Source organism: Brugia malayi, assembly GCF_000002995.4.
Source record: "Brugia malayi strain FR3 genome assembly, contig: Bm_v4_Chr4_scaffold_001, whole genome shotgun sequence".
Classification (NCBI taxonomy): domain Eukaryota; kingdom Metazoa; phylum Nematoda; class Chromadorea; order Rhabditida; family Onchocercidae; genus Brugia; species Brugia malayi.
In genome coordinates, this window is record NW_025062478.1 from 754,303 (window position 1) to 1,308,829 (window position 554,527).

At 23.0% G+C, this 554,527-nt stretch overlaps 65 protein-coding genes, 6 non-coding genes and 1 further gene across 78 annotated transcripts in view; 45 read left to right on the top strand and 27 right to left on the bottom strand.

Annotated features, from left to right (window-relative positions):
- The window catches only part of Bm2931 (Uncharacterized protein), a gene marked incomplete at both ends in the record, with an annotated part of 5,357 nt that extends 2,642 nt beyond the window's left edge, over positions 1-2,715 (top strand). The window contains 3 exons of the mRNA XM_043081212.1: positions 151-390; positions 1,897-2,055; positions 2,389-2,715. Coding sequence (XP_042937146.1) covers positions 151-390; positions 1,897-2,055; positions 2,389-2,715 — 726 coding nt within the window. The remainder of the gene's footprint in view (positions 1-150; positions 391-1,896; positions 2,056-2,388) is intronic.
- A 581-nt stretch (positions 2,716-3,296) lies between these two features.
- Bm17708 (Uncharacterized protein) lies at positions 3,297-3,861 on the top strand (the record flags this gene model as incomplete). The annotated part of the gene is made up of 2 exons (XM_043081213.1): positions 3,297-3,418; positions 3,630-3,861. The coding sequence occupies 2 exons, from the start codon at positions 3,297-3,299 to the stop codon at positions 3,859-3,861; spliced, it is 354 nt and encodes a 117-aa protein (XP_042937147.1).
- Positions 3,862-6,178: 2,317 nt separating this feature from the next.
- Positions 6,179-9,529, top strand: Bma-grl-10 (Uncharacterized protein; the record flags this gene model as incomplete). Its single annotated transcript, XM_043081214.1, has 4 exons — positions 6,179-6,181; positions 7,677-7,772; positions 8,937-9,131; positions 9,347-9,529. 4 exons carry the CDS (start codon positions 6,179-6,181, stop codon positions 9,527-9,529), a joined length of 477 nt encoding a protein of 158 aa, XP_042937148.1.
- A 1,193-nt stretch (positions 9,530-10,722) lies between these two features.
- On the bottom strand, positions 10,723-17,085 carry Bm2654 (Nucleolar complex-associated protein; the record flags this gene model as incomplete). Its single annotated transcript, XM_001893275.1, has 17 exons — positions 10,723-10,806; positions 10,982-11,072; positions 11,230-11,324; positions 11,547-11,687; positions 12,169-12,350; positions 12,527-12,674; positions 13,010-13,183; positions 13,476-13,556; positions 13,908-14,003; positions 14,163-14,324; positions 14,486-14,634; positions 14,904-15,028; positions 15,137-15,273; positions 15,598-15,758; positions 15,896-16,030; positions 16,276-16,417; positions 16,918-17,085. The coding sequence occupies 17 exons, from the start codon at positions 17,083-17,085 to the stop codon at positions 10,723-10,725; spliced, it is 2,271 nt and encodes a 756-aa protein (XP_001893310.1).
- A 2,100-nt stretch (positions 17,086-19,185) lies between these two features.
- On the top strand, positions 19,186-23,828 carry Bm10481 (DEAD/DEAH box helicase family protein; the record flags this gene model as incomplete). The annotated part of the gene is made up of 12 exons (XM_001893274.2): positions 19,186-19,341; positions 19,471-19,646; positions 19,912-20,045; positions 20,448-20,581; positions 20,871-20,987; positions 21,140-21,272; positions 21,506-21,639; positions 21,811-21,991; positions 22,244-22,482; positions 22,691-22,842; positions 23,072-23,243; positions 23,739-23,828. The coding sequence occupies 12 exons, from the start codon at positions 19,186-19,188 to the stop codon at positions 23,826-23,828; spliced, it is 1,818 nt and encodes a 605-aa protein (XP_001893309.2).
- Positions 23,829-31,393: 7,565 nt separating this feature from the next.
- On the top strand, positions 31,394-35,284 carry Bm11624 (Uncharacterized protein; the record flags this gene model as incomplete). Its single annotated transcript, XM_043081215.1, has 6 exons — positions 31,394-31,576; positions 32,136-32,323; positions 32,838-32,935; positions 34,086-34,156; positions 34,419-34,577; positions 35,195-35,284. The coding sequence occupies 6 exons, from the start codon at positions 31,394-31,396 to the stop codon at positions 35,282-35,284; spliced, it is 789 nt and encodes a 262-aa protein (XP_042937149.1).
- Positions 35,285-35,409: 125 nt separating this feature from the next.
- Bm10478 (Uncharacterized protein) lies at positions 35,410-46,479 on the top strand (the record flags this gene model as incomplete). 2 transcript variants are annotated; one of them, XM_043081217.1, is made up of 18 exons in its annotated part: positions 35,410-35,526; positions 35,843-35,940; positions 36,463-36,523; positions 36,842-37,085; positions 37,694-37,869; positions 38,136-38,255; positions 38,455-38,568; positions 38,951-39,211; positions 39,513-40,373; positions 42,580-42,792; positions 43,138-43,254; positions 43,558-43,662; positions 43,729-43,857; positions 44,184-44,412; positions 44,950-45,059; positions 45,175-45,293; positions 45,472-45,634; positions 46,351-46,479. In XM_043081217.1, 18 exons carry the CDS (start codon positions 35,410-35,412, stop codon positions 46,477-46,479), a joined length of 3,366 nt encoding a protein of 1,121 aa, XP_042937151.1. The 2 variants fall into 2 exon arrangements, with proteins under 2 accessions (XP_042937151.1, XP_042937150.1); XM_043081216.1 differs by lacking the exon at positions 38,136-38,255.
- Positions 46,480-48,277: 1,798 nt separating this feature from the next.
- On the bottom strand, positions 48,278-55,002 carry Bm12320 (uncharacterized protein; the record flags this gene model as incomplete). Its single annotated transcript, XM_043081218.1, has 10 exons — positions 48,278-48,377; positions 48,531-48,736; positions 51,388-51,538; positions 51,628-51,736; positions 51,928-52,086; positions 52,259-52,340; positions 52,512-52,808; positions 53,148-53,830; positions 54,049-54,378; positions 54,909-55,002. The coding sequence occupies 10 exons, from the start codon at positions 55,000-55,002 to the stop codon at positions 48,278-48,280; spliced, it is 2,211 nt and encodes a 736-aa protein (XP_042937152.1).
- Positions 55,003-65,073: 10,071 nt separating this feature from the next.
- Bma-yars-1 (Uncharacterized protein) lies at positions 65,074-70,019 on the top strand (the record flags this gene model as incomplete). Its single annotated transcript, XM_043081219.1, has 12 exons — positions 65,074-65,173; positions 65,295-65,440; positions 65,617-65,792; positions 65,938-66,022; positions 66,120-66,328; positions 66,533-66,782; positions 67,598-67,795; positions 67,911-68,036; positions 68,373-68,569; positions 68,759-68,945; positions 69,160-69,391; positions 69,796-70,019. 12 exons carry the CDS (start codon positions 65,074-65,076, stop codon positions 70,017-70,019), a joined length of 2,130 nt encoding a protein of 709 aa, XP_042937153.1.
- A 21,652-nt stretch (positions 70,020-91,671) lies between these two features.
- Bm824 (Uncharacterized protein) lies at positions 91,672-91,812 on the bottom strand (the record flags this gene model as incomplete). The annotated part of the gene is made up of 1 exon (XM_043081220.1): positions 91,672-91,812. A coding segment is annotated over one exon (141 nt), but the record flags the coding sequence as incomplete, so codon positions are not given.
- Positions 91,813-98,282: 6,470 nt separating this feature from the next.
- Positions 98,283-98,334, bottom strand: Bm15933. The gene has a single exon (XR_006228039.1). The product of XR_006228039.1 is annotated as a pre-microRNA Bm15933 (primary transcript).
- A 4,060-nt stretch (positions 98,335-102,394) lies between these two features.
- Positions 102,395-108,359, top strand: Bm9755 (Uncharacterized protein; the record flags this gene model as incomplete). Its single annotated transcript, XM_043081221.1, has 7 exons — positions 102,395-102,508; positions 103,592-103,749; positions 106,034-106,231; positions 106,597-106,807; positions 107,013-107,170; positions 107,921-108,043; positions 108,260-108,359. The coding sequence occupies 7 exons, from the start codon at positions 102,395-102,397 to the stop codon at positions 108,357-108,359; spliced, it is 1,062 nt and encodes a 353-aa protein (XP_042937155.1).
- Positions 108,360-114,716: 6,357 nt separating this feature from the next.
- Bm14587 lies at positions 114,717-114,789 on the bottom strand. Its single transcript has one exon. It is a non-coding gene; the product is annotated as a tRNA-Arg (tRNA).
- Positions 114,790-115,316: 527 nt separating this feature from the next.
- On the top strand, positions 115,317-119,520 carry Bm9753 (Uncharacterized protein; the record flags this gene model as incomplete). 2 transcript variants are annotated; one of them, XM_001896451.2, is made up of 12 exons in its annotated part: positions 115,317-115,357; positions 115,734-115,791; positions 115,970-116,096; positions 116,249-116,343; positions 116,502-116,583; positions 116,772-116,861; positions 117,010-117,184; positions 117,260-117,471; positions 117,751-117,825; positions 118,308-118,396; positions 118,654-118,797; positions 119,329-119,520. In XM_001896451.2, the coding sequence occupies 12 exons, from the start codon at positions 115,317-115,319 to the stop codon at positions 119,518-119,520; spliced, it is 1,380 nt and encodes a 459-aa protein (XP_001896486.1). The 2 variants fall into 2 exon arrangements, with proteins under 2 accessions (XP_001896486.1, XP_042937156.1); XM_043081222.1 differs by lacking the exons at positions 115,317-115,357; positions 115,734-115,791; positions 115,970-116,096; ... (4 more) ...; positions 117,260-117,471; positions 117,751-117,825 and having other exon boundaries at positions 118,352-118,396.
- A 4,496-nt stretch (positions 119,521-124,016) lies between these two features.
- Bma-rskd-1 (PX domain containing protein) lies at positions 124,017-125,827 on the bottom strand (the record flags this gene model as incomplete). Its single annotated transcript, XM_001896452.2, has 4 exons — positions 124,017-124,451; positions 124,675-124,839; positions 125,077-125,184; positions 125,669-125,827. 4 exons carry the CDS (start codon positions 125,825-125,827, stop codon positions 124,017-124,019), a joined length of 867 nt encoding a protein of 288 aa, XP_001896487.2.
- A 1,539-nt stretch (positions 125,828-127,366) lies between these two features.
- Bm4943 lies at positions 127,367-130,113 on the bottom strand (the record flags this gene model as incomplete). Of its 2 annotated transcripts, XM_043081223.1 has the most annotated exons (9): positions 127,367-127,475; positions 127,555-127,721; positions 127,858-127,987; positions 128,058-128,236; positions 128,333-128,498; positions 128,763-128,889; positions 129,183-129,384; positions 129,566-129,784; positions 129,982-130,113. In XM_043081223.1, 9 exons carry the CDS (start codon positions 130,111-130,113, stop codon positions 127,367-127,369), a joined length of 1,431 nt encoding a protein of 476 aa, XP_042937157.1. The 2 variants fall into 2 exon arrangements, with proteins under 2 accessions (XP_042937157.1, XP_042937158.1); XM_043081224.1 differs by lacking the exon at positions 129,982-130,113 and having other exon boundaries at positions 129,566-129,757.
- A 3,144-nt stretch (positions 130,114-133,257) lies between these two features.
- Bm9752 (Uncharacterized protein) lies at positions 133,258-135,804 on the top strand (the record flags this gene model as incomplete). Its single annotated transcript, XM_001896454.2, has 5 exons — positions 133,258-133,285; positions 133,459-133,541; positions 133,913-134,054; positions 134,270-135,431; positions 135,768-135,804. 5 exons carry the CDS (start codon positions 133,258-133,260, stop codon positions 135,802-135,804), a joined length of 1,452 nt encoding a protein of 483 aa, XP_001896489.2.
- Positions 135,805-137,145: 1,341 nt separating this feature from the next.
- Positions 137,146-140,480, bottom strand: Bma-grl-14 (Ground-like domain containing protein; the record flags this gene model as incomplete). Its single annotated transcript, XM_001896455.2, has 7 exons — positions 137,146-137,388; positions 138,043-138,147; positions 138,446-138,791; positions 138,986-139,107; positions 139,259-139,324; positions 139,598-139,753; positions 140,175-140,480. 7 exons carry the CDS (start codon positions 140,478-140,480, stop codon positions 137,146-137,148), a joined length of 1,344 nt encoding a protein of 447 aa, XP_001896490.2.
- Positions 140,481-144,282: 3,802 nt separating this feature from the next.
- Bm8054 (Uncharacterized protein) lies at positions 144,283-150,346 on the top strand (the record flags this gene model as incomplete). Its single annotated transcript, XM_043081225.1, has 11 exons — positions 144,283-144,405; positions 144,943-145,039; positions 145,252-145,379; positions 145,635-145,769; positions 146,605-146,796; positions 147,755-147,845; positions 148,115-148,226; positions 148,758-148,813; positions 149,117-149,257; positions 149,960-150,097; positions 150,231-150,346. The coding sequence occupies 11 exons, from the start codon at positions 144,283-144,285 to the stop codon at positions 150,344-150,346; spliced, it is 1,329 nt and encodes a 442-aa protein (XP_042937159.1).
- A 1,897-nt stretch (positions 150,347-152,243) lies between these two features.
- Bm17709 (Uncharacterized protein) lies at positions 152,244-153,921 on the bottom strand (the record flags this gene model as incomplete). The annotated part of the gene is made up of 2 exons (XM_043081226.1): positions 152,244-152,651; positions 153,766-153,921. The coding sequence occupies 2 exons, from the start codon at positions 153,919-153,921 to the stop codon at positions 152,244-152,246; spliced, it is 564 nt and encodes a 187-aa protein (XP_042937160.1).
- A 6,912-nt stretch (positions 153,922-160,833) lies between these two features.
- Bma-egl-9 (uridine phosphorylase family protein) lies at positions 160,834-169,826 on the bottom strand (the record flags this gene model as incomplete). The annotated part of the gene is made up of 13 exons (XM_043081227.1): positions 160,834-160,862; positions 161,321-161,462; positions 161,728-161,911; positions 162,135-162,268; positions 162,419-162,541; positions 163,264-163,395; positions 164,003-164,099; positions 164,221-164,315; positions 164,495-164,578; positions 164,831-164,991; positions 165,484-165,676; positions 168,912-169,011; positions 169,804-169,826. The coding sequence occupies 13 exons, from the start codon at positions 169,824-169,826 to the stop codon at positions 160,834-160,836; spliced, it is 1,497 nt and encodes a 498-aa protein (XP_042937161.1).
- A 6,796-nt stretch (positions 169,827-176,622) lies between these two features.
- Bm9057 (Uncharacterized protein) lies at positions 176,623-191,679 on the bottom strand (the record flags this gene model as incomplete). The annotated part of the gene is made up of 11 exons (XM_043081228.1): positions 176,623-176,690; positions 176,926-177,109; positions 177,788-177,909; positions 178,219-178,355; positions 178,926-179,038; positions 179,413-179,542; positions 179,727-179,809; positions 180,062-180,118; positions 180,359-180,451; positions 181,199-181,278; positions 191,403-191,679. The coding sequence occupies 11 exons, from the start codon at positions 191,677-191,679 to the stop codon at positions 176,623-176,625; spliced, it is 1,344 nt and encodes a 447-aa protein (XP_042937162.1).
- Positions 191,680-202,414: 10,735 nt separating this feature from the next.
- On the bottom strand, positions 202,415-213,002 carry Bm12399 (Uncharacterized protein; the record flags this gene model as incomplete). The annotated part of the gene is made up of 6 exons (XM_043081229.1): positions 202,415-202,541; positions 205,003-205,118; positions 205,420-205,511; positions 206,090-206,221; positions 210,325-210,511; positions 212,862-213,002. The coding sequence occupies 6 exons, from the start codon at positions 213,000-213,002 to the stop codon at positions 202,415-202,417; spliced, it is 795 nt and encodes a 264-aa protein (XP_042937163.1).
- A 10,327-nt stretch (positions 213,003-223,329) lies between these two features.
- On the bottom strand, positions 223,330-223,506 carry Bm14144 (Uncharacterized protein; the record flags this gene model as incomplete). The annotated part of the gene is made up of 1 exon (XM_043081230.1): positions 223,330-223,506. The coding sequence occupies one exon, from the start codon at positions 223,504-223,506 to the stop codon at positions 223,330-223,332; it is 177 nt and encodes a 58-aa protein (XP_042937164.1).
- A 1,656-nt stretch (positions 223,507-225,162) lies between these two features.
- Bm17710 (Uncharacterized protein) lies at positions 225,163-227,107 on the top strand (the record flags this gene model as incomplete). The annotated part of the gene is made up of 2 exons (XM_043081231.1): positions 225,163-225,220; positions 226,182-227,107. The coding sequence occupies 2 exons, from the start codon at positions 225,163-225,165 to the stop codon at positions 227,105-227,107; spliced, it is 984 nt and encodes a 327-aa protein (XP_042937165.1).
- A 5,841-nt stretch (positions 227,108-232,948) lies between these two features.
- Bma-zipt-16.2 (Uncharacterized protein) lies at positions 232,949-237,511 on the top strand (the record flags this gene model as incomplete). Its single annotated transcript, XM_043081232.1, has 9 exons — positions 232,949-233,021; positions 233,495-233,664; positions 233,931-234,053; positions 234,408-234,623; positions 234,987-235,031; positions 235,325-235,408; positions 236,091-236,316; positions 236,889-237,079; positions 237,359-237,511. 9 exons carry the CDS (start codon positions 232,949-232,951, stop codon positions 237,509-237,511), a joined length of 1,281 nt encoding a protein of 426 aa, XP_042937166.1.
- A 952-nt stretch (positions 237,512-238,463) lies between these two features.
- Bm3259 (Glycosyl hydrolase family 47 protein) lies at positions 238,464-244,078 on the top strand (the record flags this gene model as incomplete). Its single annotated transcript, XM_043081233.1, has 16 exons — positions 238,464-238,477; positions 238,981-239,072; positions 239,430-239,548; positions 239,922-240,015; positions 240,122-240,248; positions 240,474-240,508; positions 240,802-240,993; positions 241,206-241,330; positions 241,404-241,514; positions 241,769-241,882; positions 242,225-242,301; positions 242,402-242,532; positions 242,672-242,853; positions 243,216-243,338; positions 243,618-243,792; positions 243,903-244,078. 16 exons carry the CDS (start codon positions 238,464-238,466, stop codon positions 244,076-244,078), a joined length of 1,887 nt encoding a protein of 628 aa, XP_042937167.1.
- An 835-nt stretch (positions 244,079-244,913) lies between these two features.
- On the top strand, positions 244,914-249,341 carry Bma-dars-2 (conserved hypothetical protein,hypothetical protein; the record flags this gene model as incomplete). Its single annotated transcript, XM_043081234.1, has 12 exons — positions 244,914-245,037; positions 245,210-245,436; positions 245,627-245,763; positions 245,859-245,922; positions 246,398-246,556; positions 246,820-246,966; positions 247,094-247,363; positions 247,614-247,712; positions 248,089-248,281; positions 248,472-248,593; positions 248,822-249,024; positions 249,257-249,341. The coding sequence occupies 12 exons, from the start codon at positions 244,914-244,916 to the stop codon at positions 249,339-249,341; spliced, it is 1,830 nt and encodes a 609-aa protein (XP_042937168.1).
- A 2,414-nt stretch (positions 249,342-251,755) lies between these two features.
- On the top strand, positions 251,756-256,005 carry Bm2875 (Uncharacterized protein; the record flags this gene model as incomplete). Of its 2 annotated transcripts, XM_043081235.1 has the most annotated exons (6): positions 251,756-251,850; positions 252,470-252,640; positions 253,613-253,725; positions 254,058-254,232; positions 255,319-255,462; positions 255,828-256,005. In XM_043081235.1, the coding sequence occupies 6 exons, from the start codon at positions 251,756-251,758 to the stop codon at positions 256,003-256,005; spliced, it is 876 nt and encodes a 291-aa protein (XP_042937169.1). The 2 variants fall into 2 exon arrangements, with proteins under 2 accessions (XP_042937169.1, XP_042937170.1); XM_043081236.1 differs by lacking the exon at positions 252,470-252,640.
- A 3,217-nt stretch (positions 256,006-259,222) lies between these two features.
- Positions 259,223-263,811, top strand: Bm2202 (Prion-like-, putative; the record flags this gene model as incomplete). Its single annotated transcript, XM_043081237.1, has 6 exons — positions 259,223-259,294; positions 260,754-260,954; positions 261,260-261,391; positions 261,858-262,007; positions 262,182-263,441; positions 263,590-263,811. The coding sequence occupies 6 exons, from the start codon at positions 259,223-259,225 to the stop codon at positions 263,809-263,811; spliced, it is 2,037 nt and encodes a 678-aa protein (XP_042937171.1).
- Positions 263,812-265,516: 1,705 nt separating this feature from the next.
- Positions 265,517-275,334, bottom strand: Bma-hpo-36 (Uncharacterized protein; the record flags this gene model as incomplete). The annotated part of the gene is made up of 18 exons (XM_043081238.1): positions 265,517-265,693; positions 265,844-265,966; positions 266,834-266,998; positions 267,159-267,311; positions 267,661-267,814; positions 268,281-268,436; positions 268,555-268,689; positions 268,829-268,902; positions 268,985-269,091; positions 269,473-269,607; positions 270,179-270,383; positions 270,909-271,042; positions 271,181-271,364; positions 271,538-271,708; positions 272,062-272,232; positions 272,864-273,015; positions 273,440-273,521; positions 275,218-275,334. 18 exons carry the CDS (start codon positions 275,332-275,334, stop codon positions 265,517-265,519), a joined length of 2,595 nt encoding a protein of 864 aa, XP_042937172.1.
- Positions 275,335-288,216: 12,882 nt separating this feature from the next.
- On the bottom strand, positions 288,217-293,289 carry Bm1113 (Uncharacterized protein; the record flags this gene model as incomplete). Its single annotated transcript, XM_043081239.1, has 9 exons — positions 288,217-288,282; positions 288,713-288,854; positions 289,911-290,056; positions 290,461-290,616; positions 290,802-290,910; positions 291,546-291,700; positions 291,971-292,016; positions 292,479-292,557; positions 293,100-293,289. 9 exons carry the CDS (start codon positions 293,287-293,289, stop codon positions 288,217-288,219), a joined length of 1,089 nt encoding a protein of 362 aa, XP_042937173.1.
- A 1,007-nt stretch (positions 293,290-294,296) lies between these two features.
- On the top strand, positions 294,297-296,009 carry Bm1581 (Uncharacterized protein; the record flags this gene model as incomplete). The annotated part of the gene is made up of 4 exons (XM_043081240.1): positions 294,297-294,447; positions 294,760-294,824; positions 295,277-295,587; positions 295,937-296,009. The coding sequence occupies 4 exons, from the start codon at positions 294,297-294,299 to the stop codon at positions 296,007-296,009; spliced, it is 600 nt and encodes a 199-aa protein (XP_042937174.1).
- Positions 296,010-296,696: 687 nt separating this feature from the next.
- Bm1598 (Uncharacterized protein) lies at positions 296,697-299,513 on the top strand (the record flags this gene model as incomplete). The annotated part of the gene is made up of 5 exons (XM_043081241.1): positions 296,697-296,732; positions 297,273-297,474; positions 297,769-297,879; positions 298,712-298,887; positions 299,442-299,513. 5 exons carry the CDS (start codon positions 296,697-296,699, stop codon positions 299,511-299,513), a joined length of 597 nt encoding a protein of 198 aa, XP_042937175.1.
- Positions 299,514-302,767: 3,254 nt separating this feature from the next.
- Positions 302,768-304,863, bottom strand: Bm1553 (Uncharacterized protein; the record flags this gene model as incomplete). Its single annotated transcript, XM_043081242.1, has 3 exons — positions 302,768-302,866; positions 303,456-303,693; positions 304,781-304,863. The coding sequence occupies 3 exons, from the start codon at positions 304,861-304,863 to the stop codon at positions 302,768-302,770; spliced, it is 420 nt and encodes a 139-aa protein (XP_042937176.1).
- Positions 304,864-309,573: 4,710 nt separating this feature from the next.
- On the bottom strand, positions 309,574-315,058 carry Bm6572 (Uncharacterized protein; the record flags this gene model as incomplete). The annotated part of the gene is made up of 7 exons (XM_043081243.1): positions 309,574-309,768; positions 310,470-310,686; positions 312,118-312,246; positions 312,970-313,069; positions 313,334-313,468; positions 314,379-314,538; positions 314,966-315,058. 7 exons carry the CDS (start codon positions 315,056-315,058, stop codon positions 309,574-309,576), a joined length of 1,029 nt encoding a protein of 342 aa, XP_042937177.1.
- A 15,981-nt stretch (positions 315,059-331,039) lies between these two features.
- Positions 331,040-332,917, bottom strand: Bm17712 (Uncharacterized protein; the record flags this gene model as incomplete). Its single annotated transcript, XM_043081244.1, has 5 exons — positions 331,040-331,174; positions 331,413-331,539; positions 332,434-332,555; positions 332,650-332,762; positions 332,905-332,917. The coding sequence occupies 5 exons, from the start codon at positions 332,915-332,917 to the stop codon at positions 331,040-331,042; spliced, it is 510 nt and encodes a 169-aa protein (XP_042937178.1).
- Positions 332,918-334,955: 2,038 nt separating this feature from the next.
- Positions 334,956-338,678, top strand: Bma-hmgs-1 (Uncharacterized protein; the record flags this gene model as incomplete). The annotated part of the gene is made up of 10 exons (XM_043081245.1): positions 334,956-335,057; positions 335,397-335,525; positions 335,757-335,958; positions 336,050-336,118; positions 336,429-336,656; positions 336,811-336,958; positions 337,234-337,410; positions 337,699-337,805; positions 338,192-338,326; positions 338,554-338,678. The coding sequence occupies 10 exons, from the start codon at positions 334,956-334,958 to the stop codon at positions 338,676-338,678; spliced, it is 1,422 nt and encodes a 473-aa protein (XP_042937179.1).
- A 1,068-nt stretch (positions 338,679-339,746) lies between these two features.
- Positions 339,747-342,852, bottom strand: Bm2371 (Uncharacterized protein; the record flags this gene model as incomplete). The annotated part of the gene is made up of 5 exons (XM_043081246.1): positions 339,747-339,997; positions 340,290-340,434; positions 341,709-341,878; positions 342,304-342,476; positions 342,743-342,852. 5 exons carry the CDS (start codon positions 342,850-342,852, stop codon positions 339,747-339,749), a joined length of 849 nt encoding a protein of 282 aa, XP_042937180.1.
- Positions 342,853-354,362: 11,510 nt separating this feature from the next.
- On the bottom strand, positions 354,363-357,590 carry Bm8751 (Uncharacterized protein; the record flags this gene model as incomplete). The annotated part of the gene is made up of 9 exons (XM_043081247.1): positions 354,363-354,471; positions 354,734-354,840; positions 355,072-355,144; positions 355,243-355,352; positions 355,808-355,927; positions 356,249-356,327; positions 356,674-356,777; positions 357,045-357,137; positions 357,447-357,590. The coding sequence occupies 9 exons, from the start codon at positions 357,588-357,590 to the stop codon at positions 354,363-354,365; spliced, it is 939 nt and encodes a 312-aa protein (XP_042937181.1).
- Positions 357,591-361,039: 3,449 nt separating this feature from the next.
- Positions 361,040-362,192, top strand: Bm1161 (Uncharacterized protein; the record flags this gene model as incomplete). Its single annotated transcript, XM_043081248.1, has 2 exons — positions 361,040-361,080; positions 362,042-362,192. The coding sequence occupies 2 exons, from the start codon at positions 361,040-361,042 to the stop codon at positions 362,190-362,192; spliced, it is 192 nt and encodes a 63-aa protein (XP_042937182.1).
- A 4,256-nt stretch (positions 362,193-366,448) lies between these two features.
- Bm17713 (Uncharacterized protein) lies at positions 366,449-381,993 on the top strand (the record flags this gene model as incomplete). The annotated part of the gene is made up of 14 exons (XM_043081249.1): positions 366,449-366,604; positions 375,317-375,427; positions 375,986-376,086; positions 376,379-376,507; positions 377,141-377,269; positions 377,563-377,689; positions 377,986-378,142; positions 378,565-378,665; positions 378,753-378,848; positions 379,107-379,301; positions 379,774-379,890; positions 380,389-380,566; positions 381,072-381,383; positions 381,785-381,993. The coding sequence occupies 14 exons, from the start codon at positions 366,449-366,451 to the stop codon at positions 381,991-381,993; spliced, it is 2,118 nt and encodes a 705-aa protein (XP_042937183.1).
- Positions 381,994-386,637: 4,644 nt separating this feature from the next.
- Bm8932 (Uncharacterized protein) lies at positions 386,638-388,898 on the top strand (the record flags this gene model as incomplete). The annotated part of the gene is made up of 5 exons (XM_043081250.1): positions 386,638-387,022; positions 387,440-387,517; positions 388,145-388,194; positions 388,317-388,419; positions 388,648-388,898. 5 exons carry the CDS (start codon positions 386,638-386,640, stop codon positions 388,896-388,898), a joined length of 867 nt encoding a protein of 288 aa, XP_042937184.1.
- A 1,367-nt stretch (positions 388,899-390,265) lies between these two features.
- Positions 390,266-391,726, bottom strand: Bm8931 (Glycine-rich cell wall structural protein 1 precursor, putative; the record flags this gene model as incomplete). The annotated part of the gene is made up of 2 exons (XM_001892048.2): positions 390,266-390,465; positions 390,646-391,726. The coding sequence occupies 2 exons, from the start codon at positions 391,724-391,726 to the stop codon at positions 390,266-390,268; spliced, it is 1,281 nt and encodes a 426-aa protein (XP_001892083.2).
- On the top strand, positions 391,536-392,161 carry Bm3878 (Uncharacterized protein; the record flags this gene model as incomplete). The annotated part of the gene is made up of 2 exons (XM_043081251.1): positions 391,536-391,682; positions 392,135-392,161. The coding sequence occupies 2 exons, from the start codon at positions 391,536-391,538 to the stop codon at positions 392,159-392,161; spliced, it is 174 nt and encodes a 57-aa protein (XP_042937185.1).
- Positions 392,162-394,237: 2,076 nt separating this feature from the next.
- Positions 394,238-395,319, top strand: Bm8930 (Glycine-rich cell wall structural protein 1 precursor, putative; the record flags this gene model as incomplete). Its single annotated transcript, XM_001892555.2, has 2 exons — positions 394,238-394,940; positions 395,120-395,319. The coding sequence occupies 2 exons, from the start codon at positions 394,238-394,240 to the stop codon at positions 395,317-395,319; spliced, it is 903 nt and encodes a 300-aa protein (XP_001892590.1).
- A 12,903-nt stretch (positions 395,320-408,222) lies between these two features.
- Bm8929 (Uncharacterized protein) lies at positions 408,223-415,872 on the top strand (the record flags this gene model as incomplete). Its single annotated transcript, XM_043081252.1, has 9 exons — positions 408,223-408,425; positions 409,454-409,544; positions 409,933-410,094; positions 411,295-411,402; positions 412,651-412,770; positions 413,360-413,512; positions 413,796-413,943; positions 414,545-414,698; positions 415,773-415,872. 9 exons carry the CDS (start codon positions 408,223-408,225, stop codon positions 415,870-415,872), a joined length of 1,239 nt encoding a protein of 412 aa, XP_042937186.1.
- A 4,141-nt stretch (positions 415,873-420,013) lies between these two features.
- On the top strand, positions 420,014-425,400 carry Bm6148 (DAK1 domain containing protein; the record flags this gene model as incomplete). The annotated part of the gene is made up of 15 exons (XM_001893278.2): positions 420,014-420,115; positions 420,450-420,555; positions 420,726-420,830; positions 420,973-421,064; positions 421,439-421,549; positions 421,634-421,712; positions 421,953-422,153; positions 422,289-422,378; positions 422,609-422,728; positions 422,910-423,041; positions 423,507-423,641; positions 423,848-423,957; positions 424,258-424,395; positions 424,886-424,963; positions 425,245-425,400. The coding sequence occupies 15 exons, from the start codon at positions 420,014-420,016 to the stop codon at positions 425,398-425,400; spliced, it is 1,755 nt and encodes a 584-aa protein (XP_001893313.1).
- A 3,077-nt stretch (positions 425,401-428,477) lies between these two features.
- On the top strand, positions 428,478-430,828 carry Bma-psf-1 (the record flags this gene model as incomplete). Of its 2 annotated transcripts, XM_001893279.2 has the most annotated exons (6): positions 428,478-428,567; positions 428,878-428,942; positions 429,184-429,370; positions 430,012-430,146; positions 430,394-430,468; positions 430,763-430,828. In XM_001893279.2, 6 exons carry the CDS (start codon positions 428,478-428,480, stop codon positions 430,826-430,828), a joined length of 618 nt encoding a protein of 205 aa, XP_001893314.1. The 2 variants fall into 2 exon arrangements, with proteins under 2 accessions (XP_001893314.1, XP_042937187.1); XM_043081253.1 differs by lacking the exon at positions 428,478-428,567 and having other exon boundaries at positions 428,887-428,942.
- A 4,087-nt stretch (positions 430,829-434,915) lies between these two features.
- Bma-mir-279 lies at positions 434,916-435,006 on the top strand. The gene has a single exon (XR_006228006.1). It is a non-coding gene; the product is annotated as a pre-microRNA Bma-mir-279 (primary transcript).
- Positions 435,007-436,660: 1,654 nt separating this feature from the next.
- Positions 436,661-436,768, top strand: Bma-mir-250. The gene has a single exon (XR_006228007.1). It is a non-coding gene; the product is annotated as a pre-microRNA Bma-mir-250 (primary transcript).
- Positions 436,769-436,920: 152 nt separating this feature from the next.
- Bma-mir-2.3 lies at positions 436,921-437,011 on the top strand. The gene has a single exon (XR_006228199.1). It is a non-coding gene; the product is annotated as a pre-microRNA Bma-mir-2.3 (primary transcript).
- Positions 437,012-437,073: 62 nt separating this feature from the next.
- On the top strand, positions 437,074-437,208 carry Bma-mir-5841. The gene has a single exon (XR_006228198.1). It is a non-coding gene; the product is annotated as a pre-microRNA Bma-mir-5841 (primary transcript).
- A 2,121-nt stretch (positions 437,209-439,329) lies between these two features.
- Positions 439,330-442,243, bottom strand: Bm13596 (Uncharacterized protein; the record flags this gene model as incomplete). Its single annotated transcript, XM_043081254.1, has 3 exons — positions 439,330-439,446; positions 440,983-441,185; positions 442,099-442,243. 3 exons carry the CDS (start codon positions 442,241-442,243, stop codon positions 439,330-439,332), a joined length of 465 nt encoding a protein of 154 aa, XP_042937188.1.
- Positions 442,244-444,657: 2,414 nt separating this feature from the next.
- Bma-daf-31 (N-terminal acetyltransferase complex ARD1 subunit homolog, putative) lies at positions 444,658-447,210 on the top strand (the record flags this gene model as incomplete). The annotated part of the gene is made up of 5 exons (XM_043081255.1): positions 444,658-444,681; positions 445,435-445,508; positions 445,802-445,961; positions 446,501-446,722; positions 447,025-447,210. 5 exons carry the CDS (start codon positions 444,658-444,660, stop codon positions 447,208-447,210), a joined length of 666 nt encoding a protein of 221 aa, XP_042937189.1.
- Positions 447,211-450,423: 3,213 nt separating this feature from the next.
- Positions 450,424-451,924, bottom strand: Bm7861 (Uncharacterized protein; the record flags this gene model as incomplete). The annotated part of the gene is made up of 5 exons (XM_043081256.1): positions 450,424-450,571; positions 450,743-450,864; positions 451,073-451,402; positions 451,592-451,728; positions 451,810-451,924. The coding sequence occupies 5 exons, from the start codon at positions 451,922-451,924 to the stop codon at positions 450,424-450,426; spliced, it is 852 nt and encodes a 283-aa protein (XP_042937190.1).
- A 1,267-nt stretch (positions 451,925-453,191) lies between these two features.
- Bm8874 (Uncharacterized protein) lies at positions 453,192-455,762 on the bottom strand (the record flags this gene model as incomplete). The annotated part of the gene is made up of 6 exons (XM_043081257.1): positions 453,192-453,272; positions 454,138-454,230; positions 454,365-454,481; positions 454,799-454,933; positions 455,460-455,569; positions 455,666-455,762. The coding sequence occupies 6 exons, from the start codon at positions 455,760-455,762 to the stop codon at positions 453,192-453,194; spliced, it is 633 nt and encodes a 210-aa protein (XP_042937191.1).
- A 2,847-nt stretch (positions 455,763-458,609) lies between these two features.
- Bm1835 (Uncharacterized protein) lies at positions 458,610-460,710 on the top strand (the record flags this gene model as incomplete). Its single annotated transcript, XM_043081258.1, has 6 exons — positions 458,610-458,710; positions 458,953-459,168; positions 459,283-459,461; positions 459,614-459,799; positions 460,079-460,300; positions 460,478-460,710. The coding sequence occupies 6 exons, from the start codon at positions 458,610-458,612 to the stop codon at positions 460,708-460,710; spliced, it is 1,137 nt and encodes a 378-aa protein (XP_042937192.1).
- Positions 460,711-476,841: 16,131 nt separating this feature from the next.
- Positions 476,842-480,194, top strand: Bma-glb-25 (Uncharacterized protein; the record flags this gene model as incomplete). The annotated part of the gene is made up of 4 exons (XM_043081259.1): positions 476,842-477,062; positions 479,082-479,205; positions 479,307-479,405; positions 480,033-480,194. 4 exons carry the CDS (start codon positions 476,842-476,844, stop codon positions 480,192-480,194), a joined length of 606 nt encoding a protein of 201 aa, XP_042937193.1.
- Positions 480,195-483,855: 3,661 nt separating this feature from the next.
- Positions 483,856-490,918, top strand: Bma-acs-3 (Uncharacterized protein; the record flags this gene model as incomplete). Its single annotated transcript, XM_043081260.1, has 13 exons — positions 483,856-483,967; positions 485,243-485,382; positions 485,975-486,159; positions 487,009-487,183; positions 487,349-487,457; positions 487,793-487,953; positions 488,218-488,415; positions 488,830-489,014; positions 489,266-489,359; positions 489,500-489,634; positions 489,847-490,002; positions 490,312-490,410; positions 490,631-490,918. The coding sequence occupies 13 exons, from the start codon at positions 483,856-483,858 to the stop codon at positions 490,916-490,918; spliced, it is 2,037 nt and encodes a 678-aa protein (XP_042937194.1).
- Positions 490,919-493,811: 2,893 nt separating this feature from the next.
- On the top strand, positions 493,812-494,591 carry Bm8875 (Uncharacterized protein; the record flags this gene model as incomplete). The annotated part of the gene is made up of 2 exons (XM_043081261.1): positions 493,812-493,830; positions 494,317-494,591. The coding sequence occupies 2 exons, from the start codon at positions 493,812-493,814 to the stop codon at positions 494,589-494,591; spliced, it is 294 nt and encodes a 97-aa protein (XP_042937195.1).
- Positions 494,592-495,510: 919 nt separating this feature from the next.
- Bma-dnj-3 (DnaJ domain containing protein) lies at positions 495,511-496,746 on the top strand (the record flags this gene model as incomplete). The annotated part of the gene is made up of 3 exons (XM_001891945.2): positions 495,511-495,600; positions 496,129-496,308; positions 496,522-496,746. The coding sequence occupies 3 exons, from the start codon at positions 495,511-495,513 to the stop codon at positions 496,744-496,746; spliced, it is 495 nt and encodes a 164-aa protein (XP_001891980.2).
- A 3,329-nt stretch (positions 496,747-500,075) lies between these two features.
- Bma-dnj-4.2 (Uncharacterized protein) lies at positions 500,076-502,650 on the top strand (the record flags this gene model as incomplete). The annotated part of the gene is made up of 5 exons (XM_043081262.1): positions 500,076-500,255; positions 501,044-501,253; positions 501,720-501,814; positions 502,163-502,252; positions 502,500-502,650. 5 exons carry the CDS (start codon positions 500,076-500,078, stop codon positions 502,648-502,650), a joined length of 726 nt encoding a protein of 241 aa, XP_042937196.1.
- Positions 502,651-504,337: 1,687 nt separating this feature from the next.
- Positions 504,338-506,158, top strand: Bma-dnj-4.1 (DnaJ domain containing protein; the record flags this gene model as incomplete). Its single annotated transcript, XM_001902199.1, has 5 exons — positions 504,338-504,505; positions 504,926-505,189; positions 505,490-505,647; positions 505,909-506,016; positions 506,119-506,158. The coding sequence occupies 5 exons, from the start codon at positions 504,338-504,340 to the stop codon at positions 506,156-506,158; spliced, it is 738 nt and encodes a 245-aa protein (XP_001902234.1).
- A 323-nt stretch (positions 506,159-506,481) lies between these two features.
- Bm452 (Uncharacterized protein) lies at positions 506,482-507,170 on the bottom strand (the record flags this gene model as incomplete). The annotated part of the gene is made up of 2 exons (XM_043081263.1): positions 506,482-506,506; positions 507,076-507,170. 2 exons carry the CDS (start codon positions 507,168-507,170, stop codon positions 506,482-506,484), a joined length of 120 nt encoding a protein of 39 aa, XP_042937197.1.
- Positions 507,171-507,741: 571 nt separating this feature from the next.
- Bma-uba-2 (ThiF family protein, putative) lies at positions 507,742-511,739 on the top strand (the record flags this gene model as incomplete). Of its 2 annotated transcripts, none has more annotated exons than XM_043081264.1 (13): positions 507,742-507,867; positions 507,984-508,138; positions 508,261-508,325; positions 508,465-508,547; positions 508,679-508,818; positions 508,999-509,239; positions 509,431-509,530; positions 509,740-509,870; positions 510,040-510,133; positions 510,337-510,419; positions 510,689-510,938; positions 511,266-511,433; positions 511,630-511,739. In XM_043081264.1, the coding sequence occupies 13 exons, from the start codon at positions 507,742-507,744 to the stop codon at positions 511,737-511,739; spliced, it is 1,746 nt and encodes a 581-aa protein (XP_042937198.1). The 2 variants fall into 2 exon arrangements, with proteins under 2 accessions (XP_042937198.1, XP_001902233.2); XM_001902198.2 differs by having other exon boundaries at positions 510,337-510,416.
- Positions 511,740-516,236: 4,497 nt separating this feature from the next.
- Bm8294 (Uncharacterized protein) lies at positions 516,237-520,611 on the top strand (the record flags this gene model as incomplete). The annotated part of the gene is made up of 8 exons (XM_043081265.1): positions 516,237-516,410; positions 516,927-517,116; positions 517,595-517,810; positions 518,393-518,582; positions 519,212-519,365; positions 519,586-519,687; positions 519,953-520,105; positions 520,528-520,611. The coding sequence occupies 8 exons, from the start codon at positions 516,237-516,239 to the stop codon at positions 520,609-520,611; spliced, it is 1,263 nt and encodes a 420-aa protein (XP_042937199.1).
- On the top strand, positions 517,974-518,014 carry Bm16584. The gene has a single exon (XR_006228069.1). It is a non-coding gene; the product is annotated as a small nucleolar RNA Bm16584 (small nucleolar RNA).
- A 459-nt stretch (positions 520,612-521,070) lies between the features above and the next one.
- Positions 521,071-527,276, top strand: Bm14098 (Uncharacterized protein; the record flags this gene model as incomplete). The annotated part of the gene is made up of 11 exons (XM_043081266.1): positions 521,071-521,109; positions 521,921-522,107; positions 522,540-522,607; positions 523,143-523,250; positions 523,474-523,640; positions 523,855-523,964; positions 525,042-525,274; positions 525,816-525,932; positions 526,395-526,526; positions 526,896-526,991; positions 527,187-527,276. The coding sequence occupies 11 exons, from the start codon at positions 521,071-521,073 to the stop codon at positions 527,274-527,276; spliced, it is 1,347 nt and encodes a 448-aa protein (XP_042937200.1).
- Positions 527,277-540,801: 13,525 nt separating this feature from the next.
- On the bottom strand, positions 540,802-541,066 carry Bm17714 (Uncharacterized protein; the record flags this gene model as incomplete). Its single annotated transcript, XM_001894116.2, has 2 exons — positions 540,802-540,896; positions 540,940-541,066. The coding sequence occupies 2 exons, from the start codon at positions 541,064-541,066 to the stop codon at positions 540,802-540,804; spliced, it is 222 nt and encodes a 73-aa protein (XP_001894151.2).
- A 1,426-nt stretch (positions 541,067-542,492) lies between these two features.
- Positions 542,493-543,684, bottom strand: Bm9852 (uncharacterized protein; the record flags this gene model as incomplete). The annotated part of the gene is made up of 5 exons (XM_001895148.2): positions 542,493-542,627; positions 542,815-542,994; positions 543,093-543,173; positions 543,294-543,415; positions 543,528-543,684. The coding sequence occupies 5 exons, from the start codon at positions 543,682-543,684 to the stop codon at positions 542,493-542,495; spliced, it is 675 nt and encodes a 224-aa protein (XP_001895183.2).
- Positions 543,685-548,086: 4,402 nt separating this feature from the next.
- Positions 548,087-549,815, top strand: Bma-aps-2 (clathrin adaptor complex small chain, putative; the record flags this gene model as incomplete). Its single annotated transcript, XM_001895149.2, has 4 exons — positions 548,087-548,239; positions 548,577-548,750; positions 549,193-549,290; positions 549,770-549,815. 4 exons carry the CDS (start codon positions 548,087-548,089, stop codon positions 549,813-549,815), a joined length of 471 nt encoding a protein of 156 aa, XP_001895184.2.
- Positions 549,816-554,527: the final 4,712 nt, after the last annotated feature.

The following is a 554,527-nucleotide window of genomic DNA, read 5'->3' on the forward strand; positions in this document are numbered from 1 at the left end:
TTAATTTAGTTTAAAATTATGAAATAAATGACATTGGTTATTCACAAATTATTAATTGTTAAAAAAAAAAAATTTATTAAAAAAAATGAAATATTTCAATTATTAAATTAAAATTATTTAAATTGTTAATTAATATAGAATTAATTTCAGAATTTATTCATACTGTATCATATTTATATTGTACCAGCATATGTTATCAGTCGAATAACACAATTAGCTATACCATATATGCTAATTTTAACAACATTAGAACGTTTTGTATGGATATCTGGTCAGAAGACAAAAAAATTTTTGAAACGAATGTTTAGCGATCATGGCCATCACATTACAGTCATACTTTTATTACTTTGTTGTACAATTTCACGTCTACCAACAGCATTTGCAATTGTAGTATGTCTTTTTAGTTATTATTTAATTAAACAATTAATCTAATTTAATTATAGGAATTTAAATTTTAAATTATTAATATTATATTCAATCAATTTATTTTATATATATTCTTCAAATTCTTGCATAAATTTATTTAAATTAAACAATTAATCTAATCTGTTAATCAACGTATTCAATGATTTAATTAATTTAATTATAGTAATTAAAATTTTAAATTATTAATATTATATTCAATCAATTTATTTTATATATATTCTTCAAATTCTTGCATAAATTTATTTAAACTAAACAATTAATCTAATCTGTTAATCGACGTATTCAGTGATTTAATTAATTTAATTATAGTAATTAAAATTTAGTCATTAAATTATTAACATTATATTCATTCAATCAATCAATTTATTTTATGTATATATGTAAATTCATGCATTTTTTATTTAAATTAAACAATTAATGTAACCTGTTAGACTGTTAATCAACGTATTCAATGATTTATTTTAATTACAGTAATTAAAATTTAGTCATAAAATTATTTACATTATGTTCAAATAATTTATTATAGATATATGTATATCCATGCATTTTTTGCATAAATTTATTTAAATTAAACAATTAATATAATCAGTCTATTTAAAGATTTAATTAATTTAATTATAATAATTAAAATTTAGTAAATTATAACAATTGAAAATTTAGTTATAAAAATTAGTTTTTTTTTTTTTTGGTTAACTTTAAAATTATTTACATTATACTCAATCAATTTATTTTATGTATATGTATATTTAAATTAAACAATTAATCTAATCTACCCATCAATCAACGTATTCAATAATTTAATTAATTTAATTATAGTAATTAAAATTTAGTTATAAAATTATTTACATTATATTTAATCAATTTATTTTAAAAATATTCGAAAAAGATATATTCTATCATTCTTTTTGCACAAATTTATTTATTTTATTATTGTGAAACAATTTTTTTCATTTTTTTTTTTTTGAAATCTTATCAATTGATATTCAAATATATATTATTTGACAATTTAACATTTATAAAATTATATAAAATTACACTTTATCAAAGCTATTATTTTATCAAATATAAAAAACAAACAAAAAAAAAAAATAATTTATTCTCTATGATTATCAATTAAATTACTATTTAAAAAAATTATCATTCAAAAAAAAAAAAAAAAAAAAAAAAATTGACAATAAAAAAAGTAAAAGTTAGACCACATTTTGTCTTTGTTTTTTTTTTTTTTTCATTTCACTTTTTTTTTTTCTCATTTTTATTGCTATTAAATTTTATTGATAAAGAAGCATACATTTATTTGATAAATAAACTAACAAATAAATGACTTTTTTTTTTTTTTCATTTCATTTTTACAAATTATTTGTAATGTGTTATAAACATTAATTAAATCAAAAAAAAAAAATAGTAAACAAAAAGAAAGTAAACAAAAAAAAAGGAATGAAATTTGCTACTTTTTTTTTTTTTATTTCAAAGGTACATCATTTTCCAAATTGTAACGATTTTTTGCGCACACAAAGCACGGGACCAGCTGATTGGGTACACGATAGTAAAGTTTATTATTTCTTCGATTTTCATCTCTTATCAATTGCTCAAACATTTATTCCATTTATTGTTCTTGTTGTGTTTAATTTTGTAAGTTTATCAAAATTATCAAATTCATTTCTTTTTCATTCTTACTTTGTAAAATTATCAATTATTTAAAAATGTATTATCCAAAAATTATCTAAAAATTAGAAACATTTTCAATATTATGTAAAAATTAGATATTATTAAAAATGTATATTTTCAAAGTTTTTATTATTTAAAAATAAAATTGAAATGGTTTTTTCTTTTGTCTTTCTCAAATTTTGCTATAATTAGTTTTAAATTAAAAAATTTTTTTTTTTTTTTTTTTTTTTTTTTGAAAATTTAACACAAAATATATTTGCAAATTTATTTATTTATTTATTTATTTATTTTTTATAGATTATTATTCGAAAATTACCAAAAGAAAATTTGGATCGAGGAAAGAATCATACGAAAGAAACAGATCAAGAAAATGGACATTTTTTAATTGAGCAAAATTATTCTACCTCAATTCATAATCAACAATTGCAACAGGAACAAGAACAAGAACAATTTTCCATTTCAAATGCATTATTTGAATTTGATGAATCGAATCGAAATACTTCAAAATTTGAGCATAAATCAAAATTATTAAATACCATCTGGAGTTCAAAGTTCAAAAGACGTAATGATTCATTGTTTGAAGCAAAAAATGGAAGTAAGCTAATGATTATTAATGTAAATTAATCTAATCAAATTAAGATTGTAATTTAAATTTATCTTAACAAAAAAAAAAAAATTTGTATAATAATTTATTAAACGTTTATCAAACAAAAAAAAATTTGAAAAATTGAAAGAAAAAAAAAAAAAAAAAAACTGAAACACTTTAGAGATATAAATGTTAAAATTAATTATTTACACTATCGATTATTTATATCTCAGACAGAAAGATATAAAATTAAATTATGTAAATGCTTCCATTAATTTCAAATTTAGATGCAAAATTTAAGGAAAAAAAAAGGGAGTTGGAAAGAACACACACATACTTGAACTTTATATAAATTTAAAAAATATAAAATTAATTTAAATAAGTTAAAATTAAAAAAAAAAAAAAAAAAAAAACGAAAAAGAAAAGAATTTAGTTAGTTTATAAAATATTCAACGAAACATTTTAATTGTATAAAACTAATTTAGTAAAAAATGTTGGTTTGAACAAATAAAAGCTAATTTAAAAAAAAAAAAAAAAAAAAAAACTTTTAAAAAATAATGGAACAAATATTCTTTCTTTCCGTTTTTTTTTTTTTTTTTCCGTTTCAGTATCAATTATAATGACTAAACCGTTACGTAAAATGTCCACTCCGGTTCGTGATGCTGTTTGTACAATGTTTGCTATTGTTACTAGTTATCTAATCAGTAACAGTCTTCATTTGATACTTACAATTTTAGAAAGGTTTTCGTTTTCGTTTTTTTTTTAAAAAACTTTTTTTATAAATTTAAATTAAATAAAAAATAATTTAACAAATATTCTTTTATTATTATTTTTTTGTTTGTTTGTTTGCATTTACATAAAATAAAAAATTTTTTAACAAATTTTTTTTTTTGCTTTTTTTTCTTTGCTTTTTTTTTTTAGTCAAAAAATAAAACTTTACTTTACTTTTTAGATCACAATTCTCAGTACTTCGTGATCCGGATGATCCAATGATGGCAAGTACATTTCATACAGTTTTTTCGGATACAGTCAGTTTTGTTTACATGTTTACAAGTGCTATTCGTATTATTATTTATATGTGTAATCCGGCTGTACGTTTACATCTAAAAGATTTTCTACCATGTTATTATCGATGTAGGAAAAAACATTCATTATCATCAACAACTATTGCTGTTCCGGTTTAATTGCTATTCCGGTTAATTATTTCAAATGTTATTATCTGCAGGAAAATATTTTGTTATTTGTTTGTTTGTATATTTATTTACTTATTTATTTAATTTTTGTTGTCGTATTGATGAAATTTGAAATTATTCATAATTCTATTTATCATCCGGTTTAAAAAATACCAAAGATTTTATACTTATTTTATAGAAAAAATAGAAAAACTTTTTTTTTTTTAAATTCTATTATAAAATTTGAATATAACAAATTTTGTAAATATATCATTGATAATGTTAAAATGATATTGTAAATTATACATATAAAATGCATCAAGTAGAGAAGTACTTCATATTTCGGTTTGCCTTAGTTTTTTCAATAATTTCAATAACGGAGAGAGAGAGGGAGAGAGAGAGAAGCAAAGAAAAAAAACAGGAATGTCACTTATTTATTTCCAATAATAATAAATATGATAATGATAATAATAATAATAATAACAATAATAAATATGGTAATAATAATAATAATAACAATGTTAATGATAATAATAATAAATAATAACAATATAATAAATGAACAATAATAATAATAATGATAGTAGTAATAATAAATATGATAATAATATTAATAATAATAATAAATATGATGATAATAATAAATACGATAGTAATAAATATGATAATAATAATAAAAATTGTATGATAATAATAATATTAATAATAATAGCAAATATAATAATAATAATAATACATATAATCATTATGATAGAATCATATTGCTCATAAACGAAAATGACATTATGTTTTACTATTGAAAAATTACTAATCTATCTTAAATTATTAGAAAAAAAAGTAATAAAAAAAAATTAATATTAATTTTATTTTTCAATGACATAAGTTGTAATTTTTGTATAAAATCAAAAACAGTTCAGTAATTTAAAAGAATAAATTACAAATTTTTAAAATAGTTTTATCAATTTTTTTTTCAACTCTTTAATTGAGTAAAACGAATAATTATCAATAATTCTTCTTATGTTAAAAGGATTAATAAAAAAAAAAGCATAAAATGGTACTCTTGAAATTTTCAAAAATTTTAAAAACTAATGAATTTGATTTTTTAAAAAAAAAGCAAAAATTTATTAGGAAAAGAGAAAAGATATACCAAAAAGAATTCTTATCATAATTTATCATAATAATATCAGTCAATGACTAATGTAAGTGTTAATTAATTATTTAATGAAATAATTTTGACAGGAATACATTGTTGTCAAATTACGAATGATATTATACTTTGATTAATTGAAAAAATTTTTTTTTTGTTTCTTTTAATTTTCCTTTTTTCCGCTTTGTTTTTTTTTTTTTTTTTCTCGCAAATACTGTAAATTAAAATGTAAAATGTAAAATTTTGTTGTACATTATTAATCATTTCAGAATGATATTTTCTTTTTTTTGTTTTTTATTGCTAAAAAAAAAAAAAAATTTTTTTTTTTTTTGCAAATGATAATTTGTTGAATTAAATTTGTCATGCAAATGCTATTCTCATCATATAAATGTGCTCATTTCTTTTTTTTTTTTTCAAATTAAAATTATAACTTATTTTAATTGTATGTATGTATGTAATTAATTAATTAATTAATTAATTAATTAATTAATTAATTAATCATAATAGTTTGTCAAAGTTACAATTATTATTAATTTTATTATTGAATATAATAAATTAACGGAAAATAAATAAAAATTTGTTATGCTATCATACAATTATCAATCAATAAAAATATGCAAAATTTGCATTATCATTTTACTATCACAAAATTTTCGTTTTTTTTCTTTTTCCGTCTTTTATACAATAAAAATATAATTTTTTTGCTTACATATTATTTCTTATTTTTATTTTTTGTATAATTTTAACTTTTTTAATTTTTACAATTTAACTTTTTAATTTTCCATTTTGTTAAATTAATATGTTATATTATATTAGTTTTATAAGAAAAAAGAAAGAATTAAAGATATTTAAAAAGAAAAAAAAAATTTTTTTTTAAAGCAAATATTTTTATAAAATTTATTATGAAACAAAGATGGAGAGAGAGAGGGAAAAGAAAAGCAACAATAAAATTGTGAGAGAGAGAGGGAGAGAGAGAGAGGTAAAAATAATAACAAGATTGTTTGTTTTTTTTTGTTTCTTTTTTTTTTTGGTTTTTTTTTTTTGTTTTTGAAAAAATTTATTTTCATGCAAGGAAGAGGAGGAAGAAGAGGAGATGATGGAGGTGGAGAATTTAATGATTATTGATGGATTGGTTAATTTGTTGAAACTGGTGACATTGTTTGATTCATTGTGTGATATTAAATGGTAACCTCATTTTTGATTCTATTGAAATCAACATTCTTTTAAATTCATATATTCACATCTTTTTTTTTTTTTTTTTTCTAAAATTTCCATATAATATTATCATTAATATATATTTCCCCTCTCTCTCTTTTTTTTTTTTTTTCTTGAGAATGATCTCGAGATTTTCTCGAGAAAGAAATTATTATTTCAATATATTCAAATATTATCATCAAACATTTGTTGTTTTTTTTTTAAATTTTCCCTCTTTCTTCTTTATTTTCTTTAATTTTAACTCTAAAAATAAGACTGTTTTTGAATAATTGGATAAAATATTATATTTATTTACATATATTAGACGAAATTATGTTTTTTTTTTGGAAAAAATTTTAATAACAAAAAATAGAATTTATAATAAAAAATAATCATCCATATGTTTAGCATAAAATAAAAAATAAATACACCATAAAAGATTTGCTTAATCTTTTAAAATCATATAATTTTCTATATTAAAAAAAAAAGCTTAAAACTTTAAATTATTCATTTTAGAATCTTTTCAATCTCAAACTTATATTTTAATTTTCCAATTTGATTTTATTTGATATTTTGAAAGAAATTTGAACAAAAAAAAGAATTTAAACTTTTTTCTCTTTTTAAATTTAAATATTTTATTTCTAAAATTTTTTCTTGAAAAAAGAAATTATTGTTTCAATTATTTACATGCATTAATGCATTCAATTTTTAAGTATTTTTATTAATTATTTTTAAAAAAAAAGAAAAAAAAAATTTTCATAAAAAGATTTTATTTTTTAATTAACCGATATGAATTTATATTTCAAATTTTTAAGGAATTATCATAAAATCTTCAACTTTTTCTTTTTTTTTTTTGAATATATTTAAATAAAATTTACAAAAATGACTATTGCTAATTTTAATTACAGCTATAATTACTTTCTTGTTTAGATTTAAGAAATGTAAATAACTTATATTTTCAACACATATAAACAAATATAATAATTTGAAAAAAAAAAATGATAAAATTTAGATCTTTTCAAAGTGATACAAATTATTTTATTATTACTACTACTACTACTACTAGAATGTTACTTTATTTCTTATTGTTTCTAATACCAATTTCTGCAATTCCATTAAACAATTTCAAATCAAACTGTAGCTGTGAAATATCATCATGTATAAAATCAATATTTTGTTCAAATGGATCAACAATTGATAGTATTAATCAACGGAGCAATAAAAAAATTCAATTTGGCAAATTAAAATTGGTAAAGTTTAAGTTTTATTTTTTAATTAAAATGTTAAATCATATTGTTTTTTTCTTACTTTTTTTTTGCATTATTATGATCAATTTTAAATTTAATACGAAAATCTTTCGTTTTTTTTCTTTTTTTTTTCGTAGTTTTATTTATTTATTTATTCTGTTAGTTTATTGTTTACTTAATTTTTAGCAATATATAAATGCTTTATTTGTTTATTTATTTATTTGTGCTGAAAATTTCAGAAGAAAGGAATTTCAAATGATGAATTACCAATAGCTCGCGTGGAAGGTCATACAAGGTCACGTCTTCTAAAACGTTCTACAACGGAAGGCTCACAGGTATAATTATTATTCAAATAAATAAACTCAGTTTATTAACTAAGAAAATGAATTGATTTTTCAATTTTTTTTTTTTAAATCTTCTTAGGAATTAACTATAATTAATAACTTGAAAATAATTCATTTATTATTTATTTATTATCAAACTGTAAGATAAATTCATTGATATTATTTACTAAATCAGAAACAATTTTGATATTTATCTCAAAACAAAGCGTATCATTTTATCATTTATCATAATAATCAAATAATTGAAATTTTGTTAGGTAAAAGAAATATAACAATTAAATATATATCGCTGATCATTTAACTAATAACTGATAATTTTACTTAATTGTATATCGAAATAAGATTATATTTATCTATGAGTATTGGAATCTTATGTTTAATTTTTGTTATTTTATATATTTCATTTATGTTTTACTTTTAATTTTTGAATTGCTTAATTTTTTAAAGTTGAATTTTTCTTTTTTTCATTTATTTCGGACATTTTTTGATATTCATTTTGTTGAAATAATATTTGAAATATTATTCATTGATATGCTACAAAAAATGCCAATTAGAAAAAGGTATGAAATAGAAAAATGGAAAATGTTTGAAGAAATAAAATTTGATCAGAATGATAAAATATCATTTGTTTGTGACCTATTTAATATAATTTAATTCTATTTGGCATATATTTGTAAAATAATTTAAGGTTACGATCAAATAAATAATTTATGAGTTATTGTAATTTTGTTGACATATTTCTTTTATTTTTAGTTTTTTTAAAAAAAAAAAAAATTGAAATTTGATTAATTCATTTTGGATGCATTAAATAAACTTGTTGTAAACCATTAACAGAATATTAGTTAACTATGAAATTATTTTACATTTAATTACTTTATTCCTCTAAAAAAAGAAAAAAAAATTATTAAGAAATTTGGAATAATATTTTTTCTTTTCATTGTGTAATTAATTATTTTTAAATTCAGCAAAAAAAAAAAGTTTCAATATAATATGTAGAAAAAATTTTTATGTATTAAAATGTAAGTTAACTTCTAATTATATTTAATATTTTAACTTTTTTTTTTTGATCACAAACTTGATCAAAGATTTTTAATCATTCTTTAGCTTATATTTTTATCTGTTTCATTATCATTATCACTCCTTTTTTTTTTTCAGGAAGATGATTCAGATTTGATAAGAGTACCAAAACAAGAAAATACAATTGGTCAACAAACGCGTAATCAAGGAATTTCCGCTAAACATATCATTGATAAGAATCAATCAAAAATATCAAAACTAATGAAAAATCGTTCGGAAACCGGAATGAATACCAAATGTAATAGCAAAGAATTAAAAGAACTTATGCTAAAGGTAAATAAAAAAAATTTTTAATTTTTTTTTTTTCTTTCCCATAAAAGCTAAACAAATTGGAATAAAATGAAATTAAAAAAAAAAAAAAAAACAAAAAACATATAATTTTATTGATTGTTTCAAATAAAATAATATTAATAAAAATTTTTAAATTTAAATATTAAAAATTTCAAAAATTTTAATATTAAATTTTTGGTTTTTTTTTTTTTTTAAAGAGTATTAGTGATAATTCATCAGCATCAAAACGTTCAATTAATGATCGAGCAGAAGAGAAATTTGGTGGTAGTATTGATGTAATTTGTTCAAAGGGTCATTTCTCATATGTGTACAGTTCTAATTTATATTGTGAAGCTATGAAAGGTAATGTAACATGTATTGCATTTCGACAAACACGTTAAAATAATTTTAAATTAAATGATGAAAAAAAAAAAAAAAAAAAGGAATTTTAAATTATTTATTCTTGAATTTTATCAATGAGAAAAGTTAAAAAAAAAAAAAAAAAATTGAATAATTTAAAATAAAATTGCATTTCATTTATTGTTTCTTTTTTCTTAGTACGAAAGAAAAGAAAGAAACTTATTCTAATTTAGATTATTTTCGATCAATTAATTTACAAAATTTCAAATTTATTGTGAAAAAGAAAAAGATCACTCTTTATTATGTATATAATATAATATTTGTATTTTTATTAAGCAGCTACAGATAATAAAATTTCAATTGAATTAAATCTTAAATAGATATAAATCATTGAATAGGATGTTGTTTTAAAGAAGATCCATAATTTCTTTTTTTTTTTTCCTCTTAATCAACATATCTTTAACTTTAATTAAAAACTTGTTTAACAAAAATAAAAAATAAAATAAAAAAAAAAAACAAATTTATGGACAACCAGAATGATTGGCTTTTATTCGACTGTTATTTATTTCTCTCTCTCTCTCTCTCTCTCTCTCTCTCCCTTTCTTATCAGATAATTAACAGCCAAGATCTCCAGCAATCAATCTGTTAGTTCTTCCTTTGAATGTCATACACTGATAAGAATTTTGCTGCAAAAAAAAAAAAAAAATTAACAAAGCAATTACTACAATCATGAAAAAAAAAAAAAAAAAAAAAATGATTTATTTACTTTTTTTATTCCTTGCAATTTTCAAGATCTTTTTTTCAATTTTTAATTTAATATTTTAATGATTGTAAAAATTTATTTGTATTTCTAACATTTGCTATGCTTGTAATGATAAAAGAGATAATGAATGGAAAAAAAAAATAATAAATAAATGAAATTTATTCAAGCAAATGTACAGAAACAGAAAAATGCTTTCTTTTCTTTTTGTTGTTGTAATTATGAAGAATTTGCATTTTTATTTCAGTAAAGTTTGATATCATTTGTTCAAATCATCATAAACTATCCTAAGAAAAATTTGCTTTACTATTTATTTCCAATTAAAATTTTCGATGAAAATACAATTCGACAATTAAACCATCAACACAAAGTGAACAAAAAAGAGAAGAAAAAAAAAAAAACTTTAATTTATCAAACTTAACAAAATGTTACAATTTTAAAATACATTAATAGTAACAAATGCGTTAAGCATTTTTATGACTTCCTTTCCATATTTTCCTCAACCCATCTGCACACCAACGGATGTAACGTTTTTGATGTCAATTGCAATTTCTGCTTCTGAAAAACTATTTTTGTGAATATTATTTACTTTCTTTGAAAAAGATTAGAAAATATAAATGAAAAATAGTAAAATATTCTTTTTTTTTATAATTCGAAATTCGGAAATATCAAAAAACTTCTAACATTTCTTTAATATCAGGAAAATAAAATGAAAGAAAAGAAAAAAAAAAACCTTTGCGTATGCAGTGATAAGTTTGATAAAAAAAGGCTCTTCATCAACTTCTGTTACCTTATTGTTTTCATCATACCATTCGTATGCTTTCCTTAAAATGATGCATAAAAAGTTATTTCGAATATTAATAAAACAGAAGAGATAATAAGCAAATAGTTTCATTTAATCGCTAATATAATAAGAAATAAACAATCATTTAAATCATTAAATATCTAACAATTTTTTGCTTTCTTTAATTTTCAACTAACTTTATTGAATATTCTGGTAACAGACGATTAGGTCCTGTAGATGGTAAGCCAGATTGAAAATATCGTGCTATTACTCTAACTGTTTTGTCAGAATGCTAAAAAAAGGAAAAAAAAATACAATAGTTAGAATCATCTATCATGAATATTAATTTCGTTTTAGATAAGTATTAAAAAAATAAATCTGATTGGCCAAGCATTCATTATTCCAAATAACTATTATATAAAAATTGGTCCATTTCATCACAATTCCTTTTCGATAATTTTTAGCTAAAACTGTTTCAAAAAAAAAAAAAGAAAAGAAAGAAAAAAGAAAATACTTTAGCAAGGGTGTTAATTTCAGCGATTATTGACGAAGAAAGTCCACCACAACAATCCGGATCATCAAGTTCTGGCTTAAACGACTCTATATAAGAGCATCCATCCGTATCTTCTACCATGCAATCAAGTTTTGGATAAGCCTAAATGTTCGATTTAAAAATAATTAAATAATTATTTTTCTTGACGGTCAAATTAATAGTTATTGACTATAATGATCACATTGATATCATTGATTGACTATGTTACTGTAAAACAAAGTTGAATAAAACTGAAACAGTTAAAATATCATGATTTTACTATTACCTTGACTGTATAGTGAGTAATTTAAATTAATCTCGAATAGTTATAATATTCAAAACTGAATTTCTTCCCGGAATATATAAATTAACAAAAACTAATTTAACCAATTCTTTTGCTCATGTCTCGGCTTACAAAAATAACCATAACAATCAATTTTCTCATGCAAATAAATCACTGGAAAACAGTTATATTAATGAGCTTTAAAAATATTAACAAGGGAAGTTCTTTCATTTTTTTGCTATACTTATTGATTTATTTTTGTAAACAAATGTATGAAAAAAAAAAAACTGTTAAAAACATATAAAATCAATAAAAACTTACAATGAAAAAAGATCTAATACATATTAAAATAGATGCTGCGCCAGAAGAAGGCATGAAAAATGCTAATGCTAATAAACGTTTGATGTAAGCGGCTACACGACACGCTGGAACTTGTTTACGACGGCAATTAATCATTAAATCTAACGTACGTAATGTCAGCGATAATGTATTTACAAGTCCATCTGAAAAAAAAAAAAAAAAAGTTCTACTATTGATTCACCAATTCACTAAAATAATTGACATCAATAAAAAGCAAGTTTATTAACGACACAAAACAATTAGTTATCAAAATGGATAATTATTTAGTCACTACTATAATAATTTACTAATACAAATAAAAAAAAAAAAAAAAATAGACCTTGATGCTTTTCGAATGCTATAGAAGGTAATAAACGATACATTGACCAATAAAATCGAGATGGATCAATATTTAATGCAATACCTTCACCGGAAAGCATAACGAATGATGTATATATGCATCGTAATGAATCAACCAATCGAAGATGCTAAAAATAAGTTAATTATTTAATGTTCAATTATCATATGATATAGTCTTTTTTGATTTTACCTACTCACTAAGTAATAGAATTCCTGGAATTCCCTATGAACAAACAATAATTTTCTATCATACATTTATCATATTCCTTTCTAGCATTATAAGAATGATTTTTCAAATGAAAAATTGAATCACTTTATTCAAAAAATAGCTATGAAAAAATGTAACTAATTGTTTAATTAATTAAATTTGTAACTTAAGAATAATTAAAAGTTTATAAAGACATTCATTAATAAACAGTTATGTTTATTAAATTAGAAAAACAAATAAAAGAAAACGGAAAACCTGCTGATTGATAAGTGATGATAGTGCAGCTATCATATCATCAAAGAATTCAATGTTGATTAAATGCGCAAATTTAGCCAAACCTTCCAGTACTGGTTCCAATAACTTTGTGGTCGGTAATCGTTTTATGACACGAAAGTATGTTGCGAATACATGATTCATTGTTTCGGTTGCCTAAATTTTATGTCTAAATTATATTTGCGGCAGTAATTCTGATTTTACAAACTAACTGATACAAATTTACTTCATAAATGATAGCTTACTATACTGATTGTCGCATTTCCTGCTTTATCTACTAAAATGTTCTTCATCTGTCTTTTAAATTCTAAATAAAAAACAACAGAATAGATCATTTCTCATCGAGCGAAAAGAAATAATTCTAGAAGGAAGTATAGGTTCTCAACGATAAATAGATATCCAACAAATATAATAATACTACATAATCATAATAACACAAAAAATTTACAAATGATAATTTTGTTGAAATAGATTCGGCTGCTTCAACTTCTTTCAAATCAGCTTGCAGTTTCTTCAATTGTTTAACGAACTAAACCATTACATTAATTACAAACACAAATGTTCAATTTCATTTTTGAAATCTCCAAAAAATAAAAAAATAAAACTGAAAATATTCACTTCTCTATAATGTAGGAGTGGTTTTCTATTTTCTAAAATGGAAATAAACAAAAGTACTTAATGGCTTAACTAATATAAAAAAAAACAAAACTGACAGGTATTTATCAAATAATCAGGCTAGCCACACTACCGAGAATTTAACTGGAGATAAGTTACCGTAAATGGTAATACTTGTGAACTTTTATTCCCTTTAAAAACAAAAAATGCGATATATACAAATATACAATTTTACTAGAAGGAAACAAGTAGCAAAAAATCATACCCTTTCTTTACTTTTCTTTTTCTTTTCCTTATTCAGAAGTCTTTTCTTATTCAACAGCTTTTCCTTTCCTTGATTTTTTTCACCCTTATTCACTTCCTAAAACAAAAAAAAAAAACCTGAAATTCTCATGAAATTCAGCGACAAATTCCATATTATCTAAATCCATCTTTCAAACCAATTTAAATTCTCAAATACAATAATTTTAAATTATTTTAATTTCAAAGCCTTTCGAAGCAAAAAATTAGAAATAACAACCTTCACTTTCAATTTCAGAAATGTTGCGATTAGTGCTGGTGGTACATTGCCTTTTTTTTGATTAACAATAGATGCAATATATTTTGCTGCAGTGGAAGATATTCGAAAATTTAAATCGTTTTGAAACAAATCGCTCAGTGTAGAACAACACAAATCAATAGCCTATTAATAAATTGAAAAGTAACCTCCATAATTTATATAAATTTAATCACAACAAACAAACTACTCTATTGCAAAATTTAAAAGAGAGAATAGCAAAAAATTACCACCAGATCTTGAAAAATTCAAAACTGAGGAAAATGATGATTTATAAAGATGCTCACATCCTTAGAATTTGAAGTGCATATGCGAACTATAAAGTTGATTATATTTGAAGCGTAATTGAAATGAGGAGCATTTAGGAGAATTCGTGAAAGGCATTTCAAGCAAACAATCGGCAACTGATGGTCACTGTTCGGTTGCTTCAATAACTCTGAAATTTTTCATTTATTTGAAATACTGCAATCAATAATTGAAAGTACTTTTCTGATAATAACATGGTAACAGTCATCAATGTGGATTTCCAATTCATTAAAAGTGCCATACTTCAGTTAATCAGTGATAAAATCAAAGAAAAAAAAGAAAAAAAAAAAAAAAGAATAACATATGCTAAAATACACCAAAGCTCGATAAAGCTTCGAATTCCGATATCTAATTGTAATTTTTCACTCGAATATGAAAACATATCAAAATTTTACTTACTAGCAGCATAGCTTTCCAAATGCTGCAAATATTTCAGGTAGTACCGTAAAAGTGTTTGCTCGAAATCATATAATTTCTTCGTTTCTTTACTAAGTTTTTGAGACATCTCCTCGTCGGTACGGGGCCTGAAATTACCAAAATTAAAGTCTTTTGTCAATTAAAAAAGAACAAAAAAACCTGAAAAAGGTCAAATAAGAAAGGAATGTAAAAAATATAGAGTAAACATTATTAACCTTATAACGTAACCAGGGATTATATCGATAAAAACTTCAGCCAATGAAACAGTTGCAAGTTTTATCACAGTTTCACGAGCCAATGAAAAAATATCTTTCCCTGTGGATAATATATACAACTCCCTCAATTTGTGCACCTAAAAATTTTAAGAAGAATTTTGAAACTTCCAAATGTAGCACATGCTAGAGTGTAATAAATACATATTATGCTTTTCTATTTCTAAAAAAAATGAAGCTTACATGAAAGGAAGCGAAATATTTCCCTGTAAAAGCATAAAATTCTATATTTCTCGATTACAGGAGCTTAAACCAATTATGGTTCAAAAAAGCTTTTCAATCTTAACTTCTAACACTAATGATAAATGTTATATGGTTTTTTGCTAGCAACTGATCGTGAATCTTTCTTCTTCATTTTAGCTCTACAATTCCAGAGAAAATTCAAGAATAAAATAAAATTTTACCTCACTATGAGGATCAGCAATAATCAAGTATGCCAAGTTACTTATACTATTTTTTGCATTCTCCACATGATCGTAGCGTAATTTTAACAACTCTGCTGCACTTAGCTGAGATAAATCTATTTGACTTTCTTCATTTTGTTGTTGTTTTTCTTCTACATCTTCTAAAATGATTGGAAATATGAATTAACTAGATAATGTTTCTTTCGAAAAAATTGAAGAATTTCAACTGATATTAATAATTACGATATGAAAATGATAATTATTATCATTACAGAAACGTGAGGAATTAAAAACGTACCACTGCTTTCAAGCTCATCTTTCTTGCATGTCTGTCTTACTATTTTGGTACCCACTTTGACTGGCAATAGCTCTCGCATATTATCATCCAGTGTTCCAGGAAATCTACGTGGTTCACTTTCGATATCAACTTTAGCTGCAAATGGAAATTTTAATTTTGAATCAAAAAAAAAAAAAGCAATGGAAGATCAAAAATGAATTGTACTGCATTTGATAATTCTGATCTTCTATATTCTGCTTTTTTTAAGTGATACTAATCATTGTGATAAATGACTGAGAATATTTTCATATAATGAGACACATTTTAAGCAAATAACTATTGTAATAGATCGTATTTTGACATTACAAAACTGAATTCTAACAATAATATCAATTTCAAACTCTTTTCAATTCGCCTAATTTTTGAAGCAAATGCGCTATTTTCCCAATCAATATCTGCATCAAGCATATCCAAAGGAAGAATATCATCATCTGCTTCATTTTCAGCTACAATTTGACGATCAGCACACCAGTCATCTTCGATCTAAAATGTAAACCATTTCATACTGAAATTTTTGGCAATGAAATTCATATTCTAATTAGAATTCGTTTTATTATAAAGCACAAACAATACTTTATATGTACCACTATTTCATCAACCTTATGAAAAGTTAATATGCAAATGACTTTTTGTATTCTTTTTGTAGTAAAAAGAAAAATTCTTTAGCTATAAAAAAAGAAACTATAAAATGATTATCTAGAATATGAATTCAATTACCAAAAATTTCAACATTCTAATAATCAATCCTAATTACTTGCAATTCATTCAGTGCTTAGTCGAATTTAATTATAAATGCTCACAAGCTGATAATATAAATATAACATGTAATGATCAATCATTTACTAATTTCGTAAAAAAACTACCTGAAACTATCTGCAAATTATCAAACCTACCTATTTCGAATATATATGTTGAAAGCTCATTTTTTCAAAAATTTATCTTGATTTTAACACTCAAAACATAAATTTGAAATAATAACTTACATCAATAGCTCGTTTCAACGATTTCGCATGCTTCTTACGATTAACATCTCTGATCGCATCAACCATATATCGTTTCAATTTTTTCGCATTTTGCAAACGTCGCAATTTTCTTTTCACTTTACGAATTTGCTTCTTTTGCACAGAATGATTGGTACCATTCGAATTCATCCTGATATTATTCAATATTTCCACAGCACTGCTACCTGACAAAATAAATAATTGCTAATATTACTTATCGAATAAATCATTTCTTACTAAATTATTACTTTAAGCAAAGCAAAGTAAAATTGTTTACTATTTGTCAAACAAATTTTTACTTTAAAAAATATTTTTTCTTTTTTGAAATGAACAAAACAATGTCTTTTTCATTACTATTTCCAATTATTCAACTAATAAATATATCATAATCATTGGAAACAGTAGAAATATGGAGAATATACTATATGCTATTCAATTCGACTGCTACAAATATTTTGAAGTAAATTTTTTGCTTTCTATGCAAAAAAAAAAAGAAAAAATTCAAGATTAAAAATTCAAGTTGGACTTTAGACTAATGATCTAGGAAGTGAAGGCTTTGAGGCTAGGAGTGTAGTTAGAATTCAAGGAATCTAAGTAAATTTTTAAAGAAATCTAGATAAAATTCAAATTTTGGTTAATAGCTAAATAATGATAATTAACCGTTAAATAGTTATTAATCACCAATTATTAATTGAAAATATGAAATATGAAAAATAGAAGATTTAGAGATACGTTCACCTCAAAAATAAATTAAATTCAGATTGTCATAAATTAAAAATGAAATTGTCACCGTGAAATTGTCAGATTCAGTTCGCGAAATGATTGAAATTCAAGTGAGTGTGGTTTTTTGTGAGGGAGAATGGAGGTAAGACGAATGGTCAGTGCCGAAAAGTGAAGAATTCAGATGGAAATTCAAGACTGAAAATTTAAGTTGGACTTTAAACTGGTGATCTAGGAAGTGAAGGCTTTGAGGCTAGGAGTGTAGTTAGGATTCAAGGAATCTAGGTGAATTTATAAGGAAATCTAGGTAAAATTTCAAGGAATCTAGGTAAAAATTGAAGAAATTTAGGTAAAATTCAGGGAGTCTAGGTAAAAATTGAAGAAATTTAGGTAAAATTCAGGGAATTCTAGGTAAAAATTAAAGAAATTTAGGTAAAATTCAAGAAATCTAGGTAAATTTTTAAAGAAATATAGGTAAAATTTCAAGGAATCTAGGTAAAAATTAAAGAAATTTAGGTAAAATTCAGGGAATCTAGGTAAAAATTAAAGAAATTTAGGTAAGATTCAAGGAATCTAGGTAAAAATTAAAGAAATTTAGGTAAAATTCAAGAAATCTAGGTAAATTTTTAAAGAAATATAGGTAAAACTTCAAGAAATCTAGGTGGAATTTAAAAGAATTCAGGTGAAATTCAAAATTAGGTTTTTTAAAGAAACATTGGATAAGTAATTATTAGCTTTAGTTCTCGAATAATTCTAAATGATATTTAGATATATGCTTGAGATGATGAATAATTTAATCATTTTTGCATTTATTTTTTTAACAAATGGAATATTTTATTAATTTATTTATTCAATTATTTAATTAATAAATATAAAAGCATAGCTTATTGATGTGTTATTTCATTTATAGTTGAAAATTCCACTTTAAATGTTTAATTAATTGGTGAGTGATTCATTTAGTTACTTCATTTATCTAAATGTTTAATTTATGCGCAAAGCAATTTTTTTGTTTTGAATAAACAAACCTTTTTTTTTTTTTTTTTTGTCTAAAATCTAAATCTTTTTTAAAAAAAAGGCTTAAATGTTTTTTGATTTGAATTTAAAAATAAAACTGAGATGAATACATTATTGATAGGAAAAAATATTGCTAATATAAGAGGAGAAACATTCTTAAAAAATAAATCCTTAATTAACAAATTCTATTTGGAAGCAGAATTTGCGAGAATATTAGATTAAATTACTTTGTGATATGATCAATTTTAAATAAAAACTATTGTACAAATATTGAGAAAGAACTTAAAAAAGCATTTATTTCAATTTATTTTTTAAAAATAATCCATGTTAAAATTAATAATTGTAAAAAATTAGTATCAAAATTTTACAAACTAACAGTTTATTTAATTGATAAGAAAGTAAATGAATAGATGAATGATATAAATTAGTAAACTAAGAATAATTAAATCTATAAATAAATGAATAATGTTTAGGTAAACAAGAAAAGTAAAAAGAATTGAAAGGATTAAAAGTTAGATGCGGCGGATATTTTCGCAGTTTGCTGCTACTCAAACATTTCGACTTTATTCAAATGCTGCTGGAACGAGTAAGAATTCAACAACGAATAAATCATCTAATAATACCTACATAGCAATTGAACGGAAAAAAGATTGGAAAAAATCAGCTGATAGGGTAAAAAATTTTTTCTTATTTTGTAAATGTTTCATATGTTTTTGGATTAAAATAGATAAAATAGGTAATTTGAATTAAAATTGTTGATTAGTTGTAAAAAAAAATTTTTTAGATGTATTTATTTTACAGTTTGGTACATTGAGTTCATTCGAAAAGAAACTTCTACCACTGAAAATATCTCATGGTCCAAAGCAAACAAATGATACTTTTGAAGAAGTTGGAGGTATATTTGAAGAGGAAGAAACGGAGGAAGATAGCAGCTGGACATCCAGTTTTTTGCGATCAAAATTCAAAGAAAGCAACAAGTAAATGAGTTGTTTATACCTTTTACTAGATTAATTTAATGTCTTTTTTTTTTCTTTCTTTTTTTGTGAAAGTTTAGCAATTCATCATAGTTGGTAGTCTTAAATTCGATTTATATGTATAAGAGAAATGTAATTATAAGAAAAAGAAGTATGGAAGAAATGAGATTTATTGCATACACCATTACATATTGTTGTTTGCTTTGGAAACATATCCAGAATTAGATAAACGATCCAGTAGTACTAGTGAATTCTGAAAATTTTTCAGAGAATTACCTATAATCACGGAACCTGTGGCCTTTGGTCGGAAACAACGAAAAAAGTTGAGGAAAAAGAAAGAAGCTGAAGAAGAGTATGAGAAGTTGTATGGTGTAGATCGAACTACAGCAAAAGTTATCATTGGTTCGTTTTTTTTTTTTTCTTTTTTAATGAAATATAATTAATTAGAAATTACAGTCATCTATTGTTTTAATTTCTCTAAGATGTAATAAAGACGATTTGATAGAATTAAGTCTAAATTTTGCATTCATAAATAAAGCATTTGAAAAAATTGATGTTACTCTTTTAGTATTACCTTCTTCATCTTATATGAAAGGATAACATAATGGTAATACAATAATGGTAGAAGAAAAGTCATCAAAAATGACAGAATTACTGTTAATTTGGTGAAATCCAATTTAGTAGAATCTTAACGAGATCTTATCAGAATTAAATCTAACTGTATCACTATTGACGATATCCTATCTTTTTTCACTCAAAGTTTTTCACTTACAACACAAAGTGCTAAAATGGGTATTTTTTTAGATTGTGCTAGGAAGGAATATAATCATTATGAAGGTATGCGATATCCTCCAGGTGATATACTGTTAGCAAGTACATATTGGCTAAAAAGCAAATATAAAAATGATTGGTTCACTATTTATCCGATCATGAAAAAGGTATATTTATACATGAACAATTCGGTATTGCTCTTTTAATATTAAGTTTTTTGTCAAGATGACAGCCAATACAATTCTTCTTGTTTGTTTTATCTCTTTGAGTATTTCAACTTGTCTTGTGATACCTGTGAAATGAGTTTGTCATGTATGATCCATATAAAAAGTTACCTATATTATATTTTTGAAAAGATGGCATTCAGTGATGGGAACAATCTGCAATTATTGGTGATTATTCTATATTCTGTCTTTCAAATATTTGATCAAAGATCTATAAATTGTTTGGTTTCAGAATCCATCATTTAACCGTGATGAATCATTTTCCTGGGATGAAAATACTAGTCTACTTGATCCATTAATCATTGAAAATGCTCGAAAACTTGGTTTTCGTGTGCCAACAGTCATACAGGTATGTACTCTCATTATCTGAAGTATTCTGGCAGTTCAATTTCAAGTTTTGTTTTTAATTACTTAAAACATTACAGTAAGAGTAGTATGTTGCGTTTGACGTTTTTTCTTTTTCCATTATAATAAGACTATAAATTTCTTACAAATTTACAGCGTCGAGCATTCCGAGCCTTTAAAAGTGATGCACATCTTCTTATAGCTGCTGAAACAAGTTCAGGTAAAACAGCAGCTTATGCTGCACCAATATTGTCTGCTTTATTACGTAATTTGGATCGATGTGCAAAAGGTTTGTCTTTTCTTCTTATTGCTTATTTTAGGAATGATAGAGGTTCAATCTTACCTGAACTTTATTGGCTACAGGTAACTTATGAAAAGGTCAGTAGCCATTGAAATTCGTGTGTGTGTGTTTTTTTTTTGTAAAGAGTATTGCAAAACATTTAGAACATTTGGTGCTATTTAGAACAATTGATGCATTCATAAGGAGAAGTTTTGTTTATTTCTCTAAATAAGTTTTTTTAGCTGTTGTGCTAGTTCCTACACATGCGCTGCGCATGCAAACTTCATTTATGATTAGCAAGCTTGCCGAAGGCACTGATATGAAAATCATTGGAGGTAGTGCGGGATGGCGAGTCGAAAAATTGGCTAACGAAGAGGTATGATTTTGAAGGTTTGCAAATTCCCTCAAAACTGTATATTTAGAAAAAAAAAAAAAAAATGAAAAAATACTGGTAATTTTTTGACCAACTTAAGAAAACATCAAGTCTAATTTTGTTAGTAAAATCTCGAGAATGCGCTTGTACTGCGACTTATTTTTATGATTGTAGGACTGGAATATTCTTGTTAGTACACCTGGTTTTTCTCCGGAATTTTTCGCATCTCTCAATATTGATTATGTTGTTTTGGATGAAGCTGATATGTTGCTCGATGATAGTTTTTTGAATGATATCAGTAGATTACTTGGTCCTCTTAAAATACGACATTCGGTGACTGATAAGAATGCTACAGGTTTGCAGTTATTTTTGAAGCATTTTTCCATATTATTCTGATCGGAACAAACTAAAGAATTTATAGTTTTGGTCTTCGTTGGAACAAAAATTGATTTAGATTAGGTAAAAAGGAAGTCCATAATGTATTGTATCGTAATAATGAAATATTTTAAGTTTTGTTGGAAATATTTAACATTATTCTATGTACTTCTTCAACTTTTTAAATCAGTTATTTTATGAAAAGAAAAATTGTTATTTATTGAATTTTGAGATGGTGTACGTTTGATTTTCTCATCCGCTACATATCCTGATCAGTTACAAAGAATTGCTGAAAGTATAGTGGATAATGATCATTTGTACTGTGTCAAAACTGAGAATTTGCATCGTATTATGCCTCACGTAAAGCAAACTTTCGTCAGAATCAGAGAAATGGATAAATTAGAGAAATTAAAAGAATTACTTCTAAAAGGATTGTCTTTTGCAAGTGGCCAAACTTTAATCTTTTGCAAAGTTAGATTTATAAATCATTTTCATCTATTCTTTTTTTTTTTTTGTGTTTTTTGTTTTAAAATCTTTGCTATCCGAACAACTACTTTGCTTTTTTCTATAGCTGATTTTTAATTTTGCTTTTTTTTTTAATATTCAGCTTACAATTTATATAATAAAATTATACTGTTTGTTGGTTTCTTCCAAAATATTGATGGTTTTCCTATTTCAGGATTTAAAAAATGTAAATTTGATATCAGATTCATTAAAAAAAGTGGGCATCGAGCATACTTCTCTGAGTGGTGGTCGTAGAACAGAACGGCTAATTGATGAGTTACACAATGGTACTCTGCGTGTTATTATAGCAACGGATGTTGCTAGCAGGTATTTCTGAACTTTATATCCTTAAATTTGCATAATATTTAAATAGGTGAAAAATTGAATTGGAAGATGTTATATTTTGAATTTTGCTGATCTATTTAGAAGTTAAAAATGATTTTGAAAATTTATGTATGAAAGAAAATACACAAAATGCAGAGAAAATATTTTGAAACTTTACAAGTTTATTATTTCAAAATTTATTGAGAAATTTTATTCTTTATGAAAATTTCAGAGGTTTAGATTTTCCTCAACTAAGGCATATCATTAATTACGATTTTCCGCGGCAAATATCAGACTACGTCCATCGATGCGGTAGAATTGGTCGTATTGGAAGTTTGCATAAATGTCTAATGACATCATTTGTCCGACGAGCTTGGGAAGTAAAGCATGTGAATTCCATTGAAGTTAGTTTTTTCATATATGGGAAGAAAATTTCTCCTCAAATTTCATCTTTTTTTTCTTCCTATAAAGTTTTCAAATGAGGAGAAATTTTTTATTTTTTCGCTTTAATAATTTAAGTGTTCCTATTGTCGATTAGGAAGGAATTGTTCAGGAATATCATTTTGCACTATCATATTAATTTTCTAGATCTAATGATCTAACATGTTAGCTTTCTAGAACATTTAGTATTTTTTTTTTTTTTTTAAACAACATTCTTACAATCTTTAACCGTCTTTTGCGGATAAAATGCTTATGAAAAAAAAAAGGGCAGTTTTATTTTTTGTATGAAATGAAATTCAGTTTTGTGAAACTTCAATAACAGAAAAAACAAAAGCTCTTCTCTTTTTCTTTTTACAAAATTGTCAATGATTATGGACTGTTTTCATTATGAAATGTATAGATTGTTTCATTTGCTAAAGAATTATCTATTTCGGTTAAAAAAAATTATTAATTTTTAGTTGGCTGCACGACTTGATCGACCACTTGAAGATGTGGAGCTGAATGATCCGGCAAGATTGATGGGTTTGCAGAGGAATTTAATTTCATGATATTTACTGATTTGCTATATTAAATTCATCTTGAATGTTACATTTTTTTTTTTTTTTGTTTTTGATAAATTATTTCCTTTTCTACTCATTCTGCATTCACTTTCAAAAAAATTACAGAAAGAAATTGAAGATTGTAGTGAAAAAATAAGCTTAAAAAGAATGAAACAGTTATAAATAATGCTTTGTAATGTTAATTAAATCTCTCATTGGTTAAATTATTCAATGCATTAGAAGAGAATTCTTGAAAAAAAAAAAATGATCATATCAGTGATTTGAGTAGTTATTTTGCTCATCATCCATATTTTTAGCATCCCAATTTCTTTCCTATTTATTAAAAGCAAATTAAAAAGAAAGAGAGAGGGAGAGGGAGAGAGAGAGAGAGGGAAAAAAAAGAGGAAATTGAAAAAGAAAAAATCACATTTGTGATTAGAATTGATGCAGGAAATTCATATATCTTTTCCAAGTGGAAAATATTTCATCTAACTCTCTCAAATATATATGTAAAAATATTAAAGAAATTCAAAACATATTGCTCTAATTTTTACATATTTCCGTTCAATTATAGAGGAAGAAATTTCAAATTAAAAAATTAAAATCATTTTTCAAATAAGCATTTTTCTTTTTTGAAATATTTTAAAATAAAATTAAACTTTCAAACATTATTACTTCATTAATATCAAATAATATAATTGTAAAATGATATCAATGCAAATGAAATGTTTATCATTTTATCAAGATTCAATATCATTGCCAAATATTTTATTGCTATTTTTATGACTATATGTAATGAAAATTACCTTTTGCCAAATGGAATGTAACTAAAAAGCTGTTTACTTGATGTGTTTAGTGTTTGATGATTGGGAATGGAATGTGAAACAGAGTGGATTGAAACATTTTTGCCTTTCTGTTTCAAGGACACTTATCTATGTGATATTTGATGAGAGTTAGATGTTTAAAAAAAAGAAAAAAAAAAGATTTGAAATGGAAAAAAGAGAAAATTTTGCTTAGTATAATTTTTTTTTTTTTTTTTTTTACTTTTATATTATTATACTAGCTTATATAATTTCTTTTTATTTTTTTATTTGTTAAATTAAAAAAAAAGAAAAAGAATTAAATATATAAAAGAAAAATAAAAATAAAAAAAAGAAGCAACGGAGATTTATCATTTATCAAAATTTTATAATTTTTATCTCTTTTATTTGTTAATTTTTTCAAAAAGCAAAAGAAAAAATCAAATATAAGAAAAATAAAGAAGAAAAAAAAAAGATGTAAAATCATTATTTATTAAAATTTTAAATACAATAATTAATTATCCATTATGTTTTACCTTTTTTTTTTTTCTTTCATATCATATTCAAATCATATTAACTAATAATTGTTATCATTAATGCAATTATGAATAAATACTCAATTATAAATTGATAACAGATTACTAGTATTTAAGTTCTATTTGAAAAATAAAAAATGGTTTGAATGCTTTTAATTTAGATGATTTTAACAAAATGGTTGACATTTTTTATATATCATATGACATATTTTTGTATTATACTAAAGGAATCGATATTGGTACCATTTAGATTATAATGTCATATACAAAATAATATACCTAAATATCACTAATATTTCTTCATTCTATCATTTCTATCAATTTATTACCATTATATCATTGCTATCATTTCTTCAATGTACCATCATTGCTATTCTTTAATTATTGCACCGTTGCTACCATCATTGCACCATTGCTACCATTTTGATCATTGCCATTATGTCACACTAGTGCAATATAATTTTTTTATATTAATATAAAAGCTATGGTGAAAGTGGTGCTACCACGGTATTATACACATTCTTTAATGGTACTTTATTAGTATCATTATTTATTTATTATTATGATTATTGTTATCATGATTATTGGCATTACTATTTGCTGTTGTTATTTATGATTATTATCAATGATTATAATATTAAAGTGTTATAACAAAGATATTCCAGTTATTATATTTATTTGACCATTGTTTTCCTTTCACTAACAAATGACAATTTTGATCATTGCCTCTTCTAATGAAACGATTATATCACTGTTGCATAAAATATCCTTGCTAAGATCATTTTTTGAACATATATTGTTATTCTCCATCATGATTACCATGATAATTACTGCTATCATCGCTATCATTGTTATCACCGTCATTGTTATCATTGCTATAATCATAATCATTATTATTATTGCTTTATCGCCATCATTACCATTATTTATCATTACTTCATCACCGTCATCGTTATCATTATCATCACTGTAAGCATCATCATTATCATAATCATCATTGCTTCATCGCCATCACTATCATTATTGTTATCATTACTTCATCACCGTCATCGTTATCATAATCATTATCATTCATTATTATCATTGTTTCATCACCATAATCGTTATCATCATCATCAGCTGTTTCTGTGATTTTTGTTTCTTGCCACTGCTTCCTTTCCATTTCATTTCATCGTCTTTTAGCAAGAATGTCTTAGGAGACACATACATATGCATACACAGACATGCATACACACACACACACACACACACATACATACACATACATACCACATGCATACATACAAGTTTTGTTTGTAATATCATCAACGATAGCACCGCCAGATTGACTGTCCCCTGTTGTTTCCCTCCGCCAACTATTGATGATGGCGATACGATGTGATTGTCATCGTCGTCATCTTACTTACTTACTTACTTACTTACTTACTTCTCTCTCTACCTACTGTCATCAGTCATTTGCAAATTTTACCATCTTTTACTTTCAACTTATTTTATCCCACATTGCTTTCTATATATTTTCAATGATTTTTACTGATTGCTCTAAAAAAAAAAAAAAAAAAAAAAAAAAAGACTTCCAAATATGCTTAAAATTTTTTTTCTTTCTTTCTTTCTCTCTTTCTCTCTACGTCTTCTTTCTTTCTTACTTTATTTATTTCAAAAAATTTTTGAAAATTTCTTAATTCCTTTGACACAGTGATATACATCTATAATTGTAAATTTGAAAATGAGATAATAACGATTAAATCAATTCTCTTTTTTCCTTTTTTTTTCTTTTTCATTTATCATTAAAATTTGCATTTAATGATAAAATTGTTAACTAAATGATAAATTTTTTTGTTAAATATTAATCAAATTTTTCTTTTTTATCATATAAAAATATATTAATTCAGCATCTTTTCCATTGTTTTGTTGATTAATTCTCATTTGATAAATTATCATTTTTACACTAAATAGCAAATGATGTCAATGTTTCAAAAAAAAAAAAAAAATTATTTTTTTATTATCGAGAAAATTTACAAAAAAAGAAAAAAAAAACAATCCCATATTTTTAACTTTTTTTTTTCTCGACAAAAGGAAAAGAAAAAAATTTCAGTAAATGTAAATTTCAAGTAAAAAAAAAAAAAAAAAAAAAAAAATGAAATGTTTTACATGTAATTTTGTAATTTTTACATGTAATTTTTTAGCATCATTTTTTTTATATTTCTTTCAATTTCGTTTTTTTTTTTTTAAAAAAAAAATGAAAAAATTTTTTGCAAAAAAAAATGTAAGTATTGAAGTATAAACGATGAGCAAAAGGAAAAGAAAATAAAAATAAAAATAAAAAAATAAAAAAACGAAATTAGAATTTTCTTTTGATGTAAATACAATTGTGAATGGATTTTAATAGTAAAAATTTTAAAAACAAAGATTAAAAAAAAAAAAAAATATTTTTATTGCGTATTTACGCATCATTGATATTTTAGGTGGAATTTATTTAGGTCAAAAAAATTTTTTCCTTCTTTCTCATTCAATAAACACTCATCAGAAAAATTTCTTTTTCTTATAATTCATATATTTGCTTGACATTTCATAAATTTAAAAAATTTTTTTTTCCTTTTCTTTCTTTTCTAATTTTTAAATTTTGATCTGTTATTAATTCTTTCTCTCTTTTTTTTTCCCATTTTTTGTTTTGTAAATTAAATTAAATTGTGAAATTATTTATGGTAGTAAAGGAAAAAATTAAAAAAAAAAAAAATATTTTATTTGAAGTAAAGAGTGAAAAATTTAGGATAAATTGAAGTAAGAATTTGAAATCTGAGAGATTATTTTTGCATGATTGTATATGCTTTTGCTGATAATTTATATAGTTAATAAAATTCTTCTAAAAATCAAATTTTTTTAAAAAAAAACTAAGTAATTAACTTACTTTACTTACCTATTGTTTTCTTCTTTACTATTTGCTAAGTGATCTTGTATATTAGAAGCAGTAATTAATTAATTAATTAATTTTTGTTAGTGAAAAGGGTATTAATCCAGGAATGGAATAGATAGATATATTGATAAAATCATACTAAAACAAGTTGAAATTATCAAAGAAAAATTGATTGAAGCAAAAAAAAAAAAAAAAAAAAGAAAAATAAATTTTTATTAATTTTGATATTTCTATTTAAAATCAAAAGGAAAATAAAATCATAAAAAAAAAAAAAAAAAGAATTCCAATATAAAATTGTTTAGTTATTTTTTATTACATGCAAAAAATTTTTGATTATTTTTTATCATTTATTTTTAAATTTTATTTCATAAGAATCATTTTTTTTTTTTTTTTAAAAATTGTTAATGAAAATTTTCTATTCTATTTTTTAAATGAATCATTTTAGTTATTTTGTAATCTAACGTACATATCTAATCTTGATCTTAACCGTATCCTTTATGATAAACGAGAAAAAAAAAATTGAAATGAAATGTATCAATCGTTATTGAACTTTTTTTTCTTCCTATCGAATAAAAAATTTTTTTCATTGCTAATTTACATATCAGATGGTTATCACATCTATCGTTTATTTGATGGATAATAAAAAGAAGAAATGAATGAATGAATGATTGGGAAAGGGAAAGGAAGCATTTCTCAATCAAAATATACTTTTCTTTCTTTCTTTTTAAGCATCATTTTTTTTTTTTTTTTGGATTTAAAAAAATAAAAAAAAAAGATGAAAAGTTGATATATTCTGGATAATCTTCCGAATAATTAAAGAATTAAAATAATATAACTTACTGATAATATGATAATATAACTATTACTGTGTATGTGTATGTATGTATGTATATGTGTATGTATGTATGTGTATGTGTATGTGTATGTATGTATGTGTATGTATGTATGTGTATGTTTATGTATGTATGTGTATGTATGTATGTGTATGTTTATGTATGTATGTGTATATGTATGTATGTGTCTGTGTATGTATGTGTATGTGTGTATGTATGTATGTATGTGTATGTATGTGTATGTATGTATGTATGTATGTGTGTATGTATGTATGTATGTGTATGTATGTGTATGTATGTGTATGTGTGTATGTATGTATGTATGTGTATATGTATGTATGTGTCTGTGTATGTATGTGTATGTGTGTATGTATGTATGTATGTGTATGTATGTATGTGTATGTATGTATGTGTATGTATGTGTATGTGTATGTATGTATGTGTCTGTGTTACGACATATCAAATACAATTGGGACAAAAATTCCATTCCAATTGATCATTTATCACAAGAAAGAGAAGAAATGACGGAATAGAGCAGAAAAAAAAGTTTTATAAGTGAATATGCATTTGATATGTTTGCTAATCGTTTCTTTTTCTTTTTTTTTTTTCTCGTTCCGGTTGAAAGAATGTTATTTTTATCATTAAAATCAACAATAACATTATCATAGTTATCGTCATTATCATTGTCATCAGTATTATCATCATCTTAGATTAATTCATTACATTAATATCACTATTTTTATCATTATTATCATTATTTTTAATTAATTCATGACATTAATATCATTATTGTTATGAATATTATCATCGTCTTAGATTAATTCTTAACATCAATGTCATTATCGTTATCAACATTACCATTATTTTTGATTAATTCATAATAATAACGTCATCTTCATTATCTATCTAAAATATTGTTTATTATTTGAATCATTAATAATACTCCATATTATACCGCATTTTGTTATCACTGCCAATATTTTTCCTTATCATTATTATCCTTATTTTTATCATTATTCATAAATTTTTACTATTTATATCAAACATTAGTATCTTTTTTTCTGTTATTTTCTTCACTATTTATCCTTATATATGTTATCATTTATCACTATGATTTTAAATTTATTTCATCCAAAAAAAAAGAAACGAAAATTTGAATGAATTTAAAAAGTAAAACATTTGTTATTTTTAACTGTAGAATGTTTATATTTATATTTAGTTTTGTTGTAGGATTAATTAAATAACATTTGATGTTGAAAGTGAAATAATTTGTCAAAATAATTAATGATAAAGAGGAAATGCACAAAATGTTACAATGAGACAATGACTGTGTATAGAAATTTGGATGACAGTAAACAATCAATTGGGTGGAGTGAAAATAAATTAAGAAAGTAAACAAACAACTCTGATCCACTTAAGTAATACACCAACCTGAACTAGCACTGTCCTTCATCAATATTTCAGTTTTTCCTTTAAATTAATTAATTAATTGTAATTAATTAGTTATAGCTTTGTTTATTTACGTTTTTTTTTCTTTTTTGTTTAATATTAATTCAACAAAAAAGAAAATTACTACATGTAATATATTATAATGTTAAAAAAAAAATAATAAATAAATAAATTGAGGAATGAAATTAAATTTAACTAAATCGAAATGAAGCTAATAATTAAAATTAATTAGCTTATCCTCTTGTTTAGGCTTAATTTAATTTTTCTTTTTGCTATTATAGTTGAATGTGTTATTCAGTAGCTTACTATCATATAAAATACTATATAATTTGGAATTCAAGTTTTATTTAAAATCGAATAAAATTGAAGTAATTCATAAAGTTACTTAATAAATTGCAATTTTTGTATATCAAAAAAAAAAAAAAAAAGTGGCGGAAAAGAGTGCTAAAATAAAAAAAAAATGCTAATTTTACTTAGCTTAAATAAGACTTAAAATAAAGTTTTATCACTTTTATAGCTAAAAAAAAGTAATTTCCATTCTTTTTACCTTTTGTTTTTTTCAATTACGTTTTTTGAAATTTTCTTGATTTAAATTTCCTAATTAATAAATTCCCAATTAAAAAGAAATAATTTAATTTTAAATGATTCCATTTAAAATTAAATTATTTCACTTCATTATTCAACAATTAGCACAATCGCATTACACATATATCATTATTATTTATTAATTAAGAAATTTAAGACCAATAATATTTCAAAAAATCTAATTAAAAGAAGAAAAAAAAAAGATAGAAATAATGAAAGTTACTAATTTAATTTATTTTTTCTTTTCATTATTTATTTTATGAAATGAATAATAAAATTTAATTTGGAATAATTAAAAATTTCTTTTTTGTAAAAATGATCAATTTTATTTATAGCGAAGTTATTTATTTATTTATTCTTTTTTTGATTATTTATTTGAAATAATTTAAAAATTTATTTTATTTTATTTTTATTTTTTTTGCTTTCAGGCAAGAATAATGCAATGATTATTATTTCAAAAATGTTACATATGCCATTAAAATTAAAATGGGGTAAAAAAAGTGGTCGATATGATCTAAGCCAAGATATTTACGTATTAACTGTTTACCTTGGTGATTATGCAATCCTTCAATGTACACTAACAACCGAAAGTACCGCAAGTCAATGCATGGAATATCTTAGCCAAAAAGTTGATCTTAATCAGGTTAGTATATATGTAAATTTTATTAAAATTTACATATATAAATGGTAAAATAGAAAGCAGTGGTAGTAATAAACAAGAAAGCAAAGCAAACAAATAAATAAATAAACAAACAAAGACAAATAAACAAAAACAAATAAACAAAAAAAGAGAGAGAGAAAAACTATAATTAAATCTAACAAAAAAAAAAAAAAAATTAGTAGTAAGTTGTAAATTTTAATTTTTTTTTTTTTATTTGGTTGGATAGTGTCATATTATAGGATATGGATGAATAGCAAATAAATGAAGTGATTGGATCTATATATGTATATATAAAATTTATAGGTAAGAGATATATGCTCATAAATAGTTTACATAAACAATACAAATCTTTTTTTGTTTTTTTGATTTGTTTATTTGTTTACTTATTTATTTTATTATTTATTTTTTCATATTATAATATGTTTATTTAATTGTTTTATTAGATGCAAGGCTTTTCCTTTTTTTTTTTTTTTTTTTTTGTTACCTATTTTAATTTAAGCTCTTGTTTTTTTTTTTTTTAAATATTTTAAATTTATTACAGGTAGAAATGTTTGGCTTACGATATCAAATGAAAACAAACGATCCAGATAATAGGATGATGCGTTGGGTGGAACTTGATAAGCCATTAAGACGACAATTGGAAAAATGGGCTTGCAAACCGCGACAAGTACAATTAGCTGTCCTCTATCATACACCAAATGCATTTACATTAACTGATCAAATGGCTAGGTGATATCAAATTTTAATAATTTAAAAAAGAAACAAAACAAAAAAAAAGATTAAAAATGATTGATTAAAATTTTTTTGACAAAATAATTTTTGAAAATGCACAAGAAAAAAGATGAAAAATGATAGATTTGTATTCATTCTATGAAATAATAATTTTGTTAATCTCTTCTTTTTTTTTTTTTTTTCATTTTTTTTTCAAATTGTTATATTAAATTTAAAAAAAAATAAATTATAAATAAATGAAATAAATAAATTAATGTTGTTTTTGCTTTTTTTTTTTTGCTTTTATAATGATTTTTTTTTTTATAATTTTTGAAATAAGTAAGCAAAATTAATAAACTAGTATTTTTTTTAAAATTTTTTCTTGTAAAATGAGACAAAAAAAAAAAAAAAAAGACGAGAAGTTTTCAATTTTAAATTAAATTAAAAAGGGTAAGAAAAGGAGAAAGAAAAAATTTTATTTCATTTAAAATAATTGTGATAAAAGAAAAAAATTTTTTTTTTCTTTTTTTAGATCATACTATTTTTTCCTGATGAAATTGGACGTTGTTGAAGGTAAATTAACGGTTGCACTCGAAAAATATATTAATCTTGCAGCTTACAGTCTTCAAGGTAAGACAAAAATTTATATTAATTAAAAATAAGAAAAACTAAAAAAAAAATAAAAACATTTAAATTGATTAAAAGTAAGAAAAATTAAAGAATAAAAACATTTAAATTGATTAAAAGTAAGAAAAATTAAAAATAAAATTTCTATTAAATTTTATTTGAAATTAAATGAGTAATTAAATATTAAAAGTGATGAAATTATTTAAATTGATTTGATGTTTGATCATTGTTCTATTTGTTTATTTTCTCTTTTTTCTTTTTTTTTTTTTTTTTTTTGCTCTATTATGTTTTAGAAAATTTGAAATGAAATCATTTTTGTTTTCTATGCAAAGTAAAATTTTATTTAACAAAAAAAAAAAAAAAAAAAAATGCATTTATTCTCTTTTCCATTTTTTAAAACCTAAAAATAATTTGCATTCTGTAAACAAAATATATTAAATATAAAGTTAGATATAAGTATTGCATTATCAAAATTTAATATTATTTTTATTATTTGAGTATTTTTTTTTACATCTCCAAATTTCGACGCTATTTAAACAGTAAAAAATAAAAAAAAAAATTTTTTTGAAATTTGAAATATATACTTTTGTATTGGTTTATGATAAGTTTATCACTCTATGATAGCTTTATCAGTTCGCTTTCAAGACCGAAACAAACGATTAATTAATTATTTGAAAAATTTTTGCTGGTATTTTATATATTTTTTTTTCTTGCAAAATGGATAATTTTTAAAATTCTAATTTTTTGTTTTATCCATAACTTTTCAATTTTATATTGATTAGTTAAATGGGTAGGAATGTTAATTATAATTTAGTATGGTTATACAATTAATTAATTATAAAAATTTTTTTTTGTCCTTTACTTGAAATTAATCTGATTGAAACGATTATTTTGAAAAATTTTTTAAAACTTTTTCTTTTTTTTAAAAACTTTTTAAAACTGTTTGAAGTTTTTTTGTGAAATGAAGTTATTTATAAGTTATTTATGAAATTTTGTTATTTTTCGATATCTTTTTTTGATTTTCTTAAATAATAATTATTTAATTATTATTTATTTATAATATTTATTGTAAGATTTTTAAATGTTACTTTTATTTCATTGTCTTTTCTTTTTTCTTTTTTCAAAATTAATTCAAAGATTGTTTATTTTCCAGTAGAGTACGGTGATTTTGATCCAACAATACATACAATTGATTTTATGCAAACTGTACCTCTTTTACCAAAGGTAAATAAAATAAAAATTATAAATAAGTGATTTTTTTTTTATTTTTTATTTCAAAGATTTTAAAATTTTAATTTTTATATAATAATAATAACAATTCATATAAAAATTTAATTTAATTTTTGTTCTTTAAAATTTGATTCAAATTTTCATAATTCTAAAATGATAGCCAATAAATAATTTTTTTTTTTTTTTAAAATGAAAATTTCAAATTTTTATTTTATTTAAATTTTTATTTCTTTTTTTTTTTTTTTAATATTTGCAGCATATTTGTCGAAGTGCACAAATTCAGGAAGATTTATTAAAACGAGTATCAGCGGTACATGAACGATTAAAAGGTATGCAACCTAGTTATGCTGCATTATTATATATCGTTGATGCACAACAATGTGAAGGTTATGGCGAAGAATATTTTAATGGAAAGGTAAATTTAAATTTAAATAAATATTTTAATTTTTTTGTTTGTTTTCAATCAATTATAAAAATTGATTAGTTTTTTTGAAAAATTATTTTCAAAAATTTATTAAATATTTAATGTATTTTTTTTTTTTACAAATATATTATAATTAATTTTTTTTTTTTAAAAATTATTTCGAAAATTTATTAAATATTTAATGTGTTTTTTTTTACAAATATATTATAATTAATTCTTTTTTTTTTTGATAATTATTTTCAAAATTTATTAAATATTTAATGTGTTTTTTTTACAAATATATTATAATTAATTCTTTTTTTTTTAAAATTATTTCAAAAATTTATTAAATATTTAATGTGTTTTTTTTTACAAATATATTGTAACTAATTTTTTTTTTTTAAAAATTATTTCAAAAATTTATTGAATATTTTATGTGATTTTTTTAGAAATATATTATAATTAATTCCTTTTTTTTGATAATTATTTCAAAAATTTATTAAGTATTTTATGTGATTTTTTTACAAATAATATTATAATTAATTCTTTTCCTTTCGTTTTTTAAATAATTTATAAATTTTTCAAAAAAAGAAAAGAGAGAGAGAGAGAAAAAATTGATACATTTTTAGGATGAAGATAGTACAGAGGTAAAAATTGGATATTCTCAGGAAGGTATTATTATCAAAGGATCATATGGTGCACCATTAAAACATAAGTAAATTCATAAAAATTATTTTTCAAATTTTTTAATCAAAAAAAAAAAAAAAAAATGAAAAAAAGATTTATTAAAATTTAATATTTTTCGAAAAAACAAAAAAAAGAACGATGAAAATAAAATAATTGAATGTTACAAATTAAATTTGTTGTTGATTTTGGATGGGAACAGATCAAAGATATGCAAGCAATGAAACGACATTTAAATGTTCGACTTCATGATGGAACATTAATTCAATTTACTATGGTAGTTTTTAAATTTAAAAAAATGAATTAGCTAATAATAAAAATTAAACTTGAAATTATGCAATCTTTTTTTTTTTTTTTTTGATTTCAATAAAACAAACAAAAAAAAAAAAAGAAACTAAATTTAATTTTTATTTATTTTTTAAATTATAATTTTATTTGGGAAGATGTAGAAATGGTACATTATGTAGCACAATAGTATTAAAATATTTACTTTAAATTTTGAAAGGAAAAAAAAAATTAAACTTGAAACTGTGCCAACTTTTTTTAATTTCAGTAATCAAAATTAAATTTAAATTTAATTTTAATTTTTATAGGAAGATGTAGAAATGGCACGTTATGTAGCAATGGTAATGATGTGGCAATTTCGTTATGCGACAAATAAAGCAATCATTGAAAAAAATAGTCCAATGAAGTAAAAAAAAAAAAAAAAAAAAAACAAAAAAAAAAAAATTATATAAAATACATAAATATTTTTTTTAATATTTTAATTGTATTTAAAATAAATTTAAATTTAGAAATGAAATAATTAAATTAAAAAAAAAAATTATAGTTTAAACTATTCTTTCTCATTGATCTCCTTTTTTTTATTTTTGTTTTGTATCTACCTATTTATTGTCATTTATTGTTTATTTTTTAATTTGCATCAATTTTTTAGATTTAAAATATTGATTTCAAATTTTTTTCTTTTTTGAAAACTCTAACTAAAGAATATTTATAAAATTTACATTTATATACATTTTTACAAATTCTTTTTTTTTTTAAAAAAAAAAATATATGAATAAATTTTTTATATATAGCCATAAAATTGACTAGAATTTTTACTTATTACTGAATATTTCATTTTAAAAATTTTAATTACTTTTTGATTAGTTGAAAGAAAAAAATAATTATTTGCTGAAAAAATTCAAAAAATAAAAGTTTATAATTTTTGCAGTATCAATAATTTGCAAGGAAGTATTCGAACATTCAATTTAATGAGATCATCAAATGCTGAGGTAATTCATTTAATACTTAATAATTTAAATATAACATTTTTAATTTGTTACATAATTAAGATTTAAATTATTTGTCACATAGTTCAGCTAGTATTCATCTATAATTTTTAACAATTAAACAAATTAATTTAATTAAAATTGGAATTTTTTTTTTTAAATTATTTAATATATCTTTAATTCTGCAAAATTTCTTTTCTTTTTTTCTTTATAAAAAACCAGAAATTATTACTTTCATTATTTTTATGATATAGAAACTATATGATTTGAAAAGTTGAAGTAATTTCAGTTTTTTTTTTTTAAATAAAAAAATTTTTTTAGCTTAATACAACTCGTCTAAATGGACCAGATTATGCATCATTAGTTTATACAATGATGCCTGAACCAACGTATTGCTCCTCTACCCAACGTTTACCGTCAACGAAAAGATCGCAGCGTACGTCACTTTTACAGGCTACGTCAATGTATAATTTATCAACGTATACTGATTCCAATGACACGCAAACGCAACCAGCAAAGCGTTCACCATTAACTTCATTATTACAGTATAATAAAGCAAAAAATGGTATATTATTTTATAAATTTGATATTATCGAAAAATTAATTCAATTCTTAAATTATTAATTATTTAAATTAAATTAATTAACTTAGATTGGATAAATAAAAATATGATATTTTAGTGATTTCATTTGAATTACAAAGAATGTTTAGCTCAAATGTTGATTGTTTAAAAAAAAAAAAATCAGAATTAAAATTTCAAATGTATAAGTGTGCAAAATGTAATTTAGTAATAAAAAATAGGTAAGTAAAAATAAGAATAATTCCCAAATTTGAATATATATATATATATATTAGAAAATAATATTATCAAATAATATTATCATTAATTAGTAAATCAGAAATGCAAATTACTAAAATTATTTCATTACTTTGATAAGATTTTTTGCCATGCATATTTTAATTTTAATGTAACAAAAATTTGTCATAAATTTTGATCAATAAAAAGTTCTCAAACAATCAATAATAATTTAATCAAAAAGAAAAAAAAAACACTGAAATTCAATGCAAAATTCTAGTTGTTCTAAATTAAAATAGCCAAATTTTAAATTAGAAACTGATCAATGTTAATTTTGTTTTGTCAATTTATTTTAATTGATCAAATAATATTAACAGGTATTGCTGATATATTATTATCAAATGATCAAACAAACATTGAAATTGAAAATGTTTCCCGAAATGTACTATCAAAATCAACTGCAGCATTAAATTTTATGAATGATGAAGAATGTACTTCACCATCAGATGTTTTATATTGCTCAACACCCTTTCTGCTACAAAATAATGCAAAGGTTTTTATTGTTTTTTTTTTTTTTTTTGCTTTTGATATTTTTATTTTCAATTTTAAAATTTAATTTCAACTTTTTAAATATTTACGATTTAAAATTGCAGTAAAGCTGTGTTTGAGTATTCAGATTGATATCATCATCTGATCAAATGAAGAAGGATCATGTTTATAGTTTAACTACTAGTAGTAGTATTATTATAATTAATTATTGTAATTAGCTGTACCAAAACCGGTTCAATAGCAGTATTAGTGGAATTAATATTTCTGTAGGATGCTTCATCACCGGAAGATAATCACCGGAATATGATTCCTTCTGTTGCTGAAGATGATGCTCAAAAATTTGAATTTCATAGTTTTGCTGCTTTAGGAAAACGTCATTTAACTGATACGGTAATATTTAAAATTTATGTTATAGTTTTTATCTTACAGCAAGAAATTCATTAACCTAATGCATGCAAAATTTTACATTGAAATAAAAAAATATTAAAAATATTAATTAAAGAAAATGGATTGATAGAATTGAGAGTGTAGTTGAATTTTTGTTAAAAGGAAAAAAAAAAAACCAAGAAGAAGCTTTGTTCATTTTCAGATGACTGGTTCCTCACCGGAAATCCGCATGATTGGCGGCGGAACGCATACATTAGGTCGAAGCGCTGCGGCATTAGTGCATAAGCATTCATTGCTTGCAAATGGATCACAAAAGGTATTTATTAACATTGATACTAAGTAATTTCATTTGTTTGATTGAAGCAACTAACCAACAATCATTACTATAAATAACAAATATATTGCAAAAATAAATTTAACAGTTTAATGATTAAGCGTATCTATCAGAAAATTTCCATCGGATTTATTTCGAAAATTGCATCGGATTTTTTAAAAAATTATTATTTCAACTGCTAATTCCTGATAATTGCTTCTTCTTAACCTTTCTTAGTTTATTTTTTTTAGCGGAAAAAAAAATGGAGCAAATTAGAATTTTAAATGTAATTATTATCCCATTTTTAGATTTCAATTAAACTTTTGTATATTTGTTTTTCTATCTATTTCTTTAACATTCTTATCATTGATAACAAATATTACAGACATCTCCGGCTCATGCACTTAGCAGTCCGGATCTATTGAGTACTTGTCATTCATCACCTGATCTTATCACTTCCGTATTAGACCGATATCGATTAGCTGTAGCTGAAGCAGAATTACGAGCCGCTGCTGTTGTTTCACAAAAGTCATCGAAATTACAACACCTGAATGGTACCATTCAAACTGGCAGACATTGGCAAACAGTAAAAGGTTGTAGAACTTATATATTACCATCATCACAATCAACAATTGTTAAATCACAGGTAATAATAATTCTATTTGGTGACACAATTTTATCAAATTCACTTAATAGATATGAAATTAATTTTTGATGATTTATTAATTTGTACTATTTCTTTAGATTTTATATCATATTTTTTCATTTCTAAATTATCTTATCTCATTTAATTTTAATTATTGTAAGATTTAAAAAAAAAAAAAAAAAAAAAAAAATTTCCAGTCAATTACATTCTGAGAAATCTTTTCTTTTTTTTTTTTGTTTTTGAAAAATTTGAAGTTTTTTTTTTTTTTCTTCAAATATTTTAAATAATTCTATTATTATAGCAGAATATGAATGACGAATCACAAAGAAAGAATGGTGACAATAGTAAGATAGCGACACATACGACAAGATTTATGATGATGGATGGTGGTACTAAGAAAGATTTTAATGAACAGATAACAAAAGATGTTTTGAGGAAAAAATTATGCAAGAAATCATCACCAATGATAACAACAACATCATCATCAACATCATCATCATCACAAGCAACATTTTTTCATCATCATCAACATCAAAATCATCATAATCATCCAACAACATCAAAAATTAAAGGTCAAACTCATCCAATTTCATATTTAGCTCAAGCTGGACACATCTATTATCCACCATCATCATCATTTATGCAAATTCATGACATTTATCGACAGCAAAATGGTAAAACAAATAATTTTGGTAGTCCAAATGAGACAAATTTAGGCGTAACACACGCTAACAATGCTATGAAATTATCACAAGCATTTTTGACGCATCAACGTTACGAGATTATTGAGGAAGATCGAACGCCACAAACATTCGTACGTCGAACTCATGAATTTCGCACACCCATAACTGCTGCTGCTGCTGCTGCTGTTAATGATGATGATGGTACAAAAGCGCTTCCAATTCAAAATGCGCCTCTTATCGTATCATCATCACGAAGTATTTCATCTCCTGATGTTTTCAACAATCGTACCAAAAATTCAATCACCAAACAATTAAGTGCTTCATCGATTGATTCCACACAATCTATTGCTATTCGATCAGTTACTGCATTAGAACATTTCTCGAGCGGAAATGATTCCGAGAATATCTCATCACAAATTATGCCAAATGAATCATCGGAATGTACAGTTTGCGATAAAGCAACAAATATCTGTGAAGCGGTAAATTACTTTTGTTTATTTGTTTGTTTTTTTTCGTCTTTATCAAATTTATTTAATCAAATTTTAAAGTTATTCATTAATTACTATTTATTCTCTGTGCTCAAATGCAAGAATGACACAAATGCGCATTGATGAAAGGAATACACATCAAATTATATTGTTTATTTTTTAATTTAATTTAATTTTAAATTTAATTTTTGTTTGTGTGTTTATTTTTAACTTAATTTAATTTAATTTTAAATTTTTTAATTTAATTAATTTAACTAAGTATTTAATATTTTGAAGTTTATGCGAATTTTTTTTTTGTTTTAAAAAAATTGTATTTGAAATTTTAAGAAAAGATGAATTTTCTTCAAGTTCAGTTCCTCACAATCTGTGACATTTTATTTGCAGCAATGACATCATAAATGATGCATTGAACTAAGAAAGAGTATTCAGAAAAGTTTACGTTTGACAAACAATTTTGTCACATATATTTCAGATAATTTTTTTTGGAATAATTGTCGACTAAATTTTATTTCCATTCTAACAATAATTTCATTTTATTTTCAAATTTAAAAGTTAGAAACTTTTTTTTTTGATTTATTTCAAATTTACAATGAAAAATTTCATAAATTCTTTCCTTCTTTTTTATTTTTTCTGTTAATAAAACGGAAATGAACGACAATTTTAGTGGAATTCATTTAATTCCAAATTTGATTGCAAATTTTTTCCCTTCTGATTGTTAACCTTTCATTGCATTAATTTGAAAAAAACGATTATCGTGTAAACAAAATTTTTATTCGTTAACAAATAATAAAAATGCTTTATCAGGAATTACGTTTCCGGTTTATTTTATCCAAAAAATTTTACACTTACTGCTATGCCCCTCCCAACCGGCAATTTTCACTATTTTTTCTTTTTTTTTCCTTTTTTTTTTCTGAATCAAATTCATTGTTTGTTGTAGGAAAGTTCATGTGATGCAGCTTTTTCCTTTTTTTTTTCTTTTCTCAGTTAATAGAATTGAAATTGATCTGAAATTTAAATTAAAAAAATATTTTTCATTAATCTTTTTTGATAATTCATTTAATTTCTAATTCTCTTAAAAATTTTCCCTTCTTTGTTTCTTTTCTTTTCTTCGTTTAATTTCTCATTGTATTCGATTCGACAAGGATAATTTTCTTTGCATCTTTTTATATTCTTCTTGACAAAATGACGATATTTTCCATATATTTATTTCATTTTCAAATCTCTTCCATTTCTCTTTCTCTCTTCTCTATCATTTCACATCTTTTATTACAATCTATTTACCTGAGAGAATTTCAGGAGGAACATTTCCTCTCTCTCATCTTTTCATTTTCATTGTCTCTTTTCCGTATACAAAGGTATAATTTTTGTAGTAGTATTATTCATTCAACCTTCTAATCATGAAAATTTTGAAAGTAATATCTTATAGTATAAAGGTGAAAAAGAGTGATTGATCAGTTTAAAAGATCAGAATGCTATTTACTAAAGTTTTATTATCTCTAATACTTACTGTGTTACATATTCATTTCAGGGCTTTTAATTATGATCTGAAATCTATCTATTCGATCTTAAATCTCTGAAATTTATCTATTCGATCTTAAATCTTTGAAATTTATCTATTTCAATTATTGCAAAGTTTATACTTTGGCTTTTCATTTGTATTTTTTTTACTTTTTATTACTTTTTTTTTTTTAACTTCTGATAGCCAAAGCATTTCTGAGCAAACATTTCACACATAATTGCAAAAATAACTCATTTATCTTTTAAATAGAAAAAGCGAGATGACAAAATGACTAATGGATATAGCTATGTATTTTTTATGCTAAATGAATAATATAAGAGTTCCAATAGTGTCAAAAAAATAATTAATTTTTTATTTTTAAATCTTTGACTAGTTAATAATTCAAATCTCTGACTAGTTGATAATTTAAATCTTTGATTAGTTAATAATTTAAATCTTTGGTTAATTAATCATTTAAATCTTTGATCAGTTAATAATTTAAATCTTCGATTAGTTAATAATTTAAATCTTTGATTATTTAATAATTTAAATCATTGATTAGTTAATAATTTAAATCATTGATTAGTTAATAATTTAAATCTTTGATTAGTTAAAAACTAATTTATCCCACTAGACATTGATCATTTTTTGAAAATTTTACATGTAATTGACAAGAATAACTTTTTTTTTTTGTTCAAGGATTTTGTTCAAAATGAAGAATTGTTAGCTAATCGTGAAGTTAGCTCGACTGAATCGGTCAGAGAGATGTCACAACGGTTTTCTTCACGACATATAATGGTCAACAGTGCATTGCAACATCGTATTACAAATACTCATGGACATTTTACCAATTTGATTGGTGATCAATTATCAATCAATGATCAATTATCAATCCCAACAAACGACCAAACAGTAAGTTTGTTGAAATTAAAAGCTATTTTAAGAGCTGTAAAATTAGTTTATTCTAAAATTTTATTGAAATTAAAAAATATTTTAAAAATCATAAAGTGTTGTATTCTAAAAGTTTGATCAAACTGGAAATTATTGACAATAACAAATGTTAACGTTAACAATAACTGAGAAAGTAATGATTAGTTTGTTGAAAGTTTTGTTGAAAGCTTTGTGATAAGCATAGATCATATAAGTATTTCACGTAATCTTCACGTATTTCTTCGATAACTTTTTGATTTGATACATGTGATACTTTGAAATAATATGCAAAAGATTTTTATCTTTTTTTTTTTTTTTTTTTTGCAGCTGAAAAGACTTCTAACAAAATTAGCAGCTGATGATGCTTTAGATGAAGAATTCGCAGTGATTCCGAATAAACGTATGTCTGCCGGTGTATCAACAAGTCAAAGACCGGAAAATATGGTATAGTTTCTTGAAATTTATTCATTCACAACGGAAAATGAATGAATGATAATAAATATGATAAGATTGATTTTCTCAATTTCTTGATCCATCTTCAAATATTTTTCTTATCCAAACTTCCAGGGAATTTATTTAGTACCTGATTATTTTACATTTCAATTTGAAAGCTTGATCTTTGTGGGAATTATGATAGAAGGGTAAGTTTATGGATGAAAAAAAAAAGTAGAGATTTTTACTTTCATTTTGTTTTATGTCCGAACTTGGCTAATTTTCAAAAAAGTGTTTTCAAGAAGAAATTTCCAGAAACGGAACCGTACACGATCGATAGTGCCATACGAAGATACACGAATTATGTTACATTCAAAACAATCGAATCCAACAGGCTACATTAATGCCTCAAACATTCAGGTAATTCAGCTTTAGAGAATTTATTAATTCGTAAAAATTTCTTCTCATTAAATTTGCATATTATAGATTCCAATTGGCAATCGAATTTTGAAATATATATTGGCGCAGGCTCCACTTCCGGATACCATTGAAGATTTCTGGCAAATGATTTGGGAATCCGGTTCACAGCTCATTGTCATGCTTTGCAGTGCTCAAGTAAGGAAAAGTTTTCCTATCAAATATTATTAATCTTTGGAATAAGAAATGTAATACCCACTGATCGATAAGTGATAAACGATTAATTACTATGAAATTACTTGTAAAGATTATTGCAGAAAAAAGTTAATTAATATATCAAAGAGAGATTTTGATTAACTTTTTATGAATGGTTTAAAACTTTAAACAAATAAAATTTAAAGAGGTATATATTACATAGAGATTGATATATGTGATATGAAGTAAAATAAGCTTGACAAGCTTGATAAGAAAAAAGATATGAATATTTATTCTATTATTCTTCAATCATAAAAAGATATCTTTAGGATTGTAAAGGTACCACAACACCCATTTATTGGCCAACAAAAGTAATGAGCAAACTAAGATTATCAGATCACTCAGTGACGCTACTTTCGAGTACGTCAAGCAAACATCAGGTGACAATGATGTTTCAATTGAAACAAAATTCGAATGGAGAACGACGAACCATTTATCATCTCAGATTGATGGATTGGGAAAGTGGTGGAATACCACCGAGTGAGGAATCTTTCTTAGGTAGGTTTATTCGCTTGTCCCAGAAGAGTACTGCCCTCTTACATTTTACTCTTCTTTTAAAATTTTGATATTGGTAATGAAACATAGCTAAAACTATCAGATTCCAAACTCCAATCCTTATTATTAGACTTTATTAACTTATTTTTTTGCAATTTTTTTTTTTTTTTTTAAAAAAAGTTATTTCCTTCCTTGTATTTTTCATTCCTGCAATCTTTAATTGTTCATTATTCAGTTTATTTTAAAATCATTCATTCTAAGGTAAACAGGCCAGTGAATAAGTAAAAATTAGTTCAGGCTTGATTTATCAGTTCAAAAATAAACATTTCTTTAGTCAATATTTCAATTAATAGTAGTTTTCCCTAGAAAAATTTCATTCCCTTTCTGCAGTCAATAATAAACCAATTATTTTTTATTTTTTTATAGTTATTATTCGTTTATTTATTTTTTAATTAATTTTTAGTTATCGATTAATTAGTTAGGCAATGCAATAAAAAAAAAGAAACTAAAAAAGTTTTCACTTCTAACTGTATCTTTTAGGATTTATGGATGCTGTCAATAGTGTTCGACGACATTTGGAAAATGAAAAGTTAAAGGAAGTGGATTTTGGAGCAATATCAGGATCTAAAAATAATCGAAACAATTGTCATGTAATTTTTTCTATCAAATTTCTATCAAAATTTTTTCAATCAAATTTGTCATGTAATTTTCTATCAAATATTCGGGTGATAATTGTTTTTTTTCTTTTTAGAATATTTTTTGTAGATAAATTTAACGCATTCAACAAATCGAAATACAACACAATCGACTGATCTCGGTTATTATAACTGGTGTAAAAAAGGATTGCATGTTGTTAATTATGCATTGCATCATTCACCTTCCAGGTAATCCTACTATAATCAAATAATCAAGTAATACTTGTAAAATGACAGAAAAGAAGAAAATTTTAGGTTTAAAGAAAGGAAATTTAAGCATTTACCTGTTGAACATAACTAAAAATGACACAAAGTGGAAAAAGGAATGAAAAAGTTTAAATTTGAATTAAAAGAGATTCAACTGTAGCTATTCGAATGCTCTATCATCGGCATTTTCATCTAGCAGAAGAAATGACGTAATGGTAGATGCAGTTGTACCACCAACCGTAATACATTGCCTGACAGGTGCTCATGAATCTGGTGTTTATTTGCTTGTGGAATTGATGATTCACTGTATTGAGCATAACATGGTATGTTTACTTACAATGACAAACAATATTTAGAAGAGAAATTACTTATTCAAATAGCCATCTAGATTTTGTAAAATAGAATGTTTAGGCATGTTTGTCTCTTAGCAAGGACGATATTTCGAAACTATTACTTTAAGTTTTTAATTTCACATTGAAATAAACACAGCTTCATTCTTTTGATAGTTTTCGGGAATATTGTATTCTCATCCTCTTCCCTACAATGATGGTTCCCAGGAATACGGTACACATATCGTCTTCCCTACGGTAATAGTCCCCTGGAATACTGTTGTTCATCCCCTTCTCTACGATAATAGTTCCCAGGAATACTGTATGTACATCGTCTTCCCTACGACAATAGTTCTCGGGAATACTGTTATTCATCCCTTTCTCTACAATAATAGTTCCTAGGGATACTGTGTGTACATCGTCTTCCCTATCTTTTCCCTACGATAATAGTTCCCGGGAATACTGTTATTCATCCCCTTCTCTACGATAATAGTTCCCAGGAATACTGTATGTACATCGTCTTCCCTACGACAATAGTTCTCGGTAATACTGTTATTCATCCCCTTCTCTACAATAATAGTTCCCAGGGATACTGTATGTACATCGTCTTCCCTATCTTTTGCCTATGATAATAGTCTCCGAGAATACTGTACTTTTATATTTATTAGCATCAAAATCAGTTCAATTTTCTAAAGAATAAATTTGTTCAGTATGTGGATATTAGCAAAACATTGGCATTGTTACGACAGCAGAGAATGTGTCTCGTAAAAAATGTGGAACAATATCGCTTTGTATATTCTGCACTGATCATTTATTTGCAAAAGTCACGGCTCATTTAAAAGAAATGAAAGATTGTGTCGAAAACTTTGTATGATTTAAAGTTTGTATCGAAAGTTTTGTATGATTTAAAGTTTGTACAGATGAATGTACTGTGTAATGGAGTGTCTTTGTTATGAATTTTATTCGCCAACAATTACATTACACAAAGTATTAATCTATCATAATGTACTGTTATTGACAAGTATAGAATGAAGGGAAAACAAACAAATATCAAAAATAAATGAAAATTTTGAATTAAGGAAAAATGAATGAGTAACAATCAAATGATAGCATACTGATACTAAAAAATTAACTCACATAATGAATTTTAATTCTGCCTTATATAGTGGACATTAGCTTACAACAAAGCTCATTATTAGAATGAGTGAAGGAGCTGTCACTGCCAGATTATCTCAATCCTTTATATAGTATGGTAGACGTAGACGTGTACAGTATTACGTTTAAAAAGTTTAAACATTTTTTTAAACGAACTATAGCATTTTAGATAATGAAGAGAAGTTCAGAAAATGAAAGGTAAGTGTTGGCTGAACGATCTCTTATCTAAAACATATGCTTGAAACAGTTTTATATTTATTTGATATTTAAATATGACAGTTAGTTTATGATTTAGTAAGAATTTATTTCAACATATTATAATTTGGTTTTTCCTGCAGATTTCATTATTCCAACATCTATTTAATCTGTAATATATTAAGTATGTAGATGAATGAATATTGTAATTAAACACTTTTTCATGCGATTTTAATTTCGATAGTTCTTTTCAATTATAGATGGAAAAGAACTGTCTATGATAGTTATTTTCGTTAAATATAAAACTAATTTTGGAAAACACTTTGTTTACTCATTGAGTTCACTCTTTATGTGAATGGAAAGGAATCTAAAAATTAAAGTATCTTAGACAGTGGTCACACATTAGGGCAGTCAAATGTCCAACTTTGTCAGTGACACTTTTCCATTTGTTTGTTTGTTTCTATACAATGTTGCATTGCCAATGTTTTGAATGTAAATTTGCTCAATTAAATTTCGCCACATTTAATCCTTTGTTTATTTAATATTCTAAATGACACGGTTAATTGTATATATTCTGTTCACTTTCCCTTTCTTACTTAAACAATACTTTCTTTGTCAATTTAAACGCATTTATTGTTACTGCGCCTTGTAAGAATGAATGGTATTTGAGTCTTAAATTAGAATGGGATCAAAATAAATTAAAAATCAAGAATTTAAAAATTTGCTTAAATTTCATTCTATTCGTTATAGAGAGTACAAAATGTGCACAGATAAATTTTAATTGAAAATTAACTTGTTGAATAGATTGATGATTTGATGAGTTTTTCATTTTACTTTCAGCTAAATTTTGCACATTCAATTCATACTGTCCAGACTTTTCAGAAAAATTATTCCTTCGAAGTATAATACACTCCTGACCATCACTGACCTCTGACCACCACTAACCTCTGATCTTAAGTGAGCCATCTTATGGATGGATGCTTTATTCCTATAATTCTCCTCCAACTCTCTTAATTACACTTTCCTTAGTCTGAAGAGAGGATGGACAAATGCTGTAGGGCGGTAATGACCCGTAGAAGAACTATTTTCAAAAATAGGACAGATGAGCTCAAGCAGTTAGTCTTCCTTATTTCAAATTTTACCTCCGATTCCATAATTAAAAAGGAAGATAAAGAATTAGTGAAATACACAGCGATGCTACCACTACTTATTGAGAATGAGTAATTCAAAAGAAAGAAGCTAAAAGCGAAGGTATGTTTTATTTAAAAATCGACCTTGTATAAACAATCAGACAGAATGGTCACTGCTGTACGACCTTTTTCTGTGGTCAATGTAAAATTCGGCTGATGATGAACGTGCCAAAACGTTCAGGTCATTATTGTCACAACTGCAATATAATGCATATCGATAGCAATGTATAAAAGTGAAATTAACAAAACATTGAAAAATTTTATGAAAACGGAACAAACCAAAAGTGAAAAGTGTAAAGTAAATTATCAAAAATCTAACTTTCTACTATCTCATAGTGAAGGAAACTGACACGGATAATCTCGGATTTATTACAAAATCACGCAACCCATCGATTTGGCGCAAATCATTCTCGACCGCTCTGATATCACCATTAAAAGAATCGTGGAAAATGCAACCATTCTCAGTTTGAGTCCAGTTAATAAAATAGTTCCATTTGGTTGAAATTAATAGTTTAGGTCGTTTCAAATTCAAGTGTCGCAGATTTTCGACATTTAACTTAAAAATCATTTTCAGAATGCTTTTATATCCAAATATTACCAATGTATTTATCAATTGTTTATTAAATCTAAATCTAAACAGCAGATATTATCATGTATTTTTTAAAATTATGATTTTCTTGGAATTATAAAACATCAAAACTGTTTTAACAGCATGTAAGCTGTAAGCAGATAATGTCTAATGAAATATTAAAAAAAAAAAATGTTCTATAAGTTAAAAAAGAAAAAAGAAAAAAAATATATCGTAAGAATAATAAATTTCGATTTTACAAATAATATTGCAATTAATTTCACTATTCAAATAACAAAAAAATTTTTTTAAAAAAATATTAATTATTACTAATTTTCTAAATTTATCGCTTTGTTGGTACTTTTGAAAAAGAAATGTTTGTTTTTTCAAAAATTTTTTTCCCTTATTTATCATTATTGCAAAAGGCAGATTTTAAAGCTAAAATTAAGTTTAAGCCTAAATCTAAACTAAAATTTAAACCTAACTTGAATTGCTATTTGATTGAAGCATCCATCATATATGAACTTCTACTGGTTGATGGACATCATCAGAACAATCATTGATCAATCTTTTATGATCACTTTACGATCAAATGAACAATATTGATAATTTGCATTTGTGATGAAAGATTATTGCAATATCAAGAAAGTTCTTTACTGATTATTCCATATTTGAAAATAAACTTTTATGTTTTGTGGTGTTTTTTCATTTCTTATTTAACATTTTTTTTTTTTGTTCATATGCACAGAAATATTTTACATTTTCTACTTTTTTTTACTGAAAAAAAACTAAGAATTTGTCATTTTATTGACATTTAACGAAATAATCTTTCTTTTTTGAGTTTGTTTAGGTTTTTTTTCATTTTTTTGTTTAAAAAAAAAATTTGATCTTTGTCTTATTTTTTTCCAGGAACCTTTAATTTAATATATTATTATGTTATTAATTATTATTATCATATTACTTATTATTATTCTTACATTATTAATTATAATATTAATTTTTAGAAATTTTTATTTTCATTGAGGAACGACATTATCATATTTGTTAAATTTTAATTGTAATGTGCAAATTTATTGAAAAATTGAATGCTATAATGTTAATTGAAAAGAATCAAATCACAGAATTAGGCTTTCAAAAAAGTTTTTCGAAAATTTCAAATGAGATTGGCTACTAATAGTTTCATAAGTGATTAATTTTATCAAAATGATATAATCACATTAGTGCTTTTATAGCATCCAAATTGTATGTTTTCACAGTTCCACTATGTGACACCCTATGCGACACACTATGTGACACCCTATGCGACACACTATGTGACACGAAATATAAGCTCATTTTGTGAAAAGAGCAAAGAACATATATTTGAAAATTTTAATGAAATGAATCATATTATCCAAATAGTAAATTAGAGATCCATTTAAATTTGCAAATGATAATTAGCATCAAAATATTTCGGAATATATTCGAGAATTTTTCTATACAACAAATTAGATACAAAATTGAATATAAAGTTTAAAAAACATTAGAATGATTGAAGAACTGAAAAGTCATAAAGAGTATAAAGTGGAATATGGAAATTTATTTTCAAAAAAAAAATTATAAAAATTTTATGTTTAATATTTGCTGTTATGTAAGAAAAAAATATATACATTTAAGAAAATTTTTATGTATAAAAGAAGTATTCAAATAAAAAAAAAAGCTATTTACAATGAATTCATTAATTCTGATCAGAGAATAGATGACAAAAGTCAAAAGATAACATAAAATTTAGTTGAAATTTAAATATATTCCAGATATTCTAATAAAAAATACTAAAGGAATGTTTTTTTTTTTTTTTTTAACATTCTTATGCGATTAATTCAATCACTAAAATTTGTCGTTAATTTATTGAAATGTATTTTATTTCAATTGCATTTCAAAATTTGTTTCTGATTTTATTAAAAATTTTATGATAAATATTTTGATGATTTTCCAATTTTCTAACATTCATTCATTTCTAGTTGTAAGAATAAACGAGTTCAGAAATGATTTTCAAGTACTCATCGTCCTTTTTTTTTCGTACATCACATCCGGTTATTGTACATCATATCCGGTTGTTTCACATCGTATCCGGTTTTAGCTATTATTACACGGAAATAGTCGAAATACAGCATACCAATCACCATTGCTAGATATTGGATTAAACAAAGTTGCATAATGCTTAAGCATTAATGTTAGTACTGTCTGAAAGAAAAAGACCCTCATTTTACGGTTTAAATTTAGAAATCAAAAAAAAAAAAAAAAAAAGAAAAAAAATTGGAGTATAAATTTAAAATTGTATAATTATTGATAAATTATATGTTTCTCATTTGAAAATTAATTATCTCATTGAATTTCAAAATTATCGATTAATTAATTGCATTTGTGTTAAATTAGTATGAATTTGGAGGAAATTTTAAAAATGAAAAAATGACATAGAAATTAGTCATTTAATTGAATATTTTATAAATAATTTCTTTCATTTAATCGTTCTTTTTTCATTTTCATTTTTTATTTAAAATGATTAAATTAGTAATTTTGAATACTTTTTTATTTTTATTTTTATAAGACATTTTATGATTTAAATTATGTGAAAAGAATAATAACATAGTTCTTACTACCTGATCATCATCAATTCTTCCAGAATCTAACAATTCCATAAATGATTTTTGATAAAATCGATAGAAACGATTAATGGTATGACTATCACCAGCAATAAAACCACCACTTAATACAACCCAATCAACACGATATAGATCAGTTATTGAATATCTATAAATTTATTTATCAAATAAACTTTAACAGATTCTATCTTTTTATTTTGTTAAGAATTAAAAAAAAAAAAGAGAAAGGAGTCAAACCTGGATACTTTGTCATGTGCTGGTGTCAATTTAATAACTGTCATACGATCACGTTGAAGTTCTGGTCGCCAGTGACAATGACTTGGAATAATTCCTTCTCGTCCATGACCTAAATACTTATAATTTATGCAAATTCTTATAAGTTAAATTATTTAATTTTATATATTACTTATATATATATATATCAATTTACTTATATATATATATTAATTTACTTATATACTTATATGAATTAATTATATATTTATATATATTAATAAATTATTTAAATTAGATGAAAACTAATTGAAATTACTTTACCATATCCGGCATCAATCCAGGCAAACATCCGATCAGAAGCTTGAAATTGAGCATTTTGTGTTGCATTATATAAAAAATACGGCTTTGAATTAACAATTATATTGTAATCAGCGCTATTTGCTTCCGGATGATAACGCATTTTTGGACCAAATTGCCAATCTGAATTTGCACTTTTTTTTCAATTTGAAATAGTTTAAAAAAAAAAAACAAAAAAAAACATAGATATATTATTAATTTCTATACTAATTGCATAACTGTGAAAAAAAAAAACAATTGTTTTTGTAACATTTAAATTTATTAAATTATCAAATTCATTAAAAAGTTTCATTACTTTGTTGTTCTCGTCGAATAATACCTTCCATTTCTTCTCGATACCTATATAACGGGAGATCATTCATAGACATTTCAAATATCTGAAATTTTTTCTGATTAATATTAATTGATAAAAAAAAAAAAAAGATTAATTTTTTTAATTAAATTTTTGACAATTTAGCAAATTCTAACATTGATATTAGTTGAAATGAAATTTATTCCACAAATATTGAGGATAATATCAGACAAAATGAAATAAACAATAATAGCACCTTGGTATTATCAGCATTTCGCATTTGTCGTACAAAATTTGCTCCACTTGCATCAGTGTAAATGATAAGACAATTTCTTAATTTCAATAAATGCTTCAGGTAATTCATGTATTGCTCATAAGTCCTCGTATATCTAGGCCATTTTCCACGACCAATGTCAAATAAGGCTGTGACAATCACTGGTGATTGACGATCATCATGTGTGCACTGATAATGTTGATGATAATGTTGATGATGATGATAATGATGATGATGATGATGGTGATGATGATCATGAGATTGTGATATTGGACTGAACTAGAATTGATATTTTAATTCATATTCGATAACTGGATTATCATCATTATTGGTAGATGAATAATGCAAAAATAAATATTTGTTTAACAAACAAAGTTTATTTGTTTTTTTTTCTCAAAAAATTTGAGTAATTGAAGTAAATTTAAATTGTAAACAAATTTAGCAATTCATTTCTTGTTTTTGATAAGCATAGAAGTAAATTGAAAATGAATTGTTATTTTGGAGGATAAAACATAACTTTTTTAAAAACAGATATAATTTTTAACAAGATATAATTTTTTTTTTTTTTTTTTTTTAAGAAATAAAAGCTAATTTAAAATGAATTGTGAAAAGCCTTACTTGATGGAATGTAATAGTAGTAGTAGTAGCTGTTGTTGTTGTTGTTGTTATTGTTGTAGCAACAGGTGGCCTTAGATACAGAATATCTTCATATTCATAATCATAATCATCATCATCATTCTCATTTTCTTCATTGCTTATCATCCTGTTATCTTCCTGTTGCATTCGTGATAAAGCAATGGTGACATTTACCGTTGAAATTGTCGTTATTCGTAAATGTGCGGTAAATTTTGTCGTTGTCATAGTAATTTTATTACTATCATTTTTCTCTTTGCTTTTAATAAATTGTGAATTAATTTTACTAAAATTTGAGAATTTTCGAATAATTGGTGTTATGGAATTTTTATCAAACAATAATGTTCCATTTGTTGTGTTAGAATTTGAATGTAAATTAGTTTTTGTAGCATTTAATAAATTTGAAAGACTTGCATTTACAGTAAAAAGTTTTGGACGCAAAGAAGTTTTAATATATGCATTAAATTTATATTTCTTATCAGTAGCTGAAGTAATTTTACTTGTAATAGGAATAGAAATAGGAGTAACAGTAAAGGTAGGTAAATTGAAAAAATTTTCATCTGTAAGTGTAGTTTTAGATATATCTGAGAGGATTAGTGGTTTTAAAAATTTCGTAAATACTTCATCGTCTAATTTTATCTGTTCCACTGCTTCTGTTATATCATCATCTGAAGATAATTTCAATAAAATTTCAATAAGAATCAGACAATAACATTAAAAAAAAATTTAACATTACTTAAAAGTTTAACAAAATTTAACATTGTAAATTGACTTTCACTTTTTTTTTTTGGGACAAATTTAAATTTTTTGATAAAATTTCTTAATTTTTTTTTGGCAATTGATAAAAAGTATGTATGAAAAAAAAAAAAAAAGAAAGAAAGAAAACCTTTAATTGATTTTTGTGATTTATCATTATAATATTGTGATATAGCTGAATTTTCATTGATCACATTGAATTGTTGTTCAGCATTATCAGTATTATCAGTGATCTGTTGAATGTCAAATGTATGATCATTGCTTTCTTCTTGATCATACGAATCAATAAAATCAGAAGAAGAATGCATAAGTGAATCAGATCGTTGCACAGATACTCGTTTATAGATATTTGATAAGAAGAAGAACATAAATACAAGAGTGATAGCTACACTGATAATTCCAAAAAGCCATCGTCCAAAATGATTTATTGATTCATCAGGTTGTCGCATATATTTTTCATCTAATAATATATGAAATAAATTTTTAATTCAAATATTTTCTAATATCAATATGAGAAGCATAGAAAAGATAAATATTTAATGCATACAAGAATGGAATATTAATTGATAAGAATGATAAATTAATGATAAGATTAGTGAGAAAGTAAGAGAAAGCAAAAAGCAATGAAATGATGAGCTTAAGTAACGAATTCTTTTAATCATAGCAAACAATGCTCAATTAAAAAGCTATTTAAAAAAGCTTTAAATAAATAAAAAAAAAAAAAGATTATTTTAAAATTGTAATTTATGAATGATTTAGTGAATAAAAATTTATCACTTAAATTTTAAACATGCTTTACACATTTATCATTTAGTTGAATTTATCACTTACAAAAATTAATTTCAATTTTAAAAATTAAATTAACAACAACTCATAATGCAAATAAATTTCTTAAAAAAAAAAAGGAAAAAATTATGGAAATAATTTGAAAATAAGCACAAATAAATGATTATTAGTTAATTAATTTATTACTCATAAAATTTAAATTACCTTTAATTAGTTTATTCTTTGAGAGTAATGATTCCATAGCTTCTGGTATATATGCTTCATCCTTCCATTCATCTTCTAAAGTGCTGTGAACCATTCTGTGATATCAGAAAAGCTTCGCATAGAAATTTATTCAAATTTAATTTAACAATTTCATCAACTTTCTTTCTATTCAATTTTTTCCTTTTTCTGTAAATAATAAAATGCTAATATCTTTTAGAAAACGAACGAAAGAACATATAAGTATTCGTTTTATCACATTTATCAAAAAAAAAAAAGTAAGAAAAATAAAATAAATAAAATAAAAAAAGAAAATTGAAAAAAAAAAAAAAAAAAAAAAAAAACAAAGCAAAAGTTTGATTGAAAATTTGGTGTGAATTTTGCGCGCTATATTTATGTCAAAAAAAGATAATTATGGCATATTGTGAAGCATATGGCGCATATGTCATAAATAAAATATCACACAAACACATTGGTTGATTTCAAGGAGAAAATTTGAATAAATTAGATTAAAATTCGAAGGTTAAAGTTCATTATGGCATATTAATTTAAAGTGTAAGGAATTGAAATGAAAAAAAGAGCAAAAGATATAAGTTTAAAACAATTTGAATTAAATTAAAAATAAATATTAAAGTTAAAAAAAATATTATTGAAATTTTAATTGTAAAAAGTGATTAAAAAATTCAAAATTTAGCAGTGCTTATGATAGAATTTATTATAATTTGCATTTGTTAGCTAAATTTTGCTGTCAAAATTGCAAATGTTAGCTGCAAATGTCAGTTGTGCTAACAATCATCTTCAACAGTTACTCTATGTGAAATAGCCGCCGTGCGCAAAAACGATACATTTTATTTCATTGTTACCTGACATTTCTATAAAAAATTTTTGAATTTTGATTATTTACTAAATTAAATTAGTAATGTATTAATTTTCCTTTTTTGACAAATTTCTTATTTTTAAATATGTGAATAAAATTCAAATACATTGAAATTGATTATTCAATTCTTTATGAGTATAATTTATTTTCAAAATTGATTTTTGCATTATTATGCAAACTTTCAACTTTTTCATATTTTATTTGTCAGTTAAAAAATTTTTCATCAAAATCGCTTAAATTTAAAACATTCTTACGCAGTTGTTCTAAAAAGAAAACTGCATGTCGCATGTCGCATGTCACACGTCGTATGTCACATGTCGCATGTCGCATGTCACATGTCGCATGTCATTTGCGCTTTTCTACAGTGTTTTATATGGCAATTAAAGGAAGCATGTATTAGTATGGTTGAAATGAGATTTTTTTTTTAAATAAGATGAAATATTTCAGTAATAATACAGGCAAATGAATATTTTCGGTTTCACTTTTCGTTATCATTTATCATTGATTGATTAGAGTTTAATGAATTAAGTCTGATAATAAAGAATTATACATTTAATCTTCAATCAATGATTACCTTATAAAGTTATAAGTTATAACTCTATTCCTAAATTTATCTTTCATTCAAGCATAAACGTTTATTAATTAATTAGTGTAGAGGTGACAATGAATTGTCATTTTAATGATAACATTGTTTGAACAATAATAATGAATTAGTGATAAGGAAATAAACAGGTAGTACAGGTAAGTGAAACAAAGAGATAATAATGAAAAATATTATTCTGCTTGAATCAATGATTAAAATGAAAAGTTGTTGAAATAAAATTTGAAATGATCTAATTAACCTGTAAAAGGTAAATTGAAAGAGATCATTAGATAATGAAGCAATAACTGAGATCGTTGATATTTGGTAGCTAACATCTACTAATAGTGAACTTTGACCTTCCAATTTATTTATTCATCCGTCCTTCTCATTCATTTTCTATTGGACTTTATTCCAAATAATCTAATCTTACTAATAATTAACTTTCCTTTTTCCTTTTTTTTTTTTTAATTTCAAAAAAAAAGTGAAGAAAATTAAGAAAGTTTTTAAATATATTGCCATAGTGAAGTGTTAAGTTTTAAATTTTCTAATATATGAAATTTAAATGCCTTTTTTTGAGCATTCATTTTATTAAATTATATACTGAAATTGATTTCAGGAAATCATATACTGAAATTCATTTTATTAAATTATATATTTGATAAAAAAAAAACAGTTAGACTAGTGATCAACGGAGATTAGACTAATGTTTGATTATCACTCAAATTAATTAATATCATTCAAACTTAATAATTTTCTAACTTTAAAAATTCATACTTATTGCATAGTGATTGATTGATTAATTGATTGATTGATTAATTGACTAATTGATTGATTGATTGATTGATTGATCTGTCCTATTTTATAATATGAAAAAAAGAAGCTAATATCATTATTGAAATGCTATTTAGCAACATTTCTATTCATAATTTTTAATCTCAATTCTTTCTGAAATTGCAAAGTTTTTTGGAAAAAAAATAGAAAAAAATGGAACGGAAGAATAATCAGAATTATAAAAAAGATAAATACTGAAATTTATATGATCAGTTTGAGATCGATTATTAAGTTATTAATTAATGATATGATCAATTGGATTATTCATTTATCAATTAATGCTTTAAGAGTAAATATTTCATTGTTTAATTCAAAAAAATAAAAAATAAAAAGTTGTTACAATTTTAGTTTATTCTATTAATAATATCTATGCTTATCATCTATTTTTTAGTTAATTTCAAAAATAATATTAAAAAATCATTTTTTTTTTTAATTAATAATTCAAATAATTTTTTTTTTTATTAATATATTATTTCAATTTAAAATACTTATATTTCATTTAATCTTAAAATAAATTTCAATTAGTGATTGATGTGAAAAATGAATGAAATATATTTAACAAATTTGAAATCAAAAATGATTATTAGATGAATGATTGATTAATTTACTTACCTAAATATAAAAATAATAGGTATCAATATGAGTTCACCAAACATACCAAAGTGTTTTGAGATGTGAGATGAAGCTTAGACTTCAAAATACATCGCTTTTTATTTTTCTTTTTTTTTTCTAAACAATGTTCGAAACAGTTGGTTTAAGAGAAGATCATAGCAAAAGTGATGATAATACTGATAACAAACACTGATTAGATGCTAGCAATACCTGTGCCATTGCTAATTACTAATCTGAATGAAATTAATTTAATTTAGAAACAATCAATAGTTATTGATTAAATCTTTTTATTAATTTAAAATTAAGGAAAAATTAAACTGATAAATTTTCAAATTGTAAAATTTTAATCAAAATTATAACAAAGTTTTAAAAAATTCTATTTTAATCAGTTACTTTATGAAATAATATACTGCAAAAAGTTATGGTTAAAAAATTGAAAGTATTTTTTTGAAGTAAATTTTTATTTAAAATAAAATTATCCATTTATCAAATTTTTTAAGTTTGAACAGGTACTAAAAAAAAAAAAAAATTTGAATTAATTATTGAGGAATAATTTGAGAAAATTATATGCAATTTTTATTGCAATTATAAATTATAGAAATAAGTTTAAAAATCTTTCAAACTTTTTTCTTATTTCAATTAAAACAATTAGAAAAAAAAAATAAAAGACAAACAAATTTTTAAATTATAAATTGTAAATTAAGTAAGAAACAAAAAAGTAAAATTAAAAGGAATGAAAGAGTAGTAACACTGCTACGTACAGTTTTGCATTTCATTTTTGTATGAATCGCAATACACTGCAAAAAACAATGTGCATGCATGCAAGTGCATGCATCTGCGTGAAGATAATCAAAATTGTCGTACTTTTTTGTTTTGTTTTGTTTTGTTTTTCTTCTGTCAATGCAAAAAAGTACTTACAAAATGATTCATACAATTTGTACTTTTTTAATTAATAGTTTAAATTTGTAAATGATTAAATCGAAAAACAGAAAAAAAAAAAAGAAAAAAACAACAAAATTTTAATGATATATATATATGAAAGTAATACTAATATAAATTATATTATATCGACTAGTTTATAATTTCTAATTAATTAGAATTTAATTAATCAAGATTAGAACTAATTAAAAAGATTCTAATTAGAAATTTTTTTTATAAATATTAATTTCACTTATTATTAAAATTAGTTATTAAATTCACTTTTGTAATTATTAATTTCACTTATTATTAAAATTAGCAATAAAAAATATTTTATAGTTATAATGAATAATTAGCATTTGTAATTAGGAAATTAGCTTTTTTCTTTCTTTTTTTTTGCTTTTGATCAATTTTTTTTTTTTTTTTGTTTATTAGAAAATAAAAGTTTTATTTCAAATTTTTTTTTTTTTCACAATGAGATTATGAACTCTCATTTTAGCAACAAATATTAAATTATTTGATAATGTTGAATGAAAAATTTGATAAGCAATGAATTTTCAATTTCACTTTGACAAAATTTGATACGACGATTTGTATTTATTTTAGGTGCAATAAAATGTCAACAAAAATGCTAACAATCTTAGCAAAGTAAACTATGTAAGTAAACAAAAAAAAAATTTGCTAACTGTAAAAATGTAATTTAAAATAAATGTAATCAATTAAAGACAAATAATGATTATCATAGTTCAATTTTTTTTTCTTTTCGCTTAACATATGGATTAGATAAAGTTTAATTTTTAAAATAAATCTAATAAAATACAAAAAAAAAAAAAAAAAGAAGGGAAGGTCTTCTTAAGAATTCAGAATTAATTATATTTGCTGTAAAGTCACACAAAATACAAAAATGAAAATTAAGGATAAAAGCTAAGTTTTTATTGTAGCATATAAAAAAAAAAAAATTCGCAGAACAAAGTTATCATTAATTTCAGTTTTATCAATTATCATTTTATCAGTTTATGAATAATAGATATTATCATACAAGGATTAAAAATGTTTTCATTGTTATAATTATCTTCTTATCAACTACCACCACTAATTACTAATATCTAACTTTGCAAAAAAAAAAAAAAAAATCAGTAAATTCATTTCATTTCAGATCAGATCAGATCAGATCAGATTAGACTAAATCAAATTAAATTAAAATATTAGAATATAAACAAATATGTATTAAATCAATTTCCTGTCACAAATTGTTATTTTCTCATACAGTATTGAGAGGAAATATGGGCAAAATTGATACGATCATCAAATGCCTATCACATTACAAACATTTTAATCATACTTTCTAGGAAAAAGGAAAAAAAAAATAAAAATAAAAAAGAAGAAAGAACGATGATTTTATGTCATTCAAATTTATTTTTTTTTTACCAAAAATTTTGATTGAATTTATTGCTTAAATATTAAATTTTAAATAGAAATGTGCGCAAAATTATTGCTAAATCAATCTAATCTTATTTGATCAAAACTTTTTTTTTATAACTTTTTAAATATAATTGAAAAGCTGTGACATCGTAAGATAGATTGGGATCAAATTGATCAATTCTACATACTAAAGTATAAGTTAAAAAAAGAGAAAAAAAATATTTAAATCAAAAAGCCAGAAATAAAAAAATGAAAAAATTTGAATTTTTTAAGAAGCGCTAAAAAGAGATAATAACATTTCCATTTGATCATAGCATTTGATCCTAAAAATCAATAATTTCTGGAAAATGTTCCCAATTTCATCCTAAAATCGAATGAAATCGATGTGACACTAAAATAGAAATTTGCAAATACTAATTTATTATATACTATAATGGAATTTAATAATTTATTCATATATAAATTGGGGTTGAATTTTACATTATAACGGAACAAAATAGAGGGATTAAAGGAATGAAAGAGGCGGTAATTGTTTAATTTATTTCTTGAATTGGTTGTGACACTGTCACACACCAATTTCACACATTCTAATTTATTTGTGTATGTTTTTTTTTTTATCTATCATTTCATACAGAAATAAATTTTTATCCTTTCAGAAATGAAATTTAATTATAGCAATCATTTTTGAGTGACAGATCAATTCCTTAAGGCATTTTCCGTACTTTCTTCCGGTTAATATTATCAGTATCGTACGTAAATTACAACATCTTTCGATTGTGATATTATACCGGAAAGTAACTTTACGTTAAAAATAATTTCCTTTTCAACTAGGCATTCTATCTCTAATCTTTAAAATAATCAAAATTTGCTTTCTGATCGATGTTTGTTCAAATATAAGAATTGTGATGTCAGTTTATTGATTAATCGAAGCCAAGTTCCAGCAATTGGCGCAGATGACGCAGGCGCAAACGGATAGAAATGAAATATTGAGAATGCTTTTGGTGTACTATCGAAATTTCTATTTATATAAAACCTCAAATACTTGTTGATTTAACTTTTCAAATGCAAATGAGCTAAGGATGACAATTGATTGCGGTCATCTGCGAGTGACCAAATTAGAGACTTCACGAATAGATAATTTCACGGACTGCTAAACATTGTTTGTAATTTGTTCGAAATGATAAAATTGTCTGAAATTCGTGGAATTTAATTTCTCTATTTAAATCTTTCTTAAAGTTTCTTTTTTCTTCGTCGAACTTTAGTTTGCTGTGCAGCAGCAAAAAATCAAAATTTTCAATAATTTTTTTTTCTACCGCAAAGTAATTTACACCTCGCAGTTTTGCAACGTTGAATGAGCTAAAGATCAGTTATCCGAATGAGTTAAAGATCAGTTATCTGATTGAGCTAAAGATCAGTTATCTGAATGAGCTAAAGATCAGTTATCTGATTGAGCTAAAGATCAGTTATCTGAATGAGCTAAAGATCAGTTATCTGAATGAGCTAAAGATCAACAAACCGGATGAGCTAAAGATCAATTATTCATCTTAGCAAAACAGAATGTTCGAGATCTAAAGTGATAGTCGAGAATATCGTTCTCATTATGTAACAATTATAATTTCAAAGTGCTATAATACAAATAAACTGTTTTCCAGTCAAAATCATATCTGGCGGTGCTATTGGACCAAAAATTCCTTTTTGAATTGAAATGTTTAGATTTAAAAAGTTAATTTATGGATGAATCTCTTACAGACTCTATTTGAGGATCATAAAATTTGTCTGTCATAAAAAGAAGCCATAAATTTATTTGTGTTTGGTGTCGGATCATTTCAAGGCGACATCTAATCTCTGAAGTGACAATGCTTTCTGCCAGCATTTATGTGTACCATATTTCAATTCAAATTTGAATTTTTCATATTTCAATTCAAATTTTAATCTTTCATATTTCAATTTAAATTTGAATTTTTCATGTTTCAATTTAAATTTGAATCTTTCTTCAATTCAATTTAATTAGAATTTGCATTTCATTACTTTAATGGTATTTGATATGCCATTAAGTTATGTGAGAAAAGCAAAGGATTGAAGTATGCAATTAATCTTTCTTTTTTTGGCTCCAACGATTGTTTACCGATGGATTACAGACACGGATCAGTGATAATGGCACTCTTTGATGAAAAAAACGGTATAAATTGTTTACCGTAATCAGATTAGCTTTATGCATCATAAAGCGAACGAAGTAAAAATCTCTATTAAATATCGTTAATAGTAATTATTTAATTTTAATTATTTTAGTATAATTTAGTTATTTAATTGAATAAAACAACGATTCGTATATTTTATTTGAGTAGAATTGGGTTATTTTTGTTTAGTAAAATTCAATTTTAACAATCATCAAATGCCTAATATTATTTGACGACAGCAGTAATAAAGTTTGTGACAATGGAAAATCCACGGAAGAAGTGGCTGCGTAGAAAGATTTTACAAGTTTGAAACTTTTAACAGACAACAAATTTTGGTGTTATTTAATAAACATTTTAGTGTGCAAAGAGATCTGATTAAAAAGAAATGTTTTCTCTTTTTGAAGAGAATTAAGAAATGAAAAGATTTTTATTAATATTTGATTTTTCTTTTTTGTTAGCTACAAAAATAAATAAATTGAGAAATTCAACTATTTAATTAGATTAGTGTTTTCTTTTTTTTTTACATTCGATATTATCAAGCATTGAAAAAAAAAAAAAGAAATTACTGGTTTTTGCATTTATTTCGTCACTTACTATTTTCAAGCAAAACTAAGAAAACAACAAATTCAAATTTGCTTGTTGATTGGTTGATTTAAAGTGTTTGAATTTTAACACTTCACATATTTACAAAAGAAGTAAACATTTTTTCTTTTCTTTTCATTTTTTTTTTTTTTTTTTCGATGGCGCAAATTTTTAGCGCTGAATGGCGCAAATGAGTACCAAGTGAAACGTATCGGAAAGGAATGAGAAAAGTAATTATAAAACACATTCGTTTTATTGAATTCATTCAATAAAAAAAAAAAAAAAAAAAATAAGAAAAGAAAATTGAAGTAAAAAAAAAAAGTAACAAAAATTTGATTGAAATTTTGGTGTAAATTTTGTGCACTATTTATATCGAAAAGGTAAATATTGGCATATTTGGATGTTTTGAACTATCACAAATAAAATATTATAGAAATAAATTGAATTGATTTGAAGGAGAAAATTTGAATAAATTAGATTGAAATTAGAAGGTCAAAGTTCATTATGGCATATTAATTTAAAGTGTAAGGAATAGGAAGCAAAAAGGAGCGAAGAATATAAGTTTAAAAAAATTTGAATTAAATTAAAAATAAATATTAAAGTTAAAAAATATGCTTAAAATTTCAGTTGTGAAAAGTGATTAAAAATTCAAAATTTAGCAGTGCTATGATAGAATTTATTATAAATTTTTTTATTATATTATTTTTTTCTTTTATTATATTATATTATTATATTTTATTATATTTTGCATTTGTTAGCTAAATTTTGATGCAATTGCAAATTTCAGTTGTACTAATAACAATAATCTTCGACAATTATTATGTGTGAAATGCCGCCGTGCGCAAAGTGATAGATTTTATTTACTTTCTATTATTATCTGATAATACTACACATAACAAGAAAACTTGAATTTAAAAATATCTGAGAAATTTTTAAAAATTTTTTTTCTGATTTTTTGATATACACTTACTACTAAGTTTAAAAGTATTCACTTATTATATTTATGCAATTGTGGTGAGATTACTTGTTCACTGATAATGCTGATTAGTTTGATAAAGTTAGCATTGTGCAGATTATCACTGATAATACTAATATTGGATAATAATATCAATAAATAAAAGTCACACAACACGAAGAAAGTGAAATATGCATAAAGACAAAGAAGAAATTAATTAATTTAATAAATGCAATAAAGCAAATTTTATTTAAAGAAATTGCATAATTAAAATGAATGTTATTTTAAATAAAATTGATAAAATATATAATTTTATGCATTGCAGATATTATCACTGATAATATTGGAGGAATTGCAGATATTATCACTGATAATATTGGAGGAAAGATGAAAAATGCTTTTTTCAATTAAATAATTATTAATTGTTTTTCAATATTGACACAAGTTAGAGCCATAAATAATTTTTTTTCTTTTATCATTTTTTTAAAATTCAATGTTTTCAAGTTAATTATATAATAGTCATGTTATAAGCATTTTTTTTTCTTTCCTTTTTTGGTGGAAATTTCATAAAATAATATTTAAATAATAAAATCGAAAATTAACAAATTGTTCCATTCAAAAATTTCCTAAAAAAAAGAAAGAAAAAAAAGAAAAGAAAATATTACAACAATAATTAATTGGTTCATTTAGATGTATTATATAAACAAAAGAAAAGAGAAAATATTAATTAATTCAAACTTTCATATTTCTATATTAAATTTAAAAAAAAAAATTCAAAAATATTATAAAAATTTTCAAACAACTATGGAATTATTTCCATTGCTGTATCATTAATCGAATGAAATCCGAATTTTGATTTTAATCCGGAAAAATGAATGAACGGATTTATATGCCTGTTTTAAAGTTTGAAATTTAACAGTTGCACTGTGCAACTATTTTATGGCTGTGTTTTTTTTCAAATTTCAACCAAAGTTTTTTTTTTTTTCGTTGTTGTCGCGGAATTGCGGGTTTTTTCCTGATTCAGGAGATGGTGGTAGCTTGTTTTATTCAAATTCGAGAGCAGAGTTTAATTTATTGTTTGATTATGTAATTTTAAATTTGTTGTTTATGTTTCTTAAGATTTAGGCAAATGTTATTTTTCAATGGATTTACTTGAATTGGAATAAAATATTAGCAGGAATTATTGCTTTTGGTCCAATTTAATTTTCAGCATGATAAACGACAGCAAATCAGATGTAAAAATTAATGCGGATGAATTGTCCGAGAAAGACCTGTATCGACTAAAGCTTATTACGAGGAATTTACAGGCGCGTTACAAATAGAGATTTATTATTTCATGCCTTGAAATGGAAAAGTGATGATCACTTATCTACAAAAGGACAATTCATATGACTTATCCTTATATATTCTACTGATCGTTTATTTTAGGAAGTTTTGGGATTGGAAAAAATTACAAAACAGTTGGCATCGAAAAAAAATATTCATGTATACTGGGGTACAGCGACTACAGGGAAACCGCATGTGGGATATTTTGTACCAATAAGGAAAATTGCTGACTTTTTGACTGCAAATTTGAAGGTTTTTTATAATACTGTTGTTAATTAATTTTAAGGTAGCTTTCTTAGTAATACTTCACAAAATAAGTTTCGATTGTGGAACGAATTTTTAGTGGTTTTAGTTTGTTCAAGTTTTATTGCTATTGTTTTTGCTGGAAATTCTAATTTCGCAGGATAATAGAGTAACTTCGCATCCAGGTGACAATACTATTTGCTGATTTGCATGCATTTTTGGATAACTTAAAAAGCAGTTGGGAGCTTTTGGATAATCGGGTATTATATTATGAAAAAGTAATCAAAGCATTGCTTACTGCATTGCATGTACCACTGGACCAGCTGCATTTTGTTAGAGGGACATCCTACCAGTTGACAAGGTTAATTTTTCATTGAAATGTTTACTGTTTACATAATTCATTGGTTGATTAGTTAATATTGATCAATTTAGCAGGCTTTTTGTTTGGTACTCAACTACGCTCTCATCATTTTTACATGAAATTAGTTAATAATTCATATTTTAAGGGAATATACATCTGATTTACTTCGGTTATGTAATAGTGTAACAAGGAGAGACGCTTTACGTGCTGGCGCTGAAGTGGTGAAGCAAGTAAGATTTCTTTTTCTGAATATATGCTGATTAGGTACTAAAATAAGGTCTTTAAAAGGTTTCAGTAGGTAGTTTAGTAATTCTTCGTTCCTTCTAGGTAGCATCACCCTTATTGAGCGGTTTACTCTATCCATTATTGCAAGCTTTGGATGAGCAGTACTTGAAAGTTGATGGTCAGTTTGGTGGAGTGGACCAAAGAAAAATTTTCATACTGGCTGAGGAACAGCTTCCAAAATTAAAATTAGGTAAAAGGTTTCACCTTATGAATCCTATGGTACCTGGATTGCAGGGATCGAAGATGAGCAGGTAGTTTTTTAAATTTGTCGGTTTGTTTGATTTCCATTCTATTTTTGCCGATCAATTGAATACATTTGAATTAGTTTTGTCAGATGCTACTTAATTTCTTAAGTCTGCGTAGCTTTCTATTGTACGGAAGTTTGTGTTTTCTCTCACTAACATTTATTGGAATTTGCTTTCTATATTTGTTGAAACGTAATAGTTTTAATTTAGTTCGGAAGAAAATTCAAAAATTGATTTGCTGGATAAAGCAGATGTAGTGCGGAGGAAAATCGATAGTGCTGTCTGCAGTCGTGATTCCGATGAAAACGGTATACTAGCATTCTGTGAGCATGTTTTATTTCCAATTATTTCTCCAAAAACAATCAGTTTTGGTGGAAAGGAATATGACAACTATGAGAATTTGCTTGAAGAATATAATGCAGGAGAGATCTCTGAAACTGCTTTGAAAGCGACTGTTAAGGTCTGTACTGTCTCATATTTTACCCTTATATTAAATTTGCATTAAATGGAAAAACAAAAATCTCAATAAAAATTTTCGTTAGTATTTAAATGAGTTTAACTTAATAAGTTTATCTGATTCGTGATTACTGGTATTAGTAAATAATGCGATGAAAAGTTGTAGTCGGTGACAGAAGCTTTGAATTTGCATATTCTAATACGCGTGCTATGTTTTTAAGTAGTAAGCGTGCAAAATATGCGAAATTATTAGGTAGCAAAGGGTTCTATTGGTAGTTCAAGTGAACATACAAAAAGCCTTGATGCTGCAACAATTTGTTGCTAACATTAAATCACGTCTTGAAAGTTTACACGTAAGAAGTCACTTTGTAGTATCACAATTTATTTTCCACCACATTTCTTTTTATGAGATTTCTGATGTTTCGATCGGTTAAATTTTTTCACTAAATTTATTAGTATCATTTTGAAATGTGACACTCATGAGTCTAAGAACTATTGTTATGGCGTAGTGTGAAGCTGTTCTGTTGGCGTGTTGAGGTTTTAAGGTTCATTACCATCGCTATGCATACCTCTAAAACTGATACAGGTATGTATATTCATGTATCAGTTTCGCAGTATGCAAAATAGATATCGAGTATTCTCATTAGATACAACGATAATTCGTTGTATTCTGTAGTATTTGTTCGAACAATTCGGTTATATTTCTTCTACATTGCATTTATAATCCATGTGTTCTTGTTTTTATTTAATTTCCTTACTTTATTTCCTTTTTTTTGATTGATTGATTACTTGGGTCATTTGATCATGCTTGTTTTGTAGGAATTTATTTGTGAGGTACTGGAAGAAGTGCAAAAGAACTGTATGGACGAAGAAATGCTATTATTACTAGAAAAAGGATATTCCACAAACATATTAGATAATAATTTAGCACACTCTTCTAATCCTATCGTCGATGATAGCATCACTCTGAGTGGTGAAGAAGATCAAAGGTTTCGAGAAATTACCTGCGATACTGAGGTATTTGTGTTTTATGAGATTGCATGAATGATTCTTACATAAATGTTATACTTTTAGATAATTGAACCGAAAAACTTCGTACAAATTATTCAACTTTTAATTGTATATCTTGCAGTTAGTCAGTGGTGAAATATGGCTTAAAAGACGAATCAGAGAGAATAGTTTATTACATATTGTTTATACGATAGCACCAAAAGGTCGCTTTCATCTGGGTTTTGTTATTCCACTTTTCAAATTGAAGGTTCTTTTTTTGATTTTCTACTTTTTTTTTAAGTTGTTTATATTTTTTGGGAATCTTCTTTCTTTTTACAAAAAAAAAAATAAGATTGTTGTGGCTCATTTTTCAAAATAATTAGTTTTTCTTAGTTTTTTCTGACTTCTCACCTGCCATTTTTATTGTTTTTGCGGGTATTAGTTTTCTCAAGATTAAAAAATATACGTCATTCATGCAGACAAATGTTATTGGAGTTATTTTACATCTCGATGGAAATTGATTTCCTCTGGCAACTTTTACTACGATCTATTGATCTTACAGGGTATTGTCATTTGACGATATATTTAATACTTTTGTGTTTAGAAACTACAGTTGCTGGGAAATGTTTCTATAACAATAGTTTTGGCTGATATCGATGCTTTTTTGGATAACGAGAAATGCTCTTGGAATATTCGAGACGCACGCTGTGATTATTATAGTATGGTTTTGCAGCAGATTTTTATTCTACTTGACTTAAAAGATATCAAAATTGTTCGAGGATCGAGCTATCAATTGGAACGGTTAGTATTATTTTTCTTAAATCACAACATATTTATGCATGAATTGAATTTTTGCCTCAGATGGGGTAAGAATATTCGGCAAATCCTGATATTGTAGCTTAACTTCAGTTAAAATAAGTTGGATCATTGATATTAATTTATACTTAAATTTGTTAATCAAGTATGAAACAAAATGAAGTTTATATATAGGGAATATACTTTTGAAATGTATCAGATGGCTTCCAAAGTAACACGAGATGAAGCATCCATACTGGAAGGAGTAACATTGGGCTCATTATTATCACCTCTATACTTCACCATTGACCACTATTTTATGAATGTTGATATTGTTATAATGGGCGAAGAAATGCGTCCTTTTTCGGAATTCTCTGAGCAGGTTTTTAATTACTATTTAATTTTCAAATTATGATTGAATTTCTTTTGTTGTTTGATATAGAATGCATTTTTTATTTATTTTCATTTATATGACAATATTTGTAAATATTCTTGATTTCTCATTTTTTAATAGAGTTCTAGAAATTTACTTTTGTCATCACAAGAAGGTTAAATTATTCACAGATTGTACTTCATCGTATCTTCCGGTTTTTTAGATGATGCAACGACGTGGACAACAACCTCGTGCACATTTATTAGTCCCAACCTTGCCATCTATGTCAGGTAGTAAAATGTCTGCATCAAATCCTGAATTTCATCTGGATCCTCTGGATACACCAAAGCAAATCAAGCAGAAGATCGCACGTTCATTTTGTGAACCTGGTAATTTAAAAGGCAATATCGCTTTTGAACTTGCAAAACAGTTTATATTTCCTCATTTTGGATCAAGTGAGTTATCTTAATCATTTTTCATACTTCATTATAAAAATTATTTGGTGCAGTGCAATCTAAGGATTATTTAGTCTTCCGCACGAGATTTCCTTTAATACATGTTAAGTAATAAAATCTGTATGGTATAGCTGTGAACTCTATCATTGATATCCCATAACTGATCTATTTTTATTGCCCTACATAATTGCTGAAAATCAAATTGCTAATTAGTCAAGTATTTCTTTATTATTATTATTTTGCTGTTTGAATGGAAATGTAATGACTCCTTTTTGCTCATTTCCTTTACCTTTAATGTTAAAGGTGATTATATGCATTAACCGTGTACTATTTCTTTGGAGTTGTTTTAGGGATTTTCTGAATTGCTTCGATTTTATAATGAGTAAGTGAATTTTGAATTTTAGAATTGTTAATCGAACGTTCGGAAGAAAACGGTGGAAATATAGAGATTAATGGTTGTGATGAATTGGAAAGAATAATTGTGGATGGAAGTTTACATCCCGCAGATTTAAAAGCAGTAGTTATATCTAAAATCAATCAGTTCTGCGACCCTATTCGAACATGTTTTACAACTAAAACAAAGTTAATATCAACAGCTTTTCCTAGTAAAAAAGGTGGTAAAAAATAATTTAAGCAATAGTGGAATATGGTCTGCTTGTATATGTTGCTATAAATTTTTAAAATATTTGAAGTGACAGCAATCATCTTTTCGTTTTTGTTTTCAATGTTATCCAAAAGGAAGCCATTTAAAATCGTAGTCATGACATGCTAGCAAATTATCTAATTCTTCAGCAAGTTCCGGATACGATTAGGCAGTGATTTCTTTATACTTTCATTACTTCCGTCTTTTTATAATATATTTGACATTATGATTATTACAAACAACAAATTCAGTATTTATGATTATGCTTTATTTATGATTCATTTTCTCTTAATTATTCTATTATGGAACTAAATGCAACTTTCTTTTTTTGAGAAAATAAAATGGAAGGTGAGGCCTTTTTTTTCTTTTTTCTTGGTTGTTATATTTAGAGAAATTAGGGGAATTCTGTGGACCAAATTTATATAACAGATTAAGCAGTAAAACGGTTTGGTGGTAGGGTGAAAATCTAGTGATTTATGTAAGTCTTCCCATCTCTTTTTCTTTTTTTGTAATTTAATAAAAATCAAAAATATTGATGTAAGAATTTATAAATTTGAAATATCACTGTTATTAGAAGAAATGATTTTTTTTAATGCTTTTATATTCATTTTGTCTGCAATATTTTATTCATATAAAGTATATTGTTGAATATTGTTTTTGTTGTCAATTAATAAAAGCTAAGCTTTTGTTTCATTTATAGCCTAAATTGCTTTGGAACATTGTCTTGAAGCATTCTGATCTTAAAATTTATGACAGTCTGAGTGTAAATACAGGTGTTCATCTTATGATTTATGTAAAAATAAAGATTAAAAAAAAAAAAAAGTCAATCATTTCATATCATTTGGTAAATTGTAATAGACGAGAATAGAAGATCAGAGCATGCTATTCTTTATCATTAATTTTCTTTCAAACAATAATTATAACTCTAATATATCAAATATTCAATTAGAATTAATCTATAAGTTTTGTTAAATTTTAAATTGTACCTAAAATAAGTCTAATTGTCTGATTGGAAATTTATTCTTTATGCATTAATATGAAAGTAAACAAAGAAGACAGAAAAATTTTTCTACTAATGGCAATTTTGATTTATAATCTTTAAATCATCATTTGAATATTAAAACGGTAATGATGATAGTATGATGATTGTTGTTGGTAAATACCATTTAAGTGGAATTGCAGGGAACGATTAAAAGATCAGAACGATAATGTGTTTTGTGTTTGTGGACAGTACGAAGAGCTCAAATTCTTAATTATGGACTTTTAGGAGCAATAAGACGGATGATGAAAATGATTAATAACATTTTTGAAAGGTAGTAAATAAAAAAAATGAAATTGATAAATAACATTTTTGAAAGGTAATAAATAAAAAAAAAAAAAAAAAAAGTTACCTAAAAATTAATAATAATAAATTCTTCAAATCAATCTAAATTATACCAATTCATATAGCAATTTAATGACTAAAATTTAATCAAAATTAAATCATTATAATGAATTTTAATGATAATATTAGCTAATAATTACTTACTCTTAAAATTTTATCAAAGTATGAGTCATTTATTTATGAAGTGAAACAGTCAGTCATTTATTTAGCAAAATAATAAATAAAAACTAAAAAAAAAAAGAAAATTTTTTTTTTTCTTTCAATATCATTTTAAGTTGATAAATTTTTTGAAATAGTATTTAAAATTGAATATAATTAAGAATGATTATAAGTGATGACACTGCTGGTATGGTTGATGACAAAGGTCATTTCATTCATTTCATTTTTGCTTTTATTTCTTCCTAACCTTTCTTTCCTTACTTCATTTCAACATTTCGGTTTCTTTTCATTTTTCTTTTTCTTTTATCTTACCGATTCTATTTTATTCCATTTCAAATAGATTCTACACTTCACACTAACACTATTTGTCGTAGGTTTTTTTTTAACCACCTGCAGAGTGATTCATTTGCGGAATTGTTTTGTTAACTAAATGATATGCTAGCAAAATGTACTTCCACTGTTAATTAATTAATGTACCTCATATGGAGTTTTAGCAGGTAAAAATAAGCAAATTCTTTGATCTTTTATTTTCAAATAAAATTCAAATTGTAATCATTAAATGAGTTTAAAATATGTTTGCTCAAATAAAGTGCAAAAAATTTTCTTCCTCAAATTTTTTTTTTTTTGAAGTAAAAAAAAATTAAAAAAAATTCTTCCTAAAAATATACTATGATAAAGACCTAAAAAATATATGAAAAATACACCAACAACAACAACAAAAAAAAAGTAAACCTAAAAAAACCTAAAAAAAAACCTAAAAAAAACCTGAAAAATATTATGTGATAGAGCAAACGAATATTTTTCTCTTTCAATTTCTCTCTCACTTTTAACACTTTTCATATTTATTAATGTTTTATTTATTTATTTAATTATTTTTGTTAAATATTTTAGGCAAAAATTAAAATTGAAATATATCACTAATATTTTATTATTTCCATATAAATTTGTTAAGTTTTTTGATGACTATGAAGTAAACAATTTGAGAGCAATGAAAATAAATTTTTCAAATTTAATAAAAATAACAAAAAAAAAAATTTTTTTTTGCTAAAATTTTTATCTAAAATATTTGAAATATAATAATTATTAATTATTATTATATTTTATACAAATGTAAAATGTCATTAATGGATTGTTTAGAGAATGAATGATTTGATTGTATATTTTCATCAAATTAACTTTTACTTTACTTTTATACTTTACAACAAAAAAAAAAAAAACTTTCATTTTATTTTTCTTTTTGTTATTTTTGTCAAACATAAGTGCTACTTAATAGCATTTATCATATGTAACAATTAATATTATAAAATTGAATTTAAATAAAATGGAAGGAAAAAATTTGCGCAAAATGATTAACTCTATCAGATCAGAAGATTGACTAAAAAATAAATTTAGTTTTTCATTGTTTGATCACATAAATTTTCAAATATTTCATTTGCGCAATTTGATTAAATTTACAAATAATTAATTCTATCAGATTTATGAAAAGTTTTGAAATTATCATTTGTATAAATTTTTCTATCATTAAAATCTTTTAAGAAGAAAAAAAAAAGCTAAATAATGAAATTAAACTTATGCAAAATTAAGGGTAAACCAATTTTAATACTTAAAATGTAGCAAAAGCGCATAATTGTTTGCATAATTATTATTCGTCAAGGAAATTACAAGCAAACAATTATAGCACAATTACAATCACTATGCTTTTGCATTACTGCGCAACAATTAGAGGGATAAAAGGAGAGAGAAGAAGTGGCGGTAATTGTTCAGTTTATTTCTTGAATTGCTTGTGACACTGTCACACACCAATTTCACACATTCTAATTTATTTGTGTATGTTTTTTTTTTATCTATCATTTCATACAGAAATAAATTTTTATCCTTTCAGAAATGAAATTTAATTATAGCAATCATTTTTGAGTGACAGATCAATTCCTTAAGGCATTTTCCGTACTTTCTTCCGGTTAATATTATCAGTATCGTACGTAAATTACAACATCTTTCGATTGTGATATTATACCGGAAAGTAACTTTACGTTAAAAATAATTTCCTTTTCAACTAGGCATTCTATCTCTAATCTTTAAAATAATCAAAATTTGCTTTCTGATCGATGTTTGTTCAAATATAAGAATTGTGATGTCAGTTTATTGATTAATCGAAGCCAAGTTCCAGCAATTGGCGCAGATGACGCAGGCACAAACGGATAGAAATGAAATATTGAAAATGCTTTTGGTGTACTATCGAAATTTCTATTTATATAAAACCTCAAATACTTGTTGATTTAACTTTTCAAATGCAAATGAGCTAAGGATGACAATTGATTGCGGTCATCTGCGAGTGACCAAATTAGAGACTTCACGAATAGCTAATTTCACGGACTGCTAAACATTGTTTGTAATTTGTTCGAAATGATAAAATTGTCTGAAATTCGTGGAATTAATTTCTCTATTTAAATCTTTCTTAAAGTTTCTCTTTTCTTCGTCGAACTTTAGTTTGCTGTGCAGCAGCAAAAAATCAAAATTTTCAATAATTTTTTTTTCTACCGCAAAGTAATTTACACCTCGCAATTTTATAACGTTGAATGAGCTAAAGATCAGTTATTTTATTGACCTAAAGATCAGTTATCCGAATGAGCTAAAGATCAGTTATCCGAATGAGTTAAAGATCAGTTATCTGATTGAGCTAATGGTCAGTTATCTGATTGAGCTAATGATCAGTTATCCGAATGAGCTAAAGATCAGTTATCTGAATGAGCTAATGGTCAGTTATCTGATTGAGCTAATGGTCAGTTATCTGATTGAGCTAATGATCAGTTATCTGATTGAGCTAAAGACCAGTTATCCGAATGAGCTAATGATCAGTTATCCGAATGAGCTAATGATCAGTTATCCGAATGAGCTAATGATCAGTTATCCGAATGAGCTAAAGATCAGTTATCTGATTGAGCTAATGATCAGTTATCTGATTGAGCTAAAGAGCAGTTATCCGAATGAGCTAATGATCAGTTATCCGAATGAGCTAATGATCAGTTATCCGAATGAGCTAATGATCAGTTATCCGAATGAGCTAAAGATCAGTTATCTGAATGAGCTAAAGATCAGTTATCTGAATGAGCTAATGGTCAGTTATCTGATTGAGCTAATGATCAGTTATCCGAATGAGCTAAAGATCAGTTATCTGAATGAGCTAAAGATCAGTTATCCGAATGAGCTAAAGATCAGTTATCTGGTTCAGCTAATGATCAGTTATCCGAATGAGCTAAAGATCAGTTATCCGAATGAGCTAATGATCAGTTATCTGATTGAGCTAATGATCAGTTATCTGAATGAGCTAAAGATCAGTTATCTGGTTCAGCTAATGATCAGTTATTTGATTGAGCTAAAGACCAGTTATCCGAATGAGCTAATGATCAGTTATCTGATTGAGCTAATGATCAGTTATCTGATTGAGCTAAAGACCAGTTATCCGAATGAGCTAATGATCAGTTATCTGATTGAGCTAATGATCAGTTATCTGAATGAGCTAAAGATCAGTTATCTGAATGAGCTAAAGGCCAGTTATCCGAATGAGCTAATGATCAGTTATCTGATTGAGCTAATGATCAGTTATCCGAATGAGCTAATGATCAGTTATCTGATTGAGCTAATGATCAGTTATCTGATTGAGCTAATGATCAGTTATCTGAATGAGCTAATGATCAGTTATCTGAATGAGCTAAAGACCAGTTATCCGAATGAGCTAATGATCAGTTATCTGATTGAGCTAATGATCAGTTATCTGATTGAGCTAAAGACCAGTTATCCGAATGAGCTAATGATCAGTTATCTGATTGAGCTAATGATCAGTTATCTGATTGAGCTAAAGACCAGTTATCCGAATGAGCTAATGATCAGTTATCTGATTGAGCTAATGATCAGTTATCTGAATGAGCTAAAGATCAGTTATCTGATTGAGCTAATGATCAGTTATCTGATTGAGCTAAAGACCAGTTATCCGAATGAGCTAATGATCAGTTATCTGATTGAGCTAATGATCAGTTATCTGAATGAGCTAAAGATCAGTTATCTGAATGAGCTAAAGATCAGTTATCCGAATGAGCTAATGATCAGTTATCTGATTGAGCTAATGATCAGTTATCTGAATGAGCTAAAGATCAGTTATCTGAATGAGCTAAAGATCAGTTATCTGAATGAGCTAATGATCAGTTATCTGATTGAGCTAATGATCAGTTATCCGAATGAGCTAAAGATCAGTTATCTGAATGAGCTAAAGATCAGTTATCCGAATGAGCTAAAGATCAATTATCTCATTTTAGCAAAGCAGAATTTTCGAGATCCAAAGTGATAGTCGAGAATATCGTTCTCATTATGTAACAATTATAATTTCAAAGTGCTATAATACAAATAAACTGTTTTCCTGTCAAAATCATATCTGGCGGTACTATTGGACCAGAAATTCCTTATTGAATTGAAATGTTTAGATTTAAAAAGTTAATTTATGGATGAATCTCTTACAGACTCTATTTGAGGATCATAAAATTTGTCTGTCATAAAAAGAAGCCATAAATTTATTTGTGTTTGGTGTCGGATCATTTCAAGGCGACATCTAATCTCTGAAGTGACAATGCTTTCTGCTAGCATTTATGTGTACCATATTTCGATTCAAATTTGAATTTTTCATATTTCAATTCAAATTTTAATCTTTTATATTTCAATTTAAATTTGAATTTTTCATATTTCAATTTAAATTTGAATCTTTCTTCAATTCAATTTAATTAGAATTTGCATTTCATTACTTTGGTATTTGATATGCCATTAAGTTGTGTGTGAGAAAAGTAAAAGATTGAAGTAAGCGATTAATCTTTTTTTTTTTTGGCTCCAACGATTGTTTACCGATGGATTACAGACACGGATCAGTGATAATGGCACTCTTTGATGAAAAAAACGGTATAAATTGTTTACCGTAATCAGATTAGCTTTATGCATCATAAAGCGAACGAAGTAAAAATCTCTATTAAATATCGTTAATAGTAATTATTTAATTAAATAAAACAACGATCGTAGTAGAATTGGGTTATTTTTGTTTAGTAAAATTCAAATTTTAATAATTATCAAATGACTAATGTAAGCAACCAGAAAAACCATGCAAAAACTACGGTATATTTTAAGAAAAAAACTTCAAAAAATTGAAATTTTTATCGCAGATCAAATTTTTGATCCTTTAGAACTAATAAATTTCTATCAGATATTAATTTAAAAATTTTCATTTTATTATTTTTACTTATATCTTTCATTTATTTCATTTATTTATTTATTCTTTCTTTGTGCCATTAATGGATTTGGACTAAACATTAAATGGATTTATATGCAAATTTGATCCACTGGAATATATGTTAGATTATTTATTCTTTTGTAATCTCCTTTTTTTTTTCTTTTTGTTTTAATTTTCCTTAAGCTATAAATTATAATTAGCCAGGTGTGATATTATCTGAGGTAACATTTAATTATTAGATTTCATATAAAACTTCGGATAATTTGACAAAATCTTAGTATTACTAAAAATGAGGACAATATTTAATGATTTTCTTTTTTCTTTTTTTGTAGATAAGATTAATCTCTTGAAGATTATTCTGAAGTGGAATCCAGTTAAGCTCAAAAATGAAATCTTCGTTTGGTAACGAAACTGTTAGTAATCCGATTAAATATAACGTAACCGGTTTAAGTGATTCGGAAAAATGAATAAGAAAATTTAATAAAATTGCTACCACTTTCTATCATTTATTTGATTTTATTGCTTTAAATAAAATTTTTATTTTCTCAAAACAAAACAAAAAAAAAAAAAAATTATACTATTTTATTGAAGAAAAAAATTTATAAAATTAATACTATTATACTCTAATTATCATTCCAGATTCTATCCTTATCTGATAAAGTGATAATTTAACACATTTACTATTTCTGATTATCACTTTGAGAGTGAGAGTGTTCCTTTTTTGTTTTTTGTTTTTCTATAATTCTAAAAAAAAGTGAATTAAGTTTTCCTATAATCTTGCAAATAGCATTTTTTGCTAAAAAATTTATTTGCAATTTGTCATTGGCTTATTTATAAATTTTATTCAAATTAACAATTTTAATTAAAACACTTTTAATTTTTTTATTTTTTAACAATTTTAAATTGCTGAAACAACTTTAATTTATACTTAATTCATACATGACAATAACTAAACTACTAAAATTATTATAAACAACTAAATTAAAATTGTTTTATTTTCTTCTTCTTCTTTTTTCTTTCTTACTTACTTTTAAATAATTTATTCTTGGATAAATTTTTTGATAAATATTTAAAATGATTGAATTTTTTTCCTCTAATTTCTTCTCAATTTGTTTATTTATCAAATTATCAGAAATAAATAATTTATCCTATTGTTTATTGTAATAATTGTTTATCTTATAAATAATTTAGCTTATTGTTTATTTTTTTTTTCATTCCTAATTATTTCACCTGTTCATTTATTTATCATTTTTAATGTCCACTCTTACAATTATTCATCTAATATATAATTTATTAAAATACTTTTAAAATTAAAAATGCATTCAATAAATTCATTTACCTGTTCGATTTAGGAGTACATCAAAAATTACAACTCTCTGAGTACATCCATCTTCCTATTCATTAGCACTTACCTTTCTTTTAAGTGACCGCTTCACACCTGTTCCAATGAATATTGTCATTGCATAGGTTTTTTTTTTTTTATTACACTCTATGCTTCCTTTACTTTTCTTTCTTTTCTTTTCTTTTTTTTTTATTTTATTATTTTTTCATCAATTCAACAATAAAATATAAATTAATTTAAAAGTTATGCAAAAAAAAAAAATTTTTTTTTGCTATAAAAAGTTTATTTTTTTCATTTTTAATTAAACAAATTTTAATTATTGCATCATTTTTCAATGGTAAAAATATGAATGTTAAAATAATAATAATAGTAATAATACTTATCTTAAAAGTTTTTTTTTCCTTTTTTGTTTTAAATTAAAATATGAATATTATATGATAAATGTAAAATAGATTGTATTATTTAAATTATTGGTTCTAAATTTTATTTTAAAAAATTGTTATTCAATTTTTTTTCCTTCTTTCTTTTCTTTTTTTTGCAACAATTATTTTGAAATTATTGAATTAATTGAAGTATATTATTGAATTTATGCATAGATAGAAAATTATTTTATACTAAGTTTATTAAATTTAAATTGAAAAATTCATTTAGTGAATCAATCATTTGATGTTCTTCCAAATTATATCAATCTTAATGATAAAAATTGATCAATAGATCAAAAAAAAAGAAAATTTCTAATTTTGGTAGCTTTCATTTTATTGTGTAATCATAAAATTTAATTACAGAAAAATAAAAATCTTAAAATTTAATACTTTTAAAATGTCTAAAACAATTAATTCCAAATAATAACTATTACTTTACTTCTTATAAACTTCTACCTATATTACTATTATTTAATCGATTGTTAATGATTATTTTTAAATGTGATTTTGAAAAGTTTTTTTTTTCTTTTTTAAAATTTTAAACAGATGAAAATAGATATTCTCTCTCTCTCTCTCTCTCTCTCGAATTTCTCTTTTAAGCAAACTTTACTGCAAATTATTTCAATGCTATAAAAAATCAAAAAATTAGAAAAGCATTTTTAATAAATTATTGAACTATTAGATTAATAACAAATCAATGAAAAGTGCTTTTGTGCAATTAAATGCGTTCGTGTCGCATTGTTTACTCAAACGATTTGCAAACAATTATAATCCAAAATAAAATATCGCTTTTATCTCAGTTTCAGTTTGCAAAAGCTTAAAAATAAACTTACTAATTGATTATTTTGTTTTTTAAGTAATTTATATACTTCAATTTTGAATTAATTAAAATCACAAATAATTATCGATAATAATTGCTTGGTACAAATTCCTTTTTTTTTTTTTTCATTCCTTTAAAGTTAAAGTAATTTTTAATGTGAGTAATTTTTTAAAAGTTAAAAAAACATTTTTTAGGTTTTAAAAAAAATTTTTTCCATTTTTACACTTTAATCATTTTCATTCATTCTTTCTTTTTTTTTTTCTCAAAATAATGGTAAATCATTTTATACCTTAATATATCATTTGAGGAATTATTTTAATTAACTATGAATTAAATATTATTTTAATTAACTATGAATTAAATATTAGTTTAATTAATTGTGAGTTAAATATTATTTTAATTAACTGCAAATTAAATATTATTTTAATTAACTATGAATTAAATATTAGTTTATTTAACTGTGAGTTAAATTTTATTTTAATTAAATGTAAATTAAATATTAGTATTTTATTAACATTTCGCTTGATGGTTTGAAAACAATAAGATTTGATGCATTTTCTTTTTTTTTTTTTTTTTTTTTGATGTTGGATTGATGACCTTGAAAAGAGACCTTTGAAATGAATGTCACCAGGTATCCATTGAAATAACAAAAAAAAAAAATGAAAAAAAAAATTGAAATAATACAGTCTCAGTTATCAACACTACAAAAAAAAAAGAAAAAGAAAAATCGATTCAATTTGAAATTAAATATTATTATTATTTAAATAATTTTTTATGGTAGTATGAAAAAAGATTTGCAAATATATTGTTGGAAATTTATAAATAATTTATTACGAATATTTAATTATTGAAATTTTTTTCTTTTCTTTTTGCTTAATTTAAAAAAACGATTTAATTCTAGTCATTAACCTAAATTAACTGATCCAATAAATTTCTATTTGACTGTATTACTTGTTAGTTTAAATTTTTACTCAAATTTAGCTTGCATCATCAATTTGAACTATTATAGTAATATAAAATTTATAAATTTATAAATTTGTTCATATTTTAGGTTTAATTGCTTCGTTTTATAAAATTTTAAAAAAAAAAATTAACTATAATTTTTAACAAATAACCTAATTTAATTGTAATATTGTATCTTTTATCATCTTATCAAAGCTAAATTGAGCCTTTCAATATTGTCAAATCTTTAATTTTAATTATTATTTAATTTGAAATGAATTTGAAATAAATTTGAAACAAAAAAAAAAATAATTTCATAAAATAAATCCCTAAATTTTTTTTTATCTTCTAAAATGATACATACTGCATTTACTCATTCAATACAATAATACTTCAAGGACAATAGCTGTATTGATGAATGGCATGCAATGCATGCATGCATGCATGCATGCATACATTGTTTGCAGCTCAATTTGTTCTTACCTTCATTGAACAAATGTTAAAGGAACGCACTTTATTTCCATACCACCTGTCTTCAGCTGTTCCATACGCTATGATAATTCATTTCTCAATTTGACCTTTCACGAAAGTCCATTCATTTCTCAATTTGACCTTTTGTTAATCATACTAAAATACAAATTGGTACTATCTAAAAATGAAATAAATATTGATGATGAACTTTCACCTTTATTTCATTTAATCTCTGTAACAATGAAATTGTTTGTATCTAATATAAGTAAAATTAATTTTCACGTATTATATGCAAATTTACGTATTATACGTGAACTTATTTTAGTCACAAATTTGCATAAAGTTACAAAGTTTTGATTAAAATTATCAAATCAATCAATTTGATTCGTTGTCAATTTTTTTTTTCCTTTTTTGTCAATAAATCATTTTTTTTTTTTTAAAATACATCAATTTATTTGTCATTTCATATTAATTCTTTTCATTTCAATTTTCATATTAATTTTAAATAAATCAATTGAAAAACGATATATCATATCATTTTTGCATGTGATTTGGGTGCTTTGATAAATCGATGCTAAACATTTTGAAATGAAATTATGTCAATTTAGAAATAAAATTTGAATTAAAAAAAAAAGAAAAAAAAAAAAACCAAAATTGAAAGATAGACGAAGTTGCCTTTTGTTTGATAAAATTTTAAATTTAGTTTAAACAAATAAAAATAAAAATGAAATTTAAAATTAATGTTTTAACTGTATGGAAGTAATAAGTAGTACAGTTATATTAAAATATATTATTTTATATTATTCTATCAAATTCTTTTTTTGATTAAAATATATTATTTTATATTATTTTATCAAAAAAATTTTTTTAATTGAAATATATTATTTTATATTATTTTATCAAAAAAATTTTTTAATTGAAATATTTTATTTTATATTATTCTATCGAAAATTTTTTTTTTTTAATTAAAATATATTATTTTATCATATTTTTTTTTTTGTTATTAAAATATATTTTACACCATTCTATCATACTTTTTTTTTTAACGAAGTATTCAATTATAGATATGTGTAAATTCATTTATCACTATCACTCTTATCACTACTCACATTTATTCCTTCATCTATCACTCTTATCACTCCTCTTCCCACCAACTTTTCAATCATCTTTGCTACATGCGGCAAAAAAATTCTACAAAAAGAATTTACAACATTCTTTCCCAAATTCTGAACTTATCATTTTAGTGATTTTGAGTGATTAGCAAGGTCTACAGATTATCACTGACACTTCTTTTTTACACTGATAAAAGATTTAAAGTTGTCAATCGGAAGAATCTGCAAGTGACAATGTTTGATTTTAATATGATTCATTTCAATTTTACACCTTTCATTGTGATTTTTTATTTGTTAACTTTTTGGTTTATTTAAACATTTATTGAGAAAATACGAACACTTAAATTTGTATCGATGAATTAAAATTTAATTTAAAATTTTTATTTGTTCAAAAAATTTCTATAATTTCTTTTCTTTTTTTCTTTCAACTATATATTAAATCATTTCAAATTAAAATCAAAAAAAAAAATTTTTTTAAATAAATAAAATAAAGATTTATATATTCTTATCCATAGATTGCATATATATACATATTTTTTAATGATTATGTGTAATTTTATAATTTAAATTAATATTTTTTTTTTTTGCATGGTTTAAATAATATTACTCCAAAAAATTTAATTTCATTAATGTTAAATTTAAATTTAATTAATCGAATTTCTTTTTTTTTTTGAATAAATTTAATAAATGATAAACTTTTATCAAATTTCAACAAATTTGTAATTTTTTTTTTATTTCATTTTAATCCTTTAATTTAAGATTTATTTTAGTTTAAATCAATTCAGACAAACAAAATAAAAAAGAAAATACAAATTAAAGAAATAAGTATTAAAAAGTTTTTGTTTTTTTTTTTTTTGTTATTTTTATAATTTTTTCTCTCCCACATTTTTAGTGATATTAACTTATTATCAATTGGTGTCATTCACAATTATTTGTCCTTGTAAAATTTTACCATTCATTCATTCATTCATTCTTTTATTTTTTCTTTTTTTCAAATTGTTAGTTTTATTCATTCTCACATATTTTAAATTAATCGTAACAATTTCCAATATTTTTTTCTTTTTTCATTTCATTTTTATTTCTTCTTCCTTTTCAAAAATTTTTCATTAATTCTCACTAATAAATTGAAATTTTTTTTGTCTTTTTCAACTTTTCATATTTTTCAATTTTTGCACTTTTATTAATTTACAATTGGTAAAAATTGAAATAATTTTATGATCATAACAAAGTATGTATGAAATACTTTTACAGTAGTACTTGAATAAAAAATTTAAATTGTAAATTTAAATTTTTAGTCATTCATTGAAATGTAAAAAATATAATCAATTCTAATTTAACCAATTGAAATATTAACAGAATGAATGTTAATTTTAGAAAAAAAAAAAAATTTCTTTTAATTTTGAAATTTTAAAAATAATTGCATTCATTTCAATTCTTCATAACAAATCATTCGACATATTAAAAGTGTAAATCATTGATTACAACTAAAATTTTTTTTTTCCTCTTAATTTAATTTTTCTTTAAATCATTTCATATAAAAAAAAGAAAGTTGAAAAATTAAAACTAATTTTAAAATAAAATAAAAAGCTGAAATTAAAGTATGAAAGAGTGAGAGAATAGCCAAAAGCTTTAATTTGATGTTATTTAAGGATTTTTCACATTCATCAATTCGACCTTCTATCTTTTAACTGATTAGCACTGATTGATGAATCTCATCAATCATTTTTTTTTCCCCAGAAAACCACTTCCTATTTCTTTTTCTCCCTTTCCCTCTCTTTCTCTCTCTCTCTACTTTTGTTAGCCATTGTTCTCTTTGTTTATTTTTTTTTTTTTTGCTTTTTAGCCTAAATATTTGAAATATTTATGATTGTAATTCTGTTAGGACCATCTATTTTATCATTATTTATATTTTATTGAACACTAAATTTTTTTTTTTTTTTTTGTGAAAAAGTAAACAAAAATTAAAAATTAAAAAAACAACAATTTTGCTTCCCTTTTTTTCATCTTTTATTTATTTTTAAATTTATTAGCTATTCAAACAATTAAAATGAATTTTAATTAAAAACATTTTATAATGTTAATAAGTAGCATTTATTGCTAAAAATACATTTAATATTATGCAATCATTAAAAATAATAAATTTTATCTAATTGATTTAAATATAATTAATTAAAAATTTAATTTTAAATTAATTAATTTCTCTTTTTTTTTTGTTGTCTTTTTGTAATATTCATAATTTTATAAATAAATTTTAATGTGCATAACGTTAATAAGATAATATTGTATATATCCGTGATAAGTCGGTCATTTGTTTGTCCACTTCGATGGAATTTCTTCTATTAGTTGCTCTGATCCATATAAGAAATATATATTTTATAGGTTTTCTCTCTCTCTCTCTCTTTCTCTCTCCCTCTCTCTCCCTCTCTCTCTCTCCGTCCCTTTCTCTTGTAAATATATTCATTAATTTCATATCTTTTATGGCTTAATTAACTTTACCAATAATATGTCTCTCTTTAAGATGGTATATTATCATCTAAAATTTATTATACTTTTATTTTTATATTTTCCTCTTTCAATATCTTAATTAAATGATATTTCTACAATAATTTCAATTACTAATATTAATTCTGATATTATTAATTTGAATTACTAATATTAATTCTAATATTATTAATTTAAATTACTAATATTAATTCTAATATTATTAATTTCAATTATTATTGATAAATTATCAATCATTTATTGCATTTTTTTTTTTTTTTTTTGACAACAAAAATATTTCTTTTTTGAATAGAATTCTTCCTATTATTTTTGTTTTTAAATTTTGATTTTTTTTTTCATTGCCTTTAATTCATATCTTTATTTTTAAATTTTAATTTTAAATAGCATTATTTGTTCAATTGTTGTTACATAAAATAATTTTTACGTTTTATTTTGTTTTTTTTTTTTATATTAGCATTTTTTAATTATATTAGTATTTAATATATTTATTAAAAATTTAATTTATTTTATTCTTTCTTCATTAACAATAATAATTAATTAACAACAATGAAATAAGATAAGAATTGAATGAAATTCTTTTCGTTTAAAAAAAAAAGGAAAAAAAAAGATAAAAAGAAAAGATAAAATTTTCTTTCCAAAAAGTTATTTCTTCTTTTCTTCTTCTTCTCCTCCTCCTCCTCCTTCTCTTTCATCTTATTAATTTACTTAACAAATAGTAAATAACATTTGAATTGGAGGTCAATTCTAAAAGGTCAAGCACCCATATCATCCAATTCTTTAGTGTTAGTATCATTTTCTTAAGTGCGCTAAAAAATAAGAGCAAAGTAAGTTATTACTATTTTATTTTACCGCTATCTTCTCAATTAACCACTTCAAAATTATTTCTCTCTTTCTTTCTTTCTTTTCTCCCTCCCTCCCTCTCTCTCTCTCTCTCCCTCTCTCTTTGTTAATAATGAAAAGTATTATCTTTTGTTATACTTTCTTCATAAATCATCAAAATAAGCGATGATCGATGTGTATTTGTCATGTTAATGCATTTCATTTATAAATTATTTATTGTCATATGACTGTATAAGTAATTTAATTGTTAGAGTAAAAAAAAAATAAAAAGTTAAAAAAAAAAGTCTTTTTTATGATATTTTAGTTTAAATTTAAATTTTAGCTATTTATTGCTTAATTTTTTGGTTTAAATTTAAATTTTAGCTAATTATTGCTTAATTTTTTGGTTTAAATTTAAATTTTAGCTAATTATTGCCTAATTTTTTGGTTTAAATTTAAATTTTAGCTAATTATTGCTAATTTTGGTTAAATTAATTTAGATAATCTTAGTTTTTTTTTTTGCTATCATTTGTTGCGTATCAAAAATTTAATATATATTTTTTTAAATGAATTTTTATTTTATTTTAAAAAGAAATCAAAAAAAAAAAAATTGTAATCAAGAAAATTTTGAATTGAAATTTTTTTCTTTTTAAAAATCTTCCATAATCAAAATTAAAAATTGCAATTATTATTTTTTTTTTTTTAAATAAGGAATTTATTTTAAATGTATGTTAGCAGCACACATTGATTATATTCTTTGATCTTTGTTTAACTAAAATTGAAATTAAATTTGAATTTGAAATGGATTATTTCTATTAGTGACAAATTTTAATAATTTTTCAAAAATCTTAAAATTATCTGTTAGCACTAGGTGCTATGCTTTATTATTTTATAAACATTGTGATATTATATCAAATTAAAATTAATAATAGCAATTAGAAAGTATTTTTTTTTTTGAATAGAATAAAATTAAAATTTTCAATTTACTTACAAATAATTTTATTACATATAAAATGTTTATTTTAAATTATTCGAAATTTACTATCATTTAAAATTATTTTTCTTTTCCTTCTTTTTAAGTTTAATTTTTTTTCTTTTTTTGTTCAAAATTTGATTAAAAAAAAAAATTGAAAATTATAAAATGAAATGTTTTTGTTTTTTTCTCAAAAAGTAAACAAACATTCTCAAAAAATCTTCAAATTCATTCATGCTAATACAATGATTTAATATGTAAACAAAAAAAAAAAAAATCTAAGCAAATAGTAAAATTGTTTGTATTATCGATGCTTTCCTCAGTATAAATCATTCCGTTTCATTCGATCAAAATTAAAATTTTTGTCATTCTTGTAAATATAAATATTCATTCCTTTCTTTTTTATCACTAATTTCAAAAATCAGAAATTGTAAATCAAAATTTAAAAAATAAAAAAAAAAAAAAATTATCGAACAAAAAATTCTCTGAGAAGCTTAAAATCAGTATACTGTGATAGATAAATTAATTGATTAGAAATTGTTCATCTAGTTCTTTTTTTTTTTTTTTTTTTTTTTAAATCATAAGACCTTAAACTTAAGTAATTAATTAAGTAATTCAAACCTTAACCTTAAATAATAGTCTTTTTTTTTTTTCATTTTAACCTTAACCTTAAGTAATCGTTTAGATTTTGCATACATACATTTTTTTTTTTATTGATAAGGTTAAGTAACCATTCTTTTTTATTTTAACTTTAACTTCAAATAATTTCTTTATTGGATTAACCTTAACCTTAAGGTAATATATCAAAAAATAGGTAAGTATTTAATAATATACAATTAAAAAAAAAATGAAAAATTATATTTCTAAATTATACTCATTATTACTTATGTATGTTAACTTTTGTTATAACATTAGAGACAATACTGAAATTAGAATGTTTTTAATTTAAATTAAAAAATTTAGGCGAGAATAAAACAGCAAGTGAATTTACATTATTTAGCAACTCTTCATGGATTAATCATGTTAGCAGTTGGATATAGGGGGACAATGGGCTAAGCAGAATGTCAACCCCAAATAATTTATCTTGGCCATTGGCCACTTTGTCACTGACATAAGCCAAAGTCTAGAAGTACTCGAGAATTCAATGCCACCACTGATCGTCGGTCTTATTTCTTTTGCTTCATTGGACACAAATTTCATTTCAAAATTTTTAAGACTATTTTTTTTTTTTTTTCGCTTAATGTCATTGAAAAGTTATAAATATACTATTAGTTTGACAATATATTTTACTTATTAACTTAAGTAATACTTATTAACTTATCTTTAGGCTTTAACTAAATTAATTTTTAATTTATTATTACTACTTTTTTTTTTTTTTTTTTTTTTTATTTTAGGGATTACTATTAAAGCTAATTTATCCCAATTGATAATGTTCAATCAACAATTTGCATGGTGCAAAATCTAGCACTCAAAATTAAATTAAATTAAATTAAATCAAATTGAATTGAATTTCAGATTTTAACTTGTAAAATGAATCAATAAATAATTCATTGCTAACATTGTAAGCAATAGAATAACATAAAGAATAATAATTCGTTGTATAAATTTTTGCATTACTTTTTGTTTTTGTTTTTGTTTTTTTTTTTTTTAATTAGTAAGTAATATTTAATTGATTAGATAAATTAAATGAAAATTTTTTTTTTTGAAATTTTATTCTTTAATTTTTTTCTAAAATATTTCATCTAAAATTTTAATTCATTTTTTTTTTTCATTATTAAAACTTTTAAATATATTGAAAATATTTCATTTAATAAAACAAACAAAAAAAAAAAAAAATTATGTAAATAAAAAAAAAAAAATGACATTTGTATATTATAAAGTTAAACAAGAAATAATATTTATTAAATGTTTACTGTTTGCATAATAAATTATTAAATTAGTTGAAATTTTCTAATTTTTTTACCTGAATAAATATTTTTCAATTTTTTAATATTTTAAATTTTAAACGTATTAATTTAAGAAAATTTTAAATTTTAAACATATTAAATTATTAAATGATTTAAATTTCCTATTTTTTTTTTACCTAAATAAATAAATACTTTTCAATTTTTTAATATTTTAAATTTTAAACGTATTAAATCATTAAATTAGTTGAAATTTTCTTATTTTTTAACCAAAATAAATAAATATTTTGTCAATTTTTTAAAATTTTAAATCTTAAATATATTAAATTATTAAATGGTTTAAATTTTCTAATTTTTTTTTTTTTTTTTTTTTTACCTAAATGATTTGTTCATTTTTTTTTAGCATTTTGAAATTTTAAATTTTTTAACATTTCAATTTCTTAAATTATTTGAAATATTTAAAGAAGCAAATGATAGTTCTGTTTGCTTCTTTTTTAAGCTAATTTAATTAATTGTTTGTAAACAATTTTAACAGTGAGATTTACAAATATTTTGAGAGTATAATATGATAAATTGATAGTAGGATGGAATGTTATCATTAATTGCGGTAAATGAGAATAATAAATTTTACATTCTCATTTCACATCTGCGATCGAACAATTGCTATTACTACTATTTTATATACGAATAGATATTTTACAATGTTCATAACTATTTTCAAATTCTTTTCTTGTTAATTAAATATTCCCATTAATTAATTTCTTTCGATTAATTAATTACAAAAACAATTTTTTAACTCAATTTAAATTTGCAAAAAAAAAAAAAAAATGATAAATAATTTGATTAATTGTACATTGTTATTAAAATACTCTCTTCCTATTAATTAATTTCTAAAATTGCAATTTGTTTTAAATAAATTTAAAACTTTGAAATGATAATAAATAATTTAATCAATTGCATATTGTTATTTAAATACTCTCTTTCTATTGATTAATTTCTAAAATAGTAATTTGTTTTGATTAAATTTGAAACTGTAAAAAATGCTAATTTAATTTAACTAATTTTTAAAATAATAATTTGTTTTAAGTAAATTTAAAACTTTGAAAAGACTATAATTAATTTAATCGATTGTATATTGAAATTAATATGACTAGAAAAGAAAAAAAAATGCTCAAAATACAAAAAAATATTTATTTAATGCATAAAACATAAATAATAATTAAAATACTAATTGCTGATTAATTTAAAATTTTTAATAAATCTTATCTAAAAAAAAGAAAAAAAAAACAGTATTATATTGCTATTTGCAAACTTTTATTAAATTTAATAATTTATCAATTTTTTGACAAATAATTTATCAAAAGTTAGTTTTATAAGTTACTTTATAAGCTAGTAATTAATAAATTAATTACAACAAATTCTGATATTATCACTGTTAACAGTAATCAATGAGAATTATAAAATATTTTCTTCTTTTTTGACAAATAATTTATCAATTTAATAAGTTAATTTTACAAGTTACTTTATAAGTTAGTAAATAATAACTTAATTATAACAAATGCTGGTATTATCACTATTAGTAGTAATCTTAATTATAACAAATGCTGATATTATCACTATTAGTAGTAATTCTGATATTATCACTGTTAACAGTAATCAATGAGAATTATAAAATATTTTTTCCTTTTTTGATAAATAATTTATCAATTTAATAAGTTAATTTTACAAGTTACTTTATAAGTTAGTAAATAATAACTTAATTATAACAAATGCTGGTATTATCACTATTAGTAGTAATCTTAATTATAACAAATGCTGATATTATCACTATTAGTTGTAATTCTGATATTATCACTGTTAACAGTAATCAATGAGAATTATAAAATATTTTCTTCTTCTTCTTCTCTTTTTCACATTGATTATTTCAGCTTCACTGATTTGATCTGTCATTTCTATCAAACATTTGAACTTCACACATTCAAGGTTATACTTAATGTAAAAATTAGGGTATTTCTTGAAATTATAATTATTAGTAATTGTTAACAATGAATCATTGCAATAAAGCATTGAACCGTTGCAAAATTTTTACCTATAATTTTCCATAAGTTAAAAGGAAGTGATGCATAATGGATAAGAATGAATTTATTGATTGCTTTTTGAAATTTATTAAATCAATTATCTATCATTTCTCATATTTACCGAGAATTTATAAATGGAATTCATTTTTATATTCAATTTTGTTATTTCTATTTTAATATAAATTAAAATATTCTATTTCACAGTTTTATTAAAATATTCAATTTTATTATTTCTATTTCATATAAAAAATTTACTCATTGAAAATTTTATTTTGGTACAAGTTTTTTTGGAATGGAAAGATGAAATTATTTCAATTTAAAATATATGCTAAAATATAACACGTTGAGATTTTTTTTTTTTTTTCATTTTTTGTTTTTTAATTTTTAATCTTTTATTAATTTTTAAATTGATCATATTGTATTAAATCTTCTTTTCATGTATTATTTACTTGATTTTTATTAAATATGATTTAAGTTCAATAATTTTATAATTGATAAAAAATAATTTTATAATTATAATTGATATCTTTACAGATAAATTTTAATAAATTTAAAGTAATACTATTTCTTCTACAGCGGCCAAAAGCGCTTCATAAAATAATTCATAACGAACAAAAGCGCCTACTATAATACTTTCTTTGTTATGCATTTTTTTTCAATGCTTATTAATAATAATAAGAAAATAATTTATCTGCTAATTTCTTTTAATTCTATTATATTAATTTATTTATGTTTTTTTTTTTAATTTTAATTTTTGCAATAAATTATTTTCAACTTTAAAATTTTAACTATATTTTTAAAAAAGTTTGCTGTGAAAATATAATGAATTTATTTATTTATTTTTTGTTTTTTTGAAAAAAGTGAAACAAAAATAATGAAAAGTATTTTTTATTCAAAAGGAATCAATTTTTTAAAATTAATTAAAGGTCAAAGAAAAAAGGAAAAAAAAAATGGATGAAAATAATTTTTGAAATAGAAGCAAAATAGATGATAGACTTTAAGAATGTAATAAATTTTATATTAGTAAAGTATGCATTAATTTTATTCCATTCAATTTATCTGTTTGTTTCGGTGAATCAATCATTTAGCTAAGGTAAAAATATTATTTATTTATTTAAGTAGAATAAATATCAAATTGGAATTTAAAATGATGAACGATTAATAATTCTTTTTCTTCAATAATTCTATCAATAAATCAAACATTTTTCAAGTTTGTTAAAATTGAATTTTTATGATAAGCAAATTAAATTTCAATTTGAAATTCAAAAAATAATTCAAAAAAAAATTCAAAAAAAATAATTCAAAAAAAAAAAATTCAAAAAAAATAATTTCAATTTGAAACTCAAAAAATAAAAATAAGTGTAAATAATTTGTAATATTTAACATTGCATAGGACATAATGGTAGGAGTAAAGTAAATAATAAAAAAACCAAAAATGCTAACAACCTTAAAAGCTAATGATAATAATGTTATTTGAGTAAACAAATTCATGACATACACATACACACATACACACACACATACACACATACATACACACATACACACACACACACATACACACATACATACATACACATTCATATGTAATTATGTCACACCTTAATCAATCACACTTTTCAACCAATTACAGTAATTTCGTTTGCATTAAGAAGTAGTTTTAAGCTAGATAGCTCTAAATTAAATAGATACTATCTAAAGCTAGCATATACTTTGATAGTAGTAAGTGCAAGTAAGAGTTAATAAGTAAATATTAGTCTATCATATACTTAGGTATACTTATAACAAATAATACTAATAATCCTTAAATCATTATTGATGGATAATATTGCAAAATAGCAATAAAATTTAAAAAAGAAAAAATTTTTTAGAAAAAAAATATAAATTTATTTTATAATACTTTGCTTATCAATTTACTTTTATTTCTTTTTTTGTCGATTACTTATAATACATGCATAAGTTGACAAAAAATTTTAAATTTAGAAATGATTAAAGACTTAAAAATTGACCAATTTATATTATTGTTGGATATTGTTTACTTTTTATCTTATAGTAAACATTATGCTAATATGAACTAATTTTATAATTTTATTATATTCTCTTTTACTTTATTCATACAAAATAACTTTTTAGCAAAAAATAATTTTCTCATTAACTGTAGCAAAATTTAAATTATCATAGATGGTTACATTTTTTAAGAATAAAGATGGAGAAAAAAAAAAAAAAAAATAGAATGAAAAGTGTTTTCTTTTTTTTTTCTTTTTTTTTGGATGAATTTTTATTGCCTATTTACACCATAACTTTGTTGCTATTGATGAGAATTTTGCGAAGTAATAAGTACCCTACACCTGTTGCGTAGAACAACCACCTGATCGGATTTGTACCTTTCTACTACTTTCGGGGTAACAAATAATTACAGACTTGTTAACGACAAACCATTCATATCTATTCAAATGTTCTCCTTTTTTCTTATTTTTTCCTCTCTCTTTCTCTCTCTCTCTCTCTCTCTCTCTCCCTCTCTTTGTAAAATGATAAATAGATAGATAACATTTGATAATATTATCAAGATTTAGAAGAGTTAAAATTTTTTGCTTGTTAATTGTTTATTAAAATTTTCAAAATATTGTCAAGAAATTTTCCATTCTTTGATAATTTAATTATTTCAAATTTTAAAAAATGTGATTTTTTCTTTTTTCTTTTTTTTTTTTTTTTTTGAATTTTTTTGATAATTTATTAAATTTCAAAAATTATGTCTGAAAATTTTTGATTGCTCTTTTCATTTCTTTCTTCCACTTTTTTTTTTGATATTTAAATGCTAGCAATTATCTTTTGCAGCAATCAAAATTTTTAACTCTATTAAAAGTTAGAATTATCATAAAGGAATTTCTAGCACTTTTAAAAGAGGACAATAAAAGAAAGAAAAGAGAGGGAAAGGATGAGATGGGGCTAATTTATCCTTTAATTATTTTTGACACTATCGTATGATTTACCCTTTCTCTGTTATACCATATGGCATAATTTTATGCATATTACTATTCGCTTCTTAACTATTATTTAGTGTGAAATTTCAGTTGAAAATTGGTTTATGAGAAGGTCAGCAAAGTAAATTACTACTTTTTAGAGTTCGTAAAGAATAATAAAAGATATCATAGTGATAGACCAGTATAATCATTGTATCACAATTTCTTTCAAGATGAATTTCTCAAATGATGAATTTAAATAATTGCATTTTATAAGTTTTTCTTATATAGTTATATTTTACATTAATATGTATTTAATTTTTCTTATCATAGTTATTATTTTGACTTTACTATTACAATTGTTGTTCATATGTTGTTATTATCACAAATATTATTTTCTGTTAATAAAAGATATATCACTTTAATATCATAGTGATAGACCAGTATAATCATTGTATCACAATTTCTTTCAAGATGAATTTCTCAAATGATGAATTTAAATAATTGCATTTTATAAGTTTTTCTTATCATAGTTATTATTTTGACTTTACTATTACAATTGTTGTTCATATGTTGTTATTATCACAAATATTATTTTCTGTTAATAAAAGATATATCACTTTAATATCATAGTGATAGACCAGTATAATCATTGTATCATAATTTCTTTTCAGGCTTCTCAGATGATAATTTTAAATAATTATTATATATGTCAGTTTTAAATTGACTATGATCAAAAGTATTCTCAATTTGATCGTGTTAGAAATATTATTATTTATGTTTATTTATTTATCTTATTGTTAAGAGAGAAATATTTGTTCATTTGTTTCTATCTTTTAAGGTAGGCAATTCATATCTACCATATCTACCATAATCTACCCAAGAAGATATTTGGGGAACTCTGAATTAATAATATATGATGAAAAAAAAAACTCTATTCATAGTCATTATTTAAGTTTAACTTTTGTATTGCTCATTTTATGATTATTCTTATCACTAATGCTGCAGCTATTTGCTACTTTTAATTTTACTAACACAATTGTTGCTTATATCTTATCATTGTTATCATAATTATTATTAATATTTTGTTTATTTATTGTTATGTATAATCATTATCGTCATAACAGTTCATTTTTTTTTTTTTCAGTTTAAAATGTAAATATTTAAAGCGATGAAAGTTTTTCTTTTTTATTTTTTTTTAAAAATTAATCACAATGTTAATTATAATAAAATTATCCTCAATGAGTGCAATTAATGTGAAATGAACTGAAATTAGATTTAAATCAATCAGCAATAGACAAATAAATAAACATCCAATAGCAAATCACTGTATCATATTACCTTCAATCATCCTTTTTCAGTTAATGGATAATACTGAATGTCATCGTATCATTATTACAAAGTAATAAATCTTTCAGTACAAAGTAGAATATAAGATATGTCAGTTTTAAATTGACTATGATCAAAAGTATTCTCAATTTGGTCGAGTTAGAAATATTATTATTTATGTTACAAACATATATCTTATTATTAAGAGAGAAATATTTGTTCATTTATTTCTCTCTTTTAAGATAGGCAATTTATATCTACCATATCTACCATAATCTACCCAAGAAGATATTTGGGTAACTCTGAATTAGTAATATATGATGAGAAAAACTCTATTCATAGTCATTTATTTAACTTCAACTTTAGTATTGCTTATTTTAAGAAATTTTTTTTTTTTTTTTTTTTTGTATTGTTCAGGAAAATTTGTTTGTTTAGTTTATGAATTGAACATAATATACATTTGCAGAAATTATATATTCAAGGAAAAGATAGAAATGAAAATAATTTATTCATGTTAGCATATTTATGAACAGTTATAAGTGACCTTTTAATGAACTATAATTGGTCTTCTTCTGTTTTTATGATAATTAGATGAGTGTCATATTCAGACGGTGTCTCTTTTAATCATTCTCTTCTATCTTTTTTTTTTTTATTGTGAATGTATTATTTTCTTTTTTTTTTTTTTTTCTCGTCAATTTTTTATTTATGGTTCATTGCATTTGATGAGTGCTAATATCAGGAAAGATTATAATCGAACACAATATTATCATGAAATATTATTTTTTTTTTATGCAGCTTATTTGCTTTCCATCATCATATAATCATTCTTTTTTTTTCATAATAAGAAAGAAAATGAATGACATATGACCTTTGAACTGCTAGAAGTAATATTTGATAATCCTTTCTTTCTTTTTTTTTTTTTTGTATTATAACCGGATTAAGATTATTTCTTGTTATTTTGTTTGACAAAAATCTTTTCCATTTATTACCACTTGAAAATTATTAAAATGATATTAGATTATAATTATTATTTTTTTATTATTAAGAGGACTATTTGTCGAGAGAATATAATTCATATTCCTAACATTTGCTGCAATTTTTTTTTTTTTTTGAAAAAACAATAATTTGAAAATGTGTGCATCTTCGATTCTTACTGATTGTTTATGCAAATTTGCTAATTTTCAATATATTTTGCAGTTATTCATTCATATAAATTAGCATTTTTTTTTTTTTTTTTTTTGCTTTATTCCTTGTCTGAATGCTATTTTCAGTTTATTTTTCACAGAATTTCTTTTCATTACCGTAAATTAAACTAAAATTCAATGTATAGTTGTAGTTATCATTGATAATTATTTTAAAGACAGAAAAAAAAAAATTAAATTGGATATAAAATTAGCACAGTTTTGTATTTTAAACTAGTATAATTAAACTAGATTTTATTAAGAATTTAGTTAAATTAGATTTCATTAAGGATTTATTCTGTTTTATAATTCTATTTCGCATTACTTTATTGTATTCAGTTCAATTCCCAATCCTATATTTAAACTAAATTCAATGCTATAGTTTATTTCAAACTATTCAATTAAATTTTTTTTTTTTTTTTTTTAATTTCTGCTCTATTTTAATTTTTATTATAAATTTTTATTATTTTTATTATTTCATCTTCTATTCAATGCATACTTACTGCTTAACTAAAACAGATTATCCTTTTTAAGATTTGACTAATTCCTAATTAATTGCTCACCTGTTCTCCTGGAATTATTCTATCTCTTTCCTATTGTTTGTGTATTTTAGCTGATTTACCTGACGGAGCGCTATTTCACCGCATTCTATGCGCTTAAAGCATCATTTGTGATCGAATTGATTGATTGATTGATTGATATTTGAAGAGAATCCAAGTGTATCATTGTAAATTGATATTCTTATTGTTCAGAATAATAACAATAATAATAATTTATTATTACTTTTACTCTTTTAATAATATTAAATTTCAAAATTGTTTCATTTAATAAATTTTGACAATGGTACTTAAATTTTACTAAATTTATTCATTTATTTGTTTACTCAGTATTTATTATATGATCTAATTTCTCATAGATATAAATTTTCCACGAATATTAGCTTATTTACTATCTTACTAGCTTATTTACACAATTACAGTTATAGTAAAATGACATAGAATTTATTCATCTAAATCAATTATCAATTTTTCTATGATAAATAATCACTTAGTTTATATATCATTTTTAATTATTAAATTGAAATAATTAACAAATCATACTAATTAACCAATAATTACCACTATTATTTACATATTTCATATCATAGTTTACTATTCTTTGAGAATGATAAAGCTTACTTCTCATAAATAATTATTGTTACAATACCAAAATAATTCTTATTCATTCTCGATTTGCTATTTATTATAATATTTTGAAATATCTAACATTTTTGAAGAAACATTTTGAAAAATTAACAATGAAATATATAAATTGATATTTTGTGTGATATATGATAATTTCAATAATGTGATATGATACTTTTTGATTTTCATGACAATTAATAATAGAAAAGATAACAATCTGTGATCTTTTCTAATCACTTAATTAATTTAATATTAAACAAATCACAAATAAACTTTTTGAAAGAAATTCATCAAAATGTTTAAAATGGTTCAAATTTATTTATCATTTATAATTTTCATATAATCAAATTTCAAAATATACCATAAAATTATAAAGTAATTTTGTGTCAAAAATGAGCAAATAAAATTTAACACTGAAATGACATTTATTTTTACAAATAATTATTTTCATACATACTAAAATGTTTAAGTACTAGCAAAAATTTGTTCTAATTTCATTTTTGAATTTTTTTTTTTTTTTTTTTCAAAAAGATTTTAACAAAGAAATGATGACAAATGTTAGCTCCACTATGCTTTCTTCATAAATTCTTCATTAGAAAACGAAAATTTTTTCTTTTGAAAAGCATAGATGACAATAAAGAGCCTAAACTAGGCCAAGATTTATGGCTAATAATTTAACTTGCAATCCTTTTTTTAAACGAATCAAATTCTTTCAGTTTTTCTCTTTTGTTCAAACTTTTTTTTTTTTTTTCTTTTTATTGAATTCACAACCATTATTACTTCAACAACCTTTCAATTAAGATACAATTTTCAAAAAGAAAAAAGAAAAACTCTTGGGAATTGTTAAGAAAGAATTGTGCAAAAAAATATTTTTTGAGTGTTTGAAATTCTAAATAAGTGTAAAATAATTTTTACACACCTTTTTTTCTTTTTTTTTTTTTTATCAATTTTACATCCAAAAAATTTTCAAAAATCCATTTGTGAATGAAAGAAATGACAAAAATCTTAAAAAGATAAAATATTTATAATTTTTAAAATATTGTTAGTTACTTTTTTTTCTCGCATAGTAGCAGTGATTGGAAAAATTTCTTTCAGATTTTTAAATTTTTTGTAATAATTTTTTTTTCCTAATAATTCTATTTTTAATTTTGATAAAATTTATTTAGTAAGATAAATGCTAGCAAACGAATGCTAATGAAATCGAAATTCGTCCATATTTTAAAGAAATTGAACTGAAATGGTACTGAAAGATTTGAAGTACCATTTTTGGACAAAGCACTTCTGCCTAGTCTACTTGAGACACTAGCATGTCACTCGTTGTAATGAGGGAAAGAATAATCTTATGACAGATGTTTAACAAATGAATTAGTGCTCTTGAAAATTGTCTTGATGTGTTTGCTTACATAACCTGAATAACACTTCCGGTTCCGGAAGTGTTATTCAGGTTATGCCTCATCTTGGCATTTTTCTTTTCCGGCCAAATTTTTTTTGTTTTTTTTTTTTTTTTTTTACCTTTATTTTCTCTTATCAAATATTAGCTAAGCTAATAATTTAATTGCGATTATGAGATAATACGATATAATTATTTAAATTTCGCTTTCTTTTTTTTTTTGTGAATTAGAATTTCTTATTTTGAAAATTTTCAATTTATTAAATTTGCTGCTGAATCAGCTGGCTTCAAAAAATTTGAAATATTTTTACCATTTTTTTTCTCTTTCTTTGAATTATTCTATGAAATATTTTGCAAATTACTGATTAGATAGAATGAATTTACAAAAATAGCTATTTATCAAATCAGTATTACCAATTAAGCAGAATTTTATTTTATTAAATTACTTCTGTTTGTAAAAATATTTCATACTTTTTCTCATTTTTCTTACTTACTTTTTCATTCTGATAGCAAAAAAAAAGGAAACGAAATCTTCCATTTAAATTGTTCTAACCAAAAAACAAAATAAAATAAAATGTATTTTTGACGATAAGTATCGATAATCTTTGCATTTATACTTTTACTACTTGATTAAAATACTTATTAAGCATTTTATGACAGATATCGTTTTGATCTTTTTTCTTTTTTTTTCATTCAACAAAAAATTTTTTTAATTTCTTTTTTCTTTGTCTCATTTAATTCATTCATTTTTATCAATTGTCTTTCTAATTTTTAAATTTTTTTCTAAATTTGAATGTAACACAATTTGCGATAAGCAAAAATGAAAGGAAAATTTTGCATTGCTAACAATTGATAAGAACTGATAATAGCTGATTATTTCATGATACTTATCTTCTTAAAAGCTTTAGCATAGATATCATAAATATTTTTAAGTGTTGCACTGATTTAATTATTAAATTATGTAAAATATAAAATTAATAAAAATATGCTAATGTAGCGTCAATTTTAACAAGTTTACTTTAGAAAAGTATTGTAAGTTAGGTAAATTTTTTTATTACAAAAGTATTGATGAGTAAATTAACTAGCAAAAATTTTATCATTTCTTAAAAAATAAAATAAAACAGTTAAAATTGACAAAATTAGTTCTGACAATTGCGCCCAACTTCCGTATCATTTGTCACAATGAAATTTCTTTACCAATTAATTATTTCATTTATTATCACAAAAATTCCTTTTCTACTATTACACAAAAATGATTCGAAATTGTTTGTTCGTTCGTTCTTTTTTATCAATTACCATTTTTAATTGTATAAAGCACAATTTTATAGTTTTCATTCTTTAATTCGTTTATGTTTTTTTTTTTTTTTTTTCAAGACTTTTAAATTTAAAATTTTCAAATTTCAATTATTTGTTTTTTTTTTCTAAGCATATTTAAATTTGATAACTAAAATATATCCATTGAAAGTTTCATATATTAGTGTAAAAGATTATTTCTCAAATAAACTTTAGCAATAAATTCAAATGAAATTTTCTTTTTTTGTAAATTTCAAATTGACGAAGATACTTTTGATATAAATATTTGATAAATCGTGAAGTGATTTTTTTTTTAAGTGTCAAATTTGTTTATTATGCAAAATAAATATATAATTCAAAAATGGTAGGGAAAAAAAAAAAACAAATTTCAAATGATAAATGATTGATGAATTCAGTTGCTAAAAGTTAATTGAATAGTTTACACATTTTGCGCCTTCATTAACGCTGATTTGTTAGAATTCTTATGTAAATCATTAATCCAAATTCAATTACTATGTTAAATTTAAGTAATACAGAATTTTGGAATTATTAACTGCTTAATCTAACATTTCAATAAATCAAATAATATATAACTAATAAGTATAAATAGTTAATTCTATCTTTAATATTATTTTAAATTAGTATAAATCTGAGTTAGTATAATTTTAAAGTTAAATTCTCAAAAATACCAAAAAAAAAAAAATGATTCATCTTCATTTTTATTTTATAATTTATTTTATATCAAATTAATTATTTTATTTTATATCAAATTAATTTTTACAAACTAACTATTGTATCTTAAATTTTTTATTTTATATCAAATTAGTTTTGCAAACTAATTTTTGTATCTTAAAAATTTTCCGTTAAATAATTCTATTCAAATCTAATAATAAATAACAATGTTTTTTTTTTTTTTTAAAAAAAAAAAAAAAAAAAAGAATGCTAAATGATACAAATTGCTAATGCATGCATCTGCATGCATTTAGGTTTGCTTGAAATACCATAAATGATTTATTTAAAAAAAAAAAAAAAGAGAAAAATTCCATTTCAAATTGAATTCCCAAATGATTCACCGGGAAAAATTGATACTCTTTTGCTAGATAGCTCTACATAAATAGTAACTAACGAATAAATTTTTACTCTTTTCATATTTTTCATTTTGATATTTATGCAAAAAAAAAAAAAATAAATAAAATTTTAGTAAGGCTGTTAGCAAATGATAAATTTTATTTATTTTCTGTTAAGCTTAGCAAAACTTAGCAAAGCTTACGTCATTTATGTCATTTGTCAACCCAACATTAATCATTTTAGGATGAGATTACAATTTGTAAATTGAGCAATGCTAATCATTAAGTAATAAAAAAAAAAAAATATTTAAAGTATAAATAAGCTATTATCATATTAATTAAATTTTAAACAAATAAATGTGAATGTTTTGAAATTTTAGCAAATTAGTATAAATATTTAGCTAATGAAGCATTTTGCATATTCTTTCTTTGTTTTTTTTTTTTTTTTAAATAAAAGTTTTTATGCTACTTTTTTTTTTCTCAATTCTTTAGCAATGAAAAGAAAAAAAAACATTTTTTAGTTTTAATTTTGAAATTTTATGAAAAAAAAAATATTTTAGAATGTTAAATTAACAATGTTTCTAAGCTTAAAATTGTTAGCTTAATTTTTTTTTAAATTTGATTTATCTATTAAATCTATTTGGATGAAAGAGAAAAATAAATATAGAAAATGATGATAAGGCTAATCTTTGGAGCAAGCCTAAACATCAAACAAAATTATCACTGATTAAATTACAATCCGATTTTCATTTCTTTCTTCATTTCATTCTCCGTACTTCTCTCTCTCTCTCTCTTTCGTTCCCTTTCCCTCTCTCTCTCTCTCTCTCTCCTTCACCATTTCCGAAATCTTAGCCAAGCCAATTCTGTCTTCACTGAAAACGGTTCATTAGCCCAGTCCTATTAGCTTGGCTGTCCCAATCACAAAATTGTTTAACCCTTGGATCGCTATTAATAATACTTTTTCTCTTCCGTTGAAATTACTCATCGAAATTTGCTTGTCTATTTGTCGCCTATTTTGGCTAACTTTTCACTATTTTAATAAACCAAATTAAACGATTGACAATTTTCTTTTTTTTTTTTTTCACAAAAAAATTTTTTTGTGAAATTAAACTTTTTTTTATTAATTAATGTAAAAGTTAAACAAAAAAAAAAAAAAAAAAGAAAATGTAAAAAAGAAATACTAAAAATGCTAATTGAAATTCGATTAAAGCGCATATTGCTAATAAAAGCTAAGCTAATTTGGTCATCAATTTAGTCGTTTAATTTTTTTTTTTTTTTTAAAAACTAAATTTTAGAAAAAAAATTCTAAATTTCTATAATATAAATTTTATAGTGGTAGAATGTGAATGAAATATTTAATGCGTAATTCTAAATAACATTCTTAAAAAAGTCAAATAATAAAAAAATTTTGAATTGATGAAAATTTTTGTAAAATTTTAGAAGAAATTTGTTTACACTAAATAAATGATATCAAATTTTGAATTAAATCAAAGAAAGAAAATAAATTTGATTTTATTGAATAATTTATTTTTACATTTCCATTTTTTCTTGTTTCTTTATTTTTGGAATAAAATAATTGAATTAACTTTTTTTTTTTAAATTAAAATTATAACAGATTTTTCATATAATTATATTTTTTTTAAATTTATATATTTACTATGCAATTATCGTATATTTGCATTTATCATCTAATTAATTAAATTTTAATTAATTGATAAAGTTATTGCAGCGATAGAGGAATGTTTACTATTATTATTTTGTGATGGAATGTGAATGCATATCACCGCCACCGGAATTTGATATTCCATCACCGCCGGATCCGTCATTGATATGGCATTTGCTTTCTGATGAATTTGTTACTGATGAATTTACACAGGTTTTTTTCAACTTTTTTTTTTTTTTTTTTTAAAACTTATTAAATTACCAAAAAGTTATCAAAGTTTTTTTTTTTTGTTTGTTTGTAAACTATCAAATATCGAACATAAATAATTTGGTATAATGAATTTATTGTTGTTTAAATTAGTAAACATTAAAATTTTTCATTAATAAAATTGTTAAAAATTCATTTTATTATAAGAGTATGAATAATTAAAAATTACATTTGTAATATTTATTATTGAATAATATATAAAGTAAAAAGCATTTCTTTCTTATTCTTTAAATATTTTCAATGTTTTTTTTTTATGATTAATCAAAAAGAAAAAGAAAAAATCTTAGAAATTGTATAAAAAAGAAAAAATGGAATTAGTAGGCTTAGAAAAAATTATTAAAAAAAAAAAAAAGAAATGGGCATATGTTATTTTTAAAAAAAAAAAAAATTGAAGAAAAAAATGATTAGAATTAAATATGTATATGTAAATTAACATCTGCATATTATTATTATTATTTTTTTAAACTAATTTGCTATGTAAAAATATTAGATAATAAAGTTAATGAAAAAAAAAAAGTATTAAATGAAAATTGTTGTATAATAGTTGCAAAATAAATGTTGCATATTGAAAATAATAAATTTAATAAAATAATAAAAAAAAAAAATATAAAAATATTGTAAAAAATTATTTTTTTCGAAATTAGAAATTTGAGTGATAAAAATTTAGTTTTTTTTTTTTAAAAAACTTTTTAAACTATTAAATTTAAATGACAAAAATAGGAAATGAATTAAGTAAAATAATGTGTAAAATGACAAAAAAAAAAACTTAGTTTTTTCTCAAATTTGAAAATTTGAATGACAAGAATTTGATAAATTTTTTTTTTTTTTTAAATTTAGAAATTAAATGATAAAAGTGAAGTAGATTAAATAAAATATTAATAAAAGAAATATAAAAATATAAGAAAAAAAATCTAGTTTTTTTTTTTTTTTTTGAATTTAAACATTTGAATAATAAGAATAAAATGAATTAAATTTAAAATATAACCAAAAGATAAAAAACTAAAAAATTTTTCAATTACTAATTTTTAGATTCAACAATGTGATGCTAATGAAAAAATACAAACACAAAGTGAAGTGTCACTGATATTTTCAAATTTATCAAATTATCTCTTATATGCCTTATTTGCATCCGGTGTGCTAATTTCTGCTGCCTTATTAGTTATTATTATTTGCATTCGAATACGAAGGTTTGATTAAATTTTATCAAATTATTTCAATTTTTTTTTATTATTTGTAAAATTTATTTAAAATTAATTACCAAAAAATTTTTTTTATAAGAATTTTCACCAAAAACAACAAAAAAAAAAGGAAAGAAAAAAAGGACAATTATGAAAAATTATTTAATAATAAATAGTAGAATTGATTAGAGTTAAAAATGTATAAAAATTTACAAAAACAAAAAAAAAAAAAAAAAAAAACAAAAATTTTTTAGACGAATTTATGTAAAAAAAGAAAAAAAGACAATTATGAAAAATTATTTACATAAAAGAATGATTTAACAATAAATATAAAAGTTAATTAAAATTGTGTAAGCAAATAAAAATTATCCATTTCTTATTTTTTAATTCTATTACAAGCATCGTTGATGTGCTATTTTAGCTTTAATTTATCACTTGTCTTAATTTATATTTGCTAATTATCAAATTTTGGCTAATTAATGAGAAGTGATTAGGTAGTCAATTCTTATTACCATCTATTTACCATATCAATAAATCATATTTGCGTGCTTCTGCTATTTTTATTGTTATTGTTTGTTGTTGTTGTTGTTGTTGTTGTTGTTATTTGGGTTTGCCCATATATATTTTACCCGATACTGATCCATATGCTTTCTTGATTTATGGACAATGATGAATGATGTGTATCATCGAGAAGAGAGATGGTTTATTTATCATCATCCAATGTCACCAATTCTCCCAAACTGTAATATAATATAAATATTAGTCACTTATCAGTATAATTTTATCTATCATACATTAATGTTATCACTTATCAAAAAACAAAAAAAAAAAAAAAAAATTAATAAATGATTTAACATTTTGTTTTTTTTTTAAAAAAACAAAAAATTAAAAATATATTGAAGAAGAATTAAAAAAATACAAAATTTTTCAAACAATTTCAACTTTCGTAAAATTTCAAAGAATTTTTTTTTTTTAAAAATGTATTGAAAATGAAGTAATTGCCATTTAAATTATTGAAAAGTAATTGTTACTAAATTTGCCTTTCATAAATATGTAATTATCATTTAAATAATCAATAAATAAGTCAATCTAAAAAGATATTCCAGCCAAAAAATGCAATTGAAAATATGCCAAATGCAGAAAGAAGCGGAAATGTCTGGCATGCATTTTCGCATCTTATTTCATTTTCATTTTTAAAGCACAGTTTTCTTTTTTTTGCTATTCAATTAATTTCGTTGTGACATTACAAATTCATACTAAAATGTTTGAGCAATCAAATTTGCTAACAATTTACATTCAGAAGCATATCGAATTTTTTTCTTTTTTTTTTTTTGGAAATGATTTTATTTTGGTTTGCTTTTAATAAGATGATCTCTGATCTGTGTAGCTCTAATAGCATGACCTTTGATCTGTTTAGCATTAATAAGATGACCTTTGATCTGTGTAACATTACAATAATTAGAATAAAATATATCTGAGCTAATTTATTTTAGCAGTTTTAATATTATTTTTTTGATAGCATTCATCAAAAAAATTTTGTGAAATATTTCACTATTAACCTATTCAATAATTTGATCTATCTTTCCCAATTTTAGATCATTTCCTAATTAATTACTCATTTAGAGGAAACAAATTCAAGTACTCTTTATTAAGTAACTCATATGCATACATTTTATTTTGTAATTAGCTTATTTGAATGAGTTCAAATTGTTGTTATTGAAAAATTCTTGCATGCAACATGCATGTAACATTAAATATTCGTGCTGCATGATGAAAATGCATTTTATTTTGCAATTTATAAAATATTGAAAAAGTAGTTAATTCATAAATTTAAAAATGGTTACTTTTCTCGTTTACCATTAAATTCTATCCTAAAAATGTCGATTTAAATTTAAAACTATGTTTTGTTTAATTTTTATATATTTAAGAAAACAAAATGATAAATCGATTTTTTTTTTCCTTATCAATTCATTTCATTCATTATTTGGAGTAATTTTATTACTTCCTCTTTTAGTTTTGAGAAAAAGATTATTATCAAAAAAAAAAAAAAAAAAAATGAAAAAAAGAATTGAAAAATATTTTAGATCTATTTTTTTCTCGCATCAATAATTAGGTGAATTATAAATTTTCAAAATGGATGAATAAAATAAAATATTGAATTAATAGTTAGTTTATAATGATAATTTTATTAAAAGAAATAATCAAAATTTTAAAGTTTAATTATATTTTTTAATAATTATGAAGAAAACAGCAATTATTTAACTTTCATTTTTCTTTTTTTTTTTTTTTTTAGGTTTAATCGAAATGGACGAGCAAAAATGAAACGAAAAACGGAATTTTCGGCAGATATAATATTGAATAGCAGCGATTGGCCATATACCACAACAATTCATGATAGTAATTCAGTGATAAATGGTGATTTATTATACGGGTCCACTGAGAATAATTTTATGAAGCATAAAGCTATTCGGGTCACTTCAAATTCGCTAAGGTTAACCTTTAAATGATCAATTTTATCAATCGATTGATTAATTTATGAATGTGAAATATTTAAACTTTTATTAATGCATTTCGATTATAATGAGAATAACCTTTTAATGAATATTAGATGTTTAACAGTTTCAATCATTTTGCTTTAACTAAGTGATAATTAAGTTTTTTTTTTTGGTTTAATTTAAATTTGACAAATTTTATCGATTATCATTTTTAATTGAGATTTTTTTTTTTTTCAATCACTCTACCATCAACTAAATGATGATTAAGCTTTTTTTTTTTTTTTTTTTTTTGGTTTAATTTAAATTTGATAAGCTTTATCGATTATTCTTTTTTAATCGAGATTTTTTTTTTCTCTTGTAGGAGTTATCCGTGTCATTTAAATAAATTATCAACAAATTCGATGAGAAATTCATCGCTTCAGTCCGGACCGGTATTCCGGCTTCGTGGATCAACAGACGGTTACAGTACCATTGGAAGATTATATGAAGAAATTCCGGGAAATGAAATTTTCAATTCCGTACATGGTATAAAACATTCGGAAAACTCTCTAGCATATGTATCAAGACGAGAAGTATGAACTTTTGACCTCAATTATATTTGTTTTACAAAAATTTTTTTTCTTTACTTATTTTAAGTAACTTTTTTCTTTACTGTTTTGAATAGTTCGAAAAATCATTTTGAGAAGCAAAAATTTTCTAAATTAAATAAAATTGAAAATTTGGTTTCTTTTTTTTTTTTGAGTTTAATTACGATTTATTTTAATTATCAGTTTTCAGTTACTTAGTGGTTTGACATCAGTGCGAAGGCCACCACCAACATGTCGTCCACCGCCACCACCATCTCAGCATTCTCCGCTTAGTCTAGACTCATCCGGAAATTCAGCGGAAAAGGAACATGAAGAGCATGATGTAATGCCTGTTTCATCTCCGAAACGGTAAAAATTTTTTCATATTTAAATCTTTTTTTTTAAGTATTATGTGACAGTGAAAAAAATTTCGCTTCTTTTTCATTCTTTAATTCATAAAGATACTATAAATTTTTATTATATATATATATTTTTTTTTTCTGAAATATAACGGATTTATTTGTAACTAAATCAAAACTGTTAATTTTATTAGAAGTTATTTTATTTTATTTCTAACAGATTCAAAAAATAAAAATTTTAATTTAAAAGCTAAAGTTGAAATAATTAATATTGAAAAATAGACACAAAAAGAGGTATAATATATCAGTTTATTAAAAAAAAAAAAGTGATGTAACAATGATTTTACGTATAAATTTGAGTGAAAGTGTAAATTATTAATGTATTTTATATTTAATGAAATTTTATTAAATCAAAAATACATCTTATTTATAATTAAAAATGATAAAAAAGTGATTTTTTATAAATTTATAATGCAAAATTTATAATATTTTAATAAATTATTGAAGTACATTAAAATTTAATCGCAGATAAAATTGTTAATTAATTGAATTTATAATGCAAAATTACAAAGTTATATTTATATTATCATATTTATATTATCATATTTTTATTTTTTAAATTGAAAAAACTTTTTCTTTTCTCTTTTTTTTTTTTTTTTTTATTTATTCTTTTGTAGATGTAAAATTATGAAAATATTGTTGAATTTTTTGTACTAACTAATTTAAATTAACTATTACTGATAAGGATGTAAAATTTCAGTTTGACAGATGATGAAAAATCTCGAAATTCGGGTAATTCAGGTGACAATGGACATGAAAGTGGTTATGGTACTGCACCAAGTAGGTCGTGGAATAGTCCGCTGATAATGCATCAGCAAAAACGGTACTAAATTTATTTTAATGAGAAAAATCATTTTTAATTAACTGTTAAATTAATAGAGAAAAAATGTTAAACGAATATAACATTAATCTTTAGATCAAAAATTTCGATAAATTTTCGATGATAATAAATATCAAATTCAATTTCTTATATCTAATTTCATTTTTTTTTTTTTTTTTTTGATGATTAAATTTGCATTTAAATATTGAAATATTTCAGAATGATAATGAAAGAATCAGATGATGCATTTCATCGTCAAACACCGCTAACTATTTATGCTTATCGTAGTAGCAATACTCATCCAATAACTTATGTTTAATTTATTGTTTATACAATTATTTATTATTTGAATTGTATTTTTACATCATTTATTTTTCATTTCAAATTTTACAATTAACTTTGTATCAGTGTAGAATTAATAATGTTAAAGCATTCATTTTCATTATTTTTTTTTTTTTCAAAAATTTCAAAATTTTGATGGAATAAAATTTGACAAATAATAAAAATAAAATTTCTTTTTTTTTTTTGTCCATTTGTTGATAGAATTCAGTGTATGATTTCTTTTTTCTGTAAGTAATAAAACGTTGATGATTTGAAATTCTGTTGAAATATCTATTTTACAAAAAATTTACAGTAATTTTCATCGAGACAATTGTGTCAACCATTCCTGGTGACAGACAATGTTGTCACCGTTGAGAAGCAATGATGTGATAAATTTTCAATCACTCATAATTAACATTACATTAATTTTATAAAGCTATAAATTGTTCAAAATGAAATATAAAGTAATGTTTATTACTTAATGTCACAGCTGCTGTAGTCTATTTAGAATATAAATTAAATTAACTCTTTCAATTTCATTTCGAATATAATCAGAAAAATCATATAGAATTAAAAGTAAAACATTGAAATATTCAAATTTCAAGCAGATATTCAAATATAAAAGTTATAAAAGTAAAACATGAAATCTTGATCTATTAAATAATAATATATCACAATGAGTGACAATTATATGTGACATTTTTCAATCTACTTTTCAATCGCACATTTTAGATTCATCATTGAATCAGTGATAAGAGTGAATGAAATTATCATTAGATGTTGGATTAGAAATGATAAAGATTTTGGATTTTGGGGAAATATTTGAGAGATTTTGGGGGAATATTTGAGAGATTTTGGGGGAATATTTAGGAGATTAAATAATTGAAATAAATGTAAAACATTTTATTTTTCCTTACTGCTTTAAATGAATTCAGTTTTAAATTCAAAAGCATTAGATAAGGAATTATCAATAGAATTATCATGGAAGAACTTGAAATAAAATAGCAATATAAGAAAGTATTAATATATTTAAATTAAAGTTTTTCTTTTTCTGAGCAAACTTGTAATCATTTAAGTGATAATAAATCATTGTAAATCATATTATTATAGTGAATCATTGAAGTGATAATATGTTCAGATCAAAGTTTCCTTTTTGGTCAAATTTTGCGATCATATAAGTGATAATAAATTACTATAATATATATTTTATATTATTTTAGTGAATGATAAATGTTCTAAATTGAATTACAAATGTTTTTCAAATTTTTGAATTTGCAAATTTTAGTGCTTAAATATTAAAGTTAAATGAAGAAAAAAAAAAGAAGAAAAAGCTATTCCTTGCTAATTAATAGAATAATTTATTATTTATTCTTAAGATAGAATTGTTAACATTCATAGGAAATATACTATTATCAAATATTCTAGTCTATAATTGATTAAAATTATCATGCTAATATGCTTGAGATATGATAAGATAAGTATACTCATGTAAAATGTATTAGACTTAAAATTTTTTAAGCAAATTTTTAATTATCATAATTTAAATGATTATATGTACATATATAAATCAATTGATATGATAAATATTGGCATTCATAGAAAATAAAAAATAACAATTGGCTTATCATATGATAAATATGTAAATAATGATAAATCTGACATTCATAGAAATAAATTTAAAAAAAAATATAAATTAGAAAATATCAATTAAAATTATCAATTAGCAAATGTAAAATATCGATTAGAAGTTTGTTGACATTTCTTTGAAAGTTAACTTATAACTCTAAAAATTGTAAAATTAATTAGCACTTCTCATTCTTACGCTTAAAACGTGAAGCGTTTAATTTTTGTAAGCGTATAATTTCAATAAAAATTTATAATATTAATATATCAAGAAAAAATTTTTATTCCTATATGAAATAATTTAATGGAAAAGAAGTTAGCATCTTATTATCATATTTAAAGGAGTCTAAATAAGTTGATAGAAATTTAAATTCTTTCTCTTATAATTTCTTTTTTTTTTTTTGTACTTACGTCGAGAAATTAAGGGAGAGAGAGAGAGAGAGAGAGAGAGAGAGAGGGAGATAAAAAGAAAGAAAAACCATTGAAGTATTTCAATTTTTGCTTTAATTTTTTTTTTTTTCACAATCATATGATTTTCAAATCTATAATTAGTTCCATTAATTGATAAATTGTAAAAAAAAAAAAAAAAAAAAAAAAAAAAAGTTATAAGAAAATTGTTTAGAAAAAAGAAAATTTTTTTGAAAACAAAAATCATTGAAAACATTTAAAATCAATTATTTAAAAATAAAATAAATAATAAATGTTAGTGTCATTTCTGTACAAAATTTCATTCCCTTTTTATCTCTTTTCTCAAATATCCTAAAATCATTCAACAAAATGAATTCATTGATTTATGATGGAAAACGAGCTCTCCTTTCTTATGAAAAAGAAAGAAGAGATGATAAAATTTAGTTCATTTGAACATTTAATATCAAACTTTTGCTACCATTTAATTAATGACTAATTTAGAGAGAGAAACTTAAGAAATTAGATAATCCGATGTTAAAATCTGTCAAAATTAAACATTTGTGGTTGAATAAGGTATTACATATTCATTAATGATAATAATGATGTTGATAATGATAATGATAATGATAAAATATGAACAAGTAGAGAAAGAATCACCCCCCATTTAAATTTCACTACATTTGTCAACAAAATTTTCAAAAGAAGAACTATTGCATCAGCTCTTTTTGATAATTTGATTAAATCGTTATGATAAAAATTTAATTTTTTTTTTTTTCTAACATAATACTAAGGTTTATTTTAATTTAGAACTGAATTAAACAAGTTTAATTAGTAATATTATGTAGTATTATTATATTCATTACTTAACTTTTTTTTTTTTTAATAAAATATTTTTAATTTCATGGATATTTCAAAATTTCACCATTTGCATTTCCCCACAGTATGCAATTTGGATAAAAAAAAAAAAAAAATTAATCTAATAGAAAAATCCAATTAATATTCAATGTGACATTTTCTGTTTTCATAAACAGCGATTTGTCATCAAAAAATTTTGGAACATTGTTTGTTTATTATCGTTATTAGAATCAAACAAAATGTGTAAATACATTATTAGAGAAGGCAATTTATCATTTTGAATTATTTTAAAAATAGCTATCAATTATGAGAAAGAAGTAATTATTTCTAACATGCAAATAAAGAAACATTTTCTTTTCTTTTAAAATTGAAATAAAATATTTTAAAATGAATAAATTTTTTTTTTTAGAAAAATTTTGTTCTCATCTGAAAATGCAGAAAAAACAAAAAGTTACATTTATCATTTATATCAATTTACCAATTTATCAATTTATTGTCAACAAATTATCAATTTATCAATTTATCAGTCACTTATATCAATTTATTGAATTTGCTGCTTGCTTTATTGCTAATTGTTATTTGCATTTATTGGTCAGTTAATTAGTTAGTGGCATATAATGACATAATGTACTATTCGGCATTTCCAGCCAAAAAATTACATTCCTGCAAAATTCATCAAATAATAAAGTGAAAAAAAAAATGATTGGTACCATAAATAACATTGGTACCATGTGAACATTCATATTTAATTTTGCATATTCTTTCTCTCTTTCTCTCTCTCTCTCTCTCTCTCTTCTCTCCAATATTTGCTCCAATGAGATTTTGTTTTAAAAACTGCAAATATATGAGAATTAGATGTCGCATGTCGTAGACAATGTCACGTGATTCCTAAACGATCGAACTAACGTGTCACATCAGCCACTATGCTATCATGTCCTTTTATTTATCTCTAAATCTAAATAACACAGATTTTGTTGCTATATTTAAAACAAACATAGAAAATTGGGATAAATTTAATAAACTATATTTTGAGATAACTACTTAGCACAATTAATTAATTAATTGCTTCCTTCAGTATGTGAAACACAAGTCATCAAAATAGATTCAGTGTTATCAGAAAAGAAAGAGCAGTGATAGATATATTTTATTTTGTTAATTAAATTATCAAATGCTATTGGATTCTCATAAATTACGGGAAGCAGAATCTATTATCATAAAGCCAAGTGAAATCTTGTCAAAAAAAAAAAAAAAAAGAAAAAATTATTTATCGTTTTTATAATAGAAATTAAATTGAATACAAGTAACATACATTCAAAAGTTTTTTTTTCGAAAATGTGAATGAAAAATTTTTACGAATGGTTGTATTACAGTGCACCAACCGTCACCAACAAGATAAACCCTTATGCACTGGCAAGATTGGTAACAAATTATTCAAATACTGATAATAATGAACATGGTGATTTGTAGGTTCAATAGAGACACCGACTGCAAGTAGGAAAAATTGTATCACTGATTCTGCAAGATGAAAAATATATTTGTAATTCAAGGAAGTTTGGTCCTTTACCTTTTATAGTTTGGAGATTCCGAATTTCAGGGTAACTGTTTCCTTCTTCATTTGAAATCCGCAAATCATAAAAGTGGAGAGATATAGCATCTTGTCCAGTTAACTAATCAAGTCCAACTATCCTATAAAGTGGGAAACAATGAGACCCAATTTGAGAAAAGTTTTAAAAGAAGTGAGGATCGAAAGTAACAATAACATTCCCAACAAATTTGTATATCATAATTGTAGTCCGATAAGTAAATCGATCATTTTCAGAAGGGAGAGTCAAGCGAACTGTTTCTAAGGAAATTTTAACTGAACTATGACCTTTCATAATGCAGAACCAGAAAGAAGATTAAAAAGCCATTTCAACAGAGAGATAAAATAAAATGTTATGATTACAGACACACATATTAACTTGGTTTGTAGTACAAAAAATTACAAAATTATTCAAATGAAAGAAAAAAAAAACATTTAAAATTGCTGAAAATCTTTTCTCTATTTTGCAAGACAAACAGTGAGTGAATACACCAAATCCCGAAAAGACCCCTGAAATGAACGAACAATCCGGAAACGAAAGATACCAGTGTGGACTGGTCATTCAAAAAAACCTAAGTATTACAAAGAAGGTGAAAAAGGCAAGTGAATAGAAGAAGAAAAAATACTGAGCTGAAAATTGGCAAATAAAAGATACTTTGCACAAAAAAAAGAAAAAAAAAAAAAAAGCTTAAGAGATGATAACAACGGGCATAAACATTGATCGATTGAGAAATTCCGGGAAAGTATTACTATAACAATGATACTTCTCGCAACACAACCATTAAAATTACGTACGAAAGGAAATACAAGAAAAAAAGTGCAGAAAAGAGGAATTACCATTCAGAGAAATAAAGAAATTGTACAAAGTATAAAAGTGGAAATTTAGGGTTGGCAGCATCGTAAGATGCAGAAGGCAAGAAGATATTTATAACAAGAGAATTAAATAAAGGCATTTCAAGAAATCGATAAGGTATAATCGTACTGTTAGATTTCAAAATGCAACAATAAACACCGACTTAACCTGTCGAAGATGATATTAGTACTCGAATCTGAATTTAATTAATATTAAGCATCTACGTCTGAATTCAAATATATATGTGTTATCAAAATTTCCCCCTCTTCAACATCCAAATTTCATGTATCACTACTTCTGCACTCTTTATACTTTCCTGTTATTCTCTTCTTCCAAAAAAAGAAAAAAAAAAAAAAGGGTAAATACCTCTATTTTACTTTCTACATCTTTTAGAACTATGCAATGCTAATTTTTTAAATTAAAAAATTTTTTCTATCAAACTGCTTTATCTTTTAAAAGTACTTCAATAAATCGATTTCATTATTTTATAATAATAAAGGTAATAATAAATAATAACAAAAGTAATAATAATTTATAATAATAAAAGTAATAATAACATTGAAATAAAAAGTTTTTTTATTCATTTCGAAATTATCCAGCAATTTTTTGTTTTTTTTTTAAATCACTTTGTTCAAATGAAAAAAAAAAAATTTTTGATTTCATTCTTTGATATTCAGAAAAGCAAATTTAAACATGAATTAAACCAATCATTTTATTCCATCTTTTAACATTTTTATGACTAAAATTTTTACTCCATTATTTGTATTAAAATAAAAATCATAAATGAATCGTTAACAACAAGCATTTACTTAATTAAGGATTAATCTTAATTTCAAACTATTTTAGACAATTTAAAATAATAAAATTCGTTTAACTCATAAATTAATCTATCAAATACAGTAGTGCATACACTTTTTTAAAATCTTTTTCATTTCATTTAGCAATTTCTCTCGGTTTATCGAAACAAAAACACTAGTAGTATTCTCCAACAATCCAAATACAAAAGCTCAAAATTCCCACAAAAGATGTGGTAACGACCTCGGCAGGAGTCGAACCTGCAATCTTCGGTTCCGTAGACCGACGCGTTATCCATTGCGCCACGAGGCCCGTGCAAACATTAGTTAAAATATTCCAATTATCTTGAAATATTTGTTGATCTTCGATGATGAGTAATCGATTATTGTCATTGAGATAATCCATTCTTTAGTCGTAAGACGTTGTTGTTGCATAGTGTACTGTTACGTGACGTCAGAGCTGCGTTATTTTGTAGTTCCTGAAATATAGACCAGTTCTAGGTGTATGTGCACTCTATTGAATTGGTAAGTTTCGCGTCCGTTGCGCTTTGTACTTCATCAATTTCTATCCTTTGCAATATTTTATCATGTTTAGTCTTAGACTTGAATAAATTCACCTTTATTTCTAATTAGTATTATATGTTAATTTTGTTAACTTAAATATATTTAATTATAATTGGAAAAAAATTTTTTTTTTTTAAATAAGTAAACAAAACATTATAATTGTTAGAATATATCATATGTTTTTTTTTTTTTTTTCTTTTTTTTTTTTTTTTTTGTATTTGTCCTTATTATGCCCTTGAAATATAATCTTATTTCATATTAATTTAAGGGGTTTTTATGTCCCGTTGTCGACGTACCCATCGCATGGTTATCAAAAAGTAAGTTCATTTTTATTGTTAAAAAGCAGTCCAATTTAATGGTCTAATATCTCTGATATAAGTTATTACTGGCATTATTTAGATCATGAGGCATTTTTATTTCGATGATTAAGTAAATAAAAAGGAATGAATTAATTTTATTACTTGATGAATTTGATTCAGGATTTTACAAGTGGATTGTAATTACATTCTATTAGTTTTTCATTCTAAGTTCTATTTTGTATATATATGCTACGGCATAAAATATGAATTGATAAATAATGGAGCTTTGAGGTTTGTATGTATTTTGATCTAGTAAGTATGCTGCAGTTTATGAAGAAGCAAGCGACAAAGTTCTCCGTGTCTTTAATGGATTTAATGGTTTCGTACATTTTAGAGACGATTTCGATGTTGCGAATAGATCCGGATCAGTAATGAAAGCAGATTCCGATGAAGTAATTTATTTCTTAATCATGGGTTTATTAATACTAAATATAATGGTCACCAATAGTTGTTAAATATTTCTGTCTATCTTTTTTATTTCCGTGATATCGACTTATATGTAGTACGAATTATTCACTTATTTAAATCAATTGTACATGTTTTATGTTATATATGTAAGCTTTGGTTTAGGGATGTTATTCGGGTGAAAATGGTCTAACCAATGGTAATAATGATGCTGATGAAGAAGTATCGAGCTTTTTTGCAAACCAAATTTTAGGCAGTATTTCTAGATTGCTTAGTGCTAATAGTCAAGCAGGTATAGTGCCTCATGTTATATTTGTGGGATTGCGAAATTTTAATTTTTTGAAATGAATAGAAGGTCCATATGCTTCAAATTTAATGAATCATACCAACCTTCACATAATAAATTGTCCTGAGTTATTGTCACTGGACAGTATTGCTGTTTAGATGGGAAACGTGCCGCCTCTACCGCAATCGATAACAGTTCTGAAAGTGATGAAATTCCGAGCGTTTTCGAGAATATATTCCATGAGCATGTTGAGGTTAACCCTTTCATAGTAATTCTATAAGATAAGGCTAAGTGATTCATTGACGATTTATAGAATTTATGAAGTTTTTATGCTAGTGCACATTGCTTTGATTATGAAACAGTTTACAGTTTTTTACATTAAACTAGATTTAATTTAATGCATTAATTTAGAGCCCTTTTAACGAAACAGGAGCAAATGATTTGGATGGACCAAAAGCAAAAAGGGCCCGAGATGATTTGGGTAATGCAAGAGGTATTTTTTAAAAATAATTTTTACGTACTGTTCATCATATTTGTTTTGATATTATTTTTTCTTCTATTTCGTCTTTTTATTATGTTTATTACACTAAATTTTTGATTTGGGACAGCGTCTTGAGACTGTTTAATCAATTAGTTCAAGTAAGATTTATAGGTTTTAGCTTTATCACATATATTCTTCAGAAGACTGGCCGACAAAGGAATCAGGAAGTAGTATGACAATCCCGATGCCGATGTGTATCCGTTTGGTAGAACTGTATAGAAGATGTCGAGGTTGCTTGTTTTATTTTAATTAGTTTTAGCCTTTTTTTTTATTGTCGCATTTATGAGTGATATCACATTTCTTCATTTGAAGTTTAAATATTAAAAATTGAACTAATTGAGAATTTGTATTTCCAAATAATCCATAATAATATTCCAGCATTTCTACGAACATTCAGTCAGAAAAAGGAAGATCGTAAAGCGCGCCATCAAATGTGGGATGCAATTGATGCCCGCCTTTTTGAGGAGTTCGGAATTCATTCTGGCGTGAACAGATTAAAAAAGAAAATACAAAACATACAAGCTGGAGCTCGAGGGAAAATCGAAGCTCTGCGGTGAGCATATTTCATGAAGCAAAATGATAGATGGGAGATATAAAAAATTTGATTTTCATTTCATCAATTTTTCAGACGAGAAACGAGTAATGGTATAGTACCACAAGATACGAATATTAGATTCACGCCAGCGGAAATGGAAATGGTTCGAATGCTCTATCAGAATGGCGATAAAGTTCTAAACACGGTAAATGAAAACAACGAGCCCTTTTATATGCAACTGGAAGCGTTGATGAGACGTGAAAGTAATGAAAAGAAAATCCAGTTACTTGAAAATGGGCAGTTAGGTGGGTCATTTCTTCTTGTTGATATAGCTTGGCACGCACAATAACTATAGTTATTTCCATTTAGATATTCCAAAAGTAGTTGATTTTACCATACAGAGACATAATAATTCAGTTTTTTCTTTTTTTTTTTTTTTCAGCAGTGGCAAATAATCGTTACAGTACGGTGTAGCTTTGGAATACCTGAAAATTTTCCAGTGTTAAGAAAGTCCAGTGAACTGGAAAACTAGTTAAATTTTGTTAAATCTTAGTTTATTTTTCTCTCATGCAATTTATTTTCAGAAAGATCACCATCTTCATCAAATGCAAAACCAGTAATTTACCCACAGATGTTAATTAACCAAGCTGTTCAGAATGGTACGTTTGCTACAAAATTGAATCTGATTTTCCATTTCTGATTTTTGGTCGTTTGCATTAAATTTTACTGGAAAATAAAGGTAGAGGTAGTAGCGATAATATTTGCTGTACAACTAATTTTGCATAATATGTGTGTCTAGAGTATTCAGTGGAGAGTTTTAAGTGCTGACTATCGTTATAAATTATTGATACCACATTTTAACTTTCCAAGTAATTCTAGACTGGATTGCTCATATTGCTTGCAGTGCGTGCACTTCTATAATGAATTTATTTAAAAAGGCAGCACATTTTCCCTATAAACCATCGATTAGTTGTTAGTAACTACAAAATGTAGGTCATTGTCTGGAGGGCTGCACATTCTTGTTAGTGTTCCTTCACACAAATGAATGCAAAGGCAGTGAATGTCGAAGTAAAACTGATTTTGAAGGAAATACGTTAAAAAAATTGGAACATTAGGCATATTGTTAATTTACGGTATTTAGGTAATAAGAAGCATGTATCACAAGTTACGAAAGAGCCGCAGGCAATGTTCAACAGTGTGAGTTGCATAGCAGAACCAAAAAATTCTCCGGTAGGCAATTTTCAAATGTAGATTTTAATTTATTTTTAGCTTACTGTATTTGACTTACCGCATCATTTAGATTAGACTGAGATATAGCTTTGTCTTACTTTGTTTGATGCTGATTTTTATAATTCGCAAATTATTTGTTGAGTTTCTTTATTTGTACGATTTTATAGTTATGAGATGGTTGTAAAAATTTATAGTTATGAGATTTTATAGTTATGAGGTTGTAAAAATTTTTGATCAAATTAAAACATGTCTTTTAGATTGTAAGTTTATTTTCTAAACCATTTGATGTTCTTTCTGCTGCTACACATTTCCCTAAAACGGATACAGTTCCAAGTAGTAATGGAGGACACGAATTAGCGATTATGACTGAATTGATTGCCAGACAAATAAATGTTTTAAAGGTTATCATATTTATTTCTTTTCACTTTTTACACTATATATCTAAGGTTATTTGTATTTATATCGTCTTGAGCACAGTATTTGCTACTGAAAACATGGAGTCGTTTATATCATGCAGCTGGTTTTTACTGAATAATTTATTTATTTGTTTTTTCTCTGATTTCCTTAATCCAAATTTATGGAAATTGCAAAATTTGCTAATTTGTATTCGTTTTATTCATCTTACGAACTATGAGAATAAACATGAAAATTATGGCATTATGACAGGTTTTTGTCTTTTTTCTTGTAAACTTTTGAGTATAGTTTAATTTGAAAGATTATGTTTTATTCGGTTATTGAATTTGTCCAAAAACGAAAAAAAAAATTACAAAGATGAATTTTTTCTAAGGATTTATCTTCGTATTTGTTGCTTAATGCATATGCAAGGCAATGTGTCAAGATAAGGTAAGTTTGTGATAACATTCATTCTTACTCATTATTTAGTAATTGTTATTTTCGACAGTATCTGAAATGCATTTGTTTTCGTATTTCAGCGACAGGAGGAGCTTCAGCGTCGTGCTGAGCTTCTTTTCGAACAGCAATTAGCACGTGAATCGAAAATTGTGGATAGTATTGCATCACTTACTAAAGCTGCGTCTCATCTTGAACAAATTGGAGAATTTCTACTTAATACTTGTCGCTACGGTAATATTAATGGTGACACGTCCAGTCCAAATAACTCATAAACTTTTCATATATTACTGCTCTTTTAAAGTTGGCTATGTTCGTAAGAATTTGAGTCGTTGAGAAATTAGCAGATGTAAGATTTGTTTAATGCAAAATTTTTTTTATGTTTTGGAATTTTTTATTCATTGCTGGCCAGCAGTTTGTGCTTTTTTTTTTTTTTTTTTTTTTTTGTAAATAAGCGTTTTATTTTGAATCTCTCGATTGTAATCTTGATTTTTAACTTTGTTTGTTTGGAAAAAAGTATATATATGTCTTGTAATTATTTGGATTACGAAAGAAACTAATTTTTCAAAATTCCTTAAAATTCGTGCGTGAACGTGCATCGATTTCTCTGTTTATTATCTTCATCTTGGGTCATTTTTTTACACTTTTATGGTTCAGTTATTTCATTCTTGTTAAATACCCCATATCCCTGGAACGTTTTTTCTTACTTGTTGAAATTTTGGAAATTCTTTTTTTTTTAAAAGATTTCGTATTCTACTTTTTTACCTTTTTTCTCAATTCTTTTTCGTCTTATTGTTGTCGTCACTTCAGAAAGCTACTTTGAATGTCACTTATTGGTTTTACAATTATGTTGCTCGATGATGACCCACTTAAATTGGTTGTAATTATTTATATTTCATCCTCAAAGTTTTACTTACTTCTATTCTTCTAAAGATCTAGAGTGCCTTTTGTTCACTTTTTTAATTCTTTCTCAGAAATAATTTTAGCGCCTTCCTTGCCTTTTGTGGTAATTAAAATTCTTTATTTTTTCCTACCTGGCGAAGAAGTTTTAGAAGCTCTAATATTTCTAACTAATTTCCTTGCGTAATGTCATTTGTTAATGGCTTAATTCTTCCTCTTAAAACATGAAACTTCCATTTCAACTTCCATTTCTATTCTTTTCATTTATACTACATTACTACATTCACTTTTTAAACATAGTATAGTCCTAAAAGATGTAGAAAGTAAAATAGAGGTATTTACCCTTTTTTTTTTTTCTTTTTTTGGAAGAAGAGAATAACAGGAAAGTATAAAGAGTGCAGAAGTAGTGATACATGAAATTTGGATGTTGAAGAGGGGGAAATTTTGATAACACATATATATTTGAATTCAGACGTAGATGCTTAATATTAATTAAATTCAGATTCGAGTACTAATATCATCTTCGACAGGTTAAGTCGGTGTTTATTGTTGCATTTTGAAATCTAACAGTACGATTATACCTTATCGATTTCTTGAAATGCCTTTATTTAATTCTCTTGTTATAAATATCTTCTTGCCTTCTGCATCTTACGATGCTGCCAACCCTAAATTTCCACTTTTATACTTTGTACAATTTCTTTATTTCTCTGAATGGTAATTCCTCTTTTCTGCACTTTTTTTCTTGTATTTCCTTTCGTACGTAATTTTAATGGTTGTGTTGCGAGAAGTATCATTGTTATAGTAATACTTTCCCGGAATTTCTCAATCGATCAATGTTTATGCCCGTTGTTATCATCTCTTAAGCTTTTTTTTTTTTTTTCTTTTTTTTGTGCAAAGTATCTTTTATTTGCCAATTTTCAGCTCAGTATTTTTTCTTCTTCTATTCACTTGCCTTTTTCACCTTCTTTGTAATACTTAGGTTTTTTTGAATGACCAGTCCACACTGGTATCTTTCGTTTCCGGATTGTTCGTTCATTTCAGGGGTCTTTTCGGGATTTGGTGTATTCACTCACTGTTTGTCTTGCAAAATAGAGAAAAGATTTTCAGCAATTTTAAATGTTTTTTTTTTCTTTCATTTGAATAATTTTGTAATTTTTTGTACTACAAACCAAGTTAATATGTGTGTCTGTAATCATAACATTTTATTTTATCTCTCTGTTGAAATGGCTTTTTAATCTTCTTTCTGGTTCTGCATTATGAAAGGTCATAGTTCAGTTAAAATTTCCTTAGAAACAGTTCGCTTGACTCTCCCTTCTGAAAATGATCGATTTACTTATCGGACTATAATTATGATATACAAATTTGTGTATTTGTTGGGAATGTTATTGTTACTTTCGATCCTCACTTCTTTTAAAACTTTTCTCAAATTGAGTCTCATTCTTTCCCACTTTATAGGATAGTTGGACTTGATTAGTTAACTGGACAAGATGCTATATCTCTCCACTTTTATGATTTGCGGATTTCAAATGAAGAAGGAAACAGTTACCCTGAAATTCGGAATCTCCAAACTGTAAAAGGTAAAGGACCAAACTTCCTTGAATTACAAATATATTTTTCATCTTGCAGAATCAGTGATACAATTTTTCCTACTTGCAGTCGGTGTCTCTATTGAACCTACAAATCACCATGTTCATTATTATCAGTATTTGAATAATTTGTTACCAATCTTGCCAGTGCATAAGGGTTTATCTTGTTGGTGACGGTTGGTGCACTGTAATACAACCATTCGTAAAAATTTTTCATTCACATTTTCGAAAAAAAAACTTTTGAATGTATGTTACTTGTATTCAATTTAATTTCTATTATAAAAACGATAAATAATTTTTTCTTTTTTTTTTTTTGACAAGATTTCACTTGGCTTTATGATAATAGATTCTGCTTCCCGTAATTTATGAGAATCCAATAGCATTTGATAATTTAATTAACAAAATAAAATATATCTATCACTTCTCTTTCTTTTGTGATAATACTAAATCTATTTTGATGACTTGTGTTTCACATACTGAAGGAAGCAACTAATTAATTAATTAATTAATTGTGCTAAGTAGTTATGTTGCATTTTGTCTCAGTATGAGAAAACAGTTTATCAGAGCCAGTAATAAAGCGTTTTCTCAATTTCCATCCAATAACGTCTCGCTTCTTTACAATCTGCAATTGTAGTGACAGCAAAAGTGAGTTGAGCAAGAGGACCGATGGCATTTTGACATAAGTTAACATTTTTGTTGATCAATATGCTATAAAGATTAACAAATTATGTTAAACTCATCAGGAATTGGTTCCACAAAATACTAGGAAGAGGAAGTGTATGAGAAGTGTTAGCATGCTTGGTATCACTCATTAAATATAGTTAAAAGAAATGGAAAAAGTGTGATTTTTCTTGAAGTGTTTTCACCATTAAAAATTTGAAAGTAGATCACCTAATAGTATCAGTTGGAATTATCTTCAGTTATCCAACAAAAAATTCCTATTAATTAAACATTTTCGATATTTTAAAATGGACTAAAATGAACGTAACGAAACCGGTGTACAATATGACAATTGATAATGTTCAGAACGATTGTAAAAAGCAGTAAGAAACTAAAAATAAAAAAATGAGAAAAAAAAAAAAAAAAAGGTAGAAAACTCTATAATTACTTAGATGTGAAGATATTATGTTAGAAATTCTTTCTGCGTGGGAGATGATGGGAAGTCATTCTGCGTAAGAGATAATATGGAATACAAAGCAACATTTCAATTTTTTGATTAACATTAAATGTTCAAAAAAAAAGAAAGAACTAAATTGCTTATGATTATTGTATATCTGTTTTCTAACACAGGTAATTTATATAGAGTGTCTATAAACATTTAGATGAGGAGAATGAGTTAATAACAGCGTCTCTTATCTACATCACAACAAGTAGCGCTTCAATTTTTTAGTTCACGTCCTGTAGGTTATTCGCCCTAAATGTTCAAAAAAAAAAAAAAACGGTGAAAACAATAAAAATTAAAATGCTTGTAGTTATATGTCTGCTAACACAGATAATTTATGTATGTAGAGTACAAAACTCTACAAATATTTGGATGTTGAGATTAAACAGTGTCTTTTATCTTCCGTACGAGAAGATATAGAATATGACCGGACCGGTGTTTTTAATTGTCACACTTGCTCTAAATTTTTTTTTTTTCAAAAAAAAAAAAAAAACGATAAAAACAAAAACTAAAATGACTGCAGTGATAATAATTTTCTAATACCTAAATTATATAGAGTGCAAAATTCTACAAATATTTAGATGTGAAGATTGAGTTAGCTATATCTCTTATCTACAGAAGAGAGAGATATTAGTCTAACCAGAGCCTTAATTTTATGACTGGCATCACGGCTCTCCACTTGCTCCAACAACCTTATAAGGCAATGAAAAATGAAAAAAAAAAAAAAAGTGAAACAAATTGCTGAAGGTGTTTGTTAATTCCCGAAGACTTATTAGACGGGATATGCGCTTACAATTTCTATAAGAAATTGCGAAAAAAAAAAGTGAAATAAATTGCTGAAGGTGTTTGTTAATTCCCGAAGACTTATTAGACGGGATATGCGCTTACAATTTCTATAAGAAATTGCGAAAAAAAAAAAGTGCAACATAATTGCAAACTAGTTCATTTAAAAAGTTCAACGAAACAAGGAAGTACTTCTTGCTAATTGCCCCTTACAAGTTTGAATACGGATTAATGATGGACGATGTAGTACAGATGTATATATAGATATGTACATTCTACAACTGGATTAAGAATAGTCCTATTGCAGTGGATCATCACTAACTTGAGAAAAGTGTGTAAACTATCGCTGTTGCGACAATGCGACATAGTAATAAGTAGGAAGAACATAAGAAGATTGTGAAGTGGGTGTTTGATTCATCATGCCTGAAGTATTATTACTCCTTGGTAATACCGTTATATTTCTTGTATTATTCATCCCAATATTAAACATGGAATTTTCTCCCATCATCGTTGATGAGAATGGATAATTTTGGAAGTAGAGTTGTGCAGTTGGATCAAAATGAGGTGCATCTTCAGGATGAGGTATTGTTGGTAGTGAATCTTCATGTTCTCGTTCTTGTTCATGTTCGGATATAAAGAACAGTCTAGGATCCTGTGCATTACATTTTGAAACATGAATCATACTAGTTCCAGATGATGTCGCCGTTGAATTGCCATTTGCGTGAGATTTTTGCATAGGATCCAGATCTTTATAGTCCAAAACTTCATGTGCTTTCTGCAAAGTAACATTAAAGAATCCTCCTACCATTCTACCAAAGTGTGATTATAGATGAACTTTAAAAGGAAAAAATGATTATTTCATGTCATTCGTAGTACGCATGTTTCGTAACCACGAGTTTCTATATCATATTTATCTTTTAATCGTCAAAACACTGAAAAGGGAATTTTTGACACAGCAAGTAAATTTCATAAAGAAAAAAAAAATTTCATCAACTAACATCAAAATAATCCTGCAAAGCTTTGCTTTGTCGAAGCACTGGATGATTAAGTATGTAATTCATGAAAGTTGTTATTGATAACGTTCTTTTACCCACAACTTGAGCACTTTGATTTCCAAAAATCACTCCTTCTGCAAACTGTGGGAATGAACCATGTAGATGTAACTGAAAAAGAAAAAAAAAAAAGTTTCCGTAAGATTCGTTCAATTACAGAAAGTGGAATGCATATAAAACACACAAATTTCATTCTATAAGTTGCTGAAAGAAGTCTCAAAAATACATGAAGCTAAATAAAGTACATAGTGCACTGAACAGCTAAAATTAGATGCTCGAAAGAATGGAAAATCAAAAGGTGACTTTAAAAGTTACAGTATTTTACAAGAAAAATTAGGAAGTTCATACCCTTTTGTGTAAGTCACCTAACTGTTCCCAAAGACGTTTCACATCTCTAAAGCGTGTCCACATATCGAAGAATCGAATGTCAGCTGCAACGGAATTGCACGGTATCGCCTGAAAAAAAGCTGATAAGCAAACAAGCAACAATTAAAAAGAAATAATTAAAGAGTAATACCAAAAAACAAAAGATAATATAATATAGTGTCCATTACTTCTTTTGGAAGACACTGTAAATCTATGGTTTCAGAAATGTTAAATCGCAGAGGGAGAGAGAGGGAGAGCAAAAGATAGGCACTGAGACAGTCATTTGTTCACTTGATTCTCTTAATTGATTCCTCTCAATTTTTCTCTCAACAGATTATCTTTAATTTAAAGTATGATTCTTATTCTGGCCCGAAATGCCGACTTTTATTTACTTTTTCCGCTAAATATAACCAATCTCATGCCATTCACTACGATCACCTGTTCGGTTAGTTATATATGTCTCATATCTCATATCCAGTTTATATTGTTGCATTTCGTTTATTTAACATAGCAGCTATCCTGTTCGAACCATTTCCGGTTAAATAAAATTGCAAAAAAAAAAAGAAACACTTACACAAAGTGCCATTTCATATTCGGTATGTGAAGTAAAGAAAGTCGAAACGTTCTTTGTATCAACGATATTTAAATGGACATCCCAATCCTTCGGACTTGCATAAAGGATGCGTCCTAGATCACTGTTACAACAGTTCACATCGCTAAGTAATATTGGCATGATGTCCAACTGTAATCCTCCTAAAAAAAAAGAAAAAAAAAAAAATCATTTTTTTTTTTGAAAAAGTACTGATTCTATTAAATCCTAAAAAGAACTTCACTGATTAAGAATGATGATTACAGAGATTGTCTAAAGCAACTAATACATTTTACCACCAGCCAATGATATGTGTACTCTACATTATTCCTTATTTATAAAATTATACTTCAACAGAAATACATGATGAAAACACTAAAAAAAATTTGCAAACCGACAGTGAATGTTATCCTCAATGAGTACCAAATTGGATACAGTTGGACTGTAATGTAATCTGAAATTAAAGTTAATTCGAGAATGTTATATGCCATGAATTGCAAACAAATATTTTAAAATAAAAGAAATATTTTAAATTAACCCTTTCTAAGGACTGGAAAAGTTCACCATACAACGTCAGAAAACAAGACAACAGTGTACAATTGATGTATATTCATTTTTTTTTTTTTAAATACTGAGAAAAACTATGGAAAAACCACGCCATTATTTTTGGAGCATACAAAGTACAATAAAAGGTAGTTGAAATATAGAAAATTGACAATATATGAAGGGGAAAAAAATGAACACAATGCAAAAAGAGGATTACAGAGGAAAATTGTTAAGATTCTAAATGATAAAATTAATTAGTAAATAGCTTAATGACAATATTTAATTGTCGAAAATTTTAGAACAGAAAACCGGGACGAATAAACCTTTCACAGACAAAAAATGTTTCACAGCATAATAAACAAAAACCCTTTTAAGACTTTCACAGTATAATAAATTTTGAAAAATAATTAACCACACTTGAATAAAACTAGCGGATAAACACAGCAAGAAAAAAAAAAAAAAACTTCATGGCTATCTGACTGCCAGTAATGAAAATAATGCAAATGGTAATTTAAATTGCCAATAATGAATCACACAAGGTAGAAATGGATGAAATATGCACTTAGTATACAATAAGGACTCACAATGCGAAGAGATTTGACAATATTGATAAAAAAAAAGAAAAGAAATCTATAAACACAAGAAAATTACACAAAAATATACGAAAAAACATATGAGGAGAAACCGAAGGCGAATGAAAGTACAAAAATTTACAAACAAGCAAAGTGATGCAAATGACAGTCTAACTGCCAGTAATCTGAAAAAGGTGAATGATGTTTTGAAACTCATTGCAAATACTGTCATAATTTATTTGCAATTTACTGCAAAATAAATATCCTTATTTTTTCATTAATTGCTTCTCCACCAATCATTTCGCCAATTTAATAAGAACACAACTATTTGAAGCAAACAGTTAATCAGTTTCAGCAATAAGCAGAATTAGATTATGATCTTACAACTATTATGCGTCACTTTCTCACAAAGCATCATGCTTGTGTATTAATGCACGACCTTTGTCTTGTTTACTTCGTCACCTGAATCTGTTAGAAAGACATCATCCACCGAAGGGTACTAATTCTAAAACTATAAAATTCTGATGTAATTTCCTAAAAGAAAATTTCACTGATCACTGCTGGTTTATCGATCAATTTCTCCGAAAACAAGGTCCAAAGTACCAATAACCGCTACAACATCCGATAACATTGACAAGTGACATATGTCATCAATTGCAGCAAGATGTGGAAATCTGAAAATGCAAAAAAATATGCTCAATCAAAATTAAACATTGAAATTTGTAAAACTCTTCAATTAAAAAAAAAAAATACCCAGGTGATCGAGCAAAACATCGATAAGGCTTTGATTCACCGTGTGATACCAAATAAACACCAAATTCTCCTTTGGGGGCTTCAACTGGAACATAAGTAGCACCGGGTGGTACCTGATAACCTTCAGTGTAATATTTGAAATGGTGTATCAGCGATTCCATATTTTGCTAAAATATTATATTTAAACTATATAAAGCAAATTTAATCCATATCATTGTATCATTATAGCTTAAATATTTATCACGATGTAATTAGAACGAACTTTATACATTTCAATCATAGCTAGCATGAATTCAATTTTACCTTCATTTCAGCACGTTTAGGAGGAACCACTTTATGATCGTCAACTTTAATTTCACCAGCAGGCATCTTATTCAAACATTCAAAAATAATTCTCACACTTTCCCGCATTTCTTCCATTCTTATTAAATATCTGCAAAGATAACGATAAAAAATATACTATATAATATGATTAAAATTTCAAATATGTTGGACACATTTACCTATCGTAGCAGTCTCCTTTTACACCAATAGGAACGTCGAAATCCACTTGATCATACGCATCATACGGTTGTGCTTTACGTATGTCCCATTTAATACCGGATCCTCGAAGCATAACACCAGAAAAGCCCCAAAGCAAAGCATCCTCAGCTTTAACAAGTCCGATGTCTACAGTTCTTGACTAAATACAACGAAGAAATTACGTCGAATAATCCCAAATCTATAGCATTTTTAAAGTTCAAATGCTGAAAAGAAAAAGAAAAAAAAACAAAAATACCATGAAGATGCGATTGCCTGTTAACAGATCTTCCATCATATCCAGTCTCTGTGGAAACCTTAATGCCCAATCGTATACATCATCCATCCAACCAAGTGGTAAATCCCATGCAACACCTCCTGGACGCACATAATTTGAATGCATTCTAGCACCGCACGCCCGCTCACTTTAAATCAAAAAATTATTATAATGTTATAAATAACAACCAAAAATTCGAAACAAATTGCAAAAAATTAGTACCATCCAGCATTACTGAATCATTACTGAAGCTACTTTTTTGGAATGAGCCAAAGCAATGTTCAGAAAAACAAATTGTACCATAACCTCCTATAATAAAACTTCAATTTTTGCGTTATCTAAAGCCAGGAATCATATATAATATTCAAAGAAAAATAAACAAGATTAGAATTTAATATAATTCATTTCTTACGTAAATTCAAACATCTTTTCACGTTCTTCAAACATCCAAAATAAAGGAGTCATCGCACCGACATCCAAAGCATGTGTTGTCACACCCATCAGATGATTTTGTATACGAGTAAGCTCATTCATCAGAGCTGCAAATATCTAATTATTAATTATTAACATAATTGTTAGTTTATGTCAGCCTATGTCAAAAATTACCAAATAGTCCGATTAACAGAAAATATCTATGGGTGAGAAATTTTTATTTCCTATACACATACAAATCAAGAATTTCAAACAAACCTAATATCTTGAATTGGCAATATCAAGAAAAAAAAATATCTGAGGAATGTGAACAGAATGAGAATGAGCTACATCACAGACTACGATATATTATTCATTAAATTATAATTAAAAAAGAAAATATTCGAAAGGAAAAAGAGACTTCTGATAAATTTAGCTCTTGGCGGAATATCAATTCCTAATAATTTCTCAACAGCAAGTGCAAATGCTGTTTCGTTACACATCATCGATACGTAATCCATGCGATCGAAATATGGCACGGCTTGGGTATAAGTCTTGTATTCGATTAGCTTCTCTGTACCACGGTGCAAAAGACCAATATGTGGAGTCGCCTTCATTACCATCTAGAGACAAAGATATAATTTGTCAAAATTCACTGACTTTTGAATCCCAGCTTAAAAAATAAAAATCCCCTATATTAAGTAAAACGTGGTTATCTGACAGAATTTATGAGTGTTTAGCACAACAGAAATGTATACAAAATTCAGATCCATATTTAAAGTTAAATAAAATTTATAACGATACTTCATTGTCCAACTCGAGTATGAGACGAAGAACACCATGTGCCGCTGGATGCTGCGGTCCAAAATTCAATAAGTAATAATGCAATGGCTTTTCATGCATTTCAGTTAAGTCAGACACAACAGGCTGCCAACTTGATTTCTCAAATACTTGATCAATTCCAACATTTTTTTCATACTCTGTTGGTTTAGGCATCCATACTCGTCCAACAACACTTGCTTTCTGAAAAATACATGCTACAAATGAAGATTTAAGGTGCTAAAACTTATTCGCAATAAGACACATATAAAAGTTTATGTTCCGCCAAGCAAATATAAATTACATCCAAGAAATATTTTTCTTCTAGTCGAATCAGGAAAAAAGTACAGCTTATATATATCTAGTAGCACTCTTTCAAATTTTAATTAAAATAAGATGACCTTGAATTCATGCATAAATTCGGCATCAGGAAACCACAAATTATGCGAACCACGTTTTCCAAATGATAAGGTACTTGGTGCTGATCGAGTTATTTGGGTTAGTAGGAATCTGGCCTGGCCCACTGCACTCATTTTCAGTTCAGCCTCTGTAATTCATTTATATCATTTGATCAATAATTACACTTACATGATTTGATCAATAATTAAGCTAATCTAATATCATACATTTTATCTAATAAGCTTACATATTCGAAATAGTGTAGTCTTATGTACTGCTTCCTCTATAAAATTACGAAAAAAGAAAAGAATCAAAGTATGTAATTAATCAAACTACATATAAATCTTATTTAAGGAATATACTATTATATTTAGTGGACATCTGACTGATAGTCTTCAGTTATTATTATTATTATTATGAATGATAGCCTTCAGTTATTATAAATTGCAACTTCACAAAACAATTAATTAACAACCAAAATTGATGATTGCTATATAATTTTGATTTTGATACGTTTATTGTAAATTTTCATCATTATGAAATACGTGTATGTATATTCAGGGCGCCATTTCCTACATATTAGAATCAGGTTTTCTTTCCGGATAATTTAAATTAGGTTAAAAATCATCAGCATTTCAGCTAATAATACAAAATACGCAAGAATCTACAAAGACATCAATATCTTCTGAATATTCCTTTTCTTGTAGTAATAAAGAGAGAATTTTCTACACTTAGAAAGTGAAAAATTTTTTGAAGGAAAGAATTCAATACATGTATTCAGTAATCCGTGTAAAACGATGTGATAAAATTTACGTTTTACATGATATACGTGAAAAATTCACGTATAATTGTACTATACAAAAAAAAAAAAACATTCATGATATTTTTATCCATTTATCGCATGCTCCATGTATGATGATGTTGTTACAGATAAGACTAAAAAATGTACTTCTTCCCTTCCCGCCCACACCAATGTCACCATTACTTCACCGCCCACTCCATGCGACAACACGGCACCTCCTCGGTCCTCGTAATGTGCATATTATCAAAGTTGGAATAAGCTCTTTCGTTAGTTGTGGGTACAACGTACTTTATTTTCACTTCTGAGATGAGGTAATAAGCTATGGAAAGATGGTTTTAGTTGCGAAGTTATTAGCAAAGTTACATTTTCCTACATATCTACATTTATTTTCAAGCTTTTTACTTTGTACGTATTACGTACGTAAACATCTTTCTTTGGTTATGTAATGATAAATATATTCATAAAAGTTACGGTTCTGTTTCAATTTCAGGTTTGAAAGAAAGGTAGCAAGTTGAATTCAGGTATAGAAAAACAAGAAACAAAGTATTCTTACACAGTGATTCTTGAACAAACTCCGCTCGAAGGTTTGTTATTCATTTTAGATTAGTAACTTACGTATTACAAGTAATCGGAATAAAAGTTAGACGTATGTGCATAGAGTGTATCCTTATTGATTTGAAATAGAAATACTAACTTTTAGATCGATTTAAGGACAGAAAAAGGAAGGACAGGGAAAGGAAAGAAAAGAAAAGGAAAGAAGAAAAGGAAAGATGATAGTTTTATTTATTGATTTTACATGATCCAGTATTTAGCATATAGGAGCAGTTACTTCTAGGTAGTTCCAAAAGCAGAAGACTGAATAGGCTTGATAATTTTAACACTCCTAGTTATCATTAATTTGAGGGATGCAATTAATGTACTGAATCATAGACATAAAGATTGGTCTCATTTTTAACTGTAACTGAGCAATCGATGTGCAAGGTAGTTAATTGTTTTTTTCTTTTCTAAAAACTTCGTTCCATTCAGTTCACATCGCTTTGTGGTCATGGAAAGGTTAACTCACATGCTCACTAAATTCATTTGTGAACTCCAGATATCTTCAAAGATGAAGTGAGGACTTCCATAAGATAGCAATCTTCTTAGTGACATCATCGACGATCCCTGCTTATAGACAATCACTCCATTTCCACCAGTCAGAGATTGCCTTTAACTTTCTAGAAACTGTAAAAAGTAGGATCACTTATAATTATAGTATAGAAGTTCTAGCGTTAATGTCCAAAATAAAGTGTAGATACATTTTTTTTTTCCTAAAAAATTCTTTCCTAATAGATGTATGACGGTGTGAAATGAAAGATGGAAGTAAAAGAATCATACGGATTCACAGAAAAATGAGGAAGGATGCATCGGTGTGTTGCTGAACGAAGTAAATAACCAAAATGTGCACAAACCTCGAAGAGGATGATGACCCGACTGAGATGATGACCCAACTAAGATAATGATGCAACTAAGATGATGACCCAACTAAAATAGATGTAAACATCTTCTGGTGGAAGTACCACATAATATGTGGTACTATCGCAACTGACCTTATACCTTATTCTCTACTCCTTCATATAGTGTTTTTAGCATATAGTGCAACTTCTCTAACAGTTTCACTCTTCCTTTGCATAGTTCTTGTTGACTGTGGTTAATCGATCCAGGTCACAATCAATATATTTGGAGGGTTTCCATGGTGTCACAGCTTCAAATGAGCATTAACCTCAGTTTTTTGCCTTCATCTTTCTTTCTGTTTCTTTTGATTTGTTGACACGTCTTCCATATGAGGGATTTGTTTGATAAAAATACATACTCACACATATACGCATATATATTATGTATATATAAGGGAATTTTTTAAAGTGACCATAATTTTTTAAAGTGTTAACTTCACTTGTCACTTAAATTTAAATAATGCAAATGATATGCTCTCTCCACATTTTATTCGTTATAGATGTTAAGTTTTTTAATCTTGAATGGTTCTTGTTTAGATTAGTCAAAATCGAATAGGCATAAAATAGAACTTATAGCATATCTGGTTGTTCACAGGATACACATTGAACATTTTAATAAGCTTTTGTAATTTTAAAGCAATTGTGTCATGTTTTATCTAATTTCGAATTTTAAGTATTGAGTAACATAGAATTTTATTGTTCTGAGATATATATGTGTTAAGGACAACGCGAGAAGGATTTTTTTATTAAAGTAAATAATAAGTTGTTAATAAAAATTCTATTAATAAGATCGGAGCTTCTACATTTTAAAATCAAATTTATTTCATATTTCAATTCATTGGAATCATCAAGTATAATGTGGTTTGCAAATGATTTCGTTATTGAGATATCTAGTTTGACTGACAAAAGTTTTTGGACTTCTCACCATCCACCAGTTTTTCAGTGAAAATTTCAATCCCAAGTGCTAAGCATAATTTTCATGTGAAATGGAAACGAGCACTGCTATAGTTCATGGTAAGGATTATGGAATATTAGGGCCTTCTTATTGTAATTTTTTGAGTTCTTTGTAAACAAACTTTAATTCAGCAAGGGAAGATTGCAAAAACTTATGTGAATTACTAATTTTTGTCGCATCGTATTCGCAACTTGGAAATTTTTATCACTCATAATAATTCGTTCTTTTCTAGAGGCATCTTCAGCATTTGATCCAGATCGAGAAATGAAAGATCGTAAATTGGCCCAGATATTCAAAAAATTGCACATGGAACAAGTATGTTGGCTGCCTTTTCATTTCTCTATTGCACGTTCTAAATCACTTAATTCTCTAATATTAAGTTGTGATGGGAGGTATTCATGCAATACTCTAATATTCATACACTGTTGTAATTCGTGAAATGTAATTCATTTTAAAATGATTGTTTTCACTCTGTCAGCTATATGCTATCTTGTGGAGATAATCAAAGGATTTATTATTTCCTGGTTATAGTATATTAAAAGGATGGTTTACTATTTATAAAAATTTGGTAACAGTCTTACTAGCAGTTAAATAATTTGCATCCGTAGTTTAAACCTGACGAACAATGTACGTATGTGATGCTTATGTCGTATGCGTATGAAATGTGAATGTTTGCTTTCTTTTAGGATTTAAACACATTGTTGGATTTTGATGTTCCTCGTCCATCGAAAGTTCCTTTAAATCATGCAGAGGAATTAAGTAAAGATAAAGCCGAACGTTGTAGACCACGTAAAATACTTGATTACGCTGTACTTGCGAAAGGACAAAGTACTTTTTTTATCATTGAATTATCAGAAACTGTGCTGGAATTAGTAAAAAGCAGCTTATTATCTGTTGCTGCACTTTTCTGCCCAGAAAGTTGTGGAATAAAAAAAAGATATACTAGCAAAGCTTACCTTTAGATTAATTAACTTTGATAAATTCGAAAACTGGATGTACAATGCTCATAATAGCTATTTTAATGTGAAATCTTTTTTCTTCAGGTTATCGTAATAATCTTGTGGGTTCTTTTGCAAGCAGCTACTCAGAAACGGGTGGCTCCAGTAAAACTGGAGCTGGTAATAAGCGAATACGTTTTCAAAAAGATCGATTTGGCAATAATATTCCACCACTTAATACCAAACGGCGTTCTCGATGTGGCCGACATGCTTCTACTCCTCAAAAAAGTAGCAAATCGCAACGTTTTTCATTTCCACCGGCAACAAATGGTGCTAGGAAGAAGGAAACAATGAGATCACGAAGTTTTACTTATGGTATCAAAAGAGGTATCTTGAAAAGGCGCACAAAAGATGTGAGCAATATTAAGCAAGCATTTGTCATTTCGAAAAAACTACTAGATGCGCAAAATCAGGATTTTGATGAATTCATTCTTCCTGAGAAATGGATCAAAGAATCACAGAAAAGAAAGAATGTAAAGAAAATAAAAACAGCAAGGGAAGAGAGCACCAGTAGTGCATCTGTTGAAGATTTGGCAATGGAGCGTCTTGTTAGAGCTTTTAAAACCGCAAAACTTTTATATCCCGAGAAATTTGCTGAGTATTTCCCAGATTTTGTGCATTGTTTCGAATCAGATGACAGTCGAGAAAAGCGAGATATACCAAAGCAAACGCACTTTAAAACAATTAAAAGTGAAGAGGATGCTATGAAATTCGACAAAAATATTGCGTCAGATTCTGGTGATGATATGCCAAAACGAATTCGTAAAGTGCCAAAAATTTTACGAGAGTACTCAACAGGTGCTGAAATAGCAAGGAAGAAGTTGGCTAATTTGAAAGAACAGATTCCTTCGGTGACACAGAAAATTTCAAGTATTGGTGGTCCTTTAGCTGGCACATCAGGACTTCGTAAACGTTCTCGAGCACCAGATTCACCATCGAATCAGTCGATGCTTTCTAAATCTCAAGAAAATGGAAAAATTGAAGATGTGAAAGAGACGGATGATTCGGATGAAATGGGTAGTGTTGCAATATCGAAAAGACGTAGATCTTGTAAGAGTGGTTTTCGTCTCAGTGCTTCAATTATGAAAGCTACAAATGCAGCAGCTGTTCAGAATAATATTGAAGATAGTGCAACAGAATCTTCATCTGATGAATCAGGCAATATGCGTTCATCAAAGAGACAACGAGCTCAAAGTGGTTTTTACAAGTATGTATTCTCATTTATATTCAACCAAATACTTAAAAATAGAGCAGTCTTTATGAGAGCTAATAATTTGGCCAAATTTTCTTGTGATAGTTTGTTCCATTGGTGTTAGTTTATACATATATTTTTCGATGAAAGACATTGGTTGTATCGCTAGCGGAAGCTCAAAAATTAAGTTATTATATATATAATTAAATTTTTATGTATATTATATATATATCTTTGATGTATTTTATAAAACCGTACTTCAATGTATCGTTAATCTTTGAGTTTGATTAGATAGGTGAATTTGCCTTTAAATAATTATTTACTTGATCTGGTTTAGATTTTATTTTTCAGGACAATGGTGACATTGTACGACAAAAAACGTTCATGAGCGTTTGTTTCACTCTGTGAATTGACGAGACGAAGAGAAATAGTTGGCCTAAATTGTATGCATAAACTTAAAAGCATTCGATGTTGTTTTCTAAGTATTTATTGTTCCTACAGTGATTTTTGGTATTTTAAGTTGTATCCCGAATTTTGTTAAAACTCGGAGTTCTAAATCTGATGAGGAACTGCAACATTTAGCATTCAAATAAAATTCAAATTTTTTTTTTTCAATTTTCCGAGACTATTTCATTTCCTATTGAGGCGCATTCCTTTCATTATCTGACTTACCTTAAGCAATTCGTATAAGAAATTATTTAAACAATACTAACTTGGTCCTACTTCATTGAACATATATCTAAGTTTTCAAGAATCTATTAAACTGTGGGAATAGTTTATTGAGTTATTAAAAAAATTTTCTTTAAGAAGGAGTTAAATTACTAGTCTTATTGCTAACCAAGGTATGTTTGGTGCCAACAGTTGATCTCATCAGTATTGTTCTTGTTTGAGAGAAAGGCATACATTTTCGTTTTTTTTTTTTTTTTTCTTTTTCTTTTTCTTTTTTCATTGTTTATGACAATTTATTATAGTGTAATTCGAGAAAGTTTATGTTTCGATTTCTTTTTTTTTTTTTTATCTCCTGGTATAATATATACTTTATTTTGCATATTGGCGCCATTGATTTTCTCTGTTATCATTTATTTTCAGGTAGTTATGAGTCATCGAGCTAGAGATTGAACATATGCTTTTTTTTCTTCCCTATCTAACACATTAGATATTAATCTGATATTGTGCGAAAATTATTTAATAAATTTTGTTGAAAAATGTCATTATTATTATTATTGAAGTGATATTTTTTTTTTTTTCTAAATTCTAAACTGAATTTTTTTTTTTTGAATTTAAAATTTAGATAGTTGTCTGTATTCTTCTCAACATTTCTCTTTACTTTTGTTGAATACAAATTATAGCACAGAATATTCTATGTCTTTTCTAGTAGTTTTTTTGAAGCAAATTATCTGTTAGAATAAATACCATATAAAAAGCTACAGAACTACTACTGCAACAATATCAATAATTATATTATAATTAAACCCATAACGGTATAATAAATTATGAAGATATCATTGGAAAAAAAAAAAAATGAATTCTCTGAAAATTTTCAAATTATTTATTGATTTTGATACAAAAAAAAAAAAAAAAACGAAAAGAAAAATTTTCGAAAAAAAATATTTCGCTGTATATCTCTTAAAATTTAAGCAAAATACTTTTATTCATTATAAAGTTAACAGAAATTAATACATTATAAAGTTTATTCATTATAAAGTTAACAGAAATTAATACAAACATTTTAAACTTTTGTACGATGTCTTCTAATCCATTGTTTTTGATTTAAATTTAAATTAAAATTACAAGCAGGTAAGAATGCATAGCAGCTAATATCCATCATAGAAACAAGACAAAAATTGGTAGCTCGAGCAAGATAACTATAAAAACCAGTACCACAAATAACATTACATGGTATTTCCATTTCTGTTTCACAAACATTATAAATAGCTTGCTTTGATGCTTCTGCGTCACGTTCCACAATATTCTTTAACAAATTTAATTATTATTATTATTATTATTTCAAATAAAACTAATTAAATTATCATTACAAACATATATATATTATTTTTATCTTATTGATCAATTTTGTAATCCTTAAATGTTTATCATTAATTAATTAATTATAATCTTTAAATATCTATCATTAATTAGTTAATTGTAACTCTCAAATATTCATCATTAATTAGTTAATTATAACCCTTAAATGTTTATTATTAATTAATTAGTTAGATAGTTACAATCTTTGAATATTCGCCATTAATTAGTTAATTAGATAGTCATGGATTCTTTTTTGTCACAATATTTTTTTACTTTTTTTACCAAAATATTAATAACAATAATTATGGATAGATATAAATTTATTTATGTTTAAATTATCTAATAATAATAATTTTTTCTTAAATATTTTAATATTTATTACGTTGAATATTTATTACATGGAATATTTAATATTTATTACGTGGAATATTACGTGATGGATCAAAATATTAATAACAATAATTATGGATAGATATAAATTTATTTATGTTTAAATTATCTAATAATAATAATAAGAATAATTCTTCCTTAAATATTTTAATATTACGTGAAATATTACGTGACAAAATATACATATATATTAATTATAATATATTAATACCTGTAAAATAATTTCTTTTAAACGTGGACTATTGCATCGTTCATCCTCAATGAAACCAAACGGATTTCCATTATCAATTTCACATGGATCATTGATGCAATTAGGCTAAATTAATTCTAAATTTAATTTGTCATTTTTACATTCTTCTTTTTATATATAATAAATTTATTCTAAGAAAGATTTATTCATTTATTTTTCTTTTCTTTCTTTTTACAAAATTGAAAATTTCTTTTTCGATTATAAAATGAAAGAAAAAATATTCATAAAATTTAATATGAGGTATTTTTATTGAACGTTTACTTAAGATTTTATATGAAATGTATACATTATCCTGTATATATGAATAAAAAGTAAGTATTTCAATTATAAAAAAAAAAAAAAGACTTTATAAAGTAATACTTACATTTACTTCGGGTATGTATGATGCTGTATCAATGTTATAATCATTGGACATTAATTGAGTTAAGGGTTGTTCAAAGTTTGCTCTTCCTCCGTATCTATCACCAAACTTTTGATCAATTCTGTTATTTTGATACATACGGTTTTCCTGATAGTAATCCGGTTGTTGTGATGGTGGATACACTTGCACCGTATGTACCGATGCTTCTGTACTTTTTGGATTTGGTGGTGGTGGAAGGTGTTCAGTTGCTTCAGCTCCATTTGAAAGCATTTGTTGTGCAGAATTCAAACTTCTTGCAAATTGCTGATAGTCATATGAATTTGGTGCAATTCCGGATGATTGCATTTGCCTGAATAAATTGATACAAATCCGTTTAGATGAATTTAGATCAAAATGTATGACAGTTCCTTATTATATCACTATGATAATGAAATTAGTTGAACTCCTGAAGACAGTTAAAATTTTACTATAATCAGTAATAAGCATGATAATAGGATAAATTTAGTTGTTGATAAGTTTACTGTTATCAGTGATATGTGTTACCTAATTTGAGGAGTATATTCAAATGCATTATTGTTGCTTGATTCATTTACCGGTATGAACGGATTACTCATACTGTTTAGATTGGTTGCTCCATATTCGTTTGATATTGCATGTCTTCGATTCTAAGAAACACTGATAATGATAAAAAAGTGATAATGATCACAGTGATAATGCTATTATTGTTATCAGTAATAGGACATAACATAAAACTTTAGTTTATATATACTTTATCATATTAAAACTTAAAAAAAAAAGAGGTGTTGTTACACTTACATATTGTGGCATCACTTTATCATAATCAGTGATAAATGTTTCCCAGTCATTAAATGTGACATTAATCTAAAAATACAATCTCTGATAATATTCAAAAATATACCAAACTAATACTTTTTAATTATATGATTGTAAATGATTAATTTTTTGCTTCTATTTGAATTTTAAATGAATTTCACATATTATTATCACTGAACTGAATTAATTAAGCTATAATTTGTTCAAATAAAATTAACAATTCAAATTATTGAAATAATTTCAAAATTGTTTTTGATAATGATTATTTATTTGAAATTCAAATTAATCATACTACTAGCAAACAATACTAATAAAACAAACTGGATCGATTAAACTTTCTCGTTGTTTCTTTCGTTGATCATTTAACAATAAAATTGTCCTATTGTTGTCAACAACAATTTGATTTGCATTTGTAGCGCTATTGTCCTCCTTATGCTTTTGCCTTTGATGATGAAAATTTTGAATGCTTCGAAATGCCTATAATTATACATTTTACATTATATTTATTTAAATATTGCTAGTAATAATTAATAAATGAATTATAATTTACCGCCATTGTGCGATCATTTGCGCCATCATTTAGAGATTATTATAATTAATTTTTAATAATAGATTAATCCTGCAAACATTTGATATGCTTAATGAAGCCTAAATCAATTAAATCAATTTTCAGCTCATTGCTTTAAATATTATTGAAAAATTATTCGAAACTTTTTTTTTTTTTGTCTTAACTCTGAATATTAACTTAATTCTAGTATTAACTTCAAATTTAAGGTATTTTTTTTTAGGTTAATAAGATTGATTGTATAAACAAATAAGTAATTTGATAAGTTAATCAATACATAACAAAATTCTAATACTTTTCATTATGATAACGATCAAAAGCTAACATTCATACCTTGTAGAGGCGCAATCGTCTTTCGCGTATTTTCTTCCAATTTTCCAAATTTTTTGCATGTTTTTGTGAATTTATTAAATTTGGATTGCTTATTTCAGTTACTATTGAAGCTGTTTGATAATTTGGCTGAATTTGTGATATCTGATATTGATTATCAGATATCAATCCACTCTGATATTTCTTATCAGCTATTTGTAAATCATCTTGAGATGTGTTATTTAGCCTAAACAATACCATTTTTTGTGAATTTTCACTCGAAAATTTGTTTAATTTTTCCAATAAAGATTGTCTAATAGCAGATTGCATTTTATACTGATCATTAAGTAATACTAACTCTTGTAAGTTTGATAATTCTGATAATGGTTCGAGACTTTTAGATGATGAAAAAATTATTGAAAAAATAAAGAGCATTGTTAGCTTAGCCATTATTAATCTGTTAGCCTGAAAAAAAAAAAAATTAAATTAAAAAAAATGAATGAATGAATGATAAATAAAGTTAATATTATCAAAAAAAAAAAAAAAATTTATAGCTAATAAAATTGTTATTTTAGAAATTATCCGGAAAAAATCATAAACCATAAAAAAAACAATAAAGTTAATTGCCTCATAATTATCAGAATTATTACTTAGAAGTTATCTGGTAGAATCCATAAGACTAACATTTATTAAAATGTACAAAAATTTTATCAAACAAATAATATAAGTTAATTTACTAGTAAAAGTTTAATTAGATAAATATCACTAAATAAGCATTAGCATTGGTAAACAAAGGTTTATTTAATAAGCTTCATAATAATCTGAGCTAATTACTGTTACTTCAGTAGACTTGTATTTACAATTTTATAAGTAAATTCAAAAAAAAAAAAGTAATTTAAAAAAAAAAAAGTTCAATAAAAAATTAAACTTCATTTCTCTTTCACAAAATATAAACATAATAAAATTAATTGTTTAAAATAATGAATTAAAATTGACAATAAAATAAAAAAATAAATTTATCAATGACATATTTAAATTATAATATTAATGTATTAGCATTCAAAAGAAAAAAAAAATATCACATTCTTTATTATTCATTTAGTAATATCAAATTTTTTCAAATTCTTTTTTTTTTTTTCAAATAATTAAAATAGCAACAAAGAAATGATAATATTAATAAAATAAAATAGAATAAACAATATTAATAATAAAAATAGGAAAATTTGCTATTAAGAATAAAGAATATTAATAATAAAAATTGGAAAATTTGCTATTAAGAATAAAGAATATTAATAATAAAAATTGGAAAATTTGCTAATAACTGTTAATAAAATAATATTAAATAAATTTATTTAACAATTAATGTAAAAACTAATTTAAAAAAAAAAAAAAAAATGTCATTTCAAATTGACAAATGTCAACTTAATCGAATTTTATAGAGAACAAAATGTTGTGTTAAATATGAATATGAAATTAGTTCCTTGTATTTAAATGCATTTGAAATTTATTTACAAATGATACAATTTATATTTTGTCATTTATGGGTGACATGAAATTGTTGACCTACCAAGGAAGAAGAAGTATGTATGGGACACGATTTTACTCTCAAACATTAAATACAAACTATATTTTTGGTTCCATATTATTATTATTTATTGTTTGTTCATTCGTTTTTTTTTTTTTTTTTCTGTAAAATTTAAAATTTATTTAAAATTTTAAACAATCCATTTTTTTTTTAACTTTATAAAACTTTGAATAGTTCTTTCTTTTTTTTTTCAATTTTATAAAATTTTGAGCAATTCTTTTTCTTTTCTTTTTTTTTTTTTTCGTTAATCTCTGTCAACTATAAAATATATTTGCCTTATTTTTAGTTTATTTATGAATTCTTTTTTTTTTTTTTTTTTTGTTTACTTTATTTAAATTTATTTTTTGGTAAATAGAATGAAGTATACTATCCTGAAAGTAGATCATCAGCTCAAATTGTTAATTCAAACTTAATTTAATTCAGACGTTAGAAAAAGTTCATAAAAAAGTTCGTTGTTTTTTTTTTTTTTATTTCAATGACAAATTAGTTTATTAAATATTATTCATAATCTAATTGCTGTTATTGTGTTTCTTTTTTCGCTAATTAATTGTTATCTTGCTAATTAATTAATTAATTAATAATTCATTAATAAATAATACTATAATCTTATTTAATGTTATCATATTTAATTCATATCCAATTCCTATTTATTAATATTCAATTCTTATTTGTTCATATTAAATTCAAATTTATCCATATTTAGCAAAATGTAAACAAATATAATGCACATAAAATAATTAAATATGTATATTTTTAAATGAATTATATTTTGATAACATTGCTGGTACTTAATTAAAACAGAGTTTAGCAAAATTATAATTTTAAAAAAGTTTTTTTTTTTTTTTTTTTTCACAGCATTTTAAAAAAAGAAAAAAAAAATGTGAAATGAATTTTTCTCCAAATATTTAAACTGTTCAATTAAAACATTGATCAACATCCTATCAATTTATTAACTAACTTATCATGATCGCTTTACAAATCCCTTTTTTTTTTAGATTAACTTTTTATATTTGTTTTTTTTTTTTTTCAAAATAACATATAGTAAACAAATTATTAAATTATAATTAATTGTAATATGTGAAAAAGTTAATTAAATTCATATTTGATTTACATTCATTTCTATTTAATTCATATTTAACAGAATGTAAACAGATCAAGTATAATGCACATAAAATAATTAAATACATATATTTTTAAATGAATTTAGCAAATTTAAAGTTTTTTCCGAGAATTAAATCTTACAAAAATGCTTAAAACTTATTAAACTTTCTCCTAAAGATACATAACAAAATTTGTAATTAAAATTAATTTTATGGTCAAAAATTATTAGAAATCATTTCTGATTGCAAATATATATTAATTTTTACATTATAACGCTGCTCTGAAGTGAATTTTTTAAATTTTTCTTTTTTTTGGCATAGATTATCAAATATCCATTTCGTATTAAAATCCTATTCAATTCATATTTAATTCTATTTTATGCATATTTCTTATTTATTCATGTTTATTTCATATTTATTCATATTTAATTCATATCTGATTCGCATTCATTCACATTTAACTTATATTCATATTATTTTGAATTATTATTATTTGAATTATTATTATTATATTCATATTAGTTTTGAATTAGTTTGAATTATTATTTTATATTGTTATACTTTTTTATAAACTATTATTATTTTAAAATTTATTATTTAAAATTGTTATTGGTAAATTGCATATTTCGTTTTGATTCCCGAAGAATTTGCCTGCGATCAATTGTAAAAGACGTTCGTTCATTAATTGAAGTTGTTTGATGGAGCAGTGGGAAGGAATTAATTTTGTCCTTGAACTGCTTTTATGGATGTATCTTTGTCATTTTGTTTGATTCGTAGTAAATAGTAGTAATTAAAAAATTATTTTATAAATTATTTATTTAAAAAAAAAAACTGTTTTATTATTTATTTAAATTATTAACATTTTTTGCATGTACGAAAGTTTAATTCGAATTAATTATGGTAAAAAATCATTATTATTTGAGTTTCAATTCTAACTCAATTCTAATTCCAATTACAATTCAATTTCTGTTTTATTCCTCTTTTTTAAAAATTCCATTTTTTTGATTTTTTGAGTTTGTATTTTATTTCTAATTTTACACTAAATATATTTCTATTTGTACATACTATTTTTATCAAAATGATTTGTGCTACTGTTTCAATTTTAATTTTAAAGTATGATTTATACTTATTTTATTGACTAATTATACTTTACACATTTATATTCGATCATTTTATTTACACAATATTTCTACCAAATCTGTATTCTCATGTTAATTTCATTATAAATTCTTCGAAAGATAATTTATCGTATCATTTTACTTAACCTTTAACCTTCGTCGTACCACTACTACTGACAGGTATATTTTAACAGTTTGAAATATGAAAAAAAAAAATCATTCTCAATCCATTGATAAATATTACTAATGATAATTAATTACAGGACATTTGAAATTGAAAAGCAACATTCTTAATCATCAATTGTCGTGCAAAAGACATTTGCGCTAAAATGAAAAAGAATTCAGCGCCATTATTAATATTTATTTTGCTTCTATTTGATCTTATTGCATTCACTTCTATTTTACCACTTTTTCCAGCCTTAATCGATTATTATGGATTAATAGAACGACGAGTAAGTATAATATAATTTAAAAAAAAAAAAAAAAGAAATAAAATTGGTATACTTCAAATTAGTAATAAATTATTTGTCACATTTCAAAAGCAAAAAATTATATCTCTAAAAGCAATCATTAATTAGTTTTATTAAGATAACTCTATTGTTTTTTTTTTTAAACTTTATTTGAGTGTTGTCACAAATTTCTTCGAGAAATGTTTCGATGTTATTTACAATATTTTATTGTTGCTATTGCATAATTAAAACTTAAAAGATATAAAATTGTTAAAGTATAAAAAAAAATTTTTGTAAGAAATAAATGCATTAATTTGAGATCTATCAAATATATATAAGTTCGAGCACATCTAACGAAATGTTAAATCTAATAAAATTAGGAAAATTTTATCAAATTGTTTCATTATTATTATTATTATTATTATTATTATTATTTATGTTTTTTTTTTGTTGTAAAATAATAATTTTTTTTTTTGCAAATTATTGCAAAATAATTGAATAATTCTCGCATAAATTATTAAATAGTAATTATTAATTTAGGATCAATTATATGACGGAATTGAAATATTTTGTCAATTTTTTCAAAATACCATTGGTACACCATCCTCAAAACATCTTCATTCGGTTTTTTTTGGTGGTAAATTTTTGAAAAAAAAAACTTTTAATTTACAACTTTTAATTCTCTAGCATAAACAAGAAAATTAACGCATTTTATTCAAATTTATTTGCCATATTATGATCTTCAGGAAGTATTTTTGTGGAATATATACGATTTATAAACATTTGGAATTAAAAATTTTAATTGAATTTTAAAATTTGAAAAATTTAGAAATATAAAATTATTTCAAGGTATTTTGGGTTCACTTTATTGCTTACTTCAATTTTTATCCTCACCTTTACTTGGTGCATTATCTGATATTTATGGACGCAAACCAATTCTATTACTGTCAATTGCTGGAACATTACTTTCTTATATAGTAAGTTATTGTTTAATGATAAATTTTAATTTCAAATTGGCTACTAATTTGAAATTTAATTTTTTAAATAAATAAACTTTTGATTCATTTGCAAAGATTTTTCACTCATTTACTAACTTTTTTTTTTTTTTTTTAATTATAAAAGAAAAATATTTTCAATATTTCAATGAAAAAAATATTTCAATTGAAAATCAAAATGCAATAAAAATATTTTAATTAATTTCTTCCTTTCATTTATGGCCTTGTACCAAGCAGATATGGGCCAGTACAAATAGTTTTATCTACTTTGTATTATCACGAATAGTTGGTGGTTTGAGTAAAGCTAGTGTTTCAATTTGCATTGCAATTATGGCTGATGTTTATTCGCACAACAAAATTGGCCAAGGCATGGTAAGTGGTCAAGTAATTAATTCTTGTAGCTAAATTTAAACTTATTGATAAAAATATTGTTAAATATTAGTGGCTAGCACTGACATGAATCAATCTTATCAAAAATGATATTATTTAATTTAGCATTCTATTATCAGTTCCGCGTCTATTTAGTACTTATTACAATAAAATAATTGATAATTTTGTTGGTAAATTTTTTAATATATTTTAGAAATTATTGGTGCAACAATTCAAATTTTAAATATACTTTTAGGCTATTATTGGTGTAGCATTTCAATTTTTGTAATTTTAGGCTATTATGCAGCATTGCAAATTTTAAGTATAATTTTAGGTTATGATTGGTGCAGCATTTCAATTTTTGTAATTTTAGGCTATTATTGGTGCAGCATTTCAAGTTTTAAGTATAATTTTAGGCTATTATTGGTGCAGCATTTCAAATTTTAAGTATAATTTTAGGCTATTATTGGTGCAGCATTTCAAGTTTTAAGTATAATTTTAGGCTATTATTGGTGCAGCATTTCAAATTTTAAGTATAATTTTAGGCTATTATTGGTGCAGCATTTCAAGTTTTAAATATATTGTTAGGCTATTATTGGCGCAGCATTTTAATTTTTGTAATTTTAGGCTATTATTGGTGCAGCATTTCAAGTTTTAAGTATAATTTTAGGCTATTATTGGTGCAGCATTTCAAGTTTTAAGTGTAATTCTAGGCTATTATTGGTGCAGCATTTCAAATTTTAAGTATAATTTTAGGCTATTATTGGTGCAGCATTTTAATCTTTGTAATTTTAGGCTATTATTGGTGCAGCATTTCAAATTTTAAACATAATTTTAGGCTATTATTGGTGCAGCATTCTCGATAGGCTTTCTAGTTGGTCCTATAATTGGTGTTTATTTTTCACATACAGCTAATGCTGGTATTGAATTAGCTATCGATGCACCAGCTAAATTTGCTATTTTATTATCAATCATTGAACTTATCTTTGTTGCACTAATTTTACCTGAAACGCTTGAAATCTCAAAAAGGGTTAATTAGCAGTATTAATTACAATAATTCAATTGTCTTTATCAATTTTATGTTGATTTTTACGTTAATTTCATCAAGTCTACGTTATTTTTATCAACTTTACGTTAGTTTTCACGTTAATTTCATCAAGACTACGTTATTTTTATCAACTTTACGTTAATTTTACGTTAAATTTATCTAGTTTCCTTGATTTTATCAGCTTTACGTTAATTTTATCTACGTCAACTCCATCAAGTCTACGTTATTTTTATCAACTTTACGTTAGTTTTCACGTTAATTTCATCAAGACTACGTTATTTTTATCAACTTTACGTTAGTTTTACGTTAAATTTATCTAGTTTCCTTGATTTTATCAGCTTTACGTTAATTTTATCTACGTCAACTCCATCAAGTCTACGTTATTTTTATCAACTTTACGTTAGTTTTCACGTTAATTTCATCAAGACTACGTTATTTTTATCAACTTTACGTTAATTTTACGTTAAATTTATCTAGTTTGCCTTAATTTTTATCAACTTAACGTTAATTTTACGTTAAATTTATCTAGTTTGCCTTAATTTTTATCAACTTTACGTTAATTTTACGTTAACTTCATCAAGTCTACGTTACTTTTATCAACTTTACGTTAATTTTGAAAAATTAATTTACGTAAAGTTTTCAGTTACATCATTTAAATGAATGCTTAAAATATTGATAAGAGAGAAAAAAAAGATGACATCGCCAATTTTTCGTCACCGTTACACCAATACTTTTTAAGAAGACAGTGGTGATAAATTCAAATTAAACTAAAAATTGAAAATGGCTTCTTAAATTATGAAAAAATAATAAATACTATTTCATTATACTTCTATATAAATTATTAATGATTTCAAAAAAATAAAAAATAAAATAATTAATAATTCAAAAAAAAAAAATCAATGATAACTTTTTGATTTAAAATAATTTTTTTTTTCTCTAGAAGACGTTAATTAATGAAGTATTTGAAAATTGTTTATTGTATATCAAACCGAGTGCACTTTTTAGATTTGCTGCTGTTAATAAACATTCAGGTAAGATAAAATTTTGTATAAAATTTCAATTTCTTTTAAACAACTCAACTAAATTGTTTATAAATTACAATAAATTTTTATTTTAAAATTTGGGAATTTAACATATTAGAATTTTTTGATAAATTTCATATTTTATTACTAATTATGCTATTTTACAATAATTAAAAATAAACATTTGATTTTATTTTTTATTTAATATAAATTAGGGAAAGGATTATTTGAAAAAAAATTTAATTTACTACTTCAATCTTTCAAGTTAAATCATTTAGAAGTGAAATTAATGCAATCATATGGACGAGCCTATTTTGTTTATATGTTTTTTTATTCGGGTCTTGAATTTACACTATCATTTTTAACACATACTCGTTTTAATTATGATAGGTTTATTATTATTATTTTTTTTTATTTTCAAATATTTTTTTGTTTATTTGTTTATTTCGAATATTTATCTGAAATGCTAGTGCTATCAAATAAATTGTAAGCATAATTTTCATTAAATTATATTAAAGTGGAGAGAAAAAAAGTGAGATATTCTGCTTGATTAACTAAAATTTTTAGCATTTTAAATTTGTAAAATTTCAGTAATAAATTGTAAATTTATAAAATTTCAGTAATAAATTGTAAAATTTTTTTTTTTTTGTTGTAAAATAAATTTATTAAATTTGAATAGTAATAATTGGTAATTTTTCTAATTAACAAGAAATTAGAAATTTAAAAGAAATTAGAAAAATTAAACAAGAAATTTAAATTAACAAGAAAATATTTGTGTACATTGTTTTAATTTAAGTTTTAATTTAATTTTTAATTTAAATTTAATTTAAGAATTTATAAATGTTAAATGTGCTAAATGTTGTTTACCACAAATTTTATCACTCATTTCAGATTTAAAAATGTTTTTTTTTTCTTTTTCAGCATGCAACAAGGCAAAATGTATTTATATATTGGTATTTTAATGACAATAGTTCAAGGTAAATAGTAGTAAAGTTACATTTTAGTAATAACTTGTAATAATAATTTAAATTTGATAAAAAATGTAATATATTTAAATAGAATGAAGAATAAATAGATCAAATTTTTTTTATTAAATTATTTTTCGTTTCATTTCTTTTCTTAAAATTTTTGTGATAAAATTATTAATCAAATTAAAAAAAAAAATTTGAAGGTAATTTTCAAATTATTGATTTACTCTTAGTATTTTGTTAAATTACAAATTTCCATTTTAATCGTTAAAAAGTTTAAATATTTAAATTTGCTGATGAAAATTTATTTAGGAGGAATTCGTCGAATTCCAAATACTAAGCATCACAAAACAGCTATTTATGGTATTGCATTTACTATACCAGCATATATTATCATTGGATATAGTAGCAGCGCAAAAGGTTTTTATATTGGTTTGGCGCTTTATGCAATAGGTAAGGTGGTTTTCTGCGACAAATGCGCCAAAAAAAGAAATGATTCACTTTAACATTTTTCATATAAGAATTATCTGCTAAAATTTCTTATCAAGATTTTTCATCTTTCTTATCTTCTTTACTTAATGAAATTGTTTACTTTCTCATCTGTAATTACTTATTCTAAATTATATAATAAGTAACTGAACGATTGATGTTACTGATCCGTTTTTTTATTTCTTTTTTTGTAAACGAAATTGCTAGAAATATAGAAGTTATTATCCGGAATTGAATGGCCAACTAAAAATATAGAAATTATCATGCGGAATTGAATGGCTAACTAAAAATATAGAAATTATCATGCGGAATTGAATGGCCAACTAAAAATATAGAAATTATCATGCGGAATTGAATGGCTAACTAAAAATATAGAAATTATCATGCGGAATTGAATGGCTAACTAAAAATATAGAAATTATTATGCGGAATTGAATGGCTAACTAAAAATATAGAAATTATCATGCGGAATTGAATGGCTAACTAAAAATATAGAAATTATCATGCGGAATTGAATGGCTAACTAAAAATATAGAAATTATCATGCGGAATTGAATGGCTAACTAAAAATATAGAAATTATCATGCGGAATTGAATGGCTAACTAAAAATATAGAAATTATCATGCGGAATTGAATGGCTAACTAAAAGTATGACAGCATTTCAGCATCAAGTTTAGTAGTTCCATGCATGACCTCTTGCATATCAAATGAAGCGACGGATGATGTCAAAGGTGTCACAATTGGTGTTTTTCGATGCTTAGGTGCATTAGCTCGAGCTATTGGCCCACTTTTTGCATCAACAGGTTGACACATTCAAATCAAATAATTCCATTTTATTTTGTGCAAAAAAAAAAAAAAAAAAATTTAATTTAAAAATTTTTTAAAATCTTTTTTTATTAAATTAAACTTTTTTTATTTAAATTTATTTAATTTCAGTATTTTGGCTTTTTGGACCAACAATATGCTATGTCATTGGAGGTGTATTATTATTTATACCTTTATTTATGCTAAGGCAGCTTTCATTTGGAATAAATGAAATAAAAGAAGAGTAATTACTTCAAAATTTTACTTTCGTATTTTTTATTATTTTGTATGTCTATAAAAATTGTCACATTATTTGGTTTTTATTTGAAAATTATAATCTTTGCATTTGTTTAAATTATTATTTTGTGTTTTTATTTTTCAATTAGCATAAAAGTTTTCAAGTTCATATTCACTTACAAGATTGAATTATGATAGAATTTAAAGTTAAATAAATACTTTGTATTTTTTATTTACAATATTAAAAATTTTTATTTATAATACTATGAAAGAAAAAAAAGATGAAATAATCTTTTCATCTTTCTGTAAGAAAGATAAAATAGCATTCTTCAAAGAAACATTATCTCAAATATTCTTTTGAGACTATGAAAATTTTCTCATCAATAAAATTTCAAATAGTATTTCTTTAAAAAAATAAAGTAAAAAATAAAATATTAAAAAAAAAAATTTAAAAAAAAGAAAAATATTAAAAATTTGGAGGAAATTTTTATTAGAAATGGAAAATTTTATCATTACTATTTATTTTGCTTTTAAATATTAGAAGTAGTTAAATGTAAAATTAGAATAAATGAAATTGAAAATTATAACAATCATTCAATTTTAAAATATATGAAATTTCCTGCCGATATATTTATTTTTTTTTTTAAAAAAATATAAAATGTATTTTATGATTTTTACAATGTTTCGAATTTTTTTTAATTCAATAACAAATGAAAAAGTTATTGTTTCAACAGATAAACAAACAAAAGTAACTAATTGAATTGGTTAGTAGTCGTTCATTTGGTTCAAATTAAATTGTAAAAATATGAAAAAAAAAAAAGTGCATCGATATTTTTAAAATATTTTAAATTTGTTTTAATACTATTAGAAAAAAATTTGCATCATAAAATAATCGAAATTTCATTTATCACGAATAATTATCACTTATTTCTAAATATTCTGCTACTTTTATTTAATTATGAATTAGTTATTTCGATCTCTAATAAATATTAAATAATTAATACCAACAAAAAAAGATATTTATTCATTATTCAATTTCAAATTTAACGATATTTATTCATTATTCAATTACAAATTTAACGATATTTATTCATTATTCAATTACAAATTTAACGATATTTATTCATTATACAATTACAAATTTAACGATATTTATTCATTATTCAATTACAAATTTAACGATATTTATTCATTATTCAATTACAAATTTAACGATATTTATTCATTATTCAATTACAAATTTAACGATATTTATTCATTATTCAATCACAAATTTAACGATATTTATTCATTATTCAATTACAAATTTAATAATCATTTTTGGTTTTCTCGATACTTTCATTCATATTTAATGAAATTAAAACACAATGATAAATTTGCCAAAAACTTTTTAAATTTCAATACCAATCGAAAAACATAATATCGCTGATCATAGTTTTAAGGTGATCTGAACTTTAACCTTTCCCATTTTGATGGCGCTATCTGTCTTTCGAGAAATACAATGAATTAATATTGAGAATAACATGTGCAACATGAAATTTTAAAAATTTCAAATTTATTTTTTTTTGTTAAAAAAAATAACGATTTCAATCAAATTAAGAATATTGCAGAAAAAATAAAAAAAATAAATAAATAAATAAATAAACATTCAATATATATAATTGCTAATGATTGTTACAAGCAAGCAAATAGATATGAATTTTAATTAATTAAAACAAAAAAAACTATCAATATCATAAAAATATTTTAATTCATTTTTAAAAAAAAAAAAAAAAAAAAAAAAAAAAAACAAGGAGCAAAAAAAAAAATTTGGTGACAAAAAAATGACACAATTTTTTTTTTTTTTGTTGATCATAAATAATTATCATTAATTATTCGTTAAATAAAATTAACAAAAACAAAATCATTTCAAATATGAAAATTATTTGTTGAAAATTTGAACATATCAGGTGGTTGAAGATCATCCATTAATTTAAATGCTCGATCAAATGGAAATCTTGGATCAAATTTTGGTAGTGCACCAAATAACTCATAACTAGTATCATTATTTCTAGGCTCTTTTGGCAAATGTTTTTTAATCCAATGTCCAATCATATCATTATGCCATTTCTCTAAATTTCTTACAACTTTACCGCTTTTCAATTTTTGTTTTTCATTTTTTAAAATTTTATGCCTATCGGATTGTTTATGAAATTTGTCATTCATTGATTGAAATGGATTTAAATCATAGCCATTACCACTGTAACCACCTGTTGCTGCTGAAAATACCTTCTGAAAACGTGAAATATCAAACGTTGGTAGTTTTGACATTTCGTCCTGAAATTTTTATTTCAATTAATGAAAATTTTAGAATGCTTTTTAAATTTTAATAATTAAAGTTATATAAATCATCAGAGTAATAGTTGAAAAGTTAAAATTAAAATAAAAATGATCAAGGGAATAGTTAAAAAGTTAAAATTAAAATATAAATGATCAAGGTAATAGTTAAAAAGTTAAAATTAAAATATAAATGATCAAGGTAATAGTTAAAAAGTTAAAATTAAATAAAAATAATCAACGGAATAGTTCAAATGTTAAAATTAAATTTTTTGAATTATTTCATTTGTGAAAATATAGAAAATGTTAAATTTTTTTTTTTTTTTTGAAAAAGAGAGTTTATTATAAAACAAAACTTTTTAATTACAAACTTTTTTTAAATTTTCAAATTATCAATTTTTAGATTTAACTTATCATTTTTTTAAAAATTATCACTATGCTTTTGTTTTTTTGAAAAAAAATTGTTTTAATGACAAAAATCTAAAAAATATACACATTAAAATTTCATTTATTTTATTTGTTTGTTTTTTTAGTTGAAATTTCTTTTTTTTTTTTTTTGAAAACCAGTTTTAGAAAAAATAATAAATGAGAACATGGGAGTTTTTTTTTTTTTTTTTTTTTTTTTTAAATTAATATAGATGATATTAGTGCAAATTTTTGTAATATTTTGATCAGAATTTTAATTGATTTGAATTTTTTAAATCGATTTTTTTTTTATTTGTCATTCTAAACTTTAATTACTTCGAAGAAATTTTTTTAATTACTTCAAATTTTACAATTGGCATTTAAAAATTTTTAATAGTAATTGGAAATTAATTCTTTTGATACCAATTAAAAAGTAATACTTTGGGATACTAATTGAAAATTAATTCTTTTGATACCAATTAAAAAGTAATACTTTCTGATACTAATTGAAAATTAATATTTTTGATACCAATCAAAAAGTAATACTTTTTATTACTAATTGAAAATTAATATTTTTGATACCATTTTTGATACCAATTAAAAAGTAATACTTTTTGATACTAATTGAAATTTAATATTTTTGATACCATTTTTGATACCAATTAAAAAGTAATACTTTTTGATACTAATTGATAATTAATACGATTACCTTAGCTTGATCAAAAATCTCGTCAGCTAATTGACGTATTACTTTATATTCCGCTTGCGCACGCTTTTGAGCATTTTCACTTTCTTCCCATAAATTTTTAATATTATTGGAATTTTGTGGAAAATTCGCTATATATTCATTGATTGGATTTTTCATTTTGCGCTAAAAAAAAATGTAAATTTCATTTTTTTTTTATTAGAATAAATTTTCAATTAATCTAAATAAATTAATCTAAAATTGATTTTAATTAAAATTAAATTTTTACAATCATTTATATCATTTATTATATAAAAAGCTTTAAATTTCATTTATTTTAAATGCAGAAAAAAAAAAGAGAAGAAAAAACAAATCAAATATTTCTCTGAAATGTAAATGTAAATTAATTTAAAATGCATTTTTTGAATTTAAACAAAAAAAAGAAATAAATAAATAAACCATAAAAGAGAAAAAAAAGTTTTTTTTTTTTTTTACTCTGTTTTCCTTCTTAAATTAAATTGATATTTTAATGTTATTTATATTTTAAACAAAAAAAAAAAAAATTAAATCAAAAAAAAATTAGATCAAAAAAAATCAGATCAGAAAATCAACAAAATTATTTTTCCTGTATTTTCTGATCATTAATTGATTGTTGATAATTTTTTCTCTTATAACTTTTTAAATTGTCCATTTGTTGAATTGTTTCTGTTTTCCTTGTACCATCATCAATTGTATCTGCAAATATTTTAAAATTATAATTTGTTTCTTTTTTTTTTTTAAATTTATTTAAAAATAATTTAAATAATATCATATAATAGTTTTGATAATAAATTAAATTTTTAGTACTCTTGATAATATCATATTTTGTATTATATCACAAGTAATTTTACAATTCTATTTTATATATTAATTACAAATATTTAAAAAAAAAAAATTAAATAGTTAAAGTTAAATTGATAATTTTTTTTTTTTTTAACCTTAAATACCATATGAAAGAAAAATTAATTAAAAAAATAAATAAATAAATATTTAATAGTTAAAATTAAATTGATAAACTTTTTTTTTTTCAATTTTAAATAACATATGAAAACAAAATTAATTTTTTAAAATACCATAGGAAAGCAAAATTCTAGGCTTCTGATCTGATCTGAAAGGTTTTTCGTAAATATATTCAAAATATTGGCCAAAATGTTTGAATGGTTCTTTCAAATGATTTCTTATATCTTCTTCTTCTTGTTTATCTATAATGGAAAAAAAAATTTTTGAAAATTTAAACAAAAATAAAAGAAAGAGAGAGAGAGAGAGTAAAATAGTCAAAGAAGAGAAATGATATTTTAATTTAAATTTCTTAAATTATTTTCTTTTTTTTTTTTTTTTAATAAATTGATAAAATTTATAAAACAAAAAACAAACCAATTTCATTCATCGTTGTTGGTAGTATCAAAAAATCCAAATAAAAAATAATAATAAAAAGAAAATATTGAAGCATTGTTGTTTGTTTCTTTTATTTTAAATCTTTGATTTATTTTAAAAATTATTGATCTAAAAGTTTTTTTCTCTCTCTGAAATTATTATTATAAATATTTGTAGTATTATAATCAAATTTTTGATAACATTTTAAAAATTTTTTCAAATATTATACACTAAGTATTTTGTTTCATTTCAAATTTTTTATTTTTGTTAAAATTTATCGTTTTGAAAATTATTACCGAAAAAAAAAAAAAAAAAGGAAAAAACCTAAGTAAAAGTATTAAATTAGAAATGAATAAATCATTTGAAAATAATCATTGAACATTACCGCCTTATAGTAGAAATGAAAGAAAATTCTGAAATAATATAACAATTCGATATTAATTAAATTAGAAAAATGCATCAAATATAATTGCATAAAATTTTTAACAACAAAAAAAAAAGAAAAGAAAAGAAATTTCATTACAAATAAAATTATAGTTCTGAGGAATTTCAATGAGAGATAATAATGATATTATTATTATTATTATTTTTATTGTAATAATAGATATTTCGTAAATTGACATCATATCTTTGAGGCAAAATATATGCATGAAAAATAAAAATTATTTACTTAATCATTACTTAATATTTCAATTTACTATTAATCTCTTGATTATTACTTAATATTTCAATTTACTATTTATTATTTAATTATTACTTAGTATTTTAACATACCATTAATTAATTACTACTTAATATTCCAATTTACTATTAATCTCTTGATTATTACTTAATATTTCAATTTACTATTTATTATTTAATTATTACTTAGTATTTTAACATACCATTAATTAATTACTACTTAATATTCCAATTTACTATTAATCTCTTGATTATTACTTAATATTTCAATTTACTATTTATTATTTAATTATTACCTAATATTTTAACTTACTATTAACTACCATTAATTAAACACTACTTAATATTGTATTTTACTATCAATCTCTTGATTGTTACTTAGTATTTTAACTTACCATTAATTAATTATTACTTAATATTGTAATTTACTATTAATCCCTTAACTGTTACTTAATATTTCAATTTACTATTTATTATTTAATTATTACTTAGTATTTTAACATACCATTAATTAATTACTACTTAATATTCCAATTTACTATTAATCTCTTGATTATTACTTAATATTTCAATTTACTATTTATTATTTAATTATTACTTAGTATTTTAACATACCATTAATTAATTATTACTTAATATTCTAATTTACTATTAATCTCTTGATTATTACTTAATATTTCAATTTACTATTTATTATTTAATTATTACCTAATATTTTAACTTACTATTAACTACCATTAATTAAACACTACTTAATATTGTATTTTACTATCAATCTCTTGATTGTTACTTAGTATTTTAACTTACCATTAATTAATTATTACTTAATATTGTAATTTACTATTAATCCCTTAACTGTTACTTAATATTTCAATTTACTGTTAATAATTTAATTATTAATTAATATTGAAACTTACCATTAATTGACATTAATTATTTATTACTTAATATTCTAATTTACTATTAATTTTTTGATTATTATTTAATATTCCAATTTACTATTAATTATTTAGTTATTACTTAATATTCTAATTTGCTGTTAATTTCTTGATTGCTACTTAATATTTCGATTCACCGTTAATTATTTAATTATTACTTAATATTCTGATTTACTTTTAATTACTTAATTATTAGTAATTTCAATTTTTTCCTATTTATTTGCATTTTACTAAATATTTTTACTAAATACGTATAATGAGGAAAAGAAAGAACAGAAAGCAAAAGAAACACTAAATAATAGAATTATTATCAAAAAAAAAAAAAATTGTAATTTTGTTTAGAAAGATTTTAAAAAAAATAACAAAAAAATTTTATTGGTATAAATTACAATAAAAATGATAAAAATTTAATTTTAACAAATAATTTATTATCAAAATCACTGTGTTATTCTTGCTAAATGTAAACAATGAAATGAAACTTAAAAATTGTCAAATTTTGAATTACTATTATTTATTAGACCGTAGTAATTGATCATTCATGCTGAAATAAAAATGTATAATTTGTGTTAAACAGATTTTTAAATCAAAATAAAATTCATTTTACATCATAATTAATTTTGAAAATCTTTCATTACAAAATTTTATAAAAATCATTTTTTAAAAAACAAAACAAATGAAATTAAATAATTACAATTAGCATAAATAATAATAATAATGACAATGGTATCAGTAATAATAATGATAGTGATAACGAGAGTGATAATAATAATAGTAATTATTTCGTGAAATTTTAATTTTTAATAATGCATAAATCAATCGGCAAAAAAAAAATAAATGAGTAAGAATTATTAATTAATTATAATAAAAACTTATAAAATCATTAATTAAAAAAATAAAAAATCAAATTTAGGAATGTTTTATTTTAAAAACGACCACTTTGCAGTTAAATAATTTATTATCATCACACTATCATTTTAGTATTAAAATAAGAGATGGCGTTTTTGACGCGTTTGGCGCTTTTGACACTTTACAGAATTTATATTTTATCTAATTCATTGCTTAGAAATGAAAACACAATGAATTCTTCTTTGCAACCTGTGATATTCTCCACCAATCCACTTCAAAAAATTCCCATTTTGTGAAAAGAAAATATTGAATTGTATATTTTTTTGGTGTAGCATTAACAATTGATACTGAAATTAGAAATAATAGTAATTAAAAAAAAATTTTGTTTAAAAATTTTTTGAAAAAAAATTAAACGTTTTAAAAGTTATATCTACAAATTAATAATAAATAATTTAAAGCAAATAAAGAAATTTAAAGTAATATGAACATTTTGTTTATTTGATCCATTAAAAATGTAACTTCATTTTTTTTTTTTCTAAAATTATGAGATAATCAAATTTTAATGAATTTAATTTCATTTTTTTAACTTGTTACTTCTGTTAACTTTATCTTATCTTAACAAATCGGGAATATCAGATTAGATTATTTAATCGTATTATTTCTTAATTACTTAGAAAAATTTGCTATTCAGTGATTTTTTCTTTTTTTTTAAGATAATAATAATAATAATACTTTCGAAATTATGAATTTATAATAAAAGAAAATTTTAAAATTGTAAATTTATAATAAAAGAAATTCCTAGTAAGTTTTATACCAAAAATTTTTTTTTCTAAATTTCAAAATCTATCTATTGCTGCATTCAGTGAAATTTAATTGTTTTTAAATTATAATTTAATTTAATTCAATTCAATTGAAATTTAATTTTTACATTTAAAAAAAAAAAAAAATTAAAAATAAATTCAGGATATCAAAAATAAATATACCTTCTAGTAAAGAAATGATTATCATTAACCAAATATAATACCAAATTAAAAAATACACTTTATATTCCATTTGAAATTAAATTCAAATTTACGTCTTACAGATGACTGAACAATCAACAACAAAAATCACTTCAAATATGATGATTATAACAAATGGTATAATTATTTTAAATAATTTTAGGACAAATAATGATTGATCATTATTAATAATGATTATTAGCTTTTGTTAATATCATATTTTTCTAATGATTGTTTGACAAATTTCATACGCTAATTTTTATTTCAAATATAATTATCCTTCATAATATATTTATTTTTTTTTATTTATTCTTTCAAACAACTTTTTTCTTTTTCAAAAAAAAAAAAAAAAAAATTGAAAATGAATAATTATTAAATACATTTTATATATTGGAAATGCTAATATATTTTATCATATCAAATAAATCCATTTGTAATACATTATTATTTAATATAAATTATTTCACTTACAATTTATTCAATAAAAAATAAAATTGTTCTAAATATTTGTCCAAATTTGACACAATTTGCTGAAATATTTAAAGATTTTCTTTTTTTTTTTTTTTTTTTTTTTTTACAAAAGTTTTCAATCTTTCTTGTAAATAAATAAAAAATTATCTTTACAATATATTTATTTCCTTAATCTTCCTTATAAATATATGTAAAAACTATTTCACACTTATGATTATTTCATCCAATTAATTTTTATATCACGAAATCCTTTTTTTAATATTTTAAGTAAAAAATTTTTCGCCATTTAAAGTTTAAAATAAAATTATCAGAATGCTAGTAATAAAATATGAGAAATGATTAATGATAGAAATGATATGATATAAGTAAAACATAGGTTGAAACTATCAACAATGAATACTATCATCTGAGTTAATTATTAATTGGTAGCATTAAGCAGTACTTAAATGAATAATTAAAAGATATTTTATTCACAATCTTTTTTTAAATATTACATGACTTGGAAGTCAATTCTTGAATTAATTGAAATGAATATTAAATTTTGAAAATAATTTGATAAAAAAAAAAAAAAAAAAAAAACCGTCAATTGTACAATGTAAAATCAGTCAATTAATAATACAAAATAATACGAAATATATTATAAAATATACAAATAAGCCCATAAATAACAATAAATATTGTCAAAGATCTCTCAAATTAACGACAATAACAATGCTCAAAACAAAAGAGAGAGAGAGAGAGAGAGGGAAAGAAAGAAAGAAAGAAAGAGCAATTGATCCTACATAATTCTAGAAAAATTAAAAGGGAGAAGAAAAGAGAGAGAGAGAGAGAAAGAGAAAGAGAAAGAAAGAAAAAGTTAAAAATTTTTTGATTATGAAAAAAATCTAATAAAGCAATATGACGGAATGTTTAATAAAGAATTTTTTTTTTTGCGCTCCATATAAAATATTTCTATTTTATAAATGAAGCATAAACCACACTTCGTGTATATTAATCATTTCTTATGTTATCTATGCTTTTTAAACCTTTAAGGCTAATAAAAATTAAAATTGAAATTAAAATATAAAATTGAAAATTGAAATTAAAAAACATCCCTAAAAAAATTTAGTACTAAAATAGAATTGAGAAGCATTATTATAAAAGTATAAAAGAATTTTGCTTTACAAATTAATTACTATATTATTCATATAATACATATTTACTCATATATATTTGAATCGTTTTGGATAAAAATGGCAGTGTGATAATGACTAACATTATAGCAAATTGTTAAAATAATTCAATCATTTACATATTAATTGCTAAGTTTTAATCTAAATTAAACCGTATAAACAGCAAAATTCATGTCAAATTACGAAAAATAGTCTGAATTCTTGTAAATAATATTTCAGTTTAGAAATTGAAAAATAAGATCACCTAATAAAGAGACTAATTCTTAACAGTTTCAAAATTAATGAACAACTTTGTTCAGATTATATGGAAAATAAGTATAAAATGTATGAAATCACCCATTCAATTGAATATATCACAAAGCATAGAAAGAAAAATAAATATAAATAATCAATGATTTATAGAAAGAGATCAACCCTTGATAAAAAAAAAAAAAAAAATGATGCATAAATAATAGCAATAAATTAAAGATTAATCCTGGTGGTACCAGTTACCATATCTCTCTTATAAGCATTAAAATAATATAAAATTCTCGAAGATTTGCTCCAATTTGCCTCAGCAAAAATCTATTATCATAAATATGATTGAAGCACTTGCATACCTGCAAAAAATGATGATAATTTTTGTACTTTTTTTTTTTTTCAAAATAGTTTTTATAGGTTTTTCTCAAGATAAATTTGATCTACTAATTCTTATAATAACACTTTAAAAAAATAGTAATAATAATGAAAAAAAAAAAAACCTAAAAGATGAAGAATGATAGTCATTAAGTTGACTAACTTCTAAACATATTTATTAATATTAGAACAATGAAAATCAAAATTCTCTCTAAAATATTTCAATGAATATTACAAATAGTATAATTAAGAAATTAATAAAGCATACAGTAATTGATATTAGATTTGTCAGAGTTATTTTTTACTTCATCGCTCAATTTTTCAATATTTCAAATTTTACATTAGAAAAGTATCAATTGTTGTGAATTCATAAATTATAATTCATATTGAACACGTGCAATTCAAACGATAAAGAAAACATGCAAAAATTAAACATTTATACCGTTTCCGTGTTTCATGATCTTCTCTGTTCCAAAAGTGGTTTGTAGTGATGATGGTGATTGTTGTGTAGATGATACGGTAGGATGAAAAATGTTAAAATTACTTGAAATGTTGTCATGCGATGACAATATGCCCGATTCTCGCTGCAAAAATTATTTATGAGCCAAATTGCTTAAGAGTTGTCAGTAGCTGTAAAATTTCTACGATACACAGAGAATATTAGATTAAAAAAATAATAAAAACAACTTAATATTAATACAAATTTGAAAAAAAAAAGAAAAAAAAACACAAAAAACTTTCGAATATCTATGAAAACATATGAAAAATTCAAAAAATTTTGCAAATAATTATTTCAGTTATGAAGCAATTGAAAAAATAAAATAAATGTCATTATAAATATTAACTAACTTTTGCGAAATTATCTGATGAAGAAAGTCGTGATTGCTGCAACTTCTGTTCATTATTAAGCAGAATGGTTTGCTGCAATTCTTGCTTATTTTCAACTTTTTCATCTACCATATTTTGCTTATGCTTCTTTGCTATTGCTGCTAATTTTTCACTCGTATCAAAATACCAAACCGTTATAGCATAGCTAAAATCAAAATTTAGCTATAATAATGATGACAGAAACTAAAAACAGATAATCAAGAATTCTGGTACAGTTAATAAATCTAAAGCAGTTGTAAATAGTTATGTTTAAGCAACACTGAAAGCATTATACAAAATTTTATACTAAATACTGCTGATGAATATTAACAATTACTAACAATTTAAATAAATTTTTAAAAAATTTGAAGATAAATTTGAAAAATTACCGATCTCGATATACTGGTCGAACTTCATGTGGATTTCGACGATCTGACCATAAAAGCAATAAACGATCAGCTCGTGGTTCGATATCCAATGGAACACCTGATGTTTCAGGAAAAAGCCTGAAGCAACCACCATCCTGAAAAAGAACACCATAAGATGGAAAACAGATTAATATTGTAAATGTTAGTTACAAATTTTTTAAAATTATACTTTTTTCTCAGATAAGTAAAAAAGGAAAAAAAAAGAAGGTTAAAATATGAATTTTCTAAGTAAATGGATAAATTACCTTTTCAACATCCCAGTTTTGATTGCAATAATAAATAGCAGTAATGCAACGACCATCTTTCATTGGATTATCAATGTGCTTTACATAATGCGTTCCATTTGATGGATATATTGCTAGCATTGCCTAAAATAAAATATTAGAAATTTTGTAATAAAAGAATTCAGAATGTTATTTGAAAAAAATAAACAACCTTACATTGAACTAGGATACCTTTAAAAAAAAAAAAAAAAGAAAGGAAACTGGGAAGTTAGGGAAGTAAAAATGAGCTAAAATTAGGAAAAACCAACTTTTTCAAGTTAAAAATTTACTTTAATAAACCTAATTAAAGGTTTATTTTAATAAAGATGAGTCATATGCCTTTCTTTTTCTCTCTATACAACATACGATTAATATTTGTGAAATATTAGATGTGACTGTTGTTTTTTTTTTTTTTTAAAATATCATCCTCCGATTATATTTTTTTTAAAATATCATTCCTTAATCATTTTATCATTATATTTGATCATACAATGTTGCAAAATTTTCAGTAACTTTATCACCCAAAAATTAGAAGAAAGAAGTGACAAAAGCAATGAAAAAGTTTTTGTAAATAACCTTGTCAGATATTTCTTTCCTTCTTAATTAAGATTTTAAGATATTGCTCAAAAAAAAAAAAGTAATAAATAAATAAGTGCTAAATTAAGGTTCAGTAATAAAATTAGATGATAAAAAAAAAAAAAAAAAGAAGCATTTTCTTATCTAAAATATCATCATTTATTGCAATCTGTACATTGTTAAATTAGGAAACAGTAGAAACATTCGCTGAAATCACGTAAATTATCAAACAAAAGGTTATCAGCAATTACCCGTGAGCGTCCATTAATTTCATAGGGTATACGGCCATTAAAATGAACAATGGTCGAATCAATCATTGAGACAAGCAAACGAACTGTCACTGCCACACTTACTCGTTCATCATTGCTGTCAAACCAATAAACCTGAAATTGAAATTGATGCTATCATTTTCAGGAAAAATTACAAGCAATCAATGAATTATAGAAAAGAACATCGTTTGTATCAGCCGACAAATTTCTTCCAGAATGGTAATTACTGAATTAATAAAGTACTTATAAGTCAATACTAATCAATTTAGAAGATTAACATTGAATATTTTGATTAATTAACTTAGGAATGTGCAATAAAGATCATGCAGATGTTGTTTTAAATTGTAATCATGAAATGAAATAGATTAATAAGATCATGTAAAAGTTAACCTAATTTACTCATCATTCAATGATGTAAAATTCAAACGTAATAAGAAAATATTCAAAGAATGATCAGAATGTGCAATAATGTTGCAATGATAGACATAAAATTTTGAGCAAAAATAAAATTTATTATTATTGCAGGAATTGTAAGTGATGGAATTTATGAAAGACAAGCAAAGATAGTTAAAAAAATAAAAAACAAGGAATTTAATATAAGAACTATATTATTTAAAAAGAAACAAAACATAAAGTTTTATTTGTATCAAATAACCATGTAAGCATAATGATAACAATAGCAATATATGTTCCACAACAAATAAACAAAAATTCAACTAACCTCATCTGATCGTATATTTTGTGAATTTGAATTCACTCGTGTTTCCATCAATTGTCCTGGTTTAAAGACACCACTATTGTATAAATAATTCATTTCCCTAAAAAAATGGAATTGAAAAAAGAAATTTCAACAAATGCAACTACGGATAACACATGACTATGACTAATTAATTTCTCCAAATATATCAAAAAAAAAAAAAAAAAAGAGCAAAACTATACCTATGAATGTGAGAACAACGATTTTGTCCAAGAAAATTATCAATAATAGCCCATCCATAATCATTCAAACATTTAATAGCATGATCCGCAATGCACTATAAATATCAAAATCAGATAAAATGTTTTTCATTATTTTATTTCTTCTTGATTTCAAGAAACTAATACGCACTAATTGAAAGCGTACTCAAAGCTCAAAAAAATTAATTAAAAGTAAAATTAATAATTCGACCAAATTTCTATTTATTAGCTCATTATTTCTTCTTTTTTTTCTTACCTTAAGATGCAAAGCAACTGCTTGTTGTTGATGAACTGCTAGTCCATTTGCGGAAAGTATTTTCAAATGATCATGTAAGCTAATCTGTAATAGCAGTAAATTTTGTCTTGTAAAATTATTGAATCTACAAATTGTTTAAAGTGTTCAAAAAATTGAAGTCTGAAACTTCAAAGAAAATTAAAGCAATCTTTAGGTTAAAAGAATTAATTGTTAGAAATTAAATCTCTCTTTTTGCAGAAAAAAAAAAAAAGAACATTAAAGTTACGAAAATGCATTCTTGTTTCTATCGCAGTTCATTTTTGGTGAAATAATTAGAAGAATAAATCAGCAAATTACCGTGAAGACAGGATTAGTAAAGTGATCAATCAGTTGAGAATGCCTGCAATTCATTGGCAGTAATCTCTTCCTCGGTATTTTCTCCGATGTACTAATGATTTTTTCAAGAATTTGATTGTCTGGATTGCTTGTGCTAATAATGTGCTTACACAAATTGTTGCCTAAAATATAATTATGCATAGGATAAGTGACATGCAGCAGAAAAATCGTTATATACCTTATATTACTTACAGTTTAAATCAAAATTTCAAACGTGAGTGAAAAATAGTAACAAAACATAAATTTAAAAATAAATTTTGACTAAGAAAGAAAAAATAATTGCAAATGCAAGGTTTTAATATCTTACATTAGCGCTTAACAATTGCTTAATTAGGTGGATTTTAGCAATAGATTAATTGCATTAGGTCTCATTTCAAAAGTTAAAAATTTCATATTTTTAACTGGAAAAAATCTCTTCGTTTACTTACCAAATAAAATGTATACCTAAATTTAAAAAAAACAAAAACAAAACGGAATGTTCTAATAGATAATATTTTACCACTACCATTAGCAGTATGAATGCAATTCAATGAAAAAATAATATACAACTAATCATTCTTCTTCATATAATTCAAAATATTAATTCAAATTAAAAAAATAAAAAACTAACATACCTAAACATTTTGCAGTTGTCGCTGTCGTACAACTAGCATGACTTGTTGTAGTTGTAGTAGCACTTATTGTTGTTGTTGTTGTTATTGTATTAGTATTAGTAGTAGTCGTAGTAGTACTGGTAGTAATAGTAGTCCTTGTTAGTTGAGATTGTACAGTTTTACAAAGCGGTTTATGCCGCTTCCAATCAAAATTCTGTAAAAATATATATCATTTCCAATCAGAATTGAATAAAAAAAATTTTTTGTATTAATTATAGGAATAAAATTTATTCATTTTATAACTCAAATTATATTCTCTTCTCTTTCTTTTTTTTTTTTTAATTAAACATTTAATATAAAAAAAGATTGTCAACAAAAAAAAAAAAGAAAAGAAAGAAAGAAAAATAGTTCTAACGATTTTATAAAAAATTTGATAAAATAAAATTATGGCCAAGAAATATGAACCAATGAGGACAGTATGAACTAATTTTAGTCTCAATAAGACATAAATTAGTTATATGCATTTTAGATTTAATAATTTTAATTATTATTAAGTAAATATTATTATTTGTTTATTAAAAGATATTTAATTTATTATTAAAAAATATTTAAATATATCTATTTTTGCTAGCAAATAAAATAAATAGCAAATTTTTTAACATACAAACAATTTATTACATTGAATGAAAGATATTTTAGATATTTTATAGTGAGACAAAAAAAAATAAAATTCTGTTTTCTATCCAAGAAAAATTATAATTTTTAAATGTTGAAAAGTTTGTTTTTTTTTTTTTTTTCAAAAGATATGAAAATCAAAATATTTAAAATAAACTTTTTTACTTTTTATTTTTTAAATTAAGAAAAAGGAAGAAAAAGAAAGAAACAAAAATAAAAATAAAAAGTAATTTAATATTTTTATATGGTCAAAAATATATTTCTTATTAAATTTGACTTTTATTAACATACAACAATAAAGTAATCTTTACTTTTTTCAAAAAAAAAAAAAAAAAAGGGAAAATTACTGACTTAAAATTTTTGAATGACAATTTTTCCTATATAACTTTTCATTTAAATTTATGCACTCTTTTTAGAAACTGAAAATTTCAAACTTAAAATTAAATTAAAATTAAAATTAACTAAAATTAAAAATTAAAATTATATATACCTTTTTAAAATAAAATTATATATTAAAAAAAGAATTAAAATTATACATATATCTTTCTTTCTATAGTTAGTAATGAATTGAAGAAATTTTCTTCATAAATTAATCGAATCAATCAATTTATTTAAATTATGATTATTTTTTTAAAAGTTCAAAGAATGAAGAATCAATCATTCATTTATGGCATTAATTTAAAGTATTTGAATAGTTTCAATTGAATACTTTTGATTCATCAACGAAAAAATATTTTATGTGAGATTATTAAAGATCATTCAAATAGTTCAAATCTTAATTTTTCCTCTCATTAACTTTTTATAATTAATTTATTATAGTTAAATTTATAAAATAAAAAAAAAAATTAGCTTTCTCGAGTAAAAAAATCTAAGTAAAATAAATGATATTAAATTTGATCAATTTTATCTTTCAGCTATTAGTCAATCAATAAATCAATATCAATCGATAAATGAACTTACTTCGTCTTTTTCATTTTTTTTTTTAAACTTTTAAGCTGTTCAAAAAAAATTTAAACTGAAAACAATCAAAAATTTTAAAATTTCACTCTCGCTCTTTACTAACTGTTATTAAAAATAAAAAATTTTTCATTTTATTAAATTCAAAATTTGAATTTTCTTTTTTTTTCTTTTATTACATTTTTTTAAATTATTATTTTACTTTTATTTTAATGCACAAATTTATAATTTATTATTATGAGAGATTTAGTTTTTAATTTATTCTGACAAAAAAAATGAAAAAATGTTTTTTTTTTTACTTTTTCCTTTTTTTAAATTTTTTCATTTTTATTTTTTTTTTATTTTCTTTTATTCGATATCTGTTAAAATAACAAAAATTTTTATGTGTTTGTAATGGAATGTATGAAAATATATAAAAACAAAAAAAAAAAGAAAGAAATACTATTTTTTTTTTATTTTTTATAGCTTTTTGTATTTAAAAAGAATTTTTGTTTTTTTTTTTTTTTTAACAAAAAATTTTTACTGAAAAAAAAAAAATAAATAAAAAATGCGACATTTCATTTACAGTTTATGTTGTATACCAAAAAAAAAAAAAAAATATTTCATTTTTGAACATCAGTTTTTTTTTTAAATTTTCGCACGTTTAATTCCAGTAATTTTTTTTTTTTTTTAATTTTTTATTTCTTTTAAATTGAATTTATTTAAAATTAATTAATTAGTAAAAATTTGAATTACAAAATGAGAAGTAAAAAAATTTTTGTATAAAATTTTTTCAAAAAAGAAATTCATTCACATATAGCTATTATCAAATGAAATCATGCTAATATCAAAATTTATAATTAATAAAATTTTAATCTTTAATCAAAACACTACTGATTATTAATCAAATTGATTTATAGCAATTTTTGAAAAAAAGAAAAAAAAAAAAGGACAGAAATGATCTGACTTTTGTCCGTTCTATGAAACATTTTCTGTTTTTCTTTTTTTAGGTATTTTTAAAAAATTTTTAAATTTCTCATCAAAAACAAATACGTAATATGTACTGAAATTTTTTAAATACATATAAAATTATTGCACAAATAATGCACTAATTAAAAATGAATGTAAAATTAATAATTTAATAACATTTAATTAACAATTTTATTAATAAATAATAAATGATAAATAATTAAGTAAATAAATCAATTAATTTATTATAAAAATGTCAATTTCAAATAATAAATTAATCATTTTAAAAGGTTTTTTTTTTTTTTTTTGAAACATTCATTTGAGTAAAAAATTTCAGTCTAAAAGAGCTTATATCTATTATTTTTTAGTTTTATTTTTATTCCAATCTTTCACTTACTTACTCACTTATTCACTTACTTACTTACTTACTCACTCACTTACTTACTTACTTAGTTACTTACTACCTTTCCTTTTTTTTTTAACTCATAAAAATAGAAAAAAAAAAACAAAGAAAATAGTATAAGCACTGCTATCCAGTTAAAATAAAAGATAAATAAATGAAAGTTAACTTTATCTGCACTTACTCTTAAATCTATGATTCATCGAAAAAAAATAAAATAAAACAAAATAGCACTTCCACAACTATTTGTTAAACATTTAAACAACTTTTTTTTAAAATACATTAAGATTAGCTTAAAAAAAAAAAAAGAAAATCTTACAATTTTCTCCTAACATACTTACATTTTCTTGTTTAAACTAATTTTTTTTTGAATGTTTTTAATTATTTTCTTTAAAAAAAAAGAAATGAAATAAAAATAAATATAATTTTAAAAAATTTAAATTTAAAAAAAAAAAAAAAATGAAATTACTCGATGCTCTTCGCCACAATATACTACCATACTGCATTGCTTACATTGTGATAATGCGCTACCATCGATTGACTTTGGCGCTCCACAAACTGCGCATTCTCTGAACAGAAAAAAAAATTTTTTAAATATTTAAAAATTTTTTTTTTCTTTTATGAAAATTTTAAAAATGTAAAAAAAGATAGATATTCACAAGAAAAAATGGCTATTTTTTAATTTTAAATTTTATTTGATTTAAATTAACTTTTTTTTTTTTTGAAATGCAATTTAACTTTACTAATTAATTAATTAATAATAATAGAAATTAATTCAACTTAATATCATATTTGATTAATTAGTTTAATTTAAAATGCATTTTCTAAATAAAATAGTTTTATTTTTCATTTAATTACAATTCAATTTCAAAATTTGAAAAAAATTAAAATTAGTTTTAGTCTTTATTTAATTAGAATTTAATTTCAAAATTTGAAATTATTAAAATAATTTAAGAAAAAGTTAATATTGAAAAGCATTTGCATTTCGCTTTCGTTTCATTTTTTTCAGTAATGATTTAACTACAAATCAAATATACTACTTTAAAAAAAAAAAAAAAAATGATAAGTTTATTAAACTTTTTTCCTTATCACTACTATCAATAACTTATCAATACTATTTAACTTATACTCTCTCCTTTCCTGATCTCTTTGTTAACTTTTGCTTCACCAGTCATAGAATTCAGCTAAACCCTAAACGAACTATTTATTCTTTCTTTGCTAAATTCTTTACAGCGTTACATTTCCGCCGAGCGCTATATGTCATGAAATTGATATTATTACTTATAACTTTATCAATACAGCATTCTTTATCAAAATTATCACTTATCAAAAGAACGTGGGAAAAAGAAGAAAGAATTTACTGTTTTTTATTTGTTGCACCCATTTCTTCATTCGAAAATCGTTCACAATTTAGCTTAATTTATTAGTAATTCGCTCGTTTTTCTTTTTCTTTTTTTTTCTTAATCTAAAATTTTGATTTTATTTTAATTACTTATAATAATTTCAAACGTTCTCTCTTACATTTTTTCTTTTTATACAATTACATTTATAATAACAAATTTTTATCAAAAGTATTCTTATCATATTATCATATTATGTTGATTATAGTAAATGTCATTCAATAATATTTTGGTTTAATTATAAAATTAATGAATTTATGTTAATGTCATTTGTTCACTATTTGATTACATCAATAGGATGTATATGATGATATAAAATTAAATTAAACTATTTTTAGTAGAAAAAAAAAAAAAAAAACAAAGAGTTAAACGTGTATGCACGTTAGTGACGTGTTTCAATCAATTAACGTGAAGTCGTACATTTTAAAAAGCGTTAAATGTAGTTACGTAAACGATAAATGTAGATATACTTAAATAACGTAATGCAATCAATTAACGTAAAGTGTTACATTTTTAAAAAGCGTTAAATGTAGTCATACATAAACGATAAATGTAGATATACGTAAACGATAAATGTAAGATATACGTAAATGACGTACTGCAATCAATTAACCCTACATTTTAAAATTCAAAAAATAAAAATATAAATATTTCAGCAATTGTTTCAATCAAATAGCACGCTAATTAGCTCTTACAAGGCTTAATTTCTTTCTAATTTAAACTACCTTAAATTATAAAGTACCAAATTTAATTACTAAACTGTTAAAATTATTCAAAATTGTTTTTCTCTCTCTGTACTTCACATTGGATAATTTACATATTTGTAACTAAATATGATTAAAAAAAGGAAAATTTTTTGAATTCAACCATTTTTGAAGCATTTTATGTCCATTTTATGGTTGTTACTCTTTTATACATCTCTTTGTACTCTCTCTCCCTCTCCCTCCCTCTCTCCCTCTCTCTTTCTCTCTTTACTTCTTTTTGGTTTATTCAAAAATAAGAAAAAAGGAGAAATTGACAGTATCATTTTCAAATTTTATTTGATATATTTCAATTATGTGATAATTTTAATCATAAATAAATGATAAAAAAGTAGCAAAGGAATTAAATTGAAATTTAATTTATTTCTAATAAAATTTACATTTCTAGAAAAATCTAAAATATTTATTCTAATTTGATTTTATAAACAACAGATTTCTTTTTTTCTTTGTTTAGAATATTGATTGAATTATATATATGATTGATCTATTTAAATCCTACAAATAATATACTCTAAGAGACTTTTATAATGTAAAAAATATTGTGAAAAAAATTTTTATTAATTAATTGACAATTTAATTATAAAAGTTACTAATTAACAATAATTAATGTTAGACCGATTACTTCTTCACTATGAAATTTTTGTTTTCTAAAATTTTTTTGCAAAAAAAAATTGTAAATTTTTTAATTTTTTAAATTTTTATTTTTTAATTATTAATAGTTTTTTTATTATAAAAAAAATACAATATGAAATTTTTGCATTTTTTTTTTTTTTTGAATTTAAATGTTTTTGAATGAAAAAATTGAATCTAAAAATATTTTTTTCATTGTGTTATCATTAATATTAAGTTAAGCAATTGAGTAAATAAGTAAAAATTTTTGAATGAAATTAAATTCTGTGTGAAAAAATGAGCAAAATGTAATCAAATTGAATTTTAAATAATTGAAAAAAATTTCTTAATTATCGATCAAAAATATTTCTTTCCTCATTTTAAAAAATATTTGCCCATTTCCCCACTTTACCCTCCCCCCTCAAAAAAAAAAAAAAAAAAAGGTAAATTTAAAAAGGTCATTCATTTTTATATGCTATTAAAAATATAATTTTTAAATGAAATTATTCGAAATCAATGTTCAATGAATTATCAATAATAGAACTTAAAAAATTTACAGTGTAACGTTTCTACAAAATGCTCAAATTTTAATTTGAAAAAAAATGAAAACAAAAAAAAAAAAATTGAAGGAAATTTAAAAAAAAAAAAGAAAAAAAAAGAAAAGGGAATGTTTGATAAAATAACTTCAAATGATGGTAATATGAAATTTTCAATATATTTTGATAAGTTATTTGAATTAGCTCATTTCAATCAAGCAAACATTAATTAATTAATTTTAGCCTTTTGATCTATTTCAATTTTTAATTTATCAAAGTTTCAACCACTTAAAATGGCACTTTGTTTTGTTTCCATTCAACGACACATTTAATTACAAATTATTTTCAATATATTTTGATAAGTTATTTGAATTAGCTCATTTCAATCAAGCAAATATTAATTAATTAATTTTAGCCTTTTGATCTATTTCAATTTTTAATTTATCAAAGTTTCAATCACTTAAAATGGCACTTTGTTTTGTTTCCATTCAACGACACATTTAATCACAAATTATTTCATTTTGATGAAGAAAATGAAATGGAAAAGACCTCGAAAACATCCATTAAAATTTCAAAATTTTCACGCTGACAATTTTAAGATTTTGCACGGCGCAAATCAAAAACTTTTGTTTGGCAAAGTTTTTTTCTCTCATTTTTTTGTTTTTTTTTTTTTTTTTTTTTTTTGTTTTTTTGTTTAACTAAGAAATGAAATGGGCAAAATGAATTTTGCGGAAGTCTTTTAGAAGTTAAAAAGAAAAAAAAAAAAAAAAACGATTGGAATGGTTTATTGGGATGCCGAAATGTTCGAATTTAAATTGTCACTAATAGATACATACACGTACATAGTACACGCATACATACACGTACACATACACGCATGTACATTCTTGAATATTTGTAAATTGAACTATCATTTATGTTTTTTTTTTTTTTTTTGTAATGTTTCCTGGAATAATTGAATTAATTAAAAATTTTTTGTCATTTTTTTTTTTTTTTTTTTTGAAACTATTAAACTATCTAAATGAAATTAAAAAAGAAAGAAGAATTTAAAAAATTTTTTTGGGTTCTTTATTTGATTTCAATTTTAATTAAAAAAAAATATTATCATAGTAGTCTTATCACCACTGATAAGTAAAGAAATACTTTTTGATAACACTGATAGTATTAAGCCAAAGCGAGAACAGTTTGAATAATTAAAAATAAACTATGAAATAACAGGGATATTAAAAAATTGAATGAAAAAAAGACATAAATTCAGAAGAAATAATTAAAAGTAAAAATAAATTGATATAAATTGATACATTTAAATAATTACTAAATTAATTCTATTGATGATAAATTCAAAATTATTTTTATTACTTTATTGTAAATAATTCTAAATTTTATTTATTTTAGTATGTTATGACGAAAAAAATTTGAAAGTTGTATAATTATTGAAATAATAATTAGTAAAAAAAAAAGAAATTAGCATACTTTATTAAAATTAAAAGTACAAATATTTGATGAAATGAAATGAAATGAATGTATTATTAGAGTAATTATTTTATGAATGTAAAATTTTGTAGAAAATAATTTTGCATACAGAAAGATAAGCTTAATCACTATCAGATAAAATTGACGGTGACAAATGTGTGAAAATTTAGGGTGACAAATGTGAAATGTAAAATTGAGTAGCTCGAAAGTTGCCACAGTGTTTTTTTTTTTTTTTTTTTTTTTTTGTCTAAATTGGATGATGTAAGGAAGAAGTGAGAATTAATAATAATTCAAAGAATAAAGAGAAGAAAGTAAACTTGAGGAAAAACGTAAACAAATAGGTAAAGTAGCACTAACACGTACGTCATGCATATACGTACGTAAATAACAAAAGAAAAATATAACATAGTTATTTCATTTAAATCAAGTGGAATAATAAACAATTTGTTAATTCATTTATTTGTTTTATATATAATTAAGAAATAACGAATTAAAAATGTGGGATATTCAAAATTCAAGAAAAAATATGAAAAAAAAAGGGAACAAAAAAGATTATCAATTTATAAAATCATAATTTCCATTTATTTTTCACGACAAAAAGAAAATTTTAAAGTATATTAAGAAATAATGCATAAAAATAATTATAAACTGTAATTGTTTATTTATTTATGGGTTTATTTTTGTTTATTTTTTTGGTTATTTGACAAATTCAGTGGATGAATTTATTTTTTTCTAATTTATTTTATGCACTTTTTTTTCATTTTATTAATTGTGAAACATTTCTTTTCAAAATTTAATATATGTAAATAACTATAGAATTTAAAGTTGAATTTCTGACTAAATTTTAAAATTTAAAAAATTTTGAATCTAATTTATGTGAATGAATATAGGATGAAAAGTTGAATGTCTGACTAAATTTTGAAATTTTAAAATTTCAAATTTGATATATTTAAATGGAAATGGAATGTAGGGTTGAATTCTTGTTTAAATTTTAAATTTCATTTTAATTATAATATATTGCTCCATTGCTAATATTGTCAAAAAATTATGAACTTTCACTAAATTTTTTTTTTTTTTTTTTTATTTAGAATAATTTGCCAACAATTTGAAATAAATATTTTAACAATAACTTTTAGTCGTTAAATAACAAAGAGTAAGCTTTTAGCATTTTCAATTTGATAAGCTAATTCAAATAAATCACTTAGTTTTGTCAGTTCATTTTAGCTTCTTAGCAAACAGTAAACATACTGCTATTTGAAGTAAATTTAGAAAATTAACAAGTTGACAAATGTTAATTTAACTAATTTGTTAATGGTAGTAAAAGTTAGTTAAAAAAGTAATTAGAAATTAGCAATCAGTGAAAAAAAAAAAAAGAAAATGCAATTATGTATGCTTTCAAATATTTAATACTTAATGGAAATAAGCTAAATTAAAGAAAGTAAAAATGAATAAATGAAGATAGTAAATTAGGAATTAAACGAAATCTTTGAAAATGAATGAATGACTTTTTCTATTTATATATATAAAAAAAAGACAAACAAACAGGTATATAAATAAACAGGTATGTTACAATAAAATAATTTTTAAACATTTCTTCTTTTCTTTTTTTGGAGGGGAGGGTGATCAAATTTTGTGTTATAAAATGAGCTTAAAAAGATCTTTGAACTACATTTACTTCATTACTAACTGATATTAGTATCTTTTTTTTTTTTTTTTTGGATTTTTTATATTTACTAGAAATCTTCTAGGTTCATAAAATTGTTGTAATTATATTTGAGTTAACAAAGTTTAAAAATATTTATTTATTTTTCACTTTATTTAAAAAACTTTTTTTCAATGGATGAATACAAATTATATCGAATTCATATTTTACTTAATACTTAAATTTTATGATAAATGCAAATTTTATTCAAATTACAATTATTATTGATGGATAAAATTTCCTTTTTCGTTTTATATTTCTTATATTTAAAAATTATTTTTTTCAATTCTTTTCTTTCTAATTATTATTCAGTTATGCTAAAAAAAAAAATAATTGCAAAAATAAAATTTTTATCAAAAAAAAAAATGCACAAAATAATTAAAAAAAAAAAAAAAAAAAAATGTACAAAATACTAAAAAAAAAATATACAACCGATAATAATTAAAAATGAATAAATAAATAATAAAACAAATTGAATATAATATAAATAAATAAAAAAAAAAAAATTAAAAACAAGTAAATGAATAAAGCTATTCAATTCATTAATTTAACCGTAAAAAAATTACACAGGGCAGTACAAAAATTTAAATTTATGAATGAATGAATGAGTGCCTATTTATATAAAAGATAAAATAAATGATTTCAATTGATAAGTCAATAATAACAAATTAGTGTTTTTTTTTTTTTTTTCATTTTTCATTTTTCAATGCTTTAAATGAAAAATTTTTGTTGTTAAAATTTTGCACGATGATAACAGGTTATTATTGAACGAAAGAGAAGTGAAAAAGAAAAAAGTAGACAATCAAATTTGTCACCAATTTTTTATCTTTTTTTTTTTTTGGTGACACTGACAGAGGATAGCATAGGGTTTACAACAAAAATACATTTTAACAATAGCGCTTAGACATTTGCAAGCTATTAAAATAAATCATTATCAGTAAAGATAATCATTATCAATATAAATATGCATATATTCACTTAGATTAATTCATTTTTATATTCACTAAATAAATTTATTTCAATATGTTTAATTTTTAAAATGCATAAAAGTTGTGATTAGTATTTTGAAAAGATGGAAAAAAGACGAAGCTTATTTTATTAATGATTGAAATAATATTTTTCAATTGATCGAAAATATTGATCGAAGGAATAAAAAAAAATACTGTTGATCAGCAAACAAAGGTTAGCAAACAGAGTTATTTTAAGGCATAGTGCAATTTTTGAAATAATATGAAAAGTTTTAGCAATAACTATTTTAGTTTGATTTTTTTTTTTTTTAGTTTAATTTTATTTTTTTTTTTTTTTTTTTTGCTGCATATTTCAAAAAAAAGTGCGAAAAAAAGAGAAATTTTTGCAATAAAACTTTGTCATAAAAGTTATAAGTTATTTATAAGTATATATGGTATATTAAAGGTTAAGTTGTCATTTAATTATTATTATTATAATTTTTATGTTGTGTATTTTAATCAATTTATAGCATTAAATCTAGAAAAAAAGGATAATTAAAATGAATGTATTGGGAGTGTAAACAAATAAATTATTGTTTAATTTAAAAATTCAGAAGACTGAGTTATTGACAAATTTATGCATCAAATTAGTATGAATAACAAATTCGGATTGTAATTATTCGACAATATCAGGCACAGTAATTTTTTGGTAAATTCAACTAATCATTTATCAAATAAATTCTGTAATTAATTTAACAGCTGAAGACGGGTTCTGTTAATACTAAAACAGGTATTCGGAATACCAGGACCAGTAGATCACCTGAAATATACGAGCAGTTTATTTTTCGTTTTCCTTTTTTTTTCTAAACTACGTGAGTTGTTTATGGAATGTAAAAATCTATCAATTAATGAATGCAATGTTCAAAATTATTTCAATATTAGTTGCGTAAAATTTTAAACGCAACTACTTGATTAAAACTTATTAGAACTTTTTCTCGAATTCGCAAGTTAAAAACATTTTTTAATTTAGTAAACAATTTAAAAAAAAAAAAAACTTTCATTGAAACATGCAAAAAATGCAGGAAAGATGATGCTTGATAAACGATCTATACGATCTGGTGTCCATGAAGTAGATTTCCAACTTGATCGACACCATTTCAACTCAAATCCTTCCACCGGATGCATAAACCTTTTCTCGAATTCGCAAACACCCTTTGGACTTGATTCAACTCCTTTGATCTGGATTAATGATAAATAATTAAATTTTTTTTTTGATCAAACTAAATTAAACTACAATTTTCACAATTTTTTTTGATCTTTTATATTCTTTTAGGATCTAGATAACAATATAAATGATACTAAAAGATGGTTTTAGAACTTATTAGGAGAATGATAGTGTAATTAAGAATGATACTATGATCAAGAGGGACACTGTAATCAGGAATAGTGCTGTAATCAATATATAGTCAGGAATGATACTGTAGTCAACATGTAATCAAGAATGATACTGTAAATAAGAATGTTAGTGTAATCAGGAACGGTACTGTAATCAATATATAACCAGGAATGATACTGTAATCAATATGCAAACAGGAATGATACTGTGATCAACATGTAATCATGAATGATACTATAAATAAGAATGACAGTGTAATCAGGAACGGTACTGTAATCAATATATAGTCGAGAATGATACTGTAATCAACATATAATCAAGAATGATACTGTAATCAATATCCAATCAAGAATGATACTGTAATGACTATGTAATCAAGAATGATACTGTAATCAATATGTAATCAAGAATGATACTGTAATTAATATGTAATCACAAATGATAATGCAGTCAGGATGAGTTAATTATTTCATTATACTTTTCTATTTTATAAAAATATATAAATCCAAAAAAAAACTTGCATTTTTACAGTATGGTTTTCTTGGTCGCTGACCGCTTTCCATATTTTTCACTTTTGAACCAACTATTGCTAACTCAATTAATGATGAGAATATAAATGTCATTGAGACTAGCATCCATATATCTAAATAATTTAATATCAGTAATTAATTTAACTTGTACAAAAGAATGACTAAGCATTTGTCTACTTTAATTTATATATTAATAAAACTCATTCAGTCCTTTCATAACATTTCTTTTTATAAATTTATATTTATTAATAATTATTGATTCTTTTATTTTCTAACATTGTAACTATTATTTTAAAATTATAGTTTTAAAAGTTTGATTTCAAATATCTCCCTTTTTTTAACTTGAAAAGAAAAATCAGATTATTTATTTTATTTTATTTTTTTTTTTCAAATAATTGTATAAAAACATTTAAAACATTTACCAATAGCTTTGATATAAGACACTCTAGGTAAATTTCTCATAATATTGCCAAATTGGAATATCATTGCTAGCAGAGCATTAACACCAAGCATCGTTCGAGCTGGTATTGCACGAGGTCCCAACGAAAATGACACCCAACTAGAAAATAAAATTAAAAAAAAAAAAAAAAACGAATTTTTTTTTTTTGAAATTTCTTAAAAAGTCATTTTTAGAATTTGCTAAAAATTCAAATTGTTATATAATCAAAGAACAAAGTTAATTATTTGTTCTAGTGTTATTCATGCTGTAAAAGTTTGCAATCAATCTTTGACTAATATTTGATAAGTTTACAAGCATACAAGAAAATTTAACACTCAAAAGTAAATTTATGATTTTAAACATTGAACATAAATTTAGCAATTGCTTAATTCATCTCATTTGACTAAATTTTATGTGATTATCAGTCTAAAATGCTGAACAAATTTCTGATTTTAAATTTCAATTGCAATTAAACGATTAAAATTAAAGTTTAACTTTTACAATCAGTACTAAATTTTCTTCCAATGGTTGCTTAATTCATCTCATTTGACTAAACTTTATGTGATTAGCAATCTAAAAGACTGAATAAATTTAAATTTCAGTTCCAATTAAACGATTAAAATTGAAGTTTAAATTTTACAATCAGTGCTAAATTTTCTTCCAGTGGTTAAATTTCCAAAAATAAATTACCTAATGAAAATGGTAAGATAAGTGGGAACATAAGCCTGCATGAAATACCATATGCAGCGCCTTTCAAATGTTAAATTCACATGTAATTCATCCCACATTCCGGCTGGATATTTCTAAATTTAAAATTTACATTATCTAAAACTAATTTTAAATTTCAATTCTAATTAACTAATCGAAATAAAGTTACGGTTTATTAATTTGAATACTGAATTAATTACAATTTTATTAATGCAAAAAATTTATTTAATTAAGCCCATATGTGCGTTACTATCCAAATATTTTAACATTAGAATTAAAAAACTTTTTCGAATTATAAAAATTATTTGAAAACAAAAATTTTTTAGTGACAATTGCACCTTTTTTTTTTTTAATTATGAGAGAGATTCGCTAAGCTACAAAGTTTAGAAATTGAATTGAATTGAAGAAATGAAAAAAAAAAAAAAAAATGAGATTCGTATATTTGTTATGAAAAAAATATTAATATTACCTCTATCCTGAGAGTTGATGTGATATTAATTAAAATGAAATCAGGTAGTAATATTTCACTAACAGTATAAACTGGATTAGGATTAATTGTATTCCAACGCATTCGTACCTCTTGATTATTATAATTAAAACTAAAATTAAATTCATTTACTATAATTGTCAAAATATTTATTATCTTCAATTGTTAGGTAAAAATTTTATCAAATAAGTTGAATTAATCATAATGCAAAAAATCCACCTTTTTCTCAGATATTAAAGTTATTGTATTTACTTTTTTTTTTTTCTTTCTACATTTTTCATATATTTCATTTTTACCTTTCATAAATTAAATAACAAGTTTGCACATCCATTGGAAAATTCGATAAATCCATAACACATGGCCCTTTAACTCGAACTCTCTGTAATTAATTATAAATTAATAGTAATGAATTTTACATTTTAAACTTATTGCAATAGAATTAAATCATTTGGACAATTTAGGTTTTATTTTCTTTTAAAAATTTTTGAAACTTTTTATTAAATCATAAATTTCAATTTCAATTTTAGTATTAATAACAAAATATTGGTTATTGATTTAATCTTTTTTTTTTTAAAGATTTATTACTGCTATTATTATCAGTGAATTAAAAAAAAAAAAAAATTTAACTTACATAATTGACCCAAACAGTACCATTTGGATAAAGCATCAGGAAAATATTCCTAAAATGCTAAAATAACAATCATTTATTTAGCAATCTAATTTACTTTGCTAATTTTCATAAAATGAAAATTTATAAACTTTTTTAGTCAATAAATCTTAACATATTTTATTTTATAAAAAGTTAAAATTAAAAAGTAAAAAAGAAGTAAAAAAAAAAAAAAAAAATATTCCTGAAAGGTGATTCATGAATTTCGGCAATTTTACTATTGATAAAACAACTGTTAGGTGTCCAAAGTCGATCCAAAACTTGATGATTTAACGATAAATTATCTTTGCATGGATTATGACTTTCGAAATTTAAAGCAGGATCAAGCCACATTTCATTGATATAAATTTCCATCTAAATTAAATCATTTAAAAAAAAAAAAAATGTTAAAAAGAATTTATTTTTTTTGAAAAAAAGAGTAAAATTACATATTATCAAAAAGAAAATGCTTTTATTAATATTAAAAACCGAAAAAAAAAAAAACCAAAATTATAAAATAGAACAAATAAAAAAGAATTAAATTTATTAAAAAGAAGTTAAATTTAATTTTTTAATCATATTGTATTACTTTTGAGAATTTCATATTTTGTTATTTTTTAATTCATTTATTGCTAATTGTTTCAATAATTTTTGTTCATTATAGATTTCAATTCTTTTTAAACCATTTAAATTCTTTTTTTTTTCTTCTTTAAAAATATTTGAAATTATTAAATTTACTTCATCATTATCACTATAACAGAAAGAAAAACGAAAAATCGCTATAATAATGCTTGAAATTGCACAAAATCACTATAATAGAATGATATGTCAAGAATGATAAATGATATAATGAATTGGTAAGGAATGTTAGGAATAAAAGAAATTCAAACTTCAAATTAAATTGTGTAAATTAAGAAAAAAAAAAACAAAAACGAATGATCATTTCTTTTCTAATTTTTGCAACCTTTTTCTTAAAAATTTTTCCAATTAAACATAGAATAAAATAAATTTAGCATTTTTTAATTATTAATTATTATAAAATACTAATTAATAAATATGCATTGGTAGTAATTAGTTAAAGTAATTAATCAATTAGCTATAAAATTTTAGGTAAAAATTTACCTCAAAATCATTGGTAATTTCATTAATTGATGTAATTGATTGTATCCAAAATTCGACAGCAACATCAACTCCAGTTTCCACTTCAATTGATTGAATTTATTTTAAATATTGCAAGAAAAAAAAATTTATTGATTGATGAAAAGAGTAATAGTTCAATGAGTTATAAACTTATTTTTTTCTAAAAAGTAATAACAAAAATGAAAGGTTAGTTTTTTTTAAAAAAAATTTAAATTAAATTTGATCATATAGCAGATGTTTGATGTGTTATTGACATCAATTCAAAAAGAAAATGTTAATTCGAACAATGAATTTCATTTCTTAATTCTTTGAAATTAAAAAAAAAAAAAAGAAGGAAAGAAAGAAAAATCATTTAATACCTACCATAATCATATAAATTGATTTAAAAAAAAATAAAATTATTTGACAATCAATGAATTTGATAAATATATATTAAATTATTAATAAAATTAACAATTAAAAAGAAAATAAAATAATATAATTTCTGCAATTTTTTTTTAAAATTTGATCTCTTTAACTTCATAAATGTTTCTTTCTTCTTTTTTAAATTATAAATTCCAAATTATTGGAAAATTAGCTTTGCTATTAAAAAATTATTTAAAGATCATTCGAATCAAAAAAAATCAAAAAATCCCCTCAATGACTTTTATAGATATTTTAAAATGTAAATTTTATATATTTTTAAAAGTAGAAAGGCAAACAAAAAAAAAAAAAATTTTTATTTTTTCATCATCCAAAAATCTTCCATCTATCTTTTCCTTCCTTTTTTTTACTAGCAAAATAAACTAATTGAAAATGACAACTCTTTAGTGAATTGTCATTTTGCTTAGATATTTGCTTAGCAATGGCCGCTTGTTAAGAATTATAGAAAATAATAAAAAATAAAAAGTAAAATTATTCTATAATTTATTCACTACAAAAAAAAAAAAAAAAAAAAAGAAAAAATGTCATTTAAAATTTAAATTTAAAAATTTAAACAAAAAATTAAAATAGAATTATTTTTATTATTTCTTATTTCCTTTCTTTTTTGCACATTTATTTTTCATTAAATTTTTATTAATAAAATTTAAAAGCTATTGCTAATAGCCAAAGTAATATGATGTTAGTTGTTTATTAACAAAAAATAAACTTCCTCAATTTGTTTACTTTATTTAAGCTAAATTTTCATTCCAGTTCATTTAATAAGCTGATAAAATGATAAAAAATACATTTGATTATTGATTTATCGCTTTTTTTAATTATTATTTTTTCAAAAAAAAAAAATATCAATAAAATAATTAGGTAAATTATATAAAATATAATTTGTAGATGAGAAAAAGTTGATTTTTTTTTTCTCATCTTATTACAAAAAAAAGGAAAAAATTTGTTGACAATATTAAAATTAATGTTAATATTTTGCACTTAAAATATTAAAGTTAAAAATTCAAAATACGTGCAAATGAATACTTTAAATTTAAACATAAATCAAATTAATTAACAAAATGAGCAATAACGCAACGAAGTAATGTGCACGTTGTAGTTTTATTGTAGTATGAAAAAGTGAACGGCAAAAAAATGTGCCAATGTAATTAGTCTTATCTAATTGAAAATGTTGCAAAATTTCAATCAAATTAATTAATCATTCAAAATATAACGTTTTGAAATTAAACGATCACGCAAACAATTTTTTTGTTACATTTAAAATCTATTAGTAAACAATTTTTTCTTACCTTAAAATCTATTAGTAAACAATTTTTCTGTTACATTTAAAATCTATCACGTAAACAATTTTTTCTTACCTTAAAATCTATTAGTAAACAATTTTTCATACCTTAAAATCTATTAGTAAACAATTTTTCTGTTACATTTAAAATCTATCACGTAAACAATTTTTTCTTACCTTAAAATCTATTAGTAAACAATTTTTTCTTACCTTAAAATCTATTAGTAAACAATTTTTCTGTTACATTTAAAATCTATCACGTAAACAATTTTTTCTTACCTTAAAATCTATTAGTAAACAATTTTTTCTTACCTTAAAATCTATTAGTAAACAATTTTTCTGTTACATTTAAAATCTATCACGTAAACAATTTTTTCTTACCTTAAAATCTATTAGTAAACAATTTTTTCTTACCTTAAAATCTATTAGTAAACAATTTTTCTGTTACATTTAAAATCTATCACGTAAACAATTTTTTCTTACCTTAAAATCTATTAGTAAACAATTTTTTCTTACCTTAAAATCTATTAGTAAACAATTTTTCTGTTACATTTAAAATCTATCACGTAAACAATTTTTTCTTACCTTAAAATCTATTAGTAAACAATTTTTTCTTACCTTAAAATCTATTAGTAAACAATTTTTCTGTTACATTTAAAATCTATCACGTAAACAATTTTTTCTTACCTTAAAATCTATTAGTAAACAATTTTTTCTTACCTTAAAATCTATTAGTAAACAATTTTTCTGTTACATTTAAAATCTATCACGTAAACAATTTTTTACTTAAAATCTTTACCTTAAAATCTATCACGTAAACAATTTTTTCTTACCTTAAAATCTATTAGTAAACAATTTTTTCATACCTTAAAATCTATTAGTAAACAATTTTTTCATTCCTTAAAATCTATTAGTAAACAATTTTTCTGTTACATTTAAAATCTATCACGTAAACAATTTTTTCTTACCTTAAAATCTATTAGTAAACAATTTTTTCTTACCTTAAAATCTATTAGTAAACAATTTTTCTGTTACATTTAAAATCTATCACGTAAACAATTTTTTCTTACCTTAAAATCTATTAGTAAACAATTTTTTCATACCTTAAAATCTATTAGTAAACAATTTTTCTGTTACATTTAAAATCTATCACGTAAACAATTTTTTCTTACCTTAAAATCTATTAGTAAACAATTTTTTCTTACCTTAAAATCTATTAGTAAACAATTTTTCTGTTACATTTAAAATCTATCACGTAAACAATTTTTCTTACCTTAAAATCTATTAGTAAACAATTTTTTCTTACCTTAAAATCTATTAGTAAACAATTTTTCTGTTACATTTAAAATCTATCACGTAAACAATTTTTTCTTACCTTAAAATCTATTAGTAAACAATTTTTTCTTACCTTAAAATCTATTAGTAAACAATTTTTCTGTTACATTTAAAATCTATCACGTAAACAATTTTTTCTTACCTTAAAATCTATCACGTAAACAATTTTTTTTTACCTTAAAATCTATTAGTAAACAATTTTTCTGTTACATTTAAAATCTATCACGTAAACAATTTTTTCTTACCTTAAAATCTATTAGTAAACAATTTTTTCATACCTTAAAATCTATCACGTAAACAATTTTTTCTTACCTTAAAATCTATTAGTAAACAATTTTTTCATACCTTAAAATCTATTAGTAAACAATTTTTTCATTCCTTAAAATCTATTAGTAAACAATTTTTCTGTTACATTTAAAATCTATCACGTAAACAATTTTTTCTTACCTTAAAATCTATTAATAAACAATTTCTTGTTACCTTAAAATCTACCACGTAAACAATTTTATCATACCTTAAAATCTATCACGTAAACAATTTTTTCTTACCTTAAAATCTATCACGTAAACAATTTTTTCTTACCTTAAAATCTATTAGTAAACAATTTTTTCATACCTTAAAATCTATTAGTAAACAATTTTTTCATACCTTAAAATCTATTAGTAAACAGTTTTTCTGTTACATTTAAAATCTATCACGTAAACAATTTTTTCTTACCTTAAAATCTATTAATAAACAATTTCTTGTTACCTTAAAATCTACCACGTAAACAATTTTTTCATTCCTTAAAATTTATTAGTAAGCAATTTTTTCTTACCTTAAAATCTATTAGGAAACAATTTTCAGTTATCTGTAATTACGCATTAACTTATTAAGTAACCAACTGCTAAGTTTCAACAAAAAAAAAAAAAAAAAAAAAGAAAAATTTGATATAAAAATTGTTCACTAAATTTTAATCCATAAAATTTTTCAATATTTAAATATAAATGAAATGAAAAGCTCACTTTTCCGAGTGAATTTATCAAATTATTACTCTAATGCAAAAAAAAAAAAAAAAAAAACTTTGCCTATTTTTTGCGCTTATTTTATAAAACTTTAAGGCAAAAAACAAATATCCCAAACTGATAATAAGACTAAAATTTCTAGCGTAGCATTTTTATATTATCTTTAAGTTTAACAACAATTCATGCATATATATAAATGTAAATATATTTATAGTGTTCAAAAATTTTTCAATAAACATTCAAAAAAAAATTTTTAATTAATTAATTAATTCAAAAAAGAAAAAAATTCATTCGCTTGAACAGATTTTACTTAACTTAAACGATTTACTTAAATGTTCTTAATAAACATTTAAGACGGTTTTTTTTTTTTAATTAACTAACTCAAAAAAAAAAAGAAAATTCATTTACCTAAATAAATTTTATTTAAAAATGATTTACTTAATAATGTGCTTAATTTTTTTTTTTTTTAAATTAGTTAACTCAAAAAAAAAAAAATTCATTTACTTAATCTTTAAGTTTAATAACAGTTCAATTTACTTAAACAAATTTTATTTAAAAATGATCTACATAAAAATTTACTCTAATTTTTTTTTTTTTTTTTTTTTTTTTTTTAAATTAGTTAACACAAAAAATAAAAAAAAAATGAAAAAATCATTCACTTAAATTAATTTACTTAAAATAATACCAAATAATCTATCACAAATGCAAAAATAAACGCATAAAATAAACATTATACATTGTTTCGTAAAGTATTTTCAGAAATTTTAATAACCCTCGGGAATTTCATTTTGCACTTAAAAAAATTTGAATTAGTTCCAGCAACCAACTCTCTAGCATTTAGTTTTATACATTAAAAAAAAAATGTTTTTATTTTTATTTTTGTTTTATTTTATTTTTTTTTTTTTTTTTTTTTTTGTATTAAATTTGACAAACAAGATGAAAATTTTTTTTTTTTTTTTTTTTTTTTTTTTAAATAAAAATTGCTAAGACCAAAAGAGAAAAAAAAAATTTTTTTTTTTTTTTTTTTGATTGAAAAGCTTAACTATCATTTAATTTTCCATTTGCTTACATAAGTATTTGAGTAATGCAAAAAGTCAAAAGCTAATTTAAAAAAGATTGAAAATCGCATTAAATAAACTATCATCATCCATTCTTTACTTATTTAGAACGAAAATTGTTTATAAGTCAGTAAAGTGCTCCTTTAAATGCATCAAAGAGTTAAATGAAAAAAAAAAAAAAACTAGTAAATTACAAAGAGAGAGAGAGAGAGAGAGAGGAAGTAATTTTTGAAATGAATAAATAGAACATATTTTAAGTAAATAAGTAATATAAGAATGTTAACATTATCATTATTAAATTTAGTAGAAATGATTTCCTGCTATTTCAATATAGTTTTGTACTTATGAAATTTAAATTTTATTATTTTCAAAAATTTTATTATTATTATTATTAGATTCAATACAAATGATTGTGAAATAATTGAAAACATTTTTGTGTTTAAAAATTTCAAATTTTAGTAATTTCAAAAATTTTATTACCATTATTATATTTATTATAAATAAATCTGTGTTATTGGAAAATATTTTTGTGTTTAAAAATTTCAAATTTTATAAAAAAAAAAAAAAAAAAAAAAAACATCAAATTTTAGTATTATCAAAAATTTTATTACAATTATTAAATTTAGTGCACATAATTCTGTGTTAATTGAAAATATTTTTATATTTAAAAGTTTCAAATTTTAGTATTTTCAAAAATTTTATTACCATTATTAAATTCAGTACAGATGATTCTCGGATATTTGCTTGTAAAATTCAAATTTCAGTATTTTTGAAAATTAAAAAATTTTTTTTTATGATTATTTATTGATGCTGCATTTTTGTAATTTGATAATTTTATTTCTGCAGATTAATTATCCCATCGATATCATCATACAATAAAGAAATCTAGTTGAATATTGCATTTTTTTTTGGAATGCAATATTTAAATTAAATTTAATTCAAGTTAAAAATTTCAAATTAATACTTTTAAAAATTAAAATTTTTATTTCCAAGATTATAGTTTGCATGGAAGTTTACTTCTTACATTGAAATATTAAATTTTTCTCATAAAAAAATTTGTTTTTTTAAATTGAATTGAGACTAAGTTATTTCTTTTGTTTGTTTAAAATTGTCAAATTTTGAAATAGCAAAAAAAAAAACTAAATTTTTTTAACAATGTCAAGAGCAAAAGTTAAATTTTCATTCTTTGCATATGTCAGCAGTTATCAATTATTCAATGACAGTTAGTTATTTCAAGCTGAAAGAATGAAAGCTTTAAAAAATATTTAAATATATGACATGTTATTTTAAAGTTTAAAATATTCAATTAGCTATTGCTGTTGCGACAGCAAATTTCATTTGAAAAGTTTAAATGTTAACAAAAAAAAAAAAAAAAACGAATTAAAGATTTTTAAGGAAAAGTTTAAAACATTTAAATAAAATATGCAACTTTTTAACGTCACAAAACGATAAAGTGATTAGCATACTAAATGACATTTTAATTCTTTTAACTTATCAATTTTTGAAATGTTAAAAAAAAATTTGAATAAAGCTCTTTTTAAAATTGCAGTTATTATTATCATTATTGTAGTAATATATATAGTAATTTCTATTATAGCTATCATTATATTAAAAAATTATGGTTATCATCATTATATTAAAATTATGGTTATCATTATTACATTGAAATTATAGGTACCAATATGATATTAAAATTTTAGTTATTATTAAAATTATATTAAAGCTATAGCTATCATTGTTAGATTAAAATTATGCTATCATCATTATTATATTAAACTACAATCATCATTTTATGGAAATCATAGTTATCATTATTATATTAAATTATAGCTATCATTGTTTTATTGATATCACAGTTATCATTAGTATACTGAACTATAGTAATCATTGTTTTACTAAAATCATAGCTATCATTATTATATTAAATTATAGCTATCATTGTATTAATAAAAATATACTTATCATTGTATTAATAAAATCATAGTTATCATTATTATATGAATTATAATTATCATTGTTCTAATAAAATTATAATCATCATTGCTCTATCAAATCATAATTATTACTATCATATAAAATTGCAATTATCATTGTTCTATCAAAATATAGCTATCATTATCATATAAATATATAATCACCATTGTTCTAATAAAATTATAGCTATCATACTTATATAAAAATATAATTATCATTGTTCTTTATAGTTATCATTATCATATAAATTATAACTATCATTGTTCTATTAAATTTATAACTATTATTACTAATATTTTTACCATTTTTATACATTTGATAGTGAATTATTCAAAAATTGATGCACATTTATTGAAAATATAGTTGAAAAATTTATTCGCAATCAATAAAAAATTTTTGATGAAGTTACCACTTAAATTAAATTTCATATGCTAAAATGATGATAGCAGGGTAGTAGTAGTGGTATTGTCAACAACTTTTTTATGATACTTATTTATCATTTCGCTTATCTTTTCAACATCACTTAAACATTTCTTCATTCATTTATCATCTTCTTCAAAAAAAAATAAAAAAATAAAACTGAAAAACACAATCAAATTAAAAAAGAAAGAAAAAACTACAACCTTTTCTCTCTCTCTCTCACTCTCTCTCTCGCTTTTCCCTTTTTGAAATCTTTTTTTTTATTTGAAATTTTTTCCCGGAGGATATTTTCAAATTCACTTTTTAAAGCTTATCACTCATCCATAAATAAATGTATATGTACATATATTCATGCAATAGCAATTTCTTCTGTCCTTTTCATTAATTTTTTTTTTTTGAAGTAATTCAAATAAATTCATTTTTCCGCTTTGACATTTTAGTGCGCAAATGGTAAATTTTTTCCGCCTCTTACATAAATCTTTTCATTCATGCATAAAGGGAAAACTTTTTTCATTCTTTTACATTTTTCATGTTAAAAAAAAAAAAAAAAAGTTGAATTGATCCTTGAGATTTTTGCTTTTATTTTTTTTTTCTTTTTTAATTTTAATTTTTTTTTTTTTTGAACAATTTTTCATTACCAATTGATTTTAAGCAAATTGATGAACAACAGCAATGGGATTAATATATTTTTTTTTTATCCAATTTTCAAAAACTTTTTTTTTTTTTGCCATAATTTAAAAATAAAAAAAAAAAAAAAAAAAAAAAAACTTCAAACTATATATCATTTTGTTATGAAAAAAAAAAAAGAAAAGTACAAACTTATATAATTTAATAATAAGGAAATTTGCATAACGAATGAAAATAGATAAGAAAAGCGATCAAAGATTAATTCAAAAATGATAAAATACGAATGCAAATTTATTCAATAATATATTTTCAACTATTTTTATGTCTTTTTTCTTTTTTTCTTTCAAGCAATTTTCTTAGATTTAAAAACAAAAAAATTACAAAATTTCAAATTGCAATTAATTAAAAAAAAAAAAAAAAAATTTACAAATTAATTGATAATAAAAATTTGGAAATAATACATTTTGAGATAAGTTACTTTTTAATAATTTTCAAACAAACAAACAAAAAAAAAAAAAAAACAAAAATCTTAAATGTTTTGAATATTTTTAAATTAGTTTCATTTAAATAAAAGATTCATTTTTTTGTGGAAAAAAAGAATACACTTACTTTTAATTATTTTCATTAAATTTATTGATTGGTGAAAAATTTTTATCACCAAATTATCAGCAAATTTATTTCAATCTCTTTTCTAAATTAGCTAAACAAATGATTGAAATCATTGCGCTATATCAAATATCAAATTATATCATAAGTTATCATTTTTTAATTAAATTTTAAAATGTAATTTATAAAATAGCTTTAGAGTAATTTATCAAATTCCGCTAATTTATTTAGCTAATAAGAAAAATAAATTTTATAATTTTTGTTGAAATAGAAATAAAATTTTCGTCTATTATTAGATATACAAAATAATTATGAATTAATAAATTTTTTAAATCTGTTTAGAAATTTCAAAAAAAAAAAAATAAAAATTTTTGAAATGTTAGAATAATTATTATATGTACGTACTTTTTTTCCTTTTATTTTTTTCATTATCATATCCTGTACATCAGTTAGGTAATTATTATAATTTAAAAGTTAAAAATTGCAATTAAATGGTAATTTTAGCAAAAAAGTACTTCCCCTCCTCTCTTCTTTTTCAAAAAGTACTATCAAACAAAAAATTGCTATAAAGCAATTTTCTAATCTTTTTTTTATTCTTATTGAAATTATTTGAATAATTTTGATTTTAAGTCAACTGAAAAGATTTTTTTTCATATTGTAAGATAGAAAAGAAAAAAAAAATTTAAAAAAAAAAAAAAAAAAAAAACAATTTTTTAAATCTTTAACCACTTTTTCTTTAAAAATTTTTCTTTTTCTTCTTTTCATTAAAATCATTGAGACAATTTTTATTTTTAAAAATTTAAATTGAATAAATATCATTTTAAAAGTTTAAATTAATCCAATAAAAAATTCATAGATTTCGATGGAATAAATAATTTTACAAATGATTTTTTTTTAAAGTTATATTTACATTAATTACAAGGTTAGATTGAATAATGTTCATTTTAAAATCTTAAATTGAATAATTTTTATTTTAAAATTTTAAATTTAACTCAACAAACAAACGAACGATAGCCTTAATTTAAATGAAATTTCATAAATTTTGTACAAAAATAAAAAATTTTTATAAATAATATTTTTAAAATTATATTTCTATTATTATATTCCTGCAAAATTAGACTAAATAACTTTCATTTTAAAAATTTAAATGAATTCAACAATAACCAAAAAAAAAAGCAGAAAACGAAACAATAACTAAAATAAAAAATTTTACAAATAAAACTTTTAAAGTTACATCTACATTACTTGAATAGCTTTTATTTTAAAAATTTGAACTGAGTAAATTTCATTTTAATATTTCATTTTAATTCAACAAAAAAAGCAAACAAGTAAACAAACAAACAAACAAACAAACAATAACCTTAATTTAAAATTAAAAAAAAAAAAACATAAATTTTAAAATGAAATAAAAAAATTTTTATAAAAAATATTTTTAAAAGTTTTTAATTTATATTACTTACAAGGAAGACGATATTTATTATAGCCGGTACCATTGAGTAATTTATCCATAATAGCAGTCTCTGTGCTACATTTTCGTCGTTTCATAACTGTGTCACCGGAATTGGTCACAGAAATATTTTCCGGTTTCTGTTGTTGCTCGTCGTCAACAATGTCACCCCAGAAGACATCAATTGGTTTTTGATCCTCATCCAAATCATTATCCAAATATTCATAATCACTATCATCAGTTGCTCTTATCACAATATCATCAGTGATTAGTAACCAAGCAGCAAACATAATTAGATAAAAACCCATCAATGAAAAAAAAGGAAAAAAAAATATTGAAAATATATTCACCAATATTTCGTCTTCGATTTCTTCACCTCCTTTAAAATAAATTAAAAAATTAAAAAAAAATTTTTTAAAGAAAAAAAAAAACTTTTTAGAATAAAATAGAGATAAAAAACATAACGCGAATAAAACAGATAATTTATTTTAATTCATAAATAATTAATTAACTTAAGATAATTGAGAAGAGAACATACTGAATAATATAATATTTGAATCAGTTAAAAAAAAAAAAAAAAAAAAACGAACGATTATTTTAAAAAATTTATCAAACAAATTTTCTTTTCTTTTTTTTTTTTCTTTCTATCAAATATAATTATTTACGAAAAAGAAAAAAAAAAAACAATAATAGCAAACTTTTTAAGATACTTAAGTAATGCAAAAAAAAAGAAAAAAAAATTATAATATTAAAATTTATAAAAAAAAAAGCACAGAAACAACAAAAAATGAAATAAATTAACCTAGAAAAGCAACAAAAAAAAAAATGCTTAATTAATTTAATATGATAATTTTAAAAAATAAAATTAATATGACCGTATACTATAATAATAATAATTTAACCTGAAAAAGAAATTTTAATGAAAAAAAAAAAAAAAAAAAAAAAAAAAAAAAAAACGGATTAGGAAATATTCCGTAAAAGGTAAAAACTGAACAATGTTTATTGAGGGAAAAGTATGGATTGTGTATGTGTCACATCCATTTGGCTTTGACAGAAGATAATTAGCCACGCCTATTTCGATGGAATATTGAAGAAATAGGAAGAATAAATGGTCTCTTTCGTTATAGCCTTTGTATTAAATCTAATTTTATCAAATTGTTTCAGAAAAAAAAAAGAAGAAAGGATCAATCGATCGATCGATCGATCGTTTAGTGTGATCAAATGAAAAAAAGAATCGATCGATCGTTTGGTGTGATCAAATGAAAAAAAGAATCGATCGATCGTTTGGTGTGATCAAATGAAAAAAAGAATCGATCGATCGTTTGGTGTGATCAAATGAAAAAAAGAATCGATCGATCGTTTGGTGTGATCAAATGAAAAAAAGAATCGATCGATCGTTTGGTGTGATCAAATGAAAAAAAGAATCGATCGATCGTTTGGTGTGATCAAATGAAAAAAAGAATCGATCGATCGTTTGGTGTGATCAAATGAAAAAAAGAATCGATCGATCGTTTGGTGTGATCAAATGAAAAAAAGAATCGATCGATCGTTTGGTGTGATCAAATGAAAAAAAGAATCGATCGATCGTTTGGTGTGATCAAATGAAAAAAAGAATCGATCGATCGTTTGGTGTGATCAAATGAAAAAAGGATCGATCGATCGTTTGGTGTGATCAAATGAAAAAAGGATCGATCGATCGTTTGGTGTGATCAAATGAAAAAAAAAACAATTAAATTATCATTAAATTAATGATAACATATCACTAATATTCTAATATACAATTTTAAATTAAAATTTGTTCTGCTTTTTTTGATTAAGACAAATTAAGAAAACAAAAGTAAAAAAAAAAAAAGTAAATTATACATATTTTGAATATTGATAAAATGTTTTCATTTTTGAGAAAAAAAAAATCCTGAATTTTAATTTTAAACTAAAATTTATTCTTTTTAATTACTTTGATCCAAAAAAGAAAAAAAAAAATTTTAAATTTAAAAGTCAGAAATAAGAATGTAAACGAAGTAAATTATAGATATTAATGAAATGTATTAGTTTGTAAAAAAAAAAAAAAAAAAAAAAAAAACAAAATGAGAATGAAATTTAGCGATTAGTAAAAAAGGAATAAAATAATAATTTCAGGTGATAGAAACTATTTAGAATTTAAATTTAAACATTAAATTTTATATAAAATGGATTTTAAAAAGTTCACTTGAAATATGAATGATACACTTTTTTTGATTTTTATTTTATTTCTTTTTTTTTTTTTAAATTTTTTTTTAAGCTATAAATTTTATCTTTTGTTAAAATTAGTTGAATTATTTTAACTACTCATCCATCTTCTTCTTTTATTTAAGTTCAATTTTTGAGCTTTTCATGATGAAGCAATTAGCGCACATTACTTACTTTTCAATTAATGCATTTTTTGCGCATACAGAAAGAAACATTTTACTATATTAAAAATTAAAATTAATAAAAATATCAGAATTTTCCCATATACTTTAATGCCTACGTTTCGTTTTTTGTAAAATTTTAATACAAATGTAAAATTCTTCAAATCATTTGTGATATAAAAATCAAACATTAAAGATATATCATTCATTATTAATAATCAAAAAGAAATTTTGTTCAAAATTGAAAATTGAAATTGAAAAAAATTAAAATTGAAAAAAATACAAAATGTGATATAGGAATGAATTTAACAATTTAATTCATTTTAAATTTAGCAAAACTTAAAAAAAAAACGACAATTGAAAGATTAGTAGCAATCAAATGGATCAAAATGAAATTTTAATAAATTCTAAATTGAATTTACTAAAGTTATTTGAGTAATAATTTTTGCTTAATTTGTTACTAAAATTTAATTCATTTAAAAAAATAAAAAAATAAAAATGAATTAAATGAATTAATTTTCATTGACAAATTATACATTTAACCATTTCATTAAATATTTTTGTTTGTTGGTTGTTGTTGTTTTCTTATTTTTGTTTTTTACTAATTAAAATTTAACTCTTCAAATATTTATAAATTATGGTATAGATTAAATTAGCAGATATTCAAATATTTATAAATTATGGTATAGATTAAATTAGCAGATATATTAGTAAAAATAATTAAATTGAATATAAGTTGCATTAAAGTAAATTTTTGATATGCAAAATTCATCGAAAAAAAAAAAAAATGTCACACACTTAGTTTATGATAATTTTATAATTTTAATAAATTTCATTAGCTAAAATGTGTCATAGCAACGAGAATTTAGCTTTTTGATTGAGGAATTTAAAAAAAAAAAAAAAAAAAAAAATAATTAAATAAGAAAAAAATGAAAGGGAAAGGATAAGAATGAAAGCAACACAACAAAATTTATATTCAGCTAAGCATTTTATAAAATTTTAATCATTTTTCAATTTTCAATCATTGAAGAATCATTTTTGCATAAATTATTACTTTATGTATATATTTTTTACTTAACTTACTTATGTAACTCTTTTAAACTTGAAAAAAATTTTTTTTTAATTCAACTTTTTAATTTTAATTTTAAATTTCACGAAAAAAGTTACACAAGAATTGAAAATTTTTTATGCAATAATTTTATTTAACTTACTTATCTAACTCTTTAAAACATGAAAAAAAAATTTTTTTAATTCAACTTTTTAATTTTACAAAAAAAAAAAAGTTATGCAAGAATTGAAAATTTTTATGCAATAATTTTATCCACAAATTATTATTATTATTATTATTATTATTATTATTATTATTATTATTATTATTGTTATATATGAATGTAAAAATATAAGAATTAAAATATTTAAAAATATTTTTATGCATAATAAAGTAAATTTAAATGTTAAAAATTATTGAATATTAATGCTTTTGTTAAAAAAATAAATAAAAGTTTTCATAAAATTTATTCAAATTTTTTTTTTTTTTACATTTTTATGAAAAAATTAGCATAAAAACGTTTAAATTGATAAAAAAATAAAAAACTTTTGCAAAAATCCTTTTAAAATACTAAAATACTAAGAAAAGCATAATGGAAAGTGATTTTTTTTTTTTAAAGTGGTATGATAGCTATTATAAAGTTTGGGTACTTTTCCCTTGGGTAGTTGTGTTAGTTTTAGTTTGTGCATTAACAAAATTTAACAATTTAGCTCTTAAATTGATTTCAACAATAAAAAAAATTAGATTCATATCAAATAATTTATTTAACTATTTAAAATTGCAATTAAAAATTATCAAATATTAGAAATTAGATTCAAAATTGGAATTAAAATTTATCAAATATTAGAAATTAGATTCAAAATTGGAATTAAAAATTATCAAGTATTAGAAATTAATTTAAGTAGGAAATAAGAGACAAAAAATGATGATAAAATTCAACTAAGCAAATTAACAATTTAGTAAAATTGAAAAGTGATAAAAAGAATTTTCATAACAAAATTTTAGTTTAATTTGAATTATTAATTAGAAAAAAAAAAAAATTAGATCAAATTATTGGTAAAAATGAGAAATTTGTTTTTTCCTTTTTATCAGCAAATCATTATTACGATGGAAAACAAAGGTAATTTTTGCTAAATACTTTTTAAACATTGTTATTTTAATTAACAAAAAGGTAAAAATGAATAAATTTGCAAATGGAATGATTTTTTTTTCAACACAATTTTTATTTATTTATTTATTTTTTGCTTTTTTTGAAATTTTAACTGTTGATATCAAACTAACACATTAAAATTAAACAAATAACACATTTTGAAGAGAGTAAATGAGTAAACAAATAAGTAAGTAAATTAATATGTAAACGAAATAACAATTATTAAAATAATGATAAAATGCAATTTTTTATTTTTTGCATAAATAATTTATTTAATAAGCAATTTTTTATTTTCCAGAAATAAAATATAAATTTCATTTTTGTTTTCTTCCTGAATTTTTTAATTAACAAGTCGTTAAATAATAAGTTGCGGATTTTCTTGAAAGATTTGTCATTGGTCGAGAACAAACAGGAAATTGAAAGACTTTTATGAGTTTAAAGTAAGCATTTTAATAGATATAGTAATAATAATAATAATACTTTGATTGTTTGAAGTGAAATCGAAATTGTAGTAAGATTATAGAATGTTTATTAAAATAATGTGAAGTTAGGATGAAATGAAAAATATAAGAGGAAATGAAATCGTACGTATTTGTAGTTGACCTTTCGTAGTTGACCTTTTGTTGTGGAAAAGATTAACAGTGAAATAACCTTTATTTATTACAGAAGTTATCAGCCTAGCAAAAAGAAGATGAAGATCAAGATTGTGATAGAGATTCGTCCCTAAGAAGATCAAGATCAAGATCATAATAGAGATTCTTCCTTAGAAAAAGATCAAGATCAAGATCATAATAGAGATTCTTCCTTAGAAAAAGATCAAGATCAAGATCATAATAGAGATTCTTCCTTCAAGATCAAGATCATAATAGAGATTCTTCCTTAGAAAAAGATCAAGATCAAGATCATAATAAAGATTCTTCCTTAGAAAAAGATCAAGATCAAGATCATAATAGAGATTCTTCCTTAGAAAAAGATCAAGATCAAGATCATAATAGAGATTCTTCCTTAGAAAAAGATCAAAATCAAGATCATAATAGAGATTCTTCCTTAGAAAAAGATCAAAATCAAGATCATAATAGAGATTCTTCCTTAGAAAAAGATCAAGATCAAGATCATAATAGAGATTCTTCCTTAGAAAAAGATCAAGATCAAGATCATAATAGAGATTCTTCCTTAGAAAAAGATCAAAATCAAGATCATAATAGAGATTCTTCCTTAGAAGAAGATCAAGATCAAGATCATAATAGAGATCCTTCCTTAGAAAAAGATCAAAATCAAGATCATAATAGAGATTCTTCCTTAGAAAAAGATCAAAATCAAGATCATAATAGAGATTCTTCCTTAGAAGAAGATCAAGATCAAGATCATAATAGAGATCCTTCCTTAGAAAAAGATCAAAATCAAGATCATAATAGAGATTCTTCCTTAGAAAAAGATCAAAATCAAGATCATAATAGAGATTCTTCCTTAGAAAAAGATCAAGATCATAATAGAGATTCTTCCTTAGAAAAAGATCAAGATCAAGATCATAATAAGGGATCCATCTTAAGAAAATGAAGATCAAATGATCATAATAGAGATTTTTCCTTAAGGTGAAGATGAGGATCATAATAAAGATTCTTAAAAAGAAGATGAAAATCATGATGGAAATTCGTCCATAAAATAAAGACGAAGATCAAGATCATGATAGAGAATTTTTCTCAGGAAGAATAAGTGGATGAAGGGCAAGATCATGATAGAGATTTGTCCTTAAGAAGAAGATCAAGATCATGATAGAGATTTTTTCTCAAAAAGAAGATGATAATAAAACCGCATTTAATATTAGGTTTATAAATATTAAGAATTGTGAGTGTTTGCAATAGAATCACATCGGCTTGCAGGAGACATTACATCGGCTTGCAGGAGACATTAGATCGGCTTGCAGGAGACATTACATCGGCTTGCAGGGGACATTAGATCGGCTTGCAGGAGACATTACATCGGCTTGCAGGGGACATTACATCGGCTTGCAGGGGACATTACATCGGCTTGCAGGGGACATTACACATTCATTTGCATGCATGCATGACAGATGCTTAACAGCATAGAAATTGTAATAAAATTAAAGTAAGAGATTAAAATGCGAATTTTTGTTAAATTAAAGATAACAAAAAGTAAAAATGAATTTAAGCAATCTAAAATTCCTTTAAATGATTCATAGTTTAATAATTCATAACACTATTAATAATTATTTACAATTTAAATGATTAAATTTTATAAAAATTTATTTTATTATTTCATTTCAATTTTTTGCGATGTTGAAATTAGCGATACACTATGAGGAGAAGAAATGATCACTGATCAGTATTCTGATCAGAATTCTGATCAGAATTCTTCATTCATCATTTACCTCAAAAAAATAAATAAATAAATAAATAAATAAAAAAGATTGTTGGAAGATTTGCAGCTATTAATTATAGAAAATGATTAAAGCAACAGAGTTTGACATTTTTGAAAAGCAGAAAAGCACTTCAATTCTACCGATAATGTTGACACCAACTAGCTAAATTAGCTAATCATCTCTAATGTTTACATCATTTAGTAAAATGTATGCTTCAATTCTGATTTCTAAAATTTGTCACATTTTCAACTTATTTGCATTTTTGCATATGAGTTTGTAAAAATTCCATTGGGATATGGCATTTCTATCATCGATTGCTATCATCAAAGCTATATTTTAAAATAAAAATATTCTAAAATTGTACAAAAAAAAAAAAATAAATAAATAAAAATAAAAAAAGAAGAAAAATAAATAATAATAAAAGTGTAAAAAGAAAAATTCTATCATAGAAATACAAATGATAATAATAATACCAAAAAAATTATATTTTATTTTTCTAATTAACAAAAAATAATTAATTTTATTCAGTTTTATTCATTGTCAAAGAAAGCAATAATAATAATTTTATTAGCTTTTTTTTTTTCATTTATAATTACAAAAAAATAATAAAATTCAAAAAAAAAAAGAGAGAGAGAGAATCTACTAAACAAATGGATTAATTTAATTAGCAAAAAAAAAAAAACTTTTAGACAAAACTAATTAATTTAATATTTGCATATTAAAGAATGATTTTATAAAAATAATTAATTTAAACAAATAATTCTCCATTATCAGTTATCAGTAGCAATTTACCTGTCCAAAATGTTTAATTAATGATTTATTAACTGATAATGATAATTATCAGTGGAAAAGGAATGATAGATGATATTATAATCATATCTAAAGGGTCTAGGGTTCAGTTCAGAAATTTAGGGTTCAGTTCAGAAATTAATTAATTATCCTAAAGCTTTCAGATGATTTTATAAGCATTCATTTTACTATCATAAATTTTTCTTTTTTTTTTTTTACACAAACTTTTATTTAGTAATTCAGACAAATAAAAATAGTAATTTATCCATGTAAATTAATTATTTTATTTGAATAACTTTTAAAATTAATTAATTCATTTATTAAATTTTCATCATATTTAAAAGAAATTATTAAAATGAATAAAATTGCAATAATCATAATATAAATGGTATAATTTCAAAGTAAAGCAATAAAAATGTAAACAAAAACAAAAATTACAAACTATAAATGTCACATTGTGATCATTTCTAATCATTAATTTGTCACATAAATGAAATGCAAATAAGTGTGAAAGTGGTTGACACTTTTGCATTGTCACCAAATATTAAAATATATCAAACGATTCGTTTCTTTTTAATTTGAAAAAAGCATAGATTAAATTATTTATAAATTTCATTTTCATATTTTTTTTTATCGAAATTTCTAATCTTATAAAAGTTAACTTAAAATGAAAGTGTCTTTTAATTAAATTTAATTTAAATAACTAAAGTTTGCATCAAAATATCAATGAAGCGAAGACAAATTTGCATTTCTTGTTTTTAAAAAAAGAAGAAAAAAATGCCTGTAAATCAATAAACAAAAATTTGAATAATAAAATTTGATAAATAGGGATGAGTAAAATTTTTATAACAAAAAGAAGAAATAATTCAAAATTTCCATTGCAAAACAAATTTTACTAATTTTAAAATTGATCATTGATTAAGATTAAGTTGTTTTTTTTTTTTTTAATAAAAAAGTTAAACTACAAGTTTTATTTGAAGAAAAAGTTAAAATAATTACTGAGGAACTGTTTATTTTATTTCATTTTTTTTTTAGTTTTTTCTCTATGCAATTAAATATTAAAAATCAAAGGAAATTAAAATAGCAATAGTATAAAGATTTGATTGCTAAAATTAAAATTTAAAATTTAAACAATACCTTTGCTATTATTGCTAAGAATAGAAGTTAATTATGCAATCTAACGTTAACAAATAATGCAGAATTTATGTTTTAAATATTTGGGCAAAATTTTCAATCTCGGCGGGGAATTTTTGATCAAACAATAGTTCAATAATGCAATAAATATTTGGCGAAATTAAAAAAAAAATAAAAACAAAATGTTTGACAAAGAATTTTAAATTCAATGTTTTTGGAAATTTTCATAGTTATTTAATTTTGGAAATTTCATAGTTAAAATTTTGTATTTTATATTTGACTTCTTCATAGGTTTAATTAATTGTTATTTTTATTTCAAACTGTACACAGCATAAAATTTTATGAAATTTCAAAAAATTCCATTTCAAACTATTTATAAAATTAAATTTTAAACAATTCGTAGCATTTTTTATCATCAAAATTTATTCAAACATATTTGCATAATTGGTAATATATTAGTAATATATTAGTACAAAGTCTAAAAGAATGCGATATTTGCGCTTCTATTCAAAATGCTAACTTTTCTTTTTTTTTAAACCACAAAAAAATTTTTTCATAAATGAAAATGAGAAATTATAATTTCTTTCATTGACAATTATCAATAACAAATAACTTGAATAATTGAAATTTTAAATATTTTTGTAAATTCATTTTGTTGACAATTGATGAAGCGCAAATAGTTAAACATTTTAACATAATAACAATTTTTCAAATGATTAATCAAAATTTTTAATGATCAAAATTAACAATAAAAATTGACAATTATGAATAAAATAATTTTTAATTAAAAAATAAAAATGAAATTAAACATGAAAAAAATAAATTTTTCTTTTATAGCAAAAAAAAAAAAAAGGAATGTTGGATTAAAATTTATTAATTCTGAACAGAAATATTCATATTTATGAAGAAAGAAGAAAAATATGAAAGCATTAATATTTGAATATTGAAAATAGAAAAAAAAAAAAAAAAGAAATTTATCTCAATTTAAAAATAATTCATTTATACAATTAAAATAATCGGATGAAAATGAAAACTTTTGTAGCAAATAAATTTTTAATTTAATTTATTAATTTTTTTTTTTGCAAATTTTTATTTGCTTGCAAAAAATACTTTAGAATATTTGAAGAGAGATCGATACGAGTAGAGAAAATGAATGCAAATGCATCCAATTAACATATAATCAAATAATTAATAATATTTTTGTAAAAAAAAAAAAATTCAGAATTAATAAGAATGTGCAAATAGCAAATGGAAACAAAAGACAAAAGCGCCTTAAACTAACTTTTTAAAGAAATTTTAGAAAAATAATGAAAAAATTAGGTTTAATTGAAATTTATACCTTTTTTTTTTTTGAAACAGTTATGATATTTTAATTTTATTTCACTTTTTTGCAACTTTTTCGATATTAATTAATATTTCATCTGCATAAAAAATTTTGTAAGTAAACAAAATTAAATATTTAAAAAGTAATTTTAGATATTTTTAGCCGTCAAATTAAATTATATACCAGTCGAAAGCAAAAAAAAAAAAGAAATGGAATTAAAAAATGCACATAAATGAGCATTATAACATAGCAATGATATATTGGCAGGTTTAAAATAAAAAAATTAAACCTATTAAATGATACTAAGTGTGAAAATAGAAATTAAAGATCGATTTAGCTAATTTAAAATTATCAAAATGTGACAAATTAAATTAGCAAAAAAAAAAAATTGTTGATAATTTATGAAAAAGAAAGATGAATTAAGCATGAAATAATATCAAAAAAATTTATTTATAAAAAGATGAAAAAAATTAATCAAATAACGAATAAATCTAATCCAGTAATTATCATCGAATTGATATGATAATGATAATAGTTCTCTGTCCCCAATAAAGAGTTGTACTAATCCAGTAATTATCATCGGTTTGATATGATAATGATAATGGTCCTGTGTCCCGATAAAACATTACACTAATCCAATAATTATCATTGATTTGATATGATTATGATAACTATCTCTTATCCCAAGTAAAAAGTTATTCTAATCCAGTAATTATCACTGATTTGATATGATAATGATAATGATATAGCATATATTATATTCACTGAATATATTATATATATATTTATTAATATGGCCATAACTGATATCACTTAGGCACTGGTAACTCGATAGGTATGTTCGCGGACATAAGTTATTGGCGGTGATGGCCTAGACGGTACCACATTGTATTTTTCCAGAAGTGGTGGATCAGCATCGGAACGAAAATGTACGCCGGTACTGAAGATGAAAAGTTTCATTAAGTTTTTTTATATAAATGTTATAATTGTTTTTTTTTTTTGGCCAATAACAATTTTTTTTTTAATATTTTTTGGCCAATAATAACCTTTCTTTAATTTCTTTTTTTTTTTTTTAACTAATAATAAACTTTTTCAGTAATAAATAAGATCCACACAAATAGTAGACTTTTTTTTTGTGGAATTTTTTGTAAAGTAATAAAATTCTAAAGAAAAATCAATAAATCAAATATAGAAAAAAGAAAAAAGTAAATTCTAAAAATAAACTATTAAATCAAACATAGATCAATCATTTAGCATAATAATTGATCATATAATTATTGATTTTACTGGCTTAAATTAAATTAAGAATTGTCTGCTTAAGTAATAATGTTTTTTTTCATCTTTTTCCTTCAATTTATTAAATAAAATAAAAAGCAAAAAATGTAAAAATTTTTTACTGTCATTTTTTTTTTTTTTTGAAATAAATATAACAAAATGAATAAATTAGTTTTTTTTTCTTTTTTTTTTAAATTTAATGAGAAGCTAATAAGCAATTTGAATGCTTACGAAGAAATATTTTATTATAAATTGCTATCGCTGCTATTAGTTTATTGGTGCATAAAGTGGAAATAAATGTTTGTACTTTACCTAACAAATTTCCATTATAAGCTAAAGTAGAAGTAATAATATAAGTTATTGCTATGATGAAAAGTTATGAAAATTGATGCATAAAAGTGATTTCATTTTAACAAGTAGCAATAATTGAAGAAATCAATTTTAAAATTCTCAAATTTTCTAATGTTTTTATGTTTTTTATCCTAAATAGCAAAAAATTTGATGTGGGGAAAAAAAAAACAATAGTTTATATGATGCTAGGTTAATTTTATTAAAAATTATTCATAATACTTGAATTCATCAAAATTATTCGCAATATTTACAATAATATCAAAATTATTCGCGATATTTGCGATAATATCAAAATTATTCGCAATATTTGCGATAATATCAAAATTATTCGCGATATTCACGATACTATTGAAATTATTCGCTATAATCGCGATACTATTAAAATTATTCGCGATATTCACGATAATATCAAAATAATTCACGATATTAACGATACAATTAAAATTATTCGCTATAATCGCGATACTATTAAAATTATTCGCTATAATCGCGATACTATTAAAATTATTCGCGATATTCACGATAATATCAAAATAATTCACGATATTAACGATACAATTAAAATTATTCGCTATAATCGCGATACTATTAAAATTATTCGCTATAATCGCGATACTATTAAAATTATTCGCGATATTCACGATAATATCAAAATAATTCACGATATTAACGATACTATTAAAATTATTCGCTATAATCGCGATACTATTAAAATTATTCGCTATAATCGCGATACTATTAAAATTATTCTCGATGTTTGCGGTGCTATCAAAATTATTCGCGATATTGACGATACTATTAAAATTATTCGCTATAATCGCGATACTATTAAAATTATTCGCTATAATCGCGATACTATTAAAATAATTCGCTATAATTGCGATACTATTAAAATTATTCGCTATAATCGCGATACTATTAAAATTATTCGCTATAATCGCGATACTATTAAAATAATTCTCGATGTTTGCGGTGCTATCAAAATTATTCGCGATATTAACGATACTATTAAAATTATTCGCTATAATCGCGATACTATTAAAATTATTTGCTATAATCGCGATACTATTAAAATTATTCGCTATAATCGCGATACTATTGAAATTATTCGCGATATTCACGATAATATCAAAATTATTCGCGATATTAACGATACTATTAAAATTATTCGCTATAATCGCGATACTATTGAAATTATTCGCGATATTCACGATAATATCAAAATTATTCGCGATATTAACGATACTATTAAAATTATTCGCTATAATCGCGATACTATTAAAATTATTTGCTATAATCGCGATACTATTAAAATTATTCGCTATAATCGCGATACTATTAAAATTATTCGCGATATTCACGATAATATCAAAATTATTCGCGATATTAACGATACTATTAAAATTATTCGCTATAATCGCGATACTATTAAAATTATTCGCTATAATCGCGATACTATTAAAATTATTCGCTATAATCGCGATACTATTAAAATTATTCTCGATGTTTGCGGTGCCATCAAAATTATTCGCGATATTAACGATACTATTAAAATTATTCGCTATAATCGCGATACTATTAAAATTATTCGCTATAATCGCGATACTATTAAAATTATTCTCGATATTTGCGATGCTATCAAAATTATTTGCGCGATAATCACGACACTATTGAAATTATTCTCGATAATCGCAATTTCATCGAGATTATTCTCGATGTTTGTCATTGTGATCTTACTTATATGACATTACTGCTAAAAGCAAAAGAATTCTCACCGCGAAGAGTATCGTTCCGTGAAAAATTTGTACGTCGTAAGCAGTGCAAACAGAAATGCAACTATCCAACAGAGTGTACCAATCAAATGCACATAGAATGCATAACCGATTCGTTGCTAAAATATCAAAAAAAAAAAAAAAAAATAAAAAATAAAATTTAAAAGTTTCGATTAAATTTTAAAATCTAAAAATATTGGTTTGATCCTTTTTTTTTTTTTTTTTAAATAAGCCACAAATATGGGATATTCGGAAATGAAAATTTAACAAATTTACTTTTTTTTTTCTTCAAAAGTTGTGATTTCTTTTCTTAAAAAATTTTTGAAAATTTAAGTATAGAATATATCACATCCTGATATAAAATATAATTTCATATAAGTATAAACGATAAAATTAATTAATTTAAAAAAGACTAATTACTTCATAGCTGCCAACCATTCCTTGCACAAAACGATTGTCAACTCTATTTGCTGCTAGGAAGAAAACGCCATCAGCAATTAATGAAAATAACACTATAAATAAATAAAATTTAATAAGTGATAATCAATTTAATTTAATTTAAATTAAATTAAATTAAACTTAATTGTGTGTATTATTTATTAAATCTTCTTTTAATTGCACATTGTGCTTGAAAATTTTCATTTTTATCTCCTTTTTTCTTTCTATAAATATTTTTCAAAAAAAAAAGAAGAAGCAATTCATGTTATGAATATATTCATTATAAATTAAAAAATATTTTTTAAATGTAAAAATATGTTTGCTTAGCATACAAAAAAAAAAAAATTACATTGAATTAAACTTAACTATTTAAATATATTATTAAAATTAAACTTAACTATTTGAATACATTATTAAACTTAAGCTTAACTATATGCATTGTTTAACAATTCTTTCCTTAACTTTACCTTATACTTGAAGATTTTTTTTTCTACTAACCTAATTAACTTAATCATAACCTTAATTTAAAAAAAAAAATTAACTTAAGCATAATCTAATCATAAATATTAACTTAATCATAATCTTAACTACTTGAAATATAATTTTCCTAATTAAAATAAGATTTAAATTTGCTAAGAGAAGAAAACTTTACCAGCTATAAAGAGTGAAAGAGTGAAGATAAATGCTGTAGGTCGAAAGCAAGGTATGCAAACACCAGTGCACAATGAAATAAATGCAAGAAATTGCGAGAAAAGTATGAAAAAAAGAATTGCTTTATGCCATGCTGAAAAAAATGATAATTTGATTAAGTAGTATTGATAATCTGATTAAATAACATTGGTAATTTGATTGAATAATATTGATAATTTGATTAAGTAGTATTGATAATTTGATTAAATAACAATGATAATTTGATTGAATAATATTGATAATTTGATTAAGTAGTATTGATAATTTGATTAAATAACAATGATAATTTGATTGAATAATATTGATAATTTGATTAAGTAGTATTGATAATTTGATTAAATAACAATGATAATTTGATTGAATAATATTGATAATTTGATTAAGTAGTATTGATAATCTGATTAAATAACAATGATAATTTGATTGAATAATATTGATAATTTGATTAAGTAGTATTGATAATTTGATTAAATAACAATGATAATTTGATTGAATAATATTGATAATTTGATTAAGTAGTATTGATAATCTGATTAAATAACAATGATAATTTGATTGAATAATATTGATAATTTGATTAAGTAGTATTGATAATTTGATTAAATAACAATGATAATTTGATTGAATAATATTGATAATTTGATTAAGTAGTATTGATAATTTGATTAAATAACAATGATAATTTGATTGAATAATATTGATAATTTGATTAAGTAGTATTGATAATTTGATTAAATAACAATGATAATTTGATTGAATAATATTGATAATTTGATTAAGTAGTATTGATAATTTGATTAAATAACAATGATAATTTGATTGAATAATATTGATAATTTGATTAAGTAGTATTGATAATTTGATTAAATAACAATGATAATTTGACTGAATAATATTGATAATTTGATTAAGTAGTATTGATAATCTGATTAAATAACATTGGTAATTTGATTGAATAATATTGATAATTTGATTAAGTAGTATTGATAATTTGATTAAATAACAATGATAATTTGATTGAATAATATTGATAATTTGATTAAGTAGTATTGATAATCTGATTAAATAACAATGATAATTTGATTGAATAATATTGATAATTTGATTAAGTAGTATTGATAATTTGATTAAATAACAATGATAATTTGATTGAATAATATTGATAATTTGATTAAGTAGTATTGATAATCTGATTAAATAACAATGATAATTTGATTGAATAATATTGATAATTTGATTAAGTAGTATTGATAATTTGATTAAATAACAATGATAATTTGATTGAATAATATTGATAATTTGATTAAGTAGTATTGATAATTTGATTAAATAACAATGATAATTTGATTGAATAATATTGATAATTTGATTAAGTAGTATTGATAATTTGATTAAATAACAATGATAATTTGATTGAATAATATTGATAATTTGATTAAGTAGTATTGATAATTTGATTAAATAACAATGATAATTTGATTGAATAATATTGATAATTTGATTAAGTAGTATTGATAATTTGATTAAATAACAATGATAATTTGACTGAATAATATTGATAATTTGATTAAGTAGTATTGATAATCTGATTAAATAACATTGGTAATTTGATTGAATAATATTGATAATTTGATTAAGTAGTATTGATAATTTGATTAAATAACAATGATAATTTGATTGAATAATATTGATAATTTGATTAAGTAGTATTGATAATTTGATTAAATAACAATGATAATTTGATTGAATAATATTGATAATTTGATTAAGTAGTATTGATAATTTGATTAAATAACAATGATAATTTGATTGAATAATATTGATAATTTGATTAAGTAGTATTGATAATCTGATTAAATAACAATGATAATTTGATTGAATAATATTGATAATTTGATTAAGTAGTATTGATAATTTGATTAAATAACAATGATAATTTGATTGAATAATATTGATAATTTGATTAAGTAGTATTGATAATCTGATTAAATAACAATGATAATTTGATTGAATAATATTGATAATTTGATTAAGTAGTATTGATAATTTGATTAAATAACAATGATAATTTGATTGAATAATATTGATAATTTGATTAAGTAGTATTGATAATTTGATTAAATAACAATGATAATTTGATTGAATAATATTGATAATTTGATTAAGTAGTATTGATAATTTGATTAAATAACAATGATAATTTGATTGAATAATATTGATAATTTGATTAAGTAGTATTGATAATCTGATTAAATAACATTGGTAATTTGATTGAATAATATTGATAATTTGATTAAGTAGTATTGATAATTTGATTAAATAACAATGATAATTTGATTGAATAATATTGATAATTTGATTAAGTAGTATTGATAATTTGATTAAATAACAATGATAATTTGATTGAATAATATTGATAATTTGATTAAGTAGTATTGATAATTTGATTAAATAACAATGATAATTTGATTGAATAATATTGATAATTTGATTAAGTAGTATTGATAATTTGATTAAATAACAATGATAATTTGATTGAATAATATTGATAATTTGATTAAGTAGTATTGATAATTTGATTAAATAACAATGATAATTTGATTGAATAATATTGATAATTTGATTAAGTAGTATTGATAATTTGATTAAATAACAATGATAATTTGATTGAATAATATTGATAATTTGATTAAGTAGTATTGATAATTTGATTAAATAACAATGATAATTTGATTGAATAATATTGATAATTTGATTAAGTAGTATTGATAATTTGATTAAATAACATTGATAATTTGATTGAATAATATTGATAATTTGATTAAGTAGTATTGATAATTTGATTAAATAACATTGATAATTTGATTGAATAATATTGATAATTTGATTAAGTAGTATTGATAATTTGATTAAATAACATTGATAATTTGATTGAATAATATTGATAATTTGATTAAGTAGTATTGATAATTTGATTAAATAACAATGATAATTTGACTGAATAATATTGATAATTTGATTAAGTAGTATTGATAATTTGATTAAATAACAATGATAATTTGACTGAATAATATTGATAATTTGACTGAATAATATTGATAATTTGATTAAATAACAATGATAATTTGACTGAATAATATTGATAATTTGATTAAATAACATTGATAATTTGACTGAATAATATTGATAATTTGATTAAATAATATTGATAATTTGATTAAATAACATTGATAATTTGATTGAATAATATTGATAATTTGATTAAATAACATTGATAATTTGATTAAATAACATTGATAATTTGATTAAATAATATTGATAATTTGATTAAATAACATTGATAATTTGATTAAATAACATTGATAATTTGATTAAATAACATTGATAATTTGATTGAATAATATTGATAATTTTGCTAATTTTAAAACATCATTAATATTTATTAATGTTATTTTATATTAAATAAATATATATTAGAAGAATGATTATATTAATTAACTAAATGATAATGGAAGAATGATATATATTAATTAATAAAAGAATAATAAATGAAGAATAATATATATTAATTAATTAAAAAAAATATATATTAATTAATTAATATATATTAATTAATGATCAAATTATTAATACATATGATCTATATATTATTATATCATTTGATGAATTTCTGATATATTAATTACATATATGATATATTGATTATTTTGAAATGAAATCATTCATAGTTATCCTAAGAAAATTATAATGATTATTTCATACGATTATTAGTTCTGATAACGATTATTGATAATGAAGAAAATAAATATTAGATCAATTTACAATGTACATATGTTAAATGTTTTATAGTATTATTTGCGATTTAAAAATTTTAATAATTAAAAGTTTAAATGAGTTTTTAATATACAATAAATAATATACAATATGCACTGGTAATATTAATTAAAACTCGAAATGAAATAAATTATTTCAATTTATAATATACAGTAAATTAGATATATTATTTACAGGTATAATAATATAATTAAAACTTAAAATTTAATAAAAAAAAATTTAATAAACTATTACAATATATATATTATTTAAAAAGAAAAAGAAAAGAAAACTTTTTAATAAATTATTACAATAGATATTATTTAAAAGGAATACTTAAAAGAAAAAAAAAGTTTTAAATAATTTAAAAATTAAAATTTAAACCCCAGAATCGATGATGTTCAGATTCACCAGCAGCTCCATCTTCATCAATATTATTTAATGTATTTTCAATTACCATTTCAGCACTACGATCAAATTTATACATACAATGTAGTGGTTCTTCTGCATAGAAATCAGCCACCGCAACGACATGCTTCTCGGCTCGAGTACAATCCCACCATAAGCCATGCTTTAATTAATTATTTAATTACTTTTAAAGGTTAAAGTTGAAGTACAAAAGTATTCGTTGAGTTTAGAGATATGATAGTTGAGTAATTATTTCTTACGATTTAATTATATTTTTAATTTAATTAGTTTTAATTTTAATTTATAGAGGTTAAAATTAACGTACAAAAGTATTCGTTGAGTTTAGAGATATGATAGATGAGTAATTGTTTCGTTGAGTTAATTGAAATGCAGCTTAATTAATTCACCTAATTGATATTTTCAATTTAATTAGTTTTATTTTTAATTTATACAGGTTAAAATTAAAGTACAAAACAATTCATTGAGTTTAGAGATATGATAGTTGAGTAATTGTTTGTTACAGTTTAACTAGTTCATCTAATTAATATTTTCAATTTAATTTAATTAGTTTTAATTAATTTTAATTTATACAGGTTAAAATTAAAGTACAAAACAATTCATTGAGTTTAGAGATATGATAGTTGATTAATTGTTTCTTACAGTTTAACTAGTTCATCTAATTAATATTTTCAATTTAATTTAATTAGTTTTAATTTTAACTTACTTTTTTTTAAAAAGTTTTGTAAAATTTTTCTGAATAAAAATTCATTCATTCTAAAGTTAACATTAAAATGATTAAAGTACTCAATGAGTTTAAATAAAGAGTAGAGAATTGATAGTTGAATATTTGTTTCTCTTAGCTTATTTAATCCTCTAATTAATACTTTCAACTTAATTAATTACAATTTTAACTTTCAGATATGCATAATTATATATTAAATATATAATTTAACTTTGACCTAAGAAACAAAGATAATTTATAAATATTAAAAAATAAAATGATAAAAGTATTCATTAATTCATTGAGTTTAGATAAATAATAAAAAATTAATAAGACTTTATTTTTTTCAACTCTCTAAAATATTTGTGAATAAATTGTAATATCTAATTTTTTTTTTTTGAAAAAATTGATTGAAAATTTATTATTAATTATTACTTTCAATAATTTTTAAATCTTTTAAAATTTTTATTACTTATTTTAAAGGTTAATGGCTAATATTGCATTATTTTATTTAGTAGATGGAAATTTTTTCTGCATAATTTTATTATTACAATAAATTTTAAAATGATTTAAATTAATTCATTGTTATGAATAAATGATTATTGGAATTTAAAATTTAGTAATATCAATAAATATAAATGATTTCATCGTTTTTTTTTATCATACAAAAATAAGAAAAGAAATGGAATACAAATAAAAATAATTCTTTTTTTTTTTTCAAAAACTTTTGCAAAATTTTCTAAATAAAAAAATTAATTCTAAAGTGAAAATATTCATTTGAAATGATTCAGCTAATTTTTTATTTTGAAATATTTCAAAAATAACTTTTTCAACTGAAAATATTAGCAATATGATTACATTATTGTTATATTTTTTAGTCATTTAGAAATTATTTCATTCAAAATGTAACAATAAAAATGTAAAAAAAAATTCAAAATGTAAAAATTAAAACTAAAGTTAAAATTAAACAATTAATTAACTTTCAAAATGTAACAATAAATTAAAATTAAAACTAAATTTAAAATTAAACAATTAATTAACTTTCAAAATGTAACAATAAATTAAAATTAAAACTAAATTTAAAATTAAACAATTAATTAATTTTCAAATGATAAGCAAAATTTGGTAGAATTTTAATAATGAATCTATTAAATGTCTTTTATCAGTAACCAGTAATGAATTATCAATCAGTGTAATCGATAATATATCAATAATGATTAATACTTTCCTTATATATATACTTAATATTATCAGTATTAATACTTTACCAATGATTAACACTTTAATACTTAATATTGTTAATATTTTATCAATGATTACTTCTTTTATATTAATATTTTATCACTGATTATTACCTTCAAACAAATAATTAATACTGTCAATCCTAATACTTTATCAATGATTAATATTTAATACCACTAATATTAATACTTTATCAGTGGTTGTTACTTTCACATTAATACTTTATCAATGATTAATAATTTCATACTAATACTTACTACTTATTACTTTCACATTAATACTTTACCAATGATTAATACTTAATGCCATTAATATTAATATTTTATAAGTGATTATTACTTTCATATTAATACTTTATCAATGACTAATACTTAATACCACTATCATTAATGTCTTATCACTGATTACTACTTCCACATTAATACCTTATCAATGACTAATAGTTTCATAGTAATACTTACTACTCATTACTTTATATTAACACTTTATCGATGATTATTAATTAATACTCTAATTAAGCGTAGAAAAAGAAAGGAATGAAGGTATTTACTTGATGCTCAGCTCGAAATTCACGAATGTCAACCACCTGCCATGCTGGTGAGAATACACCAGCAAATGTAAATCCAAGACCAATGAAAATTAGCAAAATGCTTATTGCTAGTAATCCTTTTTGCACTGCTGTACTTCCCATCTAAATTCACTGCAAAAAAATAAAATTTTTATACTTTCAAAATTTGAAGAGAAAAAATTAAAATTTATATCGTTTTGATGTAATTTAAAAAAAAATTATAATAATAATTGAGTTTTTTTTTTTTTAAATTGAAAGCTTCTCATCATTTTTTTTTCTTGTATATAAATTAAAATATTGCGATAGATTTGAAATGAATTTTTTTTTTTTTAAAAAAAAATGAAATGACAAATTAAACTAAACCAAACGATAAATAAAAAAACAAATTTGATTAAAAATACGCATACAACCAGCAAATAGAAAAAAAAAAAACCTTATGCTTCTTATGAATTAATAATTAAAAAAAAACTTTGTGCATTTTTTTTCCCTCTCTAAACTAATTTTTGATTTTTTTTTACTTTCTTAGTTTAATCTAACATTAATTACAATTAATAATAGCAATGATAACAACAGTAAATCAATGAGCAATGATAATAAAAAAAAAAATCAATAAGGAATGATAATAACAATAATCAATAAACAATGATAATAACAATAATCAATAAACAATGATAATAACAATAATCAATAAACAATGATAATAACAACAATCAATAAACAATGATAATAACAATAATCAATAAACAATGATAATAACAATAATCAATAAACAATGATAAATATACCATTACTTCCAACAGTTTTTTGTACAAAAGAAGGAGGAAAAAAAAAATCTTAAAATCATTGACATTTGCGCACATTTCTCTGTCATCCATTTGCTCCTCCGTAACACATCTGTCGATAAAATCGTCAAGAATCAAAATTCAAGAACCGGTTCACACAGTCCTTCACATACATACATACACACACATACACATACACATACACACATGTATACACAGACACATACACATACACACATACTTGAAAGCATCATTTTACAGTAACTGTTGACAGGAATACCTTAAAATATCACTGACTAACTGATGATGATAATGATAATGATGTACTGTACGTTTTTTTTTTTTTTTTGAAATTGATTAAAATCATTTAAAATTTTGTAAAATAAGATAGACATGGGTTATAATAGTAGTAACAACAGTAGCAATAACAAATTACGATAATTATCTTTGATTATTGAAAGAATATTTGCGCAAGTAATAATTGTAATAACAATACAACAGCAACAACAACAACAACGGCAATAAAAACAACAACAAAAACACGACAACAACAGCAACGACAATAACAATAACAACAACAGCAACGACAACAACAATAACAACGCCAATAAAAATAACAGCAGCAACAATAACAGTAATAATTCTGTTAACAATAACAAATGATAAAAAATGAAATAATATAGTATCATTTAAAAAAACAAAAACAAAAAGAATAACAACGATAGTATCAATTATTAAAGAAAAAATATCAGAAATTAAAAAGAAAAAAATGTATTTTTAATTTCATCGATAAAAAAATTTTATAAATTTTTTACTTTTATAAGAATTAACAAATTTTATGATATCATTTATGATAAATTAAAAAAAAAAAAAAACATCGCAATAAAGATATATGAATGCATGAATAATTTAATTGAGGAAATTTCAACAAATCATTCACAAAGAACAATTTTTTTTTTTTTCTGACAAAATTTTAACTCTTTTTTTTGTAGCAAAAAAATATGATTTAAAATTATATATAAAAAAAAAAAAAATACTTTTACAATGTTTACTTAGTAATTTCAATGTTAAAAGTTAGCATTGTTGATTATTTTTCAACAACAAAACAAAATCAATTTATTTTGATAATTGCCCATATTTTCGTTTTAAGAAAGTTCATTTTAATATGAAATCAATATATTTCGTTCCTGGAATGCTTAATAATAAAATAAATAATTCGAAAAGTTAAATACAAAAAACAAACAATCATTTCGTTTTAACATTTTTTTTTTTTTTAGTAAACAAATAACAACAAAAATAATAATAAAAATAATGAATATTAAGTCAGAAAATTAAAATTTTAACTAAAATTTCAAATGATTGAAAAGAGTTTTGTAAAAATTTTTTTTCTTCAAATAGCAATGTGTTCAGTATCACATAGCACACTATTCCCAGTTACCAAAATACCGGTTTTGTTATTGGTAAAGCCGAAATAAGTCTTTTCATATGACCTTCAAACATATCCAAATGAAATACAATTGATTTAGTAACAAATGACAATGAAATTTTAAGTTGAAATTTTCACTACTAAATTTTACAATTCATTTTTAACAATAGATGATAACATTTTTAGTCAAAAATTTCTTTTCTTCCTTCATTCATGAAAATTATCATCACATAATGTTGAAACTTAGTAAACTTACAATTTTTGATACAAAGATAGAAAAAAAAAAAATAAAATAAATCAAATAATAATCCTGTCAAAAAAAAAAAAAAAAAAAAAAAAACCGGAATTTCGATTTCATCAGTAATTCAGTTTAAAAGTGAAATTTAGTTGAAATTCGAAAACCAATTCAAAATTTTAATTTTTAATAAAAAAAAATTCTACTAGAACACTGGAAATAAAAAAAAAAAGAATGGAAATTTTAATAGACTCAATTTAAAAATTGAAATATTTAATAATTGATTGTGATGCTGAATGATTTGTAACTCAATTTTATACTCTCGAACAATTTTTATTTGACAATTTTAGATGTGATATTGAAATGGATGTATGATTTTTCAAATAACAATATCCTCTTCAAATACTTCAATTGCAAAGTTACATTATTAAATATTTACAAACTTTGAAGTAAGCATAAACTGTTCAGTTTAGATTAAATTTTTAAAATTCATCATAACAAATTAAAAATGAATTTATGGCAAATAAATATAAAAAAGGAAATAGAAGAAGAAAAAATGAAATGATTAAAAATTAAAATATTAGCTAAATTTAAATTTGTAACTAATTTTATTTCTCATTAAACATTATCATATTTTACAAGATGACAAAAAATGATATTACTTTAATTTTTATTAAAATAAATGCAAATTATTTTGCATATAAAACAATTAAAGAATATTTGCTTATCATAGATTAAATGAGAGAAATTTTGAAAATTTGAATTTTATTTAATTTCAAATTTAATAAGTATATGCATAGAAAGAAACTAATAAAACATTCCTTCTTTTCTTTTAAAATATCACAATTTTGCACCTTTTCTGTTGATAATATCACTGTGTGGAAAATTTAAAAATTCAAAAAAAAAAAAAAAAAAAAAGAGAGAGAAAATTAGGACATTAAAGCTCACTTTGATTCGATCAAGAGAAGTAGAAATAATTACGTTCGTCGAATAAACGTTTTTTATATTTGTCTTCAAATCGAATTTCTTTCTTTCACATATTCTGATGAAATGTTGAAAATTTCAGTGTCAAATACAAATCACACAGAGATGCAAAAATTATTTATCACAAAAATTAGAATCAATTTTTTTTTTTTTTTTTTTTGGTGTGTTTTCTTGGTGAAAATTCAAATGAAATTGTAAATTGTAGGAATAGCAAAAAAAAAAAAGAAAAAAAAATTTAGTTATTATTACAGTGTGTGAATGAAATGATTTATTTCAATAAACATTACATCAATAGTAGTAGCTGCAATTGAGTGATAAAATTTGACGAAATTTCCTGAAATTTTCAAATTAGATTTTTTTAACTGATAATTATTGGCGCCATGTGTTCAAGCAATTTAAATATAAAAAAGTAATGATAAATGATAGAAAAATTCAAAATAGTAATTCAAATAATGCTAGCATTAGTACAGTCATTGTAAAGAATCAACGAGGGCGTATTTGATGATAATGATGATGATGATGCTAATGACAGATGATGGCAGTGATAATAATGATGATAATCACAGATTGTGTTAGTGATAATGATGATGCTAATGACTGATGATGGCAACGATAATGATGATAATGCTAATGACAGATTGTGTTAGTGATAGGCCTGGCAATGATGATGTTAGTGACCGATGATGTTAACGACAGTAATGGTAAAGATTGATATGATTGTGACGATGCCAGTGATAATGATAATAATAATGATGATGGTGCTAATGGCCAATGGTGCTAGTAGTGATAAAGATCATGATAACATAGCGATGATGCTAGTGATAATGATTATGACAATGATTATACTAATCACTATCGACGATAACGATAATAATATTGCTGGTATCTAATGATGATAGTGATTGATAATCACGATATTATGAAAAAAAAAGCTGTTGAAAGCGACTATGGATAGTAATGATAGTAGTTGCTGATGATGATGATGATGATAACAATCACGATATACTTAAATTTCATTAATCACAAATAAAAATTTCTTAAAATTGATTCTAAAAATAATAAATGCTTTTTTTTTTAAGCTCAGATTCTTTAACTTTTTAAAATGCAAAAAAATTCAAGCTGTTGTCGTCGCTGTTGTCGTCAATCAGTATCTAATCAGCAATGATAATAAAGATTATCCTACAATTTACCTCATATTTGTTTTTTGCTTTCTATTTTAAGATTTTAATATTAGTTTTTTTCTAATGTTGTCGTCTTTTTTTTTAAATCCAAACCTTTATAAGTTACTTCCGGATTATCACTTTTGAATTTTGCAAATTTTCAACCTTAAAATATATGTAAGATTGTAAGAAGAGTTTTGCAAGTGTAATAATTGAAAATACTGTATGAATCAGATAGCATTAAAAATTTTATAACTATCTCAAACAATTGTTACCATCTTTTCCGAATGAATTATTCATCCAAATTTTATTTTTAATTTATCGATTTTGATACATCTTTATTTACAATTTATTTGCATTTCATTAAATGTTGTTTGTGTCATTTGATTACTTGTTTGGTGACAGATAGGACACATTTAAATACTTTGAGTCATATAAATATTTTTTTCTTCTGAATTGTGAAAGTTATATTTTCATTAGCAATACCTATTGCTTCTTAATTTAATCGAAATCATTGAATTCATTTGCTATATTTGATATTTAATAAACAATTACCAATAGTTAATTAAAAATCAACAATTAATTAAGAAAATAAAAAATAAAATAATTAATAATTAATAAAGAACTGATGTGCTAGGTATTTTCTCAAAACAATTAATTTTTAAAATTTGAAATCTTATTCAATTCATTCATACCTAATTTCTCATTTCTTATCATTCATTAATTCTTAAATAATTAGTGCTTCAAATTTTTCTAATTAAATTAGAAATTGCATAATAATAAAAAATTCAACTTATATTTCATTTGCATATGCACACTTCAAGTGAAATTCAATTTATCAATTGCTATCTGACTATTTCCGTCATATCAGTTAGTGAGATCAAAATATGATAGTGATAAATAGGTCAATTACTAACATAAAACCAATAAAATATCCCACTGAGCAGCGATTATCTAATTTCAAAATTCCTTCATCATATTCGGTCAAGAAATTCTGATTTAATCTAATATTCAATTGTAATTTAAATTTGAAAAATTCATCAATAAAATATAAGTGACACATTTTAGAAAATATTCAAATTTTGGAGAAATTTCTGCAAAAGAAAAAAGAAAACTCCAAATCAGAAAAAAAAAAAAAAAAAGGATTACATTCAGAAAAGGATCGATCATAAATTAAATACTGCAAAGTAATATTATTAATAATTTCAATAATTTACATAAAATTAAGCTAGTTCTTCTTCATATGATCCATTAAATTAGACAGATATTATTGAATAATAACTAATCAATACTGATCAACTAAAAACTAATTGAATTTTCATTAAAAATTTCTACGAAATATGAAATTTCATGAAATTTTGACAAAAAAGAAAAAAAAAAACTTTCTTCGACACTATAAAAGATTATTCATAGAGTGTAACAATTGAACTGCTGCAATTTATACTAATTTTATAAATCAACAAAATGTCAAAAAATCGATTTAATCAAAAATCAATTGAGAAAATTTTAATAATTTATTATCATTAGGGTCCTCAATATATATAGATAGATAGATAATTTAAATGAATATTTAATATTTAAAAAAAAAAAAAAAATAATAATAAAGAAAAAAGAAGAGAGTAATCTCAATAGGATTTAATCAAATAAACAAAAAAGAAAACAAAAACAAAATTAATATTTAATAATTATTAAAAAAAACATTTATGGGCTAAGAAAAAAACGTAAAAAATAAAAAGTATTAAAGTTGAAAAAAAAAAAAGAGAAATTAATTAAAATTTTTATGCGATTATTGTCATCAAAAATTAATCAATAAAAATTCTCTTTCACATAATTCATAGTGAAATTTGCATTGTTAGTCAATAATTATTCAATGGCAAAAATGAATACAAAAGATGAAAGGATGATTGGGGACAAAGGATGGATGATAAAATGAGAAAGGAATGGCCTCAATAATGGTCAAAATGAAATGACCTAAATTTAAATCATAGCCAAAGAGTTTTCACCTTTCTTACTTATCCTTTCATTTTATTCACTTTTCAAATTTTGTACATTTGTCCTATCAATCGATGAAAATGTCATCGAGAAATTTGATAGCACTATAAAATTTTTACAAATACAATTAAATTCCTTTAATGAAAATTGTTTTTGAAAATACAACTTTATACAACTTTCTTTTTTTTTTTTTGTTTTAAACAAATTTTTTCAAATTTTTTAAATAAAAAGAAAATATTTAATGTTGTAGTTTATTACATTATGTCATTTAAAATTTCATCTTTGATAAAATATGATAGTTGAAAACCTGAAATAGGATGTGAAAATATAAATGAAAAATTTATTTATTTTAAAATTTATTAATCAAAGATGGCGAAAAATAAATAATTATATTAAAATTTGAATGATTATTTGTCAATATGTGTTGACAAACTGGTTTATATTCTAGAACAAAACACTTTCATGAAAGTGACATTATAAATTTTTAAATTATTAGAAAAGAAAGACAAGTTTGAGAAGCATTTTTTGTCAAATGATTAGATTATAAATGTGAGAATTTAAAAAAAGTAAAAGTACTAAAATAAAATATTCGATTAGATTGATGGAATATTTGAAATAAGATGTGAAATGAGTCAGCAAAATTACTTTTGTTTAATGAAATGAAATGTTAAAAATTTTGATAAATGATGGATGGACAACAATGAATAAAATTATATAAATATCGTTGAACAGAGAAGAAAGAAAATTGAAATAATATCACGAATGAGTGAGTCATCATGAGTCATCATCTACTTTTTTCAAAATAATAAAATTCAAAAATAGTTGACAGTGATGGTCAAAATAATAAAATTGAAATAGCTGAGCACTGCATATAAAATTTAGAAATTTCCCCTAAATATCGTTGAACAGAGAAGAAAGGAAATTGAAATAATATCACGAATGAGTGAGTCATCATGAGTCATCATCTACTTTTTTCAAAATAATAAAATTCAAAAATAGTTGACGGTGATGATTAAAATAAAATTTTTGAATTTTCTCTCATAACGTTTGTGATTTATACACACACTTATACAATGATAACTTCCAATGTTTACTTTCTTTCTTTACTTACTTTTTTTTTTTTTTAAATGTTAATGAAATTCAAATTTGTCTTACAAATTGTTATAAAAATAGATTTTTTTAAAAAAAAAAAAAGAAAAAAAGCAAGATAGTAACAATAATAATATTGTTTACGATGCAGTATTTAAATAAAAAATGACTCATTTCTTATCTTAAAGAAATAAAACTTGATAAAAAAAAAGAAACCTGAAAAGATCGAAGAACTAAAAAAGGAAAATGACAAATTTGATTAATATAACTTTTTTTTTTAAAAAAAAAAAAAAGATATAGTTTGAATAAAAAGTATTTATGTCAAGTTAAACAGTTACATCCCTCAAACTGTCAACAATAAATTTTACAATTATAAATCACATCATTGGACCATAGATTGTTTTGCTACAATGGTATTGAAAATCTAAGATCAAATGATCAATAATTTCAATTATGCCAAAATTGTCACCTTTCATTGCAAATGAAAAACATTTTTGTAATTTCATACAAATAATTTAATAGAAAATTCAATTATTGATTGCTATTTGAAATTCACAAATAATAGATTTATTTTTTATGAGAGAAAATTGATAATATATTAAAATTTGATCTATATATATTTTAATCGATATATATATTAATCGATACAAATATATTTCTATGCATAATGTATATTTCATTCATTTGAGATAATCTCTTACCTGGAATACCTGTTGCGAAGCATAATAAATGTATATATTTAATAACCATTTATAATTTTCATAAAAAAATTTCATTTTATTTTTCATATCGCTTTTCATATGACAATTATTATGCAATATTGTGACCTTTAGAAAAAGAAAAATGAAAAAAAAAAAGAAAATGCTTCTTTATCTTATCAAAAAAAAAAAGAAAAAAAGAACAGGCTAAGTTTTTTTTCCTAATTTTTAATACTATTTTTTTTAAAAAATTTGTTTAATTTTTAGTAATAACTCAAAAATGTGATAAAGATTATTGTTCAAAAAAAAATTAGATCACTAATAAGTCTTATAAATATCTTATTTTCAAAATAAAAATATGTTTAAATTTTCCTTTGTTATTTTTTTTTTTTTTAAATGATAAATTTTTTCCCTTCATTATTATTTTTTTTTTAAATGGAAGATATGAATGTATTTAGTACTAGATGAAATGATTTATGAAAATGATTGCTAATCTTATTTACTAATTAATGAGAAATATTTAGATGAATAACAAAGGATTGTGTTGGAATAAAAAATTGTTATATTCTTACTGATAAATATTTTCAAATAATATTATTTTGTAATTGATAATGTTTTTTTCTCTTTTTTTTCGAAAATAATGATGGAATTCATTTAAAATGATGCTAAAAAAGCATATGAAATAATAGCAATAACAAATAAAATGTTTTATAGCAAAAATTTAAAGAAACACTCAATGCGGAAGCATAATGAAATGTGCTTTCGATTAAATTTCTGATAAAGCTGTTAACAAGATAACTGATAGGTTACATTCCTGATAAAGCTGTTAACAAGGTAACTGATAGGTTACATTCCTGATAAAGCTACCAACAAGATAACTGATAGGATACATTCCTGATAAAGCTGTTAACAAGGTAACTGATAGGTTACATTCCTGATAAAGCTACCAACAAGATAACTGATAGGTTACATTCCTGATAAAGCTGTTAACAAGGTGACTGATAGGTTACATTCCTGATAAAGCTACCAACAAGATAACTGATAGGTTACATTCCTGATAAAGCTGTTAACATGATAACTGATAGGATGCATTCCTGATAAAGCTACCAACAAGATAACTGATAGGATACATTCCTGATAAAGCTGTTAACAAGGTAACTGATAGGTTACATTCCTGATAAAGCTACCAACAAGATAACTGATAGGATACATTCCTGATAAAGCTGTTAACAAGGTAACTGATAGGTTACATTCCTGATAAAGCTACCAACAAGATAACTGATAGGTTACATTCCTGATAAAGCTGTTAACAAGGTAACTGATAGGTTACATTCCTGATAAAGCTACCAACAAGATAACTGATAGGATACATTCCTGATAAAGCTGTTAACAAGGTAACTGATAGGTTACATTCCTGATAAAGCTACCAACAAGATAACTGATAGGTTACATTCCTGATAAAGCTGTTAACAAGGTGACTGATAGGTTACATTCCTGATAAAGCTACCAACAAGATAACTGATAGGATACATTCCTGATAAAGCTACCAACAGGATAACTGATAGGTTACATTCCTGATAAAGCTACCAACAAGATAACTGATAGGATGCATTCCTGATAAAGCTGTTAACATGATAACTGATAGGATGCATTCCTGATAAAGCTACCAACAGGATAGGTTACATTCCTGATAAAGCTACCAACAAGATAACTGATAGGATGCATTCCTGATAAAGCTGTTAACATGATAACTGATAGGATGCATTCCTGATAAAGCTACCAACAGGATAGGTTACATTCCTGATAAAGCTACCAACAAGATAACTGATAGGATGCATTCCTGATAAAGCTGTTAACATGATAACTGATAGGATGCATTCCTGATAAAGCTACCAACAGGATAGGTTACATTCCTGATAAAGCTACCAACAAGATAACTGATAGGATACATTCCTGATAAAGCTACCAACAGGATAACTGATAGGTTACATTCCTGATAAATCTATCCTGCTGAAATTTCCTCATTTCCTTTTGCGCACAAAAAAAAAATCAATACATTTCCATTGAATCAAAATTCCTCTACCTTAGAAACGTCCTTTCCCTTTTATACCAATAAGCAATGAAATTCCGAAAAGTTTTATATGATTGCATGTGTCTGTCTGTGTGTATGTACGTATGTTTGTATGTATATGTGTGTGTGTGTGTGTGTGTATGTGTATGTATGTGTGTGTGTGTGTGTGTATGCATCCGGTAATTGGCATATTTGAAAAATTCTTAAAATGATGAAAATGTATAGGAATTAGTTTAAAAAAAAAAAAATCAATGTATTACTGGGAGGAAGTTGAAAGATAGATGAAAGCAACGGCGAATCCAGCAATGAGAGACAAGGTGACACGGACATTGACACCATGGTTACGTCAAAAATGTTAAGGTATGACAAAGGTAGGTGTGAATATGTATGTGTGTATGTATGTGTATGTATCTAAAGCTATTCGTATTTCGATGTTTACTAATAATTTCAAATTTTAATTCCTCCTTGAAAATCGATAAATCAGAGAGGCAGATAAATAAGAGTTATTATTATTTATTACCACTATTATTATTAAATTTCTAAAGATGATATTTCAGGAAATAAGCAAAATTTTAAAATCTATAAAAAAAAAGAAAAAAGAAATCTGGAAAATTAATTTAGAAAACATGCATTCAGATTCAAATTTCATTAATATCAATTATTAAGTTACTAAAAAAAAAATAGAGGGAAGAAATTATTTAGTTTGAGATGCAAGTACAATTTCAATTTTTTTTTTTGCTTACCATTGATATTTCTTATTATAAACGAATAAATATTTGAAAAATATGCTTGCATTAAAAAAAAAGAAAAGAAAATTTGTATTTTGTAATGAATTACTAAAATTGAAATAATATATTAACTTGAAATTAAGCAAGAAAACTAGAAATATCCAAGTTTAATTATAAAAATTTAATTCTTTATAAAAATCAATAAATTATTTTAGCCACTTTTATTTGTCATTCATTTGTGCTATATCATTGCTAGCAATTGAATAATAGAAATAAATTAAGAAAAAAAAAAACAGGTAAAGTTTATATTGAATAATAAAAATTAATTTTTTTCTTTAAAAAAAAAGCAGATAAAATTAGTTGAATAATAAAAATTAATTTGGAAAGCAGATGTAGTTCACTGAATAATAGAAATTAATTTAAAAAATAGGATGAAGTTCACTCATAATCTTTTTTAAGTAGTAATATGCTTTACTTATATATATCTTAATATAAAATTAATCAATTTGTAACTTGAATTTTAATAACAAATTAATCAATTAATTTTAATATAAAAATTAATCAATTAATTTGCAACTTGAACTTTAATAACAAATTAATCAATTGATTTGTAATTTGAATTTTAATAAAAAATTAATCAATTAACTTGTAACTTGAATTTTAATATAAAAATAATCAATTTGTGACTTGAATTTTAATATAAGATTAATCAATTAATTTGTAATTTGAATTTTAATATAAATTAGTCGATTAATTTGTAAAGTGAATTTTAGTATAAAATTAATTTGTAACTTGAATTTTAATATAAAATTAATCAATTAATCTGTAATTTGCACACTGCAATCACCTATGACTAATTCCTTACGTATAAGAAAGTGTAAATAATAGATTGGATCCCCCAAATTACGCCTGCTACCATTTCACAGGTGAGACACATATCAGGTATTCGTGATCAATTATTATCCTTACCGGAATACTATCCGAACACTGAAACGTAAGCGTAAAAAATCACCCTTTACAGAGTATTATTTGCGCTTTTACCACAAGAGGGGACGGAAATAAGCATGTCTCGAAACCCATTTTTATGATTTGTAGTATAGAACCCGCAACCGATCAATATGAAGTTTACTGGACATTCGCAGTGGGCGACATTAGCCAGTACACTGGCGGTTGCAGGTTCTATGTGTGACACGAACACCACCTTTATTGATTGAAAAAAAAAAAAAAAAAAAAAACAAAACAAAACAAAACAATAAAAGAAAATCAAACAAATTTCCATTAACAATGTGACGAGAAACATAAATGCATAGTTATACTTTCATTTTTCTAAAGGTTTGCTAGTTGACATTCATTTGTTAATTATTACTTAAGCTATTAATTAGCTTTGAGTTTAAGTTCACACAATAAATGAGATACTTCTCAGAGAATTAAAACTATGAAAAGCCAAAAAAAAGAAGAAATTTCAATCTAAAACATAATCATAGTGATAGATAACTGATTTTTTTTTTCATAATACTACTAACCGGTGGTTAGCAGAGCACTTTCAAGTTTTTACTTCTAATTAAAAGAAAAATGGCTATATTCAATTGTTTGCTAATATTATTTAATCATCACTGATATCAAGAAAGTTTCCTTGTTGTTACTGCATGCCCAGCTTCTCAGTAAATGGTTAAACTGTCTCGGTAATCAAATTTTATCCATTTTTCATCTGAAATTTTCCAATATTTTACAGAAAATATTTTATAACTTCTTATTTAATTGATTATCTATGAACTTTTCAGCTTTAGAAATCTTGAAAAAAGCAAAATAACTGACAAAAATTTACATGTAGTTTTATTTCTGTTGTTATTTCTGTTGTCTGTTGTAAACAGAAATAAAATTATATGTAATGACTCATTGTATTTCTTTCGAACTCTGAAAATCATCCCGTAACGAACTATGTAAATTTAGAAATTATATTACTTAAAACAATTTCATTCTATCATGGTTGTTAATTTATCAGTCTCATTGAAATATATTACTGGTTTTATACAAAATGTTTCTTACTCTATCGTTATCATCATCAAAGTATTAGAAATATAACAAAAAAAAAAAACATAAGTCGTTAGCTACTTAAACAATGGACATGCCATATCAGCCGTTAGCTACTTAAACAATGGACATGCCATATCAGCCGTTAGCTACTTAAACAATGGACATGCCATATCAGCCGTTAGCTACTTAAACAATGGACATGCCATATCAGCCGTTAGCTACTTAAACAATGGACATGCCATATCAGCCGTTAGCTACTTAAACAATGGACATGCCATATCAGCCGTTAGCTACTTAAACAATGGACATGCCATATCAGCCGTTAGCTACTTAAACAATGGACATGCCATATCAGCCGTTAGCTACTTAAACAATGGACATGCCATATCAGCCGTTAGCTACTTAAACAATGGACATGCCATATCAGCCGTTAGCTACTTAAACAATGGACATGCCATATCAGCCGTTAGCTACTTAAACAATGGACATGCCATATCAGCCGTTAGCTACTTAAACAATGGACATGCCATATCAGCCGTTAGCTACTTAAACAATGGACATGCCATATCAGCCGTTAGCTACTTAAACAATGGACATGCCATATCAGCCGTTAGCTACTTAAACAATGGACATGCCATATCAGCCGTTAGCTACTTAAACAATGGACATGCCATATCAGCCGTTAGCTACTTAAACAATGGACATGCCATATCAGCCGTTAGCTACTTAAACAATGGACATGCCATATCAGCCGTTAGCTACTTAAACAATGGACATGCCATATCAGCCGTTAGCTACTTAAACAATGGACATGCCATATCAGCCGTTAGCTACTTAAACAATGGACATGCCATATCAGCCGTTAGCTACTTAAACAATGGACATGCCATATCAGCCGTTAGCTACTTAAACAATGGACATGCCATATCAGCCGTTAGCTACTTAAACAATGGACATGCCATATCAGCCGTTAGCTACTTAAACAATGGACATGCCATATCAGCCGTTAGCTACAGAAGCGAAGTATGAGAAAAAAGGAATAAATGAAAAAATAAAAAGGAATGAATGAGCCAATAAAATCATTTCATCATCATTTTCAATGTGTTACAAACACTAACACTCTCAGTTGATGACATTTGCAGCGTTTAAAATCGTCCATGGAACTATTTTTGTTCGAACAATAAGTGAATATCTGTATCAGTACTGCACTGTTGTTACTTCATTTCCTTGTTGATCCATCAAGAGATAGCCACCCAACCCGAGACAGTTTTCAGGTTATAGTATAATTTTTTGAAGCCTGATTTGAAACAGTTCTTACCTTCTAACAAACCTGTTAACTTTGCTAATATTTCTCTCTCTCTCTCTCTTCGTATTTAACTGAATGCTAATATCTTCATCACAGAGTTCTCTGCAAGTTTCAAGTTAAAAAGGAAAAAAGGAATACAAGATTACCAATTACGAAAGTTAGCAGTGTCTACAAAAAAAAAAAAAAAAAAAAACAGAAGTATTTCCGCCATATAACTTTTCTAATTGCAACCAACTAGAAAAGTTCATTAATTCATAAATTTGCTACATGCTAGTGATCATAAGGAGTTTTACTGAAAGCATATTTTGCATTTAAAAAAAAAAAAAAGTAATATAATGGGAATCAACGCTATATTATGTAAGAAATAACGAATAAATAAATAAAAGAAAGTAATGCATAAGTGAGATGCAATCAACAATGTGAAATTTAAGAATGAACTTTAAAATATGGAAATGAAATGAAGGAATCAAAAAGTAAACAATATAAACTAATTGAAAATACAATACATTTTAGTTATAAATAAATAAAGCGGTGACGACACTATTATAAAGTACAAAAAGTCTAACAAAAACTTTAAAAGTGAAGCAAAGAGTGAAGCAGTTGAATTAACATCCTATGCTGAATTCATCAAAGTTGAAGTGTGATATGGCCAAACATCACGCCCAAATTATTTAAATCGCAATTCAAAGCAACATGACATCCAAAGAAAAAAAAAATTCTGCTATTCCTAAAAAGTTCAATTTGTATTAATATCAGATACGAGGATATCACAAGACTGAATGTTTCATAAAATGTGAACCTAGAAAAGGTAGACAATGAATCATTTAATTTATTAAATTTGTTTCGTGTAAGGACAATTAATTCAGATAGTGAAACTTTACAAAATTTTGCCGAAGTAACTTCCTGATAACAAATATCGATTATCCTTCAACTTGAAATTACTATTTCAATGTTTTTTTTTTTTTTTTTTTTTTAAAAAAAGCTTTCAGAAAAAAACTGTTAAAATGCATAAAATTAATCAAATAATTTTTCATTTTTTTTTGTGACCAAAAATTAAGCAAAGCACTACGACATATAATCGTGTACTTTTTATACTAATTATTCTCATATATTTCTCTTTTCAATTAATTGATGCATTGATTATAGTTCAATCTGCTATCGGTTAGCTTCATCACAAGGTAAACGAATATTTTATGAAATACATAATATGCATTAATAAAAATTTTAAATATCTGAAAGAACTAACTTTTAATAGTTTCATATTCTTCTTTATTAGCAACAGAATAATATTGTTTCTCAAATCTGAAACTGAATATTTAAGTTAAAAAAAAAAAACTCTTCAAATGTGAGAATAAAGGAAATATATTATTTATTCAAATTTGAAAAAAAAAAAAAAAAAAAAGAGAATGAACTAATTTGGACATGCTTGAAATGAATCATTAATGCACATAAAATATATATATTTTAATTTTTATAAAAAAAAGATATGAGTAAAGCACCTTTTTTAATTGAAGTTTTAAATCCATACAGTTGTGTAATAGCACAGAAAATATTACAATCTTTCACGACGATGAAAATAACAGGCAGTTAAAATTCCCGACATGTAATTGTCTCGATATAAAACTTGGTAATATTTGTCACCACCGTGTGATACCTGTGGTATGAATCGAATAATACTGAATGAGTAGAACATAAAGTATTAGTAATGATAAGATTAGAATAAATAAACAACATCGATTAGCAGAATTACAGCAAGAAGACTGTCTAATAATATATGAAGTAGTCTTCTCTCTAATATTGCGCCATTTTACTTCTAGAAAATAAGCATAGGTCACAGTTACCCTTCAATGTCACCAAAACTGCATGTACCATTCGTATTGAAGCATTCCTAAGAAGACTCAAAGAGTAGTCCGAGAATGTGATAATGAGTGCTATCTGCGCACAGCTTAATATTACCGCTTGAGATGCAAAATAGATATTAGTTCTTGGTGCAGTTGTCTTGATGAACAATAAAATGATTAAAAGTACTTCGAGATCTCTCCTTGTCCCCTGCAAGTCGGGCAATCACTTCTCCTTATAGTATTTATTCTTTTCAACAAGCAAAATGATAGGGCGCATTTATCCTTTTATCTCAGCAAAACTGCCCGTATAGAGCATTTCTGATAATCTCAAAGAGAGAGTCTTAATATTGGGTACAACTTGGGTATTACTTCCCTCCCTTACAAGTTGGGCATTCATTTCTCCTTCATAGCAAATCAAGTACTACCCTTCATTCAATTATATATATTTTCGCTATATTCATTTCTTTTTTCATCTTTTCATTTTTGCTTTTAGCAAGCAAACTAGGAGGGCGCATTTGTCCTTTTAGAGGGTAGGGGTTGGGCGTGATAGCGTGATAATTAGTGCATTTATGATTTGTTAATCTAACTGTTTAGAATGAGAATTAAATGTTTTGATGGATTCTTTCACTTTTTCCGCTGAATTGTTTACTCAGTTTTTTTTTTTTTTGTCTTTGTGATATTTTTTAGGAATTAATTAATCGAAGGTTCTTTAGGAATTAGTTAATTAATTAAGTCTAATCAATTAAATTATTGTTGGTTTCGTTATTTCTTTTTAATTTATATTGCATTTTCAGCTTAATAATACTCAAAATGTATTTCAGGTCTAAAGTGCTCTCACATTCTCCCATTTCCATTCCTTTTAAATTTCAATTTTTAAATTTATTGAAGCCTGTTTTGAATAAGTTCTTTTAATCCAACATTCCTATAGCTTTGCTCATATCTATTTAATATAATTTTTTTCAGTTGAATTGTCATACCTTTTGCGAAGTAGTCGAACCACAGAATATTTTGAACCATGCTGCTTTCTTCAGAAGTATTTCCGCCTGCATGTGTAGTTCAAAGTGTAGTAAGAACTTAAAATTTGGTTTGAAATGTTTACTGTTCTTCTAAAAAAAAAAAATTGTTCAAAAAAAATTATCCTAAGTCTATATCATTAATTAAGTTTATTAATAATGCATAATTGTTAGATAAAATTAGCAATAATATGGCAAAAAGGTTTAATTCACTGCAAAATTATCAAACGCTGATTTTTGTTTATATTAGTGATCAGTGAAAGTTTGTAAACATTTTGTTTACATTGTTTGTTTTCTTTTTCACTTGTATTTCTTTGTTTCATGTTACTCAGTGTTACTTAAATTTTTCTAAAATTTTCTTGCAATTATTTATGAAATAAAATGAAAAGAGATGCTTCATTTACATAAACAACAAATGATCTGTGAGATGATACTTGATTGAATTCAGATTTCAGAAAAAATATCAGTATGATAAACTGAATTGGAGTAGTGCTGCTGCTACTATGTTAACAAAATTTATCAGTTTAAAATATCATGAATGTTAATTTGTATATATTTTTCTTTTTTTTTTTTTGATAATAAATATTTGTCCATAACTACCTTTTTGAATGAATAAATAAAAGTAAATTGTATTTTGAATGAATAAATAAACCAAATTTTTAATTGAACTAGTTGATAATTTTGATTTAAAATTCATTTCAAATTATGAAAGTGATCGTTATCATATCATTCATGATATGATCGCACCTTTTTTTCTTCATCTTTCTCAAACTATCTGATTTTCCTGAACTAAAATTAAGAAAAAAAAATTAAATTAAAAAAAAAAAAAAAAAACAAAATGTTTTAAATAGATTAAACTATTGATTAATCAAAATTGTAAAGTCGTTTTTTTTTTTTTTTTTTTTTTTTATTTTCACTAATTTCACTTTTTGGGATTGGTTTTAGGATTTTTTGGAAGCTTAAATGCAATTATGGCGAGAAATATCATTGTTGATTATAATTTTATCCTTATAAGATTTTCATATTGCGACTAAATTTTAAAAATTTTTACTAATAAGCTAAAAATTAAAATTAATTTAAAATAAATTCTATTTATTGAATATTACATTAAAGAAATTTGTTCTATAAAATATTAATTTCTTAGCAAATTTTTCTTTTTTTTTTTTTTTTTGCTCCTTTTTTCTTGCAAAATATATGGAATTTTCTAGACAAAACTTCTTTTTTCTCCTTCGTTTTTTTCTTTTTTGCAATTATCAAAAAAAATTTTGAAATTAAAAATCGTTATTTTTTTGTTTTTGTCAAATTTTTTTTCAAAAAAAATTGTCAACTTATTTATTTCTTTTTTCTTTAAAATTTTAATTTATTCCTTTGTAAATTAAATTTTTTACTTTTAACTATTATTTTGAATGAAATAAAAAGTTTTTTATGCTAATGTAATCACTTTTTTTTCATCTTTTCAAATTAATTGTTAAAAGCCTTTTATTTATTTATTTTTTTTTTTTTGTTATATATAATTTGCTTACAAAATGATAATTTTAAATTTTTAATTTCAAAATTTTAAACAATTCTATATTTATTTTATTTGAATGACATATACAATTGAAATTTTTTCTTCGTTTTTTTTTTTTTTTTTTTGAACAATGCGAATTTTATAAAATAAATAATTCAACAATTTTTTTTTTAATAAAAAATAAATTATACTTCGTTTGTTTGTTCCATAAAGAAAAAAAAAAAAGAAAAAATAAATAAGTTGATAATTTTTTTTTTTTTTTTTTTGAAAAAATTTGACAAAAACAACTTTCTAATGTGGTAGTTTCTGGGCGGTACCAAATTATAAAACTGGTACTTTTCCCTCAATTCATAAAATTTTGTCCCTCATTCTGTCACTTTTTTTCAAGGTAAGCTTATTTACTATACCTTTTGTATATTTTATTTACTTTTAGTAAATATACTGAAAAAAAAAAAAGTTTATTCATTTAATAGTAAAAGTAATATAAGGAATTATTTTTTAATTATTTTTCTGACATTTTTTTTTTTTCTGATTTTTGTTGTTTTCAAATTTTAAAATTATCAATAATCTTTGCTATATTCTATTGTGAAGTAATTAAATTATTTTTAATTAGTAAATGTAGAAGTGAAATTTTATGAAAACTAAATTATAAGAAGTGTTTGTTTATTTTTTTTTTTCATTTATTTCTTTTTCATTCTAAATTTTTAGAATTTTATGAAAAGATTTTTCTAACTTTAATTTTTTAGAAATATCTTAAAAAAAAAATTTTTTTTTTAAATTCTATAACTGTTTTATGAATACAAAAACATTCTACTCAAGAAAAACTTTTCTTCATTCTTTACTCTCTCCCTCCCTCTCTCTCTCCCTCCCTCTCTCTCTCTCTCCCTCTCTCTCTTTTAAAAATCAACAGAATAAAATTAACGACAAAGATCAAATTCTGTTAAGATCTTATCTTTTCCTTTTTCCATTTTCGATTTCGTGTTTTTCATTCTAAAAATAATTTTGCTTTTTTTTTTTCTCTTCAACATATGTCAAAAAAGTTTAATTTTAATACAAAGGTCAGTAAAATTTTGCAAAATTAAAAAAAAAAGAAATTATAAAAATCTAAAATTAAAAAAAAAAAATCCAATATTAATTGATTTTAACTTATAACTTTCGTTTTTGTTTTTAATTTTTTTCTAGAAATTTTCGAAAAAAAAAATGTCGTTAATGGATTTTGGAAATGAAACTGACACAGATATAATGTTTGATCCAAAACCAACTATTTGGCAAAGTTTGTTAATTTTTAAAAAATTTTTTTACTTGCTAAAAAATTTAATTCTAAAATCATTATTATTTTTCTTTGTTTTAAATTTTACTTAGCATTTCATTGACTAAATAATGATGAATTTGAATTAATGATAAATTAATAGAAACAACAAATAGAAAAATATGATTAAAATCAATTTTAAATTAAATTCAAAAAAAAAAAAAACAATCAATTATTCATGTGGTGAATTTAAATTAATAACAGTAACCTATAAAAAATTATGATTAAAATCAATTTTAAATTAATTAAAAAAATCAATCAATCATTCATGTGATAAATTTAATTTAATAAAAGTAACTTATAAAAAATTATGATTAAAATCAATTTAAAATTGAATTGAAAATAGCAATCAATCATTCATGAATGCATTCTAATATACGAAATAATTAATTAAAATTTGAAATATTTCAAATTTCATATAAAATTATAAATTTCAGCTTGGGGTATTGGTTTAATTATTGTAACGATTACAGCATTTGGACCACCAATTTGTATTATTATTGTACCATTTCTTAATAAAACACTTTATGAAATTTTTATGACATTTTTGATTGCATTTGGTATTGGAACACTTTCCGGTTCAACATTATATGTGCTTTTACCGGGAGTAAAATTTCATTCATTTATTTTTAAAATATAATTTAAAAAAAAAAAATCAGAATTATCTAATCTAAATACAATAGTTTTTACAATTTAAAAAAAAAAAATAAAATATAAAAAATTAATATGGAAGTAATGATTTGAAAACTTAAAAAAGAAAATTTAATTAGAAAATAATTACTGAATAAAATTAAAAAGTTAAAAAAAAATAACTATAAAAAAAAAAAAAAATTAAATTAAAAAACAAAATTTCAAAATTGAAATTCTTTTCAGGCATTTGGTTTAAATATTGTGGAGCAAAATTTTTATACAACAAAAATTTCTATAATATTAATTGCATTATATGCATTTTTTTCAGTGGATCGCATTCTTGCATATGTTTTGCATTTTCGAAAAGTAAAATTTATAATTTTAAATATTTTAATTAATTTCAATTCATCTTTTTCTCTGTTTTATTTTCAACAAAATTTAGTAATCTATAATTACAAATATTTTAATTATCATAAAAATTTTTTCAACTTTAATGAATTTTCTTTTTATTGATTAAATGAAAATTAAGTTTAAATAAATAAATTTTGTTAATAATTTTGATATTATAATCGAAATTCTTTTAATTATTCCACAATTTTCTAATTAAATTTTAATAAATGCAGGGATTAATTTGCAATAATTTTATTAATTTTTAAAAGTATCAAAAAGAAAAGACAAAAATAAAAAAAAAATGCAAAATATTTATAAAATTATTTTAAGATCCGATCAAAAGGACAAAAATTTCATCAATCAACACTAAATAAAATTATTAAAAAAGAGAGAAATATGAATAATTCAATAACAATGGATGATAATCTTACAATACCACGAATTATACTTACATCCGGAAATCATGATAATACTGAAAATGACGATAATGATGATGATGAGGATGATGATTTGGAATTTTATGAATTAGAAAAGGATCGCTTAAAGGTATGTTTATTCATGTAAACAAATATTAGTATAAAATTTTTTTGTTGAAAACATTGAAATGAATAAAAATTTTTTATTAAATAAAACAAAAGGAGAGAATAGTAAAAAGTGTTGAAAAATTTTCCTTTTTTTTTTATTTATTATTTAAATTAATTAAATGCATTAAAGATAAATTAAACTTTGTTTATGTTTTAAAAAAAAAAGAATGTAAACAAATAAAAAAGGTTAAATATGTGCATGTAAAACTTTTCAGTTATATGTTTCTAATAGATTTCAATATAAGTTTAATTTTTTTCTTTTGTTTTTATTTATTTATTTATTTTTTGTAAATTATATTTTTGAGAAATTAATACTTTATTATAGAGTGAATTTGAAGCAGCAATGGTTAGTAATATGCTTTCAAGGAAGGTTAGTTTAATTTTTTCTAATTAATGAAAAATTTTTCTTTTTCACTAAAAATTTATTTAATATTAGAATGAAATAGATATTGCTGTTTAATTATCTGTTTTTTGTATTTTCTTATTATTTCAATTTGAAAAAATAATTAATTAATTAATTATTGTTTGAAAAAAGTTAATTAACTTATTATAAAAAAAAAAAAGATCAAATTAAGAAAAACTGAAATTGAAACAGAATAGAAAAGAACGCTTCTGCTGAGAGATAATAATTTAAAAAAAAAATTAAAAAATTAAACTTTTCAGATGTCATGCAAACTTCAAACAACTTTATTAACAGTAATGGATGACAATAAGACTTCAGTGGAACACAGTTCACATCGTAAAAATGTATTTTTTCAATTTCAAAAAAATTAATTAATTATTTAATCGCACTATTTGGTGAAAAAAAGAAAGTAATATTAGGTTTAGAAATGATAAAATTTAATTTGTTAGAATATTTTTTGGAAAAGTAATCTTCTATTTTTAATCAATAATTATGAATAAGAATAATTTTAAAATTTCATTTTCTGGAAAAGAAACAAATAAGATTTTAAAATAGTAAACATATTTGTATATTTAACATTTTTAGTTTTCTAATCACATTTATCAAAATTATAAATGGTACAATTTCAGGAAGAAGTATTAAATTTAAATTTAACTTTTTTTTCTCAACTTTTATTTTTTCTTTTTTTGATTTTTTAACTCCATATTCCTTCATATGCTTAATTTTTCAATCGCATTTATTGAAATTATCAATGGTATAATTTCAGAGAAAAATTTTAAATATTAAATTTAATTTTCTTTCACAATTTTTAATGGTTTTAAAATTAGTCTTTAACTTAACATTTGTTATTTTTCTAATTATCAAAGTTCCAGATAGTACAGTTTTAGAAGGAAATTTTAAATTTAATTTAAATTTTGTTTTTCAATTTTTATTCTTTTTTTTTTCTTTGATTTTCTAACTTCATATCCATTCATATGCTTAATTTTTTGATAACATTTATCAAAATTATCAATGGTATATGTTCAGAAAGATCCAAATGATAAGGTATCAGTGAATGTTGAAATTGTCGAAGAGAAAATATTAGATCCATCAGAATTTGATATTGCAACGGTAGCATGGATGATAATATTTGGTAATTTAATGAATAATTTTGTTGATGGTATGAGTAATGGTGCTGCATTTGCAAATTCATTAGCACGTGGTTTATCAGTTGGGATTGCTGTGATCACACAACAGTTACCACAAGAAATTGGTAATTAATTTAATTTATTAATTAGCATTGTTCTAATTTAATTTAATTTATTAGTTAGCATAGTTCTAATTTAATTTAGTTTATTAGTTGGCATAGTTCTAATTTAATTTAGTTTATTAATTAGCATAGTTCTAATTTAATTTGATTTATTAGTTAGCATAGTTTTAATTTAACTTAATTTATTAGTTAGAATAGTTTTAATTTAGCTTAATTTATTAGTTAGAATAGTTCTAACTTTTTTTTTTTTTTTTTCTATAAAATGTAGAATATTATATATTTTATTTGATGAATATATTGAATATAAAAAGCTAAATTAATTAATTTCAAAGCTTTAAAATAATTTAATGTATAATTATCAGACAATAAATGATAACTCTTTTGTTTTAGCAACTTCATATTTAGTTGCTGTATTATTTTAAAAATGTAATAACTAGATATTATTAATGAATTAAAAAGCTTTAAAATAATTTAATGTATAATTATCAGACAATAAATGATAACTTTTTATTCTAGCAAATTTTTATTTAATTACTACATTATTTTAAAATTTTATTAACCAATCAATATTTCAGGAACATTGGCAATTTTAATTCAATCTGGACTTGGATTTAAACGAACGCTTTGTTTAAATTTATTACCAAATTCGCTTAGCTATGTGGGTTTTATTGTTGGTGTATTAATTGGTGATGCAAATGAATCATATGGAAATTATGTCTTCGCCGTATCATCCGGAATGTATTTGTATATTTTCCTTGGTACATTGGTAAGCAATACTTATACTTATGTTTTTTTTTTTTTTTTTATTTTACCTTTTTTTTTTTCAAAAATTTATTCAATTTATTGCTTATCATTATTAATTTAATATATTTGTTCAATTTATCTACGTTACCAACTATAATCATTGTTAATTAATTAATTAACAATTTTATCATCAAAAAAGATGACTATTTTCATCGCTTATTTGTTTAATTCATTTCAAAAAATTAATCAGTGATTTTTTCTCTTTTTTTTTTTGATCAAATAAAATTCTCGAAATTTATAGATACCAGAAATTCGTGATTCAATAAATGAGCAAATTAAAGTGGATTTGAAACGAAGCATACGATCAACTGCTTTACAAGCTATTGGTATATCAATGGGAATTATTTTTATGTATTTGATATGTAAATATGGCAATAAAATTTATATGTTATAATTAATTGTATTAATTATAAATTAATTTTTTTAAATATTTTAAGATTTTCTATCTTTGACGGAATTTAAATCTTTTCACTTTGTAATTGTATATTAAAATTTATTAAAATAGAAAAAAAATTTTTTCATTTTCTTTTCATATACTACAAACAGTTGTAATCATTCATTTTACTTCTCTTCTAGCAGCTACAACTCTTACTCTTACTTTACTTTAATGTAGCTATAACTCTTACTTATACTTTATTTTAATTTTTTTTTTTTTTTTTTACTCTTACTTTTACTCATACCTAATGCTGTCAGATTAATTATTACATTTGTGAATTTGTAAATATTTTAAAAATGAATAAAATAAAATTGCATGTTAGCTAACTGGTTTATCTATCCGGTTCAATATAACTAGACCGGAAAATCCTGCCTTGTACACCGATCAGATATTAAATACAACTACAATAAAAAATAAACTTTAACATTTCACTCGTTAAAAATTCAGCTATCAGTAAAATCCCATCAAATGAAATGCAAACGTCACGGGCCACGTTTTTCGCGTAAAAATATGAGTCATTTCATAATGGCAATATGTTTGCACGTGCTCACGTGTTCGTGCATGGACGTCTACGTGTACGTTTGGATATGTCTACGCAAGTGATGCTTGGTGTATTCTGTAGATTAACAATACTATCATTATGTGAAGAGGAGAGGAAGAAAAGAGGAAATATTTAATTGTTCGTAATTTGTTATAATTCATTTTTTTTTTTTTCTTTGTTTGATTATTTTCAGCTTTACTAATCTTTCAAAACACAGAAGCAAGTGAAATTGGCATTATTTGATATTGTAGGAATGCTTGCAGCATGCAAAAACTGCATGCAATGAGACTATACTATCAGTTATTTCTGTTATGCATTTTGCTATTATACTTCGACAATGCTTTATGTGTTAGTTTCTCGCGAAATCTAATGAACAAATATCGGTAAATTTTTAAACAGAAATTATTGCATAATTTTCTTTTTCTTTTAAATTTATTTAAATTATTTTTTAAGAGTGATTTCATCAAATTTTACCAGAAGTAGTTGAAAAATGCATTATTATGACAGTTTCGAGATGTTGATTTATTCTGTTTTTTTAGAAAGCGCCATTCTCTTTGTTTCTTTAGACATTTATGATAAAATATTGCAATCTTAAAATCTGAAAATGTCTCATTGCTAAGTGATTTTATGAATTAATTTTTTAAACTTATATGCATGAGGAAATTTCAGAGTTAATATAAATGCATTCATGTAGTTAATTTATGAAAAAATTAAAGCTCTAAAAAGGAGAACTTTGTTTTCACTCATAATTTTTACATGCTAAATTTTTGTTGCTAATGTGTAATTTAATTTTAACATACATAAATTGGTCTTAAAAATCCATCCATTCATTATACAATAAATTTACATTGTTGATGTGAAATTTTTATGGAAAGTTTCATTACAGTGACAAGGTGAAAGCAATGTTTTATCATGCATACAACAGCTATCTTTTGCATGCTTACCCACTTGATGAATTGAAACCACTTTCATGTTCCGGTATGTTCGTATCTTATATAATGAATTTTAATTCATTATTTTAGTGAATTCTTTTCGAGAGTAGATAATTTATTTAATTTTTGGCAGAACCAAAGGATCAAGCAATAAAGAAAATATTTGATATTGGTATGATTATTTAAATGTAAGATAACAGAGCACTAGGGTGTAGTATTCTACTGTAGATTCTTTTGCTGAAATTGGAAAAGAAATGAGAAGGATTATTTCTTTGTCAGTTTCGTTCTTCTTAAAATGTTTTAAACATTTATTGAACATTTATCTTCCTGAAATTTAATGTTGTGTCTTACTGATACGATATTTATTTTTACTAATTTTTTACGTACTACGGTTTTATTTTAGGCATGGATACATGGGGAAGCTTTAGTTTAACATTGATCGATTCATTGGATACGCTACTTATTATGGGTAATGAAACGGAGTTCATGCGCGCTGCTGAAATTGTTCTACGTACTGTTAAAGTTTGTTAATTTGTTAATCATTTATTGGTGCTCTATTTTATATATATAGGGACTAACATTTTTGTGCTGGATATTTAAAAAAATTTTTTTTTTTTAAATTTTATAAATTTAAGAGTAGTTTCAATTATTATTTGATGACTAAATGTAATAATTTGAAGTACATATCACACTTGTTAGTTCATCCATAATAATGAGTGAGTAATGATGGAAGACATGATTAAAATAGAGGTAATTGCATATGTTGGAAGTGAAAGGATTCTTCTTATTATTTTCTTATTAAAAAAGAAGAATTCTTATTATTAGAAATTAACAAACTTTCAAGGGTTTGGTGTTATCCAAGCTTCTTTCCTCTTACTTTCATTTTCTTATTTAGGTTGATATGAATGTTAATGTGTCAGTATTTGAAACGAACATACGGGTTATCGGTGGTTTATTAAGTGCTCATATGCTTTCTGGACGAGTAAAAGGTTAAATTTTTCCATTCAGTAATATTCATCTAATAATTTTTTTTCTTTTATTTAACAGTAAAATCCTTTGCAAGAATAACCTTATTGTTGTTCTTCTTAATTCAAGGGATGGAATTAGAACCGGGATGGCCTTGTTCGGGACCTTTACTGCGATTAGCCGAACGTTTCATCCAAAGGCTGATGCCTGCTTTTAAATCTGCTACGGGAATGCCTTATGGGACTATAAACTTAAAGTTGGTTCTTTTTTCTTTTCTTTATTTCTCTTTTTATAAGGAGTTTGGAAGAATGGAAAGGTCATCACAATTTGACCTTTTCTTTAACGGAAATTGGATTTAGAATTATTCTAACTTTCGGTAGAAAATCTGCTACATGTAATTGTTTCAAAAAATTATGTGATGCAAATTTGTTTATTTTGGACCAGTTTTGTATAGGTTGTTAACATATATGAAATCTTTCAGATATGGCCTTCATCCGAATGAAACAGCCATAACGTGTACTGCTGGCGTTGGCACAATGTTGCTGGAATTTGGGACATTATCACGCATCACTGTAAGAACTTGCATAATTACTTTGACATAACATAAGTCTTTTTAATTTAGAATTTATAATCTTTCACTTGTTTTAACTTGAACTGAATTATTTGAACGATTTTTAAAACTTCCTAAGATATTTCATGACAAATAGATTTACAATAAAATTTCTCTTTTGTTTGAGAAATCTTTAATAAATTTGATGAAATTTGAACAAATGTCGTATTTTTGGGTAATCCACATTATGAACGATTAGCTGTGAAAGCATTAGATTCTCTATGGAAATTGCGTTCATCATTAAATTTGGTTGGAAATCATATTAATGTGGAAACTGGAGAATGGACTGCAACAGATGCTGGTATCGGCGCTGGTGTAGATTCATATTTTGAGTATCTCGCAAAAGCTGCTTTATTATTTCAACGTCCTGAACTAATGAAGCAATTTAAGAGTAAGTTAATTTAGATGCTTCATTCATTTCTATGGTAAAATTATTAATGTGTTACGTAATATACATCTTATGGATCCATTTTTAATTTCGATCCATTCAGCGCTAATTTTACTTTGAGTGATAATAAAAAGTTTTTTAACAGTGGATATATATATATATATATATAGGTTTTAGTACTTTCAATTCAAAAATCATTTCATAAGTTGTTGCAGCATATGTAAAAGCAATTAATAAATATATCCGAAGAGATGATTGGTTTGTATGGGTTTCAATGACTAGCGGGCAATTATCAATGCCTATATTTCAATCTTTAGAATCATTTTGGCCTGGTGTATTGGTTAGTGATTTGATTTTTTTATTAAATTTTTGTACAGAAGATTAAGATTTAATTTACTACCATATCTTTTTAGGCACTGACTGGAGATGTTGATGATGCACAGCGAATAATTTATCAGTACAGTCAAGTGATACGACAGTATGGATTTCCACCAGAGTTTTTCAATCTTCCAAAACAGGAAGCGGTATGTCTTTGCTTTTTCTATTTCTGCTAATGACGCTATTACTATTTTTGAATTTTATTATAGTAGGTAAGGGAAGATTTTTTTTTTTTTTCACTTATTTTTTTGTTTAGCTCAGAATGTAATTGCTTGAATTCATTTAACAAATTAACTAATAGTAGCGCTTAATTTAAATATAGAAAACATCAGCTAAATAGTTTTCTTTCCATTTATTAATTCAGACGGTTATTTTTTGCGAAAGATTGTGAAAGATATAGGTGTCAAAGCGTGCTGGTTACCCACTGAGACCGGAATTTGTGGAAAGTTTGTATTATGTTTATCGAGCTACAAAAGATCCCTTACTACTAGAGATTGCTGCTGAAGTGGTTGATGTAAGTTATTTTCGAATATTTATTCAAATGTTAAGAACTAGATCTTAAGTGTCTATTTTGTCAATTATAATGTTTTTAAGCTTGAGTGTTTCAATTATAACTGTTTCAATTAAATCATGAAATTCGAATGATCTTGGCTCTTGCCAATAAAACAAGTTGAGAATTTCTGTCCAGTTCTAACTTTAATTTGCTGAGGTTTTTGCTATATAACGGAATGGAGAATTAATGAAATTAAATTTATATATAACGCACTAACAATATTTTTTTACTTCGTCTAATTTTTTTTCCTGGTTTAACTGCAATAAAAATTTCATTAGTCAAATTATAATTTATTAATTTTAGGCTATTGAATATAGCTGTCGTACGAAGTGTGGTTACGCTACAGTTGTTAATGCCGAATTTCACTCAGTTGAAGACAGGTTTTATCCTCATACATTGAATATCTTAATGATTATTAATAAATACGATACTACTGATAATAACATATAAATTTTCTTGAATAATATTTTTAAATAATAGAATGGAATCATTTTTTCTTGCGGAAACTACAAAATATCTGTATTTGCTCTTCGATCCGGATAATTTCATAAATGCTGATGGTACCGTAGCACGTATTATTAATACACCAAATGGAAAGTGTATAATCGATGGTAAGTTTTTGTATTTGAAAAGATTATTCTTTGTATTATTTTTCGTTACTTACGAACTTTCTTCTTTTCTATATTTTGCTTCTAATTTATTAATTTTAAAATGCAACTTTTGCGAAAATATAACATTGTTTACTTTTAGCTGGTGGCTATATATTCAATACGGAAGCGCATCCATTGGATCCAGCAATCATTTATTGTTGCAGTGCAAAACGTAACAGTGATTTGGAAATGATATCACGATTCGAAAATAATATTGATCTTGTCGCATTAGCAGGAATTTTTGATGAGACATTACATCCTTTCGGAAGAAGTTCATTTCTTGTAAGTTACATTTATTGTTAAATTGCAAATTTCTTGGCTAGGTCGGAATTTGTTGGATTAATTAGCTATATATACTTTATTTGGTAATTTTTTGTTTCGTGTAAATCCTTAATTTGCCTAGTTGAATGTCTTTCCTAAACAATTTGTTTAACTAATACATGATAAGTAAATTGACAGCAAATTATTAGTGAATAATTTTCTACTACTGTGTTTCAAAGTTTAAAACTTTTGCTTGCATCTTCATCAAGTAGATAGAGATGATATGAAGTTTATCAACTACTTTTTGAGTTTATCAAATTTTTATATTCAGTGTCATAGTTTAATTACTTAATTGAATGTACAATGAACAAATAAATTTCTAGGAAAACACGGACAATCATGTAAATAGTGGTCAGAATATTAAAAGCGAAAATTTGCTTAAACAATCATCTTTAACAAACCCATGGTTGTATGATTATATCGCTGTTTATGATGATCGTTGCTTGGTGAGTTTTTTTTTTTTTTTTTGCTGATAAGGTAGTATCTGTATTTATCAAAACATAGCAAAAATTACTGGTAATTATTGATAAGAATATAGGAAACTATCAATAGCAAAAATTATTGGTAATTATTGATAAGAATATAGGAAACTATCAAACTGTTAGGCAATACTTGTAAGGTTTTTGGCATTAAACACTGGTTCAGTTTTTTATCTTAAGCGAGAGATTATACAAAGTAGAACTATTGTTGATCCAAGCTAGATAAAATAATATATAAGATTTTAGAATTGTTGTTGGCCTACAGATTTCAACATTGCAAATGTTCCATTTCGTCGTTTTTTAAATGTGGTGTTTGCTAAACATATTTATCCTTCAAAGGGTATTCATTTTACTGTTGGATTAACGTGTTTCTCGACCGGTGATAATATTTTCGAAGCTATATATGAAGCTAATTGGTTGGGTAAGTTTTTTTTTTTTTTCAATTCTATATATTTCAGAAGATTTCAAGTGTCAATTTGTTTTATAATTTTTAAAATTCTTATTGTAAAGCTTTACTCTTTCTAATTGTAGATGTGTATGATGCCACTGAACAACTTGCTTCTATTGATGAAATAAGTTTCAACAAATTTCGTTATCGAAGTATGGCTGAAGTAGGCTACGATGTACTTCTAACACCACCGCTTTCTTATCTTTCTAGATTTACTGGATTAGGACAGGTGAAACCTAAATCTGATGATGTACAATAGTAATAGTTATTTTATAATATACCTCTGATATTTGTCTATTGTATTCAAAACTACGGGCGACATTTCGTAGCAATGAGTTCTGTTATTACATTTATAAACAATTTAAAATGGATCACTCTGTTTTAATTTTTCTACATTATCATCATAATTCTTGATTATTTTCCTTGCACAGCAGAGTACTTTAAATTAAATTTTCGGGTTGTTCTGGTTGATTTGTTATTGTTATTATTTATTTTGTGAACTTCTTTATATTGCAGATAAGTTGTGTCTCTTGTTGTTTGATTTTGTGTCATTTTTTTAATGTTGTCACGCAATTTTTCCTCTTTTTTATCTTCCGGAATTAATTTATTCGGTTTACAGTTATTAGATTTTTCATTTTTGATTCTTTATGAATTCAGCTTTGTTATTATTCTTTTATTTTATTAATAGTATTATTTGCAGGGCAGTAAATTTCTTTCATATTGTTTTGTTTTAGCAGTTATGGGTAATCTTTTTATCCCATTTCTTTTGGAATCAAGAGTGTGTTAAGAATAAACAATATATTAATATTGCAATTTTTTTTTTTTGCTTTAAAAATAAAAATTTTACCACATCTGCAATTTCAGTGGTGTTTATTTTTTGCTCCCAAAATCTTCCTTGTTCTATATAAAATTAAAATCAATCAATGCACATTTATGACTCATTGCCTTTTGTCCTGAATTAATATAAATCATGTGAACTGTTTCTTCATTCTCTATTGCTGGAAGGACTTTAGTTTTAATTTTTTTTTTATCTTTTTTATTTTTATCTTGATACTAAGCAACATTTTAAATTTTGTTTTCTAGGTAGGTAAATGATGCTACGACTTCAATTATTTCTGTTGTTGCGTGATAGAGCTTTTTTCACTACTCGAAGGTGGTCTGTTAATGACTTTACACTTCGTACGCATACTTGCGGAGAATTACGTGTGGGACATGAAAGTTTGTTTGTTCTTTTTTTATGTACGGTGATTAGAATTTTATTTGTTTGTAAAAGTTCTATCAGACGTACTGTATTTTAAAGTGTATTCTATTTGAAATTTACATTTCAAAAGAGCATTTTACATTTTTAAGCAACTCGATATCACTCGCAAAATTATTGTTTATTGTTCAGACCAAAAGGTAACTTTATATGGATGGTTACAATTCAATCGTCTAAATCGTTTTCTGGTTTTACGAGATGCCTATGGCTGTGTTCAAGCTAGAATTCCTGAAAAAAGGAAAGATTTAATCGAAAAAATCAAAATGATCAACTGCGAATCTGTTCTAAAAATTGAAGGAGTAGTTGCAGATAGAGGTGAACAATATCGTAATGCTAATATGCGAACAGGTGATATTGAGGTAAAGTAAAGTTTTGCTTCCAAACAATTTTTTTTTCTGAAATTATTAACAAGTCTTCTAAAATTATACCTTCCTTTCCCTTACATATTTTGGTTCTTGTTCCTATCCAAATTAATTCAAAAAAACAAAAATATCATTTTTGACGGTTAGGTGTTTTAGGAAATTTTATTGGAAATGAAAACTTTTACAGGTGTTAGTGGATGATTTAGAATTATTGAATACTTCACCAGCAAATTATCCACTGAATGAAGTAACATCTACAGAGGAGACGAAACTTCGATATCGTTTTCTGGACTTAAGAACAGAGCGGATGCAGCGAGCACTTAGGTTTTTTTTTTTTTTTTTTCTGCATATTTTTCTTGAAAGAACTTATCATATTTAAGACAAATATGTAATTTGACTTTTCAAGAATTTTTTTTAAGGTTAAGAGCAAACGTTGTTCATGGAATTCGAAAATATTTGGTTGAAAAAGCGAATTTTACTGAGGTAATCTTTTCAAGTTGCCAACAATTTTATTGTACTTTATATCTTTCACATGAAAATTGCATTAAAATTAAATGAAGACTGGCAAACTTTAGAAGAAATATTACTTAGCTTCACTACATGCTTCATGTGTTTCATGTTCTGTGATGTACGTCCCAAAGTATGGGTAGTTTTCTTGTACCTGCAGCGATGACTCTGCGAACTTCTTCATTTATAGTGATAGGTAAAGTATTCTACAAAAGTGTCATCTTTAAGGTAGTTGATATTCTACATCTGCAGTCTAAAAAAAAAAAAAAAAAAGAAAAAAAAAGTTTGCTTGTGTTTTAACTCTTTAACTCTAAAAACTTGTTGAAAAAAATATTAAATTTTGCTTTCATCAATCAGTGAATAGATTCCCGTGAAAGTTTTTTCCTAAAATTAACATCTTGGTTTAATCTGATGAGTTGTTCCTGGAAAATAAATATGGTTTCAATTGCAGGTGGAAACACCAACTCTGTTTCGACGAACTCCCGGTGGTTCACATGAATTCATTGTTCCTGCACCAAAACCGAATCTTAGGAAATTTTATTCTTTACCTCAAAGCCCTCAGCAGTTCAAACAATTGTTAATGTGTGGTGGTATTGATAGGTATTTTCAGGTAAATGGAATAAAACAGTTCATAATTAAATTTCATGCATAATGTAGCCATTATTTTAAAAGTTATGTATGCAATAATCAATACAATATATTGTTGAATAGAAGAACCTAGGAATCAACGGATTTTGTATTAATTTAATTTGCAACAAATTTGAAAAAAAGAATGACTTAGAAAGGAACTTGCAAAAATTGTTTTAATGGAGAATTTACTGCAGTTTGAAGTTTATAACTATACTAATTTAATTGGAATTTTTTTTTTTGTAGATTGCTCGGTGTTATCGTGATGAAGGTGCAAAGTCAGATCGACAACCTGAATTCACACAAGTTGATATCGAATTATCTTTCACTGATCAAGATAATGTTATGAAATTAATAGAGAATATTATTGTTGAATCATGGCCTAAAGAATTGGTATGTGTTTATCATTAGTTATCATTTCCCTAATTTGTTCAAATGATTAGAACATCTATTGTTGCATTTGAAAATAAAATTTTAAAATAAAAATATTTGCATTATTACATTATCATCGAAATTTCAGGATGACTTGAAACCTTCAGCACCATTTAAGCGGATGAAATATTTGAAGGCAGAACGTTTATTTGGGACAGATAAACCAGATTTGCGTATTCCATGGACTATCGAAGATTGCACTTCCGAGCTTTCATTCCTACGAAAACGTGAAATTCCAAATTTTGTTGTGAAAATTTTTATTGCCAGAAATGCAGATGATGTTGTAAATGAGAAAAATTTAGATGAATGGAGTCGAATTTTGCAAGATAATATGTTATCAAAGGTTTGTAGTGTTATTGTTTTTATTGTTTTCCAGTGCAATATGACTACTATAGTTTGTCAAGTAGATTTTATTTGAATTTTTTTCATTTTGTAACTTTTTAATTTTACCATTCGTTTAAATTTGTTTCAATAGCTTTTTTGATGTTCTGGTAGAAAAAATTTTGAATCGGAGATGAAGTCGTTATTATCATATCGTAAATTATTACTACCAATTTCTTTTTTTTTTTCTTTTTTTTTTTCTTGTCTTTGTAATTAATGTATTTCAGAATTTTAAATTTCTGAAGATGTCTGAAAAGAATTGGTTTGTGGAAATTCGAAATAACATTCTGATAGAAAAATTTGGCATCAACGAAAAAGATAGTGCTGTCATATCGTGAGTTTTTTTTTTTTTTTTTTTTTCTATTATTTATAGTAATTTTTTGCTCTTTAAGCTGTCATTGCACAACGATAGTTGGAAGATAAAAGAACAATGTGATTTATTTACTCTACAATTAATTTCAGTGTTATTAAGTAATTTTATAATTTTATATTGAGTAATTTTATTGTAAGTACTGAATAGACAAAGCACTAATGGTGTAGTAAAAATTGCATAACTACTAAAGCTAGCAGTATATTCGATACTAGTAAAATACTTGACGTTATGATTAAATTCTTTAAAAAAAAAAAAAAGAAAAAACGTAGAACTAAATGGTTTTGTTTATGTGGGGTGATGATACCTGTGTAAAACGGACACTTGGTCAGTTGCGTCACTTGGTAGGTGAAGCGATGCATTTACGAGCCGAGCAGCGTATGGAATTTGTTTGGATAACACATTTTCCGTTGTTTTCACGTAACGCAGAAGGACGTCTAGAAAGTGCTCATCATCCTTTTACTGCTCCTATACCTGATGATGTACCACTGCTTTACGAACCAAACAAACTTCTGTCGATTACCGGTTTCTTTCTTTTCTTTTTTTTTTTTTTTTTTCAATGATTGAATATAAATTTAACAAAGAATTTCTTGTCAAAATGTCACAATGAAAGCATGCTCTATTACATTTTATCTGTTACAAAAGGAATTTAGAATTATAGTTTTTTGGTTTTTTTTTTTTTTTGATCTGATGAATTGTGGAGCTAGTGTTATAGGTCAGCATTATGATTTGGTGTTAAATGGTGTTGAACTTGGTGGTGGTTCAATTCGAATTCATAATGCGGATGTTCAGCGACATGTACTTTCTACAATATATGGCGAATCATTAGAAGAAATGGTATGTTTTACGAAGAACCATTTTTTTTTTTTTTTTCATTTTATAGCGGGCCAAGTAAGGATGATTTTATATGTCAAACTGTATTTATTTGTGAGTTTACTTTATATGTATCTATCTGTGTTTGTTCAGTTTTACAAATACGACAAGCTCTATCCAACCAATTTCTGTTGTTTAGATTTATTGTTTATTATAGCCGCTCTTAATATAAATTTTAATATTTATATTCAGGAACATATGATAAAGGCATTATCGTATGGTGCTCCACCTCATGGTGGTTTTGCAATTGGTCTTGATCGATATGTAGCTTTATTGTTTGGACGAGGAGATTCAAGTGTACCAATTCGAGATGTGATTGCTTTTCCGAAAAGTAAGGAAGGGAACGATCTCATGACTAAATGTCCTGTTGAAGCTACTCCATCACAATTAAGCAGGTATAATTATTATTATTATTAAATTTCAAGTGATTTTTTTATGAAATCTCATTTTTACATATAACATAATATAATGTAATCAATTCCACGAAAGTATAATTTAACATTTTGGAACATTTTGAAAAGTACTGTACTGATACAACAGTATGATTTGAGAAATGATATGATATTAAAAAATATTTTCAATAATCCATTCATTTATTCTAAATATTTTTATTATGTACTTATTCAGGTATGGCATCTCTGTGCCTGTGACAAATGAAGTAGGAGGTGATGGAATTATTGAAGATGATAAGATTCAATCACCAACACATTAATTCATTCTTTTTTTTTTTTTTTTTTTGTTGGACCATTGATACCACCTTTTAATTCGGATAAGTAGTAGATTGTTTTAGAAATATCCAGTTTTAGGCAAATATGGCTCATTAGTCATTAGTAAGACGAATATTTGAATATGTCAAAGCATTGTTGTGATTTGTTTCATTTTAATAAATTTGTTAGCAATAAATTTCATATTTGTCAACTTGCGAACATTGAACAGATGAGCTGGTAAACTGATAGATGTACATCATCTCTCGTCACAAATTGATTGTAATGGTTATATAACTGGTTTGATCATCACATTTCACCAGAAATTTCAAATATGCATTAAATATTTGTGTTTAATTTGCCAAAAAATTTTCAATTATTGAATATTGAAATATTTTCAAAATTATTCAAAAATTAAATTTTAATTCATTATAAATATTAAGCTTTATATTTTATCAAATATAACGATTGGTTCCATTTACATTTCACTAGAATTTATGCAGATGGGTTTGACTATGTTCGGAAATAAAATTTTTCCAGTTTTAATTGAATTTTAAGAAGTGATATTAGATTGTTAACAAAGATTAAAATATCACTTATATGTTTGGAAGTAAAAACTGGATTTGCATAAGATGATGGACACATATTGTTCTTCTGCTTTACAATTTTTGATTGAAATAGCAAGTAGCTATTTCAATGATGAACAACAATGGATAATTTAAACCAGTTTTAACTAATAACGAAATATTTCGCATTTATTTTAAATGTAAAATGAGTGGTATGGTTGTTATATGTACAAATAAATGAATATAAATTGATTATATTATTTAGATAATCCATGTTTATAGGATTTTTTTTTTTTTTTTTTTTTTTTTCATTACATTTTATAATTAATTAATAAAAATGATTTTTTTTTCCTATTTGTAATTAAAATTTTTTGATATTAGTTTAATCCTGATTTTATGAAATTTTTCTTGTTAGTAGTTTGTTTCTGTGAAATTTTTTGTTTGTTTGTTTGCTTGTTTATTTGTTTTTTTGTAGATTTGTTTATTTGCTTTTTTTGCAGACATTTGTGAATTTCATTAAAATTTTAGTAAATGAATGAAATTGTAATGTATTTAAACATTGATATTGAGATATTTTCCTAATTGATAAACAATATGCAATTGTACTGTCAAAAGAATGAATGATAGATGTTTTTTTTTTTTTTTTTTTTTTTAAATTATTTTAATTGATAATAACTAATAATTTGATAATTTAGTTTATGTAATTTTAAAGTATTATTAGCTCATAACTGTGTCTATTTCATATTGACTAGAAAAGGCTAAATTATCACATTTAATATCAATTCTGATTAACAATTATCACTGATCATAATTATCACATAATTTATAGTTTGGCTATTTATCTGATCAATAACAAATTGATCATTGTCCACAATAATTAATCGTATTTTCAATCGTTTTTTTTATAGAAATTAATTTTTCATATTTTTGATATTATACAAATTACTTTTGATATTATAAAAATTAATTTCGTATTTTTTAAAACTCAAAAATTTTCCTCCTACAACATTAATCATTTAATAAAATATAAATTTAATAAAACGAAAAAAAAAAAGAAAGAAAGAAATTAATAAATTAAATGTACGAAAGTAGCACAGAATTAAATGATGCGAAATTAAAATTATTTAACTCATTCATCCGGTCATCTTAATATTACTAATTTTTTTTTATTCTTTTTCATAATTTCTTATTCGTTTATTTTACTTTTAAAGTTTGTCTCACTTTTCTCCTTTATTTTACTTTATTTATTTACAGTATAAATTTATATATATCAGTAAAATGTAGTAAAAAAATAAAAAGGAATAAATGATAAAACTTTAAAATTTTTTCAGCCTTTAAATTAGAAAAAAAAAAAAGAATGAATGAAAAAAGAAACAAAAAAACAAAATAATCTGAAATTTGTCTTTTTAATAATTATTTTAATTTTCCATCAATGTAATTATATGAGTTTACATTTTTAATTCAATTTTGAAATATTTTCATATGCTAAATTCAAATGGTTTTTTTTTTCATATGAATTCAAATTAATTAAATAATTAAAATAATTAAAAAATGGAATAGTTTTAATGATATTATTACTAAATTGAATAATTAAGCATTATTAAAATTTGACATAGTAATTGCATTTTTAATTTTTCCATTTATTTAAATTCTAAGCAATTTTTTTTTTTTTTTTTTGATTTATCAACAATATCAGACAATGTTATCAGCTTTAAGTTTTCTTTATTCTTTTTTAATATATATATTTTTATTTTATATAGATATAGAAAATTTTTATTTTTATTATTTTTGATTTTTGATTTTTTTTTTACCAGAATATTCCAGGAATTTATTTTTTGTTAAAGATGAAATTGTTGATGTTATGGTCAAATCTTATCAGACTATTATTGCATTATCAACAAAATGTTGTAAGTCAAAAATTAAGCACAACAAATTTAACAACTTCACCTGGGTAACTTTTTTTTTTCTTTAATTACATTAAAATTTGATATTTTAAATTTTGTGTTTTTCAAAAAAAAAAAAAAAAATTCGCAAAAAATTTAATAAATTTTATTCATTTTGTATTGTTTTTATCACATCATTTAAATAACAAAAAAACGAAGTAAAGATAAAACAGTTAAAGTTATCGCTAAGAATGAAATTTTTAATTTAAAATGAAATCAAATTTTTGGGAAATATAAAATTAACAAATTTTTGCAAAGTATAAAATGAAATTAAAAAAAAAAAAAAAACCGAATTTTTAGGAAATATGAAATGAAATTTTTTGAGTTAAATTTTTGAGAATTATAAATTGCTATTATCAAATCTTCAGAAAATATGAAATTATCAAATTTTTGCAAAATATAAAATGTAATTATCAAATCATTAGGAAATACAAAATTTACATTATCAAATTTTTTAGAAATATAAAATAAAATTGTTAATTTTTTTAATTGTTATTAATTATTAATTGTTAATTTTTTTTAAGAAATATAAAATGGAATTATCAAATTATCAAAAATTGAAATTATCAAAATTTTTGAAATTATTACTTTATTAAAAATATACATATATGTATGAAATTTTTATAGCTTAAATATAAATGATGAAGCGGAGACATGCTGTGGTCATTGTGCATTACAATTTATGAATGATTTAATGAAAAGAATTGGAAAGATTGAAACGTCAAATTTAATTAATTTTAATTTTAATAATTTCTTATTTGCAATGTCAAATGCTACCATTCTTCAACATTTTTGCAAGTTTGTTTCTTTATTGTATTAATTTAATAATAATAAAATAATAAATTATATTGTCAATAATAATTTAATAATAAAATAACAAATTATATTGTCAATAATTAATTAATAATGAAATAATAAATTTTATTATCAATAATAATTTAATAATAAAATGATAAATTATATTATTAGTAATAAAAAATAAAAAATAATAAATTATGAGCAAGCAAATTATGATGTAAACATATCAAAAAGTAGTGAAATTGTTTTAATTTTTGTAAATTAATTAATTTTTTTTTGCGAAATATAAAATGAAATTATTAAATTCTTTAAGAAATATAAAATTAGAATTTTTAATTATACTAATTACTTTGTTTTGTTTATTTTGCTATTACACTGTTCCATTTATTACTACTGATTACTTTGTTTTGTTTCTTTTTTTCTTTCATTTTTTTAAAGTCTTATTTTGTGCTTTTAATTTTAAAAATTTTCATTTTAAATTTAAGTTTTGATGTTTAGTATGATTATATATATATTTTTTCTTAATCTTATAAAGAAAACATAATTCTTTCAGCGAAATATTAATTCTATGAAAATGACTAATATATGTTTATTGCTAATAACAAATGATTCATTTCATTTATTAATTTATATTTTAATTTTCATTTTATCTTTTGAAGAATTAAAAAAATTTTTTTGATACTTATTTATGATATAAATTATAATTGTCGAAAAAAATTTTCGATTAAAATAACTGTTGAAATAAATAATAATTATCAAATAATTCGATTAAAATAACTGCTAAAATAACTTAATAAAAAGGTTATTAATTAAAATTTTCAAATTAAAAAAAAATCCTTCTTAATACTTCAAAAAAAAAAAAAATGAGGTGAATTTGTTTATGAAACGGAGTGACAAATCAAAGGTGACACTAACTGGTATTTCAAATTATTATTATTTTTTTTTTTTTTTGTGGATAATATTTTATTTCAGAGAATTTCATCAATTTGAGCATTGCTGTTCAAAATGTATTCCCAGTTATTCACGAGAAATTTTGATGGGATATTCCGAAATTATCAATCAAATATGCATTTATAATTTTAAAGGTACAAATAATTAAATTTAAAATATTATTTAATTTTAACATTCGTCAACAGTCAATCTATAGCTAACTTCTGCTTTCTTCTCCTCAAATTTTCTTTATAACTACTAAAGTTAGTTTAACAATTCAAATTTAAATTTTGCTGTTCTTTCTAATATTATTCAAAATTATCCACTCTTCATTTCGAATATTTCAAAAAGCATTTAATTAATACTTCCGGAAACAGTTATGTTATATTTTGACTTCTGCATTGAATTAAATAATTTATTTTTTCAAAAAAAAAAAAAAATTTCTCATTTAAGAATGAATTATGGAAAAAATATTTGTTAAATTCAGATATCAAAGAAAATTTTGGATGCTTAGCTGGATTGAATTCACAGATCAGACAACTTTGCATGCGCACTTGTACACCATATCAGGAAGCATTTCATTCTATAGCTCGAAATTTTCGACATTTCATTCTCAATAGTGACATAACCATTCTCGAAAATTACCTAAATGAATCATGCGAGTAAGTTATTTTAATCATTATTTAAATTAGTTAAGTTATTTTAATCATTATTTAAATTAGTTAAGTTATTTTAATCATTATTTAAATTAGTTAAGTTGTTTTAATGATTATTTAAAATACTTAGGTTATTTTAATGATTAGTTAAATTAGTAAGTTATTTTAATGATTACTTAAATTAGTTAAGTTATTTTAATGATTATTTAAATTTTATTACTACAATATTGTCAATAACATAATAAATGGAATTTGTATAAAGTTATAAGATTAATATTTATGATCTGTTACTCGAAATGATATACTTCATTTTTTTAGCTCATAGCTATAAATCATATTGCAGTTAATTTGGTAATAAATTTAATTGCTTAATTTTGTTTAATTTATATGCTTGCCTATCATAAAAAGAAATGATTGATTCATTCATTTGTAATCATTGACCTATTACAATGTTTATTACAACATATTACAATAATGGTCAATGATCCATTACTATTAACACATTGATTTCTAATAGGTCAATGGTTCATTTATTATTAACTCATTGATTTCTAATAGATCAATGATTCATTCACTTTTAGCTTTCATTTTTATTGATTTCTAATAGGTTAGTGTTTCATTTACTGCAAGCTTATTTATTTCTAATAAGTCATTGATTCATTTATTAGTCATTGATTTCTAACTGGTCAGTGATTCATTCACTTTTAACTGACTGATTTCTAATAGATCAATGATTCATTCACTTTTAACTTATTGATTTCTAATAGATCAATGATTCATTCACTTTTAGCTTTCATTTTTATTGATTTCTAATAGGTCAATGATTCATTTATTATTGACTGATTGATTTCTAATAGGTCAATGATTCATTCACTTTTAACTTATTGATTTCTAATAGATCAATGATTCATTCACTTTTAGCTTTCATTTTTATTGATTTCTAATAGGTCAATGATTCATTTATTATTGACTGATTGATTTCTAATAGGTCAATGATTCATTCACTTTTAACTTATTGATTTCTACTAGATCAATGATTCATTTATCATTAACTGATTGACTTCTACTAGATCAATGATTCATTTATCTTAGATATGTCCTTTGCTCATTGCACTGCGATGTGCCATTAATTGCGCATAATTGTGGTTATCAAATAGTTGAAAAAATAATTGCATTAACGAGGAAATCATTTAAATCCATGAGGAAATTATCACTTGATACAGCAGTTGTTAATAGGTTTGTTTATGCTTTTTTAATAATTGCAAGAATTTAAGCCTTAACAACGATCAAAATTAATTTACTGATAGATAAATTGTATTAAAAAAAAATTGTATAAAATTTCATTCAAAATTTTACATTTTTATATTTTTGTGTATTATTTAAAAATGCAATTATATTTTTGTTAATTTCAAAGCAATGGAAGTGAATTTAAACAAAAATATTATTTTATCAAATCTAATTTATTTGTTAATAAAATATTTCCTTTCTTTGTTGTTGTTATATATATATATTTTTTTAATTTTGTTATTTATTTACTTGTTGTTATTATTTTTTTTTTTAAATTTGAGTAAAAGAAATGTATTACAAATTATTAATTTCAGGTGGCCTCAAGCGTGTGCTGAAATAATTACTTATAAAATACCAAAACAAAATTTAACAACCATGCAGCCACAACCTCAGCAAATAATGCAAATTGAAAGAAATGGTCAACAGAGTCAAACAGTGATTAAATTGTTATCATCATTCTTATCACTAATTATCTATTTCATATTAGAATAAAATATTACTAATAATTCTAATATGTTCCAAAAAAAAAGAAAAAATTATTTAAAACTAAGTAATTTTTTCATTTCTAAAAAATTTACTTACAAAAAAATCATTTTTGAAGAAAAAAAAAAAGCAAATTTAACTGTTATCAATTAAATGATAATCCATCAGTAGTTTTTTTGATAGGAATATATTATCAAATAAACAAACACATTTACTATAATCAATTTAATAGTGCATTATTAATTACATTTTACAATCTTAAAACATTTAATTTTATAATTCTCCCCAAATATTCTAAAAATTTGAAAAAATTACAAAAAAAAAAATTTTTTAAATTTATAAAATTCATACTTTATTATAATAAATTATCATTTGTTAAAAAAAAAAAATTTACTTTCAGCTCATATTTAATGTTTTAAAAAAATTTTTTTTTTTTTTTGTATCATATATGACATATTTAAATGGTGCAATAAATAAATTATGCAGCAAATATTGATTGTTTATTTTTTTAAATATTTAAATTGATAATTTTCTGATGCATTTAACATATATTTATATAAATATTAATTTTAATCTTTGTTAGCTTTTCCTTTTAACAATTTCTCTTTTCAATTATTTACTATGAATGCATGAATAAAAAAAAAAAAAAAAAAAACTATTTTTTATTGATTTTAAAATTGATTAAAATTTAAAATAACATCACGAATGGATCGCACTTTTTTCTTCTCAAATTGCAAAATCAATTAACCATTAACAATAATATAGCTAAGTATCAAACTAGATTCTTTGTGTTCAATTTCAAAAACAAACAAACAAATAAACAAACAAATAGATGTTTACCTTGTTAATGTTATATTTATACCAATTTATTTTTTGCTTTTTTCCTTTTACATTTTTTTTTTTGGAAATGCAATGAAAAGTTATTTGTTGTTAAACAAAAAATTTAATGGATGAAAGTTTTGCAAATAAGAAAAAAAAAATGATTTTTTTAAAAAATTGCTTTCATTTTTTTTTAATTCATTTTGTTTCTAATCGTTTTCTTTTTTTTCTTTTAACTATTCCAAGTTGAATGTTTTATAAATTTATGATTATAATCAAAATTAATGTTAGTGAAAGAAAATTAATGGATATTTGACACTTTTAAAATGTTGTCATCCTGCTAATAACATTGTCAAACAAATCGAACAAAGAAAGTTTTGTTTACAATTATAGCTTAAGCATTATTTACATGTGAAATAATTCATATAAAATTATGCAATTGCTAAAATTTGCAACATTTTTCAAATTTTTATTCCATTCCTTTATTGATGAGAGTATTTTAATCAAATTAACAGTTTGAAAATTGAAATAAGTATTGATTAGATGAAAATGAAATGATTGTAAAATAATGATTACCCGAAGTTAAAATGATTGTAAAATAATGTTTGCCCGAAGTTAAAATGATTGTAAAACGTAATTTTACAATCATTATAATGGTATAATGATAGATATAAAAGTTATCAGTGTAAATTGTGATTCAACTGATAATGAAAAAAGAAAATGTACATGAAAAATTCATACATAAAATAAAGATAAGTGATAATTTTGATTTATCTTTGAAAGTGATAAAGTCAAAAATTAAAAAATGTATTATCAGTTGAAAATAAATTGAAAATGAAATGTGTCACATAAAAATTACTCATGTATATCGTAAAAAAAATAAATTTTTTTTTTTTTTTATAAAAGTCAAAAAAAGAACTAAAATTCAATTTGATTGCTAAATTTTCATCTTTTGTCCTTTGTCCTTTGTGATAGAATTCATTTCAAAAATTTTTCAAGGTTGCTAAAATTTGTAAATTATAAAGAATGATAGTATTTCTGCTATACTTTCTTTATATGTTTGATACGCTCAGTTAAACATTACTCATTTTTGCATAAAAATTTCAAAGAAATAAATATTCGTTTTTTGCTATTTTTTTTTCATTTTTTTTTTTTTTTTTTGCATCAAAAAGTAAATCAAAAAAATAAAATTACGACTTCAAAAAATACATTTTTGTGAATATTTCAAAAAAAATTTTTTTTTAAAAATACTTAAAACTATAAATTTAAAAGTAAAAGTTAAAAAAAATTTGTAGATTTTTCTAACTTTTTATTTAAAAAACAAAAAATTAGTAAGTGCTAAATATTCATTTAGAAAATTTTTCGATTCATAAAATTATATAAAATGTAATTTATATATATATATTTTTATCAATCAATGAAAAAAAAAAAAAATTGTTTTTTTCATCATTTATAAATTATTTTAATTATTGTTTTTAAAAATTTTTCTAAATTAAAGCAATAATACGATCTAAATATTTCTGATTTAATGTTAAATACAACAATTTTAATTTGTTTATTTGTATAAATACAAGAATTAAGTCAAATCAAATTGTCTTCTCCAATAGAAATAATTCAAATACCCGTTTAGACAGTGTATTTTAGCATTTAGTAATGTAAGTAGTACTAGTAGGAGTTGCAGTAGTAATAGCACAATTTTGAAAGTTTAAGTTTAGACGATGGACACGAATTCAATCGTCCATTTGAGAATTTAAATTTTGTAAGCTCTCTCTCTCTCCCTCTCTCTCTCTCTCTCTCATCCATTTCAATAATCACCTGGTATTAGTCGTGTTTTAGATATGGATTATTTTATATGGCTAATATGTAAAATGACATAATTTTAAAGTTTAAAAAAAATTTTTTTTAAATCTCTTTTTTTAATTTCTTACTAAAATTTTTTTACATTTTTTTTTTTACTTTTTATAAAATAAATTATTTCATTATTCAAAGAAAAAAAAAATAAACGGAGAGATTATAATGATTAAATTTTTTTTTAGTTTTGAATTTCACATTTTTAGCAATAATTTTAGTTTGAAAATATTTTCAGGCGAATTAATTTTGAATATCTGTTAGTTTTTTTTATTAAATTAAGTGAAAAATTTTGTAAATTTTCACTTTTTTGCTTCTTTTTTTTAAATTTCGGATAATAAAAAGATTTCATTTTTTTCTGTTTTTTAAATTTTTTTTTAGTTCGAAAAAGTTCTTTTTTTAATTGAAGCATTTTTTTTATTCAATTTTTTAATTTTATTTTAATTTAATTTAATTGAATTTTTTTTTTTAAATCTAATATAGTAAAGGTTTATTGTATGCAGCCTCGTTTTTTTTTTTTTTTTTTTTATAATCTATGTCACGGAAAAAGTTATCAGGTATGAATTCCGGATTCACAGCTCACTGTTTATTATATCTCATATTCGGTTTCCTGAATATTTCCGCTGAAACGGTTTGCTTTATTTGTTGCATTAATTTGATTTCTTTTAATAATTAGCAATTTCAATTATAATTTTTAATTCTAGCTCACACAAAATACATTTTTACATTTGAAATTATGACTTTTCGTTAAAAAATTACTTATGGATATACGTTTTTTTTTTTTTTACACGTGGAATCATTATTGTACGTAAGATTACGTAAGTATGTGATTAGCAATATATATTCAAATTTTATTAGCTACCAGCTCGGATATAATTTTATTGTAATTTACCAAAAATTTAATTAAAAATTTATTCAACAAATACATTTCTGAATTTTTACATTAATGTAAGAGGCAAAGTGCAGTGTGGAGAATATACTAAAATTGATAATTTTGAATTGAAAATTTGGTTGGAAATAAGTTTGTAACAGATTAAAATAGTTACTTAATTATACTAATGAATGATTCAAATACTAAATATCTGAATAATATGAAATACGAATACTAAATTTAATTATAATAATGAATTCAAATATAATACTAAATGAATGAGTCAAAATTTTGATTGAATAAGTTGAGAAATATATTAAAAATTTTTAAATTTATGGCAAATCAAAACAATTTACTTTATTATACTAATAAATTATTCAAATACTAAATAACTGATTCAAATTCTAATGAATGAATTTCAAAAAATCATTTAAATTATGCAAAAAGATATTTTTGTAAAGTTAATTTTAAATTTATTTTATCATACTAATGAATGAATGAATGAATTAGTAAATGAATGATTCAAATATCAAATGAATGACTCAAATTCTAGTTAATAAATTAAAAAAAAATTTTGAAAATTTTTTTTTCTTTAAATTATACAAGAAATTATCGGTTTATTTTCTCAGCGACTTGTTATTTACGTATGAGCAAATGTTTATTTATTTAACCTGAAATGAGATCGTGATTAAGTCAACGAAAAGTATATTTGCATAGCACAGCAAGTAACATTGCATAACTGACCGATTGAATCATAGTGATGTTAAAACATTTTAAATTTAAACTAAGCAAAATTTTACGATGTATCAAATTGATTTTTTAGTTATTCCAAAATCAAATGCTATAAATTTTCTTTTCCTTCTTTTTTTTTTTCAAAAAAATGAAAAAACTTTTTTAAAATTCAAATCTAATTACATTTACAAAATTTTTTAATTCATTGAGTGAAAAAAAAAGAAAATTTAATTTTTTACAATTTTTTTTTATCATTTTTTAAAATTAATTTTTTGAAAGTGAAATTTTATAAAAATAAAACTTATTTAGATTGTAATGATGAAATTTTAAAAATTAATAAAGTTCATACAATCTTACAATGAAAAAAATGTTAAAGTAAACCCTATTGTAAATTACTTTTGTAGTTACTAAATATTAATTAATTTAATTTATTTTTTTTTTTTAATTTCCTTTCGTTAATTTTGTTTAAGATTATTTATGCTTATAGAATGCGATAAAATTTATTAGTAGAGCAAAGCGACAATGCTGCATGCAAATGTCTGCATGCTGTGGATTGCAACAACAACAACAACAACAGCAACAACAACCGATACCAGTGGTACCATTGATCACACCGTATCCGTTGCAACCAATAATACCTGTGGTGCAACATGAAAAACAATGCAATTGTATTAATTTACTAGCACAAGTTTGTTCATTTATTTAACTCAATTATTTTATTATATTATAGTAAATAATTATTTGTAATAGTAAATTTAAATTTAAGTTTCCTAAACATTAAATCGATTCAATAATTTATATCTAAAAGTGAATAACATTAATTATAAGTGAAAAAATAATTGAATTAATGGAATTAAGTACTCAAATATGATTCTAACTTCAATTTTAGGAAATGAAAGAGCTAAACTTAAAATAGGATTACAAAATTAATCTCATATATTCTTTTGCTAAATTTTTTTTTTTTTTTTTTTTAGGAAAATTTTTTAATTCTAGGTGAAATCATGTGACTGTGCAAATATCCAGGTAAATCAATGCGGTTGCACACCAGTTGCACGCTCAAATTGCAATTGTGCTGCACTGCATGAGCAGTATATGAATTGTGGTTGTGGATCACTTCATTATAATGTAATTAAAATAATTTTTTCTTATCATTTTATTTATTAATTAATTTCATTAAACAAATGAAATTTATGCTTTAGGAAGAGAATTGTGCTTATAATTCAGTTCAGTTTTATTCTTATCATTATCAGCATTTTATCATTACAATCATTATTTATCATTCTACTAGAATCGTTATTTTTCTATTGCTATAATATAATCAGCGTAATTTATAAGACATCTTAAGCTAGAATTTGCAAAAATTAGTTAATTTAATTAAAAAAAAGTTAGTTAATAAAAAAGTTAAATTAAATTTTTGCTCTTCATTGATTCAACACTAAAATTATTTTGGATAATTGATAATCATTTAACAGCTGTTTTTTTTTTTTTTTTTTTTTTTTTTTGTATTCAATAATTTCATTTTTTTTTTTATTTTGATAATGAAAATTTTTAAAATCTTTTACAATTGTAATACTTAATAATTTAACTGCAGATAACTTGCAACTGTCCACAGCAAAGGATACATTGTATGCCTTCATGTATGCCTGATTGTTCACAAGAATGTATTAATCGAGAAATGATTAATCAAGTCATCTTTAATACCCAATATCAGCAACCACCACAACAACAACACCAAATTGAGGTAATGCTAAAAAAGATATCGAATAATTTGTTAGGATAAATTTCAAATCTTTAATAATATTTTTTTTTTTTATTAAATTAAAACAGAGAATAATAATATGACAGAAAAGATGTTCAGTGATTCTTTTTTGTTCTTTTTTTTTTTTATAATAATTCATATTTGAACTTATTGCAGTGCATTGCATTTTGCATGCCATTATGTGAGCCGCAATGTGTGAAAATGTTCGAATCAAATCAGATGCAAACTTATTTGCAACCTGTCATTATGCAATCACAATCTCAACCATCAATTTTTGCAATGCCACCTGAATTTTCCTATAATCTACAAACCAAAAAACAGCTACCATTTGGTGTGATACCTTCGCAAGGTCAATCTGCTTTACCCTTCCCAACACAACCTTGCCCATCATCTAACTGTGAATCAAATTGTCCAACTCAGTGTAGCAATCGAAATTGCTGCAAAATGTGTCAAAACATGCCATCATGCAGTCAGTCTACTGCTATTTCACACAATCAACAATCGCCATTTTCAGTACAAATTCAACAACCACGTTGCGTGACAATTTGCATGCCATCCTGTGAACCGCAATGCATTCAACAAGCTTGTCCACCTGCTTGTCAACCCATGTGCGAGTCACAGTGCATGCAGAAAGTACGCAATCAAGTAATACTCCTTGCGCAGCAACAGTCACAACCATCTCAGATGTCATCACAACTACAACCACAACTCTTTCATCCTCAATCTGAATCGATTAAATCATCGACACAAATACTACGACCACCACCGCTTCCTCAAACTCATTGTGTACCACAATGTATGCCTCAATGTTTGCAAGAATGTATACAGCAAGTTTGTGTTGCAGCATGCAAACCTGCTTGTTTACCAGAATGCATAGAGCAGCAACAGAAGAAAGTTTTCCTTGTCACAAAGCATCAACAACAACAACAATGTGTAGCACAATGTCAACCGGAATGTCAACCGACATGTGTAGAGAAAGCTTGCGTATTAGCTTGTCAACCGATGTGTGACCCTCAATGTACACAACAACAGAAACCACTTGTGGTAACAACCGAAGCACATCAACCGGAAACATCACCTGCCAGCGTATGCTTATCATCATGTATGCCAGATTGTTTGCCAGATTGTTTACAAAAACAGCAACAGATACAGCTGCAAACACATAAATTCCATCCGCATTGCCCACAAATATGTCAACCGGCCTGCAATCAACAATGTTTAGAACAACAACAACAAATTTGCTCCAAAACTTGCTTACCATCATGTCAATCATCGTGCAAAAATAATGCACGCTGTGTGCAAGAATGTAGCGCAAATTGTGAACATTCCTGCATAGAACAAATTCCGCAAGCGGTATCTTCAATTAAGCAGCATTCACCGGAATATAAAATACAAGGATGCGGTTTGGATTGTAAGGTATATGAATTCTTCTATAGAATATTCCAATTTCTACAATTTATATTCATTTATTCATTAATTTTTTTTCATTATTATAAAGTATTTCGACCGGAAACATCAACCAACCACCGTATGCTAAATTTATATATTTAATTATTGATTACAGGCTACGGAACCATTCCGTTGCGTACCGCAATGTCAGCCAACATGCATGAAATCATGCATCGAACAGCAAACATCCGGTCAATATCAACAACTGAAACCATTAAATGATTGCATGCAACAGCAATCTGATGGATGTTCTTGCGCAATCGGTTATACGCCTTGCTCGCAAAATAATAATTGTTGCCTAAGGCGACGACGTCATATTGTCTTGCAAAAACAATAGTTTAGCATGCATTACATACTGCAATTATAATAATTAAATTTCTTTGAAAAAAACTTTAAATCACATTCACCGCATTTCGTTTAATTAATCGTTTCAATATTTTAAATTAATTAACATAGCTTTTTTGCTACATGTAATTCTATGCAAATATCCAAAAATTTGCTTATCAGTAATGAAATTATTTGTTAATTTATTATTGTTTCATATTAGTTTTATTTTTTTTCAATTTTCTATTGCAGCAATTTTCTAAAATATTTTATTCAAACTTTTTTTCTACTTGCTATTTTATTACAATGTTATTTAAATAGCTTTTCAACTATTTCAAACTATAAAATAAGTAAAAACTTTTACTTTCTTATTGATGAGTGAAAGTTTTGATGAAAATGTTTTTTGAATATTATATTATTACCTTTAGACTCTTCTAATGTCACGTACGTAAGACTTTTGTTACGTATGATACTTAAAGTTCATCTTTGTTTTACCGAATTTTTTGTGATCATTTTTTGATTTTTATTACTAATTCTTGTAAACAACATATATGAATTGCCTGTGTGCAAGGTAATAAAAAAAAAAAAATACATTTTATTTGTTTTCATGAAATTTTAAAATTCATACATACACATACAATATCTGTTGTTATTTCCTTTTTTTTCATTAAATAAATTTTTCATTTGAAATTAAATCATTTCACTATAATCTTTCAAAAAAATTACAAATTACAATATTATCTATAAAATCAAGTTGCGGACGTATTCATAATTTAAATAAAATTTTTGAAACAATAGGCAAATAGTAAAAGCAAGATTAAGAATATCGCATGGATTTTTTTTATAAGCTTTAAATAGATAATACCTAAATTATTTTCTAGATTTTTTTTCTGTATTTTCAAAATTTGTTCCAAACATTTTGTTTATTATTATTACTTTTTTAAATGCTGAAAAATTTTCATTTCAAATACAGATATTGAGAAAAAGAATTAGATCAAAAAGAAGCACATTATTATTAAAATTAACTTCATAAATGGCTGAAAAATTTATGAAGCAAGCATTCTCCATGATTACTGGTTGAAAATTTAGATTTCAGGATGATTGCCTCAACTACAACGAGAAGATCAATTTTATAAAGATAGAATCAATTTGCAATTTCAAATTTGCACAAAATTTTAATAATTTGTAAGCAAAAGTTCTTGATCACTATATAAAATAACAATCTGAGTAAAATGTTTAGTAATATTTCACTTACATTATTAAGTCAACCTGAAAAGAGTGTATTTGCAAACAAATTTTTATCACAACAATCAAAGAATAAAAAAAAAAAAAAAACTGAAAACAAATCTAAGTTCATTAACTGTTTAACGTCAAATTGTAATATACATAGTTGTGAAATTAGATTTGTTTGAGAATTTTAAAATTAAAAATTTTATAACTGTTCAATATGTGATTAACTTATTATCAATTATTAAATTAAATACAATTGAATAACTTAGTCAAAACTGTACAAATTTGCAGCAAAAATTTAGCGATTAAATGAATAATTTATTTGTTAACTTCTGTCCTTCACTTCACGTAACAATAAATAATTTGAATGAGAATTTCAATAATTTAAATTAATTATGAAAGAAAGAAAGAATTTAAAAGAAAAAAATGATAGTGAAAAGGACCGGGAATGTTTTGATTTGTCAAACGATCTTTTATGGAAATCCATTTCAGAATGTTGATTTTGTAATAACTGATGAATGCTTCTCGTGTACGGTACCATTTGTCATCATTGGTGGTATGTCACCATTCCACGTAAATGGACGAAAGTGTCGAGTTTTCCGGCGATCATAGCAACGTTTCAGTCGAGCGCAATTCATGTAAATGATAGCTGCAAGCAGAAAGACCTGAAAAAAAAGAAAGAAATAAATTTAAGACTTCATTATCACCCTTTCATTTACATCTACTTTCCTTCTGGTCTTTTTGTCACCCTATAAAAGTTTTTTGTCACTCTTACTTCACTAAAAAAAGTATTTGACTGATTTTAGATCACTAACCAATAAGACAATCAGAATTATTGGTACAATAACAAATGCCATTTTTGTTATTTGCTTCTGTTCATTGGAAACTATATTTCTCATAAGATCACGTTCAAATTGTATTCCATTTAAATGAAATATCTGAAATTGATTTTAAAATCAAAAACAAAAAAAAAATTTCAAAATCTTTGAAATTTTTTCTTGAATATTATTGAACAAAATTGTTTCTACAAAAAAAAAAAAAAAAAAAAAAAAAAAATGAAATTCTATAGAGCAAGAAAAATTGAATTCTTAAAAACTAATACGACTGCAAATTAATATAAAAAACAAATATTTACATCACTAAAGAATTAGTTTCAAATTCAATGCCAATTTTAAATTTAAAATAAAATGTATTTCTGACAATTAAGTGTACGTAGTTCAAACAGTTAGAAAAGACTAATCATTGCTTTTGATCTTGCATAATATACATTTAATATCATTATGACCTTTATGATATAAAATACTGATATCAAATATGTCCCTTGTGACAACAAAGGACATATTGATATCACACACTGACATCAGCATCTCCTTTATGATACAAAATATGTTGTGATAACATTAATCACATCTTGCTTATTATATATACGTCATAGCGATTACTGTACATAGTCTAAAATGATACCATAGTAATCTCATAATGGATACTATAATAGCCTAAGGCAATATCGTAGTGACTACTGTGTGCAGTTGTCACTGTAAGGAATCTAAAATTGTGCCAAAGTAATGATTACTTTACATAGTTTAAGTAGCTACAGTAGTAATCCCATAGCTTTTACTGTACATAGTTTAAGTCGCTACAGTAGTAATCCATAGCTTTTACTGTACATAGTTTAAGTCGCTACAGTAGTAATCCCATAGCTTTTACTGTAGATAATTTTAAAAATTGCCATAAAAGAATGATGCATTTATATTGGATTATCACATTATGCTTACATCACTATTACTAACACTTTTAACACTTACCGACTGACCAGTGCCTCGAGTCCAATCTACTGCAAAAGGATTTTGAATTTCAGAATTATTAAATGCACAAATGCGTAAACCATATTGGTGAGTTAATGGTTCAATGGTTTGATTTGTATAAAATGAATAGGGTGCTGTTAAAAATAGTCCACTTTGTAAAATTTTCTGCAAATGTGTTAAATTTTTAAATGTATCGATGAACAAATATAATAAGTGAAACATTTTGGTAAAAAGTATCCAAAAAGAAAAATTTATTTTTTTTTTTTTTTTTAAAAGGAGAAAAAATTGAGTTTAAAAAATTTAAAAAAAAATATTGTTGACTAACATTAGTTCGAATAACCACTTTATTGCTCTTTTCATTTCGCTCATCAAAAATGACCTCATTGGATGGAATTTGTCCTTTCATAATATACTTTATATGTCCAAATTCCAAAAATATTCGATCATAATTTGTATGCATTTTAATTTCATCGTAAATCTGTGAATAATATACCAATAAATTCTTCTGTTATTTTTTACTATTAATAAATTTTTTTTTTTAGAAATTTATTAAAAAAAATATTTTTTATAAAATTTTATGTTATTAAATAAAGAACAAAAGTTGCACTACAAATTAGCTAGGTTTGCTTTTTTTATGAATTTTATTGTGGATTCAATTAATGCCATCAATAAGAAAAAGCTATCTTATAAAAAAAAAAATCACAACTCTATGAAAAAAAAGTACATGAAAATTCCTAATTAATTAATCAAAAAAAAAAAAAAAATTAAATAAATGTTATCTAAACCGTTTTTCAATGAAATTTAAACATGAAAAGATTTTACCAAACCTTTTTACTTCGAATTTGCAATGTATGTATCCATGGATTCCAATTGGCTTTTACATCAGTGGTTGAAAGACATACGAATGGTGGCTTATCACTTGATTGCGATAAACAGGCACCATTATCCATAAGAACACGAGTGCCTTGAGGACAATTGCATCTTAAAAAAAAAAAAAAAAATTAAATAGTAAAATTTAATTTTTTTTCCCACAAATTAACTTTGTATTAATCTTCGAAAATTTTTGTCCATTTCTTAGCCTTTAAAACTGTGCTAGTTTATATGTTTGTCCAGATTGAAAATCTTCATAACTAGCCATTTTAAATGTTAAAAAAATTTAATTGCGCAAAAATACATAACAAAAATTATTTCAATTCAAAATTTCTTCTAAAAAATAATTCTCACATATAATTAAAATTTGTCGCATTTTGTCATATTCAATATATTCCAAAGTTATGAAAATATCAAATGAAATATCATACAGTCATAAGTATTGCTAGATACAGGAATGGATTAATTAATTTTAAATATTAAATATTTTGGTTATTTAAATAAAACTTTAGAAATGATTATTTGATAATTCAGGTGATAACCATTGATCAAACTTCAAATTTCTATGACTGCTTACTTAGTTTGATCGATGCAACCAAATTCACAAATGACACCATTAAAAAGAGTGCATGAAGTTAGATTAGATTGCAATTTTTCCTTATTTGGCGCAGTTGCAGTTTGAGATTGTTGAGCAAATGTTGACAGTGTGGATAATGTTGACAATGTTGACACTCTAAAATGCTAGAAAGTTTGTTTGATGCTTAAAAAGCTGTTCCAATTAACTTTCACTAGTAAATTACATACTTTATTAGTTATTATAAAGAAACATAAAGTAAAGAAAGCATACTTACTCGATTGCGCTTCTTAAATTTGATATGACAGAAGCGCTTTGACTATTATGCAAAGTTGTCGTTTCTTTTGCTTCATTTTCATTGATGGAAAATTCATCTGCTGACTGTTCTATGATCTGTGCTTCAGATTCTGTCCTGTATTTTTGATTATTAAAAGATTAAATTTCATTTTTGAATCAAAAACTGAAAATAAAATGCAACAAGATGCATACAAAGAATTTTAGAGAGTGTAAATCGAGATGATCAAGAAGAAAGTATTTAAATTAAAACTCACAATGATGTTTGTAATTTAGTCGTAGATTTTGTTGGTAATTGTGGAATTAAAGTGTTCGAATTTTCATGAATAAGCTGAAAGTTAAATTTTAAAAAATTTTGAATTCAATGTTAGATATTGAATGCTTAAAAATAGAAATAGATTTGAAAACTAAACCGAAATGGATTGTCTATTGTTCATTTTGCTTTTTGTGCTATCAGATGGGGAATCAATGAAAACATCTGATGGTAATACTGTTAATGGATTTCGTGATATGTCATCGTCTGAAATTTACAAATAAAAAAATTTAAGTTTTAGTTAAATGAAAACCGTTTCACATGTTATTGAAACATTTTTAATCTTAGCAATTTTGTTCTAAAGTTTTGTATTTTTTTAAAAAAATTTTAAAAAACTGAAATTTATTATTTTGTTGATTTTATTATTTCTTTTCAATATTATTTTATTATTATTTGATTATTGATTATTTTTAATGTTATTATATGCAAGATTAACTAATGACCTTGTGTTCCGTGGTCTTGAAAAGTTTGAAATTTCATTTAAGGATTACATATACATTTTCTTTCTATCAACAAAATTATCAGCACTGTTGAATGAATGTAAATTTGTGACAAAGTCATTGTTAATTTCTTTTAAACTTCTTCAACCTTTGATATCGGAAATATTGGAAATGGTCCCAGCTAAGGTGCAACCGGTTCCGCCTTTTGGATGACAACGACGCCCAAGCAGTAAAGGTCCTTCAATTTTAGTGCATTCACCGCAACGTCCAAATGATTCCGCTGCTAAAATTAGCATTGAAAAAGAATAAAAAGTTATGAGAAATGATTGAAATAAAGAAATTGAATGAATGAATTTTTTTTTTTTTTTTCAAAGAAATGAAAATATTGGAATTGAAAAAAAAAAAAAAAAATGGGCGAAAAATATAAATCAAAGATTATGAAGAGTTGAAAGGAAGTGTCAGAATCATAAAAATTTTGCAAATGAAAGCTTTTTATAATAGGTAATAAGAAATTGAAAAAATTAAGAATCATAAAATAGTTTACAAAAAAAATTAGGAATCATAAAATTTAATTTAAAAACGAGTAGTTAAGAATCATAAAATGCATCATATCATTATAATAAAGAATGCATTTGAACAAATTGAAAAAGCTAAAAAATTTCTAACAATGATAATAATGATAACATCAAAGAGATAAAATTTTGAAAAACTTTCTTAAGTATTAGTTAATTATAAATAGGCATTATTTTAATGATCAGATATTGTTATCAGATATTTATATGATGATAGAAATAGTTGATAAATCAATAAAATTTTAAATTTAAAAAAAAAAAAAAGAAAAAGAAAAAACCAACGAGTTATTTTGCAAGAGGTACAAATAAAAGGTATGACGCGTAGTAATTCAAATTTTGGTTGTTTCCGATGTTCATTGTAAACTGCACAAACTTGTATTCCGTAATCGATATCCGGAACGATATGAAGTTGTAAATTTGTACTATTACCAATTGTTTTCATCTCATGCAATGATGCAATCGTCCATGATGCAAGTGGTGGTACACCCTGAAAAAAAAAAAAAGAAAAGATTAAATTTGTTTTTAAAAATTTGCTTTTTAAATTTCTGAATTTTCTTACTACATTTTATTTGACCATTTAATTTCCTTTCTGTTAAATTTAATAAAATTTAAATTAAATTTAATTTCAATCATTTCAACTACACTAAAATATTATCTAAACTATTAATTAGATCAATGAGGCATGTCATTCGTTTATCATAAGAGTGTAAACAATCAGAAATATTTAATTAATACTAAATAATTTCAGATAGATATAGGAAAAAAAGGCAGTATAAAAAATATAATTAATTACAAATATTTAGCATTTATAATTTGACTTATACATATATTATTAAAATTTAATTATTTATATTTAAATGTTTTATCCATATTTAAATTCCTGTTTTTTTAGATTTTATATTCAAAAATTAAAACTGTTTATATTCTAGGATTATTGAATGAATAAATTTCGGAAATTCCTAAGATTTGAAGCTCAAAAAAATTTTTTTTAAGACTTGCATAAGCAATTTACCTGCATTTTTGCAGGACCATAACGAATGTGATAATAAAGTGGTGTACCAAAATTATCCAGTGGTGACCACATAATTGTTGCATTACTTCCGTAACCCCAAATGTCAATAACATCGGTGCATTGTGGTGCAATTTCTATAAATAATGAAATTTTTTTTTTTATAAATTTTATTTGTGTTAAATAAATGATTTAGACAAAAACAAAAATATGGTAAAATAGCCAAGAATTGAAGAAAATTGAAGATATTGTAAATAAATAAATAAATAAATTACCATGTTTACACACTTCAAGATTTGTCAACTTGTCACAATTAAGCTCAAATGATTGTTGAATGCTAAACGGTTCCAATCGAATGCACCGCGGTAGCATTTGTACCTCTGCCCAAACTCTACATTTACTATCTAATACTTCAGATGGTAATGATATTCGTAAACGACCACCACCTTTTTTTAATTCCTAAATATTTGCATATGTCTCATCTTTCAGATTTATTCAATTTAATAATCAAATTTTAATTTATTAATCTTTTTTTTTTTTTTTTGCATTTTTATTCTTTTTTAATTAATTTCTAATTTATACAATCATAAAATAGATTACTGCTTTCATTCAAAATATGAAATAAAACGAACTACAGATGGTGATGGCAATTCTGCTTCTGGTGAATTGCATTGAACCGGATAAATTGCCGGACCTTCATAGCCATATATATCTTCATCCGTGTAACCGGTTGGATTCTCCCATGAGATGTAAACAACCACTGTACCATCATCTGCATTATAAACCGGTGGTGCAGTCTGAATCTGTAATAATTCAACGAATCTTTGTATTTTAGATTTCTATTAAGAGCAAATTATTTGTACTTAAAAATTCTATTAAAAGTAAATTAAGTATGTTTATGTGTGTTTTTGTAAATTTATAAAAAATGTAATTTTGCATAATTTCGACTATTTTTTTCGAAAGTGTGAAATTGCTAATTTTAAGTAATTATTTCAGCTAATACAAATTATCATATCCACTAGAATTATCAACCATTCCCTAAAGCATTAAAAAAAAATGCTTTAACTATATATTTTGAAAAAATTGAGTAATTCTTACTTTAGTAATTTGCTTCTATCAACAAGAAATTTTAAGCAAAAAAAAAAAAAAAAAAAACCTTATCAGGTGTTATAGCAAATGTAGGTAAATCAACGGGTATTATTCGAGGTCGGTAAACAACCAACCAACGGTCAGTGTCCTCATTTTTTAAAATCACAATTACTCGGAATTGATAATCTCGACAAGCATCATTAATTGTAAAAGTCATACCTGGTGATGAGTTAACACCCTGGAAATTACTGTCTTAATTATGCAAAAATTATATTTTAATTAGATAAAATAGCCATATGCTAATTAAATGCAAAATAAATAAGTTGTAAGAAGGACTAAGTAAGTATTTAAATTGAAATCTGATAAAATGGATGAATAAAAAGTAAGGTAAATTAGTTTGCAAGAAAAATTTTAGGAAAATTAAACTGCAATAGATTTATTATTTAATAAGCATACTCTGAGGCATTAAAATGAAAGATAAAAATTATCAACTCTCTTTTACTACAATAAACTTAATGATAGATATGACAAATTAATTAATGTATTATATTACTTTTATATGATTTACAAAGAAAGTAAGTGGTAAGCTTTTTGAGCTAAACAAAATTTATGTTTGATATATTTATAAGATTGAAATAGTTTAATATGCACATTTATATTGATTTGCAATCAATATAAATAGAAAGAATTAAATACTAAAACGATTAGGAAAATTAATTGAATATGAAATTGTAGCAAAATACGAAATTATTATAAATTGATTTTTGCAAAATGAATCAAAATATTACTTTGTATATAAGTTCATTTAATTTCAAATTTTATCTCATTTTTTAGTCTTTGAAGTAAAATAATTTCAAATTTAAACTAACAGCAAAAATCCAATTATCGGGTGCAGTACTAACAGTTGAATATTCAAAAATGTACACAAATGCATTGATACGATTATCATTCATTTCAATTCGAATTTTTCGTGAATTCAAATATTCCGTCTTTACCGGAACTACATCATTTGTCATACTATCTGTAATTAATTTTTATAATGAATTCATTAATCAAGTTATTTTCAAATTTGTAATTTAGAAGAAGAGCACAAACGAGAAAAATGATCGATTTTAAAATTTCAAAATTTAATAAAATTCTAGAATTTAATTTAACATTTTAAAATTTAATAAAATTCAATGTTATTATTTTACAAACCACTTAACTTTGTTGATCATTTCAGATAAATTATGAAAAAAAAAAAATTGTGGAAGTTAAAAAAATAGCACTCAAATGTATCAATATTTCTTACTATTTTACTATTCCATTTTCTTCTTTTTTTTTTTTTTTTTTTTTTTGCAAAGTTTAAAGAAAAAATCTTCGAATTAATATGTGCCAACTAAATGCAAATTGTTTAATTCAATCAATTTTAATTTTATTAAATTGATAATCTACTGTTTGCTTACTTTGAATGATACTTTCATCAAAATTTGTCGAGCATAATTTTCGGTTGCTTGCAGTATTGCAGTTGCATTGTGTTGCATTTAGCTACAATTAAAGTAACATTTTGTAAACTTTTGTATTTGGATGATCAAACATAAAATCAAATTCAGCAACTCTTAAATTGTGTATTGAATTGTTACAATTGTTACATACAATTAAAATGCAAATGCAAAATGCATATTTTCCTTATTCAGAAGATTTTATTAAATTTTTAAATCAATGAATGTTTACCTTTTATTCAAAATAGTTACAAGTTGAGGAAGTCAACAATAAAACAGTTTTCGTGTAAAGATATTGAGATAATTTAAAATTTTTGAAAATATTATTTTCTGTTAAACTTATTATTATCATTAAAATATATCAAATTATTCATATCATAAAATATTTCGTCTTTATTAATCAGTTACTTATAATTTAAGCATGAAACATATTATTGATTTTAATATTTTTTATTTTTTCTTATCATCAACTAGAACAGTCTCAGCAATTTTAAAATAAATAATTGAAATTTAAATATGAGGAACATTACTGACTTTTTTTTTCAATCGAAACCAGTCTGATTGATATGCATGAATGAAAAGCATATTCTATCTAATAAAAAGACTAATGAAATGAATATTGATGAATTGGAAAATTAAATAATTTCAAAAAAAAAAAAAAAAAGAAATAGAAATTCTAAAAATGAATTGAAAAGAATAAAGAAAAAATGAAAAATAAGTTTAAAAAACAAAATATTTCGTTCGAAAATATATATATTTTTTTTTTATTCCAATATGAAACGAGAAATTTGGTCAAGGACAAATCGGCAATAATTTAGGAAAAGGACGTTGTTGATTAAACTTTGTTAAACTCATTTAACCTATATTTCAACAATAAGATGAAAGAATTATAGGGCTATTTATTGCTAGGAAAAAAGTATAACATATGCTCAATGAAGGTTGAAAGATTATATAACATAGAAATATTTGTAACTTTGATTGGAATACTAAATCACAAAAGAGGAGAAGAAATTAATATCTTTAGTGATAATCAAACAAGCTTATTTTAAAATACAGTACAACGTGTGGATACAGTATACGCATACAGTACGCCTGAAATATTATGCAAAATACAGTATGCACTTTTCTTGCTATTCATAAAAAAAATCTTTTTTTTCCTCATAAAAAAAAAATGAAATTTAATAAACATTGTTTTGTTTTTCCCTTTTTCAGTTTTATTCCTTGTTTAATATTCTTACTTTAAGTAAAAGCTCAGATTATTCGATTATATAATTATCAACAGGTTCTGAAAAAGATCAAAATTATTTTACAACTGTTATTTTCATCATTGTTGCGGTATGAGCGCATTTATCAATTGTAATTGTTAGAGATTATTTATTAATTGTTTGCATTTTTCAAACATTTTCGATGTAATTACACAATTTAGCAGTAAAAAAAAAAATCATTTTGACCATTTTGACATACAAAAAAAAAAACCAATTTTTTCTTTTTTCTTTTAATACAACTTTTGAACTAAAGCAAAAAAGAAAAGAATTCCAACTAAGTTGATATAGCAATGATACTAATTACTTTTACAAAATTTAACTTTTACATCAGTTATCAAAATTGCTTAACTAGCTTAATTAACAAATACAACCATCCATTTTTTATTTGTTTGTTTTTCCTCTTTTGCTTTTAAATTTGTCACTCTGTTCATTATTATTAGAAAGCGGAATGAGGAATGAAATGATAAATAAACTAACCAAACCAATATTTAGGCACTTTGCATAGCAGTCAATTAGACATTTGGCTTGTTGACTTGTGGCACCATTTGTCACAGGCAAATATGTTGACAGAAATATGGCTAATAGCAACATCATTTCAATTCAAATTTTACTGCAAACAGAAAATTTTGAAAAATTCATAAAAAATAGTGCTTTGAAGAACCACGCAAGAAGTACAAATTGCTGACAATATAAAGGCTTCCCGATTAAAATGAGAACGACAGAAATAGATTTAAAAATTGAATGATGAGTGACCGAATGACCGAATGATTAAGACGGAGATGAATGAGAGAGAATGAAATGTATATACAGATTTGAGAGAATGATTCAATTTAATACTATTCAATTATTATTTATTTTTTTTTTTAACTTCTTTATAGCATCGATAGAATTAATTATCTCAATGTTTGACACATTACATTTCGGGTCAAATACAATAAGGTCAAATCCATTCAGCATTGCATGCAAGCTAATAGTAAAGGTTATCATAATGACTTCAGAATTGATTGTTTAAAATATTTCACTAAATTTCCTTAAAAAAGATGCAAACTAAAATGATAAAATATGTTACGATATTGGCATAATGAAAAGATGTGAATAGTACAAGAAGATGACATAATATTGCCTCAATCTGTAATTATTTTGAAAATTTTTAAAGAATTAAATTCTTCTGATTATCTGTTATTCCAAGTAGAATCCAGTTTGGTCATTTCCATCAAAGTGTTAAAAAAAAAGGAGAAAAAAGGACATTAAAAGGACATTAGGAAATTTTATAATAAATTTAAGTTTGAAAAAAGCAAAATTTTGCGAATATTTGAACTTCAAAATAAAATTAATTTCTTTAATCAAATTTTTAATGAGAAAAAAATAAAAAACTGCGGAAATTTTAATTGAATTATTTGTCATTATATGAAAAAATATTTTGGAAAAAAAAGAAACAAAAAAATCCAATTGCATAGTTTTAAATTGCTTTAAATTTTCTTTTTTTTTAAAAAATTCAATCGATTCTGCATTGCACTGCAAAAATTTATGATAATATAACAGATACAAGTATGGTACCTGCATGTAGGTACCATACCTGTATACGGGTACCATTACTTTTCAAAACTGTCAACTCTTCAAATATACACATAACACTAATGAATCTTACTTAAATTGAAGCTAAAAGCAAAATCAAATTAGGAGAAAAGTTATTCAAAAATGTGTTCGAAAATTAAAGTAAAATAAAAGAAGCATTGTAGCATAGAATTTGAACTAAATTATATAAAAGAAAAACAAAATAACTATTGCAAATTAACTTTTTGAAAGCAAAGAATAATAAATGGATTATGCTATTCAAGTGATAAACATTTTATCACTTAATCACTAATTTACTAATTCATAAAAATTGTTTCAGAAATTTTACAAAAATTTTTCTTTCGTGAAATGACAAAATCTTCGATAAGAAATGAACAAAATTTTTTTATGCGATGGAGCTGTCATTTTATTATATTAATTGTGAAACTCACTGATAATTATCATTGTTACTTTAAAATAAATTGTCATATTAATGCTCTAAACATTTTTTCCTCCTATCAAATTTTAAATTTAAAAAAAAAAAATAATTTTCTATAGTTTTAAAAGTGTAAGCATAAGAAATAAATGTTTTCCAATTTGAAAGATATGATAACATTAATTGTACATACTATTCGTTATCTTTGTCATTTAGTCGTTTTATAGCTTTGTATTTATAAATTTTAAAATTATCAAAAATTTGAAAAGTATAGGATTAGAGATGCATTAAAGTAGCAAATATTTTTACAAGAGAATGATATCAAAATTTAGTAAAATTAATCATAAAATTTTACGCTTATTGATCTGAAATTTTGCACTAATTGACACTTGAAATTTTATATTTTTTTTCCAAAATAAGCAAATAAATTGACTAATATTTGACAAATTAGGAAAATGGCAATGAATTTAAAATTTTTATGATTATAATAGAAAATTGTTTTCTTAAATTTATGTTGCTGTTAAAATTATTTTGTAAAATGAAATTGAATTTCTCTTCCATAATAAGCATGAATATTAGCATTAAATTAATATAATAAAAGAGTAATTCGTTCATTCATTAACTTTTTGTTTTTATTGCCAATGATACTATAAAAATTCTTATCTGTGAAATTTTAAAAATTATAATTATCACAACTGTAATAATAATAATTAACATAACTTTGTAAAATTTTATTCTTCCATTACTTTCAGTTTCAAAAGATTAAAAAATTTTATAAAATCTCACAGTGAAACAGACGTATGATCAAAAGTATTAAAAGGATTAATTGTTCATAAGAATTATATAGAAGCTTCTTTAGATAAAATAACTGATAGCGTTATAAAAGTTAAAGTATTGAAATTACAATCATTGTAATTACAATATTACAAATAATAATGATTATCACAATATTGATATTACGAGCAATGATTATCACGATACTATTATTATGATTAATGATGACTGACAAGTAATAATATTTTGAATAATAATGATTATCACAATATTGATATTACGAGCAATGATTATCACGATAATATTGTTATGACAGTAGTATAATTAATACTGGTTACCGAGTAAGAATATTGTGAATAGTAATGATTATCACGATAATAATATTACGAATAGCAATATTTATCATGATTAGCAATGTTAGCAAATTAAGAATAAGCGTGATTATTATTTTAGAACAATTACAATTATACTAAGAATGATTCTTATAACAGAAATTTGTATAGCTAACATTAAATTAGAAAGCTATAACATATTAAAAATTAGAAAAGCTATAATAACTATAAATGCTATTCAATTTTTGTAGTAGAAGGTAGGATATTATCAAAAATAATTAAAATTTTAACGATCAGAATATGATCAGAAGCGATTAAAATATTATTAAAAACGATCAGAATTTATTATTTTATCCATGTTTTATTTATCAGCAAAAAATACTGGGATTTTATCAAGAAATGACTGAAATATTATCAAAAACGATTAAAATTTTATCAGCAACGATTAGAATATCATCAAAAATACTAGAGTCTTATCATAAATGATCAAAATTTTATCAAAAATTATCAAAAAATACTAGATTCTTATGAAAAATGATCAAGATTTTATCAAAAACGACTGGAATATTATCAAAAAGTACTAGAATCTTATCAAAAATGACTAAAATTTTATCAACAACGATTAGAAATCATTAAAAAAATACTTGGGTATTATCAAATATGACTAGAATATTATCAAAAATGATATCTAATGATATATATATAAGATCATCATATTTTTTGATCTGAATATTTTTTGTAAGAAACAATTCAAGCCCATAAATTTGTAATCTATAATTTTGAGCTATTGTTATCTAATCATAATTTCCACTTCAAGCAATTTCCGTCTTTCGTAACGACCCCAATAATAAAAAGCCAAGAATTATAATTTATTTGACCCAAATTTGTTCATATTCAATCAGAATGAAAACAAGCAAATTTATGAGAAATTCAAGAAATAAAAAAAGAAAAAAAAAATGATCAAATGATCAATTTTTCTTCCTTTTTTTTTATAAATTCACATTTAATACTGATCTTTTAGTATTTCTATGTTAGCGCGAAAAAAATACTTAAGTTATATTCAAAAAGTTATCCTTATCACAAATTGATGATAAAATAATAATATGTGATAGTTAAAATGATTATCCAACTATATTGATATAATGATGATGATTAGATGAAAGTATATTTATAAAAATTATTCGATAAAAGTTATTGATTAAAATATGATCGAAATTTAACGAAATGAGAAAGTGAATTGATAAAATTAAATAAAAATGATGTAATAAAGATGATTTTGCTGGAATGATAAAACATTGTAGCAAAATGATTATTTTTAATTAATGCCAAAGGCAATTAAATAGATGCAATCATACACAAAAATATTTTTCTTTGTTATTTATTTAATTTTTTTTTTTTTTTTGTTATTTTTAATTCCTATTTTTTTTTTATTTGTTTGTACTTTTTTTTAAATTCATTTAATTTAAACTACGAATTTTCATCATTCTTTTTATCAAACAAATGAATTAAAAGGATAAGCAATACTAGTTTTATTGTACAAACAAATAAGCTATTCATCAATTAAAACTAACAGCAATAAATAATTTGCCATTAACTACTTGAAAAAAAAAAAAAAATATTTTACAAGATTTAAAAAAAATACTTATTTTTCTATTTATTGCTTTTTATTGAAAATTTTTATGATAAAAAACATTGATCATAGCATTTCAGTAATGTACAATTTCAAAATTGATCGATATTTTCAACTTATTTCAATTTTTTCTTTTTTTTTTTGTAAATATTCATCATAACATTTTGAGATTAAGAAAATTTATAATTAGACTTAAAAAGATAAAAAAGAAAATCATTTTCCTAAAAAGATAAAACAAAAATCTTTTTTTGACAAATCAAAAAATTGTTAAAAGAAATGTTATTACTAGTTTGTAACCTCTAATTCGAGTTTTAACAATGCAATTTAATTTAAATGAAAGTTAAAAATGCAAACTGTTTGGCAATGTTTTTTTTTTTTTTTTTTTTTTTTTTACTATTAAAAAAGGCTATGAATTTAAAATTCTTAATTAATTATCTTTTTTTTACTATATGATATACAAGTGCTATATGTTTTCATTAAAATTGGTAACTTTGTATACATTAAATGAATAAATGTTAATTAATATTCCAATATTAATATTAATAAGCAAATAATTAAATGATATATTCATTAATGCAATATCTTACAAAAAAAAACTGCAAAAATTGTTATTTCAAACTATTTAATTCAACAATAAATAATTTTAATTAATAATATCAAATGTAAAAATACCTACAAGAATTAAACACATTGTCATCAGATAATATGAAAAAAAAAAAGATAATTGAAAATTTTCTCAAAGCTAAAACATAATGCTGATTTAAATTTTGAATAAGATGAATTTGAATATTAGGTCAAATATGCAAAATTAAACGATACTTGAGAAATGATCTAACTTTGGTATTAATTGTTGAATGGATCTATTTGATGGTAATATTTCGGGCCGTAAAGTAGGACGAAATCATCTGCAAACACAAACATAGAGATTTTCTAAGAGGTTAATAGATTTGAGGCAATGAGGAAATTTGATGATTTTATAGAAATTCTAAGAATGAATTACCTAATTGTTACGCACTTAAAAGTTCTACAAAAATGAATTTTAATTCATAAATTTGCCCATCATACAATCTAATTCTCAGCATTTATATAATTCTTTCTTATCTTTTCTTTATCTTTGCATTTCAATTTTTTTTTTTTTTTTTTTTTTTAAATTTCCAAAAATATTAAATTGAAATGTAACTTAAGTCCTTAAAAAAACCTCTGTTCCGGTTTTCTTTTTTTTTTTCTCTCCTTTTTTCCTTTTTTTTTTTCTTTTATCCTTTTATCAGTAATATAAAATTGAGAACGCAAGAGGAAGCAGAGGAAGAGGAAGAAGAAGAAGAAGAGGAGGAAGAAATTGTTGTCATATTGGGAAGAAAAGAAGAGATCATTCTGTCCAGTAATTTCAATGAGACAAGAGTTACTGAAGTGAATAACGAAGAAGATTGACGACATCCCTGCTGTCACCTTTGAATTTTGCTCTCTATCTCACTTCAATTATCATATTTCTTCTTTATTTTAGAATTAAAATTGTATGAAATTAACCTAAATATCATATATGATTAGCATTATTATTCTTTTCCTCAAATTTATCCTTTTAAAAAAAAGGAAAAGAAATATTTCTTGCAAAAAAATTTGAATTTTTATTTTTTTTTACCTTCTTTCTTTCTATCATTGGAAAAAAAAGAAAAGAAAAGAAAAGAAAACTTTATGCAACATAATTAAACAATTTATTAACTTATCATTTTGCTCGGTAATTAGTGGATTATTAGATTAGTATAATACAAATTCAATTCACTTTAGTGAATTAGATCGAATACAACAATAATTTTTTTTTGTAAATTAAATATTTCAAAAAAAAGAAATTCATTAATTAATGAAGAAATATGCTAAGTGGCTAAAAAAGAAATCTTAAATTTTGATTAAAATCTTCTCAGTAAATAAAATTAACAATGATAATGATAGAAACAACAATAGTAAATACTAAAATTAATCATAGAGATAATAATGATAATAGTAAAAAAAGTTAACAAAAAAAAATTAATGTTTGAATTATTTGAACTGCTCATTTACTCAGCTATCATCTCTTTGATTCATTCTAATGTTTCTAAAATACTAATATAAAATAAAATTAAAAATGAAATAATTATTTTAAATTTAATATTTGTAAAATACTAGCATAAAATAAATTTAAATACGAAATAATTATCAATATTTTAGGATCAATTTTTACAACTGTAAATTCATATTTTATTTTACGAATAAATATATATCAAAATAAATCTAAGATTAATAAAGTAAAAGTGAGATCAAAAAGGATTACTCTATCGAACATAGTAATAATAATTCATTCTTCTTTATCAAACAAAGATTAAAAATGAAATATTCATTTCTTCGAAAGATTGTAAACGATTAAATATGGAAACAAAATATTTGAAATGATACATACATGCGGTAATTATACAAGGACAATAATTTCTCTTTCCCTCTCTCTCCCTCTCCCTCTCTCTCTCTCTTTGCAAATCAATTGTTGAATATTTTGTGCAAATTTCCTCAAAAAAAAATTGACATTAAAAAAAAATTATATATAAATTCTGGGTTTTTTTTCTTTTAAATCAAAAATATTTTTTAAATAAATGTTAACAATGATTATCAATGTGTATTAGATACTTGTACTTTAACTTATGCTAATTTTTATGAATTTGAAATATTTATTAATTAATTATTCTTTTTTTAAATTTTATAACATTTTTTTTTGAATGTTAACGAAAGGATTTGTTTCAGAATTTTTTAAAAATTTGAAAAGAGCTTACATTTTCAGTTATTATACGGTATTTTATGCAGTTCAATGAGTAATTAGGTTATATATGAAATATTAGCAATTATCGGATAATTATTAGTTACTATCAGATCGATTATATTTATTTTAGAAGTATTACAAATTAGCTTTGTTACAATTATATAAATTTTAAAATTTTTAAAAGCTTAAAATTTTCTGCAAAGTTTACTATTTATGTATTATTTTTAATTGGAAAATTTAATTAACAAATTTAGCTTTTTAAATTTTAAATCTTTTAGCAATGTTTATTGTTACACATATTTTATTCACATTTTAAAATTCAAGTTTTATTGTCATTTGATAGTTGCATTGTTATTTAGCTATAAACATTGAAATTAACAACTTTTAGACTAAACTTTTATATTTATTAAATCGAAATGATATTAAATCAGAATTTTAATATTAAATCAAATTTCACTAATGAATGGGAAAGTTAAAAAGTTTTGATATAATTAGAAAATATGAAAATGTCTGAGAGCACAAGAATTTTATATTTTTATTGAATAAATAATATATAAAAATTAAAAATGCTTAGTATAAATTGAAATATTCCAAATTTTAAAATATTAAAAAATATTAAAAATTTGTTAAAAAAATAAAAATTTCAAATGATTTAAATATGATTTGATAACATTTACAATAAATTTTCTGAGCAACAATATTAAATATACAATTGAAAACAAAGCTCATAGAATTATTTAAAATAGCTATTAAAGTCTTGAAAAATTTTATTTAAATTGGAAACTATCGAAATATTTGTATTTGTATTTTCATTTTTTAAATTTTCTATGTTTTTTTTTGAATCTATTAAATCAATAATGTATGAAAAACTGAATTATTTATTCCTTCTTTTTTTAGAAAAAAAAAAAATATTTCGCCAAATTTTATTGTTTATTAATTATATTTGCTTAAATGCATAAAAATTTTTTGAAAGAAAATATGGAAAATATTTTTATTAATTGAAAAAATGAATTATATTTTTAAGATTTTCTATGATTTTCTAAAATTTTAAATATAATTTAATTCTTCGAATGAAATAATAGTTATAAATAATTTAATATGCTAATAATTTATGCGTATACAATAAAATATTACTTCTATTTCACTGAATGAGAATTATTTGCATAACAAAGATCGAATTTAATGAATAATTGCAATATATTATGGCATTCTATCGATTTAAGTATATTAAACAAAATTGGATGAATGCATCAATGATAATTTCAATTTATCGAATATTTCAAGAATTTCAATTCACAAATATTATTTATCAAATATGAAATACATATTTGGACCTAATTTATTGCATAAATGCATTTTTGTTGGTGGAAATTTATGAAAGAATTTAAAAGTTTATATAACTGCGTGATATCATAAAAAAATAAAAAGTAATTTTAAATTAATTTAAATATTTTAAATTTATTTTGATAAATTCATCTCTTTTTATTAGTTACACTTCTTTTGCTTTTGTACATTTCAGTTAAATCTTTCTTTTTTTTTCCTTGAAGCAGTTTATAGGGAGAGAGAGAGAGAAGAAATTGTAATTTTTACTTTAAAAATTGAAATCCTTTTAATTTCAAAAGCTTTTTATTTTGAAATGGATTAGAAATTATTTTTTTTTTAGCATAATTTATGATAAATGATAAATTTTTGATCGTAAAAAATGAAATTTATGAAAATTTTAATTTTAAAATAATATTTTGAATTTAAACATTAATCTTTGTTTATAATATATATTATTTTATAGTAGTATTTATTGATCACAATGATCAATAAATAGTAACAAAATATGCTAATAAACATTCCTTATATCAATCTCTCAATTACTCTTACAATAAGGATAAATACTAAAGAGGAATGAATAAGAGAGAGAGAGAAAGGGAGAGAAAGAGGGAGAGAGAGGGATGAAAGAGAAAAGAGATTTATTTCTTCTGTCCATCAATTTCCATTTTATAATCTTCTTTTATAGTCTTTTTAAAATATAAATGGAATGAATGTTACCTTGGCATGAATTAGTCATAAAAAGCTTATAAAATTACACCTAAATTCTTCATATTACAATTAATAATTCTATTTTCAGTTACATTTCAATTTCAATTTTTTAATTACATTTCAATTTCAGTTTTAATCTTTTTCAATTCATATTGCATTTAAATAGTTCAACAATTTCAATTACATTTGTATTGAAATAAACCAAAAAGTGCTAAAATGAGATTACAAGAATTTTGCTCATTTCATAATTTCATTTTATTGAAAAATGAAAACTTTTTCAAATGAGAAATTAATCATAAATATTGCAAACATTATCAATCGATAATGATTAAAATAAATTTTTTTTTTGAAAAGGTATCATTTTTAATGAAAATTGTGAAGTAATATAATTTTTATTTTGTTTTACATTTTTTTGAATGATAATTTTAAAATATAAAATGAAGGCAACAGAATAAATAAAAAACAATTATTGATTTTACTAATGATTTCTTTTTTAAAAAAGAAGACTAACTTTAATTGTTAATGTTTACAAAATTTAAAAAAAAAGTTGTATTTGAGAAGTTATAATTCAAAAACTAAAATTTGAATTTAATTTAAGATAAATTTTAAAGTTTGATTATTATTAAGTTCAAATTTACTTTTCGAAAGTTAAAAAAAAAACTTTGTTGGACAACAAGAAATTCAACTATTAATGACAGTAATTATATTTGTTAATTAATTAGAGAAACATTAAAAACACAAATGTTAATAGCTAACAATTAACAAATTTAATCAAAATCCGTTATTGATAATTAATTTGTTCATTTCCATTTTAAATGGTTCTTTTTTAATTTAATTTAAACCTCTCAATTTTATCTCTCTTTTTTGCCACAATATTATTTAATTAGTTTTAAATCAATTCTGAACATGATAAGAATTTTATCACACTTTAATTTAATCAAAACGATCTTAAAAAAACAAAACAAAAACACCGATTTTATCACTCAAATCTTAACAATAATATCATTGGAACATAACAGAATGATTTTAGTGATAAGTTTTTAATTAGCAAGCAAAGTGGGTTCAGTGATAAGTTTTTTAATTAGTGAGCAGGATGAGTTTAGTGATAAATTTTCTAATTAGTGAACATAATGAGTTCAGTGATAAGTTTTTTAATTGGTGAACGGAATGAGTTGAGTGATAAGTTTAGTAATAACACTAATTTGATATCTTTCACTAAAATGGATCATAACAGAGTCATTTATTGATAAAATTTATTCGTGTAATTGTCAAAATATATTTCATAAAATAAAACGACAATATTTGTGATACTTAAATGACATTTGAGGGTAGTAAAATTAAAATTTAACTTTTGCTTCTTTCTTTTTTTAAAAAAAAAAAAATAAAAATTTTGAAGATGTCAGTCCTTTTTGAAAGAAAAAAATGAAAAATAAAAAAAAACAAGAAATTTTCTTATAAAAAAAAAAGAGAAACAAATCTCTGTCATCTATAATTACTTCATACTTCATGTTTACGACTATGAAAAATGTTATCAAAAGATTAAATTCATTGTTTTCATTAAAAAAAAAATTAAAAAAAGTGCTAATAAAAAAAAAAAAAAAGGAAAAGAAAACCTTCAGGCAATTTTGATCACTTTTTTGTCAGTATTAATTCTAATCTTTGTTTTTTTTTTTCTTTTATTGAACACTTCAAATCTTTTATTAAAGTCTAAGTTTTTTTTTTTTCTTTGAATAATCCATTTAATTCTTCTTTTTATTGCTTTAAATCAAATTAGGGATGAAATTATTTTTTTTTCTTTAAAATGAAATTAAAAATTTTTTTTAAATTTAAATACAATTTCAAGATATGTGGCCGAAAAAAAAAGAGAAAATTGGTAAAATTTGATATGATCATTTAAGCTTTTATGGTCATTTATTTTATACAAACAAGAAATTTCATAAACAAGAAAACATAAATAACATAAAATTTTAAAATGTAAAATTAAAAAAAGAAAACGCCAAGTTGTAGTTAATTTGTAATTTTGTGGTTTGGTGACATTAATTCAAAAATTACATTGCAACGAAAAAAAAGAAAATTAAGAATAATACTGAGATAGTGGTATCATTTAAATTTAAGAGAATATTTCAAAAAGTATGAAAAAATTTTTGTTTTTTTTTTTTTTTTTTTAAATAGATTTAAGAAAATTTATGATTTTACAGCATATATTATTTTTAATATTCAAAAAAGAAACAATGAAATGCAAATAAAAATTTGCCGTTTTTTTTTTCAATTTTGTAAATAAATTTTCAAATTAAAATATGAAAGGAAAAAAAATTATATATTCATAATCTAATATTTGTTGAAATAATAATAATAAAAAAAAAAAAATTAAAATGAGAATGTTTCGCACAAGAAAAGAATCAATGATAAAATTAATGTTTTCTTTCTTTTTTTTTTTTTTGAAAAAAAAAGGAATTTTAAAATTTAGACATAAATAATATTAACTTGTGATAATTTTTATTAATTGTGGTACAAATTCATTTGATAATCTTTTTACAGTATTGATATATCAGTGATAAAATGATAAAAACATATATCAGTGATAAAATGATAAAAACAAATGATTATAGCAATTTTGAAAAAGATTTACAAAAGAAATATGTGACAAATATCAAAAGTATTTCATTCAATTCATTTTGTGCTGTCTCGAGATTATTCACTTTTTTAAAATTTCAAAATTAAAAAATTAAAAATGCCATCTGTAGCACAAAAAAAAGAAATATAATTGCAATAAATTTGAAAAAACAAACAATTTATTTAATTTAAAATTTGTTTAGTGCTTATTTTGTTGTTATTTTTATTAATTATTCACTTTCGTTTTATAATACTTGATAAATTCAAAAAAAAAAAAAAAAAACCTAAGTATTACTATTCAAATTATTTTTAATATAAAAGTGTTTAGGTGAAAAATTTTAATCTTTGTTACATAATAATATTTTCTGATTTTCAAAAAAAAAATTCTGCAATTAATGGATTTTTCAAACTTTTTTGAAATTTGGGTAAGCTTTACATTTATATGAAAAAAAAAATTTCTTTTTAAATATTTGTAGAATAATTTGGTGTCTTTCTGTTGTTTTACTTAAGAATTTTAAATATATCAACAAATAGTATAATAATATTGAAATTTAATAAAATTAAATAAAAATATTATTTTACTTAAGAATTTTAAATACATTAATAACTGGTATATTAATACTGTAATTTAATAAAATAAAATAAAACAATATTAAATAAACCAATGGGAACGTATTTAATTATCTAAAAATATAATTAAGCTTCATTTGAAATTTTTTTGATGTAAAATAAAGAATAAAAAATAATTACAATGGAATAATTAATAAGTAATCATAATAATTTAGAAGAAAATTAAAAAATTGCAAAAAGAAAAGAAAAGTTATATTAGTCGTATTCGCTTTATTTCAAATGAAAATTTAATCGATGAATAAATAATTTTTTATTTTTTAAAATAATTCTAAAATGAAAATAATTTTTTAATTACAAAAGCAAATAAATGTAAGTTAGAAAATTTTTGCAACAACATTTTTCATTCTTTAAAATATAAAACTAAAATCAGATAAAAATTAGGAATTCATTTTGTTACAATTAAAACTAAATAAATTATAATAATAAGTATAAACGTGGTATCTGAAATTTTAATCAGTAAAATGATATACGTAATAAGTAATGCGTATATACGTGATAAGTGGTACGTAATATATACGTGAGAAGTAAGTAATACGTAATATATTTTATTTCACCACAACTTCTTCATTTCACAAATACAAATGATTATTGTTATTACAAAATTAAACTTTTCTCCTCTCTCTCTCCCTCTTTCTTTCTCCCTCTCTCTTTCTCTCTTTGGTAGCGATTTTATTAAACAAAAATTTGTCATCAAAATTTAAACATTTTTAGCATCAAATAATGTCCGTGTTAGTGGTAGAATAGGATTGTTGATAGATTCAATCTGAAATTTTAATTAGTAAAATAAAATTTGAATATTATTTTTTTAAAAAAAAAAATTAATCATAAAACGAGAGAATTTGTTATACATATTTCTTTTTTTTTTGCAATGAAAAAATAATTTTAACTTTTATTTATTAATTGTTTCATTATTTTCTTTTTTATTCTATTTATTAAAAAAAAAATAAATTAAAAAATTGTCTTTTTTCTAGTTTTACTATTTGTAAAATGTAATTTTTTTTAAATGAATTTTAGATTTTTAAGAGAAATATTTTCAATTTATTACCATTTTTCAAAATGATTTTCAAAAAAGAAATTAATCTATTTCTTTCTTTCAAACTGCAAAAACTGAAAAGAAAAATTCAATTCAAAATTTAATATTTTATTAAATTTGCTAGAAATCAAAAAAAAAAAAAAAAATGATGGATTCAAACTTTTCCATTAGTTGTAACTTTAATAGCACATAGTTGACAGGTTGTCATCAAAGTGTGACATTTTTGTAAATCCCATGGAGTTTTAGCTATTCCATCATTTAGAACAAAAATTCCAGTAATATTACTAACAATTATGGCACATCTGAAATAAATATTACTTTTTAATATTAAAAAAAAAAAAAATTAAATTAATTTAAAAAGGAACTTGAAATCAACTCATTGTGATGTAACTATTTGTTTAAATTTCACTGATTACAAATGATAAATAACATTATTAATTAATTAAAATTAAATTGCAGTAGTAATTAGAGTTATTTATCCATATTATACGTCTCAAATTTAAATTTAAATTAATGGTAAATTTGATTGAAATTATTTAAATTCCCAGAAAACGTATAAGCAAGTAACAGCTTATGCTAATTTTGAAATATTATTACTTCTATTTTGTGCAAAAAAAAAAATAATTTCACGTATAAATAATTATTGATAATAGCTTATCATTTTATGTCATCTGAGAACTGATAAGGGATGATAATTGAATCAATCAATTTATTCAGTTTTTCAGCATCATTTATTAAATTTTATTAATTTGGAAGTGTGAAAAATGAAATGAAAGGAATGAATTTTAATTAATTAGCAACAATTTGACGATTAATTATCAAAAAATTATGTTCCATCCCTAATTTTTTGGCTGATATGATATGATAACAAAACATTCACTATTTTAGCATATCATTTAGATCAAATAAGATGCCGAAAAATTGGCGTCAAGTTTAGATCAATTAAGAAATCAATATCATTTAAAAAATTTACGATAATTTGTCACAATGTCGCCTAATAAAAAAAATTGTAAAAATGCTATCTTATTATCTCATAAATTAAAATTTTATTTTAATTAACATTTCTTCTTTTTTTTTTTTTAATTAATACTGTAAAAGTAATTTTTTTTCTAATCTATTTGTTTATCATAAATTTAAATTAAATTAAATCAAACTTTGATAAAATATTTAATGAAATAATTACCTATCTTTAAAATTCAAATTAAATTAAATAAATAATTACCTATCTTTAAAATTCAAATTAAATTAAATTAAATCAAACTTTGATGAAATATTTAATGAAATAATTACCTATCTTTAAAATACAAATTAAATTAAATTAAATTAAACTTTGATAAAATATTTAATGAAATAATTACCTATCTTTAAAATTTACAATGATATGTTCGTAAAATCGTTGTAACCTATGAATAAATTCTTGTGGTGTTTCATTTTTTGAAAGTTCATCAACTTTTAATAATGGCGTATAAATTTGATCAGTTGAAAGTATGCCTTGTTTTTGTAACTAAAAATAAAAGTAAAAAAAAAATATTTGTTTATATTTACTAATTAAGCAAAATAGAAATAAATTATTATTTTTTTTTATTTTTAATAATATAAATTTTTTTTTTCAATTTTGATATTAATTATTTTTTGTTATTTTTAATATTAATAATATAATAATTATTATTTTTTATTTTGCTATTATAAATATAAATTAATTAGTTCAAATTTAATTATCAAATGATTCTTTAGTACTATCAAAATAAATATTATTACCATTTCATTGTTTAAATTTTTCAGAAAAAAAGAAAAGATATGATAAAACAGTAAAATTAATTTAACTTATCAAAATTTTTCAAATAAATAATTTGTAATTTTGTTTTTTTTTTTTTAAAAGAAAGCAATAAACAAGAAAATAAGTATTACCTGTGCAATTGTTAGCCAATATTTTTGGCTCTCATCTCGAAAGGCTGTAAATTCAGCTAATGACGGTTCAACACAAATACACCAATTTTGAATTTGCAATGAACGTTGAATTGAATGTGCTGTTTGAATACACCTTAGCTCAGGTGATGTAAATATCTATATTGTAATAAAATCTTTTTTAATTTTATTAATTTTAGAATAATACAAAATTTTTATTTGTGCTATTAATAACTTAGCAAAATTGAAATGAATATTATTTTAAAATAAATATTAAAAAATTAGCAAATTATATTTTATAATTAATATTTTAATTGAATAAAAAGAAAAAAATTAAAATATACAATTTTTGGTTGATAATTAGCATGCAAAATGCCTCGTCCAATTAATGCAGCGCATATTTTGCCATGCTCAGTAATTGGTGAATCAAACTGATAATGCGCAATTGGTCGTCTAATATAATCATATTTAAATAAAACTTTTTTTTTTTTATTCAATTTAAATTACATTTGTAAATTAAAATCAATGATAGATTATTTGAGAAATGTTAAATTGCATTAATTAATTTTAGTAATTGGTGAATCAAACTGATAATGCGCAATTGGTCGTCTAATATAATCATATTTAAATAAAACTTTTTTTTTTTATTCAATTTAAATTACATTTGTAAATTAAAATCAATGATAGATTATTTGAGAAATGTTAAATTGCATTAATTAATTTCAGTAATTGGTGAATCAAACTGATAATGCGCAATTGGTCGTCTAATATAGTCATATTTAAATGAAAGTTTAAAAATTTTTTAAAAACTTTTTTTTATTCAAATTAAATTACACTTGCAAATTACAATCAATGATAGATTAATTAAGAAATGTTAAATTGCATTAATTAAATAATAAATATCTTGTTTATATTTTTATGATTAATTATAATTAATTTTCCTACCAATTTTTCATCAACTTATAAAATAGAACTTCCTTTCAGTGTGCTTAAAGCTTTTTTCCGGATTTATATTCCGTAATATTTGAGTACTAACCACCGATCGACATTTGTAGACCATATTTTAGAGTTTAATTAATTAAATTAACCTTAATAATGACGATGGCATATTTAAATCATAGGGTCGATAAGCAATGTCATCGCTATTTCCAACAAATGATCGGTTAAACCAATTTGGAAATATTTGATCAACTGTTTCAGCATTAGTTATTCCAAATAAAATAAGTGAATATGATCGTTGCAACTTAAAAATGAAAATAAAAATTTAAAAAATCAATAAATTAGAAAATTTTTTCATTCGTAAAGTAAAACTTTAAGAAATTGAAAAAAAGAAAATGAATTTAAATTTTCATTTAAATTAATCTTTGAGAAGTTTTTTTTTTTTTTTTTTTTTTTTTTTTATTGAAATTTTAAACATTTAAAATTGAACATAGAATATTACAAAGAGAAGAATTCGCTTATAGTTGAGTAAAACATAAGTAGTTATTTGTTATAATTTATTAAATAAACTTACTTTTAGAGTAGCAATACGAACTGATAATGGAATAGCAGAAGCTATTCTGAAATAGCAATAAATTTTCAAATATTCCTAAGACTTGAACTGATGTCACATAATGCTAAAGCAGACTTGAACTGATGTCACATAATGCTAAAGCAGACTTGAACTGATGTCACATAATGCTAAAGCAGACTTGAACTGATGTCACATAATGCTAAAGCAGACTTGAACTGATGTCACATAATGCTAAAGCAGACTTGAACTGATGTCACATAATGCTAAAGCAGACTTGAACTGATGTCACATAATGCTAAAGCAGACTTGAACTGATGTCACATAATGCTAAAGGAGACAAACTGATATCTATTTTGAAAACAATTTCATATAATTAATTTCAATTTTTAATTATTATTTTGATTGATAATTTAAAAATTGGTTAAATCAGTAATTATTTGCTGTGTATTTTCTTCTTTCGATGACTATAAAAAAGAAAATTTCATTTATAAGAAAATAAAAGGATAACATTGGTTGTGATCGACCAGATCGCATGCAAATTAGCTTTCGATGATTGGTATACTTTGAAGCAATTGATTTACTCTCTTCTAGATATCATTTAATTAGTTAATTAATTATGCAAATTTAGTATAACATATATTAAGTAACGTCTTGCTTTATAAATTTCAATTGTCTATTTTGCTAGAAAAAATATTTGAATTTTATTTTTCACTTAAATGTTTCATTCGTTTAAAATAATCTCTATAAAAAATGATAGACACTAACCTTATAAAATTTATAGTGGACAGTAACTTTTAAGAAATGGACAATAGCTTTATTAAAAAAATGATGGACATTAGCCATCATGAAAAATGTAGGATAGTAAATTCTATGAAAATTAGTGGACAGCAAACTTTATGAAAAAGAGTGGACAGTAAACTCTGTGAAAAAGAATGGACACTACACTTTGTGAGAAAAAGTGGACACATAAAAAATGGTAAACAAATGGTATTTTATCATCAAAACTATGTAAACAATAAATTGCGATTCCATTGTCAAAAAAAAAGGAAACACTGACGCAAATTTTGACGCTTAATTAGTGCTTTTGAATTAATTAATTAATTAATTAAAGAAGGCTTCTAAAATTTACCTTTATGTTTCCGATTTTTTGAAGTTTCTTTCTCTACGCTCATTTTATTCTGCTCGTCTTTTGTTTTCTTTTTTTTAATAAATCTTCCGGCTAATATTTCTAAAATTTTAGTTTTACTACAATTATATCTCAAATAGCACATTTTAAAAGAGTTAATGATCAAATTAGCAGTCAAAAAATCCTCTAACATATTCAAAAAAAGAAAAAATTCTAAAATCAAAATCTGATCTCTGACAATTAATTTAAAATTTTTGAACTAAAATATTTGAATTGAAATATTGAAATATTTAATTGAAATATTTTAATTTAAACATAATGACGAATTAAATTTTTGAAGTTTCGAAAAATTGCATTATTGAAATAATATATTCTTTAGCTGACAAAATTTTAAATTTGATTTGATTATTTAAGATTTTACTGAGAAGAAACTTTCAAATCAAGTTTGATAAATTGATAACAAAATTTATGTAAAATTCAAAAAATATAAAATTTTAAATTTTAAAAATTCAAAGAAATTTAAAATAAAAATTCAAAAAATTCATCTAAAATAATGTTACAATTCATTATCAAAATGCAATAACTGATATATGAATTTTTTCGACTTCATAAAATATTAGTTTTTAAGTTTAATTACTTTTAACCATCTCTAACAGACCATATGCTGTCAGTGTAATTGTCGAAATGAATAAATTTCAAAAAAAAAAAAAGATAATTTCATTTGTATTTTTTGCATATTTTAAATTAAAATTTAAAAAATGATATTTGAAGCTTTTATAATTTAAATGCTTCAAATATCATCGCAGTTTCATTCGTTTATCAAATTTAATTGCTGAATTCACCAAGTTTAATTGCTATCAAAGTATTATTTTTTTATTATAAAAAAAAATAATAAATTTTTTTGTTAAAAATTAAATCTTCGAATAAATGGAAATAATTTAAAGAATTAATATATTACTTTTATTTTATAAATATTTCAAATATTAGTAATTTTGCTATTTAAATTATATCTTTCAGTATTATTTTGTTTAATAAATTAGTAAAAATAATTTTTTGCTTGCGCTGAAAGAAATTTTCTTTTGCTGATGAAAATTTTTTAATTCAATTTTAAATTTATTAAACAAATAAAATAATAAGTCAAAAAAAAAATTGAAAATTATCAAATTATCTCTTGAAATTATCAAAAAATTTCCTGTTGAGATGAATGAATTATCAGTGCCAAAGTATTCACCAAATATTTATCAGTATATCAGTGGAATTATTGAAAATGCATTAAAACAAACTGAACAAATATTATTAAATTTAAAGACACAACGTAATGATACAGTGATAAATGTTAAGAATGCAACAGGTTCTAATCAAATTTTTATTAAAAAATAATTTAATTAAAATTTAATTTTTCAATTAAAATATGTAATGAATATTTGTTACTTTTGTCATAAAAAAATTTTTTTTAATGCAAAATTTAAAAAAGAAAAAAGGAAAGAAAAGTAAGTAAAGCATTTTTTGTTAATTAGATTAATTTTTATTATTCAACAAATAATATTTGCTAATTAAATTCTTTTTTCTTAAAAGAAAAAAAAAAACTAAATAAAAAGAAATTTTAGAAAAATTAATGGTTTGGAAATAAATTTCATTAAAAAAAATTAAAAATATTTTTAAGTGAAACTTAATAATGAAGAAAAAAAGAAGTCTTCGACAATGCATATGCAAAATGTTAAACAAACGGTAAATTATTAAATAATTTTAATAAAAATATAATAGTAGCATTTTATTTAAAGAAAGATCTTAAAATTTTAACTTTTAAATTTAAAAAATCAAAGTTAAATCTTGTAAATGAAAGTTATATTATTAAAAAAGTGAAAGTAATATTAATGAAAGTTTTATTATAAAAGAAATGAAAGTAATATTAATGAAGGTTATTCTATAAAAAAATGAAAGTATTATTATAAAAAAAAAAAAAAAAAAAAAAAAAAAAAATTAAATTTCATTTTTTTAATAATATAATTTTCATTTCTCTAATAATAAAACTTTCATTAATATTTAATTAAGTAATATTAATGAAAATTACATTATGAAGATTGAAACTTAACCAATTACAAATTTCAATATTTCAATGTAATTTTTTTTTTTTTTTAAAATCAAAATAGAATTATAAGTAAACATTAAAAATTTTGCAGTCAAATGATAATGATAAAACATTGTTATCAGTGACAATGCAATGTCCACAAAAAGTAACCAATTCATCATGGCAAATTATGGATTTATTATGTTTTCCGATTGAAAATGAGGAACGAAATTTAAAATTCACTGATCGAATTTTTGTATCAATTGATCAAAAATCAATAATGCTAATGCGTGAATATGATAATTTGACTAATTGCATTCATCAAAAAGTGCAAACAAAATGTAATCAATGTTATCAGAAGCAGATTAAAATGATAAAATTACAACAGCAACAAACTAAATTAGATCAACAAAAGGGAATAAGGTTAAATTATCATTTATTATTAATATTTTTTTTTTTTAAATTACAAAATTTTATTATAGCAAAAAGTGAAGAAAGAAAGAAAGGAAAAAAGAAGGAAAACAGAAATAAATAAATAAACAAATAAATAAATAAATAAATAAAACAATTTCATATTATTTCAATAAAATAATCATATTTTATTGAAAATTTTCAATAATATAAAAATATTTCAATCTTTTTTTCATAGTAATATAAATTATTATTAATCTAATTTACGACAACAATAATTAATTAATTATAGTAATTTATCTCAAAAACAAGTAAAGAAAGTTGACAAACATCGTTTAGCTTCAATTAAGAATGTTTCTAGCGAGCAATTTCCGCAGCGACAACAGCGCATACAACAAATACAGAAGCCTAAAGCTAATGAAAATGGAAGTTAAGTTAATGAACGTGAAAGTTAACATTCACTAACATGGAAGTTACGTTACTTAATGTAGAAGTTAAGTTAATGAACGTGAAAGTTAACATTCACTAACATGGAAGTTACGTTACTTAATGTAGAAGTTAAGTTAATGAACGTGAAAGTTAACATTCACTAACATGGAAGTTACGTTACTTAATGTAGAAGTTAAGTTAATGAACACATGAAAGTTAAGTTAATGAATGTGGAAGCTAACGATCGCTGATGAGGAAGTTAAGTTAGTTAACGTGGAAGTTACGTTAGCTAATGTAGAAGTTAAGTTAATGAACACGTGAAAGCTCTGAAAGTTAAGTTAATGAACGTAAAAGCTAACGTTCACTAACGTGAAAGTTAAGTTAGTTAGCGTGGAAGCTTATCTACTGAATGCTTAATTCATTTTCTTCCTTACTGTCCCTTTGAATACTTCATTCCCTATTGTTGGAAATTTCAAAAAAAAAAAAAATTAATAAAATAAGGTAAAAAAAAAGTTTTTTAATTCTAACCTAAGTGTATTTCTTATCATAGCAAAACACACTGATAAGACTATGCTAAAGTAATATTTTGTAATTTTAGATTCACTGATAAGGAAGAAATCTTATCATTAGATCAAAGTAAAGCAAAAATTGATCCATTGAATGTTCAAGAAAAATCGAAATCAATTAGCAAAATGGATGAAGCAAGTGCAGAAAGTAGTGTTGAATTTGTAAGTTTACTTATTTAAAGCTAATGTATAAGTAATACTTTTTAATTTTTACTTAAGTAATACTTTACTATTTAAATTGGTAAACTGGAAAGCCTGGAGAGAACTAGATTTTATTCTTTATTCATTTTACCTTAAAACATTCTAAAATTTTTTAACTCTTCAGAAGTGCTTTTAAAAAAAAAAAAAGATAAAAAGTTTAAACTTTCTAATTTGCTAATTTTGTTTATTAATTTATTTGATAGATTTTACTTTGTTTTTATCGGTTTTCTTTTTGTTTATTAAAAAAACCTATTAATTTATTTGATAAATGTTAAAGAAGTAAGCTAAGAATGAAATATATTTATACATTTTTTTAAATAATTTAAATATTTTAACAATATCCAATGAAAATCTATCAAGAAAAAATATATATAAAGGAAATGTTGCAATATGATTGATAAACTTATCATTTATCAAAAAAGAAAGTAAATGATAAGAAGATATCACAATGCTAATCTTTTGATAATAACATTTCCGATTAAAAAAATCTTTTATCAACAGTTGGAAGAAGAAGTACCAATGAAATCGGAGAATAAACAAACACATAAAAAAAGAACAAAAAATAATTTAAAATTGAAATCACATCGTGGCAAACAAATTAGAAAGTCAAATAGCACTGAAATTGATAAGCGAATGATATCAGCTAGAAATGGCAGTGATAGTCGAAGTACAATGCGATCATCTTCTGATACATCTGTTCATTGTTCGTATTTACTGATAATCAATAATTCAAATTATTTTAAATGATATATCTAAAATTTAACTGAAAATATTTTTTTTGAAATTAATATTATTTAGAAATACTAGAATTGAAAAGCAATTTGTAATTAGCAGAAAGTAAAACTTAAAAAATTTACAAATTGATTAAAAAAAAAAAAAAAACTATTTAAAATGTTTACAAAATTTTTTTTTCAAAGTATATAATTTCTTAAAAAGTTAGTCTATTTGCGCATAAATTAAAGTAAATTTTGAATAAAGTATAAAATATTTTATTTAGATGCAAAAATGAATGCAAAAAAAAAATTGAAACGTAAAACAAAAAAGAAAAAAACGAAAGCATCGAGCACTTTGGAACATGAATTGCCTTCTCAACAGCCTCCTTCATTAAGTATGATCAAAATATAATTTTTGCTTTATCAGTACTGATCATAAGTGATCTGATCCATTATCAATCACAATCTTTCTTCTTATCTTTATTTAATCATATAATTTTTTCCTTGTTTTATTCGTTTGTTTTTTTTTGTTTATAATTATAAACAATTTCTTAAAACAAATTCTTATAAGTGTCGATGCTTTTATCAATATCAGTAGTATAAGTGTTGATGCTTTTATCAATATCAGTAGTATAAGTGTCGATACTTTTATCAATATCAGCAATATAAGTTCGATGCTTTTATCAATATCTCGATGCTTTTATCAATATCAATGTCTATACTTTTATCAATACTAGTAGTACCATATTAATGCTTTTACCAATATCAGTACTACTTCTGCTGATACTTTTATCAATATCAGTAGTGTCTATATTGATACTTTTGTTAATATCAGTAGTATCTATGCTAATACTTCATAGCAATATCAGTAATACCTATAGTATTTTTATTAATACTTTTTTTTATCAATTATTAATATTTTTAATATTTTATTAATTTATTAATATCAGTAATAGTATTTTTTATTAATCAAATGTGAAATTAAACAGCTGATAAAGTGATCAATGACTGATATAAAAATGACAACATTTTAGATACCACAAAAAAACAAAGATATGAAAAATATTTTAGTGTATTTCACTGAGTGATATCATTTACAAATGCAAAAATAACTATTATCACTTTTTGAGGTTTCAAATTGCTATTAATTACAATAATTTGATAAAAATTAAATTTTCTAATATGTCATCAAAAAAAAAAAAAAAAAAGGAAAGAAATTTAATTTAGAAGAAAATGAAATGAGCGATGAAAGATGGAATGAAACTTATCAAATTTTTGGAAAGCCTAAAAATGGACGAAAGAATAAAAAACAATTATCAATGGAACAATTCGGCACTGATCAACCTGTATCGAAACAATATCGTGGCGTAAGATCAATGGTTGAACCAATAGGTTGTCAAAAAGTAAAATAATTTTATTTTATTTTATATTTGTTTATTTTATTTTAAGTAAAATAATTTTATTTTATATTTGTTTATTTTATTTTAAGTAAAATAATTTCATTTATATTATAAAAAAAAAAAAGAAATTTGCATAATTATTTTATTTAAATGACAAATTTCGATTTTTTGCATTTTTATTATTAATCATTAATAAAATTTAGAAAATATTTCATTCAAATAAACGCTGAATTTTAATAAAAAATAATAAATTAAATAATTTAACAAAAATTCATTTTAAATTATTCATTAATATATTTCAAAAAAAAAAACATTTCATTCAAATAAATTTACAATTTTAATAAAAATAACAAACTTCAGTTTTAATTTAAAAAAAATAAAGCAAAAACCAAATAATTTAATGAAAATGAAGAAATGAAAAAATTCATTTATTAATGTATGAATATTAATTAATATATATTTTAATAGTTATTTATAAATAATTTATAGTCTTTTTTTTTTTTTTTTTTTTGCTTTGGTGACAAAAGGTGACAAAATTTTTTGAAATTGTATTTTAGATTGTAATGAAAGGATGGAAGCCTCATTATAAAGTGAAAAAGATATGGTTGCAAGATCTTTCCAAAGAATGAAAAATATGACAAAATAATTTTTTTTAAGTTAATATTTGCCTGCTAGTAAATTAAGAATAAAAAATTTCATTCAATAATTTTTGTTTTTGTTTTTTTTTTTTAACTTTTTTTGTGTTTTAAAAAAAATGAAAGTAATAATTTGATAATTTGCATTTAGTATAATTAATATTTGATTTTGCTTCTAACAATTATTCGAAAAAATCTTTTCATCCAAAAAAAAAAACAATTATAAAATAAAAAATAATTTTGATAACATAATTTTATTATTATTTTAGATATTAAATTTTATAAATCAGTATCAATTATTAACTAATATTAAAATACTATAATTCTAATAATCTTTTATAAGTAATATATACATGTAATTTAATTTTAAAGTGTTTTTTTGTTTCAATAAATTTATAATTTTTTCTTTAGTATTCTAAATTTCAAAAAAAAAAAAAAATTAAATTAAATTATCAGATCATCGTATTAAATTAATTAAATTAAGTAAATAAATTAAAGATCAAATAAAAAAAAAATATAAACAGTTACTTATCAGGTAAGTATTATTAGCGTCATCTTAAAACGATATTTGTTTATTTTTTAAAATGTTATAAAAACAAAAAAAACAAAAAAATGAATGCGATGAAAAATTTAAGAAAACTATGAAATGATTCTCTTAAATTTCTGAAATTTTAAAAAAAAAACTTTTAATTTCTATTTCAACTTTTACATTCTTTACTAAAAATTACATAACATCAATACTTAAGTTATTACTCTAACTGATAAGAAAAGTGATTAGAAATTACTAAAAGCGGAAAATTAATAAAATTTGAAAAAAAAGATTTTGTATATAAAATTAAACAGTATTAAATTTAAATTCAAACACTTTATAATTATGCCAATAAGTTTTTTCTCAAATTCTTAAGTATTATTTATCATATATCAGTTTAATATTTAAGTATTATTTACTATATTAATAGCATTATGCCATTTATCAAAATTAACTCATTCGAATTATTTATTAAATAGTAACAAATGATTAAATAATTTCATTTAAATTTTAATTTCCATTAAAATTAAATGATAACACAAATTGATTTTTTGTTGCAAAATAGAAATGAACAAATGCGCAGCAAAAATGAATAAATAACAATGTTGTTATCAGACGAAAAAGTAATGGATAAGTGCTTATCACTGAGAAATATATCACTTGAATAATTGATGTTATCACAAATACACATCGTATTGTATGTCCATAAAGAAACTGTAATTTTATTTATTATCAGAAAAAAAAAAATGATAAAAAAATTGAATAACAAAGAGAAATTATATCACTTGAGAAATTAAATAAATTTTAATCTTATCAGAGTTTAGAGTTTAAGAACCTAAAAAATATTTGATAATCCGATTTCATAGTTTCATTTAAACTTTGATCATTTCATGATAAGAAAATAAATTATTCAAATTTTATCATTTCCATGATAAGACAACAAATTGAAGAAATAAAAAAAAAGAATAAAACAAATTATTTATAAACTTCCATTACTTTATAAAAATAAATTTTAGAATTTTTATCATTTCATTAGAAAGCGATACTAATTATTTAAAATTTATTATTTCTTGACAAAAAGGCAAATTTAAGAAATGAAAAAAAAAATAAATGAAACAAATTATTTAAAGCTTTATTATTTCGTCAAAAATAAATTATTGAAATTCTTATTATTTCATGATAAGAAAATAAATTATTCAAATTTTATCATTTCAATGATAAAATGAAAAATTTAAGAAGTTGAAAAAGGATGATAAATTTCAAAAAATTCTATTTTCAAATGTAATTTATATCTGTTTTATAATTTCTATCAATTGATAATATATCTTACCAAGTATTTTTTAAAACTTGGAATATAATATTCGATTACATTTTGATTATTTCGATTCTCGTTAAAGTATAAATGAAATGAATGAGTAATGATAAGACAAAGAATGATAAAAGTGGTGAAAATTGTATTAAAAATTGGATAGAATGTATTCCAACCATTAAAATTAATTGTAAAAAGTAATATTATAATTGTTGTTAATGCAGCAATCTGAAATTGATAAAATGGCGCAATTGTACCGGCCATATTGCGCCATATTTCATTTCCTCTTTCATATAATATGCGAAATTTCCCTCTTGTATAATGATACAAATAGAAGAATTATTATTTAAATCAATTTTATATTTAAAAAAAAAGCGGTTTATATTTAAATTTAAATTTTTAAACAGTTTATATTAAATTTTTTTTTTTTTTTTGTAAATTTATATAAAATTATAGATTAATAAGATTTTAGCAAAAAATTAAGTTTTACTAAAAGGGAAAAAAAAAGTTAACATTTGTTGTTTAATTTCTTTTTTTTTTCTTTTGGATTGAAATCCTATGAAATTAATATAATTAAAAAGCTAATATTGTTTAATTTTTCTTTTTTTTTAAATATTAAAATTAAAAAAAAAAGTATTTTCAGCTATAAACAACAAATACTTACTAATTCTAAGCTTTCAATACCAATTGATATAATAGCTGTCCTTATCAGGTAATTTCCTTTGTTAACTTTTTGAGTTAAAACTTCACCTGGTAGATCATTTTCAAATGGTAATTTATTTTTAATTGTTAAACCTTCATTAGTCGTTTTTTTGTTGCCTTCATCATCTTTGTCCACAAAAAAAGAAAAAAAAAAATTATCATAAATTTTAAAATTAATTAATTTTTAAATTTTTTTTTTCATTTTAATCATTAAAATTTTAATTGCAATTAATTTGATTGAAAACAATATGCATTGTAAATATAAAACTTAAAATATAGTATTCAAAGCATTGGTTCTACTTTTTTTTTAAATTCATAAAATTGCAAAAATTTTTATTTATATAAAAGAATAATTTAAATATATTAATATATTTACTTTTAGTTAATTTCATACTATTTAGCTACTGAATGATTATACCAAAATTTGAACATTTATTTTATAAATTTTTGTTTTCTTTTTTTTAAAATGTAAGTATTACATGTTTTTAACCTAATGCAATAATTTCTATATAAAATTATTGAAATGGTTTAGATCGCTAAAAAAAAAAATTCATCGATATCATTTGAAAAAGTTTGCGTTCTACTTTTAGAGATTAAAATTTGATCAATAGCAATGTTAAGTAATTAAGGCTAAGTAATTAACATAATCAATAATAAAGTTATATTTAATAGTAAGTAAAGTTTAACTAATTAACATAAATTTTAAAGTCAATTACACGGCGAAAGTTTAAAACGTTCTTTTTCTTTCATCCATAATGTATTTTCCCATTGGGTAACATCAAATTCCATTTCATTCAAATTCTCTTTCTGCAAATTTAACTTTTTAAAATTAATTGTGGAATTAATTAATTTAACAAATATTGTAATTAGAAAGATTGTTTATAATTACAGTGATAAATTTGATGAATTCTCAAATCTCAATTATTTATATTTTAAACAAGTAATGGAATTCTTGTCGAGAATTACCGGAAGTAGGAATTTATTGTTTATAATTAAAAAATAAAATGTAAGAAACTAAAAAGTAATCAATTTAAATGGATAAAGAACTTCTCTATTTGATTTGTAATAGCTAATTTTGAGATCATTAGAATATAAATATCTCATAGTCTCGACAAAATCAAAGTCTTGACGTCTGTATTTGATGTTACTATTGTGTCACATGATAAATCAAATAAATGATTAATTAAATAAGTAACTAATGAATAAGTAAATAAACAGGTAGACAATTAGTAACTGAATAAACAATTGGATAAAATTTAATAAGCAAATAATAAATAAACAAATAGATAATTTAATAAATGAATGAATAAATAAATTAATAAATCAACGAATAAATAGATAAAGTAATAAGTGGATAAATAAATAAATAAACAAACAAATAAACAAGTAAATAGACCTCTGAAAAACTATTTGCTGTAAATTTTTCGGTAGTAATTGGCTTTAAAAAATGTTTTCTTTCATATTTCTTTCGTCTGATCATTTCTTCGAATCGTTCCTGTCTATGCGGCACATTTTGTCTTTTCAATGGAACGTTGCCGTTTACGTCGTCGCTAGTGTCTCTTGACCTTTGACTCTTGTCACATTTATTATTAATGTTACTTGAACTTTGACTCTTATCGCATTCTTGTGATTCCCTAATGATATTTGTTATGAATATAGAAGAGTAATGGATGATAAGAATTAAATAAAGTGGAATAAATGATAAAATTAAATTAAAAATCTTTATAAATAGAAATAAATGAGATTGTTTAGTACGATTATTATTTTTTGGTATTATTTTTTTTTGGTGTTTTTTGGTATTAAGTAAGGTTATTATTTTTTGGTTGCAAAATTATTTATAGCTAATATTTTTAGTTAACTTGATATTCATTGAAATTTAAAAAAAAAAAAAAAATCGTATTAAAAGCTTTTAAGCGAACTATCATATCAATAATGGTTGAAAACAAAAAAAAAAAAAAAAAAGTTATTTAATTTTTTCAACAATTATTTAACACTCTTAAGCATTTATTCATTTTAAAAAACAAAATTGTTTATTTCATTATTTTGTAAACAAAACAAATATATCGTTTTTACTGCCAATAATATAAATAATTTTAACTATGAAATATTAAAATTTATATTTCATTCGTTACATTATTTCATGTTACTTCTGTCTAATTATTTTTTTTTCTGTCTCTTGTCACATCATTCTGTTTTTGCTGTCATCAAAAAAAAAGCAATGATTCAAGACAATTCATCCGCCCTTACTATCCGTTTTTGATTTGAATTTTTAAATTAAATTGAAAAATGTAATATTAATTATAAATATACCAACTATATCGCCTTTCTGCTGTCTTTGCAAAATTTATCATTTGAAAATTATTATTATATCGATAAAATGAAGGTTGTTGTTTATTGTTGTTTGCTGTTGTTTACTATTTGCTACTTCTTTTTTTGTTTGTTTCTGTTGTTTGTTTATTGCTGTTGGTTTACTGTTGTTTGTTTCTTATTGTTTGTTTATCGTTGTTTGTTGTTGTCTGTTTATTATTGTTTGTTTGCTGTTGTTTGTTTATTCATGTTTGTTTGCCGTTGTTTGTTTATTGTTGCTTGTCTATTAATGTTTGTTTATTGTCCTAGTTTGTTGTTGCTTGTTTATTGTTGTTTGTTTATCGTTGTCTGTTCATTGTTGTTGTTTGTTGTTAATTATTTATTGTTTATTGTTATTGAACAAATATTATTCACCTGCTTATTTTTTCATCCACATTTTGAATAGATGATTTTGAGCAATCTTTTCTAGAGTCTCGATTCGATTTTGTTTTAAGCATATATTTACTCTTTTAAGCTTTGTTACAAATAAAAGCAATAATAAAATGAATGATTTTTACTTCACTATAACCATTTATATAAATATTGCTTTTTAATAAGTTTTAATTTGCATAAAAAATTAATTTGATGCAATAATTTGCACAAAAAAAATTAAATTAAATGAAATTGTTTGAAAAAAAAATAATTTTTTTTTTCTTTTTGCTTCATTAAAACTTATATTATTTCTTTAATATTTTTAAATTTATTAATTTCTTTATGTAACTAGTTCAAAGCAATTTTTTCTGCAATAATTTTGAATATGACAGCTACTAAGGTATGTAAATTTTAATTCCAAATTAAATTTAACTTTTTTTTTCAAACTTTTAATTATAATTTGTAAAATTATAGAACTACTTGTTACTGTCATAAATAATTATTGACAATACATTTGTCTGATTTCATTATGGCTTTCATTTTTTTGAGGAAATATAAAGGTGAAGATTTGAAATGCCGTAAAATCACATAAATTAAGTATTAAATATCAAATATATGGATTATCACGTATAATGAATATCACGTGCATGAGCCATAACACGTGCTGAACACTACGTGTTTGAACACACAATGAATATTACGTGATGATCGTTTGAATATTGCGTAATAAAGCACGCATATACCAAATATTATATACTAAGTATTGCGTGTACTAATTACGGTATATATTTATATTGCGTCTACGAACTATCACGAATATTACGTGTATGAATTAAAACATATATTGAATATTACGTCATAAACTATCACGCATATTGAACACTACGTGTATGAATTAAAACACGTATTGAATATTATGTCATGAACTATCACGTATATTAAGCACTAAGTGTATGAATTAAAACACGTATTGAATATTATGTCATGAACTATCACGTATATTAAGCACTAAGTGTATGAATTAAAACACGTATTGAATATTATGTCATGAACTATCACGTATATTAAGCACTAAGTGTATGAATTAAAACACGTATTGAATATTACGTCATGAACTATCACGTATATTGAACACTACGTGTATGAATTAAAACACGTATGTTGAACATTACATGTATGAATTACAAGTTATCTTATTCCAAAGAAATGAATTTCGAACAAACCGACAGTTTAACGTATAGCAAACGTTATTTGCTCTTGGCTTACGTCATTTCTTGTCACGTTAGTTTGCAAGAATAATTAATCATTTCAACAAACGATCGATCATTCTTTTTTTTGAATAAAACTTTTAAATGAAAAAATTTTCAAACTTTAAAAAAATTTTTTTAAAAAATATCTTTTTGTTCATTTAGAAATCATATTTAACAAAATACTAAATTAGAAATATAACATGAAATTTTGAACTTGAAATTTAAAAAAAAAATAAAAAAATGAAATGAAATTAAGGAGAAGAAAGTTATACAATTATTAATTTATTTTTATTTCATTATTGAAATGAATTTTGCCAGAAAGGAATAAAATGAAATAATACTATAAAAAATATTTGAAAGCTTTTCATAGAAATAATTTAGAAATGAAAATTAACTGATATGATATTTTGATAATATTATAAAGTATTGATTGATCTGAGAAAAAAGTAAGTTAAAAGAAAAGAAAAAATTAAACCAATCAAACTAATATTGAGTTAAAATATTTTGTTAATTTTGATTATTTTGCAAATTTTTATTTTTAATTTTGTAAAAATTTAACAAAAGAAATTACTAGTAATCTTTTTTATTTTCTATTTTGTTTACTATTTGTCTTTAGTGGTTGTTTATTTATTTCTTTCAGCTATTATTTTTTCACTTACTATCGGCGTTTTTTTTTTTTGATTTTTAATATTAGTTGAACATATTGAATTAACCTAAATTATATTTTATTGAATTAACCTAAATTATATTTTATTGAATTAATCTAAATTATATTTTATTGAATTAATCTAAATTATATTTTATTGAATTAATCTAAATTATATTTTATTGAATTAATCTAAATTATATTTTATTGAATTAATCTAAATTATATTTTATTGAATTAATCTAAATTATATTTTATTGAATTAATCTAAAATATTTGAGCATTCCTTCATTTATTTTAATGTTATGAGCAATTTTTGTTTGTTGTAAATATTTTTGAGCTTACAAATTTAGCTGAATGGATGATTTCATCCCTTGAGAATTTCATTCCATGATTAAATTCTCGAGTGATCTAGCACTATGAAAATTGAAATTGAGTAACACATTCAGTACAGATTTTTAAATTAAAGTAAATTAACTAATTTGGCAATGAGTATAGCTACTTTAAGAGTTAGTAATTGTTGCACGATAAAACAAAAATGATAGAATTTAAATTAGAATAAATGAACTTAAAATTAATTCAATTTAATTAAGCAATAATCAATTTTATTGATCACTTTTTTATGGAAATATATGCATGAATGAACAAATTGAAAGATAAATTTAAATTGCAATAAAATATATTCGAGATGAATTTCTTCTTTTTTTTTTCTAAAATTATTCTAATTTTAAAAATTTCTAAAATGATTGAATCTTTCTTTTTGATTTTTATGTATATAATTTAAAAAAAAATTACTTTACTATTTAATGAAATTAGTTTATGTTTGTTTCAATTAACGATTAACTTGCAACTATTCACTGTTTATATTTGATAAATATACTTTGTAGTTATTATTGATTTTGATAAACAATCAATAATACTAATTATTGATTAGATCAAGTATGATCAAATTATTGGATATAATTAGATTTAAATTTGATCAAATTCATAGATATAATTAAAGCTGACATAGCTATTTTATGCTTATATTGGTAAATATGTGATTGATAAGCATGTGATTGATAAATGTCAGATAAATATATGATTGATAAACATGTGACTGATAAGTATGTGATTGATAAATGCATGATTGATAAACATGTGATTGATAAATATGTGATTGATAAACATGTGACTGATAAAGTTAAATAGGCTAATTCTAATTTTTACAAGTAATCAATTTAATAATCAGATTTGATTTTTTTTTTTTTTGCTATACTTTCACACTTTTCATAATACTTTGTCCAAATGCGCAAAAGCGCAATTTGTTTATATTGATAACTATGTGATCCGTCGTAATACCACTGTAGTTTTTTGTATCTGATAAGTAACCAAATTTATAATTAAATTTGATTTTTAATTTTTTTTAAGAGGCGCACATTTACTAATTTTTATGTTACTTTGTCTAAATGCGCAAAAGCGCAGAAAGTTGCCAAAAAAAAAAAATCTTTGACAATAATTTGTCATTCTTATATTTTCGCATATTTACACAGAAAATTAATTTCTGATTTGTTTTACTTCAAAATATAAATGGTTTATTTTGAAATTAACAATAATTATTAACTTACTTATAAAGTAAATTTTTTTTTAACTAATTAAAATTTATTGCTTATATTTTGGAATATTCAAAGTTGAATGGTACAAAAGTTTATTCATATAAGTTTGTTTGTTTGTTTGTTTGTTTTTTCTTGTGTAACAATAAATTAATTTTTATAAAAACATTGGTAACATTCTTTCGAAAATCTCTGAAAACTATGCGACACTATTACTTCTTATAATTGAAAGATTGAAATTTTCCCAAAAAGTAAAAATGAAAAAAAAAAACTTTAAATCATTTAATAAAGTAAAGTTTAATTAGAAAGCTAAAAAAAAAAAAAATTCTTGACAAGAAGTTATTGTGCTAATTAGGTAAGCAATTTTTGAACTCAGACTTGTAAAGCTTTTATCACATCATTTATGCTTAAAATAAATCAAAAGTAAAAATTATGAATAAAAGTTAATTTGAGAAGAGATTAAGAGAGAGAGAGAGAGAGGGAGAGAGAGAAAAGAGAGAGAGAGATAATTAAGATAATAATATGTTCTTTATATCGTTTTACAATCAATTTGAATATGCAAAAATATTTGTTTTACATTATTTTATCAAAAGAAAAAAAAGAAAGAAAGAAAAATTTTTTCAAAATTCAAAGAAATTTTTTTTTTTTGAAAAAAATTTCATTCGTTAAAAAAGCTCAAATTGCATTCTTTTTTTTTTTTCTTTGTAATTTGAAAAGTGAAAGTAGAAATTGCATTATTAAAGCTAAAAGTTTAGTTTTTTTTTTTCTTCATTTAAATTAGAATAGTTTTATTTTTTTTCTTCATTTAAATTAGAATAGTTTTATTGTTTTATTGAATAATTAATTAAATTTTGACCAGTGGTGGCTTAAATTAATTATTTCATTTAATATATGCTAGAATTTTAGATCAAATTTATTAATTTATTTTTGATTCTAATTGCATTCAGAAAATTAAAAAAAAAGCTATGTTATAATTAAATCGCTATCAAAATTTCATCGTTTTTTTCTTTTTTCTTTCATTTTCAAAAAAAAAAAATTTCTTTTTTTTTTCAGTAATTTAAATGAATATTAATTTAATTTAACAAAAATTATTCGTTCAGTATACAAACATATATGTGTTAATTTGCATATTTGAATAATTAATATCATACAAATATGTTTTTTAATAAAAGTTTAAAATTTTTAGTCAATTAATAATTTTAAAACTTAAATTTCGTACTAAAAAAAAGGATAAATTTGAAAAACCTAAAAATTGGAAACTAATATTTGTTTTTCTCAATTTATAATTTTTTTTTTTTTGTTGTTAAATTATGATAATAAATTTTGAGTGACAAATAAACAAATAAATACTAGAACAATAAGTTTGCTAATAATTAAGCTTAATTGATTTGATCGATTAAGACTTGCTGTTGCTAGATCACGATTGCAATGATTACCGATACATGCACAATGCAATTCTTCCTCTTCATTACTCATCCATTTATGCGAACAGCCAAGTTGAATCTGTTAATTAAAATAATTCTTTAAAAAAAAAAAAATTTTAAATTAAAACTTAAAAAATATTATTTAGAATTTTTTTTTTATAAAATATTTGCCAAAAAAAGAGAAAAAAAATTCCAAATTTTAAAACATTTTAAGCATATTTTAAAATTTTAATTATTACTCTTTTATTTCAATTTATGTTATAAAAAAATCATAGAAATAAAAGAAAATGGTAGAAAATTTGTAAATAATAGAAAAAAAAAATTTTTTTTTTTCATATTTTTTGCTTCTTTCTAAATATTTATCGCTCATTTAGAAATGGAAAAGTAAAGCAAAAAAAAATAAAATAAAATGAAATGATAAATTCAATAACTAAAGTTAACTTTAAACAAAAAAAAAAAAAACGAAATAAATAAAAACAAAAAAAAAAAAAAAATTGTTATCATAGAAATAATAAAATGATAGATATAATTTATGGATAATAAAAATTTTTTACTCAAATTTTTATTTCTTTCCAAATAATTATCTTTCATTAAGAAATAAAAAATAAAAAATTAATTGAAAGAAAACAAAATAAAAGAATAAATGCAATGACTAAAGTTAACTTAAAAAAGCAAACAAACAAACAAATAAACAAAAAAACAATTTCAATGTAGTTTATAGGAAAAATTATTTAATTTATAAAATTTAATTCATAAAATGATAAAAAAAAAAATTCAAACATGATGATTATCAGTAACATTGATACATCCTTGTCGTTCATTTAAGATTGATTTTTGTTGTCGAAATTGTTTTGTACTGATAAATAACCTTTGTGTCGCAAAGGTACAATAATGTCCAATGCATTGATTTTGTTTACATGATGCTGTCATCCTAATATCTTCCGTACTTAATTCACAATTAACACATTGATGTAACTCGGATGGAAAGTTATTTTCTCTGTAAATAACAAAATTATTTTTAAAAAAAGAAAACAAATTTTTTTTTTAAATTAAAAATAAATTCAAAACGAAAAATTCGAATTATTTCTTCATTTAAAAGAATTAAAAATATATTAGAATATATTAAAAATTAAAAAAAAAGAATTTTTTTAATTTTGAAAAATAATATAGCACTAATTAAACAATGTAAAAAAAAAAAAAAATTCGATCATAATGTAATCTAACAATGATAAAAAAATTTTTTTTTGATATTTGTACGTTTTTTAAAGATATGATAAAATTTAATTAATTAATTTAAATGTTTACTTCTGATTTACAAATAGATAACATTTTTTAAAAGATATGATAAAATTTAATTAATTAATTTAAATGTTTACTTCTGATTTACAAATAGATAACATTTTTTAAAAGATATGATAAAATTTAATTAATTAATTTAAATGTTTACTTCTGATTTACAAATAGATAACATTTTTTAAAAGATATGATAAAATTTAATTAATTAATTTAAATGTTTACTTCTGATTTACAAATAGATAACATTTTTTAAAAGATATGATAAAATTTAATTAATTAATTTAAATGTTTACTTCTGATTTACAAATAGATAACATTTTTTAAAAGATATGATAAAATTTAATTAATTAATTTAAATGTTTACTTCTGATTTACAAATAGATAACATTTTTTAAAAGATATGATAAAATTTAATTAATTAATTTAAATGTTTACTTCTGATTTACAAATAGATAACATTTTTAAAAGATATGATAAAATTTAATTAATTAATTTAAATGTTTACTTCTGATTTACAAATAGATAACATTTTTTAAAAGATATGATAAAATTTAATTAATTAATTTAAATGTTTACTTCTGATTTACAAATAGATAACATTTTTTAAAAGATATGATAAAATTTAATTAATTAATTTAAATGTTTACTTTTGATTTACAAAAAGATACACTTTTTGAAGATATGATAAATTTTAATTAATTAATTTAAATGTTTACTTCTGATTTACAAATAGATTACACTTTTTTAAAGATATGGTAAAATTTAATTAATCAATTTAAATGTTTACTTTTGATTTACAAAAAGGTACACTTTTTGAAGATATGATAAATTTTAATTAATTAATTTAAATGTTTACTTTTGATTTACAAAAAGGTACACTTTTTGAAGATATGATAAATTTTAATTAATTAATTTAAATGTTTACTTTTGATTTACAAAAAGGTACACTTTTTGAAGATATGATAAATTTTAATTAATTAATTTAAATGTTTACTTTTGATTTACAAAAAGGTACACTTTTTGAAGATATGATAAATTTTAATTAATTAATTTAAATGTTTACTTTTGATTTACAAAAAGGTACACTTTTTGAAGATATGATAAATTTTAATTAATTAATTTAAATGTTTACTTTTGATTTACAAAAAGTGATCGTATTCGAGTAGTTCCTTCTAAATGATTCCATGACGTGGAACGTTTATAAGCTACGTTGCAATTATTTGTATTGCAGATGCAATGTTTTCGTGGCATACCAGAACCTCTAAAATAACAATTCTGATAATTTATGATAAGAAAATAGTGATAAGAAGATCAGAAGATAAATAATTTGATATATTTATTTATGATTTAACAAAAAAGGAAAAAAATTGATTTGATTGACGATAAAAGATAAATTAAAAAAAGAAAAGAATTCATTGTGTAAATTTATCTAAACATTGTATATTCTAATTAACAATTTAAATATTTTAGTTATTATTTATTTATAAATATGAATTTAAAAAAAATAATAATTATTATTATATTAAACACTGATATTATCCAACTAAAAATTTATATCATTCAAAAAAAAGTTTTTTTAATATAAGTTTATGATTTTTTTTTTTTTTAGAATAATTTTCGATGCAGAAAGTTGTAGTGAATAAATTCAGTAATCATATTAATAATTATTATTAATTGTTAAATTTTAATTTCATTCCTAGCAAAAATCAAAGACTTATTGTGTCGAAAAATACGTTTTTTTTGTTCTCGAGAGTTACTCTCGAGAAAAACTTTTTCTTTTTTTTGTTCTCATTTAATGATTAAAGCAAATAGATAGACAAATAAGAAGAAAATAAACAAAATAACATACAGAAGGGCGAAATGATATGTTAAGATAAAATAATTGCTCATACAATACGATTTGTATTTGCTGATACAATAAGATTTGCTCATTCATGCAAAGAAGATTATGCAATTTGCTGTTCAAATAAGCATTTAATTTTACCTACTAACAGTAACACACATTCGTGTTCGATAATATAACAATTCAGGTCCCTTATAAAAATAAGGTAACGATGGTGGTCCATAACCACAACCAGCAGCTCCTTTAATAAAAATAAAAAAACTTTTTTAATTTTTATTCTAAAAATTTGATTTTTTTTTTTTCAACTTTTTACTACTTACTTTAACATTTATAAAGTATGCTTAAATTTTTTGAATTTAATTTTTATACAATAAAAAAAACATTCCAATATTCTTATCAAATAATATCATTTCAAAAAAAAAAAAAAAAATTCAACTTAAATCAATACATAAATTTATTAAATTATTATTCAAATTTATTTTTAAAAAAAAAAATCAAATTTTACCGGTTATAGAATCCTCATGACACCACTGTCCCCGACATATTTCACCACAATCCGGTTGACGATCGGAACAGTTTCGACATGTAACAGTTTGACGATGCATTGGTCTTATATAAATCATATCATTGCAAAATTCACCTATAAAAATTTAATTAATACTTTAAAAAAAAAAAAAAAAAAAAAAAATTTTTCATTTAATAATTTTTCAAATTCAATCTATTTTTTCACACGAAAAAAATCAATTTTGGGAAAAATTTCCATCATTTTATGCATAATTCATTTATGCAATTTTCTAAATGCATTCCATTCATTAATTTATTAAATTGATAATTTAAATTTAAAATTGTTATCAGTAATGCAATTTCTTATCAAATATAAATTAATTATTTGTTCAAATTTATCATACTTTTATAATTTAATTTAATTTAATTTTTACTAAGTGCAAAAAACAAAAAAAAAAGATTTGTTAATGTTAAAATTAATAAATAAAAGATTTCATTATTAAGCAAAAAAAAAAAAATTAAAATAAATTGCAAACACTGCATGATATTTCGTTCTTTTTTTTTTCTCTCTTTCCCTTAAATTTAGCATTTCTATTTAAAATTTTATGAATTTATTCAATTCAGTTAACAAAAGAAAAAAAAATAAGAAAATTCAGTCAAAATATTTAGCTAATAATTTCGATTTTTTTTTTTCATTTGCTTTTTTCCTTCGTTTTTTTCTTCTTTTTTTTTTTTGATCATTTTTTAAATTTTTCAATAGTTTAAAAAAAAAAAAAAATTACTTCAATGATGAAAAAATCATTCTATTAAAATATCACAATTGAAATTTTTTTTTTTTAAAAAAAAAAAAAAAAAAAAAAAAAAAAAAAAAATTATTTGTGTGAATGTTATATTTTCTTTGTTTACAATTTCATACTAATTCAATTATTCGCAATGTTTATGTTTAGAATTAAAAATTTATTACAAATATTTAAATTATAATATAAATAATTTTTTTATTTTGAAAAAAGAAAATTTATAAATTAATAAAAATTTAATTAATTAACCTTGACAAATGCATAAAATATGATCTTGAAAATGATCATAATCACAACCCATTTGTGTACGTGGTGGCCTTTTGATGCAACCTTTTGTGATCCGATAATGACCTCTCTCATCGGTTGGTTTACGTTCAATAAAACAATACTCTGATTCACAAGAACCCATCTATGAAATTTCAAAAAAAAAAAAAAAAAAAAAATTAAATGAAATGAAATTTATCAAAATTTTAATTTAAACAAAAAAAAATTTTTTTTTTTTAATACAAGTAATTTAAATAGTTTTAATAAATTTCAAACTTTGATAATTTGTACTAATTGCTTTATCAAAAAAACACAAACACAATAAAAATTGTTAAATGTATTAAAAAAAAAATAATAATAAAAATTTTATATTTCAAAATTTTTATGCTAATTAATCTAATTAAACTAACTATAGCATACAATTATAAAATGATAGATAAATAAAGCTAAGATATCTTTTAAAATGACACAAATATACTGAAATGATATGTCTTAGTTTAATTTTAAATTACTAAAATAAAGTCTTCTTTAAATTCAAACTTTTTTTTTTTAAAAAAAAAATAAATATTAACCTGACAATTACATGGTTCACTATAACATGTTCCAGAGCACGAATAACAGCGTCCAATAACTTGTTGACTTTTAAATATTGTATATGTCAACATAATATACGATAAATATATTACTAACATTTCAATTTCAAAATTAGCATCCTAAAATAAAAATTTAAATTTTTGATGATTTGATGATGATTAGCTAAGCTGAAAAATGAAATTTACACAAAATTTAACAAATTTATCAAATGAAGTAAATATATAGGAAAGTTGTAATAAAGATCGTAGAGTGATTTTAACAAAGATTAAACAAAATGAAATTATTGAAGTGATCGAGTAGTTTGTAATGAAAAATTTTTTATTTTCTTTTTTTTAAAAAAAAAAGAAAAAAAATTTGTTAAAATAGGAAAAGAAAGGAAAAAAAAATTTTTTTCTAATTCATTATTAGTCACAATTTACTATTCGTTTTCAACAAATTTGTATTTAAATGATTAATTAATGGTTATTCATTTCAAAAGCAAAAAAAAAAAAAATGTACTTTTTGAAATTTAAAAATTTCTAAAATTATATTTTAATAAAATTATAAAAATTGATATTTGTTTTAATGAATAAATAATAGTATTTCATATATTTATGGATTTTTTTTTCGTGCAACGTTTAAATTAAATACTATTTTTTTTTTAAAAAAATTTTAATTTGATTAAATTTAAATTGATGATTTTGATTAAAATTAAAATAACAAATTTAATTTTAATAATGGTTGATTAGCTAAAAAGAAGAAATGTGGTGATTTAAAAGTTTTTAAATAATTTATCAGCTGTTTAGATAATTTTGATACGTTGTGTACTTATCAATATTTTCAAGATTATGAGAGATAAAAATGTTTAAATTTCAATTGATCTATTAGTCAATTTTATTTTATTGTCAACAATTTAATCCTATCAAATTTCAATAAAGTATATTTCAAAAGGATATTTCAACAAATTTAAAATGGATCCATTTTTTTTTCTTTTTAAAATTTTATTATGATAAATAACTGGTAATGATATTTATTATTTTTTGAATTAATTAATCTAGTAACTTATAATGAATTCTAATTTAATTTCCAACATTTTTTGAAAGTATAAATTTTATCAAATTATAGGATTATTTCATTTATTTGAAAGAATATAATAATGTAAAAATGAAAAGTGAGGAAAAAAAAAAAAAAAAAAGGGAATTGATAAAGTGATGGTTTAAAATGGAAATTTATTTTTCATGTTTCTTTAGAATTAAAAATGAAAATAAAATCTAAGACTTATAATTTTCATTGATTATTGGAAAATGCTATGGTTCATTTCTTCTTTTTTGCTATCATTTGAAAATTAAAAATAAAAATAAAATAAAATAAAAATAAAAAAGTAAAGTAAAAGAAAGTTTGAGCAATAATTGCGTGTATCAAATATGAATAATTAACATTCAATTTCTGTTTATGATTTTCAGTGAAATTTGTTTACATTAAACTCTAGTAGACATTTTTACCTGCAATTAAATTAATGCAATTATAAAATTAATAGAGTATTCATTAGAAATTACACTAGAAATTTTAGCGTAATCATTTATTTAAAAAGTTATAGAAATCAATAAAAAGTATCTTACTTACTTACTTTTTTTTTTCAATTTATTTTATTACGAAAATAAATTTAAATAAAGAATAAAATTAAATTTAAATAAATAAAATTAATGTAATAATGAAGTAAATTAGTTACTGTTTAACTATCGAAATGGTTATAAAAACCAAAAAAAAAAAGCAAACAAACACAAAAATAAACAATCTGAAAAACAAACAAACAAACAAATAAAAAAAGAAGGTATTAATTTGATGATTAGAAATGAATGAACTATAATCAGTGAAAAAAAAATAGTAAATAAGTGAATTTGTTGCTATTTAAGCGTCAAAATGATTCATTGTTCATTCATTCACAAAAAAAAAAAAGAAAAAAACAAAGAATAGAAAGTAAACAAACCTAAAAACAAACAAACATAAACAAAAAAATAAATAAACTAAGATGTAATCATTACGAATGAATAAATTGTAATCAATAAAAGAAAAAAAAAAAAGAAGAAGTTCCACATGTGTTAAAATCTCGAATAAACCACGAAATTCTTGAATAAATCATCCACTAATTGAAATAATCCATTATATTTACTAAAAAAAAAAAATTTTTTTTTTATAATGCAAAATAAATTGGATCTATTGTTTGATGCAATTGAAAAATGAAAATAATATGAAATGAAATGCTAAATTAGTCATACTAAATTTCAATTTATTATGTTAAAATGCTCAATATCATTCCTATCTTTGTCATCATTTTTTTTCCTTCACATTAATAATAATAATATAATAATAATAATAATAATATTGATGAAATTATTGATTAGTTTTAATTGAATTACTTTTGCATAAATAATAAATAAATTATAACAAATAATAGAAATTGTTAAGTTGCACATAAATTTGTACAATAATACAAGTAATAAAACAATATCAAGTAAAATAGTATATTACTTTTTTTTTTTTTTTTTGATATTGGATTGGATTTATTTTTATTTTAAAAATTTCAACAAATTCTTGTTTATGGTCCGGAAATGATGGTTTAGTTGTTAGCTTAATGATGGTGTATTGTTGATTACTTATACTTATACTTTTCTATACTTCTTGCCTTCCTCTCCTTCTTCTTCTTATTCAATCCAATTTTAATTCTAACAAATCGAAATTACTTCTTATCGCTATGATAACAGCATTATTTCATCGTAAAAAAAAAAAACATATAATTAGAATTTCATTCAAAAATAATTAATTAGTAAATAAAATAAAATTAATGTTAGTATTTTGAAAAATAAAAGTTTTATTTGTATTTGATGCAAATAATTTGTGTTTACTTTGAAAAAAAAAAAGAAAAAATCATTCGTTTTTCGTTTATTTTTATTTTTAAAATTATTTTCTTTCGTTTATTTTTTATTTTTTACAAAAATTAATAATGCTTTTTTTTTTGAAAAATAAAACTGATATTTTGAAATTGCTATTAATATGTGAAATTTTCATATTTCAATTACTGCCAATATTCAGGTAAAGTACCTTATGATTAATTCATTTGTGTCAATCATAAATTTGAGATTAATAATACTAATTTAATGAAAATAATAAACTTTTAATTTTTTTTTTTTTTTTAAAAAAAGTGTTGCAATCAATAAATACTATAATATAAAATGATGAAACCATAAATGAGTAATAATTTAAGAAAAAACAAAAAAACAGAAAAAGAAATGAAACTAATTATTTAGGAAAAAAAATCTATAATATGAATATTAAGTTTTTACACAATTTTAAATGGCTAATAATATCTCAAAAAAGATATTTAATTGCATATTTTAATTTCATAAATACAATTTAAAAAAAAAAGTGAAAGTGAAAAATATGATAATGAAAGATGACGAAGAAGAGGAGAGGAATGATAAATGATATGAAATAATAATATAACGCATCATCAAATAAATCTACCAAATATTTAAATGATAAAATTAATGAGCCATGAATGAATGAATGAATGAATGAATGAATGAATGAATGAATGAATGAATGAATGAATGAATGAATGAATGAATGAATGAATGAATGAATGAATGAATGAATCAATCAATCAATGAATTAATATTTTTATAATTTGTTTATTGATATGTGATAAGAGACTTTAAAAAATAATCTTTCATTATTTATCATTTTTTCGGATTTATTTGGTTCTTTCTTAATTCATTCATAAATTAACTTTTAATTTTGATTAAGAAAAAAAAAAGAAGGAATAATTTTTTAATGAAAGAAAAAAAAGTAAACAAAAGTAATTTAATTGAATTTCTCTCTTTTTTTTGGCTTTTGCTTTTTTATTTAATTTGATGCAAATATTTAATTGAATGAATGATTATAAATAGATCAAATTAGCTTACATAATAAATAATATAAATTTTCTTTTCATTTTTTTTTTTTTATAATATAAATTGTCCTTTTTTTCTTCTTTCAAATGTGAAAAAGGAAATAAAAAAAAAAAAAAAAAAAAAACGAATTTTAATTCTAACTCTAAGGCTGATAATAAATAAATAATTAAAATTTATTTTAAGAAAAGCAATAAATAATTTTACCGTAATTCTGCTAAACTAATAGATTGGCTTTCTTTTCGACTTCAAACAAAAATTTTAATTAAATTGAAATTTCTGGATATTATATTGAGGAAAAGGCAGAAACCAAACCAGCAAAGATATAGCAACGATTAGCTTAGCTATTTCACTGATGCACTATTCAAATGATTTGAAATAAAAAAGAAAAAAAAATGGAATATTATTCTTATCAAATACAAATATCCATTTTTTATTTTTTTTTTTAATGAATAATAATTTATCTTTTTTCTTTTTTTTTTTTTCATCTTCTCATTTCTTTTCTCATTTGAACACAAAATCTTTTGTTCAAATTTGAAAAGAAAACTCATTTTTCTTTTCATTTAAAAAAAAAAAGAGAAAAGAAAAATTATTATAGATGTCAATCATAAAAGTTATTTTATCATAATTTTTATTTAATAAAAGCAACAACTTCTCTCACATTTTTTTTTTCTTTTTCTTTCTCATTTCAACTTTTATTTAACAATAAAATTATATCGTTGTTATAATCTTTTTGCTCTTTTTTTTTTTTAAAAAAAAATGAGGAAATTAATTTCCTATTGTATTACTTTTTATTTTTTTTATTTATAAGATGAATAAAATTATTCATTAAATGAAAAATTTATCAATCTTTAAATGCTGAAATGTACTATAAGTTTTTTTTTTTTTTTTTTTTTTTTGAAGCTATTTAATATGAATTACTGGATTAAATTCTCGAGGAAATCTCGAGAATTCCGTAACTTATTCCTCGATTTTGTATAAAAGATATTATTTTTTTTTTTTCATTTTGTGTTTGCAAGAAAATTTCAAAAAAATAATGCATATTTTTGTAAATGAAAGATAATATATAAATTAACTTTTTGATCAAATTTGCATCGCCAATTTTTTTGAAAATTATTTTAGTGAAAGTGGGCAAAAAAAAAAAAAAAAAATGTTTTGATTTTTAAATTAAATTTTGAAATGGAAAAAAAAAATTACAACTAAAAATGAGATAACAAAATGAAATAATAAAATAGAATTATAGAAAGAAGCGATAATAATTTTATTCTTAGATTCGTTAAATAAATTTTAATTAGCAAAAAAAAAAAAAAGGAGGAATTAACTTCATTAAATTCTTACAGTGTGTGTAAAATCCGTTGGTAATGAAATAATTGCTCCATTGATAATTTTAATCAATGGATGAGCTTAAGCGGTTTAACCGGAATCTATCTGGATTTGATGAGCTCCAGTTTAACATCATATCCGATTAGACATACCGGATAACCGGATCAAATTGCTAAATGCAATGATTATTTATTTTTCCTGAAATAATTAGTAATAAATTAATTAATGAATGAATCAAATGCATTTAATGATAACAAGCTAAAAGGAACAAACTTATTCCTTTCCTTGTAAAAAATACTTTTAAATTTTAAATTAAAATCTCTGTAAATTATAAATCATTATTAATTGTAAATTAAAAATTCTCAAAAATACTCAAAATTTATAAATGAATTATAAAATTAATATTATTCATAAGATAAATTACATGCTACACTAGTATAAAATTAACCTTTTTTAAATTTTAACTGATAAAAAAAAATTTTTTTCAAAAATTTAACTAAAAAAAAATTATCTAACAAATTTTAACTAATAAAATTATAAATAATTATGTAAACAAATGATAAAGAATGATAGTAAACAAATGAAATGCATTCGATAATCGTTAAAAAAAAGAAAAAATTGCAAAGCTTAGATTGAAGAATAATTAAAAAGGATAAATTTAATTAATTGATCGATTGTTATTTCTCCAAATTAATTAATCAATTTGTTTACTAAAATGATAAGAAAGATAGGTTAGGGCTTAGAGCTAACACACAGATCAATGATAATAGCAAATGTTGGCGGTAATGGCTAACACACAAATCAATGATAATAGCAAATGTTGGCGGTAATGGCTAACACACAGATCAATGATAATAGCAAATGTTGGCGGTAATGGCAAATGCTAGCAATAATATTCTATCAATGTGGACAAGAGAGCTCAGAAAATTCTTTGCTCTGCGATTGCAATCTTTTGCATTCAATACGAAATTTCATTCTGATTTGTTTATCAGTAATCATTGAACCAACAACCGTTGGCAGATAACAACTGTGCAGCTTAAATTATTAGCAAATAAAATCAGATGAACAGATAAATGTCTGTTTGAACACATACACACATACATACATACATACAAAAGTTAATTGTTATTGTTTACTTAATAATAACTTTATCAAAATTAAGTAAATAATCAAAAATAATCAGAAAAAAAAAGGAGAAAAACAAATTTAATAATTTAATATTTTTTCAATAATTAAATATTTAATACAAATAAGTGCAAAAAAAAAAGGAAAAAAAAATGCTAAATTAATTAATTATTCAATAAGAATAATAAATTTTATCAAATTAAATTAATATTAAAATGTATTAACATTAAACTTTTTATTTTCTCTTTTAAAAAAAAAAAAGTATTAAAATTAAAGCGTTCTTTTTCCAATTAATTTTTTTTCTTTTTTTTGTTTTGCAAAAATATTTGAAATAAAATCAAAATTTTGATAAAATTCAAAATTATTTCATTTTTAAAAGTGTTTTTTTTTTGTATAACGATAAAATACAAAGAATTTCATAAAATTTACTGTTCAAACCGTTTTTAAATAATATAAAAAAGTGAAATTTTTTCTTAAATAACAATAGCAAAAAAAAAAAAAAAAGATAATTTTCATATTTCAAATATTTTTTAAATTAAATTTTTAAAATTTAAATAAATTTGTAGCAGCAACAAGGAAAAAAAAAACTTTTTTTTTCAAAAAGTTATTTAAATTTATATTTTAAATACACTGTTAATACCATTATCATTATTTTATTGCATTATTGAAATATTTTCTATTCAAATTTTACATAAAACTTTTCAATTTTTTTTTTTTTTGCCTTTTTTTTTAAGTTAAAATAAGGACTATTTTATTATTTACTTGCTAGTCAATAAAATTTTTAAGGCTTTTAAATTTCATTCATAATTTCATCGTGCTAATATTAACATGAAAGTAAATATTGCCCTTTTCATTTCAATCTCATAAGCTTTATAAAATTCTTTGATTTTTATTTTTTTTTTTTTAAAAAAAAAAAAGTCACGCAATTTTTATTTAAAAAATTGAGGAAATAAATTTAATGTATGTCAAAAATATGTTTTTTTTTTTTTATTGAAATTGATTAATATACTAAAAAGTTTTACATAATACGAACTTTTCATTTTTTTTTTTCATTTAAAGTAATTATGTTTTTAAACATTTTGATAATAAAAAAGATAACAGATTAAGCTTATCAATGAATATAAAAACGAACTCAAAGTTATTTTGAAATTTTTTTTTTTTTTTTGTTTTAAAAATAATTTTGGAAAAATTTATTTTTTATTATCAATTTTTTTCAGCAAAATATCAAAAAGTATTGGCAAATTATTTTTGAAAAATAAAATTATTGGTAGAGTTAAATTTTGTAATTATTTGCAATGATTTCTAAAAATTTTATCATTTAAATTTTTAAAGTAACTAATATTTTCATTAGGTTATTTCTAACAAAAAAAAAAAAAAAGTTTCTTGGAAAATGAAAACAATAACTTTTGTAAAATTTGTAAGTCAGATAAGAATAATTGTGAATCATAAATTCATAAAAGATATTACTAGGTGAATTAAATTAAATTCTCGGTAATAATTAAGGCAGTAAAAATTATCAAAAACATTTTTAAAAAAAAAGAAAGCATTGCTCAGATTTCAGATATTTTTAATTCTGAATTGAACTGAATAAGTTTCGGAAAATTTTTCAACAAAATATCAAAGCTATTGGCAAATTTTTGAATGATTTTTTATAAATGATAACGATATCAAATTGATAGTTACACTCATGATAACATTTATCATTGCTACATTCTGTTTAAGAAGTGAATTATTTATTAACTGACATGATATTAAAGATAAAAAAAAAATAAACAGCATAAAAATTATCACAAAAAAAAGTTTACTATCATTAATATTCGTCACAAACTAAGCTAATGTTTACAAATCTGATAGCTATAATTTTTTCATAAATTAACTTTAAAAAAAAAAAAAGTGTTTGTTTATCAATGTTTTCTATTTCACTAATTATTATAATTAACAAATAGATAGCAATAATTTAGATTAATTCTCGTCGTTTTTTTTTTCGTTTTTTCTTTTTTAAATTTTTTTTTTTTAAATAAATCAAATTTTTTCTCAAAAATTTAAATAAATCAAAATTATTTAAAAAAAAAAAAAAAAAAAAAGAGTTAGTTATAACGATTTAAGTGGCACACATATTTCAAAAGCTGTAATTAAATTCTCAATAATTTTAAGTTGTAAATGAATGATATAAGCATAGAAATTCTATCATTTAGAATCCTTAATTACAATAAACACAGCAATATTAGTAATTGTTATAATTAGTAAGTCAAGCAATTATCTGAATTTTATATTTTCATTCGAACAGTTAAAATTATTGCATAAACTTGGCAACTTATTGCTAAAACAATGTGATGCATAATTTTTAAGCCTAAGCTAAGAAATATTCGTAAGATTATACATGTAAATGATTTGAGTTTATTCGAAATAATGCTAGAATTACAATGATAATGGTGAAACTGGTTTATGTATGCTAATGATGATAATAAGAACTTGATAATGATAATAATAATGATAATATAATGCTGATTACCATGTGCAATGATGATGACAAATGCTGATTGTGTACGATGATGATATTGATGATGATGGTAATAGTGATGATAATGGCAATGCTGATTTATGCATGGTAATGATGATAATGATATGATGGATGGATGATGATAATGACAAATGCTGATTGTGCACGATAATGATGGAAATAATGACAATGTTGATGATAATGATGGCGATGATGATTGATTGATCATGACTGTGATAATGACAATGACGATAATGATGATAAATAATGGCAGTGACGATGATAATAATGATGATGCTGATTATTATAAATGATAATAATGATGATGATAACCATAATGCTGATTATTATATATGATAATAATAATGCTGATAATGATAATGCTTATTGTTATGTACGATGATGATGATAACAATGATAATGCTTATTATTATGCACAATGATAATGATAATAATGATAATGCTTATTATTATGTACGATGATGATCATAATAATAATGATGGATGAGAAAATTCCTTATGCAAATGTTAATCAAATTTACGAAACAGAAAGATAAAATGATGGAGCGATGCATGCATAAATATCAAATAATTTAAAAGCACACTACAAACATGCTAGCATAGTAAAATGAACGAAAAAGTTTTTAGCTTGTTAAGCTTTGTATTGTTGTCATTGGTACAATATGTTCGAAATAAATCCAAATAGTTAAAAAAAAAAAGAATTTTTTTTTTTTTTTTTCTTGAAATGATGTCTTTTCAGTGAAAATGAATAATAGATAGGAACGAAGAAGACGTAAAGCTAAACATCATCATTAAATCATCATTTTTCACTTTCTTCCATTGGCATTCTTTTCTATTCATCATTAGCAATTATCATGATTATAGCTAGCTAAATTCACTCAAATCAATCTATTCATCAATTTCGTTTTGATAATGCTAATAAGCAAATGATAGTATCATTATCATAATTTATTTCTTAGCTTTGCAATTTTTATCACAATCAAAAAAAAAAATGATAATGATAAGAAATGAATAATTTTAAACATTTTATAAAATTACAAAGGAAAAAAAAAATTCATTAGCATTTGATAATGATTAAGCAACAATTGTATTAAGCAAATTTTAAGCAAAAAATTTTTATGCTAAAATATTTAAAAAAAAAAAAAAAGTTAAAACATTTTTAGCAAATGTTGCAAATGATCTTTTCTCAAATATTACACTTTAATTTGTTGTCATTTCAAAAATTTTTCGATTATTCTCGATCATTTTCCTTAGCTAAAGTTTCTTTTCATCATTAACAAATGTCCTTGATTTCATCTTTCCTGTTTTCAGCACAATCTATTGAAATGCATTTTGCAATTTCAAATTTGCCAATAAAATCGTAATGCCTTAGGGGCCATAATTGTAGGTTAAAATGATGAAACATTTCCCTAGCAATTGTCAATTCAATAAAATTGTTAAAATACATAGCAAATAAAACTTTTAAAAGTGATAAATTGATAAATAAATGTGATCTATTTGAACAATAATTACATCTCATTATTTTTATTTGTTTTGTTTTTTTTTGTTTTTTTTATTTTATGAGAAAGTGAAATTTAAAATTTAACTTTTTAAGATTTAAACAAAACAAAAAAAAAAAAATTGTGCATAAAATTTAAATAATTTTTTGTTGTAACAAACAATTTTATGTGCTTTTTTTTTAATTTAATTTTTCTTTTCATTTATTCATTTATAACATAAAATGTCAATAAAAAGAATAAAATAAATTAATTATCTTAGCAAAAAGAATTGTTTGTTTTCGATAAAAAAGAAGTATACTTTCTTTTTTTTTTTTTCTTTTCTAATCATTTCAAAACATATTTGTGTTATCTATGAAATTATAAAACATCTGTGCTATCATTAAACTTCTTTAAAATAATTATAATTACATCATTTCCTAAAAGACAATAATTTTTTACTTGAAAAAAATAGGATGGAAAAGTGATCATAAAGTGATATGATAATGAATTTATCAATTGACATCACTGATATCATTCACAAACTAGAAATTTTGGCTCAAAAAAAAAAAAGAAAAAAAGAAGTTGAAAAACAAAATTTTTAAATTGCATTGCTTATAATTTAAAAATTCTACCAAACATAATTCGAGAAGAAAAAATTTCTATTTAAAATACAAACTCAAAATTTTTACTTTTTAACAAACAAATTTTAAATTTCAATCAATGACAAAATTTGATAAGTAATTTTGAAAGAATTACAATTAAATTTAAAAACTTAATGTCACTGTAAAACTATAATTATAATTTACAAATAAAACTATTGTGGAAAAATTTAAGACGATGAAATGATTGTTTATTAGAATTGCAAAAAGAAAAAAGAAAAAAAAAAAATAAAATTTAAACAAAACAAACAAACAAGCAGAAAAGACAGGAAAAAAAAAGTTGAATTTTAATTACATTTAAAAATTTTTTAATTTCAATTAAATTTACACATTTAAATATTAATGCATAAATTGTTAGCATACTTTTAAAAAATAAAATAAAATAAAAAAAAAATTGAAAAATAGTGGAAGGAAAAAAAAAAGAGGAAAGGTGTTAGATGGCTATAAAAGTAGGCATTAGTCATTCTTTTTTTTTAAAAAAAAAAAAAAGAGGAAAATTTGGTTTAAACTTATTGAAGCATAGGACAATGGGACACTTTTTTTTTTTTTTATTTCCTTCAGTTGTCAATTCTAAGTATTACTAAAAGAAATTTTATTTACTCTAACAATTTATAATTTCGGGTAAATTTTTCCTTTTCTTTTTCATCAAATATATAAACAAAATTTATGCAAGAATCAAATTTAAAAAAAAAAAATAAATAAAAAATAAATTGGAAAAAAAGGAAAAAAAAAAGAAGAAAAGGCAGGTAAATAAGGCAGGTAAATGTACACAGGAAGGAAATGTGAAATTTTAAATATTTATTTATATGTAAAGCTTATATAAATATAGCATATGTATATATTTATTGAATAATATTGAAAGCATTCAAAGTATTTTTCCATTTTCATTTTATACTTTAAAAAAAAAAAAAAAAAAAAAAGGAAGAAAAGTGTATAAAATAGAGAGGAAAAGAAGGAAAAAAAAATAAAATATAATTTTTTTTACTTTAAAAAAAAAAATATAAAAAATGATAGAAAAAGAAAATAAATGAAGTGAATAAAAATTTTAATGTTATGAAAAAATTTTTTTTGAAAATATCCGATTAATAAAAATTATTATTCCACTTTTTTTTTTATAAAAATTTTTTAAAAATTCTTTTTTATTTATTAATTATATATGAATTTTCATTTTTTTTTTTTTGAAAAAAATAAGTTATTTGTTCTTTTCTTTCAGTTTTTGTTTTTATTTGGCTAATAAAAATTTTATTAGCTAATGCAAATAAATAAATGAATAATTAAAAAGTTAGAAATTGAAATTTATTATTTTTGCAAAATGAAATGATAATTTATTCAATTCAAATGTTTATTAGTTACTTCATTTATTAATTACTATGAAAGAAAATTTTACAATTGTTTTATAAAGAATTAGAAAAAAATTTTACTTTGCAAAAAATTTAAAAAAAAAAAGTATATTTGGTATCAGATAAGTATTTTTTTATGCAATCTGATAATATTTTCTGATAATATTATCTTATCAGCTTATCAAATTCACTGTGATATCATTGATATTGAATGTATGATATCTTTCTAATATAATTTGTAGTAAATACAAAAAATGATAAATGCTTTAGAGTTATCAAAGTGATAACTGCTTCACAGTGATAATTATCATAATTTAATACAAATTTTTGATTGTCATAAATACATTTTAGCATTTTAAACAAAAAAAGAATCTTTTTTTGAAAATTCTTTTTTTTTTGGTTTTATAAACTTAAAAAGTTTATAAAATTAAACTTTAAAAAAAAAATAAAAGTACTTGGAATAATTTTGTTTTTGCATATTTTTGCGCAATTGCATTTCTTCTTCTTTTTAAGAATCAAAAATTTCTTTGGCAAATCAATTTGTTGAAATTGTCAAAAAAAAAAAAAAAATGAAAGAATTTCATTTATTTTTTTTTTACATGTTTTATATTTTATTGTAATTAATAAAGGACTTAATTAGCTTTAAAATGTAGGAGAGGAGTATTTCGGAAATATCAATCGAAATTCTTTTTATTATGCACCGATTTATTTGTTTATTTATTTATTTGTTTATCTATTTATTTTTTGCTTATTTGCTTATTTGATATTTAGTAATTGAATTGGTGAATTTTTTTGTTGTTATCATCATATATTAACACTATACATTAGTTTGCTTATTTGTTTGTTTGTTTGTTTATTTGTTTGCTTGCTTGATATTTAATAACTGAATTGCTGAATTTTTTTGTTGTTATCATCATACATTAACACTATACCTTAGTTTGCTTATTTATTTGTTTGTTTGTTTATTTGTTTGCTTGATATTTAATAATTGAATTGGTAAATTTTTTGTTGCTATCATCGTACAATAATATTTGCTCGGAAATGGAATTTCTATCAAATCTTCCGCAAAAATTTTCTCAATAGCTAATCTAAATCATAGCTAATTTTGCTCAACAAATAAGCATTGCATTTATCTAATTTTAATTTTTTGCATAATTTACAGATTTTCATTAAGACTATCACTTAATAAAAAAAATCAAATTTTAATTTAAAAATTAAACTTTGATTTCCATTTTTAATTTTTTAATGTATCAATTTGTAAATGATTCGTTTGATAAATTTTGCTGAAAAATTAATATAAATGGATGTTAACATATTATAAATCTTTGTTGCTTATTTACTTTTTTAAAAAAAAAAATTTTATAAAAATTTTAAATTTTCCATTCTAAAACGAAAAGGATGAAATAATAATAATGATGGAAATTTGAAATGAATTAATATGATGAACAAAGAAATGAATAAAAACAAAAAAAAAAAAAAATAGTAAAATTACGATGACGAAAGAATCTTTAATTTACAATTTGAAATTTTAAAATTTGAACAAAGAGAAAAATTGAAATCGAATCGGAAGTTTTGCAATTTGACGATATTCAACAAATGCTCATTGGTAAGAAACTTTTTAAAAATTGAACTTTTTTTTTCAAAAAAAATGAAAGAATAATAGAAAAAAGTTGTCATTTAGTTGCTTTCATAAATTTAAAGTATTACTTTAGCTAACATATTTTAACACAAATATGTCAAAATGAATGATAAAAAATTTTTAAAATATGAAACTTTATTCATAATTAGTTTGAGAAAATATATGCTACGGAATTTTTTTTTTTTTTAAATTTTTCAAATATTATTGTGTTTTTTTTTTTTTTTTTTTTTAAAAAAATGTAGCACTAAACTAATTTGAGAAATTTCAAAATATTTTAAAATCAAAATTTTAACTGAAACATAAATTATTGTAAGCAATACAATTTGAACATTTAATTTTAACAAAAGATTTGTTATTAGATTAGACTTTTAATCGCCCAAATTATATATTTTTTAAATTAAACTATAAATAATTTAATTAGAGGTAAAAAATGAATTATTTTTTAGAGGTAAAATTTAATTAGAAGTAAAATGAAAAATATAATAACAATAAAACTGTTAAATTTTTTTCATAAATTTGAGTTTATTAATTTAAATTTATTGCATTTGTTAGTACACAATCAAACAATGATTAATTAATTTGAAAATGTAATAATATAATTTAAAAAAATTTCATAAATAAATAAAATAAAATTATTTTCTTAGATTGTCAATTTTCAAAATGCTCTTTATAAAAATGAAAAATGAACTCTTCATTTCTATCACATTAGCATAAATTCAATGAAATCGGTGAATTAAGTTAGTCAGGTTTTCCGGAAAAATGTAAACGGAAAATATATGTTCTAATACTACTTTATTTTATCTTTTCTTTTTAGAAAATTTTACAAAAATTATTTATCTTTTTGCTAATAATTAACAATTAACATCATTTTTTGTCAACGTATATTATTAAAATTATGATTAATTGCAATTATAAACTTAAATAATTTTGCATTTGTAAATACTGAATTGAAAAATTATTATTAAAAAATTTAAAAGAGCAATTTGATTCTTTTTTTTTTTAAAAAAAAAAAAGTAAGTTCAAAGAAAAAAGAAAACATTAATATTTTGTATTTTTTTTTTTTTTTTTGATTAATACAAATGATTTTACTTAAATTACAGTTCATTTAAAAAAAAAATAAAAATAAAAGTAAAATTACCCATAGTTAAATTATAAATTATTTATGGTTTTAAAACTATAAAAATTCATTTCACACAAAAAATAATTTGTAAATAATTATGAAAGTTTAATCTGATCATTTGTAAATGTATTTTAATTATATTACAATTAAACATTACTCAGAGTAAAATAATTGATTTGTAATAAGCAAAGTTAAAATAAGTAAAATAATAATTACATTTATATAATTCAATCTATCATTAAAATTTTAAAAAAATAAAAAAAAAATAAACTTACAGAAATATTATCCTATTTTAGGTTTAACAATAAATTATATCTTTTTTCATTTTTTATCTTGAAAATTTTAATGACACATCCATATACATTCTTCTAATTATCATATGTATTACTTATTACAGTACCCTTCATTACTTTTTTTTTTTTTAACTTTATTATTACTTAATAAAAGTTATTCAAAATTCATTTCTTATTTCTTACTTTGTTAATTTTTCGATGAATAATGCTATTAGTTTATGACATATTTTCAATTATATAAATTTTTTTTTTAAACAAAGAAAAAAAAAAAACGTCATAATTGCCTTTTCCGATCTTATATTGGCATACTTGGAGCCGGTTTTCCGGATTAAATGCAAATAAACCATATTAAATTTTAGTAATGTAAACAAAGGGAAAAAAAAAAAACAAACATACAAACATAATATTTGTTTTATTTGCTAGAATTAATTTAGTAAAAATTAAATTATAATTTTAAAACAGATTAGTTAAATGGAATCAAATCAATTGCTATAGCATTAATCCTACTTCTATTATCAGATTATCAGATATGAAATGATAAAATTAAAATATTTTCATGCTAATCATACAAATAATCACTTAAATATGCTAAAATGTTTTGGTGACACAATGGTGACAACATCATTTTTCAAGTAGTTTGAGTGTCAGTTACAGTCATAGTTTCTTTTGCCATCTCCTCTTCCTGTTTTTTCTTTAATTTTTTGATAAGTTCTTTGTCCATTTGTTGAAGAAACTCATCACATGCTTTCTTTGCAATTGGAAACTAAAATTTTTGAAATTTTATCAAAAATTTTATTTTTAAATAAAAGAAAAAATTCTTTTAAAAATTTGTATCATTAATTATTCATATTAGAGAGCCTTTTTCTTGTTTGTTTGCGTTTTATTTTTATTTCTTATTTTATTAATTTTATTTTATTTATTCTAATTTTATTAATTTAAATTTTGGAAATAATTTAATCTATTATTTGATTAACTTTTCGAAAAAAAATTTATTAACAAACCGGTACGAGCATTGGATAAAGATTACGAATTTCTTCACGAATATACCAACATGTAATAATAGTTACTAAAATGATAACTGCTGATGGAATAAGATAACCGAATATGACAAGATTAAATGCCATTTTCCTGAAATCAAATTTTAAAAAAAAAATTTTATTAATAAGTATATTAAAATTTTGTTTAAATTGTTGTTAATAATATTAGTATTAAAAAAAATTCTTAAATATTAAATTGTTATAAAATTGTTAATTTTTATTTGATAAAATTTTAGAAAATGAAAGCTGAATTGAATAATTAAATTTTGCTTTCTATAAAAATTTACTTAAATAATAAAATTTGCAATGTGAAAAAACTATTTATCAAAATTTGAATTAAATCGTAAATATCATTAAGAAAAAAAAAACCTTTAAATGAATTATTCTATAATATCAGATGGTATAAAATATTAGTGAAAAAAAAAAAAAAGAAATTTCATATTTTTCTTTTTATCTTTAAAATTTCAATTGATAATATTTGTTGTGCACTTTACTTTTGTAATTATTTTATCTTAAATTTTTTTAACATTTTCAACTTTTTTTCTTTTAATCTTTGTTATTAAGGATATACTGATCTTATCACTTATCAGTTTTCTTGTTCTTTTAATCTTTGTTATTAAGGATATATTGCTCTTATCATTTATCAATTTTTTTTGTCCTTCCATTCATTGTTATTAAGGATATATTGCTCTTATCACTTATCAATTTTTCTGTTCTTTCAATTACCGTTATTAAGAATATGTTGATCTTATCATTTATCAATTTTTTTGATCTTTCAATCATTGTTATGAAGGATATATTGCTCTTATCACTTATCAGTTTTCCTGCTCTTTCAATTACTGTTATTAAGGATATATTGATCTTATCACTTATCAATTTTCTTATTCAATCAACTAAATATTTTTAAATCATTTTTTTTCTTATCATTCATATCAATTAAATTGGTTCTTAACAAATTATCACTCTACAAAAGATTAAAATTTACATTAATGTTTTAGAAATATTAGAGGCAAATTCATTTGCCATAGCTATTGCAAGCGGTGAAAGCCTTAATGCATCAGCAATATTATCCAATGGTTCATTAACACTTGGCATCACTTCAATTACCTAAATTTTAAACAAAATTAAAAAAAAAAATTCATTAATCATAAAATTAAATTTATTTTTAAATTAAAATTTAAATTTAAAAAAAGAAATTTGCCTCTTCAAATGTGAACAGTGCTCCTGTATATCGTGCAAATGCAAGTGCAATATCCAAACTTGTACTATCATTTTTATTAATTAGCAAAATTGTTATCAAAAATAGTATAACACCTAAATTTAATAAAAATTTAATTTATTTTTTTTTTGAAAAATTTGAATAAATTATCGAAAAATAAAAAGACAAAAAAAAAAAAAAAAGAACATAAATTGGTAAATTTTAAAGTAACAAATTAATGTGAAATAAAATTAATACCAAGTCGATGCATATTATATTAAATGTTAAAATTATTTGTTTGATAAAATGTTATGAATGAATGCAACCGTACAAAAGGTGTATTTAATACAAAAATATTTTTTAATTAAATTTAACAATAATTTAAAATGATTATGCTAATAGTTTAGCTAAAAATATTATTAAAAAAAAAAACATTGAAATAAACTAAAGCTGTATTATTAGTTTATAAAATTATATATCAAAATTTCAATTAATTTAATAAATTTTTTTTAAAAAAAATTTCAATTAATTACTCAAATTGATGTGCATTTTGCAACAATTTTTAGTAATTTCTTAGTATACAAAATAATAAAAAGTAAAAAATAAAAATACCAAAATTTTTCTTTAATCATATTCTTTTCAAAGTTAAATGATTAAAATTATATTCGTTTCGTTTTGTTAATTCTTTATTATTCACAAAAAAAAAAAAAAAAGAATAATAAATAAAAATAAAAAAAAAAATTTTAATTTCAGCATTGTTCTAACAAAAACAATAAATTTTAGAATGATTCTAAGCAAATATATTTGAAGTTTCTTTATCAAGAAGTTATTTTTTTTAATTGTGATAACAAAATTTAGCAATATTTGAAATTTTCTGATTTTAATGAAAAAATAAAATCGTATAAATTAAATTATTTCATAAAGAAACAATTTCTAAAAAAAAAAGATGAGAAAATGTTGTTCAGGAAATAATTTAAAAAAAAAATTTTTGTTTTTTTGTTTTTTTTGAACAAAACAAAAATCTTTGCAGAAAAAAACATTTGAATTTTTTTCAAATTCTTTTCAATCGTTCAAAAATTTTTTTTTCATTTGAAAAAAATTAAAAATCTTTACAAGAAATATTTGAATTTTTCTTTTAAACTCTAAATGTAGTGTGTTGCAAAAAAAAAAAATGTATTACACTTTTCATTTGCAAATATGAAATTGCGACGAGAATAAAACATAAAATTTTAACATTTCAATTCGATTTCATTCATATTTATCAAATGATATTTTTATAAAATTTCTTTTCATTTAGCTATTTGGCAAATTTTGCATTAAAAATTATGAGGAATCCTAATTGCTACTGTAATTTAACTCTTTTAGAGTAATTCTTTTAAAGTAATTCTTTTAGAGTAATTCTTTTAAAGTAACTCTTTTAGAGTAATTTTTTTACGGTAAATTCTTTTGTAATGAATCTTTTGGAGTAATTCCTTTAAAGTAATTCTTTTGGAGTAATTTTTTTTTTTTTTTTTGGAATGACTCACTTAAAGTAATTCATTTAAGAGTTTTAGAGTAAAATTGTTGATTGTTACTCTGCAAGGAAAAAAATCTTTTGAAGGGAGGAAAAATATCGTTGTATTTTGAGAAGGAGAAAAGATCTTAAGATTTATGAGACATTATGATGATTACATAAAGAGCGAAGAGAAATGAGAGAGTAAAAGATGAGCAGTGATATAGGAAGAAAGGAGAAGGATGAAGAGACCACAGAGATATCATTGAAAGTTTCGAAAGAGTATTTACTTCTGCATGATTGTAAAAGTGGTAAATATTAAAGAGTTTTTATAGTAGCGCTGATTAGAAGTATCAATCAGTTTAAACTGTAAAGTAAGAGCTCTTACTATTAACTTTAAAGTAAGTAAGTAACTAAGTAAAATGTACTCTCGAATAAGTAGAATGGAACGAATATTCTCGAATTGTAATGATCTATTTGGTAGGATAAGTTAGTTTTAGTCTTTAGTTCTTTTCAATTAATATTTCTTAAGTTAAAGAATTTAGGAGTAATCAGCTATTATAGATTTTTTCAAGTATTGCATCTTAATTAATTAATAATTTAGGACGTTCTATTTTGTGCTATCTGTATATCATTATAAATTGTGTAATATGTTAACTTATGCTGTTATTAACTCTTTTTTTTTTTGTTTTCTTTTTATTAACACTATTAGCAAAATCATATTTGAAAAGGTAATCATTAAATGTTCATTGTGAAAATTCTTTTTTTTTTTTTTTTTTTTTGCAAACATATTATGATTTTTTTTTCAGCTTCTAAAATGAAGCCAAAAAGGGAATTATGGTTAGCGGATCAAGTTGGCATACGTGGTATAGAATTGTATATTCCAAAATTATATGTAAATCAGAAGGATCTTGAAACGGTAGCTTCATTTTTTTTTTTTATTAGCATTCATATTTGTATGTTTCGTGTTAAGAGTATCTTTATGATTGCCCTTTAACCTTTCTATGATATAATTTCAGGATTAATTTTTATCGAATTTGTTTTTCTATTGTTTTTCCAAAAACTTTTTTCTCCTTTATTATCTTATCGTGTAATTTCCTTTTCTCCGTCTATTCTCTTTCTCTTTTCGTGTTATTTCACTTTCTGTTTCTAATTTGTTTCATATATACCTATTTTGATAGTATTTAAAAAGATTCTTTAAAATAATATGCTTCATACAACAAAAAAAAAGCATTTTTTTTTTTGAAATTTTTTTCAGTTTGACAGTGTTGAGAAAGGCAAATATACCATTGGGCTTGGACAAGATGAAATGAGTTTCTGTGCTGATCACGAAGATATTACGTCTATTTGTTTAACAGTTGTATCGAAATTACTAAAGAATTATAATGTATGATTTTTGTTCCGTTCACATATAATGTAGTTTATTCTTTTTTGATTTGCAATATCTTACTTTAAAAAAATATGAAATGAATTTTTTTTACAATTATATGTCGAAGTTTACATTATAAGTTTACGTTCCAAGTGGCATTATATAGTGAACTTTTAATAAGATAACATAAGGTATTCATGAATTTCGACGACACTGTTAATAATTAAGTTCACAAACTGCATGTTGCAGCTTTCTGCCAAAGATATTGGTTTTCTTTGTGTTGGAACGGAAACGTTAACTGATAAAAGCAAGAGTGTCAAAACTTCACTGATGAAATTATTCGAGGAAAATTCTGATATCGAAGGTGTTGATGTAAAAAATGCATGTTACGGTGGCACTCAAGCATTATTTCATGCAGTTGACTGGATTTATGCTAATTGGGAATCGGAAAGTTAGTAATTTATAGACATCGTATGTTACCTATCGAGTAAAAGATGTTATAAATATTTCGTTTAATTTTTATAAATTTCGTTTAATTTCAGGGCGGTATGCAATTGTCGTTATGGCAGATATAGCAGTTTATGATGCTGGACCTGCACGATGTACGGGAGGTATTTTGTTGTAGAATATTATTAAACAAACTAAAATGACCATAAGCATAACTATTTCGATTTTAGGATTTCAGTTTTGGTTATTTGAATTTGATTGCTAAAGTAGAGAAATCAATCGATGGACGAAAAAACGGTGGTAGAAGGAAAAACAAGATTTACATTACCGATTTTAGAAATCAAAATAGAGTTTTTTAGTTTGGATATGAGATGTCGTTCTCTATCATGAAGTAACTAACTTTAGATGAAGCATTTATTTCTTATCTTACATGATTGATCTTTTTATTAAACTTTGACTTTTTTTTTTTTATAGGAGCTGGAGCCTTTGCAGCTTTAGTTGGTCCAAATGCAGTATTGTCATTTGAAAGAGGACTTCGTGCGACGTATATGGTTGATGTTTACGATTTCTACAAACCAAATCAACCTATATCCTCAGAATATCCTGTTGTCGAAGGACAGGCCAGCTTACAGGCTTACCTCACTGCTGTAGATGAAGTTTATAAGTTATTCTGCCAAAAGGCTGAAAAATTAAAAGATGAAGGTTTTAGATTTTTGAAATTTGCAGTATGTGTTTTTGTATTTGAGCAATATAAGAAATTACTGCCTTCCTTTTTCTCAATGTTCTGAACAAATGGTGCTGTGTTAAGTTCAAATTAAAAATCAGAATTCGACTGATGGATGATATTTAATTTCAGTAGTGAATATTTCGGATTTCGATGCTATCTTTTTTCATTGTCCGTTTACTCGTCTTGTTCAAAAGGCCCTTGGTGTATTGGCGTTTGCTGATTTCAAGCGTGGATTAAGCAATCATTTGACAGATACCATACGGGCTAGACCTTCATCGTTAGATTTTTAAGATTTTTTGATATATCTATTAGTGTTATATTTTGTTTGCTAGTAATATATTTTGAAGTAATGAAATTTGATGCCTTTAAATTATTTATGGTTTTAAAAAGCTTTCTTCTTCATAACACATAAAATATCCCATAAAATCGATTTAAATAAATGAGAATTAAAAGGAAATTTTCAAACGACTCTATTATCTGATGGGAGCTTTTCTGCAAGCCTTTTTTGCAATCTTTCTATTATTAAAATGATTAGTATTACTAGTGTTTCAGGTTTTTACTTCAACCTCGTGAATTAAATTATATGAGTCGTGATTTTGCTAAAATGACAACACAAATAAGTGCAAAAGTTTGGGCTCAGAAGACTGAACCGTTTTTGTTACTTAACCGTCGAATTGGAAATACGTATACAGCATCACTCTATTTGCAACTTATTTCTTTCTTTTATTGGCAAGTTTCAAGATATTTCTTTTTTTTAGCTGATATTGTTGTTGATTCTTGATGCGTTAAGTGAAACTAGTTTTAAGAATGTGTATTATGCACATTCTTGGCATTTTTTGCTTTATGTAACTTCTTTGTATATTTCATACTTAATTTATTTCCTAGAAAAATTTCTTGTCTCTTTTGTTTTCAACTGCTGTCATTCAATTTTTATTTTATATCATCATATAACCGATTGTCGCACCAATAATTAAACAAAGAACAGCTTTCCACTGGATGTTACTTTCTGTTTTTCAGTTCGCCGATTGATAACACTTTAGCTGGCAAACGACTTTTATTTTTCTCATATGGTAGCGGAGCAGCTTCAGCAATGTTTTCTGCTCGAATATTAATACTGGAAAAGGGTTGGTGACTTTATGTCAGATTAATAGTAAAACTTTTCCACTAGATGTTACTTTCTGTTTTTAATTGAAGTATTAAAGTAGTTTCTGCTTTTCTTCGTGCTTAGAACTTCTTTCAAGTTTTTTCCTTTATTTTTTAAGATAGTGAAATAAAGTTTGAAAATCTTACGTTTCATTCTCCTTTATTCCCTTTAGTAATTTCAAACTTTTCTACATTATTTCCTATAAGCTTTTTAATTTATTATAATGCAAAAGATTGAGACACTACCCTTCCCTTCCCCTTCCCCCCCCCCTTTTTTTTTTTTTTTTTTTTTATTTTTTTTGATTGATTTGGAATTGATGCAATCGATATAAATCAGTTTAATTAATCCTAGTTTTATATTTTCCAGATGCTAGAGATCAGTGTACTCAAATAAAACAGAGCGCAAATGCAGCTGTAGCATTGTTGGGAGAACGTTTATGCGTACATCCAAAACGTTATAACGAAATTTTGGCTCTTAGAGAAAAACTTCTGTCAAGTGCAGGTACAATATTTTCTGGAATATCTGTATTTGTCTCTCGAAACTTTGAATTCTTTTTTTAGTTCGTGCATATTTATAGAAGCAAAAGTGTTTGGCTAATGACAACTTTAAATACAACCATTGAAATGCATGCAACAGCATGCTACTGTCATGTTATTACTTTTATAAATGTTTATCTCACGTCAATTTTTTTTTTTTTTTTTGTTTGAGAAGATTTTAGTTCGTTTCAGCTCCGTACAGGCCGGAAGGTGTGAGAAATAATTTGACGGATGAATTCAGCCTATTTCCTAATACATATTATCTGATGAATATCGGAGACAAATACAGACGATATTATGCGCAAACATCCACTTAGGATTGTTGTAGCTTGTTTGAAAGTAGCTGTAGAGTATTGCATTCCTGTATGTATCATTTCTTTTTTTTTTTTAGTCTGTTGTTTTATTTATTTTCACTGGTTGGAATTTTGTTTTTAAATTATTTATTTTTAAATCTTACCAGTGATTCTTTAAATTATTTATTTTTAAATCTTACCAGTGATTCCTGTGTTGTTTTAGTGTTTTTTTTTTTTTTTTCATGCAGGTTTTAGTGTTTTTTTTTTTTTTTTTTCATGGAGGTGAAATGTTACTGATCCGTTAATTTATTTTTACAAGTTTGTATGATGATTTTCGGTGGATTTTAGCTTCTATTTTATGCTTTTTATTACTTATATGTTCAGTTAAAGCTCACATCACAAACACACTTCTTCAACATCTCAAATTCAGGTAGTGATTCAGTTGAAAGTGTATGGAAAAATTACCATTAATTTATACTGGATAAAATCACTACTTTAAGTTAACAATATTTATGATGTTGCAATAGCTATTAGTTAGCTTAAATTAAAGTTTAAATACAGGTAAGTGATTGGTTAGCATAATGGGTGATGTCTACCATAATTTTTTTAGAATTTAAAATTTTTTGTTTACAATACAAGGTGCTGTATGATGATTGCTACTACGAATTGGACATTATTTTTATTATTTAAATACAGGTAAGTAATTTTTTTCTTTACATTTTTTTTCACTATTTTTGAACATATTTTTTGTTTTATTATTTAAGCAGAATGCATATATAAAAACAGTATTTTTTAAATATTCCAGAAATGAAGCAAATATATTTCTAGTATATTATATTACATCACTACGCCATTCTTAACGAATCTTTTTCCTTCTTTTTTTTTTTTTTCTTTATTTTGTTTTGCTTTTGAACATTAAAATTTCTGGAGATTTTTTAATTGAAATCATTTCTCTTTTTTAATACAACTCTAAACATATTATACGATGTATTTTTTCAAAATTATTAAGAATCAATATGAGAATATTACTGTTTAGAAAAAGACTAAATTGTTTTCATAAACCTTGTACACAAGTATATATGAAAAAAGAAATCAGTCCTTACTATAGCCAGCTGGTAAAGGTATATCAAAAATGATCGGATCATATTCTATCCTTAATTTATGATCACAAATTGATGCATTAATAAAAGTTGTATGACCATTTGTTGTTACACCATGCATCTGATGAATATGTCCAAAAACATGAAATTTTGGTTTCACTCGTTTTTCCACTGTATTTAACAAATCAGCACATCCAGCTAATACACCATCACATTTATTCCAGGCATTAAAATCGCCATGTCCTAAAATAATTTATATCAGAAGTATTGTTTATTATTTATAAAATTCATTTACTAATTACTAATTTATTTATTGTTTATGGTTTTTCATCAGATAAGCTAATAATAAGATTATTGTAATTAATTATTAACTATTTATTTCATCAATTAATTGTATAATCTTTAAATGAAGAATTGAATTAGTAAATGAATTCTTATTGAGTTCAAATGTTTTTGAAGAATACAGTGGATTATTTTGATATGATTATTGATAAATTAAACGAACAAATGATAATTTTAAATTTAAATTAATTACCAAGTGGTGGTGTATGAGTAATTAGTACATCAACTTTAGATGGTATAATCTTCCATTTTTGCATTATTGAATGACCACGTGAGCGATAAAATGAATAACCTGGCATTAAATGCCATGGAGCGCCATAAATTGTTAAACCATAAATCTAAAAATATTTATTCTTTAATAAATAATTATTAAATAATCAAAAATACATAAATACAATTATAATTTTTCATTTCTAATAATCTAATTATTATTCGTTTATTAATTTTTCATTTCTAATAATCTAATTATTATTCGTTTATTAATTTTTCATTTCTAATAATCTAATTATTATTCGTTTATTAATTTTTCATTTCTAATAATCTAATTATTATTCGTTTATTAATTTTTCATTTCTAATAATCTAATTATTATTCGTTTGTTAAAAAAAAAAAATGAAAAGTAAAAAATAATGCAAAAATTGGAGTGAAAGAGAGAAAGAGTTAAAAGAGGAGAAGAAGATAAGATGAGAAAAAATTTTTTTAAATCTTTTTAATGAAAAATTTTGAGTATTTTGTAAAATTTAATTTTACAAGATTATTTAATAAAACCAATTCTATGATAGATTTTTTTTCTCTTTTCTTTCTTTTTCACTAAAAATAATTTTTTTTTTTTTGTGATATTATTTTTAACCATTTTTTTTTTTTTTTTTTAATAATTAACATTTTTTCATTTCTTGTAAAGTAACTCTTTGTAACTCTTTTCTTTTTGTTGTGGAATAAGTAACAAATTCGATGTCAACGGAAGTTTCTTCTTATATGAGATGACATTTATGTAATTAATTACCAAATATGCTTTTCTTGTTGATATTTTAAGAAAGTCAACAACAACAACAAAAAAAAAAAAAAAAAAGAAAAACGAAGGAAATGAATTGAAGAAATAATAATATTTCAAAAATTGTTTAGCAATGAATTTTTTTTTTTTAGTTTAAACAAAAAAAAATAACACAATTATTTTCATTTTATCTTCTAAATTTACTTTTTTGTTATTTTTATTTTTACTTATCAACATTTATTTAACTTAAGTTATAATTTATGAGCTTATCTTATAAATTAAATATGCATTATCATAAGAAATAAATTGTCATTTAAAATTATAATTTTTTAACTTAATTTAACTTAAATATTAACTTAAATGCAATAACTTATAAATTAACTATACATTATCATAAGAAATAAATTTCCATTTGAAATTATAATTTATTAATTTAATTTAACTTAAATGTATTAACTTATAAATTAAATATGCATTATCATAAGAAATAAATTGTCATTTAAAATTATAATTTTTTAACTTAATTTAACTTAAATATTAACTTAAATGCATTAACTTATAAATTAAATATACATTATCATAAGAAATGTAAACAAAAGGAAAAAAAAGTAATAACAAAACCTCAATTTGTCGATCACATAGGTAAGAGCAATTTGTTAGCAATTCATATGGCTTACTAATACCAAGCATATTTAAGCCAGCAAGTTGCTTTTCATTTAACTCTTCACCATCTTCAAAACCAATTTCATGATTTCCAGCTACAACTATCTTATGTTTATGCGGTAAACTACCTGAAATCAATGATAATTTATTAAAAAAAAAAAAAAAAAAAAAATTTTTTTTCAAAATAATTTTTAAATATTTTAAAGTGATTCTATAGCTATGGTAAAAAAGTGGAAATTATTGTATCAGTAAGATTAAATGTCGTTTTTTTTTTTTTTCTTAAAAGTTTTAATACTATACTATCTCTTATAAAAATCATTCATTTAATAATTAATAAATTAAAAATAAAATTAATTTGTACCAAAATTTTTTTCATTTTTTTAAAAAGTTTTAATGCTATATTATAGTATTAATTTGTTTAATAGTTTCAATACTATACTCTTATAAAAACACATTTAATAATTAATAAATTAAAAATAAAATTAATTTATACAATCAGTTTATGAGTTTCAATAAATATAAGATAGTTTGAATTGAATTTAAAAAAATGTACCAATTTGGGCATTAAATTTAATTACTTCACCAATATCACCATAATTTGTAAAATCACCAGCATGAATGAAAATATCACCGTCCGGTATTACGGATAATACTTCTTCCATTTTTTCATGTGTATCCGAAATACACACAAAACGTACCTTATTTTCAAAAATTGGTGTATCAAGCCTAAAATTATGCTCACGATATACTTATATTTGAATTGCATATACTTTTACTTTTAAATAAGATAATATTTTCTTTTTTTTTTATTAATTCTCTGAGAATCAAAAATTTTGATTATAATTGTAATTAAAATTGAATTGATAATTTATTGAAAACAGTTATTGAAATTTTTTGTTAGATAAATAAATTAAATCAATGATAATTAATAGATATTTAATATGGAATTTTTTCTTTCTTTTTTTAAAAAAAAAAAAAAAAAAAAAATTTACCTCAATGGCTTAACAGGCTCAGAAATGCGTCCCTGTTTCAAATATTTGCGCCATAATTCGACTGGTTTATGTGATAATGGATCAACTGGGACGACATTTCGTTCCGCCATATTTTCTTATTAAACTTTTCCTTCTTCCTTTCTTTTTTTCTTCTTTTTTAAATCAAATTTTAACAGCCTTTTTTTCAGGTAGAAAGAATGTGAAGATAATTTCTCATTAGTAAAATATGATGGTAAACTTTGCGATAGTATTAATTTAAATAGTTTCTTTCTTTCTTTCTTTTGTCAAATAATTTGAAGATTGGTTGGTTCTTTGATCACTTAAAAAAAAAAAAAAGAATTTTTTTTTTTCTTTTGTTAAAGAAAATGTAAATCTATCATTCATTTTCTTTTCACAATTAATATTTGATATAATTATAATCGATGACAATGAGTTGGGCAAAAAATATTTAATCGTAATAATTTATTGGTAAGAAAAGAAAAAAAAAAGAAAAAGCTAAGAATATACATAAATTTTCTAAAAATATACAATTTATACTTAAATATGTGATTTATTATTGAATATATAATTTATAATCAAATAAATTTGTAATTTGATAAACGTTTTATAATTAAGTGTACAATTTATAATTAAATATACGATTTATAATTAAATGTACCATTTATTATTGAAACAAATAAATGATTTCCAATTAAATATACGAATTATAATTAAATAAAAGATTCATAATTAAATATACGATCTCATAATTTGATGTAAATAAACGATTTATTATTGAATGTATAATCAAACAAATGATTTCTAATCAAATATACGAATTATAAATAATTAAATAAATGATTCATAAATAAATTTATGATTTCATAATTAGATATAAATATATGATTTATAATCAAGTAAATGATTTCTAATTAAATATACAAATTAGAATTAAACAAACGATTCATAATTAAATATACATAGTTAGGTATAAATGTACGATTTATAATCAAATAAATGATTTCTAATAAAATATACAAATTAGAATTAAATAAACGATTCATAATTAAATATATGATTTAGCTAAATATAAGATTTATTACTGGATGCATCACTTATTAAATAAAAATTCTTTCATTTAGCTAACATTCACATTAATATTTTATACTTCAAAAAAAATTTTACAAAACATTCTTCATCGAAATAAATGAATGTGTCAGCAAAAAAGAATTGTTGATGAAAGAAAATAATAATCACAAAAAAGAGCGAAAAGATTGAAAAAATATGATAAGACTTTGATTGCGGTAAAATGTTTAAGAATGAATGCTGATAAAGCTAATAGAAACCATTTATTTATTTTATTTATTTATTTTTGAAGTATAATAATTGATAAAATATAGAAATTGAAATAATATGCAAAAAAAGAATCTGAAAATTATCACATAAATTAAAATAAAGAGAATAAATTATATAATTATCTATAAGAATGAAAGAAATGATAAATAAAAATAATTATAATTAGCTAATTGGAAAAAGCATTTTATATTTGTCATATCAGTAAGAATTTTTTTTTTCTTTTTTTAAATATATTTTTCTAAATTATAAATATTAGTTTTATAAGATTTAGTAGAATTCATGTGGAAGTTCAAAAGTACATAATAAATAGCGCAATTATCTTGAATGTATTGTATATTTTAATTAAATATTACGCATGCAATTAATACTAACAATTTTAAATATAACAAAAAAAAATTTTGAAATCAAAAAAGAAAAAATAAATTTGAAATGGCAAAATTTACTTCAAATTCAACGATATAAGAAAAAAATCGAAATCTACGAGAATTTATATCGAATTTGTCTACCAAATTTAATGTATTTTATGAGAGAAAAAAAAAAAAATGATTAATTCTACTAATGAATCTATTGAATACTTTACTTTTTAAAAAAAGCAAAATTGAAATTTGATTTAATTAATTGTCAATTCTTTCATTACTTAAAAGATGGAAGAAGAATCATTTAAATATTCACATATGATTAAATCAATATTTTTCTAAAAAAAAAAAAAAAAAAAAAAAACATTTGTCAAATTTACGATTGTTTAATAAAATACATTAAGCAAATAAGCATAATAATTAAAATTAGAGAGAAAAGATTAAAAGAAAAATTTAAATTATTATAAAATGTTATTAATTATTATCATCTAAAAATAGTCGCAAAATACCTCTAAAATTATATTTATGTTCAAAATTTTTTTCTCCATTAATCAAACTTTTTTTTCAATGTTTTTTTTTTTTTTTAAAAAAAAAAAGAATTTATAAATTTTCCCATTAAATTTTAAAACATATTTTTTTGATTTCTTTTTTCTTTTTTTCTGAATTGATGTAATTATCAAATATATTTTAATTTGTTGACAACAATCAAAAAAATTTTTTCTCATCCAAAATAAAGAATGTAATGCAAAAAAAAAAATTGTTATAATACATGTTGAAATATCATTTATAAAATAATTTTTCGTATATACTTAAATTAAAACTACCATGTTCATCACATTTTATTGAATTGAAATTTTAATTTCTAGTTTTGGTTTTATGTTGATGGTAATTATATGATCGTTTTTACAAAAAAAAAAAAAAAGCGAAAAAAAAAATAAAAACTTTGTTAAATAAAACTCAAATTTGAGAAATGATCAGATGACATTACAAAAATATTAGTTTTTTTTTTTTTTTTTATTTTTATCTTTGGAATAAACATTCCAAAGATAAATTATCAATTTCAAAAAGCGACAATATATAGGAAACTTTTCAAATATATTTTCTCTTTTACATTCCTTTTTCTTTCTTTCCCTCTCTCTCTCTCTCTCTCGTATTATTATCATTAAATATGAAACTAAAATGCAAAAAAAAAAAAAAAAACAATCAATCATTTCAAAAAATTCAACTTATCAGGTTGTAAAATATATTATCAATCAAAATAAAGTAACTTATTTCTTTTACAATCCTTTTTCTTTCTTTCCCTCTCTCTCTCTCTCTCTCATATTATTATCATTAAATATGAAACTAAAATGCAAAAAAAAAAAGGAAACAATCAATCATTTCAAAAAACTCAACTTATCAAGTTATAAAGTGCATTACCAATCAAATAAAATAGCTTCGATGATAACAAGTAGCTAAAATTAAATGAGAAAAAAAAGTTTTTAAAGTAATAGTAAAGGTAACAGTAGTAACAATAATTAATAATGACAATGATAATAATAAGTGATAGTAATATTAATAATAATAATAATAATAATAATAATAATAATAATAATAATAATAATGGCAACAGTAGCCGAACAATGGTTTTCTTCTCTTCAACTACTATCAAAGCAACATTATTTATTATCAATTGTCAACCAAATAATGACAATTATATTGATTGATAACTGAAAATTTGTCATAAATGTATGTTTGATTCCTTTTTCATTTTCAGTGTCTTTAACCAGTTTGTGCACTTATTTATTGTTATCACATAGATTGCACAAATTATCATATTGACATTTCTATAGTAATTTATAAATTAATCAATAATTAGATGACTCTTATGCACTATCTTAATTTTTCGTCTATTTGACAATATAGAAAAGAAATATTTTTTGTTAATTGAATAATTGAATACTTAATATTAATTGAATATTTAATGTTAATTGGATACTGCTGATTGAATACTTAATGATTACTGATCGAATATTTAATGATAATTGAATATCTACTTAATGCTAATTGAATATTCAATGTTAGTTGAATACTTAATCTGAATTGAGTACTACCAATTAAATACTTAATGTGAATTGAATATTTAATGCTAATTGAATACATAATGTTAACTGAATACTTAATGATGGTAATTAATGAACGAATAAGTTATCCGAAAATGCTTTAAAATAAATTGATTATTCGAAAATATTACAGGAACTAATTACAAAAATTATTTGTAATTTGAAGAATTTACGTTTGTATTAAATTATATTATCCTATACTAAATCTATTTTCTATTATTTATATAAATTTTAATTTCAATTTCATTCTTTACATTTTGTAGGAAATTATTTAGGAAAAAAAAAAAAAACTTTTTTTTTTGCTTTTGCTACCTAAATAATGAAACGATTGTTTTATTTATGAATATATTTTTATCATTATTTATTTTTATAACATTTTGTTTTTAATCTGATATTTTTATCATTGTTTTTACCTTCATTTATTTATTTAATTGTATTATTATTATTATTATTTTCATAATATATTTCAAATAATAGTTTATTTTCAGAATTATATTAACAAATAAATTGATTTATTAAATTAACTATGGTAAATAAAAAAACAAAAAAAAAAAAAACAAGATTTCAGTTTATTTACTAAAATATTAAAATATAATTATTTGCAGCAATAATTTTTATCAGAAAAAAAAAAAACGATATGAAAAGGAAGAAGTTTCTTTCTTTTTTCAATGTTACCGATTCTTTTTCCATTTCTTATCATAAAAATCTGCAATGAATTTTTCATTTTTCTCAAAGAAAAATGAAAAATGAAATTCTCTATTGCGTTATGTTATGAATCATAAACTTGTTATACTGTAACTATAAAATAAAAAAAAAAAAAAATAAAATTATATTTTTTCAACTAAAATTTCTCATACAATTATATTTATTTATTCTACTATAATTTCAACGAATAATTGCTATCATTTGTATCGTAAATTACAAGGAAATCATTCATAAATTTTTTTTCAAAATTTTCTAAAAAAAAAAAAAAAAATTATCACATTCTGATAGATTAAAACTTATTAAATTTTTTTTTTGAAATTTTATTAAAAAATTAATAAATAAATTTCATATAGCATTTAATATAATACATATTTTATAATAAATTAGTTATTTAATTTAGTTTATCGATAATTTATGATATAATAATAGTGTAATAAATATCGTGAAAAACTTTTTAAATAAAGGAAAAAAAAGAAATGAAAAGCACTTCTATAGCAATTGTATGTATCTCAAAGTAATTTTTTTTTTTGGGGGGAAAAAATTTAAATGAAATGAAATTTTGAAATAATTTAAACGAAAACCTTATAGAAGACAATAAGAAAATAGAAGAGGAAAGGAAAAAGAAGAAAAGAAATAGGAAATATTTTTACTTATAAGAAATAATAATATTTTATTTTTTTAAACAAAATGAAACATTTTTACAATTTATTCATTTTAAGATAAAATACACTCATTCATTTATTAAAATACTTAATTATGCGATCTTTTTGAATTACAAAAAAAAAAAATTCACAAAATGGTAGAAAAGAAATTTAAATTTTTTGAATTAAAAATGTTATAAAGAAAATTGCAAAAATTTATTATTCTAATATGATTAAAATGTTAAAAGATTAAAAACTTTTTTTAAAAAATAAAAGAAAAAATATTAAAAAAATGGGAGAAAAACAAAGAAAAAGAAAAGATGAAGAAATATTCAAAGTTTTGTTGCAAAAGTATGCTAAAGTATATGACGCAATGCAACAGTTAAATCTCACAAGTAATTCTTAAATATTACTTTAACTTTTACCTTATTATAATTTCTAGTACATTTATCTTATTAAAATTTCTCTTACTTTTACCTTATCTTATGATTTTACTTAGCATAAGTAATGATAAATTCATAATGGAACAAAACACTATGATAAATGAAAATATAGTTTAAAATACTTCGAATTATCCAATGATAATAACCAATTTATGAATAAAGATCTATTCACTATAATCTTATCTTTCTCATTTTTATCACTTTCTCCACTTTTCATCTCCCTCTCTCTCCTCCTCCCTCTCACTCTCTCTCTCTTTCGCAATTTTCAATTTATTTAATTTAAATTAAAAATGAAAAAAATTCAATTTTGAAAATGTATTTTAATTCATAGTAAAAAATCAAAAAAAAAAAAAAAAAAAATTATGAAAAAATATTTCTGTTTTTATGTGGAAAAATGAAATTTTTTCTTTCCTCCCTTCTTTAACTAACAACATTTTTTTTCTTTAACTTTTAAAACTTTAAACTTTAAACTTTAACAAATAAACTTTTAAACTTTAAATTTTAACTTTAAAAAAAAATTTCGTGTTAATTGGAAGACATTGTTTTTGGGTAAAAGAAAAGATTTTTAGAAATTCATCAAATACTGATGGTAAAAACTAGTTTTTATTTTTTCATTTCTTTTTGAATGATAAATAAAGACATGTAAATCCACCAAGAATCTTTCATCTTTTATTTATTTTCAAAAGAAAAAAAATATTGAACTTTTTATAATTAACTATGCTTTTTCTTTTCCCATCATTTATTTTTAATAATTTTTTCTATTTATTTTTTTTTTATTTTTATGAAGAAATGAAATTTAGACATTAAAGAAAGTTATTGTTTACTTCATTGCTTTAAATTAATCCTTACTGTATAGTTTTTGATATATAAATTAAAAGAAAAATTAAGAAAATTATTTTTATTAAAAAAAAAAAAAAATTACTAAAATTGCAATGTTATCTAATTTATGCTTATAATTAATTAATTAAAGGAAAAAAGAAAAAAAAAAAACGATTGCACATTGAATAATAAATTATTTTATTTGAAGTTATTTTGATAGTACATAATACACAAAATTAAAACTTTTTTAAAGTTTTTTAAAAAAAAAAACTCTCTTTAAATAAAAATTTTTTTAGTAATAAAAAGCTAAAATAAATTCGATATTTCCAGAAAAAAAAAATCAATAATTTATAAGTTTAAATATACGCAGAAAAATTTTAACTTCTTTTTTTAAAAAATAAAAAATCTAACAATTAGTAATTTTTTTTAGCAGGCAAAAAAAGAAAAAAAAACAAAATGATAAAATAATAAAAATTAAAATAATAGAAAAAATGAATGAATAAATTATTTAGCAAATAAGAAGCAAAAATGATAGAATGCAATAATAAAAAAAATAAGAGCAAAAGTTATGGGACAATTTTTAAGTGTCATTGTCAAACAGTGAAGAAAATGTCACCAATGCATCTAAATGTAGAATATTTGCTATGAATAACTGATTGGTTGATCGATTGATCGATCGATTGATTGATTGATTGATTGATTGATTGAAAATTAGCCGTAATTCGTTGTGTCTAACAAACCACATTCGTTGAAAAGTTTCACAAATGAATTTCTTCACATCTTTCTTTTTTTTTTTTTTTTTGGTTATTTTTTTCTCTTTTCTCAGCATCTTAAAATTATTTCCACGTATCTTTCTTTTTTTTTTAATTCTCTCTCTCTCTCTCTCTCTTTCCCTCTCTCTCACTTATTCTTTTTCTCTTTCTCTCCCTCTCTCTATCTTGCTCTCCTTCATTTTAATGATGAAAAAAGAAAGAAATTATATTCTTGGAGAGGAAAAAAAAAAGAATTGAACTTTGATAAAATTAGAATTGATGGAAGACATTGATTTTGCTAATTATATATATAATATAGAGGGAGCAAAAAAAAGATTAATGCATGCTGCAATAATTTGAGCATGCATGCATGCATGCAGTATTTATATGCAAGTATACAACACATAGATGTATGTAAATTTGAAATATTTATTGAAAAAAAAAAACTTTTATGTGATTGTTTTTGTTTATTTGTTTGTTTGTTTATTTATTCATTTCATTGTAAATATAATTTGATGCTGTTCAAATAGGAATATAAAAATTTCCAATAAATTTCATTTTTATTTTTTTTTTTTTCTTTTCTCTTCAATCACGATAAATTAAAAGTTCAAAGTTCAACAAAAATTAAAAAAAAAAAAAAAAAAAGAGGCTAAAAATGTATCAAATAGTTTTTTTTTAAATTGAAAGTGAAAAAGGAAAAATAAAAACAAAAGTTTAATTTAAAATTTTTAAATTGAATAAGTGTATCTAATCACCTATTTGTTTTATCCAAAAAATTATTCAAAAAAAAAAAAACGAAAAGTTCAGAAAAAAAAGTGTTCGTCCTTCACAATTTTTTGTTTGCCTTTTTTTTTAAAAAAATGAAATTTTGTAAACACCACGATAAATATTTATAAAAAAAAAAAAAAAAAAAAAACAATTTGAAAAATATTTTGTTACAAATTAATTAATGTTTCTTCTTTTCATTTTCAATACAAAATTTTACTAACATTTTTATTTCATTTATAAATGTCATAAATTCATTCATTCAATTTTGCTATTAATACAAATATTTTAATTTTCTCAAAAAAAAAAAAAAACTTACATTTATCTTTGCAATAACTTTTACAGTTAAAATGAAAAAAATTTCTTCTCCAAATTCAATTTATTCTTTTTGTGACGAAAAAAAAAATTTTTTTTTTTTCATATTTAAAATTAGAATTCAGTTTTATCATCCATTGATAGAAATTAATTTATGAAAAAAGGAATGAAATGAAATAAATTTTTATTATAAATAAACAACTTCATCATTTTTAGCAAAAAACTTCTTTGTCTCCTATTTTGATCATTTCATTTAGTAAATTAAATTTTTTTGTTATAAAATTTTACACGAATATTTGAACAAACTAATTACATCTCATCGTAATAGAATTAAATAATTGCTCTAAAAACGAAAAAAAAAAACAAAGAATATATATAAAATTTAAAAAAAATAAATAAATATAAAATTAAAAAAAAAAGTATTTCCTTTACTTATCACAAAACTAATATTTCTAATATTTGCTGCTTAATTTTAATTTTAAATCAAAAATTTGCACATTATTAATTTAAATCATTTTTGCTTTTTTTTTTCCTTTTATTTTTTGCTTTCTAAAATTATTAGTTTTCATAAATAATAAATGAATGATTGAATTAGAGTTGAGTAAATAATTAAAATATAAATATTATTATAATATTTCTAGAAAATATGCGATAAACAAACAAATAATAGAATTTATGTTCATAACAAATAACATTTCATTGAATAAAAATAAATATAATTGAAAATTACAAGTAATTTTTCATAAATAATAGATTTATTATAAATAATCCACTAAATTTTAGATGCAAATTTTAGTAAAATAATTAATTGAAAAATGTCACTAAAATAAGTAACATTATGTTATTATTATTATTATTATGTATTATTATCATCATCATTAGTATTATCGCTGTTATTATTATCGTTATTATTATTATTATTATCACTTATTATTATTAGTATTATTATTATTATCATCATCACTTATTATTATTATTATTGTTATTATCATTATCACTATCATCTAACATTATTATTATCATTGTTAAAATTTCATTTCATTGAAAAATGTCACTTAAATAAGTAGCATATCATTATCGTTATTAACACACAATAGTATTAATGATTAAAATTATCATTATTTTTTATTATTATTATCACTGTCATTATTATCATCACTATCATTTATTATTATTATTGTAATTATTATTATTATTATTATTATTATATTATTATTATTATTATTATTATTATTATTATTATTATTATTATTATCATTATTGTACTAAATATTATATTTCCAAATTAGGAATAAACATAAGTGAAGAAAATTCGTAGCACTAAACGATAATATATTTGTGTCCTTGATTAACACAATGTTTAAATGAAATTCACCTAACATTTCAAATACTCAATAAAATTTGCTACAACAAATTTAATTTACTAAAATTATAAATACATTCAAATTTCTACACTTTTTTCTTTGCTGAATTATTAATTTTCCATAATGAAAAATTTCCTTCTACTTTTTATATTACAATAAATAGAAATTTAATTATAAAAGATTAATAATTTAAATATTGAAAAGTAATAAAATAATAGTAATAATGAAAAAAAAAAAAAAAGAGGAAAGAATTAACTTATAAAAGGCAATAAAAAAAAGAAAGCAAAAGTAGGAGAAAATATTATAAAAAAAAGATATTTTCAGTTTAATATTATATATAAACCTAAAGGTAACATTATAAATTTTCATTTAAAAGCATTTACAAAATAGAATTGGAGATCCGATTGAATAGATAAAACGATACGCATATCATTATTTACAATCTTGAAGTATCCGTTATAAATAACGGAAGTGAAAGAGGAAATAACTATATGATATTATCAGAATGTTGATAATAATTAATTTAAATCTTTTAACATTAACATTCCATTCTTTATTATTTATTTATTCATTCTTATTTCAAAAATATTTCAAGTTGATTGAATTAAACTAATAGAAAATATTTCATTTAATTATATTTATCATTCTATATGGTTATCTTTTTTAAATACCAAAAAAAAAAAAAAAAAAAACAAAGTGTTATGAAATAAACAAATCGTCATTATCACTACTATCACTTCTACTACTACTACTTTTCTTCTTCTTTATCAAATATATTCTTTCATAATATCGGTATTTCTTTGATGTCTTTTTTTCCTATAAAAATGTCCTAATTTATATTTGGTATAGCATATTTCTATCTGCTGTAATTACTTCATTCAGTTATGGTCTATTAAAATAGACAATTACTAAAACCAATGTGAATTGTTTTCAGTATCAGTTAATTAGAGCATTTTCAGCAGATGATAAATAATTGAATTCAATTGATAAATCATCACTGATATAGAAATTTCATTGATCATTTAAAAAAAAAAAAAGAAAAAAAAAGAACATGGAGTCATCTCCACAGGATTATTTGTTAATATGCTCTCGATTTTTTCTTTTTTTAAAGAAAAAAAAAACCAAAAATGGAAAGATAAAAATGATTACTTTAGTTATTTAACAAAATTTGAATAAAATGATAAGAAATGAATGAATATATCTCAAATTAGTAGTACAAAATAAATCAAGAAATATGACTTCAATTTATCAAAGTAACAGAAATAACAAAATGTAACACAGTGGAATTAATATAATTTCATAGAGAAACAAATACTGCTGTTATCTTATAAAATAAGAAGCAGTGAATTGAAAAAATTGTACCAGATGCTAAAATTTTAATGAAATTTGGAAAGTAAAATTTGATATCTTTCACTGCTATAAAAACATCAGAATTGTAGTAGAATATCTTGAAAAGGGCTTCCACTTTCATCAAAATGACATTGCACCCGAAATATAATAAATGAAATTTGAACTTTGCTTCTCATTATTCGGTTTAATTTATCTCTGACAGAAAAAAAAAAAAACTGAATGAGTGAATGGGTGTTTGTTTTAAGCCAAAAAACTCATGTAGAAACAAATTTTTTCTAGAAAATTTTCTTTTTTTTTTTTTGCTCTCTCATGTCCCTTCCAAACTTGAAGCTGACCAATATTCTCGTCCAATATTTCATATATACATTAGAAAAAAAGAAAAAATTACAATTTACAGCACCAAATTCATACAACAATTTGAAAAATATATGACTCTTATACATCTGTGATGCATAAACGACAATATGATCAAAACATTTGACCAAGAATTTTTATACCTAATAAATACTTGTGAAAATCATTAGGCTATAATAATTCAAAAATTTTCTCTTCTATAATTCGAAAAATTTCTCTTCTATTCGTTAACTGCATTCAAATGTTGAGGAAGGGAAATTGTACTTTTTGTTTAATCAAACAAAACAAGAAATTTCGCACGTACATATGTTACATTAATCTAAAGTGCTGCTGCCAAATTATCGTAAATTTCTCTTTCGGCTTCACTCAATTTATCAAATTTCTTCCGCAGTCTTTTTTCTCGTTTTTCGGGTTCCAAATCAACATATCTGAAAAGGAGTTAAATTTCATATACATATAAATAAAAAAATAATCACATACATATAAATAAGGAAGAAATGAAAACAAACCATTAAAATTCTCTCTACTTTATAAATAAGTCAGTCAGGTTGATATTACTTTCGAATAGAAAATTAAACTACTACAAGCAGCATTAAGGAGTTTTCACAATCTCTTATTAGAGAATACTTTCAGAGTGTAAAAATCTCAGCATATTTACCAAACATAGCTTTAAGCCACTTCATAACTTACTTATTAGCCATACTGATTGCAAAGAGATCGAAGGCTGTTTTCGGTCCTTTCTTCTTAACGGATTTTCTGTTGCTATTATTAGTTTTCATCCCTTTTGATTTACTTATCTAAACTTAAAAAGTCATTTTAATATCCCACTAAAATATTTCATTATGAAATTGGCACTTTAATGTAAATAATAACCGCTGATCAGTATAAAAAAACAATGAATGAAATCATTAAACAGCGATGGGAGTACTTATAAATTACATCAAATGTGTAAATATAAGATCAATAAGTAACGGATGTAAAAAACATATTTAATCAAAATTTTGCTTAGAAAAAATAAAAAAATTTACGGCTTTCTGCGCAATCGAAATTGCATTATCCACATAATTTCGATGTGCTAGCGTTAATTCTTGGTGTGTTTCTCTAAAAAGAGAAGAAAACATTGAAGATCGCAAGTGACAAAATCGATGAGAACATAGATTATAATTACAATTCACTTAAATAGAGTTCAAAAGATTTACCTGTAAGCATGCAAATTTGACAAGTATTTTTCCATTAATTGTAAAGCTTCCTTTTTTGCTTCTGCTTTTTCAGCTGCATTCGACTCATTATTCCAGAATGCACTTACATCCTAAAAAGAATTACAACTAATACGCGCTTACATTTTAAAAACACCTACACGAACCTAAGCTGTACCTAAAATCCTTTAATTATCAAGACTTAAATGTTTTTAAAAGTTCATATTCCATTCTACAATAACAGAAAGACATCACGTGAGACAGTTTTTATTCCTTACTTACCCTGTTTTTTTATTCTCTCTATGCTAGTCATTATAAGACAATGCTACTACACTGTAATTCTAAAATCTGAATTTCACAATAAATTTATAAAGAATTTATAAAAGAGTTCATTCCAAAATCTAAATACTTCCTCTAAAAACATTCGAACACTCCAAATACTTCCACTTTTCTACAAAACACCATAAATGTTTACCTTGAAATTTCAGTTGTTTTCATTGTACAAATTTAGAAGCTATTCACGGATTTAAGAGATCAGAAAAACATACCAAAATGATAAAAAACTTACCGATGAGAATCTGCTATGTCCTGCTTTTCGCATAAATATTGAAAAAGCATTTGGTGGTTTTTTAGGAAATGTTGGATCCATTGTAATACTATGACCTTCTTCCAAGAACGCATGCAACAACTTAAAGAATTTCTATATATATAATAAATTTCTCAAGAGAAAGATGCTTTGTTTAGTTTAACATGTCATATTCATTGCATTTAACTTGCTTCTTGCTTTTTAGGCATTTTCGGAATCAGAAAGATACAAGAGGGAAAGTATCGTTGAAAAATGAGTCGTATTTCAATTTATATTATTCAATTGAAATTTAACATTAAACTTTGACAAGTAACTCGAAACATCAGCTGAACTGTCTTTCATACAGTATAATATTACTGGACAAAGTTTAATGCATTGACTAAATTATTGCAAATTTCATTGAAATTATAAAACCTAACTAACCTCAAGGGCAGTGGGTACTGTCATCGATGACAATAATGTTGCTTCTTTCAAACACCTGCGTAAGTCGATCTTGAGCATTCTAAAAGTTTCATGTTTGCTTTAGGTGCATAAAAAATTTTGTATTTGTTTCTTGTTTTGTTTTATTTTGAATTGTCTTTGTTCTCTATTTGGTTTAAATCGAAAACAGAAGATGCAGCATATATGTTTAAAACTGGCCAAACTGATTAAGAAATCTCTAATTCATGAAAAACGAGATTAGCGTGTCGTAAAGGTTTTATTATTTGAAATGATCGCCTTTTGCCTTAAATTAAATCATTTAAGTGAGAAAAAACTTCAATGTAAGCCATGATTATGAACTGTTATTAAATCCAGAAGTGATAATTAAGAATACAAATTGGAAGAATAGCCGAAATTGAAGAATTTACTCTTTAGTTCCTCCTGGTGGCATATCAATATCATCAAAATCGTTGAATCCCAAAAATTTTTTCGACAAGATTTTCTTTTTTTGTTGCACCTTTGTTCTTAATTCCTGAAGATTTGTACTGTAGGAATGATTAAAGTGAAGTGCTAATTGAAGTGTTGCTCCGTACGAAGGATTTTGTAATTTCTTAAACCTAACATGAATTTAAAACATAAGGTTTGATTAAGCACAACAACTTAACGAATTTATCACTCTTCAACAGAGTGTGGATTATACTTTTTTATGAAATGATGAGACTTGACCGGAAAATTTATGAATATGAACTTGTACTTCATAAAATGGATTTATAACATAATTCAATAAAAACATATGTACCTCGACAATTTTTGCAATTTGACTAGGAGAAAAATGAAGATCTACTGAGGATGACTGAGCGCTTTCTATATCGTCACTGGCATCCGATGCTGACTGGAAAAAAAAATCGCATATATAAGAAAACAATGACATATTTCAGTGGTTCAATGGTAACTTCAGCGGTTACGGAGTAAAGTTCGATGGAAATACAATCTATAACTTTATTAAAAAACTGAAGTGAACTGATTTTTTTTTTTTTTGATTCTTGCTGATACAATAAAAATTACCGTAACATCTAAAACAATGATATACAGTCGTAGATAAAATAAAGCCATTTTTTTTTTTTTTTTTTTTTTTTTACCGTGTAATACTTTTTTAATGCTAGTATGATTAATCAATAATAAATTACTCAATAAAACCCACTTCCTTGACGATTTTCTTCTGTACCTTTGCTTCCTTTAGAACAATTGGTCCAGAAACTTTCCTTTTATTACTGTTCCGATTCATACTGTTATGTAATGGTGAGACAATATCTTGCCATTCCGTAATACCACCTGATATATCCATTAAAATAATCAATACTGCAAAATTAGATAAGTAATCGAGCACCAAATATGAAATACTTAAGTGAAAACAGAAGTGACAAATAATTAATTGCATGATGTACATTTAAGTGCAACACGCAAACATTAATCACAACAATCACTAGGGTTTAAAATTCTAAATGGTGAGTAATAAAGCATATAATCTACAGTACGCAATAAATATATGGCTGAACGCATAAGTAACAAACGATTAATTAGTCAAATTAACAGGCAGTATATAAATGCTGCCAAAATGTATCAACGATTTTATGACCTTAAAGCTATATGTAAAAATAGAAACCAGTAAAATGCAAATGTCGACTTGTCGCAAAAGCAAAACAAGTAAGAAATTAATCTAAATTAAGAGATACACAATTATCATTGACATCCAAATTGATAATTCCAAAAGCCATAAAGTGCCAATGAAATGAATGAATTGCAATGAAAGACAAATTAAACAATAGAAACTCAAATTCACTTTCTCTAATCATTTTCAATTGGTCCAAAACTAATGTTCAAGTCGAGTGAATACAATATTTTCAAAGAATTCTTGTGAATAATTCAATACATAACTTTGCATTTTTTAGTTTACTCAAAATTTCTGACAAATCTTAAAATCTCTGATGATATCCTTTTTCCTACCTGGAGGAAACTACCTGAGTTGTTCTTTTACTTCTCTGAGATGGAATTAAGCGACTGCCAATGATAAACCTGTGACAAGCAATGATAGAAGATAAAAACAAATCAAATCAAACATTCCCGAGAATACTCGCTTTTACCCATCCTCCTAAAACGAAACAATATCAACATTTCACGGGACGCTCGCGGTCCATTAAATCCCAAATCCCTAACTGGATTATATTTGTATATTCACCTCATTGTATGCAATTCTCCGTAATGTTCGTAGTTGTCTGGATGTCTCGTTAATTTATATGCTATTTTCACGTCCGGAACGGATTGCTTCTCGTATAATTCCGAAAAAAGGATTTCTCATATAACCTTGTGTATTTCCGAAAATGATAAGGAATACGCCATTACTGGATACGGTTTTATTACTGGCAAATTATCTGGTGGAGAAGTTACACCACTTTTAACTATTCCGTAAATATTACGAATTTACACCGCTTTCAATCATTATCTAGTAATTAACCGGAAATTTGGATTATCTTGAGCAGGACTTGTATATTCTTAGTCAGTATTCCGGAATTCATCCTTTTAATTCTGGTTAATATGAAAGAAGGATTTTGTTTAGGATCCAGAATTTTGTATTAACTCTAGAAACATATTTCAGCATGTTAGCTCTAAAGAAATATTTCAGGATTTGTACTAGCTCTAGAAAAATATTTCAGGATTTGTACCAGCTCTAGAAAAATATTTTAGGATAATTTACTACCTCTAAAGAGATATTTCAGGATTTGTGCTAGCTCTAAAGAGATATTTCAGGATTTATGTTAGCAAATATTTATTGTTATTATATAGTTATAAGAGTTCAAAATTTTGCTAAAGTAATTTCTATTTCAATTGAAAGTAAAATTTGAAGGCACATTAATTTTTTATTTTATTATATAAAATTTTGCAAAATTATTTAAACAAATGAAAATCATGTAAAAAAAAAAGATGATAATTGTTTAAAATACTTTTAAAACTAATTGTCCTATGTTGGTATTTAAATATTTATGTTATTTCCTTTTTCTTCTTTACTTTATCATCACTGAAAATAATCAAAAAAAAAAAAAAAAAAACATTATAAATAAATCAAATAAATCTAAATCCAAAGAAGAAAATTACTTGTAAAATATGCGGCAGCTTGTAATAACACATTTTGTACAATTGTTGCATTAAATTTTATTGCATTCAAAAGCAGATGGTCATCAATTCATTTCCTGATGCAATCAACCGTTTCTTTCTTCCGTCCTTTTCATTTCTCTCTCAATGTACTCACTTTTTAATCAGTCATCATTTTTACCACTGATTACAATCATTTAACTTTTGAACACAAATAGACAGCTGCAAATGAATAAATAAATAAATATACAAAAAAAAAAAAAAAAAACTTTTATTACATTTTTATTACCTGGATTTTACCTTTATTTAGCATTGTAAATTAATAAATTTGATTGTTGTATAATATTGAAATTATGTATTGTATTATTTAACAAAAATTATAGATTCGATAAGATTAATGTATAAAATATTAATTTACTAATGAAACTTTATGAAAAAAAGTTTTTTTTTTTTTTTCAAATTTGAATTTAACAATATTATTTTTGATTTTATGTATTCCTAAATTTACATAATGTATTAGTCATTAACTTGATAGTTTTTCTTTTTGTTATCAATATTTGTCGATCAGATTTTCTCAGATTTTGTTCCAAATTTTGTTTTTCTAAATTTTAAATTCTTTAATTTTAATCTGATTAAAAATGAATGAAAAATGATAATAAATATATGATATTTAGTCTAGAACATTTCAATAGGCAAAACGGTTAGTACTCCTGTTGCTATCATTGCTCTCCGGAATTATTCCTGATCTGTATTCTTTTCTGGTCATTACAAATAATCAGTGTATTGTTCAGTTAATCAATATCGATATTATATTACGAAGCAAGCATTAATTTCAACTAATCAATCGATTTCATTCTTCGGAATTATGTTTAATTTTTGGATTACAAAACTTTTATTCTTTTTTTTTTGGTTCACAAAATAATCATAGTGACAAAATAAATACGTATAGCTGTGACCAAATTTGAAAAATAAACAAATAAATACTTATAGTAATTATTTTTTTTAAAAAAAAGCACAAAATTTTATTTTCTTTCTTATACTCATAAAAAGAAAGTATAACAATACTTTTGGGATTATTAATGCTAATAGCTTATTTAGCACATCCTTAAAATTATATATTTCTTGAAATTTTGATTTTAAATAATAAATTGACAACATAAAATAGTTCGCTAGTGCTTTTTTCAGTAATATTTGCATATTTTAATTGCGATTATATTATCAAATAAATATTAAATTAATATCCACTGTAAGTATAAACAATAATTATTTCATTCTGAAACATTAACAGAAAATGCTTTGCTAATAAAATATTATCAAACAACTGATCTAATTTATTAGTCTATCTTTTTCTTTTTTTTTTTTTTCTTTTAGCAAAATCTCCTTTTGATTGTGAAAATATCAATCATAGCATAACATAAACAAAATTAATTAATCAAATATAATAAAACAAAAGTGTATTAATTAATCAAATGTAAAAAACAAAAAACAAAATATCATTAATTATTCAAATGTCAGTTGTAATCAAACTATTATCATCACACACACACTGATACATCTGTTTCCAATTTGAAATTATTGTTTGATAGTGCAAAGAAGCCTAATTGTATGGCCTATTGTTAATACAACAAAATGTATTTAACTGGGGACATGACCTTCATGACATGCGACACTCGACCTAACACCGTATGGTTGCTTTTATAGATTTACCTCTGCCATATGTTTGGAATTTTTTTACAATATTATTTTAAATAAAAATTAATTGAGGAAATAATAAATAAAGAAATAAAATTAGTTAAGTAATTATTAATTACTTCAAGTTCACTTCGAAACAATTACATATATAATAAAAAAAAATGAATTTAATTAATTCTTAGAAAATAATGAAAAGAAAAAAAAAAAAAGAAATACTATGTTTTAGGAAAAAATGATAAGTAATTATCATTTCCTCAGATAATTTCAGCAATTCTAACTTTTTATTAACGATTAAATAATTTAATAATTTTTATTTTTTAAAAATCTAAATTTAAATTTAAAATTTAAAAATCAATTTTGATTTTATTTTTGTTTGAAACAATTTTAATTGTTCTGAAAACTAAATGCTATACTACGGATTAAATGTAGTTTACATATATGTTATTAGCAAGTATCAACATTTCTCATCAAAAGATATTAATAAATAATTTATTTTAAAATAGTACAAATTATTTTTTAATCAATTAAACAATTACAGCAAATATTTTTGATATCCAATATTGAACATTTGAAAAATCATCCATTCCTTTTTTTTTTCTTTTTTTTTTTTTTTTTTGATTTCTTTTAACAAAATTACAAAATATCAAAAGTCAAAGGAATTTAAGTCAAATTTTTATAAGCAATTATTTTACTATTTCTTATCACTATTGTTATCAGGCAAATTTTTATTAAACTATAATTATTATTACTATTATTATTATTATTATTATTTAATATTATCACTATTATAAGCTTATTTAATGTGATATTTTTTAATTTCTAATTATTTTACATTGCAATATTTCAAAGGAAGGAAAGAATACTTTGAAATGAAATCAATAATCAATCAATCAATCATCAAATTATTATCCATCTATCTGGTTTCATCACTTGACATTGATATCATAATGTATCCAGGAATTTTGGTACAATAAGTGGCACCTCTTCATCATTTCTGTTCTTAACGATGACAGTACCACTTCAAAATATCACAGCTGCGGGGCGGAGTTGTCGGTGCTATATGTTTGGCGATCGTCGTTATCGGTCATTAAAATCATCCATGGTTTAGCACCATCAAAAAAGGAAGAGGTGGTACTTTTTTTTTTTTTTTTTTTTTTTCAAATATTCAATCAAACATCTAACAACTTAGCTTGTTGCTTTCCATTCCTCTGAAATTGATTTCAATTATTTTTTTATCAAATATTTTTGCAGCAGATAATCATTATCAGTAAACGTTTGCTTAATGCTATTGACGAATAGTGATCGAATTCTTCGCCTCATTACATTTATACTATCGATGGTATAACTTTTTACTTATTTATTTACTACTTAATGAAATATGTTAGTTTAATCATTGAAATTTAATCATTAATCAATACTTTTTTAAATGATTACGGTAATCAGATTATTTTCTTTCATGATTGTAATATTTTTATAGTCAATCGTATAATTGCATAGATTTTGTTACAAAAAAAAAAGCTCAAAATGTTTCGAGTTAATAATAATAATAATATTAATATTGATAATAAATAATAATAATGACAATAATTAATAGCAATAAATAATAATAATAAATCATATGACATGTTAACTACTTATAATTTTTTAATTATAATCAGTTTGTTTCTACATTTCAACAAAAAAATTTGAAGTTCGAAGTGAATTGAGAGCGATTAAAATTTCGAAGAATTATAAATTTAATGCAAAAATAATAATTCTTTTCTATATTGTTTTTTAAACTAACAAAAACAAAAGCAAATTTTGAGCATCTAATAAATTAAAGTATAAAATAATGATTAGAATCGAGAAATGTAGTAGTATTATTTAATTTTAATTACTTCTCAAACATTTTGAAACAGATAATTGTTTGTTAATATCATTGTTTTCTTTAAAAGATAATAAATAGTAAAAATCATTAACTTCTGATTAACTTAAATAAAAAAAAAAAGTCTGTTATCTTAATATAATTTGGTTTCATTTATTTTTCTGTTTTTCGAAGTAAATGAAATAATTGAAATTTTGATTGATATTCAGAATAACATAATAATTTTGTGACGATCATATGTAAAATTTTAAATAATTTAGATAATGTTAATTATTAATTCTGAAAATTTTATGAAAGTAGAAATTTTACTTAAATAAAATTGCACTGAATGATAAATTCTTATATATTTTCGTATAAAAAATTTCGTATATAATAAATTTTTTGCTCTTTAGAAGGAAATATCTAGACTTCTTTCTTTTTTTTTATCTAAATTTTTTTATTTCTAAAATTTTAAATTTTAATAATATCAATTTTAATTTCAGGCTAATTTTTATCGTATTAATTGTTTCATTTCAAAAAATTTTCACATTTTTTCTTTTAAAATTTAAAATTATCAAATTTTAAACTTTTGATACTTAGAATTCTAATCGATAAATTTATTTTCTTTTTTTCTTTTTCTTTGCTATAAATCAGAAAAAAAAAATCAAAAATGCATACTTTTCTTAAGTACTTCAATGATACTTCATTTTATTCGGTCATATACGATCAGTAAAAGAATACAACAAAAGTTGGTGACGAAAAAAAAAAAAAAAAAAAAAAGGACGGTCAACAACAAAAATCTTTCTGTCATTCATATCTAATCAATTCATCTAACAAAATGTCACTTTTAAGTATTTTCTGCATAATTTAGAAATTGTTTCAATTATAATTGTTTTTCCTTTGAAAATTTTTGTTTACTTTTTTTTTTTTTTTTCCAAAACTAATTTAAATTTCATTTTTTTTGTGTGTGTGTTCAAAATTAATTAATAAACAAATATAAAGCTAAAACTAAAAAAAAAAAAAATATTAAATTTTCAAAAATTTCGCAATTAATTGCAATTTTTAATTTTTCAACTGTAGCAAAATTAAATTATTTTGCAAATTTTTATGTTTAATCTAAAATTTTAGAAATTTTTTATTTTTTTTCAATTTTTTACACTTCCTATTCAAATGAAATAAAAATGTGAAGGAGCAAAAAAAAAGAAAAAATTTTTTTTTTCTTTTTTAAAATTAATTTCTTTTAGATGGCATCATTTTTGAAAAAATAATTACCGTAGCCAAATGATTAATCATGAAAAGTCATAAAATCCATGTTTATACAACAATTTACTGTTTGTTATCGGATCAATTATCTGCTTAAGCTTTTCATCTTTATTCTATCATTTTTTTTTCTTTTTTTTAGATCTATTTAATCTGATCTAAAGCGGTGCATACTTTTTATGATTTTTTCTTTTTTTTTTTTTTACTTTTACCTAATCTAACTTTTCAAAAAAATTAATTTTTTTTGAAATGTTGATAATTAGTGATAAAAGAAATACTTTAAAACTATTACACATATTAATTTTATTCTTTTTTTTTTTTTTTTTTTGTTTACATTATGATTTTATCAAACTATGAAAAAAAAAAACAAACAAATTCAATTTTGGCTACATTTTGATAACAAATTATCAAAAAAAAAAAAAACCAATAAATAATATAATGATTAATTAATAGCTTTTAATAATTCATAAATTTCGCAAAATTTTACAAATTTCAAAAATTATAAATGCTTAAATTCAATGATTTCAGTTTTTTTTATCATTTTATTTAATTATCAAATCTCATAAAAATAAACAATAAAAAAAAAGATAATTTAATTTCATACTAACAAAAAAAAAAAAAAAAAATAATAATTTAATTTTATATTAATATGAATATTTGCAAAAAGAAAAAAAAAAATGTTTGCTTTTCTTTTTTCTTTCTCTATCATTTTTTTTTTCTCACAAATTTTTTGCACTTACTTTTTAACTTTTTTTAAGTTTATTAAAATTAATTTAATTTTAATTAAATTAATTTTAATTAATTTCTTTTAATTCGTCAAAGTTTTTAAATGCCAACTGATCATTATGTAATTGAAGCATACTTGTGTAATGCTAACAGATGATGTCATCAAATGGAATTGGTGACATTCATCTGAATTAGAAGAGTTACTTAACGACGCGTGCCCTAATATCCTTCTAAACATATGTTTTTACACCCTTCAAGTACTTATCTATACTTAAATTAATCCTCTGTATTATTATACCACAACAACATATATTTTTCTCTTTGCATCATTCATCTTTTCCTATTATAATTTCAAATGATAGGGTTAAAGGTTAATTAATAATTTATAAATTGTAGAAAAAAGATTGTTTTCTTTTAACATCTAAAATATTTTAATTTTAGTTAAAATACAATTTTAAAATAAATTTAAAAAAGAAATTGAAATAAATAAACGTGTACAATTTCATTTATGCAAATAAATGAATATTTGTAAAGATTATTTAAATTTATGTTTATTTTGAGTAATTTGATTAAATTTAATTCAATTATTTGATTAAAATTATTTACTTTTGTATCAGAAATGGATTTAACTCTGTCAAAATTAACTAAACAAATGAGTAAATATGATATAAACATATCAAAATATAATGCTTGATATCATTTTTATCATGATTTATGATAATATTAATATGCTATCATTTTATTAAATACTTATTTATCGAATATATATTAATCAACTAAAACATAATGGAAATAATAATCGATTAATTCAATTTTCTTTTTTTCTTTTTTTTAAATATTAAACTTTCCCTTTAGATAGATAAATTTAACAAGCAATTTCGTTTCAGATTAAATTTATCGATAGTTCAGGTTTTGTAACATTTATACTAAAAGAATTTCAATTTGATAAAACCCAAGGATATGGGATTTGTTGTTCTGCAGGTAAAACATTTCTTTTCTTTTTAAGTTAATATTTTCTAGGTATAATTTAAGTTTTCAAGTAATCATCTTTGGTTCTTAATTAGTAATCATCTTTGGTTCTTAAATTATATGTATTATATGTAAAATTTAAAAAATTTATAAACTAAAAAAGAAAAAGAAAAAGTAATGTTTAATTCAAGGATTACAGTTATATTTGATTTTGATAATAATTGTTAATTTTATAAAATTTAAAAACAAAAATTTAATAGCAACGACTATTATTACTACTAATTAACAAATTACTATTTACTTATGAAAAAAAAAAAAAAATTTATTCTTAGTTTTGGCTACCTTATCATCCTTAATTTTATAAAATTTAATAATTATAACTATTATTACTACTACTAATTAAGAAATTATTACTTACTTCTAAGAAAAAAAATTATTCTTAGTTTTGGGTACCTTTATCATATTTAATTTTATAAGACTTAATAATTATAATTATATTATTACTAGTAATTAGCAAATTATTACTTACTTTTTAAGATCATCCTGAACAAGAATGTTACTGTCAAATGTACGTTCACGTTTGCGTTGGTGTTGGATTTGAACATCGAAAATTTCATCGTGATTGCTCGTTACTGCATCATAATTCACGTGTTATTGCTGGCACACAACTATTAAGTAATTATAATGTTAGCATACCATTTGATGTTCGATGGCCAATAAAGGTTTTAAAATTTTTTTTTTAAAAATCTTTTAATATTAACATTTAAATTAATAATGTAATTTTTTTTTTTTTTTTAAATTTCTTAATATTAACATTTGATTTTTTATTAAATACATTTTATTTAAAATTTTGATTATTATTTTTATTTTCTTTTTTGGTGCAATTTGTCTTTTTTTTTTTTTTTTTTTAGTTTCGGGGTACCATTGGCACCATTTACTTGCTGTATTGTCTGATTATTTGCTATTACCAATACCTTATCATTTGCTTTTCGAGCATTTAGAAAAAATGAAATCTTTTTTTTACACTGTTTAAAAAAAAAAAAAAAAGAAAATGAAAGAAAGAAAAATGAAAAATTTTACAATGCTCACATACATTTAGAACGTGGGAAATATTTGAAAGTGTATTGCAAATGAAATAATTAATTTACTTATTTAATTTTCATTGTTTATCAAATTGGATATTATTAATCAAAATTTCAGAAAACAAAAACAAAAGCCTTTTTATTAAAAAATAGTAATAAAATATTAAGTATTTAAAATATATGAATGTAATTAAAAATTTCTTTTTTTTGATCTTTTAATTGTTTACAAGTAATTATGATCATATTTAATATATAAATTAATCTTTAAAAATTAAGAAAAAAAAAATTATTTTCCCATTTATTATCATTCATTGTAGATTTCTTTCCTTTTTTTTTTAATTCCAAATTAAAATCATTTAAATGAATAAAAAACATTAAAGAAAAAAATTAAAATCATGAATTTTTTTTTTTGAATTTTGAATTAAAATGAATAAAAAAACAAAAATTATTTCATTAGAAAATAATTCATTTTTTCTTTTTTTTTTTTGAAATTTTCACTCTTAGCAAATGCTTATTTTTGAAATAATCTCATCTCAAAATTATTGCAATTAATCAAAATTATATGAATGTATTGTCCACACATTTGCCGACATATGTTTGACAAGTTTTGACCGCCGTCCATTTATGAGAATGGTCATTTGTTTACTATTTCATTTGAATACATTCCCTAGCATTGATATTATTTATCATAGATTGAAATCGAGAGTAACTTAATCAGTATGATTAGCTATTGATAACAATTATAATTATGCTAGTAGTATTGTTATTTACACATTAAATTATTATTTCATTAAATTTTTTTATTCGCATTAATATGCTCAATTAATTAATTATCAATCAATATTTATCATAGACTGAAATCGAGAATAACTTAATCAGTTTGATTAATTATTGATAACAATTAGAATTATACTATTTACATTAAATTATTATTTCTAATAAATTCTTTCTTATTATTCACATTAATTAATTCTTATTTATATTAAATTAAATTTAATCAGTTAACAATTAATTATATTGTAGTGATAACAACATCTACAATATCCCAAATAATATAATAACAAATATACATATATAGGGGGAAAAAAAAAAGTGAATTAATTAAATCTTATAATGAAGAAATGATAACAAATGATCAGATAAAATTCTCTTTTTTTCTTCAAAAACTATAAATGAATGCTATTTCGTTCTTTTTTCCTTTTTTTTTTTTTTTTTTTTATTTTTTTTATCGTCTACCTTTAGTTATATGCAGATGATTTGCGATATTAATGATAGCTCTTTCTTTCTTTCTTTTTTTTCGTTTTTCGTTTTTCGTTTTTTTTTTTTAAATTCCTTTTTTGATCATTTCCGGATTTATCGCTCATATAGAAAAAGCCAATTTATCAATGTTTTACTTTTCACCGCCCTTATTTTCTTCCTTTCTTTTTCTTTTTTGTTTTTTTCAAACTATTTTGATCGCTTTTATTCGATTTTTATTGATTCGTCGGTTAGATCAACTGATGATCATCTTTATTTGCTACATTTACTGAATCAACATCAATCCTTTTTCGTTTTTTTTTGTTTTTCTTTCCTTCTAATTTCTCATCTAATTTTTTTCTTTTTTTTTCCTTTTTCTGTTTTTCAATCCTTCTTTTCATTTCCTTTTCTAAAAATTAAAAATTTTGAGGGATTTTCAAACAAAAAAAAAAAAAAAATTATTTAGGAAAAGGAAATTATTACTTTTATTATTATTTGTAGCATTGTTATTTTAGAAATTAGAAGAAAAAATTTGAAGAAACAATTTTGTTAAATTAACAAATATATTTTACAAAAAAAAAAAAATTATAAGAATGTGAACTTTTTTAAATTAGGCAATATACATATATATATATTTGTTTATGATAATGACAAGAAATTGAATTTTTTTTAAATTTTAAAATAAATTTTTAAAATAAATTTTAATTAAATAAAAACTTAGATAAACATAAAATTTATTTTACCCAATTTGAATTCGCTCTTCTTTTTCATTTCAAATTCAACCCGTAAATTTTCAAATGAACAAAGTGAAAATGAAAATAAAAAACATATATAATTTTTAATATAATATTTCAAAAATTATTTTTTAATTTTTTAAAACAAAAAACAATGCATATATTATTAACATAAGAAGAAATTTTTTTATACTAAATAAAAAAAAAATTTGAAAATTCAATTTTTTTATTTTAAATCTGTTCATTGTTCTTTTTTTTTTTTTATATACTCAATGATTAAAGAGAAGTAGAAAAGATTTTTTTTTTTTTAAATAGAAACAGATGAAAATTTATCCATTTCAAATTTTAAAAAAAGAGAAAAAAGAAAGAAAAAGAAAACCCTGCCGAAAAATAAAGGAAGGAAAGAGTGAAGAAGGAATGAATGAATTAGTGTCAAATGGATTGCAATATTTGAAATGAGAAAGGTAAATTAATACAAGGTTAAAAGATTTGTGTCCTTTTTATAACCGACTTAGTGGTGCCAAAAATTGAAATGTACTTCACTTTAGCACCTGGTATTACTTTTTTTTTTTTTTTTTTTTTCGAACAAAACTATATAACTCATTAAACTATTTGTGTGATACATTGATGAGAGAATAGAATAAAATGAATTAACCATAAAAATCGCTTACTCTTCCTTCTTTCTCTCTCCCTCTCTCTCTCTCTCTCTTTCTCTCTTTTTTAAAAAAAAGAATTTTTTTCATCATAATAACTTAGCTTAGAAAATTATTATTTCTTTCAATGTTAAATTTGAAATGAAATGAAAAATTTTATTAATTCAAATTAATTATTACGTTCTTTTTTTTTTTCAACAACAAAAAAAAAACATTTTTTTTTAAATTAATTATTTAATCAATATATATTAGTTGTGATATTATCCGATTTAAAAAATTTGTTAAAACTTTTTTTTTTTTGAAGCAAAAAAAAAAAAAAGGAGAAGAAGAATACCATTTTGTTATTTTTTTTTTTTTTTTAAATCAAATTTTCTTTTTTTGTTTTTGAAATTTTATTATTCATTAAAATATTATTGATAACATATTAACGGTTTTTGAAAAATTTATTAAAAAAATTAACTAATTTTTTTTTTTTTTTTATATCAAATTTTATTTTTTTTTTTTTTTTTGTAATTTTATTATTCAATAAAGCTTGTTGGTGCCATATTGTCGGGTTAGCTAATGGCCAAATAAAGGTCATTTAGGTTTGCAAAAAAATTTTCTTACAATATAAATTGTAATAGCATTTTTTGAATGTGACATCATCTTAATTGATCCATAATTTAGGATCTAATTAACTGTAATTTACTGCTTGTGCATTAATTGGAAAAATAATCATTCATTTATAGCATTTCATTCAGTAAATATACACACATCCTTAATACATTTAGAAATGAGCTGAAAAAGGGGAAAAAACAAAAAAAAAAAAAGGAAAAAGGAAAAATTAATTGGCGCAGATTGAAAAAAAAATTTAATTGGCGCAGATGGAAAATTGCAATGTTTTATAATCAATTTATCAACATTGAAATGTATACATATATGCATGTCTATGCATGCATGCATGTAGTACTACTTGTGCACATGCATTTGTATGTTACATTAGCATGCAATCCATTTAGGCGCTTTTTGCATTCCAATTGCGCAGTAATATTTATCTTTTAAACAAAAATTAAAATATTTGTGTTTTTTTTTTTTTCGAGAAAAAAAAAAAAAAAAAAAAGACATAACGAAAAAGTATGTTAAAATAAAAGGAATAAAAAATAAATAAATGAAAAATTTTATTTCTTGCATTATTTACAGTTTAATTTTTCTTTTTTTTTTGTTTATTGAATTAATAAAATTTAAGAAAAAAAAAATGTTTTGATTTTTTTTTTTTTTTGATTTAAAAGTTAAATAAAAGGTAATAAAAATGATATATAAGTTTTGTAGGAAATAAATACTTGGATATACATCGATTATTTTAATATGTTAAAGTATATATAAGTAAGTATTGAGTATAAATTGAATTAAAATTTGAAAAAATTGAGCAAAATGTTCTAAGTACAATATTTAATATTTCAGAATTTTTAACTTAAAAAAAAAAAAAGTTACAAGAAATTTTAGTACTGACAAATAGAAATAATAGTAATTTCTTTTCTAATATCAATAATTTACTTGTTAACATTTTTTGTTTTGTTTTACATTTTTGTAAATTTTTTCATCTTCAAAAAAAAAAAAAAGTTAATTACTTAAAAAAAGAAATTATATTAGAATTACTTAATAAGAGAAATCATTTTTTAATTGATATTAGCTTATTTTTAGAAATGCTAATAGTACTTATAAGATCATATTATACTAATTAATTTATTAAACTATAAATATCAGTTAGTAATATATTTTTTAAATTATTTAAATTAAAACGAAAATTTAGAAAATGATTTCATTTCTTTTTTTTTTTTGCATATTTTTTGATAACAAAACATTTCCTTGAATACTACATACTATTAGAACACGTGCAATGAACCCATTTAATAGATCTATTCTTTAAAAAAAGAAAAAGAAAAACTAAAAATAAAATTTTTTTTTTTTTTTTTACTTCTATTTTAACTATTCTTTCGATGCACTACGACTTGCACCTTTATTGCATGCTAATTGCAACAGCTGCAATTCGAACAAAAAAAAGAAGAAAATGTAAAAAAAGAATTTGAAATAAAGGCAATCTTTATAGTAATAACAACTTATTCATAAAATAGAAAAATTTTTCATTCTTTTTTTTTTTTCAAAATAAAATGAAAAAAAAAAAAAAACCAAAAAATGAAAAACAGTAAATTGATAATTTTTCCAATTAATTTATTTCAATAAACAATCAATTTTAATGGTTAGAATAAAATATCAAATGTTAATTGTTATTATTATCAAATAGCATTTTAAAGACATCAAAAAATCACTTTAAAAATCACAAAGTTAATTATTATTATCAGAAATCATCTTAAAGATAACAAAAAAAAATCATTTCAATGATCACAAAGTTAGTTATTATTATCAATTATCATTTTAAAGATATCAAAAAAAAAAAAAGGAAATCGTTTTAAAAACCACAAAGTTAATTATTATTATTATCATTTTAAAGATATTAAAATAAAAATCATTTTGAAGACCGCAAGAGTTAATTATTATTATCAATTATCATTTTAAAGAAACAAAGAAAAAAAAATCATTTCAAAGATCACAAAAGTTATTTATCATTATTATCAATTATCATTTTAAAGATAATATATCTCAACAAAAAAGGCATGCAATGATATAATCTATTAGTAATACCATACATATAAGAAATATAATTATTACGTATGATTAATGTTTACTTTAATATCTAATAAATAAACAATTTTACATTCTTTCGTACCGGAAATAATTTTAGAATTTCAAAAAAAAAAAAAAAATTTTTTTTTTTTTTTGTTCCATAGATGTTGCTATTTGAAGGTATTAAAAGGTAATTGTTGATTTATTAATTTTTTTTTTTTTTTTTCCTTTATTTAATAACAAATCCGTTTCCTCAATATTTCAGTGAAAAAAAAATAAAAAAAAGAAAAAGAAAAAGAAAAAGGAAACGAAAAAAAGAAAGGGAAAAAGCAGGTGCATTGATAAGTGTAAAAATGTATTTTTAACAAAAAGAAAAGTCCAAATAATTTTGTCACAGCAGCTGTCAACCATTGCCGATTTATGCATTTAAATTATTTTTGTCAAAAATTGAATATGCTGTCAGAATGAATAAATTTTTCGATCAACAAAAATTTGCATTTTATGATTTCCAAATTATTTTTTAATAAAAAATTTCAATATATTATCATTAGTAATTATAATGTTTAAATTAAATTAAATTAAATTTCAACATTAAGTAAAATTAAAATTTTCAACATGTTATCATTAATAACCATAATTTTCAAATTTTTTCAACATATTACCATAAATAATCATAATTTTTAAGTTTTTTTTTTTATCAACATATTACTATTAGTAATTATAATTTTTAAATTAAGTTAACTTTAAATTAAATTTTAACTTTAATTTCAAAAATTAAAATTTTCAACATATTGTCATTAATAACTATATTTTTCGAATTTTCAGAATTTTAACCATATTATCATCAATATTCTTAATTTTTAAGTATTTAAGTTTTTTTTTTTTGGTTCATAACTGACAATCGTAAAATTTTCTTAAGTTATTATATTCGTTGCTTATTTTCTATGACATTATTTTGGATCAAAAATTGAACAAAATTTGTTTATTTTCTAAAAACATCCAAACAAAAAAAAAAAAAAAAAAAAGGAAAAAATAATTATATCAAAAATTTAGTTCAAAATAAGAAATTAAAGAAAAAAAAACAAATTTTCCCAGCAATGATTCGTTTTAAGAATTAAATATAAAAGGAATAAATATGAAAAATGTTTTTTTTTTTTTTAGTTTAAATGTCAATCATTTATGAATTATGCATAAATATGAAATAAAAAAATATAAATATAAAATTAAAAATAAAGAAATGAAGCAAAGTTGATTCTTTTCTTTTTTTTCAAATTGTAATAATTTATTTTTTTCAATAAGTTTTTTTTTTTTTTTTTTTTTGCAAATTATTGTCATTTATTTTTGACCTCAATTTTATACAGTTATTATTTTTAAAATAAATTTAAAAAAAAAAAAATCAAATTTCTCACATTTATCATTTCTTTTTTTTTACCTCCTTTTTTGATTATAGAAAAAAATAAGAAATATTTTAGTTGATAAAATTATTTGAACAAATATTTTTTTTTATTAATTAGCAATAATTCTTTCATTAATGCTTATTTATTTATTTTTTTGAAAAAATCATTTTTCATTTTTTAATTTATTGTTTTTAATTAATTTTCCATTTTTAATTAATTTTTGCCTAATAAAATTAAACTTTTAAAAATTAAAAAATTTTAAAAATTTAAACAATGAATTTAGAATTGATTAAAATTTAATAATCCACAACTGAGATATATGCTATTTCCGATTAAGGAATTAAAAAAATTTAATAATGCACAACTGAGATATGTGCTATTTCCGGATCAGGAATTAAAATTAAAGTAAGTGTAGATGAACACCTGCCTAAAAATGGCAAATTACTGGACAGTAATTGCCGGTACATTTACTATTACTTCTAAATGTAAGTGAATTCACTTACGTCATTCATCAATAATAATAACAAATCTTGCATCATTTATTAGCTTCTGCTACTTCTTCAATAAATAATATAAAAAAAATAAAAATTGATGTAATTAATTCAAATTGACAAATCTAAAATTTAAATATAAAACTGAAAAATGGATGTGTGCAAATTTTCATTTTTATCACTTTTTTAATTAATTATTTTTAAATATTTTTAACAAACATTTTTTCAAAACTTTTAATAATTTGCTTTTTTTTTTTTCATTTAAATGAATTTCGGATGAGTAATTGAAAAATGAAAATAAAATCTAAATATGTAACTGAAAAATGAATGTGCAAATTTCATATTTCTATCATTTCAAATTAATTATTCAATATTTAAAATAAACATTTTTTCAAAGCTTTTAATAATTTGCTTTTTTTTTTTTCATTTAAATGAATTTCGGATGAATTATTGAGGAATGAAAATAATATTATTTAACAAAATATAATTGTATAATACAATTATAAACATCAATTTCTATTCAGCAATTAGAAAGTAAAAATTTTAATTAAAAAACATAAATTTCAAATAATGGAATAATTAGTTTGTGAAAAAAAAAAAGATAAAATTTGTTTAATGGCTTTTTAAAATGTAAAAACTTTGCAAAGATATTTGGTTTAGCATTTTAGTAAGATTGAAAATATAGAAATTAACAAATTAATTATAAATCTTTATAATGAAATAAATGCTTGATGCATATAAATTGAAACTTATTTTAGCGTGACAAATTTTTTGAGTGTTTTTTTAATTTTTTTTCATTTTAATTAATCTGACTAATTTAATTAATAATTTGAGTGTTTTTAATTTTTTCAATTTTGATCAATTAATATTATTGTTAATAAAATTTGTTAAACTTATAAAATGGAAAAAGAATATTATTCTTTTGCTATGTAACATTAAAATTAATTTTAAAAAATTTTAAACTATTTCAAGGGAATTTAATGTATTCTATTTGAAACTTGCAATAAATTATTGATATTTTGCTAAAAAAATTTTTTTACGACTTTTTATTGATTTTTTAAATGAATTTTAATTATTATAGCTATAATAGAAATGTTAATCATTAGAAAAAAGAAAAAATATAAATTAAAAAAAATTTGCCTAAAAAAATTAAAATTTTTGAAATTTTTAATAATTTTAGAATGTTTCACTTCTGGTTGAGATGCGACATGAACCCAATAAGGCAATTATGTTTCGATCGGAGAATTTTCTTCAATTATCACCGTCCAATGATATTTTAAAAATTACTGAGGTAAAAATTATGCAATCATTTCTCTTCTACTACTATTTGAATTTTAATTTTAATTTTAGAGCTTTAGATTAACATTTTTATTTTGTCTAAAAATTTGATACTTAAATGTTTATATTCATATTAGCAGTAAATTTAAATTTTAAAAAATATTAAATATAAAGTATTTAAAATATATTTTAAAAAAATTGTTAGAAAAATTATATCAGTAAATTTAAAAATATTTGTGATCATATTATCAGTGAAATTAAAATTTAAAAAATATTTATTATTCATATTATCAGTGAATTTAAAAAATATTTGAAAAAATATATTATCAGTAAATTTAAAATATTTTATCAGCTAAATAAAATATTTTTGATTGGATAATTTTATAATTAATGCAAAATATGAGAATCGGATTAATGCAAAAATATGAGAAAATTATAATTAATGCAAAATATGAGAAATATGAGAAATTAGGAATGTTTATATATGCAATTTGTATTTTAAATTTTTTTTTTATGCATTAGAAATTATTTTAGAATTTTATTAAAAAAAAAAAATTAAAATAATTTGTAGGAAAAAGGTGGTACAAAAATTGAATATGATGTTAAAGTGGAATGTGGTACGAATTATTATGGACCAGAATGCGCCATCTTTTGTAATCCAAGTATTGGCAGGTAAACAATTTTTAAACTTATTATTTTTAATAAGTAATTAAATTACTATATCAATAATTTATCTTTGCCAATTTCTACCTTTTTAATTTATCATTTACACATTTATTTAATTTAAAAAAACAAAACTGTCTTTTTTTTTTCGATTTATTTAGATATATATATAGAAAATTTTAAATATATATATATTAAAAACAACATATATTGAAAAAAACTTATATAAAGCTGTTTTTTTTTTTGATTTATTTAAATTTATTTATTTTTTGTTAATTGATTAATCATTTCAAATTAACAGTTTTCACTTCAAATGTTCATCGGATGGACGACGTTTATGCGAAGATGGTTGGAGTGGACACAATTGTGATGACCCAATTTGCGCTAATGGTTGTATTAATGGATATTGTGTTTCACCAGGAATATGCAAGTAAATATTTTTTTTTTTTTTTCATTTTTTAAATATTTTAGAAATTAAAAAAGTTTCAGTGAAAAATAAGAAATTAATTTATATGTAAAATTTGAAAAAAAAAAAAAAAAACGCAATTATTACTTAGAGTTTTATCATATAATAATATATTTTATCAATAGATTTTAAATAATAAAATTAATTTAAGTAAATAAAATTAATTTATTTGGGAATTATAAGATTAGCATTTATGAGTGATAAAAGAAAATAATGCATTTTTGTAAACAATTAGTTAATTCATTCAAATTATCAATACATTTTCAAATTTATTAGATAATTTTTACAAGAAAAAAAAAATAAAATGATGTCAGATTATATTATAAATGAAAGATAATTAATTAAAATATTTTTCTTAAAAAAATTATAAATTTTTAATTGATTCTTTTTTTTTTTAAAAAAAAAAAAAAAAAAGGGAAGAAAATTAAAACTTATTAATGCATTTTTAAATCTATTACATAATCATTACAAAAAAAGAAAACATTGCATTATTATAACTGAAGGTTAATTAATTATGGCATTTTTTTCAAAAAAAAAAAAGAAAACTATATTTTTTAATTTTAAAAAGAGAATTAATTAATTAATTAATTAATTAAGATGTCGTAATGGTTGGCAAGGTGATAATTGTGATCGTTGTAAACCACAGTTTGGTTGTAAACATGGTTATTGTAATAAACCAAATGAATGTATTTGTGAGAAAAATTGGGGTGGAACATATTGCGATAAGTAAATTTTAATTTTTATTTTTTTTTATTCTTTGTATTTTTTGTTTTTGTTTTTCTTTTTTTACATTATTTGAAATTTTATTGTTTAAAACCAAAAAAAAAAAAAAAAATTGATCTATTAAAAGTGAATTTTTGAAAAAAAAAAGAAAACATAAATCACTTCTTTCTTTTCTTCTTTTCCTTTGTCTTTCTTTTTGGAATGAATAAAATTAATAATTTTATTTAAAAATTTCTTTCAAAAAAAAAGTTATATTAAAATTTTATAATAAATATTATATATACAATAAATTTCAGAGATTTAGACTATTGTTTTCATCATTCACCATGTTTAAATGGTGGAAAATGTTCAAGTGGTGGTTTACAAAATTATTATTACTGCAATTGTACCAATGGTTTTAGTGGACAAAACTGTGAAATTAAAGTATTTCTCTCTTTTCTTTGTTTTTTTTTTTTTGTTAAATATTTATTAATATTTAAAAAATAGAATTTATTTTGGAAGAAAATAGAAAAATTTATATAATTTTTTAATTTATAAATATTACATTTGATATTATCATAATAATATTATAAACAAATTTTCTTTTTTCTTTTTAATGTAAATAATAGTTGTGAAATAATTTTAAAAAATGAATGAAAAAAGAAGAAAGATAGCGAAGAAAAAAAAAAAAAAAAAAAAAAAAAGAAAACATAAAAATATTTAAAATAATAATTTTAAAGGTAGATCCATGTGCTAATGTAAATTGTGGCAAATATGGTCAATGTAAAATTTCATGGAATTCTGCGAGTAAATATTTATGCTATTGTGATACGACCCATTATGGTGATCACTGTCAATATCGTTTAAATTTGGATCAAAATCATCCAACAAATAATGGTATGTGCTGCATTCCTAAATTTATAATTTTATTTAATAAAATTTTTAAAAAAAAAAATTAATTAAAATAAATAAATGCTAAAGAATTTTATAATGTTCAGTAATTTTTAGATTTAAATAAATAAACATATATGTCTAAATTCATATTCGTAGACGTAAAAATTCAGTTGTTTTTTAAATTTATAATAAAATGCAGCATCTAGTTACTTGTTTTAATAATTAAATTAAAATTTAGACGAGTTCAAACTGAAAAAAAAAAAAAATTGGATCGCAATTATTAGACATTAATTGTTTATGAAAATAATTATTACATTTTAATTTCTAAAACTGTTTAAAACTGCTTTAGATTTGCATTTTTAAACTTAAAAAATTTTAATAATTTAAATGTGCCATTATAAAATTAAAATATTTCTCAATTATAGCTCATTTTCAATCAGGAAGTTGCAAATTATCAAATTCAGAATATATACCACCTGGATTTACCTGGACTACAGTTGATTGTCGACAATGTTTATGTCAAAAAGTAATAAATAATCATTTCATTTTCATCCTTTTCTTTTTTTTTTTCTATAAAATTTCTTGTATTTTAATAATTTTTAAAAAATTTCAGGGTGATATTATCTGTTCAGAGAAACGATGTGAATCACGTGATTGCTCTCATAATGATTCAAATTTAGATAATTCTCTTATATGTCCAAAAGATCAGGCATGTTTTCCATACGTAAAATATTATTACTTTACTACGTTATACGTGGTGAAATATTATAATTTACTAATTATTGTTTATTATTGAAAATAATTAGATTTATTGTGTTAGCTAAATGGAATTTAAAAAATAATTTTGCTTTTTTTTTTTTTTTTTTTATATTACGACGTTGCGATATGCGTAATATTACGTGTACTGTGACGTCGTTTTTTTTTTTTTTTTTGAGATATAATAAATTTTTATTTTTTTATTTTTCAGCACTGTGTTATTGTCACAGAAGATGAATGTCTCAAAGGAAAATGCGAATATCCACGTGGACGATGTCTTTCATGGTTGCAAATAAATAGTGAAACAGCGCGGCGCATTTGTCATGAACGTTTGAATGCTAATAACAAGAATACACGTGAATGTGCACGAATGTATCTTGAATTTGATATCAATAATTTATCATCGGTAAGGTAATTTCAATTGTTATGCAAAACTTTTTCAGCTCATTTTATTATTAAAAAATTTTTGAAATTTTATAAGTTAAATTGCAAAAAATTATTGCTAATAATATATCATTTAAGGTTGTAAAAAAAAAAAAAAAATTGAATAATATTTAATATATAATAAAAATAAAAACGAATAAATAAATCATTTTAGCTTAATATATATATTATTTAAAACTAAAAAATATTTATTTTAAAAATTTGAAATATTGCAGCTATTTTTTTTTCCTTTTTTAGCTTTTAAGAAAATCTGTAAATTTCTATTTTGTATATTACATCCACCCTTACACTACGAATTGAATATGATAAAAAAAGATTTGATCAAAAAAAAAAACTTTTAAAGTGTAAAAATGAATAAATAAATTATTTCAGTTAATAATTTCAAAATTAATAAATTTTTTTTTAATTAAAAAATTTTTTTTTTTTGTTTACAGGGAACAACATCAGGTGATGTTTGTTTTCATTTGCTATTAGATGTAAACACAGCAAATATTACACATGTTGGATTCAATTGCAAATTAATTTTAACTAATATTGTGCAAGTTGATATTGTAAGTTCTTTTTTCTTTTTTTAAATTTTTTATTTTTATAATTTATTAAATATTGTCAAAATTGTTTTTTTTTTTTTTTTTTTGTTGCAAATTATTTTTATTACTTTAGGTAAAACTTGATATTTGATTCATTTATTCAAATTTGAATTATCCAAATAACACTCCCTTTTTTTTCAATTTTCATCTCATTTTTTTCTTTTTGAACTTTTTTTTCAAATAAAATAAATTGAAATTTGACGTATGTAATATTTCTTTTTTTAAAAAACCAAATTTCAAAGTAAATTGTTAAATATTTGTCTGATTTGTTTATGTTTGGTAACATGATTATTATTTAGCGATTCTTGAAAAATATTTGCATTCTTTTTTTAAGATAATAATTTAGAAATTTTAAATTTATAGAATATATATTCATATTCAAGAGTTAGTCAAAAATTAATTTGAATATTTACATTTTATATTGTTTGAAAGTAATTTTAATTTTAACCGTTTTTGCTTTAGATATCATTACAATTTGTAACGGATGTTATGATGATAAAAGATTTCCTCAAGAATCGTATTCGTGATCATTTAACAGCAAGTCAAATACTTGCTAAAGTTATCCAAATTAGTGATAATGATAATCATGATAATAGCAAAAATCATATGTTCAATGCTATTTTAACACTTCAAGATTCTGGTTTGTATTCAATTTATAAATGAAATTATAAAATATTTGTTGAAAATAACAAATTTTTTTATTATTTTTTTTCCTTCAAAAATCAAATTTTGAATTAAAATTTAAATGTTTTTTGTATGATTTCTTTACCATTATTTTTTTTCTTTCTAAAATCAATTTTCAAATTAAAATTTAAACGTTTTTTGTATAATTTATTTTATTTTTTTTCTAAAATCAAATTTCAAATTAGAATTTAAATGTTTTTTTGTATTCAACCTAAATGAAGTTATAAAATATTTGTAGAAATAACAAATTTATTTATTGTTTTTTTTTTTTTTTTTTTTTTTTTTTTTTTCTTTCAAAAATCAAATTTCAAATCAAAATTTAAATATTTTTTTTTACATGATTTTGTTTAATTTTCTCAACTAATATAATTTGTTATTTAATTTTACTTTTTATTCAAGTCTATAATTTTATTCAATTTTTTTTTTTTTTTTAAATATATTTTATCATATATTATTTTCAGCACTATCACCAACTGCTGATTTTACAATGTTAACAACAAAACAAATGCTTATCATAATTATTTGTCTAATGTTACTGATAATTCTTATCCTTCTAAATATTTCTATCATGAAGAATGCACATTTATGCATTAGTAAACGTTATGATAATTCACGATGCAATGATAATTTATTGGAATTACAATTAAAACAACCTGCAAATGTTTATACGACACAAACATTAATTAAATCTAAAGAAATGGAACAGAATAAATCATTATTGGATGGTATACGTGAAATATGTCAACAACCATTATTTTTTAACAATTTAAAACGTAAAATTTTCTTTGTTCTTTTTTTTTTTTTTTTTGTGTGTGTGTGTGTGTGTAAAATTTAATTAGAAACAAAAAATGATATAATATATTAATTATGTAAAAAATTTTTTCTTATATTTTTAATTCTTAAATGATATAAATTTTATCTTTTAATGATTTATTTTCTCATTCATATTTATTAATTAATATTTATAAAAAAAATTTGTTTTTATTTAATAATAAAAATTTTGTTTTTTATTTATAATTATTAAATGATAGTATTTTTATCTTATCTCTGTATTTTATCTGATTTGTTTTTTATTTAAATAATTATTAAATGATAATAATTTTAACCTATCTCTCTCTGTGTTTCATTTTTCAAATTTTTAAATTCAATGTTTTTTTTTTTTTTTTTTTTTCAGGACATTATTCTACAACCGAATCATTTCATTCAGGAACTGATCGTGAATTGGAAGAAAATGAACATAATGCAAGGATTTTGGAACAACGGCGAATGAAATCAAAATTACGCATTTTAAATGATTCACAATTTGATAATTCAATTTTAAATCCAATACGGTTACAATTAACTGGTAATAATGTACAATTATACACATCAAAAGATTATTGATGCAAAAAGAAAATTTTATATTTAAATTTAATTAATGTAATTACATGAACATAGCAATTAATTATATCACTTAATTTGTTTGTGTTTATTAATTTAATTTTTTTTTGATAATCATTTGCTCGTCACTTATATCTTTTTATCAATTTTAAATTTCTATGTTTGCTACTACAGAATGTTTACCTTTCTTTTTTTGAGTAATATTTGATAATGATTATCACACATATTTCAATGTTATCAAAATTACATTCAAATGCAATAAATTATTTTGTGAAAAATGTAAAATGAGATCGAATTGTTAGAATTTATCATTTTTTTATTTTTATTGATAACTATCATTTTGTATATTTTATGTTATCACTTTTGTGACAATTATATTTGTTTTTGTAGCGAATACTGCTTTATACTTTCTAATAAAATTAAATTTAAAATTTTAAGTCTAAAAATTTGACGATTGATTCAAAATTTTAATTTTATGTTTTTTCTTTCCAATTTTTGTATTAGTTTTTTTTTTCCTTTTTTGTTTTTTATTTTCTGTGCATTATACTAATTTCATTTCTACAGCAAAAATGTTTGTTCGTTTTCATAGAAATAAAATTCAAATTCAAATTACAATTTAGATAAAAGATTTTGAAATGGAGAGAAAAGAAACAATAAATACCATTTTGCCATACCATTTTGCTATATAAAAATACTATTTTGAATAAATTTCAATTTAATTTTAAAATTAAATCTATAAAAAAAACAATGGTATTTCAACTTTTCAAATTGGCATTTTTTTTTTTTTTGAAAAGAAAATTCTTTTTTTTTTATCTTTTATAATAATTTATTTTACTTAATTACTCTAATTGTCAACTTTTCCTTTATTTTACTGTTTTATGAATTATCTATTTTTGCCGATATCTGTTACATTCTACCATATATTTCATTAATTAAAGAACAAACGACCATATTTGATTTGATTTCAATAAAATAAATTATTTTACGTAATTAAAGTGATGAAAGAAAAAAAAAAAAAGAATGGAAAAAATAAAATTAATCGTTGCAAAAATTGTGGGAAATTTTTAAAAAAAAAAATGAATTTCATCAGTGTAATTCAGCCATGCAATATTAAAATCAAAATTAATTTTTTTTTTTTTTTGTAAATGTACAAATAACTTTGAGTTTGTAGTATTTGAAATAAGAAAGTTATATATTTTTTTTCAAGCTTTACTACTTATTATGTAACGAAGTAAACATTTTCAAAGGTTAAACATGTAGCGAAACAAACTTACCAATGAAAATTTTACAAAATTTTAATTTTTAATGAAATGGAAACATTGAAATGATTAGCATTTAACGAAATAAACTTACCAATGAAATTTTTATAAAATTTTAATTTTTAATGAAATGAAAACGTTTAAGGGCTATTAGTAATGAAAACATTTTCTACGGCTAAGCTCAGATGCATAGATTTTTCATTTGACAAAAATGTTTATTTTAGGATAACAATAAAATACAAATTTATCGGTATTTATTCAAATTCTTATTCTATAATTTGTTATGTCCTATTTTGAGTAATAAGAAAGTAAGTTTTTGCAAACAAAAAAAAAACATAATTTATAATTTTGCTTGGATGTCGATGACATGAATGTTTCATATTTGTTTTTAAATATTTACAAATTACCGACTGATATCAAATTACCGATTTCATTCAGATATTATTTTTAAAATTATTTATTTTTCGAGAATTATTTCTGAGATTACTTATTTTGAGTAATAAACAAGTAAGTGGGAAAAGCATCCTGTAAACAAAACATAATATCATAAATTATAATTTTGTTTAGACGAAATTTCATTTTAACAACATCAATGCTTCACTTATTTTATTGCATTTCTAAATATTTACCTTGTAACTAAAAATTAAATACCTAAAATTTCAATCTAACAAAAATTTTAAATTGTCATTTATTTACTTCCCGAACTATTGATTATTTCACTTCAAATAAATGATACGTAAATTATCTATCATTATGTTATCTTTTGACAGCTGAAAATTGTTTCAAAGTTTTAAAAATTTAATGAGCTGGTATAACAACAAAAAAAAATTCAAATTACTATATTTTTGAAATGGTGTAAAGAATACTTTAATTAACAAAAAATGCAGTACTTGAAATATTCATATCAAATGCTTGTTCATGTATACCTGTTTATTTCACTAAAATTTGTTCACTTATTTTTTCTTTTTTTTTTTTCTATTTTAAATTATTTTCTGCAATGTATCAAAATTCCAAATATTTCAAAAGTGAGAAAAAAAAAACAATGAGAAGATTGATAAGTTCGGATTTGAACTGCAAAATTGTCACAATGTAATTGGTTCATTCAACAATATTCTTTTTAATCAAACATTTGATGAAACAGAATTTAATTGTAAACATTAAATTTTAAAATGAATGCCATTTCAATGACATATTTTCGGATTACTCACTCATTTCGGTCTCTTTTTTTTGTATTTAAATGAAAGAAAAGAAATTTAACTTTCATAAATTCCTTATCGTGACAGGCAAGATATGTATGTTTTCATTTGTGATTAAATAATGAAAAATTCTTTTAACTTTCCCTCACCCATTTATCATTTAATTAATACTAAAATCTTTTTCCTGAAATGCTTGAACCTAGAATTCAAAAACATATTCTGTTCAACTCAACTTTTCATCATTACTGAAAATGATATTTTGAAATCGTAATTAAAATCATTCTTGTCTATTGGCTAGCTAATTTTATTATTAAAACCAATTCACTAATTTAAATATCTGTACATTTACAGAAATTTCATTTGATTCTTTTGCGTGTAAAATTTAAAATGAAAATATTACTGCTATCTCTTATCTTTTGCGATCTTATTATTGGCACTGATGGCAAAAGTAAGTTTATAATTAATTGCTGTTAATTTTATCATTCCGAAATGATAATTTTTTTTTTTCAAATTTCCTATTGCAGCTTTTCAGTTACGAAATAATTTTCATTTCCTTTTTTAAGCTAAAAATTTTATCAATCAAATATTTTTTTCTTTTTTATCACTGATAGAAAATTCCTGTAATTTAGTACCACTGGGAATTTTTAAAACATTGATTTGATTGCTATTAGTTCCTTCTTAAGTAAATTTAATCATTTTGATTGATAGCACAAAAAAAATGAGTAAAATGGAAATTTATTTTCTTTTTACTGCGAAAAAATATTTAGTCAGATAGATCACTGATTATTTTTTATCCGTGATCCAAAGAATCACCAATAAATGCTCGAAGTGTCAACAACCGATTGATTGTCAACTGTCATTAAATCATTTGTCATACATTTTTCAATTAAAAACTGAAATTTTATTATTTCTTCAAATGCTAATGTCATAGCAACTGCACGACACGGACATTTTAGCACTTAATCAAAATTTAGAACTAGTGAAAGCAAATTTAGAATTTCTTTCTTACTGCCCTGTTTCCTTTTGAAACAAAGTAGCTTCCTTTCTTGATGGTTCAGATCGTTGACTTCTTTGTCCTCGATACTGGTAGAATCTCAAATCTGTACTGGTCTCGTCCTGTGTACGTGTACTGTGGGAGTCTTCGTGAACAAACAAAATAAAACAAACAACACAACAAAACAAAATCTCTTTCATTTTTTGACAATTTAAAGTGATATACTTTATTATTCAAACCTCAAACTTGGGTAATTAACCCACAGATTAACATTAAAAATTATGTAACATTACAATAATGAATTAATGCATTACATATAAATGTAAATTATAAAACATTTAAAGATATAAGCAAGCTAGACACCTCGCAATCGAGACATACCAAACAAAGAACTATAATGAATGGCTTTGTAAGGAAGAAAACTGGGAGGGATTTTATGGGTGTTAAGGTTACAAAGTGGATTAAGATCACTTAAAACAATAGCTTTTGTTCATTAGGTTATAGCTTCGCCATTGTGGCGATAGTACTTAAAATGTTCAAAAGCGCAGAATATTCAAATTTTCGTTTGAGATTTAATGATTGTATCATCAAAATATTTGTATTAGATAAATACATATTTAGCTTCAAGATTTTATTTAATTTTTTTAAAGATTTAAATAAATGCTCTTTTCAGATTGCAAGAAACATCGAGATTGCCGTATTGATCAAATTTGTGAGGAAGAGAAATGCATTCCGGATTTATTGCCGATATTAGCAATGAAAGAAACAAACAAACAACATTTATGTATAAATCTTAAAAATTCATAATATAATCAAATTATATTTTTATGTCTGATTGAAATCACTCAAAATGATTTTGTTGCAAAACATTTACATTTCATTTTTAGCAATTCATAAAATAATTTTTGTAAAAATATGTTTGAAATTTTTATCTCGTCTTTTTAACTCAAATAAGATAGTTTGATATAGTTTTTATATTTAAATTCTATTTTTTATCAATTTTAAGGGAAAGATTTACGTCCATATATTTTAATCTAATCAATATACACGTAAAGCTACGTCTTAAGCAAATTATTTCAACTAAACTTTTAAATTAAGTAATTTAAATTAAGAAAATTTGTTTTATTTAAGCATTTAAATGTAGTAAATTATTTCAGATTGTAATACTAATTATCACTGTAAATCATGGCAAAAATGTATGAATGGTATATGTGTGCAAAGTTTTGAGCATTTAGCAACAACGAATGATCTCGAAACATTGATTGTACCACCATTCAAATTAAAACCAATAAAATTTGATGCAAAAGAAAAGATAAACAATCAGCCAACGAATACGACTGAATTTCAAACGTTGAAGATGGCAAAATCTGATGAACAATCTGAATCTGAGGAACTGGAAGAAACCGAAACTGAAGAATTAAGTGAGACAGTGGCAGAAGCAACAGATGTGACAGCATCGCAGATACCAAATGAGGAAATAACTGAAGTAATGAATGTGACAGAATTTGAGACAATTATTGAAACAGGAACTGTATCTGATTATCACACATCAAATATGGAAACAGATTCTTGGACTTTAGAAAGTAATCTTTTATGGAATAAGATTAGTAGTTTGTTAGATCAATTGATTATTGTTGTAATTTCCGATAATTTTAAGCTATTTCATCTAAATATTACTTTCTTATTTATCAATAAATATCATTTTAATATCATTCTAATTTTGATTTTGGTTCTATACGAATGGCCAATGTAATCTTCAATAGCTATGCGCAATTGATGAATATTTTGTTGTGAATATATTACTGCTAAAACTTGGACCAAAATTTGTCCATAATTTGGTCTTAACAGTAGCGGTAGATTTCTTTTAAGTTTGTTTAAAATTATGAAAATGTATAGGAGAGAAGCGCACTCATTAATTAAACTTTTCTTGTTCCATTACATTTTGCTAAGAATTTTTTTTCAAAAAAAAAAAAGCATTGCTAAAATTTGGAATATTTCAGAATGTGACAGTAGTGCAGATTGCAAAAAATCACAAATTTGCCAGGATGGACTCTGCCATAATTCTCATTCTTATACAAGTAAGAAATTAAATTTACGACAATGAAGAATGAAACGGCATTTCTGATCCTTTCAATTGTTTAAAGTAAATGAGTGGGTAAAGCATTTTGGAGTATAAAACCAATAAGCAAGGTGCAAATGACGAGATAGAGGCTACGGTCCACTACGGTGAGGTATGATACAGTACGGATGTATGATACAGACACACATTCCAAACAGCATGGAGCAGGAAGCCTGATTTTAATAAAAATCACTGTCAACAATTAATTTTTACATAAAAATAAGCTCAGTATCAGCGTGGCATTGATTACAGTGTGAAATACTTAATTGATAAAAATAATAAAATTATTCTTCATATATAAGCTTACTTGCAGAAAGAAATCTTCCCTGTTACAGTATCTACCGGATCTCATAGGAGGTTATGGTCCGTAGGATTGTGACAGAGCTGCCTTAGATAAGAACTTATTGATTCCTTATTATTTAAATCTGATAATTAAAAGAATTCTGATTGTTTATAGTGCAGTAAAACTTTTGACTTTAAAGCAATATCTATCACTTATACTTTGCATTAATAATACGAAATATTTGTTTATAATAATACTATGAAATATTGAAATATAATTAATAATGCGAAATATTTGTTTCAGAACTCTGTGACAGTCTATGGTGGCAATTTAGGCAGAAGTGTTATCTCCCGGTATTTTTTTTTTGTTTCATTTTTAATAAAAAATTCAAGTAATTTTACTCTTCCTATTTCAAATGAATTCATCCACCTATACTTTCGAGAACATTTAACTCTATTTCATCTGATCATTTGAGATTCACGGTCGTTTCACTCATTCTGAAGGATCTGATTATTGCGCAAAATTTGGTGCTCATTTGGTTACAATTAGAGATACTCAACAAGCAAATTATGTGAATTGTGAGCAATTTCAATATGTAAATTGTAATATCAGGTCACATAACCTGAAATACTAACACTGATAAACAAGATATTAACGCCATTTACATTGCCCGTAAATAACCTATTTACCTAACAATTATTTTTTGCATTTGGCCCTTTCCTTACTTTTTTTAGATCAAAATTCTAGAATTAAAATTTGAGTGAAATTATTAAAATTATCATTCAATAAAAAACTTTCTATTTCAGATATCTATGATATAGGTGGTAGTGGTACATATTGGATTGGTTTAATTAAAGATATTAATGGTACTTTGAAATGGCAAAGTGATGAATCTATGATTTACACCAACTGGAGTGAAGGAGAACCGGAACCACGGATAGGTTGTGTGATTATCAATACGGTAATACATAATGGAAAATGGTCAATAACTGACTGCTCTGACTTACAGTATCCAGATCAAGGATTTGTTTGTGAGATGGATATTCGTAATAATTAGTTGAAATTTCTCTTGAATTTTTCTTTTGATCAATTTTTTGTATATTTTTTTTTTTCAAATAAATTATTGAAGAATAGCATTAGCTGTCATAGTTTTTGAAATCTAATTTTTATTTTCAATCCCTCAACAATTATTCTTCGAATATGGATCATTATATGATATTTTACCAGCTTTTTGAAACGTGTAGTAATTGCTTATTATCACAAATAATAATTTATTTATAAAACAAATTATCATTAAAGGAATATTTTAAAAGTAACTTTCTCATTTCTACTCTATGAAAGCAAATAATTATCTATGAATGTTCCGTAAACACAACTCTCTGAATTTGTTTGTCATTCAGTACGTAGTTTAAAAAACGAAAAAAGTTATAGATTTTGTTGAGAAATTGAATGCTAATAAATTGAAATAAATTTCACATATTAAAAGCTTGAAGGAAAGCAATACACATATTGTTTGTTAATTGATTGTAATATTATCTAATATTCTAAACAATGTACAGTGCCTAACTGTAAATGAAAGATGAAAATTGGATAAATAGTTTCTCCCTCACTTGTGATATAAAACTAAAAGTTATTTGTCCAAGAAATATTCAAAACAGGATAATTTCTAGTCTGCAAATTTTTATTTCATGCATTTGACTCCGGTTCTTTTTTTTTTAATATGGTTTGAGGAATCATTCATACATTAATAAAGAAATTGCTTTCTGAAGATTAATTTATTTCTTCCAAAAAAATCAAGTGTGGAATCCAAAGCAAAGTGTCTGTTTCTATTTGCTTATTTTAAAATCATTTTCTCAGCTGGAAGATCAGGAAAATGGTTTTGCTGATGACTATTGAGATTTTTTCAACAATTCACCCTCAAGAAACAAACAAAACATCAATTTTTATTCTGGTTTAAATAAGTTTTTAGTGTATTTTATACAGTCGATTTCCGAATCCGTTTTCAAAAATAGAAACCGTACAAAAGTGGGTGAAGTCGTCATTTTCACTGCTTTCGGTTAGAGTACATGGAGTAGCATACATTATTTTATTTTTTATTATTACCTATCACATATTACAATTTCACTCTATTTTATTAAATCAAGAATGTTCTTTGCGAGAATTATTAGAGGTTCGTTTCTTGCATTGCTTATTCCATATTCCATTGCTGTAATTAACATATTATCATTATCTTTAGAATTTACAAAGTCTTTGCATGTAACTTTTGAAAAACTAAAAAATTAACAATTAAACAAAAAATTAAACAGAATTTTCCAGAAGTTACTGAAGAGAGATGCAGTTCCTGCATATAAATTCCACAGTGAATGTTAATACATATGGAAGCAGCAGTGACAACAGTTTTTCTTAACTATCTAAGAACGCACATTACAAAATTATAAGGGAATTTTCAAATTTGTAACACATCGACATCAAATCTCTATTACCTTCTGAATTTTGGATTTTGTATGAATTAAGCGGTTCCAATTTTGACATCGCTGTTTCGCTTTCAATCTCCAAAAAGTCCGGTTTACACTGACCATTCACCCAAATCTTGTCTCGATTACAATCTATGCTATCAACCGCATCTAAAACTAATTTTATAATATCTATTAACAAATTTTGCTGAAACAGTAAAAAAAAAATTAATTCAATCTTTTAAGGAAAAATTACTTTTATGCGATTAATTTCAGTCTCTTACATTTTGTAGGAATAATATGAGGCAAAAAAACTGAATTGAAAAACTGTGGAAAAAACGAAAAGCTTACCCTTCATTACGAAATCTGCAGCAACGGCCACAACACCACCATCAGCAGCCATCATGCCATCACCACCGTTCATACCACCACCATCAGCAGCCATCATGCCATCACCACCGTTCATACCACCACCATCAGCAGCCATCATGCCATCACCACCGTTCATACCACCACCATCAGCAGCCATCATGCCATCACCACCGTTCATACCACCACCATCAGCAGCCATCATGCCATCACCACCGTTCATACCACCACCATCAGCAGCCATCATGCCATCACCACCGTTCATACCACCACCATCAGCAGCCATCATGCCATCACCACCGTTCATACCACCACCATCAGCAGCCATCATTCCATCACCACCGTTCATACCACCACCGTTCATACCACCACCGTTCATACCATCACCGTTCATTCCACCGCCCATTCCACCGTCGTTCATACCACCGCCGTTCATACCACCACCGTTCATACCACCACCGTTCATTCCACCGCCGTTCATACCACCACCGTTCATACCACCACCGTTCATACCACCACCGTTCATACCACCGCCGTTCATACCACCACCGTTCATACCACCACCGTTCATTCCACCGCCGTTCATACCACCACCGTTCATACCACCGCCGTTCATACCATCACCGTTCATCATACCGCCACCACCGTTCATCATACCACCACCACCGTTCATCATGCCACCACCGTTCATACCATCACCGTTCATCATACCGCCACCACCGTTCATCATACCACCACCACCGTTCATCATGCCACCACCATTCATCATGCCACCATCAGCATTCATCATGCCACCACCACCGTTCATCATACCACCACCACCGTTCATCATACCACCACCACCGTTCATCATACCACCACCACCGTTCATCATGCCACCACCACCACCGTTCATCATGCCACCACCACCACCGTTCATCATGCCACCACCACCGTTCATCATGCCACCACCATCGCCCATGCCACCTCCACCCATCCCGCCATCACGATTAGCTGGTTGCATCTGTGGTCCATTACTGGTGCAGAAAATAATATAAACAAAGAGTAAATGTCTTCTTGCCATGATCATATGTGATCAGCAAAATATCATATTTCGTTATCCTGAAGAAACGCATTTATGTAAATTCGCATTTAGTATCATAGGAAGACAGTTAAAAATTTTCAGCCAATCTAACGTATTACCTAATGGAGAAAATGGATACGGTCTAAAATAAATTTTTCAGCCAATGATTTTTTTTTTCTTCGCTGTCTAACGTGTTGTTTTATTTTAATCAAATTAAATTATTGGTAGAAAAACATTTTAATAGAAAGCACTAAATAAATCTAGGGTAATGAATCCACGTATACGGAATGTAGTCTTATTTCTTCCACCCCTGAAGCCAAATATTATAGATCTCTTTATCATTGATCCTCAATATACTTATATTAAACGTTACGTTCCTAGATTACTTCTTCATTATTTACTTTGCAGAATTGTAAAAGCAAAACCGTTCTGTGATAGATCGGAGTGCATAAAATATAATAGTAAAAGAAAATTGATGATGGATAATTAAAAATTTCGCTTTTTATATTTCGGCAATGGCCTGTTTTGGAGTGAATTTAATCTTACATAGTAGGAGTGTTTGAGCAATACACGTTTTTTTTTTTTGTTCTACGATTTAATTATTTGTCGTATGTTTAAAAGAGAAAGAAGGAAGAATGAGTGGATGAATTGTATAGAACGGATAGAAAAAGGCTGATATTAACGGAAGCAAATACTGCCCGTTGAATTGGTTAAACTTTTCTTTCCCGCTGGAATTTGTAAATTGTTTGCAAATTGATCTCTCTGTAGTGACAGTTTATCAACAAATATCCTTTCTTTCAATTAATTTAATGCTGTTAATATTTGCTTTTCTATGCTCTTTTTATTAACGACATACGAACAGAAAATAACTTTTATAAGGATTCCGCGTTTACAAAAAAATTTTAGTAAGCAAAGTTGTTTAAAATTCCTTTTCGTTAGAGTTGTTGCTTGTTTAAAATTTTCTCTTACGTTAAAGAAGAATGAAATTTTATATGTAAAGTCCTAGCATAGTTTGATAAAAAAAAACTAATCGTGTTTAATTAAACTGACACGATGGTTCCATATTATTACGGAAATACCACCGATAAAACATCCAGATGAACTTGTGACCAGTAACACAGGATGACAAATTTCACTTTTTTTTAAAATTTTGTTTAGAAGATAGCTTTATAATATAAGTGTTGAAAGAACTGAATGTGCTGTGATGTATTTATTAAACATGCTTGAAAAATTATCACAATACGGAAATAAATTAACTAACTGGTAGAAGTTTTAGCAAAAAAAAGAGCACAGTTATAAAGCGGTGGACTTTTCGATAAAAACCATAAGTGTTACTGAAAAGTGGAGACATTGACGGAACAATTGAATTTGAGAATGCAAAACTTTATTATCTAAAAATATATAATACTTACACATTTCCTATCAACCTCAAAAAAATTATTGAAATGATCAAAAAAAAAAAAAAAAAATAATAATAAGGCATACGTAAAAGCAACTACAAAATTAAAAAAAGAAATACAGACTTAAAAGAAAATCAAAGTTATAAGGAAACAATTAGTAATAACATGAACAGGAAGAATTCCTATAGTTAGAATGTAGGCGAATATTATGAAGCATATAATTTTCAAACAAAAAATGATCTGTAAATTTCAACGAGAAGGAAATGTTTAACCAATTCAAAATTGAAATATTCACTTCCGTTTATATAAATCTCTTTCTATTCCTTCTATCAGCTCAACAACTCAGCAGCTCATTCTTCCTCCTTTTTTCTTTTAAACATGCGACAAATAATTAAATTGTAGAACAAAAAGACATGTATCGATCAAATATGTCTACTATGCGAGACAATAATCACTCCAAAAGAGGCCACTGTCGAAATATAAAAGGTGCAATTTTTAAATCCTTTACCATTTATTTCTTTACTGTTACATCTTTTACATTTCAATCTATCACAATCACTTAAGAAAACTATGAAGTAACTTTTCATTGGGCTCTTCGATTTCACTTTTTTAATTCTACGATCAAAAAATTTAGATGCAGGATTGCAAAGAATTCAAAAATAGAATACTCTTTATCGATAAAAATACTCTTTGGGTTTCAATATTAGGTTAATCTGGAATATTTTCTCTCATGATCAGAATGATTCAACATTTAGTACCATACTCTCGTTGTCATAGATTATCTTAGATTCATTCAACTCTATTCCCACTTAAATTTCTTTCAATAGATTTCTGACTATATCAGTTTATTCCAATACATCAATGTGCCACCATGTTTACATTGTTGTTATTGGAAAGATTTTCACATTTGTGTAGTGCATAGAAAATCGAAAAGCAAATGAAAATATCATTGGCTGAAAAATTCATTTTGTCTATCTATTTTTTGCTTTTAAATAACATTTCTGATTGACTGAAACTTTGTAACTGTCTTCCTATGATACTGAATATGAATTTAAATAAATGGGTTTCTTCAGGGCAACGAAATATGATATTTTGCTGACCAAATACGAACATGGCAAGAAGACATTTACTGTTTGTTTATATTATTTTCTGCTCCAGCAATAATGCACCAATGCGACAAGCTAATCGGGAAGGTGTAAGGGATGGCGGTGCTGCGATAGAGGATGAAAATATGGATGCTGGTATGATGGGTGGTGATGCTGGTGGTGGTGGCGGTGGTGGTGGTGGTGGTGGCGGTGGTGGTGGTGGTGGCGGTGATGCTAGTGGTGGTGGCGGTGGTAGTGGTGGTGGTAGCGATGCTGGTGATGGTGGCGGTGGTGGTGGTGGCGGTGGCGGTGGTGGTGGTGATGCTGGTGGTGGTGGTATGATGGGTGGTGGTGGTGGTATGATGGGTGGTGGTGGTGGTGGTATGATGGGTGGTGGCGGTGATGCTGGTGGTGGTGGTATGATGGGTGGTGGTGGTGATGCTGGTGGTGGTGGCGGTGGTGGCGGTGATGCTGGTGGTATGATGGGTGGTGGTGGTGGTATGATGGGTGGTGGTGGAGGTGATGCTGGTGGTGGTGGCGGTGGTGGTGGTGATGCTGGTGGTGGTGGCGGTGGTGGTGGTGATGCTGGTGGTGGTGGCGGTGGTGGTGGTGATGCTGGTGGTGGTGGCGGTGGTGGTGGTGATGCTGGTGGTGGTATGAACGGTGGTGATGGCATGATGGCTGCTGATGGTGGTGTTGTGGCGGTTGCTGCAGATTTCGTAATGAAGGGTGAGCTTTTTGTTTTTTCCACAGTTTTTCAATTCAGTTTTTTTTTCTCATATTATTCCTACAAAATGTAAGAGACTGAAATTAATGGTATAAAAATAATTTTTCCTTAAAAGATTGAATTAATTTTGTTTTACTGGTTCAGCAAAATTTGTTAATAGATATTATAAAATTAGTTTTAGATGCGGTTGATAGCATAGATTGTAATCGAGACAAGATTTGGGTGAATGGTCAGTGTAAACCGGACTTTTTGGAGATTGAAAGCGAAACAGCGATGTCAAAATTGGAACCGTTTAATTCATACAAAATCCAAAATTCAGAAGGTAATAGAGATTTGATGTTGATGTGTTACAAATTTGAAAATTCCCTTATAATTTTGTAATGTGCGTTCTTAGATAGTTAAGAAAAACTGTTGTCACTGCTGCTTCCATATGTATTAACATTCACTGCAGGAACTGCATCTCTCCGCAGTAACTTCTGGAAAGTTCTGTTTAATTTTTTGTTTAATTGTTAATTTTTTAGTTGTTCAAAAGTTACATGCAAAGACTTTGTAAATTCTAAAGATAATGATAATATGTTAATTACAGCAATGGAATATGGAATAAGCAATGCAAGAAACGAACCTCTAATAATTCTCGCAAAGAGCATTCTTGATCTAATAAAATAGAATGAAATTGTAATATGTGATAGGCAATAATGAAAAATAAAATAATGTATGCTACTCCATGTACTCTAACCGAAAGCAGTGAGAATGACGATTTCATCCACTTTTGTACGATTTCTGTTTTTGAAAACGGATTCGGGAACCGACTGCATGAAATACACTAAAAACTTATTTAAACCAGAATAACAATTGATGTTTTGTTTGTTTCTTGAGGGTGAATTGTTGAAAAAATCTCAATTGTCATCAGCAAAACCATTTTCCTGATCTTCCAGCTGATAAAATGATTTTAAGATAATCAAATAGAAACAGACACTTTGCTTTGGATTCCACACTTGATTTTTTTGGATGAAATAAATTAATCTTCAGAAAGCAATTTCTTTATTAATGTATAAATGATTCCGCAAACCATATTAAAAAAAAATATATATATATAATACTTTACACGCCTACCGTACTATATAAAGGATTGAAATAACCTCTCAGTGACAGCTCTTTACTCGCAGTCATGATGCGCTTTTTTGCGTGCCCAATGCGTACTGTAGAAAGGAAGTTAAAAGCGTTGTCTGTTCAGTTTTCCGATATAACTTTGATTCGGTTCGTTTCGGTACACACTCAATTCATTTCAGGAAACAGTGATACGGTAGCGGCAGTTTACTGTCGGCATAATTTAAAATTTACTTTATCCAATTCTTTCCTACTACTGTACAACAATAAGAACGCACTTATTATGGAAAGCTTTTCCAACAAACTGCAAAAATTTTTGCTCTATTTATGTTTTTTCAACCTTTGCTTTTGACAAAAAAAAAAGTCTGTCGCGAAACTCGAAATAATCTCGCGAACTTTCAAATAACTTACAAAATATATCAAATAAAATTGTATTAATCTATAGTACTAAAATTCGTCTTAATTGAATATTAAAAATATAAAACTCTTTCAAATTTGCATCATGCAACCATTAATCCAGCACTCATCTTCCCATTGTAGTTGAGCTTATCTGCTTGTCTAGACATTTTCATCTGATAACAAAAAAAAAGGTATGTGCATTGTCTAACATGCTAAAAATTACTCTTTGTTCCAAATCAAATTTGCTTGCAATGTTGAAATATTGCAATAGTTTCTAAGCTAAGCTAATAGTCATTCCTTGAGAAACTACAATATTAAATATTAAAACCCATCTCTAGCTATACAAAGAGTAGATCATCTGATAGCTCTTATTTAACAATCATGCTTTTGCTGCAAGTCATTGTCCACTATATAAGGACTTGGACCTCTCTCTTTTCCTTACCAGTAGGTTACATTCAGCTGCTCTCTCCCATTCAGAGTTGAGTTCATTTCTCCGTTAATTTATTCATTTATCCACTTCCTTTATCTCATTTGTAGATACTGTACGAAATTATCAGTATTGTCGCTATAAATCAGTAATTATGTATTGTGATTGTTAGTTTTGGATTCCACACTTCATTATAAATCAATAATTATGTATTGTGATTGTTAGTGAATAAAATCGTTACAACAAATCTTTCACTGAATTCATTCGTCTGTACCAACTATAATAACAAACAAGGAAGGCTCTTGAGCATGCGAAAATGCAGTTCGATTCTAAGCCACAAGTAATATTTAGACTGAGCATCAAATTTCACCACAAACTCGCTATAATCTAGAAATAAATAAAACTCTTTAGTCATTTATAGCTTTTGAAGTAAAATGTCTTCTTCCACAAAAACCACAAAATTTTAAGTCTTTTTACTGGCTTGCAAGTTGCTAAATGATTTAAAACGTATATTAAAAATTTGAAATATGCTTTTAAAAAAGCTATAATTTGTAATATAATGTAGAGGTTACGTAAGTTTGGAATTTATATATATGTGAGGAAGGTATGTAAATATCTTATTATTTGCAAAAAATTTTAAATTTATTTGTGTGTACTTTTTTTGAATGGAATTTGCATAAAATACAAATTGAGCATTTTTTGATGCAAATTGATCTATTCATATCTACAAATGGACATCTTTTCATCTCTTTTTCAAAAATATATTCTATCTATTAGTCTACAAATACTTTTGGTTATCGTCAATAGACCTTTTTTAAATCTCATCCTTAAATCAATTCCGTTAGATATACTTTTATTTTTAATACAATATTAGGTTATTAATTCTTGTATGAAGCTATGAAATGGCTTCGCTATTTCCTTTATCCAGAATCATGTCTTGTCTTAATTTTTCATTTTTCCATCTTTTTTTTTAAATTTTCATTTTTTTCCAAATCTCATTTTTCAAAAGATCAAGAGTTATCACTATCTGGCTAGTTTTGACGATTCATCGATAGTGAAATTTTATACAAATGCTTGTTAATTGTCACTTGAAATTGCTTATTTTTTATTGCTATTTGATTTTAAATTGCTACTTGCTCTCGTGGCAATTGCCGCATGCTATTATTTGTTGCAAACAGTTATTAAAGTAAGCTTATCATTGCGATGCGTTATTTTTAATTTTGTACAATTCAATAAAATTTTATTTTCATTTTATTTTCAATTGAAGTTTTCAAAATAATCTAAATAATTCAGTATTTTTAAACCATTCACTGAAAAGATTTTAGGAACCCATTGCAAAGTAGCAATGTTTATAGTAACACTCTGATAATACCCTTTTTTTTAACTCTGCAGAAACATTTGTAGTGTTATCTAAGTTTCTCTCGCAATTAGTAATTTTATTTTTTACATCTAAAAATTATCTCAATTAGTCAAATATTTTTATTTATAGATTTAAAACTTTTATAAATGAGTCTACACATTCTTAAATAAGCTTTATTAGTTTGATAATCTTTAATGATCTTGATCTTCCCCATTATTATATGTTCCAATAAGTTGTAATCCTTCTAATGTGCATTTTTTGTTAATTGTCGGAAATAATAATAATTATTAGTTAGTAGAAACCAGTCATTATATCCTGAAAACTTTTAACTTGTTTAGTAGGAAGAAAAATGCGTTGTTTATTCCTTTTTGGGAAAGCTTTGTTTTTTTCTTAGACATTATAGGACAATCACGAATGATTACCAATCGTAGTCGGTTTTTTTTTTTTTTCTTTCTGTTAATCCAGGAGAAATCCGTTTGATGTAGATAATTATAGGATAGAATAACATCAAAATATTTCGTGATTTTATTTGACAAGCAAAACAAGTAGTAGTTGTTAAAGTAGGGTAGGAAGTCATTGTTTAATTTCTTAATTTCAGTTTAAATTTCTAAATTATCAATATATCAAAAAACTGTTTCTAATTAAAAAAAAAAACAAACCGGAAATGACGATTTCAAATATGAAAAGAAAATAAATGAAAGAATAGTTAAGGAATTAAAAAATTAATTAACATTTTTTGTACTTTTACTGTGATATGAAGAACTCATTTTTTCTAGATATCATCATTGGTATAAAAATATCAAAATTTGACGTCGCTGCAATCAGTCCTAGCAAACTTTTTAATTCGGTTTTTTAAATACATGCAATTAAAAGACATATATAATTAAAGACTGATTTAGAAAAAGGTAGAGCAAATTTTGTTGAAGTAAAGGATAGAAAAAGAAATATTCTCTTAAAATTTTTGATACATGAAATTAGTTAAATTGATATTTTGAAATTGAAAACTCATTACCAGCAATTTATTATTAATATCTAATTGTAATCTCAAATTAACTGGAGTCTATCTAAAAAAAAAAAAACAAAAAAATGAAAAATTTTATAAACATAAAGTTCTAAGATCATTAAATAAACAAATTATTTATCGGAGAAGAAAACAAACATTTCGCTGACAATTTATGGGCGTTGTCGTAATGTTTGATAGTGGTGATATGTTGTTTTGCTTTGATGTATAAATCATAGTGACACCATTCAACTATCGATTTCAATTCATCATAAATATTCTAAAAAAGTGATCAATCATTGAGGTTTATCATTGAACACTGCAAACAATTTTAATTACTTTTTTTTTTTACTGCACTGATTTTAATTTAATTTTGCGATTAAAAGCAAAATTAAATTAAAATTACAATCGACAATTTTAGACTTTGGAATGAAATTATTTCGATTAATTTTTTTAAAATATTGGAATGGATTGTATAATTAAATATGCAAATTTATTGATTTATCAAGTAATCAAGGAAATTTCTGATCAAATTAATCTATTAAATAAAATTCAAATAATCAAAGGAATTTTGATGTTATGTACTACACTTATGAATTAAATAATTATTAAATTCCATCATGAAAGAAAATGCAAATAGTTTCTTATCTTTTCTATCCAAACCCGTAATGCATTTTTTTTTTATTTTTTATTTCCGTTTTTTACTTTCTAAAATCCATTAACAGTAGCAATGATTTCAGTGAAGGAAATTATTATTAGGATTTAGTTTTGCTAAAAAAAAAAATTTTTTTTTGGGACCAAAATGCAAATAATTCATATTGAATTATATCATTCATACAATTATTTCATAAAGAAATGAATTTTACTTGATTAGTCCATCTCTAATGTTTTTCTTTTGTCAAAATGATTGAAAATTTTTTGAATTGCTACTGAGTGTACAACACTTCGTCACTAATTTTCTTGTTTAATAAAGTATATTGGGTATTATGCTAATTTTCTTGTTTAATAAACTATTTTTAATTCAATTTTGCTTCTAATCGCAAAATTAAATTAAAATTATCACAGCAATTAAAATTGCATATAATTTTTTGTAGTGCTCAATGATAAACCTCAATGATTGGTTACTTTTTTAGAATATTTATGATGAATTGAAATCGATAGTTGAATGGTGTCACTGTGATTTATACATCAAAGCAAAACAACATATCACCACTATCAAACACTACGACAACACCAATAAATTGTCAGCGAAATGTTTGTTTTCTTCTCCGATAAATAATTTGTTTATTTAATGATCTTAAAACTCTATGTCTATAAAATTTTTCATTTTTTTTTTTTTTACATAGAATCCAGTTAATTGAGATTACAATTATTATATTAAAACGAAATTGTTGCTAATGAGTTTTCAATTTCAAAATATTAATTTAACTAATTTTAAAAATTTTAAGAGAATGTTTCGTTTTCTATCCTTTTCTTCAGCAAAATCTGCTCAACCTTTTTCCAAATCAGTCTTTAATTGTATGTGTCTTTTAACTGTATGAGTTTTAATTGTATGAATTTTTGTTTTTTTTTTTTTTTAATATAAATCTTAAGAATTAAAAAGCTTGCTAGGACTGATTGTAGCGATGTAAAATTTTGATATTTTTGTACCTTTGATGATATCTAGAAAAAAAAATGAGTTCTTCATATCACAGCAAAAATACAAAAACTGATATTTGGTTTTTTAATTCCCTAATTAGTCTTTCACTTATTTTCTTTTCTTACTTGGAATTGTCTGGTTTTCTGTTTGTTTTTTGTTTTAATTGATCAGAGGTAGCTTTTGATATATTGATAATTTAGAAAATTGATCTGAAATTAAGGAATAGAATTTCTTTGTGATGTTGTGCCGGCGATGCTATATGTTAAAAATAGTGATATTAATGAGGAAGAATTTAGAAAGATATTAATGAAAAAGCTTGAATTGGGGGTTAGTTTCATTGGATAAATATAAGTAGAATTTTAAAAACAGATCAAATCAATTAAGTTTTAAAATTCACTATTGTTTTGTGTCTTCTGTTCACATGTATAAATTAGCTTTTAAATGTTTTCAGGGAAAACAAAGCAGAATTCGAGATGAAGTAAAAAAAAAATGTAAAGAGATGAAATCAAAAGAAACTATAAAGGTAAAAAAAACGAAATGTCAAATTAAATGATCTCCATTCGTTTTTCAAAAATTCGAAGATACAATTTTTAAATTGAAAAGCAAAAATGATACGTTTTAAAGAAAAAAATTTTTAAAAATCACTTCTCAAAATTGTCAAAATTATCTTTGACAATTTTTAGAAATGAAAAGTAGGAATGATATGTTTTTTTTTTCAAAAAAAAAAAAAAATCACTTTTTAAAATTTTCAAACAATTTTTTCACTATCTTTGATATTGTCGTTTCGTTCTTCACATTATAATGATATTACATTTGCACACAGCTTATAGGCTAAATAAACTATAAAGAAAATTAATGGAGCAGTGGAAATTTTAAAAAATTTGCTATGCTAATATAATTTCGATAGGTAAATTGCCGAGAAAATTAATTAAAATATTTGAGAATGTTAATAAATTCTAAAAATATACAAATATAACAATGGATAACAAATATTATACGTGAAAAACAAATTGTAAAACTATAAAATAAATTCTAAAAATAAAAAAAAAGCAATAAATTATAAAATAAAATAAACATGGTAAAAAATCATTTTTTCTATTTTAGGTCTCATACAAAACTGAGAATCATATCATCACCTAAAATAATACGGCAAATATGTTTTAAACATTTTTTTTAAAAAAAAAAGAAAAATGAACTGCCGGAAATTAGAAATATTGTATGATGATTTTCAATAAAGTATATTGAAAAAAGAAAATCGTAAAAATTCTGACTGAAAAAAATGAAAAAAGATAATCATAAAAAAAAAACGAATCTTATGCTTGTCTCATTGAAATTTTCCTTAGAATAATGAAGTAGAAAAAAAAAAAAGTTTAAAAAAATCAATCAGAAAAATGTTTTCAAGTTTTTATGTATGTTTTGAAATAGAATTCAAAAAAAAAAAACACTACCTATAGTTGTTCAATTCAATTTTCTTTTATTTACAATTTGAATTCAATCTTTATGGTAAGATAATGTGAGCATTTTTCTAAACAATTTCGCTTATCTAGTTAATTCATACTTAAAATACATATATAAATTTTTGAAATTATTGAAATTTTTTTATTACATATTAAGTTTCATTTTAAAATAATTTTTTTTGTGCATTATTTCTATGCTCTTTGTCATTATTGTTTTTGTTTGTTTACTTGTTGTCATAATATATTTCTTTTGTTTACTTGTTGTTATAATATATTTTTTTTAGAATGAAAAAATATTAATAATACTGACTAGTTATCAGAAGTTAACGTTGTGAGCGCAATAATTTAAAAAAAAAAAGTGATATTAGCAAAACTGGAATGCTTTCTTTTTTTTTGTAATTTAAATAAACATTCAAAATGATTCATTAAATAATGAATATAAGTTGAAGTATTAAGAAGACATTTCAGCTACAAATATATTTATATACAATATGTCTTAAAGAGGATGGATGGATATAGTGACCAGTTACCAGAAGTGACCAGAAGTTGACCTTGTCAATGCAGTCAATAACATTGAACCCTAAAATAACAACAACTAAATGCAATCTTTTGCGACAATAATTGATTTATATGTGATCATCAAAGGGACAAATTTTATCATTTATTGATTGAACAGAGGAAAAGTTTTAAGACTAAAAAATAATAAAAATAGACTAGCAATCATTGTTTACTGATATGTGTGCAATTAGAACTTTATGAATTATGGCTAAATGCTTGTATTTGCTTAGTAAATTATTGAAATGCACTAAAAGTCATAAAAACTTTGAACTATCATTGGTGGCTAGCAAAGAAAGGTGAACTTTTCTAGTTTTTGCAAAAAAAAAGATACTTATAAAAAATGAAAGTCAAAATGATAAAGCAATGATATTTTTAATTTAACTGTGACAATTTAAAGTTCACACTTTGAAGTAGCAAATACTTTTAATTGGAAATTAAAATTTCATATCTTCTTCATTTTTCATTTTTAGTTATTTCTCGCGTTAAAAAAAATGATATTTATTTATTTATTTTTTAACTTCTATCACGCGATGTCTAATTTAAAAACTTAACTTTCATTGTTTTTTTTTAAAAATTTTCAGGTATTATTGCAAGATTCATTAGAATTTTCTTTTAAAATGATAACAGTGAGTGATAATTTTAATAAATAAAGTATAATAATATTAAATATAAAAAGAAATAATAATCATAAAAGATCAACAATTCCAGATCATATTTTATTCAATCATACATTTTAAGCTTAGAGTTAACCTTTTATTATTGTTACAAATGAAAAAGAGAAAATTCTTGTTATTTTAATTTTTTTTTAAATAAATTCTAGTTTTTTGCTTTAAAAGGGAAAATAAAAACATGAATAAATAATTTTATGTAATAAGAAAGCGATAAATTGAAAAGAATGGCAAATTTCCATACTTCAATCTTTGACTAAACTAATTAAAATAGAATTGAGTAAATTGTTAAATTGTTAGCGTCATTTGTTAATTAGCTTAATTAAATCTAATTTATCTCAAACCATTAAAATACATAGAAACTAATTTGATCAAAGTTTAAATTTGTTCAAATCTGTTTCAAATATGCTTATAAAAAGTAACTGTAAGTAATCTTATATGAATTAATTTTTGAATATGCTACACTGTACTATTTTATCAGCTTTAACATTTACAAATCATCGATTACAGTATCTCTAATTTTGTAATTTTAAACTTTTAATATAAATTTGCCAAAAATTTTAAGTATCACAAATAATTTCTATTGCATTGATTTCTTCATTTTGTTAACTATTTTTGCATACAAATTTTGATTCAGTTATGACTAATAAAACTTAAATTTTAATTAATTAAGATTAAACAGAATTAAACTAGTCAAATTGTTTTGTTAATGGCAGTAAATAAATTTCATATTTATATATCAAAAAAAAAAAAGAACATATGTAATTATATCCTAGAGGAATTCATTTATTTTATGACCTCGATATTTTTCATAATATTAAAATTCTATAGCTTGAATAATTTAATAAACATAAGTTAGTTTGTTTTTTTTTTTTTAAATAATACTATTTAAATAATTTAAGAGAGCTGTTGACAATATTACTGTTCATTCAGATGTTTTTATAAAAATAATAATACTAAAAAGTTAATTTGATAAAATTTACATAGCTTTTGCTGTAACGAAATTAAAATTTACATTATCAGAATTAATTAAACTTGATAAATGTAAAATTTTAATCAAAATTTTATTTAAGTTTACTAAAATATATTCATTTAATCTGAAAGAAGCAGAGCAAATTGATTAACATTCGAAATAATCATTGGCGCTATACGACGATGATGAAGAAGAGATGAACGAACTTTATAGATTTGATCGATGATTTGAGGAGGAACTGGAACAGAATCTCTCCATCAATTCTTTAAAGATTTCAATTTACAATCTTAAATTTCATTTCGCTCAAATGAACTGACACTAAGCTATACCTCATCACCAACTCTTTCATTTCATTTGTTTAATAATCCAAATATTCAACAATTCAATTATAAAACTTTTAATTCATTGAAAATTTGTCAACATTAAGTAATATTACTAAGTGTTTATTAATCCTTAAAAAAAATCTAAAATTTTAATGAATAATCTTAAAGATTTTCATAACATTTGGTGAGTTATTTAGCTGATGACTTACTTTTTCAATTTCATTTTCAATTTTTGCTCAATGTTTAGAGCATGAAATAATTTCAATAATTGCTTATATAAAGCAAAATAAATTTTGAGATGAAAAATAAATTAAATTGAAATCGAAAGCTGTATAATTTTTATTCAACTAAGTTTTCTTTTATTCAATTAAATTTTTATTTCACTAAATTTGGTCCAACTATCATATCGTATAATTCTCATTATCATTTATTTATCTTTCAATTTCACCTTTTTTCTTCCTCAGATTACTGATATGGCTGTTATCATTGTTATCAGTATCAAACTTTGACTGCACTTTTACCTCTTACTCATCTAAAATTTCCATTTTTTTTTTTTTTTTTTTTTGTTGTTGTCGGATATCTAAGATTTTAGGAAATTTCTTCTATTCCTTCATACAATTAAAAATTGCTTTTTTTTTTTTTCGGAAAAAGGAATAAAATGAAAGAAATAACATTTTTAAAATTAGCATTTCTCACTTATTATCAGTAATTCAAAAAGAGATCAAATAAAATAAACAATAAATATACAATAAAAACCATCAATAGATGAAACGTTGTATATTTATCATTCATTTTTTCATTAAGTTGAAGAAATTTGTATAATTATAACTTTTCTAATGGACTATCAGTAAATAAGATTATTAAATTATACTGTATTTCCAGTTATCTATGAAATATCTCAATTTCAACTTCTTTTGATTTTTTTTTTTATTGAAAAAAAGATATAATGAAATATATTTATCATATCAATTAATATACTGATAAGGATAATGATTATAATAGTAACGAATTATTTATTAAAAGTGGAATACGATTTTCCGATGATAACTAATATGGAGAGAAATTAAATAAGAAAGCCAAAAGCAAATTGAAAAAAGTAATAGTTATCATATTAATGTTAAATGATAAAGAAGTGATAATAATGCTAGAACTGATAATGAGCAATCGTAATAATCATTGTAGTGATAAGGATAATGATAATAACCACAATGGATAATGGAGAAGAATTGATTTTTTTGCACTTTCTATTTTTGTCTCTCTCTCTCTCTCTCTCTGTATTTTCACTTTTCCTATAGTTTTGCTCAAAAAAAAATTAATTTTAAAATCCAAATAAAAATAGCAAAAAAAAAATATGTATAAATTTTCATTATATTTAAATGATAACATGTCTTTTTTTTAAAGTAATCCATAAAAATATCAATGATAATCATTTATTTTAAGTTTTGCACAATTTATGTTCACTTAACATTTTTCTTTCCCTTTTTTTTTTCACACTAACTTTTTTGTCAGTTAAAATTTATCATTATCATCACTATCAGTCTCATTTGTTACTGATAACTCATACACTGATAAGATAATACTATGTTAGTTTTTCCTATTAAGCTAATGACCTTAATCAGTTATATATATGTTTGCCAACAAGTTTATCTTGTAAAAAAAAAATTTAGACGTAATCAATGCGAGCTGATAAATTGAATGAAACAAATTTAATCATTATCAAATATAAAAATATCAAAAAAAAAAAAAAAGATTACATTATCAGTATTATCATAAAACCAAACTTTTCTTTCTTAATATATGCATATAAATTCAAAATATAATTTAATATATTGTATAATTATGACTATCAAAGCAATTTTTTCTTTTTTTTGAATTCTTTTTCTTATCACCTCTTTATCAATCCATTCATCCCTTACCTTCATCTTCTCTAAATATTGACCAGAAAGAATGGAAATGAATAGCTTTAAGTTGATTTGATTTAATTTTTGTTTTGCTCTAATTCTTTCATTTCACAATTTTGCTACCAAAACTTCTCTTTTTTTTTCCTTTCATCTTGCAAGCAATAGAAATATAAAGTTCATCTGATATCAATTAAACAGCTGCTCTTGATGATTAAGTGATTAAAAATAAAAGAGAGATGTGAGGAAGAAGAGGAAGAAGCAAAGATAAAAAATGTGAAATTGACGTATTTCTTTTTCGTTTTTCATTTTTTTTTTCTCACTTTTGTAAAGTTTATCCTTTGAAACTTCTATCTAAACGACATTAATTTGTCAATTAATTTGTTATTGTTTTATTTTTACTTTTATCATTATCACATAAAGATAAATAAATTGTTAAAATGTAAAAAGTTTTGCTTGTATTTTCATTCATTCATTGTGTAAATCAACAATTTGAAGTTATCATTTTCAATTTTTCTTTTTATATTTTGCAAAAATTGTAAATTTATCATTGCTACTTTGAAATTAAAATAAAATTGTTTTTCACACAACAATAATTTGTAAAGCTATTTGATAAATTTTATAAAGTTACCGAGTATTTCACAGACAAATTTTAATGAGTTAAAATATTCATCTAAAATTTGTGATAAATCATACTGAATTTTATTTAAATTAAAACATTTTGTTTTTTTCTTCAAATAAAAGATTAAAGATTAATCAGCAATTTCAGATTTAACATTTTTCTTTTTGTAATTGCAAAGTAACTTTAACAGAACTGTTCCTATTTACTAACATTTTGTAAATATTTCGTTCTTTCAGATGCTTCTGTATAAATTAGCCATTTCAAAAATTTATTTCTTTTTAATAAACTTCTGAACTTTTATCATTTTAAACTATAACTTATATATGGCTATTGTAAACTTGAAAAAAAAAAGAATGTAAATACTTGTAATTTTGTGGAATTTCTTCAATTTCTTTTTTATTTATCATTTATTCTGATAATTCTTCTCCAAGTTTATTTTCAGATTTTTAAAGCACAAAAATTTCACCAAAAAAAAAGAAAAGAAATTTATTATAATTTAACAGGAATTAAAAAAATTCATATTTATTGAATGAGTTTATATAATTGATGTAGCATAAGAAAAACATGAGTGAATTATATTTTAGATATTTAAATTCAATTTTCTTCGTGTGAATTAAGATTAAACTTCGGAATTTATTTTTAACAAATAATTGATTAGACGCATAAAGTTTATAACGAATAAATTATAATTTTGGTTAAAAATTTTTAATATTTTAATTTCAATATTTAATACTATCAGAGGTATTCGTTTTTATTTCTATTTCATTATTTCAGAGCTTATAATTATATGAATACTGATATGTAGCACCAGCAAATTCGTGCAATCGTTGTAATTGTATTTACAATGATGAAAATGTCAACAACGCAGCGTGCTGCAGCTGCAGCTGCGAAAGCAAAACAAGTGAAAACATGCTGCAACTGTTGGCATATCAAATTTGGTATTATTATTTTGGGATTAATAGAGCTTATCGCTGTTGCACTGATTCTGAGCGGTATCTTTACACAAATAATCAACAAAAGTCGAAAATTCAGTTGTGATGAGAAATTAGCATTCAGGTAAACAATACGTTTGCTTATTACAGGTAGAATTATAAATTATAATCGAAATAGTTGTATTTAAATTGAAATATCAGTCATAAATTTACACCATATAAAAACTAAAGTTAATTAGAAATTATTATTGAATGATGAATTGTTGGTAAATTCAAGATTAGTTTTTATTTATTTATTTATTTATTTATTTTTTTTTTTGAATTTGTCTTCTGAATAAGAATAAAAAAATTTCGACTTCTTTTTTTTTTTTTTTTTTTTTGCAAAAAGAATGAATCTTTTAAATTTTGTTTGAAGGAGAAAAAATGAAAAGTTTACATAGATGAATGATGCTTGGTATGCTTAGTAAAAATACACCAATTCTCTGATTCATTGGTAGTCATAAAAAAAAAAGATGTGAATAAAAAAAAAAAAAAATGAAGGATTTATGCATTGAGTGATCATTGCAGTGATCTGAAAATATTAATCAAATTTTTTAAATTTTAATTGATTCAAAAGTGAATTTAACTTCATCAGGGTACTGTATTTATAAATTCAATACGGTAGGAAACCCATAACAAAATAGAACATTCTCGGATAGAAATTAAATGAAAGATTTATCCATTGCGAGATAAAAAAGCAGTGATTTGAAAATATTAATCAAATTTTTTAAAGTTTAATTCATTTAAAGGTAAATTTAACTCCATCAGGGTACTGTATTTATAAATTCAATACAGTAGGAAACCCATAATAAAATATATTATTCTCGATATGAACAAAGAGAAAATGGAAGATTTATCCATCCATTAAATGATCACTGCAGTGATCTGAAAATATCAATCAAATTTTTTAATTAATTTTTCAAATTTTCAAAAGTAAATTAAACTTCATGAGAGTACTGTATTCATAAATTTGATACAGGAAGACAATTTATGCATTTTTTCAATGGTGTAATTAATGTTTGGATAAAATTTAAATGAAATTTAATTTAAAATGACATTTTCAAAAAATGCAATAGTAATTTAATTAGAATTTTGAAATATATAATATTGAAGATTATTTCGAGATTGCAATTCTTTAACGTTTGATTGGGCACTTGCTGGTGATTATTTCATTGCCTTGCTATTGTTTACCATTGCAATATGTGTAGGTTCATTTCAATAATTATTTTGTTTTAATTTCCCATTTTTAACAAATAAATTATATAAGTTATCATTTGTAATTAATCTAATTTAACCCAATATTATTTATTTTAATGCAAACTATTTTGTTGTCTTTTATTATAAATTACTTTCGTTTTTTTTTTTTTTTTTTTTTTTTTTAAATTTTTATATAATGATTAATTTTTTTTTCCCTTTTTTTTATTGATAACATATATTAAATAACAAGTAATTGAAATAAAAACAAGAAAAAAGCTTATTTAGTTGTTTGTTTTTTTTTTTTAATATTTATACCATAATTAATTTTTTTTTTTTATCATTTTAAAATTTATAAAATTTTTAAGAACATATAATATATATTATATTTATTTCAGGTTTTATTATTATTTCTGGGAATTTTAATGAAATCACCATTTTTATTATTACCCCATTTGCTAATACAAGGCATTTTTTTAATTTCATCCCTTGCTTATTTCGTTCTTTATGCACGCAGTTATTTCTATATCGATTTGTACAAACAAAGAAAAACTTTCGACGTTAGTTTTTTTTTTCTTAACTTTTTAACTTTTTAAAATTTTATTTTACTTAAAAAATTTTTCGCACTTTATTAGGTATTTTCTAAAAATTTTTGATTATTTTTGAAATGATTGTTAAACATTTACACCTTATCAAATCATAAATACGAGCACTATAATTGAAAATAGTACTACAGTTGAAAAAAAATAATAAATATTTCTATTTCTAATTGTTTTATCACTTTATTTTCATATGTGTTTCTTTTTTTAGATTTAAAAAAAAAATTCAGTTTTATATATGTATTATATAATAATAATACTTAATTTTTGTTTTATATGCACAAATAAAATAATGAAGTTTTATTTTTTATGCTTTTTCATAAATCTATATGTTATAGATAACACTCAAAAGATACAATATATTAGTTTAGTAATGCTAATTAATTTCATTATAATATTTTTACTATAATTTCATATTTATATATAATTAATTAAATAATTCTTTCTTTTCCTTTTTTTTTTGGTTTAATTCAAAATTTAAAATTAATTAAACAAGATAACAACCACTTACAAAAGTATTGCTATCATTATTGATGTAAGCATTCGATATAACTCTTCAATGTTTAGAAATTATTTGACAGTTGCCCGGGTTGTTTAGAAATGCACATATTTGAAACTTGTAAAATGTTTTTTTTTTTTTTTTTTAAAAAAAAACTTCTTTTAACTTGAATTAATTTTTCAAAAAATTTTTTTCTCACTCTTATTTTTTGTACTTTAATAAGAAAAGCAGATAATTAATTATGTAGCAATGTAATTGCAAGGAGAAAAAACGAAAACGAAAAAACGAAAAAAGAGCAAAAATAAAAGTTTAAACAATTTGCACAACATAAATTTTATGTTTTACTACTGAAAATTGAAAATTTTGGCAGTTTTTTTTTTTTTTCAAAAAAAGAAAAAAATGAAAAAAATTGAGATTATCAATTCTTTTTTTTGATATCATTTATCACTCAATATCATTTGATGAAATTTAATTTTCAATAGATTTTTACAATACAAATAATAATTTTGACAATATAAATAGTAATTAAAATTGTTTCTAATCAATAATTGTATTGTTTAAGAAAATTTTTTCTTTCTTGGTACATCAAAAAAAAAAAAAGTTTTTATTAAAAAAATTTTTTTAATTCAAAAAAAAATATTTTTTTTTTTTTTAACTTACAGCTTACTGCTTTATTGGAACGGATGTGGTTAGCTACATTATTACTTATTCTTGCTGCATTTCAACTTTACATTTTTTTTACCGTTATCAAATGTTGCCTATACTTGAAGGTAATTTTCGTTTTCCTACCTATTTTTTTTTTTTTTTAAGTAATTAATATTAAATTAATTTTAATACTTATTAGGTGAAAATATTGGTAGAAATTATAAAATGAAATGAAAATATGCCATGAAATCATTGTAAATAAGTAAAGTAATTAAGTATAAATTACAAATGATTACTCAATTATAGTAAATTTATCACAAAATGAATTCAGTGATTTCATGTGAAATTTAATTATACAATTTTACTATATTGTATAAAGTTTGATTTAATAAATTTTTTCAAAAAAAAAAAAAAGCAGAAAAAAGTGGAATTATAACAATTTTAAGTGTTATCAAACAAATTTAACATCTAAAAAGTATGTATAAAATGTTTCAAAATAACATTATTTATACTTACGCTTACATTATGAAAGTAAAAAACGTATTAAAAAATACTGTAAATAAAATAAACTTTTAGTTCGATTTTAAAATTGCTTTGTTGTTGTTTTCTTTTTTTTTTTTAACAAAATTATTTTTATTAAAATTATGACTTAAAAAAAAATTTTATGCTTTTTCATACAAATTTGAAAAATTTAATAAAAAAAAATAATGAATTAACTTTATAATTAATCATTACTTTGTCCAATTTTAGTTTTATATTTTCTCGAGTCATATGTTTAAATGAATTTTGCTTATTTTCAACAATCATTGTTGACCTTATCAATTGATTGATTGATTGTTTTTGTTTTATTCATCTTTTTTTCTCTCTCCCTTCCCCTCTCTCTCTCTCTCTCTCACTCTCTTTTGATTTACGTCAATTTATTGGCTTTTTCATAATTTTTTCTTTTTTCTTTGCTCTTTTTTTTTCATTTGAATGATGAAACGAATGCAAGTGTTTATTCGAGAAATAATGATAAAGCAAAGCAATTTGTCAAAATAAATTTAAAACACAATTTGTATTTATCAATTAACTTAAAGTATATATATAAATAACTTAACTTAACTATATTGTTTGCTTTAGCTAATAAAAAGAAAAGTATTGAAAATTTTGATAAAAAAATAATCTTTTCAATTATAATAGATAAGAATATGATATTTAAATGATAAAATTGGAATTTGCTATATTTTGGTATTTTATATTGTTAATAATTGTTTTATAATTTATACCACAAATTGAGACAAAAAAAAAAAAAAAGTAATTTTGGTTTCAAAATTGTTTAATTTAAAAATTTTCACTTTTTTTTTTCTCATTTATTCGTTGATATAATTTTGTAGGAATATCAAAATGAACGATTACGACGAATTAGGCAATTTGAGGAATGCAGGAAAAGAGTGCAAAATGCAAAACAAAATGGTCTTTGGAGATATACTAGTTGGGGTGGTAGCTTTCAACAGGTTATTATCAGTATATTTTTCAAATAATTTCAAATACTATCAAATAGGAATACGAAAATATCATTTGAAATGATTAATTTTAATGATAACTTATCATTCAAAGTAATTAATTATAATAATATATTATAAGATGAATTATTTCATTTGTAATTAAGCAATTTTTGTAACTTAGTTTAAATAAATGTTATTACTTATTACTTATAATAGTATTACTTTTTATAACGATTACTTATCATTCAAAATAATTAATTGTAATAATATGTTATAGGATGAATTATTTCATTTGTAATTAATCAATTTTTGTAACTTAATTTAAATAAATAATATCACTTTTATAATGATTACTTAATCATTCGAAATAATTAATTATAATAATATATTATAGGATGAATTATTTCATTTGTAATTAATCAATTTTTGTAACTTAATTTAGATAAATAATACTACTTACAATAATATTACTTTTTATAATGATTACTTAATCATTCGAAATAATTAATTATAATAATATATTATAGGATGAATTATTTCATTTGTAACATAATTACTTATAATTATTACAATTACTTACAATCATGATATATTACAGTATGTCGGTGAACATGATAGTGATAATCGTAAATTGAAAAAACGTGACAAGCCATTAGGACATGTCCAATGGAATTTACAAGCAAATATTGAATTGGATGAATCAAAAACTTCATTTAGTTGTCCTATTGAAGCATCTCAACAATTAAAAGAGGTTTTACTAAAATAATTTGCATTTAAAATTATTTCTGCTAGATTGTAATTTGAGATATAAATTGGGTTTAAAAAGATACAAAAAAAAAAAAAAAAAGTAATGAAATAATTTATCTAATATTTTATTAATTTCTTTTTTATGATATTTCTGTATAAAATATTTGTTTTCTTTTTTTTTTTTAGTTTATAATAATTATTTTCTGTGTTTTATTTGTAGACGAAAAGTTATTTGTATAGCAATTATTTACAAGTTTAAATGACAAATTATTAGTTTTCTTTTACAGATAACAAATGATGAAGAGAATAGGCTAACTAATATTATTCGAAATACTAGTACAGATGATAATGAATCTAATTATTATCATAATGATAACGATTATATCATTAAGCCATCATTAAACAAGGAAAGAGTTAACAAACAATTTCCAAAAGGTTACTTTTAATTTTTTCTTTGTCTTAATTATAAGTTAATTATTTAATTATAACTATAAGACTAATAACTTTAAAAAAAAATGTACAGAAATGAATAATATGCAGTATAAGTTAATAATATTTATATTAAAATCCTATTGTTTAAACAAAAATTTTTCTAATAATATAATATTCGGTGAAATGTGGCGAATGATTAAATTTAATAAATTATTAAGAAATAATAGAGAAATAAAAATAGGAAAATTTTATTAATATTTGTTTTGCACAAAGTAATAATATTGTTATTTTTTTTTAAACTTCTTTTATTTTCATATTCTAAAATTTTTACTCTTTAAAAAAATTCCAAAAAATTAAGCAAAGCAATAATGTGCAGTATAATAATAAAGAAAAAATAAAATAAAACAATAATAGATTATATAATTTGGAAAGAATTTTCAAAAGAAGTTTAGAATAAATCATATAATTTGAAAAGAAAGTAATAATTTCAGAAATTTAGAAAGTAATAATTTAAATTTAAATTTTATTTAAATTAAATAAAATTTTTATTCTTGCTCTTTGCATTGGAATAATTGAAATTAATTAGCTAAAAAGAATTATTCAGTTGTACCGGTACAACCAGTAAAACCTATTGTTACAACTATTTCTGCAACAATGAAAGCTGCCATTACCACATCAAAAGAGAAAGAATCTTCAGATGATATTAGCCCGGAAATATCTAATATTACGGAACAGCAATCAGGAAATATGGAAAAAAAGTATGGCGGATGCTACTGATTTATTTGTTTTTGTTTTTTTTTCTATTTTTCTTCATATGCATTTTATGAATTTTAATAAATAATTTAGAAATTCAATTTGGAGAGATGTTTAAATTAATTTTATTAGTTATTAATTGTATTTATTTTTTTTTTTTTAATTTTGAGTTATTACTTTGTATTTTATTATACATTTATTACAATGGAAAATTTAAACAGAAAATTTAATTTTTGAACAAAAGGAGAAAGAATTATTATATGAGAAGATATTAACAATATAGTTTTCGTAAATAAAGCATTTCATTGAAGATCATACATTTATTAAAATACGAGAGTTAATTAAATTAAATATAATAAAAATACAAAATAAATTTTAATTAATTGTGTAATTAATGCTGAAACTGTAATGAATGTAAAGAAAACTAATAATAATAATAGTAAACGATAATAATAAATAATATTAATAGTAATGGTAATAATGATAATAATAATGATAATGATAATGTTAATAACAACAATAAGTGATAATAACAGGATTTAAAATAATGAGATTATTCCAAAATTAATTTTCTTATCAATAAAACACATCTCAGTAAACAACTATCATTGTTTACGCTATGGTTATTATCGATTAGCTGGGAAAAAATGAGAGATGAAAAATTAAATTACAAAATTAATCAGCAATTTTATAATAAAACATTTTAATAATTAAACTTGTGAAAAATTGCTGTTGTACTTTGCATCAGATTTAATCTTAATTTAAAAAAAAAATTTTTTTTAAAATGAAATTTGTTGTGTATATTAGTGAAATATTTTAATTTTAAAATATTTCATTTAAATTAAATTTTGTTTTTTCTTTTTCTCTTTTCTCTAATATTTTCTCTAATTTTATTTTCTTTCTTTATTATTTCATTGCTGTAATAAGTTTTATTGCATGTTATTTAATTTACAATTTCAATTTATTTTTCTCTTTTTTTTTTTCTTCTCGATATTTGCTTATTTATAATTTAAAAATTATTAGCCATTTTAAGTGATTCTTTTTTTTTTTTTTAATTTGATTACTTTCTTTTATTGCAGATTTTCAGCAACTAATAATACAACATCTTACTGCAATACTTTGAAGAAAATATCGGTCAGCTCAACAATATCACCGCCATTTGCTCCAAACAATTTATAAACATTCCATATTGTATTAATTTATAACTATTATTTATTGCTAATGCATATTTTTAATATAAAACTAAAAGAGAACGAAATGAAAGCAAATATTGTATATTTGATTAAATAGATTTCAAATTTTAATTTCGCATAATGATTAAATATGAATAAATTAAATGGAAAAAAGTAAAGTATCTTATCTAATGGAAGATATCTTCTAAAAAGTCTTGACTACATAAATGAAACATTCTCAATACTATTTATTATTGATCAATTAATAAAAAAAAAAAAAAAAATATGTTCCATTTCTCATTCAAAATATTTGAAATTTGTTGGAAATTTTTTTTTTTTTTTCCAAATACAATTATCAATCATTGAAGTGAAAAGAAAAAAAAAGAAAAAAGAAAGAGGAATAGATGAAAAAAAAGAAAAAATTTATGGATGAATTTTAAAGGAAAGCAAGGAAATAATAGATTATTATGACGATTTATTATTATGATGATAATAATGATAATATATAATGAAAATAATGCAAATTGATAATAATAACAATAGTAGCTAATATGATGATAATAATGATAATGATAATAATTACTGGTGATGAACAGTAATAATAATAATAATAAACATGATGGTTTAATATGATAACGAAAATGATGATATAATAATGATCAAGGATGAAGATAATAATGCGAGAGAATAACAATAACTCAGTTCAAAAATGTTGAATTCAGACTTTTGTTATCAATGATATCAAATTCAACTTTACAACGGAAATGATTAAATCTGATATTTAATGTTATTGTTTACAGAATCAAAGTAATACTTTCGTTTGTGTATGTGTGAAAGAGTATAAATTATGTGATAAAAACTATCGTTTCAATTATCTTTCTCGTCTTTTTTAAATCTGTTTATGCTTCATAATAATAAAACTTTCGCTTCGATTCAATTCATTCTTTATTTAAAAGTATTAGCTGTTAAAATTTTTGAAAAAAGATATCATAGTAGAAATTTGTGAGAAATGATAAAAAACAACATTGATAAGGTATTAATAGCAATATGTAGAGTGATAAGAGGTGCAGTTTGATAAAAAGTACGAGAAACTAAGTGGTAGAGACTGATAAAAGATGCGAGAAACTAAGTGGCAGAGATTGATAAAAAATGCGAGAAACTAAGTGGCAGAGATTGATAAAAAATGCGAGAAACTAAGTGGCAGAGATTGATAAAAAATACGAGAAACTAAGTGGCAGAGATTGATAAAAAATACGAGAAACTAAGTGGCAGAGATTGATAAAAAATACGAGAAACTAAGTGGCAGAGACTGATAAAAGATGCGAGAAACGAAGTGGCAGAGATTGATAAAAAATACGAGAAACTAAGTGGCAGAGATTGATAAAAGATGCGAGAAACGAAGTGGCAGAGATTGATAAAAAATACGAGAAACTAAGTGGCAGAGATTGATAAAAAATACGAGAAACTAAGTGGCAGAGATTGATAAAAAATACGAGAAACTAAGTGGCAGAGATTGATAAAAGATGCGAGAAACGAAGTGGCAGAGATTGATAAAAAATACGAGAAACTAAGTGGCAGAGATTGATAAAAAATACGAGAAACTAAGTGGCAGAGATTGATAAAAAATACGAGAAACTAAGTGGCAGAGATTGATAAAAAATACGAGAAACTAAGTGGCAGAGATTGATAAAAAATACGAGAAACTAAGTGGCAGAGATTGATAAAAAATATGAGAAAGGAATTGGCAGAGATTGATAAAAAATACGAGAAACTAAGTGGCAGAGATTGATAAAAAATACGAGAAACTAAGTGGCAGAGATTGATAAAAAATACGAGAAACTAAGTGGCAGAGATTGATAAAAAATACGAGAAACTAAGTGGCAGAGATTGATAAAAAATATGAGAAAGGAATTGGCAGAGATTGATAAAAAATACGAGAAACTAAGTGGCAGAGATTGATAAAAAATATGAGAAAGGAATTGGCAGAGATTGATAAAAAATACGAGAAACTAAGTGGCAGAGATTGATAAAAAATACGAGAAACTAAGTGGCAGAGATTGATAAAAAATACGAGAAACTAAGTGGCAGAGATTGATAAAAAATACGAGAAACTAAGTGGCAGAGATTGATAAAAAATACGAGAAACTAAGTGGCAGAGATTGATAAAAAATACGAGAAACTAAGTGGCAGAGATTGATAAAAAATACGAGAAACTAAGTGGCAGAGATTGATAAAAAATACGAGAAACTAAGTGGCAGAGATTGATAAAAAATACGAGAAACTAAGTGGCAGAGATTGATAAAAAATATGAGAAAGGAATTGGCAAGAATTAATGGAAAGAATTTTTACAGTCGGTGTTATTCCTTTAATATTTTGATTATTATGCTATACTACTCGAAAAAAAAAAAATAAAAACGAAACTGATTAAATAATTAAAAAAAAAAAAAAAAATAAAATGTGCATCACATAGATATAAGAGAGAAGTAAAACATAAATGTTCGTTCCATTTTATATTATTTAATTAGCATTTAATTAATTTTGAATAACTATAAACTGTCTTTTATGATAAAATATAATTAGGAAATAGTAAACAAACTGATAAATATTTACAATAGATCTCCAAACTAATCAATAATTATGCTGATAAGATAATGCATTAAATTTATCAGATTTTTTTCTCCTATGTTTACGTTTAATCTAAAGTTGTTTACCCTTTTTTTTTTTCCTCTCTCTATATACATAATGAAATAGTTTAAAATAATATAACTTATAAAAATTTAAATTTTACCGAAAAAGAAATATTTGATAAATTTGATAAATTATTTACAATTGTAATTTGTTCTTTTATTACTAGAACAATGGTTTCTATCGTGATTTATTTATTTATTTTTTAAAATTGAAATTATTTAATAAAACATATTATTATTATTATTATTATTATTATTATTATTATTATTATTATTATTATTATTATTATTATTAAACACATTATTGTCACTATTAATTATTAGTTAGAAATGTTTGAAATATTTTGAAATAAAAGAATTAAAAATTATGAAAGTTTTACACATTAAACAATCATTTAATTATTTTTATGAGGAATAAATCTTTTTTCCAATTTTAAAATATTTCAATAAATTTCATAGAAAAAATTAAAAAAAAAAAATGAAACTAAGCGCCTGTAACAGTTCCTCAATTTTTGTTTGAGGAAGAGAAAAAGAGAAGGGAGAAGAGAGGGACAGAGAGTGCGAGGAAAAGGGACACGGAAAAGGAGGGAAAGTGAGGGAATAGGTCTCTGTCTGTGCACTTCGACTACCTGTTGTCATGTTGTTCTGTGATTTATCTATTTGTTAATGCATTGAATTTTACACGTAAGTCACGTAATATTACACTATATAATATTTCATATACGTGTACTGGTTACGTGATATCATTTACCATATCCATGATAATATATTTTTTTTGTACTCTTTACAGTTACGTAATATTTCACGTGGTCTGTGTAGAAATTAATATTTTACATGGCTTGTAAAATAAACTTGTATGATATTTAACGTGTTGTCATGTTGTTCTTTATTTTACGTGTACATTACTTGTATGATATTTTGCTCGTACATGACTTGTATGATATTTTACGTGTACATGACTTGCACAATATTATTACAGTCTTTTATTGCTATGACCACGTGATGGTTCTGTTTCGTTCACGAATGTTTCCGTGAAATAAGAAGCAAAATCCAGTTAGCATAGCGATTAGTTTAGGTGTTATCGAATTCCGGAAAGTTATCTGTATGCAATTGATTAAATTACGAATGTTTCAGTAATTAAAACTCAATTTATTAAGTAATTTATTTGATTTCAAAATTAAACACAGAAAAGCTTAGGTGATTAGATTTTTGAACCTATTTTTGTGTCACCTATTTTTATCAGCTGTTTTAGATGTAAATTTCTTTAAAAACTATTCTTTAGTTTTTTTTTTTTCTTTCCTGTCTCTGTACATTTTTCTTGCATGTTCAACTTTTTCTTTGGATTAATTTTGTTAAACTTCGCGTTTCTGACAAATTATCTATTCCAAAATCTATTGCTTAATTCGTTGACAAAATTTTTTGTTATCATCAGGAAAAGCAGTAATTGAAATTGCAACGACAATGGTAAAAAAGACGAATAAATTCATAAATAGTGCAGACAGTGCCGTGGATGATAGTATCAATGGGTTAATTCTTTCGCACGACAATTTGGCAACTTTAGATGTAAAGCTTATGTTTTTTTTTTTTTTTTTTTTTTATTCTTCTTCTTTAGTTAAATTTTGACTAATCAAAAATGCAACTTTATTAATAGCTGAAGAGATTGAAATGCTGAGTATTATTTGTATATAGTATAGTGGGATCTGAATCTAAAACTAAATAATGTTGTAATTTTGTAGGCTCGCCATATTTAAAATCGTGTTTTAAAAAAACTCCATATAGAAACTGTAGTTAAGTTATCATTAGACATGCTTAACTTTATTTGTAAATAATTCCTTTTTCTGCATTTTATATGTTTTTAATTGTTATAATTGCATCTTTTTTTTTTAAAAAATTTCAGTGTTGCCATCGTGTCGTTATTCGAGCTGATATTGATAAGCTGAAAGGAGGAAAACAAGTCACGCTACTTGCTGGTGGAGGTTCTGGGCATGAACCATTTGCAGCAGGTAATACTCTGGAAATTTTACATTCAGTAAAAAACTAACATAGTTTCAGTTGTAATATTACTGATATATTTGATGAGAAAGAACTTTTCGAAATTTTTTGTGAGAACTTCAAATATAATAAAAAAAAAATGAAAAGACTTGAGACTTTTATTTTTTATTTAATTTTGTAGGTTTCGTTGGAAAAGGTTTTCTATCGGCCGCCGTTTGTGGAAATATTTTTGCATCACCACCTACTTCTCATATTACTGCTGGCTTGAATGCTATTCGCAACAGTGGTAAGCAAATAATTTATAAAATTTTGTAAATGATTGCTCGGAATTCAAGTGAATTGTTTATGAGTAGTTAAGTGTCCAGTTTTCATTTTGTTTTTCGTGCTGAATTTTAGTTTCATATTTATAAACTTATTTTATTTGTCAGCTGGGATAGGCGTATTTGTTATCAACTATACTGGTGATCGACTTAATTTTGGTTTAGCTTTGGAACGATTCAATGCAAGTCGGGAGAAAGAGGTTCGTAGATATAATAATATTTTGATAGGCATGATAGAACCCTTCATGATATCAGCTACTGTTATAGATAGAAAACATAGATTAAGTTCTTAAAAACTTCATGTCAAACTTTTATGCACCATGAGCATAGGTCTATGAGAGAGAACTAAGTAACTGGTGGACTTTTTTTTTTTCCTTTTTAATGGACGTAGAAATTAATGTTGTATTTAACACAAAAGTGAAAATGTCATTAAATAGGTCTGAATGAACGCAGTATGTTCTAAGTCTGATCTGATTATGGTTAGCGAACTGTTCTTAAATAATTCAAAACAAAATTTGATGTTGAAAAGTTAAGTTATATATGTTGAAATTTTCTTCATCATGCGAATGTTCAGGATGGTGAAGCAGAAATGGTAATGATTGGTGATGATATAGCCCTGGAAGGTAGCATTGCTGGACGAGATGTTGGTCGTCGTGGTTTGGCAGGTGCTGTATTGTTATTAAAAGTAAGTCCTTCAAAATCAATTTCCATGTACAAATTTTCCAATTGATTTGTGTATTTTTCTTAGTAATCGATTTTCTGTCTTTAGATTGTTGGCGCAATGGCTGAAGAAGGTAAAGATCTGAAAACGATAACGACAACATCCAGAACTATAAATGATAATTTAGGTTGGTCAAAAGGAATTCTACTTAAACAGAAATAAAAGAAAGAAGTAAATAAATAGAAGTAAATAATACTTCGATTGGTATTTTTGTTCAGAAACAATTTGGCAGTTGTGGTTAATAAGTTATAAAAGAAAATGGAATTTTTGTAAAACGAAAGTTGATCCAATATAATTTTGCAGTTTCAACATCTAATACTGTATTTTAAGATTATTTAGTAGAAGTAGTTTTGGTGATCATTTTCAGGCACTATTGGTGTCAGTCTTTCTGCATGTAGTTTACCTGGGAAAGGCCCAATGTTTGAACTGGAAGCTGATCAGATGGAATTTGGTCTCGGTATTCATGGTGAACCTGGTTTTGAAAGGAGTCAATACAGGACAGCAAAAGAAGTGACAAAACTACTGCTGGAAAAGCTTGAAGGCAGCCAAAAACTGAATCTTCAAAAAGGTAAAAATGTTTGGAAAAAAAAGGAATAAAAGACTTTTGAAAAACTTTTAATTTACTTTCTAATACGTGTAGGCGTAAAAGTTGGACTATGAAGTGTGAATCTTAGAATTTTAAACTAACTTTTTACATTTTCAGGCGAGAAACTGGTTGTTTTATTAAACAATCTTGGTGGAACATCACAAATTGAACTTAATATCCTATCTGGAGAAATCTGTTCATGGCTATGTAAGTTTTGTCTCAGTAATTTTATCATTTGCTCTTGAAGATATTAGATAAGTAGATAATTTGACCTAGTTACTAGAATTGGATATACTGTAAACTTTGTTCTATGGTTAAAAGTTCAGTTTTCATACGATGAAAAAGAAATATTAGACTGGCATATTTATCAAAACATTTATTTCAAACTAGTGCATTCAATTTGACTTATTTGGAAATTTATGTTATTATATGTTAAGATAAAAGGAATTATCGTCTTCAACGTTTCTATTCGGAGAATGTGATGACATCATTGAATGGTCATGGCATTAGTATTACGATTTTACGATTGGTATCAGATGACTGGTTACGATATTTGGGTACATAAAACTAAAATTCCCTAAGTAGAGATTAAATGAGACTCCAAAAAGAATATTCAAGTGAATTCAAGAAACTGAGTTTAGCAAATCTATCATTTTGATTGTAACTTTTCCTCTCTCGTAAAATGAATTGCGATTTTACAGTTAGTATCAAAATACAATTAAATAGTAATAATTCAAGATGCGGTAACAGATGCACCTGCATGGCGAATGACACATTTGCCTCCGAAACTTTCATCTAATGCAAACGAAATCAGATCAACGGTAACTAAACAGGGAATTGATAAATATGTTGGAGCAACACTTTCTAGAGGTATAATTTTCTTTATTCATTAATTTTCATCAATCAAGTAATTTTTTTAATGAATTGTGTATTGCGATAGTATAATGTTATGATATCGTTCAAATACTTCAACATGAAAAAAAATTTTTTTTTAATTTGAAAATTTGTCGTAACAAAAAGTTTTCAACTCAACATGAAATCAAGAGCATTTACTGAATCTTGCGATCCTATGGGTATATTTTTTTTTTTTTTTAATTTTCATCTAAAGTCGATACATCTACTATAAGATCCTTGTTCCACTGTTCTACATTTATTGGATGTTTTCTTCAAGTTTGTCAATTTTGTGCAATTACTTGTACTGCTGTGGAAAAAACAAAAATGATTTTTTATTAAATTACTTGAAAATTAATTCACAACGCTATTATAACGATGAACTAGAGCCTTTGAAACATTAACTTGAAGCAGTTATACTTAAATACAAAATAAAGGTTGCAGAAAATGCAAAACTTGTAGAAGCAGCTATAAAAAAAGCATGTATAGCAATCCATGAAGCTGCAGATCTATTGAATGCTTTAGACGGTAGTGCAGGAGATGGTGACTGTGGAAATACACTTAAAATTGGTGCTAATAGTAAGTATTATTTTACTTATCATGCTCAAAAGAAGAAAACAATTACTGCAGAACATCTGTAAATTAACAGATGTTCTGCAGTAATTGTTAACAACCTCATTTTATAGTCGTAAATCAGCAACCATTTGTAGTTATTTTTTTATATTTTCAAGTTAAATGATTTTAATATTTAAATATCTAACTCATTTTCTACTGTTGTTTTGCAGAAATTCTGAAATGTTTGGATGAGGAAAAGCTTAGATGTGACATGCCGCAATCGTTATTTAATGAAATTTCACAAATATTTGAAAATGAAGTTGGTGGCACAGCTGGAGCTGTTAAGTTTTCAATTTTTCTTTTGATTTCTTCAAAAATTTTTTGGCTTTGATTTTGATATAATGATCTGGGTAATTTGATCTTAATCATCAATAATTAAAAAGACAAATTATAAGAGTTTATTGGCATATGTCAGATGAAATTCTGTCAGGAAATGTCTGTCCATCATCATTTCGTCATCCTACGGTTGCTTTGTTTCTTCGCTGTATTGAAGCAATAATGTTGACAAGTTATTTGCAGCGAAAGAAATTGTTAAATTTTTTGAAAATAAAAATTGATAATAATCATTTATGCTTTCTAGTTGTATGCATTGATGTTCAGCTCAGCAGCTCAGGCATTTATTGAATCAGCAACTGCAAAAGAGTGGCATGTAGCGTTGAAAAATAGCCTAGAAGCAATTATGAAATATGGGCAAGCTAAACCGGGTTCTAGATCTATGGTTTGTTTGTTTTTTTCATTTTCAAAACCGTAGATTTATTTCAAATGACAGGAAATATCTAACATTTAGGTTGACCGAGATATTAATAACAACTATGATGCATTTTATCGTGATGCCAGTAATTGGAATGTGTCATTTTGAGCATCGAGACATTAGGCACAAGCTTTTCTCTTTAAATTCGAAATCATACTACGTAATCCAACTATTCATGCATACTAGATTCTGGTACTGGTCATTTGCTGTCGGAGAAGTTTTGTTCACTTTTTACAGCTTTTTATAGTATTTGTTCAAGAAGTGCTATTTGATTTCTTCTTTTTTTTTTTAAAGCTTCTTATAAAAAAAGATCTTAAATTTTGAATGCAAAATTCTGTAAAGAAATTGGGAAAGATCAAATGTTCTTTTTGATTCTTGGCAAAAGTATATAACCGCTAAAGATATTATTATATTTTGCACTAAGTTTTTCGATGCAACTGATAACTAATAATTACAGGTAGATCCTTTACATGCTGCCGTAACAGCAATATCATGTGATAATCCCGAGAAGGTACAATGGGAAAATGCTGTGAAGGTAATGTTCGAGTTTATTCTTTCTTTATTTTTAATTCTTCAATATTATTTTGGTATGAAATTATTTTTCTTCCTAGAATTAACATTCACGTTGACAAATTTCGTTGAGAATTTGTCAATTGTGTTGCTTTTTTTGATCAAGTAGATCAGCAATTATTGGTAACAGTTTAGCTGTCAAATTTTTAACTGCAAATCGAGCTAAGTTTTTGCGCTGCAATGATTTCAACCTTTTGTTTTGTTTGTTTGTTTTTTTTTTTTTTTTTTTGTATGAATTGTTTGCAGCAAGCTGAAAAAAGTGCAGAAGAGACCAGTAATATGATTGCACAAGTTGGCCGTGCAAGTTACACTTCTGCATTGGTGCAAAAAGAGCCAGATGCTGGTGCAATTGCTGTGTCTATATGGTTACGAGCAGTTTATGAAGCTGTTTATTCGAAATAATTCGAATTTGAGATCAGTAATTGTATTGGATTTCATGGCACAGGTTGTATGTAATAATTATTGCATTCGGTAACTGTTGTTTGTTACTGCTATCTGGTTCTTGATTAGGATTTGAAAATCGGATTCTTTTCTTGTCCGACCTATTTTTTTTGTTCAAATCATGCTAATTTAATGCACATTTTTTAGTTAATGTGCTTAAATTTTTTGATGACTTCGAAAACAATGTATTTGAGAGTGAGGCGAGCATTGTATTTAGGAAATAATTTTTAAATTTTAGTAAATTTAATATACTTTTCAGTCGAATTATGTCAATTTCGTTATGCATTTTGATTGTTAACAGTAATCTGTAAGTGGATGATTCTTTTAGTCACCTCGGTGCATGACTTTTTAATTAGAAAGTGGAGTTTCATATATTACAATTAGCATAACTTTTGAATTCATTTCAATTCATTGTAGACAATTTTCATATTTCTTAGATTCGTTTAGTTTAGATGTGACATGCGGCATCAGAATATGACTTTTACAGACTAAAGATCAGAATTAAACTAACTTGTCCAATTGCAGAACAATCATTAGAACGATTATTCTGTTATCGGTTGTTCTTATTATCTCTGATGTAATTAATATGTATCTAAATCCATCATTTGTTCCTTCTCTTTTTCGTTTAGTTCGTTTTGCTCTAAATTTGATTTACAAATACTAGTCTTTCAAAAAAAAAAAATTGTAAATATCTGCTAGTTTTTCCTAGGAAGGTTAAGATGGAATGAGAAAGCAAGAACTTTACTGTATATAACTTTACTAGTAATGGTTAATGGATAGATATAAGTGATAAAAGGAGGATTTAAGTGATATTATACATATATCTTTTATAACAAAAGCTATAACTGATAACAAAAACCATAATGATTAAAAAATTAGAAGTGGAAATAAAGCTAGTTCAGATGATGAATAAAATTAAATAGAAATTTTGTTCTATTCTAATATATAAAATTTGGGATAAATTGATGAGATGGAAAAATGGAAGTGGAATTTTTCAATGAATATTGGGAAGGAAAAATATAGGTAAGTATTAAAAAAAAAAAAATTTATATTTTTTGCTCATTTATTCTTGAAGAATTAAAATCACAACATTTTTGTATATTTTTTTTTTTTTTTTTTATCAAGTGAAGTAGGTTATTTCTGCTTTTGGCATATTCTTTATAAAGATCTTTCAATTTTCTGATTCATCACTAGAAATATGTTGCATATTTATCATCCATTCCTTCCTCATTCATATTAGCTTATAGTAACGGTAACAAAAGAGGTTTCTTGACATGGGTAAAAAAATATTCCTTTGCAGGTTAAAAAAAAAATAGTAAAAAAAAAAAAAAAAAAAAACTACCAAAATCGTGCATAAATTATCAATGTCTGAAAACGATGGTATCAAAGCCTTTGATGTGAGAAATTCTTGTCCGAAACAATTTTCATATAATGTGATGAGGTCAAAATATTTTCCTAAATATTTTTTTTTTTTTTTTGATAAGAAAGAAAGATATATTTGATAACGGTGATGAATATTAGGGAGCCTTAGCTTGTATATTCGATTATCATTTGTAAAGCACGAATTGTATTTTAGATTTTATTTGATCGTGTTTGAAACATCAATTGATGATTATCAGTTGATTAAATTAATTAAAACTCGTCACACCTCATAAATTAGTAATTGGGAATTCAATTTTTTCAAAGTTTGATCACAAACTTATAAATTTGTTATTTAGCAAGGAATAAAAAATCTTTTTTATTGTTACTCTTGGTATATTTGATATTGGATTGCACTCAACTCTTTGACAAATTATACAATCTAAGTTAGGTGTCCCTATAAAAATAAGCTGTGAAAGGGTACTGTAGGCATATTATGCTTACGGTACATTAAACGGTAGTTTAAGTCATGTTCTATGAAATGATCTGTTGAAATTACTTTATGGACTTTATCTTATTGTTAATTAAGTTCAATATTTGAAGTATAGTTAAGCTCAGACTTTTTTTTTCTTTTTTTTTTTTTTTTTTGCAACAGAAATGAGGAAGAAAGAATTGAGCTTTTAATTATTTATGAAACGATTTTTTTTTTTTTTTTTGTATTTTGTTTTTTTGATTTGATTTAAATTTTAAGTTGATATGATCTTGTTCAACTTGATTAAATTAATTTATAAAAAAGCAGCTGTAATTTATATAATATGAAGGTTAATAAATGATGACACATGTATATATGTATATATATGTATATCAATTTTTCTTCCATTTAAATTTCAAAAAATTTTCATTTTCGATAAGAGAAGCGAATTTATAATACAAATGATGAAAATGCGCTAGTCTTTTATCTTCTGTATTTTCTCGATCTGTCCATTACATATACATATATACACACACACACACACAACTGTTGATCTTTGTCTTTTGTTTGATTTTAATTTCCTCTCACTTGTCTTTTCAAATTGGACTTAAGGATTTCCTCGAATAGAATTTTCAATCATTTGGTGATTTATCATATAGAGAGTAAAATGAAAATTCTAGAAGAAGGATGAAGATGTGGAGGATAATAAGATTTATTGGTCTTTTTTCTTATTTTGCTTTGATATGAATTTTTTTTTCTGTTAGTCATATTTTTTTTTTTTTTATTATAATTGATATCAAATGGTTATAAAGTTATTGTAGGAAGTATTAGAATTTGGAAATTAAAATTAGAAATTAAATAAATAACATGCAAAATTTACAAAATAAAATTTACATTGCTTAGTAAAGAAAGTGAAAAAATTTTTATATACTTACATGTATATTTCATTGTTTGCTTATATCTATGATAATATCTGCCCTATATATACAACTTTTTTTTTTTTTTTTGGTTTTATATGAAGTTTTTGTGAAAATTTTCAAAAGACATTATAGCAAAGAGTTTTTGATTATCAGTAATTTTCATCACGTTGCGCCTATTGCGTTCACTTCGTTCTTTTATTTTCTTTTGCAATAATTTTTAACAAAACTTGAAATTTTCAGAAGTACGCTTTAACATACCAACAACTAACCAACAAGTCTCACCCCATATGAACCGTGACATCGAGTCGGTAATTGATGATGCCATTGCACTAATCAGCTCATTGAATTCTTCACCCGATTCCATCCCTCCGTATAATGTTGGTGTCTTTTCTTTAATTAATTTTAAATTTTGGAAAGTTAGGGAGAAAAGGATTAATTACAAAGTAAAGTAGGTCGTGTATTTTCACATACACATACACATACACACACACACACACACACACACACACACACACACACACACACACACACACACACACACACATACACACACACACACACATACACATACACATACACATACACCTAAACTGGTCTAAATTCATTTTTGGAGAACGGATTGAAATATGAAACTAAGAATAATATTAGTATTGGTACATACAGTTTTGGAATATGTTCAAATTTCAGGTTGATGCGATGAAAAAATGTATCACTAATATTAACAAACTATACAAGAAAAATGCTGATGATTTGTGAGTAATTAACTAAGTAATTAATCGAACTTCAAAGCACATTACAATTTCTGTAATCTAAGTCAAAATATCTTTTTTTCAAACATTTTATTGATAATTGAAAAATGGTGACAAAATAGCCAATATTGACAGTTGATTATAGATCATAATAATTTTGAATTTATGAGAAATTGGTAAAAATATATGTTTACTGATAAAAAAATATATTTATTTATTATCCTTAAGTAGTGAAGATTTTCAGGATAATCTTAAAATCAGGTTCCATATCGGAAAATAACAGAAAACAGGAGGTAGTAATAACAGCACAAGCTAGGCAAAGTTGTATTGAATATATCAAACGATGCTGTTGTACTTATTTAAATGAACGTATGTTACGAATAAAGCATTTACGTTGGAAACATGGTGGTCATATACCTGAGAAATTAAAGGTATCTTTTACTGGACTTACTGCAACTTTTCGCCTATAATAATTCAACTTATATGCTGATGTTAAAATTTTTGTATAAAGAAATCTTTGTTTGAGGATTTCTTTTAGGAAAAGAGAAGGATGAAAGAAAAGATGTAGATTTATGTTCTTGTTTATTTTAAACTTTTTCAATAAAAGCAACCGAACGAGAAACTTTTTGACGTTTTGATTCGTGAATCATCTTAAAAATTTGCGTTCATTATTAACCTTCTGTCGAAGCATTTAAAAATTCAGCTTCAAATATTTTAAATGAAACAAGGTTTAGAATGCTTAAATTATTGCAAAACTATTAAACCTAAACAAGAAATATTATCTCGAAATTACCCAACAAATCTATAATGTATACTTGAGAAATATATACTTTTGCAATTTCATTCGCACAAATTGTATTAAAGTATATTAAAATGTAGCCCCATATATAGAGAAACTTGAAGCAGAGTTTTTTTTTTTCTTTTTTTTGTCCTGACAAATTCACCTGCAAGAATAATTTTATTATTCGAGAAATAAAATTATAACACGATTGCTAGCTGTAAAATATAATCATTTCACATTAAGTCAGTATCTTATTTCTTCTTTTCCTGCTTAAGAATTACAAGTTTTCAGGAAAGTATGTGTGAAGCGGAACTGAAATGGCTACAGGAATACAACAGTCTTCTTGCCGATTTTCAAAGTTCGCTTGGTGAGAACGGAGTGAATTTATTGTTGAATATGAAACCGCCTCATAATTTATTTGTCAAGGTCAGCATCTTTTAATTTACCCATTTTATCTTTTTTTTTTTTTTTACTGGCTGATTTTTGCACTTCACTTTATCGTGTCTTTTTCCTCTTTTTCGTGAATTTTCTTACCATAAATTTTTCCTTTGCATTTTTGCAATTTCATTCACACAAATTAAGTTAAAGTGAATTAAATTAATGATTTAAAATATTGAAAAATCACATGCAACAAATTATCATATTAATTAAATCATCAGTTTGTTTTTTCTAGGTTCGGGCAAAACAAAATATTGGTTCTTTTGAGTTAAGTGATGGAACAACCGTTTCTCTCACTGAAAATGCATTGGTATAGACTTCTTGTTTTTTTTTTTTTTTATTTCAAAAGTTTTTACTTTTTTTTTTTTTTTTTTTTTTGTTAAATTTTAATTTTCCATTTAAGAGAAAAATTTGAGTAGAATTTTAAAAATTCCATATTTAACTCTTGTATCTTTTACGAGTAATTTCTGATATTGGATTATTATTTAAGAAATATCCTAGGGAAGTTAGAATATAAAATGGATTGATTTTTCAAAATTTAATTTAAAAAAAAAAATGAAAAAAAAACGGTCGATGATTATTTCTCTTTTTTTGCTTTTTACAGCATTCGTTACCTGTGGCCGATTGCGAGATGTTGATTAGGCAAGGGATGCTGGAGCTCGTTGAATAAAATGATTTGGAGTTTTACTCTGTGATATTTGTGTGCGTGTATGTTGTGTGTGTGTGTGTGTATGTGTATGTGTATGTGTGTGATTGTGTTACTATTTGTTTCTTTTTTTTTTTCTTTCATTATATTTCTTGAAATATTTTTGAATAGTTCATTTATGCAATATATTTGATAGTTTTTCTTTTTTTTTTTTTTTTCAACAAAAATATTGAAAATTTCAAGTTTCTTAAGTTGTTAAATGATTCAATTGAATAGATTGGATTGAATTGATCATATCCTGTAAAAAAATGCAACATATTTGCTATATATTGTATATATCAATATAGATTTTCTTTTTTTTTTTTTTTTGAAAAAGGAGAAAAAAATAAATTGAAATTATACAAAAATTAGAAAAAAGTTTTTTTTAGATGAACATAACAATAAAATATTATCATGCAAAAAAGAAAAAGAAACATAAATATTAATAATAATTCTACTAAGCTCATAATTATCAATTATAGGTTAATATTTATTGAAATTAATTTCAATAAATATTCGAATTTCATTAGATGAAAAAAAAAAAACAATGAATAAGGGATAAAATTATCTATTTTAGCACATTTTTTTAAAAATTATAATTACAATAAACATTAAGTTAGCAAAATAAATCATAAAGGAAAATATTTTTTGTATAATTTCTATACTTAATTAGCATATATATATATATACATATTTAATTACTCATAACTTTTTACGTGAATGACGTACGTTATCCAACAGAAATTGTTACAACTTAACATTTAACATTTCTTTTCATAAATAGCTCTAATACTACTAATTTAAAACATTTTCTCCGCTCATTTTGAAATTATTTACAAAATGACAACGTGCATTTTTCAAATTTTTAATTGAAATATTTCCCGCGCAACTTCAATTTTTGCAACAAAAATTAGGCGAAAAGAGAAGCGGGAAAGTACGCGGTGCCCGTAAAAAGAGGACAGTTTGATGCGACAGGACGGGACACAATGTATGTAGGTATGTGTATGTTGCGTGTATGTCTGCATGCGTGTATGTGTGTGTGTGTGTGTGTATGTATGTATGTGGGTGTCTGTGTATATATATATATATATGTGATTGTATGCTTGTATCAGTTAGATATTTGCATTTTTGCACACCACCCTGAGAATTTCCAAATAATTTTGGCGCCAACCAGCATATCTGTACTAGCTAACTTGAGTGCCGTTTTGTCGTAACTCAGTATTTGAATCTGTCTGTCTGTCATCAATTGTCTCGCGCATTCCATCGAAATAGACGAGAGGAGAGGAGAGGACAGGAGACAAGCGAAGACGGATCTGTTGATCGGTTCGGGTTCGATTGATCGTTCAATTTGATCAGTGGTAATTAACGATTAAGTTATTCAGTGAGTGGATGAATGAATGAATGATTAAGAGAATGAGTGAATGAATGAATGAATGACTAAGAGAATGAGTGAATGAATGAATGAATGAATGAATGATTAAGAGAATGAGTGAATGAATGAATGAATGACTAAGAGAATGAGTGAATGAATGAATGAATGAATGATTAAGAGAATGAGTGAATGAATGAATGAATGACTAAGAGAATGAGTGAATGAATGAATGAATGAATGAATGATTAAGAGAATGAGTGATATCAATTCGGATTAAATTACTTACTGTTATTGTTGTATTAGAAAAGCTTTACCAACTAGTTTACCGACCATCTTTTTTTTTTTTTCTTTTATCTTTCAAATTATTTTTGATTAAATTATTTGAAATGTTTATCTTTGATATAATTAATTCATTCATTACTTTTCTTTTCCTACTTTATATTATTTTTTTTCCCGATAATTCCATATTAGATTGAACGAAGCGAATTGCAATAGTAATTGTCTTTTTTCAATTAATTCAGTATAATGATATATATTGCTAATCAAGTGGTTTATTCGAGTTTTCTAAGTCTTTTTTTTTCGTTTTTTTTTTAGATATACTTTCAATTATTTGAAAATTTACAAATGAATTTAGCTTTTTTTTTTTTTCAAATATAAAATATATGTTAATGTTATAGTATGAAATAAGAAAAATTAAAAAAAAGTAGTCCTAGACTTTTATTTTCTTTAAAAGATCACTTTTAAATTAATATAAATGATTGGTATAGGTTAACATTTTATATCTCATTAATTGAAATTGGAATTACTACTACTACTACTATTCAAGAATGTATAAATCTTACGTTCTAATTTTGTTTTGCTATGAGTGTTATCATTTGTTGCAGTAATATAATTTACTCGATACTAACAGTTCGCTCCTTTTTTATACACCATAAGCTTGCTTACTTTCCCATTCCATTCAATTACTCATTATCTTTAATGTCTTTGTTGTTAATATATATATGTGTATATAGATGGTATATATTATGTATATGCACATTGCGCATCTTACCCGACACTTCCCGTAGGATGTATGTATATGTGTGTGTGTATGTGATGAAGGGGAAGAGGAAGGTAGAAGATGGAGGTCGAATGGTCTGGTCCTATTCAAACCGATAAAGGAGGAGGAGGTAAAGGGGGGGGGGGTATCGTTGAGGAAGAACAACGAGGGCGATTTAAGGAGTACGGAGGGAAGAAAGAAGAAATACTTTCTTCACCCTATTACCCTGTCATCGTCATCTACCTCTTATTTTTACTCTTACTCTTACCCTACCCTTACCCTTACTCTTATTCTTGCCCTTTACTCTTACTCCTACACCACTACTACTACTATTACTACCACTACTACTAATACTACTATCAGCATCAATCCTTTTTGTAAATGTACGATTTGCTGGGCGCAAATCATCGGAATACTATTCAGATTGCGTGTGTACAACATACAAAGGAACGTTTTTTTTCTTTTTTTTTCCTTTGCACGGTTCATTGGGATATCGATGTTGATACGATATGATCTACTCCTTTTATAGTCTGATCACTTCAGGACTTCTTGTACCGGTATGGTTGACTGATGTTGATGATGAACTTCGTTGCAAGTGATATCTTTAATGATGATTTGACCATTAGCTGTCTACCAGTTGTACGGAATTATCAGTTGAATTAGTGAGAAGTGATCATATTAAGTACTCATGAATTGCATTTTTTTTTTCTTTGTTTTTGGCTTAAGAAGTAAAATAACAATACATTACTATTTACGGATTAATTTTAAATAGTAGAATATTTTGGGTTACATTCTGATCTATTACGATTTGTTTCTAATTGTAGTTGGTTTATTTTCCTTTTAAAGTGTTATCGTTGACTATTTCCTTTAGTGTTTGGCATTACGCCTCGCAAATGTGTGCGTTATATGATGAAGTATTCACTTAGCGACATATTTGTATATATTTTTTTGTCTTTTTGTACGTATATCATTCATTGTCAATGGAGGTTAACATTCTTTCTCTTCCGTTTCGTATCATCTTTGTCTCTCTTCATGGAACTTTGACCTTAGCTAAGAATTGAATATGATATATTGTTGCTTCCTACCTAATTCCATATAGTTGTAATTATAATCATGGAAAGAGAACTGAACTGTTTTATTAAAAGAAAGAGACCCCAGTTAATGTGCTCTTTTTCTCTCTTGAGTGCTGAAGTGACCTTTAATGCAATCCATATGATTTGATCTCTTTGTCTCCCTATAAGAGTTGTGTGACCTTAGACCTATTTCAGCTGAGTTACAATGGAGAAAAGAACGCTAAACGAATGATTCGAATTTGCTGGAATTTAAATTTTCTTCTCACTTTTTTACCATTCTTTTTTTTTTTCTTTATTTTCGCATTCATTTCTGCATGATTTGTTATTTTCTGATCACAGTACTTGTTTCAGCTTTATAATTCTTTCTTGCAAGATATATTGGCTTTATCCTAACATCTTTTAACTTTAATTTCCTCTGTCCTGCTTTTCGCTGCAGTTGAAAATTTCCTGATTTTACGGAATCTTTGGAGGGTTCTTATATTTATCATGCCTTTGTCTTTTTTCTTTCTTCAATTTATGTTTCTGAATATGTACCCTTCGAAATATTACAATAATAAGACTAAATATCCTCTTTGATAATGATGCTGTTCATTCGTAGCTGAGCATGGTTCTTAGTCATGTGGCATGTAAGAGATTCATGACTAGAACCATACTCAGCTATGTGACCCGGCATTCTTAACGGTCTATCTCTTATTGTGTTATCTATTTCTTACTTGTTCTTTCCTTTGTCATACTGAGTAACAAAGGTTCTCAAGTGGTGTTGCTTCCCATGTTTTCCGTATTATCTCTTACAAAAGTTTTTTTTTTTGTATGATGGCTTAGCTGTGTGGAAGTTCCAAGAGGAGAAGTGTGAGGTAGAATGGAAGTTCATGTTCATTTTAACAGATGAAATTGGGTCATTGCTGTTTAATCGGAAGTTAAAAGTCACAGGAGGGGGTCCAAAAATGATGTTATAGGATCGTCTTGAATCATGAATATCTTGCGATATCGTAGTTGTGAGTACTGTCATAAGGTTAGATTGCGTGTGTAGGGAGATTTATCGGAGTCTGATTACGAGAAGAGCAGAATTTCATCCCTTTCTTTTTCCTCCTCTTCCTTTCCCTTCACATACAGTTTGGTTTGGTTATGTAGTTGTAATAGAATTGGAGTTTTTTTCTTTTTTGTCTTCTTGTGTTTACCAAAAGGGATATTCTTCGTAGGTTAAGCCTAAACTTTTGAAATTTGAGTTAAAAAAGATTGAATTATGATGCTATAATCAAGCGTTCTTTTGGCAGGAAATTCTATTGAAACGGAAGAGTGAAATCTATGTTTGTGAGTGTCGTTCTTTAAATCTATTTGTTTTGTTGTTTTCTCTTTTTTTTTTTCTTTTTTCTTCTTTCCTCTCTACTACATAGTATACAGAGGGCATTTATAAGGTTTGGACGGTTTGGACTGAGATGAGGTTTTTTTTTTTATCGGTCGGCATGAATCATTCCTTTTTTTTTTTCTCTCTCTCTTCTCCTTTGTTAGTAAAGAAAGAGTAATATATTGGAAAGACGTTAAAAAGAACATATGTGTTGTTGACCTTCCCTTTTGGTATATTGCCCATTGTCAGCTGCCTAAAATTTTCCATTCTCAATTAATGATTAAAAAATTATTTGGTGGTGAGTAAAAGGGAAGTAGTAGTAGTTATGACATTACCGTTATCAAAGTAAGATGCAAATCAGTTAGGTTAAAGTTTTACTAGTTTGTTTCATGAATTGGAGGAAGAGATGGAATACGAATGCTTCTATAGTGCTTCCCTCTCTCTCTCTCTCTGTTTCAGTGGTTGAGATGAAAAGGCTGGCTTTTTGTGTATTCGATAGTTCACGATATGTTGTAACTCGTAGTAGATTGAGTTGATATTGGTACTACAATTCTGTAGAAGGGATTGTGACAGTATGATATATGAAATATGAATGAATGAGTAAGTGTGAGAGAGATGAAATGTATATTCTTTATGTAAGATTATTTTCCACTTGGTGAAGTGAGCGCTGGTTTTGTTCGAGCATATGCATTTCCTTGGTTGTAAATCAGAGTGATAACTAGTATCGTCTTTCTCACGCTTGCTTCCTTCGGTTAACTACATCAATCAATCAATTAAAGCTGATAGATTTACTGTAGTTTGCTTCTTTGTTTATGGAGACGATTAGTGTGTTAAAGCAGTTTGGGAGGTTGCTTGCACTGTTTCTGAGAGTGTGTGTGTGTGGTATTTGAGAGACGCGAATTGTTGAAGTTATTTCTCAGATAAGAATTTATGGTATTCCTTGGATGAGATGTACTGGGTACGAATTTAAACTGATTTTGAAATTCCGGAATATTCATGGCTAAGCTTGAACTGCCAGTGGTCTTGTGATCCGTTGAGAAATTTTGGATCGAATCACAGCCAACTGGTGGCTCAGCTTGCTGTGTGCTGCACTTTTTCTTGGATTTCCTTTGTTGTTGTCTGTGGTTGAGGTATTACTTTTAGTGATGATTCTTTTGAGTACTCATATTGAAGTAAGATATGTCCAATTTCTCATGAATGTAATGTCATGATCGCGAAGGGCCTTATCCCTCTTTGTAGTTCTGTTAACAAATCTCGTGAGCCGTATCGGCTTTGTGGTACATTGTAATTCGGTTATGCATCACAGCACGATTCGGCTCGCGAAGTGTTAATTTTTCATGTTATCTGGGTATCTGTTATTTTTACCTTCCGTACACTCCAAATATCTTTAGAAGCCATCCTTACCTACGTGAAGTATTCTGAATGCTGTAATTGTTTTATTTAAATTATGGGAGTAATGGCCTGGATTTTGTCCAAAGCGTTGTAATACAGCTTTGGCACCATTCAGACCACTACACCTAATTTCACCTTTATACCTTTACTTCGGGCATTGTTGTGATTTCATAAACCTATGAAATAGATGTTCATGGCTTTTCTCTTCATAAGTGTGGTTTGTTTCATTTGTTTAAAATATTAATGATCGTATATTGAAAAAGAATATCATTTTTTTTCGTTTTTTAGCAAGCCTGAAAGCAATCATATAATCATCCCGAACTTACTGTGGGCTGAACCATTCCGTGTTGTGTATACTGAAAGTTCCTGAAATCTATGATCCAATTATTGTTTTGAAATTGGCAAATAACCTATTGTCTATGAATAATCTTACCAGTAACATTTATAAGTGTCAATTTTTTTTTTTTTTTTGCATGTCGGGTGTACTGTATATTGAATTTCTTGCAAGAAGATGAAAATTTTGTTCCTTAGAAATATGTAATGGACTTTAACATCTGTTCCTAAATAATTTATAGCATATATTTGCTTATTAATAAGCAAAATTAATAAATTACTAAAATTATTCCTATTCTTAACTTCTAAAATTTGTAATGCTTTTTATTGAGCACATAACTATTTTTTTTTTTTTTATCAAAGTTTTCGAAGAAGTTACAAAATTTCTGGTGCTATTTTATCAAGGTTGCAATTTCCACATTTCCTTCTTTTTTTTTTTTTTTTTTTTATCTAAATTATTTAGCCAAGTTATACAGATCAGTTGGAAGAGGAAATGTTATAAAATTGGTTAGCTTTTTGATAGGAAATTTTGCATTTGATTAATGCAACCTTAAGCGTGTATGTGTATATATTATAAACAGGTACCTATCTCCGATTGGTATCGAAATATTATTGAATGTTTTTGCTGGGAATACAATTACTATTTCCCATCTTATCTATTGCTTTCACAAATACATTGTTTGCATACATAATAATATATCAATCATATAATTTGCTAATACAACATCGATTATACCAGTTCATATTGCAAATGCTAAAGTATTTTAATACATTTACAAATTTCATTTTACTACAGTAACAATTAAATTAAAAGATTTTTTTTTTTTTTTTTTAAATGATAAACTTGAACAACAATAAGTAAAACGAGTTAATCAATTCATAAATTGTAACATCATGGGAAATTACTTCATCATGTAATAATTTACTCAATAGACGATCAATTTAAAAGGTTTGCAAATTTTGTAACGAGTACCAAGCTTTATTCCCTAATTTATAATTTATATTTTTCGCTTCAGTTTCAAATTTCGGTTTTCGTTACGGTTAATTTAAATTATAGCTCCATGAGAGAATCCAATAAAAAATTGTCTTGCATATTGTGTAAGCTAATGAATGTAAGCATCAAACACATATTTCGATGGTGGACAGTTGACACATATTAACGATCTTTTGAGTGTTTCAACATCTGTGATTGGAGTGCTTTGTACATGTTGGGACATCATCAGCTGTCGTTATTTCATTATTATTATTATTATCGTTATTTTATTATTATTGTTATTGTCATCCTTGTCGCCATTTATTGTTAACAATATTATTAATTTTACCGTTATTACTAATTATTATTATACTATTTGTTATTAATTATTATTATTATTATCGTTGTCATTATTAAATTATTATTACTATTAAATTAAAAAATTTTATTGTTATTATTACTGTTATTATTATTATTATCAAAATATAATTGACTGAAATATATGATGAATAAGCCAATAAAAATAAGACGCGTAAATTATTTGCAAGCAAAAATTTCATGATGAAATGATTTGTGCAAAAATCTATTTCATTTGTTTACATTGTTTATCGAAGTTTTAGTTTGAATGAAAAATAAACAAAAATGAAAAAAAAAAAAATAAAAGAAGAAAAAAGGAAGAAATTTAATCATTCTTATTTCATCAAAATGACCAATGATTGTTTAGTACAGTGAAATGAAATGCATGAAAAGTATGTGAAATTCTTTTCAATCATTCAATTATTAACAATCATCATTAGTCATACAGGAAATGCTATACTGTTGCTATTTTATTTTTTTTTAAATATTTTAAAGTATGAAATTGATAAATGAAAAACAAAAAGAAAAAAAAAAAATCAGCAAAAAAAGGAAAAATGAAAAAAATGTACAAAATTACTTTTACACAATTTCAAAAAAAAAAATCAATTGGACCATAATAAATTAGTTTTTATATCAATAGCTGGTCTTCGATCTGCTTCCTTAAATTTCTTTTCAAATTTTTGATAAACTATTTCACGAAACATTTCATAGCATTGACCCTGAAATAAAGGTAAAGAATTAAAACAATGTTCATTGTTGAAAGTAATATTATAGTCAATAAAAATTATTTCTATAAATTATTTATTACACTAAAATGGAAATGAAATTAATTTGATGAAATTATATATATATATATATATATATATTTTTTATTATTGATAAAGAATATTTGAATGAAATATGAGTAGCAAAGATAGTAAATATTTATTTTTGTATTATCTATTATTGATATCATTTGATAATACATTTAAATTATTTAAATATTTTATGATAACTTTTATTGATTCTGATATTTGTCTAATAGATTATTTTATATTTTAAACTCAATTAAACTTAAAATTGCCCATTTCTTTCTATTAATTTGCATTTGTTTATATTTTTATCATTCATACAAAATTTTCATATGAATTTTTGATTCATAAGTTAGAAATATATAAAAAAAATCATTTGTAAAATGATTAATTGAAAAGTTTTCATTTACAAAATTCTAATAAATTCTTTGTTAAATTTGATAATATTAATGTTGAAATTTAACTTCACTTTTTTCATGTTTAAATTGTTATTTTTGTTTAAATTTAATTTTTTGCTCTTCAAGCTGATATTTTTTAATTTCAAATTGATTGAGCGATTTTTTCCTTTTTTTTTTTTTTGTATGAATTGCAATCCAAAGCTTTTCAATAGGTTAATAAGGTTAGTTAAATTTAATTTACAATTTATTTCCATTTTATAAATCTTTGTTTGAATTATTGCTAAATGAATCGATTAGATCTGATGATGATGATGATAGTAATGATAGTGATAATATTAATAATGATAATAATAATAATAATAGTGTTGATGGTAATAAAGGTGACAATAATGATGACAATGATGATTTATGTTGACAGTTGCGCCTATTTGTTCAGTTGTTATAAATTATAAAAATGATTTTACTTCGATATGATATCATAGAGATTTGGAATGAAAGGAAACTAACTGTCAACTTTTTCTAACAATTTTATTATTTTTCAATATTTTACGATTATATTTTTTAAATTAGAAAAAAAAAAACTAATTATTTTGAAATGAAAAGAAATTTTTTTTGAATTACTTAAATAAAATAACTTAAAATTGTAAAAAAAAAAACTACTAAATATTAAAACTTGAATTCAATATTTTCCATTAAATTTTTTGCTGAAAAATTTGAAAAAACTTTTGAATTTAACATTTTATAATCGTTAATTTATACATTCATTATGTAAAAGAAAAAAAAAAAGGAAATATTTGTGATCAAAGAAGGAATAAAAGTAAAAAATTAGTAATATTATAAGACTAACGAAATTTTTTTAATGAATAAAAAGAAAAAAAATTAAATTTATTGCAAATTTAAAAAAAAAAAAAAATTTTACATAATTTAATTCTAACAAATTAAAATTGAACTAGCTAAATTTTTTAATGAATAAAAAGAAAAAAAATTAAATTTATTGCAAATTTAAAAAAAAATTTTACATAATTTAATTCTAAAAAATTAAAATTGAACTAATTAGCTAACTAACCTTAAAATTAATCCTTTTTCGTAAATTACCCTTTATGCAAATTTGATTAAAAATTCGTGTGACAAAAGCACTACATGTTGGACATGAACCATCAAAACAATGATAAGCACATTGATGTCGTAAGCAGTAATTAGTTTTAATAAAATTAAAATTTGTTTGTTGAATGCATTTTGTTGCACAATTCACCAAAATAGAACATTCATCTGAAATTTTTATCAAATTTTAAGTTTTAACATTTCATTTTTTACATTTTGTTTGTTTTTTTTTTTCCTTATTTTTTATCTAATTTCTTCCTTTTTTTTAATAATTTTTTATATTTAAATTAATATTATTTGATATATAATTATTAGAAAATATTAAATATATAATTTCATTCATTAATCTTTTAATTTATTTTTTTTAATATATATTTTTAATCAATTGTTTGGGGAGCTGAAAAAAAAAGAATTTTTTTTCAATCATTTCGTTCTGAATTAAGAAGTAAAATATAATTTAAACAAAAAACAAATGAAAAATTTTCAGATTTTATTTAAATTTTGAATTTTTTTTTTCTAAAAAATTTCTAATTTCTTTTCAAAATTTTTCATTTTTATCTGAATTGCAAGGAAGAAAGGAATGATTTGGACAAAATTAGCAACACTTTATTTCAACGAAAATATCATTTAAATTGTTTTCTTTTTTTTTTTTTTTAAGATATAAAAATTGTTTATTTAAATTTTCGTTCATTTTATCTCTTTTTCCTATTTTTCCAATTTTATAGTAATAATAGTTCAGCGATTAGAACTAGTAATAAATAATAATAATAATAAATAAATGATAACAATAATAATAATAATAAATAAATAAATAAATGATAACAATAATAATAATAAATAAATAAATGATAACAATAATAATAATAATAAATAAATGATAACAATAATAATAATAATAAATAAATAAATGATAACAATAATAATAATAATAACTGAAATAATGAATGATAATAGCCAGAATAACAGATGATAAATTTAATAACTATGATAAATTGATTAACAACTAAATATATTTCTCATACTTTAATTAATTAAAATATTTAATTAAAAAAAAAAATTTTTGAATAAACTATTAACATACTCTCAGATGATCGTTCACTACCAGATAAAACATCAATTAATTGTTCTTTACTTAATTTACAAATTGGACAATTGTTGCATTCATCTAAACAACCAACTGTAAATATACAACCATAGTCGATACTTTTATCCAAATCATTGTACATTTCTTTGTTAATGATTGAATCATTGAATCGATTGATAATGTATGATATCTGTTAGATAAATATTTTATTTATCAATAATTTTTTAAGTTTTTTTTTTAAAAAATATTTAAAAAAAAAAAAAAATTGATGAATTAATCTTTCTTTTCCCTTTCTTTTTGCTTTCTAATTCTTATAAAATGCTTCTTTTTAGCATAAGCTATTTTAATTAATGGTAAAAGTAGTGATAAAAATAGTAGTAAAAATAACAACTAATTAATAATAATAATAATAATAATAATAATAATAATAATAATAAATAAATAAATGATAATAATAATAATAAATAAATGATAAAAATAATAATAATAACAAATAATAATATTAATAAACGATAGTGATACTATTATTATTATAATTATTATTTTTATTATTAATCATTTTTCACAAGTACTTTATGATAAAAATACTTATCATCAGATCTATCGTCATCTCTTTCTTTTCCTTCTAATTGAAAAATATTCAAATTTTTGATTATATTATTCTTATCAATCTGATCAAAACAAGCAGAAAAAAGCAAACATTAAACGTTTGATAAAAATTTGAAATTTTTATATATAAATTTTTGAAAATTAAAAAAATTTTTTAATTCATACCTTTAGACATTTTTTTCTCACTGCACAAGCCAATAGTTGATTACATCGTTGATTGGTTGTTTTATTAGCTCTGATCGGTATGATAAGAAAAATGATGAAAAAATTGATGATCACGTATAAAGTAAGCATTACGTGAAACGTGACAAAAAATTATTCTGTTATAAGAATTACGTCAAAAATATGCGCAAACCTAAAATAAAGAAATATCAATTTCATAGATTGTGGAACAAAAATTTTACATTGTTTAAAAACGAAAAACAATTGATAATTAGTACAAATTGTAAATGACAGAAAAATTCATCGCTTCATTATGTTAATTTAATTTTTTTTCAAACTCAATTAGTTGATATGAGAGTAATGATTAACTGAGTAAGTAATTGTGACAGAATTGCAAATGACAATTTTAAAATGAAAACAATTAATGTGAATTAAATATTATTTTTTCAACTGATAAAATTTGAACATTTTAAATTATTTTGTTTTTTTTTTTTTTTTTTCTTTGCAAAAAGCAATTATCATTGTTGTCCTTAATAGAGTGATTATTTAGTTACAAATATCTTCGAAATTTAATTTAGTGAACCGTAAAAATGATTTATTGTCGATCGTATTTGATTGAATGAATTAAAAGCGAATTAGAAGAGAAAAATAATATGGATTGAAAAATATGATTAAAATTTATTTCAAATGAATAAATAAAAAAAATAACCTGAAAATTTAATTTAAATTTTCATTGTTTTATCGTTTCTTTTTCTAAAAATATTGTTAAATTTAAATTTTAACATTAATAAATAATGAAGAAATCAAAAAAAGAGAGAGAGAGATAACAATAATAATAACAATGATAACAATTAATGATAATGTTAATGATAAGAAACATTAGTTTTGCTTTATATTCTGTGTTGTTTTAAAATATAACAAATTTTTTGCCGTATTTAAAAGGAATTTTGTTAAAAAAAAAAAAAAAAAAAAAAAAAAAGAACGCTTTTACAAACAATCTGTTTTGTTTTGTTTTTTTTATTCATTTAATTTTATTAAGCAAAATTAGTTTACTTTTAATTTTCATTTTTCTTTTCTCTTCTATTTCGTCTAAAAATAAATACTCTTTATTTTCTCTAAAACAGAAAAAAAAAATGAAAAATCTTGTTTTAATTTAAATTTAATCACTTCATGATTTTTTTTTTTTAACATGATTTGATATAGAAAATGATTGAATGATTAAATTTAATTTAATTAGCTATGAAGTGGAAATGAAATATTAGCTAAAAATTTAATGAAAGATGCATATTTGTTAACACTCAATGTATTATTGCTAATTTAATAGGTATAAAAATTTAATAACAAGAATTAAATTAAATTAAATTAATTATTTTACTCAATTTTTAACTTATAATAAACGAAAGAAAAAAAAATTACGAGAGAAAATGGAAGAATATGAAAGGTTAAATTATTGTTTAAATCAAATTTTTTCAATATAGAAAAATAAATTAAAGTTAGATAATTTTTAGTATATGAAAATTCCAAAAAAAAAAAAAAAAAAAAAAAAAAAAAAAAATTTTTAAAAATTTAAAAAAAAAAATGAACGGAAAAAAAAAAGAATGTTATAATTAGTTAGCACAAATTGAATTTTAGTTAAATTTTAAACTTAAATAAATTTTAATGAAATTAAAAAATAACTCAATAACTAATTGTTAGAAATTCAAATATTTATAAATAAATCTGAAATGATGCACGTAAAAGAAATATTTTATTTAATTAAATGTTTATTTGCGCTCATCGATTTCAATGCGATGCTTTTTTCATTTGGAAGTAAATTAATTTTACCAATTATTTTTACTGGTTTTCTTCATTATTCGAATCGTTTTTCACAATAAACTTTTGATAGAATTCACAAAAGAAGAAAAAAAAAAAATATATTAGCAATAACAAGTTTTGCAATTATTTAGCAAAAAAAAAAATTCAAAATATTTTAAAAAAAAAAAAGAAAATCCATTAAATACTCATAAAAATTTTATCATAAAAAATGATAAAATTGTTCTTTTTTTCTCTTCCTCTTTCTCTCATACCTCAACTAAATTGAATATAAAATGTAAACTTTTTATGATAAATAAAAGTATCATTTATTTATAATTTATGTAAATAATTAAGTAAACAAATAAAATTTGAATAATTCATTTTTTTTTTCGATATATTATAATTCTTTTTTCCAGGAACCTTTTTGCATAAAAAAAAATTTTTTTTTTCACTTATTTATTATAAGTTAAATAGAAATTTTGTATGTTTAGCAAGAAGAAAAGTTTTTAGATTATTTTGAAAACACATTTATAATATCCTCTTAAATGACATTCTAATTTATTTATCAGCAATACAAATAATTCATTATTTTTTGTCATTTTTTATTTAATTTTAAAATTGACAAAAGAAATTAAAACTCTGAGGCAAATATCTATTCAATTTAACACTAGCCATTTATATAAAACTCTACAAAAATTCACAAATACAAATTATTTTTTACTCAAATTAAAATCAAAACTGTGGTGGGAATTAGTTGTGAGCATTTAGGGCCGTGAAATAATAGGTCTCCTCCTATATATAGGTTTTCAGGTTTTATCGGGTGGTGATTTGTTGTGGTTCAGGTAGGTTTGGCATTACCCGTATTGTTTGTTTTTGGATTTATAATCGGTTCATTTCAGGTTAATTTTAGGTGTAGGAAAGTAATTGATAGTATGAATTGAAAACTTTGAGACAAATAGTTTAAGTAAGAGTGTAAATAGTGTGCAGAAAAGTAACTGATGGTATGAATTATTTAGATAATAGATAGAAAGAATGAAATATAGATAGCATAAGTGTGGATAACAAAAGTGTTAGATAGTTAGTAAGTTAACTAATTTGAAAGTTGATAATATTTAGATAATATTAATAATTTCAGAATCGATGAAAGGATGAATCTTCGGGTAGCAAAAGCAGATGATTTATTGAATACGCAACATTGCAATTTGTTATGTTTACCCGAAAATTACCAGATGAAATATTACTTTTATCATGCTTTATCATGGCCACAGTTATCGTATGTTGCCGAAGATGATAAGGTAAAAGAGATACCGATAATGGATATCAAATAACTTCTTTTGATCTCATTTTTAGAAATTTATCAAAATTTAAAACCGTAGGCTACTTTGCGAAATGTTTAAGCAAAGACAGATATGGTCACTTAACTGTTTGATGTGTTAACATATCAAGAATTTAGTGTCATCATGTGTAATTGATTTCTTCTATATTTCATCTTGATTTCATTTACTGTTTATTAGTAAACATAGTAAGGTGATAGCGGAAGATAACAAATCTAAATTTCGAAATTTTACAAAACAGTGTATATGTGAATATTGTTACTAGAAAATTAAAAGGTACATCATTTATATAAGTAAAAAGGTGAAGGACAAGTGTCAAACAAAATTTTCGAGCCTGAGATTTTGAGATTTTTCAAAAATTTTTTCATTCTCGTTGTTGTTTTCAATCTTTTGCTTTCATTATAGGGTCAGATTGTGATGCAAAAAAGCCTCCTAATAAGTAGCATTTCAAATAATTATTGCATATTTTATTGCGAAATCAATTAATCAGTCAGTTTTAGGGTAATATTGTTGGTTATGTATTGGCAAAAATGGAAGAAGAAGCAGATGATGAACCCCATGGTCATATTACTTCATTGGCGGTCAAGCGCTCATATCGCCGTCTCGGTCTTGCCCAAAAGTTAATGGATCAAACAGCTCGTGCAATGATTGAAACATTCAATGCTCGTTATGTCTCGCTTCATGTACGTGTATCAAATAGAGCTGCACTGAATCTTTATCAGGTTTATTATTTTTGATAATTTGTCATCTTTTAAGATCTTAAAAACTATTCTTAAATCCTAAAAGAATAATTGAGAAATTATTTCGGTGGTTGATGTTACTATTTTATGGTGAATGGTATAATATTATAATGTCCTTAAATTCCATATATTCTGGAATAATTCCATCCCTTACAGTTGTCTTATGGAAAGAAAAAATGAAAATATTAAATGAATACTTATCGAAGAGTGTCGTCAAAAAAAAAAAAAGAAATTTTTTATTAAGGAAAGGATAACTATGCAATTGATGAAAATTTCTTTTACAGAACACTTTAAAATTTGAAATTTCTGATGTGGAACCGAAATATTATGCTGATGGTGAGGATGCCTACGCAATGAAACGTCCATTGGTGCAATTTGCTATGGAAAATAATATTGAACCAGCAGATAGGAAAGCATTTTTTAGTACGAAAGAAGAAAGAGAGCATGCAAGGAAGCTGAAAAATAACTAGTATTTCCATTGATTGTTAAAAATCTCAAACTGTGGCAATTATAGCATGTTAGGATTACTTTTTGTTAAATGAGATGAAATCATTTTGGAATTTTCTAATCAGTGAACTTTTTCTTTAAACCAAAGATTTTGATGATGTGCAAATTTCGAAGGATTATTTTTTATTCTGCTGCTTAGCTTTGATTTTTCATGTTGTGTAAAATTTCTGTTATTTCACATGGAGAATTTGGCATTTATAATTTAACCAGTTTCATAGATCTCGTTTAATTTTTTTGTTTAGCTTCCGCATATTTTTCTAAAGTTGGTGGAGTTATACACAAATTCTTCGACATTCATCAAAAATTTAAAGTATTTTTAACTTCCGCATTTTATATATTTTTTTTTTCCCAGCACGAGCAGATTTCGATCATCAAAAACAACCTTTGGTATTAGGAATATATTGGACATATCACTAGTAATTAGCTACAGTATTAGAAGTGTGTTGTTGCTGTTAGATTTTAGCTGTTTTGAGATTTTTGTAATTGTGACTAAAGTAATGGTTGTTGGTGGAAAACATTTTCAGAAAAATTTTAAGTTTAGTAAATTTAGCAAAATTAAAAGCGATTTCTGATTTGTTTCTTTCTTTCTTTTTTTTTTTTTCTATGCAATCACAAATAATATAGGAAAAGCTTACTTTCTTGTCACTCTTGAATTTCTCATTTTTTACTATTCAATATATGATGACATTTTGGATTAATTGTTATCATGAAAATAACGTGAATGTTTCATCGATGCTAAAGATAATAATTGAGCAAAAAAAAAAAAAAAAAAAAAAAAAAATGAATGGCAAGATAGTAAATGAAATGATTTCCAAGGAGTCATACACTAATTTCACCTTTATCATTTCATTCATTCGCTTGATAACTTTTCTGCTAATGTAAACAAAATTTAATTTGATAGAAAAATAAAGTATGTTGACAACGATATACTTCACATATTCTCATATTCATGACTGAACAATAGTCGGAAAAAATTCATTACTTTCAAATTAATCTTTATTTTTTTTTTTCCTAGTGGTATAGTAGTTTTATTACTTAGATAAAGTAAATTAACTCGAAATAAGGCTAAATAGAAGTATGAGAAATAGAAAAAAAAAAAAGCGCGAATACGATTTATTTAACTAACTGATTGCAAGTACAAATATAAGAAAAAAAATCTGAAATTGAAATGACTGTAACCTAAACATTTTATAAAAGGTAGAGGTGGAGTGGAACGAAAATGAAATTTTAACTTCATTTTTAAATGCATAATTTTTTTTCTGTCTTACCTCTAATTGTCATGAAGTAATTAATTTGTTAATGTCTAGTGTTTAAGACAACTGTGTGTAATATTATCAAAATCTGTATAGTTCTGATAATACAATGTAATAATTTAAAAAATTTAAAAGAAAAGGAAAAAAGGAAACATACATTTACTCTTATATTATACTGAATTTATAATAGAAATATAATATTTCAAATTTAAGTAATCAAATTTTATAATACAAAAAAATTTGATTAACAACATGTGCATATTTATATCATAGCTATGAACATATTCAATAATAACTTTGATAGATTATTAGAATAAATATCTAAAAAATGCTCTAAACAAAAAAAAAAAAAAAAAAAATACAAACCGGAAAAAAGTTTAAAAAGTTTTTAAGAAGAAATACAACAAAAATTCCTTATATTACAAAATTGAGTTTTTTTTTTTTTTCTTTTCTCCTTTTCTTTTTGTAAAAAAATTTGGATGGAAAGACAGATTATAATAATTGCAACAGTAATAAATCATTTGCAGTTAAAATAGCAATTTGTAAAATGAATAAATCAATCATTGTAAACTAATATTTTAAAATTATTTTATTAGTTTGATTAATTTCATTTTACTATAATTTAGAGCAATGAGTTTAAACAACTAATCACATAAATAGTTAAAAATTTTTTTGAAATTTTGATTTATATATCTATAAAAAAAAAAAAAAATGTATCAAAAAGTAATTTTAAATTTTAATTTATACATTTATAAAAAAAAAAAAAAAATGTATCAAAAAGTAATTTTAAATTTTAAACGTTTTGTAATTTTGATAGATTGTTTTGTTAGCATAACATTTTTAACTTTTATCAAAAGATAACTGATAATATTGTGGAATATCATTTGAATAAATATATTATCTTCTGTGATCATGCATATTATCAAAATGATAGATAGTTTATCAGTAATTTATCACAAGAATATATCACATTTATACTTATTTATGCTTAAATTTATTCTTCAAACATAAAAGAAAAATGATATTTATTTATATTTTTTTTTTATATAACCTAAATTAAAATATTTTAACAAAATGTTAAGATCAAAAAAAAAAAGTTTAAAGAGAGACAAAAAGGAAGAGGGAGAGAAAGGGAGAGAGAGAGAGAGGGAGAGGGAGATAAAGAAGATGAAGCATAATCAAGAAAGGAGTAAAAATAATCGAGAAATATGATTTGTCAATATTTATAAAAATTTTTCCTAATTTTTGAAGAATTTTTAAATTTTCGAAAAATCTAATAAAAAAAATTTCCACTTTTAGTGATAATTTTTTGTGATTTTGTTTGCTTGTTTATATTTTTTTCTAGTTTCTTGCATATGATTTCATTCTTTTTATTTCACTGAAATTTCATTTTTTTTTCTTTTTGTTTTAATTATAATATTTCAATTTATTTCATTTCATTTCAATAATATGTTATCTTCTTTTAGTTTCTTTTTTTTTTTTTTTTTTTTTTAAAGATCTTTTCAGTTTCAAATATTTTTGCAAATCTTTTTTTTTTTTTTTTTTTTTTTGGTAAAATAGTTTAATTTATTGGATTTTTAGTATAATTTTATGCATATATGATTGTAAGTCACTTAACGTTGAGTAAAAACTTTCGCTGTGACAATCTTTTTGAAATGAATTATTTCCAATTTTTTTTTTTTTTTTTTATTCAATTTAAGATTTCATCCAATAATCAAAAATTTGAAATAAAAGTTTGATTAAAATATATTGTAAAGTGAATATGCAGAGAATTTTTTTTTTTTTTTTTTTTGTTTATTCTGACTTTTTGAAGTTAAGTAAACAATCGGTCGTTCCGATAATGCCCAACAATTTTCTTCCTCGGAAGATTATTTTTCAAAACTATTTCAGTTTTTTTTTTTTTTGCTTTATTGATTTAAAATACTATATAAAATCATGATAAGAAAAGTGATAAGTATTCTGATCAGTGATTAGAGCCATTTCTTTGGATAATTTGAATCGATGACGATAATTCGAAATGACCATCAAATGATCAATCACTAAATCGATATAATGAAAATTAATAAAATATCTAGAATGACACTTTACTATTTCAACTTTCTGTCCTATTTTTAATTAATTTCAGCAATGTGTTAGATTCAATTTCTTATGGTCGATGGATATTTATAAAAAAGTAATATTTGAAAATTCGATTAATAAAAGAAATTTTCCGTCAACCGATTGACAATGGAAGAAATTTTACTCCGGTAGAACTTTACTCATCGTCCATTTCAATAATTTTATAATTGTACGACAAGTCCGAGAGCGCTCATTTATTATTATTTCATTGATTTCACGCGCTTTTGACAGTTTCTCTTCAAAAATCTAAAAAAAAAAAAATCAAAGAACGCATCGCCTAAATTTGCATAGCATTAATTAATTAATTAATTAACATTACAAAAATAGTAGTACACAAGAATAATTCTATTTAATTACAAAAGCCAATTTAATTTGTTTCAATCAGAGAGGTAAAGAGGTAGAGAGAGAGAGAGAGAGAGAATTTTTGTGATTTATTTAAAATTAAGAGAGAAACCTCTCGTCTATGTTCCGCTTTCAGTTCAGCCATTTCCGCAATATGTTGAAATTTGGCCACTTCAGCTTTCATTGTTTCGTTGCGCTGCTTAACTAACATGAATTCAAATTCTCTCTTATTTTTGTTGTCCTTTTCAACTAACTGCTGGCGCAGTTGTCGCACTTCAGATGTAAGTTCATCATTTTTTATAGCTTTCTTCTTCCATTCTCCCATTTCACATTCCAATTTTGATTTCTCTTCATTATACTTCTCCTGTTGACATTTCCATAATACTTCCAATTCTGTTTTTTGAGCTTTCATCTGATTCAATTCCATTTGCATTGCAATGTACTGCAAAAAAAGCAATATTAATCAAAGATATCAATGAAAATTTTTTTGCATTTCACAAAATTTCAATGTCAAAAAAATATATTTGAAAAAAGCGACAAAAATTTTTAAAGCTATTTTTTTTTTTCATTTTCTCCTCTTCTTTTCAAACAACAAATAAATCAGAAATGATTGAAAATTAGCATAATTTACTCTGTACGTGAAATCATTGCCTTCATTGTCCACTACTACTGGTATTAGTTTTTTTAGCGAAACCAGTTGCGCCTTCAAATCGAACACTTCCGCCATAAGATTCTTGTTTTCCTCCAAAATTTCATCAGACACTGTGTCTAAATTTTTTTTCAACTGGTATGGCAATATTTTGAGGACAATTGTAAACAAAAAGAAAATCAAAAAAACAGAAAACTAACCTTCTTTAGGATTTTCTTCTAGCAAACTCTCTGTGATATTCTTATCACCTTGGTTGCTACTAGTGATATCACTGTCCTTATTACTTGTTACACCTGTATTGCCTTCAGATGTCATCCTAAATTCATTGTCATTTTATTTCACCTCCATAATTTGTTGAAATTTGATTTTAGAAACCGATCACTTCCTCAGTTTTTTTAAAAATTTTATAACTATCAGTAATTCTTCTGGAAAGCATTCATCACACCTCACAAACAACCAACCTTAATTCTGCGTTAATTCCACGTGAAGTAAAACGGTAGACGAATGAAGATTGAACTCAAATATTGAGCAAATGATCAAAATGAAGAGAATAGCCATATCGATACCTTCCTTATATACCATTCCAAAAAGTTGCAAAAAATTTTTGATAAGAAACTTTTCAAATATATGCAAATTTAAGTTGTATTAATTTTCATATTCTACATTTAATGTTTATAAAACATTATGAAAAAAAGCAATATCCAATGAAAAAAATCAATTGATAAAATTTTTCCTTTTTCTTCTTTTATCAGTTCATTTATTTTAATTTATCATATCATGCAATTTTTGAAGTAAAATTATGAATTTTCTTCTTATAATCTCAGAAAGAAAGAATTAATTAATTATTGCTTAATTTTTTAAAATTATTATTTTACTACAATTGGTATTATTTGTTATAAATTTTAATACTATAAAATAATTAAAATTACCTTACTCTTATTAATTAGCATGCTAAGGTAATAATACTTTACGATGAATTGATAGACAACTCATTTTTTTCCATTTATATATTTTCATGTATTACTTTAAGTGACTTCAATTTCAAAGAGTATATTTAAATCATTTCAAAAGTTTTTTTTTTCTTTATAATTATTCTAAGTAAAATAAATTCGATTAATTAGGCAGTGAAAATATTTGCGAATTTTTAAAGAATAAATTTATAATTAAATTAAATATCAAACATTTTACAAAATTCTGCTCAAATTCATATTTACATTTAAAACCTTATCAAAATATTTAAACGCCATTAAATAAATTTAAATGTTGTAAAAATAATACATATGAATTAATATGAACTGCATAAAGATAAGAGCAATACATCAAAATATATTAATTTAATTAATTAATTTAAATATTGAGAATTATACGATCTTATCAATAATGGCAATTTCTAATTTATCATTTCAAATTTAATACTATTAAACTTTTCACTTTTCATTATGCTTTATTTTTAAAACAAATTAAAATTAACGTTTCGTTCAAAAAAAAAAAAAAAAAAAAAGGAAAAAATAAAACGCTCTAATAATTAGGAATAGTTAAAATTCATATTATCTATTCTATCAATATTAATTGCAATTATTTATCACCATGCTTTCTTATCAGCACCAAAGATATCTTGATTAACACCAGCTAATGTTTGATAATTTGGATCAAATGTTCCAGCCTATAATGATAAATTCATTTATACATTTTATTTTTATCTGCTTCTCATATATAAATATAATTAATTATTTTCAGCAATAATAAATTTTAAATATTATATCTTTTTTGATTTTATAGTACATTCGCCAGATAGTAAATCTTAAGAACTGTAAAACTGCAAAAAGTTGATATCATTTGATAATCAAATACAATAGCAAATCATATTCCATCTGATAATATTACCGGATAGCAAAACGGATTTTAACTACCGGTTGCTCATCCTGTCTTTATATCACTTTTTTTTTATCATTTCTTATCAAATATAAATTAGACAACGGTCTCACTTCATAATAATTAGTTATAATAATAATAATAATAATATTAATATTAATAATATTAAATAACAATACTAATAATAATGATATGCTTTTTTATCTTTCTGATTAGATCTTACAAGCACCAAAGATATTTTGATTACCAGCAGTTAATGTTTAATAATTTTGATCAAATATTCTAACCCATATGTAATTTGTAACTATAAAATACCTTCCAACTATCAAATTATTCCAAATTATCAAAAATAATAGAAATATCATTAAAAAATGAATATAGCAATTTTTCTTTAATTTAATTATTTTTAAAAATTAAAAAAAAAAAATGTTCCTATTCGAAAATCTATTTTTTTGTTTTTGTTTCAGATTGTTTTTTTCTTTCTACTTTATCTTATTGTAATCAAACTAATGTCAAAATTAGAAAAAATTCTTTTTTTATTAACTAATTAATTAATTAGTTAGCAAAATGATGCTTGGCACTAAAAGTAGAGAAATAATTAATTGGTTAGTTTAATTATTAAATTTAATAAATTCAATCAAAAACATTTTCTTAACCTTTCCTGCTGGTGTACTAGGTGCACGAATAGGTGTAGGCGATTCACCTTTCTTATCTGCGCCAAAAATATCACCGCCAACAGCAGCTAATGTCTAAAATAAAATTCTTTATTCTTAGCAAATTAAAGTGTGTATTTGAAATTTGCTAAAATTTAAAAAATTTCTTTAAAGAAATTTAAATTTGTTTGTATTCTATCACATTTAGAATTAATATTTAGAATTATTACCTGATAATTTGGATCAAATGTACCAGCTACAGCACCTTGATTTGCTGGTTTGCTTAGATTTACACCGCCACCTGCTTTATCCTCGCCAAATATATCTGCGCCTACAGCGGCCAAAGTCTAATTTTGTATAAAAATTTAATAAAATCAAAAAATTCGAATTGAAATATTTTTAACGAAAAATCTAACCAAATATATTGATCAATTTGAAAACAAAATTTTTATTTAAGCGTTAAATTTAGTAATGCATAAATAATTTAAAATGATGAATTTGCATTTAAAAATTTTAAGGATGGAAAAAATTGTGAAATTAGAAATTTCTTTCTTCTCACTTTTACAGATTTTTTGAAATAGTTCAACAACAATAATTTGTTTTATCTGTAAGATTAAAGATTAAATTTTTTTTTTTGAAAAAAAACTTTTTTTTTTTAAATTACCTGATAATTTGGATCATGTGTACCAACCATTCCACCTTGTGTTGGTACCTTTGGTAGAATTACTGGTGATGGGCTAAAACCACCAGCTATTTGCTTATCGCCTCCAAATATATCAGCACCAATACCAGCTAAGGTCTGAATAGCTTTTCTTTCTTTAAAAAAAAAAAAAAACTTTATAAATTAAAATATTATTGATAAAAAGTGATAAAATGAGAATGTCAAAATTAAAATAAAATATTTTAATAAAAATTTTATCTCCTAATAATATTGATAACTGTATGATTCATTGCTAATTATAATAAATTATTAAAGCTAATAAATTCATAATACAAATAAAAATGCAATTAATAGAATTTCTTAAAATAAAAAAAAAAAAAACGAAAACTTATATTTCATTTGTGCCAGATTTTTCCTTTTGCATTCAAAATTTTTTTCCTCTTTCAAATTTAATCAAAGCTAATAATTCGATTCTTATTTAATTTAGTTTTAATTCAATTTAAAATTAGTTTTTATTCAATTTTTTTAAAATTTAATTAAAAAAATTTTTTCCTCAAAATTATATTAGCTTAGTCAATATTTTTTTCTTTTTTTATCAAATGAAATTACTATTTGATAGTTTATTAAAATTAAATTAAAGAAAAAAAAAAGATTAAAGTACTACTTGATAATTTGGATCATGTGTACCAGCTAATCCACCTTCAGTTGGCCGTTTTGGTGCTTGAGCAGGTACAACAGCAGCAGCAGCTTTTTGAATTTTAGGCCTCGGTTTTGCTATAAATTTTTTTTTTTTTTTTTTACAAAAAAAAAGAAAACAAATTTATTTCTTTTTTTTTTTAAACAACTTAATAATTTTAGTAATTTACTAACTTATTAGCATTGTTTCATTCAAATTCTCTTCATTATCTTCTATAACTGATTTCTTTTTCTTCTTTTTCTTCTTCTTCTTCTTTTTCTGCTCAAACATTTATTCAGTTATATATGATTTGAATAATTTTACAAATTTTATCCTTAGAAATTTACAATACTGTAATTTTTTTTTAAAAAAAAAATTTGCAAAAATTTCATAGTTCTATGATTTTTTTTTGCTGATATTTGCGTATAAATTATACTTACAATATGCTTATTTACCTTTCATTATTACAATATTTTGTTTATTCAATATTAATCAGTGATAAAAAAATGCCTTAATTATAATATTATTAAGTTAAAATTTATCAGTTTAATCAAATTTATTCAATTAAAATTTATCAATTTAATCAAATTATGGCACAAATGAGTAAGAACTTTAAATTGAATTAAAATCATTCATTTCTTTTTTTTAAAAAAAAATTAATTATTAGCTTATTTTGTTATCAATTTAGTCAAATTGTAATGTAAATGAATAAAAGCTTTAAAGTGAATAAAAAAATAAAAATTGAAATTATTCATTGAAAAAAAAAACAAAAAATAATAAATTATTAACTTACTTTACGGCAACAACAACACATTGGCAAAGTATATGTTATCACTGGCAAAATTTGAAACGTAAGATATGTAATAATAATTAATAAAACGGGAAATTCGAGTAGGAATGACATTGTGGTAAATGTTGCATTTATCATTTCTAAAAATTTTTTTTTTCTTTTTTTCATAAATTTCCAATAACTTTTTTCTTTTTTTCTTTTTCTTTCTCCCTCTCTCTCTTTTTTCTACTTCTATTAACCAAAATTTGTATAATTTTGATTATCTAAAAATGCGAAAAATTTTTTTGGAGTATTGGATGTAATTATTAAAAGAAACTAATGTTATGTTATTATACCAGTCTAATTTACAATGGTTTATATTAATATTCTAACTTAATTTAGTTATTATTAAGATTAATACTGTTATTCTAATCTTAATTTAACTATGATAAAAAATTAATAATTGCTATTTTAGCTATATTTATAGGCAAATATTTATAATTATGATTTGTTCAATTTTCCAATTTGCAATATTTATATTATCCAAAGAGAATCCATACAGATTATCCAGTTTTGATCAAAAAAAAAGTTATAAAAAAAATCAAAATAATCACTAAATTAACTAAATAAATGGATTTGAGTAAAAACTTTTTAAGCAACAAAAAAATTGTTAGATTAAGATAGTTGGTAATTTCAGTCAGCTTCAACTAGCTTTAATTAAATTAATTGAAGTAATCTTAATTAAGGTAGCTTTAAATTTAAACTAGATTTAACTTTAAATTTAATTGAAGTAGGCTCAATTAAATCATTTCATTCATTTCAGTGAATTTAATTTTATAAAAAAAAGAAAAGCATAGATGAATAAAATAGATTAATTCAGACTGAAAATTTTGCGTTAATTAATTTTGGAGCTAAAAATAAATTTCAAACATCGTAATAGTCATTTTCTTTTTTTAAATGATTCATTCATAGCGGTAGAATTTAAAGATATTTTAGAAATGAACTTTTTTTTTCAGGCTGATATTTATGATACAACCATCCACTAAACAAGAAGAAAATTCAAAATAATTCAATGCAAATTGTAAATGAAAGTTTATATTTGAATTTTTTTTTTTGTTTTAATTAATTTTCTATTGCTTTTTCTATTTTGCAAATATGAATAAATTAATGTATTGTAAAATTTGAGAATTATTAAATGAAACAATAAAAAGACATTAAAGATTTCTTTTTAGATTAACATATGAATAAAATTAGTTGGAAATACTTTCTCTTTTACATTTGAATATTTCTAATTTATTAATCTAATAATTGTTTTAACAAAGGTTTTATTAATTAGCCACAATTAGTCATCATTTAATAATATTATAACTATAATTAATAAGCCAAGAATTTTTTTAATACACAATAATATAATAATTATAATTAATAAGCCAAGAACTCAATTAACGGATTTCCGGATCGAAACATCCAAGCAATTCGGAATGCTATGCCATTGACGTAGTAAGTTGATGTAATTCTAAACTTTATTTACAGCGCTTAGATGCTACAACATACTAGAAAGCTATTATAAACAGTATGTTTCCCAAAAAGAAAACACACCTCCAGTAGATTATGTGTAAGATAATATTACATTGAGAAATACAGTGATGCTAGATTGGTGTGAGGATAGTGTAGTTTGGGGAGAGGGTGCAGAGATTGCGTGATTTCTTTGAAATATTGTGTCGTATATAGAAGCTGAAAAGAATTATAGATAACGATGTTGTGGAGTGTTTTGCATTCACCAGAAGTAGAAGTGTATTGTGCTAGAAGAGACGGCAGAGATTGATAAAGTTAGTGATGATTTTAAGTTTGCTTTTATATTAATTTCAATTAAATTTCATTCTTTGCTTCATTTTATTCTATTCTTTTTTTCTTGTTTTATTTTAAAAAAAGAATAGAGGAAATTATTTTTATATGATAATAATTGACATTGTGTTGTATGCTTATATTATTTATTTATTTTATTTTATTAGATTGAAATATTTGTAAATATTTTGCTAATGTTTAGCAATTTTCTTGAAAAATTTTAAAGTTAGCTTCTAGAAATTTAAAACATGGGGAAATAAAAGCATCATGTTGATTTAGAGAAAAATAAATCCTTTAATGTTCATTTGATGAAATCGATTATTGTGCAATTGCTACATTAACTATATTATGTAAGATTTGAACTACAAATCAGTTAAGAAACAGTTTATTATTACGGATGTTTTTTTTTTTCTTGTTATTTACGACTTTTAACAGACTGACATGTTTAATATTTTATTTTATAGTTTGTTTGACTACGAAGAAAAAAAAGTAGAGAAATGGTTTGTTAACGAAACAGATTTGAAATGGCACATTGGTTTCATCGAAATCCGATCAAAGCAACAGAACATGTAGATTTTCAGCTCAAAGCAATCCTTACCACTTCACAAGCATCGAAAATTTGCAAGTATGTTTTCAATTTTAAATTATTTTTAGTTTCTAATTCTTTATTTTTGTAATGATTTAGTATGATATTTATTAATATGCGGCCATTCAGTTCTATCACTTTAACTTGTAAGGCTATCCAAAAACTCGATATTTGATATTTAAATACAATTAGGTATTGATTGTAATGCATTTTTGTATTTATAGGTAAAAAATTTTGAAAACTGAGATCTTCGTACATCTTACTTATTGTGTTCATTGCAGTGAGCTCCGATTAAGGCGTAGTCATCTTTTGGAGCATTTCAAGAGTGCTAGTAATGATATGAGTGTATTAGAAGATGACTTCAAGCAGTATCTATCACTATTTAGTGGTTTTGTATTTGCCATTGATCATGATAAAGTTACCGATATGAAAACTAGCAAACTTGCCGCACTTCTTCGATTTCGATGGAGTAATTCGATGCTTGGTATAGTAGCAACGTAAGTATGTAATTCTTAATCATTAATTATTAAACTAAAATTTGCTTTATTTATTTTAGTACAAAATGTCTTACAACTAGATGATAGTAATAGATAATGATGTAATAATTTCAGTGAAGTTAGTGACAGTTGGTATGAAGTGCTAAATATGTGTGTAAATATGGCATTATGGCTGTCGAAACATGCAGCATGGATTGCGGCAAAAGATGAAGTATTTGAAGGTGATGCTAAAAAAGCACATACTTGTTTACGACGTGCTGCTGGAATATTGATTTATGTACGCGAAAATACTGGTATCTTTTTTGAAATAAATTGCATACTTTTTTTTTTTTTTTTTTTTCTAAGATTCTGAGAGTGTATTAAACAAGAAATAAGTAGAGAATTATAATGGCTTGATGGCTTTGAATTATTTGACTAACTTTGTAAGTTAGTCATTTCATTTCAGATAGAGTAACAGGATTAACTTCATTCCCGGGTTCTGATTTTGATCAAGCAGTACTTACCGCATACATCAATCAGTTCACAGCTGAAGCGCAAGAAATTACTATGGCACGTGCTATCGAATTAAAACATAGTCCTAGCTTAATTACAGCATTGGCTTATGAGACAAGCCATTTGTTCAATCAAGCAGGTTAGTAATGAAGAAAACTTGCGAATGTTTTCTTGTTTATTCCTCGAGTCAACTAACTCTTTAACTTTTTTTATTTGATTCGTTATACTAATAGAAGTGAAGTTTGATATATTTGCCGTCACATTTCATCCATTTAATGACAATTAAACACAAGCGCTATATTTTGTTTCTTAGTAAACGTTCAATCCGAATTATTTTTTGACTTAATAAGCAATCTTTTTACATTTACTAAATTAATAAAGAACTCGTGAAATTTCACTGAAATTTTACTCTATTTAGATGAAAGTCTTGGAAAATTGGATCAATCATTGTTTAGAAAGTGGCGTTTTTATCTTCAATTAAAATCGCAAATATATACAGCATATGCTTATGCTTTTTTGGGTGAAAATCTTCTATCTCAAAATAAATGTGGCGATGCAGTAAGAGCATGCAGAGAGGGTGTTTCATGTTTTGATGTTGCAATCGATTTTGCTGAAAAGTATCGTAAGGCTAATGGACCAGGTAGCGAAAATTTTTTTCTTCACTAATTATTAAAGAGCAGAAATTTGACTGCATATGAAACTAAATAAGTAATTGGTATAAAATATTCCAAAAAGAAAAAAAAATATCGAAAAGTTTTTTAGGAGTTCTTTTTTTAGAGGTTTTTAGAAATCAATGATTTTTTTTTTTTTTTTAAAGGAATCACTGTAAAACCTGATTCGCATTTGTTTTTCCGCCGTATTCGACCACTACTTGAACGACATATGGAAAAAGCTGAACGTGAAAATGGTTTTATATATCATCAGAAGGTACCGGATATATGTCCAGAACTCGAAAGAAAACCAACTTTTGGTTTGGTTCAAGCGGAGCCATTCACAATTCCAAGCATTAGTCCGGTAATCGATTGTTATCATTCAGTTTTAATTTCTTAAATTTGCACTTCTTTGTGAGGGTTTTTTTTTTTTTTCTCTTATAGTTGTGGACATCAATTGCTTACGGAGCATTTGATATATCAAAAGCAAAAATGCCAGATTTTTCAAAAGTGAAAAAAAGCAGTAAATCATTGCCACCTGTACAGGAAGAGAAAGTCTACGAAACGGAACATGATCCAAGCAGTCTAAGTGGTTGTATAATTTCATGAATTTTTTTAGAAGGTAGCATTCAGTGTAATTGTATCTCTTTTTTATTGTATGATGATGATGCCTTTTTTTTTTTTCTAGGCGTTAATTTGAATCTAATTTTCGTCTAGAATTCAAGTATCAATTTACTTGCCTTCAGATTTTGTTACATATGTTTGATCTGTCTTACTTTGGAAGTTCAGAATAGACAATAAGAAGTCTTTAAACTTTTTCACTGCTTCACCGGTTGATCTGGAAATGGAATCATGGGATTGTTGTTAAATTGGATGAAAAGATATTGGAATTCCGGAGAGGAAGAAATGTAGATTTTTGAGAGAAATTTCTTTGAAACTTTAATATATTTGAAACTTTGAAAGTTACAACCGGTTATTTTATTAAAAATTCAGAAGTGGTAACTATCGCTATCTTTTTAAGTCATATGGTTCACTGTTTTCAGTTGTTTTTCTTTTTTTCCATTCCTGAATATTTTTATATCCTAGTGATTATATAAAAGTGAAGTGTAAAATTTATTTGAAGGAATAACCAAGATGGATCTTGATGCTTGTTAGGAAATAGTACCGTCTGGACAATTTATTGAGTCTTGTTTTTTTAAAACTAGTCAGTTTCAACCTAGAATTCTTAATCGGTCGATTTATATATATATATATATATTTTTTTTTTATGAAATTCATCTACCTTGAATTTATGTACATTACCTATAGGTTTCTTGTGCAGAAGATCGTGTAAATTGATAGATTTTGGACATTCTTCTTAATTTTTAAAAGAACCTTTAAATTCCAACTTTTTTTCTCAGAATTTTTGCGGTGATTGGTCTTTTATAACTGAATAATGAAGTGTTTTCTTTGTAAGAAAATTTTTACTATTAATAAAGAACTCATTCCGTCACTGAAGTATTTCACTAAACATTTTTTAACTAAAAAAGAAGATTTATATATATTTATAGTGAAGTTATCATCTTTCTCTCAATCTTTACCGATGAATTTAGATTTTAACAGTTAAGACTTTATTTTAAAAAAATTTGTTAGAATCCAAGTCTTATCACACAGACGATGTAACTTTTTCTTCATCTAATTTCTAATATGGTCTGCAATTTCAATGGGATTTCTAAAAAGTTTACCGGAAAAAAAAAAATGTTTTTTTAAGTTAAGACATGCTATGTGAAAAGCTTATGAGTTAGTTTAGATTCTATAATTGTAAAAGCATTAAAAATGTTTCAGCATATTTCGTGAAATTTCTAAGAATAAACTTTGTTAAAATAATTAAGTTTTAATTTCATTAATTAGCATTAATGAATATTCAAGGTCAAATTTTGTCATAATACGAATTTATTAAGAATCAATTTATCAAATTGTCGTCACTTTACCCGCTTATATATTAATTATATTTGTGTTCACTAATTTATAAATCAACTGACAAATTATATGCTCTTTTTGAGGATATTTTATCAATATTTTATTGTACTGCCATAAATTTAATGTAATTCAATTAATGCTAATTAAATTTATGAAATAGTAACAACAGCAATAAGCAAATAATTCATTAAATTGACAAACTTTTTTGTTTTATTCTTATTAATAATGTGACAAATTAAAATTTCATTTTCTATTACACTTCAATTCATCTCATTTTACAAATTATAGTGAAAATATTAAAATTTAAAATTATTACTGTAACAATTTCATATTGCTATATAAAGTCTTTTTTTCTGTCTTAAAATTTTGTTTGAAAAAAAAAACAATTTTTAAATTATAGTTATTAATTAGTAATTTAGTAATTAAAAGACTGTAACTTTTGCTTTTTCTGTTTTATTATTAAAAAAGTTTTGTGAAAAAAACAAATACCAAAATTATTTCTGAAATTTATGATGAGAAAATTCTCATTATAAAATACAAATTATAACGACATTTTCTTATTTTAGTCCTTAATTTCTTTTTTTTTTTTTTTTTTTGTATTCATCAATTATTTAAATGCTTTCTTCTTCATTTGAAATTTTTGAAATCAAAATATTTTTTGCTTGAAATTTTACTAATAAACTAAAAATAATAATAAAAAATTCCAATTAGTAAATTAATTTTTTGTTCATGTTCGCCTGATTTATATATATGAAAAGAATATGTAAAGAAATTGAAGAAATTATTGTTCATTGAGAAAAATTTGATAATTATATATTATCTCATAGGTCTTCCTAAACCATTGCTTTCTTCGAGAAATCTCGACTTAAAAAATACACTATTAATCTCCAAGAAATCTCGTCTTGAAAAATGCACCAGTAATCTCCGAGAACTTTCCCAAGAAATCTAGACATAAAAAATGTGCTGGTAAACTCCGAGAAGTTTTCAGGAATCTCGACTTGAAAAATGCACCAGTAATCTCCGAGAACTTTTCTGTGTAATGTCAACATAAAAATGCACTTGTGATCTTCGACAAATTATTTCTGTCGACAAATTCAACAGAAAAAAAAAAATTGTTCGAGAAATCTCGACCTAAAAAATGGACCAGCAATCATTGTTTACTGATATGTTTGCAATTAGAACTTTATAAATTACGGCCAAATGTTGTATTTAAAAAATGTGCCTAGTAAATTATTGAAAGATTGGTGGCTAGCAAAAAAAAAAGTAAACAATTTTCATCATAAATTTTCAAGTTTTTCAATATTGAAAAACGAATAAAATTTAGTAATATTTTATTATTTTAATCAACAAAAATCTATTACAAACATATTTGTTGCAAAATTGAAATTAAAAATTGGAAAATGATTAGTTATTGTTGTATTAGTCGCATTTAATTAAGTGTTGATAAAAATCAAAATAATCCCTGTGCATATGTCATTTGCGCCAATTGTATAAAACAATTGGCGCAAATGATCGAATGGAAATGAGAAATAAATGAAAGAAAAGTGACAAATTAATCATTTTTAACAAAAATAACATTTAATATCTTTGCATTCTAACAGATTTGTAATCAAAATTAAAATTATTCTCTCTCTCCCTCCCTCTCTCTCTCTCTCTCTCTCACAAGCCAAATTCAAAATCATTCTTTCGATGTTTATTTTCATAGAAAATTTAAATTCAAAATTTTAACTCATTCATTCAGTTTTCAATTTTCATTATTCCTATAAAAAAGAAAACATAATTTGAACAGATCAAATGATCAATATATTCAAATTTTTGAACAGATCAAGTGATCAATTTAGCATTAAAAATATTTCCTATATATTCTTTTCTTTTTTTTTTCAACTTTGTAAGGATAAACTTTGTCAAAGTAATTAGGTTTTAATTTCATTAATTAGCACTAATGAGTATTCAAATTAAATTTACCTCTAAAAAGGTATTGTATAGATTTGAAAAAAATTTGATCCATATCGATTAACTCTAACAATTATACTTTTCTAAACAATTTCGTCAAAATTCGGTCATATAATTTAAACAATTTTCAAAATTCAATCATATTTAAATAAAAAAAAAAAACATAAATATAATACTTTTTTTCTCCTTCGAAAACTTTTTAATAAATATACATTAAATTAAAATAACATTGAGATTAAAAATAAATTCAAATCATAAAGGCTAAAAATAAGAGAGTAAATAAAACTAAAAAGATGTATGAAAAAGATACTTTCGTCTTTTGTTTAGAATAAATAATCATGATTAAATTCATAATTAAAATAAACAAATGAGAAAAATGAAAAAGAAAAAAAAAACAAAGGAAAGAATTTTATGGATAAATTTAATTATATCTAAAAATCTATAATAAATGAATAGCAGAATGAAAGCGAAAAAAAAAAAAAAAACGAAACAGAAAAAAAATTTGAATAAATTTAATTACATTGACGATAAACAAATGAAAAGAAAGAATATGTGGAAGAGAAACAAAGAGAGAAGAAAGAATAGAAAAATTAAATGAAATTTAATTACAACAGAAACAGACAAATAAATGAGAAATTATATTGAAATAGCATTTCACTAAGACTTATAAATACTTGAAAAATTCATTTTTATAAATGAATTTTTCAAGTAATAAAATCCATTTCAAATCATTCAGTTTCTCTTTCTTCTTTTTCATTGATTTATTTTTCATTGATTTAATTGAAATTAATTTTGTATTGAAAATTTTATATATAATAGTTAGAAATAAATGTTTTACTCGTTTAATATTGAATACAAAAATTTGACATTTGAAATTTATTAAGTTAAAAACTTGTAAAAATATAATGATAAATAATAAAATAATGATAATAAACAATAATAAAAATAATAAATAATAATAAAAATAATGACAATAACAATAATAATAATTATACATCATTATTACTATCATCAATCTGTTATCATTATTATTATTATTATTATTATATTATTAATGCAGCTATTATTAATACATTAGTAATTATTACCATTTATTATCATATTATTACTATTATTATTATTATTATTATTATTATTATTATTATTATTATTATTATTATTATTATTATTATTATTATTATTATTATTATTATTATTATTATTATTATTATTATTATTATTATTATATTAATGCAGCTATTATTAATACATTAGTAATTATTACCATTTATTATCATATTATTACTATTATTATTATTATTATTATTATTATTATTATTATTATTATTATTATTATTATTATTATTATTATTATTATTATTATTATTATTATTATTATTATTATTATTATTATATTAATGCAGCTATTATTAATACATTAGTAATTATTACCATTTATTATCATATTATTACTATTATTATTATTATTATTATTATTATTATTATTATTATTATTATTATTATTATTATTATTATTATTATTATTATTGCTATTATTATCATTAGTATTGTCATCATTATTGTTGTTATTGTTACTACTATTATTATTGTTTATTGTTATTAATTATAGTTATAATAATCACTATTATAACATTGTATTTATTATTGACATAATCATTGATCATTCAATGGCTTACAGTGGTCAATGATTGATGAGGAGTTTATTTTATAGTGAAATTTATCATTTTTTCACTTGTGGCAATCTATCATTTCTGAAAATCCTTTGATCGGTTCCTTCTGCTACATTAGCTTCGTTTTCAATCTTTAAAAATTATTTTAATATTTTATTAAAAAATGATATCAATAAATAATGACTTTTTTCTTTTCCTCTTCCTTACTTTTTGTTTGGTTTAGGTAAAATTTTGTTATAGTAATAGCAATTTTTATATATTTCAAATAGATAGTTGTAATTAATGAAATTAATATTATTAATTTTCTAATACTAATATTAATTGGTACTGTAATATTAATATATTATTGTTAAATTTAGTTATTTGAATTCATTATATTAATTGAATTGAAATAATAAGTTCTTCAGGAATATATTTCAACCTGGTAATAGCATTCAGTTTTATCCTTATTTTTAGAAAAAAATGACGAGAATGACCATGTATGGTTAACAAAAACGAATTACACAAATTAAAATCGTATATGATAACTTAATTTAAATATAATTTAAATAAAATGAATTATTCTTTTTTTATTTTGTTTAATTAGGTTAGATTAAAGAAAAGAAATTTTTATTTTTAATGAGTGGGGTAAAATAAATATTAGTTCTTTTAATGCAGTGCCAATTATTTTTCTGTCTAATTTCTATTAATAATAAAGCTTAAATTTTGAAGTATTTTTTAAGTATGAATTATCATAATTTTCAAATTTCAATGATTACAAGAAGAGATGAGAGAAATATAAAAATGGACGAAGGAAGTAAATAATATCATATCAGAGTTTTTTTTTTTTGTTTTAAATTGATTGAAATATTAAAGTGTAACTTTAAATATTGTTTGGCTCATAAAAAATTACAATTGTTTATTATTTACAAAAAGTAATCTTATGAGCATTACAAATTAATTTTCCATTTGTTTTTCCTAATTAAATTGCTTTTTTATCAACAATAAATTTAATATTTATAAATATAATTTCAAAGATTAATTAATGAAACACAAATAAATATTATTGTAACTTTCTTTTCTCATATCTTCCATCTTTACTTACTTTTTTTTTAAAAATTTAACTTCCTTTTTTCTTTTTTTCTTTCTTTCTTCCATCGTTCCATTTTTGTTTCATTTTAAATTCAATTCAGTGGGAGAAAGAATAAATAAAAAAAAAAAAAAGTTACTTAAATAGTATTTTTGGTAAGAAAATTGCAAATAACATTTCATTGCAATTTTATTTTCCATTAAAAGATGTGCTATGCATAGCAAAAAGACGATAAGTTAATCAATTTTTTTTTTCATCAATATTATTGCATTTTAGCATTAGCGTAAAAAGTCAAAACTAGGCTCATTTAGCTAGCTGGCCTAGGCTATTAAGTCTTCTTCACATAAGTAATTCAATGGATGTGTAGATGTAATAGATGTTGATGAATTGGCTTATATTTACCCAAATGCTTTTTTTTTTTTTTTTTTCTTCCATCTTTTTTTCAAATAGGTAAAAGAGCTATTATTGAGGGAAAGGAATTTAGAAGGACGATGAGGAGGAGAAGGAAGAGGAGAAGGAATAGGAGAAGGAAGAGGGGAAGGAATAGGAGAAGGAAGAGGGGAAGGAATAGGAGAAGGAAGAGGGGAAGGAATAGGAGAAGGAAGAGGGGAAGGAATAGGAGAAGGAAGAGGGGAAGGAATAGGAGAAGGAAGAGGGGAAGGAATAGGAGAAGGAAGAGGGGAAGGAATAGGAGAAGGAAGAGGGGAAGGAAAAGGAGAAGGAAGAGGGGAAGGAAGAGGAAAAGGAGGAGGGGAAGGAAGAGGAAAAGGAGGAGGAAAAGTGGAAGGAAAAGGAAAAAATGGAAGGAAAAGGAAAAAAGAGGAGGAAAAAATGGGAGGAAGAGGAAAAAGGAAGAGGAAAAAATGGAAGGAAGAGGAAAAGGAGGAGGAAAAATGGAAGGAAAAGGAGAAAGGAAGAGGAAAAGATGGAAGGAAAAGGAAAAAGGAGGAGGAAAAAATGAGAGGAAGAGGAAAAAATGGGAGGAAGAGGAAAAAAGAGGAGGAAAAAATGGAAGGAAGAGGAAAAAATGGAGGAAGAGGAAAAAATGGAGGAAGAGGAAAAAATGGGAGGAAGAGGAAAAAATGGGAGGAAGAGGAAAAAATGGGAGGAAGAGGAAAAAATGGGAGGAAGAGGAAAAAATGGGAGGAAGAGGAAAAAGGAGGAGGAAAAAATGAGAGGAAGAGGAAAAAATGGGAGGAAGAGGAAAAAATGGGAGGAAGAGGAAAAAGGAGGAGGAAAAAGTGGGAGGAAGAGGAAAAAGGAGGAGGAAAAAATGAGAGGAAGAGGAAAAAATGGGAGGAAGAGGAGGAAGAGTGGGTGGAAGTAGAAGGAAATAATTAGAATTAAAATAGGAAACGACGAAGTAATCAACCATTCATCCATTTATTTTCATTCTTCCATGAATAAATATAACTACAACAATAATAAAAAGTAAATCATTTGTCAAACATAATTTTATGTTTTAAATGTTTTTCTTTTTTTCTTTTTGCTTTCACTTATTTATTTCATTTTTTTCGTTTCAAAAATTTTTTTTTTGGTAAATTACCCATAGGAATATATAAATTTGAAAATGAAAGGAATAATTTAAATATCGTTTTTTTTCTTTTCTCTCTTATTTTTGAAGAAATAATTGTAAATTATTAATTGGAAAAAAGAAAAGGAAGAACATTTTTTTTTTTTTTTTATTTCAAAAATGGAAAAAAAATTGAAAAAGTTAGATTCAAAGAAATAATTTTTGAATTATTCATAGTTTATTGAAACTATTGAATTCATTTTCAATTGATATTTAATAATTTATTAAATTTTATCCATACATTTATTTCATTTTCAAATATTTTATCCATCAATTTTAATGATTTCTTTTTACTTAAAAGTTAATTTCAGTATGAGTAACTCTGTTTTTTATCAGAATTTATTAATTGTATTAGTAAAATTGTTTATTACATGTAAATGTTTATTTAAAAATTTCAAATTTTCTCCTCAATTCGTTTATTTTAAAATTTTTAGTTTCATTTTCCTTTTTTTTTTTTTTTTTTTTTACTCAACTAATAATTATAACTAATAATAATTAAATTATTTTATCAAATTATATTATAATCAATAACTAATAATCATTAAATTAATTTATTAAGTTTTATTAAATAAAAAAATATTTCATTAAATTACAAATGGCAATGAATTTTCAATGGTTTTATTCCATTTCATATTTAAATTAATATAAGAAAAAAAAAAGAAAGGAAATGATAAAAAATATTGTCTACGAATTGATAAATTTAACTAATACAAATTTTTTCTTTCTCGAAAAAAAAATTTTTACTTTGTAGAAAGTTTTAATTTAAGCGCAAATAATTTTTTCCTTTTCAATTCATTCAAACTTATTCATTAAAAAAAAAAAGAAAGAAAAAGCAAAAGAAAAATTCAATTAATGTTGACTGAAAAAAAAAGGGTTTATTTTTAGAAATTATTTAAAATTTAAAAAATATTTAGAAAATTGTTTATTTTTAGAAATTATTTAAAATTTAAAAATATTTAGAAAATTGTTTATTTTTAGAATTTTTTTAAAATGATTGTTTTATAAATTTTCATCATTTTCTTTTTGGTGAAATGATAAAATTTGTGAAAAAAAAAAATTATCAAAATAATTAAATAAATAAATTAGTAAATAAGTAAAATTAGAATGAATAAAAAGTTATATTAAATTAATAAATGTGAAAGCTAAAAAAAGTGTTATGAAAAAAAGTTGCGCAAAAATTTGATAAATTCAATTTTTTTTTTTTAAAAAGAAAAAAAACAAAAAATATTTATTGTTAATATAATTTTCATTTATGGTTTTTAATATTTCTTTTTTTTTTTTTTTTGTTTGTACTTACTCAAATTAATCATATAATTTTTGCAGTTTCAATTTTTGCATTAATAAATATTAAAATTAAATGAACTGTTAAAAAATTTTCGCTCTCTTTCAATTTAATTTAAAAAAAAAAAAAAGAAAAAAAAACAGAAATTATTATTTGTTTATTTTAATAAATAAAATTTCATAGCAGCAAAAAGTAATTTAAATAAAAAATAAACATATTGCTAAATAGCTAATATTAATGAAATTTTCTTTTTTTTTTCTTCCTACCTTATTTATTACCAATTAAAAAAATTTAATTTTAGTAAAATATAAAATTAAAATAGGCAAATGGAAGAAATTTATTGATTTTTTGTCAAAAATAATTATTTGAAAAAAAAATTTTTTTTTCTTTTCCAAATAATTATTAAAATTTTATTTTTTTAAAAAAAAAATTGCTAAAAAGTGTGAAAATTCTTGCAAATAATTTAAAAAAAAAAAAATTTCTTTTTTAATGATTAATTGAAAGATGAAAAATGCATTGTGAAAAAAATTTTTTTAAGGACAATTTTTTATTTTTCGATAAAATTTGAAAAATTACAAAAAGAAAAATAAATGAAGAGGGAGAGAGGGAGAAAGAAAGAGAAAGAGAGAGAGAGAGGGGGAGAGAGAAAGAAATGAGAGGGATGTAATGGAAAATAAAAGAAGAAAGAAGAAGAAGAATATGTTTATGATGGAAATGTTTAGTTTTATATTATTAGTCTTCTCTTTCAATCTATTTTTTTTTCTCTAATAATGAAATTTTCAAAAAAAAAAAAAAAAAAAAAAAAAATTGAAATAAAAAAAATATTAATTTTCAAAAATTAAAAGTATTAAAATTTTAATGAATTTTCAAAAATATTTGTAAGGTCAAAAAATTATAAAATAAGCATTTTTATCAATAAAAAAAAAAGTGTTATAACAAAGATTTGCTAAAAATTTTGAAACATTTGTTGAATTAAAAATTGGTAGAAATTAGAAACAGAAATTTTTAATAGCAAATCAAATATTTTTTTTAGGTATAACATTAATACCTGATAATTTCCCTTTTAGTATAACACTGATAAGTGATAATTTATTTTTTAGTATAGCATTGATAAGTGATAATTTCTTTTTTAGTATAGCATTGATAAGTGATAATTTATTTTTTAGTATAACATTGATAATTGATAATTTCTTTTTTAGTATAACATTGATAAGTGATAATTTATTTTTTAGTATAACATTGATAAGTGATAATTTCTTTTTTAGTATAACATTGATAAGTGATAATTTCTTTTTTAGTATAACATTGATAAGTGATAATTTATTTTTTTATAGTTATCACATTATTCTCGCAAGTATCTTTAAACCTTCTCTAAAAAAAAAAATTAAAAAATGCTGTTTTTTCTTCTCAAACATTATTAATTTAATTTTGAATTATTAAAAAAATAAAATTTTGAAATTTTTTTAAATACAATTTTACTTTTTTTTGAAAATTTTTTATTTACCTTATTTACTTACTCCCATTTACTTACTTCTTCCCGTGATAATAAACAATTTGAAAAGTGCGCCACAAAGACGTCATTAGCTCAATTTATAATTTACGAACTATTTTTACGTCATTTTACGTCATTTTACTACAATTTTATGCAAATGATCAAATTATTATCAATTATTTTTATAATTTTAAACATAAAATTATAAAATTTCAATTTTTTTTTTTGATCTTGGATATTTTAAATTATTTAATTAAACAATAAATGAATGATATTTAATTAGAGAGTGGAACAATTCGGAAGTGATGAAATGAAATGAATAAAAAATAAATTAAATTAAAATATTGGAAGTAAAAGTAAATTAAAATTCAATTATAAGATCTCAGTTATTAGTTGCAATAAAGCTTTTCTTTTTTCTTTTTTTGAATTGTAATATTATTTTTTTTAATTATAATTTTTTTTTAAAACTTGAAAAAATGCAAATTAAATCTTTCATTAAATAGATTTTAAAGCAAAAAAATTTTTTTTTGATTAGTATTACTAAAGTTTATATTTTTATTTGCATTTATATTTTAACTTTTTATTTAATATTCAATGAATTATTGCAAATGCTTTTTTTAAATTAAAATTTTCACTTTCTTTCATTCTCGTTTTTCATTTTTGATTTTAATAGAAAATAAATAAATTGTTGGAGAGAGAGAGAGAGAGAAAAAAAAAAAGAAAAGAAAATCAATTCAAAGCATTGTTTGTTCGTTTTTTTTTTCATTTTTCTCTTTCTTTTAGGCTTTGTCAATCATCAATCATTGCTATAACATATTGAAAAGTAACATAAAAAATAAAAAATTAAAAAGAGAAAAAAAAAAAAAAAATTTTGTCAATCGTTTATTTCTTCTTTCTTTGATAGGAAAAAAAAAAAGGAAAGAAAGTTTGAAAGAGAAAATTTAATTTGCATCTTTTATACAAAGCTTTTTTCTTTTTCTTTTTTTTAAAAAAAGAAAAATTTTTTTTTCAGAATCATTGAAATTTAAAAAAATGACGATGAAATTTTTGCTCTTTTATTTTTTTTTTTGCAAATTTTCGTATTTTAAAAATGTTTTTTTTTCCTCCCTCCCTCTCTCTCTCTCTCTCTCTCTCTCTCTCTCTCATTTCTTTATCACTGTTAATAAATGCATTAAATTTTAATTATTTCAATAAATTAATAAATTCATTTATTTAATGTTTGTTAAAAAAAAATTTAATAATTTTATGGGTAATTTCTGGGTAGGGTATATTTTTCTAGAAAATGAAATTTATTGATTTATTGATTTAATAACATTTCACTCTCCTTTTTTTTTTCTTTGTTAGCTAAAGTAAAATCAAAACAAGTTTAGAAATAAACAACTTTGCTACATTGATTTATCCATTCTTCAAATTTAATTATGCTTACTATTAAGCTAATAATTTAGAATTTTTAGTGTTACAAAAAAAAAAAGTAAAACTTTTTTTTTGTTTAAATTTATTTTATAATTAATTTTTTGCTTTCACTTTTTAGTAATAAAATTTTTGGAGAAAAATTTGAAATGTTATCAATAATTTTTGCATTTTGTTAAACAAAAAAGAATGAATTTATCATTTTTTTTTCAGTTTTTTAATTTCAGTTTTTTTTAACTTTTTTTTGTAATTTTTTTCAATTTTTTTTTTTTTTGTTATAATAAATTCTTTTTTTTTTGTGTGTATTATTATATTACAATCGTATTAAACTAATAAAAATAAATGAATAAGTAATAAACAAAATCATTCAAACAATTTTTTTTCGTTTAAATTTTTCCTATTTTGCATTTTTTTCTCAACTGATAAAAAATAATTGTAACAAAAAAAAAAATAAATTTTAAATTATAATAAAATAATAAGTTATAATTTATAAATTTACAAACAAATTTTTTTTTTTTGTTTATTTTTCAGAAAAAAAAAATTGCAATTTATTTTGTTAGCAAAATTATATTTTACTTTTATCATTTTTATGCAATTTTATTTTTTCCATCAATAATTTTTGTCCTTTTTCTTTTTTTTTTTTTTGTCATTTTATTTTAATTGAACAATATTTTATGATTATTTAAAAAAAGAAAGAGGGAGAGAGAGACAGAGAAAGAGAAAGAGAGAGAGAGAGAGAAAAAAAAAGATTTATGATTGTCTATTTTCAGGGATTATTTAAAATCATTTGTGATTTGCATTCAGAATGGCTGTATTCAAAAAATTAAAAAATAAAAAAGACAAACAAATTACATCATCGTTACCTGATCCGGAATCAGTCAAGCAACTTGATAAACGTGTTGGCTTACAGACGTATCGTGATTTTTTCACGTTAAAAAATTACTGGAAAACAATTGATCGTAAAAAAATGAATGCTGCTACAATAATGCTTCAAAGGTTTGAAAAAAAAAAATGAATTTTTTTGTTTTTTTTTTTGTTTTTGATGTTTACAAAATTTGCTGTTAATATTAATTAAATTAAAAATTTTAATTAATAAATTAAGAAATTTTTTTTTAAAAAAGAATATAACAATGTAATAAATAATAAAAAAAAGATATGATTAAAATGTAAAAAAAAAAAGAAACAATTCATTCTTTTTTGAAATTTTTAAAAATTTTTAAGTAACAATTGCAAGAAAAAAAAATACGAAGTATTAATTTATAGACTAATATAAAGTTTATTTCATTTGAAAAAGAAATTTTTTATAAATAATTAGGGTTAAATTTTTTATAAGTAAGCTAAGATAATAAAACAATGATCACATTCGGGCAATTAATATTTTAGATAATTGTTAATGTCATTTAAAATTAGTCATTAAAAAGTAATAATGAAAAATAATAATTTATTATTATTGATGAAAATTTTTGGAAAAATTTCGCTAAAATATTTTAATTTTTTTATTTCAAAATTTAGTTTTATTTTCCTTTTCTGCTAACCAATACATTTGCATGAAATATTCAACACAAATCAAATATTAATAATTTGAATAAGTTAATTGAATTTATTATCCAAGAAATTGTTTTATGTGTTTGTACTTCGATGCTTTTTCATTTTCTCCCACAAAGATATTTTTAATTTTTGTTGATAATAATTAAATTGATACTATTATTATTATTATTGTTTATTATCATTGCTATCACTTTTATTAAATACTATTATTATTATTATTATCATCATCATCATTATTTTTTTTTTTAAATAATAATTTTGTCATTAATTACAATTCACAATGCTAAAAAAAGCATTCATAGGAATTTTATGAAAAAAAAAAGACGAGGAAAGGAATAAATATTAAGCACTAATAAAGATAATTTAGCATTTTTTTCTAAACAAACTTAATTTTCGTAAATTCCCAAAGTTTTAATTTAAATCTGAACAAAAATGATGCATTTTTTAAATGATAAAATGAATAATATAAAAAATTATGCTTTTCTATTTTTTTAATAAACTAATTTTTTGTTATAAACTTTAGCGAAAATCTTTCTGATAAAGAAAAGCAAAAGGAATACTTGCATTTGTTTAAATTTTCTAACTCATTAATTGATAAAAGTTACAATTATCAAAAATAAATTATACCATATGCGAGAGTAATTATTTTATAAATTAGGAATTTAACTTTAAGTTAGATTTGCTCTTCCTTCTAAAAAAAGTTAATTAATTTTTTTTTTCTCAATTATTTTACATGAAAGTAATTAAAATGGGCAAAATTATCCATTTCATTTCATCGTTTTACCATTTATTTTAACTTTAGTATTAAATATTTCATACAAAGTTGTGCGTTTCTTATCAGTGCAAAATTAATATTAATACTAAATATATTACAAAAAGAATTACAAATAATAATGTTAATATTAACACTGATATTAATATTATAATAATATTAGGTAAAATAATAATAGTAATAATAATATCAATCATAATAATAATAATAACGGTAGTAATAATAACAAACAATAATAATTAGTGAATAAACAAATAAATAAATAAATAAATGATAGTAATAACAGTAACAAATAAATAATGATAGATAAACAAATAAAATAGTAAATAAATGATAATAGTAACAGCAATACATTAATAATAATAATAATAATAATAATAATAATAATCGTAGGAATAGTAATAAACAACAATAATGAATAAATAAATAAATGATAGTAATAACAGTAACAATTAATAGTGATAGACAAACAAATGACTTAGTAAATAAATAAATAATAATAGTAATAATACTAATAATTATGATTATTAATAGTAATGAACAATAACAAACAATAATATAATAATGAATAAGTAAATAAATGAATAAACAAATAAATAATGAACAATAATAATAATAATAATAATAATAATAATAAGATAATAAAAGTAAATATAATAAATAAGAATTTAAAAATGACTAACAAATGAAATATTCTCTTACTCATTTTAATGAATAAAAAAAAAAGAGAAAAAAGAAAAGAAATATATAAATATATTTGTGTATGTATAATATCAATCATTGCTAAGCATATTATTCGTGTAATAGCATTTTGAAGAGAAAAAGTTAAAAATGATAGAAATTGAAAATGAGAACAAAATGACAGCCATCTATATATTTGGTTGTCATGACAGCCTAGGCTAGAATAAACTCTTGGCTGCAACCCTAAAACTTCTCTTCTCAATCATCATTTTTCATTCATTTATAATTTCTTCAAAACGAAATATTTCACATCTAGTACTATTTTATTACTGTTTAATTATTACTGTAATTACTATTTCCTAACTGAATTGAATTGAATTGAATTCAAGTAATCAATTATTCATTTATTGCTATTATTTGCTAAATAATACGATGAAACTATTTTGACTAAATGAATGGAATTTGGAATTATTTTTATTACTAATAATTAATTGAATATTTAAAGAGGAAAAATTTGGTAGAATTAATAATATTTTTTTTTTTCCTTGTCTTTTTTTTTTTTTTTATTAATTATTTATTCATAAAACTGTTTCTTTCTTTATTTGTACTCAAAATAAGCATTTATTAATTTGACTATAAAATATTCTTTTATTAAATTTTATATTATTTTAGAACCAGAAAGTGAGAGAGGGAGAGAGAGGGAAAAAAACGAAAAAACGAAGAGAAAAAAGAAAGAAAGAAAAAAATTGAACGATTATTCTTATTTTTGCGCTTTATTTTTATTTTACTATTCAATCCAACTAATTAACTGTAACTGATAATTGATTATCTTAACAATTTCAACTAATACGATTCTATTTTTTTTTTTTTTTTTTTAAAAAGAAAAAATATTATTTCAATTTTAAACGCTTACAATACGACGACAATATATATTTGAAGCATTAAAAATTAATAATTATTTTATTTGCTGTATTCCTAACATAAACGAAATAATATTGCGAATTCTTTACTGATGAAGAAAAAAAACAAAAAATTTTGAAATGAATGGAAAAATTTTTTAAAGTCAAAAATTTGACTGATGCTTAAAACTATCGGTTACATAAACAAAACATCTCAACAATTATGGGTTCGGGAAGTAGTGTACCGGCTCAATCACGTAATATAGCCGGTGGCGGTAATGGCGGTGGCGGTGGCGGTAATGAAGCAGGAGTTGAAAATGGTGAACAGCAAAAAGTTGATCCACGATTACCATATCCAAATTTTCGGGAATTATTCACATTGAAGAATTATTGGAAAACTGTAAGGCGAAATGATCGTGATTGCGCCAAAATGATAATTGCTAAGTTTGTTGCTAAAATTTTATGAAATAATAAATTATTAAAATATTTTAACAAATTTATTTTATTTTAATTTTTTCAATTAATTATATTAAATTACCGATAATTGTTTACAAATTTTTGAAAAAAATAAATGTTATGATAAATGATAGAATATATAATAATAATAATAATAATAATAATAATAATAATAATAATAATAATAATAATAATAATAATATTATTATTATTATTATTATTATAATATATATATATATATCTTAAATTTTTTTTTTTTACAAAGACTTAAAAAACTTGCTGTATTAGATTTAAATTCAAATTTATTTGAATAGATTTACTCATGCAATCACTTTTAATTAGAACCTATATTTTTTAGTACAAAATGTTTTTTATAAAATATTTGCTGAGCAAAATTTGTAAACATTTAAAAATTATTTAAATGGTATTAAATAAGCATTTTAAATTTAATTTATATCAAACAATAAATCGTTATGAAAGCAAAATATTATTAATTTGAAAAAATAATTTTAAACTTTTTTATTTTTGATAAAAATGATAATTAATCATTTATAAATTTTTCAAAAGTATTATCATTATTCATTAGAATATTATCGTTATCATCATAAAATATTATCATTTTTAAATTATTATCAAATTATCATTTTTTTTTCAACAAACATTATTAGTATGTAAAGTATTAAAATATTATCATTGATAACTTTTGCTACTATATTTTACCTAATTTTTTTTTTTTTTTTTAAAATTAGTTGTATTACTTTTATAATAACAAAAAAGTATCATAATGTTTTTTTATAAATATCCTTATTTTTTACTTGTCTTTTTTATAAATTATAAGTTTTCTTAGTAATTAAAACCACATAGATATTATTTTCAATTTAAATTAAATAAATAATTCGCTTATTTATTTATTCATTTTTTGAGTTCCTTTAGTAAAACATTACTTTCTGAGCATTTTTTTCGGAACAATTTGAGAAAATTAATTACCAAAACTAATTCTTTTTTTCTATTTTGGGATACTTTTTCATATCATCAAATTTAATTTTCTTTAGTAAATTAATAATTTATCTCTTTTCCTGGACTCCAAATAAAATTGTGTAAAATAATTAAAAAGCTGTATTTCAGTATTTCAATTCAAATAGAGCTATTATTATTATTATTTAATATTTGCTCACTTGCAAGTAATAATTTACATCCTTTTTATCCTAAACTCTAAATGAAATAGTGCAAAATAATTAAAAAGCTCTATTTCAGTATTTCAATTTGAGTAAAGGTATTATTATTTACCCTCTTTGAAGTACTGTAAAGTATATTATAACACTTCAAAATATATTACCAATGATTTAGAACTAATTAAAATAATTTTAAAACAAAAATGCAATGATATTTACTTGCAAATCTGTTAAAGTGAAAGTTTTCACTTTTTTATTTCTGATTGAAAACGATTTTTTTTTAAAAAAAAAGAGAAAGTTTACGCATAAAAAGTGAAATATGCCATTTAATTTCAGAGAAAAATTTTTCCTTTCCTCAATAATATTTCCTCAAATATCTTTCAAAAGAAAATTAATCAAAGAATTTATTGAATAATTAAAACATGCATAATTCTGAGGGTATATTAGTATAAAAAAAAAATCTAAATTTTGCTATTATATTATTAATATTATTAGTAATATGAATGTCCATCAAATTATGCAAATCTTGATAGTAACAAGTAAGAGAGAGGAATGATAATCGTAATAATAGTGATAATAATAGTAATATGAATATACTAATAATAATAATAAATATTTTAGTTCATAGTAATAAGTAATAAAAGGAATAGTAATAGTAATAATAACAGTGATAATAATATTAATAAAAATAATAATAATATTGATAAATAATAATGAATAAATATTTTACTTCATAATAATGAGTAATAAAAGGAATAATAATATTACTAATAATAGTAATAATAATAATAATAATAATAATAATAATAATAATAAATAAATATTTTACTTACAGATACTTACAGCAAAATCCCGATAATAAGGAAAAATATCCGAAACTAAAAAACATTGACGTAAATACGGTGAGTGCTGCAACGGCGGATTCTGGTTTTGAAACAGTCGCAGCTAATTATTTAAAGGTTAAAATTTGCTAATATAATTTTAGCATTTGAAAATTTTCTTTATAAAAAAGTTAAAATAAAAAGTTTAAGAAAAGTAAATTTAATTTTCCTTCTTAAAGGTATTTGATGATGTAATAACAACCGTTGAAGAAAAACCAGCGGACGTCTCGGATGCTTGTTCACGGCTTACAGCTGTCGGTAAAATGCATAGGACAAAGGTAAATTTATTTTTTTAAATTTTACAAATTAATGATTTCACAGATGCACTGAAAATGAAATTAAAATGAGAGAAAATAAGGCTGAATATGACAAAATTTAAATATAATTTAAAATTTGAATATTTTTAATTATTATTGTGATCTTATCATTAATAACAAAAATATTTTCTCAATAATTATAATCAAAACAGTACCATTATTAAATATGTATGATAATAATTGAGAAAAATATTTTTACTTTAGAATAACTTTTTATCTTTTATTAATTTTTAATTTAAAATATTATTGTAAATTTAATAAATTGCTACATATTTAAATATGTATTAAAATAATCTTACAATTTTCTAGCAATTGATAAATTACGATTTATTTTTAGAAGAGAATTTCTTTAACTATTTTTTTTTTTAAATATTTCAATTTTATATAACAAAAAAAATATATGCATATTTTGCTATTTTTTAATACTTTCCTTAAAATGATTTCTTTTTTTGCATACTAAATAAAAAAATTAAATATGCAAAATGAAAAAAAAAAAAAAAATTCTTTGGTGTAATTAATTTTATTAAACTTTTTTTTTTTTTTTTTTGAATTATGAATTTTTTTACTTATACCTGTGATTTATTACAGGTAAATGGAATGGATGGTAGTGAATTTCAATTACTTGAAGAACCATTTTTATCTATGATCAGTGAAATATTGCAAGATCGTTACAATGATAAAGCGGAAAATTTATTTAGGAAATTTTTTCAGTTTTGCCTCAAATATATTCTTGAAGGCTTCAATTCATAGCATTGATATTGATATGATAATATTTATATCAGTAAATATTATACATTAAAATTTTTATTTATGTATATTAATTAATTAATTAATGCTTTAGACAGAAGTTAATTTAGTAATACTTTTGATTAATAATCATTTGATCAGCATTTTATGAATGATTGATTCATTTTGCATTTTGCTGCTAATAATTAATTAATCAAACAACGTTCAAACAATATTGTTATGAATAAATAAATTAATTAATAAATGGTTATATTTTAAATAAATAAATTAATCTATAAATTTTATTTTCAACCTAATTTTTTTGTAAATTATAAAATAATTAGAATTTTTGCTTTTTGAAATTAGTATTAATTTTTATGATAATTAACAAAATTTCATGGTAACGAGTTAATCAAATGATCACTTAAAACTTTAAAACTTTTTTTTTTTTTTTTTTAAATCAATTTTCGTCAAAAAAAGCTTCAAAGTTATGCATTTTTTTTTTCTTTTTTTGGGTTGTTTTTGAAAAAGTAAATTATACTTCTAAAATTTCAGCATAAAAAAAAATTTTTTTTCCCATCATATTAATATTTTGCCAAATAATATGATAAAATGATAAATTAAAAATGATAATTAAAAAATAAATTAAATAAATCACGATATTCGGTAAAAGAAAAAAACGAACAAATAAACAAATAAACAAAAAATCAATAAAACAATTATTCGCTTTTTTTTTTTCTCTAGTCATTTTGAATTGTTCTTTAATTATTTTTAAATGTCTTTGCTTTTACTGATAATGTCAAATTAGCATCCTGTGAGACCATTCATTTAGCATATTTTAGTTAAAATTTCCATTTTAAATTTGATAATTTCATTTATTACAAATGAAATTTCAATTTTTTTTTTTGCTTTCTTTGTTACATATTTAATTGTTTGATTTAAAATTATTTATTTATTGAATCAATTATTTTGTTTGTGATTTAATCTTTAAATATTTCGTAAATTTATCAAACTATCCATTAAACTATCTATTCATGTCATTTCATTTCATTTTCAAACTTTATTTATTGTCATTTTAAATTCATAATGTCTTTTCTTTCTGTTTTTTTTTTTTTTATTTTCGTTTGAAAAAAAAAATTTAATTAAATTAGAATTCATTTAAATTTTTTTTTTTTTTTTTTGAAAAGTTCTATGTAGTAAGCATAATGTATAGCTAAAAAGCAACACAAAGTACGGGTAAAAAGTTATATTTTTGCTAATAAATGGCAATATTTTTTTTTAGCAAAATAATTTTGAAACGAAATTTATAAAAATTTATAGTATAATGCAAGTTTTTATTAAACAATAATTTCATTTATTGATCGCTAATTTAATTAGTAAAATTCTGATATTTGAAAAAAAAAAAAAAAAAAAAAAAAACGATAGAAAGAGAAATAGTTATAAATTATTGATCAAATATATAATGAAATAATAAAAGTTACCTATCTCTCATGCATATCATATTATCAATAACAATTTTTAATTAGTTAAAATTAGATGCAAAGTGATATTTTAGCATTTTAATTATCAAATAATTTTATAATAAAATAATAACTTTAATAATTTTATAACCAAGTAACGATGATATTATCATTAGTTAAGAATTGAAAATGATCAAAATTAAAATGATAAGCTAATTAATCTCTTTTTTCCTATATTTTTTTGTGTAAAATAATAGAATAAATGTTTGTTTTTTAATTGTTTTCCAATTAAACACAATAATTTCATGTGGTTTTGCTTTCTTTTTAAATTTTTATTTTGATATGTTGCGTTGTGTATAATGTATGCATAAATATTATTTCAATTATCACAGTAATATTCAAATTATTATATAGTTTAATTTTATATTTTAAAATATTTTGAATTTTTTAACAGGAATTTTTCTTTTCTTCACTACAATATGTAAGCATAAAATTTATTTGAAAAAAAGAAGGTTTTTTAATTCATTTAGTAAATGTTATATTATTATTAAATCAACAATTGCTAGAAATGTCATATCATTATATAACAAAAAATATCATATCACTATATCAAAGATATTATATCCTATATCATAAATACCATATCACTATATCAAAAATATCATGTCACCATATCAAAATATCATATCACTATATTAGAAATATCATATCACTATATCAAAATATTATATCACTATATCAAAATATTATATCACTATATTAAAAATATCATATCACTATATCAAAGATATCATATCCCATACCAAAAATATCATATCACTATATCAAAAATATCATATCACTGTATCAAAAATATTATATCACTATATCAAAATATCATATCACTATATCAAAAAATATCACTATGTAACAAAAAATATCATATCACTATATCAAAAATATCACTGTATTAAGATATTATATCACTATATCAGTAGTTATCATATCATTATATCAATGATTGATAAAAATTTCCTGCTATGATGAATTATTGAAGTAATACATAACAATCATTAAGCATTATCAATTCAAATGTTTTATTCAAATGATAAATGAAATGATTTAACAATCAAAAAGGACAAAAATAATGCATATATTAGTTGAAATTTGTTCACTGCGCTGTACTTAGCAGTTTAGTTTATATTATTTGTGATATGAAATTGTAGGATTTTTAACAAAATACTATTTACAATCTGTAATGATAACATTGATAATATTCAGAAATAGAAATATTATTGTATTCAAATTCTTTGATTCAAAAAATCATTCAAAAAGTTAGCAAATTAATAATTTATTATTGAATAATCGATTAATGGTTAATAATGGCAACGAAAATAATAATATTAATATAATAATGACAATAATGGCAACAGCAATAATAAAAGCAACAATAATAATGATAATAACAATAGTATTAATAATAATGGTAATAACAATAGTGAGAATAATAATGATAACATAATGATAATGATAATAGTAGTAATAATGGTGATAATGACAATAATAATAGTAATAATAATAATTATAATGATAATAATGATGGTTTAATTACAACCATCAATATTATTTATTACCGCTATCATTATGTTATAACTGGTATAATAATAGTAGTGTTAATTACTATATAAATAATAATGACATCTATGATAACAGTAGTAATAGTGATATCCTATGAAGAATAATTATACAAACTATAAATCAAAATTTTAAATCCTAAAAAAAAATTAAAATACTAAAGATTAACATTTATTCTTGCATTTAATAAAAATTCAATTCATTAGTAAAAATTTAAATAAAAATATTGGATTACCAATTAAAATTATTCCATTAGTGAAACTTTTCATCAATTTGATAATTTATAGGACAAACAAAAATTTTTCATTCAATTATAGCAGGAAAGATGAAAAGGATGCAATAATTGATAAATGATATCAAAGGATAGAAATAATCACTCTGAGAGAGAAAGAGAGAAAGAGAGAGTAGTGATAAAATGAAGATTATGTGATAATGGAATGAGAGGGAGAGAGAGAGACAGAGAGTGATAGTAACGGAAGTGGGTTGAGAATGATATGTGACATTTAGTTTCGGAAACAAAACAGAAATTTCAATACTTCCGTTAATTGCGACAAATTTAAACTGTGTGTGACATTTCTCTCCGCTACTACAGATCTTCTGCATCGAATTAAATGCCTACTAATTATCGCAAAATATCAGCAAAATTTCCGCACTTTTCTGCATATTCACGAATAATTACCGGTCCGGAACAAATTCATGAATCGATTTTAATTCCTGAAAATGGTAATTCTTTTTTTTGTAATTGATCCTTTTCTCTCTTTTCGTTTCATTTTGTATTTCTTTTTGTTCTCAATTTTTTGAATAAATTATGATAGAAATATTGTTATAATGAAAAAATGAATATAACTTCTGATTGTATTTATATTCAATTAACAAATCAATTGGTAAAGTTTAATTTTAAATAACGAAAGTATCAGTTATAAATATTAGAAATTTTTTTAATGCAACATTGAATATATAATTTATTTTACAAATAACAATTCTGTGATAAATATGATCCATCGGAATATAAATTGTAAGTTCGAATAATTTAGAAATGATATTTACAAAATAAAAAAAAATTAAGCAATTTTAAAATAACGATTCATTAAAACAGCAAATGAAGCGAAAATTAATGGTTTTAAATGAAAGAATAGTTTAATTTTTTATTTCATTTCAACATGTGAAGTAAATTACTAGAAATTGTTTAATTTGGCACAAATAACTTCGTTGATATTGAACGCGGGTAATTGTTATAAAAATAATGATAATGATAATGATGATATAATAATAATAATAATAATAATAATAATAATAATAATGTGATAATAGCAATAATGACTATAGTAATAATAATAAAAATTAATAAAGGAATGACTTAATTTATTATTTCATTTCAACATGCGTTTTTTCGTTTCATTTGCTCTTTTAATCAATTGTTATTTTAAAATTGCCCATTTTTTTTTTTTTTTTTTTGCATTTTGTAAATATCACTTCCAAATTATTCAAAAATATTTAAAATTGCTTAATTTTTCATTTCGTAAAAAAAAAATCACTTTTAAATTATTCAAATAACATACACATTCTGATGGATTTTTATCACAGAACTGTTATTTTTAAAATAAATTATATATTCAGTGTTGCATTATAAAATTTTCCAATATTTATAACTGATACTTTCGTTATTTAAAATTAAATTTTACCAATTGATTTGTTAATTGAATATAAATATAATCAGAAGTTACATTCATTTTTTTTTCTTTTTTTTTTAATTTGTATGATCAAATGATCGTTTTATTTCATTATAGCTATATTTCTATCATATTTTATTCAAAAAAATGAGAACAAAAAGAACTACAAAGTGAAATGAGAAAAAGAGTAATAATAATAACAATAATAATAATAGTAAGTAATTAATAATATTTATAACAATATAACAATAACAATATCAATAATAATAAATAGCAACAACAATAATAATAAATAATAATGATAATAACTATCATTTATCAAACATAGCATTATTGCAATATCCACCGGATGGTGGTGCAACAACAATGTTTGAATTATTACAACGAGCTATTTGGTTAACAAATAACGGTGATTTTATTGGTGAACAAACAAGAAATGGTACATATAAATGGATGACATATAAAGAGGTTTTCATTTTTTCTTATTTTTCAAACTTTTATCTTTCTTTTTTATCACTTAATAAAATTTATTTTAATTGTTTAACTAATTTAACAATAAAGAATTTTGGCAGTGATAGTTAATAGAACAAATAATTTACATTTCTTCATTATCACAAACGATGAACTTCAAAAATATTTTACAGAAACTATTAAAATGATTTAAATTATCAGATAAATTAGTTAATAGTTATTTAATTCGAGAATAAAAGAAAACAATCGTTCAGTTCTTTCTTCTTTGTAATCCTTTCCTTTTTTTTTTATTCTAAAATAAGATTTTTAATGGTAAAATTGTTTTTTTTTTTTTGATTGACAATGCTTATTTAATCAAAAATTTATAAAAAATAACAAATCATACAAAAGAATTCGTTTTCTGTTATTCTGAAATAAAATTTTTAATGCTAATTTGTTTTATTTAAAATTAATAATGTTTATTTAATTTATTGATTTTTTTTTTTTTTTTTTTAAAAAATTAGTAGTCTATAAATAATGAATAAATATAAATGAATAAAAAACCAATTATATTAATTTGATTTTTTTTTGTATGATAGGTATTTTCCAGGTATATAATGCATCACATATGATTGGCTCTGCCTTACTAGAACTTGGCATAAATGCAGGTGAGGCCAGCCGAGTTGGTATTGCTGGCCTTAACTCGGCTCGTTATATCATTGCTCAAAATGCTCTAATCAATTATTCTATTGTTTTCGTACCATTATATTATAATTATAATATGGAAATTTTATGGTTAGTATAGTTGTAAAAACAAATTTTAGTATTTCTTTTTTACTGCCCTGTTTCCTTGCGAAATAAAGTAATTTTCCTTTCTTGATAGTTCAGATTGTTGACTTCTTTGTCCTCAGTACTGGTAGAATCTCAAATCTGTACTGGTTTCGTTCTGTGTACGTGTACTGTGGGAGTCTTCGTGAAATACTTTATTATTCAAATCTCAAATTTGGGTAATTAACCCACAGATTAACATTAAGAATTATACGACATTACAATAATGAATTAATGCATTACATATAAACGTAAATTATAAAACATTTAAAGATATAAGCAAGCTAGACACCTCGCAACCGAGCCATACCAAACAAAGAACTATAATGAATGGCTTTGTAAGGAAGAAAATTGGGAGGGATTTTATGGGTGTTAAGAGGTGTTAAGGTTACAAAGTGGATTAAGATCACTTAAAAACAATAATAGTCTTTGTTTACTACGTTATAGCTTTGCCGTTGTTGCTTATAAATGTAATTTTAATTTATTTTTTTTAAAAAATAAAATTCAAAATTAACAAAATATGATTTTTAGGCCCTAAAATTGTTACAAATATTATAATATGGCTTAAGTAACTTGTTTTTTTTTTTTTTTCTAACTCTTCTAATTAATTTTCTTCTAGTTAATTTAACTCAATTTATAGCTAATAATAGGACTAATTTCATTGCTTTTAATGTAACATTTCATTTAAGTAATAAGAAATTTTACCTCAAAAATATTTGACATTTTTTTATGTCATATTGAAACATTTTAAAAATTTTTGTGCTAATTTTCCTTTCTTGTTTTTCGCCACCAAAACTAACATTAAAAAAATTTCAGTACAATTATTGATCGTTGCAAATTGGAACTAATTTTTTGTGATACAATTGAACGAGCGAATAAATTTGTCGCTGAAATACGACAAAAAAAGCTTAAAATGCTTAAAAAAATTATTATTTTGAATGATGAAAAAGAGAAAATTGATCGAGAATTTTGTAAACATTCAGAAATTGAGGTATATTCACCTTTAATAAATTAATTTTAATGTAAATTAAACATTTTTTGGAACAAAAATAAAAAAATAAAATAAAATTTTTGTTTTGAGTAAGTTACTTTATAAAAACTTAAACATTTAGCATATAATTTAAGAAAACACTTATATGCATTTTGTTAATTTTAGATTTATGATTGGAATTATCTATTAGAACTTGGTAATTCAAATTTAAAACCTGTAACACCACCATCACCATCAAATATTTATATCATTTGTCATACTAGTGGTACTACAGGTTACAAAAAATTTCTTTTTTTATTACTATTTTAATATAATTATTTGAATATAATTTAAGAACAAAACTTAAGTTAATTACTATTTTACTATATTTATTTATTATAATTAAGTACCACACAGTAAATAAATACCAGGAATACATATTAAGAAAAAGTTAAGTTAATTTTTCACTTATACTTTATAAAATAATAAGTAGTATTATTATAATTAATTTCAACACAGTAAACAAATACCAGGAATAGATATAATATCTCAAAATATTATTACTCAGATAAATTAAATAGTACTCAGGTAACGATAATATTATCAAATCAAATATTGCTTAATCTTTAGATACTCCAAAAGGTGTTCAATTGTCACATCGAGCAATATTAGTATCAATGAGCGGATTATATGTTCAATTATGTTTACCGCCTCATGATATCATTTTTGATCATAATGATGTTTACTTATCATTTTTATCACTTGCACATGTTTATGAGCAGTTACTTCAAGTCAACAAATTTCTTTATTTTATTTTATTTTTCTTCTTTCAATCTTAGTTTTAATTTTTTTGCTGCTAATAAAACTTTTAAACTTTTGAAATAGTATTAAAATTTTTGAAAAAAAAGTATAATTTATTAACAAATTTTAAAGTTATGATTGAAGTGTGATTTATTAATAAAATTTAAAGTTATGAATGAAATTTTTGAAATATATCATTGATAAATGAAATTTATTAATAAGGTTAATAAAAAGTAATTAATTAATTAATTTAGGCATTTATTATTTATATTGGTGGTCGAATTGGTATATTTGGTGGTGATCCAAAGCGATTAATTCATGATATGAAATTATTACAACCAACAATTGCAGCATTCGTACCACGATTATTGAATCGTTATCATGATATGGTGATAGAGAATATAAGAAAGCAGAATATTATAAAACGATTTATCTTTTACATAGCATTAAAAGTATATGCTTCATTAACTAATTATTTTGAGTGAATTAAAAAGTTAAAAAAAAATTTTTGAATGATAAACATTGAAAATTTAATAAATACTCAAAAAGTTACCATTTAGAACTTGAAAAAATTTTTTTTTCAAATATTATTTAAAATCAAACAAAGAACAAAGAGTGAAAAAGGTAAGCAAATCATTTAAAAAATTTTTTTTAAAAGAAATATTAGCAAAAAGTTAATAAATATTCTTCCGAAACTTTTTTAATTTGATTATTTCAGAATATTTAATAACTATAACAGATATCACCTTTGTTCAAATAATGGATCAATTTGAAATTTATTTAATGAATTATTTACGAATTTAAGCTACTTAATGAATTATCTAAGGGATTTAAATTAAACAAGTTTGTTAAATAGAAATATTTAGTGGAAATTACGACAATTAGCCAAAGGACGACTTCATTTCAACACATTCTGGGATAAAACAGTTTTCAAAAAAACTCGAGCTCTATTTGGCGGTCAATTGCGCTTAATTACATCTGGTGGTGCGCCAATTTCCACCGATGTGATGAATTTTTCACGGGTTGTTTACGGTTGTTTATTAATTGAAGGGTAAGTGAGGAATTTATCTTTCAATTTAAGTAAAAATTTAATCAAAATTTGTTAGGAATTTAATGCATACCAAAAAATTACTCATTCATATTCAAAAATGTTTTAAATACATTAAAAATTTGATGGACAATTTCAAATTAACTAAATGAGAAAAGAAAAAAAGGTCAAATTAAAAATTTACTTTTTATTTTTTTTAATCAAAACGATTTAAAATTATAATTCTTTCAAAATATGCAAATTTTTTTTCCTAGTTATGGCCAAACAGAATGTTCAGCAGCTGGTACTATATCATTACCATTTGATACAATTAGTGGACATGTTGGTGGACCAGCAGTTTGGGCCCAGGTCAATTTCTTAATTTCATATAAAATATTCTCATTTGTTTTTTTTTTTTAAATGCAAATAACCATTTCAAATATGAAATGATAATTTAAATTTATAATATTTCTCAATGAAAATATAAAAGTTGTTATCATCAATATTAGGTGAAATTAGTGGACGTAAAAGAAATGGGATATAGTGCAGAACAAAATACCGGCGAAGTATGTTTTCGTGGTGCCGGTATTATGGATGGTTATTTTAACGATCCGGAACTTACATCACAAACAGTAGATGAAGAGGTTAAACGGAAAACTTAAAATTCTCGGAAAATTTAAGTAAAAAAAAAAAAAATTATCATATTTCGCAATTAATAAAATTTGAAGTATTTCATCAATAGTAAGAAATAAAGTTTTACTTTTTTTATAAACACATAATTGATTTCATCAAAAAAAAAAAATGTGTCGAATTTATTTTTTCTTTCTTTTTTTTTAAAATAATTTTTTCAATTTAGGGTTGGTTACATACCGGTGATATTGGAATGTGGTTACCTAATGGTTCATTGCGTATTATTGATCGAAAAAATAATTTATTCAAATTAGCACAAGCTGATTTTGTATCACCTGAACAAATTGAAAATGTTTACTTGCAACATCCTTTGGTGAAACAGGTAAATCTGAAAAAGATGAGAAAAAAAGAAAACAATTTAATAGAATTTTTGGAAAAAAAATTTTTTTTTTTTATAAAATTTCTATAAGTTTTTTTTTTTCTTTGTTTCTGTTTCTTATAAATGATTTTGTTTAATGTAGCACAATTATTTATAAATTTTAACAATTTTTAAAATGTTTGAAATTTTTTCAGAAAGATTTTTTTATAGTTTAATTGAAAATGCTCAATTGTTAGAGTGAAATTTGCAGCAATAGAATTCAAAAATAATTTAAAAATTTAGTTTAAAGTGATGGAATAATTTTCATTTCAGATTTTCGTTCATGGCTCAACAATTCATGCATATTTAATAGCTATTGCTGTTGTTGATGTTGACAAACTTCGCGCTGATATTGACAAATCAAACAAGAAGGTAAATTTTTGAAAATTTTTTGAATTTTTTTTCGAAAAAATTTCTGAAATTTTTTCTTTTTTTTTGCATACCTCTATAGATTATTTATTAACCACATGCGCCAATTAAATAAAATTTCTCTATTCTATTAAATAAATAATTTGAATAGAAAATGAAAATCAATCTTTCCACATAAATTTTAAATTTGAATTTCAAAAAATTCTACTTTTCATAGTTTAAGTTTGGAAATTTCACAAAAATATCGAAATTATCAGTGATGGAATATCTTTGTGATCAAAATGTACGACGATACTTTCTCATTAAGCTACGAGAATTTGGTAGCAGTAAAGGTTTGAGTGGTATTGAACAAATTAGAAATATACATTTGTTGGAGGATGAATTCACAATTGAAGCTGGATTACTAACACCAACCTTAAAGATTATTCGAGTAAAATTGAAAGATAAATTTAAGGATATTTTAGATGAAATGTATCGTGAAGAATTGAATTTAAATTCAACGTTCAATTAAAATTTTAGTATTTGATCTGAGAGAGAGAAAGAGGAAAAAAAAAAGGAGTTATTTAAAATTCAACAATTTTTAAATTTGAAATCGAATATGTGCAGAATTTTTGGCTGAAAATATCTTGTTAAATTTAACTTAGTGATACATTCATATGTATTCGCATGATAATTATCATAAAATAATGCAAATTATGAATTTTATCAACACTATAAAATATTTAGCAAATTGCAATTTGTAAGATAACCAAATTAAGATAATTTTTTAAAGTGATAATTTTAAAGCGAGAGATGAAACATCAAGAAATAAAGCTTGCCATTGATAAGTTGATAGTTAAACGCAATAAATATTATATCATTTTCTTTTTTTTTTTTTTTTTTTTTTCATCTCAACAAATTGAAGTGAGTGGTTCAATCAGTTTTTTGAACAAACATCAAAATAATAAATAATTTTTTTTTTTTTATCAAAACAATTTCAATAAACATTATGCATCAATTTGAATAACTGTTAATAAAATTAGCAACAATTATTGCATAAGAGTGGATAAGGACAATTAAGTTGGAGAAATTAAATAAGTGCTTATCAATTAACACCGATTAACAATGATAACCGCTACTGATTATCAGCGATAATTATTTGGGCGAATCAAATTATTACCTAATGGATAAATAGCAGTGACTAATTTGAGTGATATTTCGGAAAAGTCTTATAAAACAGTAAAAATACATTAATATGCCATTTGACATATGTAAAGAGTAACGTAAGTATTAAACTTTATTGAAGTCAACGTATTAACGTAGATTTTGACGTATATTGACGTAGTATTACGCAAGTATTAACGATTATTGGCGTTCACACTCCTTATTAAACTATCAGTGTAAATGATTTATTCAGAAAAAAATGCACCATTTTGCACAATATAAACATTAAGCTTATTATGAAAATATTTAAAAAATCAAGTAAAGAGAAGAAAAAAAATTGAGCAATATGTTATACAATAACAGTGATAATTAAAAATATTACGATATAAAGATTTTTTAAAAAAAAAGTACTACGATATTACAAGAATTTAAAAATATCAAAAAAAAAAGATATGACAGTTGACAATGATAAGACTCGATGCACCTTATCATAAAGTTCAAAGAATTGAAAAAATAATGATTGCTTAACTTAACAAACGAATCTACCAGCGCTTGCTGCAAACCTATGGCTAGAAAAGGTTAACATAAATTTTATTACAAAAGAGGACAGAACAGGAAGTCATCTTGGATGCAAGGTAGTAGTATATAATTCTTAAATACATTTTTTTTCTCCTCGAAATAGCTTTCAGCTTTTTACATACATTCTAGGATAATAACTAAATTTTATCTTATAATACCTAACAAAATTTCGAGAAAAAAAAAGGATTATACTTTTCACTGGTAAATTCTAAATTTATCACATCTATTACACTTATACTAAAGAAATAATATATACTTATTATATTAAAAATAAAACTAAATAATTTAATATTTAACGAAAAAAAAAAAGAAAAAAGACGAAACCATTTGCGTGTATCCCAAACTGAAATATTGTTTCAACGAATTTTGTCGTTATTGGTCTTCTTTGAAGTATTTCTATTGCAACAGATGGTGACAGATTCAGTCTTAGGAGAACGATGAACTTTTATCCTGAAAAGTATAAAATAGCATTGATCATTTAGAAAGCGATGCGGAAGCATTCCGGAAATTGAAGATTAGTGGCAAAGATAAACTATAATTTAGATTCGTATAAAATAGCGGATAGTATAAAGGTTTTTATAAATACTAATCTGTTCCATATTTTTTAAAATGAAATTTGCTGATTTTAACATCAGATGAAATGATGTTTCTTAGTTTAAAAAACTATTATTAAATGACATAAGCTTGGATGTGTTAAAACATTGTTTTCAAAATTTTGTCAAATTCTCTGCGATCATCAAAATTTGAATCTTTTATGCTAAATTGATCCATCACTACTACCTGTCCTTAATTTTCATAGTTTTTGTTAAATTTTAAACTGCATGCAAGATAAAAAATTATTTTTCTTACAAGAATAAGATAGCTGAGTGAATGAATAGTTTCTTTCTTTGGTAACAATAACAGTTCCTAAATCTTTAGATAGTTTTTTTTTTTTTTTTTTTGAACTTTACAACTGAAATTCATCTATCAGAATGAGTAAGTGATAAATATGACAGCAGCAAAAATTTCAAGTTATAAGTTTATTTGACATATTCTTCTATAAGGCAGACGATTTTACAATGTTAATAAAAATTTACAAAGTTAATTTTTGAATTTGAAATCAGAATTGTCCTTTTGCTAGAATAAACAATCAAAAGCTAATGGATTCATCCTAACATAGATGCATTTTCAATTTAATTCAAATCCGTCTAACATTGGAAACTCTCAAAACATACATACAACCACCGCCAACAGTAGCAATTGAAGATTAAACTGTAGCAAATGCTTTAAGAAGACAAAATTGCTCGGTGGGTTTAGTTGCGAGTTGCGGTAGATATTAAAAATGAAAATATATTTAATAGAAATGAAGTAATGTGAGCCTTTACGTATATTTAAATTATTTATGTGTTAGCATAGCGTCAAGAAATTATGTATTAAATTACGTTAGCATTAGCTTTTAAGTATATTTAAATTATTTGTGTTAGCATAGATCAAGAAATAAATTATATGTTAAATTAGATTAACATTAACTCACATTATTATTAATAAATTTGGTTGTATTATTGCAAATAGCATATGTGTCAAAGTGTATTCTCAGTAATATCTATATTAGCGATTATGTTTAATAATTTCAAATTATCAAATTTCTTATAATCTTACATATTATTTCTTCCAGGACATTACGATATAGCATTTCATTGAAAATGTGGCAAGTTTTTATCGGTTTGTTTACTCGTTTATATTCTTTACATATTTCTGGAAATTTAGATTCTAACAAGAATTAAACATTATCTTGATAACATATTAAATATTGATAAGTAACGCTTTCATCCAAAGTTTACTTTTACTTTTCAATTTCACTTTACTTCCATAATTTACATTCATTTAACTTTTCCTTTATATAAATAGCTTTGTTTTAGTAAAGAAATTTGATCGTTGTTACGCTGAAATGAAAAGTTGAACTTAACATTCAATATTTCTAAGACGTAATATGATAATTTAGTGGTGAAACGTATATACATCATTTAAAGTTATGTTTTGTGAAGTATAATAGAGATATGATCGAAATTAAGTTTGTGATTGATTACAAAAATTAATAGAAGTGATGCATCATTTATTATCAATACATCTTTATTCTTAATAATGATTAGAACTGTAGGGATGATTCATTGATTCTTTTATTTACTTATTCTAATTGCATTATTTTAGCCAGATATTCAAAAATACTTGTTATGCCATTTGTGGTGGTAATTGGTGCAGTTGGTTATTTTATGGAACAAAAATTTTCCACTCCAAAGAAAATTCCATACTTGGATGCATCAGTAAACGAAGGACGTGAAAAGCGACAAATGGAAATTGAATTAGATTCAGAGTATGGTACTCCAATGGATATTACAAAAATTAAGAGTAAGATAGTTCCCGAATCAAGTTTATTGTTGAATACTGGTCGAAAAGGTTTGATTGACAATGAAAGCCGTTGTTAGGCATTTCACTGTAACAGTAGTAGTATTAGTAGTGACGGGTATTTTAAATTATGTTGCTCATTATTTTTTGTTTTGTTTTCAGTAAAAGTATTTTTGTTTTCGATAAAGGTATTTTTGTGTTCAATAAAGGTATTTCTGTTTTCGATAAAGTGTTTTTATTCTTAAAAGTAGGATCTGTCATTTATTCTTATCCGTCTTTCTAGTTAACTACTCTTTCTAGTTTCTGAATACCAAATAATCATTGGATTGAATTAAGTGTTAAATTTTTGAGACGATTTTTTCTGTTTGTCTCTTTAATTTTCCATTCTAATTTATATGCTTACACATGTTGTATTTGTAGTGTTGCCAAAGAAATTATGTTTTTATTTGAGATACAAAGAGCATTGTCAGTGGCATATGCACTTAGAATTTGATTTAAATTCATTCATTGTTTTTATTTGTTTATTGTGAAATATTTATATTTATTGCATGTTTAAGAAAATAAAAGTTTATTAAACAGTATCATCCATTGTAACCGTTTTTTTTCCGGGGGACAATTTACTGCAATTTTGAGATATTTTTCAGTCAGCTCAATATGAAATCAGAAATGAAAATTATCTAAATAAATAAAGCTTACTTTCAGAAGCTCTTACCAAATTAAGTTGAATTGATTTTCGAAGTAATGGGTTGGAGATTTGTTTATTCCTTAAATTTCACGAAATCTTATTTACATTTGAATGATTTAGCATTCAGTACCGTTATTCAAAAAATAGGATTTGCATCTTATATCCCAAGGTTGGTATATTTTTTTTATTACATAATGATAAATCTTTTAAGAGAGATTTTAAATAGAGGTTTTGTTTAAAATTTCACTAATTATTGTTTTTGTACATTAACTCTAGTGCATCCATTTTTTTCCCTCTCTCTACCTCTGTTTTTCATGAAACGAAATCACTACGACGTGTTGGATATTCCATATGATGCAACAGATGAGGAAATAAAGAATGCTTTTGTTAAAAAATCTCAACAAGTAAGTTTTGTGTTTTCTTTTTCCATTTTGCAAGCAATAACGAAAAATGATTTATAGAAACTCTATAAACATCCATCATTTTTTTTCCTTAATTCTAGAAGAGTTAATTTTATCACAGAGTATTTCTTCTTGTTATATATGATATGAAATTTGTTAGATTAAATCTTAAAATATATGGGAATAGGATATATATGAAAGATATTTTTCAATTTTGCAGTAACATTTCTGTTTTTTTTTTTTCAAATAAACTTTTACGAAAAGAAAAATTTTGCACAAAATTTGTTCAGTTTTTTTCTTATAGCAGTTACTATTGTTCAATTGATTACGTTGTATGCGAGCCATAATATCAACCAAATGATTGATTATTTGATTGTTTCAATTCAATCATTTAATTACTGCTATGTTCTACAAACTATATGTTTAATTAAATAAACAATGTTTGAAAAAATTTGCTCAAAAATTTCGAAGTTTTTTTTAAATAAAAAAATTACCTTATACAGAAAATAAGAATTATTTCATTGTTATTAGCTGCATCCAGATGGCAAAGATTTCAATCCAGAAATGATACGATCAGTAGATAAATATGCGCCAGATGTTACCGAACAGTTCATGCAATTGAAAACTGCTTATGACATTTTGCGACGTTCAGCACGAAGGAAACAATATGATCAAATGATGGGAATTGAACGTTTGAAGCGTTTCAATAAAGTAAAAATCATTTTCATAATACAAATTAACATTTTAGTATTAACAAAAATAACTAAATTTTAATATTAACTAAACTAGCTGACATTATAAGTAAAATAATTAGCTAAAAATTGGGAATGTCAAAGAGAAGAAGTTGGTTTAATTTAAACTATTTTTGTGTAAGTAAGTAATATAGATATAGTTTTTTTTTTCTTTTTTTTTTTTGTTTTTCAGCGGCCGGAAAAATTAAATCTTTATGAAGTTGAGACAAAAAGGAACAATTTCATGACAAATTTTGGTATGTCAGCTCGAGAATTCATCAGCAGTGATTTTTATGTACGATTAGCAAATAATTCGGATAATTCGTTATTATATTTCACTATTGGCGGCGTAATAGTCATTTTGATACTACAAAGATTGTACATCTGGTACTCTTTTCTTGGTTTTAATGTATTTTAATATAAAAGAAAAAGATATTGGAAGAAAAAGTATAAATTTTTGAATAGAATTTATCAATTACATTCGATAATTTTCTTAATATTTATTTATATTAGCTAAAGTTGTTTTTTTTTTTTCTTAGTATTTTGGTTATCATAAGAAACATGTCGATTTCTCGTAGGTTAATTAGAGGTTATTAGTATTTCTAATTAACTATGACTTTTGGACAAAATTATTCTACATTTTCTTTTTATAGGTATCTAGAATCTACCTACAACGAGAAATCTGATACGAATGTGTAATGTGAAAATACAAAAGAAAGCATTCAAGTATTGAATTTCTCAACTTATGGAGATACAAGTGATGATCGGGTAAAATTTTTCAAAATTCATCTCTATTTGTTTAGACTAATGTAATTATTAAAGTGGACTCGAATCTTGAAACAGGGAATTTGCAAGATGTATTTTTTAATGTATATTTTTGAATTTTTACGAAAAGGGTAAATAAATTGTAAGATTTATTTCATTATATATTTATTTATGAAGTTTCAAACAAAAGATAACAAATATGAAAGAAATGGTCATAGATTTCGAGATTTGTTATAAATGAGCGTATTAGAAATTGATGATCAAAAAATGTATAACGAATTAAATTTTTGTAAGAACAGATAGTATTAGCAGTTTTCTGACTGAAAATTGAGATGGATAATCTATCTTTTCTTAATGATTAAAAAAATCTTCTTAAATGTTTCATCAGTAAAAAAAAAAGAGGGAAATAAGAATAAAAAGAAAGATCTGATAATAGCATTTTTATGTATCATCAAAGGTCCAAGAAGAAAAAAAAAATTTATTTTGCGTTCTTTATACTTTGAAAAAAGCGATAAGCAAAGTGCTTAAAATGTATGAGAAAAGGATCCATTTAAGTGAATAATTTCCTTTCCTTTTTCTTCTTTTATTTTCTGTTTTTCTATGCTTTTTTTTTTTCTTTTTTAAATATATTCAAGCAAATCATTAATCAATAACTATAGCTGTGTAAACTTATATTTAAATGTGCATTATGAATTGAATTAATTTCTTTGAAATTTATATCTGATAATAAATCTTAACATAGTTGATTAATTCAAACAAAATTAATTGAAAGAAAAATTGATCCTAATCTTAAGAATGTTTGTGTAAGCTTTGATTAAATTGTTTGACATTTAAGTTGATTCATTTCTTTTAATTCAATATTTGTATAGTTTTTTGTTTTTAATTTAAAAATTAATATTATTTTATAATATTCTTACCTATTTTTATTTGCTCATGCAATACTTAGTAATCTCCTTGATGTTGTAAGTATGAAAAGTTTAATTAATTTTATTCATATTTAATACCTCGTTGGGATTCCCAAGCTACATATAATTATTAATTGTTATTAGGTAAAGGGAAATTGCCAGGTTTTATAATCGTTGAAAGTTTCAATATCTTAATTTGATAGTCTTAATTAAGTAAAACTGGTATTGATAATATCCTAGAAAATATGGCTTGTGTTGATTTTATCGATAAGATAGATCTTTTAACAATTTTTTCAATTAATAATGCTAAGTTTCTCTTTTCAGTTACGAAAACAATGCAATTGGATTAGTTGATTAGTGGATAATAAAAGTAAAAATTTATTTGTCTTCCTTTAAATGTCTTTTTTTAAATAAAGTTATTAATTAAGAACTAATAATTTAGTAATAATTAACTGTTGAATCGTTGTTCAAATATTTTACATATCGAAATTTTAAAAAATGCAGCAGTAAAAGAAAGAAAAGGAAAGCTATCGAAAAATGCAATTTACACCATTTTCATATTGAAATTTTAAAGTTTATTTTTGAACTTATTAGTGTTCCGCTTTACTAACTTCTTTATTTGCTTTATTAGATTTGTTAAAATATTATTATTGTATAGCTTGTTTTTTTTTTTTTTTTCAGTTGAATAATGCATTGTTAGATATTTGAATATATTAATTTAAAAATTTTTTGATTTAAATTTTTATGGTAAATAAAGAGTAAACTGTTTTTCTTATCATTTTTATGTCACAATTGTAGTACTATTTGTTTACTTGTTAAATTTACCATGAGATAAATAGATTGAAATAATTGAAATATTATATATTTCTTTATTTTAATTTTTTTTCTTGTTTAATTGCTCAATAAACATATTATTATTTTCTAAAATTGAATATTTGGTTTACAAACCATAAATGGTATATATGTTGAAGTATTTTTGAAAACGAAAAATTTTTCTACTGTTTACATGAAATCTCTTTTTTTTTTTTATCGTATGTCAACAAATTTTATTTCATTCTTTGAAATTATTCGTTTTTTTTTTTTTTTTTTCTTAACGAAAATGGAAATTATTCCGTTACTTATTTTTTTTTTTTACTCAGAAATTTATATGTTCAAATTTAGATTTATTTTTTTTCAATTTTTTTCTCTTTATACTCAATTTATTTTTGTTCACTTACTTGTTTACCTATGGAATTCTCATTTCGCTTCATTTTTTTTTTTTTTTTTTTTTTTTTCACATTCTCCTATTTATTACTTATTTATTTGTTTGTTTCGATAATAATTTGAAAAAATCACTGCAATGAAAACAATTTATTGATTAAATTCATTAGATGAATTACATTCAAAATTTCAAAATTGAAAGAGAAATTATAGAATTTTTCATTTTCATACATTAATTTTGATCATTTATTTTGTTTTCTATTTCATTTGTTTTTTTTTTCTTTTTTTTTCGCTTTAATCGTCAAAGCAATGAGAAAATGAGAAATATTTATCTCATCTTGCTGAATATCCAAAGAAGAAAATTAAAATACAATTCCTACTATCATCTGTTTAAGAACCAAAATTAGAATTAAATTTTTTTATTTTTTCTCATAGTTAATCTTTATAAATTTCAAAAAAGCAAAATAACAATTAATTAATGTGCTACAAAGATTAATTATGCAATAAAATCTGATCAATCATAAAATAATTATAATTTATTGAAATTTTAGATAAAATTTTTACAACCTATTATTACAAATTTTTTTTTCCTAATTTTCATTCTTTATTTGTCAGTGTGTAATCGATATTCCTAATTTTATTTTTTTTTTTTACAATGATTTTATCAATTCTTTTTCCTTTCTTTTTTTTTTTGTATTTTTTATATTCTTCCTTGTCTTCCCCTCCCCTCTCTTTTTTTTTCTTTTTATAAAAATTTAATCTTATTTACTTCATTATTATATGAAATGTTTAATTACAGGTTAAAATTATTATTTAATTTATTTCTGCTAACAATTATATTAACTAACAAATTTAAGTAATTTTTCTACAAATGTGTATGCCACGTCTCGATGGTGTCATAAGACCATCAGTTCGACGACCATTGTATTATTCCTCATTTCATTTACTTTGTACACATCAAAATATTTCTGGAAAAAATTATTACGATATTTTGGGAGTGAAACGTGATGCTTCAATTGCTGAAATTAAAAGTGCTTTTTACAAATTATCAAAAAAGGTTTGATTATTTTAATTTTATTACAAATTTTTTGTAAAATTTTTTGAATATAGAATAATAAATTAATATGAACATAACTACATATATTATTATTCTTTATTATTATTTATTAATTTGAGAATTATCTAACAATGCAATCTTAAAAACGAGATTTTTTTTGTTCGTTAAGCCATTGTAGATTAAAAAAATAAAAATGATGAAAAAATAAATATGTGGAATGAATCAGTCAATTTTCGTACAGTGTTTAATTTTACAGATAATTATGAATTAATCATTAAATTAATTAGGAGTAGTAATAATAAGTATAAAAACAAAATTGGGAAAAAATTAGCATGTTTTATAAAAATGAATAAAATATGAAGGCTTCCAGTTTACAAAACGCTTAAATTTTTTTTGACAGCCTATTATTATTCACTCCTTCAACTTTTTCTTATACTTAGAAATGATTTGCTTCTTAGTTAATTATTAAAAGCAAGGTAGTAGAATGCAAAATGAGCAAGATTTGATCAAGTATAATTATCTTAAAGTCAAGATAGAATTTGTTGTTGGATTTGATCAAGTATAATTATCACGGATTTATTCATAATTATGTTAAAATCACGACTTAAACGAAGTAATAACTGTTATCTTAATATTTCAGAAAGTTACTCAGTTATTTTCTTTATATCATTTGCCATTACAATAAAATATTTTGCTGTTAGTGAGAAAAAAAAAAAAAAAAAAGCAATTTTCTTGATAAATTAATTTGGTCAATTTTATTTTTATTTATTCGTTTTTATTTTTTTCAGTATCATCCGGATGCTTTAAGGAAAACAAAAGATGTTAGCATAGATGCAACAATTTATTTGGAAATTAAAGATGCATATGAAGTACTGAAAGATAAGAAAAAACGACAAAATTATGATTCAGAACTTACCAAAACATTTAGTACACATCGAACATATGGGAAGTACAGCGATGGCAGTGGTCAAAATTTTAAAAAATACGATTCATCAAATGTAGGATAGTTTCTAATCCTAATTTCTTTTTTTTTTTTTTAAATATGAGATTTTAAACTTTAGATTTGATGATATATTCCAGATTTAATAATATGGAATAATTTAATAAAAGTAAAATGGAATTAGAAAAAAAGAAAGTATAAAACGATACTATATGTTGAGAAAAGAAAATCTTATAATATGCAAATGTTATTATAGAAATTATATTTTTGTTATGAAAAAAGATTTGTTATGGAAATATTTTTGCTATAAATCTTAATTTATAATAATATCTCCTAATATAATATCATCGATGTATCTTAGATGATGGATGTATTTTATAAAAAAAAATGATAAAAACTGAATTTAAGAATTTAGTGAAAATGATATTAAGAAATCGTAAATAATTTTATGGATGTGTTAGTTTACTGAACAAATATTTATTATTACTTTTCTCTAAATTGAGCTACATTTTAATTTTTTTCAGTTTTATGCGAGAACACCGCAGTATGATAATGACAAATGGTACGAATGGTATCGTAATCAGTATATGGATCAAATGGAAACACGTTGGATTCGAAAGTAATCTTTTTTTTTTTTTAACTTAAATATGTAATAACTTAAATAGGCTCTAGCAATTTCCTCACTTATTAAAAATGCCCCAAAGAAAATCAAATTCACTAATGATCTGAAGAATAAATATCAAAAGATTGATAGTAGATTCATTTTCAATAAATAATTATTAATTATTATTATTTATATGTTTATACTTATTTAAGCTATATTTTATTCCATATTTTATATCTGAGATGAATACTATTAGTAAAATTAAAAGTAATTTGGAAAAAAAAAATTTACGAATAATCTGCTGTAAAAATAAATGAGCTAAAACATTTTCAATTATTTGACAATGAGTTTAAAAAATTTCAGAAATACTGAAAACTATTGGATGAAAGCGATGTTGGCTTTTTTCGTGATATCTTTTATATTTTCGATGGTTATACGTATGCGAACTGAGCAGTAAATCCTTTCTGAATTTTCGATATCTTATATCATCACATCGGATTGAGACGATAGTTTTTCATTTTTCGAAAAAAGAGAGACAATTTTTGGAAGACTGTAACATTTTTACTAAATTCAGGTTGTACAAGATGATGTCTCATTTTTTTTCTTTGCAACTTTCTTACTTTAGAATCATTCTATGATTTATTTTACTGCGATTCAGGTGTTACATTTCAAATTTTTAGAAAAATTATTAAAATTCCAGACTTCGACGAAAAGAATGGATTGAATTTATGGTGCGAAAAAATAAAATATACGAAATGGAAATTAATGATTTAAAGCGACATCCAGAAGCAGTACTAAAATTCGAGAAAGAGAACGATATGACTGCAATGGAAGGAAAAGAAGAATTGTAAGATCGTAGAAATAGAAACTGATAAATTGATTGATCAGTCATTAGAATAATTTCATGTTCTGATTATTATTAGTCATATAAATCGTGTAAATATATGATTATATTTACTATTTTGTGCTGTGTGTTTTATCTGATCTAAGTTTAGAAATAATCTTATCGATTTGAAAAATGATCGCTTTACTTTCATTTTATTGAAATGTGTTAGATCATCGAATCATATAGACTATTCTTTCAGTTTCCTAAAAGTTCATTTATTGTTGATCAAAAAATCAAATTATAAGATCAAATACTCAAAAGCAAATTTCATCAAATTGTTTATTTCTCTACCATTCTAAATATTCCTTTTTTTTTTTTTATTATAATACGATGGTATTAGTTTAATTAACGAGATATTATTAGTGTGCTTTTCATGAAATTTGTCGAAAAAGTTACTAATAATCTAAGTAAATAAGTTTAACTAACTTGAATCTGTTTATTGATATTTTAGTCACTGTAGTTCAGTAATTGAATTAAATTTGTTTTAATATGTTGATGGTAAGTCAAATAGATTTAGCAAAAATATTATGATAATGTCGAAAGTTTAACTCAATTTTATAAGTGTAATTTATAATTTCTACATTATTCTATTTTCCAAATTTCAATAGTTCTTAAAAAAAAATAAATTAATGCTTCAAGTTATGGAAAGTTTTTGTGGAAATTATTTATATGAATAATGTCAGTTATTTTAAGATGAAGCAAATGAAACAATCAAAAATTAAATGACTTTCAAAAATATATCAAATGGAACAGAAATCTTCTCTAATTTTAAAATTTTATTAATTAGGACTTTTCGTCTGTTTCTTTCTTTCTTTTTTTCCTTGTAACATCAAACAATTCTATTATTTTTCTTATTTACATTTCATTTATTAATCCATTGTTTTGTAATATTTATAGCTATATAGGTATTTTATTTGCCTTTTTTATTATAGTGATAATTTTTTTTATTAATTTGATGTATTTTCGGGTTAATTTTATTTAATCTACCTTTTTCATAGAATTTATTTTATATGCATTCTACCTTATCTTACTATTGATTAATTAATTCTAAATTATGTTTGTGTTATTAAATCACAACAAACATATATTTTGTGTTTTACTACATCATATTTTGTTATAATTTCAGTTTCAAAATGATAAAATTTTACAAATGCTTTATTCTTTTCATTACTCATTCAATGATTTAAAAAATTCACTTTTATAATCTCTCTACATTCTCTTTTTTTTCTTTACTTTTAATTATTTCTGCTGAGTGTATTTAAATATTCCATACAAATTCTAATGTTTCATGTTCATATTTCAATTGAAATTCATTTTGCGAGTTTTAAAATAGTTTGATTTGAAAGCATGGCAAAAATTAGCGAAGTCTAACTTTACTTTTGCATATTTCTAATGAAAGTATCGTTTTAATTGTCATACTGTAATAAATTAATTAGGCTTATGAATAATTATAAAGTTAATTCTGCTTTTTTTTTTTATTTTTGAAAAGATTTATAATCATAATTTATATGTATTTCAGGATTTTGAAATGTCTAATAATGGATAACGTTTGATTTCTTGTTTTTGTTTTCTTAAATTTCATATAAATATCAAAAAGAAAGAAAAAGGAGAATTAGAATAATAAATTAATGAACTGATGGGATGAATTCACAATGTTTTTTGGTTATCGATTAATCCTAGTGAAACGAATCTTTTATTCATCTAATCGATTCATACGACAAGCAATTGATTATCAAAAAAATTATTATGATATTTTGGGAATTAGCCATAATGCAACACAACAAGAAATCAAGAATGCCTTCTATATGTTATCCAAAAAAGTTAGAAATAATTGCAATTAATTTGAAATAAATTATCTATATTTTAAAATAAATTGAGACAAAATTTTTATGATAATTAATTAAATCAACAATTTCAAATTTAGTATTATAATATTAATGTATGAGTAATATTAGTTAACAAATATGAGTTAAAAAGAAAAATTATTAAAATAATTCTTATTTTATAATTATTTCTTAATTTTTACATATAACTTAATCCTTATTTATTTTTAAAAATAATTCTTATTTATAACCTATTTTTTTACAATCATTTCCTTTAATGCTATGATCTGATCATTAACAGATTACTATAATTTACGAATTATACTTGATAATTTCATTCCTATATGGTAAGTTCTATAAATTGTGGAGATTAAAATAAATTTTCATGTAAAAAAAAGTAATTATTTCTATTTTCAGTATCATCCAGATATCACTGGGAGTACTGCTGAGAGTACCCTTACAAAACGATTTATTGCAATTAAAGAAGCATATGATGTGTTGAAAGATGTGAGTAGCCGGAATGAATATGATGCGTATCGAGCACAAACAAGTTCCAATTACGGTAAACAAACATATAATAGACAAAATACTGGATATACTGCTACCTGGAGAAGTAATCGTTATGCAGGTAGCAATCAGTATCGTAATAATTGGCGATTTGATGATGCTCACTTGAAAAAGGTTAAAATTTCATTTTAGCATTTTGAATTTAGATATCATTATTATAATTGTTGATATTACTACAATAATATCAAAAGTATCGCAGATATCATTTTTGTTAAGAGAAAGAGGAAGGAAAAAAATTAAAAGAAAAAGACGACTACTAGGATTTTTAAAAAAGATTAAAAGAAGATTTTTAGATGATATAAATTGGTTAGTTATTTTCAGTGTATATTCTGGTAACGGCGAATAATTTTTCTCTTATTTTCCTAGACTTTTAATTTAGGTTTTTTTTTTTTTTTTTTACCTCTTTTTTTTTAGGTTTTTGAGGAGTTACAACGTCGTGCGGAAGAATATGAAAAAGCTCAAAAAGAGCGCGATGACCGGTTCTGGGAAAGATTTTATCAGGCTGAACGAGAACAATATAAGCGGCGTCAAGAAATGCCACCGAGACCTAGTGTTAAACTTGCAATTGACAGGTGTCATTACTTATAATTTTACCTATATGATACAATCACTGACCTATTGTGGACAATAACAGATTCTCTCCAATGTATGAATGAAAAAAAAAATTTTTTTTTGGACTCGATATATTGTGAAGTTTTCTGAGGACAAATGCATGCTTGACAAATTATCATATCAAACGAGTAGTTTTGAAAGTTTTGATAATGCTTTGAAGAATTTCTAAAACGAATAAACGTTTTCCTTACTTTATGTCCCAATTAAAATTCTTCTTTTAGTTGGCTCAATGGATCATTACTTCCATATTTACCTTATTTAAGTGCTATTCTAATTGTTTATATGATTGGATTCTTCGTTCTTTCACTACATAGTATTATTTCGGGCAGGTAAGCCGCTTTTTCTAATTTGATAAACTTGAATCTTTTAAATTTCGAACTTTTCATTGTAAAGAAACAAGATTTAGAACCTACAGTTATTATGTTTTTAAGGGAAGCAACCGATATTGTGAATGAGGACGACCATCCATAAGCAAAACTTAATGAAGAGAAAATTGAATACGATCAGTCGTACTAGTGTTTTGAGTAGGAAATAGTTTGCATCTTTCAAAAATTGTAAAATGCAAACTAAAAAAAAATTTATATAAATTTTGAATTTATTCTTAATATAATAAAACGCACAACGCTGTTACAGCCATATCATATTATATCAATAATAAGCACAGTTGTTGATAATTAGCTCATCTGTTTAGAAATTGTATTTTTTTTTTTCTCTTTGAGTTCCCGATCATAACAGCTTTCTTGATTGACTTCGTAATAAAATATTTTACTCTTTTGATATTTGGTCGCAACATATTATTTCAGATGTTTGATTGTATTTCTGGAAGAAAAAAAAAAGACATTCAAAGAAAAGTCAATTTGTACTTTTTAAAATCCAAACATTCTGTTTATGTTATGTGTTTTCATTTCGTTTTCACTATAACATTGTTGTAAACCAATAAATTCTAGTTCTGAAAACTTCAAATTAAGCACTTAGTTAGGAATATAATCAATTATTTTGTCTCAAAATTAGTCTTATCGGCTACTTTTCAATGACATGGGATTTCTTTTCAAATTGTAAATTTGAAACGAATTTAATTTCTTAAATTATTTGGGTAATAATATAAGAATCTTTAGAAATATCAAGGGACAGAGTCTCTTAAGTGAGTTCATATCTCATTTAACAGTAATTACAGTTACACTATTCGTCATTTAATCATTAAAAGAACATTTCAAAAAAAAAAAAGTCAACCGTTTTAATTTAATCAGCAAAAGTGAAACTACCTGATAACTGTCATTTCGGTAATTAAAATTAAATTTTTTGAAAAATAAAACTACCATAGATAATACTTGAAGTAGCTATTTTGATAATTTGAGTTATGATATTTCACATAAGTGGTTACCACATACTTGATGTGACGTTTGACATGGCGTCCATCCTCCACGTCCGCATACTTTACGTAGAGTCTCGTAATGGGTAATTCGTAGATATGGGACTGCGTCATTCTACGTCCGTTCAGAGATGAATTTTTGTGCTACTTTATTTAGAAGTGAGTCTCATAACGATTGCAAATTAATTATGTATGGCGGGCTAGCTTCTGTTGCGGCAGGTGGGAGGGGCGGTCGTTGCGGTAAGGCGGAGCAGTTGCGGGAAGGTAACCGGAAGGGTTTGTTGGGATGGATGCGGAATAAAACTGTCAAGATTTTAGATAGGAACAGAGATGGGGTAGGAAAATTTTAGTGGATTTTTTGAAGTCTTCTATAAAAAGAAAAAGTATGAAGCAATTTTGCATTAAATGGGAGATTGGATGTAATTCCATTTTGTTTACTCCTTTTATTATATGTATTCCGTTGCCGAAATCAGTTATCAATTATGGCAATGTTAGATTTGATATTTTAATGAATATTTGATACTAATTTGATCATTAAGTTAGCATCAATTGATTTAATAATTGATTAGTTAGATGCTGTTTGTAGTTAGTGTTTGCTTTTATAATAATTATTTTGTATTAATTTAGGGTGTTTTTGATGTGGTTATCGATTAATATATGTCAACATTTTTGCAGGCTTAATATAATGACTTGGCAAAACGAGCAATTCTTGGAAGTTTTACAGTGTCCTGTGTTGGTTGTTGGCGTTGGTGGTATTGGTTGCGAATTGCTGAAAAATTTAGCCTTAACCGGCTTTTCTAACATCGAAATTGTAAACTTTTGCATTTCTCATATGTTAATCGATTACTCAGATTTTTGCACGTGAACATTATATTTTTTAATCAATCTTCTTGAATACTTCTGTATAATTATTATTGTCATTTTCAGATAGATTTGGATACAATTGATGTAAGTAATTTGAATCGACAATTCTTATTTCGTCGTGAGCATGTTGGTAAATCAAAGGCAATTATTGCTGCAGAAGCAATTCGATCAATTGCTCCTAACGTAGAAATTGTATGCTATCATGATTCGGTGTTAAAGTATGTTAATCATTTTTAAAGAGTATTCCTTAAATATAATTGAGTAGTCTAGATAATATCCTGTAATTTGGACGAATTTGTATTGTTTGCGAAGCGGAAATCCGTGTAATACTTTATTTCAGGGAAGAGTATGGTATGGAATTTTTCCAGAAATTCGCTGTGGTTCTTAGTGCGCTAGATAACATAGGTAAAATTAATGCTCTGCGAAGTTTCTAAAACATCTAAAATTTGCAAAATGCACTGGAAATAATTTTTTTCTGGACGAATACATGAAAACTCTCAAATTTCTAGAACTTCTAAAACTTCTAAAAATTTCCCTATTTTAGCTGCACGAAACCATATCAATCGACTTTGCTTAGCAGCTCGAGTACCGTTAATTGAAAGTGGTTCTTCCGGTTATTTAGGACATGTAAGCTTACCGCGTTTTTTCCGCATGGGAATTGTTTTTATTCGATAACTTAATAATTTGATGTACATTGTCATTAGGTTTTATGTACATTTGATTAAAGTTTAATTTTTTTTTTTTTTTTTTAATTTCAGGTGCGTCCAATAATTCGTGATTACACCGAATGTTATGAATGTAATCCAAAAACAATACAAAAAACATATCCTGGATGTACGATTCGTAACACACCATCGGAGCACATTCACTGCACTGTTTGGGCAAAACATCTTTTTAAGTGCATACTTTTTTGTTTTTTAGCAGTTCTTAGTTATGTGGGAATTGTTTAAAACGACTTTTAATCCCAACTTTGCATTATTAAACGTTACTATTCAGTAATGAAGCGCATATGATTTAAAAAAAATGGCCCTAAATGAAATGGTAGCAAAATAATGCAGCATATTAACTTTATTTCCAGTCAACTTTTTGGTGAACCAGATGACGAAAATGAAGTGTCTCCGGATTTAACAGATGATGAGAATTTGCATAGCCCAATTATAAACAGTGATGAAGAAAACGGGAATTCAGCTCTTAGTACAGAGCAAAAAGATGACGGTAACTCATCTATGCATGGCGATAATGGCGGGCTATTGAACAGAATCAATACACGGAAATGGGCAGCTGAAAACGGTTACGACCCAAAAATTCTTTTCAGAAAGGTTCGTTTTCCAATAAATTTTCTTGTGAGTTTATGTGTATGTTAGTGTAGTAAATTTTATATAAAATGGGACTTATTTGGTATTCAAACAAGAAATATGTAAATTTATTTCCGTCTCTTTGTAGTAATTACGAAGCTTCTAAAATCGGAAAAGTTTTCATTATGTATATTTCTTTTAAAGTCACATTTCAGTTCTTTCACAATGACATCAATTATCTTTTGAGTATGAAGAATTTGTGGAAGCAAAGAAGGAAGCCATTTCCATTGGACTGGGATAATCTTCCGAATGAAAGTGAGTTTAATAGTAATACAAGCATCTTGCACCATTTCAAGATAATTTGTTATTCATGGTAATTCCAAAACGCATAATCTTCAATGAATTTGAAGGAAGAAAAATCCAGAAAATTGAATATAGTTAAAAGGAAACTGGAAAAGATTACTGAGAAGTGTCATAGACTACTATTTAATGATTTAGAAATGTTATAATAGATGTATATTTAGATGCAAGTTCAAGCAACAGCGAGCCAAATGCGGAACTTTGGACAGTTTTGCAGTGTAGGGACGAATTTGAAAGAGCCTTGTCTGCATTGAGTGAACGTGTTAAAGATGGATCAGTGCTATCGTGGGATAAGGTTTCCTTCATTTTTCCTTTCATTAAATTTTAGTGTAATGTATAGATTTTTTTTTGCATTAATAAGCCAATTTTGTTTTGTTACTTGTCTTATTCCAGATTAGTTCTAGTTGTTTTAAAAAAGTGGAAAATTAGGGTTAAAATTTGATTTACAATTATCTTCTCTTCAGGATGATGAACCAGCAATGCGTTTTGTAGCAGCATGTGCTAATCTTCGTGCTCATGTCTTTAGCATCCCTCTCAAAACACTTTTTGATATAAAATGTGAGTTTATTAGAATAATTTTAGCAATACTTTGATTTTGAATTTCTAGATAAACCTTTTTAATTTATTTGCTAGCTTATTGATTCATTGAGCTAAGAAGTAGTGAGTATCTCTGCATTTAGTCCAAAAAAAAAATTGGGTACTTGCTTGCCTATTTTGAAAAGGAAATTTTTTTCTCAGAATTAAATAATTTTATTTTGCAGCGATGGCGGGCAATATTATACCAGCTATTGCTACTACAAATGCTATAGTGGCCGGATTGATTGTTGCTGAAGCACTGAAAGTTGTTTTCGGTGCAAAGGACAAATTACGAAATGCTAGTTTTCATCTACTATAACTTTCTTTGATTTTTTGCTGCATTTTGACATATCATTTTATTAATTTATTTATCCATTTTGAAATTTGCTTATTGCTACATCATTTAATAGTTTTGCTGTGGAAGCATATTCTGTACAAGCAAAAAATTGGAGCATTTGAAAATAATAAATTACCAATGTCAAGATTTGCATTTGTGAAACTAGGGCTTTTATCTGACCTTAATAAGAATTTTTTTAGGTTTTCATAAAACCGAAACCAAATCCACGTGGGAAAATTTTAATTGAGGAAATGCCCAGTAAGCCTAATCAACAATGTTACGTTTGTTCTGAACGACGAGAAATAACGTTAAGACTAAATATTAAGCTGACAACTGTTTTTTCATTGGAAAACAAGTTTCTAAAGGGAATTTTGCATATGGTCGCACCTGATGTTATGATTCCTCTAACTGGGAATATCATTATTTCGAGTGAAGCGGGTGAAACCACAGGTAAGCAAAGCAAGTTTCTAAAGGAAATTTTGTATAATAGCAGCTTTTTTTTTTCAATCACTATCAAGAATCTGGAGTAATTCTGCAGCAGTATTGACACCTTTTTTAAAAATTATCTATTCGCAGATAAAAGTTAACATTTGCGTAAAGTTCCCATGAGATATCTCTTATCTGAAGAAATACTTGTGCTTATCAGTTGTCACTAAAGGCTTTTCGCCTTTTCACCTTAATCAAGTTCTGCTGTTAGAATGGTAGCCGCAACGATTTGTTTGAAAGCCTAGTTGCTTTGCATAAAGAATGTTTTCCTTTTCAAACTATTTTTTTTAGCTATTAGTGAGCGCATTTTGGAAAAAGTGGGTGTCATTCATGGTTGCATCTTGGAGTGCGATGATTTTTTGCAAAGACTGGAACTTCGGATTCGTATTGAACATGCCAATGAACTGAAGGCCGATGAGTTTGTGATAGCTATGGATACTGGTGATGCTACAACAAACGGTTAGTTTGATTTGCATTTTGTTTAAATCTAGATGAAAGTTTATACTCATCATCTTTCATAACTTTCCAATAATTTGTTAATAAATATATGATTGATTTGATTTGCAGTTGTTTACTGCAGTGAAAGAGATGCGGAAATGTATGTGTCGGTGTTTCTTTTTTTTTTTTTTTTTTGTAAATGTATTTATTTTTATAGGACGAAAAGATGGAAATGACGAAAACAGGATGAAACGGTCATTATCCGAAACAACTGATGAGTGTTCACCAGCTAAAATTCGAAAAACTGATGGTGAAATTGTTTCATAGTATTGAGTTATATTTCTGAAAACTTTTATTTGGTTTTGTTACTTACCTTAACTTTTTTGTTTTTTGGGATCATCTTGCCTTACATTTTGAAGCAAAATCTGCTTTTTGAACACCGATACACAAATAGTGATAGAAAAAAGTGTAAAACTCTCTTCGCTGTATTGCCGTTTACTCAGTGAAATTTTTTGATAAGCTGGAGAATCAGTGCATTCTTTTATTTTTGTTTTTATTCTTGTTCTTATTTTGTTTTTTTTTTTTTTTTTTAAAGTATATGTTGGAATATCTGTACGCAATAAACTATATGAATAAATTAGTTATGCATTTATACATTAAAGTTAAGGCTTCGGTAAGAATTATGGTCTCATAATAAGGAAAGAAAAGTAAATTTTCTGTTTATCCTTTTATCACCTTATTTTACACCTACATTTTTTTTTAATTTGGTTTATCATTCCTACAAATCTTAAAATTTTTTTCAAGTTTCAATAATCTTTCCTTTCCTGGATTACTTCCTGATTTTCAGATCTTAACTGCTGCAGATGCATTTATAACTACTCCAATACTAATGTAAAAAGAGTTTGTAATAACTATGAAATATGAAATCATTTCCGAATATTTCATAATGAATTAACTTTAGTATCTCTAAACAATTTTGCTTCTTTGCATTTTTACTCCAACAATTGTTTTTTATATGATATTTTAACTTATTAATGATCAGAAGAGTGCTGGAATGGATAAATAATCGAAATTATTTTTGCATTATCATTTCTCGCCATCATTATCACTGCTTTGCATATTATATACGTTATCAAAAAATATATTGGTTTTATAATTTCTAATCGCTTTGTTTTTGTATATTTTACAATTGTTTCAGAAAAAGCAGAGAAATATATACATGTGGAAGAAATTGAAACTAAAACTGTTATGCACTTATTAAATTGATAATAATTTGATCAAATTATATCATTAATAATTGTCAATTGCTCTGGTGACAAAAGAATCAAGAGCAGAGAGATCAAGTGTCACAGCACAACAACAACGATTAGTTGAATTAAAAGAAAAAATAGTGCGAAAAGAAAAAAGTCATAAATGAAAAGTCATAATTTATAGAGGAATAAATAATTTTCAGAGTAATTATTAGACTCTTTTTTTTGTTTTTTGAGAATTATAAAACAACAAATTACAAATATATCTCATTAAATGAAATATAAATTGGTTAACTTAATTAATTAAATAAAAGACAAATTGATAGAATTAACTAAATTTTATTTATTTATTGGAAAATTGTCTTTCTTTCAAATTCATTTTTTATTTCATTTTTGCTTTTCTCATTTGCATGTTACCAACTAATTTTATCAGATAAAATTGTATATTTGCAAAAAAAAAAAAAAATCATTTTTTCATTAAATTTTTGTTGGAAACCTTTTTTTTTTCTTCTATCTCTTTTGTTTCCAATTTTTTATCATTCATTTTTGCTAATTTTTCAAATTCTTTTTTTTTTTTTTTTCATTGATTTATGCAATATTTTTGTTAATTCGTTCATCAGATTCACATTAAATTTAATAGTTCCCTCTGTTTCATTAATTTTCTCTCTCCTTTTTTTATTTCATCAATTATTTTCTTATCATTTATCATTTGTGTCCTTTTCACCACCGTAGTGTTCGCTAACAGATTTTATCTTAACTTTAGCATTTACTCTTTTAGATTTATTTACTTCCTCTCTCTCTAAAATTTCAATTTCTTTTTAAATTTTTATAAGTTTTTTTCTTTTTTTTATAACAATTATCATTTTATATTATTTTTAATCTTCAAAATTTATTAATTTGTTTAATTTTACTAATTATGGTATAGGTTTGGAATTTAATTATTTTTTTGCGAGTTATCTAATTGAATTAATTGAGCAAATAATTGTTTATTTTCCATTGTATTTTTAAAAGTAAAGCAAAAAAAAAAATAAACAGAACTTGCGTTTTCCTAATTTTTATACAATTATGAATAATTTTAGTAAATAAAATGAATGAATTTATGAGCATAGTGATAATCAAATTTTGGCTAAATATATTTGTTGTAAATAATTTTATTTTAATTATATCAATTATAATTGATCCGATAATCTTATTATAATTATATAATCCGACTTAATCATAATTTCAATGATGCAAAATGAAAGGAAATTACTGTACTGTTTCAATATATTTTACTAATTAATTATTATTACTATTAATAAATGCTTCATCGAATATTATTTATAAATTTCTCCGTATATTGTACAAATTTATTTTTCTGAATAATTGAAATAAATTATCATTTTGCAAATTGAATTCTTATCTCGAAAAATTTATTCACATTACATAGCCATACATAAGCTATTATTACATAATAAATATAGAAATAATAAAAATTTTTAATAGCTTTTAATTTCATTTTAACTTACCAATCAGTGTTAAAAGTTATAAAATGCTCCATCAAATATTTCTCATTATTTTTAGAACACAATTTTTATTTTATATAATCATTATAAATTTAATTCATTTAACAGTTCAATTTAAGTGTCGATCAAATATTCATGTAAATATTATATATTTCGTTATCAATTACTGGTTATGATTATTGATTATGATCATCAGTTACTGATTATGACTATTGATTATGATTATCACTTGTTGATTATGATTATCGGTTATTGATTGAGATTATTGATTATGATCATTAGTTACTGATCATTGATTATGATTATCAGTACTAATATAGTTATACAATTAACAATATCCATTCAAAGAAGCAATTAATTTAAAATATTACTTTAGTAGTTTTTTATGTTTTAATACAATTACTCTGCGACTTATTAGCATAATAGCAATATGAATATGAATGATAGCAAATTTCATAAAACAAGCTAAAAAATAATTTAAAATTGTTTAATAAATTTGAATTTAAATTTTAGCAAAGCAAAATAGGTCATTCTAGGACGATATTTAATTGTATCTAATTAATTTGTAAAATTATTCAAAAAAAAAAATGAATATTGCATTTCATGCATATTTCTTTCTTTAAAAGCCCTTCTTGATACTAAAATGAAAATTTTGAAATGCTATTAATTTCTTTTTTTTTTTTTTTTTATTGATAAAATTGCTTTTTATAAGTTCACAGCTAAATTAAAATTTGTAAATAAAATCGAATTAACATATGTAATAGTTACTGCTCCTAGAAATGCAAATATTCCAAAATAATTCAAATTTATTCATTAATTTTTTTTTCTCTAACTAATTCAAATTTATTTATCGAAATTCAAATTTAATTTAATATCTATGAAATTCAAAAACTAATTCAAATTTATTTACATTTTTTTTTCCCTTTTTCATTATTTATCCTAGTAAAACTGGACAAGTTAATTAATTTGTCTGTTTTATAATTGCTTGAAACACCTGCCCGCTCATTTCAATAGCATTTTTATTAACTGAAAGCTTTTCATTTTCTTTTTCTTTTTTTTTTTTTTTTTTTTTTTTTTAAAAAAAATTCAATTATATTTAAAAAATAAAAATTTCCTTTTTTTCCATCCAATCATTCTATTTGTTATTCATTTTCACTATTATCAAAATTTTTGCTGAGAAATTCAAATAAAAAAAAAAAAACGAAAGATTGAACTAAAATTATGAGAATTAAAAAGAAAAAAAAGTGAATAAATATTAAAAGCTGAGTGAAAAAAAGATTGGTTAGCAACCAAATTATTGCTATGAAATAAATAAATTAGGAAGAAAGAGAAGTAAAGTGAAAGAAAGTAAGTTAAATTTTAAGATTGAATAAAATTATAAAGTTAGTTTTCATTTTTTTTTTTTTTTAATAAAAAGTGCAAAATATATAAGGTGTAAAATATGATTAGAAAGAAAAGATTTATAATTAAATTTCCTAAAAAATTTTCCTTTCTAACAAAAAAATTTCTTCACAATTCAAAAACGAAAATATGTTTTCCTTTTTTTTTCTTTCAGACATATAAAATATCATTTAATAAATGCTAATAGCTTAATATTAATTATTATTACTTATTAATTAAATAATTATTAATTATTATTAGTAATCATTATTATCTGTTTTCATTGGAATAAATTAATGTTTCTTTTATTTTGTGCATATTTCTTTCAATGATTGTCTAATTTTGTTTTATTTTTGTTTTACATAGGAAATATTTTTATGTAAAGAATTGAATATTTAATATAACTCTTAATCAAAATGAAAAAGTAATAATTATAATTATAAATTAACCAATTCTATTTATATTAATTTGAATATTTTCTTTTGTTTTCCCTTTTTTTTTTTTTTTTTTAATTACAAAAATTAAATTTTTGCAACAATGAAATGTTAAATTTAATCTTTTAATATAAAATTTGAATTAATTTAGAGAAGAAAACAAGAATTATCCAATTAATTAATTAATTATTATAAATATACTTTTTCGTCATAACTTTTATTAATAATTAAATTTAAAAATTTTATAATTAAAAAATGGGTAATCGTGAATCATCAACAAAAGAAGAAGACGGTAAGCCAAAAGAAAATGATCAACCACGTTTGTATCGACACGTTGACATTCACGGTGGCGGTGATTTGATATCATTTATGTGGTTAGCAAAGAATAGCAATGATTTTTCACAAATTAATGAATTAATTGATTCAAAGGTTTGATATATTTTTCATATATATAATTTCTTTTTTTTTTTTTTGATAGAATTTTGAAATTTAATTTTTAAACATATTTTATTAAAAATGAAATGAATGAAAGAATATTTTCAATTCAAAAGCATTTTAAATACAATAGCAAAAAAAAAAAAAAAAATTAAATTTGAAAAATTGTATTTTAAAAATCAATCAAATTATCAATTACAAATATGAGGAAGCATAATTCATTTTAATAAATTTAAATGATAAAATTATGTTATGATGACAAAAAAAAAGAAAAGAAAATCATTTCTGATATTAAATCATTTGGTAATTAAATAAATTTTAATCACATGCAAAAAGCTTTCACTAATTAAACAAATTTTCATTTCTTTACTAAAATTTTTGACAATTTTAATTGATATAAAATGTTTAAATTAATGGACTATTCAAAATTTTAAAAATTTTTGAATAAAAATTAATAAATTTTTTCAAACAAATAATCTTATAAGGAAATTAATTAATCAAATTTTTTAGATTAAAAATTTTATGTATAATTCGGGTAAAGGTAAAATGGTGGCTGTTTCTGAATTGGTCAAAATACGTAATAAAGAGCGTAATGCAATGCTAAGCGCATTAAAACGTAAAAAAGGAAAAGGTAAAAGTGGACCAAATATTTTAGATGATTTTAATCAAGAAGGTGAAAATCAAGGCGATTTAAAAAAAGGTTTTTTTTTTTTTAAAAAAATTTAATTTTATGCTAAGTAGTAAATATGTTTGTGTGTGTGAAAATTGCAATGAAATATTAATAAAAAGATAGAAAAATCACAAATGAAAAAAAATAAAAAATTAGAATATAGTAAATTTATATTACATATATATTAAGAAAAAAAAAAATTTATGCTAAATATATACAAATCAGATCTAAAAATTCGGTTATGAAAGAAAACAAACTGAAAAAATGAATTGGAAATGATAATTTTAAATTTCATAATCATATTTAGTAATAATTTATTTTGAATATTTATTATTATTATTATTATTATATTTTGAATGTATTATTAATGTATTATTACTATTATTATTATTGTTATTATTATTATTAATATTAATATTATTAATATTAATATTATTATTGTTATTAATATTATTATTATTATTATTATTATTCACTGACAGTTTAACCTATCGTTTTTATCTTATAGCATTAAAACTTCTGGAAGGTGGTGGACGACGTGGTGACATGGATTCAAAATATCGTGAAGTAGTTTGGAAATTAGATGAACGTGGTAATATGGGTGAGAATCTTGTTGGTTTATGTTTATTGCAAGGAACTGCAATACATAATCATTTGGCTCGTCATTTAATTAAATTATATCCAAAACTTGTCAATGATATTTTCATCAGTGAAAATTATTATGGTATGATATTGTATTGAATAAATTATTGTATAGCAATGATTATGATAAGATTGTTTAGTTTGATTAATTAAAGAAATATTTTTACAAATTACAATCATATCAACATCATAATTATCATAATCAATCATCATTATCATTATCATCATCATACATCATGATCATATCATCGTCATCAATCATCATCATCGTCATCAATCATCATCATCGTCAACCATCATTATCATCATCGTTATTATCATTATCATCATACATCATGATCACACAATCATCATCATCAACCATCATCATCATACATCATCATCAATCATCATCATTATCACCGTCATCATATAACAACAATATTTTAATCAAAAAATATTTTAATTAGAAGATACATAATGAAAAATAAAAACATACTGGAAATTATAAAGTTTCCAGAAGATGTAGGACGAGAAAATCAAGATAATTTAATTTAATAAATATTAAAGCAATAAATATTACAAAAATATTTGATATAGCAATAAAATATCATTTTCTACAAATATTTTTGTTAATTCATTTTTTTTTTTTTTGATTATTTATTAATAAATGAATGATTTCTAGGTTTATCACCATTACATCAAGCAATAATAAACGAAGACCCAGCAATGGTTAGTTTTTTGTTGCAACAAGGCGCAAATATCAATCAGCGCTGCTACGGTGCATCATTCTGTCCGGATGATCAGAAAAGTAGCCGAACTGATTCACTGGAACATGAATATGTGGAACTTAGCCTGAAAACATGTTATTCCGGGTTCGGTTTTATAATCATTTCACAAAAATATCAAGTTTTTCCCTTTCCCTCCCTACCTCTCTCTCTCTCTCTCTCTCTCTCTCTCTCTAACTAACTATCATATCATTATTAATAATTATTTGTAATTATATTGAAAAAAGGACAATAAATTGACAAAAAAAAATGAAACATAGAAAATAACAAAAAATCATCGTTCAAAATAAGTACAAAAAAAAAAAAAAAAAATAAATAAATAAATAAATAATTAAAGAAAAAAAAATTAACAACCTTAAACACAAAATAAACAAATATCATATCATATCATACCATATCATATCATATCATTATCAAAAATTATTGTATTTACAAATGCTACAAATCATTGTTCAATGTTTGTTAATATTTTATTTTCATTGCAATTCTTTTAATTAAATTTTTTACACAAATTTAAAATTTACCAAAGGATATAATTGCTGAATGACTTAAAAACGAATGAATTATTATTGCTTTTTTCTTGAATTCAATTACTATATTAAATTAAAAGTTATAAAATTTGGCATTAAAAAAATATTTTTTTTTGCTAAAAGGAAAAAAAAAAACAAATTAAAATGTTTATATTAATTAAAATAAAAAATATTTTACATATTAAGACGAATGTATTTTGGTGAATATCCATTATCATTTGCTGCTTGCATTAATCAGGTGGATTGTTTCCGATTATTAGTAGCAAAAAAAGCTGACCTGAATCAAAAGGATACAAACGGAAATACGGTTTTACATCTTGCTGTAATTCATGAACAACCAGTAAATTAATTTTGATTAATTTTATGTAAAAAAAAAATTATGATTGAAATTTGATCAATTATTACAAAAATTATTATAAATTTACATATATGTTTTTTCTACAAAAATCATTTTTTTTTTCTTGAATTTTTCAAAATTTCAAATTTTTGGTTAAAAATTTTAATTTATAAAATTTTTGCATTTTTTCTTTTCAATCATTGCTTTTTATTTTTGTTATCAGGAAATGATTAAATTATCATATGATATGGGTGCTAAATTACAAATAGTAAATAAGCAAAATCTAACACCGCTTACTTTGGCAGCACATTTGGGAAAGAAAGAGGTATGAATTATGATAAAAGGAAAGATTTGTAAGAAAAAAAAAATTGATAATAAATTTAAATTTTAAATTCTTCTTTAATTATTGTTTTATTTTCTCCAATATAATTATTTAACTATTAGTTAAATTACTTTTTAAACTAGGTGGAACAAAAGAAAAGTACTTATTTTACAATTTTGTTTATTAACATATTTGTTTACAAATTTTAAACTATTATTAGCACACTTTTAATTTAATTAAAATTTCTATTTAATTATTTAAATTTTAGATATTTGAATTAATTCTTAAATTAGAAGCAGATGTTGTCTGGATATACGGTAATGCAAGCAGTTATGCATATCCGTTAGCTCGTATTGATACAATAAGTCAGGAAACTGGCGAAATGAACGAAGATAGCGCTTTATCACTTACTGTTTACGGAGTAAATATGTTATTTGCTTAGTAATAGATTCTTATTTGCATAGCTATTTAGCATACAATAATGTAACAAATTTTTTCTAATTTAAAACATTCTGATGAAAAGTTATATGTTCCACTGAAATATATCAATTCATTAAATGCTAATTTTTTTGATATTATTTCAAAAAGTATTTTTATTTTTTGTAGTGATAAATTTTATTTACTAAACTAATAAGGTATAATTTTTTTTGTTTGTTTACCAGCCAATTATTTAGTTGTTGATTAATCAATTTAATTACATTTATGGTATGTTTATTTTTTTAAGCTAACTTTTAAGTGGTCAGAATTTCTGCCAAATAAGGAAAAAAAAAATATTTCAGTTTATAATTCAATATCTTCTTTCATTTATTTTTACAATGTACTTCAATTTAAATTAAATTTTAGGAAACAACAAAACATTTAGATCTTCTCGATGGTTTATTGGAGGAATTATTGGAAGCTAAATGGGAAGCATTTGGACGTCGATAGTAAGATTAAATTTTTAAAAATAAAATAGAAAAAAGTTTTCAAAATTATTTTTTTTTCTCAAAAAAAAAAATTTATTAATTTTTGTAATACTTTTAAATTAATAAGAAAAAAAAATTAATTAATTTTCGTAATATTCAGAAAATTAAGTTGAGATAAGCCGATACTATTTTATTTTTTTATAAATGAAAAAATAAAAAATTACATTTAATTAATATTTTTATAGCAAATTTTTTAATTATTTTATTCAAAAAATTAGAATTTTAAATTAAATTACCCATTTTTTATTGTAGTTTTAGTATGTTTTTTTTTATTTTATCAACTTTTTTTAAATTCAATTAGCAACAAAAAACGAATTAATTACTATAATTAATTAATAATTAATTATTAAAAAAAAATGATCATAAATACAGTTTGACATTGTCATTTTCGTGCTTTGTGGTTTATTTCATTTTTGTATTTATGGCTTTTATGTGTCGACCATTTTCGATGACAACAAAGGTTTCAATTTAAAAATGCTCAATTAGCATAATGAATATTTACTGATAATAATTTTCATATATTAAATATGTTAATTAATAAAATTACTAATATTATCATAAAGATTTTCAATCATTTCCAATTACTACATTTTTATCACTATTAATTATCAGTTAAGCACATATTCATTATCAATAATTAAAAATGTTAAAATAAAGGATATCATTCATGGTTATTTTTTATTAATCACAATTGACTTTTATGATCTTTGATCACTATCATTTATCATCTAATCATGCAATCATTATCAATAATAAATGATATTATTTATTTTTTTTATTAATCACAATTGACTTTTATGATCTTTGATCACTATCATTTATCACCTAATCATGCAATCATTATCAATAATTATAAATATTGAACAAACTACTGATATTTATGGTTATTTTTTTTTATTAATCCCAATTGACTTTTATGATCCTTTATCACCTAATCACTCAATCATTATCAATAATTATGAATATTAAACAAACTACTGATATTTATGGTTATTTTTTTATCATTTCTAATTACTTTATCTTTCTCCATTATCACTTATTACGTAACCACGCAATTATTATTAATAATTGAAAATGTTAAAACAAATTTCAATTTTAAATTCTTCTTTAAACTACTGATATTGATATACATTTATTTATTCCAATATAGCTTAATTATTTAACTATTAGCTAAACTATGGAAAGAAAGAAACTCATTTTCCAATCATTTTTTTATTCATTTTAATTACTCATCTTTTATCACAGCATATCACTTATCACCTTATCAACAGGTGTTAACACACGATGACATTCATGGTTCCAATACATCAATGCCATGTAATAATACCTCATTTGATAATTCTTGTCCTAATACCACCTATACCATATTTGATTATATGATGCTCAAAGCTACAACGCTGCAACCATTTTCATCGTACGCTGCAAACAAGCAAGTCACGTTTACGTTGCAAAATATTGGTATGCATTAAAAATATTTCATATTATAAATTTATACTTTGCAATTTCGCTTCTTTTTCTTTTTGAAAAAATATTTTTAAATTAGTATTGATTGTATTTTATCATATCTTTTAGCATTTCATTTCTTTTTACTAATAAATATTTATGCATAATTTTATTTATTATATAATTTTTTGTTTTCCAATTGATTATGATAAGAATTAAAGACGAAAACAAACAAATAAATAAACAAAATTTGATTTAAAAATTTTTTTTAAAAAAAACGAATTAATTAAAACAGTTAAAAATGTATATTATTTTTTATAATTTCATTTTTCTCTTAATTTAATGGTTCATTTTTCAAAAAAAAAAAAAAAAAAAAAGTTGTTTTGAAAAACTGTAACTCAGTTATTTTTTAATAGTTAATTATTAATAATTTTTTTTTTTTTACAGAAGAAGTTTGGTATCGTTCTGATCTTTGTCATCTATGGCGATATACTGGTTTAGGATGGCAACAATATGTAAGCATGCAAAATAAATAAAACAAAATTATTTTATTAATTAATATTAAATATTAATTTATATTTAATCGGTGGTTATTTAAATTTAATTTAAAAAAATTAAAAATTCCATTAAAGCCGTAATGCTGATATTAGCAATTCTTTGAATTTTTTGATAAAGGCATACAAAAATAAAAATAGTAATACTAAAATATTATAATTAAATAGATAATTAAAAAAAATATTGGAAATATAATTCTAACATAAATGGAATTTGTGAAGTATATGCTAATTAGTCCTAGGAAATATTGTACCAAAAAGGCAAAGCATTAATTATTTAATTAAATAATTAAATAATTTATTGTACTTAAAACAAAAAAAACAATTCTTTTTTTTTTTTTGAAAATTTTTATGGAACGAAGTGTTATATAATGTAAAATACATTTGAATAATGTTAATTTAATTTTTTAAATTAGAGTTGAAATTTTTTTTCTGCAACATTTTTAATTTAACTAATTTTGTTTCATTGTTTGTGTTTTTCCTAAAATTAATTTAGGTTCGATTAGTTGCTGAACTAATGGTACTTTTAATGGCATTACTTCAAATTGCATGTGATGCTATGGATATAAAAAATGTTGGACAAAAACGATGGTGGCGTGTTATGGTAATAATTTAAAATTATTTTAAAAAATTTTTGAATAAAATAAAAAAAAAAAAAGAAAAAAAAAAGGTAAATTCATAATAATTGAATGAGTCTTTTTTTTTCTCTTTTTTTTTTATTCTAGTAATATTTATTTTAAATTTATTTAAAAATTTTAAATTTATTTTTTCTTCTTTAAAAATTTCACACAATTTTTTAAATATAATAAATGGCAAAAAAATTTCAGAAATCATTTCCAGCTAAAGTTGCTTATAAAATTTCATTTATTTTTATTATTTTAATTGTACCAATACGATTAGCATGTGCATTATGCTCAGCAATGCTTCTACTTGAAAATATTCTCTCATTAATGATTGTTTTATTAACTGGCGCACATTTCTTATTTTATACAAGGTAATACTTTAATTTAAATTTAAATTTAAATTCAAAATAATACCTTAATAGGATGTATTTAGGGTTATTTGTGTGAAATCATGAATTTATTTAAAAATTGAGCGTTTTTTTTTTTTTGTTTTTTGTTTTTTATTTCTGTGATTAACATATCTGAGATTATGTAAATTTAAATTTATGTAATAATTATTTTTTTAAAAAAAAAAAAAAATTTTAGAGCTTTAAAATTTATTGGACCATTTGTTTTGATGATTTATACTATACTTTCACGTGATATAAGCCGTTTTATGCTTATTTATTCGATATTTCTCATTGGATTCTCACAATGTTTGTTCATTTCAAATTAAATCATTTTAAATTCATAAATAAACATTTTTATGAATAATTCAAATGTTATTAAATTGAGATTTTTTACTTTATTTACTGAATATTTTGGCCTATTTTCATTTTTTTTTTTGCTAAAAATTGTTCAAAAATAAGAAAAGAAGGATTAGCAAATGCAAAATTTTAATTTTTTCATTCTTACATTTTATACAATTATTAAATTAATCATTTTAAAATGCAATTTAAACATAATTAATTATAAGCTTAAACTGACATAAGTTTAAAGTTTTATTAAAACGGCGAAATTTAAATAAAATAAAATATTTTTCATTTATCATATTTTATTTATAAAAAATTTATTATTGCTAATTACTTTGTTGTCATTTAAAAAAATTTCCTTATCTTATAATTAGTGCAAAAATTTCTAATTTAATTTAAATTAGTATTTTGCTGAAAATTTAAAAATGTTTCATTCTTGAAAAAAAAAAAAAATGTTTTCTTCATCATAAATTTGTTTATTTCTAATAAATTTGCTTCTTTGATAACTTCTGTATATTAAAGAAATTATCGTTTTTTTTTTTTTGTTCTCTAAATTAACTATTAAGGCTCAGTAATTTAATTAATTTGGTAATGCTTTATATTTTTATTATATAATTTATTATATTAATTTGATAACATTCTACATTTTTATTAAATAATTTATTATATTAATTTAATAATATTCTATATTTTTATTAAACAATTTATTATATTAATTTGATAACAATCTATATTATTACTAAATAATTTATTATATTAATTCAATAATACTTTCTTTTTTATTAAATAATTTTAATTTGATAATACTCAAAATTTTTATTAAATAATTTATTATATTAATTTAATAATATTCTATATTTTTATTAAACAATTTATTATATTAATTTGATAACAATCTATATTATTACTAAATAATTTATTATATTAATTCAATAATACTTTCTTTTTTTATTAAATAATTTTAATTTGATAATACTCAAAATTTTTATTAAATAATTTATTATATTAAGTTCAAAAAAAAAAGAAAACTCTCTTTTTAAGCATTTTATGTAATTTTTGGAGCATGCGAACGAGCAAGCAAAGCAAAATACGGTAAACAATCAACTCGTTGGGAAAATATTTTGGACACTCCGTTTGAGGCCATCATGCGATTATTTATAATGACCATTGGTGAATTTACCATTTTTTATCGATCATTAAATACCTGTGAAGAAAGAATGATGCAAATGATTGGTAAGGTAAGTTTTAATTTTATTTATAATTTTAAAATTTTTGTAAGTTTCAACTTTTTTTTTAAAAAAAATTTAAAAGGAAAAAAAAAAACAATGAAATATGCAAAAACAAAAAAAGAGTTATACTTAAATTTGCAACAAAGAATGGTTTTTTTTGTTTTTGTTTGTTTGTTTTTTTCTTTTTAGTTTCGAAAGTGGAAAAAAAGAAAGCAAATAGTAAAAGGTATTTATTAAAAACAAACAAAAAAAGAAAATTCGAAAAATGAAGAATAAATAGCATTAAATTTAAGGCTGATTAATATTTTATGTTACATATATTTATATATTCATTTATTTATTTTTTATTTTTTATTTTTATTATTTATTTTTTTTTATATTCATTTATTAGTAATTAATTTAACAAATTAATTCATTTTGATAAATACAATGATAAGAATACTAAATGATAGAAGAAAAGTCATTTATCCATAAAAATTTTTTCAATATTAAATTTGAAGTAAATTATTTCTTTTTTCATATTTATTTTTAAATATAATTTAAATTGAAATGGTATTTATTTGTTTTTTTTTTTTTTTGATTACAGTTTTTGTTTACCATATTTGAATTATTTATCAGTATTATGCAGTTTAATTTATTAATTGCTATGATGACACGAACTTATGAAACTATTTCGAGGACATCAACCGAATGGAAAAGACAAGTTTGTTTTATATCAGCAAAATAATTATTGAAATAAATAACAGTAATGTTTTAAAGGAAAAAAAAAAGAGAGCGACTAATCACTATTAGTGATAAGAATTAATTATCAGTGTTAATTATTACAATTGGCATAATTATTCGTTAGCTAAATCCTTTTTTTTTTTTTTTTTAAATAATTTCATTTCATTTTAATTTCTTTCTTCTCTTAGAATTACTCCTAAATAATATAAAATCAATTTTTTTTTTGGTTTTTTTGAATGATAAATATTTTTTCAAATCCATTTTTTTTTTCCAAATTAACTTTTAATTTTGAATTATAAATATTAAAAATGATAAGTTGAAAAGTTTTATGAAGTAATAAAAATTATGAGTTAAATTTTTAGCACTTAGCACTACTAATCTTATTGAATCCAAATTTTAATATTAAATTTCAATTAATCATTTTCTTTTTTCTCTTTTACAGTGGGCACAGGTAATTCTATTCTTGGAGTTATCATTAAAACCAAAAGAACGACTTATTGCAATGCTTAAATATTCACGTCCAATTGGTACTGATAAAACAAAACGTTCATTTGTTGTTGCAAGAAAGAATACGGTTAATTAATTATATTTTTTCATTGTTATCAATAAATTTATTAGCAAAAAAATTTTATACTATGAAATAAATTTATTAGTAAATAAATAACAATAAATAAACGAGGAATTAATTTTGAAGTTAATTAATTTCTTTATTAGAGATTAAAAATTATTTCATTTTAATTCCATTTAAAATACGGTTCTTTTTGATTTTTATTGTGACAGATAATTCTTTCGCATTTTGATTTTGAAATTGTCATTTTGAATTTCATCCTAATGTTTATACTTCATAAATATTATTTTAAATTCTATCTAGTTACTACTTTGTATACATAAATATATTTTTCTCTATGAATAGATTATTAATTTTAGCTAACAATAATTTTAGAGTGAAACAATGTCACAAACTGAAAAACAATTACTTGAACAACAGGAACGTGATTTACGTGAGGAAAAACGAGCTTTACTAAAGAGACGTTTAAAGGTTAGTTAGTATTTTTTGAAAAGAGATTAAAATTACTTTTCTACTGATGAAAAGATAATAAAAAAGATTACTAATTAAAAGAAAAAAGATACTTACAAGAATTAATTCTCAAAAAGAGACAAAGATTTAAGCTTAGGTCTTTTTTTGTCATTATTTCTAAAGCTATGCTTGAATTTAAAATTTTTAAATTTACAGGATTTTGCGCATACACCAGATGGTCGAAGACCAATGACATCATATTTGTCAACGCCATCAAGAAATATCAACGGGGAAAAAAATGAATGAATTAAAAAAAAAAATGCTAAAAATGAAACTTTATTATTATTCAGTAATCCCTAAAATATAGTAAAAATAGAACAAATAAAACAAAAATATTTGAATTTTATTTTTTAACTAAAAAAATGCTTTTCATATTTAAATAATTAAATTTTGAACAAATTTTAAAAGTTCCAACCAAAGAAAAAACTGTAAAAAATTTTTCTGCTATTTTTTCATATTTCCATTTCTAATTTAATTAATATTCGAAATTTCAAAACTATAACAAATAAATAATTGATAATTTGAAAATGAATAAATAATTGTCAAAAATAAATGAACACTAAATATGTCTATTAGAAGTATTAACAATAAATAAAAAAGTAGGTGTCCACTACAGGTACTAAAAACAAGGAGATACGTGAATGTCCACTACAGGTACTAAAAACAAGGAAATACGTGAATGTCCACTACAGGTACTAAAAACAAGGAGATACGTGAATGTCCACTACAGGTACTAAAAACAAGGAAATACGTGAATGTCCACTACAGGTATTAAAAACAAGGAGATACGTGAATGTCCAGCAGCTTTAAATTCTCAGCTACAAGAAAGCTACTGCCCATCTGAAAATAATTAATTTAGTGAATGATAAATGATGAATCTGATAATAACTGATAATTAGCTTTATCACTCTAATTTAATTTATCAGATAAATATCAAAACGATAATTGATTATTTTCAACAATTATTGACATAAAAAATTTTTTGATAACTTTGATTTATAAATTTTGCAACAAAGATATATTCAACTATGACATTTTTTTTATTTTTATTTTGTTTATGAAATTTAATGTTAAAATAAATTATTTAGTACAATTTTTTTCATTCGTTTTAAATAAACAAAAATAACTTAAAATATTTTTTATTTTTTTGATTTTCATTACCATTAATATTTGAAAAAGAATGGAAAAAATAAAAAAAATTGTAAAATAATTATATAAATATTTAGTAAAAATTAGATTGCAAAATGATAATATGAAAAATTTTAAAAAAAAAAATCAAACAAATCAATAATAGATCAAAATTAAATAGTTCAAAAGAATTAGCATTAATTATAAAGTTGCAAAAAAAAAAAATTTGGATCAATTTTAATTAATCAGAAATGAAATATTTGTTTTAATTGATAAGCCATTTTGATATGTGACAAATATTTTAAATAACAAACTAAAATTAATTTCAAATTTAATATTTTAAACAATTTTAAAAGTGTTCTTAAATGTATGCAAAAAAATTCTTTTTTGTTTCAATTTAAATTTTTAAGCAATTTAATCAGTCTTTCAATAAATCACCAAAATTGTATTTTAAATGTAACTAAAAGTAAAAATTAGCAGAAAGAAAAAATTAACAAAACAAAAATATAAACAAAAACAAAAATAAACAAAACAAAAGATAAACAAAACAAAAAGATCAACAAAAATTTTAACAATAAAAGTAAAATTTTCCAAATCTAGCAAGAAAAATTTTGCTTAACTAAAATTCAAAGTAACAAAATTTAGTTTTAAGCTATTATTTTAGAGAAATATATTTTAAAAAATAAAAATTTAGAACTCATATTTTAATGTAAAATTTTGAAATAGCTAATTTAAAAGAATAGCATTTCAAAATCACTCTCACAATTTAATGTATTTCTAAAAGTTAATTGCTTTTTTTTTTATTTCAGAATAAATTCCAAAAATTTATTTTTTAAGACTTTTTGCAAAACTTTTCGCTTTAAAAGTTAGTTTTGCAAATTACACTTTCATTTCAATTTTTTTCTTTTTTTTTTTTGTTGCATGCAAATCTTTTATTATAACAAATTGTATAAAGGATTGTCCAATTAAAATTGTCAAATTATAGGTTTTAAAAAAAAATTTCTTTTCAAATTTTTATTTTTTAAATTTTTAAACACAAAAATTAATTCATTATATAAAAAAAACTTTTTAATCGTTATTTTATTATAAAAATTAATTAATTTTTCTTATGAAAAAGGAATAAAATTTTTTTTTTCTGAAATTTTGTTATCGATGAAAAATGAGAAATAATTGCTAACAAACATCATAAAACTAATGTTTATTTTAATATATTTGAATTCATTTTCATGAGAATATTTCAATTCTTTGAATTTTTAATTATGTAAAAACTTTCTGAGATTTTATAATTGCTTCAAAATTTTGTTTATTTTGCATTCTGAATACAAAATTATACGACAATTAGTATTAAATTATAGCATTTAGAATTGAAAATGAAAATAAAGCTGAAAAATAATAATTATTTTTAACATAATTAATTGTTAAAGGATTGGAAGTTTAAATTGGATGTTTCTCGATGAAATTTCAATAAACAAAATTTTAGCATAAATTTGTTTCAAATATTCATATGCATTTTTTTCAAATAAAAAAAAAAATCTTAAAGCTATCAAATCAGTATTAAGCTACTCTTTTTTCAATTTAACAATTTTTCACTAAATTTCATTTTCTTTCTTTCTTTCCTCCTTCTTCTCTCTCTCTCTCCCTCTCATTCTCTTTCTTATTTTTGATTTTAATTTATTGAAAAATAAATTAATGATATAAAAATATGGCATAATTTGCAATTCATTTATATAACCAATCTATGTTATCGTCCGTCTGAAAAAAAAAATTTTAAATTTGAAATTAATTTTTAAAATTGCACTCATTTTTTATCGATTTGTTTGATGAAATGATAATTAAAAATTGTTGCAGTCAAATGAAATGAACTATATACTAATTTCAGATTTTTTTTTCACTTCTTTTTTGTATTTATTAAGAAAATCTTTTATATTAATTTTATAAAATTTGATTACAGTACGCCTAATTACGGTATTTCGATTACAGTACACATAATTACGATATTTCGGTTACAGTATTAATTTTGGTTTAACAATCACTCATTGAATAATTAATTAATAATCGCAATAACACTTTCATTTTTATTAAATTATTCAAACAATAAACCTATGTTTTCAGTATTTATGAATGCCTTTTTTTTTATTTTAATCATTTTTTAACTATGCTAAATACTTTTTGTTGTTTTTCCACATCAAAATTAGGAAAGTAATGCAAGAAATATATTTTTAATAAAAATTTTACCATTTATCATTCTCGAAATTCAAAAAAGTTTGAATTAATTTAAACAATTAGTGCAAAATTCAATCTATGCAATATTTTTTCAAAATTAATACAGAAAAAAAAACAAAAATTAATTAACATTGTTAATAAGTTTCATATGATTATGTTTATCAGTAAATTATTTATCAATGATTTATTAAACAACAATTAGTTTTCAAATGGAACAATTTATAAAAGTTATACTCATAGAATTGTTTTTCTTTTGCTGAAAAAAAAAAAAAAAATTTTGTTTTCTTTAAAACTTTTCTTTTTCAACTAAAAAAAATGATAAATAATTATAAGTTGCTATTAATACATTAATTAACAGTTTTTAAATAATGTAAAAATTTAAATTAAACACATATTTCATTTCACATTAACATTTACATTAATTAAATTATAAACAAAAAAAAAAAAACAAAGAAAAAATCAAAAAAATTTAAGTAATACATTATAAAAAGTCAATTCAGTTATAATAAAAAAATTTAAATTGGATGAAAAAAAAAAACAATAAATTTGAAAATTTAATTTCATTAATTTCATTTGTAAGTAATTTTATTGATAAATTAATTGGTCATTGCACATTATTTTCAAATGTTAAAATGAGGCAACAAAGATTTACAATAGAATATCATAAAATAAAAAATTATTGATTCATTTTCAATTTATTCAATTCATATATTAATTGTTTAAAATTAATAAACGCTAAAAAAAAAACAATCACAAAAAAAGAGAGAAAATATAGAAATGAAAAGGCAAAAATTATTAAAATTATACCATACAATTTTAATTATATTAATCTAATTAAATTATGATTATTCATCATATTTTTATTATACAATGTCAAAAAATTTCATTTTGAAAAATTTGCAAATAATTGTTGGAAATTAAATTTATACTTAATTCTTTGTAAATAATTAAATAAATAAATAAATTTAATGTTTTGAATGAATGATTGAGAGTGTTATTGGATTTAAAATTTGCGAATTTTTTCGCATTTCCAATGTTCTTTTATGAAATTTTAATATTTCATTCTTCAATGGTTGATTTGATGATGGCGCATTTTGCATTGAACTTTGAACTGCATCTGGTAGTACAATAGAAATTGGTACAGTAAAAATATTATTGACATGTTGTCGTCGCAAATATTCCATCTTTTTTCGCTCCAATGCAATTTTATTAAATCCTTTATCGGTATAAATTGGCTTAAACCACCACGGAAAGAAATAATCGCGTAAAATCCAAAGATTGAAAATAAACCATGAAAGAAGGCAAAGTAAGCCAAATATGTAATAAATATTTTCACGAAATTCGATAAAATTTAGCAGATTGTACCTCCAAAAATACCTGCAAAAAAAAAAAAAAAAAAAACAAAAAGATAAACACAAAAATTTTCTTTAAATAATTTCAAAAATTTTAAAAGAATGAAAAAATTTCGCATTTTCCTAAGTTATTAAGCTTTTATTTATTTATGTATTTTTTTTTTTTTTTGTAGTAATTAATTATATCATAATTTGATGAATAATAAAATTTAAAAATTAGACGGTAAAAAATTTTCGTAAAACTTTAATTTTTTTCTTTCTAAAAAAAAGGAAAAAAAAAAGCAGAATTTAGAACGAAAATTTAGTTTGTATATAGTTTGAAAAGAACGATTGTCTAATTGACTTATAGCGAGAAAAAGGAAATGAATGGATTAAAGTTAGGATTATAATTTATTATTTATATATCAGAAAGTAATGTTTGTTTCAAAAATATTTCCAATATTTTATTTCAAATTTTTGCAAGAAATAAATGAATTTGTTCAATTTTAATTCTTTTTCTATTGCTTTTCAAAAAAATTTTCCTATTAACAGTTTAAGTGAAATAACAAAATTGTATAAATAAATAATAATTAAAAAAAAAGAGTTTTTTCTCTTTTTTTTTCCAATTTTTGTTTTATAAATCAAAATTTTTGCATCAGCAAAAATTAGTATAAAAAATAAAAATGAAAATTAAAGATTATTTAAGATGAGAAATAGGATAAGTGCAATATGCAAAGGTTAATGAAAAATGATAAAAGGTCAAGTTTACATTGACAAAATTTTTAAAAAAAATGAAAATTGATGATAGTTGGAATATTTGAAGCGAAGAAAAAAAAAGTTTCGGATAGATAAAATTAATTTTTTGCTTAAATTTCACAAAAAAAAAAAAAAATTTTATCCATTTTATTGATAATATCGATTTTACTGCTTGCATTATTGCAAGTTAAACGAGTAATTTCTGTAATTAAACAAACATTTCTTTTTTTTTTTTTCTTTTAAAAAATTAATTTTAATAAATTTTTTTACCTTCAAAAAAAAAAAAAAAAAAATGAAAAAATATTTTTTTGTTTATAGCAGAGAAAAAAACTGAAAATTTTAATAAATTCTCTTTTTTTTTCTTCTTATGAAAATTATTTCATATTTGATTTTATTCATACTAATAAAATTTATTAACACTTTTTGTTCTAACTTAATTATATAAAATCACTTTAACTTTTATTTATTTAATTTTTTTTCAAAAAAAAGAAAGCAAAAAAAAAAAAAAATTTTGTGGCAAAGTAAATTTTTCTTTGCTTCTATTACTTCTACAACTATTACACTCCAAAATTATATTTGTCTAGTCTTTTTTTTCTTTTTTTTTTTTGTTTTGAAAAAATTGATTGTTTTGTTTTTTGTGTGTTTAAATAATTTCAATTGATAAAATTAACATAGCTTATCTTATCAATTAGCTCTGATAAAAAACTTCTGAAAAATGTCTATCTTATTAATTAGAATGAATTTTTATTGTGATTGATGGGAAATTATCACAGAAATCGAAGTAATTTTGATTTGCTATTTTAAAATTTACAAGATTAAAAATTTAAAAAACGAAAAAAAAATCGAAATTGCAATATTTTCATTTGAATAAATAAAAAATAATTGATGATCTTCGTAGGAAATGATTGAGATTAGATCAAAAATAATTTTTCGTGTGCGGTATTGACTATATTGATTGATTGATTTGTTGATCGATTGATTGAAATTTAAATCACAGAGCAAAAATACGGATCAATTAGTAGATAAGTAAATGATTTAGTAACTCTTTATAAAGTTATGAAAAATATATTATTAATTATATTACTAAATATAATATCCTTAAAAATTCAATCAAGTATGAATAAAAATTAATCCCAAACTTTTGCAATTTGAACAAATGGAAATTTAAATTAAAATTATAGAATTTGTTAAATTTGCTTCGCTTTTTTTGCCATTCTTTGAATGTTAAATGCTAAAACTATTTGTTGCAAAGTTTGAAGATTATACAATTTTAAAAAAATTCGACTCTTTTTTTTGCTACAAAAAAAATTTTGCAAACATATTTAATATTTTTTTTGTGTGTCAGAGAAAAATAAGAAAAAAGAAAACAAAAAGTTATACTTTAAGCCATGTTTAAAATCAAATATATGTGTCAGATTGAGCAATAATTACAGTCATAACAGCAATATTAATAAATAATAATAATGAAAACAATAATAATAATAATAATGACAACATCAATAATATTATCATATTGTTATTATTATTGATAAGAATGATAATTATTAATATTAAAATAATAACATCGATAATCATAATAAAGATAAGAGCAATATTGATAATATCAATAATATCATTATATTGCTATTATTAATAATGATAATAAAATAACATTCGTAATAATAAAAACAATAATAATAATAATAATAATAATAATAGCGGTAATAGCAATGTTTTCATTATTATTACTACTATGTAGAAATAATAATAACATATTAATAATAAGAAAATTATAATTATAATAAATAATTAAAAATAATAATAAAAAATAGTTACAACATCGATAATAATAATAATAATAATAATAATAATAATAAAATAATAATAATAATAATAATAATAATAATAATAATAATAATAAAATAATAATAATAATAATAATAATAATAATAATAATAATAATAATAAATAATGATAACGATGATAGTAGTAGTGATAACGATACCAATGATAATAATAGTAATATTTATAATAACAAATAGTACTAACAATAATTGAATTCCAATTGTAGAAATAGCATTAACAACAATATAAATATGGTGATATGATAATGTCCGGAAGTAGTGATAATAATAGTTCGATTGCAATTTCTAATCTGGTCTGAAATATAATAAATATGAAATTTCAAAATTGTTATTTGAATTATCAAAAGATATTAAATTTCATCCTAAAATGAAAGAAAAAAAAAAAAAAAAAACAAATCATACATATTTAAAAGGCTAATCAACTTTGCTAAAAGCATTTCAAAATTAAAATGATGTCAATATGATGAGAAAGTTTTTGAATTAGGAAAAGCATTAAAAACGAACAAAATAATTTTCTATTTTAGGAAAAAAAAAAAAAGCGAAAATAATGATTTTTTATCGATTTACTTAAATAATATTTTATTTTTATAGAAAATTCTTTTATTTTGGCATATATTTTGATCAATTTTTTTTTTTTACCTTAAATTTTTAAAAAGTTAATAAATTATGTTAAAAAATTTTTATAATTATAATAATAATTTCAGTATGATAAGGTAATATTATTATTATCAAATATGTGAAAAAAATGCTACTAACAAATAAAATTATTAAATTATTTCAGATTGCTAATTAATTACTGTGAATTACTGTTTTAATTATTTCACTAAATTTATATATTATACTAATATTTTTATTTCTAATTATAGTTTGACTCACTTAATAATTCTATTTTTTTTTTTTTCATTGTTTTTTCCATCTATTTGTGTTCATAATAATGATTGAAAAAAATGAATATTTAATTATTTTTTTTTTTAAAAAAAAAAAAGAACGAAACGACAAATGTAAAAGAGACAATAGAAAATTATAAAAATTAATTTTTAAATATTGTTAAAAAAAAAAGTTGGAATAAAAAAAGCATACATTTAGATTAGTACCATAATTTAAAAAAAAATTTGAAACATTAGTAAACTGCTATTAGATAAATTATTAATATGAGATAAAGGTAAAAATTTTTTAAAAAAAAAATAATACATTTTTTTATTTCAAAACATAAACATTTTATATTTTATTTTTTATTTTTTAAAATTAGTTATAAAAAAAAAAAAAAAATGTTTCTCAAAATGACTATATTCTTTCCTTCTTCTTTTTAAAGAAACAAAAATTTTGAAATGAAAATTTAGCAGATCGTTTCAATATTTGCATAAATGATTAGTGATTATTTGTTATCGCTTTTGATTGATGGTAATTTTATTAATAGTAGCTAAATTAATAAATACATTATTATTTAATTATTCAATTATCAAATTTTATATCTCAAAAAAAAAAAAATTAAGAGTTAGATTTTTAAAATTAAAATTAAAAGTTAGATTTTATTTTACTATAAAAAATTTTGCTCTTTTTCTTCATTTTATTGTAATTTTGAATAAAAAAAAATTCATTAGAAACTAATAAAATACATTAAGGAACTAATATGATATATTACTAATAGGTAAAATCAATATATTTATTAAATTTCTTTGCAAAAATTTTTTCCAAAAAAAAAAAGAAACTAAAATCAATTTTAATTAATAATAAAAAAAAGAACAAAAACACCTGGCTAAGATTATAAAAGTAATATTGCAATTTTCTTTTTTGAACAAAGAATATTTAATTTCTAAATTAAATTTTAACATTAAAAAAAAAAAAAAAAAAAAACATAAAGCACAGAGAGAAAAGAAAAAAAATTTTTTTTTTTTTTTTGAATTAATAAGCAATCATTGATAGCTTTTAAATTTGATTAAATTTACATTCTATTTAAGATTTGATGAAATATGTTGAAATAATTTTAAAAAAGTTATAAGTAAGCATACTCTATTGATAAATAAAAGAGAAAGGCAATAAATGAGGCATTTAAATGAGGGGAGGGAGAGGGAGGGACAGTTGATAAATTGTAGCCTAGGAGGATAGAAAAATAGCCTTATATTATTACATTGGCATGAAGCAGCAAAGAAATGAATATAAAGCATTTGAAAATTTTAAAAAAAAAAAAAAAAAAAAAAAAAGAAAGAAAGGAAAAGCAAAAAATTCAAATATTGATGTATTATAAAATGATCAAAAAAAAAAAAATAATTTTGTTTTTAATTTTATTTTATTTTTTCATAAATAAATAAAAGTAATTAATGAAATAGTATATAGGTAATGATAAATATAAAAGTATTATTTTAAATAAAAAATAAAATAAATAAATTATGATAAATAATTTATTGCATAAAAAACATTATTATTCATTTGTATGAATGTAAAATGTAACAAATAAATATTTCTTTAACATTTAACAATTTTTATTTAAAAAATAATAAACTTCTAAATATTTTGTTGGCTTATTTTTTTTTTTTTTTTTTCTCAAAAATATTTAATAGGCCAAGAAAAAAAAAAAAAAAGGAAAAAAAAAAAAAAGGAAAAGAAAATGAAATGATTTTATCTATGTACAAACCATTTTTATTCATTCTCACTTTTTTCAAAAAAAAAAAAAAAAATGAATTTTCTAAATTTGATGCGATGACGTCTTTCATATATAATCCATATTTCAATTCTAAACGTTGTCATTTAGGTGTTTAAAAAAAAAAAAATATGAAAAAACTGAGAGGGAGGAAATAAGAGAGAGAGAGAGAGAGAGAAAGGAAGAAAAAGAAAGAAAGAAATGAATGAAATAAAAAAAAAAAAATGGAATAAAAGTCAATGAAATTCAGGAAATTTATTTGCAAATTATTTGAATAAATGTTTGATAAGAGATTTTATTTGAAAAGAAAAATGCGCCTACTTTTTTTTTTGGTTTTGATTTTTTCATTTCTTTTTGTTTTTTTTTTTAATTATTCTTATTAAAATTAATAATTTATAAAGATTAGAAATAGCATAAAGAATAATTGCAAAAATTTATCAAAGATCAAAGATATCAATTAAGATAAGAGGGATTAATTTACATTTTATTATGTGTAAAAGAATAAAAGACAGTAATAATTACTTTGTATTGTTTGTTATTTTTTAAAAAAAAACAAACAAAAAAAAAAATACTAATAAGTTTGAAAAATTTGAAATAAATTGAAATTTATGAGATGAAATACTAAAATATTATAAATGATAAAATAGGAAAAAATGGAAGAGGAAACACTCATATATCATTCATTTTGATACAAAATATTCTGGTGAAATTTTTTTTCAAAATTAAATTTACTATGTAACAAAATTTGATAAAAAAAGAATAAGAAGAGTAAAAAATATGGAGAGAGAGAGAGAGAGAGAGAGAGAGGGAAAGGGAAGGAAAAGAAAAATAATGAGAAAAAAAAAGTGAATAAGCAAGAAAAGATAAGATATTTTCTCCGTATTAGTAAGTAATTCATTCTTAAGAGGAACAAATTTAAATTCATAACAATGATCATTGTTATAGTGAAGTAATCCTTCTCTGAAATGAGCCTTACAATGATATTAGAAAAGAAATTTTTTGTCAAAAAAAAAAAAAGGAAAATGAAAAAAAAAAAAATATTTTTTTGTTAAATGGTAGAGTAAAAGAAAATCAAATAAGCCAAGAAAGCATAAGGTTAATAGTAAAAGTAAAGATGAAGTATATTACAATTAATAATCACATTCAATTTGGGTTTCACTATTATTTTGATATGAGTAATTAGAAATTTGTTGTAGAAATGGTTGATGTGACCGTTTTTAGTGAAAATTATAATATTTTTTGAAGTAATAAAATATTTTTTGAAATATGCTTAAAATGGGGAAGTAAAGAAAAAAGTACTGCAGTGATAATTAATTTCGATAAAATTATTATTATTATTATTACTATTATTATTATTATTATTATTGCCATAAAAATAGCTATGGTAACAATTACCACGCAAACTGTGGTACTTCCTAGAATAAAGTATGTAATTTTGGTCAGAAAAAAAATAGATTTATTTATGAATTTATGTGAACAATTTATATTCCAAAATAAAAGGAATGAAAGAACTAACTGCCAAATGAATGATCGGTAATAATTTTGAATTTAACAGATGGATAGGAAAAAAAAAAATGCTTGGTACAATTTTAGAATCATTCAGTTATTTATTTATTTATTATTATTATTATTTTTCTTTTTCGACTATTTCATAGCAAATATTTCGTTTAAAAAAAAAAAAAAGAAAAGTTTATTAGAAAACAAAAAAAGTTGACCTTAGTGACAGAAATAAATGGGAAAAGATAAAAATAGGTCATTCAATGAAGTACGGAAAGTAAGTCGGTTTAATCCAATGTGATTATTTTAAAAATTAATAGAAATTTCTAAAAGTTTCAACTTTTTTTTTTTTCCTTTCTTCAAACGATAATTCATTTACAAACTTTTCATCCGTATAACTCAATGAAAATTAACTTTGATAATATTATTGATCAATATTAATTATTAAAATAATATTTGGATTACTTTTATTCATTTTTATTCCTATCTGTTTCATTTGTATTAAATTTATTAAATTTTTAAATGAAATCATGAAAAATTTGATAAATTTTTTGAAATTCACATTTTAAGACAAAAAAAAAGAGTATTGAAATAATAAAAGACCTGTATATATTTGAATTTAAACAATAAAATCTTCATATTTGAAAAAAATTTCATATTTTTACAAATTCTTTTTTAATATCCATTTTAAATTTAATAAGTATTATCAGAAAAAATTTTCACTAACAGAGTAAAGTAAAAAAGTACGAATTTGAAATATATATATTCAAATATTATGTTAAATCATTAATTTTTCTTTTTTTTTTTTGCATTTTTAATTATGAAATAAAATTTTCGAAATAAAATTTAATTTAAATCCTATCAATATGAAAATTTTGCAGCACATTTATCATTTAAATAATGAAATTTTAAATTTGCTCTGTCAATCTTTCTATGTACATCAAATATAACATAAAGTATAGTTACGTTATTTATTCATAATGTTATAATTATTTATTAATTAATTATTTATTCATTACGTGACTCATTTGCACGTTAGTAATCTGACAGAAGATTTCGTATAGAATTATGTCGTACGTTATCTGAAGGAATGCGTAATTATGACGTACGCCATCTAACAAGGGATTTTGTATATAATTATGACGTACGCCATGATATAAGTCAATTGCTCTTTTTTTTTTTGTTTTTCATATGTAAAGAATAAGCCTTTATTACTATTATTATTATTATTGTTATTATTATTATTATTATTATTATTATTATTATTATTATTAATTATTATTATTATTATTATTATTATTATTATTATTATTATTATTATTATTATTATTATTATTATTATTATTATTATTATTATTATTATTATTATTATTATTATTATTATTATTATTATTATTATTATTATTATTATTATTATTATTATTATTATTATTATTATTATTATTATTATTATTATTATTATTATTATTATTATTATTATTATTATTATTATTATTATTATTATTATTATTATTATTAATGGATGACAGTCAAGCTAGAAAGAAAAAATAAAAAAATAAGCTCATTCTTCATATGAAAAAAAAAATAAAAAAAAATAGAATTACAATTAGCGCAAAGGCTACGAATAAATCTTCAAACTTAGTAAAACTTATTTTACTAATCATAAATTTTTTTATTTTATTTTATTGTCAAGAATCTATAATCTGTACATTATAAATAATAAATTTTGATAATTTATAAAATCTCTTTCATTCCATACATTGAATAATTTTTTGATATTAAAATGATTCATTTTATTAGCAATGATTGAATTGCTTAAACTTTGTTTCATTTCAATATTTGTTAATGATATGAAAGAGATTTGATTGGAATAATTTCAATTTATTTATGCAATCGTTAATAGATAATCTCTAAATTAACAATTTTAAAATAATTTGTAATTTATTTAAAAAAAAATCATTCTTATTTTTTTGTAGTTTATAAATGATAACGAAAATTTGAAGCATTTTTTTTTGCATTTATTTTGCAATCATTTTAATTCAATTTTAGAAAAAATTTTTCAAACTAAAATTTCAAGCTAAAATCTTTTTTGATCAACATTTTTGAATCAGAAAAAAAAAAAGCGGTTTCTATTTAATCATTTATAACTTATGTGTATAATTTATTTATTATTATAATAGAAAAAAAAAATCATTCGTATAATTATTCTTTTTTTGAATTTTTTTTTTCATGCTGTATGATTTTATCAATTTTCTTGTAAATTTTTTTATAAATTTTAGAAAATAATGAATAGATGTGACATTTTTCATTAAATACATTTTTTCATTAAAATTATTCAGATTACTCACAATACACTAATAGTTGTCCTCTGCAGAGGGCATAAATACTTGCGATAGCTGTGGTGGTGGCGGTGTTGTCAATGATAGAGCGGAATCAGCGGCAAAGCTAGCTAGGGATCTTTGCCGTTAATATTGACGGTGTCGGACATATACCTTCCGCAACTATTGACGGTGTCGGACATGTACCTTCCGCAACTATTGACGGTGTCGGATATGTACCTTCCGCAACTATTGACCTAAATAATGCAATTTCAACTTCTACCACTACCATTGATTCCATTCCGTTCTCTCCGGATCACAACGAAAAAGTGATCGTTTTCAGTGATGCTGCTGTGAAATGCGCAACAATGGTGTTTTTCGCAAATTCGGTTTGCTGATTATGGCTTTTTCTGGAAGTTCATCCAGAAAAGAAAAAAGTGACTGCATGATGGATTAATACCGGTTCTTACGATTGATTTCGAAAATGGCTATTAATTAAGATAACTGCATTTTAATGAAACAACTGACTATTTCAACGTATATCTATTCCAATGTATGCAAATGTTCGAGAATATATGACTCGAGTTTTTGAACGCTTTCGATTTCGGTTAATTTTGATTCCACTACCTTTAGGTATCCAGAATTCCGTCCACAGTTTCAATAGCGTTTGTGCAATTCCGGCATAGTGCATTGCAGTTGTCGTTGTATAAATATCTCAGTTATTGGGTTGTGTCGTGAAAGGTAAATTGAATGTAAGATTTATCTAATCTGTGTGATAGTTTCGCTCAAATGAATTTCTAAGTAGCAGTTGAGTAGAACGGAGAATGAAATCACTTCGAATGGAACTCTTTGGAAACGATAACACTATGTTATCTTCGGTGATTGGTTCGTCTGTGTTCTTCAAAGTTAGTAAATTATAAGTGGAAGCATTTAAAATTCGACTATTCTTGAAATTAAAACCAAAAAACAATTTTTGGTGATTCAAAGAATTCAAACAGTTTCAATAACTGAAAAACTCAAAATCTAATTTCAAAAACTGAAAAATTCAAAATTTAATTTCAATCTGAAACTTTTTGTAATTGCACAGTTCCACATTAACTTACAAACAATTTTTCACAAATTTCCAAAATATCCACCGTTCGTCTATCGATCGACACATCCATTCACTCTCTCACCCTCACCCTCTCACACACTCATCCACTCACTCACTCTGACTCTCATCTGCACACTCCCATATCCACCCACTCTCTCACTCACTCATCCACTCTAACCCTCATTTATACACTCACTCTCACTCCATCACTCACTCACTCTCAAAATTGAACTTCCCCATAAGCCATGAAAATTAATGAAAACTTCTGGAATTGAAATTTGCTAGAAGGAGAGGGAAGTGAATTGGTGGGACAGATTTTATGACTTATTTTCGGAATGTTCAATTCTTCACTTAAAGGTCGTTGATTTCATTTGCTATTTAAACAAAAAAGAAGACGACACTTAAATGACACAAAGGATTCAAACCTCTCTCGTGGGGATTAATTCTGACTGTAGCAGCCTGAATGAAGTCGCGTACCTCTTCTTATGTCAATTAGCTTTGGTATGTTCTAGGCTCTCAGCGAGCGGTGATTTCAGTATAATATTAGATTGAGATCGGCAATACAGTGATCTTGACGGGATCGATAATAGTATCACATTTTTTTTTTCTTCGAGAATTATAATACAACAATTATTCATTGCAATGGTTTGAAAACAATCTGTATACAATTAGTGCTGTCATCACATTTGAAAATCTGTCGCCCTTTGTCATCAAGCCAGTCAGCGTGCTTTATTTCATAGATTGTCTCGTATCCAATCTTTTTGAATAGCTGGAAATTCAATTATTAATTTCACGGAATTTGAGAAATCACGAATGGCTTCATTAAAACTTGAAAGATTAAGAATCTAGAAATTCAGGTCAGAGAAATAGAAATTAGAAAAAAAAATAGAAATGCATTTATGGAAAATAATATCGTTGGTTAATTTTTATCTTATAAGTCAAAATTGAAAAATGACCAATTGTGATTTAAATGCGGATGCTTCTGCAACGCACCCTTGACAACCCATTTGCTTGGCTTCTTCCAACTTATAAGAAAGCATTTTCTCAGCAAGTCCACGTCTAGTGTAATCTTTATGCACTGAAATTACAGACCACAGCAGCAAACGTTTTAATTTTGGATCAATGAGAATCCAAATCTGCAAATACACACTGATTGCTTTGAAGAGTGAAAATGAGAATTGCATGTAGAGAAAGGTACAAATCAACAAGCCTTGCTTTCCAGTTCCTCAAGAACATCCATGATAATCTGAGCCTTTGGACTCATTGTTTTCATTGCTGTCCTTTTATTACTACCACTTGTTGCACTTTTATTATGCTGCAAAATGAGAATGGAAAAGTTTTATTTTATGGATAATTTAATATTCCACAATTCCTGTGATATAGAGCTCATTTTCTGATAGATCTATAATTGAAAAAATTAGAAATAAGCATATACTTCATTGTGTTGCTCGTCTTCTGGTCGATTCAATATTGAAGCCAACCTAAGTGCAGCGATCTCTCCATCCGGTTTTCGTAGCATATACGATAACGATGAGGCAATCCCACTGTTTACCAAATCTGTTAAAAACAACGGATTAGTCGGCCCTAACCCTTTTATTCAAATTTCACAGTTCGTAATTTGACAAAATAACGGTCGATAAGCAAACAGGAAAAAGTTCAGTGAGCTAACCATTAAACAGTTCATCTGAATCTTCGGCATTTAGACTGATTGATCTACAGAGCGGTTCATTGTATAAGAAATCGGTTAACAGAAATTTTTTAACACAATCAAAATCGGTTTCGGTAATTCGATGCATGGATAATCCATTAAAATTCGTCTCTGCCATATGCAAAATACGAAACTGAAAGGAACGACGGAAAATGAGAATTGAAATAGCGTTTCTTAGCGCATCAATAAAATTTGAAAGTGTTGGAACAAGCGGAAAAGGTATTCCAATAATTATTATTAATGAAATTGTCAGTCATTCAATGATATACTAATATTCAGAAAGGGAATTGATGCAATAATGCCACCATCTTGCATAACTGCAACCAACAAATGGCGATGTTCTGTACAAATTGGTAATAAATTTAAAAGTGATCAATAAGTGATACATCAGAAATGAAGGAATGAATAAGCTGAAGCAATAAAAAGAAGCAAAGCTCATACATGTTAACCTCATAATGTGATCTATTCTTTAAATCGGATCAGATCAATCCACAATTCATGTTTACTTGACAATAACTGTATAACTCTTTGTTGTGATACTTCACTCCTAATATATCTATGCATCATATCTTGTGTAAAAAGTGGTTAGAAATTTTTGTTTGTTGTAACAAAAATTCGCCCACAAATTTGCGTCTTTTTTCTCAAATTATAAAGTTGTAATATGTAAGTAAGTGGCACATTTTTCTTTTCTTCCCGAAAACAATTCCCTTTCGATAGTTCTAAAAGTCTTAAAATTTTATGACTCTTTGAATTTGCATGAAATTTAAGAAACTGAACTGAAATACTACTTTGAAAATAGCAGGCTGAAGTGAATGACAATTATATGTTTTCATTTCAGGAAGTGACAAACTAGTCGAAGACTTCAAGTTTTTCTCTTTTTTTTTTCTACTATTCAAATAAGGATTCTATTCTCATCAAAATTTTTGAATTTTTTAGCATTTAATTAAGTCATACACAGATTGATAAAGGTGTTAACCATCATGTATACCTGATTATAGTACATTTTTGCTTCTTATAGAAAGTATATTTTTGAAAGAAATATGAAAAGTTAGAAACATTTAACAAGGTTAACGGAAATACTCAATTATTTACGTTTACGCTTCCTTTTGATGCTATTTATTAAAGTAACTATAAGATTCGATCCCAATTAAGCAGTATGTAAAAAAGCTGAGCCGTGCAACCGGAAAGAAAATACGGTATCCATCTGGTAACTCCGGTATTAGGCTCATAATTATTGTCTGACAATCATAATAAAAGATTTCCTATATTAGAAATAATTCTTCATTATATGCTAATTATTATTAAACATTCATTAAAAGTAAACATTAAAACTACTCTTAGACAAATTATAAAGAAAAAAAAAATTTTACAAGATTAGATCTATAGAGAGAGAGGGAGAAAGAGAGAGAGAGAGAGAGAGAGATTTTGTTGATAATAACTCATCATAAGTCATTGAGTCTTTAAACTAATAATCTTGATATATAAAAAGAGAGAGAAATTGACATTGTACTTTCGTTTTTCTGAGAGAAAAAAAAAACCAAAATATAAAGATTTTAGAGAATCTTTTTCATTAGTATAACTAACACAACTTATATCCTAACGAAAAAGTAGTGATTTTAACATAAGAGAATAAATAAAACTAAATTGTTCAAAAAAAAAAAAAATATTTCGAAGAAAAGAGATAAATAAACTGAATAGAAAAAAATGGATTATGCATGATTTTATCTATATGCTTGATAATATTGCTCTACGTTTTGATAAATTAAACGATAATATCGTTTATCTCAGAAGTATCTTTTCTATTTCATTGCTAAATCAACGATAATCGTTCAAACTTTGCTTTTGTAATAAGCAAGGAATAATATATCAATAAAATCGCTTCACACTCTGAAATATTTGCTCTCAAATCGAAACGCTTATATTAGCGATTAGCTAAATTATTCAGCAAATCATCAATATGAATTTTATTTCCAGCGTTTAAAATTATGGTTGTATTGAGGCACCTTTCAAGTGATCGTTACCTCGCGTTCCGGTAGGAAATAAACGGTAGAATAATGCAGCATATTAATTCTTTCATTGATTACACAATCTTTTTTCAATATAAATGTTAATCTGTGATGAATAAGCTCCAGAATGATAGCAATTATATATGAAAAATGAAGTATTCAACAGCATTATGGTAAAAAAGCCTTCTCATTTGCTGATAAAACTCCGCTGTTAACTTACTTACTGATAAAACTTCGCTGTTAACTCATTTACTGATAAAACTTCGCTGCTAACTCATTTACTGATAAAACTTCGCTGCTAACTCATTTACTGATAAAACTTCGCTGTTAACTCATTTACTGATAAAACTTCGCTGCTAACTCATTTACTGATAAAACTTCGCTGTTAACTCATTTACTGATAAAACTTCGCTGTTAACTCATTTACTGATAAAACTTCGCTGTTAAGGTTTCTACTGTGAGTAATGATAAGAGCAGGTCTGTTCGTCCTTGCAGTAATATTTACCACAGTGAACTAATAACTTTAAGTAAAATTATTTTATTGTCATTTAGCCCTTCAATTAGGTTATCTATTGATAACCGTTGATCACCAGCAGATTAAATTCCTAATTCCTATATTTTTATAGTATATTTATTATCGTTGGTAGAGTAAATAAAGTGTGAAAGTGAGTATTAATGGATAATAAAAGAAAAAGAATTCTCTTCTTCAAATCTTTTTGTTGATTAGTACAACAAAACATTATTAAGATTACAAAATATACCGTTACTTTAAATTCAAGCTTATGTTGGTGTTTTAGCTTAAAAAGGACTTTAACTTTAGTAAAATGAATTTTTTTTTAAAAAAAAAAAAAAGAAGAACGATGAAGAATTTTTCTTTGAAATTAAAAATAAGTTAGCAAAAGTAGAGAAATTTATGAAGCATAATGAAATGAAATCTTATTTACTGGTGAAGTGGATAATAATGATTGCTTTATAGAAATCCACTTAAAAGCTAATGGAACAGAGAGAGTAGTGATTGGGTTGAAATATTGATGGGTAAAGGGTAAAGCACTCAATGGGTAATGATTTTTCACAATTTTAAAGTTGAAATTGTCAAAAAATCTCTAGAAAAAAGATAAATATGAATGGATAAAAAGCAAAAAAGATGTTTACAGATTTTCATAGAATATTGTCATTTGATGTAAATACTAAATGTTATATGTTTAGGATTTAAGCATAGGATTAATTTCAGGATTCAGGCTAAGGATTGATTTCAGGATTCAGGCTAAGGATCGATTTCAGGATTCAAGCATAGGATAGATTTCAGGTTCAGCATTCAGGATTTAATTAATATTAATGTGTATGAGAAAGGATCTTAAAATGTTGTCCAATATCCGTCATTTATTCATCTCTCATCGTGGAACACCTGATGATATTTCTGTATTGCATTTCTGTGTAAACAGTAATCACATAAGAGATATAAAAAATAACAAAATCACAAAAGTAGGTAAAATCAAACAATTGAATACTTATAAATTACTTATAAACTGAATTGAGGACGACGAATGTCATCAATGAATGCTTGACAATTCTTACAAAGAATAATGACAAAATGACAAATATTTGCATAGAGCATAAATGCAAGTTTGGTCTGGATATTGTATTGTTGTTATACTCTCTTCCTATAAAATTTTCTATCGATATCTTAAAATGACATAAAACTTTAAAGTTTTTAAAGTGTTTGTGCTATTTAATTTTTACACTAAAATTTGATGCAGACTGAAGTAATAATGTCCTAAGTCTTAATTGCGTTTCAGTTCGTTCGTTTATCCTTCAAATTTGATTGAAATTAATTAAATCCAACAGCAAATGAAACAATGATCATAACAAAATTTGTTGATCTAGCTATCATAAATGACATTTATTGCTATACGGTTGTGTTCCAGAAAACCGGTATTCATATCAGGCTAATATAACATACATAAACTGTGCTTCGTAAAAGCAACTACATTGATTGAATGGATAGATAAGAAATGAAGTAAAAGTAAAAGATACTCCACGCAAATACAACGCTACAAGAGATGAAATGTTTATCATATGGAATTCAGCGCTACGGTAGGCGCTCTGCTTACTTTGATTACTTTCAGTTTTTGTAGCGGTTAAGTAGGTGGAGTTTAAGTAAAGTAGGTTAAGTAAGTAAATATTAGGACGATATATGTACTGTTAGAATATATAAGTAACATATTGCCCGTATCTTTCTGTTTCCCAATTAATGTTGGTTTGACTATTTAGAGCTACGTAATTTCACGCAACTTCAATTAACGTAAAATTTCCTGAGTGTAAAAAGACGGCACAGCATTGGAAGAGATGAAACATATTAGCATAAAAAGATATTTATGCACTAATATCGCTATATCTTTTTCTTTTTTTTTTTTCTTTTTTTTTCAGAAAATTTGCAATTAATACGAAACATCAAGAATACCAGATAATCGTGACACATCATTTTTCTTTTGTATTTGACTTACGAAAGCCGTGATGATACGATTTATTCTTATCCAGAATCGTGCAGGCAAAACTCGTTTAGCCAAATGGTACATGAACTTTGATAATGATGAAAAACAGAAACTGATTGAGGAAGTGCATGCTTGTGTAACTGTACGAGATGCTAAACATACGAATTTTGTGGAGGTAGTTTTCTGTCTTCTTTCTGTTGCTATTAATAATTATTTGAAATACACTAGTAGCATTTAAGTTAGTTTAAACTTGTTCCAAGCTGGCAGGGAATTTGATATAAGATTTACAATGAGTAAGTTGGTAGTGTTATAGTGAGATGTTATCTTTAATGCCGTGAAAATAAGTGATGTTTTTTCTTAAGATTAGTTTTTAGAGAGAGGTAAAATTAAGTAGTAAGGAATTACCATGTCAGATAAGGATTATGTATGGAAAATGTATGTAGATTCTAATGGAAACGTGGAATTTGCTATAGATTGCTGTTTTAAACAGACTGAAATGCTTTATTTTTCAGTTTCGAAATTTCAAAATAGTGTATCGGCGTTACGCTGGTCTGTATTTTTGCATTTGTGTTGATATACTAGACAATAATTTGTATTATTTGGAGGCAATACATAATTTCGTGGAAGTTTTAAATGAATATTTTCACAACGTTTGCGAACTTGATCTAGTCTTCAATTTTTATAAGGTAAACATTTCTGCTGTTGCTATTTTTCCGGTTTTATTCATTCTGATGACATTCAGAGTTCGAAAAATAATTACATAAATAAAAAGATGATTCCAAATCTCGGTTAATATATAAATACTTTGTGAGATTTCTTCTTAATCAGGAAGAAAACTTCTTTTGCACAGTGTTGTTTCTTTTTTCAGTACATTATGGTTCATTTTCTTGAAAAATGGGAAGTTCCATATCCTGCTTTCTGTTTTAACAGACGCACTAGTTGCATTCTGTCATTGTACAAAAAATTTAGAACATCTGCAATACGGATTTGTCAAACTAATAAATTCTTATCACCTTGGTTTTCATTTTTTGTTTTTTGGTTATCATATTTAGTTGAGCACTTTTTACTTATATGTATATTTTTACCAAGAAAATGCTAACTCAAAATGTTCAACGATTTGTATTTTAGGTTTATACAGTTGTGGATGAAATGTTTTTGGCAGGTGAAATACGTGAAACTTCGCAAACTAAGGTGCTAAAGCAGCTGCTTATGCTTTCATCTTTGGAGTAATTGAATAATTTCCATATGAATAATTAAAAAGTCTCCCTATGTAAGTTTTTGATTTCTAGTCGATCTGGTATTTTCGAGTTTATTTTTCGCCTTTTTGATCTCGATGCATTGAGACCTTCATATCTCGTTCTACAATTCATAACTAACTTGACATTCAGTTATTGCTATAATTACCTTTTTTTCTTCATATCTTGTCTGTAGTATCTAGTATCATGTTATTAAGAAGTAAAATTAATGTGCAATGCGAAATATCTTTCCATATTTCACTGTGTCGTGTATTATGGAGTAGAACATTCGCATGTGCACTACATTGGTTGAGATGAAACCATTAGTGCAGAATATGAAAGATAGATTTGTGGAGTCTCATTCCATAAATCTCAAGATATGTTAACATTTTTATTTTGTTCTTGAGAAAGTATTGTTTGGATCTTTTTCAAACCAAGTTTTTTTAATTTATATTGTATTTTTGATTTAGAAAATGTAGCGAATGTGTAATCCGAAAACAATGTTTCGGTGATTGACATGGTTTTTTGTTGTGTTTCACAGCAACCCAGCGTAAGAATCAGGGTCAACTAATATTTGGATTGCGTTGGGGTGGAACAAACATTAAGCTTAAATCAAATGATACGAAAAGAGGATAGCTGGAGTAAATTTGTCCTAGCTGCTTGGTTTTTTGTCTCATTTTATCCCTTGCTTATTTTTTTTTTTTCTTTCTCTTTTATTTCCGTTCTAGTTTATTTCCCATCATAAATTCAAGGTTTTTCACTGCCGTTTCCTGTTGCCATTGAATTTTTTAGTGCATGCTTCGGGAAATCTACATAGATTTTGTTTACTTTTTAAACCATGCCATTTTAACTCTGTGATTGTTTATTGTTTTATACTATTATTATTATTGTTGTAGTTACAATACTTATATGGTGTGTTTCTAATCGACATATTATCGATACTGAAATTTAAGCTTTCTTAGAATTTCGGGGGTGAGTTACCGTTTGGGCTGTTAATGTTTTTTGAAGACGAATGATTACTTATGGTATGTATGTTGTGCTAGAAATTTGTTTATGTATTAAATAAAATATAATATAAATAAAATTTATTATAATCTACAGCTTCCCATCTTATCCGTTCCTTGTCGATTCTCTGCTTTTTCAATTCTTCTGAGTAAAGTAGAAGAAATAGTTATCGTTTCTTTAGAGGATTTTTCAGGATTGTAAACTGTGTTTTATTGTTGAAATCTTGAATTTCATAGCAGTAAAGCTAATCTGATTTAGGCTAAATTCAAGTAGCATTACTTGGAAATCCTTTATGAACTTGGATACTACTTATTTAGTCAAATAATTTGTTAATTGTATAATTTAATCTTGTTCCTATAAACTTACTCATCTTCATCCGTTGAAGATGCTTTTACCGAAATTTATGTGTGAGGTTTCAATGATGCCAAAATGGTAATCCATCTTCTCACTATAAATCAAATGCAAAAAAGGAAGGTTTTTATGATGCACCAGAAAGTAGGTTAATCACCAATGTTCATTACCACTTGATGAATAATGTGATCTTTCAAATTTTTAATCTTCGTTTCATCATTCGATGTATTGTTGTACAAATTCTCATCTACTGAACTTTCTTTTCCTTGTTCCACATGGAAAACTCGATAGCGAAATGTTTAACGAAGAAATAAGAATTAAATAATAATCTTATGAACAATCATTCTTTGCTAGCTATGTGATAAAAAAAAAAAAAAATTAGATGCAATGTACATGAAATCTGCTTAATAAAGTTGTATAACTAAACATGGTTGGTCATTTAATGGTTTTCCTTCAAAAATATCACCTAGTTAAGTAGTTGAAATTTTTTCAGGAAAAAATGTAGTGGAAGAGTGCTACAAATACCTTAAAACTATTAGCAAAAAGCATTTGATTAACGTTTTGACATCATCGAATTGTTGAAAGATGCATTCAGAATTAAAAATAAAGTTTCTTCAAATGTTACATCGAAATTTTCTGCTAATTTTCACTGATGGCTATCAACCTATTAGAAATATTGTTCATGTTGAGTTTGGTTCTATTTTTCTCTTTTTCTATTTTAATTTATTGTAATATTAGATTAAAATGATGAGGAAAGGAAAAATGATTTCCTGTTCCGGAATAAATTATCCGATTTGTAAGTGTGAACTGCTGAAGATGCTATTTGCATACTGACATATACAGCAGAGATGATTAAATTTAGCAACGTTTGCACTATTGGATAATTTGTAGCCTAAATATTTTCAATTTTATTAAAAATGATAAGAGAAATTTTGAAATAAAAGAATATTTGAATATTTTAAAGGTGTAAAAGTAGTCATTCTTTTCAATTTCAATTTTTTTTTTCCTTCTCAATCAAATTCATTGGCAAAGAATTTTACTCTATCAATTATAAATTATAAATTCTTTGAATTGAAATATTATAAATCAAAGAAAGCTTATGATTTCTTTCCTTTCATTCAGTGAATAGTAGAAAAAAAAAAGAAAAAAGTAGAAATGATACTGAATGTATTGAATAAAAGTGTTGTTAATATCGTGGCAAAAATGTCGGTTACAAAAGAGGATGGAACTGTAATTTTGTTGTTGAATAATATCATTCAAAGAAGAAAAATGTTTAACTTTTTCTTTAATTTTTTTTTTTTTCTTTTGTTTTCATTTTTGAAAAATTTTTTTGTAGGAATTTTAGCAGAAAACTACAAAACTTACCCAGAAATTTCAAATTTTCTATGAGTAAAATTAAGCAGTTAAAGTAGAAAAAATTATACTTTTCAAAACAAAACAAAAAAAAAAAGGTATAATGCTTGTATTGATAATAGAATTATTGATGCAATGATTTCAAATTTGATGAATTAATCCTTATATTTTCCATTTGAAATTATATATTCGTCATTATCCGGTTTTGATTCTGAAATGCCGGATTGAAATGCATCTACTTCTTCATTATCTGTACAGATAGATGTTTATCCTTTGCTCTCGTGTTCTACCTGGAACAATCGGATGATCGAACTGTTAGAATGATAAAGGATTAACTAATTAGTTAATTAATCTTACACTTAATTAACTAATCAGTTAATTAACCTTACACTTAATGACTTTTAGGAATTGTGAAAGTTAGAAGAAATATAGAAATGATAACGAAATGAAATGAAATGCAATTTGGGCGTGAATTGGTTGAGTCATAGTTTCTAACTATTTCATTCGATTCAATTTTTTTTATTGACTTTCGGCTGTGCAATCATAATTTCATGCAGAAGAAGCGGCTTTTTTTTTTTTTTCTTTTTTTTCCCAAATTATTCCTCGCAATCATTGTCGAGAATAGCATCAAATTTTGTTAGTCATCATATTAAGCATAGATTTATAATTTGTTGTAACTTTAATTATCAATATTTTTTGATATTTCAATTAAATATAGGACAAAATAAAGTAATCTTTTCTTTTGATGATACGAAAAACTGATTTCTGAATTGGGTGGATATCATTTCAAAAAAAAAAAAAAAAAAAGACAAAAAAAATGAAACGGAAGAGAAGAGTTATCATCCTGAAAAGAAATCGAGAAGAATCTTCATTTTATATTCTTAATTATTTTTTTTTCATTTCGTTTTTCACTTTCATTTCTCAAAAAATTGGTTGAAATTTTGTGATAATTCAAAAAAAGAAATGATAAGCATAAAAATCATATCAATATAGTATTGTTTTACTTCTAATTTATTCCAAATACTATATAACAGCTATGTCAACTATATCTGATAGTAAATGAAACGATGTCACAATGTCACATAAATTTTATTACCTATTATAACGTAATAAAACATATAAATAAAGTATGATTTATTGATTTGAAAAGTTATTAGCTACAATCAAATTTGCTTACTTCTATTGACCTTTTCTCGGTGAATGTGAAAATTGCTAAAAACATTTTGTTAATTTAAGCAAAAATTAAACTTACTTTGATAAAGTTAAATTTCACTGCTAGTTACATCTAACATAATTCGATATGATAACAGTTTTATTCGAATGCTTATTTTTGCTACCTTTTAACTTTAAATTAATACTATCAAAATAATTTGAATTTATGATAATATGATAATTTAAATCTATCTTCAAAATAACAAAAGTAATATTACCACAAAAACTTTAGAATAACAATTTCATACTTCATACATCTATCAACGAAAACATTACTGATTGGATGGATAGTTTTGGACAAAGAAATTATTTTTGATTCTTTATCAAATTTTATCATTCTTTATTCACTGATAAAGTGTTAGATGAGAATTGTAATCAGAGAGATTTCCTTTGTGTACAAAATATTTGACAGTCATTCAATTTTATCCCTCAATCATCATAACATATACTATTATTTATTTATTATGTTTAATTTTGTCCCTCGTTGAGCAAATGGCTCAAAAGTGTCTCTCTGTCACTAGACATTGTGTTGATCAGAATGCTATTTTAGTTTAGTTGTTGACGTCGACGTACGCACCCTATTTTCATCTGTCGGTAATATCATCCATCACACCTCCACTACTTCTATCCTTCTTTTCCTGCATATGCGCACAAAAATGCTTTTGTTGTGTTAACTCATTGCATCAGAACAAGTTTATAAGGTAGTTAGTTATACATTGGCTTGTTTTTGCAAAGATTATCATTTTTAATTCTGTAACATTTGCGCTTTTTCCTCATTTCTACTATCTTTCGTCGAGAGTTGCGACTTTTTCCTCATTTCTACTATCTTTCGTCGAGAGTTGCGACTTTTTCCTCATTTCTACTATCTTTCGTCGAGAGTTGCGACTTTTTCCTCATTTCTACTATCTTTCGTCGAGAGTTGCGACTTTTTCCTCATTTCTACTATCTTTCGTCGAGAGTTGCGACTTTTTTCTCATTTCTACTATCTTTCTTCGAGAGTTGCGACTTTTTCTTCATTTCTACTATCTTTCGTCGAGAGTATCATCTAATGTATAAGTATTTATGCATAATGTATGCTTCTTCATTAGTAAAGTTTTGAATTGATAATCTAATCTAATGATACTTATGGTCTATTTTCATTCCAGAAAACTCTCGTATTTGATTTGATCATACAGATAGTATCATTTTTCAAGAATGTTTTAAGGAATATCTACCTATCTATCTTTCAATAATAGTTAAAATATCATATCTCTCAAAGTTAAACACAATTTTAAATGCACTAAAAGTATTAATAAATTCTTTCATTG